This window comes from Perissodus microlepis, chromosome 16 (genome assembly GCF_051167445.1).
Source record: "Perissodus microlepis isolate ML-2025 ecotype Zambia chromosome 16, ASM5116744v1, whole genome shotgun sequence".
In the NCBI taxonomy this organism is placed as follows: Eukaryota; Metazoa; Chordata; class Actinopteri; order Cichliformes; family Cichlidae; genus Perissodus; species Perissodus microlepis.
This window is the reverse complement of record NC_140476.1, coordinates 6,654,770-7,218,478: the sequence shown is the minus strand read 5'-3', so window position 1 is coordinate 7,218,478 and position 563,709 is coordinate 6,654,770. Positions and strand designations below refer to the sequence as shown.

Sequence of the window (563,709 nt, the reverse complement as noted above, 5' to 3'; positions counted from 1 at the left end):
CTCACACAGATTCCATATGAATGATTTAAACCTAGAATCTTCTTGCTATGAGGCAATGGTGGTAATCATAATACCATTCTGCTGTCCCTTACTTTTTTCCATGTCTTGAAAATTCTGACTAAAAATTCCCATGGCATGCAATCTGCAGTTCACATCTACAAAACCCCTGCAGAAAACACAGGATATGAACATTTTTTAAATTCATGGCTAGAAAGAGACAAGCCCAAAGAAAAGTCACCAAAGTAAAATAGTACATTTTGAATGAAAGGCTTCAAAGAGCTAATGAAAGGATTGCTGCTTTTTCACATTCTCTATGACCCATTAATTACCTCACTATAACTGAAAGAATAGTTTCCTCTGTCACACAGTTCTGAAGTTATTTGTTTAGTTCAAATTCTGCCTTGTAGCTGCAAGTTGGAAGAGAGTGGTTTGCTTTGGCCTGTGCTGAATGCCCCGGCAGTGTATCACAGTGAGCCGCTGTCAGTAACTCACTCCATGCTATGGAAACTCTGACACACAATTACCAGTTTCTGTGTCGTTTTTTCTACATCAGTGAGGTCTGGCAAGTTGGTTTTAACTTCTGTAGGTCTAGTTTTACAACCTGTGAACTTGCAGTGAACAAAGCCCTGTGTTTAAAAACAAAAAAAAGACTTAATCTGCGTGGGTGGCATTCCCTCAAGTATTAGTAAAAGGTGACCTATGATCCAGGAAGCTGTATCCTACATTTAGGTCATCTACCCTGTGAAATCATTACACATAGTGTATTACACTGAGCATTTGTCCCAAAATTAAAGAAACTCTGCCAAGGTGTTCCTAATATAGCTGGCTGAATATATTTGAGTCTTGAGTCTGGAGACTGAATGTGTCACTTGGATGAGTGTTAAAATGCAGTATCCAGATAAACAGAATAAACTTTTTGAGAAAGAAGAGTTAGAGAGGCAAGATTGAGATGGTTTGGATGTGTTAAGGAGAGATAGTGGTTATATTGGACAAAGGATGTACAATATCTATTTTCCTCCTGCCTGGCAGGATATTTGATTATTCATCAAATATCAGCGTAATTTTTGTCCTCGTGCATTAGTTTTTGTATAGTTATCTTGTTTTTGGCAGAAAAAAAGTTCATGAAAACTATGATAAAAATTGTTTGGCAATGAAATGAACTGTGTGAAATAACCCCCCCCCCCCCCCCACACACACACACACACACACACTCACCCCAAAAAGAAAAAAAAAAATCTGATAGCCCATTTGGAGCCTTTATGTATACATCACATTATAATCTGTGTAAAATAACTTCTTAAAGTCTATTAAATTCCATAAAACGATCAATTTTATTTTTCTACATTTGTGTTTTTTTCCATGTTAACTGTTCGAAAAAGAAGATTTAAAAAATGAAATATACTGTTCAGAACTCACTGCTGGTGGCTGGATGAGTTACTGATTCATTGCATCAGCTCTTGCATATTTGATCAGTTTGCACCACAGTGTGCCATCATTGCTCAAAACAAACCATTTACTCTGATAGATTTAAAGGAGAAAAATGACAACTGTGACAAGTGTGTTAGTGATAAACTCCAGAAACATGCAACCCACAAATGTGTATATTCAGTATCTCAGAAGAGGATTACATGTGTACATCTGAATTTTAGCCGCAAGCAATGTAACCAATCTTTGACACATCAGACCAAAAGTACAAATTCCCACCCATGTAGAGAAAAAGACAGCACTGGTGTAAATACATCAAGTCTCACCACTAATTGTGAGCAGTTGTTTTTAGTTAAAGAACTGGTTTTGAATTATTGTCCTCTAGCGGAATGTTTGTGATGTGCTAACAAGGTCTGACTGTATGTGATGTTTGTCATTCAAAATACTTTAACTAAAGCCTTAACAGCAAAGCGTGGAAAACCAAAACAACTAGATCAGAGGGTGAGGTTTTTGTCTATTTATGCATCATGTCTGGAGCAGTACTTGTAAAAAAAGAAAAGAAAAACGTTATATTTGATTGGTGTGGCCTTTTGCAAATAGAGTATTTAGCTACATATAAGTAGATATCTGAACATCACCCTTATGTGTTTGCTAAAAATGACATTCCAAAGTGTTAATCTGCTGGTTAAACTGCCTTCACTTTTCTTTCCAGTCACTCTTTCCAACCAAAGGAGAATTAGAGGCCCATTACTGAGTACCACTACTGTGCTCAGTAATGGGCCATTGCTCTGCCATATTCTATATTGAAAGTAGCCAGTTGACATGGTTCGGTCATCTGACTTCGATGCCTCCTGGGCGTTTCCTGGGTGAAGTATTCCGGGCATGTCCTGCCCCAAGCAGGTCCTTGGCACACCCAGGATTCACTGGATGCAGGGGCAGCTGTCTCTGCTCAGACAGCTGCCCCTGCAATGCAAAAAAAGATAAGCAGCAGAAAATTGATGAATGAATGGATGAGCACAGATTGTGTATAAAAGCAAAGCCAGTACAGGCTTGTCTTAAACCAGGATTCTTTGTAATGACACTCATGCGTCACTTCCTATGTTTGCAAAAAAAAGTCAAGAGTATTAAAATAAATGGGTAAACCGTCCTGTGATCTGAGTAACAGGAGCTGAAGAGTTTATGGGCTCAATTTCTAGCTTCAAGTTCTATAAATATAAAATGACCATTTTGTAAATTATGGTCCTCTAAGAATCAAAAATATCAATAAAACTGGGTGTGAACCTTGTCATCACAAGCATGAGGACATGGCTCAGTGAAACCAACAAAAGGACATCATCTACAAAAGGCAGAAACTGGACTTTGTTGCCACTGTTATGTCATCAGTGAAACTGCTCAAAGTTGGCAGATACAAAGATATTTGGCACAATACTGATTAGTAACCACTGAGGGTTAAAAATGTTCCAATCCAATAAATCAATGTCTTGATGACTGCTGGAGTGAGGGACATGATTGGCAGGTGTTTGGGGAATGAACTGTAGCCATGTTCCATCTGCTAGGTTTCACCTGAGCTAATTTTAATTACTGAACTCAAGCATTTTATTGAAATTACCAGGCTAATAATACGGCTCACTGTGCACTTAACGTACCATCCAAGGAGTTGGTGCTTCGTTTCTGTGGACCAGGCTTGTTAACCTTAGGTGACCATTTTATCTGTCATGAGACAGCCTACCCTACTGATGTGTTGGGTGAGTGCAGCTCAGGATGTAGAGCATGTCAGCTACTGATTGGAAGGTTGGTGGTTCAATCTCTGTCTGCTCCAGTCTGCATACTAATATCCTTGGGCAAGATCCTAATCCCAAGGTGCTCTCTGATGCATTTATCTGAGTATGAACCTTTGATAGAAAGATTATAGGGGGGGAAAGTGCAAGGTGAGTGAGGCAAGTTGTATAAAGTGCTTTGAGTGCTCAGATAGAGTAGAAAAGCACTGTATAAGAATCATTTCATTTAACATAACTTAGCCTCCCATTCCGTCATTCAAATATGGTCATTTCTAGCTTAAAAGAACTATAATCTCAATAATGATAATATGAATCTTTTTTTAAGATGAACATTTAGTTTAACTTTTTATTACTAATGTTACATTCTGTTGCATAATGGGAAACGAGGATGATTGTGGTAAGATACAGAATGACGATGAAAGAACTGATAATATTTAAAGACCCCATGAGTGATGACATCTGGAGATTTGCTGTGGCTGAAGAGAAATCACATCTGCAGACTTTTTATATTCACACGCTGTTTGCATTTCTCCTCTCCAGAAGATGGCCAAGTCTGTGCTCCTCACATCTTTCCTTTGTATGCTTATGAAAGATTATCTGATCACTTTGGAATCTTTAAAGCTTGCAAATACAATGTGTTGCTTTAAAAGTTAAAAAGATAAATGATCTATGAAATGATTTACGGATGCATTACATTCACAGAATCACAAAGGAGTAGAATAAAATTTCAGTGGCTGCCCTGAGAATAAATCAGAGATCATAATTGTCAGAGACAATTAATTGTAAATATTTTGACTTTTATTGTTTCTGGGAAGTAGTCGGGATTTTAAGAATATAGTGCTGTAAAAAATAGGATAGTTATTAATCACTGACATTTTCACCATACTTGTGAAGATAGGATGAATTATTAGAATCTGTCAGTTATAAGGATTAAGGATGCAACAGGGCTTCCATAAAAATTGGTTCTGGGCTTATTGTTACTGGATTGGAGATTCTGCAAGCTGAGCTGGAGATGAGCTCTTGTTACTGTTCAAAATCACAGCTCTATCATGAAAATACAGGAGAATCTGATAGATTATAACAACTCAACTGTAGAAAAAATATTTCATAGGACTTACTCAGCAACTATCTGAAAAAGATGGAGGGTTAAAATCTAGTCTTGGTAGAGCAATCTCTGGAGGGTAAGGGGTTAATAAAGGAAAAAATATATATCTGTAAAACAATAAACTTGCTGTGAAAATATTTGCAGCCAACAGGATAAAACAAGTTGAGTCTAAGATGCTCATCAGAAAAAAACAAATGAACTGTCTTCCATCAGCTATCTGCATGCAGAGGTCTGAGGAGTCTTCCAGGAATGGTGACGTTTTTTGTTGTTTTTTTTTCCAGAGAATTGATTTGTCACTTCTCTACAGTGATAGGCAGTGATTTCATACCTCTTGATCTCTAATCTTGAATACTACCTACTCTGGAGCAGGTTTTGTTCACCATGTTGATACATCCTGTTGTGAAGAGAAACGCATTTATAGTACAAAAAACCTAGGGTTAGGCCTGAAGTCAATAAGCCCAAATCCAATTCATAGTACAGCCCTGATGATACTAGGTTTCTGTGTTCACTTTATGTCTATATTAATTAGTTTTAGATTTAGTGCTTTCTTCTTCTTCTTTTTTTTTGTTTGTATCTACTTAGTCATAACCGTTTTAGTGACTGTTATGATCTTCCTGGTGTTTCTGCTTCCCTTATTCTGTGTTAATTCCTTGGTCCTTTTCTGTTTCCTTGTTTCTTACATCTTAATGTCTTTTGTTTATTTCCTCTTTTACTCTGAAAGTTTATTTTCCTTTGCAGTTGTGCTAAAATGCTAGGTGCTCGTTGTTCTGCTTTTCTCTAGTTAATGCAGTCAGATTGCCAACTAAAACTCTAAACCTCAGCACTTAAATGAGCTGTGGCCCACTGCTAGCGCTGTCAACTCACTGGAGGGCCACTTTAGTGCTGAAGTTGTACAAAAATCTCCGAAAATATAGTGTTTTGTTTATTTGTTTTTTGTTTTTTAAATATATAAATATAATGCAAGTTTTTTTCTCACTCTTAACTGAAGCCTTTCATTGAACTACCAAATAAACAAGGACACGTGGCAGGACTTCAGCTATAATTTTGTTCGCATTTAACAAAATAAAAATGCAGTCATAAGTGTACACAGTAGTTTTTGACTGCCAGTGAAGACTGTTTCCTTTACTCTAACTCTCTCACTGAACTAACACAGCCAGTCCCTCAACATGTTTGCATTCTCTGCTCATATTGTCTTCATATGAAATAATGTTTTGCTTTACTTACGTTAACATTGCACTCAACAGCAAACAAGTCCTCCTTAACAAAAAAGTAACTTCAAGGGCCAAATTGCATTATATTTCTTCATGTCAATATACAAGTAAGTAGGGTTGAAGTGGGCCGCAAGGGGCCCTCAGGCCGCAAATTTGATACCCCTGCTCTAAACCATGCTACTCCAATGAACTATCACTTTGCAAATGAACTTCCATTAAACACATCTCTGTGTGACGTGAATGTCTAGCATTTTACTGCTGTGCAACATTTAATTCAAAACAAGAAATAAAATGAATCAGTTGCTCATGTTTATTAGAAAGTCTAATTCATTTTTATTTCGCCCTTTCCCACATGGAACATAACTTTCTGCAAATCCAAAATGAAATGAAAAATAAAAACAGCTTGAAAAGTACATTCTGTTTCTCAAAAGCTGGAAATCTTGTGTTTGAGGCAACAGATCCAGAAGTGCACTAAACATTACATTAATGTTGGCATCCCAGCAGTTGGTCGCTGTCTTTACATACACACACGCTGCCACACTAGACTCGTGTAAACATTGCTGTGGATTTGGTGACAGTGAAATAGTGAAATAATCCACAGGGATGAAGTGAGTTTAAAAAAAAAAAAACAATGCTGCTATGTGAATCTGGAATGTAAAAAGAAGACTTAACCACAATATAAAAAAAAGATTACTGCTTTAAAATCCTTCATGTATTGAGTCATTGCTAATCTCTGTCCAAGATATTCATACATGTTTCTTGTTTAATCATAAAACTGCATTTTAAAAAATATGAAAACTGTGATCGTTCAAGAGAACTTGATTTTACAAAACCAAATCCACTTAATAACTTGTAAAACAAACATATCATGTAGCACCAGTAGGTTAAAACAAATCATGCAGCAAATTGTGTTGCTTCCTTCTTGTTGTGAAAAAGACTACTTCAAGAGTTGGGGGATAAAGTCCATGTTTGTGGAATCCAGTGCAGCCACCATTACTTTATGGCCATTTTGGATGGTTCTCCTCAGAATCCCCTAAATGGAGGTAAGAGCTGGCCATGTCTGTCACTTTCGTCCTATGTTTTTATTGTAGCAATGACTCTTTGGTTCACTGGTTCTGGGGATGAAGGAAGAAGAAAACATGATTAAGTCCTTTGTATTTGACAAAATTCCACGTGTATTTCTATTAAATCTCTATTTAATCACTTGATTCTCAAGAGACTGTCTAGAGAAGTGTATGTGTTATGCTAGCAGCAACTAAACGTCAGTTTATTAACTCTATTTCTATTTACATTCATACTTTACATTCAACCAAATATGGGCTAATTTGGTCATTATTAAAAGCATATTTAGATAAGGAAGGCAGGGGAGTTTGTGCTTAAGCCAGTTAAGAAAGGCTTGAAGATACAATTTTCTGCAACATGATAACAACCATTTTTCAGTGATAATCAACTTGTACTCCTTCAGAATGACGGCTTATGACTTTTAAACCTATTTTATGGGATTGTGTTGGGCGTCTCCTTGCCCATGCAAACAGTCAAATGGTTCATAATATCAGTGAAATGGTTCATAATATTGTTTTCTGACCAGCGGCTGTGGACCAGTACTATTTGGTAAAAGAGTGAAACATAGCTCAATATTATTATAAGCTATAAAACTTTAGTTTGTTATAATCAGCCTGTTTTGTGCTGCATTTTAACTCCTTACTCCAAAGTTTTTTCCTGATCTGGGGTCAATTCCTTCCAAAAAGTCACAAAATTCATTTTTAGACACAGGAGAGAAAAATAAGGGCATATTTTCATTTCTGCTAGATTTGTCTTAAACATATCTGTGACAAATAGTTAAACAATAAGCCATCTGAAAGATTTATACATCTAAGATTATTCATCACATGATTTGATTTACTGGTGCTTAATGTCTTGTTACATTTACTGTGACATTTAGCATAGAACAGCAAGCTGATTTCAACTTTTCCATTCATTAAATATGACCAGTCCCTACTGAGAGAAGACTACTACGAACAAGAGGAGTACCTGGTTTTCCACAAGCCTTCACACACTGCTCGTAAGTGTCGAAGCGATTCTGGTTTCCACCACAGCCACCGTACCAGAAGCGCATGCAGCTCTTGTTGGCAGCATCGTAGTGCCACTTGAGAACAAATTTGGCACAAGTACCTTCTTCTTGTGGAAGCTGGCAAATGTCCACAGCTGTAAAAGCAGCTGGGAAGGAAGTGAGAAAGAATAGTATTCAGTAAAAGGATGAAAACATGTGCAGCTAAAGGTTATGCGATATGTGCTAAATTACACTTTAAATATGAGATTTGGTGACTGATGTGATCAGCAGTTTTCCATAGTCATGAGATATGTGGACATATAGGTAAACAAAGGTTTATAGTACATTTCCTAGCTGTGAGTATGTGATGGCAGTTTACTCCAAAGCTGATAAGTTACTGATGACTTAACCTTGTTATCTAATAAGCCTGCTGCTAAAAAAGTAATGAATCCTTGAACATAGCTTTGTTTCCATTAATTTTCTCCATGTGACTTGGCTCACGCCATTCAGAAAAAGCATAACCTTGGCTTGGCTTTTTACTTGCTCCATCAGCCATGTTTAGAGAATGTGAAGGGCAGTAGAGGATGCAGATGCCCCTGAAGACATAGTATTAATTGTACTGCAAAGTGAGCACAGTGTACAGCATTGTGGAAAATATACGTAACACTGATATTACTTCCAAAGCCAGTGGCTGTTATCTATATGTATTAATGATGGTCTAAAAAGGTTTGATATGGATTTGCTTGCTTAAAACTAGACCAAAGGGAAAGTTTATTTTCTTCTGGTTAATATTTGCATACCACGCACATGCATGTACATCAATTTCAGCTAATCAATAAAGTGGGTTGGCAAGGAAAGCATGTGTAACAAAATATTTTTGGAAAGAAGTAATCATGATATTCAGGTCTTAATATTGCCAGTGAGTGTATATTGGAGCTTACCAGGATCTGGGAGGACCTCCACCTGTTCAACTTGCTTCACCATTGGCTGAGGCTCTCCCACTGTGAACATACAAAAATATTACCGTGGTTTCACCTTAAAGGGGCAGATGTTGTTATAAAATACATAAATACCACAACATTTTTCATTGGCTGTTTCATAAGCTCCCACCCCTACTACCTGGTTTGGATGCTATTAGACTGTCTCAAAGTGAGCTGACTCCTGAAAAACTGGCTTTAGACTAGAAATAATTATTTCTGGTGTCTATGACTAGTGCCTCGTTTTTAACAAGGTTTTGATTTTAAAATACTCTCTAGCAGCTTAAACTGTATTAAAGGGTGCATTTTTAGGAATGACAGATGGTTGCAACTAGGCTAGGTTGGGATCTGCTAGACTTCAAACAATGGCCCATTCATGAAGTAGCTGTATGATAAACCTTTCTATGAACTTTTGCGAGATTTCGCAAAAGCTCATCTTCATTTTTTTTCTCCCATGTCCCTTGAGGGGCTCCGTAATATATGTCAAAAATGACTGGAGAGTCATTATTGTTATGGGTAACGATTTAAATTGTAAGTTTTGTATATCCAGTTGAGGCCCATGTTGCATACGTTGCATTAACCAGGTGATGGCACACTCCCACTGAAATCCTGACAATGTCACTTACCCAGAGGTGGGTAGTAACGAGTTACATTTACTCCGTTACATTTACTTGAGTAAATTTTTGAAAAAAATGTACTTTTAAAGAACCTTTTTTGCACGATACTTTTTACTTTTACTTGAGTACATTTGTGAAGAAGAAACGGTACTTTTACTCCGCTACATTTGCAAAATTCGACTCATTACTTTTTAAAAAATAATTAGTTTAACACATTAGATAACATGCCACCAGTGGAGTTTCCGGTAACTTTTTTACCAATGAGATGTGGCCATGCAGTCACATGACTAGTGATGGTAAATTTGATTCTTTTCACTGAATCGAGTTTTAATGAGTCACTCACCAAAGTGAATCGGATTTTTGAGTCATTTGATTCACTGAGTCAGTTGACCAGAGAGTGCAAAAAATTTACATTTTCACTCAAACTTAATTTGTTTCTCTTTTCATGTAAATCCTACTGCTAAGATGAATGATTCTAAAAGAAAACAACTATTTTATAGAGCAAAAAAGAGCAAAAACATTTCTAAAATTAAGCAATTTCCTATCAAAATTGCTTAATAAACATTTATTTATTTATTATTTTATTTTATTTTATTTTGTTTTATTTTATTTTATTTTAATGTGTTAAATATATATTTTCTCATCTAAATGTCCACTGAGCTGTGAGCCAGGGGATGGTAATGCGCCTTAACATTGGTTGCCAACCAAGAAGAAGAAGAAGCTGTGAGCCAGGAGGGAGGGGGTGAGTGAGTGAGTGATTCGTTCGCTCTATGATTCAGCACAGGAGGGAGGGGGGGAGCGAGTCCTGAGTGATTCGCTTACGCTTACGATTCAGCACAGGACGGGAGGGGGTGAGTAGCTCAAATGTGCTGTTAGCATGTTAGCAGAGCGATGCTACTGTGAACCAAGGAGATATTTTCTTGATGTGAGCTTCTACTCAGGGTTTTTCTTCCAGTTCAGAGCAGAAAATTTTTTTGTCACGATACTGGATGTTGTGTTTTTCTCCACAATTTTAATTATAAGCTAGATACATTGCTGCTAACAGCAACTGGGATGAGTCAGTTGGGCTTGTGAGTCATGATTCATGAGTCAGTAAAGTGATTCTCGAGTATTGAACGATTCGTTCATGATTCGCGCATCACTACACATGACCAGTTTGAAACTGTGGCGGCCTGGCGGGCAGAGCGACCCAAGCGTTTCAAAGTAGCGGACACGGAAAGAAGAAACATGAAAACGTGGCAGAGTCTATGCTAGAGCTGAAGATGATGAACAGCATTTTCCTCACATACAAAGGATGTTTCGCTTAAAAGCAGTACAAAAGAACAGGTATGTCTTTAGTGTCGGTGTCTTCAGTGAGAGCCAAAACAAACCAACTTTTCAGCATGAAACAACTCAACTCGTGTAACCTGAGGAAACGGTAAGTTCTCTCTAAATATCTTTTTAGCTGTGGTTAGCTGGATGTCAGTCTTATGTTACAGCAGCTGTGTCGAGCTCGAGCTGCGAGTCATATTTTCGGCGCTACGTTGTAGTGAGATAAGTTTGTGGGTGTTTTGTGCAGCTTCGGCTGTCCTGTTAACTGCTCGCTGGTTAGCCTATAAGCTAACAGCTAGCCTGGTTAATGACGCTGGAGTTCCACGAACATGCAAACAGCTCGTCTCTACTGCTTTAACTGTTAAAACAGAAGGCAATACTGCGGCTGACAGGGTTTATTATGTGAAACAGCAGCTTGTTTAGTTTAAACCGAATGAATTAAGCTGGGCAAACACTGTGCGATTTTTTTTTTTTAGTCACGTTATTCTGCTCCTGCTCAAACTGTACAATTAAATCGCAGAGGTTAGAAGTTCATAGGTCACGATGCAGGGCCTGATGCTGACCTGAGTGCTCAAACTGTGCGTCCATAACATGAAGCTTATCATACAAAATCTGTCTCTTGCTCTCCCTCTTTGTGTCTTTCACACAGACACACATACACCACCACCATCAACTTTGCTAAATTACTAATGAAAAACATTGACCAGGCAGCTGCAATTGAGCAGCAATGTCCATCCAACTCTTTTCATGGTTGTTGTAGTCGTGATAATTTTGTGAGGCCACATTGAAAAGCCTCGGATACGTAAGCGTAGAGCTGCCACCCAGGCAAAAGAAAAATAGAGCTATATCACGTTAGAACGAACAATATACTTTTCATGTTTGTACAATATACATAATTATCACGTTCGTACAATATAAATGTTATATTGTACGAACGTGATATTATATTGTTCAAATGTGAAAGGTATATTGCACGAACATGAAAAGTATATTGTTAGAACAATAAACTTTTAACGTTATAACGTGATATAGCTCTATTTTTCTTTTGCCTGGGTGGCAGCTCTACGCTTACGTACTCGGATGAGCTTGCCTAATCCTACAAGTTGTGCCTCCATCTCTTGTGTCCAGATCACACGCTGCACTGCCGTGCTGCTCCACCTTTTCACTTTCATTTCTGTGTTTGTGCGTGCGCAGTGTGAGAGGTTGCGTTGAGGGGCGACAGGATTTCAAACAGGTTTGATTATCATGCGACCATATGATTGATGATTGGGAGCTGGTCGTGAGGTGTTAACTGCTTTTCGTTACCCCGTGTATACTACACGATGCACACACGATTAAGGCAAAACTCGGGCCAATCCCCAAAACGGTTGCGCGACTGAAAAATCGTCTCAAAATGGGGCAAAAATCGCACAGTGTATGCCCAGCTTTTGAGGCTAGCTCCGAACAAACATCTGCAGCTTGGCAGTGTATACAGCACTATAATGACCAGACCTAATTCTTTTGAAAACCATACATCTTTCCACAGGTCTCCACTTCATCAGACATCACCTAGACACAGAGCTGGATGAGGCCAGCACAAACAGCGGCCTATTCGACGAAGATGATGGATCCATGGGGTCAGGAAAGCCAGAAGCAGGGCTGGAGAGGTACCTTTCATGTCCATTCACTGGAGGTGTGTATCTATTGCATGGCTTTCCTCACATCAAGAAGCTGTCGATCAAAGTCAATACAGCTCTTCCTGCATCTGGAGCTTGTGAAGGACTTCTTAGTCATGCAGGACTCCTGTTCACTGCTAAACAGTTACAGCTTCACAGAAAGAACCCTGAGAGCAAACTGCTGCTGAAGCTTAACCATCACCTCACTGAGTGAAGAAATGGCACATTTTTGCTAAATATGCAGAAATAAATGCACACCCATACAATTTATGGTAAACTGAGCTGCCTTGTATGTACATATGTTGAAGATGCCTCGTTCTAATGTTTTCTCTGAGGCTGCTGTGCCATTTGGAGCAAAAATGAATCTAAAGTTTACAGCATATCTTGTCACTGGAAATTGTTTGCACTGTTTATATATTTATATTATTTACTGTAGGTATTGGTGAAAAAAGCTTTATGTTGTGAAAAACTGAAATCTGGAAATTAGAGTTGTTGTGCCTTATTTTGTTGATGTTTTTACATATATTCCTTTTGAAAATACTAAAATTTGTATATTTATTTATTTTTGTTTGTCTGATAGCATTTATTTATAAAATAAATCGGACATTTTAAACAGTTACTCGCTACTTGAGTAGTCTTTTCGCCAAGTACTTTTTTACTCTTACTTGAGTAACTTTTTTGACGACTACTTTTCACTTTTACTTGAGTAATAATATTTTAAAGCAGTGGTCCCCAACCCCCGGTCCTCGGACCGGTACCAGTCCGTGACTCGTTTGGTACTGGGCCGCGAGAGTTGAGGCTCAGGTGTGAAATGTATGGTTTTCAGGGTTTTTATCGGTTTTCAGCGTTATTTTGTTACCGTTTTTATCGTTAACTCGGCTTTCCTGGGTCTTTTCACGTGTGTTATGAATAAATCTTCTTTTTTTCGGTACCGGTACTAGTTTTATTTTGTTGTATTTATCCGCGACACCTTAAAGGCCGGTCCGTGAAAATATTGTCGGGCATAAACCGGTCCGTGGCGCAAAAAAGGTTGGAGACCGCTGTTTTAAAGTAATGCTACTCTTACTTGAGTACAATTTTTGGATACTCGACCCACCTCTGCACTTACCTGACCTCACGCAGTTTTTCAAGCAGAGGGCCTCACTGTCGAACCTATTTCCATTCCCTCCACAACCTCCATACCAGAATTGTACACAGAACCCGTTCTTTCTGTCAAAGAACCACTTAGCCTCATAGTCTTTGCAGGGCATTCCAGGGTCATAGTCAAGCGAGCATGGGCCTGCCAATTCATTAACTAGAACATGCAGAACAAAAAACAAACAAACAAACAAATAGCTGTGATATAGCAGTGATGGAGGACAAATAGAGAAAGAGGATGCATTTGTGTGAGGATTAGATGAACAAATACAGCATACAACAAACTGTAAGCTTTGAAAGTAGCAAGTAAACAAATGTATTAGAAGTTCAGATGTATTTGAAAGGGGTTTTAAATTAGTTTTTGTGCCTGCAGAGGAAAAGAAATGGCATTCAGCATGAGACTATATCCACTACATGGGAGTCTGGATAATTGCAATATATTAGAAGAGGTTTTGCTTATTAAAAAAATAAAAAAGTTGTGATTAGAATGAAAGAAGATTATTTTTAGGTTTTCATGGATGGATCTGACAAGTTAGTTGTAACTAAATTCATTAAATGTTAGTTACTTTTGTGTTTTCATGCTTTAGTTGTGCTCTAAATTCTATGCCTTTCACAAGGACCAACAGCTGTAAGGTTTCTTTTCCTTTGGTATTTTCTGATGAAACAAACTTCTTCATAGTGCCACACATTTTACCCACAAGTGCCTTGTTTGTCACAATACATAAGGGAAAAGATTAGATTAACAAACCGAGACACTAGGGCTTAAACTGCCGATTTTGTAAGGTTTTGTAAACAACTTGCGGTGTATCTTTGCACGTACTAGTGACTTGATAAATAAAATATTAGTGCAGTAGTCCCATTTGATATTGCTGCATTACAGAAGCCCACGATCTTTGACTTGAACCTACAGGTTTTTTTTACATAACTAATATAATACCTTGGAAACCCAGCAAAACACAACTCTATGGGGGCTACTTCTAAGATATATTACTGGCCCATTTTGATTACAGGTCCAATATACTGGTATTCCGATATATGGCTGCTAATTATATAGGAAATGTTATATAAGCAAAGAAGTTTCCAAGCAATATACAGACACAAGCATGCAAAGTTACTCACGAGTTTCTGGTTTGTCCAGGGGTGTGGTATTTGGAGTACTTGTGTTTTGGCTGGCAAGCTTATGCTCAGCTGCTTCTGTGAAATAATAAATAATGTATTTGTCAACACAACTTTAAAAATAGAAAGCATGCAATAAATTAATTTATTTAGCTAGGAAAGGGCAATTCTTAGGGTGTGTCTGCGGATAGAGGTGGTCCCTAAAACCAAAGAAGCTAAAACAAGCTAGTTTATTTTATTTTGCCATTTTTGGGAACTATTTAATTTTAATCTGTATTGACTTTGAGTGTGAAGTTGCAAAACATACTATATGCCATTAAATAGGGTGGGGACAGCTGTGAAATCAAGACCAGTGTTACATGGTGTTAATACAAATGTTAATACCAATGTCCATACATATTACAGTTTCCTCCTCCTGTACTGCAGTACCTATGTGGGGTAATCTGTATTCAAAGTATGGTAATCTGGTAGAGGTTGTATTCTATTCCATTTGGGGTAATTTATTTCGAGTCAAATCACACCAGTTGCCTCAGGGCACTTTACATTGCAAGGTAAAAATCCTACAGTGGTTTAAAAAAACAAAACAAAAAAACCCAACATCAAACAACTCTTTATGAGCAAGTACCTTTCAGCAAAAGATTGTTCCAATAATGAATGTACAGATGCAGACACTTTTGTTTTGTTTATGATATAATCACCATTAAGTTATCAGGCCTGTGGTAATTTTAAAACAAAAACCTCTAATATACCCCTAAAATTTATTAGGATACACAACCTGTAATGGATAGTTACATCTGTAACAACTTGAAGCTAGCTCTTTTTAAGTGGTCTCCATAAGAGCTTTTGAAGACTTCCACATTTGTGCTTGTGTACTTCTGTACCCCAATGGCATGTTTACAGTTGAATATGCAACACATGCAAAATATGAATGAATAATTTCTGAAAAAGCTAAAGCTGTCTTTATAAACTCACTTGTAGTAATGACGCCTTTGAGAGTAGAGACAATTTGGCCCTCGGCCGTGTAAGCTGTGACTACAGCCTGATACATTTGAGCACTTTCTAAGTTGTCCACAGCAAGCTCTGTACCCGACACATTGGTCTTCAGCACCAGTGCATGGTCATGGAGCCTCACCACAACAACCTCAAAGTAAACAAAGAGCTTTGCATCTGGCCTGCTCCAACGCAATTTCAAGCTGCTGGAGGTGACATTAGAGACGTGCAGCTCCTCTGCATCTGTGTGTAAGAAAATAACAGAAAAAGAGTATGTTGTAGTTGTGGTGGATGATGTCAACAAATGTTATTTTGCTGCATGGCCAAGAAGCATAAATTTATAAGTAATCTTTACTTTGTGAAGCATGATAAAAGTAATATTCTAAAACAAGTGTAAAAATATTATTGAATTATGCGCAGGCAATTTTAGCAGTTAGCGACAGTGTGTATGACTTACAGTGACCAAAGCTGTCAGTACTTCTAGCCGAAAATGCAAAAGTAATAAAGAAAAATTTGTTCAACAACAGTCTTACCCTTGTGCTTTCTTTCATGAACTGCTTGGTGATTTTCATGATGCTTCTGGTGTTTCCTACAAATGTGGCAATGTTAAGGAAAAAAAAAAATTGTAAAGAAAACCACCAATGTTTCCAGCATTTAATAAAACAGCATTACAAAAATTACAAAACTTACTCCACTTCCTGTGATGGTGTGAAGGGGTTTTTTAGTGGCTGGTCATTCTGAAACCACTTGCAGTTTTTGGAGACTTCAGGGGACATGTAGAAAGCATTTTCAACTGAAAAGCAATGCAACATAGAACACAACTAGTTCAGGATTTGTTAGACTGATGTAACAAATAGAATCTATTCTAAAATATTAAAAAAAGAAAAGCAAAAGGTATTGAAAATTTATCATTTCCATCAAAATATATCTTGAACTTACTACTGATATACTTGGGCAGTAGCTGGCCAAAGGTCTGGATGTGTCTGTCATAAAAGTCTGAGCTACTCTTCAGCTGCTTGAAGAAGACATCTGAAGGCTCGCTGGCCATGTTTGACAAGACACTTGCATCCTTAGCACTCAATGTTTCACCTACACCAAAGATGACGAGGAAGTAGCCCCTGCACTTGACCTCAGTGGCAATGCGTATCAGCTGCTCCTGGTCTTGTTCCACACTTCCTGTCACAAACAGTATGAGTACCTTTTTGTCACGTTGTACAGGTGCCTTCTCAAACACTTGATCCACCGTCCTTTCAATTGCCTCTGCGAGTGCCCGGCCACCTTCCAGCTGGGGTGTTTTCTCTACCAGGAATTTGATAATATCTTGTGCTGAAGTGTGTTCAGTCAAGCCAATGTCAACATGAAGGGGGGACCCAGATTTGTTATTCAGGAACTCATAAGGTGCTTGCTGAATCACAGACACTCTGGCGTGGTTAACAGATGATGTGGGATTTGAAGACACATGAAGATGCTCTACCATGTAAGATATATAGTGTTTAATCTCGGCAAAGACAGTTGGGTAGGTAGACTCAGAGCTGTCCATGACAAAAGCAATGTCAATGTCGACATCTGAGGTGAAAGATCTCCTATCTCGGCCAGCCGTTGGGGGAACATAGTCACAGATTTGGTCCGGAGAGCAGAAATCTTAAAAAAGAAGAAATAAAATTATGCATTTTTTTTTTTTCCTTTACATGGACTGAGACAATCTGTATTCAACAGTTTTTCATCTAGTCTCTTTTTATACAATTCTTGGAAAAAATGGCTCTATTCTTAGACAAAAGTACATCAAAATCTGACAAAATAAAAGAAGCTGTTTCATAAATACTAATCCACCCAAACAGGTCTTACCCAGGCAGACATGGCAGTTCATAACCTTCTGGATGACTGAATTGTACTGTGGACTATTAGCGTTGGGAAGGACAATGACCTGGGCCAGTGCTGTGTTGTTGGCCTGGTATACAAGGAGAGGAAAGTTATAAGTTGAATACAAACTGATGGCCTATAAGATTAAAATTTTCTTTGGCTGTATGTTGTTATGTTACCTGCACCGCTCTGGAGAGTGCTCTGTCCTCCTGTCTGACCAGCAGCAAAGTGGCAATTCCAGCGTTGTGAAGGCGGAGGGCTGCACTAGTAATTGCTTGTGACCGACCAACTTGATCACCTACAAAGAAGATGGCCACCTTCCTTATGAGGAAGCCACTGCGTATCCTCTTGAAAGTGTTCTGGGCCACAAAGTTCATGGCTGTTTCCAAGCTGCGGGGCTTTCTTGTCTGTGGGATCTGAAGTCCTTCAATGCGTTCCTCCAGGGCACGTTTCTTCATGGCATCAGCAAACCGGACCTCAGTGGTGACTTCGTTGTTGTACAGGGTCAAAGCAACACGAGCTCCTCTTGGACAGTTACTTTCAGCGATTGTAATTTTTCTGACTATGTTTAGGACTGTGTCACGCATGTTGTTGAAGACTGGACGGCCAAGGCCTTGTGAGATGTCGAGGGCAAAAGCCAGCTCAGTGGGGTAGAGTGGGCATTCCTGCTTACCTAATGATGTCAACATAAAGGATTTTTGTTCTCACTGTGGTTGTGGATACAGTACATACACAAAAAGTCTAAGTCTAAAAATTATTATTTCATTAGCAAATCATTTTGCACTTACCAAAGCAGCAAGCTGGTAAAGAAAATTGCACAGAATATGGTAAGATGTTTCATGAAGCACACAGTGCATAGGCATCAATAGTTCACAAAAATAAATAAAATCACATTGCTGAAAATTACTAAATTATACTTACGACAATTGTCTCTGATCTTTCTGACAAGGTCACATTGCTGAGGGAACAAAGAAACCACAGAAACATTTATTTAAAAAAAGGCTGTGATGTGTAGAACTGAGTAAAGTTATGAGAATTATGCTCTGTTCAATGCAGTTCACACAAATATCTGATCAAATACCACAGCTCCTTGTCCTCTTTGTCCTTTGATACCCTGTTAGAGAGAAAACGGTATCAGCAACTAAATAAACATCCAGCCTAGGGGTGAGAGTTACAGCCAATATAATTCGATTCAGTTTTATTTATATAGCGCCATATCACAACAACAGTTGCCTCAAGGTGCTTTATATTGTAATGTAAAAGCCCTACAATAATACAAAGAAATCAGAGAAAACCCCAACAATCATATGACCCCTTATGAGCAAGAGCTTTGGCGACAGTGGGAAGAAAACTCCCTTGTAACAGTAAGAAACCTCAGAGAGAACCAGGCTCAGGAAGGGGGCAGTCATCTGCCGCAACCAGTTGGGGGGATAAGGTGAAGAGCTTACACTAATAGGTTATAAAATAATATAAAGATATTGGCCATAACTGTGTATTTAAACATGAAACACCTGTATCTAGGCAATGTTATGAACTTGAAATAAACTTGTCGTTGTTGAACTTGTTGATGACATAATGTCATGCAAATTAAATTCACGCAAGTTGTAAAAAAGATTTTTTGATGCTTACATATGGCCCAGGATATCCAACTTCTCCCTTTTGTCCCTGTATACCAATATCCCCAGAGACTCCCTGGAAATAGTTAACAGTTAGGGTAAAGAAAGAAATTCACATTTAAAGCAGTTCAGATGTCCGTACTTTAAAACAGACCATGAGTCCCTGTACTTCGCTATCTTCAAACATAAAAAAAAATGTGCATGTAAGTCATTTGCTGCCAAGAATGCATGATATATATTTAAACCAAAACTTCAGAACCTGTCCTCTACTTCACAACAGCAAACACATCTGCTCAGCTGAGATCTGGAACAAAGCTGGGGCATCTGATGAAACTGTAGCAGACGTGTATATTAACCTTATTCAAATGTGGACTTAAAACTTACCCTCTGTCCACGATTTCCTCTGGATCCAGGTCCACCCGAGGTGCCAGGGTCTCCAGCTGCTCCCTGAAATGATGGATAAAAAGAGGATAAATGGAAATGACGAGTATCTAATAATAAGCTTATTACTCATCTGAGGAAAACACAACAGTTTGTTTTAAAGGTTCACTGCTAGTGTTCTGCATTACCTTGGGACCTGGGAATCCTGGGAATCCTTCATCTCCCTGTAAAGAAGAATCACATATGCATTAAGTACTCTTTGTATAAAACTGCAAAAATAATTTTATTTTGGATGCATCAGAGCCATCACCCTGTATACAGCTCTATTCAACATTACAGAAGGGGTTGTTATCTTTAATTAGGCATGTTCAGTTCACAAATCACTTGCCTTTCTTCCTTTAGGCCCTTGAACACCAAAACCATCTCTACCATCTTCACCCTGTAAAAGAAAAACATATTTTAATTCAAAATACTGGGGTAGCAGAGGGAAAACAATAGCAACGCTATCATCTTCCCTTTCCCCCCCAATTAAACAATAATTTCTTGCTCAATATTCAGAAAATTTACATTCAGTAACATTGCAATAAAATAAGATGATTTGCTCTTACAGGCTCTCCAAAGGGGCCAGGTGGTCCAACATCACCTTTAGGTCCTGGTTCTCCTGGCTCCCCCTACAAAGATATGAAGATAATGAAATACCTTTAGATGTAAGGTAAATGTCAAAGTGATGAATAAAGTGTGACTATATATCTTTAATATGATCGGTTTTCTATAGATTTAACTAATAACATGTGCTTGTTTTGCAAGGAGATCCTTAATGTTTTCTTACAGTGCTTTCTGGTTCACTCAAATAGACTCCACATGTATGTCCAGTAATGTGATAGAGCTTGGCTTAAGCCAATGTGTTTATGATTAAATCAAACCTGTTATGAAAGAACATGAGCCACTCCAAATTTAGTTCCATTCAGTACCTTGCGACCAAGAGGTCCTCTTCTACCCTTTTCTCCACTAGGACCTGGGGTACCTCCAGGACCCTAGACAAGAAGAAATTAGAACATTAAAATTAGATTTTGAATGCAATCAACATAGAAAATTTGACCTATTGTATTCACTCACTCTAGGTCCAGGATTTCCATCTTCTCCTCTTGCTCCTGGTGCACTATTTGGTCCAGGCGGACCCTTGGAAAAAGACAAATCCGCCATCAGTGATGCACCACTTACTTGCATATTAGAGCTGCAGTACCAATTCATGAGGCAAACAGACAGACAGACAGACAGCTAGATAGATAGATAGATAGATAGATAGATAGATAGATATGCACCCTATGCACCAAAATAGGGTGAGAAGATGACAAACTTACCCTTGGTCCATCAATACCAGACTCTCCCTGCACACCAGGCGCTCCAGGGCCTCCAACATTTCCCTTTAATGATAATGCAGAAAGATGTTACTGTCATTACGAGGGCAGGTATTAAACTCTATTTTAACAATGAAAAAGGCACTTACAGCTGGTCCAAGTGAACCTCTTCTACCATTGGGTCCCTAATGAGGAATGAGTTAATTAAAAAAAAAAAAAAAAAACTTCATTAACATAAACTTTGGCAAGTTAAGTGATCAGAAAAGACAGTGAAAGTGTTTACCCTTCTTCCAGGTTCACCAGGGCCTCCCCTCCTTCCATCCTGACCAGGCTCTCCCTGTCATACAGGACAAACATCCCAGTGAATTAAATTCATGCTGAGAGATATCCAAAAAATAAATAAAACAACAAAACAAACGAACAATATACAAGCGATATTAAGCCTCAAAAATTAAATCGAGTACAGAGATGCAGGATTTATTTCAGCAGCACTATAATTAGCTCAGGGGGGTATTACCGCTGGTCCAGCATCACCAGGGTCTCCTTTGGGTCCTGCCTGGTTGTTATCTTGTCCAGTTGTTCCCTATTAAACAGAAATCACATCCAAACACCAATAAATACAAATTTGTCTTAAAAAAAAATAACAAAACAACCATATTTAAACATTGCCTTAATCACAAGAACTGTATTCATTAGAAAGTAAGTATGTGCAGCTTCACATGAAGCATTAGTAACACTCTCTTCTTACACATTCCTTTCTCACATACTATGTATGCATGCAAAATAAAAGTGATGCACATAAAATCAGTCAAAAACTATGCCATAATAATCAGCTTCTTACAGGGTTTCCTCTGATTCCCTGTTGTCCTATGTCTCCTGTTTGTCCTTTGGCACCTTTGGGACCCTAAAAAAACAAAAGAATTTCTCAGCATTAACCATATTCAGTATTAAGAAACCCCCCCCCCCCAGATGCATCTAGTCACTCACTCTTCTGCCAGGGTTTCCTCTTTCTCCAGGGGGCCCAGCCACACCACTTTTGCCCTAAAACCAAATCAAACACAGCCTTTAAAGCTGATAATTTTATATGATTTTGTATGATTAATTGTTAATATATGGAACACATAGCATAAAAGACAAAATACATGACTCACCTCTTCTCCATTGATGCCATCAAGACCAAGTTCCCCAGCTTCACCCTGAAATAAGGGGCAGTGGGTTAGCCTTTTTTTTGTCAGAATGTAAGAAAGAAAGAAAGAAAGAAAGAAACGTACCTTTTCTCCTGAGTATCCACGAGACCCCTAAATAGAAATAAAGAGTGTTAGATTATTGTATTCACGAATAAAACAATATATAACAATTAAACCATACAACTTGAATGGCAGGGTTAATATTAAAGGGCTTACCTTGACACCTCTCTGGCCAGGACATCCTTGGAAACCCTGGGTTCCATTCACACCAGGAGGACCCCGTTCTCCCTGTATTAACAGAACATGACAACAAAATTCACTGACAAAATACCAAAGAACAGAATCTTAAGAAAGGACACAGAGAGGTGATAAATGAAGAAGATAATAGAACAACAACCATAAACAAAACATTCAAACTTACAGGTCCACCTTCATCTCCAGGATGTCCTTGACTTCCTGGCAATCCTGAACCACCCTGACAGACAAAAACAAAACATATATAAGCTTTGTAATTAAAAACAAAATCTCCAAGTATAACTGAGGGGTATTTTTTAGGATAAGATACCTTAGAACCAGGCTGTCCAACTCCTCCTCTATCTCCTCTGTTGCCAGTACATTTGCATGGCACTCCACAGATCTCTCTTTCTGCAATGTTGTCCTGTGCAGTAAAAGAAAGCATTTTCAGTTTATGGGTGTCATAAATGAAAGGCATAGTTTTTATTTATTAATCATCAGTACCCACCAGTTCTTCCAGAAGCTCATAGTCCAAGTCCATGATATTCAGTCTTAAGGGTCTTGTGTACCTGAAGCCACGACCAAATTCTAATAGCGACGCCTCCTCAAAATTGGGTACCCCCTCCAACCCAACCAGAATGAAACTGTTCACTCCTGTTTTCCAAAACGCAACATATTTAAGTTCACTAATTACCTTTACGATTTCAGGATAGATCATACCTGAGTGCACTTTATGTTTCATCATCTTTTTACCTGACAGCCGAAGCTCCTCAACTCGCCTTTTCATTTCAGCATATGGCGCATCAATACCATCAGTCAGATGAATAACAACCTTCAGGGGAAAATAGCAAAAATACAAGTTTTATACTTTCTTAATTTTCAAGTTTCCAATAGTCTTTTCACTGTATAAACTCTAAAGTTTAAACTCTACAGTTTGGCAAAAAGGTTTTTTAGCCTTGATCTTATTCTTTAATATTAAAAAAATACAATTAATATACACTGGCAGTGACTAATTCAAGGACAAACCTAAACAACTGACCCCAACAATGAGGGGATCTGGCTGATTTCATGTGGAAATTTTTACTTTAGCTCCAGGAAAGATTCAAGGTCATGGCGTACTAAAGCTATTCTGATGGTATATGGTGTCCCAGGTAAAAACCAACAACCTAAAAAAAGCTTTTGGTTTGTTTGTGTTTTGTTTTTTTTGCTTGTTTTGTTTTGCGTTTTTTTGAGTTTTGTCAGCAATGTCTATAGGTCAAACTAACTCAGCTGCTCAGTTGCTAAGCCAATCAAGTCAGATTATTAATACATGAATGAAACGTTAACTAAGAAGTGCACCAGTTGAAGCAAATGCACAAGAGAAATTTTATCACTCTTGTGACAATACATGACATTTTCAACATCAACTTGAGATATACATTATTTTAGCAGATATTGAAACATTCCTAGAATAGCCCTGACACCGACGCATGTAAACTGCTTGGGCCATTTCTACTTTAGTATATTTGAGTAACTAACCTTGACAGTGTCATCCTGTCTGACTTTGAATCTGTTGGTGTAAGCTGATATGGTCTTGCCATTGAGAACAAAGGGGCCACGACTCCGCAAGGCGCTGAAAGCCTCAAATAACTCATCTGGATTTGTTGTGAAGTCCAGCTGGACCGGCTCAGAAGCAGAATCCATGGCCAGCATGCCCACTTGTACAGATGGAATCTGCCCAGCGGAACAGCTAATGGATGCCATTTTGGAAATCCTCTGCAAAATAGCCTCCATCTTGCTCTGGAGGTTGGTCTGAGAACTGAAAATATTCTGGGCGGACACATCAAATCCGACCAACACTTCTATATTGGAGGCTGTAAAACATAATATTATTTTACCTTAGACACTTTTGGTCACCCCAAATCATGTGACAACCTTTAATCATTTAATTTAACGTATCATCGACAAGCAAGAAACATAATATTACTTCTCTTACTTTTAGCAAGTTCTTTCGCACCGACACACAGCTTCCCTTTTACTTCATCATCCAGAGTTTCCAGGATTTGTTCATTGAGCTCTGAGAGTTCCAGAACGGTACTTGCTCGAGCCACCATGGAAGGTTCACTTGCCAGGTTTTCCAACTCATTCTGAATGTTGCCCACTCCCACTGCAAAGACTCTCACACCTTTATTCTTCAAGCCAAGCACTGCTGATTTACTGTCATCAGCTGAGTTTCCTCCAGTGACAGTTATAAGAATTTGAGGAGTGCCCTCATCAGCCCTGCTGCCCCTTTGTTTAGAAAAGTAAACATCTTGAATAGTGCGAAGGGCTGCACCGGTGTTCAGTCTGCGTCCACCTTTGTACTCTATTTGACCAAGAGCATTTAGGATCTCATCCCTGTTACTGTATGTGTTGAGGTAAAAGCCATCATTGACATCTTCAGCATAATGTGCCAAGCCAATCTGTAGGTTATCTCTCTCAGTGAAGAACAGATCAATTAAGTTGTTGATAAAAATCATGATTTCTTTGAAGTCCTCACGGCCCACATTAATGGAGCCATCCACCAAAAACACTATATCAGCCTTTTTAGATGGAGGCAGGCCTGGTGCTACAAGAAGGGAAATACAGATATGTTAAGATATGTTTATATTGAAAATATTTACCTTGGTTTTTAATCCAAAACCACAACACTGAAATCATTCTAATCATTCTAGGCCCTGTAAAATGAGTACATTTTAGTGTTACTTACTTGGAGTGTCATATCTTGATGTATCATCAGCAGAAGTCTCATTCAACCTGTTAATAAACTTGTCCTTTATTGTTGGCAGGTTTGAGAACTTAGAAACCTGAATGACATCAGCTGAGCTCTTGGAAATACTCATCAGTTGCCTTGTGTCAGCACGATCAGCACCAATACCAATACAGTTAACTCGGGAGGTCTTGAGCAAAGGTCCATAGAGGGAAACATCTTGGGGTGAACGTCCACCTGTGAGAACCACAAGATGCTGGGAGGCCTCAGTTGGTCGAGCACCAGCAAAAGAGTTTAACTCAAAGCGCAGAACATGATCAATAGCATCAGCCAGGTCTGACGATCGTCCACCCATCTGACGGAGTCTTCTGATAGCAGAGACAACAGCTGCCTTGTTGTTGTGTGAATTGAGCGAAAATTCAGTTTTAACTTTGTCTGCATACTGGACAAGAGCGACACGAATTTTATCGGGCTGCACATCAAGTTGTTCAACAATTTTGAGGATGAAGTCACGGATGTGAGCAATCCCTTCAGAATCTGTATTATCTGAGCCATCAATTAGGAAAATAATGTCCTTTTTCCCGAGATCTAGAATGACTGAAAAAAAAACACAACATAAGGAAAGAAATGCCTCCATAACAGTGAAGGTAAATTATAAAAAGCAAATGATGTAGACAATCAGTAACTGCCTTTAGCACTTTCAGTTGAACTTAATTGGAGTCTTAAATATACAGAATGATTACACACTATTTCTTACCTTCTGGGACACGAGTATAAATTTCAGTGATATCATCGGTGGATATTTTTTTGACTGAATCAATAAGCTGTTTTTCCACCTTTGAAAAATCTCTCAAGCTGTCAACTGTATACACAAGCTCTGGCTTCATGGAAATCTGTCTCAGTTCATCTTGGTCTGCATTTCTTGTACCAATGGCCAGAGGTGCTATCAGGCTTTTCTTGAGTTCATTGGCTGAGCTGGATACATCATCAGTAGATTTGCCAGCCGTAACTAGAATGAGGAATTGAGGCACACGTTCCTCAAGACGGCTTCCGCCTGATCTCTGGTAGACTCTTCTGGCGACAAACTCGAGAGCACGTCCTGTGTTTAGATTATTCCCACCTTTGTTTCGAAGTCTCGACACGGCCTGGAGCACTTCATTTTTTGTTGAGTGTGCATTCAGTGGAAATTCTATCTTTGGATCATCGCTGTACTGCACCACTGAAACTCGGACCTTATCCAGTCCTACATCCAGCTTCTCCACAACTCTTCCTATCATATCACGGATGGAAGGGAATTCACTACGCACTGCTGTTGTGCCATCAATAAGAAATACAACATCCCTTTTTTCTCCTCCTGTGGGTACAGATGGTACTGGTGCTTGAAAGGAATAGAAGCAAAATAACACAGTCTGATTACTAATCCTGAATGGAGAGTTCCTAATAGTGTACACAGATAAATATATATAACATACAGTATGATTTGGGGTATAATTCTAGCTTTAATACAGTAGTAACACAGTAATAACATAAATGAGGACTGTGTTAACCTGTAGATTTTATTAAATTCAATTTACCTTCATAAGTTGGGAACTCTGGACGCAACCTGCTGATGTCATCATCTGACAGCTCAGTGAGTTTGTTGATTAATTCTTCTTGAACTGTGTACAGGCCAGGAAGGTCATCTATTACGTGGGCGTAATTGGAGATATATGACACCACCCTCAGCTCTGTGGGGTTCACATCCCTGGTCCCAATGCTGAATGGAAGAACTCTAGATTGTTTAAGAGAAGAAGCTGCACGACGGACATCATCTGTAGAAGGCCCACTAGACACAACAATAACAAATTGTGGAACACCATCCTGCTTTCTGCTACCCCGTGCTGCTGTCAGAATATCCTGATTGAGAAACTGTAAGGCCTGACCCAGGTTACGTTGTCTTCCACCTAGCTTCCTCATTCCCTTGATGCCATTCAAAACACCTTCTTTGGTTGTATGTGTGTTTAAATACATATTAGCCTGAGCAGTGTCACCATACTGGACCACACCAACACGGATTTTATTTTCGCCCACATTGAGACTCTCGACGACCCTGCGGATAAACTCCTGGATGATTGGAAATTCCCTTCCAACGCCATCAGATCCATCAACGAGGAACACGACATCCTTCTTGGGGCCCTGTGATGCAGCTGGAAATGACAGAAGTTGATATTAGGCTCAGTTTCATCAATGTATGACAATAAAATGGTCGTATTGGTGGTAAATTGAGCCTACATCTTTTTTATCATGAAGATTCTGGTGCATATTCGAAGAAATAAGTCACTTTTTTCCTGTTTTTGACAAAAAAAAGTTGTATATCTCTTAATCTATCTTACTCATTTCCAAGTTTTTCAAAACTTTCAGCTAGAAAGTTTCATAAAACCCCAAATTAGATCAAATTACGAAAATTTTACATTTCAACACCGGTTCTCCAAATGAGAAACTCAAAAAAATTAGACTTTAGGTATGACCCCAAATGAATGAAAAGAAGGCCCTTTTAAAATGTTCTTCTGATAATCAAACATTCTTGAGAGCTCTATATTTAAAAAAACAAAACAACAACATAATTTTACGTCACCCAGCAGCCTAAAGCTGTTGCAGCGTAACTAACGGAGGATTCAAGGTCACCTGATCCAGGGAGTTTTTAGGACAGCACAACACTAATTAATTACAATAGTCCAGCCTAGGAGTAATAAATTCAATAACTAGTTTGTCAGCATCACTCCGAGACTTGATGTTTTTATTTTTGTTTATTCATTTATTGCACAATTGCTGCAATAAATTTAATGTGCTGAATATGCACATTAAAGGACATATCCTGGTCAAAAATGACTGGACAAGAACGTCTGATCTGTCTTGTGGCATCTATTGTAATACATTATTGGTTTGTAAATCACTGCACAAAAAATGCCTGAGACATTGCCTGCATTTTAATGTAAATAGTTATGTATATATTTATGTTGTTTGCAAAATTTGTACATAAGTTTTTGAAATTAAATTTATATTTGACTTTCAAGTTATGAAAATGATCTGTTAAACATGTTTGTGGGTATATTCACAGAGACAGACAGATCCTATTTAAGTTTAATTGCAGGACTTTATTGAACAGTCTCAAAGAAGTAAGAGCTCAACAGAGCTCTGACTAATTGTCAGCCTGGCTACAGTGGTGAAAAGAAAACTGGAGTTGACTTAGTTTTAAGGATCATTGGTTAACAGTAAGATATCCTGGTTATCCAGAGATCTCTACAGTATAGATAACTTTGTATAGATAGCAACATGTTTTCTAGACCTTACATATTACCTACGTTAAAGTATGTGTGTGTCTGTCAGTTATACCAGGGACTCAATCACTTTTGATTGCAAACTGTTTTCATCGGTGGAGCCTCAGCATTGTAATCAGTTAGAATTCATATGCATTATTAATCATTTATAACACTTTTAATGGCATTATGAGATAAAAGAAATGAGTGAGGCAAGAATTTAGGCAACTACTCTGCATGTTGGCACATGGCATATGACAAATTGATTCATTTCATGTATAATGATTTATATTATTAAATGCTTTTAACTATAATAGTTCAAAAAGTGACAAATTCTACAGATGTAAAAGACGAGAGGTTATTTGGTGAAAATAGCAGTGAAAGAATAGTTGGTTTAATGGATAACAAACTATATAAGGTTGGTGGCTGGGGGATAATAATGAAAACTGCAGCCTCCAAAGACAATTTAAAATGAACTTCAACAATAAGAAGTTCAAAAGAGTAATTGACAAAAAATTAAATATCGTAGCTTAAAGCAGATGATTAAAAGTTCTGTGTTCTCACAGAAGTTCAGACGATCATACTATGTTCTCAAAGTCTTAAAGACAATAGCCTGGCCAACTTCTATTTAAGAAAGACCAAAGCATGCTTCCAACTGGTTTGAAATTCACCAGAAAATCACATTCAATTATTTGCTTTTCCTCACTGTAGCTGAAATTAGTAACTTTTGGAGCCAGCAATAGGATGTGTCTGACAACGTACCAATTACGGTTGGTAATTCTGGGGTGACTTCAATAACTGCAACCTCCACAGAGGACTCAAGTTGCTGTTGCACTTTGGGTAGGTCAGTAAGTTCGGACACAGATAGAGCATAACTGGGCTCGCCAGTTATGGTCTGAAGTTCTCGGGGGTCAGAGCCTCGGGTTCCAATTGCAATGGTCAAGACACCCAGCTGTTTGAGAGCAGAGGCTGGTTCATCAATACTGTCAAATGATCTTCCACCAGTGATCAATATTAGGACCTGCGGAACTCCTGAGGGCCGCCTGCTTCCGGCAGAGGCCGTGAAGACGTTATCCCTCAAGTACCGGAGAGCTGCTCCAGTGTTGAGGGGTCGTCCGCCTTTGTGCCTCAAACCTCTGACACTGTCAAGGACCTCTCTTTTTGTGGTGTAAGTGTTCAGATAGAACTGGACGGCTGGATCGCTGCTGTACTGAACAACCGACACACGGTCTTTGCCATCATCCACACTGAGTGTGTCTACTTGTTTTTGGACAAAGTCTCTCATAGCTGGGAATCCACTTCTAGTAGCATCAGATCCATCCAGCAAAAACACCACATCCCTTCCTGCTGGCTGTCTGACCACTAAGAGACATGAGATTTACCATATGTTTAACTTGGTCAATCAAATATTTTGCAGCTAAAGAGAAACATCTTGAAATTGAACTCTTTCTTCGCAAGAACAACTATTTTGTAAAAAAAAAAACAATCCACTGGCTAACTGAACACAGCAAATCACATTTGGTTTCTTTTCACACTGTTTCCTACCATGATACTGGAGATTACAAAGGAGTCACGTTCTTACCGGTCACTGTTGGTATCATGGGCGTGGCCCTCACTATCACTCTGCTCATTACAGAAGAGAGCTGTTCTTGGACACTGGGAAGGTCAGTGAACTCGGACACTGACAGAGCATAACTGGGCTCATATGATATTTTCTGCAGCTCTCTAGCATCTGAGGTCCTAGTTCCAATGCCAATCACATAAATGCCCTGCTGTTTGAGAGCTGACGCTGGGCTATCTACATTGTCAAAAGACCTTCCCCCAGTTAATAAGATCAATATCTGTGGGACACCCTGCAGGCGTCTACTTCCAGAGGAGTTCGTAAAGACGTTGTCTCTGACGTATTGGAGAGCTGCCCCAGTGTTTAGGGGTCTTCCTCCTCTGTGTCTAAGCCCTCTGACCGAGTCCACCACATCCTCCCTTGTGGTATATGTGTTCAGATAGAAATGGACCTCTGGTTCTCTGCTGTACTGGACCACAGAGACATGGTCTTTGTTTTCTCCCACATTGATTTTCTCCACCACTCTCTCTACAAAATCACGCATGGCAGGAAAGCCATTCCTTGTGCCATCAGAACCATCCAGAAGGAATACAATATCTTTTCTGTCACGTGAAGCTGAGAAAAGACAGTAGGACAAAAAAATGAAAACCTTTCACAAAGCTTGTGAGATTATCTTTCACTGGCACACTAATATTTTAACAACACTAGCCTGGCCTACTTCTGTTTTAGAAAGAGCACAGCATGCTACCAACTGGTTTGAAATGCACAAAAAACCTATACACACATCACATTCATTTATTTGCTTTTCCTCACTGTAGCTGAAATTAGTAACTTTTGGAGCCAGCAATAGGATGTGTCTGACAACGTACCAATTACGGTTGGTAATTCTGGGGTGACTTCAAAAACTGCAGCTTCCACAGAGGACTTAAGTTGCTGTTGCACTTTGGGTAGGTCAGTAAGTTCAGACACAGATAGAGCATAACTGGGCTCGCCAGTTATGGTCTGAAGTTCTCTGGGGTCAGAGCCTCGGGTTCCAATTGCAATGGTCAAGACACCCAGCTGTTTGAGAGCAGAGGCTGGTTCATCAATACTGTCAAATGATCTTCCACCAGTGATCAATATTAGGACCTGCGGAACTCCTGATGGCCGCCTGCTTCCGGCAGAGGCCGTGAAGACGTTATCCCTCAAGTACCGGAGAGCTGCTCCAGTGTTGAGGGGTCGTCCGCCTTTGTGCCTCAAACCTCTGACACTGTCAAGGACCTCTCTTTTTGTGGTGTAAGTGTTCAGATAGAACTGGACGGCTGGATCGCTGCTGTACTGAACAACCGACACACGGTCTTTGCCATCATCCACACTGAGTGTGTCTACTTGTTTTTGGACAAAGTCTCTCATAGCTGGGAATCCACTTCTAGTAGCATCAGATCCATCCAGCAAAAACACCACATCCCTTCCTGCTGGCTGTCTGACCACTAAGAGACATGAGATTTACCATATGTTTAACTTGGTCAATCAAATATTTTGCAGCTAAAAAGCACCATGGTAAAATTGAACTCTTTCTTTACAACCACAACTATTTTGTGAAAAAAAAAAAAAAAGAAAAAGAAAAAAGAATAAAAAAAAAAGAAAAAACAATCCACTGGTTGATTAAACACAGCAAAACCAAATTATTTCTTTTCACACTGTTTCCTACAATGATACTGGACTTTGAAGATGGGTCATGTTCTTACCAGTCACTGTTGGGGTCAAAGGTGTGACCCTCATTGGCACTGTGCTCATTACAGAAGAGAGCTGTTCTTGAACATTGGGAAGGTCAGTGAACTCAGACACAGATACAGCATGACTGGGCTCGCCAGTTATGGTCTGAAGTTCTCTGGGGTCAGAGCCTCGGGTTCCAATTGCAATGGTCAAGACACCCAGCTGTTTGAGAGCAGAGGCTGGTTCATCAATACTGTCAAATGATCTTCCACCAGTGATCAATATTAGGACCTGCGGAACTCCTGATGGCCGCCTGCTTCCGGCAGAGGCCGTGAAGACGTTATCCCTCAAGTACCGGAGAGCTGCTCCAGTGTTGAGGGGTCGTCCGCCTTTGTGCCTCAAACCTCTGACACTGTCAAGGACCTCTCTTTTTGTGGTGTAAGTGTTCAGATAGAACTGGACGGCTGGATTGCTGCTGTACTGAACAACCGACACACGGTCTTTGCCATCATCCACACTGAGTGTGTCTACTTGTTTTTGGACAAAGTCTCTCATAGCTGGGAATCCACTTCTAGTAGCATCAGATCCATCCAGCAAATACACCACATCCCTTCCTGCTGGCTGTCTGACCACTAAGAGACACGAGATTTACCATATGTTTAACTTGGTCAATCAAATATTTTGCAGCTAAAAAGCACCATGGTAAAATTGAACTCTTTCTTTACAACCACAACTATTTTGTGAAAAAAACAAACAAAAAAAAAACGAAAAAAGAATAAAAAAAAAAGAAAAAACAATCCACTGGCTGATTAAACACAGCAAAACCAAATTATTTCTTTTCACACTTTTTCCTACAATGATACTGGACTTTGAAGATGGGTCATGTTCTTACCAGTCACTGTTGGGGTCAAAGGTGTGACCCTCATTGGCACTGTGCTCATTACAGAAGAGAGCTGTTCTTGAACATTGGGAAGGTCAGTGAACTCAGACACAGATACAGCATGACTGGGCTCGCCAGTTATGGTCTGAAGTTCTCTGGGGTCAGAGCCTCGGGTTCCAATTGCAATGGTCAAGACACCCAGCTGTTTGAGAGCAGAGGCTGGTTCATCAATACTGTCAAATGATCTTCCACCAGTGATCAATATTAGGACCTGCGGAACTCCTGATGGCCGCCTGCTTCCGGCAGAGGCCGTGAAGACGTTATCCCTCAAGTACCGGAGAGCTGCTCCAGTGTTGAGGGGTCGTCCGCCTTTGTGCCTCAAACCTCTGACACTGTCAAGGACCTCTCTTTTTGTGGTGTAAGTGTTCAGATAGAACTGGACGGCTGGATTGCTGCTGTACTGAACAACCGACACACGGTCTTTGCCATCATCCACACTGAGTGTGTCTACTTGTTTTTGGACAAAGTCTCTCATAGCTGGGAATCCACTTCTAGTAGCATCAGATCCATCCAGCAAAAACACCACATCCCTTCCTGCTGGCTGTCTGACCACTAAGAGACATGAGATTTACCATATGTTTAACTTGGTCAATCAAATATTTTGCAGCTAAAACGCACCATGGTAAAATTGGACTCTTTCTTTACAACCACAACTATTTTATGACAAAAAAACAAAAAACAATCCACTGGTTGATTAAACACAGCAAAACCAAATTATTTCTTTTCACACTGTTTCCTACAATGATACTGGACTTTGAAGATGGGTCATGTTCTTACCAGTCACTGTTGGGGTCAAAGGTGTGACCCTCATTGGCACTGTGCTCATTACAGAAGAGAGCTGTTCTTGAACATTGGGAAGGTCAGTGAACTCAGACACAGATACAGCATAACTGGGCTCGCCAGTTATGGTCTGAAGTTCTCTGGGGTCAGAGCCTCGGGTTCCAATTGCAATGGTCAAGACACCCAGCTGTTTGAGAGCAGAGGCTGGTTCATCAATACTGTCAAATGATCTTCCACCAGTGATCAATATTAGGACCTGCGGAACTCCTGAGGGCCGCCTGCTTCCGGCAGAGGCCGTGAAGACGTTATCCCTCAAGTGCCGGAGAGCTGCTCCAGTGTTGAGGGGTCGTCCGCCTTTGTGCCTCAAACCTCTGACACTGTCAAGGACCTCTCTTTTTGTGGTGTAAGTGTTCAGATAGAACTGGACGGCTGGATCGCTGCTGTACTGAACAACCGACACACGGTCTTTGCCATCATCCACACTGAGTGTGTCTACTTGTTTTTGGACAAAGTCTCTCATAGCTGGGAATCCACTTCTAGTAGCATCAGATCCATCCAGCAAAAACACCACATCCCTTCCTGCTGGCTGTCTGACCACTAAGAGACATGAGATTTACCATATGTTTAACTTGCTCAATCAAATATTTTGCAGCTAAAAAGCACCATGGTAAAATTGAACTCTTTCTTTACAACCACAACTATTTTATGACAAAAAAACAAAAAACAATCCACTGGTTGATTAAACACAGCAAAACCAAATTATTTCTTTTCACACTGTTTTCTACAATGATACTGGACTTTGAAGATGGGTCATGTTCTTACCGGTCACTGTTGGGGTCAAAGGTGTGACCCTCATTGACACTGTGCTCATTACAGAAGAGAGCTGTTCTTGAACATTGGGAAGGTCAGTGAACTCAGACACAGATAGAGCATAACTGGGCTCGCCAGTTATGGTCTGAAGTTCTCTGGGGTCAGAGCCTCGGGTTCCAATTGCAATGGTCAAGACACCCAGCTGTTTGAGAGCAGAGGCTGGTTCATCAATACTGTCAAATGATCTTCCACCAGTGATCAATATTAGGACCTGCGGAACTCCTGAGGGCCGCCTGCTTCCGGCAGAGGCCGTGAAGACGTTATCCCTCAAGTACCGGAGAGCTGCTCCAGTGTTGAGGGGTCGTCCGCCTTTGTGCCTCAAACCTCTGACACTGTCAAGGACCTCTCTTTTTGTGGTGTAAGTGTTCAGATAGAACTGGACGGCTGGATCGCTGCTGTACTGAACAACCGACACACGGTCTTTGCCATCATCCACACTGAGTGTGTCTACTTGTTTTTGGACAAAGTCTCTCATAGCTGGGAATCCACTTCTAGTAGCATCAGATCCATCCAGCAAAAACACCACATCCCTTCCTGCTGGCTGTCTGACCACTAAGAGACATGAGATTTACCATATGTTTAACTTGCTCAATCAAATATTTTGCAGCTAAAAAGCACCATGGTAAAATTGAACTCTTTCTTTACAACCACAACTATTTTATGACAAAAAAACAAAAAACAATCCACTGGTTGATTAAACACAGCAAAACCAAATTATTTCTTTTCACACTGTTTTCTACAATGATACTGGACTTTGAAGATGGGTCATGTTCTTACCGGTCACTGTTGGGGTCAAAGGTGTGACCCTCATTGACACTGTGCTCATTACAGAAGAGAGCTGTTCTTGAACATTGGGAAGGTCAGTGAACTCAGACACAGATAGAGCATAACTGGGCTCGCCAGTTATGGTCTGAAGTTCTCGGGGGTCAGAGCCTCGGGTTCCAATTGCAATGGTCAAGACACCCAGCTGTTTGAGAGCAGAGGCTGGTTCATCAATACTGTCAAATGATCTTCCACCAGTGATCAATATTAGGACCTGCGGAACTCCTGAGGGCCGCCTGCTTCCGGCAGAGGCCGTGAAGACGTTATCCCTCAAGTACCGGAGAGCTGCTCCAGTGTTGAGGGGTCGTCCGCCTTTGTGCCTCAAACCTCTGACACTGTCAAGGACCTCTCTTTTTGTGGTGTAAGTGTTCAGATAGAACTGGACGGCTGGATCGCTGCTGTACTGAACAACCGACACACGGTCTTTGCCATCATCCACACTGAGTGTGTCTACTTGTTTTTGGACAAAGTCTCTCATAGCTGGGAATCCACTTCTAGTAGCATCAGATCCATCCAGCAAAAACACCACATCCCTTCCTGCTGGCTGTCTGACCACTAAGAGACATGAGATTTACCATATGTTTAACTTGGTCAATCAAATATTTTGCAGCTAAAAAGCACCATGGTAAAATTGAACTCTTTCTTTACAACCACAACTATTTTATGACAAAAAAACAAAAAACAATCCACTGGTTGATTAAACACAGCAAAACCAAATTATTTCTTTTCACACTGTTTTCTACAATGATACTGGACTTTGAAGATGGGTCATGTTCTTACCAGTCACTGTTGGGGTCAAAGGTGTGACCCTCATTGACACTGTGCTCATTACAGAAGAGAGCTGTTCTTGAACATTGGGAAGGTCAGTGAACTCAGACACAGATAGAGCATAACTGGGCTCGCCAGTTATGGTCTGAAGTTCTCTGGGGTCAGAGCCTCGGGTTCCAATTGCAATGGTCAAGACACCCAGCTGTTTGAGAGCAGAGGCTGGTTCATCAATACTGTCAAATGATCTTCCACCAGTGATCAATATTAGGACCTGCGGAACTCCTGATGGCCGCCTGCTTCCGGCAGAGGCCGTGAAGACGTTATCCCTCAAGTACCGGAGAGCTGCTCCAGTGTTGAGGGGTCGTCCGCCTTTGTGCCTCAAACCTCTGACACTGTCAAGGACCTCTCTTTTTGTGGTGTAAGTGTTCAGATAGAACTGGACGGCTGGATTGCTGCTGTACTGAACAACCGACACACGGTCTTTGCCATCATCCACACTGAGTGTGTCTACTTGTTTTTGGACAAAGTCTCTCATAGCTGGGAATCCACTTCTAGTAGCATCAGATCCATCCAGCAAAAACACCACATCCCTTCCTGCTGGCTGTCTGACCACTAAGAGACATGAGATTTACCATATGTTTAACTTCCTCAATCAAATATTTTGAAGCCAAAAACCACCATGGTAAAATTGAACTCTTTCTTTACAACCACAACTATTTTATGACAAAAAAAACAAAAAACAATCCACTGGTTGATTAAACACAGCAAAACCAAATTATTTCTTTTCACACTGTTTTCTACAATGATACTGGACTTTGAAGATGGGTCATGTTCTTACCAGTCACTGTTGGGGTCAAAGGTGTGACCCTCATTGACACTGTGCTCATTACAGAAGAGAGCTGTTCTTGAACATTGGGAAGGTCAGTGAACTCAGACACAGATAGAGCATAACTGGGCTCGCCAGTTATGGTCTGAAGTTCTCTGGGGTCAGAGCCTCGGGTTCCAATTGCAATGGTCAAGACACCCAGCTGTTTGAGAGCAGAGGCTGGTTCATCAATACTGTCAAATGATCTTCCACCAGTGATCAATATTAGGACCTGCGGAACTCCTGAGGGCCGCCTGCTTCCGGCAGAGGCCGTGAAGACGTTATCCCTCAAGTACCGGAGAGCTGCTCCAGTGTTGAGGGGTCGTCCGCCTTTGTGCCTCAAACCTCTGACACTGTCAAGGACCTCTCTTTTTGTGGTGTAAGTGTTCAGATAGAACTGGACGGCTGGATCGCTGCTGTACTGAACAACCGACACACGGTCTTTGCCATCATCCACACTGAGTGTGTCTACTTGTTTTTGGACAAAGTCTCTCATAGCTGGGAATCCACTTCTAGTAGCATCAGATCCATCCAGCAAAAACACCACATCCCTTCCTGCTGGCTGTCTGACCACTAAGAGACATGAGATTTACCATATGTTTAACTTGCTCAATCAAATATTTTGCAGCTAAAAAGCACCATGGTAAAATTAAACACTTTCTTTACAACCACAACTATTTTATAAAAAAAAAACGAAAAAGACGAAAACAGAACAAAAAAAAAGAAAAAACAATCCACTGGCTGATTAAACACAGCAGAACCAAATGATTTCTTTTCACACTGTTTCCTACAATGATACTGGACTTTGAAGATGGGTCATGTTCTTACCAGTCACTGTTGGGCTCAAAGGTGTGACCCTCATTGGCACTGTGCTCATTACAGAAGAGAGCTGTTCTTGAACATTGGGAAGGTCACTGAATTCAGACACAGATACAGCATGACTGGGCTCGCCAGTTATGGTCTGAAGTTCTCTGGGGTCAGAGCCTCGGGTTCCAATTGCAATGGTCAAGACACCCAGCTGTTTGAGAGCAGAGGCTGGTTCATCAATACTGTCAAATGATCTTCCACCAGTGATCAATATTAGGACCTGCGGAACTCCTGATGGCCGCCTGCTTCCGGCAGAGGCCGTGAAGACGTTATCCCTCAAGTACCGGAGAGCTGCTCCAGTGTTGAGGGGTCGTCCGCCTTTGTGCCTCAAACCTCTGACACTGTCAAGGACCTCTCTTTTTGTGGTGTAAGTGTTCAGATAGAACTGGACGGCTGGATCGCTGCTGTACTGAACAACCGACACACGGTCTTTGCCATCATCCACACTGAGTGTGTCTACTTGTTTTTGGACAAAGTCTCTCATAGCTGGGAATCCACTTCTAGTAGCATCAGATCCATCCAGCAAAAACACCACATCCCTTCCTGCTGGCTGTCTGACCACTAAGAGACATGAGATTTACCATATGTTTAACTTGGTCAATCAAATATTTTGCAGCTAAAAAGCACCATGGTAAAATTAAACTCTTTCTTTACAACCACAACTATTATGTGAAAAAAAAAACAAAAAAAAAAAACGAAAAAAGAACAAAAAAAAAAGAAAAAACAATCCACTGGTTGATTAAACACAGCAAAACCAAATTATTTCTTTTCACACTGTTTCCTACAATGATACTGGACTTTGAAGATTGGTCATGTTCTTACCAGTCACTGTTGGGGTCAAAGGTGTGACCCTCATTGACACTGTGCTCATTACAGAAGAGAGCTGTTCTTGAACATTGGGAAGGTCAGTGAACTCAGACACAGATACAGCATGACTGGGCTCGCCAGTTATGGTCTGAAGTTCTCTGGGGTCAGAGCCTCGGGTTCCAATTGCAATGGTCAAGACACCCAGCTGTTTGAGAGCAGAGGCTGGTTCATCAATACTGTCAAATGATCTTCCACCAGTGATCAATATTAGGACCTGCGGAACTCCTGAGGGCCGCCTGCTTCCGGCAGAGGCCGTGAAGACGTTATCCCTCAAGTACCGGAGAGCTGCTCCAGTGTTGAGGGGTCGTCCGCCTTTGTGCCTCAAACCTCTGACACTGTCAAGGACCTCTCTTTTTGTGGTGTAAGTGTTCAGATAGAACTGGACGGCTGGATTGCTGCTGTACTGAACAACCGACACACGGTCTTTGCCATCATCCACACTGAGTGTGTCTACTTGTTTTTGGACAAAGTCTCTCATAGCTGGGAATCCACTTCTAGTAGCATCAGATCCATCCAGCAAAAACACTACATCCCTTCCTGCTGGCTGTCTGACCACTAAGAGACATGAGATTTACCATATGTTTAACTTGGTCAATCAAATATTTTGCAGATAAAAAGCACCATGGTAAAATTGAACTCTTTCTTTACAACCACAACTATTTTATGACAAAAAAACAAAAAACAATCCACTGGTTTATTAAACACAGCAAAACCAAATTATTTCTTTTCACACTGTTTCCTACAATGATACTGGACTTTGAAGATGGGTCATGTTCTTACCAGTCACTGTTGGGGTCAAAGGTGTGACCCTCATTGACACTGTGCTCATTACAGAAGAGAGCTGTTCTTGAACATTGGGAAGGTCAGTGAACTCAGACACAGATAGAGCATAACTGGGCTCGCCAGTTATGGTCTGAAGTTCTCTGGGGTCAGAGCCTCGGGTTCCAATTGCAATGGTCAAGACACCCAGCTGTTTGAGAGCAGAGGCTGGTTCATCAATACTGTCAAATGATCTTCCACCAGTGATCAATATTAGGACCTGCGGAACTCCTGATGGCCGCCTGCTTCCGGCAGAGGCCGTGAAGACGTTATCCCTCAAGTACCGGAGAGCTGCTCCAGTGTTGAGGGGTCGTCCGCCTTTGTGCCTCAAACCTCTGACACTTTCAAGGACCTCTCTTTTTGTGGTGTAAGTGTTCAGATAGAACTGGACGGCTGGATCGCTGCTGTACTGAACAACCGACACACGGTCTTTGCCATCATCCACACTGAGTGTGTCTACTTGTTTTTGGACAAAGTCTCTCATAGCTGGGAATCCACTTCTAGTAGCATCAGATCCATCCAGCAAAAACACCACATCCCTTCCTGCTGGCTGTCTGACCACTAAGAGACATGAGATTTACCATATGTTTAACTTGGTCAATCAAATATTTTGCAGCTAAAAAGCACCATGGTAAAATTAAACTCTTTCTTTACAACCACAACTATTATGTGAAAAAAAAAACAAAAAAAAAAAAAACGAAAAAAGAACAAAAAAAAAAGAAAAAACAATCCACTGGTTGATTTAACACAGCAAAACCAAATTATTTCTTTTCACACTGTTTCCTACAATGATACTGGACTTTGAAGATTGGTCATGTTCTTACCAGTCACTGTTGGGGTCAAAGGTGTGACCCTCATTGACACTGTGCTCATTACAGAAGAGAGCTGTTCTTGAACATTGGGAAGGTCAGTGAACTCAGACACAGATACAGCATGACTGGGCTCGCCAGTTATGGTCTGAAGTTCTCTGGGGTCAGAGCCTCGGGTTCCAATTGCAATGGTCAAGACACCCAGCTGTTTGAGAGCAGAGGCTGGTTCATCAATACTGTCAAATGATCTTCCACCAGTGATCAATATTAGGACCTGCGGAACTCCTGAGGGCCGCCTGCTTCCGGCAGAGGCCGTGAAGACGTTATCCCTCAAGTACCGGAGAGCTGCTCCAGTGTTGAGGGGTCGTCCGCCTTTGTGCCTCAAACCTCTGACACTGTCAAGGACCTCTCTTTTTGTGGTGTAAGTGTTCAGATAGAACTGGACGGCTGGATTGCTGCTGTACTGAACAACCGACACACGGTCTTTGCCATCATCCACACTGAGTGTGTCTACTTGTTTTTGGACAAAGTCTCTCATAGCTGGGAATCCACTTCTAGTAGCATCAGATCCATCCAGCAAAAACACTACATCCCTTCCTGCTGGCTGTCTGACCACTAAGAGACATGAGATTTACCATATGTTTAACTTGGTCAATCAAATATTTTGCAGATAAAAAGCACCATGGTAAAATTGAACTCTTTCTTTACAACCACAACTATTTTATGACAAAAAAACAAAAAACAATCCACTGGTTTATTAAACACAGCAAAACCAAATTATTTCTTTTCACACTGTTTCCTACAATGATACTGGACTTTGAAGATGGGTCATGTTCTTACCAGTCACTGTTGGGGTCAAAGGTGTGACCCTCATTGACACTGTGCTCATTACAGAAGAGAGCTGTTCTTGAACATTGGGAAGGTCAGTGAACTCAGACACAGATAGAGCATAACTGGGCTCGCCAGTTATGGTCTGAAGTTCTCTGGGGTCAGAGCCTCGGGTTCCAATTGCAATGGTCAAGACACCCAGCTGTTTGAGAGCAGAGGCTGGTTCATCAATACTGTCAAATGATCTTCCACCAGTGATCAATATTAGGACCTTCGGAACTCCTGATGGCCGCCTGCTTCCGGCAGAGGCCGTGAAGACGTTATCCCTCAAGTACCGGAGAGCTGCTCCAGTGTTGAGGGGTCGTCCGCCTTTGTGCCTCAAACCTCTGACACTGTCAAGGACCTCTCTTTTTGTGGTGTAAGTGTTCAGATAGAACTGGACGGCTGGATCGCTGCTGTACTGAACAACCGACACACGGTCTTTGCCATCATCCACACTGAGTGTGTCTACTTGTTTTTGGACAAAGTCTCTCATAGCTGGGAATCCACTTCTAGTAGCATCAGATCCATCCAGCAAAAACACTACATCCCTTCCTGCTGGCTGTCTGACCACTAAGAGACATGAGATTTACCATATGTTTAACTTGGTCAATCAAATATTTTGCAGATAAAAAGCACCATGGTAAAATTGAACTCTTTCTTTACAACCACAACTATTTTATGACAAAAAAACAAAAAACAATCCACTGGTTTATTAAACACAGCAAAACCAAATTATTTCTTTTCACACTGTTTCCTACAATGATACTGGACTTTGAAGATGGGTCATGTTCTTACCAGTCACTGTTGGGGTCAAAGGTGTGACCCTCATTGACACTGTGCTCATTACAGAAGAGAGCTGTTCTTGAACATTGGGAAGGTCAGTGAACTCAGACACAGATAGAGCATAACTGGGCTCGCCAGTTATGGTCTGAAGTTCTCTGGGGTCAGAGCCTCGGGTTCCAATTGCAATGGTCAAGACACCCAGCTGTTTGAGAGCAGAGGCTGGTTCATCAATACTGTCAAATGATCTTCCACCAGTGATCAATATTAGGACCTGCGGAACTCCTGATGGCCGCCTGCTTCCGGCAGAGGCCGTGAAGACGTTATCCCTCAAGTACCGGAGAGCTGCTCCAGTGTTGAGGGGTCGTCCGCCTTTGTGCCTCAAACCTCTGACACTGTCAAGGACCTCTCTTTTTGTGGTGTAAGTGTTCAGATAGAACTGGACGGCTGGATCGCTGCTGTACTGAACAACCGACACACGGTCTTTGCCATCATCCACACTGAGTGTGTCTACTTGTTTTTGGACAAAGTCTCTCATAGCTGGGAATCCACTTCTAGTAGCATCAGATCCATCCAGCAAAAACACCACATCCCTTCCTGCTGGCTGTCTGACCACTAAGAGACATGAGATTTACCATATGTTTAACTTGGTCAATCAAATATTTTGCAGCTAAAGAGAAACATCTTTAAATTGAACTCTTTCTTCGCAAGAACAACTATTTTGTAAAAAAAAACAATCCACTGGCTAACTGAACACAGCAAATCACATTTGGTTTCTTTTCACACTGTTTCCTACCATGATACTGGAGATTACAAAGGAGTCACATTCTTACCGGTCACTGTTGGTATCATGGGCGTGGCCCTCACTATCACTCTGCTCATTACAGAAGAGAGCTGTTCTTGGACACTGGGAAGGTCAGTGAACTCGGACAATGACAGAGCATAACTGGGCTCATATGATATTTTCTGCAGCTCTCTAGCATCTGAGGTCCTAGTTCCAATGCCAATCACATAAATGCCCTGCTGTTTGAGAGCTGAGGCTGGGCTATCTACATTGTCAAAAGACCTTCCCCCAGTTAGTAAGATCAATATCTGTGGGACACCCTGCAGGCGTCTACTTCCAGAGGAGTTCGTAAAGACGTTGTCTCTGACGTATTGGAGAGCTGCCCCAGTGTTTAGGGGTCTTCCTCCTCTGTGTCTAAGCCCTCTGACCGAGTCCACCACATCCTCCCTTGTGGTATATGTGTTCAGATAGAAATGGACCTCTGGTTCTCTGCTGTACTGGACCACAGAGACATGGTCTTTGTTTTCTCCCACATTGATTTTCTCCACCACTCTCTCTACAAAATCACGCATGGCAGGAAAGCCATTCCTTGTGCCATCAGAACCATCCAGAAGGAATACAATATCTTTTCTGTCACGTGAAGCTGAGAAAAGACAGTAGGACAAAAAAATGAAAACCTTTCACAAAGCTTGTGAGATTATCTTTAACTGGCACACTAATATTTTAACAACACTAGCCTGGCCTACTTCTGTTTTAGAAAGAGCACAGCATGCTACCAACTGATTTGAAATGCACAAAAAACCTGTACACACATCACATTCATTTATTTGCTTTTCCTCACTGTAGCTGAAATTAGTAACTTTTGGAGCCAGCAATAGGATGTGTCTGACAACGTACCAATTACGGTTGGTAATTCCGGGGTGACTTCAAAAACTGCAGCTTCCACAGAGGACTCAAGTTGCTGTTGCACTTTGGGTAGGTCAGTAAGTTCAGACACAGATAGAGCATAACTGGGCTCGCCAGTTATGGTCTGAAGTTCTCTGGGGTCAGAGCCTCGGGTTCCAATTGCAATGGTCAAGACACCCAGCTGTTTGAGAGCAGAGGCTGGTTCATCAATACTGTCAAATGATCTTCCACCAGTGATCAATATTAGGACCTGCGGAACTCCTGCTGGCCGCCTGCTTCCGGCAGAGGCCGTGAAGACGTTATCCCTCAAGTGCCGGAGAGCTGCTCCAGTGTTGAGGGGTCGTCCGCCTTTGTGCCTCAAACCTCTGACACTGTCAAGGACCTCTCTTTTTGTGGTGTAAGTGTTCAGATAGAACTGGACGGCTGGATCGCTGCTGTACTGAACAACCGACACACGGTCTTTGCCATCATCCACACTGAGTGTGTCTACTTGTTTTTGGACAAAGTCTCTCATAGCTGGGAATCCACTTCTAGTAGCATCAGATCCATCCAGCAAAAACACCACATCCCTTCCTGCTGGCTGTCTGACCACTAAGAGACATGAGATTTACCATATGTTTAACTTGGTCAATCAAATATTTTGCAGCTAAAGAGAAACATCTTGAAATTGAACTCTTTCTTCGCAAGAACAACTATTTTGTAAAAAAAAAACAATCCACTGGCTAACTGAACACAGCAAATCACATTTGGTTTCTTTTCACACGGTTTCCTACCATGATACTGGAGATTACAAAGGAGTCACGTTCTTACCGGTCACTGTTGGTGTCATGGGCGTGGCCCTCACTATCACTTTGCTCATTACAGAAGAGAGCTGTTCTTGGACACTGGGAAGGTCAGTGAACTCGGACACTGACAGAGCATAACTGGGCTCATATGATATTTTCTGCAGCTCTCTAGCATCTGAGGTCCTGGTTCCAATGCCAATCACATAAATGCCCTGCTGTTTGAGAGCTGAGGCTGGGCTATCTACATTGTCAAAAGACCTTCCCCCAGTTAGTAAGATCAATATCTGTGGGACACCCTGCAGGCGTCTACTTCCAGAGGAGTTTGTAAAGACGTTGTCTCTGACGTATTGGAGAGCTGCCCCAGTGTTTAGGGGTCTTCCTCCTCTGTGTCTAAGCCCTCTGACCGAGTCCACCACATCCTCCCTTGTGGTATATGTGTTCAGATAGAAATGGACCTCTGGTTCTCTGCTGTACTGGACCACAGAGACATGGTCTTTGTTTTCTCCCACATTGATTTTCTCCACCACTCTCTCTACAAAATCACGCATGGCAGGAAAGCCATTCCTTGTGCCATCAGAACCATCCAGAAGGAATACAATGTCTTTTCTGTCATGTGAAGCTGAGAAAAGACAGTAGGACAAAAAAATTAAAACCTTTCACAAAGCTTGTGAGATTATCTTTCACTGGCACACTAATATTTTAACAACACTAGCCTGGCCTACTTCTGTTTTAGAAAGACCACAGCATGCTACCAACTGGTTTGAAATGCACAAAAAACCTATACACACATCACATTCATTTATTTGCTTTTCCTCACTGTAGCTGAAATTAGTAACTTTTGGAGCCAGCAATAGGATGTGTCTGACAACGTACCAATTACGGTTGGTAATTCTGGGGTGACTTCAAAAACTGCAGCTTCCACAGAGGACTCAAGTTGCTGTTGCACTTTGGGTAGGTCAGTAAGTTCAGACACAGATAGAGCATAACTGGGCTCGCCAGTTATGGTCTGAAGTTCTCTGGGGTCAGAGCCTCGGGTTCCAATTGCAATGGTCAAGACACCCAGCTGTTTGAGAGCAGAGGCTGGTTCATCAATACTGTCAAATGATCTTCCACCAGTGATCAATATTAGGACCTGCGGAACTCCTGATGGCCGCCTGCTTCCGGCAGAGGCCGTGAAGACGTTATCCCTCAAGTGCCGGAGAGCTGCTCCAGTGTTGAGGGGTCGTCCGCCTTTGTGCCTCAAACCTCTGACACTGTCAAGGACCTCTCTTTTTGTGGTGTAAGTGTTCAGATAGAACTGGACGGCTGGATCGCTGCTGTACTGAACAACCGACACACGGTCTTTGCCATCATCCACACTGAGTGTGTCTACTTGTTTTTGGACAAAGTCTCTCATAGCTGGGAATCCACTTCTAGTAGCATCAGATCCATCCAGCAAAAACACCACATCCCTTCCTGCTGGCTGTCTGACCACTAAGAGACATGAGATTTACCATATGTTTAACTTGGTCAATCAAATATTTTGCAGCTAAAGAGAAACATCTTGAAATTGAACTCTTTCTTCGCAAGAACAACTATTTTGTAAAAAAAAAACAATCCACTGGCTAACTGAACACAGCAAATCACATTTGGTTTCTTTTCACACTGTTTCCTACCATGATACTGGAGATTACAAAGGAGTCACGTTCTTACCGGTCACTGTTGGTGTCATGGGCGTGGCCCTCACTATCACTTTGCTCATTACAGAAGAGAGCTGTTCTTGGACACTGGGAAGGTCAGTGAACTCGGACACTGACAGAGCATAACTGGGCTCATATGATATTTTCTGCAGCTCTCTAGCATCTGAGGTCCTAGTTCCAATGCCAATCACATAAATGCCCTGCTGTTTGAGAGCTGAGGCTGGGCTATCTACATTGTCAAAAGACCTTCCCCCAGTTAGTAAGATCAATATCTGTGGGACACCCTGCAGGCGTCTACTTCCAGAGGAGTTTGTAAAGACGTTGTCTCTGACGTATTGGAGAGCTGCCCCAGTGTTTAGGGGTCTTCCTCCTCTGTGTCTAAGCCCTCTGACCGAGTCCACCACATCCTCCCTTGTGGTATATGTGTTCAGATAGAAATGGACCTCTGGTTCTCTGCTGTACTGGACCACAGAGACATGGTCTTTGTTTTCTCCCACATTGATTTTCTCCACCACTCTCTCTACAAAATCACGCATGGCAGGAAAGCCATTCCTTGTGCCATCAGAACCATCCAGAAGGAATACAATGTCTTTTCTGTCATGTGAAGCTGAGAAAAGACAGTAGGACAAAAAAATGAAAACCTTTCACAAAGCTTGTGAGATTATCTTTCACTGGCACACTAATATTTTAACAACACTAGCCTGGCCTACTTCTGTTTTAGAAAGACCACAGCATGCTACCAACTGGTTTGAAATGCACAAAAAACCTATACACACATCACATTCATTTATTTGCTTTTCCTCACTGTAGCTGAAATTAGTAACTTTTGGAGCCAGCAATAGGATGTGTCTGACAACGTACCAATTACGGTTGGTAATTCTGGGGTGACTTCAAAAACTGCAGCTTCCACAGAGGACTCAAGTTGCTGTTGCACTTTGGGTAGGTCAGTAAGTTCAGACACAGATAGAGCATAACTGTGCTCGCCAGTTATGGTCTGAAGTTCTCTGGGGTCAGAGCCTCGGGTTCCAATTGCAATGGTCAAGACACCCAGCTGTTTGAGAGCAGAGGCTGGTTCATCAATACTGTCAAATGATCTTCCACCAGTGATCAATATTAGGACCTGCGGAACTCCTGATGGCCGCCTGCTTCCGGCAGAGGCCGTGAAGACGTTATCCCTCAAGTGCCGGAGAGCTGCTCCAGTGTTGAGGGGTCGTCCGCCTTTGTGCCTCAAACCTCTGACACTGTCAAGGACCTCTCTTTTTGTGGTGTAAGTGTTCAGATAGAACTGGACGGCTGGATCGCTGCTGTACTGAACAACCGACACACGGTCTTTGCCATCATCCACACTGAGTGTGTCTACTTGTTTTTGGACAAAGTCTCTCATAGCTGGGAATCCACTTCTAGTAGCATCAGATCCATCCAGCAAAAACACCACATCCCTTCCTGCTGGCTGTCTGACCACTAAGAGACATGAGATTTACCATATGTTTAACTTGCTCAATCAAATATTTTGCAGCTAAAGAGAAACATCTTGAAATTGAACTCTTTCTTCGCAAGAACAACTATTTTGTAAAAAAAAAAACAATCCACTGGCTAACTGAACACAGCAAATCACATTTGGTTTCTTTTCACACTGTTTCCTACCATGATACTGGAGATTACAAAGGAGTCACGTTCTTACCGGTCACTGTTGGTGTCATGGGCGTGGCCCTCACTATCACTTTGCTCATTACAGAAGAGAGCTGTTCTTGGACACTGGGAAGGTCAGTGAACTCGGACACTGACAGAGCATAACTGGGCTCATATGATATTTTCTGCAGCTCTCTAGCATCTGAGGTCCTAGTTCCAATGCCAATCACATAAATGCCCTGCTGTTTGAGAGCTGACGCTGGGCTATCTACATTGTCAAAAGACCTTCCCCCAGTTAGTAAGATCAATATCTGTGGGACACCCTGCAGGCGTCTACTTCCAGAGGAGTTTGTAAAGACGTTGTCTCTGACGTATTGGAGAGCTGCCCCAGTGTTTAGGGGTCTTCCTCCTCTGTGTCTAAGCCCTCTGACCGAGTCCACCACATCCTCCCTTGTGGTATATGTGTTCAGATAGAAATGGACCTCTGGTTCTCTGCTGTACTGGACCACAGAGACATGGTCTTTGTTTTCTCCCACATTGATTTTCTCCACCACTCTCTCTACAAAATCACGCATGGCAGGAAAGCCATTCCTTGTGCCATCAGAACCATCCAGAAGGAATACAATATCTTTTCTGTCATGTGAAGCTGAGAAAAGACAGTAGGACAAAAAAATGAAAACCTTTCACAAAGCTTGTGAGATTATCTTTCACTGGCACACTAATATTTTAACAACACTAGCCTGGCCTACTTCTGTTTTAGAAAGAGCACAGCATGCTACCAACTGGTTTGAAATGCACAAAAAACCTATACACACATCACATTCATTTATTTGCTTTTCCTCACTGTAGCTGAAATTAGTAACTTTTGGAGCCAGCAATAGGATGTGTCTGACAACGTACCAATTACGGTTGGTAATTCTGGGGTGACTTCAAAAACTGCAGCTTCCACAGAGGACTCAAGTTGCTGTTGCACTTTGGGTAGGTCAGTAAGTTCAGACACAGATAGAGCATAACTGGGCTCGCCAGTTATGGTCTGAAGTTCTCTGGGGTCAGAGCCTCGGGTTCCAATTGCAATGGTCAAGACACCCAGCTGTTTGAGAGCAGAGGCTGGTTCATCAATACTGTCAAATGATCTTCCACCAGTGATCAATATTAGGACCTGCGGAACTCCTGATGGCCGCCTGCTTCCGGCAGAGGCCGTGAAGACGTTATCCCTCAAGTGCCGGAGAGCTGCTCCAGTGTTGAGGGGTCGTCCGCCTTTGTGCCTCAAACCTCTGACACTGTCAAGGACCTCTCTTTTTGTGGTGTAAGTGTTCAGATAGAACTGGACGGCTGGATCGCTGCTGTACTGAACAACCGACACACGGTCTTTGCCATCATCCACACTGAGTGTGTCTACTTGTTTTTGGACAAAGTCTCTCATAGCTGGGAATCCACTTCTAGTAGCATCAGATCCATCCAGCAAAAACACCACATCCCTTCCTGCTGGCTGTCTGACCACTAAGAGACATGAGATTTACCATATGTTTAACTTGGTCAATCAAATATTTTGCAGCTAAAAAGCACCATGGTAAAATTAAACTCTTTCTTTACAACCACAACTATTTTATAAAAAAAAAAAAAAAAAAAAAAAAAACGAAAACAGAACAAAAAAAAAGAAAAAACAATCCACTGGCTGATTAAACACAGCAGAACCAAATGATTTCTTTTCACACTGTTTCCTACAATGATACTTGACTTTGAAGATGGGTCATGTTCTTACCAGTCACTGTTGGGCTCAAAGGTGTGACCCTCATTGGCACTGTGCTCATTACAGAAGAGAGCTGTTCTTGAACATTGGGAAGGTCACTGAATTCAGACACAGATACAGCATGACTGGGCTCGCCAGTTATGGTCTGAAGTTCTCTGGGGTCAGAGCCTCGGGTTCCAATTGCAATGGTCAAGACACCCAGCTGTTTGAGAGCAGAGGCTGGTTCATCAATACTGTCAAATGATCTTCCACCAGTGATCAATATTAGGACCTGCGGAACTCCTGATGGCCGCCTGCTTCCGGCAGAGGCCGTGAAGACGTTATCCCTCAAGTGCCGGAGAGCTGCTCCAGTGTTGAGGGGTCGTCCGCCTTTGTGCCTCAAACCTCTGACACTGTCAAGGACCTCTCTTTTTGTGGTGTAAGTGTTCAGATAGAACTGGACGGCTGGATCGCTGCTGTACTGAACAACCGACACACGGTCTTTGCCATCATCCACACTGAGTGTGTCTACTTGTTTTTGGACAAAGTCTCTCATAGCTGGGAATCCACTTCTGGTAGCATCAGATCCATCCAGCAAAAACACCACATCCCTTCCTGCTGGCTGTCTGACCACTAAGAGACATGAGATTTACCATATGTTTAACTTGGTCAATCAAATATTTTGCAGCTAAAGAGAAACATCTTGAAATTGAACTCTTTCTTCGCAAGAACAACTATTTTGTAAAAAAAAAAAAAACAAACCACTGGCTAACTGAACACAGCAAATCACATTTGGTTTCTTTTCACACTGTTTCCTACCATGATACTGGAGATTACAAAGGAGTCACGTTCTTACCGGTCACTGTTGGTGTCATGGGCGTGGCCCTCACTATCACTTTGCTCATTACAGAAGAGAGCTGTTCTTGGACACTGGGAAGGTCAGTGAACTCGAACACTGACAGAGCATAACTGGGCTCATATGATATTTTCTGCAGCTCTCTAGCATCTGAGGTCCTAGTTCCAATGCCAATCACATAAATGCCCTGCTGTTTGAGAGCTGAGGCTGGGCTATCTACATTGTCAAAAGACCTTCCCCCAGTTAGTAAGATCAATATCTGTGGGACACCCTGCAGGCGTCTGCTTCCAGAGGAGTTTGTAAAGACGTTGTCTCTGACGTATTGGAGAGCTGCCCCAGTGTTTAGGGGTCTTCCTCCTCTGTGTCTAAGCCCTCTGACCGAGTCCACCACATCCTCCCTTGTGGTATATGTGTTCAGATAGAAATGGACCTCTGGTTCTCTGCTGTACTGGACCACAGAGACATGGTCTTTATTTTCTGCCACATTGATTTTCTCCACCACTCTCTCTACAAAATCACGCATGGCAGGAAAGCCATTCCTTGTGCCATCAGAACCATCCAGAAGGAATACAATGTCTTTTCTGTCATGTGAAGCTGAGAAAAGACAGTAGGACAAAAAAATTAAAACCTTTCACAAAGCTTGTGAGATTATCTTTCACTGGCACACTAATATTTTAACAACACTAGCCTGGCCTACTTCTGTTTTAGAAAGACCACAGCATGCTACCAACTGGTTTGAAATGCACAAAAAACCTATACACACATCACATTCATTTATTTGCTTTTCCTCACTGTAGCTGAAATTAGTAACTTTTGGAGCCAGCAATAGGATGTGTCTGACAACGTACCAATTACGGTTGGTAATTCTGGGGTGACTTCAAAAACTGCAGCTTCCACAGAGGACTCAAGTTGCTGTTGCACTTTGGGTAGGTCAGTAAGTTCAGACACAGATAGAGCATAACTGGGCTCGCCAGTTATGGTCTGAAGTTCTCTGGGGTCAGAGCCTCGGGTTCCAATTGCAATGGTCAAGACACCCAGCTGTTTGAGAGCAGAGGCTGGTTCATCAATACTGTCAAATGATCTTCCACCAGTGATCAATATTAGGACCTGCGGAACTCCTGATGGCCGCCTGCTTCCGGCAGAGGCCGTGAAGACGTTATCCCTCAAGTGCCGGAGAGCTGCTCCAGTGTTGAGGGGTCGTCCGCCTTTGTGCCTCAAACCTCTGACACTGTCAAGGACCTCTCTTTTTGTGGTGTAAGTGTTCAGATAGAACTGGACGGCTGGATCGCTGCTGTACTGAACAACCGACACACGGTCTTTGCCATCATCCACACTGAGTGTGTCTACTTGTTTTTGGACAAAGTCTCTCATAGCTGGGAATCCACTTCTGGTAGCATCAGATCCATCCAGCAAAAACACCACATCCCTTCCTGCTGGCTGTCTGACCACTAAGAGACATGAGATTTACCATATGTTTAACTTGGTCAATCAAATATTTTGCAGCTAAAGAGAAACATCTTGAAATTGAACTCTTTCTTCGCAAGAACAACTATTTTGTAAAAAAAAAAAAAACAAACCACTGGCTAACTGAACACAGCAAATCACATTTGGTTTCTTTTCACACTGTTTCCTACCATGATACTGGAGATTACAAAGGAGTCACGTTCTTACCGGTCACTGTTGGTGTCATGGGCGTGGCCCTCACTATCACTTTGCTCATTACAGAAGAGAGCTGTTCTTGGACACTGGGAAGGTCAGTGAACTCGGACACTGACAGAGCATAACTGGGCTCATATGATATTTTCTGCAGCTCTCTAGCATCTGAGGTCCTAGTTCCAATGCCAATCACATAAATGCCCTGCTGTTTGAGAGCTGAGGCTGGGCTATCTACATTGTCAAAAGACCTTCCCCCAGTTAGTAAGATCAATATCTGTGGGACACCCTGCAGGCGTCTACTTCCAGAGGAGTTTGTAAAGACGTTGTCTCTGACGTATTGGAGAGCTGCCCCAGTGTTTAGGGGTCTTCCTCCTCTGTGTCTAAGCCCTCTGACCGAGTCCACCACATCCTCCCTTGTGGTATATGTGTTCAGATAGAAATGGACCTCTGGTTCTCTGCTGTACTGGACCACAGAGACATGGTCTTTATTTTCTGCCACATTGATTTTCTCCACCACTCTCTCTACAAAATCACGCATGGCAGGAAAGCCATTCCTTGTGCCATCAGAACCATCCAGAAGGAATACAATGTCTTTTCTGTCATGTGAAGCTGAGAAAAGACAGTAGGACAAAAAAATTAAAACCTTTCACAAAGCTTGTGAGATTATCTTTCACTGGCACACTAATATTTTAACAACACTAGCCTGGCCTACTTCTGTTTTAGAAAGACCACAGCATGCTACCAACTGGTTTGAAATGCACAAAAAACCTATACACACATCACATTCATTTATTTGCTTTTCCTCACTGTAGCTGAAATTAGTAACTTTTGGAGCCAGCAATAGGATGTGTCTGACAACGTACCAATTACGGTTGGTAATTCTGGGGTGACTTCAAAAACTGCAGCTTCCACAGAGGACTCAAGTTGCTGTTGCACTTTGGGTAGGTCAGTAAGTTCAGACACAGATAGAGCATAACTGGGCTCGCCAGTTATGGTCTGAAGTTCTCTGGGGTCAGAGCCTCGGGTTCCAATTGCAATGGTCAAGACACCCAGCTGTTTGAGAGCAGAGGCTGGTTCATCAATACTGTCAAATGATCTTCCACCAGTGATCAATATTAGGACCTGCGGAACTCCTGATGGCCGCCTGCTTCCGGCAGAGGCCGTGAAGACGTTATCCCTCAAGTGCCGGAGAGCTGCTCCAGTGTTGAGGGGTCGTCCGCCTTTGTGCCTCAAACCTCTGACACTGTCAAGGACCTCTCTTTTTGTGGTGTAAGTGTTCAGATAGAACTGGACGGCTGGATCGCTGCTGTACTGAACAACCGACACACGGTCTTTGCCATCATCCACACTGAGTGTGTCTACTTGTTTTTGGACAAAGTCTCTCATAGCTGGGAATCCACTTCTAGTAGCATCAGATCCATCCAGCAAAAACACCACATCCCTTCCTGCTGGCTGTCTGACCACTAAGAGACATGAGATTTACCATATGTTTAACTTGCTCAATCAAATATTTTGCAGCTAAAGAGAAACATCTTGAAATTGAACTCTTTCTTCGCAAGAACAACTATTTTGTAAAAAAAAAACCAATCCACTGGCTAACTGAACACAGCAAATCACATTTGGTTTCTTTTCACACTGTTTCCTACCATGATACTGGAGATTACAAAGGAGTCACGTTCTTACCGGTCACTGTTGGTGTCATGGGCGTGGCCCTCACTATCACTTTGCTCATTACAGAAGAGAGCTGTTCTTGGACACTGGGAAGGTCAGTGAACTCGGACACTGACAGAGCATAACTGGGCTCATATGATATTTTCTGCAGCTCTCTAGCATCTGAGGTCCTAGTTCCAATGCCAATCACATAAATGCCCTGCTGTTTGAGAGCTGAGGCTGGGCTATCTACATTGTCAAAAGACCTTCCCCCAGTTAGTAAGATCAATATCTGTGGGACACCCTGCAGGCGTCTACTTCCAGAGGAGTTTGTAAAGACGTTGTCTCTGACGTATTGGAGAGCTGCCCCAGTGTTTAGGGGTCTTCCTCCTCTGTGTCTAAGCCCTCTGACCGAGTCCACCACATCCTCCCTTGTGGTATATGTGTTCAGATAGAAATGGACCTCTGGTTCTCTGCTGTACTGGACCACAGAGACATGGTCTTTGTTTTCTGCCACATTGATTTTCTCCACCACTCTCTCTACAAAATCACGCATGGCAGGAAAGCCATTCCTTGTGCCATCAGAACCATCCAGAAGGAATACAATGTCTTTTCTGTCATGTGAAGCTGAGAAAAGACAGTAGGACAAAAAAATGAAAACCTTTCACAAAGCTTGTGAGATTATCTTTCACTGGCACACTAATATTTTAACAACACTAGCCTGGCCTACTTCTGTTTTAGAAAGACCACAGCATGCTACCAACTGGTTTGAAATGCACAAAAAACCTATACACACATCACATTCATTTATTTGCTTTTCCTCACTGTAGCTGAAATTAGTAACTTTTGGAGCCAGCAATAGGATGTGTCTGACAACGTACCAATTACGGTTGGTAATTCTGGGGTGACTTCAAAAACTGCAGCTTCCACAGAGGACTCAAGTTGCTGTTGCACTTTGGGTAGGTCAGTAAGTTCAGACACAGATAGAGCATAACTGGGCTCGCCAGTTATGGTCTGAAGTTCTCTGGGGTCAGAGCCTCGGGTTCCAATTGCAATGGTCAAGACACCCAGCTGTTTGAGAGCAGAGGCTGGTTCATCAATACTGTCAAATGATCTTCCACCAGTGATCAATATTAGGACCTGCGGAACTCCTGATGGCCGCCTGCTTCCGGCAGAGGCCGTGAAGACGTTATCCCTCAAGTGCCGGAGAGCTGCTCCAGTGTTGAGGGGTCGTCCGCCTTTGTGCCTCAAACCTCTGACACTGTCAAGGACCTCTCTTTTTGTGGTGTAAGTGTTCAGATAGAACTGGACGGCTGGATCACTGCTGTACTGAACAACCGACACACGGTCTTTGCCATCATCCACACTGAGTGTGTCTACTTGTTTTTGGACAAAGTCTCTCATAGCTGGGAATCCACTTCTAGTAGCATCAGATCCATCCAGCAAAAACACCACATCCCTTCCTGCTGGCTGTCTGACCACTAAGAGACATGAGATTTACCATATGTTTAACTTGGTCAATCAAATATTTTGCAGCTAAAAAGCACCATGGTAAAATTAAACTCTTTCTTTACAACCACAAATATTTTATAAAAAAAAAAAAAAAAAAAAAAAAAAAGACGAAAACAGAACAAAAAAAAAGAAAAAACAATCCACTGGCTGATTAAACACAGCAGAACCAAATGATTTCTTTTCACACTGTTTCCTACAACGATACTGGACTTTGAAGATGGGTCATGTTCTTACCAGTCACTGTTGGGCTCAAAGGTGTGACCCTCATTGACACTGTGCTCATTACAGAAGAGAGCTGTTCTTGAACATTGGGAAGGTCAGTGAACTCAGACACAGATACAGCATGACTGGGCTCGCCAGTTATGGTCTGAAGTTCTCTGGGGTCAGAGCCTCGGGTTCCAATTGCAATGGTCAAGACACCCAGCTGTTTGAGAGCAGAGGCTGGTTCATCAATACTGTCAAATGATCTTCCACCAGTGATCAATATTAGGACCTGCGGAACTCCTGAGGGCCGCCTACTTCCGGCAGAGGCCGTGAAGACGTTATCCCTCAAGTACCGGAGAGCTGCTCCAGTGTTGAGGGGTCGTCCGCCTTTGTGCCTCAAACCTCTGACACTGTCAAGGACCTCTCTTTTTGTGGTGTAAGTGTTCAGATAGAACTGGACGGCTGGATTGCTGCTGTACTGAACAACCGACACACGGTCTTTGCCATCATCCACACTGAGTGTGTCTACTTGTTTTTGGACAAAGTCTCTCATAGCTGGGAATCCACTTCTAGTAGCATCAGATCCATCCAGCAAAAACACCACATCCCTTCCTGCTGGCTGTCTGACCACTAAGAGACATGAGATTTACCATATGTTTAACTTGGTCAATCAAATATTTTGCAGCTAAAAAGCACCATGGTAAAATTGAACTCTTTCTTTACAACCACAACTATTTTATGACAAAAAAACAAAAAACAATCCACTGGTTGATTAAACACAGCAAAACCAAATTATTTCTTTTCACACTGTTTCCTACAATGATACTGGACTTTGAAGATGGGTCATGTTCTTACCAGTCACTGTTGGGGTCAAAGGTGTGACCCTCATTGACACTGTGCTCATTACAGAAGACAGCTGTTCTTGAACATTGGGAAGATCAGTGAACTCAGACACAGATACAGCATAACTGGGCTCGCCAGTTATGGTCTGAAGTTCTCTGGGGTCAGAGCCTCGGGTTCCAATTGCAATGGTCAAGACACCCAGCTGTTTGAGAGCAGAGGCTGGTTCATCAATACTGTCAAATGATCTTCCACCAGTGATCAATATTAGGACCTGCGGAACTCCTGAGGGCCGCCTGCTTCCGGCAGAGGCCGTGAAGACGTTATCCCTCAAGTACCGGAGAGCTGCTCCAGTGTTGAGGGGTCGTCCGCCTTTGTGCCTCAAACCTCTGACACTGTCAAGGACCTCTCTTTTTGTGGTGTAAGTGTTCAGATAGAACTGGACGGCTGGATTGCTGCTGTACTGAACAACCGACACACGGTCTTTGCCATCATCCACACTGAGTGTGTCTACTTGTTTTTGGACAAAGTCTCTCATAGCTGGGAATCCACTTCTAGTAGCATCAGATCCATCCAGCAAAAACACCACATCCCTTCCTGCTGGCTGTCTGACCACTAAGAGACATGAGATTTACCATATGTTTAACTTGGTCAATCAAATATTTTGCAGCTAAAAAGCACCATGGTAAAATTGAACTCTTTCTTTACAACCACAACTATTTTATGACAAAAAAACAAAAAACAATCCACTGGTTGATTAAACACAGCAAAACCAAATTATTTCTTTTCACACTGTTTCCTACAATGATACTGGACTTTGAAGATGGGTCATGTTCTTACCAGTCACTGTTGGGGTCAAAGGTGTGACCCTCATTGACACTGTGCTCATTACAGAAGAGAGCTGTTCTTGAACATTGGGAAGGTCAGTGAACTCAGACACAGATACAGCATAACTGGGCTCGCCAGTTATGGTCTGAAGTTCTCTGGGGTCAGAGCCTCGGGTTCCAATTGCAATGGTCAAGACACCCAGCTGTTTGAGAGCAGAGGCTGGTTCATCAATACTGTCAAATGATCTTCCACCAGTGATCAATATTAGGACCTGCGGAACTCCTGAGGGCCGCCTGCTTCCGGCAGAGGCCGTGAAGACGTTATCCCTCAAGTACCGGAGAGCTGCTCCAGTGTTGAGGGGTCGTCCGCCTTTGTGCCTCAAACCTCTGACACTGTCAAGGACCTCTCTTTTTGTGGTGTAAGTGTTCAGATAGAACTGGACGGCTGGATCGCTGCTGTACTGAACAACCGACACACGGTCTTTGCCATCATCCACACTGAGTGTGTCTACTTGTTTTTGGACAAAGTCTCTCATAGCTGGGAATCCACTTCTAGTAGCATCAGATCCATCCAGCAAAAACACCACATCCCTTCCTGCTGGCTGTCTGACCACTAAGAGACATGAGATTTACCATATGTTTAACTTGCTCAATCAAATATTTTGCAGCTCTTCGCAAGAACAACTATTTTGTAAAAAAAAAACAATCCACTGGCTAACTGAACACAGCAAATCACATTTGGTTTCTTTTCACACTGTTTCCTACCATGATACTGGAGATTACAAAGGAGTCACGTTCTTACCGGTCACTGTTGGTGTCATGGGCGTGGCCCTCACTATCACTTTGCTCATTACAGAAGAGAGCTGTTCTTGGACACTGGGAAGGTCAGTGAACTCGGACACTGACAGAGCATAACTGGGCTCATATGATATTTTCTGCAGCTCTCTAGCATCTGAGGTCCTAGTTCCAATGCCAATCACATAAATGCCCTGCTGTTTGAGAGCTGAGGCTGGGCTATCTACATTGTCAAAAGACCTTCCCCCAGTTAGTAAGATCAATATCTGTGGGACACCCTGCAGGCGTCTGCTTCCAGAGGAGTTTGTAAAGACGTTGTCTCTGACGTATTGGAGAGCTGCCCCAGTGTTTAGGGGTCTTCCTCCTCTGTGTCTAAGCCCTCTGACCGAGTCCACCACATCCTCCCTTGTGGTATATGTGTTCAGATAGAAATGGACCTCTGGTTCTCTGCTGTACTGGACCACAGAGACATGGTCTTTGTTTTCTCCCACATTGATTTTCTCCACCACTCTCTCTACAAAATCACGCATGGCAGGAAAGCCATTCCTTGTGCCATCAGAACCATCCAGAAGGAATACAATGTCTTTTCTGTCATGTGAAGCTGAGAAAAGACAGTAGGACAAAAAAATGAAAACCTTTCACAAAGCTTGTGAGATTATCTTTCACTGGCACACTAATATTTTAACAACACTAGCCTGGCCTACTTCTGTTTTAGAAAGACCACAGCATGCTACCAACTGGTTTGAAATGCACAAAAAACCTATACACACATCACATTCATTTATTTGCTTTTCCTCACTGTAGCTGAAATTAGTAACTTTTGGAGCCAGCAATAGGATGTGTCTGACAACGTACCAATTACGGTTGGTAATTCTGGGGTGACTTCAAAAACTGCAGCTTCCACAGAGGACTCAAGTTGCTGTTGCACTTTGGGTAGGTCAGTAAGTTCAGACACAGATAGAGCATAACTGGGCTCGCCAGTTATGGTCTGAAGTTCTCTGGGGTCAGAGCCTCGGGTTCCAATTGCAATGGTCAAGACACCCAGCTGTTTGAGAGCAGAGGCTGGTTCATCAATACTGTCAAATGATCTTCCACCAGTGATCAATATTAGGACCTGCGGAACTCCTGATGGCCGCCTGCTTCCGGCAGAGGCCGTGAAGACGTTATCCCTCAAGTACCGGAGAGCTGCTCCAGTGTTGAGGGGTCGTCCGCCTTTGTGCCTCAAACCTCTGACACTGTCAAGGACCTCTCTTTTTGTGGTGTAAGTGTTCAGATAGAACTGGACGGCTGGATCGCTGCTGTACTGAACAACCGACACACGGTCTTTGCCATCATCCACACTGAGTGTGTCTACTTGTTTTTGGACAAAGTCTCTCATAGCTGGGAATCCACTTCTAGTAGCATCAGATCCATCCAGCAAAAACACCACATCCCTTCCTGCTGGCTGTCTGACCACTAAGAGACATGAGATTTACCATATGTTTAACTTGGTCAATCAAATATTTTGCAGCTAAAAAGCACCATGGTAAAATTAAACTCTTTCTTTACAACCACAACTATTTTATAAAAAAAAAAAAAAAAAAAAAAAGACGAAAACAGAACAAAAAAAAAGAAAAAACAATTCACTGGCTGATTAAACACAGCAGAACCAAATGATTTCTTTTCACACTTTTTCCTACAACGATACTGGACTTTGAAGATGGGTCATGTTCTTACCAGTCACTGTTGGGCTCAAAGGTGTGACCCTCATTGGCACTGTGCTCATTACAGAAGAGAGCTGTTCTTGAACATTGGGAAGGTCACTGAATTCAGACACAGATAGAGCATAACTGGGCTCGCCAGTTATGGTCTGAAGTTCTCTGGGGTCAGAGCCTCGGGTTCCAATTGCAATGGTCAAGACACCCAGCTGTTTGAGAGCAGAGGCTGGTTCATCAATACTGTCAAATGATCTTCCACCAGTGATCAATATTAGGACCTGCGGAACTCCTGATGGCCGCCTGCTTCCGGCAGAGGCCGTGAAGACGTTATCCCTCAAGTGCCGGAGAGCTGCTCCAGTGTTGAGGGGTCGTCCGCCTTTGTGCCTCAAACCTCTGACACTGTCAAGGACCTCTCTTTTTGTGGTGTAAGTGTTCAGATAGAACTGGACGGCTGGATCGCTGCTGTACTGAACAACCGACACACGGTCTTTGCCATCATCCACACTGAGTGTGTCTACTTGTTTTTGGACAAAGTCTCTCATAGCTGGGAATCCACTTCTAGTAGCATCAGATCCATCCAGCAAAAACACCACATCCCTTCCTGCTGGCTGTCTGACCACTAAGAGACATGAGATTTACCATATGTTTAACTTGGTCAATCAAATATTTTGCAGCTAAAGAGAAACATCTTGAAATTGAACTCTTTCTTCGCAAGAACAACTATTTTGTAAAAAAAAAAAACAATCCACTGGCTAACTGAACACAGCAAATCACATTTGGTTTCTTTTCACACTGTTTCCTACCATGATACTGGAGATTACAAAGGAGTCACGTTCTTACCGGTCACTGTTGGTGTCATGGGCGTGGCCCTCACTATCACTTTGCTCATTACAGAAGAGAGCTGTTCTTGGACACTGGGAAGGTCAGTGAACTCGGACACTGACAGAGCATAACTGGGCTCATATGATATTTTCTGCAGCTCTCTAGCATCTGAGGTCCTAGTTCCAATGCCAATCACATAAATGCCCTGCTGTTTGAGAGCTGAGGCTGGGCTATCTACATTGTCAAAAGACCTTCCCCCAGTTAGTAAGATCAATATCTGTGGGACACCCTGCAGGCGTCTACTTCCAGAGGAGTTTGTAAAGACGTTGTCTCTGACGTATTGGAGAGCTGCCCCAGTGTTTAGGGGTCTTCCTCCTCTGTGTCTAAGCCCTCTGACCGAGTCCACCACATCCTCCCTTGTGGTATATGTGTTCAGATAGAAATGGACCTCTGGTTCTCTGCTGTACTGGACCACAGAGACATGGTCTTTGTTTTCTCCCACATTGATTTTCTCCACCACTCTCTCTACAAAATCACGCATGGCAGGAAAGCCATTCCTTGTGCCATCAGAACCATCCAGAAGGAATACAATGTCTTTTCTGTCATGTGAAGCTGAGAAAAGACAGTAGGACAAAAAAATGAAAACCTTTCACAAAGCTTGTGAGATTATCTTTCACTGGCACACTAATATTTTAACAACACTAGCCTGGCCTACTTCTGTTTTAGAAAGACCACAGCATGCTACCAACTGGTTTGAAATGCACAAAAAACCTATACACACATCACATTCATTTATTTGCTTTTCCTCACTGTAGCTGAAATTAGTAACTTTTGGAGCCAGCAATAGGATGTGTCTGACAACGTACCAATTACGGTTGGTAATTCTGGGGTGACTTCAAAAACTGCAGCTTCCACAGAGGACTCAAGTTGCTGTTGCACTTTGGGTAGGTCAGTAAGTTCAGACACAGATAGAGCATAACTGGGCTCGCCAGTTATGGTCTGAAGTTCTCTGGGGTCAGAGCCTCGGGTTCCAATTGCAATGGTCAAGACACCCAGCTGTTTGAGAGCAGAGGCTGGTTCATCAATACTGTCAAATGATCTTCCACCAGTGATCAATATTAGGACCTGCGGAACTCCTGCTGGCCGCCTGCTTCCGGCAGAGGCCGTGAAGACGTTATCCCTCAAGTACCGGAGAGCTGCTCCAGTGTTGAGGGGTCGTCCGCCTTTGTGCCTCAAACCTCTGACACTGTCAAGGACCTCTCTTTTTGTGGTGTAAGTGTTCAGATAGAACTGGACGGCTGGATCGCTGCTGTACTGAACAACCGACACACGGTCTTTGCCATCATCCACACTGAGTGTGTCTACTTGTTTTTGGACAAAGTCTCTCATAGCTGGGAATCCACTTCTAGTAGCATCAGATCCATCCAGCAAAAACACCACATCCCTTCCTGCTGGCTGTCTGACCACTAAGAGACATGAGATTTACCATATGTTTAACTTGGTCAATCAAATATTTTGCAGCTAAAGAGAAACATCTTGAAATTGAACTCTTTCTTCGCAAGAACAACTATTTTGTAAAAAAAAAAACAATCCACTGGCTAACTGAACACAGCAAATCACATTTGGTTTCTTTTCACACTGTTTCCTACCATGATACTGGAGATTACAAAGGAGTCACGTTCTTACCGGTCACTGTTGGTGTCATGGGCGTGGCCCTCACTATCACTTTGCTCATTACAGAAGAGAGCTGTTCTTGGACACTGGGAAGGTCAGTGAACTCGGACACTGACAGAGCATAACTGGGCTCATATGATATTTTCTGCAGCTCTCTAGCATCTGAGGTCCTAGTTCCAATGCCAATCACATAAATGCCCTGCTGTTTGAGAGCTGAGGCTGGGCTATCTACATTGTCAAAAGACCTTCCCCCAGTTAGTAAGATCAATATCTGTGGGACACCCTGCAGGCGTCTGCTTCCAGAGGAGTTTGTAAAGACATTATCTCTGACGTATTGGAGAGCTGCCCCAGTGTTTAGGGGTCTTCCTCCTCTGTGTCTAAGCCCTCTGACCGAGTCCACCACATCCTCCCTTGTGGTATATGTGTTCAGATAGAAATGGACCTCTGGTTCTCTGCTGTACTGGACCACAGAGACATGGTCTTTGTTTTCTCCCACATTGATTTTCTCCACCACTCTCTCTACAAAATCACGCATGGCAGGAAAGCCATTCCTTGTGCCATCAGAACCATCCAGAAGGAATACAATGTCTTTTCTGTCATGTGAAGCTGAGAAAAGACAGTAGGACAAAAAAATTAAAACCTTTCACAAAGCTTGTGAGATTATCTTTCACTGGCACACTAATATTTTAACAACACTAGCCTGGCCTACTTCTGTTTTAGAAAGACCACAGCATGCTACCAACTGGTTTGAAATGCACAAAAAACCTATACACACATCACATTCATTTATTTGCTTTTCCTCACTGTAGCTGAAATTAGTAACTTTTGGAGCCAGCAATAGGATGTGTCTGACAACGTACCAATTACGGTTGGTAATTCTGGGGTGACTTCAAAAACTGCAGCTTCCACAGAGGACTCAAGTTGCTGTTGCACTTTGGGTAGGTCAGTAAGTTCAGACACAGATAGAGCATAACTGGGCTCGCCAGTTATGGTCTGAAGTTCTCTGGGGTCAGAGCCTCGGGTTCCAATTGCAATGGTCAAGACACCCAGCTGTTTGAGAGCAGAGGCTGGTTCATCAATACTGTCAAATGATCTTCCACCAGTGATCAATATTAGGACCTGCGGAACTCCTGATGGCCGCCTGCTTCCGGCAGAGGCCGTGAAGACGTTATCCCTCAAGTACCGGAGAGCTGCTCCAGTGTTGAGGGGTCGTCCGCCTTTGTGCCTCAAACCTCTGACACTGTCAAGGACCTCTCTTTTTGTGGTGTAAGTGTTCAGATAGAACTGGACGGCTGGATCGCTGCTGTACTGAACAACCGACACACGGTCTTTGCCATCATCCACACTGAGTGTGTCTACTTGTTTTTGGACAAAGTCTCTCATAGCTGGGAATCCACTTCTAGTAGCATCAGATCCATCCAGCAAAAACACCACATCCCTTCCTGCTGGCTGTCTGACCACTAAGAGACATGAGATTTACCATATGTTTAACTTGGTCAATCAAATATTTTGCAGCTAAAAAGCACCATGGTAAAATTAAACTCTTTCTTTACAACCACAACTATTTTATAAAAAAAAAAAAAAAAAAAAAGACGAAAACAGAACAAAAAAAAAGAAAAAACAATTCACTGGCTGATTAAACACAGCAGAACCAAATGATTTCTTTTCACACTTTTTCCTACAACGATACTGGACTTTGAAGATGGGTCATGTTCTTACCAGTCACTGTTGGGCTCAAAGGTGTGACCCTCATTGGCACTGTGCTCATTACAGAAGAGAGCTGTTCTTGAACATTGGGAAGGTCACTGAATTCAGACACAGATAGAGCATAACTGGGCTCGCCAGTTATGGTCTGAAGTTCTCTGGGGTCAGAGCCTCGGGTTCCAATTGCAATGGTCAAGACACCCAGCTGTTTGAGAGCAGAGGCTGGTTCATCAATACTGTCAAATGATCTTCCACCAGTGATCAATATTAGGACCTGCGGAACTCCTGAGGGCCGCCTGCTTCCGGCAGAGGCCGTGAAGACGTTATCCCTCAAGTACCGGAGAGCTGCTCCAGTGTTGAGGGGTCGTCCGCCTTTGTGCCTCAAACCTCTGACACTGTCAAGGACCTCTCTTTTTGTGGTGTAAGTGTTCAGATAGAACTGGACGGCTGGATCGCTGCTGTACTGAACAACCGACACACGGTCTTTGCCATCATCCACACTGAGTGTGTCTACTTGTTTTTGGACAAAGTCTCTCATAGCTGGGAATCCACTTCTAGTAGCATCAGATCCATCCAGCAAAAACACCACATCCCTTCCTGCTGGCTGTCTGACCACTAAGAGACATGAGATTTACCATATGTTTAACTTGCTCAATCAAATATTTTGCAGCTAAAGAGAAACATCTTGAAATTGAACTCTTTCTTCGCAAGAACAACTATTTTGTAAAAAAAAAACAATCCACTGGCTAACTGAACACAGCAAATCACATTTGGTTTCTTTTCACACTGTTTCCTACCATGATACTGGAGATTACAAAGGAGTCACGTTCTTACCGGTCACTGTTGGTGTCATGGGCGTGGCCCTCACTATCACTTTGCTCATTACAGAAGAGAGCTGTTCTTGGACACTGGGAAGGTCAGTGAACTCGGACACTGACAGAGCATAACTGGGCTCATATGATATTTTCTGCAGCTCTCTAGCATCTGAGGTCCTAGTTCCAATGCCAATCACATAAATGCCCTGCTGTTTGAGAGCTGAGGCTGGGCTATCTACATTGTCAAAAGACCTTCCCCCAGTTAGTAAGATCAATATCTGTGGGACACCCTGCAGGCGTCTGCTTCCAGAGGAGTTTGTAAAGACGTTGTCTCTGACGTATTGGAGAGCTGCCCCAGTGTTTAGGGGTCTTCCTCCTCTGTGTCTAAGCCCTCTGACCGAGTCCACCACATCCTCCCTTGTGGTATATGTGTTCAGATAGAAATGGACCTCTGGTTCTCTGCTGTACTGGACCACAGAGACATGGTCTTTGTTTTCTCCCACATTGATTTTCTCCACCACTCTCTCTACAAAATCACGCATGGCAGGAAAGCCATTCCTTGTGCCATCAGAACCATCCAGAAGGAATACAATGTCTTTTCTGTCATGTGAAGCTGAGAAAAGACAGTAGGACAAAAAAATGAAAACCTTTCACAAAGCTTGTGAGATTATCTTTCACTGGCACACTAATATTTTAACAACACTAGCCTGGCCTACTTCTGTTTTAGAAAGACCACAGCATGCTACCAACTGGTTTGAAATGCACAAAAAACCTATACACACATCACATTCATTTATTTGCTTTTCCTCACTGTAGCTGAAATTAGTAACTTTTGGAGCCAGCAATAGGATGTGTCTGACAACGTACCAATTACGGTTGGTAATTCTGGGGTGACTTCAAAAACTGCAGCTTCCACAGAGGACTCAAGTTGCTGTTGCACTTTGGGTAGGTCAGTAAGTTCAGACACAGATAGAGCATAACTGGGCTCGCCAGTTATGGTCTGAAGTTCTCTGGGGTCAGAGCCTCGGGTTCCAATTGCAATGGTCAAGACACCCAGCTGTTTGAGAGCAGAGGCTGGTTCATCAATACTGTCAAATGATCTTCCACCAGTGATCAATATTAGGACCTGCGGAACTCCTGATGGCCGCCTGCTTCCGGCAGAGGCCGTGAAGACGTTATCCCTCAAGTACCGGAGAGCTGCTCCAGTGTTGAGGGGTCGTCCGCCTTTGTGCCTCAAACCTCTGACACTGTCAAGGACCTCTCTTTTTGTGGTGTAAGTGTTCAGATAGAACTGGACGGCTGGATCGCTGCTGTACTGAACAACCGACACACGGTCTTTGCCATCATCCACACTGAGTGTGTCTACTTGTTTTTGGACAAAGTCTCTCATAGCTGGGAATCCACTTCTAGTAGCATCAGATCCATCCAGCAAAAACACCACATCCCTTCCTGCTGGCTGTCTGACCACTAAGAGACATGAGATTTACCATATGTTTAACTTGGTCAATCAAATATTTTGCAGCTAAAAAGCACCATGGTAAAATTAAACTCTTTCTTTACAACCACAACTATTTTATAAAAAAAAAAAAAAAAAAAAAGACGAAAACAGAACAAAAAAAAAGAAAAAACAATTCACTGGCTGATTAAACACAGCAGAACCAAATGATTTCTTTTCACACTTTTTCCTACAACGATACTGGACTTTGAAGATGGGTCATGTTCTTACCAGTCACTGTTGGGCTCAAAGGTGTGACCCTCATTGGCACTGTGCTCATTACAGAAGAGAGCTGTTCTTGAACATTGGGAAGGTCACTGAATTCAGACACAGATAGAGCATAACTGGGCTCGCCAGTTATGGTCTGAAGTTCTCTGGGGTCAGAGCCTCGGGTTCCAATTGCAATGGTCAAGACACCCAGCTGTTTGAGAGCAGAGGCTGGTTCATCAATACTGTCAAATGATCTTCCACCAGTGATCAATATTAGGACCTGCGGAACTCCTGATGGCCGCCTGCTTCCGGCAGAGGCCGTGAAGACGTTATCCCTCAAGTGCCGGAGAGCTGCTCCAGTGTTGAGGGGTCGTCCGCCTTTGTGCCTCAAACCTCTGACACTGTCAAGGACCTCTCTTTTTGTGGTGTAAGTGTTCAGATAGAACTGGACGGCTGGATCGCTGCTGTACTGAACAACCGACACACGGTCTTTGCCATCATCCACACTGAGTGTGTCTACTTGTTTTTGGACAAAGTCTCTCATAGCTGGGAATCCACTTCTAGTAGCATCAGATCCATCCAGCAAAAACACCACATCCCTTCCTGCTGGCTGTCTGACCACTAAGAGACATGAGATTTACCATATGTTTAACTTGGTCAATCAAATATTTTGCAGCTAAAGAGAAACATCTTGAAATTGAACTCTTTCTTCGCAAGAACAACTATTTTGTAAAAAAAAAAAACAATCCACTGGCTAACTGAACACAGCAAATCACATTTGGTTTCTTTTCACACTGTTTCCTACCATGATACTGGAGATTACAAAGGAGTCACGTTCTTACCGGTCACTGTTGGTGTCATGGGCGTGGCCCTCACTATCACTTTGCTCATTACAGAAGAGAGCTGTTCTTGGACACTGGGAAGGTCAGTGAACTCGGACACTGACAGAGCATAACTGGGCTCATATGATATTTTCTGCAGCTCTCTAGCATCTGAGGTCCTAGTTCCAATGCCAATCACATAAATGCCCTGCTGTTTGAGAGCTGAGGCTGGGCTATCTACATTGTCAAAAGACCTTCCCCCAGTTAGTAAGATCAATATCTGTGGGACACCCTGCAGGCGTCTACTTCCAGAGGAGTTTGTAAAGACGTTGTCTCTGACGTATTGGAGAGCTGCTCCAGTGTTTAGGGGTCTTCCTCCTCTGTGTCTAAGCCCTCTGACCGAGTCCACCACATCCTCCCTTGTGGTATATGTGTTCAGATAGAAATGGACCTCTGGTTCTCTGCTGTACTGGACCACAGAGACATGGTCTTTGTTTTCTCCCACATTGATTTTCTCCACCACTCTCTCTACAAAATCACGCATGGCAGGAAAGCCATTCCTTGTGCCATCAGAACCATCCAGAAGGAATACAATGTCTTTTCTGTCATGTGAAGCTGAGAAAAGACAGTAGGACAAAAAAATGAAAACCTTTCACAAAGCTTGTGAGATTATCTTTCACTGGCACACTAATATTTTAACAACACTAGCCTGGCCTACTTCTGTTTTAGAAAGACCACAGCATGCTACCAACTGGTTTGAAATGCACAAAAAACCTATACACACATCACATTCATTTATTTGCTTTTCCTCACTGTAGCTGAAATTAGTAACTTTTGGAGCCAGCAATAGGATGTGTCTGACAACGTACCAATTACGGTTGGTAATTCTGGGGTGACTTCAAAAACTGCAGCTTCCACAGAGGACTCAAGTTGCTGTTGCACTTTGGGTAGGTCAGTAAGTTCAGACACAGATAGAGCATAACTGGGCTCGCCAGTTATGGTCTGAAGTTCTCTGGGGTCAGAGCCTCGGGTTCCAATTGCAATGGTCAAGACACCCAGCTGTTTGAGAGCAGAGGCTGGTTCATCAATACTGTCAAATGATCTTCCACCAGTGATCAATATTAGGACCTGCGGAACTCCTGCTGGCCGCCTGCTTCCGGCAGAGGCCGTGAAGACGTTATCCCTCAAGTACCGGAGAGCTGCTCCAGTGTTGAGGGGTCGTCCGCCTTTGTGCCTCAAACCTCTGACACTGTCAAGGACCTCTCTTTTTGTGGTGTAAGTGTTCAGATAGAACTGGACGGCTGGATCGCTGCTGTACTGAACAACCGACACACGGTCTTTGCCATCATCCACACTGAGTGTGTCTACTTGTTTTTGGACAAAGTCTCTCATAGCTGGGAATCCACTTCTAGTAGCATCAGATCCATCCAGCAAAAACACCACATCCCTTCCTGCTGGCTGTCTGACCACTAAGAGACATGAGATTTACCATATGTTTAACTTGGTCAATCAAATATTTTGCAGCTAAAGAGAAACATCTTGAAATTGAACTCTTTCTTCGCAAGAACAACTATTTTGTAAAAAAAAAACAATCCACTGGCTAACTGAACACAGCAAATCACATTTGGTTTCTTTTCACACTGTTTCCTACCATGATACTGGAGATTACAAAGGAGTCACGTTCTTACCGGTCACTGTTGGTGTCATGGGCGTGGCCCTCACTATCACTTTGCTCATTACAGAAGAGAGCTGTTCTTGGACACTGGGAAGGTCAGTAAACTCGGACACTGACAGAGCATAACTGGGCTCATATGATATTTTCTGCAGCTCTCTAGCATCTGAGGTCCTAGTTCCAATGCCAATCACATAAATGCCCTGCTGTTTGAGAGCTGAGGCTGGGCTATCTACATTGTCAAAAGACCTTCCCCCAGTTAGTAAGATCAATATCTGTGGGACACCCTGCAGGCGTCTACTTCCAGAGGAGTTTGTAAAGACGTTGTCTCTGACGTATTGGAGAGCTGCCCCAGTGTTTAGGGGTCTTCCTCCTCTGTGTCTAAGCCCTCTGACCGAGTCCACCACGTCCTCCCTTGTGGTATATGTGTTCAGATAGAAATGGACCTCTGGTTCTCTGCTGTACTGGACCACAGAGACATGGTCTTTGTTTTCTCCCACATTGATTTTCTCCACCACTCTCTCTACAAAATCACACATGGCAGGAAAGCCATTCCTTGTGCCATCAGAACCATCCAGAAGGAATACAATGTCTTTTCTGTCATGTGAAGCTGAGAAAAGACAGTAGGACAAAAAAATTAAAACCTTTCACAAAGCTTGTGAGATTATCTTTCACTGGCACACTAATATTTTAACAACACTAGCCTGGCCTACTTCTGTTTTAGAAAGACCACAGCATGCTACCAACTGGTTTGAAATGCACAAAAAACCTATACACACATCACATTCATTTATTTGCTTTTCCTCACTGTAGCTGAAATTAGTAACTTTTGGAGCCAGCAATAGGATGTGTCTGACAACGTACCAATTACGGTTGGTAATTCTGGGGTGACTTCAAAAACTGCAGCTTCCACAGAGGACTCAAGTTGCTGTTGCACTTTGGGTAGGTCAGTAAGTTCAGACACAGATAGAGCATAACTGGGCTCGCCAGTTATGGTCTGAAGTTCTCTGGGGTCAGAGCCTCGGGTTCCAATTGCAATGGTCAAGACACCCAGCTGTTTGAGAGCAGAGGCTGGTTCATCAATACTGTCAAATGATCTTCCACCAGTGATCAATATTAGGACCTGCGGAACTCCTGCTGGCCGCCTGCTTCCGGCAGAGGCCGTGAAGACGTTATCCCTCAAATGCCGGAGAGCTGCTCCAGTGTTGAGGGGTCGTCCGCCTTTGTGCCTCAAACCTCTGACACTGTCAAGGACCTCTCTTTTTGTGGTGTAAGTGTTCAGATAGAACTGGACGGCTGGATCGCTGCTGTAGTGAACAACCGACACACGGTCTTTGCCATCATCCACACTGAGTGTGTCTACTTGTTTTTGGACAAAGTCTCTCATAGCTGGGAATCCACTTCTAGTAGCATCAGATCCATCCAGCAAAAACACCACATCCCTTCCTGCTGGCTGTCTGACCACTAAGAGACATGAGATTTACCATATGTTTAACTTGGTCAATCAAATATTTTGCAGCTAAAAAGCACCATGGTAAAATTAAACTCTTTCTTTACAACCACAACTATTTTATAAAAAAAAAAAAAAAAAAAAAAGACGAAAACAGAACAAAAAAAAAGAAAAAACAATTCACTGGCTGATTAAACACAGCAGAACCAAATGATTTCTTTTCACACTTTTTCCTACAACGATACTGGACTTTGAAGATGGGTCATGTTCTTACCAGTCACTGTTGGGCTCAAAGGTGTGACCCTCATTGGCACTGTGCTCATTACAGAAGAGAGCTGTTCTTGAACATTGGGAAGGTCACTGAATTCAGACACAGATAGAGCATAACTGGGCTCGCCAGTTATGGTCTGAAGTTCTCTGGGGTCAGAGCCTCGGGTTCCAATTGCAATGGTCAAGACACCCAGCTGTTTGAGAGCAGAGGCTGGTTCATCAATACTGTCAAATGATCTTCCACCAGTGATCAATATTAGGACCTGCGGAACTCCTGAGGGCCGCCTGCTTCCGGCAGAGGCCGTGAAGACGTTATCCCTCAAGTACCGGAGAGCTGCTCCAGTGTTGAGGGGTCGTCCGCCTTTGTGCCTCAAACCTCTGACACTGTCAAGGACCTCTCTTTTTGTGGTGTAAGTGTTCAGATAGAACTGGACGGCTGGATCGCTGCTGTACTGAACAACCGACACACGGTCTTTGCCATCATCCACACTGAGTGTGTCTACTTGTTTTTGGACAAAGTCTCTCATAGCTGGGAATCCACTTCTAGTAGCATCAGATCCATCCAGCAAAAACACCACATCCCTTCCTGCTGGCTGTCTGACCACTAAGAGACATGAGATTTACCATATGTTTAACTTGCTCAATCAAATATTTTGCAGCTAAAGAGAAACATCTTGAAATTGAACTCTTTCTTCGCAAGAACAACTATTTTGTAAAAAAAAAACAATCCACTGGCTAACTGAACACAGCAAATCACATTTGGTTTCTTTTCACACTGTTTCCTACCATGATACTGGAGATTACAAAGGAGTCACGTTCTTACCGGTCACTGTTGGTGTCATGGGCGTGGCCCTCACTATCACTTTGCTCATTACAGAAGAGAGCTGTTCTTGGACACTGGGAAGGTCAGTGAACTCGGACACTGACAGAGCATAACTGGGCTCATATGATATTTTCTGCAGCTCTCTAGCATCTGAGGTCCTAGTTCCAATGCCAATCACATAAATGCCCTGCTGTTTGAGAGCTGAGGCTGGGCTATCTACATTGTCAAAAGACCTTCCCCCAGTTAGTAAGATCAATATCTGTGGGACACCCTGCAGGCGTCTGCTTCCAGAGGAGTTTGTAAAGACGTTGTCTCTGACGTATTGGAGAGCTGCCCCAGTGTTTAGGGGTCTTCCTCCTCTGTGTCTAAGCCCTCTGACCGAGTCCACCACATCCTCCCTTGTGGTATATGTGTTCAGATAGAAATGGACCTCTGGTTCTCTGCTGTACTGGACCACAGAGACATGGTCTTTGTTTTCTCCCACATTGATTTTCTCCACCACTCTCTCTACAAAATCACGCATGGCAGGAAAGCCATTCCTTGTGCCATCAGAACCATCCAGAAGGAATACAATGTCTTTTCTGTCATGTGAAGCTGAGAAAAGACAGTAGGACAAAAAAATGAAAACCTTTCACAAAGCTTGTGAGATTATCTTTCACTGGCACACTAATATTTTAACAACACTAGCCTGGCCTACTTCTGTTTTAGAAAGACCACAGCATGCTACCAACTGGTTTGAAATGCACAAAAAACCTATACACACATCACATTCATTTATTTGCTTTTCCTCACTGTAGCTGAAATTAGTAACTTTTGGAGCCAGCAATAGGATGTGTCTGACAACGTACCAATTACGGTTGGTAATTCTGGGGTGACTTCAAAAACTGCAGCTTCCACAGAGGACTCAAGTTGCTGTTGCACTTTGGGTAGGTCAGTAAGTTCAGACACAGATAGAGCATAACTGGGCTCGCCAGTTATGGTCTGAAGTTCTCTGGGGTCAGAGCCTCGGGTTCCAATTGCAATGGTCAAGACACCCAGCTGTTTGAGAGCAGAGGCTGGTTCATCAATACTGTCAAATGATCTTCCACCAGTGATCAATATTAGGACCTGCGGAACTCCTGATGGCCGCCTGCTTCCGGCAGAGGCCGTGAAGACGTTATCCCTCAAGTACCGGAGAGCTGCTCCAGTGTTGAGGGGTCGTCCGCCTTTGTGCCTCAAACCTCTGACACTGTCAAGGACCTCTCTTTTTGTGGTGTAAGTGTTCAGATAGAACTGGACGGCTGGATCGCTGCTGTACTGAACAACCGACACACGGTCTTTGCCATCATCCACACTGAGTGTGTCTACTTGTTTTTGGACAAAGTCTCTCATAGCTGGGAATCCACTTCTAGTAGCATCAGATCCATCCAGCAAAAACACCACATCCCTTCCTGCTGGCTGTCTGACCACTAAGAGACATGAGATTTACCATATGTTTAACTTGGTCAATCAAATATTTTGCAGCTAAAAAGCACCATGGTAAAATTAAACTCTTTCTTTACAACCACAACTATTTTATAAAAAAAAAAAAAAAAAAAAAGACGAAAACAGAACAAAAAAAAAGAAAAAACAATTCACTGGCTGATTAAACACAGCAGAACCAAATGATTTCTTTTCACACTTTTTCCTACAACGATACTGGACTTTGAAGATGGGTCATGTTCTTACCAGTCACTGTTGGGCTCAAAGGTGTGACCCTCATTGGCACTGTGCTCATTACAGAAGAGAGCTGTTCTTGAACATTGGGAAGGTCACTGAATTCAGACACAGATAGAGCATAACTGGGCTCGCCAGTTATGGTCTGAAGTTCTCTGGGGTCAGAGCCTCGGGTTCCAATTGCAATGGTCAAGACACCCAGCTGTTTGAGAGCAGAGGCTGGTTCATCAATACTGTCAAATGATCTTCCACCAGTGATCAATATTAGGACCTGCGGAACTCCTGATGGCCGCCTGCTTCCGGCAGAGGCCGTGAAGACGTTATCCCTCAAGTGCCGGAGAGCTGCTCCAGTGTTGAGGGGTCGTCCGCCTTTGTGCCTCAAACCTCTGACACTGTCAAGGACCTCTCTTTTTGTGGTGTAAGTGTTCAGATAGAACTGGACGGCTGGATCGCTGCTGTACTGAACAACCGACACACGGTCTTTGCCATCATCCACACTGAGTGTGTCTACTTGTTTTTGGACAAAGTCTCTCATAGCTGGGAATCCACTTCTAGTAGCATCAGATCCATCCAGCAAAAACACCACATCCCTTCCTGCTGGCTGTCTGACCACTAAGAGACATGAGATTTACCATATGTTTAACTTGGTCAATCAAATATTTTGCAGCTAAAGAGAAACATCTTGAAATTGAACTCTTTCTTCGCAAGAACAACTATTTTGTAAAAAAAAAAAACAATCCACTGGCTAACTGAACACAGCAAATCACATTTGGTTTCTTTTCACACTGTTTCCTACCATGATACTGGAGATTACAAAGGAGTCACGTTCTTACCGGTCACTGTTGGTGTCATGGGCGTGGCCCTCACTATCACTTTGCTCATTACAGAAGAGAGCTGTTCTTGGACACTGGGAAGGTCAGTGAACTCGGACACTGACAGAGCATAACTGGGCTCATATGATATTTTCTGCAGCTCTCTAGCATCTGAGGTCCTAGTTCCAATGCCAATCACATAAATGCCCTGCTGTTTGAGAGCTGAGGCTGGGCTATCTACATTGTCAAAAGACCTTCCCCCAGTTAGTAAGATCAATATCTGTGGGACACCCTGCAGGCGTCTACTTCCAGAGGAGTTTGTAAAGACGTTGTCTCTGACGTATTGGAGAGCTGCTCCAGTGTTTAGGGGTCTTCCTCCTCTGTGTCTAAGCCCTCTGACCGAGTCCACCACATCCTCCCTTGTGGTATATGTGTTCAGATAGAAATGGACCTCTGGTTCTCTGCTGTACTGGACCACAGAGACATGGTCTTTGTTTTCTCCCACATTGATTTTCTCCACCACTCTCTCTACAAAATCACGCATGGCAGGAAAGCCATTCCTTGTGCCATCAGAACCATCCAGAAGGAATACAATGTCTTTTCTGTCATGTGAAGCTGAGAAAAGACAGTAGGACAAAAAAATGAAAACCTTTCACAAAGCTTGTGAGATTATCTTTCACTGGCACACTAATATTTTAACAACACTAGCCTGGCCTACTTCTGTTTTAGAAAGACCACAGCATGCTACCAACTGGTTTGAAATGCACAAAAAACCTATACACACATCACATTCATTTATTTGCTTTTCCTCACTGTAGCTGAAATTAGTAACTTTTGGAGCCAGCAATAGGATGTGTCTGACAACGTACCAATTACGGTTGGTAATTCTGGGGTGACTTCAAAAACTGCAGCTTCCACAGAGGACTCAAGTTGCTGTTGCACTTTGGGTAGGTCAGTAAGTTCAGACACAGATAGAGCATAACTGGGCTCGCCAGTTATGGTCTGAAGTTCTCTGGGGTCAGAGCCTCGGGTTCCAATTGCAATGGTCAAGACACCCAGCTGTTTGAGAGCAGAGGCTGGTTCATCAATACTGTCAAATGATCTTCCACCAGTGATCAATATTAGGACCTGCGGAACTCCTGCTGGCCGCCTGCTTCCGGCAGAGGCCGTGAAGACGTTATCCCTCAAGTACCGGAGAGCTGCTCCAGTGTTGAGGGGTCGTCCGCCTTTGTGCCTCAAACCTCTGACACTGTCAAGGACCTCTCTTTTTGTGGTGTAAGTGTTCAGATAGAACTGGACGGCTGGATCGCTGCTGTACTGAACAACCGACACACGGTCTTTGCCATCATCCACACTGAGTGTGTCTACTTGTTTTTGGACAAAGTCTCTCATAGCTGGGAATCCACTTCTAGTAGCATCAGATCCATCCAGCAAAAACACCACATCCCTTCCTGCTGGCTGTCTGACCACTAAGAGACATGAGATTTACCATATGTTTAACTTGGTCAATCAAATATTTTGCAGCTAAAGAGAAACATCTTGAAATTGAACTCTTTCTTCGCAAGAACAACTATTTTGTAAAAAAAAAACAATCCACTGGCTAACTGAACACAGCAAATCACATTTGGTTTCTTTTCACACTGTTTCCTACCATGATACTGGAGATTACAAAGGAGTCACGTTCTTACCGGTCACTGTTGGTGTCATGGGCGTGGCCCTCACTATCACTTTGCTCATTACAGAAGAGAGCTGTTCTTGGACACTGGGAAGGTCAGTAAACTCGGACACTGACAGAGCATAACTGGGCTCATATGATATTTTCTGCAGCTCTCTAGCATCTGAGGTCCTAGTTCCAATGCCAATCACATAAATGCCCTGCTGTTTGAGAGCTGAGGCTGGGCTATCTACATTGTCAAAAGACCTTCCCCCAGTTAGTAAGATCAATATCTGTGGGACACCCTGCAGGCGTCTACTTCCAGAGGAGTTTGTAAAGACGTTGTCTCTGACGTATTGGAGAGCTGCCCCAGTGTTTAGGGGTCTTCCTCCTCTGTGTCTAAGCCCTCTGACCGAGTCCACCACGTCCTCCCTTGTGGTATATGTGTTCAGATAGAAATGGACCTCTGGTTCTCTGCTGTACTGGACCACAGAGACATGGTCTTTGTTTTCTCCCACATTGATTTTCTCCACCACTCTCTCTACAAAATCACACATGGCAGGAAAGCCATTCCTTGTGCCATCAGAACCATCCAGAAGGAATACAATGTCTTTTCTGTCATGTGAAGCTGAGAAAAGACAGTAGGACAAAAAAATTAAAACCTTTCACAAAGCTTGTGAGATTATCTTTCACTGGCACACTAATATTTTAACAACACTAGCCTGGCCTACTTCTGTTTTAGAAAGACCACAGCATGCTACCAACTGGTTTGAAATGCACAAAAAACCTATACACACATCACATTCATTTATTTGCTTTTCCTCACTGTAGCTGAAATTAGTAACTTTTGGAGCCAGCAATAGGATGTGTCTGACAACGTACCAATTACGGTTGGTAATTCTGGGGTGACTTCAAAAACTGCAGCTTCCACAGAGGACTCAAGTTGCTGTTGCACTTTGGGTAGGTCAGTAAGTTCAGACACAGATAGAGCATAACTGGGCTCGCCAGTTATGGTCTGAAGTTCTCTGGGGTCAGAGCCTCGGGTTCCAATTGCAATGGTCAAGACACCCAGCTGTTTGAGAGCAGAGGCTGGTTCATCAATACTGTCAAATGATCTTCCACCAGTGATCAATATTAGGACCTGCGGAACTCCTGCTGGCCGCCTGCTTCCGGCAGAGGCCGTGAAGACGTTATCCCTCAAATGCCGGAGAGCTGCTCCAGTGTTGAGGGGTCGTCCGCCTTTGTGCCTCAAACCTCTGACACTGTCAAGGACCTCTCTTTTTGTGGTGTAAGTGTTCAGATAGAACTGGACGGCTGGATCGCTGCTGTAGTGAACAACCGACACACGGTCTTTGCCATCATCCACACTGAGTGTGTCTACTTGTTTTTGGACAAAGTCTCTCATAGCTGGGAATCCACTTCTAGTAGCATCAGATCCATCCAGCAAAAACACCACATCCCTTCCTGCTGGCTGTCTGACCACTAAGAGACATGAGATTTACCATATGTTTAACTTGGTCAATCAAATATTTTGCAGCTAAAAAGCACCATGGTAAAATTAAACTCTTTCTTTACAACCACAACTATTTTATAAAAAAAAAAAAAAAAAAAAAAGACGAAAACAGAACAAAAAAAAAGAAAAAACAATTCACTGGCTGATTAAACACAGCAGAACCAAATGATTTCTTTTCACACTTTTTCCTACAACGATACTGGACTTTGAAGATGGGTCATGTTCTTACCAGTCACTGTTGGGCTCAAAGGTGTGACCCTCATTGGCACTGTGCTCATTACAGAAGAGAGCTGTTCTTGAACATTGGGAAGGTCACTGAATTCAGACACAGATAGAGCATAACTGGGCTCGCCAGTTATGGTCTGAAGTTCTCTGGGGTCAGAGCCTCGGGTTCCAATTGCAATGGTCAAGACACCCAGCTGTTTGAGAGCAGAGGCTGGTTCATCAATACTGTCAAATGATCTTCCACCAGTGATCAATATTAGGACCTGCGGAACTCCTGATGGCCGCCTGCTTCCGGCAGAGGCCGTGAAGACGTTATCCCTCAAGTGCCGGAGAGCTGCTCCAGTGTTGAGGGGTCGTCCGCCTTTGTGCCTCAAACCTCTGACACTGTCAAGGACCTCTCTTTTTGTGGTGTAAGTGTTCAGATAGAACTGGACGGCTGGATCGCTGCTGTACTGAACAACCGACACACGGTCTTTGCCATCATCCACACTGAGTGTGTCTACTTGTTTTTGGACAAAGTCTCTCATAGCTGGGAATCCACTTCTAGTAGCATCAGATCCATCCAGCAAAAACACCACATCCCTTCCTGCTGGCTGTCTGACCACTAAGAGACATGAGATTTACCATATGTTTAACTTGGTCAATCAAATATTTTGCAGCTAAAGAGAAACATCTTGAAATTGAACTCTTTCTTCGCAAGAACAACTATTTTGTAAAAAAAAAAACAATCCACTGGCTAACTGAACACAGCAAATCACATTTGGTTTCTTTTCACACTGTTTCCTACCATGATACTGGAGATTACAAAGGAGTCACGTTCTTACCGGTCACTGTTGGTGTCATGGGCGTGGCCCTCACTATCACTTTGCTCATTACAGAAGAGAGCTGTTCTTGGACACTGGGAAGGTCAGTGAACTCGGACACTGACAGAGCATAACTGGGCTCATATGATATTTTCTGCAGCTCTCTAGCATCTGAGGTCCTAGTTCCAATGCCAATCACATAAATGCCCTGCTGTTTGAGAGCTGAGGCTGGGCTATCTACATTGTCAAAAGACCTTCCCCCAGTTAGTAAGATCAATATCTGTGGGACACCCTGCAGGCGTCTACTTCCAGAGGAGTTTGTAAAGACGTTGTCTCTGACGTATTGGAGAGCTGCCCCAGTGTTTAGGGGTCTTCCTCCTCTGTGTCTAAGCCCTCTGACCGAGTCCACCACATCCTCCCTTGTGGTATATGTGTTCAGATAGAAATGGACCTCTGGTTCTCTGCTGTACTGGACCACAGAGACATGGTCTTTGTTTTCTGCCACATTGATTTTCTCCACCACTCTCTCTACAAAATCACGCATGGCAGGAAAGCCATTCCTTGTGCCATCAGAACCATCCAGAAGGAATACAATGTCTTTTCTGTCATGTGAAGCTGAGAAAAGACAGTAGGACAAAAAAATTAAAACCTTTCACAAAGCTTGTGAGATTATCTTTCACTGGCACACTAATATTTTAACAACACTAGCCTGGCCTACTTCTGTTTTAGAAAGACCACAGCATGCTACCAACTGGTTTGAAATGCACAAAAAACCTATACACACATCACATTCATTTATTTGCTTTTCCTCACTGTAGCTGAAATTAGTAACTTTTGGAGCCAGCAATAGGATGTGTCTGACAACGTACCAATTACGGTTGGTAATTCTGGGGTGACTTCAAAAACTGCAGCTTCCACAGAGGACTCAAATTGCTGTTGCACTTTGGGTAGGTCAGTAAGTTCAGACACAGATAGAGCATAACTGGGCTCGCCAGTTATGGTCTGAAGTTCTCTGGGGTCAGAGCCTCGGGTTCCAATTGCAATGGTCAAGACACCCAGCTGTTTGAGAGCAGAGGCTGGTTCATCAATACTGTCAAATGATCTTCCACCAGTGATCAATATTAGGACCTGCGGAACTCCTGATGGCCGCCTGCTTCCGGCAGAGGCCGTGAAGACGTTATCCCTCAAGTGCCGGAGAGCTGCTCCAGTGTTGAGGGGTCGTCCGCCTTTGTGCCTCAAACCTCTGACACTGTCAAGGACCTCTCTTTTTGTGGTGTAAGTGTTCAGATAGAACTGGACGGCTGGATCACTGCTGTACTGAACAACCGACACACGGTCTTTGCCATCATCCACACTGAGTGTGTCTACTTGTTTTTGGACAAAGTCTCTCATAGCTGGGAATCCACTTCTAGTAGCATCAGATCCATCCAGCAAAAACACCACATCCCTTCCTGCTGGCTGTCTGACCACTAAGAGACATGAGATTTACCATATGTTTAACTTGGTCAATCAAATATTTTGCAGCTAAAAACCACCATGGTAAAATTAAACTCTTTCTTTACAACCACAACTATTTTATAAAAAAAAAAAAAAAAAAAAAAGACGAAAACAGAACAAAAAAAAAGAAAAAACAATCCACTGGCTGATTAAACACAGCAGAACCAAATGATTTCTTTTCACACTGTTTCCTACAACGATACTGGACTTTGAAGATGGGTCATGTTCTTACCAGTCACTGTTGGGCTCAAAGGTGTGACCCTCATTGACACTGTGCTCATTACAGAAGAGAGCTGTTCTTGAACATTGGGAAGGTCAGTGAACTCAGACACAGATACAGCATGACTGGGCTCGCCAGTTATGGTCTGAAGTTCTCTGGGGTCAGAGCCTCGGGTTCCAATTGCAATGGTCAAGACACCCAGCTGTTTGAGAGCAGAGGCTGGTTCATCAATACTGTCAAATGATCTTCCACCAGTGATCAATATTAGGACCTGCGGAACTCCTGAGGGCCGCCTACTTCCGGCAGAGGCCGTGAACACGTTATCCCTCAAGTACCGGAGAGCTGCTCCAGTGTTGAGGGGTCGTCCGCCTTTGTGCCTCAAACCTCTGACACTGTCAAGGACCTCTCTTTTTGTGGTGTAAGTGTTCAGATAGAACTGGACGGCTGGATTGCTGCTGTACTGAACAACCGACACACGGTCTTTGCCATCATCCACACTGAGTGTGTCTACTTGTTTTTGGACAAAGTCTCTCATAGCTGGGAATCCACTTCTAGTAGCATCAGATCCATCCAGCAAAAACACCACATCCCTTCCTGCTGGCTGTCTGACCACTAAGAGACATGAGATTTACCATATGTTTAACTTGGTCAATCAAATATTTTGCAGCTAAAAAGCACCATGGTAAAATTGAACTCTTTCTTTACAACCACAACTATTTTATGACAAAAAAACAAAAAACAATCCACTGGTTGATTAAACATAGCAAAACCAAATTATTTCTTTTCACACTGTTTCCTACAATGATACTTGACTTTGAAGATGGGTCATGTTCTTACCAGTCACTGTTGGGGTCAAAGGTGTGACCCTCATTGACACTGTGCTCATTACAGAAGAGAGCTGTTCTTGAACATTGGGAAGGTCAGTGAACTCAGACACAGATACAGCATAACTGGGCTCGCCAGTTATGGTCTGAAGTTCTCTGGGGTCAGAGCCTCGGGTTCCAATTGCAATGGTCAAGACACCCAGCTGTTTGAGAGCAGAGGCTGGTTCATCAATACTGTCAAATGATCTTCCACCAGTGATCAATATTAGGACCTGCGGAACTCCTGATGGCCGCCTGCTTCCGGCAGAGGCCGTGAAGACGTTATCCCTCAAGTACCGGAGAGCTGCTCCAGTGTTGAGGGGTCGTCCGCCTTTGTGCCTCAAACCTCTGACACTGTCAAGGACCTCTCTTTTTGTGGTGTAAGTGTTCAGATAGAACTGGACGGCTGGATCGCTGCTGTACTGAACAACCGACACACGGTCTTTGCCATCATCCACACTGAGTGTGTCTACTTGTTTTTGGACAAAGTCTCTCATAGCTGGGAATCCACTTCTAGTAGCATCAGATCCATCCAGCAAAAACACCACATCCCTTCCTGCTGGCTGTCTGACCACTAAGAGACATGAGATTTACCATATGTTTAACTTGCTCAATCAAATATTTTGCAGCTCTTCGCAAGAACAACTATTTTGTAAAAAAAAAACAATCCACTGGCTAACTGAACACAGCAAATCACATTTGGTTTCTTTTCACACTGTTTCCTACCATGATACTGGAGATTACAAAGGAGTCACGTTCTTACCGGTCACTGTTGGTGTCATGGGCGTGGCCCTCACTATCACTTTGCTCATTACAGAAGAGAGCTGTTCTTGGACACTGGGAAGGTCAGTGAACTCGGACACTGACAGAGCATAACTGGGCTCATATGATATTTTCTGCAGCTCTCTAGCATCTGAGGTCCTAGTTCCAATGCCAATCACATAAATGCCCTGCTGTTTGAGAGCTGAGGCTGGGCTATCTACATTGTCAAAAGACCTTCCCCCAGTTAGTAAGATCAATATCTGTGGGACACCCTGCAGGCGTCTGCTTCCAGAGGAGTTTGTAAAGACATTGTCTCTGACGTATTGGAGAGCTGCCCCAGTGTTTAGGGGTCTTCCTCCTCTGTGTCTAAGCCCTCTGACCGAGTCCACCACATCCTCCCTTGTGGTATATGTGTTCAGATAGAAATGGACCTCTGGTTCTCTGCTGTACTGGACCACAGAGACATGGTCTTTGTTTTCTCCCACATTGATTTTCTCCACCACTCTCTCTACAAAATCACGCATGGCAGGAAAGCCATTCCTTGTGCCATCAGAACCATCCAGAAGGAATACAATGTCTTTTCTGTCATGTGAAGCTGAGAAAAGACAGTAGGACAAAAAAATTAAAACCTTTCACAAAGCTTGTGAGATTATCTTTCACTGGCACACTAATATTTTAACAACACTAGCCTGGCCTACTTCTGTTTTAGAAAGACCACAGCATGCTACCAACTGGTTTGAAATGCACAAAAAACCTATACACACATCACATTCATTTATTTGCTTTTCCTCACTGTAGCTGAAATTAGTAACTTTTGGAGCCAGCAATAGGATGTGTCTGACAACGTACCAATTACGGTTGGTAATTCTGGGGTGACTTCAAAAACTGCAGCTTCCACAGAGGACTCAAGTTGCTGTTGCACTTTGGGTAGGTCAGTAAGTTCAGACACAGATAGAGCATAACTGGGCTCGCCAGTTATGGTCTGAAGTTCTCTGGGGTCAGAGCCTCGGGTTCCAATTGCAATGGTCAAGACACCCAGCTGTTTGAGAGCAGAGGCTGGTTCATCAATACTGTCAAATGATCTTCCACCAGTGATCAATATTAGGACCTGCGGAACTCCTGATGGCCGCCTGCTTCCGGCAGAGGCCGTGAAGACGTTATCCCTCAAGTACCGGAGAGCTGCTCCAGTGTTGAGGGGTCGTCCGCCTTTGTGCCTCAAACCTCTGACACTGTCAAGGACCTCTCTTTTTGTGGTGTAAGTGTTCAGATAGAACTGGACGGCTGGATCGCTGCTGTACTGAACAACCGACACACGGTCTTTGCCATCATCCACACTGAGTGTGTCTACTTGTTTTTGGACAAAGTCTCTCATAGCTGGGAATCCACTTCTAGTAGCATCAGATCCATCCAGCAAAAACACCACATCCCTTCCTGCTGGCTGTCTGACCACTAAGAGACATGAGATTTACCATATGTTTAACTTGCTCAATCAAATATTTTGCAGCTAAAGAGAAACATCTTGAAATTGAACTCTTTCTTCGCAAGAACAACTATTTTGTAAAAAAAAACAATCCACTGGCTAACTTAACACAGCAAATCACATTTGGTTTCTTTTCACACTGTTTCCTACCATGATACTGGAGATTACAAAGGAGTCACGTTCTTACCGGTCACTGTTGGTGTCATGGGCGTGGCCCTCACTATCACTTTGCTCATTACAGAAGAGAGCTGTTCTTGGACACTGGGAAGGTCAGTGAACTCGGACACTGACAGAGCATAACTGGGCTCATATGATATTTTCTGCAGCTCTCTAGCATCTGAGGTCCTAGTTCCAATGCCAATCACATAAATGCCCTGCTGTTTGAGAGCTGAGGCTGGGCTATCTACATTGTCAAAAGACCTTCCCCCAGTTAGTAAGATCAATATCTGTGGGACACCCTGCAGGCGTCTGCTTCCAGAGGAGTTTGTAAAGACATTATCTCTGACGTATTGGAGAGCTGCCCCAGTGTTTAGGGGTCTTCCTCCTCTGTGTCTAAGCCCTCTGACCGAGTCCACCACATCCTCCCTTGTGGTATATGTGTTCAGATAGAAATGGACCTCTGGTTCTCTGCTGTACTGGACCACAGAGACATGGTCTTTGTTTTCTCCCACATTGATTTTCTCCACCACTCTCTCTACAAAATCACGCATGGCAGGAAAGCCATTCCTTGTGCCATCAGAACCATCCAGAAGGAATACAATGTCTTTTCTGTCATGTGAAGCTGAGAAAAGACAGTAGGACAAAAAAATTAAAACCTTTCACAAAGCTTGTGAGATTATCTTTCACTGGCACACTAATATTTTAACAACACTAGCCTGGCCTACTTCTGTTTTAGAAAGACCACAGCATGCTACCAACTGGTTTGAAATGCACAAAAAACCTATACACACATCACATTCATTTATTTGCTTTTCCTCACTGTAGCTGAAATTAGTAACTTTTGGAGCCAGCAATAGGATGTGTCTGACAACGTACCAATTACGGTTGGTAATTCTGGGGTGACTTCAAAAACTGCAGCTTCCACAGACGACTCAAGTTGCTGTTGCACTTTGGGTAGGTCAGTAAGTTCAGACACAGATAGAGCATAACTGGGCTCGCCAGTTATGGTCTGAAGTTCTCTGGGGTCAGAGCCTCGGGTTCCAATTGCAATGGTCAAGACACCCAGCTGTTTGAGAGCAGAGGCTGGTTCATCAATACTGTCAAATGATCTTCCACCAGTGATCAATATTAGGACCTGTGGAACTCCTGAGGGCCGCCTGCTTCCGGCAGAGGCCGTGAAGACGTTATCCCTCAAGTACCGGAGAGCTGCTCCAGTGTTGAGGGGTCGTCCGCCTTTGTGCCTCAAACCTCTGACACTGTCAAGGACCTCTCTTTTTGTGGTGTAAGTGTTCAGATAGAACTGGACGGCTGGATCGCTGCTGTACTGAACAACCGACACACGGTCTTTGCCATCATCCACACTGAGTGTGTCTACTTGTTTTTGGACAAAGTCTCTCATAGCTGGGAATCCACTTCTAGTAGCATCAGATCCATCCAGCAAAAACACCACATCCCTTCCTGCTGGCTGTCTGACCACTAAGAGACATGAGATTTACCATATGTTTAACTTGGTCAATCAAATATTTTGCAGCTAAAAACCACCATGGTAAAATTAAACTCTTTCTTTACAACCACAAATATTTTATAAAAAAAAAAAAAAAAAAACGAAAACAGAACAAAAAAAAAGAAAAAACAATCCACTGGCTGATTAAACACAGCAGAACCAAATGATTTCTTTTCACACTGTTTCCTACAACGATACTGGACTTTGAAGATGGGTCATGTTCTTACCAGTCACTGTTGGGCTCAAAGGTGTGACCCTCATTGGCACTGTGCTCATTACAGAAGAGAGCTGTTCTTGAACATTGGGAAGGTCACTGAATTCAGACACAGATACAGCATGACTGGGCTCGCCAGTTATGGTCTGAAGTTCTCTGGGGTCAGAGCCTCGGGTTCCAATTGCAATGGTCAAGACACCCAGCTGTTTGAGAGCAGAGGCTGGTTCATCAATACTGTCAAATGATCTTCCACCAGTGATCAATATTAGGACCTGCGGAACTCCTGATGGCTGCCTGCTTCCGGCAGAGGCCGTGAAGACGTTATCCCTCAAGTACCGGAGAGCTGCTCCAGTGTTGAGGGGTCGTCCGCCTTTGTGCCTCAAACCTCTGACACTGTCAAGGACCTCTCTTTTTGTGGTGTAAGTGTTCAGATAGAACTGGACGGCTGGATCGCTGCTGTACTGAACAACCGACACACGGTCTTTGCCATCATCCACACTGAGTGTGTCTACTTGTTTTTGGACAAAGTCTCTCATAGCTGGGAATCCACTTCTAGTAGCATCAGATCCATCCAGCAAAAACACCACATCCCTTCCTGCTGGCTGTCTGACCACTAAGAGACATGAGATTTACCATATGTTTAACTTGGTCAATCAAATATTTTGCAGCTAAAGAGAAACATCTTGAAATTGAACTCTTTCTTCGCAAGAACAACTATTTTGTAAAAAAAAAACAATCCACTGGCTAACTGAACACAGCAAATCACATTTGGTTTCTTTTCACACTGTTTCCTACCATGATACTGGAGATTACAAAGGAGTCACGTTCTTACCGGTCACTGTTGGTGTCATGGGCGTGGCCCTCACTATCACTTTGCTCATTACAGAAGAGAGCTGTTCTTGGACACTGGGAAGGTCAGTGAACTCGGACACTGACAGAGCATAACTGGGCTCATATGATATTTTCTGCAGCTCTCTAGCATCTGAGGTCCTAGTTCCAATGCCAATCACATAAATGCCCTGCTGTTTGAGAGCTGAGGCTGGGCTATCTACATTGTCAAAAGACCTTCCCCCAGTTAGTAAGATCAATATCTGTGGGACACCCTGCAGGCGAGAGTTTGTAAAGACGTTGTCTCTGACGTATTGGAGAGCTGCCCCAGTGTTTAGGGGTCTTCCTCCTCTGTGTCTAAGCCCTCTGACCGAGTCCACCACATCCTCCCTTGTGGTATATGTGTTCAGATAGAAATGGACCTCTGGTTCTCTGCTGTACTGGACCACAGAGACATGGTCTTTGTTTTCTCCCACATTGATTTTCTCCACCACTCTCTCTACAAAATCACGCATGGCAGGAAAGCCATTCCTTGTGCCATCAGAACCATCCAGAAGGAATACAATGTCTTTTCTGTCATGTGAAGCTGAGAAAAGACAGTAGGACAAAAAAATGAAAACCTTTCACAAAGCTTGTGAGATTATCTTTCACTGGCACACTAATATTTTAACAACACTAGCCTGGCCTACTTCTGTTTTAGAAAGACCACAGCATGCTACCAACTGGTTTGAAATGCACAAAAAACCTATACACACATCACATTCATTTATTTGCTTTTCCTCACTGTAGCTGAAATTAGTAACTTTTGGAGCCAGCAATAGGATGTGTCTGACAACGTACCAATTACGGTTGGTAATTCTGGGGTGACTTCAAAAACTGCAGCTTCCACAGAGGACTCAAGTTGCTGTTGCACTTTGGGTAGGTCAGTAAATTCAGACACAGATAGAGCATAACTGGGCTCGCCAGTTATGGTCTGAAGTTCTCTGGGGTCAGAGCCTCGGGTTCCAATTGCAATGGTCAAGACACCCAGCTGTTTGAGAGCAGAGGCTGGTTCATCAATACTGTCAAATGATCTTCCACCAGTGATCAATATTAGGACCTGTGGAACTCCTGAGGGCCGCCTGCTTCCGGCAGAGGCCGTGAAGACGTTATCCCTCAAGTACCGGAGAGCTGCTCCAGTGTTGAGGGGTCGTCCGCCTTTGTGCCTCAAACCTCTGACACTGTCAAGGACCTCTCTTTTTGTGGTGTAAGTGTTCAGATAGAACTGGACGGCTGGATCGCTGCTGTACTGAACAACCGACACACGGTCTTTGCCATCATCCACACTGAGTGTGTCTACTTGTTTTTGGACAAAGTCTCTCATAGCTGGGAATCCACTTCTAGTAGCATCAGATCCATCCAGCAAAAACACCACATCCCTTCCTGCTGGCTGTCTGACCACTAAGAGACATGAGATTTACCATATGTTTAACTTGGTCAATCAAATATTTTGCAGCTAAAAAGCACCATGGTAAAAATAAACTCTTTCTTTACAACCACAAATATTTTATAAAAAAAAAAAAAAAAAACGAAAACAGAACAAAAAAAAAGAAAAAACAATCCACTGGCTGATTAAACACAGCAGAACCAAATGATTTCTTTTCACACTGTTTCCTACAACGATACTGGACTTTGAAGATGGGTCATGTTCTTACCAGTCACTGTTGGGCTCAAAGGTGTGACCCTCATTGGCACTGTGCTCATTACAGAAGAGAGCTGTTCTTGAACATTGGGAAGGTCACTGAATTCAGACACAGATACAGCATGACTGGGCTCGCCAGTTATGGTCTGAAGTTCTCTGGGGTCAGAGCCTCGGGTTCCAATTGCAATGGTCAAGACACCCAGCTGTTTGAGAGCAGAGGCTGGTTCATCAATACTGTCAAATGATCTTCCACCAGTGATCAATATTAGGACCTGCGGAACTCCTGATGGCTGCCTGCTTCCGGCAGAGGCCGTGAAGACGTTATCCCTCAAGTACCGGAGAGCTGCTCCAGTGTTGAGGGGTCGTCCGCCTTTGTGCCTCAAACCTCTGACACTGTCAAGGACCTCTCTTTTTGTGGTGTAAGTGTTCAGATAGAACTGGACGGCTGGATCGCTGCTGTACTGAACAACCGACACACGGTCTTTGCCATCATCCACACTGAGTGTGTCTACTTGTTTTTGGACAAAGTCTCTCATAGCTGGGAATCCACTTCTAGTAGCATCAGATCCATCCAGCAAAAACACCACATCCCTTCCTGCTGGCTGTCTGACCACTAAGAGACATGAGATTTACCATATGTTTAACTTGGTCAATCAAATATTTTGCAGCTAAAGAGAAACATCTTGAAATAGAACTCTTTCTTCGCAAGAACAACTATTTTGTAAAAAAAAAACAATCCACTGGCTAACTGAACACAGCAAATCACATTTGGTTTCTTTTCACACTGTTTCCTACCATGATACTGGAGATTACAAAGGAGTCACGTTCTTACCGGTCACTGTTGGTGTCATGGGCGTGGCCCTCACTATCACTTTGCTCATTACAGAAGAGAGCTGTTCTTGGACACTGGGAAGGTCAGTAAACTCGGACACTGACAGAGCATAACTGGGCTCATATGATATTTTCTGCAGCTCTCTAGCATCTGAGGTCCTAGTTCCAATGCCAATCACATAAATGCCCTGCTGTTTGAGAGCTGAGGCTGGGCTATCTACATTGTCAAAAGACCTTCCCCCAGTTAGTAAGATCAATATCTGTGGGACACCCTGCAGGCGTCTACTTCCAGAGGAGTTTGTAAAGACGTTGTCTCTGACGTATTGGAGAGCTGCCCCAGTGTTTAGTGGTCTTCCTCCTCCGTGTCTAAGCCCTCTGACCGAGTCCACCACATCCTCCCTTGTGGTATATGTGTTCAGATAGAAATGGACCTCTGGTTCTCTGCTGTACTGGACCACAGAGACATGGTCTTTGTTTTCTCCCACATTGATTTTCTCCACCACTCTCTCTACAAAATCACGCATGGCAGAAAAGCCATTCCTTGTGCCATCAGAACCATCCAGAAGGAATACAATATCTTTTCTGTCACGTGAAGCTGAGAAAAGACAGTAGGACAAAAAAATGAAAACCTTTCACAAAGCTTGTGAGATTATCTTTCACTGGCACACTAATATTTTAACAACACTAGCCTGGCCTACTTCTGTTTTAGAAAGACCACAGCATGCTACCAACTGGTTTGAAATGCACAAAAAACCTATACACACATCACATTCATTTATTTGCTTTTCCTCACTGTAGCTGAAATTAGTAACTTTTGGAGCCAGCAATAGGATGTGTCTGACAACGTACCAATTACGGTTGGTAATTCTGGGGTGACTTCAAAAACTGCAGCTTCCACAGACGACTCAAGTTGCTGTTGCACTTTGGGTAGGTCAGTAAGTTCAGACACAGATAGAGCATAACTGGGCTCGCCAGTTATGGTCTGAAGTTCTCTGGGGTCAGAGCCTCGGGTTCCAATTGCAATGGTCAAGACACCCAGCTGTTTGAGAGCAGAGGCTGGTTCATCAATACTGTCAAATGATCTTCCACCAGTGATCAATATTAGGACCTGTGGAACTCCTGAGGGCCGCCTGCTTCCGGCAGAGGCCGTGAAGACGTTATCCCTCAAGTACCGGAGAGCTGCTCCAGTGTTGAGGGGTCGTCCGCCTTTGTGCCTCAAACCTCTGACACTGTCAAGGACCTCTCTTTTTGTGGTGTAAGTGTTCAGATAGAACTGGACGGCTGGATCGCTGCTGTACTGAACAACCGACACACGGTCTTTGCCATCATCCACACTGAGTGTGTCTACTTGTTTTTGGACAAAGTCTCTCATAGCTGGGAATCCACTTCTAGTAGCATCAGATCCATCCAGCAAAAACACCACATCCCTTCCTGCTGGCTGTCTGACCACTAAGAGACATGAGATTTACCATATGTTTAACTTGGTCAATCAAATATTTTGCAGCTAAAAAGCACCATGGTAAAAATAAACTCTTTCTTTACAACCACAAATATTTTATAAAAAAAAAAAAAAAAAACGAAAACAGAACAAAAAAAAAGAAAAAACAATCCACTGGCTGATTAAACACAGCAGAACCAAATGATTTCTTTTCACACTGTTTCCTACAACGATACTGGACTTTGAAGATGGGTCATGTTCTTACCAGTCACTGTTGGGCTCAAAGGTGTGACCCTCATTGGCACTGTGCTCATTACAGAAGAGAGCTGTTCTTGAACATTGGGAAGGTCACTGAATTCAGACACAGATACAGCATGACTGGGCTCGCCAGTTATGGTCTGAAGTTCTCTGGGGTCAGAGCCTCGGGTTCCAATTGCAATGGTCAAGACACCCAGCTGTTTGAGAGCAGAGGCTGGTTCATCAATACTGTCAAATGATCTTCCACCAGTGATCAATATTAGGACCTGCGGAACTCCTGATGGCTGCCTGCTTCCGGCAGAGGCCGTGAAGACGTTATCCCTCAAGTACCGGAGAGCTGCTCCAGTGTTGAGGGGTCGTCCGCCTTTGTGCCTCAAACCTCTGACACTGTCAAGGACCTCTCTTTTTGTGGTGTAAGTGTTCAGATAGAACTGGACGGCTGGATCGCTGCTGTACTGAACAACCGACACACGGTCTTTGCCATCATCCACACTGAGTGTGTCTACTTGTTTTTGGACAAAGTCTCTCATAGCTGGGAATCCACTTCTAGTAGCATCAGATCCATCCAGCAAAAACACCACATCCCTTCCTGCTGGCTGTCTGACCACTAAGAGACATGAGATTTACCATATGTTTAACTTGGTCAATCAAATATTTTGCAGCTAAAGAGAAACATCTTGAAATAGAACTCTTTCTTCGCAAGAACAACTATTTTGTAAAAAAAAAACAATCCACTGGCTAACTGAACACAGCAAATCACATTTGGTTTCTTTTCACACTGTTTCCTACCATGATACTGGAGATTACAAAGGAGTCACGTTCTTACCGGTCACTGTTGGTGTCATGGGCGTGGCCCTCACTATCACTTTGCTCATTACAGAAGAGAGCTGTTCTTGGACACTGGGAAGGTCAGTAAACTCGGACACTGACAGAGCATAACTGGGCTCATATGATATTTTCTGCAGCTCTCTAGCATCTGAGGTCCTAGTTCCAATGCCAATCACATAAATGCCCTGCTGTTTGAGAGCTGAGGCTGGGCTATCTACATTGTCAAAAGACCTTCCCCCAGTTAGTAAGATCAATATCTGTGGGACACCCTGCAGGCGTCTACTTCCAGAGGAGTTTGTAAAGACGTTGTCTCTGACGTATTGGAGAGCTGCCCCAGTGTTTAGTGGTCTTCCTCCTCCGTGTCTAAGCCCTCTGACCGAGTCCACCACATCCTCCCTTGTGGTATATGTGTTCAGATAGAAATGGACCTCTGGTTCTCTGCTGTACTGGACCACAGAGACATGGTCTTTGTTTTCTCCCACATTGATTTTCTCCACCACTCTCTCTACAAAATCACGCATGGCAGGAAAGCCATTCCTTGTGCCATCAGAACCATCCAGAAGGAATACAATATCTTTTCTGTCACGTGAAGCTGAGAAAAGACAGTAGGACAAAAAAATGAAAACCTTTCACAAAGCTTGTGAGATTATCTTTCACTGGCACACTAATATTTTAACAACACTAGCCTGGCCTACTTCTGTTTTAGAAAGACCACAGCATGCTACCAACTGGTTTGAAATGCACAAAAAACCTATACACACATCACATTCATTTATTTGCTTTTCCTCACTGTAGCTGAAATTAGTAACTTTTGGAGCCAGCAATAGGATGTGTCTGACAACGTACCAATTACGGTTGGTAATTCTGGGGTGACTTCAAAAACTGCAGCTTCCACAGAGGACTCAAGTTGCTGTTGCACTTTGGGTAGGTCAGTAAGTTCAGACACAGATAGAGCATAACTGGGCTCGCCAGTTATGGTCTGAAGTTCTCTGGGGTCAGAGCCTCGGGTTCCAATTGCAATGGTCAAGACACCCAGCTGTTTGAGAGCAGAGGCTGGTTCATCAATACTGTCAAATGATCTTCCACCAGTGATCAATATTAGGACCTGTGGAACTCCTGAGGGCCGCCTGCTTCCGGCAGAGGCCGTGAAGACGTTATCCCTCAAGTACCGGAGAGCTGCTCCAGTGTTGAGGGGTCGTCCGCCTTTGTGCCTCAAACCTCTGACACTGTCAAGGACCTCTCTTTTTGTGGTGTAAGTGTTCAGATAGAACTGGACGGCTGGATCGCTGCTGTACTGAACAACCGACACACGGTCTTTGCCATCATCCACACTGAGTGTGTCTACTTGTTTTTGGACAAAGTCTCTCATAGCTGGGAATCCACTTCTAGTAGCATCAGATCCATCCAGCAAAAACACCACATCCCTTCCTGCTGGCTGTCTGACCACTAAGAGACATGAGATTTACCATATGTTTAACTTGGTCAATCAAATATTTTGCAGCTAAAAAGCACCATGGTAAAAATAAACTCTTTCTTTACAACCACAAATATTTTATAAAAAAAAAAAAAAAAAACGAAAACAGAACAAAAAAAAAGAAAAAACAATCCACTGGCTGATTAAACACAGCAGAACCAAATGATTTCTTTTCACACTGTTTCCTACAACGATACTGGACTTTGAAGATGGGTCATGTTCTTACCAGTCACTGTTGGGCTCAAAGGTGTGACCCTCATTGGCACTGTGCTCATTACAGAAGAGAGCTGTTCTTGAACATTGGGAAGGTCACTGAATTCAGACACAGATACAGCATGACTGGGCTCGCCAGTTATGGTCTGAAGTTCTCTGGGGTCAGAGCCTCGGGTTCCAATTGCAATGGTCAAGACACCCAGCTGTTTGAGAGCAGAGGCTGGTTCATCAATACTGTCAAATGATCTTCCACCAGTGATCAATATTAGGACCTGCGGAACTCCTGATGGCTGCCTGCTTCCGGCAGAGGCCGTGAAGACGTTATCCCTCAAGTACCGGAGAGCTGCTCCAGTGTTGAGGGGTCGTCCGCCTTTGTGCCTCAAACCTCTGACACTGTCAAGGACCTCTCTTTTTGTGGTGTAAGTGTTCAGATAGAACTGGACGGCTGGATCGCTGCTGTACTGAACAACCGACACACGGTCTTTGCCATCATCCACACTGAGTGTGTCTACTTGTTTTTGGACAAAGTCTCTCATAGCTGGGAATCCACTTCTAGTAGCATCAGATCCATCCAGCAAAAACACCACATCCCTTCCTGCTGGCTGTCTGACCACTAAGAGACATGAGATTTACCATATGTTTAACTTGGTCAATCAAATATTTTGCAGCTAAAGAGAAACATCTTGAAATAGAACTCTTTCTTCGCAAGAACAACTATTTTGTAAAAAAAAAACAATCCACTGGCTAACTGAACACAGCAAATCACATTTGGTTTCTTTTCACACTGTTTCCTACCATGATACTGGAGATTACAAAGGAGTCACGTTCTTACCGGTCACTGTTGGTGTCATGGGCGTGGCCCTCACTATCACTTTGCTCATTACAGAAGAGAGCTGTTCTTGGACACTGGGAAGGTCAGTAAACTCGGACACTGACAGAGCATAACTGGGCTCATATGATATTTTCTGCAGCTCTCTAGCATCTGAGGTCCTAGTTCCAATGCCAATCACATAAATGCCCTGCTGTTTGAGAGCTGAGGCTGGGCTATCTACATTGTCAAAAGACCTTCCCCCAGTTAGTAAGATCAATATCTGTGGGACACCCTGCAGGCGTCTACTTCCAGAGGAGTTTGTAAAGACGTTGTCTCTGACGTATTGGAGAGCTGCCCCAGTGTTTAGTGGTCTTCCTCCTCCGTGTCTAAGCCCTCTGACCGAGTCCACCACATCCTCCCTTGTGGTATATGTGTTCAGATAGAAATGGACCTCTGGTTCTCTGCTGTACTGGACCACAGAGACATGGTCTTTGTTTTCTCCCACATTGATTTTCTCCACCACTCTCTCTACAAAATCACGCATGGCAGGAAAGCCATTCCTTGTGCCATCAGAACCATCCAGAAGGAATACAATATCTTTTCTGTCACGTGAAGCTGAGAAAAGACAGTAGGACAAAAAAATGAAAACCTTTCACAAAGCTTGTGAGATTATCTTTCACTGGCACACTAATATTTTAACAACACTAGCCTGGCCTACTTCTGTTTTAGAAAGACCACAGCATGCTACCAACTGGTTTGAAATGCACAAAAAACCTATACACACATCACATTCATTTATTTGCTTTTCCTCACTGTAGCTGAAATTAGTAACTTTTGGAGCCAGCAATAGGATGTGTCTGACAACGTACCAATTACGGTTGGTAATTCTGGGGTGACTTCAAAAACTGCAGCTTCCACAGAGGACTCAAGTTGCTGTTGCACTTTGGGTAGGTCAGTAAATTCAGACACAGATAGAGCATAACTGGGCTCGCCAGTTATGGTCTGAAGTTCTCTGGGGTCAGAGCCTCGGGTTCCAATTGCAATGGTCAAGACACCCAGCTGTTTGAGAGCAGAGGCTGGTTCATCAATACTGTCAAATGATCTTCCACCAGTGATCAATATTAGGACCTGCGGAACTCCTGATGGCCGCCTGCTTCCGGCAGAGGCCGTGAAGACGTTATCCCTCAAGTACCGGAGAGCTGCTCCAGTGTTGAGGGGTCGTCCGCCTTTGTGCCTCAAACCTCTGACACTGTCAAGGACCTCTCTTTTTGTGGTGTAAGTGTTCAGATAGAACTGGACGGCTGGATCGCTGCTGTACTGAACAACCGACACACGGTCTTTGCCATCATCCACACTGAGTGTGTCTACTTGTTTTTGGACAAAGTCTCTCATAGCTGGGAATCCACTTCTAGTAGCATCAGATCCATCAAACAAAAACACCACATCCCTTCCTGCTGGCTGTCTGGCCACTAAGAGACACGAGATTTACCATATGTTTAACTTGGTCAATCAAATATTTTGCAGCTGAAGAGAAACATCTTGAAATTGAACTCTTTCTTCGCAAGCACAACTATTTTATAAAAAAAAAAAAAAAAAAAAAAAAAAAAACAATCCACTGGCTGATTAAACACAGCAAAACCAAATGATTTCTTTTCACACTGTTTCCTACAATGATACTTGACTTTGAAGATGGGTCATGTTCTTACCAGTCACTGTTGGGGTCAAAGGTGTGACCCTCATTGGCACTGTGCTCATTACAGAAGAGAGCTGTTCTTGAACATTGGCAAGGTCAGTGAACTCAGACACAGATACAGCATGACTGGGCTCGCCAGTTATGGTCTGAAGTTCTCTGGGGTCAGAGCCTCGGGTTCCAATTGCAATGGTCAAGACACCCAGCTGTTTGAGAGCAGAGGCTGGTTCATCAATACTGTCAAATGATCTTCCACCAGTGATCAATATTAGGACCTGCGGAACTCCTGATGGCCGCCTGCTTCCGGCAGAGGCCGTGAAGACGTTATCCCTCAAGTACCGGAGAGCTGCTCCAGTGTTGAGGGGTCGTCCGCCTTTGTGCCTCAAACCTCTGACACTGTCAAGGACCTCTCTTTTTGTGGTGTAAGTGTTCAGATAGAACTGGACGGCTGGATCGCTGCTGTACTGAACAACCGACACACGGTCTTTGCCATCATCCACACTGAGTGTGTCTACTTGTTTTTGGACAAAGTCTCTCATAGCTGGGAATCCACTTCTAGTAGCATCAGATCCATCCAGCAAAAACACCACATCCCTTCCTGCTGGCTGTCTGACCACTAAGAGACATGAGATTTACCATATGTTTAACTTGCTCAATCAAATATTTTGCAGCTAAAGAGAAACATCTTGAAATTGAACTCTTTCTTCGCAAGCACAACTATTTTGTAAAAAAAAAAAAAAAAACAATCCACTGGCTAACTGAACACAGCAAATCACATTTGGTTTCTTTTCACACTGTTTCCTACCATGATACTGGAGATTACAAAGGAGTCACGTTCTTACCGGTCACTGTTGGTGTCATGGGCGTCGCCCTCACTATCACTTTGCTCATTACAGAAGAGAGCTGTTCTTGGACACTGGGAAGGTCAGTAAACTCGGACACTGACAGAGCATAACTGGGCTCATATGATATTTTCTGCAGCTCTCTAGCATCTGAGGTCCTAGTTCCAATGCCAATCACATAAATGCCCTGCTGTTTGAGAGCTGACGCTGGGCTATCTACATTGTCAAAAGACCTTCCCCCAGTTAGTAAGATCAATATCTGTGGGACACCCTGCAGGCGTCTACTTCCAGAGGAGTTTGTAAAGACGTTGTCTCTGACGTATTGGAGAGCTGCCCCAGTGTTTAGTGGTCTTCCTCCTCTGTGTCTAAGCCCTCTGACCGAGTCCACCACGTCCTCCCTTGTGGTATATGTGTTCAGATAGAAATGGACCTCTGGTTCTCTGCTGTACTGGACCACAGAGACATGGTCTTTGTTTTCTCCCACATTGATTTTCTCCACCACTCTCTCTACAAAATCACGCATGGCAGGAAAGCCATTCCTTGTGCCATCAGAACCATCCAGAAGGAATACAATATCTTTTCTGTCACGTGAAGCTGAGAAAAGACAGTAGGACAAAAAAATTAAAACCTTTCACAAAGCTTGTGAGATTATCTTTCACTGGCACACTAATATTTTAACAACACTAGCCTGGCCTACTTCTGTTTTAGAAAGACCACAGCATGCTACCAACTGGTTTGAAATGCACAAAAAACCTATACACACATCACATTCATTTATTTGCTTTTCCTCACTGTAGCTGAAATTAGTAACTTTTGGAGCCAGCAATAGGATGTGTCTGACAACGTACCAATTACGGTTGGTAATTCTGGGGTGACTTCAAAAACTGCAGCTTCCACAGAGGACTCAAGTTGCTGTTGCACTTTGGGTAGGTCAGTAAGTTCAGACACAGATAGAGCATAACTGGGCTCGCCAGTTATGGTCTGAAGTTCTCTGGGGTCAGAGCCTCGGGTTCCAATTGCAATGGTCAAGACACCCAGCTGTTTGAGAGCAGAGGCTGGTTCATCAATACTGTCAAATGATCTTCCACCAGTGATCAATATTAGGACCTGCGGAACTCCTGATGGCCGCCTGCTTCCGGCAGAGGCCGTGAAGACGTTATCCCTCAAGTACCGGAGAGCTGCTCCAGTGTTGAGGGGTCGTCCGCCTTTGTGCCTCAAACCTCTGACACTGTCAAGGACCTCTCTTTTTGTGGTGTAAGTGTTCAGATAGAACTGGACGGCTGGATCGCTGCTGTACTGAACAACCGACACACGGTCTTTGCCATCATCCACACTGAGTGTGTCTACTTGTTTTTGGACAAAGTCTCTCATAGCTGGGAATCCACTTCTAGTAGCATCAGATCCATCCAGCAAAAACACCACATCCCTTCCTGCTGGCTGTCTGACCACTAAGAGACATGAGATTTACCATATGTTTAACTTGCTCAATCAAATATTTTGCAGCTAAAGAGAAACATCTTGAAATTGAACTCTTTCTTCGCAAGCACAACTATTTTGTAAAAAAAAAAAAAAAACACGAAAACAGAACAAAAAAAAAAGAAAAAACAATCCAGTGGCTGATTAAACATAGCAAAACCAAATGATTTCTTTTCACACTGTTTCCTACAATGATACTTGACTTTGAAGATGGGTCATGTTCTTACCAGTCACTGTTGGGGTCAAAGGTGTGACCCTCATTGGCACTGTGCTCATTACAGAAGAGAGCTGTTCTTGAACATTGGGAAGGTCAGTGAACTCAGACACAGATACAGCATGACTGGGCTCGCCAGTTATGGTCTGAAGTTCTCTGGGGTCAGAGCCTCGGGTTCCAATTGCAATGGTCAAGACACCCAGCTGTTTGAGAGCAGAGGCTGGTTCATCAATACTGTCAAATGATCTTCCACCAGTGATCAATATTAGGACCTGCGGAACTCCTGATGGCCGCCTGCTTCCGGCAGAGGCCGTGAAGACGTTATCCCTCAAGTACCGGAGAGCTGCTCCAGTGTTGAGGGGTCGTCCGCCTTTGTGCCTCAAACCTCTGACACTGTCAAGGACCTCTCTTTTTGTGGTGTAAGTGTTCAGATAGAACTGGATGGCTGGATCGCTGCTGTACTGAACAACCGACACACGGTCTTTGCCATCATCCACACTGAGTGTGTCTACTTGTTTTTGGACAAAGTCTCTCATAGCTGGGAATCCACTTCTAGTAGCATCAGATCCATCCAGCAAAAACACCACATCCCTTCCTGCTGGCTGTCTGACCACTAAGAGACATGAGATTTACCATATGTTTAACTTGCTCAATCAAATATTTTGCAGCTAAAGAGAAACATCTTGAAATTAAACTCTTTCTTCGCAAGCACAACTATTTTGTAAAAAAAAAAAAAAAAAACAATCCACTGGCTAACTGAACACAGCAAATCACATTTGGTTTCTTTTCACACTGTTTCCTACCATGATACTGGAGATTACAAAGGAGTCACGTTCTTACCGGTCACTGTTGGTGTCATGGGCGTGGCCCTCACTATCACTTTGCTCATTACAGAAGAGAGCTGTTCTTGGACACTGGGAAGGTCAGTGAACTCGGACACTGACAGAGCATAACTGGGCTCATATGATATTTTCTGCAGCTCTCTAGCATCTGAGGTCCTAGTTCCAATGCCAATCACATAAATGCCCTGCTGTTTGAGAGCTGAGGCTGGGCTATCTACATTGTCAAAAGACCTTCCCCCAGTTAGTAAGATCAATATCTGTGGGACACCCTGCAGGCGTCTACTTCCAGAGGAGTTTGTAAAGACATTGTCTCTGACGTATTGGAGAGCTGCCCCAGTGTTTAGTGGTCTTCCTCCTCTGTGTCTAAGCCCTCTGACCGAGTCCACCACGTCCTCCCTTGTGGTATATGTGTTCAGATAGAAATGGACCTCTGGTTCTCTGCTGTACTGGACCACAGAGACATGGTCTTTGTTTTCTCCCACATTGATTTTCTCCACCACTCTCTCTACAAAATCACGCATGGCAGGAAAGCCATTCCTTGTGCCATCAGAACCATCCAGAAGGAATACAATATCTTTTCTGTCACGTGAAGCTGAGAAAAGACAGTAGGACAAAAAAATTAAAACCTTTCACAAAGCTTGTGAGATTATCTTTCACTGGCACACTAATATTTTAACAACACTAGCCTGGCCTACTTCTGTTTTAGAAAGACCACAGCATGCTACCAACTGGTTTGAAATGCACAAAAAACCTATACACACATCACATTCATTTATTTGCTTTTCCTCACTGTAGCTGAAATTAGTAACTTTTGGAGCCAGCAATAGGATGTGTCTGACAACGTACCAATTACGGTTGGTAATTCTGGGGTGACTTCAAAAACTGCAGCTTCCACAGAGGACTCAAGTTGCTGTTGCACTTTGGGTAGGTCAGTAAGTTCAGACACAGATAGAGCATAACTGGGCTCGCTAGTTATGGTCTGAAGTTCTCTGGGGTCAGAGCCTCGGGTTCCAATTGCAATGGTCAAGACACCCAGCTGTTTGAGAGCAGAGGCTGGTTCATCAATACTGTCAAATGATCTTCCACCAGTGATCAATATTAGGACCTGCGGAACTCCTGATGGCCGCCTGCTTCCGGCAGAGGCCGTGAAGACGTTATCCCTCAAGTACCGGAGAGCTGCTCCAGTGTTGAGGGGTCGTCCGCCTTTGTGCCTCAAACCTCTGACACTGTCAAGGACCTCTCTTTTTGTGGTGTAAGTGTTCAGATAGAACTGGACGGCTGGATCGCTGCTGTACTGAACAACCGACACACGGTCTTTGCCATCATCCACACTGAGTGTGTCTACTTGTTTTTGGACAAAGTCTCTCATAGCTGGGAATCCACTTCTAGTAGCATCAGATCCATCCAGCAAAAACACCACATCCCTTCCTGCTGGCTGTCTGACCACTAAGAGACATGAGATTTACCATATGTTTAACTTGCTCAATCAAATATTTTGCAGCTAAAAAGCACCATGGTAAAATTGAACTCTTTCTTTACAACCACAACTATTTCATAAAAAACAAAAAAAATAAAAAACAAAAACAGAATAAAAAAAAGAAAAAACAATCCACTGGCTGATTAAACACAGCAAAACCAAATGATTTCTTTTCACACTGTTTCCTACAATGATACTTGACTTTGAAGATGGGTCATGTTCTTACCAGTCACTGTTGGGGTCAAAGGTGTGACCCTCATTGGCACTGTGCTCATTACAGAAGAGAGCTGTTCTTGAACATTGGGAAGGTCAGTGAACTCAGACACAGATACAGCATGACTGGGCTCGCCAGTTATGGTCTGAAGTTCTCTGGGGTCAGAGCCTCGGGTTCCAATTGCAATGGTCAAGACACCCAGCTGTTTGAGAGCAGAGGCTGGTTCATCAATACTGTCAAATGATCTTCCACCAGTGATCAATATTAGGACCTGCGGAACTCCTGATGGCCGCCTGCTTCCGGCAGAGGCCGTGAAGACGTTATCCCTCAAGTACCGGAGAGCTGCTCCAGTGTTGAGGGGCCGTCCGCCTTTGTGCCTCAAACCTCTGACACTGTCAAGGACCTCTCTTTTTGTGGTGTAAGTGTTCAGATAGAACTGGACGGCTGGATCGCTGCTGTACTGAACAACCGACACACGGTCTTTGCCATCATCCACACTGAGTGTGTCTACTTGTTTTTGGACAAAGTCTCTCATAGCTGGGAATCCACTTCTAGTAGCATCAGATCCATCCAGCAAAAACACCACATCCCTTCCTGCTGGCTGTCTGACCACTAAGAGACATGAGATTTACCATATGTTTAACTTGCTCAATCAAATATTTTGCAGCTAAAAAGCACCATGGCAAAATTGAACTCTTTCTTTACAACCACAACTATTTCATAAAAAAAAAAAAAAAACGAGAACAGAACAAAAAAAAAGAAAAAACAATCCACTGTCTGATTAAACACAGCAAAACCAAATGATTTCTTTTCACACTGTTTCCTACAATGATACTTGACTTTGAAGATGGGTCATGTTCTTACCAGTCACTGTTGGGGTCAAAGGTGTGACCCTCATTGGCACTGTGCTCATTACAGAAGAGAGCTGTTCTTGAACATTGGGAAGGTCAGTGAACTCAGACACAGATACAGCATGACTGGGCTCGCCAGTTATGGTCTGAAGTTCTCTGGGGTCAGAGCCTCGGGTTCCAATTGCAATGGTCAAGACACCCAGCTGTTTGAGAGCAGAGGCTGGTTCATCAATACTGTCAAATGATCTTCCACCAGTGATCAATATTAGGACCTGCGGAACTCCTGATGGCCGCCTGCTTCCGGCAGAGGCCGTGAAGACGTTATCCCTCAAGTACCGGAGAGCTGCTCCAGTGTTGAGGGGCCGTCCGCCTTTGTGCCTCAAACCTCTGACACTGTCAAGGACCTCTCTTTTTGTGGTGTAAGTGTTCAGATAGAACTGGACGGCTGGATCGCTGCTGTACTGAACAACCGACACACGGTCTTTGCCATCATCCACACTGAGTGTGTCTACTTGTTTTTGGACAAAGTCTCTCATAGCTGGGAATCCACTTCTAGTAGCATCAGATCCATCCAGCAAAAACACCACATCCCTTCCTGCTGGCTGTCTGACCACTAAGAGACATGAGATTTACCATATGTTTAACTTGCTCAATCAAATATTTTGCAGCTAAAAAGCACCATGGCAAAATTGAACTCTTTCTTTACAACCACAACTATTTCATAAAAAAAAAAAAAAAACGAGAACAGAACAAAAAAAAAGAAAAAACAATCCACTGGCTGATTAAACACAGCAAAACCAAATGATTTCTTTTCACACTGTTTCCTACAATGATACTTGACTTTGAAGATGGGTCATGTTCTTACCAGTCACTGTTGGGGTCAAAGGTGTGACCCTCATTGGCACTGTGCTCATTACAGAAGAGAGCTGTTCTTGAACATTGGGAAGGTCAGTGAACTCAGACACAGATACAGCATGACTGGGCTCGCCAGTTATGGTCTGAAGTTCTCTGGGGTCAGAGCCTCGGGTTCCAATTGCAATGGTCAAGACACCCAGCTGTTTGAGAGCAGAGGCTGGTTCATCAATACTGTCAAATGATCTTCCACCAGTGATCAATATTAGGACCTGCGGAACTCCTGATGGCCGCCTGCTTCCGGCAGAGGCCGTGAAGACGTTATCCCTCAAGTGCCGGAGAGCTGCTCCAGTGTTGAGGGGTCGTCCGCCTTTGTGCCTCAAACCTCTGACACTGTCAAGGACCTCTCTTTTTGTGGTGTAAGTGTTCAGATAGAACTGGACGGCTGGATCGCTGCTGTACTGAACAACCGACACACGGTCTTTGCCATCATCCACACTGAGTGTGTCTACTTGTTTTTGGACAAAGTCTCTCATAGCTGGGAATCCACTTCTAGTAGCATCAGATCCATCCAGCAAAAACACCACATCCCTTCCTGCTGGCTGTCTGACCACTAAGAGACATGAGATTTACCATATGTTTAACTTGCTCAATCAAATATTTTGCAGCTAAAGAGAAACATCTTGAAATTGAACTCTTTCTTCGCAAGCACAACTATTTTGTAAAAAAAAAAAAAAACAATCCACTGGCTAACTGAACACAGCAAATCACATTTGGTTTCTTTTCACACTGTTTCCTACCATGATACTGGAGATTACAAAGGAGTCACGTTCTTACCGGTCACTGTTGGTGTCATGGGCGTGGCCCTCACTATCACTTTGCTCATTACAGAAGAGAGCTGTTCTTGGACACTGGGAAGGTCAGTGAACTCGGACACTGACAGAGCATAACTGGGCTCATATGATATTTTCTGCAGCTCTCTAGCATCTGAGGTCCTAGTTCCAATGCCAATCACATAAATGCCCTGCTGTTTGAGAGCTGAGGCTGGGCTATCTACATTGTCAAAAGACCTTCCCCCAGTTAGTAAGATCAATATCTGTGGGACACCCTGCAGGCGTCTACTTCCAGAGGAGTTTGTAAAGACATTGTCTCTGACGTATTGGAGAGCTGCCCCAGTGTTTAGTGGTCTTCCTCCTCTGTGTCTAAGCCCTCTGACCGAGTCCACCACGTCCTCCCTTGTGGTATATGTGTTCAGATAGAAATGGACCTCTGGTTCTCTGCTGTACTGGACCACAGAGACATGGTCTTTGTTTTCTCCCACATTGATTTTCTCCACCACTCTCTCTACAAAATCACGCATGGCAGGAAAGCCATTCCTTGTGCCATCAGAACCATCCAGAAGGAATACAATATCTTTTCTGTCACGTGAAGCTGAGAAAAGACAGTAGGACAAAAAAATGAAAACCTTTCACAAAGCTTGTGAGATTATCTTTCACTGGCACACTAATATTTTAACAACACTAGCCTGGCCTACTTCTGTTTTAGAAAGACCACAGCATGCTACCAACTGGTTTGAAATGCACAAAAAACCTATACACACATCACATTCATGTATTTGCTTTTCCTCACTGTAGCTGAAATTAGTAACTTTTGGAGCCAGCAATAGGATGTGTCTGACAACGTACCAATTACGGTTGGTAATTCTGGGGTGACTTCAAAAACTGCAGCTTCCACAGAGGACTCAAGTTGCTGTTGCACTTTGGGTAGGTCAGTAAGTTCAGACACAGATAGAGCATAACTGGGCTCGCTAGTTATGGTCTGAAGTTCTCTGGGGTCAGAGCCTCGGGTTCCAATTGCAATGGTCAAGACACCCAGCTGTTTGAGAGCAGAGGCTGGTTCATCAATACTGTCAAATGATCTTCCACCAGTGATCAATATTAGGACCTGCGGAACTCCTGATGGCCGCCTGCTTCCGGCAGAGGCCGTGAAGACGTTATCCCTCAAGTACCGGAGAGCTGCTCCAGTGTTGAGGGGTCGTCCGCCTTTGTGCCTCAAACCTCTGACACTGTCAAGGACCTCTCTTTTTGTGGTGTAAGTGTTCAGATAGAACTGGACGGCTGGATCGCTGCTGTACTGAACAACCGACACACGGTCTTTGCCATCATCCACACTGAGTGTGTCTACTTGTTTTTGGACAAAGTCTCTCATAGCTGGGAATCCACTTCTAGTAGCATCAGATCCATCCAGCAAAAACACCACATCCCTTCCTGCTGGCTGTCTGACCACTAAGAGACATGAGATTTACCATATGTTTAACTTGCTCAATCAAATATTTTGCAGCTAAAAAGCACCATGGTAAAATTGAACTCTTTCTTTACAACCACAACTATTTCATAAAAAACAAAAAAAATAAAAAACAAAAACAGAATAAAAAAAAGAAAAAACAATCCACTGGCTGATTAAAAACAGCAAAACCAAATGATTTCTTTTCACACTGTTTCCTACAATGATACTGGACTTTGAAGATGGGTTATGTTCTTACCAGTTACTGTTGGGGTCAAAGGTGTGACCCTCATTGGCACTGTGCTCATTACAGAAGAGAGCTGTTCTTGAACATTGGGAAGGTCAGTGAACTCAGACACAGATACAGCATGACTGGGCTCGCCAGTTATGGTCTGAAGTTCTCTGGGGTCAGAGCCTCGGGTTCCAATTGCAATGGTCAAGACACCCAGCTGTTTGAGAGCAGAGGCTGGTTCATCAATACTGTCAAATGATCTTCCACCAGTGATCAATATTAGGACCTGCGGAACTCCTGATGGCCGCCTGCTTCCGGCAGAGGCCGTGAAGACGTTATCCCTCAAGTACCGGAGAGCTGCTCCAGTGTTGAGGGGTCGTCCGCCTTTGTGCCTCAAACCTCTGACACTGTCAAGGACCTCTCTTTTTGTGGTGTAAGTGTTCAGATAGAACTGGACGGCTGGATCGCTGCTGTACTGAACAACCGACACACGGTCTTTGCCATCATCCACACTGAGTGTGTCTACTTGTTTTTGGACAAAGTCTCTCATAGCTGGGAATCCACTTCTAGTAGCATCAGATCCATCCAGCAAAAACACCACATCCCTTCCTGCTGGCTGTCTGACCACTAAGAGACATGAGATTTACCATATGTTTAACTTGCTCAATCAAATATTTTGCAGCTAAAAAGCACCATGGCAAAATTGAACTCTTTCTTTACAACCACAACTATTTCATAAAAAAAAAAAAAAACGAGAACAGAACAAAAAAAAAGAAAAAACAATCCACTGTCTGATTAAACACAGCAAAACCAAATGATTTCTTTTCACACTGTTTCCTACAATGATACTTGACTTTGAAGATGGGTCATGTTCTTACCAGTCACTGTTGGGGTCAAAGGTGTGACCCTCATTGGCACTGTGCTCATTACAGAAGAGAGCTGTTCTTGAACATTGGGAAGGTCAGTGAACTCAGACACAGATACAGCATGACTGGGCTCGCCAGTTATGGTCTGAAGTTCTCTGGGGTCAGAGCCTCGGGTTCCAATTGCAATGGTCAAGACACCCAGCTGTTTGAGAGCAGAGGCTGGTTCATCAATACTGTCAAATGATCTTCCACCAGTGATCAATATTAGGACCTGCGGAACTCCTGATGGCCGCCTGCTTCCGGCAGAGGCCGTGAAGACGTTATCCCTCAAGTACCGGAGAGCTGCTCCAGTGTTGAGGGGTCGTCCGCCTTTGTGCCTCAAACCTCTGACACTGTCAAGGACCTCTCTTTTTGTGGTGTAAGTGTTCAGATAGAACTGGATGGCTGGATCGCTGCTGTACTGAACAACCGACACACGGTCTTTGCCATCATCCACACTGAGTGTGTCTACTTGTTTTTGGACAAAGTCTCTCATAGCTGGGAATCCACTTCTAGTAGCATCAGATCCATCCAGCAAAAACACCACATCCCTTCCTGCTGGCTGTCTGACCACTAAGAGACATGAGATTTACCATATGTTTAACTTGCTCAATCAAATATTTTGCAGCTAAAGAGAAACATCTTGAAATTAAACTCTTTCTTCGCAAGCACAACTATTTTGTAAAAAAAAAAAAAAAAACAATCCACTGGCTAACTGAACACAGCAAATCACATTTGGTTTCTTTTCACACTGTTTCCTACCATGATACTGGAGATTACAAAGGAGTCACGTTCTTACCGGTCACTGTTGGTGTCATGGGCGTGGCCCTCACTATCACTTTGCTCATTACAGAAGAGAGCTGTTCTTGGACACTGGGAAGGTCAGTGAACTCGGACACTGACAGAGCATAACTGGGCTCATATGATATTTTCTGCAGCTCTCTAGCATCTGAGGTCCTAGTTCCAATGCCAATCACATAAATGCCCTGCTGTTTGAGAGCTGAGGCTGGGCTATCTACATTGTCAAAAGACCTTCCCCCAGTTAGTAAGATCAATATCTGTGGGACACCCTGCAGGCGTCTACTTCCAGAGGAGTTTGTAAAGACATTATCTCTGACGTATTGGAGAGCTGCCCCAGTGTTTAGTGGTCTTCCTCCTCTGTGTCTAAGCCCTCTGACCGAGTCCACCACGTCCTCCCTTGTGGTATATGTGTTCAGATAGAAATGGACCTCTGGTTCTCTGCTGTACTGGACCACAGAGACATGGTCTTTGTTTTCTCCCACATTGATTTTCTCCACCACTCTCTCTACAAAATCACGCATGGCAGGAAAGCCATTCCTTGTGCCATCAGAACCATCCAGAAGGAATACAATATCTTTTCTGTCACGTGAAGCTGAGAAAAGACAGTAGGACAAAAAAATGAAAACCTTTCACAAAGCTTGTGAGATTATCTTTCACTGGCACACTAATATTTTAACAACACTAGCCTGGCCTACTTCTGTTTTAGAAAGACCACAGCATGCTACCAACTGGTTTGAAATGCACAAAAAACCTATACACACATCACATTCATGTATTTGCTTTTCCTCACTGTAGCTGAAATTAGTAACTTTTGGAGCCAGCAATAGGATGTGTCTGACAACGTACCAATTACGGTTGGTAATTCTGGGGTGACTTCAAAAACTGCAGCTTCCACAGAGGACTCAAGTTGCTGTTGCACTTTGGGTAGGTCAGTAAGTTCAGACACAGATAGAGCATAACTGGGCTCGCTAGTTATGGTCTGAAGTTCTCTGGGGTCAGAGCCTCGGGTTCCAATTGCAATGGTCAAGACACCCAGCTGTTTGAGAGCAGAGGCTGGTTCATCAATACTGTCAAATGATCTTCCACCAGTGATCAATATTAGGACCTGCGGAACTCCTGATGGCCGCCTGCTTCCGGCAGAGGCCGTGAAGACGTTATCCCTCAAGTACCGGAGAGCTGCTCCAGTGTTGAGGGGTCGTCCGCCTTTGTGCCTCAAACCTCTGACACTGTCAAGGACCTCTCTTTTTGTGGTGTAAGTGTTCAGATAGAACTGGACGGCTGGATCGCTGCTGTACTGAACAACCGACACACGGTCTTTGCCATCATCCACACTGAGTGTGTCTACTTGTTTTTGGACAAAGTCTCTCATAGCTGGGAATCCACTTCTAGTAGCATCAGATCCATCCAGCAAAAACACCACATCCCTTCCTGCTGGCTGTCTGACCACTAAGAGACATGAGATTTACCATATGTTTAACTTGCTCAATCAAATATTTTGCAGCTAAAAAGCACCATGGTAAAATTGAACTCTTTCTTTACAACCACAACTATTTCATAAAAAACAAAAAAAATAAAAAACAAAAACAGAATAAAAAAAAGAAAAAACAATCCACTGGCTGATTAAAAACAGCAAAACCAAATGATTTCTTTTCACACTGTTTCCTACAATGATACTGGACTTTGAAGATGGGTTATGTTCTTACCAGTTACTGTTGGGGTCAAAGGTGTGACCCTCATTGGCACTGTGCTCATTACAGAAGAGAGCTGTTCTTGAACATTGGGAAGGTCAGTGAACTCAGACACAGATACAGCATGACTGGGCTCGCCAGTTATGGTCTGAAGTTCTCTGGGGTCAGAGCCTCGGGTTCCAATTGCAATGGTCAAGACACCCAGCTGTTTGAGAGCAGAGGCTGGTTCATCAATACTGTCAAATGATCTTCCACCAGTGATCAATATTAGGACCTGCGGAACTCCTGATGGCCGCCTGCTTCCGGCAGAGGCCGTGAAGACGTTATCCCTCAAGTACCGGAGAGCTGCTCCAGTGTTGAGGGGTCGTCCGCCTTTGTGCCTCAAACCTCTGACACTGTCAAGGACCTCTCTTTTTGTGGTGTAAGTGTTCAGATAGAACTGGACGGCTGGATCGCTGCTGTACTGAACAACCGACACACGGTCTTTGCCATCATCCACACTGAGTGTGTCTACTTGTTTTTGGACAAAGTCTCTCATAGCTGGGAATCCACTTCTAGTAGCATCAGATCCATCCAGCAAAAACACCACATCCCTTCCTGCTGGCTGTCTGACCACTAAGGGATATAAAGTTTTCAACATGTTTATCTTGGCCTGTCAAATGTTCTTCAACATAAAGCCATTTATTGAGCTCACACTCGTTGTTTTCTTTTTTTCTTCTTTAATTAGAAATACAGTTGCTGATTAATTTTTACTCACCGCTAATTCACTTGAATAAAATGTACATATTAAAATTAACGTATTAAATTTGAGAAATCATTCAAATTCTTACCTCCCATTGTTTCCCCTTCAACTGCCATTTTAGTAAAGTGACTCTTCAAACTTTCCTGAATTCGAGGCAGATTTACAAAGTCTGAGACTGAGTATTTGAAATTTGGGTTTGATGAAATCATTTCCATCTCAGCTGAATTGGACATTCTTGATCCAATTGCAAATGTAGTGACACCTGCTGTTTTAAGCATACTTGCTGGTCCTCTTGGAGAATCTCTTGATCTTCCACCAGCCAATACAATAAGTATTTGTTTGACTCCTTCATGTTGTCGACTTCCAGCATTTGGAACAAAGACTTTATCCTTCACAAATTGCAGTCCTGCCCCAATATACTGTGGCCTTCCACCTTTGGGTTTAAGACTTGTAATGTGCTTTAGGACATCAGCTTTTGTTTTGTAAGTATCCAGATTAAAGTTAAGTTCAGCATTGTTGCTATACTGCACAACTGCAACTTTATCTTTTCTTTGGTCCAGGTCAAAGCTCGCAACCATTTTGGCAACAAATTCACGTATGGCACTGAAACTCATCCTGACATCATCAGATCCATCAATGAGAAATACAATATCTCGTTTTATGCTGGAGCTTGAACCTAAAAAAATTCATAATCATGTAAATGTGTAAATGTTGTTTCTAACCAATTCAACAGTCATCAAATTACTGTTGAAGACACTTCAGCATGAGGTTTACAAGGTTTGTATTTAAATAATATTAAATGAGATATTTGTTTAATCAAACTTCATATCATCAAATGTTATTTTCACTTACCCACATGAGGTGTGATAGTACTTTTGAGAGAGGATATGACAGACAGCAACTGCTCTCTCACATGAGGAAAGTCAGAAGTATTCTTTATAAAATACATTGCTGTAGGAGCTAATTGTTCCATCTCAAACCTATCAGCATTATTCACACCAATGCCAAAAAGAACAATTCCCACATTTCGGAGCCTTTCTAATGGACCTAAGATTTCATCATTTGAATTTCTTCCACTGAAGAGTATCAGTATCTGTGGGACTGCAAGAAGTGCTCTGCTTCCAGATGAAGCAGTGAAGACATTATTTTTCACATAATCAAGGGCTACACCAATGTTCACAGTGGACCCTCCTTTCAGTTTCATGTTGTCCAAATGATTTATGATATCATCTTTCATTAAGTATTTGTTTAGAAGAAACTCAGTTATGGGCTCTGTGCTGTACTGGATTAAAGCAACTTGTGCTTTTCTTGGCCCAATTTCTATTTGCTTGACAAACTCTCTGACAAATTCCAAAGTTTGTTGTTCACTTGGTTGCATATCATCAGATCCATCAAGAAGAAAAACAATATCAGCACTCTGGAATCCTGCTTCTGCTGTCACAGATGTATCTGAAATGGGTTATGAAATATTTTACAAAATTTACCTCTTACATACAACCTAAAAGATAATCATGATATGCAATCATGTCCAGAAGGAAGCTATTATAAATTGTTGTTCCTCTTACCAATAGTTGAAAATTCAGTTGTTTCTTTAGTGCCCCTCAACATGGCTTCCACTGATGGATCTAAGCTTTGTAGATTATTATAGTTTGTGACATAAAAATAATGTGCTGGTGTATAGGAGATAGTCTGCATTTCCAAAGTATCAGCATTCTCCGTTCCAATACTAAAGGTTTTGATGCCATTGTCTTTGAGTGATTGTGCTGGTCCTCTGACATCATCTCCAGATCTTCCACCACTAAAAACATACAGATACTGAGGGACCAAGTCTGCACGTCTGCCTCCAACTGAAGCAGAAAAGACGTTGTCTCTGACAAACTCCAGTGCTTTTCCAATGTTCAGTGGTCTTCCAAATTTATGTCTCATTGTTCTTATGGAATTGAGCACGTCATTCTTGGAAGAATAAGAATTCAAGTAAAAATTAACAGTGGCATCACGACTGTACTGAACAACAGCCACTTGGTCTCTATCATTGCCCAAATTTAAACTTTCCACAGTTTTTTCAATAAAGCTTCGTATTTCTTCAAAACCATTCAGTGAGTCATATGATCCATCAATGAGAAACACTACATCATTTTTCTTAGAATCTGCAAAAAAAAAAAATGTAAACAGAATGTGACAATGACGGTTTCTGAAAATCCTCCAATCTCTCCTCTTTACTAGATAATGAAAACATTGATTCTTACCGAGACCTGCTGTGGGAGCAATTTGTTCTACATGGTGCAAAGCCTCTCTTATCAATGCCAACACATCTTCCTGAACACTAGGAAGTTGTCCATATTCAGCAACTGGGAGCGCGTACTTGGGTTCATGAGCTATTGTCTGTAGCTCTAGAGTGTCAGCATCAGATGTCCCAATTACAACTGAAATGGCACCAATTTGCTTCATCATTCTGGCTGGGGTTCTTATGTCATCTGCAGATCGTCCACCAATCAGTAGTATGAGTATCTGTGGAATTCCCTCCTGACGTCTACTACCAGACATAGGGGTATATACATGTTCCTTCAAATACTGGAGAGCAGCTCCAATGTTGTGAGGATAACCCCCTTTGTGTCTCAGACCATTTACTCCTTTAAGAATATCATTCTTTGTTGAATAACGACTCAAGTTAAAATTAATCTCTGCAGTGTCACTGTACTGGACCACAGCCATGCGATCTTTGTTTATATCAACGTTTAGATGCTTTGTTATCCTCTTTACAAAGTCAATAATATCTGGGAATTTTTGCTGAGAATCATCAGAACCATCAAGCAAAAAAACAATGTCTCTTCCGTTGGGATCTGTAATCAAAGAGGAATTTGAACAAACTGGTTGATGATGACATTGAAAAATAAAATTGTTCTTGTAAATATGCATTTATCCTGCATACACAGCTTGTGCTTCAATTACAACTAATCAAGCAAAAGATTCTGTCAAGCAAAAGATTTGAGTGTGAAGGAGTTCATCATCTATCGTTCACCAAAAATAAGGGATTTCATGTCTGCAACAATCTGACAATCCATTAAGTCGCGCGCCCAGTGTAAGAGCTAACCATTATAACCTTACCGTGCGATGGTGGTTTGATGGCAGGGTTTTTAATCTCCTTCATGGTAGAAATGATTAGTTGTTCAATATCTGATAGATTATTGATATCTGCTGCATGGAAAGCACGGTCTGATTTTTGTGCAATAGACTGAATCTCAAGGGTGTCTGCATGATCTATTCCAACCACAAAAGTTGTTACACCCATTTCATTCAAGTTTTCAGCAGCATTTCTGACATCATCACTGGAACGTCCACCAATTAAAAGAATCAAAATCTGGGGGACACCTTGCTGGTGCCTACTTCCAGAGGAAGCTGTTAAAACATTATCCTTGACATACTGCAGGGCTGCACCAGTATTGAGGGGTTCACCTCCTTTATGCCTCAACCTTCGCAAACTGTCAGCAACATCTTGCTTTGTGTTGTATGTATTTAGGAGAAAATCAACAGAAGGTTCTCTACTGTACTGCACTACTGAAACACGATCTTTGTTTTTGTCCACACTGAGTGTCTCCATGATTCTTCCAACAAAGCCAAGAACAGCATTGAAGGTTTTCTGCATTTTATCAGAGGAATCCAGTAAAAACACAATATCACGTTGAATGGGTTCATTTTGACCTGCAGGAGCTTGACAGAAATGATGATGCTAAGTTAGAGTTAAGCATTATAAGACAGATAGACCATGAAAACATCAATAAAAAGCCTTACCTAAAGGACTTTGTGATTTTTGTCTTGGCTGCTGCCGAGGAACCCTTTTTAGAAGTGACACAAGTTGATCATGCATTCTCCCAATATCATCAAATTGAGTTATGGAGAAGGCATAGGAAGGGTCATGTGCAATCATTTGGAGCTCAAGTATGTTTGCATTACTGGTACCCACACAGAATGGAACAATTTTTTCCTGTTTTAGAGCAGCAGCAGCACTTGCAACATCATCTTGAGATCTTCCATCGCTCAGCAGAATCAATATCTGAGGGACACCTTGTTGATGCCGACTACCTGAGGACTCGGCAAAAGCATTTTTTCTTACATAGTCAAGAGCTACCCCAGTGTTGAGGGATATGCCTCCTTTATGGTTCAAACGTTGGATTGCACCAAGAACATCTTGTTTTGCCATGTAGGTGTTCAAATTGAAATGTGTCTGTGGATCTCCGCTATACTGAACCACAGAAATACGATCTCTGTTCTCATCAACTGTGAGTGTTTCTACCATTTGTTCCACAAAACTCCTTATTGCTGGGAAGTCACTTTGTGTATTATCCGATCCATCCAAAAGGAATACTATGTCTCTTTGAGGAGATTCTAATTCAGAGAAAGAATATGAAAACCTCGTTTAGCAGTCAAACATGAACATAAGCCAAAATGTACTGTAGTGCAATAATTAGCCATTATGTTGTTGGCAAATATACTAAAACTGGTAATGAAATTCAAAGAATTCTTGTTTTAAACGATGTGTAAGATGCAACAATTTTTAGGAAAACTGGCTAACAAAGAAAAATATTGAGAAATTACAAGCTAAGTAGCATATTCATCTTTCACGCATGAAAGATAGATTAAAGCCAAACAAGTTCTTTTGTTCAAAAGAACATATTTTTAGTCAATGATGTGATTATCACTGGCTCAAGGGAGAGCTTAAGAAAAGAAAGAAAAGCTCTCTGGAGTACAAGAAAAAAAAAGGATGGCAGCCAACCAAGAAGCAAGTAACACGTAAGATGTGTCTGGCCAGTGAAGAGAATTTAACAAATGTGAAACTGAATCAATGATATTCTTCAGAAAATAATTCAGTTTCATCACATTTGAAATTAAGAAAGACCAAATGTGCAAGAACAGAAACAGCGAGTCAGTTTAAATTTAAATTATATATTACATTTGTTTCTTACCTACAACAGTAGCAGGCTTAGCTGATATTTCTGTCTGGACAAATGCTACTAAATCTGGCTGAATGGACAAAATTTCAGCAAAGAAAGGCAAGTTGAAAACATATCTGGAGGAGAAGGCAATTTTTTGAAGTTCCTCTTGTCCAGCGTTTTTCATTCCAATTGCAAAAGACATAACACCGATTTGCTTTAGTCCAAATGAAGCTCTGGAAACATCATCTTTGGATTTTCCCCCAGTCAGCAAAAAAAGAATCTGAGGAACTCCTTCCAGGTGTCTACTCCCAGATGAAGTTGTGAAAACATGGTCTTGCACAAACTGTAAAGCAGCTCCAGTATTGCGAGATTTCCCTCCTTTATGTCGAAGACTTCTTACAGCATAGATAATAGCTTTTTTGGATCTGTGAGTTATTAGGTTGAAGTAAATTGAGGCATCATCACTATACAGTATAACGCCCACTCGAACCTTATCTTCGCTAACATCCAACTCTTCAACCATTCTTCTGACGAATTCTCGAATAGCTGGGAGACCATTTCTGGAGTCATCTGACCCATCAAGGAGAAACACTATGTCCCTCCGTGTGTCAACTAGATGATACAAGGATGGATAGAAGATTTGCGAATTATGCATTTGAGATGTTCTAACAGTCATGCATATTTATTAGCATGAGCAAGTCAAGCTCAGTGAAAAAACTGAGCTGTAAAGACGTGAGCTATTGCTCTGAAAAGTGAAAAAAAACATCTTTTTACCAAAAAAGATGTATAAGACAATTGAATGACTGATCTTCCAAGAGACTTCAAAGTAGTAAGTGAAATGGACAGTTGGAAAGAAAAGATAAAACCAAAAAACACACCAAAATTAATTTCTTTTTCAGTTAGAATAGGCTTTTTAGTGAGAACAATTATGAATTTTACACAATAGAAATGGCTTAAATAATGGGGTGAATAATTACCAAAATCACCAAATAAAATCTTATCAATCATTAGAGTTTAGGGATATGTTAGTTTTATGAGAAAATGCAACGGTGCTAAGGAGTAAAACTTGTCCTGATGAAATAATATTAGCTTATACACTGACATGACAGCAGTGTGTTATCTTGAGTGTCTTTGTGTCTGTTCAGTGAAATAATAAGTTGTGACTGGACTGAGGGTAATTCAGAAACCTTATATGTGAAACTAGGTTTGAGCGCAATCATTTCCAACTCTGATATTTTGGCATCTCTCACTCCAAAATGTTATGTAAAATGTAATGTTCTTTAAGAGGAAAAGCTGGGCTTCTCACATTATCTGTGGACAGTTTGCCACTTAATTAAAATCTGGATGACTCCTTTTTAGTCTTCTGCTACCCACGGAGGAAGTAAAGACACTATGCATCACAAACTGAAGAGCTGCACCAATATTATGGCATGTCCCTTATTTGTGCCTTAAAATGTCTATGGCATTTAAATTGTAATTCTTTGTCTTGTGAGAATTTAGATAAAAGCTGACCTGAGTGTTATCTGCAAACTGAACCACAGACACTCTGTCTTGGTTCTCACTGATATAACAGTTCTCTGCTATGTTTTTAACAAAGTGTTTAATGTCTGTCAATCCATTTCCAGTGTTATCAGTGCCATCAAATAGGAACACAATATTTATTTTTACAGCATCACCTTGTGTTAAGACAACAATAAGAATCTAATTAAGATTAAAATGGGGTTAACATAAGTTAGATGAGATATAAAGCACCAAAAATTGCAGATTTTGTGAGTTCCGGACACCAGAAAAAAAATAATCTTACCTTGCTGTAGGACGACCTCTAACTCTTCCCTTGGTAGGCTCACATAATTATTCAGTCTTTGCGGTATGGTGCTGAGCTCACTGAATTCCTTAACGTTGAAGGCAAAAGAAGGGTTGTGCGAGATGGCCTCAATCTGCTTTGGGTCTGCGTCCTTGACACCAACACCAAACGGTACAACTCCATCTGTCTTCAGTGCTCCAGCGGGTTCCCTTACATTATCCTTAGATCGGTCTCCAGTCAAAACAATCAGAAACTGAGGGACATTTTGTGCAGCACGACCACCATAACTGCCAGACAGGATGGTGTCTTTCATGAATCTCAGAGCAGATCCTGTGTTTAAACTACGTCCACCAGTCACTCTGAGTCCTTGGACAGCTCTTATCACTTCATCTTTGGTTTTATAAGTGTTAAGGTAAAAACTTGGAGTTGGCGTTTCACTGTGTTGAACCACCGAAACTCGTACCTTGTCATCTCCAATGTCAAGTGGTTCGATTACTTTAATGATAAAATCCTTTATGTAGGCAAAATCTGCTTGAACTCTATCTGTGCCATCAATGAGGAAAGCAACATCTCTTTCAGCTCCAACAACTGAAGGAAAAAAATACAATACACATTTCTTTATGTTTTGCCCGATATACAGTTGATCATATTTTTATTAGACAAAGAAAACAGAAATTCCAAACTAACCAGTTTCCTCTTGGAATACTGCCACGTCGGTATCGCCAACCACTGTTACCAACTCTGGCATGATTTGTTCAGCAAGGCCTGGTAAACCAGAGAAGCTTCTTGCATGGAAAGCCAAAGTTGGAACAAAGGCAACACTCTGGAGTAGGGCCTCATCTGCTTGTCCAGAACTGACGGTGAAAGTCAAAACACCAGCCAGAGCCAACCTATCAGCCACAGATTTAACCTGATCTTGGGGTGGACCACCTGTGATCAGAACCAACACCTGCTGGACTCCTTGCCTTCTGCGTGACCCCCTTGATGAGTGAAACATGTTGTCCAGGGCATAATTCATGGCAGCTCCTGTATTCACAGCTGAGCCTCCGGTCAGCCTGAGTTGAGAGATTTTTTCTACAACCTCTTCCCTGGTCCTGTAGTTGCTCAGGTAAAATTCTATTTTTGGACGGTCAGCAAACTGCAGGAGACCAACCTGGACCCTGTCAGGACCTACATCAAGTTGGTTGATCGTATTGATCATAAAGTCTCTCACATAGGGCAAATTACTGCTTCCAACATAGTTTGAGCCATCCACAAGAAAGACAATGTCTCTGACCATTTTTGTGGTCTCCACTATGGTTTCCTCCGTCACTGAAGAAAAGCACAAAAAATGTATTAATTACTCTCTGTGTAATGCCATGAACATGTGCTTTCAGTAATAGTGACGCATTGACTGTTGCAACATTTCTCTGTGTGCAAATGAAGAATTTAACATGTAAAGTGCCCAATATTTATTACTTCAATTTGTATTTTTTAACAATTATTTACAAATATAACTGTGAAGAATACTTCAAATCACAAAGACGTAGTACCAAAGTAGAAAAAAATGCCAACTAAACACTAAAAATGTCACTAACACAACTACTTACTCAGGATCAATTTATATTTTTCAGCTGGCATGAAACTGCCTCTTGTGTTTATACTCCACACAAATCACAGAATTGTCCTAGTTTTCAATTTTGAATGGAAACTTTTGCTTTAGTTGTTTTTCCACATATTTATTCAAAGTTTTCCTTATCTATCACATTTATCAAAAGTTCATTTTAGTCCTAGGTTTCCCTTTCTAATTATCCTGAATTTCACTGAAAGACAAATCATTACTGACCACTTGAAATGAAAGCAACCAGACTTGTTTTTGATTTGTTAAACTGGACTGGACTTTCCCCTGTGACATTAAGAACCAACTCTTTGATCCACACAGTGGCTCACATGATTGTAGAGTGGGTTAACGACTATCAGTAACAATTCCAAGGGGATAACCCCACCATGGGTTAAATACCTCGGGCTCTCCACAGTTTTTTGACCTGAAAAAGACCCTTGGGTGAGATCGAAATTTCTTCACAAACCAAAGGGTGTCCTGTTGCCTTCATTTCAAGCACTTAGGGGCTCAACACCCTATATAGATGTAGCATTACCTGTTGTGGTGGGTACTCCTCCAGCTAAAGTAGAAAGAGCACTTATCATTTTCTCTTTCTTGGTTCTAATCAGTGGTCGCATATCCTTGTCGTAGAACACAGCATCGTCACTAATGGCAATCTGCTTCAGCTGCTGCTCATCAGCTGCCTTTGCGCCTGCAGCCAGGGTCAACACACCTAGTTCCCTCAGGGCACTCGCAGGTTCTTCCACGCTATCACTGGATCTTTTGCTGGTTAACAACATTACAAGCTGGGGTACACCCTGCTGAATACGGCTGCCCCTCTCTGGCTGCAGCATTCTTTCCCGGACAAAGTTCAAGGCTGCTCCGATGTTGACTGCCTGTGCTGGTCTTGGTCTGATAGTACTCAAAGCAGAAATGATTTTCTCCTTGCTCCCATGGGTGTTGAGATCCATCTCAACTTTCGGGGAAGCAGAAAACTGTGCAATACCCACTTGAACTTGATCTGGACCAATTGGCATGCTTTCCACAAACTCTCTGATGAAAATCCGCACAGAGTTAATGTATGCTGTTCCCATTGTACCGTCAATAAGGAAAATGATGTCTCGATTTCCAACTGTTTTTGACTGAATAACTGGAAAAAGAAACAACAAAGAACATTACAGTTAGGAGGGAATATTGTAGGAGATGCTATAATAATCGGTCTATAAGACTAAGTTTTTGGCTGACAAAACTCTGAAAATATATTCTGTTAATAAATGTATATTTTATATTTGCATTAAATTATTTGGCATGAGGGTAAAGTATTACTGACATGGAAAAAAGTAGGACAAATTCAGATGCCTTCTAATAGACATCAATTACAATTTACAAAATGTTAGAAATGTTGTAACTGCTATAGATCAAGTGATAAAGTGATTTATTTTAATTTCTGAAACCCATATATTTTTATATTTTTACAAAGTACAGCTAGTGTGCATGCTACGTTAAAAATAAGTTAAATACGCTAAAACTATCAGATTTTAAAAATCAATTTAAACTGCATAAATAATACAAATGCACAAAGCTCTTTCTGTTAACTGATTTAACTAAGATGATCTTATGCCATTGTTAAAAATATATATTGTCTAATAAACCACATTTTGAGCAACATACATCCTAGTTACCTAAAAAAAAAGCTGTAACTCTTTGTAAAATGTAATTTAAAAAGGAATTAAATTATCTGCTAAAAGCTTAAATTCTGCATTTAATTACAATAATTACAACCTATCAGATACTGAAACTGAGAAATTTGTTTATTGAAAAATACATTGTCATTTTGATTTTTTTTTTTTCCAGAAACACTCTGGGAATAGAAGTTGCATCAAATGATTATAAAATAGCATCCCAGAGAGTTAGAGACATTCACTGCTCAGTGATAAACACTTCCACAATTTGAGAATACAATTTCTGAACACAAAATTGAAGAAATAATAAACAATAAAATTTGGATTTCAAAATCTACAGGTATTAAATATTAAATAGTAAAATATTCTGAGAATCCAAAGACATTTTTGTGTAAAAAGGTTGAGGCCCAAAATCACAATGGAACAGTGGATTACCTTTGTAGTGAAAAATAACTGCTGATAAGACTTGTGAAAAGTTTTAAACACATTAAAATCTTACTATTTGCCCATACATTGTTGCCTCTTACATTGAATCTTTTTAATGAGAACATATTTTCCGGCAACATAGCTTTGTAGTAAAAGAGCTTAGATGCTAAACTGGCCTTCCTGCAGTCCAGACCTGTACTCAATTGAAAACATTTGGAACATTGTGAAATAAAACAATTACAGAAAAGGCCACTGCTGAGCAGATAAAATTATTTACCAATCTTGAATTCACAAAAACTGACCTACAAGACAAGCTAAACATATATACAATCAATTCCAAAAATGTTCTCAGTTTCAACATTTGATATGCTGTTTTTATAATGATTTCTTCTTATTGACATCATATTCCAACTTTTATGGAAACACAAGCACCAGACCGACATACAAATATCTTTTTCTTATTAGGCTATCTGGTACTAATGACATCTTTATCTTCATCAAACATTTATGTAAGTTAACCCTCTCAGGCTCAAATTAAGTTTTTTGTTGCTAATGCACAACCAAGTCCTGCAGTGGTACTTCTGAGTAAAAAAAAACTCATAAAATATGTATGTGGGGTAATCAGGTTGTTAGTTTTTAACTATTGCAAATCGGCAACATCTGCCTTGAGAGGGTTAATGGAATGGAGTCAAATTTCAAATATTTTTAAAATGGTAATAAGACTTCTAAGTGGTACCACTTCTGTTATAAACTTAAAATTAGGGATATAGAAACTAACCTACCATGTGCACTATAACATATCAATTGAATTATGAAGTCCCCTTCCACAACCGTAATGCCCCGCCAGGGTTTACTGAGAAGTTACATACCTTCTGTGAACTCATTCTGAACTATAATAGTGCGCTGGATCACCCCGTTAATGAGTGGGAGCAGTTGGTCACCAATGTTTGCAACTTCTCTGACATCAGAGGCTGACTGGACAAAACTTCTATCTGTAGCAATTGTTTCCAGATCTGCAGTGGCAGTGTCACCAATCGCCACGCCGAATGTGATAACACTGGCCCTCTTAAGAGCTCGGTCACCAGCACCAGTATCATCAGTGGATGGCCCAGCAGTGATAACCACCAACATCTGGGGCACACCCTCGTCAGCCCTGCCCCCAGATGTTTCACTTAAAAGGCTCTCGGCCACTTCCTCCAAGGCAGCCCCCAGGTTAGATTCATCGCCCCCTGTGTAGGTGAGGGCTTTCACAGCATCCAGGACTGATGATTTGCTGTAAAAGCTATTTAGATAGAACTTTATCTCTGGGCTGCTGTTGTACAGGACCAAGGCCACCCGAACAGTGTCCCTGCCCACATCAAGGCGCTCAATGATTCTCAAAACCAATTCACGCACATAGGGGAAGTTTGCTGCTCCAATGTTCTGTGATCCATCAATTAACAGTACTAGGTCAGCTGTGTCTTGTGCTTTAAGGAGAGAGAGAGAAAACAAAACAAAATGGAACTTGTGAAAGCGTTAAATAAGTGAAACTGAGACAGAGACATAAATCAAAGAACTCGTGCTAGCTGTGTCATTCAGTGAATAAATCAACAACACTGCAAAACATCATACTGCATGTTGGCTGAACCAAGGAGATTTCCTAAAGTCCTGTAATTTGTCGATTACTTTGCTCCATAGATTTTTTTTTTTACTTGAATTCAATTCTAATTACAGTAGCACTAGAATTTATGTACAGAAAAGTCACAGTGTTTAAACTTTTGCTTATCTACATGTCTTCTTAACAAAAATAAAATTTTCTATATGTTTTAAGACAATGTTAGGTCTTAGAGTTGGATGTATCTCACAGTTTTCTATGGGAATAAATTGTGACATGATCTGCTATTTAAAATCTGGAGCATCTAGGAACATAAAGAACTAAAAGAAAATCTGCAGATGGGCATAATGCATTAAGAATTTCCATTCTAGAGGAAAACAAATAATTAAATATATAAATAGATATAATCTTTTATGATATTTAATATTTAAAAAATAATGTAATATGCCCATTTGTATGAGCTCCGCTGAGTTCAACCACTCCATGCAGACTCTTGTTACAGACCTCAGATGACGTGACCAGTCATGACCCTGTGAACCATCCTTGGTGCCTGCATATTTGCAGTCATTGAGACGTATGATTTTGTTTAAAAAGAGCAAAACCACATATAATGGCAATGCTTCATTTGAAATGAACATGTACCCTTTGGATATTTGAGTATCTTAAATTACTATTCTTCACTACCGTTCGCCTTTCTTATGTCATTAAATTACGACAGCAAATAGATTAGGCTATTTAAAGATAAAAACATTCTCAAAGTGCTTCTGCAGGTCAAGGATGTCTCCAGACAGGTTCATCACTGTTTCAAAAACAGAATATTGCACATATTTTACACAGATAGACATTGTGATTGAAAAAAGACAAACACACATGTGCAGGACACATAAGCAGTGGTGCATGGTTAGCTATTGTTAAAAGCTCACAGTTTGATTTTCGGGGGCTTTAAAAGCTTTTAAAGTGTCCCAGAGACCTTGTTATCTTCCAAAGGTTTTAGAAGAGGACACTGGGGAAGATCTGATCTTCTGAAAATGGCGTGTTGAATTATGACAGAAGCCATTTCAGCCTCCATCAGAGACCTACCTTTTGCAAAAGTACCAGGTACAACACCTAATGCAGTAAAGTGAACACATGCAAATCGTACTGTGATCTTTGAAGCATTAGAGGTATATTACATGTTGAAAGACAAACCAAAAAAGTGGTGTTAATGTTGCAGGTGAACAGTGGAAGGTTACTGTGGTTAAAAAAATCGTTATGTTAATTATAAAAAGGTCCAGTCACAGCCGCATGTGCAGCAGCTTCTTTCTGCACATGTAGACATTAGTATGGTAGTGACGCTGGTCCCATTTCATTACCTGTCCCTCCTCCAGCCACAGGGGCCTCATTTGCCACAGGAAACCCCCCTGACTGGGTCACTGCATCACAAAGTCCCACAACTAAATCTTGAATTATACTCTGTAAGGCTGGGAAAGTGTCTACACTGAAAACGTGAGTGCTTTGAGGTTGGCTAGCCATCTCCCTGAGCTCCCAGTCCACTGCATCCTGAACTCCAACTGCAAACATCTCCACGCCTGCCATCCGCAGCACTTGAGCTGGCTCGGCAACATCATCCTGCGAGCGGCCGTCTGTTAGCACCACCACCACCTGGGCGACTCCGTCAGCAGCACGGCTGCCCGAAGCAGCAGTCAAATGTGTATGTATCAGAAAATCCAAACCCAAGCCAGTCCGCGTGCCCCCACCACGGTAAGACATAGCCTTGATGTGTGCCAGGACTCCCTGTGCAGTTTTGTAGCTGTTGAGCTGGAACTCAGTGTGAGGCCTGCTATTGTACTGTACAAGGGCAAATTTAAACCTTTCTCCTCCGACCTGGTGCAGAGATTGTATCAAGGTGTACAGAAAGTGTCTGACATGCTCAAAGTTCTCTTGACCCATACTCCATGATGAATCCACTAGAAAGTACATATCAGCTGCCAAACCTTGTGCACAATCTTCCAAAGGGAGTGTTGGGAGGACAAAAGTAAAGACCAGTGAAAAGATGCTAACAAAGTGCACAATATAAATGTACTTCAGTTTGATAGCATCAGTCTGTTTATGTATGTTTATTGTGTCAAATGTATCAGACTTACTCTACTATAGTATCTCTTGAGGTTTTATATTCTAATTTTTATGTCCCATTTTGAGGTTAACTGTTTGCATTCAGTCTTGAAAGCATAATACATGTAAAAGTAAGAAATGCAAATACAGTTTTATAATCCCTTTGCTTGCATTTGATATTTAAACACTTGCATATTGAGACCCGGGGCTATCATCTGTAAAATGAGTGCTGCTGCTGACTGCAATGAGATTAAATTAGTTAAACTTACCTTCATCTTCCTGGGCATCGAGTTTAGGAAGAAGTCCTGCAAGCAGGACGACCAGAAGAGCACATAGCGGTAGCAAATGATGACTCCTCATCTTCAGAAGAAACTAAGAGGGCACCTGTGAAACCAGAATTAGCGAAATATGAGCTATAAAGCATGAATATAAAGTTTATTAACCATAACCATAAAAGAGGTTTTGACACATGGTCAGTGGGCACAGGTGACTCTAGGCAGTGACTGTCAACTGGGCTTCAACTCAGCAAATTCATGTACCTGAACTGGACCTCTGGTGGTGCTTTTCTAGAATGTTGACAAATAATATGCTTTAGTGTTCAATTAATTGCACTAATAGCTGGTTCAAAATATCTGTGTTCCAATTTTGGTGTGTGGAATGCTGTGTGTGGGAGATGCCCCCATTGCATTAGCTGAATGTAGCCTAAAATGTGGTCATGTTGCCTCTTTAATTTCCCCATTCCAAAGCTATCTTTCCAAGGGAATAACACTGCGATGAGTTATTTTCATTGCACTGTCCGTACATTTTTGCATGTACTGATGTACATTCATGACAACCTATTTCCACAGTAAGTGAGGGAGCTACAGCATGTGCAGGAGTGGAGAGGGATGATGATCAAAACCACCTGTGAAAACTACCATCCAGTGTGCCTTAGTAATTAACTCTGCCTGGCAGGGACTCAGTTTTCCAGCTCACAAAAATAATGTGCTCTTAAAAGCGGTATTAGACTGGAAAGTCCAGTTTCACAGAGGATGTGCTTTTTTTTCTACTTAGTTAGATTTTCCTTCATTATGATGTGCGGTAACATCACAGGAAATGAAAGAGAGGTCACACATGGTTCACTTAGGACCTTATGAGACCTAAGCGCAAAGAAAGGTCTCAACCCATCAAGAGCCTGAAAAGACAGATCTACAGGTACAGGCAAAACACACACACACACAGTGGAGGACTTGTCTTTGACATGATTCATTCCCATAACCATCATAACCCATAAATCCCAGCCCACAACTCATTCAAAGCCCTTTGTGAACAGAGAAGTCTGTACAGCTTTTCAAGATCCAAGAGCATAAAAGCAAAGTGCAAAAATCGTATCTAAGAAGAAGCTGACAGAGCAGAAATAAACATATGCTTGTAACATCTGCATGACTCACCACTCAAGAAGCATTTCAACTCAAGGATGTGAATGCAAAAACAAAAAGGTTAATAACGAATGAAATGGCACACATGGCCTTTGACCAATAAATGCTTCTTCATTAAGGTAATGATGGATATTAAACCAAACCCAGAACTGTCTTTTTAATAGTCCCAGAGCCTGTTAGGAAAAGTGCTAAAAGCTCAGCACTCGGTGGTTAGGTGTGAGAAAAGTCACATTTTGGATCATAAAGGGTTTATGGTAGATGTCTTTAGTTTATAAAAAGGGGAGGTCTTTTTCATGTCAACAAAGTTTGTATTTTCCAGTGCACAAAACGCAAGCTAAATAAACAGACTATTGACCTCTGGTGGAGAATGCAGATATAGCACCTTTTATAATAAAGTAGTATATATCTAATTTCTCCTGGGATTGTTTGACCTTGATCCTGTGGTCTTTGTCAAAAAATCTAATTTTGAATGAGCACCCTCAATATCAGGGCCATTTTTTACAGTATTTTACGTTTTTCTTGTTCTTTTTTGTTTGTTTGTTTTAGTCAGCTGGAACTTGGCTAATGCCATATTTTATTGTTAGCTTATTTTTATTGTGCGAGCCAGCATATAGCTGCCTTGTTGAAGTTATGGACACTCCTCTAGATTTCCATGCCATGCATGAGCCCTTAAATCTGATCTTAAAAATGTCATGTGGTCAATTGAATGCCAGGTAAAATCATGTTAGTAAGTTTAAGTGGATTATGCAGCAACTATTTGGTCCAAAATTAGTAGATATTGAAAATGAAAACACAAAAGAAGAATTTTCTGGCAAGGTGTTTAAAAACAACATTAAATTACATCAAGGCACTAGTGTTAGACTTAGAAGGAAAAGCCAAAAAAGTACTATGTCTGCTACAGTAGATTTAATCTATAATGAATTCTAAACACATTGTACTCTATGCAGAATTGCAGGCACTGAGTCATGGTGTTTATACTTTGCTGTGCACTCTGTTTGTGCAGGCCATGTTTTGCAGATGACCATACAACTCTGTATTTGTATTCCCATCTTAGACAAGTGAGCCAGTATGACCTTTCAAATGCAAACAAAACATAACTTTTCAAAAGTTGGCCTGCAGATGAATGCTGGTGAAGGAAATAAAACTACTGAAAACAGCTGCAGAGCTGTTTCACACAAATAATATCAATCACATTTATAGGGTCAGTGTATAGTGCCCATAAAGTCCACGTTTGGAGTTATTCCTTAAATTTTCAGCATTAGTGTTTGCTTTATGAAACAAACATATACAGTATAGTATAGATCAACCACATAAGGGAAGTGTAAAATATCCCTGTAGTCCCCAGATGCTGTTACTCTCCATATTGGGCTTAAACCAGTAAGAGCATTCATTTCAAGGAAATCTAAGCTGCCTTGGACACTGCAACAGATGTTTGTGTTCACCCATGTGATTTCGGGTCACACAAAAACCACTGCTCTGAAGAGTTCAGCCAGGCTCGTCCAGTGTGTGAACACTATGGCTTCCCCTCATCACCGCAGAGGAAAACATAGCAGGGCAGGAGAATCTTGTTTTCACTGATAGAAGCAACCAAAACAATGGCAGCACGGGGACAGAGCATTCATGAAGAAATTTAGCAACTTAAAGCTGCAATTTTTTCCCACTTCATCTCTAAAAACAAGCTGAACAGTTTGTTTCTGGCATGCTACCATCAGGTCCAGGTGTTGATAGCAAACAACAGAACGCTAACGGAACGTCCAAGCCACAAAGAACAAACAGGGAAAGGTGCAAAAAGGCTCATCAGTGAGCCACTGCAATCAGCACACATTATTCTCTGTCATTTAATCTACTGTTAAGTACATACTGGAACAGTATCTCTCTGTGGGTATAATGTGAATAGAATCTTTAAAAATACCATTAAAGTTGTGTTTGAATAGAAATGAGCCAGTAACTGCAATAGCTGTTTTGATCTTTGTGTAGCTTGTAGCCCATTACATATCTTTTTTTCACAGCTTCCACTGGGTGGCGCTGATGTTTAGCCTTTTTACATTTTAAACTTTAGCAAGTTTATGATATTTTAGGTCATTCAACTACCTATATCATCTAGTGTACTTCGGTATGTGTACTTCAGTGAATATGCAACATCAACACTTTGTCTGTGATCAAGTCACGACCATGAAGTGTCAGACTGAAAACACATGCTGTAAGTTACACAAGCAGAAACGCTCCACTTCACAGTGTATACAGTCGATTTACATTTACAGAAGATATGTGCTGCAATGTGCCCGCGAACCCTCTGTAAATACAATCGCAGCTGGTCCTCACACACACACACACACACACACACACACACACATATATATATATATTGGGGGGACATCGGGTGGCACCCACTCCTTCATAATAGTGCCCCACCCACCAATGTCATTAGATGAGAGTGTGGATAAAACCAACAATGAAATATAACTATGTACGGTAACTTAAGTAAATTATGGAAAGTTTTAAAGTACAAGTATTTTATCAAGTAATGCTTTGTACTTATATTCCAACATATTTCCAATGTAAATTTGTACTTTGTACTATAGTGAGGTTCATCACATGATGTCATGTACACATTACTCAATAGCTGTCTGCCATAGTTGATGTGATGCAACCATCTGCTGCTAGGGGAACATGTACTCCCCTGGTTGGCAGTGGTTCCTGGAAGAGCCTGGCTTACACTGGGATTTCACTCAAATCAGTTGGAAAGAAGGTGCTGTACCAAAAACCTCCTGTGTGATTATTGGTTGCTAGCAGATTGCCACAGTTGCCTGTAGTTCCAACTATGAGCCCAGCAGTAGTAAAACTTGAAAAAGTGTGACACATACTGGAAATGGAAAAGGTTTGCCTTAAAAGTAAAAGCTGTGGCTTTTAAAACATGTTGACAGCGCTGAGGCACAACTCTTTACATTGAAGACGAACATTCTCCATTTTCACTTTGTGTTCCACTTTTCACAGTTTTACAGCAGCTCGGAAAATACCCGGGCAGTTTTTGTAGACAGGTTTGTCACTGCTATTCAAACTACCACCTGTGAAATAAGCTAGTGACCAAGCAGGTTTTTGCCAATCTGTTAGGGAATACACCTTTTTCCCTAGTGACAAGTGTAGACTTACATTACTGAGACTTTCATTATCCCTGCAAATGCCATCACACTCCAAGCACCACTCACAACCATTTGGGACAAATTGTTTCCACCAGTATTTAGGCCTCTGTTACAGAGGCGTTATTCACTTGATCTGGACAATCTGGCAATCATGTTGACAATGAATGATTAAGTGGCAGACAAGTTAATGTAAATGGTCAGTGGTCATGTGTCTGCCAAATTTATTATTTTAGATTTAGAATTATAACTCTAATGTATTATGGTGTCCTATGTTAGAACTACAAAGTAACTAAATAACTAACTTAATAACTATGTCATTAAAATCGTAAAAACTGTGACTCTGTAATGTAATTTGTATGTTTCTACATAATGAGCACTTTTATTTTACTCACTTTAAGTATAGTTAATGCTGTTTAATTTTTTGTACACCACACACACATTCTCAATGTGCATCATATTAACCTATAGGTTTTCACCATATGATGGCTTGTTTTTGTTCCAGCCAAGCACTAAACACTCAACGATTACAGATTTTAAAAACCCATGTGTTAAACAGTTAACCTGGCCTGAAGTATACAAATTTAAGGCCGTGTTCAAATTAAACTATTAAAATTAATGTTGATGAAAGAGCTGCATTTATATAACACAGTTGGCATTTAGCCCTTACAGGTATATTTGGGACATTAAGTCTTTTACTTTGAAATACAATACTATCCTAACTTTAAAATAAAAGTGAGCCAGTGTCAATGGCAGTAGCATGTCTTCTTACATCACCTCAACTACTGGGAGCCACACATGATCTTTCATCTCACTGTATAAACAAGATGTTGTTATATTTGCTCCATCATACTAGCTAATGGTTTCCATTAATTTACTTTAATATAATTGAGTCATTAACTATAAATCTACACGTGCACTGGAGAAGAGGGGGAACATTCTAACTGTTAGTTTAAATAAGCAAATAGAGGATAAAATCCACCTAACAGGAAACTTTAATGAGAAATCCACACTTTAATGAGTCATAATAAAGGCTGAACCAGCATCTACACTTTTATATGTTTCTTTTATTGTTACATTTAATGCCACTGCCAATCCCCACAAATCCGTTTTTAAGGCCTGCTCTCTATGCACAAGATGTATCTTTTATATCAGATAAGTGAAATCACAAGGCATGAGATTCTTACAAGTGTTCTGATCGTGAGGTGGTGCTACACCGCCACTCGCTGGTGAACAAATATCACTTGTGACTTTGTGCTCCAGCATGTAAAAGTCAATCCTGCATCTGTGAGGACCTGCACATCCAACCGCACCCCACCCCTCAGCTGTAAGGATGCAATGTGACATGTGTGGAGCAGATGAGAGGAAGATCAATGATGAAGTTAAAAAGGTGGGAGGGGGAGGCTGGCTGAACAGGCAGTTCTACACAGCTGGTGTGTGTTAGACCGTCTGACACCTGGCAGATGTGTGCTCGATCTGAGCCTGTTCACATATTAAACCTGACACTCCTGTAGCATTGGTAAAGACGAGAGAGATGCACACGCTGGATCAACTTGTAGCCAAGGAAAAGGTCTGTTTTAAAGCCTGATTTCCTTCTGATATACCTTTAAGCTGACCTGTGCAAGTGATTGCACTATAATTAATCTGTCTGCACGCTTGCAGCCACTCAAACATGCTTTCACCAACCAGAATATGCTTCAGATTTCTTACAATTATTCATGGTTGCCTTCTTAAAAAGAGAAGATTGGGGTACTAAATCCCTGAGACTAGAGCATTCTGAAAACTCTTCCAACTTTCCAAACATCTGCACTGCATCACGGAAAAAAAGAGACAAAAGCTGGAGAGAGCAGAGCAGCTATAAAACACATTAATCGTGATTTATTCTGTATATCTAAAAATCCCTTTTGTTAAGAATCGTCCCGATGCACCACTGCCAATAAAGGTTTTGATACCAGCTTACAAAGGGAGCTGCAGCACTGTCGTAATGCCGGTAGTAAATCACGTCGAAAAAAAATTCAAACACATAAAACCAAATCTGGAGCGCACACCAAGTTTCCTCTAGCATATTTGAACCACGACCAAGCTCTTCCTCTCTGTATCACAGCAACGGGTTTACATGCAAAACACACAAGTACGTGGAACAGTAGCTCATGAGAATTACTCATGATCATTTTTCCAGTGCATTCTCATTACGTTTGGATTCGGAAGAATATGACAAGTTAATTCATCAAATCCCACATGGATACACTGAAACACTGCTGAACTCCTCCATCTCCGCTTGGACAGTCGTACAGGAGAAATGGAAGATTAATGACTCACACCTGGTCAACTAAACCCTGCAGCTCCCCCTTCTACCACCACCAGCACCACCTCTCATCCACCCACCAATAGACTAGCCCCCTTTTGGCTCTCCTGGTGCATCTGGCCAGAAGCATGGAACACTTAGTTCACACTTTTCCACTTGTGCACTGGTTTCAGGGAGGGTGTGGTATTGGGCTGCAGCGGAAACATCTAGCCATTCGACTATTCTTCATTAGAGCTCTCATGTGGGTGGGGAGACTTTAAAATTTGGTTACTATAAGAATCCCCATTCGATCTAATGGAACAAATTATCTTGTTCTATCCTCAAAGACAAAAACAGTAGTCCTCACATCTTGATATTAGTTATTTAGTGAAATCGCAAAGCATGGTGCTTGTGGTTTTACTTGCTTAAAGGATAATTGTATATCATATGGTGCAAAGTAATGCCTTATTTTTCAAGACCTCATGTAGCATCTCTGGGATTTTACGCCACATATTTATTTGACATTTATAAAGCAAAGACAAAAAAGTCACACAGAAGACAAAGTTTTAACAGAAGGGGCAAACATGCTCCTCTCTCCACTCACATGTATCATACACTACATTGCTGAGGTCTCCTCCTTCACCCTAACTGCGGCTCACCTCTTGCCCTCACAGCACTCTCACCACTAAAGTATAGGTTTCAGTGTTAGTGCTAAAAGCATGCTGTTTGATATTTATGAGGTAGATGCCAGAAAGTCTTGCACAAACCTCCTATTATCTCACCCATCATGACTTTACATGTTCTGACTTGAAACTATGCTATGGTCAATGCACTATATATAATCATGTAAAGTGCAACTGAGGTCAAACTTAAAGTAAAAGTGAAATTGAGCGAGCATGCAAACTTTTTCTGCAACAAAACCACCAGCACATTCAAAACTTACCCTGAGCTGAAGTAGCTGTACTCCACTGGATTCGTTTCTGAGGAAAAATTATATCAGTTATGTAAAACGACTGAGAACTAGACTACTGGGCATTATCCTCCTGGTAAATTCCCTTCGCTGGCTTTTCCAGCACCCCCCGAAGGAAGGTAGCTGAGCAAAGCAGTGATAAGGCCACTGATAAGAGATGCAGAGAGAGAGACAGAGAGAGGTCGTGAATGAAGAGGGGAAATGGTTGAGAAAGAAAGAGACAGGCACCCTCCCGGTCTCAAACCAGAGGAGCTGTGGTGCTGAGTTCAAGGCTGAGATGGGACAAACTTCTAAACTCCTGGAGTTCTGCCATCTCTCTTCCTCCGCCCACTTTCTCTAAAAAAAGAAGAAAAAAAGGAGGGAGAGGAGAGAAGAGAAGAGGGGGAGAAAAGAAGTAAATGAAAACCAGACACATGGCCCTGTTTGGTCTGGATGGGAGCAGCGGGGAGGATGATGTCACACATCTGGAGTGGGCTTTTCTCTTTACCTTTTCCTACATATTGTCATTTCTTCCTCTATCTCTGCAAAGCCCCTTTTTTCAAGCCTTTGCCATGTCAGCTAACTTGGTGTTCATTTGATTTTGAGATTTCGAATTGTCAATGCATCCTCCTTTTGATGTTGGACTCAAGTGACTCAAGTAAAAGCACAATGCAGTTTAACTAGCTTCCACCAATCAATCTATTATTGTCAATGACTTATTAGAAGCTATGTCATTTTCTACTGTCTAGACAGCTGATGAAATGCACTGTGTGCTGGCCATTAAGTTTCACTAGCTCACCAGTAAACATAAAGCACAGTCAGGACAGTGTACTGGCGCACACTAAAAATTTGAGTCCTGCTAATAAATTTTATTGCTCTGCAGCAACAAAATAAAATCAGCCATGAAGCCACGCATAATGACACTGCTTATGAGTTCATTTGTGTAACCACTGTGTCACAGGATGTATTTCACGCTGGAAAACTGAGAGAAGGAGCTAAAAAATGAACATCCACATAAACAATGTTGGTACTTGTTTCTGCTGGATGTGCATGTAGCCTGTTTGCATTTTTCTCTCCTTCATCTTTTTTTTTTTTTTTAGCATGCAAGTTACAGCAGATGCATGAAGCTGGTTTCTCCAGACTCAGTGGAAAAGTATAGAAACATACCTTATAACAAAAACTTGTGCAGGCACAAGTAGTTAGCAAGCTAAATTAGCACATACAGAGCCATTCCATATGTATTTTTTTGAAATTCTTTGAAAACATCATTGTGCCGTGCCTGTCCAGCTACAAAGTACACTGGTATTTTATCAGCAAGCAGCCTGTTTGCTTCTTCTTGTATCATGTTAGTACCTAACATATACAGCACGAAGAGACATATACAGGACTTTTCCACTAAACTGCCACAAGTTAGTAAGCCTTGAGAGGAAGTACGGAACATTTTTACTGAAGGTGTAAACAGGAGGTCTAGTTAGAGATTTCTCAGTTGATCATGATCATGTTAGCATTTTAGCTAACTTAATATTTTTCTAGCCGTCAACTTTGTTCCTGCTAATTCACAATAGAAAACCTTTGCAACAAATTCCTTAAAATAAATGCTGTGTATGACAAGCAGACACAGTTAGCAACTAGCTGGCAAACACACTGGGGCATTTAGCCATTTAGCAGCTGAAGAGATATATTTTTCTTAAGGAGAAGAAGAAGAGAATAAAGCTCAAAACATATGAATAACATGAATGTCTCTCATTTGTGTCTTTTCTGTGCTAAAATGCATGTTTAACAGCACATTTACCAAATAAACCTATTACTTGTTACTGCTGTAGATAGCATGATCCTGGAGTTGCTAGAGTTGGATGAAACATTTGAATTCCAAACCCTGATCTTTTCATGGATCATTTATATCATAAAATGATGAAAAAAATCTTAGAACGTGCAGATGTTACATACAAAATGTGCCCAGCCATTTGGATGCAAATGGTGGACCACTCTTAAGTTGTGCTATGCTACAGCAGTTAGCATTTCCAAGTTGTTGGTAGAAATTTGAGTTAATAGACAGTGAATATTAGGACTCTGTGCAATGTTGCTGTCAAGCTAAATTTATGACAAAGGAGGCAATGAACTTGTGAAGAGCTGAAACCCCATATCAAGCAAGTACTGTAGAATATTCTGCTTTCCTCCAGTCATTGGCCTTCTCACTTACCAAAGTGTGTATTTAAAAGAGAGCTTATTGAAACACAATGAGAAGCATGTTCCTGTTGCAGTTTTCTTAAAATGCATTGTTCACAACAAAACATTTTAACATGTCTTTGAACTGTTTTCACCTAAATATAGCCATTAATTACTCACAAATCACTGCAATCTGTTTTTATAATGGGATAGTAGTCTGGAATGCATTATAAGGCAGTGGACTAAAGTGGATGTTAAAAAGAAAGGACTCATCATCACTCTTCTAGCTGAACTCTTAAAATGTTCAGACCAGATGGAGGGAGGATTGCTGTCACATATTTCTGTCAGTGAGTTAAAACAGACTTTGCCCCTGGAGGTCAGTATGCTGCATCTGACTTAATTCCCTAATATCTGTGGGGAAAAAAACACTAGTAAGTGGAGGTACAACAACAGTTGATTATAAGACAAGATAACCTTTTATTCCACTGAGCTCTGTGTGCAGTCACACTTCCACAAACTGCATCCAAATAAGGGATTTGAAAATGCACCATATGGAAGCATTTATAACAGTGGACCAGTACATCCATGTTCTGTTGTCTGAAGGTCATTACTCACACCACCAAAAATTTCCTGCAAACTCTGCACTGTTATGGTGCTGCTAGGCAACCCCACTGCTATAATATTGTGTGAGTAATAAGTTGTTATATGTTCAGAGAGGAAGTGAAGATGGATAAGCAGCAACTGTCCCAAATACCAAATGATGAATGAAACTGCTGACAAAATTCTGGGTTCTTATTAAATTCATTCATGTATGTTATAAGTTAAGATCAAAGTGAGATGTGGGTCGGTTGAATCCAAATATTCCTTCATCACAGAAAACATGTCTTACATATATTCCCTTGTGACTGAGCAGTAACTGAACACAGACCTTTCACAATCAAAGCATTTAATAGTATCAGTGTGAGAAGGACAGCTAATTATATTGTTGGCTGATGTTAATGTCCTGCTTACAGCTTTGAACAATTGTCTAAAGTAAGGCGATACTTTGATGCACACCACCAAGGTGACTTTGTGAAAGTGCGGCTCATTGTTTCTGTCATTAACTACCCGCAGGTAGAGGTGGGACTCACTTAACCTTTAATCACATCAAACAAAAACCCAAACAAGTGGTCATTTTCTTCGGCAACCAGACGATGTTTTGGGTGTGACTTTGGTAGGTTCTTACAGTATATGGAAATTATGAAAGACCCTGTAAAACACCAAACACACATTCACTGTTTATTTTATTCACAAATGAAAGCATGAGACTCCCTTTCACATAAGTGAAGTATTCAAACTGCTTGCTTTCCATTCCTGTGAAGGCTTTAGCATTAGGAACAAACTGTTCATTGGCTTATTTGGGGGAATGTGTTGCTTTCACCAACACACTTGTTTCCAATGGAGCATAAGCAAATAAAAGGGAAGAGGAGTACTGGCCTTACGTCACTCATACTGTTTCCGAGGAAAGTATTAATAGCAATAACAGTAACGTTAGAAGTTCAAAGACAGTGAATCCCACTGAGGATTTTTACCTTTTTAAAGCTTCCTCATATTGGGCATTACCATATAACCATTACAAAGGCATAGGTATTTTTTCCAAGTCTTGTAGAAATCTTTTTTTGCAATTCTAAAATGCCTTCTGTGTTTGTTAGGTTGACTGAAAGCTTTCAAAACAGCCCCCAAAATTAGGCAAATACAATGAAAAATAAACTTTATATGAAAAAATTTCATTAAAGTGTACATTATGATTAATAAAAATGCATACATTGTCCACCATACACGCCATTCTTGCTATATTAATGGCTCTACAGTAAGGGAGTAAGATTTTAGGCATATGAAATTCAGTTCAGAAAACAAGGATCCAACATTAGCCAGTTAGCCTGACAGTTAAAGTCAGAATCCAATGAAATCTGGGGAATATCTCCATACTAACTGGTTTTCCTGGTTTCCATACTGGTTTTCCTATTCCTGAAAATGGTATAATCCTAACTGGCTTTCCAGTGCTTTCCATTTTTTTCAAGGAGTTTGACTCAGTACCACCCAATGACTCATGAAAGTATGAGTTGCATGAAACCGTCATTTTTCTTTATTCCACATAAAAACCTATGGTGCCTTCTTCGTGCACCAAATCTAACAAACAGCACACTTCTAAGTGAACCGTGTATGTACTACATCACAAAAAAGGTCTGCATAATTCACAGTTAATTTTTTAGTGCACATGGTTGACCTAATAATAGTATAATCAGAGGTGCTCTTTGCTGTGCCAGAACTCTGGACTCCAAAAAGAAAGGGTGGGACGTTGAGAGACTTTTTTTCTGTTTCCAGCAGGTGGCCTTATTCAAAATCCAAGCTATCATTCATTTCCTGATGTTGGATATGGCCATCACATCTGGACACATGATGGAAGCTATTTAAGGCAATTCTTTTGTGCTTTGACTTGAATAACTGACTAAAATGCTGAGTAATCATTCTGCTTTTGCTTGACAGTGACGGAGCCTAGGCTTGCGCTTAAGACCTCTTAAGTTAAATATGTATGTTTTCATCCAGGTGTGTCATATACTCCATGTGTTACATTGTTATAGACAAGGTGTCCTTTGTCTACAGTAGCTAGCAGTGGGAATTGATGAGAATTTAGTCATTGCAAATCAATTATCGATATCACTTATGGATTAGATTCTTTGTCAATTATCTTCGCGATTCTCACTGGGTTCTCACTGACTCCGCTGTGAGACTCACCACCATCTCTAAGCAGCATATCAAAGACATTACATTCATGCATGCTGTGTGGGCAAATGTTTGTCCAGGTTGGAGGTATTTCCCTTCTAAGCACACTATTGCCCATTTTATTTATTTTTTTTTTTTCAGTTTCCACAATCTTATTCTGTTCACTTTATTTTAAAGGACAGGTTACACACCAGAAAATACCAAACTAGACTTTGTTACCTTCAGGTAAGAAAAAAAAACCCTCCTTTAGTTATCACCTCCTTCTAATTCAGGAGAATAATGCAAACTAAAACTACATAATAATTCACAATCTTTAATTAAGGGTCTAACATGGCATAAAATAATATTATAATCTCACAATCATTAACCCTGAAAGATTTATTTTGTTTGATTGTTTTCTTGGCCAAGCTGACACACAAGGAGTGACAAACCTTTATGCATTCAAGTAAGTACTGTATATTTTCTACATAATTTATTTAATATACTAACCAGATTGCTCTTAAATCCAAGTGAAGTGTTGCATATTAATCTTACAAATCTGGAAAGTTGGAGTGCCTTTCTTTGTTTTTCTTTGAATAAAGACGTATCTGGTCATATCTAAAATCAGTGATTTGTTCACTATTTCTCCCTACTTCTGATGTAATATATTTTGTGTGGAGGATGATATAGTGTGTTCTTCAGCAAAATTAAAAGAACTATTACTGCCATGCATTTTTAAATATATATATAAACAAGCTTTCTTTCTGAAATTAATACATACAAATAATTCAACTCTTTTTTTCCCTCTAAATGGCGTATAGTGCTTTGGTAATTACCATCAGTTGTATACAACTTTTCATGAAGTACAGTAGGGTCATACTCGCTGTACTTAAGGGCAGCACAAAAATATTATTCATTACATAACCAGTGTTGGGAAGGTTACTTCTAAAATGTATTCCATTACAGATTACAGAATACATGCCCCAAAATGTATTCTACTCAATGACAGTATCGTATTCTGAATACTTTGGATTACTTAATATATTATCATGCTTTTTACAACTACATGAATGTACTATTGCTGTGTGATTTATTACTATTACTGAAGGTCCGCGGCTCCGAACCGTAGTAAAGGGACCTCTGGCTAATAAGGCGGGTTCCGTGTAGGGCTCGTAGCCAAAAAAAAAGCTTTACTTTGTTGTGTGGGTCAACTTTGCTTGCCAGAGATAGAGAGAGGCATTGAAAGACTGCTCCAACGGAACTTATTGTTTCGGAGGAAAACAGTGTACAGTCGATTCTTAATAACGTACTTACAACTGGGCTCGTCAGGCACTCTTCTTGGCTGCAGTGGTTATTATTATATTTACATGCTTCCAGCTCCCGTTTTTGCTCGGTGACAGCTCGTACTTTTCCACTTTACTTTTTCTCCCTCCTCTTGCTCACAGACACATAACGTGTATGGCAGTCCATTCTCCCTGCAACACGGACTACACTGCCCATGAGGCTACATTCTTTAGAGCTATGCCTGTAGCATTCTGCCTATTAGCTTAGCACAACAACAACAACAACAACAAAAAGGTGCTCTCTCACCCAGGAAACACACAGTCCCAGAGAGAGAGAGAGCGTCGCCCTGTAACCATGGAAACCGTAGCGCTGCCGCCTGGAACAACAGAACATAGCTGTCAAACAAACCCAAACAATCCTGACCCACCACATTATGAAACAGGAAAATACCGCAGTGTAATCCATTTATTTCAACAAAGTAACTGTATTCTAAATACCACCTTTTTAAACGGTAACTGTAACGGAATACAGTTACTCATATTTTGTATTTTATATACGTAATGGCGGTACATGTATTCCGTTACTCCCCAACACTGTACATAACCAACTACATCTCACAAGTGTGCAAAGAATCCAACTTCCTCACAAACAGTCAAATGTTTTATCACATTTTGGGTTCAATAATAATCCTAACCTTTGAAAGAGAGTAAATGAAATAAAGCATAATGATGCCTCAGAAACATTTTAGGACACACATTTAAAATTAACATTCATGTGAATATGCACCACATTATCTTCTCTCACTGTAGCACATTCCCTGGATTCAGAGACCCACTGAGCAAATATCTTTTTACTGTTCCACCACAAAATAGCAAATGAACATGTTTTGTGGATTTGTGAATCTGTAGTGACATATACATATGCTTTAGGTTGTATGAGAGGCCTCACAAAAATAAATGCATGTGGCTGCAACAGCAATATTTTCTTAAAAGTAGAGCCGCTGCCCCCCCAGCAGTTTATGTAACAAAGTCATACTGTGGTCATGTGATTGGTCAAGTCGCAAACCGTTTGCATGCCATGAACTGTGGAGCTGCTGCCTCTAATAAGCAGTAGATACAGGCAGATGTGTGTGTGTGTGTGTGTGTGTGTGTGTGTGTGTGTGTGTGTGTGTGTGTGTGTTCAGGTGTTGAAGTAAACTGCCTACAGATGGCAGAGGAGGGAGGTTGAAGGGAAAGAGAGTGAGGAAACAGACTTATCTCTGCTAACAGGAATGTCTTAGTAAGCTGTGTTGTTTTGTTATGTCGTGTGTGTTTCTGAGTGGAAATGTGTGTTTTTCCTTATCCCTGCGCTCGCTTGAGCATGGTGTTTTGCTATTGTGTGAGTGTTTGTGAACTATTTTGACCATTAAAATAACAGCATTTTTGTCAAGCGAGGTCATTCTGTCCAGACGATCGGCCCTGGCTCACTCTTATGGTTGAAAATGTCGAGTACTGATAAAACGAGTCGGGAATTAAGTTGTAGTGTGTTAGCAGGTATTATTACATTCTATTATAGTAGAAATAACACCAACTGAATGGTGCTTTTAAAGCCTTTTTAAGCCTTGAAGCACTCTCCACTGAGCGAAAACCCATACAAAGTTCAGTTTTGTATGATTTTATATTCTGTAAGTCCTCCAAGGTTCTATTGTCTCCGAAAATGAGACCGTTTTTCTTTTCCAAGTAAAATTTCCAGAGTCACTCCATTTGTTCAGTTGTTCACATTGTTTGGTACCTAGAAAAGGGAATAGCCGTCCTCTCTATTTTTTCTGGAATTTTCATAACTGATTTCAAACAGAATTGTGTAGTGAAAGTGAGCCAATCTAAACCCTGGTGGTTTCATTATTGTGTAGCCATTACATAACACAATAAACAACCACTTCATTATTATAAACTTCAAAATTAACAGCTTCCTATTTCCGATTTTAATCTGGACTCCTACGTCTGCTTGTTGTGCTAAGCTACACGGCTATGTGCTGACAGCAATTTCATATTACAGTGGATCCTAATATACTATTGTTTTCATTATTTTCTGTCATACACACACACACACACACATATATATATATATATATATATATATATATATATATATACACACATACATATAAACACATATATACATATATATTTGTGTTTATATGTATGTGTGTGTATACACATATATACATATATATATAAACAGTCAGGTGAAACTAAAGGTTTTCACATGATTCTATGCAGACCTGTGAAAAACTAATTACACCTTATGATTCAGAAGCTTTTAGAACCACCTTTAGTGGTAGATAGATTACTGTGAGCAGCAACCCGCAGGAATGGATTTCTGTATAACTTTATCGGTCTCTCACATCACTGTGGGGGATTTTGGTCGACTTATTTTTACAACGTGGCTTCACTTCACTTCATTTAGGTCCCACCACAGCAACTCAATTAGTTTGAGGTGTGGACTTTCACTGATTCATTGCAACACCGTAAGTCTTTTCTTTCTCAGCTACCTTGTTGTAGATTTGCTGCCGTGTTTGGGATCATTGTCATGTTGCACGGCCTAATGTCAGCCAAACTTTAGGTTGGATTTAAATGTAAGGACTGCTCAGCGGGATTTGATAAACGGAGATTTTAAAGTTTACATGTAAGTCATTCTTAAATCTGTATATGATGTGAAGTTGTGTTTTTCATATTGTGAAACTTCAGCAAAACAAACTGAACTTTGTGCTATTTAAAGGGTGCATTAAAATGAAGGATAAACAGATTAGTTTGCTGTATTACTATGATGTATTTAAGGTAAAGAGCATTGTGTTGAACTGTCGCACAGCAGCTGTGGTGTTCATGGTCAACCTTCACACCAACAAAAAGCAGTAAACTTCAGAGCAGCAGCAGAGGTCAGCTGGTCACAGCCGGTACACTAAGAATATCTATGTATTAATTTAGGGTCTACCTTACAATATAAAGCACCTTGAGGTGACTGTTGTTGTGATTTGGCACTGTATAAATAATTGAATTGAATTGAATCTACTGACCTCTCAATACAAATTATTGTGAGTTGTGATTTTTTTTCCCCCATGCTTGGTCTTCTCTGCTCGTGTTGGTCAGTGTTGCACAAAAATAGCTGGTAGAAACATCCTCAAAAGATTTACTTCTTACTTTGAGTACATTTCAGCCGTTACTTTTTCACTTTTACTCGCGTAGAGAAGTTGAATCAGTTCTTCAACTTTTATTTTTAAGTATCTGTACTTCTACCTAAGTACTACTTAAGACTGCATTTCTACCGCCTCTGGATATGGACTAAGGGAAAAGCAGAGAAACAAGGTCAAAAACTATTTATACTATTTATACAGGCCGTTTCCTCTTTGGGAATAAACCCACCCCGTATTCTGTCTTAACGCTGTTGTGGAATTACTTATCACATCATGCATCTGTTTGGTCTCAGATCCTTAAAAAGCTGTGCTTTATCTCAGTTATCTGCTGGGATGGTCAGGGAGAGACAGAGAATCTTGTGGCCTGTTTTATTCAGCTTCATCATCACAAGCTTCAAAGCTTTAACATCTGACAAAGTTATAGATAAACACTGCAATATGCAATCATTACGAAGGTAGGAGGCAGGAATGAACAGTCTTTTATTTTGCTGTTTCCACACAGTAGGAGGTTCCCACTTACCTCTGCTTTGGCATTATTATGTCTTTTATTTGGACATGTTGTTTTGTTTATGAGATAAACAATGGCAACCATAACTGGAAAAGCATGGTGAATGTCCTTTTTATTAAGTCATTCTACTTAGAGCTAAAATATTCACCTACAGTACAGCCTTCTTTATATGATAAATAAAAGCATTTCTGTCACATAAGCATAGCCTGTAAGATGCAAATGATTTGTGCTGTAATTTTTAACACTATCTACAGGGTCACTGGGAAATAGAGGAATTCTAACAAATCAAAGCTAAATAGGAAGCAGGGAGGGAAAGCAGCTGGCCGAGAGGAAAAAAACGATTTAGGCCAGCAAGGAGTTATAAAATAGAAATGTGTTGCACACATGAGGAGCTCAGCTGCGTACCATTCTTCAGTGATCCCATTTCCTTTGATTTCCCTTGCTCTTATTGGAATTAACCACTGATAACCTGGAATTGCACCAAGGAGTCCAGATGAGTGGTGGACATCATACTGTTGTGGCCTGAATCTTTATCTGGTTTCATCTTCTTACAGTTTTGCATTTTTCCTTTTTTCCTTTCCTTTGCTTTTTAATTCCCCTTTATTTTTTATTAGTATCTGCTTAACATTTCTAAATTATAATATGCAATTTCTCAGGAATTCAGATGTTTGCATATAAAAATATAAACACAGCATTCATTTTCATTTTATTTACTGTATATACAATATTGTTTATATGCTTTTTGCTTAATTTCACACAATTGTGATAACTTCTCTGGTGTGTTTGTACAGACACCTCAAAGCATTGCTTAAAAAAAACACGTAAAGTTAAGCATTTTGCATAACTTTTCTTTAATAAGTGGAAGATGTATTAGAGGAGGGAATCTGAGTTCTGATAGTAACCTTATAAACACTATGGTCAGGTTTTGAATGATAACATCAAAGCGCCTTCTTCCTCTTCTGGGCGCGTGGAGGCCAAACCAAACATTGTTATGTCATCATCCCAAGCTGAAATATCATCACTGGGATCTTGGTGAAAGCTCCCATTAACAGAGTTCAGTTTTCTTTAGTGCAAAAGAGGACTGGAGCCCTCAGTTTTGCTAGCAGCTCTATGAGAATGTACTGTGGCAAAGCAAGTAACCTGCTGAACTTTTTTATATTTACATTACCTGACAGGATATCATGCACTAGTCTCTGGACTCTGCATTTTGAAGCCTCAGCATGTTTTATCATGTTTTGGAGCCACAAGTGACCATATTTGGCCAAGATGGTGGAGAGGTAAGTTACAAGCTAACTGCTTGAGCATCAAAAACAGCTAGTTAGTGCTAAGTAACAGACTTATGTACTAAGTACTACAATGTCACTCACCAAAAGTTGAGCACAAACGTTCTACTACACCATAAGCCATATAATGCCATCAGATAATTCTATTAAAAAGCTAAAAAAAAAATGCACATAGTCAAAAGGCCCTGTTCAGTGACCTAAATTTCAGAAGTGAGGCCTAGCAGATAGCTACAAGCTACAGCTCTTTGGGTGTGCACAACTATCAATCAAAGCAACAAACTTTAATTTAAAAATATTCACCCTGTTCGTGCAGTTGCTATGAAGTGAGAAACAAGCTATAGACCTAAACCATTTTTCATACCAGGCTATAAAGATGTAAGCAATGAGCTAAATTGGGTAAATGTGTACTCTGAGTGTTTTCGGTTTAGTATGTCCACACGCTGGCTTCTTTTCTCAGTAACCTTGGAGGCTGCTGCTGCATAGTACCACACAGGCAGTTAAAAATATGTCAGTTTTCTTTAATGAGTACTCAAATGGATTGAAATAAACGCATCGGACCAAAGGTTGTGGTATCAAAGCATCTTTACGCATCTTTAAGCAAACCACTGAAGTGCCTTGAGGCTTCAACAACGTATAGCGTTCAGTGTTTGCAGACATGTGTGAGGCTGTTGTAGCTTTCTGCAAGAGCAATGTCGAGAATCTGTGGAACAACCAGATTTCTATTGCTATTACTGTTTGTGCCTTGAATGGAGCTAACAAAGAACTTCACAGCAGACGTTGTCCACAGTTCACACTTCTCTTGTACTCTGCTGTGGTTGTTCCCTTTCTATCTCAATCTCAATCTTTGAAATTCAGTCTACACAGCATTATCTCCCAGAGGTGCTGCACCTTTACTTTGTTGGAGGATTACATGCTAGTGCGTCTCTGTGGTATCCATGTTGTTGAATTCCTAGAATCCTTCTATTCTAGAGCAACACAAACATGGGATCATGTATCTGAAGGAGTTCTGGCTGCTTTTGACATTGTAATAATCTGCATGTGTACAGTATAAAAACACGTTGTGCATATGTGCTGTGGTGGTGTCGGCACTTCAACACAGCAATAAGGCGATCTTGCATGAATAGTTTTATGGCAAAATCCAATGAATATGGCATGTAATCTGATTTATTAACTCCATATGATGTAATACATTCATGCATTTTGAATCTTCACTTCAGTAGTAAACAATGTATGCAAAATAGAAAAGATTTGAACAATGAAAGTAAAGCCGTTATACAACATAAAAGATTTTTAAGTGCCTCTTATCAGGGATTTTATTTGGAAGCTTTCAAAGGAACAATTCATTCCCTTCCAAGTGTCTCTTTGCTAACATGGGTCCACTGTTCTTTTTCAACAAGGCCTCAGTAACATGGGCGGTCACGTGATGCGCACATATTTCCACCCATTTTGGTTTGGAAAGTCATTCTGGAATATTCTTCTCTTAGTTTTCCCATGTCCAACCTCAGACCACCGTTACACCTCTTCTTACATGACAACTGATGGCACAGCTGACCACACCTCCTCACCACACCACCTCCTCGCCACACCACCCACTCAATCTCACTGGGAGGTAAACTCAAAAATTGGACCAGATATACTCAAATCAAAGTTACAGAGGAGGCTGGTTATGTTCTGATGAGTTAATGCTATCAAATGTTTTCCATTAGGGTTTGGGGGTAATATTAACATTCAGTTATTTAAACCAGCTTTTAAGCAAATGTCTACTCTGCAGAAAAGCAGTTACTTGGCTCCTGCTTGTCCCCACAGAAGAGGCAGAGGCTGAATGCCTTTCCAACACTTAACTGTTGCTGTAACGTGCTTCTGGTGTCTCACATGTCCCTCTTGCCCTGCCAAGTATGGCCACAGAGTCCCCCTTCCTCCAGTGCTTCTCTGACTCACAGATCCGACTGAACAATGCCTACCATTGAACTCTCAACGCATGTCTTTAATTGACAGCTGGAATCTATTAATGCAGAGTCCAGTAGCTATGACAACTCCACAATAAATCACATACATATTCATGATTGGAAATACATTTTCGGCCTGATTGAAGATGGAAACGTGGTGGGACTCTGTCACAGTCCTAAGCTGTCCTGAAAAGGCCCTTCAGAGCTGCTGATGTTTACGAACTGACTCATTTCACCATCGTGTTTTCCCCCCGTCATCCATGAGTGGTACTTACCTTGAAAAGTTGTAATTTCCATGATTTGGAAAAATGAGTTGCCTTGTTTGACATCTGGAAATAATTGTTACTCATCAGGCTTACAGTTGCGTTCCCTCGTCTGTCTTAATGTAACATGCGGTGCTGACAGTGTTTCACACCATGGGGATGGGGTGATTAGATAACAGGACATGACTGTTGACACATTTAAAATTCATAGCTACACAAACCTCTGTTTAGTTTTGTTGATGTGACAAACATGCCGTTTTCACACTCTTGCTTTAAATCAATCTAAAGTTGCTGCAACAGGGATTGTAAACCAGCTGTCTGCAGCTGGATAATCGTTACAGTCAAGAATGACTCATTTTTAAAAGAGTCTCCAACTCACCATCATGGCATAGAGTATATCAAACAATATACACCATGTAATCATGAAAAGCGGAAACTATGTAGTAAACTGCATAGTGAAGTAGAGGGCAAGAAGCCAAGCAAGTGAAATAGCAAGAGGAATAATATTTAAGTCTGAATGTTCCGCCTTAGAGGTTCATGTAGGGGAGCAGCTGTTATATAATGTGGCACAAGCGTGGCAAACACTTCGACATGGGAGGAAAGAAAACACTGCTAGCTACTTCAGGATGGCACAGAGTTCAGTGATAGATCTTTGGACCCTCTGCTTCTCATAAATGACTTTGGCTAATTGTGGTTAATCACCATCTCACATCCATCTGAATCCAGATCCAGAAATAATTAGACATTAGAGAACATTAGAACGAAAGAAGCAGGACAGAATACACATGTGTGAATGAGAGAGACACAGGTGGAAAGGTAAAGATGCAAGGAGCAGAGGTGGTGACTGTGGATGAGTTTAAATGGCTGGGTTCAGGCATCCAAAGCAAAGGACTGTGCACAAGAGAGGTATGGAAGAGAGTGCAGGCAGGGTGGAGTGGATGGAGACGAGTTTCAGGAGTGATTTGTGAATGGTTTTAGATGGACGAAAAGACATGTAGCTGAGCTAAAGATGTTAAGAATTGCATTGGGAGTGACCAGAATGGATGAGAATAGAAATGAGCACTTCAGAGGCACAGTTTGGAGACACAGTCAGAGAGGCAAGGCTGAGACGATACATACATGTGCAGACAGATGCAGACTGCAGTGGAGATACTGGACCAAGGATGTTGAAGATGGAGCTGCCAGGCAGGGGCAAAAGAGGAAGACCTGAGGAGATTTATTGATGTAGTGAGAGTTGATGTGACAGATGGGGCTGTAGGGCATAGGGTGAGGTGCAGGCATCTGCTGTGGCAACCCCTCACAACATGTGGGTTGCCCTAACTTAATCATCTTAAGTAAACAGTACTTAATTTTTTTTTTAAGGCAACGAGTTTAAAAAAATATTTACATTTCTGGAAACTAATTACATTTAACAGTGTATAGGGAGCCAAAAGAAGAAGCTAGAACATCAACAACAATGGAGTGTTTCCAGGTTGCTGATGAGAAAATTAATTAAAGTTTCAAAGTGTTTAAAGCCAACTATAAAATTCATTATACCCATCATATCTAGATCACATAATAAACACTTTGCCTTTAACCTGAGCTGATGAGCATTTTAACAGTTAATCAGTGACCCATGGTCATGAGCTTCACTGCTTGGAACCTCAGGATCAATCCTCACTGGACTCACCCAGACCACAACCACTCGCCTTTCCCCGTCCAGCTCCTCCAATGCATATAAGTAAGACTTTTAACATTTTCTTTTTTTTTTTCATTTATGTTTTTGAAAGGCACAGAGACAGTACAAGAACAAGATACATCATACAGTTGTTTCAAAAGACTTTTGACATTTGGACTTTGCTCACTACTTCTCAAGACCACCCTGATTCCCTTTTCCTTCTGTTCCCAGTCCATCAACTCTCAAGCCACAGTTTCCCTGCCAAGCCCAGCTAGTTGTTAAGTTCATGTTCCCAGCCTTCCTGCACTAGTGTTTCATAGCTCATGTCTCTTGTATTCTAGCTTGCTAATCACAGTACCTGTTTTTGTTCTAACCTGGTTCATAGCGTTAGTACTTGGTCATTTTGTTTTCCACCTCTTTGTAAATAAAGTTTTCTGGTTTCTTAGCTCTGAGCCTTCATGGTGAATCTGCTTTTGAGTCTGTTCCTCACTGCTGGCGACTGAGCCGTGACAATTCCTGGTCTCTTTATCCTGCTGTCAGCTTTACTTCCTGCCTCTGTCAGTCCTACCTACTGCTTAACTGTCTGCCCAACCCTCAATATTTTCAACTGTGTTGAATTTGTCACTTCTGCTTCTACCTGGTGTCTATAATCCCCCTCTCTTTCACCTGCAAGTAACTAGATTGTCTTTATCTCATGACTTACGGCATTTCCATTGTTCCTTGTGTTTTTCTTCGTGTTTCTAACTGATCACCATAACTTTTTGGACTGTCGTTTAATGTTGCCACAGTTGTCACAGTTGTCAAATGTAAGGGACTTTCTATAAATTATTCTGCTCTCTATAATTTTCCTCACTAAAATTTAGCCTGCCAATGAATCACTGTTCATTGATTTAAATGTGGTCATAACAGACACTGTATTTATCAGTTAAGAAATTAGAAAAAATTAAAATAATAAGTCCAACCACCAACAATCTTTCATTGTACATGAAAATTTAACAGGGAAGGTGGGTCATACTTAACCAAAGTTGGTATGTGAGCTAAGATGGATGTTAATACAAGATAGTTTGCAATACTGCCCATCATGATTTAAATATCCTGGATGGATGGTGACTATCTGTGTAGAGAAATTGTCAATGTTCTCCCAGTATCTTGATAGATTTCCTCCAGGTGTACTCGCTTTGTCTTATCTTCCTGTGATGGACTGGCAATCTGTCCAGGATATTCTCAGCTTTAACAATCATGTCTTCTTCCCTGTCTTCTTCTAAATGTACTGGCAGATGAAGGCTGTTTTGAATGTGGTATATGTTTTAAAGCTTACTTTCTTGCAATGCAATAACCCGCTATCAGCTTATCGTACACTTTCACACAGTGCACCAAGTTGTTTGTCTGGTTCATTTACCATCATCACCGTTTTGAAGTTAAGTGTCTTTTGAGAAGGAATATTTTATTTCTAAGTGGCTCTTCAGCTTGCTGTGAACAATATTAGAATTAGCCAATTTCCTCAGACAGATGATGCAGTCAAGCTGAAAGCTAATGAAAACTCTTCTCACCAGCTGAACATTGTATACTATAAAAAATGAAAGTGTTTGTCAGAGCTGTGATAATCCAAAAATCCTAATTATGCTGGTCTGAGGCCCACTGTGCTTGTATAACAATTGTACCTTTCAAGTCATATCGGCTCTTTGTATTTGCAGACGTGGAGAAGCTGATTCATGCAGCAATTGCCTCATTAGTGTAACTCCATTTATTCATGGCTCATCAAGAAAAATGTCTCCATCTGCAGTCACTACAGAAAGTTGTTGCCAGCCTGCTAATCCTCTCCAAGGGATGAGGCCATATTTTTCTTTCAGTCCCTTCAACCCTTCAGTGGTTTCTTGCCAGCTTTAGAATTTTAAGTGCACCCACAGACTGATCACTGCTGAAGATTTTTCTGGCCTTGATCCTCTTACCAGATAACTTGGAAAGAACATGATGCTGCACACATCTGTTGCCCCCAGTAACCCAGTGTTTTTGGAGGAAGCATTGGTGGGAACAGTGGACCCAAAGGATACCCGGATACAGAACATAAAGATTTTCCAACGTCACTGTTTTAACTGGATGTTCATGCATCTTGCACAACACCACTTTCAGCTTTAAACTTGTATTGCGCAGTAATCTGTCTCCAAACCTCTAGAATCTCTAGGCAAGAGATTTGTGGCACGTAAAGACTTAAAGTTTGATTGGAGATCTACTGAACAGTAACAAATGAGCAGTAAGAGGTCCCAGTATTCTGAAATCTATCAGAGTAGGGTTTCAAACAACACATTTCTAGTCTTACTGACAATAGCCAGACCTTGAATCAGGGCCGTTCATGCATCATCATGCTGCCCAAGTAAAAGGAAACTTTTAAAGGTTTTGATGTAATTTGTGATTGTGCTGCATCTGATGTTAAGAGCTGCTGGTGTCAACTGCCAGGTCTTCATAAAGATAAAGGACTTTCTCTGGTGTAATTAAAACAATTTAAAAAGGGACAATAGCTTTATACTTACCAATAAGATAACATTCAGTCATATGAAAGCAAAGAGAAGAAAGCTGGGGCATTTCCCAAAACTTCAACCTTACTTTGTGGAGTGTATTACATGATCAATCATACTGAGAGCTTCTTCCAACTACTGCATGATAACAAGCATAAGAACGCTCAGAGGCTTGTGAGTCCCAGAGTGCATTAAAAAGGTATGATTCATTTTCCCTAAGCAGTGTAGAAAGAGAGGCTGAGCAGCACACTTGACAGCATACTTAACAAGACAAAGTATCTTTAAATTGAACATTTTAGCACCAGAGTGTGGGTGCTGCAGACCAAATGACAAAAACACCTTTTGCAAATGCTGTCCAGATGCCGGGAACAAACCAATGACATCATTTTTTTTACTGACATGTCAACAAAAAATAAAACTGTTTACGAATCTGACACACCATCATTTTGGTTCGGTTTAGGGCTTTTTGGAACAACTGCGGCCAGGATTTAAGGAAACCAACAGTGGTCATTGGCTGGAAACAGTAATCAAACCAAGTCACATGCTCAAATCTGCTGTTTTTCTTTTAGACAAACAAAATTCACAAGTCGCGTCACTTCTACGTTGATTCCTTTTTGGGAATTTGCTTAAATAACAGAGCCTGTAGTTTTTCTAAAGAGGACAGTCAGAGGTTAAGTAAAATACCTCTGGATTTTTTTACACTCCAAATATGTGACACAAAAGTACAAAAACATTCATGCAAAAAAGGAAATGGAAAGGGAGATTTTTTTTCACTCTCTGTTGTGTGGAATATGTGACTGCAGCACTAAAGCTGTCTCTAGAATGAGCCTTTGTCAGTTGGTCCAAACAGATTTCACATAAGAAAAAAATGCAAGGACAGCCAGCAGTGCCCAGCTGGATGTGTGAAAGGAAACTTTTCCAGCTAAAGCCTCTGCAGTCTTAAAACAGGGGATTCCCATAAAACTACTGCTGCACTGCATTTCCCATTAGAAAGTGCATAAAGAACCTTTTAACATTACAATATCTTTATTCTAATCTTAGTCTTACTTTACTTAAGAATGATTCAATAAAAATTCACTAAGTGAAAAGACAGGGACCACAATATTAACACTCATAATAAAAGTGGGCTCCTATTTTACCATCTAATGTTAAATTCTGGAAACAGAACCACAAACCTTTCTGGTGCAACAAGGATTGTGCTCACTCCCTGTCTGCTGGCTGAATCTGATGACGGACATGATGTCAGTACAAATTTCCATATTCAAATTCTAAGAAATAAACACAAAAGAGAAGTGCTTAAATTAGTTTAATTAAGTTTTTTTATATATATATTAAAGTTGTTAGTCTATGTTAGAACATAAACTGAAAAATTTATGAATCAAAGTGCCAAACTGACATAAAAAAATCACAAATATATACAAGAGAAAAACTCGGAAATATATGAGAAACAACTGAAACTATAATGGAAATCATCCAGCAGTCTGTGGTAGCAAGTGGCATCTATTTTGCTGTTGTCTGGGGGCAACATTAGTGCCAGAGATGCCAGCAGGATCAACAAACTGATCCGCAAGGCTGGAATCATCACTGGTCAGAATATGAAGGCGTTTCAGTCAGTGAGGGTCAGGAGGTCAATGAACAAACTACTCTCCATCATGGAAAACCCATCACACCTGCTCCACTCCAACACTTCTGAGGCAGCAGAGCTCCTTCTCGCTCAGACTGATTCAGGAAATCATTCCTACCAGTATCAGGTTTGTTCACCTGTCACAGGTACAGGTGAGGCATAAGATTACAAAAATATTTTTGTGTTTTAACTTCATGCAACTAGTTTTCTTACATTTATAGTGTACATATTGTTTTTTAATGCAATTTGCACTTCTCTCTTACACAATGTCAGGCTTACTTTTACTGTTTTTAACTAACATTATTTTTACTTGTTTCTTTAATCACATTTGTAAATATATAAATTCCTTACCAGGCACCGGTGACACTTTTATTTTAACTGCATTATTTATTTGTTGTTTGATTTTGGTTGTACTATTTTTACTCAAACTCTTTTTTCATGCTGCTGTAGCACAAAAACGTCCCCTCTGGCTTCAATCTGTCTGTCCATCTATCCATCTATCTACAGCTGCAGAGACACGGTTAGGCTAATTGTGAATACATTAACACAAGGAAGATGAAATTGTTCTCAATAATTCATATCCCCAGTGGACAGAGACAAATATCATAACAAAGCAGAAAGAAAACTGCAAAAACAGGTTAAAACTTCAACTCAGAGATGATCCAGTTAGTTCAAGTTAGTCATTAATGTGATGCTGCATGCTTTGGATTATATTCTATAAAGAACTTAGCACTGTCACGACCATTTATTTAAGCTAACTAAAAGCCAAGATGACTTGAAGTTTGTATCTGTTCAGAAAAACACAAGACAAAGTAGAGCAGCATGTAAAAAAAGACCCAGCAACACATGATGAGGTCCATGGACACATGCACACACACACACACACACACACACACACACACACTTGGACACAGAGACTCAGCTGATACTTCATCAACTTTCAATTTAATATAGAGAAAAACTTTCAGTGAAGGCATGACTCCCTTAAAGTCCAGGGCATCTGAGTACGTTTCCTGCTGTTACAGGCTTATCGCAGCATTGAAAACAGGACCTTTCCCTACATGCTTTCCAGTGTGTACAGGAAACAAGGCCCAGAACTCCTGAAAAACCAGGAAGAGATAATCAACAGGTCCACGTCAAAGTAAATTCTTAATCAAAATGGGCCTAAATTCAAACAATAGTGAGAAGAGGCATAAGGAGAAATTCTTTCACTCTTTCAAATAGTTTGTTTTCAGGTTTTCAATCCAGATTTTTAAAAAGGCTAAATGGGGTCATGATCTCTGTGGCTTCAGTTAAAACTTAAAAGTTAAAGTGTAATAAATGCAGTAAGAGGTATTTATCACAAACTGTATATAAAAAGACTTCTTCTACATTTAAAAAGTGAAGCTGATGTGCAATTGCCTTAAATATGCATTCTTTCTAATGACCAGAAGAGGGCAGTCCATATGATAACAAGTTTTTTATTTTTGTTTGTTTGTTTTTTAATGCTGATGCATTTGTAGGATACATGAATATAATTATTTTTTTGGGACTCACTCAACAAAAAATGTCTTAAAACTAAATTAAGGCCACACACTAGTAGGTTGTTAAGAGCTGCCATTTCCGTACCTTGATCTAATCAGTGTTGTTAGCTAACATGGCTTAAATAAAGACAGTACTTATGATTTACTGATTAAACTGTCTATTGTGGTGTGGCTGAGAAACATGTCTCACAGCGTCACAAGCCAAATTCACCGTAACTGTTTCTGGACTCGAAATGCTGACAGAATGCTGTTTAACAAACTTTTTACAAAGCTCACTCAAAGGAAAAAACGATCGAGGTGGGGAATCACTCCCTGGATCAGTTCAGGTGGCTGTTGCTGTCTGAAGAGGAGCTAGAGCAAAGGTGAAGTGTGGAGAACTGAATCATGTTTAGCATCCAGGGTTACTGGACTGACCAGGGTTCCTTAGGGTGGTGGAGGGGGACAGGCAGGTGAGTATTGCAGGGAATTTTCAATAATTCAAGATATTAGCACTAAGCGCTTAGACTGACCTGATTACCATGCTGATTGACAGTTGTGTTTCATCATGGTCCTTCAAAAATCAACCACTAACTACTAGATGGAAGACAGGCATAGCAAGTGAAGTGTAGGAGGTGGGAAGGCTCACCCACCGGGCAGGACAAGCGCAAGAAACAACCACAGCCACCAGCAAGAAACCAGCAGTCAAAAAAACGTGAAACACAGGGGCAACGGAAAAGTATTAAACCTCAGTGTCTCATTGTAAACAAAGTTTAGGGTTGGGGTGATTTATGACGACTTTGTTATTCAATGATTTGGTTCAAAATATATTGACAATCATACTAAGCTATAGAAAGACATTAGTCTGAAACCTGTGCAAGCACAAGCAGCACAAACTAAACTGAGCCCGTTGTCAAAATAGACTGTATAAAAAGATAGACATAAACAGCATGACATGAAGACTAGTTAGTGAAGTCCCATTGAAGTTAAGACATAAGTTGCCAGCAAAGCATGACCTGACCTGAATTTGTCGATAAAACAATTTTATTTATTTATTTTTTTTTTACTCCGGTAAAGGCCTTAATTTTTAAAAGGCACATCATAACATACTCAGTTTAATTTTAACCTAATAAGCTATTAAGCTCATAAAGTCATTAGGAAAAACAGCTATGTGTCTGCGACTGAGTGTTTTGTGTTTGTGTTTAATTTATAACCCTTGATTATTGTTATTCATGGTTTTGAGTTCTCTTGATGGTTTTTTGTTCATGTTAATTTTTTTTCCTGCTTCCAGTTTCAGTTTTCTGTACCTTCTCTGTGTTTCACATCTGGTTATTTGTTGTCTCTGTGCTTCATGTTTCCATTTTCTCCAGGTCTGTCATGTTTCTATATCTTACTGTCTAGCTTGCGTCTTTGTGAATTGTCTCATTTTTCCTGTTCTACAGTCTGTGTCCTGTGTCTATGTTTTCAGTTTTGCTTCCCCTTGGTCTCATTATGTTTGATTGGACACAGCTGTGTTCCCTCCTGTTTCCCATTCCCTCGTTACTGCCTCTTGTATTGTTTTCTTTGCTCTGTGTTGTGTCGTTAACCTCCATGTATACCCTCTCTGTGCTTTGTGTTCCTGCTGAAATTCTAGCGAGTTCAGTTTAGTTTCTAGTTCGTGTTCGAGGTTTTTGGTTTATTTTATAAAGTTAATAATTATGACAAGTTTCTCCAGCAAATAAAGTTGTGTTTAGAGTTTAAGTCCCATCTCTGAGAGTCCTGCATTTAGGTCCAATCCTGCCTGCCACACATCACATATGATGACACTATAGGGCATTATCTCAGAGCTCCATGTAGAATAAATAAAATTTACAGATCTGATTTTTGTTGTTGCTCTTTTTTTTTGTTTGTTTGTTTTTATTGTGTGACACAAAATTAGATCATGGCAGATGGTCAGAGAAGTTGTCCCTTTGAAAAGAATGCAAGTTCAGTGTGCTTCCACATTGAATTCACTTTTTAGACCCTGAAGCTACGTCCCTATTTTCTGCTCTCCATGTGTCTCCCCCTGCTGGTGATTATAAACAATGCATGTTTAAGGCACTTTTGCATTGACTTCAAACTACATCCATCTTCTATATACCTTCTATGCAACACAGACACACATACTTGCGAATTATTGCTAACTGATTACAAAATTGGTAGAATTAAACTCATTAAAACCAGCTTCTTGAATTTTAATTATCTCGCAATAAATGGTAGCATTTGTCAGATAAGACAATTAAATTTCAAAAGGCAAATACAGCTGAGATAGTTCAAACATCAAGTGAAAAATTAATGGTATTTACTGGTGTTTATTAAGGCTGCTTAGTTCGTTTTAAATATGTGACCTTAATTCCATTCATCTGAGCAGATTTTGAAAGATCGCCATCGTGTCTATTTAAATACAGAAGATGAGAGGAATTTATAAACACAGCGTAAGTTGTGTTTATTCGATTGTACGAAAAGTTAGAGGATGATTCTGTCACGGTTCTGGGTCCGTTGGGCCCAGTGTTTTGAGTTTATTATGTTTTGGTTTATTTTTGCATTATGGATTGTTTTCTGATGTTCTGGTGCTTTGTTTATTATTATCATTATGGATCTGTTTCTGTTATTCTTGGTGAGGGATCAGTTCTTAGGTTTTGGGTTCTCATGTGTATTGCAGTTTCTGTTCAGTGTCTAGTCTGTCTCTCAGTGTCATGTCTGCATCTGGTTTAGTAATTCTTGTTTCCTGTCTTATTGTGAAAGTCTTTGTCTTATGTTAGTGTGTGCAGCTTAGCTCCCCCGTCTCGTTAGCCCTGATCTCCCCCAGCTGTGTCTCCCTTCTGTTGCCCATTCCCTCATTACTACCCTGTGTATTTAAGCCCTGTGTTTTCCCATGCTCGGTGTCGCGTCGTACCCTCAGAATTATGCCTGTGTGTTCAGTTCTCAGTGCCATTGTTCAGTTCACGTTTTTGTTTATCACCAGCAATAAAGCTAAGGTTCTCAGTTTCAATTCAGTCTCAGAGTCTCGCATTTGGATCCTCCTCTCCATCTGCCTGCACACAGAGCCCTGACAGATTCATTTTAAACTTACAGCATTGTTGCTAGACACTTCTGCATTAATTTTTCATCATATGTAACAAAGTATTAGGTATAACAACTCACTATAAGTTAATAAATAAACTTTCTTTTTATAGGACTTTTTAACACAAGCAACAGTCACAAAGTGCTTTACTGAGGTAAATTGATACAACTAGCCGGTACCAAAGGCAAAGTGAATACACATAAATCAAGCAACACAACACAAAATACAAACACCATCCTAATGCCTATATGAACAGTTGGGATTTCAGCTGCTTTTAAAACATGTCACAGAGTCAAGGGTGCGGCGAAACAGACTCAGAGCAGTTCCATATTATAGGTGGGGGCCTAACCTCATAAGTCGATAAAGGAAAAACTGAAATTTAAACCTGACAGGAAGCCAGTGCAAAAGCTTTAAAAGCAGGGTGATACACAAAGACTTATGAGAGTGAGTTAAAAGCCTTACAGTGACATTTTAAACAGACTGGAGATGATTAATAGATGCTTTATTCAGACAAGAAGTGCATAATCCAAAAATCCAAGGAAGAGGAGATGAAAGAGTATACAGGTATCTCCAGTTCATTTTTTGAGACAATTCTTAGCTAACAGTATTTCTTTAATGAAAAACAACAACAACAAAACCAAAAACAACAGCATTTTAGAGACTTAATATAAGCATCAAATGTCAAAGGCTAATAAAAAGTTAACCCAAGGTTCCACATGTTATCTTTCAGACAGGATGAAAAGGACCCCAATCACTATTTGATTTTGCCAATAATGTTTCAGGAGTGATAATTTGTCACTCTGTTAAAAGTTATATGGATAACTTGTCAATTTGTGAGGTTTAAAAGAGAGATATAGTTTAATGTCATCTGCAAACAAATGTTAAGAATTGACTTTACTATACTATGACCTAATGGGAGAATATACAACATAAATAACAAAGGACTTTCAGATCCTCGAGGAATGCAGGAAAGCAACACTCACCAAAAGCTTCCCACGAAAACCAAATAGTTTGAAATGAACCAATCCAAAACAGGGCTGGAAATTCCTATCATGCAGTTTAACTTATGGATCGGGATCTGATGGTCAATGATATCAAAGGCTGAGCTGAGGTCAAGCAAAACAAGGACTGATCTCTACCTTATCTGCTTATCTGCAGCCATCACAATGTAATTTGAGACTTTTAGTAGAGCAGTTTCATTGGATTTCTTTTTTTTTTTTTTCTTTGAATGTACCTTTATTAGTATATACAATAAGAAAAGTGACACTGTTTTCCCAGAAAAAGGGAAAAAATAAAAGTTATTTGTGAAATATTGAGTTCCAGCATTGTGGGGGGGAAACAATGCGGGTGCTGTATATGATGGGGAATGTAAATACTCAAGGTTTATATTTACCTGAAAACTGACATAAATGTACAGCTCTTATTACTTATTTATCACAGTATCTCACACACAGTGAAGTAGCCCAACTTGCGCTATTTTTTTTTTTTTTTTTTTTTTTTTTTTTTTTTTTTCATGGGATTTCTTAACTTTCTGAAATAAGAATGAAATTTGTCAGGAATGATCATCTCCAAAACATTCCTTAATTGTGTCCCAACAACCTTTTCTATAGGGCTGGCCTTTGCCCCTGCAACTAAAACACTTGAAAAGATGAAGCTTTTACTCCATTTGTGTCACATTTTTCAGTTTCATTCCCACACTTATCAAGTGTTGGCAGACAAGTCGCAAACTACATGTAACCGCATCAAAATGATAGTGACCAAAGCAGTCACAAGGTTTTCTGTGCTGCACCATATTCCTATGCCTATATATATGACTGGCAGAAACCACTTGCCAACTGTGTAGGGAATACACATTTGTCCAGATCAAAAGACCGGCCCCTAAGCCTGTAAGAGTGAGCCCATGATAGGCAATTAAAGTCCTCTTCAGTTCAATATTTGCTGGTGTAAATTCAAATTGTTCCAAATTTGGCTCATCTTTGAACAGACAGCTTTTTATAAGCCAAACGTTATTCTCGTATGTAATGTGCATATTGGGCTAGCTCAGCCTTTCCATGTCTTGAAAGAAACTACTGTATGTATATATGGATCCACCCACTGGAATGTAATAAAGTCACAAAAATGTGAAGTGCAAAAAATACTGTGTTCATGTTTATTTATTGCACAGGGAACTCATAGGGACTAGTGGTTGCACAAACAAGAAAATTGGATTGCTGAACCTGTCACATGGCTCAAATCAGCCCTTTTGGTAATACACACATGAGCTGAGGGAAGGAATGGGAGAAAATCCTATGTTTATAAGAGGAGAATGACATAAATATATTACCAAAGAGAGGTCCTCTCAGCTCAGTCCCTGTTGATTTTCACATTCAGTTAGATGCTTTACCTAATCATCTTGTCTTTGTACATTCTCATCATCATCTATGAGAAGTTTCTCCAAAATCCTACTTTCACATTAGTGACTGTAATGATTTCAACACAAAATAAGCACTTCCAAGTTGTAACTCAAAGCATAAAATGTTTGGCTTTGTACTTGAACCTGATTGCTTTCTGACAAAGAAATCTGATCCACCTGCTGTGTTAATAACAGGCCTACAACTATGTTGTGTTTCTAAGTACTCTTTACACACGGCAATGCATCAATTATTAACAGCAGTGATGCTCTTTTTTGGGGGGGGGGGTTGCTTTTTTCCCCATGTTAGAAGATCGTGTGTTTTTCTTTTCAAAACTATAATGGAGGATATCAGGTATTAATTAAGTAAGGTTGATAGCTATGTAGTCATGCATCACACTTTCTCATCTAACTCAGGATCCACTGCATGTGACTGGCTTTAATATAACCTCCTGATCACAGCATGTTCTGACCGTCCTTGCGATCTAATGCTCCCAAATAATTGCTTGCAAATTGATTGATTACCATTATTGAGCTACTTTCCTGACAAAATAGCAGGTCCAGTATATTTGAATAATGCTATGGATGAGGCCTGGGGGGAGGGCAAGCTTAAAGCCAGACCTTTTGAAGTAAAGTCAAAGAAGGCGGAGAGGAGGCTGTCTCCCCGGCTTTTCTTCCTCTTGGTTAACAAGACATGTGATTAGCATTGCTGTCTGCTACTTAGTTTTTGCCCTGCAGTCAGCTTTGTCTGCCTTTAGAGGAAACACTGCCTGCAGGCAACTAAACCACCACAAAGGTAAGTTAGTGTCTTGTTAATGTGTTCATATCTCCTGATTTGGAAGAATCGTGTTACTTTAATTGTCAGGGTTTTAACTTGTGTCATTGGGTCAAATGTATGTCTTGAAAGGTTTTAACTTTTAATGAAAGACACATCTTTTATGTTTTTTAAGGTCAATTTCCTTTAATCTCCTCAAAGGTAGCATAGGTTGCAAAGCGTGTAAACTGACTTTATGAGAAATAAAGAACTTGTTTGTTATCGCTACAGTTTCTTAGAGTAAAACTATCCCAGGATTAATGTCTCCAAACGTGCTGTAAAACCTTCCCTTTGCAAACATAAGGATTGCTGCAAATCCCCTGCACCTGTTGAATACATTGCAGGAACAATAAATTCCCTGAATTTCATTTCAGAATATGTTCAGTTTACAGACCTCAGAAAATAGGATTATTAAAAGTAAAGTGCCATACTGATTGCTTTTGGGAATTTTTAATCTTCTTATTCACTTCTTTACAATGTTTGCTTAATACAGCACAGCGAAATCAGTAGCTCACACCCACTTAACAAATACACGTAGAGGCAGCATAGACAGCTCGCCTGTTAACATGTAAGAGTTTAACTGTGGGAAAACTGTGAGAAATGATGTGTTCATATTCTACCATTTCAATGAAACTTGTTTTTCTCTCAACTGGCGCACTTGTTTTTAACATTACTGCCCACTTGCACAAGGAGAAATTAGATTTGGTTGGCCAGTCACGTGATGGAAGAGTTGTTCTTGCATGGCCTCTGGAAAACAAGACAATTATGTGACCATCCGGAACATTCCTTCACTTATTTATGTGTATCATTCTGTCAGCTTGAGTGGCCTTACCTCATCCTCTGAAAGTAATGCATTCTGAAACCGAACCATGTGAAATATTTTGTCGAGGCTCCATTATAACAGAAACTTGATTAAAATCCTGCAGTGATGTGATTGTTGAGCTGTGCCAAACCTTTCTGGATCACAGGACAGATCCATGTGGTTGAGAAGGTTTAAGTGCTTAATATAGTGGTCTGATATGTTTGGGCAAAACAGTGAAAAATGAACTTGACAGTAGATTTCCCCATAGGACATTGTTTTCAGCTCTTGAGTGACAGCTTGAGTGACTCACAAACACAATAAAGCTTTTCTATGAAGACAGGAAGTAAATGTACTATACTGTACAGTAAAGTCCCATTTTGAGGCCTTGAAACCTTATAGCATTTTGACATTTGCCAAAAGTAATCACTATAGGGTGGAGTGCAGTATTAGTATCAGTATCAGTTAAAGCCAAGCAACAAGCCCTGGAGGTTTGAAATTGACAAAGACTGCAGTTCTTCTACTGGACATTTGAGGCTAACTCCGAAAGCAAGTCAGTCACCACAGACTGCCGTAAAAATCATTAAAATGCCCAACTTTACAGAATATATGCCCCCTGTGACAAAAAGTGTTTTTGTTTTTAGTTTCTAATAGCCCACATTCAGGTTTATTTTCTTACATTTCCAGTGGAGTTTGCAAACCAAACTTTAACGTCTGTGGTCTACTGGGTCTTTGCAACCCATTGAGGATTATAGGCGAGGTTAGAAGTTGGCTTAGGTTTTAGTTAACATGTACTCAGTTTGTATAGAACGTCACTTGTATAAACTACCCAAGTAGAAAAAACAGCTCTTTAAACAGGAAACACTCCAATTCCAAAACGTATGAGAATTCATTTCTTTCTGTAAATCTGCCCATTTAGCATTGTGGCTAAAACAAACAGGACACACACTAGCTGGGTTGACGTTGACCTGGTGGATCTTAAAAACTGTAATAGTTGGTCAAGTATTCACTCCATGCGAACACCTTGCAAATGCTAGGTTGGGCCTTTCTTTACTCTCAAATAGCCTCAGCTCTAAGTGTCATGGATTCAACAAAAAGAAATCTGAAGTTCTTGTTGATTGCATGATATCATTTATCCAGATTTGTTCCAGCATATTCCTGATTCTACTGGATTTAGATCTAATCACTGGGGAGGCACAGTCTACTAAGATTAAGGTCATGTTCATGAAATTAGTTTGAGATGACACATTCTCATGCTGGTAAAAGCCATCGGAAGACAGTGAACTGTTACCACAAAGAGATGCACATGGTTAGCAGCAATTATCTGACAGGCCCTGGCATTCAAACACCAAGTGATTGGTATTAAGGGGCCTAAAGTGTTCAGTGTAGACTGGTGACACAAGGCATAAATACAGCCTGAACCTCATCATATGCAACAACGCTTTTTAAAGCCAAAGCTGGCATCTGGAACTGGTGCAACTCAGTTTGTCTAACTTTGGAAGCCTCAGCTCTAGATTCAGTCCCATATGTCTTTTTGTAGCCACTATAGGAAGAGAACATTTTCAGCACATGCAGGGATGACTTAATAAATCTGAACCTGACCTTTAATATTAAAACAATCTTTTTCTCATACAGTAAAGTGAGACAGGATATGTAATGCATATCCATGACCTGTGCTGTTTGGTTAGATTTTGCAAACTGAGTTCAGTGAGTCAGTTCAGAAAGCTGTTTATTAAATTCCACTTCCACTCTCCACTCACACGTACGTTGGACTTGCAGGGACATTTACATGCAAACTTTGTTTAAAAAATCTTTTTTAAACACTTAGCTTGTACTAATAAACATGATGTGATCATCCCCAAAGAATGTGATAGAATTTGATCACTCACATGTCATGCTATAAACCTCATCATTCAGAGTTTATCTTAAATGTTACAATGCATGCAGAAATGTTCCCATATTGTTATATGCCACGGGGTGCTATTAATGCTGACTAATGACTTAAACTACTTCTGTTTGTTACAGCCCAAAACCAGGGAGATTGCTAGTTTGCAGGCATCAGGTTCACAATCATGCCTGGCAGCACTGCAGGCAAGAAGCTTGATCTTTCCAAGCTCACAGATGAGGAGGCTCAGCATGTGTGGGAAGTTGTCCAGAGAGATTTTGATCTGAGGAAGAAGGAAGAGGACAGGCTTGGGTAAGTTCACTTATTTCTCTGTAATTTGTCATTGGTGTAGATGTCTGGCTGGTGTTTATCGAACTGAATTATTTGGCAGCAGTAAATCATAAACTGTTTAACATTATCTACCAATTTCAAGATGGTTGGAGTTTTTCCCACTAATGGGTTTATCTTTAAAACTCAACAATAAAACAGACCCACATAAAGTTACACAAACGATTAAACAAATTGAATTAAACTTCTTTAAAATGAAATCTCTTCTACTACTAGATCTCCTCTTGCTCTTGTATGTATCCACCTTTATAATTTGACTTGGTAAATTATGGGACTTTATTCTGCTACCTTAATCTATCCCACATGCGTATGCTGAATAAGGATTACATGGTTATTATATGTGAAACACTTACTCTTTTGACTTTCTTCTTGGTATTCTGAGACCACTGTATTGCAGTGTTCATTGCCTCTCAGTGACAAATGCTTCTGTTGATCCATAGAGACAGTTCATGTGTTGTTTTAAAAGTATGAAGTTTTGTTTGTTTTTTTCAGTGCTCACTGACCATTGTTGATTATTTAGGAAATGAAGCTCTGCATCCAGTCATGCAGCTTTGCTTATTTAGTTTCGGCTCATTATTTTTGCACCACTGGCCATTTTCAGTCCTGGGGTGAAGAGTAAGGTGGTTTTGTTGAATCTGCTGGCATGTTTCAGTTAGGCCACATGTCATTTGGCATGTGCCCTTTGGTGCGTGGCTCACTGGGTTATGTGATTAATGAGACTGGGCTGTCCAGTGTGATCTCATTCTGAGGTGTTGCATCAGGGCATTTCGTCAAATGTCATGTGCATCATTACTCACAAGGTGTTTTTTAGCTTTAGTGCCTTAATGCACTGCCCTTGGTAAAACGGCCTGCCTAACCATGACTTGCCTCATTTTTGTGACCTGCACTCTTAACCTAAGGATGTTGACGGAGTTACAGTGGTTCAAAGTTTAACACCCAGGTGATTGTGAGTCCCAATATGTTTGAAAATTGTGTTTGTTCTATCTTGAACATGACTTTTCCACATTTTACTTTCACATTTTTGGCAAAGATTAATCTCCATCCAGGTCACAATAACTCGTTTAGGGTGTGGAGCTAAAACAAAGCCCCACCCTAACTCCAATCCTCCTCCTAATCCTAGATCCTGTGACCTGCTGGATGTGAAGAGGTTAAAGTAGTACCGTTTACACCAGTAGCCCACCCATTTATTCGTATTCATAAAACAGAATAGCTCTAGCTTCTGATACATTTCAGATTAGACTGGCCTACGGTAGTGGAAACCTACAAATCCTCTACCTCCATGTCTATTTCATTTGTGAACTTTCACTCCATCCACAGTTCATGTCATATTATTAAACTACTTCTGTTTGTTGCATGGGCAGGGCAGGGCAACAGCTGCTGAACAGACACAGGGCAAACCTGAACAGAAAGTTTTTGATGTGTGCTATTTTTTAACTATGGCCATCACTTGTACAGTATGCTGGGAATCTATTGCTCTAAGGCCTCAAAAATAGAAAGCAGACGAGGTGTATGCATCATTTTCAATTACAACATCCTGAATGATGATTATAGACTTTTTTCCCTCAATGACTCAAAAAACAGCTTTAAGGTTAACCAGTGCCAAGTCAGCACTAATTGCCTGTCAGCTGGTCAGCCTCCTGTTCTTTTTCAAATTTGAACACACCAGACACGAAGCTCATATAAAAGCCTCTTTTGAAAAGCAGTCAAATACAATTTCTGTCTCCAGAGCGAGCAGCTAGCCGTTAGATGTTCAGTAAACCGCAGACGAGACACACACAGTGGTAAAGGGTGTGTGCTGTGCACCTGTACACACGTATAAGAGTTGACAGACATCACAAGATTTTTTTAATTCATTTTTCACAGCACTAACCTAGGTATATCACACTGTATATATTTGAGTGTCATGTAATCAGGCAGTGTTTTGCTTGTGTAGAAATGTGAAGTCCCTCAGTGACATTACACGAACATCAGCAATCAGGCACGAAGAGTGAACACTGCTTACCCAGTGGATTTTGAGTTTAATTCTGGACATTTATGTGTGCTTTTTGCAAGATTTTTGTCACGGGTGTGGTAAATTTTGGACATTACAAATATATGCCCACTACTAAAGGACCAGCATGTTTTATCAATTAGAAATTCAACTTTTTGGTTTAAAAAGAAAGTGGACAAAAAAATCTTTATTCAAATATAACTTTGAACAGAAGCCAAATCTCACATTACCTTTCACTGCACCAGGGCCCTCACATGAATAACATAGATCTCAAATCATGTTCCGCTATAAGATCTATTTATTCTTAAAATATGCATCCTCAGTCAGTTCGTTTGATGTAAATTGAGCAGATATGACACATTGACAGGAAAAAGCGAGCAGACTAATTTTGTTCCACATTCCCAACAGATGATTGAGTCATTTCATACTAATTCACTGACCTCCTGCTCACACGCCTTGTTGGCAGCATTGGCGGATGGTTTAGAAATCAGGCTATGGGAGGAAGACGTTTTACAGGAAATTTTCACTTCACCTGTGGATGATCAGTGCAGGGCAGCAGCAGCAAAAGTCCCCATTTAAGAGGTTAGACCACAAATGATATAACAGCCATTATTATTTTTTTGTTCCATATAACTTTCACAACCCCCCTTTTTTTAGACAAAACAAACATTAACAAACAGTAATAGAAATATTGCCTATAAATCTTGTGCATGGTTTTACCCTAAACTGCAGTTTCTTCTTTTGTCTACACTCGGCTTTAGAAAAGTTTCACACAGATGTAGTACCCTTTGTCTGCACAGACCAAAGTAAAGTAATTTGCAGACTAGCGGTTGCGGCAGATCAACTCGGTCTCACTTTGAAGATGTCACGTTGTTCTGTCTGTTCAGCACCACCTTAACAATGTAAAGCACAGATTAGCCTGTAGCGTCGTTTCCGACATGCAAGGTGGTTCCAGGGGTCTCTCAATGACTGAAACAGGCATAATTAGACCACAGAAAATTGTGCTCCAATTGGTTTCATAACTGTTGCGAGGGTAACAGAGGAAATGCCAGAGGAACTTCTTGCAGATGGAAGAAGTTTGCCTTTTAATGTGAGGCAGCAGTCTGAGAACCCCGGCCTCAGATGATGTAGCCTGAGTTTGTACACTCACAGATGTTTTCACACCTCAGCAGTATAGCTCTAGTATAGTAGTATAGAAAGTATAACTACAGTTTTCTTAGTATTCAAGTAACTATGAGTGTAATGTTAAAATCAGATCCATATGAATTCATGAACCTATTCCACAGCCATGCGATTTAATGTGTACCCTTCCAGATTTGATCTTTATCAAAGTGTTCTCTTCCATGCCTGGAATCAGGACAGCCTGCTCTGTCATGTGAACAGTTACTGGTTTGAAAGAACTTATTTTAACCTTTCAGCATCCTCAGGGACCCCTGATAACTTGTGTAGGGGTAAAAGTGTGCTAGTATGGGGTTTTGTTTGTATTTGGGGGTTTCAAATCAAGTCTCATTCATTCATTTTGACATTAAAGTTTTTCTGTTGGAAGATTTTTCATCCTAACAGACCGTAAACCAGACCAAGTGGTGTTAATGAATGAAAACAAAACAGCACCAGAAAAGGCAAAGACCAATATAAGATCATGTGACTGTGCTGTCTGCCACCACACCCACCTTCTAACGCAGACATTTGTAAATGCTGTTGTTCCTCACGTTGAAAAGCTAAGAAGCTAAAGGGGTGTCCGAAAATTAAGGTTGCCACTTTTGCCTCACAGCAAGAAGGCTCTGGGTTCATATCCACTGGATGGCGGGGGCCTCACTGTGGTGCTGGGTTTTCTCCAGGTACCCCACCTTCCTTTTACAGTCCAAGGACAGGCATGTGTTAGGTTAACTGGTGCTTCTAATTTGGCAATAGATGTGAATATGAGTGTGAATTGTTGTCTGTCTCTCTGTTAGCCCTCAACACATTGGTAACCTGTCATAGTCTGTAGTGTACCATGCTTCTCACCCCATGACAGCTAGGAAAGTGTGTAGCACCCTTGTGAGTCCCCCAGACTGGATGGATGGTTCCTGACTCAGCAATAAACTAGACATATAGTGGATGGATAGTGCATCAACAGTTACTTCAGATGATTTATTTCTGAACATATCTAGGCCAAGTCTCATCAGAATCGCTCGTGCTAATTTGGAAAATTTGTGTATTTCTGCAGTTTATTATTTTGTTGTTGCAGCCAGAGAAAACTGAATTGTCTGGAGTCTGTTAAACAAAGTGCTTTCGCCTGTCTACAAGTCCATAATAAGAGTCTTTTTGTCACTAATTTACTTAGAATACATTAACAGTGAACCTTCGTGTCTCCAGTATAAATTACCCAAAATAGAAGGCAATGAAAAGCGGGATGGACACAGACTACAGGACAGGACAGTTTTAACCATTTGGGTTGAGGTCCCTGCCAATGTTCTTCTTCAGCTAGTTGTTTTCCATTTAGATGAGCCAGTTGTTTGCTTCTCAGGCAACTGTTGTTTTCATCCGAGTCCTCTGTGGTCTATAAAAAGGTACAGATTTTCATGTGGTTTACATATAAAACTGCCCACGCCTAAATCGTGCAAAACCACATCTACTGGATGGATCGCAAATGAAATATTTTGGCAATGATTTATAATTTGCTTTGTTCACTAAAATAACAGACATCAACACCTCCTAAGTGACAGACCTTTATTTTAAGTAATTGTGTTGTGTAAACTAAACTACAATCTCGCAATATGTTTAGCTGTAAAACTTTTTTATTTTTTTGAGTCACATCTTATTGTGAGAATTTTAAAAAAGTTTGCAAAATGAGACAATAATACTGCACTAATCAATATTTTATTACTTACAGTAATGTCACTGTTTTGGTTTTTATATGTTGGGGGGGGGGGTTGTTTGTTTTGTTTTTTACACACTTATACCATCTCTCATCCTTTTGGTTTTCTGGTCTGTCAGTTTACTTTTTGGTTTCACTGTCAACACACATCAATCAGTTGTTTCAGCTGAAGTTTTCCTCTGGTGTAGTTAGTGTATTTTCCCTGTTTCTCACCCAGCTGGGATAGCCTCCAGTCCCACGAGATTCAGAACTTGAGACGCAGTTAAGAAAAGGAAATGGGGGTATTTTGTTTTGTCTGTTGTAAATAATGCACTTATGTGAAAAAGAAATTGCACCCTTTATAAGTTCTAAGATTTTCATATCTTCACCAAATTAATTCAATTCAAAACCCAGTACTCACTGGGTTTTAAAATTAGGCAAATATAACATTAGATAGACACAACATATGACATGAAACACAGTGGCATTATTTATTTAACAAAAATTAAGGCAAAATGCAGAAGCAGTCCAAGAGGATAACTGCAGTCAAATCAAATGCACATGATTTATTGAACATCAGTAGATGTGAGCACCTCTATAAAAGTCAAATTTTATTTATATAGCATATTTAAAACAACAACGGCTGACCAAAGTGCTGTACATTTAAAATAATCAAAGGAGATAAAAGCATGTAAAGACATGGCAAAATTTAAGGAAAGAAGCATGAACTGAGAAGATTTGAATAAAAAATAAGACTGTAACGTTTGTCCTGTAAAGCATCCACGGGACACAGGTGTGAGGACAGCAATACTTTTATTAATACTGTGGTTTTCAGTTCACTGGGACACAGTCACTCCCGCTCTCTGCTGTTACGTCCGCTCTTCCGCCTCCGACTGTCACTGCAAACATATAAAGAGTGACAATCACCTTCACTTCTCAGCACACCTGTTCACCCCGCCCCTGCGCCGCCCCGGGAGCTCACTGCGTCACCCCCCTCCTCTGCAGCCAGCCAGCGACCACACCCACGCCACAAAGACAAATAAAAGTAGGAGGTCCTGATGTGAAGGGGCAGTTTCTTCCACAGTTTAGCAAAGGCTTGATCTCCTCTGTGCTTTAATCTGGACCTTGGTACAGCTAGGAGCATTTGGTCCACAGACCAGTTGTATACCAGTTCAAAAGATCATGGGATCTGCACATGGGTGTTAACCCATGCAATGCGAATATAAACGAATAATAAAGTCTTAAAATCAATTTGAAAATAACTGGCAGCAACTGTAAGAATGCTAGTATGGGGGATATGTGGTCTAGGTGAGATTAAATGAACACCTGAATAGCTCTCTCAAAGTCTCTGAAACAGGAGAATGGCTTCACTTTTGCAAGTAGCCAGAGATGAAAGAAGCTGGTTTTGATTACAGAATTGATCTGTCTATCAAAGGTTAGATTACTGCCAAAGTCATAGTGGTCACAGGGACCAAACTCAATGACCTCTGTTTAAAGCCATCCATGCCTTAACATCCTCCAAACAATCTAGTAAAACCTTCAGAGGACTTAAAAATTTACATTTCAGTGGTAGGTAAATCTGTGAGTCGTCTGCATAACAATGAAATGAGATGCCATATTGTTTAAAAAAAAATTTGAGCACATAGGGAGCATAGGGGAACTCTGGGACTGGGCCAAGAATGGATCCCTGGGGGACCCCACAAGAAAGTGAGGTTTTTGAGGATGATGTATCCCCCAATATAACAGAAAAACTTCAGTGGGACAGATAAGATTTGAACCATTCCAATGCAGTCCCTTTGATTCCAACACAATGTACAACCGAGAGAAAAGAATCCTATGATCTATGGTATCAAGGGCAGCACTGAGGTCTAATAGTATTAAAATGGCAATATCTCCCAAGTCAATAAATGTTAAAAGGTCACTGAAATGTCAGTTTCATTGTTGTGGTGAGTTATAAAACCAGACTGAAATACTTCACTAATGCCATTTTTATCTTGAAAGGTCTGGAGCTGAAGAATGACAACTTTCTCCAGGACTTTAGAAAGAAAGGGCAATTTAGAAATTGGTCTGAAGTTGGATAAAGCTGTTGGATGCAGATTTTGCTTTTTAAGAATAGGTTCTACCACTGCATGTTTAAAGTCTTAGACTGAAGACTGCTATTGAACATAGAAATCAAACTCATACTCCATCCATCCATTCGCTTCCGCTTATCCTTTTCAGGGTCACGGGGGGCGCCGGAGCCTATCCCAGCTGTCATAGGGCGAGAGGCGGGGTACACCCTGGACAGGTCGCAGTCTGTCGCAGGGCTAACACACAGAGACAGACAACCATTCACGTTCACATTCACTCCCACATTCACACCTATGGGCAATTTGGATTAACCAATTAACCTATCCCCACTAACTGCATGTCTTTGGACGGTGGAAGGAAGCCGGAGTACCCGGAGGGACTCATACTCACATTGTCAAAAACATCTTTCAGTAAACAAGATGGAACAATATCCAGAGTACATCTTGTGGGTTTCAAGTTGTTGACTACTTCATTCAGTAATGAAAGTAGAAATGAAAAGAAAAAATCAAAGTGCTCTAAGTCCAGATCTCAACCAGACTGAAATGCTGTGGTGGGACCTTAAGAGCGCTGTGTATAAATGAATGTGTGCAAAGTCCAATGTCCTGAAGCAGTGTTGTAAAGAAGAGTGGACGAAAAGGCCTCCACAATGATGTGAAAGACTCAAAGTCACATAGAAAACTATTATTCCAAGTTATTGCTGCTAAAGGTGGTTCTACAAGCTGCTGAATCATGGGGTGTGCTTAATTTTTCATTCACTGCTTCTTCAGTTCGATTCAGCTTTTGTTAAATAATCACAGGGTGTTAATTATCCCACGTGTTGTTGTTAAACTGAGGTTTTATTTTTATATTAAAGACTTGTAAGCAGATAGAACCAGATAATTTCTTTTTAGGTATTGATATATAAAACCTTAGATTTGTAATATGATACACTGCACTTATAGTGTTTGTTTTATTTTTAGATGTCTCCTTTTTCACATATTTCAAATAATTAGGTCAGTTCCTGTACTCCCAAAAAGTACTCCCAAAAGCTCAGGCTGCAGCCCGCTTGTAATAATTGGTTCTATGCATGCATGTATCTATTTTCTTGGATTTTAATGATGAGAGCACATATCCCTAATATCCCTACAACTTGTCTTAGGCACAGCAACCTCACACGCCTGCTGTTTATGAGGAGTAGCCAATCAGAAGAAAGTTGACCTAAAGTGGGTTAGCGCTATTTTAACAGACTGTTTAAAAGTCCAAAGGGCAGCATCTGCTTCTTTCCTCAGAAACTATTATTTTCCAGCCCTAAACCTCTGTTTATGGGTGTCACCCTCCCTTTTTATGTCTCACTCCTGATCTTTTCCAATTGCTTAGATCTAGTTTATCGCAACTTGTCAGATAGAGCTGAGTCAGCAGGAGAATAAAAGATGATGATGTTACTAAGACTCTCTACACCAGCTGAGTTAAGCTAGACAGAGTCAGATTTATGCGAAGAGCCACAGAGAGAGATCGCCATGTATGGGAACAGGCAGACAGCTATGAGGACTAAAGTAACTAACTGAACGCCTGGCTGCCGCACCCGGATTCCTGAGCTTTGCCGGTTAAGCAAAAACTCTGCACTACCTGCTTTTAATCAAATACTGGAGAGTGCTGGGGAATACACGAAAGTTTTCTATAAAAGCATAAGCATTTAAGCATAAAGATGCTTAAATGTTTAGAAAATTTGTTATTTTATTCATCTGTTGTTTTTATTTTCTTCGAAAATGAAATGCCTCTAGCCTATCCTAGCAGTCATGGGCCTAAAGGTACCAGAGAACCCAGGTGAGCACAGGGAGGACATGAAGCATGCCCACACAAAAGCTGAGTCAAATCCAGGACCTTCTTGCTGTGAGGGCACAGGGCTAATGCTGCATCACTGTGCTGCCCAAGTTATTTCAACTATTTTTATTAAAAACAATTTAATGGCCCCCTTTGTTTTACTTTGTTTTACTACTTTTATAAAATAAAATATCACTGAAGAAAAATATAACACTCTTTGAATCTTACTGTTTACACTACAGAGGTACATACAAATACTCTGCATATACTTGTGTGTTTAGTAGTGGCGTTTAAATATTTAGGTTCTATTAATCTGAATATTTACAGTTTATTAAGAAATGTTTTTACTGTTAGTACTAGTGAATATATTATTTATATTAGCAATGTGTCAAAGTTTTGTTAGCCTTTTGCTTATTGTTGGCAGTGCTTTTTGTATTTATTTATATTACGTATTCAGCTCTGTACAATTACTTTACTGTACAGCACTTTGGTCATGTGCTGGGTATTTTAAGGTTCTTCATAAATAAAGTTGAATTGGATATTTTATGACTGTGCAGCATTCCTTAAATGATTAGTTCATGTATCCAATAATACTTGTAAAATGTAGGCTAGTTATTGACTAGCTCTTATATATGGTCACTTTCATACCCACCAGTGGGACAGATTTGACTATGATCATATCTGAGTAACATGTCCTTCTCAGATAGCAGTAAAAGGTGTGTACACAAGCTGTATATCAAAGATGGACTTGCTCATTTGACCTATGACACACACTTTTCTGATCAGAGTCTCAATAGTTAGTGGTCCTATTTAAAGCCAAAAAGTACTTTAGAGCAAGTGCAGCCTGTAAGTGCACAGGTCCCTGACATGATTATTGAAGAAGATAAGACAAAGCTCATAGTTAAGTCTGTTTGGAGGATTGGACCCAATGAGAAGATAGGCTTAGAAATCTAAAGAGTGAAATAGACAGATCAACAAAGACTGATTGCACCAGTGTGTAGTCCTGCTCAGCCCTACTGAAGAATCAAGCCCCTTTTCGCTCATTGTTTCAGCTATGTGATCTGCAGGTTATGGTTTTGTCATAGTCTTGTTACTGTAATGACATTCAGCAGCAAACATGAGCTGAAAATAAAACAAAATTAATGTACACTAAAACACTGGTACCAAGCTACGGAAAGACAAACTTAGCAGCAACATTTCTAAATATTTTTCTCAGGAGCCGATCAAATTTTTGAGGTAACCGTTCAAATGGCTCTTAATCAAAACCTTTTGTGCTGTTGCTGAAAGTCTCCATTGCCCCTAAGTAGATTAAAAAAACATTAACTGATGTAATTTTGAATAATTACCATAGAAAAGTGTAAAGTGATAATTTCTTGTGCTTTCACGACCTTCATCAGTCATTGGAACATAAAAATCTTGTTGCAGTTTTTGGGGAGCTCCACTTATAAACTTCTGCTATCCTCCCCTCTTGGCATGCTGCTGCACTTGTCTTTTGATAGTTGACTTTGAAAGTCATGCCCTGGTGCTTGGCAGGTATGGTAGTTGCCTACAGCACACATGTGTAGTTGAAATCATAGAAGGGCATCTTGTATACCAGATTTGTGGGATTTCATGTTTCAGAGGAGGGTAGATTTAAGAGATATTACTTTTAAATCGCACTGCTAGTGGCCAGCAGCTGTTTCTGCAAAAGGTTAAAAGAGGCTTACAAAGTATCCCATTCATCCCAATGATCTGGGCTATAATTTAAAAAACATGGCCTTTAAAAAAAAATTAATCTTTAATAAACAATAAGCATCCTCTCATCCCCGGCGGGTGTTTTGCCAGACTCCACCCATGCTGTGTGACATTTGGGAGTTGTTATCTGAATTTTTCCACTGCACTACTGTCAGCATCCTTCAGCACCGAGTGAAGCTGTTACTTATCCAACAATCAGCAAAAGTCTGAATTAAAAACATTGCAGAACAAAATGATCTGACTCAAAGCAATGAAGTCATTGTTAACACACATGCAAGCAGATTCCAAGCCACACAGAGAAGAGGAAAGATGCCATTTGAACAGGAAGAAGGTTAAAACTGATTAAAACTTTACAACAATAACAATATCAAAAGTTTGATAATTACAGCAATTACGATGTAATTTTGACAAAAAAGTCACAGTGAAAATTTTCCTCATCAAGTACCTCTAGAAACTTGCTAGAATTTTCTCCCGTTACTGGCTTTTCAGTGTAGCAGGCTGACATGATTATTTAAAAAGAGGTGCCAAATAAAGCTATGTGTTGCCATCCATGTGCTGACAGCCATCTCTTTACTCGTGTCAGCCAAAATTTGACTCATAAAATCTTTTTTTAATGCAGCAATATGAGGTTTGTTTTTGCAGCTATAAAAATACAAAGTGAGCAATGAGTTAGAAATTAACCTTCAAATCTCATTCATGACAGCTACATTTTTATTATTTGAACATCTGGGGGGAAATGTGTTTTTTAAATTGTCTCGGACTCAGCGGTGTAGGCTATGGTTAGCTTAGCAAAGCATAAATACTTGAGTCAAAGGGGGGAACTTTGTCCGATGGTGTCCAGGGACACAAAAATACACCCAAAGCAGCAGCAGCTAATGGTCCGCACAATTCATGAGTTTAGTATTTTGGAAATGCCGTGAGGGAAGTCCAGTTCTGCCATAAGATTTTTGATCAACCAAAGTACAACTGAACAAAGTTATGAATGACCTAGCATCAATGAATGGCATCAAGACTTTTTTCAGACCGCTGAAGATGATAAACCACATAAAGGAAACACAAAAAGCTAACCGTCTTATGACTTTAACTGTCTGCAGGTATGTTAGAAGCATTTACAAGTTGGCTATTTACTATGACCTCAACCAATAGTAGCAAGAGGATTTTTTGTATTGTGTAGAAATGATTGATAAGACAACAAAGTCAAGGTGTGTGTTAGTGTAGTTCTGCAGTGTCTTATTCTAGATGTTGGATATGGACTGTCAAGATCTGCAATCTGCAGAAGGACTGATCACATGACATGGAGGCTATTTCACACAGATATGAATATAGGTCTGTTTTGTCATGTCCTTGTGCATAAAATGATTCATAGTTACTGAATGTAACCAGTGTTGCAATGTGTGATGGCCAAACCCATCTCCACACTCTAAAGTCGGTAACTCTTGTGTATTTTCACACTTTAGTTTCCAGTAAGTTTATTGATTGGTTTGGATACATTTGTTCTATTTGTAAGCGCGCACATATAGTTTACTTATTCATACCAGTTCATTGCTTTGTTTGATTTTTAACTAACCTTTGTTTCTTTTACTTCTTACCTGCCATGATCCCTGGGAGTTGCCAGACAAAAGGTGATGGCCAGGGTTTGAAGCTGTTAAATACAAAGAGGGATAAATGGATGGCACCACCACTTCCTGCTGAAGGGGAGAATGTATATTTCCTTTCATTAAAAAAAGCTTTTGTATTTGATTAGATATTTGACTTTAGGGTTTAGTGGTTTTTGATTCTCTTCTTTGATCTTTAGTTTGTTAACAAACTAGACTATGCTGCATCATTTTTGTGGTTTATGATTGTGTTTTGTTTAGTTACCACTCATGTGTCATAGTGGTCTGATCAGCCATTATATTTACCCTTGTGTGTCATTTCCTGTTTAGGTCAGTTGTGTTTGTTTGGGCAGTTGTTTGGTTTGCTAAGTTTGCAGTTCTTTGACGGAGTTGGGTTTTGTTTCTTTTACCTCTTTTATGACTTCAACATTTGTTAGTCAAAGGAGCTTGCAAAGAAAAGCGTCTGGACTTCTTTAAGTTTACTTGAAGACGTTTCACCTCTCATCCGAGAAGCTTCTTCAGTTCTAAGGTCAAATGGTGGAGAGTCCCAGATATAAACCTAGTGGGAGTATCCCCCCACAGAGGGACAAAAGGACCCCCTGATGATCTTCTAATCGCCTGAGCCAAGGTGTGAAACTGGGTGTGGGTCCCAATCAGCCAGAGTTTCCGGTGTGTTCATTGTGAAACCTGGCCCCACCTTATCATGCGAATTCCTGAGGTCAGATGGCCCAGGATGTGAGTGGGCGTTAAGGCGTCTGGGAAGGGATCTCAAAACTGGATTATAGATGGCAGAGAGTTGGTGTCGTAAACCCCCGCCTCTGTTCAAAGATGGTCGCTCACAGTGGACATAGATGGCTTCTTTCACTCCTCTTTCAAACCATCTGTCCTCTCTGTCCAAAATGTGAACATTGGCATCCTCGAAAGAGTGTCCTTTATCCTTAAGATGCAGATGGACTGCTGAGTCTTGTCCTGTGGAGGTGGCTCTTCTGTGTTGTGCCATGCGCTTGTGAAGTGGCTGTTTGGTCTCTCCAATGTAGAGGTCTGGGCATTCCTTGCTGCACTGTACAGCATACACCACATTGTTAAGTCTGTGTTTTGGCGTTTTGTCTTTCGGGTGAACCAGTTTTTGTCTGAGCGTGTTGCTGGGTCTGAAATGCACCGGGATGTCATGCTTGGAGAAAACTCTCCTAAGTTTTTCTGATACACCGGCTACATAGGGGATGACAATGTTGCGTCTGTCCTTCTTATCCTCCCTCGTTGGTGTCTGGTCTTCTTTTCTGTGCCTCTTTGCTGACTTTAAGAACGCCCATTTAGGATAGCCGCACATTTTGAGTGCTTCCTTTACATGTGTGTGTTCCTTCTTTTTTCCTTCAGGCTTAGAGGGAACATGTTCTGCCCGGTGGTGTAGGGTCCTAATTACTCCAAGTTTGTGTTCCAAAGGGTGATGGGAGTCAAAGAGGAGGTACTGGTCCGTGTGTGTGGGCTTCCGGTAAACTTCGATGTTGAGTTTGCCGTTCTCTTCAATGTGCACAGCGCAGTCCAGGAAAGGCAAACAGTTGTCCTTTGTGTCTTCCCTGGTGAACTTGATGTTTTTATCCACAGCGTTAATGTGCGCAGTGAAGGATTCCACTTCTTGTGTCTTGATTTTGACCCAGGTGTCGTCCACATATCTGTACCAGTGGCTGGGTACTCTTCCTTTGAAAGAGCCAAGAGCCTTCCTTTCCACTTCCTCCATGTAAAGGTTGGCTACAATAGGTGACACGGGGGAGCCCATGGCACAGCCATGTTTTTGTCTGTAAAAGCCTTCGTTGTATTTGAAATATGTAGTGGTGAGGCAGAGGTCTAACAGTGTGCAAATCTGATCGGGTGTGAAGTTGGTCCTGTCCTCCAAGGAGCTGTCTTCTTGTAGTCATTTTCTGACAGTCTCCACGGCCTCCGTGGTGGGTATGCAAGTGAAGAGAGAGACTACATCAAAGGACACCATGGTTTCATCTGGATCCAGGGTAAGTTTCTGGACCTTGTCGGTGAAGTCGGTGGAGTTCTTGATGTGGTGTGGGGTGTTCCCCACAAGAGGAGCAAGGATGGTAGCAAGGTGTTTAGCAATGTTATAAGTGGCTGAGTTTATGCTACTGACTATGGGTCTGAGTGGGACAGCTTCCTTGTGGATTTTAGGAAGTCCGTAGATGCAGGGTATGGCATCCCCTGGGTAAAGGCGGTGATATGTAAGGCGGTCAATAATTTTGTCCTTTTCAAAGTCTTGAAGGCAAACTATAACTTTCTTTTTGTAGCTGCTTGTGGGGTCTCGCTTTAAGGCTTCGTAGGTATTGTTGTCACGGAGGAGAGTAGTGATCTTTGTATGGTAATCTGTAGTGTTTAGGACCACGGTGCATCTTCCCTTATCAGCTGGTAAAACAGTGATGTTGTGGTCTTTGCTCAGGGAAGCGACGGCCTTCTTTTCCTGTATTGTGAGGTTGGATGGAGGGACTTTGGCACTGGAGAGCGTGGCTGAGACTTTCATCCTGATTTGCTCTGCTTCTGTTTGTGATAATTTATTAATCCGTATGGCAGATTCTGTGGCTGTGATGAGGTCCACTATGGGCAACTGTTGTGGAGAAATGGCAAAATTGAGTCCTTTGGCTAATACTCTCTTTTCAGGTTCAGTGAGAATCCTGTCTGAAAAGTTCTTAACCCATTTCTCCTGACTGACTTCAGGTGTGTTTTCTTCTCTGGGTTGTGTAGGTTCAGGATGAGGAGTGTGTGTTTTTGAAAGCAAGGTGTGAAATTTCCTGCGTTGTCTTTCTTTTCCTTTAGAGTGTTGGGCCCGCTGAGCCTTGTCCACAAACTTGTAAACCTCTTCTAAGATTGGAGAGGGTAGAAGGATTTCCAGTTCCTGCAGGGTCTGGCTGATCTTGATCTAGAGGGCATCTATGGTGAAATGGACCTGTCTTATCCTTTCACTTAAAAGGTGATTTTGTGCTCTCTGTAGAATCAAGTCTGCTCTGTATCCCCTGACAGTGGATCCAAGGCGCAGGCTCTTAGGAACAACTCTGCTTTGTCTACATCTTAGGTTGAAACGGAGATGGTTCCTATAATCCGCTAGTTTCCTTGATTCCCTTTCATACTCCCGCACCAGTTGAAGGGTGTTCCTCCCAAAATGTACGGCAATATGTCTGTGAAGGTTCTCAGTCATCCAGGTCATCGTAGTCAAAGGAGCTTGCAAAGAAAAGCGTCTGGACTTCTTTAAGTTTACTTGAAGACGTTTCACCTCTCATCCGAGAAGCTTCTTCAGTTCTAAGGTCAAATGGTGGAGAGTCCCAGATATAAACCTAGTGGGAGTATCCCCCCACAGAGGGACAAAAGGACCCCCTGATGATCTTCTAATCGCCTGAGCCAAGGTGTGAAACTGGGTGTGGGTCCCAATCAGCCAGAGTTTCCGGTGTGTTCATTGTGAAACCTGGCCCCACCTTATCATGCGAATTCCTGAGGTCAGATGGCCCAGGATGTGAGTGGGCGTTAAGGCGTCAAAATCAAGACACAAGAAGTGGAATCCTTCACTGCGCACATTAACGCTGTGGATAAAAACATCAAGTTCACCAGGGAAGACACAAAGGACAACTGTTTGCCTTTCCTGGACTGCGCTGTGCACATTGAAGAGAACGGCAAACTCAACATCGAAGTTTACCGGAAGCCCACACACACGGACCAGTACCTCCTCTTTGACTCCCATCACCCTTTGGAACACAAACTTGGAGTAATTAGGACCCTACACCACCGGGCAGAACATGTTCCCTCTAAGCCTGAAGGAAAAAAGAAGGAACACACACATGTAAAGGAAGCACTCAAAATGTGCGGCTATCCTAAATGGGCGTTCTTAAAGTCAGCAAAGAGGCACAGAAAAGAAGACCAGACACCAACGAGGGAGGATAAGAAGGACAGACGCAACATTGTCATCCCCTATGTAGCCGGTGTATCAGAAAAACTTAGGAGAGTTTTCTCCAAGCATGACATCCCGGTGCATTTCAGACCCAGCAACACGCTCAGACAAAAACTGGTTCACCCGAAAGACAAAACGCCAAAACACAGACTTAACAATGTGGTGTATGCTGTACAGTGCAGCAAGGAATGCCCAGACCTCTACATTGGAGAGACCAAACAGCCACTTCACAAGCGCATGGCACAACACAGAAGAGCCACCTCCACAGGACAAGACTCAGCAGTCCATCTGCATCTTAAGGATAAAGGACACTCTTTCGAGGATGCCAATGTTCACATTTTGGACAGAGAGGACAGATGGTTTGAAAGAGGAGTGAAAGAAGCCATCTATGTCCACTGTGAGCGACCATCTTTGAACAGAGGCGGGGGTTTACGACACCAACTCTCTGCCATCTATAATCCAGTTTTGAGATCCCTTCCCAGACGCCTTAACGCCCACTCACATCCTGGGCCATCTGACCTCAGGAATTCGCATGATAAGGTGGGGCCAGGTTTCACAATGAACACACCCGAAACTCTGGCTGATTGGGACCCACACCCAGTTTCACACCTTGGCTCAGGCGATTAGAAGATCATCAGGGGGTCCTTTTGTCCCTCTGTGGGGGGATACTCCCACTAGGTTTATATCTGGGACTCTCCACCATTTGACCTTAGAACTGAAGAAGCTTCTCGGATGAGAGGTGAAACGTCTTCAAGTAAACTTAAAGAAGTCCAGACGCTTTTCTTTGCAAGCTCCTTTGACTACGATGACCTGGATGACTGAGAACCTTCACAGACATATCAACATTTGTTACTTTTGTAAATATGATTTTTGGGGTTAAATAAATGAAAACCCTATTTTTCTAATGACTCCTGCTTTTCCAACTTGGTCCATCACACAATGTATTCTGGAAGAATTGCAATTCAAGTATTACTCAAAATCTGCAAAAACCTGAGGTCTAGCAAATTCAATACAAATCAAATTTGTCTCATGCTTTTTGTATCCTTTAAACTTTTATACCAACCGCTACCGATCTAAAATGAAGACTGATAGATTTTTCAAAGGAGCTACAATATTAGCTCTTGCCTAAATCTGTCTGTCATCTATAGTTACACTATGTAGACAATTGTGTGTGTGTGTGTGTGTGTGTGTGTGTGTGTGTGTGTGTGTGTGTGTGTGTGTGTGTGTGTGTGTGTGTGTGTGTGTGTGTGTGTGTGTGTGTGTATGCTTGTTTTAACCCGTATCTACTTTAAGTGAAAGTGGTGTTATTTATTAAGTGTTTCTCCATTTTAACAGATATAATTTTAAATGTCGTTATTAATGACCAGCAGCTGGATTTAGCTTTATCCGTCTTATGCCAATCATCTGGGCTAAATTTTAATAAGTTATATCTGCAGTTTATGGGTATATCAGTCACACTTAAAAGCCAAATATGCACTTTGACTAAATATATAGGAGATCAGTGTGTTAAGTGCCACAAGCATTTAATAGTCAGTATAAGCCACATTCCTCTGAGTTTGGATGGATCCCTGGAGTAAAAATGTGAAGTAATTTTCTCTCAAGGATCTCTTGTACTGTATGTATAACACTGTTTTCCCATGCATTTTCTGCTTTGTCTCTTTACAAATCCATGAAAATGACCTGAATGTTTTTAACCCACGACTATTTCTACATTCATAAGTCATACAGTAAATTGGTTAATGTTATATCAAATGAACCAGATGTGAAATAAAACCTTCTACCAGGCCTGGAAGATCATTTGTTTGTTGACAGTCTGCCTTCTTGTGGATATGCTAGCCTTTCATATTGTTGTCTTATTTGTTTTCAGGGATCTAAAGACCAAGGTTGAGAGGGAAGATACCAAGAAAGAGTTGCTGGGGAACCAGACCAGCCTGACTGAGTCTCATTGCATTCGATGTCTCCAGCCTTTTAAATTCCTGCTTAACAACAAGCATCAGTGCCTGGACTGCCAGCTCTACATTTGCAAGTCCTGTGGCCGCTATAACAAGAAGGAGGATGGCTGGGTGTGTGACACCTGTCACATGACCAGGTAGGTAATGACCAGTGTAAGAATAATTCAAAAGTGGTCATTCAAACTAAGTGTCATGTTGAATACAAGAAATCATATATTTAACTGTAACTATAAATGCAGTTCAAGTTCAAGTTTTAAACCAGTCATTTGTGGACTACACACTGTCTCCATAAGCTTCATAAGCTTTGTGCTGACATGCCTTTAACCATGCTTAATAACTTGACCAGCGAGCTCTGGGATGTGCACCTGGGAAAGCACTTAATATGTTAGAGCCAGAAAAAACTAAAGTCAAAAGAAGATTCCTCTGTTAATTTTCAGTGGGATTTCCTTCCACATGCATACATGGAAAGCCAGAGGTGGAGAGTTCAGCAGCAAGACACTCTACAAAGCAGGCATTAATCATAGTAAATGTGACAGAGAGTAGGTCAGAAAAAGCATGAAAAGAGGTGGTGGGCTGCAAAGAGGCTTGCAGCAAGCAGCACTTTTGACAGGTTCAAGAAACATAAATAGCACAAACTGCTCTACATGACAATTGCCAACTAGTTTAGTAGATGGGTACCAGCTCTTCCATCTGCTGAACTGAGCGACTAAAGCTGAGATTGTGTATTTCTGGCCTGAACTGATGCTAAGCTTGATTTTAAAGTTGTGGTTTGCTGTGGCAGCTCGACGTTTCTAAAAGTGAATTTATGTTTTTAGGACATTGTGTTCTTTCTTGATACGATGAATAAAAATGAGCAAATAACACATTCAGATTACTAATAAACAAAGAGCAAGCCATGTCCTGTCAGTATTTAAAGAGCTTTGAGGCGACTGTTGTTGAATCAAAGGTTAAGCGTCAGGTTCGATGTGCTTTGATGGATGTTTGGCTGCTTTTTTAAACAGATATTTAAAAAATCCTTTTTACTGCTTAGGCTCTGCTGGATGCAGCGATAGATTTCAATACATCCTGCTTGAAATCAGCTCCATATGGAACCATGATACCATTGTTTGTTCAGATGAAGCTGCATACTAAAAAGTTCTTTAATGGAGCTTGGCCAGTGTCTGGAAAGCATCATGCTATGTATCTCATGCTTAAACCTGCACACTGCTGTTTTATAGCAAAAGAGCAAAATACAGCTCTTTTTGCTGGCAAGTCTGTATTCCCACAAGCATTTTCTATGTGATATTATGGGATAGTGTATAAATTGGCCTCATTTGGGGCTCATTTCTCACCATGTGTTCTCATTTTAAACTTTTCACATGTAATGTTATACTTTAATTAATAAACAAATAAAAGAAAATCTCTTAATATAAAATGCATATGCATTCATTTTCAGAATGAACCTCATCTGTGAATGACTTCTTTAGCATCTATATTTTGATTCCTTCCATTCTTCTCACTTACAGAGTACTCAAGATCGGTACTTTGGAGTGGTACCATGAGAACGTCCGTGCCCGTTTCAAGCGCTTTGGCAGCGCCAAGGTGATGCGTTCCCTCTTCAGGAGGTTCGACGGAGAAGGCAGCCGTTCTCAGAGTGACTTAGGAGGTGAGCAATCCACCTTCTGTCTGGTTTGTTACTTAGTTTCAAACCAAGCTTATGTCTGGAATGTCATAATCCTGGTTCTGCTGCTGAAAATGTGCATTTTTGCCAGTCAGCGTACTGTCACGGTGGCCTTTAAGCAAAAAGATTAACACCCCACGGACTAATTAGAAACTGCTTAGTGGTTAGCAGTCAAACACTTGCTGCTCTGGGCAGTTGCCAAGTAGGGAATGTCTACATGAATATCCGAACAAGTGCAAATAAAAGGTTACAAATGTGTTGTAATGTCGAGCCTCAGGTCAAAGTGGCTTTGAAGAGGCAATCTTAAGAAATTTCCATCTGTTCCACTCATTTCTTTACAAGCCCTGAGGAGAAGCTGCCGGTCAAAAGTTCAATCTGCCAGAGTCAGAGAGCACTGACTCGAAGTCATGGAAGTCTGCTTGAGCTTACCATGAGAAATCCCCACTAAATGAAAGGCTTCACTGAGATTCAGCAGCTGCATACTATACTGCGGCTGCTTGGAAAATATGCATCACTCCATGTGTCACCATGACGATCGCCATCTCATCTGTGAACTATGTTTGAGTTCAAGAATTGGAGTTGTAATGTATATTATTATATTTCACTGGACAACAAAATGCAAGCTCTTCACAGTGATGCACGCAGACTGAAAGTAATGCTGTGCCTGGGCCTCTGCAATCATCAGATCCTCTCCATCAAAGAAAACGGCAAATTAGAGAATATATTTTGAGACAATAGTGTTTATAGTGTTTGCAATGGCGCCAATCTTGTGGTCCAAGATGCTTTATGTCACCCTTGTCCTTTAATTTGTCAGCCATCTTTGTATGAGCATCTTTATTTTTCTGACACTAAGTCACCAGAAGAAAGTTTCTGCTCTCTTTCTCAAATATTAGCAGGCTGCCAGATCTGTCACAGGGATTTAATCTTCCATCTTTCCTGTTTTTCCTGCTTTCTGGCTCCTCACAGCTGTATCTCTCTTTTGTCGTCAGCTGACCAGGATGCTTATTCTAACTCTGCCCTGCGGGAGATTATTACCAGAGATACTAAGGTGGAGGAAAATGCTGTTTGTTTATTGTGTGCAGCTCAGGTTTAAAGTCTGATCCAGTGACGCTATTAGGCCTCAACAAAACCATTTTTTCCTCTCTTTTTGAACTTGCTCACGCTGCATTGCGAGGCCACACCCACAGCATATGAAACAAGTGATCCTTGAAGTATACTTTATGTCAGTTTCAAGCATTATTACTCACAACAGATTACCCTTTGAGATCACAACATCAGGAGATGAGTGAATGTGATGAATTATATAGAAACAGCCGAGACTTCTGGTACTGTTTACGCTGAGTCACCCCTGAGGATTTTGGGAAGGAATACAGAGCAAGTTGGTTGGCCGATGCAGCTCCCGTGGGCCTTGTGATAATTCACTCACATGTCTCCCATTCTGTGCCTGGAACTGAAGGATTCGGTCCTGCAGGGCTCGTCCAACCAGAAGCAGAGCAAAAGTGGAGGGAGGAGGACAAAATGTTTGTCGTGTATGTATGTGGAATCTAGCACACAGTGTCCACAGATGCAAGCTGTAGCCATGAAATACAGTCATAAAAATGCATGTTAACAGATGTATTATGTTTAAAATGAACTCAGCATGTGACCACTTGGACTGAAATCAACTTGCATTTCCACACACACGCACACATTCTTTTACTGTCTTTTTGCTGTATGCATTCTATGGTCCGCTGGGCCCCCAGAGCTCGGAGGGTGTCATCCTGTCCTCACACTCTTTGCTGATACTTACAAAAGAGTCTTGTTCACATACAAAAGTCTAATTCAGTCCACTGGCTAACTCTCACTTTGGCTCTGCCGTTTAATGCTGCTACTGCTGCTTCTGATTATTGTTTTATGTGGAAAGTATAAGGACTACCTGTATTATCTCAGTTTGCTGAGCTATTTATTGCAGTTAATAACCTAATGTCATTACGTCTAGATTTGCAATTAGGAGAACAATGTGATAGTAATTACAGGAATCGGATCACTTATATGAAACTATAATTAAATGCAAATTAATAAGCCATGTGCGTGCTGCTCTTCTGTTTTCCAGAGCCTCGTGAGTATGACACACAGAGCATGCCTGAGGTCCACAGTAAGTATACTGAAAAGGTCAGATGTTGTCACAAGACAGAAATATGTTTGAATTTCCAAAATTTAAATATAACCAAAAGGTGCTTTTATTATTTTAGTATATTCTGCTTTGATTTGGTAGCGTATTTAAACTGTTCTTAGCTACAGCTCTGCTTTAAGCTAAATGCTAACTCACTCACTCATGAAGTTATGTGACATTTTATTATCAGATCTAATAAACATTTGGGAATTCTCAGTAAGATTGTTTTATTTTATCCCCTTTAAAGTCGTGGTTTATTTTATTATTATTTTATTTATTTTTTCATCTATTTATATAATTATCCTTTCATTCATTTATTTCTTTATTTTTGGTAATTGTGCTCCTGATTATCTTCTGTCGTCACCAATAAGGCACCATCTCGGAATGTGCAATCCATCTCTCAGAGTGAAAACAGGATTTTCTTTGCATGCCATTGAGAAATATCCCATTCCTTCACTTTGAGAAACACTGCTTTTACAGTTTGTTTTGGGTTGTTACCCACTTCCACCGTTAATCTCTGTCCAGTCAGTTTGGCAGCATTTGGCTGAGGCTATACTTCACAGTTCATCCTGCTGTTTCTACCAGCAGATACGAAACTGCTTGTCAGTCAATTATCCAACTACACGTGGTGATCTACAGAAGCAAAGTTACAAATACCTGTAGACCTCACATTTGATCAAAACGATGAATGACTCACTGGGCCTTCTGTAAACATGATCAGAAAGCTCATTTCTAACTTCTATTCACTATTTTCAGAGATTTGTATGAGTAATGGACTCATTCTGTGGTCAGGTAAAAAGTTTCTGACATTAAGTTGACTGAATGTCAGATATAAAACTCGTTCAGTGAATCTGTTCAGTGATTGCTTCCTGTGCATTACCTGTTTGCCTGGCTGTGTTTATTTGATTGTAATTGTACAACAGAAACTTTTAAGGCAGGTTCTGTTTTAGTACCTGTTTTGTTTTCATTTTGATTCACCTTAACTGTTCTAAATAAATCTATTTTTCACTATTTTACCACTAACAAGAGTCAATTTGAGCCCACTTATTTTTCCCCTAATTCAGCCCCATGTGTGGTCTCTACATTCTGGATACATATATTTTTTAACTGGTACCTTAACATTTAACAGGAACATCTGTGATGATAATTGTAAGCATAACGATACAGTAAATAAGAGAGGTTCATTTTTGTTCATTTGCAACGATCCCTTTGGTGTTTTTGAATGCCTCACACAGGCGGTGGGCACAGCGGTTTGGGAACAGACCTAAAGGTTCTGGTTAGTCTGGCACAGTCATCTGGCTCCCATTGCCACTGGCATATCAACAGTAAAAGAGCAGAGCCAGGGAAGGTTTAGTCAGAAAGACTCAAGAACATAAAAAGTGTAACTTATGTTACGAGGTTATTGTAGTTGTATTTCCACAGTTTAGTGTGTGTCACAAGGGTTTTTTTTCTGCAGATAATTTCTGCAAAATGTAGCAAAAGCCCCAAAATTAGTTCAGCAGTTAACAGTAAGAACTAAAAGACTAATCTAAAGATATGAATGTTCATCTTTTTCTGCTTTTATGCTCAGTGTAAAGTTTTTGTTGTTCCCAGCATTTTCTTCCCTCTTTCTCGTGCTGTATTCAAGAGGGAACTGTTACACACTGCAAAAATGCAGCTCCCTCGTAAACGCTCTCATAAAGAGGGACTGAAACACAGTCCATAGTGTTTCTGCTTTTGCTTTCTCTTGCTGTACTTTGTAAACAAGGTTCACACTGTAAGGTCAAAGGCCACTGGTTAACAATAACAGAGGTCTCTGTAGTCTGGAGTGACTCTGGTTTCAGTCACATGGTAGCTTTGTAAATGCATGCACACTGGAAAACAAAAAACCTTTTTTTGGTTATTCTAACACTGCCATGTCTTCCTTCTTTATCTATAGGTGCATATGGGGAGCACAGTATGGATGCAACAGACTCACAACAACACCAAAGGGTACGGCAGCTCATTTTTAAATTATTTTCATATTTTAAAAGAACTAGCAGTAGATTCCCCTCGATTTTAACAACTATCTGAAATCATTTTAAGGGCAGCCTTACTAAATGTTTGAACAATGTTGAGAGTTGGATGGAAAATGAAAAGTGATGGAAATGAGGAAACACCTTCTGAGGTCATAGTAAAGACATTTGTTTGGAACTAAATTTGGTTCAAATGTGGAAGGACACAGATTCCTCCTAAAACTCATAGATTAAACTCAGAGCCTTCTTCCTGTGGAGCAGCAGTGCTAACCACTGCAATAACTTGCTGGCTTACCATGTTACATCAGTCATTTTTGACTGTCCAGCTCACAATGCAGCCACAACTTACATGTAGATTTTATACATTTATGCATGTTGTTAAGCTTTGTACAACTCTGGCAATGCTGGAGTCTATTCCAGTTGTCACTGAGCAGGATGCACCCTGGACAGGTCAGCAGTCCATAACAGTGCTAACTCATAGAAAACAACAATCATTCCTATTTTGATGAGGAGAGATCATTTAGAAGAACTGAACATGATTTATTGAGATAGACAAATTGTTGTCTTAGATGAGTAGACTGGTGACCCATCACAGCAGAACAGAATCCCAGTGGTCTTGACGCTGGTGGTGAAGATGAAGCTTGAGGCTTGGGTGCAGCTCTGAGGGACTCGGGTGAGGTAGAGATGGGGAGGAGGCGGGTTGAGCAACTGAGAGTCTGAAAAGAAGAATGACGGAGAGCACAGGGTTAAACCACGCAGAGTGGAGGCTGATTGGCTCAAAGAGTAGTGATGTCAGTATTGAGATTGACAGCGTGGGAAACTGGTAGTGATGTAATGGACAGACTAGCAGCCAGGAAAGTAGGCAGATGGGTGATTATCTTACTGAACGCATGCAGACGCTTCACTAATGTTCACACTTACAGTTAACATCCACAGAGAGAACATACAAGCTTCTGGCGTTGCCTTATTATTCTGTTAACACATTACATAAAAAGACAGCATGCAGCTGTGTTTCAGGTTGTAAAGTTTAAGTGAGTTTGCTGCCAACAGGAGCGACTCAATTGATATGCATCATAAAACAAAAAATGAATTTAGTGTGTGCAGAGAGAAAATCATTTGCAGGTCTTTTGTTATTTGCTGATGTGACATGTGGAGATCTGCAAGCATTTCCTAAAACAAGAGGCAATATCCTGTTTATTAGTTACTGGGAATTTAAGTCAGGTGTGATCAAAGCTTATCTGCAAAACAGACAACTTCACTGTAGCTTAATCTGCATTTTGCATCCACATGTTTGCTCTTTTTTTCTTTAATCAATGGAGTTTTTGCACGAGTGTGCGCTGGTCAACACTGACTCCCACTGATGGCTGGTTCCTGATAAAAAGCAGAGGTGCTTTCTTCACAGGTTATCTTAGTGATCTAGGCCAGCCCCTCGTGAAGGACTGGAATGCCTGGCACGGGCAGGTCAGCACTGGCTGCAGAGTGCAGTGGGGAAATACCAAGCTGTCATATATAAAAGAGTCAGACCGGAGCTGAGCAAGCCTTTGATTTAGAAAATAGGGGTGGGAGTGGGGGCACTGATTCCACTGGAATTCATCATAAAATGAAGATTACTATTGTTTATACCACACTCTGTGTGTACTGTAGAAGTTAAGCTTTATTTATTTTCAATCATTGTGCTGACTGTTGAGAAATGACAGGACTCCCAGGCTCTGCTGGGTCTCCGGATGCATTTTTCCAACCCTTGCAGTTTTTTCTATATATGTTTATCTTAAAGAATCTTAATTTTGATGGACGTTACAAGAAACAGATTGCTGTTCACTGGATCCCTCGTTCAAGTTTCTTTTAGACACAGTGCCCTCTGCTGTTCCAAACAGCCTAATGCATTGAACCTTCTGACATTTCCCTGTAATGAAACCGGCTCACATTCTGCCTGCTCAGAGAAGCTACAGTTCAGTTTAGATAGTGTTTGGAGCTGGTAGAAACTCAGTGACCCTGATGCTATGTCAACACTGGAACATGGATATGCACCCTTAAATCAAATTTCCCTCTTCCTAGAAGATCCAAACAACCCATGGTGTGCGTCTCTCATTTCAGCATTACTTTTAACTCATTTAAAATATTTACCCACGTGCATGTATCTGTCAATCATGCACCGGCACCAAAAATAAATGAATAAATAAAACAAAAGATATAAATGTAATAACATAAGTATTAACCATATTTATTTTACTGCAGACCTGAGCTTTTAAGCGTTATGTATGTCCTATTAAAAACTTCCTAAAATATTATAGCCTTGTTGTTTTTAGCCAGGTATTAAACTCTACACATACACTTAAAGCCACACAGAGCTGCTTGTTAATGCAAATCTTTAATTAGCCAATTATAATACATGACAGCAACATGATAATGAGTTCATGTTGAATTCATCTGAGTCCAGTAGAGATGTGATGGACATATGATGATATCATCTAAAAAGAAATGGAGGTCCAACCCAGGATGAACTAGGTGTACCTAACAAGGTGGCCTGTGTATTTGGACTATTGTTGGTTAAAAGGAAAAAAAAATGTGACTATAAGCCCCATAGGAAGCAATTAGTGCTTAGTATTTGGTCATCATGCATAAGTAAAAGTCCATTTCTGTCTCTACAAGCAATACGAATCTATTATAACAGGCTAATTAGCAGTAGAAGGTATATACTTGTGTTAGTTCTGCTACAGTGGCAGTACATTAAAGGGCGACAAGTCAATCACTTTCTGAGTGTATGGAGCAAACAGCCTTTTGTCATGGCAGAGGTTTATCTCTTTACGCTTTCCTCTCTCCTCCCTGCTGACGATGGTGTTTCCCCTTCATGTTCTCCAAAGATGAAAAAGGTCAAAAGGAGGTTAACTGTTGATCCCATTGATTTCAAACTGGACGTTGACTACCTCAGCCAATCAAGAGGACCGTCAAATGAGGTACAGGCTAGACAACTAAACTAACCACAACTAGCATCCCTCCAAAACAAACTAATCTGCATGTTGTAATCCATAACAAAGACCATCTGCCTCTGCACTCTGTCTTTGCCAAACATTGTCTGTGTTGGCTAGACAGTACTGTATTAGCACTGTCATCATTCATTCTCATATCTGGCCACAATAACCCTTTTTGTGTACATCCAAATGTTGTGTGTGCAGACATGGACACATCTTGTCCATTTATTAGCTGAACAGATTTTCTAATGCAGTGAACTGTTTCAGGTGGTTCTTTCCTGCTGTAAATGTATGTTGTTTGGACTGAATGTGAAGCAGCAGTAAATTTAGGCTTTTCCTACTTGAGCCGGAAAAGCAGCAGAAGTCAAAGGGAATAACCTGCACACAACTCTCCACTCTTACCTCCAGGAGCCGGGTGATCGTGACATCATGGTCATGGATGTTGGCGGGAGGGAGTCGATGCTTGCTGAGGCAGATATGGCCACCGTGTTTCATCAGATCATGGATGAACAACATAAAGAGCTGGACCTCGAAATAACTCCACAACAAGGTAGAAATTAGATTCAAACAAACAACTAAAACTTTTTTTAAAAAAAAAAAATTAAAATAATCAAGGAACTTATAAGTAACACAAGAACTTGTGTTACTTGCAAATAAAACAGAAATAATTGTTTTATTTGCAATTGTAACTGGAATTGTTGAATTTAGTAATTAAGTAATTATAATGTGCTAAACTGTTGTTTGTTACTTTGTAATGAATAACTGATCAAAGAAAAATACTTATAATACTTATAATACTTAGCATTGTAGTTATTTTACTGCTGGTATAATGACACCTGTGACAAAGAGGTTGCTTTGCACAGATGACCTGGTGTACTCAGATAGCCGGACAATCCCATCCCGCTCCATCTCCCGGCTCAGCTACTCCTCGTGTGGCAGCGGCAGCATCGGAGGCCCTCGATGCAGCAGCAGCGTCTACCTGCCTGGCCTTGAGGACTCAGAAGAAGAAGAGGATGAGCACTGCCAACCGTACCCGCTCTACCAGTTGCATTCAGGCCTCTGCCGCCAAACATCTCAGGACAGCCTGAGCTCAGCCAACCATCCGCCACAGGTCTTTCATATGCCTCATATTAACATCACACGAAATGGTCATTACATTACACTCATTTAAGACACTCATAAATCGTCTTTCACGTCTGGTTTCTGTGAGTGGAGGAAAGTTGCTGGCTTATTTTATACATTTTTCCTGCATTCCACACCAATGAACACAGCCAGACATTAAAACGTAAAGCTGTGAGATTCTGCATTATTAACGATCCATGTGGTTTTAATGATGATCATAAAAGTTTAATGCCCGTGTTTTGTTTTTTTCTTGGATAATCTTTATTTTTGTGCTCTGTTCACTTTGTTTGTTGGTAGGGGAAATTGGAAAAGAGTAGACCTGGTGAATGATTATAAGGAAAGCAGAAAAATTCAGCTGATGCAGTAAAATCACATGGTTCAAATCTGTGATCAGTGAGACATGGTGTTGGATTGATTGAAGCAGCTCAGAATAACTTTCAGTAAATTGTTGTTATTAATTCCACTCGGGATTATGAATTGAACTGCAGTCATAATCTTTGGAATCATTGTCCTGTAGCTGTCAGATAGATGGCCTCACATCATTCAATGACAGCAAAGTGCCCGACTCCAGTGATTGCAAAACAAGCCCAATTCAGCCCTACAGAACCGCGCTGACAGTGTATATGAGATTATATGAGATGTTTGTGCTGATATACTGTGCTTGGTTTTCCCCAAACATTGTGCTCTTTATTTATGGCCAAATATCTCCACTTTGGTCTCGTCTGTCCAAACGACCTCATCCAGAAGTGTTGTGGTTTGTTTAGATGCTGAAGCTGTACTGCCATGTTCAGAAGAGGCTTTCTCCTGGCGACCCTTCCAAAAAAGCCATACTTGTTCCGTCTTTTTCTAATTGTACTGTCATGAACTTTAACATTTAACATGTCACATGAGGCCTGTAGAGTCTGAGATGTAGCGCTTTGGTTTTCTGCAGTTTCTCTCATCATTGCACAGACTGACCTTGGGATAAATTAGTTGGGACATCCACTCCTGAAAAGACTGTTCTCAATACTTTCTAACTGTGAATAATTTTTCTCCCTGTAGAATGATGTCCCTCATATTGTCCGGAATGACCATATTTTGCAGTTTATCAGAGGTTGTATTCATCTAATTTTAAAACCTGCATTGGTCAAATGGGACAACAAACTGTAGTGTTAACATGATAAACTTTATCTTGTTTTGAATGGGTTGTATGGGTTCAAACTTGATACCAAACTCAGCATGTGATCTGATCTACATTAATTGCAGTGTTGCTTTAGAGGCACCGTTTAGAAAGAACACAAATAACAAGCTGATATTTTAAACCTTTCAAGCAGTGCATGCTGGAAGTCGGACACAAGTTCTTCAGTCTGACGTGCTGAGTGATGTCGTGGAGACAGCTGCTAGATCAGAGGGAGGTTACATACATTACATCAGTGTCTATTTATGTGTCAGTATTAAACACATTCCCTGGAAAGGATTGCAGCAGTAACCGTGGCCGTTCTGTTCTTGTGAAGCAGATAGAAAACAGACTTTGTTTACCATTAGTCTGCTTTGCTGACTGCTGTCACTAATCAATATGTCCGGATTTATCCTTGTGAATCTCACAGTTTTCAGTTCATCTGTCTTTGACTTGATTCAAACACAGTCTGGAGTTTATATGGAGGTATAACTCGAGCCATAAAAAGATTCTTTGCAGTTTTTAAAGATAAGGAATATAAAAACAAAGAAAGTAATTAAACTCTGTGATGGTGAGTAGCCATGAAAACAGAAGGAATTATCTAGCCTACCTGTCTCCCTGCGCTGATTTATACCTTCGATAAGTTGTGTCATGGTAAATTTGTCTCACAGCTGGGCAGCACACTGAAGAGACATGCAAACAGGATACAGTGGAAAACATACAGCCCAGACATGTCTTTGTCAGATATCAAAACCAGACGTGACATTTCTCATCTGACAACAGTCACTCATCTTGCGTACAGGTGCTGCTGTCTGTTGTCTTGGTATTGATTTGGAGGCCAACAATAGAACCGAGTGACGTCAGCAATTTGATTATTTGTGGAACATCAAGATAAGTCAGAAAGCACAGACTGTATAAGCCCAGGGCACATGTGAGGTAAAAACTTTGTGCAAAATTACAGTGTGTTTAATATACAGAAGAGGGAAAAATTAAAGGAATAGCCTGAATGAAAGAGCAGAGAAGCATAACACACGTGGACGCTTCCAAACAAGGCACAAAAGCTCACTGATGAAAATCATATGAATCATCGTCTGTGACCTCCAGTCACCAGATCTGAACCCAGCTGTATGAGATTATGGATAGCAACACCACGTCAATCAAGCCAACCAAACAGTTTTATGGTAAAACCTAGTCATTTCACAGTCCCTGAAAACTTGGTCTCAGATTTCTTTATAAATTCAACAAATAATCAAACAACAGTCAAAAATATGCAACATATATTATGGGATCTGACTCAAAGTGTTGAATATGTGCAGTTATTATGTGCTGGTAAACTTTGAAATAAAAGTTACGTTATATAATTCTTCTAGACAACAACAAAATAAGTGAATTTTGTTCAGTGGCAAGACAGGCTTCCTAAAGGACTTTGCTAACATTTTGATATCAATGTTTCTACATCAGTGTAGCCAAAGAGACAACAGGCAACAAGTTATAGTCCACCTAGAGGAGGTGTACATATGTCATTGCATAATTAGTTTTGCAAGAATTCCAAGGATGGGAGTGCCACAGGTGGTGTCCTGTTAGCAAACTCCCAACATCCTGCAAGAAATAAAAACACAGAGATAAATCTAAAACCTAGTGTAAATACATACCTGCTCAGTGAAAACAAAGCAGATAATGGAACTGAGAGTTCACATAATCTTATCCATTATCAATATATGGGAGTGTCTGAACTTTGCATTCAAATATTTGCACAGCTGCAATAATTACAATTGGACTTCCCTCTTGCACGGTCTGCAGGCATCCTGTCAGCTTCTAAATGACAGTCACCCTATCTTTATATGTTTACATGGTTTTAAATGAGTACATTTATAGATTTAATAAAGACATTAAACACAACTGGTCAACAGTGCTTACTACTGCGTCGCAGGCTTATTCAGGCTTATTCTGTATAAAAATGTCCAGAACTAAAAAGAGGAGCCAGTACAGCTCTGCCAAAGGACTCCTCCTTTGGCTCCATTGATCTGTTGACTTTCCTCATGACTTTCTCAGTCATTAGTTTCAAGGGTTTTTTTTACAGAATATAATATCTATATGGATTTGCTTTACAACATCACATATTATAAAACTGTAGCTTTGTCAGGTTTCTCATTTAGAGCCACACCTCGCTCATCACACACGGTTTCAATAAAAGAACAAACAACATGGCAAAATGTAACACTTAGAGTGGCTACTTGCATCTTTTATTTACAGTCAATGGTGACAGAGTAATGACAACTCATGCTTATGCACTGATGAAAAGAATGAACAATTATAGAAAAAAAAATCTTGATTTTCAAGTCTTTTTTAAAATTTTATTTACTGTCTTTCTCTTTCTGCCTTTAACATCAATCCCCCCCTGACCATCTGAGATCCATAATGCACCACAGCAGTTAAATCATTATGTTTAGGTTGTTTGCCTAAGTTTAATATTAGTGTCAAGAGTTTGGGTTTTTTTAGGAGGTTGAATTTGGATGAACTGTGAGAGGAATTTTATCTTGTGGCAAGACATCAAAGGTGCATCAGGTGACTGTCTGCTTAACTTCCGGACCTAAATATGATTCTTCATGTACCAAGGAGCGATCTCGTGTAGGGAAAATATTATTCCATTATGGCCAATTATCCAAGGGAACATTTAGTCTTCAGTTTTGTACATGAAGAACATTTTGTGCAGAGTAATGTGAATTTGGTTAAGTACTTTTAGTTTAAATATATTTTTCTGGTTTCTTTCATCCAAGTAAATTTAGACATTGATGAAATATGGTGAAATCAGATTTGGGGACGAGTTGATTTCCCTGACAGCTCACTCTGATGAGAACATGTGAAACTGTAGCTTAACCATCTGCATATTTGGTGCCAGTGTGTTTTGATTGGTTCAGTATGAGTAAGAGTGGTTTAAGACATGCATTTGCTTTCATAGCGTAGCATAGATGTGAGCAGTACCATTTAAACCATTAAGTGTCCAGTACTTCATGTTTTGAAAACTATACATTTTTTGTAATGTTCCTTACGTTTTGTGTTATTTTGGGGTTTGTTTGTTTTATAAATTAATATTTCTTAATTCTGCCTCTAGGGTACTTTCATTTATTTCTTCCTTTCTTTCTTAGATCACTGACATTAACAGACGGATGTCAGCAATCGAGACTCTTCTGAACCGCTTGGAGCAGAAAGTCACCTCAACATATGACCAGGTAAATCTATCAGATGTCAAGAGTACAGCTGCCAAAATTTCATGATCAGCATCTCAGCAGCAGCCTAGAAAGAAATGAGTGAAGCTAAAAAGACTGAAAGAACCTGTTTACATGTATAAAGCCATAGTTAGAGACACTGTGCAGTATTTTAGCATAACAATGTACAGACTAGCGGATTTTCAAATCACTTAAAGCCTAAATTTACATGAAAATAGTTAAGACAAATTACATCTATTTTATTTTTATTTTTATAAATAATTTTCTATTTTGAATTTGATGCCATGCCAGTACCAGCTAAAAGTGCACACAAACTTCACTTTTATTATGTCACAATTTGTCAGGGTCATGGTTATCCTTGTTATACCGCCCTCAAGTGGCCAAAACAATCAGTGCAACTTTAAGACAACCACACTTGATGTACCTGCATGAAAACATGATTTTATGAAGGTATTTTCTTTCAAATAAAGAAAACTAACTCATTGTTCATGCATTGTGCTAAAGAAAGGAGACACACACTTACTCATATTTCATCATCCTCTAATCAAATGTGTGATCTCAGTGGGTTCAGTGTCTGTCTTTAATTGAGCCTTGAGCTCTCAAACCCACAGCAGTATCATCACAGACTAAGCCAAGCCGCAAAAACAGCAAACCAGAAACGAATGTAGAATTTAGACTCGGTCGCTAATTAGTGGCTATTCAACTTCAAGTGAGAGCAGCAGTTGATTGACTCATGCTTTTCCTCTCTCTCTTGTGGCAAAGCACAGCTTAAATCAATTTGCATATAGCTTATGTTCTGACTGTTCTGTCTGCACGCGATAAGTCTGCATTAATGTCCAATGATCAGTGAAGGAAAAACAGAGTTCTTGTGCTTTCAGACATCCATGTTCCAGTTCTTGTTTAGGACCGAGTTGTCAGAACACAGCTGGACAAATGAATGTGTCTATTGTAATCGGTACACTAAGCTCTGCCCACTTTCTGTTGTATCTGTCTATTCTATTCTAATACTCCACATAAATAAGAACTACAGGTACGACAGATGCACAATCTTCCAGTTGAAAAGCGTTGAATGATACATGAGAAATTCAAATGATAACCCTATATGCGTGTTCTGAACGTGCTAGGTTGGAGGTTAAATGGCCTGTATTTGTATAGCGCTTTTCTAGTCCCTAAGGACCCCAAAGCGCTTTACACAACCAGTCATCCACCCATTCACACACACTGGTGATGGCAAGCTACACTGTAGCCTCTGTCAGTGCACCCTGGGGCGCACTGACAGAGGCAAGGCTGCCGGACACTGGCGCCACCGGGCCCTCTGACCACCACCAGTAGGCAACAGGTGAAGTGTCTTGCCCAAGGACAAAACAACCAAGACTGTCCAAGCCGGGGCTCGAACCGGCAACCTTCCGATTGCAAGGCGAACTCCCAACTTTTGAGCCACGATTGCCCCTAGGTTAGGACTTATAGACCCTAGTTTAAGTCTAGCTAAGGATCCTTGTTACATCTTCACCGTCACACATTGGTTAGAAATGACACTTGTCTTTCATGCAAACTGAAAACAAGTTGTTATGGATGATGGATGGTTGATGGATGGTTGAATCTCCTAAAGCAAGAACATCAGTTGAGACGATAGCAATTTATCTTAGCGACTTTCTAGTTTGTAGTGAGATTAAGACAAATTTGTTTCTGTGAGGGGTCAAGCTGGCCATCTCTCACTGCAGCACAGAGACTCTGCTCTCAGTGATAGTACTGGAGAAAAGTTTGGTTACACTTTACTAGGCCTAAATGCTGACAGTGCTCATTGCCACACATGCAACAAGGTTTTTGCACATGTGGAAAACATTTCGAGCATCCTGTGGCACTCCCCGTCACTGTTGTGGGTATGTCTGTATGAAGCAGTGAAGCAAAGTGATGTAAAACTATGTCTAAATGAAGTGACGAAGCCATCAAAGGGGTTTGCGTTTAACCTTTTCATGAGCAAAAAAATGCTAGTGTGCTATTATACATTAGACACCAATCAGATCAGATTAAAGCAGTGCTCTCGTGTTTGCAACGTGAAGCATTTGTCAAAATAGAATAGAATAGAATAGAAAACTTTATTTGTCAATTTCTTCAAATGTACTTGCCATACAAAGGAATTGAAATTACGTTTCACACTGTCCCATGCGTAGACATTGACAACAATAAAGTGCAGATGCAAATAATATTTGTAAGTGAATAATAGATAGAAGATGGTTGATTGAAAATCAGGGGAAATCCTGCAAAGTTTCCCTCAAATCCAATGAGTATGTTAGGTTATAATTACATGGACTGTATCCGAGGCCACCAAAGTACACTGCAGTCTGTTTGTTTTTGGCCTGGAAAAGAAAACTGGAGTATGAAAACAGAAAAACATAATCAGTGATGGAGCATTTGTGTATTATACATCATGCATTCACTCTAGCAGTACATTTTAAATCAGTATAACAATTCCCATTAGGTTGACGATCCAGTCATTCAAGATCCAAAGTAAAAACATTAACCGTATGCTGTGTAGATTTGTCTCAGTCACATTGTCTGTGCTTTGTTTCCAAACAGACTTCTCCGACTCCCAGCAGCACCTCTCCTCTTCCTCAGTGGAACGAAGTGGACCTGGAAGAGCAGCAGCTAAGACAGAGGCTGCACGAGATGACAGACAACATCAGTGACCATAGCCTGACCTCTGATGATGAGGACGAGCCCGAGAGACCACATTCCTCCCAAGAAATCCTAGCATGGAGGAGCCCACAGGCGGATCCAAGGCCTTCCAAACTACCTATCAGACCAACATCCAGAGCCAGCATCGTGGTCTCCAGGCTCGAGGAGGAGCAGCCTCAGCAGACAGAATCTCTGAAGGTACAAATTCTGTGGCATTTTTATAAGAAATCAGTTTTTTTATGTACGCGCAAGCATTCATTACCAGTTTGTTTACCGACAGAAAGAGACATACGTCGTGAGCATCTGGCTTGCTGCACTTACTAAAAACAGCATGGCTCATGAAATTCCAGCCGACCTCTGCTGGAAATCGGTTCAAGCGCACACTGGAATCATAAATCAAGTCACTCAGGCCTTGGGTTTATTTTTCGTCTGCAACCATCACTCCCAGATTGTCGGAAAAAGAAGACAAATTAAATTAATAACTTCTGCTTAGCTGCCGTGCTAAGTTTCCTCAACTGTTTTCACTGGCAGTTCCTTGCATTTAAGCTGCAGTGCAGTCATGATGTTTTCACATCACTTCACTACAAGTTTGTTCAGCCAGCATTAGCTCAATTAATTTAATGTATTTAAAGTATCAGGTAACACTGGCTTTTAGTATCAGGAAAATGGATGGGGGACCAAACTTATTGAGCCGGTGGTCACGAAGAAGAACTGCAGATTTTGGTACATTTGATTTGGCATAATTTTTCAGACCCCACTGTAAGCAGGTACCAATCAAGTGGCACCATTTAGCTATCACATAATTTGTTAACATGACATCATTTCAAATTTCATTAAGTTTTTTTGTTGTTGTTGTTTTTTACTTGAAAATGAAAATTTTTGCTTTCTGACTGGACTTGTCTTCCAGGCTAATGACTCCTCTGAAAGCCTGGAGAGGAAGGGTCACCCCCTAGAGGAGGGATCAAAGGCAAGCTTCAAAGGATCAACTGCATTACTGGTTGAACTGGAAGACAAAGTAGCTCAAGCAGCAGCTAATGTCCAGAATGCCCAGAGTGAGGTGAGGGTTACATTAAAGGCTAAGTAAAGTTTGATTTGTATTGAAAATGCAAAGAGATGTAAAGTTGTGGCACATCCTGTCATTTCTTTCTTTTTACTCCAAGGTGTCTGACATCGAGAGCAGGATTGCTGCCCTGAACGCTGCCGGCATGTCCTCGGATAAAAAAAGAAAGGTAACACCATTTATATCGCTGAGTTTCATATCCAGAACTGTTATGACAGAAAACATTTGCTTATACAAAACCCTTTTATGTTTGTGTGAAATCAAACAAGTGGACACAGGAGTTATTCTTAGAGCCAATGTGCTTTCTGTGATTATGTGGCACGATGGTCTTTGATTTGCCTCTCAAAATAACCACAGATGTGATTTCTATGAGTAGGTCTGTGTTGCACACTTGGATTAAAATGAATTGAAACCAGTGTGGCTTTGTGAGTTCGCCTTTACTGCATCTGCAAATATATACATTGACATAGCACAACGTTACACACTTTTGCAGTCTCACACAACTCTTATAGGCGCACTGCCTTATGGTTAGTCTTTAAACTCAAATCACTAATATTTCTTACAGTGCAACAATGAAATAAACATAAACAAAAGATAGTGTGATCCACCAGTCTATATCTGCTGTGATTACAGCCCGGTACAGGTATAAATCCACAAAAGTGCCACGAGGTTTCCGCACAAACTAATGAATTAGATCTAGCTGCTAATCGTTAGCATCACGGCTAATTCACATCGCTACCAATAACTTATATACTAATGACACATAGTGGGGATTAACGGCCAACTTTCCCACATTCTCTGCAACCCCGTGGACTCATCTGTAGATACATTTTAAGTTATTTACCATCTTGTATCTGCTTACCTGCAAATATATACATTGACATAGCACAACGTTACACACTTTTGCAGTCTCACACAACTCTTATAGGCGCACTGCCTTATGGGTAGTGGCTGGGCTTATTTACTCCCGCTAGAGCTGCTCATTTTAGGGGATACTGCCTCTTGTGGTGTAACAGAGGAATAACTACGCTTCCTGCACTATGTCATTTTTGGAGACTGGGGCACACATTATTTTACCACAATCAAAGAAAATACATATTTGAACAATCAGACCATTTAACTAACTATAATATTGTAACTAAAGATTATGTGGGGTGTCCTGTTTTGTCCACAATGTCTTTCTTGTCCTTACATCTGCCTTTGATGAACATTTGTAAAGCATCGAGGTGCCAGAATGCTAATAGAATAAAAGTTTTCCCACATCCTGAATTTATGTTTTTTCTCCTTGCCTTCTGCTTTGTTGTCTTGCAGTCCGCAATCCCGATCCAAGCCAGAAGACTTTCCTACAACTTTCCCACAAGTAAGAACTGACACTGCTGCCCCTGAGATCGATCCCCAGGGCATCACAGCTAACTCAGAACATCTTAACCTTTTGAAACTTAGAACACATGATGAGCTGCTTTATAACTCAGTGAACACTGTGTCCTCGTTATACTATGGCTTTAATTTTCCCAGCTGGATAGCACTTCATCTGATTCATTGAGTGGAGACTTACCATGTGTCTTGTACTTTAAACAGTATTGTGTTTTTTTGTTGTTTTTATAAAGAATAGGGAGTATATCTAATTTTTTAGCATATTATGTTTTTTTTTTTATCTTTCTTTGCTACTGAAAAGTTCTTTTTAGGCCAAATTCAAGTCAAGTGCTTTTGTAACCTGCTCTTGGACTTGGTGCCAGTTGTTATTTAAAGTTTATAGAGTGTTTCTAATTTACTTTCCCATCAAAGTTTTCCAATAAGCTTATTTTCAGCATCCCACATCTGGGATTTTGAAACATCACATTTGTTTCTAACTATTAAATTCTGGACTGAATCCCCAAAAGAGCCATAATTTGACTTTTAACTGTGCTTTAATAAAAATAGAGCCTGCAGAATACAATGTACAATGCAGCTGATGTATGTTTCCAGACCAGGTGGACAGGTTTACCAGGAACTCCCTCTACAGGGGCTCACTGACACAGAGGAACCCAGTGGCAAAGGCCAAGACCAGGGCTGCCTGTGCGGTATGACCCCACCCTACGGTGCTGGGTGCTGTGAAGAGTTCAATTCCAAAACTACATAAGTGCCATTTGGAGAGAAAAAAAAAGTGCTGCAACAAAACTGGCATTCGATGCTTACCGATTTTTGTTATGTGAGAAGATTGATTCCACTGTCATAGTTAATTTTACATTAAGTTGGGAGATCTACAGCCGTGAAGCTAAATTTGAATTTGTACTTCTGTGCTTGTCGGGTTCTGAAAACACCAACAACATCCTCAAAAAATGCTATATTCGTCTATAGGAAAACAGCTTTCTCTCTCTGGAAATAGTTTACTGCTGAGTTTATGGGCTCAGTTTTGGGTCATATTGAATAAAAAGATTAAGTCTGCTTGTATATATAGGTAATACAAGGTTTCAAAATTGAAAATTATGTGTGGTATCAAAGCCAATTTATGAAGTTATCACAAGTGATTAGCCAATGAGCAGTCACAGTCAGGCCTGCCCTTCCTCGTCGCATCCTATTTTTTTGCAAAACATGCACATTTTGAGACTTCAGAAAAGGTCGACATAAAGCAGTGGGTGACTTAAATGTAATCACAATGATCTTTTATACTAAAATAACTTTTTATACAGTAATCGATCTAGGCTGGGGTTTAATACCACCTTTAAAAAGTCAAATCCCTGCTTGTGCAGTCTCCCTTAATTACTCAGTCAGATCCAGCCCTCACTTTCAGAAAGCTTAATTCAAGGTTTTTGTAACTTGTCAGTCAAAAAAAAACTGCTTTGTAAACCTGCTCACTGCATTTTGTGCATTTTGTCCCATGTCATGAATGAATATGGATAAATAAAAAAACAAAATAAAGTGAAACGAGACTCCATCTGAAGGTGAGGATGCTAGAGATGCTCCTGAGCTGCTCCAGTGGATTTGTGCAGGGTTTAAGGATCCATGAAAGTGGATATCAATCTTCTCAACTAACCTCCATCACAAAACGTGGATTCATGCATTTTCCCAAATGTGAATAAAAATTCCTTTAGTAAAATGCCTTGAATATCAGGAATGAACTCTTCACGTGCTGATCACACCAGGCTTTCACTGCTTGTTTGATTTGAGCTGCTGGTGGTTTCTAGCTTTGTGGTGTTTTGAAATAATTGCATTTTTTAACGCATTTGCTGCTTTTTTCCCAATCAAGTGCACACGTTCACATTTCCTGAATCATGTTTTTGTTGGTAAAGGAAAAAGTTAAATCTCATACTGGGTTAAAATTACTTTGTCTGAAATTATGTTTGATTACATAATATAATGGTGGAAAATCTCAGGGTAATTTTGATAAGAGAGAAAAATAATGGCATCAGTGATTATGTGGCTGTTTTGAATAATATAATTGGCTTCCTGCTTGAAGAAATATGCATGTCTGCATTACACTTTGTCTCTGAGTTGAAAGTACCTAAAGTCAATGATAAGAATTTTAAAAAGAGCCAGAAACAATATTTTCTGAGGCCTCCCTTGTTAAGAGAAAAAATGTGAACCTTAAATCACAGGAGGTTTTTTTGTTTTTTTTTACTTTTATCACTGTGGGAACCTCATCCAGTAAAATATATCTCATTTTCAACACAGCGTATTGTCCAGTGTTCATGTCACGGTCTGGCTGGCAGACCGTGGGGATATGGGGGAATGAGGACCCAAAACGCATGGTTCTGCGATGCAAACAGTGCACTTTATTTACAGTGAAGGCTGTAAACACAATAACTCCCGTTGCTCCCTTGAATCCCGTGTGTGTGCTCCCCTCCGACGTCTGTGCTTGTGCTCCCCGCTGTTGTGTTCTCGCACACCCTGTGCGTGCTGCCGTTCTGGTCCACTCTTCCACCTGGGGGGAAAACCACAAAAACAGCCATCAACACCAACCCCGGCGGGCATACACGAACTGCACCGTCGTACACTGACACACACTAACTTGGGTAGACAACTCAATGATCCCGCACAGTGAGAGCTCCAACACTCTCCTAAGTAGCTCCCCCGACGAGCCCTGATCACCAACAGGTGTGTGGCAGGAACTTCAGGTGTGGCCAGTCCTCCTGCAGGGCCACAGCCATCAGGTCTGCATGTGGCTGTTCTCCATCCTCCAGCCACACATGTACACACCCACACCCTGCCTCTACATATAATGAGTGGAACACCGAACAACACAGCATAGTGCAGAAAAACACACATCCCCAAATAACAACAACAACACTAATAATAATAATAATAATAATTATAATAATAATAATAATAATGATAATAAGTTCAGTTCAGGAGTCCTCAACCTAGTCATAGCCAGAGCAACCCCAATATGAACACACTGTAATTTGATCAGTGCTCAGCTTTTGCTCTACACACTGTTATACTTTGCAGAAGCATTATAAAGCATGTAAAAACGTGCTTATTTTCTCTTAAAAGTGGACCTATTCTGCCTTTCCTTATTTTCTGTAATTAACATCATATACATCCAGGTGTTTGACTTCATATTAAACATGCCCCAAGTTTGTAATAACGTGGTCCGCATGTGTATAAATAATCCCTGTAACACAAAAGCTCAAGCTTCAGACACCTCTAAACACTGTTTCTAACAGTTTTTTTCTACTTTTGGCTCTGTATGATGTCATGGAGAAAGAATGTCCCTAATTTGGTCATCTCAGACACAGAAGCCCCACCCACCTGCTTTTCAGATCTTTACCAGAAAGCTGTCTTATGCTACAGCGACAGTGGGGCCACTTTGTTTTTATATATGAATATACAACCAGCTGTCAACCAGTTGGGTTGAATCCCCATTGCAACCAGATGCATTGCTGAAAAATCAAAGTGACTGAAGCTAATTACAATTGTTTACCAAATGCATACAAATACAGTTCGATCAAAGCCCAACCACTGATTTCGCCTATTGACAGGAGGTTTCCACCGTCTTTTAACTTCAGTGTGGCAGAGGCATTAGCAGGAGGGTGGTCTTAAAAGGACAACAGCTGAATTAATTTGTTTCAGACAGACAGTGAACTGGCGGGACTGAGGCTCATTAGATAAATAAAATAAACAAGATGAACAAAAAATATTTTAAACTGTGATTCACACAAAGCTACCCAAGTAGAATCTAAGAATAAAACTATGCAGTTGGAAGTGAGCATCATAGGTCCACTATACTACGCTGTACATCTGTTGTCAATTTCGTGTTCCTTTCTTCAAGCCTGTGTGATCATTCACAAACCTCACAGCTTGCATAATGGCTCATAAGTCATCAGCAGGTTTATAAATATTTCTAACATGTATTAAACACATATTGATCTTTTGTCTCGATTGCTTTGAAACAGTGATTTCATTAACCCAATCAAAGCATTAAATGGCTGATTAACCATAATACTAGTCAATCAATATTGTTGTCTCTCTTTTCTTGCAGAAACCAGTAATGACCCAGGGCTCATGAGGAGGAGGCTGAGTGTTATCTGACTGACAAGTCTTTCAGTTATTACATAATGCTTTACACACTGGAACTGAGCAGCAAAACATGAACTATTCACAAAAGGCGTGTTTTTGTTCTTTGAAACAAATGCATTTGAACCGACACGTGGCAACCAACAAACAGAGATCAGAGATCAATCAGTTATCTTTTCCTGACCATAGTGCAGTAGTTTATGTTGCCTAGACATAACAATGTAGTTTTGGAAATTTAACCAGAATCCAAATTAAATCCCTGTAAAAGCTGGAGAAAAATGACTTTGTGTACATATGAATAAGAATCTTAAATATGAGATCAGACTGATGAAAAATCTTGTTCATGAAATTCATGTGCAGTTACACGGAAGTATATAAAATTTGCTGAATTTCATGAGGAACTTAGAAATTGCCATACAACCATGTTGGTTTAGGTTTCCCATATAAATTGCCGAATTTGTCAACTGAGCAGTGGAACAGAGGGTCTTCTAATCTTCTTACATTTATCTTTAAAAGGTGTGTTTTTGATATTGCTGTTGTTTTACAGGGCTAAATCCATAAAGTAGGTTACACGTGACATGCACTAACATAAGTATTAACATTTACAGAATTTGTATACACTAACATGCAAGTTAACACATGCATTTGCCTTAATGCGCAAAAGCACTGATTGTACTAATCTGGAATTTATAACTGGTTAATTCATTGTTGTGGATAAACCGAAATATGCATTGCGTGCTTTAAATGCAGTTTCAGCAAACAGAATCAAGTCAGTGAAAAAGAGGTGCAATTCCGAACTGTTAATCAGTTTGAATTAGTCTGAAATTTTCACACACAAAAAAAACATATAGATAAATGTATATTTTTTATATATTTTTTAAAAGTTCTAGTATTAATAATCTATGGTGTGTTAGAAAGTTTAATTGATTGTAAAATTAAACTGATGTCACAGTGAGAAGAGCAGGTCTGATGTGATTGTTTTATAATATATGACATTTATGTAAGTTAATGAATAAAATGTATACGGAATATATAGAAGTACACACTGTATGCATTATGGTGTTGGAAAATATTTTTATATTGGATTAATAAATCATGCACATTCATATTTAACTAAATCTTTGAAATCAATATTTTTATGTAATCTCAGCATATATGGAAAAATTAATAACAAGTGCAATTAAATATGCATCTTTTTTGTCTTTGAGGAGTTATAGTGAGTGAAAGAAGTCAAAACATTGTACTGCTTGTCAGATTTCAACGTTTTTATGATAAGTTGGAATTTCCATCATTCACTAATTTGTCACTTATTGTAAAATTTTAGCTGGAGCATCTTTGTTGACCATAATTTATAGGTTCAACATTATCGTGTATTCAATAACATCTGAAACTAAACACATCAGAAGAGTGTTTACTGAGATCGTAGATAAAGAATGAATGCTCACTTGCTTATAGTGGACTATACAGTTGGGTTTCTGCTTGTATCCAGAAGAGCCGGCTCCCTGCTGGCCTTTAGAAGGAATGTGGGTTGACTTCGATTTCACGTTTCAAACTTGGAAGCTATGTCCATCTTCTATATACAGTCTGCAAGGAGAGATTACTCGCCTAGCTTGGACTAGCTTAATATTGATACTATATTCCAATTAAGCTAACTGATCCCCAGAAGTCCTACACACTGCCCTTTCAGTTGAATTTATCCAAACCTTTGAAAACAGCAGTGTTTATTTATAGGGTGTACAATGACATGTCTTCGGAGATGACAAAGAATGTATCCATGATGTAATGATAAACTGGGTGTGCACTGTGTAAATAAATGCATATGCTTTTATAAAGGGCTGGAGACTGAACGATGCGAGGAGGTTCACAGCCTGTGAGCTTCACAGTCACAGAATTGCTTTACTTTATGTATTACAGTTTAAGATCACCATTTGTAGCCACTGGAGAGAGAAACTGACAACACATATTTATGTGACTTTTTTACTGATTTGATTTATTTACTTTTCTGAATCCCCATAAAGATTGTTTCAAGCCTGTGTTAAATTATCACTTTAATTGAAATTATTTGCATCACTGGTCTTATTAAATTATTTACAAGCTAAACTGTTGTTTTCTGTCCTTTTTTAGCCATTGGCGTAGATTATTGTATCAAGCAGCAGCTTTCATATCAGTATAATCCAATCAAAACCTTAACAAGTCACACCTTTGCTGTTGGTTCAGAGCTTTTTCATAGTGCCTCTTTGTTAACTGAATCTCCAGGGAAGGTTTTATCTCTACGCTATGGAAAGAACAATTTAAATAGAAATATACAATAATCCCACATTTAAACGTTGCATTAACTTTGTATATTTGTATATTTTTGATTAACTTCATGACATCTAAGTTAAAATAATAAAAAGCACTAAATAACCAGTAACAAAAAGCTTGGTAAGACTATAGCAGCTCATTAAAATAGATTATGACAAAGCAAAATAGCTCAATTAGGTTCAACCTAAAAAAGCTCAACTAAACAGAACAAAAGACAATATAACTTTTAACTAAAATTCTAGATGCAATAAAATAAAATGTCTATGTAGCGTTTGATTTTTATTTATTTTTTTAAAAAGATCAACTGTGGGGTCCAACCGAAGAAAAACCTCCAAGCTGATTGTTGTGTTGACTGAAAGCTGTGCTGCCATTCTTGCACGTGCATGCACTACATATTCTTCCTGAAAGGTGGGTGACATCAGCATATCAACATACCGCTGCCCCTCCTGCTGCATATAAAGAAATGATGACACAGCTGATAAACTGGCACCCGGAGAGACCCAGACCTGAGAAGCACAACCCTTTTATAGATCAGGTGAGAAGAATCTGAACACTCTTTCTCTTGTAGTCTTATTTCAAGTCATAAATTTATTTTTCTTGCCTTTCCTGCCCAGACAAAGTCCTACACCTGTTTGCCTCAGCTGACTCTTACTGGGACGTAGCAAAGCAACCACTGAAGTTTGGTTCTGCAGGTCAACGTGTTTCGAAACGGTAAGTCTTCACATGTGTTCAGTATCTCTATTATGCCTTTCAGTTGCAAAACCAAACTGAGGATTGTTTGGCTCTGCAGTAATGCAACCATGTGATTAAGACAAAGTAGAGCCAGAGAGTCTGAGTAAGAGAAAAACGGGGGGAAGCTGCTTAAGCATCAGATGTGTTATTTTTGACTGATCCAATCTGCTGATTACATTGTTTGCTTTCCTTGATCCGGAGTTTACTCGTTCTTCATGCTGTTTTCAAACAACAGTAGAAAACCAGTTATGCCATTCGCTTTGAGGCCATGGAGTAATTAAACTTACTCTAAAGTCGGCTGTGGAAGCTTTGATTGAATTTCCATAATATGCAGAAGTGCAGCTCAGTCAGTAATTATATTTTCCATTTGTGTCAAGTGATGGTTCTTTGTATAAGCAACAAATTGCCAAACCCAGCATAACGGTACATGTGTGCTTTTTTTCTGCTGCAGATGGAGCTAAAATGAGGGTGTGTGTGATGCTGTTTGTTGTCTTGCTGTTGCTGAATGGAACTCTGAGTGAATCTCAGAGAGATGGCTCTGTCATTATTAGAGGTAAGGGTTCCCCTAACTACCCTTATCAATTGTTATTTATCCATGACTTTTTATTATTTCTGCTTTTCTTTGTTCTTATTTGATTTAAATTTCCATGTTTGTCAGTCAAAAAAAAGCTGCTTTGTAAACCTGTGGATCATTTTGGAATCTGGTCAAGAAAAATATATATGTATTTAAAGCAGTACAGAGGTTAGAGTTGGAGTTAGAGGAAGGCAAGCGGAGACTATGATACATCCCCAACCCCTGCAAAGAAAATTAAAATCAATAAATAAAATAAACTACAAATAAATCTTCCTTCACAAACTGGACCAGATTAAAACATACCACTCTCACAGCCTCTTGCTGCATTTTTCTTGGCTGTAGAAATATATAAATGTTATTACTACTATACTTAACTCTAACTATTTACAATTTGCTAACAGTGACAATTAGTTTCTTAACTTAAATATCTTGGCTGTGGAGGTTACTAAGAGAAAACTTTGAGAGCGGTCCTCTGTGCTCTCAAAATGCAGCTCAAAACTGAAGTCAGAGCAGGGAAAGCAGAGACAGCAGCAGGTTTTTCTAACATGCTAGTGTCCCATCAGTCTCCCATCAAACGCCAGATTTTTATCTACAATGCGCAAACAGCTAGAAAAAGCTGCTGGCCTCACAAGTTGACAAGCTACGGACATTGTTAAGAAGACAAGAGATGCCTGTGAGATGCCTACCCTATAGAGATTTCATTCACTCCGTAATCAAGCTGAATTTATTCAGCTTCCAGAGACAACAGCCAGCTGTGTTCACAAGGTGGCTGTGATGTAAAGAGTGGATGCAAACAGACATGGGAGAAGCATTGTGACAGAAACCTGTCTGACATGAAAGGAGAGATATGTTCACTTCATTTTTGTATTTCACTTAAAAAGCAGTGTTTTCCCTGCTTAACCTGATTGAACACCACTGATGTAACACACTATGATGTGGCGGTAAGCAGGCACAAGGAAATGTGTGCACAAATAAGTCCTACTACTAGAAATCCAAAAGTCTAAGTTCTGTCTTACAGATCAAGTGCAACCATCCCCATATCTGACAATCTTGTAAACATCCAACTGGCAAGTTTCACGTAGGGTACTGCTTTCAGCTGCTTTAGCCTTGCAACAGTTGCTGCATATTTCCTTTGCGACCCACCTCCACCACAGCTCCTGGAGTTGATGCTGCATTTTTCCAATGCCTCGTATCTGTTGTCATTGAAGAGCAGGAAAGTCCAAGAATAGAACTATACCACCATATAAATTACTAGATGTGGAAATATCATTCTTTTTGACAGTTTGGCCCTGACTAAATTATATTAGTGCTGCCAGAGTTAATCTCGTTAAAATGACGTCAACGCCACACTAACGCGGCAAATCTCCGTTAGCGAGTTTGTGCGATCACCCCGTGCCAGGGGCTGCACGGCGCTAATGCGTTTTACATGCTAACAACACTAACGCATTGATGCCATGCAGCGTTTAACGAGATTAATGCTGACAGCACTAATTTTTGCAGAAGTAAAAAAAATCTGAATGGAGTCCAGTAAGTTGACAGATTGGAATAGGGATGGTTAGCTACTGTAATATTCTATATTTCACAATACAACGCTGTCAAGAACAGAGTAACTGTAATCTCTCTTTTTCTTAACTTAATATCAGACAATACGTCAAGCCTGTCTGACCTGCTTAAGTGGTCTATTTCTGATGGTGTTGGTAATTTCAGTGGCAGTAAGAGCAAAATTTATTCAGACATTAAAAAGTTGTCAGTCTGAGGCAAAGACTGAATGGCAGTTGTCTCTGCAGTAATCTCCAATAAACAAGTGTGTACCCAGTTTACAGTAATTGAATTCAGTTTGTATTTACATGCGCAATAGCGGTGGAGTTTCAGTTGCTTTTATAGAGAGAATGGGACATGATGATATGATGATTTAAACAAAGATTTAAATGTCATTTTAACCAAAAACAGAAACAAAAAAATATGAACAACATTTTATTTATTTTTATCCAGTGTTTTTATTTTTCAAATAGCATTTTCTATGCTAAAATACTACAAAAACATATAAATTTTTCTTTGCAAATGAACGTTCAACAAACAATCATAGATCCAAAACATTCGACAAAATATGTTTTGTGTAATCTTCAGTGTGACTCTTTCTGAATGAGATCCAGCCACTCATATAACAATCTGGCATAGTTTTAGCATGTTCCTTTCCAGCCTTCTTAAACTGTGACATGTGCCACATTTTAAGGTTTAAGCAATTATTCTCGAGCGTCATAGTTTTTTTGTTTGGGGACTTGTGAAATTTAAATTGATTTTCTTCAGCTTGTCATCTGTCTTTTTTCTTTTTTTTTTTTGCATCTGTGTTGCTCAGATCCAGACATCAGTGCCTCCTGGTACACAGGCAGGGGGATCAGACCCCTTGGGAGATTTGGTCGAAAAGCTGCAAGAAGAAATGAACTTCTGGCTTTCATCACAGCGAGAGTTTATAGACCAACAGCTGACAGCAGCGTTTGGATCACACAATGAGAACGCTGTGGATCGTTGAATAGCTGCTATGCTCTCATTTTTTTTAGGTTAAGTAATGGAATTGGTCTTAGATTTAGGAGTTTTCTAACATTACATTCAGTTATTTTCTGTAAATTCTGTATAAATAATTTGTGTTTTCTGCTCTACAAGCATGGGGATAAAAGAACATATGTAAGAAAATCAGCATGTAAAGTTGAAAGTGTTACAATTAAAGGAATCCATGAATTAATGTAACATATATTCTGACCTCTGAGACTGAAAAGGTTTGATCAATAATGAAATTGTTTGTTTTATGATAATGGTCTATGACAGAAATGCTCCAACAAGAACTGACAACAAAACTGGATGAAGGCACCGTGTAATACAGATACTCTTCATGCAGTGGCTTGCATGAACTTTCCCCCTTGAACTTTCCCACATTTTGTCACATTACAGCCACAAACATGAATCAATTTTATTGGAATTCCATGTGAAAGACCAATACAAAGTGGTGTACACGTGAGAAGTGGAACGAAAATCGTACATGATTCCAAACATTTTTTACAAATAAATAACTGAAAAGTGGGGTGTGCGTAATTATTCAGCCCCCTTTGGTCTGAGTGCAGTCAGTTGCCCATAGACATTGCCTGATGAGTGCTAATGACTAAATAGAGTGCACCTGTGTGTAATCTAATGTCAGTACAAATACAGCTGCTCTGTGATGGCCTCAGAGGTCGTCTAAGAGAATATTGGGAGCAACAACACCATGAAGTCCAAAGAATAGTGATGGGCAGATGAAGCTTCATGAAGCACTGAAGCTTTTCATCCAATTGGTTCATCCCAGCGCAAAGCTTCTTGAAGCTTCATTTGCTCTAGTAGGACACCTACTGGACGTAAAAATATTAGTTGGCATAAATTTGAAGAGTGTGGCCTTTTGCACACAGCCTGTAAATGTCAACAACAAAAGGAGTGTGTAAAACATGTATATTGTAGTGATGGCAGTATACTGTGTATATTTATACTGGCAGTATGGAAAATGATTATTTGGAAATGCTTAAAATGGAAATGATCATTTACTGTGAGGTGAGGTGTGGTTGGGGTGTGGACAGTAGTTGTGCTTTTGTAACGTTGAGGTATGGACAGCTACACACTGAGGCTTTGAGCCTCAGTCCTGCCTGTTCACATTTTATTCTGTAAAAACTAAATTTTCACTGCTTTTATGACCTTTTTAGTGGTGAGAACATAGCTAGGATTTAATGATTTAACAAATCTTTTAAATCCTTTATCCTCCACAATGCTAAATGGCTGGGAGTCCTCAATCACCATGCTAACCAGGTCTTCATCTATTTGAGATTGTTCTCCTGAGGAAAGACAATAAAGACAAAGCACAAATATAAATATCACACACGTAACTTATAACAGTTGTATAATATTGTTATATACTTTAGTAACATTACTGCATGCTATATTATCATGGCATTTGATGGCTCACCTGGTCTTGCTCCACAATCGGTGTCCCCCTTATTCTCATGCAAAGCTCTGTAGTGCCTAAGCATGGATGAGGTGTTGTTGTTATATCCCAGCTCCCTGGCACATAGCAAACATTTCACCTTGTACAAAAGTAAAGACAGCTTAACATAAATTGTATTGCACCATCAGTATTATGAAAATACATCTTCTGTAGAAATTTACATACCTTGTTGGGAGGAATAAGATCAAAATGTTCCCACACAGGGGAGGACATCCTCCTCTTCTTAGCTGGCTCCATTCTCTCCTGACTTTCTCTCCTCACTCTCATAAACCTCCAAACTGTCTCCAAACTCTCACTAACCGCAACTCTCCATCAAACACCCACATTTTTGAATGAAGTCTGAGGGGTTTATATCGCTGTCATATCTCGCGGCAAAGTTCGAACCACTTCATGAACCAGTCACGTGGTACAGCCGGGCAGAGAGGCTTCGGACGTCATCATTTTCAGCTCCTCCCATAAATTAAGCAAGCCTCGATACGCGCATCGCGGAAACGCCCCCTCAATTACTCGACACAAGCTTCGAAGCCTCGATACAGAACGTCACATCACTACCAAAGAACACACCAGACCGGTCAGGGATGAAGTTATTGAGAAATTTAAAGCAGGCTTAGGCTACAAAAAGATTTCCCAAGCCTTAAACATCCCACGGAGCACTGTTCAAGCGATCATTCAGAAATGGAAGGAGTATGGCACAACTGTAAACCTACCAAGACAAGGCCGTCCACCTAAACTCACAGGCCGAACAAGGAGAGCGCTGATCAGAAATGCAGCCAAGAGGCCCATGGTGACTCTGGACGAGCTGCAGAGATCTACAGCTCAGGTGGGGGAATCTGTCCATAGGACAACTATTAGTAGTGCACTGCACAAAGTTGGCCTTTATGGAAGAGTGGCAAAAAGAAAGCCATTGTTAACAGAAAACCATAAGAAGTCCTGTTTGCAGTTTGCCACAAGCCATGTGGGGGACACAGCAAACATGTGGAAGAAGCTGCTCTGGTCAGATGAGATCAAAATGGAACTTTTTGGCCAAAATGCAAAACGCTATGTGTGGCGGAAAATTAACACTGCACATCACTCTGAACACACCATCCCCACTGTCAAATATGGTGGTGGCAGCATCATGCTCTGGGAGTGCTTCTCTTCAGCAGGGACAGGGAAGCTGGTCAGAGTTGACGGGAAGATGGATGGAGCCAAATACAGGGCAATCTTGGAAGAAAACCTCTTGGAGTCTGCAAAAGACTTGAGACTGGGGTGGAGGTTCACCTTCCAGCAGGACAACGACCCTAAACATAAAGCCAGGGCAACAATGGAATGGTTTATCACAATTATATCCATTTGTTAGAATGGCCCAGTCAAAGTCCAGATCTAAATCCAATCGAGAATCTGTGGCAAGATCTGAAAACTGCTGTTCACAAACGCTGTCCATCTAATTTGACTGAGCTGCAGCTGTTTTGCAAAGAAGAATGGGCAAGGATTTCAGTCTCTAGATGTGCAAAGCTGGTAGAGACATACCCTAAAAGACTGGCAGCTGTAATTGCTGCAAAAGGTCGTTCTACAAAGTATTGACTCAGGGGGCTGAATAATTACGCACACCCCACTTTTCAGTTATTTATTTGTAAAAAAATATTTGGAATGATGTATGATTTTTTTGTTCCACTTCTCACGTGTACACCACTTTGTATTGGTCTTTCACGTGGAATTCCAATAAAATGTTTGTGGCTGTAATGTGACAAAAAGTTCAAGGGGCCGAATACTTTTGCAAGCCACTGTAGATAACTAATGGCATCCAAGGCAACAGTTGCATGAGAGAGAGAGCAAGCAACCGCCTGACAGCATTACCTTAAGTCACCAAAAACGGGTTACACACACACACACACACACACACACACACACACACACAGAGAGAGAGGATTCTGTTGGGTTTAAATGGCACTTCTAGTGTGTGTGTTTTAGCATTTAAAAAAAATAATAATGGGAATACATAATGTGTAAATTCTCAACAGCCCCGTCAGGTTGCATTAGCAGAATACTAATGTTTTATGGACAGTCACTGCCTCCCTGTGAGAAAAACTACAGTGTTGTTGTGAAATATTATCCTTTGTGAGTTTGCAAAAATGGAAATATAATGTGCCAGTTTTTGTTTGGAGGCTGGTAAATCATGACTTCAACCAGTCAGCTAACCTGTTCATGCCACACTTCTGAACTTTAGCCAGTTTCTTAACAATGGTTTCTAGCATAAAGAGGAATGCATCCCCTAGGTCGGCTCTGGCAAGTCGTGATAGCAAAACAACAGAAAGCAGCCAACCTTGAAATGATACTAAAGTGCAGTTACTCTTCAAGCAGATCTTTTTAATTACTCAGTGATTTGCAGAATGACTTTGCACAACAAAGAGCCCTGGTTCCAATACACAACTTCTGTACAGCTTTGGCACAAAGGCAATTCAGCTCACTGCATTCTTGATTTAATCACTAGTGAACTTTTGTCCACATCTTCACTGCTGAGCATAGGCTTAGTGTTGTTTATTGCTCAAAAGTTTCAAATGAGGAAAAGTTTGGCTAAGATCACAAGAAAATGTAGAAAACATCTGCAAATCTGAAACAAAGGAGGATTCATACACTAAATCACAATACAAATGACAACTAAATCATCCTAGTTTTATTTTCACTCTATTTCATCTCCTCTGCATGAGGCATTTTTTTGTTTCCGTGAACTAAAGAAGGGGGCCAGGGCTCTGTCAGAAGTCCTACAGAAGCTTGGTTTCAATCAGCATTAAATAGCCTCATTTATACTGAAGATTTATCAGCAACGTTTTAAATCACTAAGCAGTAAAAAGTCCAAATTTGAAGCCATCATGTGGAGAAAAACTGTTGTGTTTGTGTGAAGAAAACACAGAAGAATGTTATGCAAGAGCAAGTGACTTAATCCAGGAGAGAAAAGTTGCTTTATGGGGCTGTCCGAATACAACCAGCAACATTATTTTGTTGAATGCATTTGGGAGTCTTTTAAATCTTTAATTCTATTGTTTGTTTTTATTATTGATTGTTGGATAATTTAATCCACAAACCTTGGTTCAGCTGAGGAGAGGAAAAAACAACACACTGAGCAACTTCCAGACAAGTGACAGAGAGTGAAGCCTAGTGTACTCCCAGCATGGATGCAGCTTGAGCCGAAAAGTCCGCTTTTCTGAGTTTAATTAGAAGTGCTATGGGGGTCCGTGTTGGCTAACACTTTTCAAGTTTTCACACCTCTAATTTTAAGTCCATAATTTTTTTTGACACTACTAACTTGTTTATTTGTGCTGTAAAGTTGGACATTTTAACATGGGACTGATGGGGACTGAGACTGACTGCTGGACCCTCAGGTGACCCTTAGAGTATCTGTAGTTTTTATTTTTTATTCTTTTAGCAATGACTTCATCTCGCAGTTTATTAAATTGGAGGTGGGGGACGCGGGGGTGTCAGTCTCTCCTTGCTTATCAATAAAAGTCACCAGCCTACATTGATTTGTAATGTATTTTATAGATTTTAGAGTGTCTGCTCTCAGGATGAGGAATGGAAAGAACAGAAAATAAGCTCATTTGCAGTAAATATTAATTGTGTCACTTGGAAGTTTCTTCAGTGTTAAAGTGATTCATTCACCCTGCAGCATTCAAAGTTTTAAATTACTGGAATATTGTACTTCATAATACTGTAATAATTACCTCTATTGTGCAAACCACACTCAAATGAACTGTGCTGGGGGATCTCCATTCCAGTGTGATTGCATGCCAAAAGTAACCAGGCAAGAAAACACAGAGTGGAGGCAATCAGTGCCAGTTCAACATCTGGCACGCAGACAGGCTGAGGGGGTTTACTGCCTGCTGGAGGCTGATCCCAAGCCCACTGAGAAGAATCAGAAGAACCAGTTTACTGAATATGACAGTGAAATAAAACAAACTGAGACTGTATTCTTGGGTTAATCTTAGGCATGTTTCAGGATAAACAGCATTTTGTGCTCTGGTAACCAGAGTCAGAATCAAAAAAGGAAGAGGACCACAAATTCCAAAATCCACAAGCATTTTATTGTCATGTTACGTATCCCATCTTTGAAATAATTAAGACAAACAGAAAGACACAACAGAAACAGGCAGCCAAGCCGCTGGCAGTCATACAGCTTAAGGTCCAACTTTGCAGCAGGATGAAAACAGATTGAACGAGTCTCTGTGCTGCAGCTCCACACTCGGCGTCTCCTGCAACTCTGTCAGACCTCCCTGCTGTACTCCAATGCACTTGAACACTCTGTGGGCTGAATCAGAGCTCTGTTACCACAGACATGAAACTCACAGCTGTATTATATTACAGCGGGAACATGCAGACATTTCAGAGGCCAGACTTTGAAAGAAAAAAGACAAAGAAAACTTAAACCTCTGACCTGGACTTATGTAATATTTAATAGTTCTCATACTGCAAGTTATTGCCTCATGTTGGTATCTACTGCCATCTACTGTCCTTTCTTAGGATACTAGGATATTTATGTTGTAAATTTTAATCCTAATACTTATTATTAGTAAGGCTTCCTGTGAAAAAACACAGCAGGAATCTTTCCAGTGTTTCTTTTTTCTTACCTATTGATTGCAGCAGCTCGGTGACTTGCTCTCCAGAGAGGGCTGAGGTCTCAGTGAAGTACAAGCCCTTGTTACTGGCTAGACTTTGTCCTTCCTGGAGGAAGAAATCAGATCTGCTCATCACTGAGTTGGACTCTCTTTACATGTGACTCTGTGCAGGTAACAAGAGGAGCGTGCTTGTCTTTGTCTGTATACCTCCAGTAGCACTTGCCGATTGTGAGCCAGATCTCCTTTGTTGCCTACCAGCCATATAACAGTAGATCCTGGTATGTACTGTTTCTCGAGCTCTTTGAGCCACACCTGAGCTCTGACAAATGTTTCCTATAATGACACAAGCATGCTCAAGAACAAGACATGAAGAGAAAACCAGTCGATATAAATCATTTCATAGTCAGGTGTGTCTTTGTTTTACCCTTTGCGTGATATCATAGACCAAAAGTGCTACGTGGGCTCCCCTGTAGTACAGCGGAGTGACGCTGTGGTATTTTTCCTGGCCTGCCGTGTCCCATATTTCAAAGCAAAGAGTGGCATTACTCAGATGCACCAACTGGGTGAGGTAAGCACCTGGAGGAATAAACACCAAAGGAGTGGGTGTGTGAAATTAGAAAAATTGTATTTGCATTATTATGATGATTATTACTGACGTCTGAAACTTTGTGAAAGCAGTTTATTCTTAAGCGTGATGATGAGAGGACTGATACTGCCACACTGGACTCAGGTAGTGGGTTTTGAGATGTAAATTTTTAACATATGTTCACTGGTCACTTTTTAAGCTACACAAAGCTACTGCTGGCTTGGCTCTTCCCTTCAAAGCTCAGAGATTTTTGTCCATGATGGCATGATAGCGTCACACAGTTGTTGCACATATATGATGTGAATCTCAGTTTTCACCATATCCTAACGGTGCTGTATTGGGCTGAGATCTGGACGCCATGACATGGTTAGTAACAATACTCAAGTAGGCTGTGACATTTAAATGATGCTCTGTTGGTACTGAGGCGCCCAAAATGTGCCAAGAAAAAAATCCCCCAAACTATTACAGCACCACCACCAGGCAGGATGGAGGATGTTGTCTGCACTAAACTATGACCCTACCATCCAAATCCTGCACCACAAATAGAAACTCATTAGAGCCGGCAACATTTTTAGTCTTCTTTTGTCCAGTTTTGGTGATTTGTGTGAAATGTAGCTTCAGTTCCACATTTGTCGCTGACACTCAGTGTGGTTTTCTGCTGCTGTAACCCATCTTCAAGCCTGGATGTGTCGTGCATTCAGAGATGCTCTTCTGCATGTCTTGGTTGTAACAAGTGATTATTTGAGCTCGAAGCTCAACGCAGTCTAGCCATTCTCCTCTGACCTCTGACAGCGACAAGACTTTTCTCTGGGACAAGACTCCCAAAGAAGTGCAGTTTACTGTACATATCCTCTTTTTCAGATTATTCTCTGTAAAGCCAAGAGATGGTTTTGTGGGAAAATTTCAGCAGATCAGCAGTTTCTGTCATACTTAGACCAGCACGTCTGGCACCAGCAACCATGCTACATTGCTCAGTGTGAATTTCAGCTCACCCTCTTGCCCTTGTCTACATTGCTTGAGTCAATCCCATGTCATTAGACATTTGCACTTATAATCACTGAAGAGGCGTACCTAATGAAGTGGCTGGTAATAGTATATGCAGAGTCTCTTGGCAAATGAAAAATAGGACAATATGTATCTTTTACATCATCAATTGATTATTAGAGACATTTTTATATATTAATGATGAAAACGTTCAGCTCTGTGCTGGAATATTGAATTTCTGTTGTGTTAATTACAGGCAAAAAGTGCAATTTATCACAAATTCTCCATGATATAAAGATACGCAAATAAATATAAAAAATATAATGACAGATTGCAACTTCAAGAATGAACCAACATAAAGTACTGTATCTTAAGGTGTTTGGCTTCTACATGAGCTAGCTAACACAAATGTTTCACCACTGGATAAACAGTGGAGAGAAACTTTGTATCAAGGCTTTTTACTTACTTACTTAAAAAAGTAAAAAGTCAAGTTAAAGTAAGTAAAATAAAAATGTATGGCTTTAGTTTATGTCTCAAGTGTCTTTGTCTGGCATGAAACAAGATTTGTTGAAAGTGGTATTTTTAATGATTCTGAGCCAACTGCCTTCACAAAGGGTTTTTACTGTAACGTCTATTCTGAAATGATTCAATCTTGCCCCTGACAAATATGGCAATGAATTAAAACCAAAAACTAACAGAAAAAAAACATTAAAATTAAACTGAAATTAGTAAACCCAGTCTGGAAACTAAACTGACCTGAAAATCGAAATGAAAAAACTATAGCCATATCTCTGTGAAGGTTCTCAGTCATCCAGGTCATCGTAGTCAAAGGAGCTTGCAAAGAAAAGCGTCTGGACTTCTTTAAGTTTACTTGAAGACGTTTCACCTCTCATCCGAGAAGCTTCTTCAGTTCTAAGGTCAAATGGTGGAGAGTCCCAGATATAAACCTAGTGGGAGTATCCCCCCACAGAGGGACAAAAGGACCCCCTGATGATCTTCTAATCGCCTGTGCGTGCGGCTATCCTAAATGGGCATTCTTAAAGTCAGCAAAGAGGCACAGAAAAGAAGACCAGACACCAGCGAGGGAGGATAAGAAGGACAGACGCAACAACATTGTCATCCCCTATGTAGCCGGTGTATCAGAAAAACTTAGGAGAGTTTTCTCCGAGCATGACATCCCGGTGCATTTCAGACCCAGCAACACGCTCAGACAAAAACTGGTCACCCGAAAGACAAAACGCCAAAACACAGACTTAACAATGTGGTGTATGCTGTACAGTGCAGCGAGAAATGCCCAGACCTCTACATTGGAGAGACCAAACAGCCACTTCACAAGCGCATGGCACAACACAGAAGAGCCACCTCCACAGGACAAGACTCAGCAGTCCATCTGCATCTTAAGGATAAAGGACACTCTTTCGAGGATGCCAATGTTCACATTTTGGACAGAGAGGACAGATGGTTTGAAAGAGGAGTGAAAGAAGCCATCTATGTCCACTGTGAGCGACCATCTTTGAACAGAGGCGGGGGTTTACGACACCAACTCTCTGCCATCTATAATCCAGTTTTGAGATCCCTTCCCAGACGCCTTAACGCCCACTCACATCCTGGGCCATCTGACCTCAGGAATTCGCATGATAAGGTGGGGCCAGGTTTCACAATGAACACACCCGAAACTCTGGCTGATTGGGACCCACACCCAGTTTCACACCTTGGCTCAGGCGATTAGAGGATCATCAGGGGGTCCTTTTGTCCCTCTGTGGGGGGATACTCCCACTAGGTTTATATCTGGGACTCTCCACCATTTGACCTTAGAACTGAAGAAGCTTCTTGGATGAGAGGTGAAACGTCTTCAAGTAACTTAAAGAAGTCCAGACGCTTTTCTTTGCAAGCTCCTTTGACTAACAAATGTTGAAGTCATAAAAGAGGTAAAAGAAACAAAACCCAACTCCGTCAAAGAACTGCAAACTTAGCAAACCAAACAACTGCCCAAACAAACACAACTGACCTAAACAGGAAATGACACACAAGGGTAAATATAATGGCTGATCAGACCACTATGACACACGAGTGGTAACTAAACAAAACACAATCATAAACCACAAAAATGATGCAGCATAGTCTAGTTTGTTAACAAACTAAAGATCAAAGAAGAGAATCAAAAACCACTAAACCCTAAAGTCAAATATCTAATCAAATACAAAAGCTTTTTTTAATGAAAGGAAATATACATTCTCCCCTTCAGCAGGAAGTGGTGGTGCCATCCATTTATCCCTCTTTGTATTTAACAGCTTCAAACCCTGGCCATCACCTTTTGTCTGGCAACTCCCAGGGATCATGGCAGGTAAGAAGTAAAAGAAACAAAGGTTAGTTAAAAATCAAACAAAGCAATGAACTGGTAAAACTCTCCTAAGTTTTTCTGATACACCGGCTACATAGGGGATGACAATGTTGTTGCGTCTGTCCTTCTTATCCTCCCTCGTTGGTGTCTGGTCTTCTTTTCTGTGCCTCTTTGCTGACTTTAAGAACGCCCATTTAGGATAGCCGCACGCACAGGCGATTAGAAGATCATCAGGGGGTCCTTTTGTCCCTCTGTGGGGGGATACTCCCACTAGGTTTATATCTGGGACTCTCCACCATTTGACCTTAGAACTGAAGAAGCTTCTCGGATGAGAGGTGAAACGTCTTCAAGTAAACTTAAAGAAGTCCAGACGCTTTTCTTTGCAAGCTCCTTTGACTATAGCCATATCAAAAGAGTTTTAATAGGACTAATTGCAGTCCTGTGATAAACTAACACAGTTGGATTAAGGTCTGGACTTTGGCTGGATCATTAACTGTCACACAGATGGCCTCACGTGTGACTCTAGAATACTTTGTTACACAAAACACTTCATGATGAACTCAATCACTGCGAGGTGCCCAAATCATCAGCCCCCCACCACTGTGCTGACAGCCGATATGAGGTATTTTGTGCTGATATGCTGTGTTTGGCTTTCTCCAAACATGCTGTTAGACATTATCATCAAACTTGTCCACATTGGTGTCAGGGGACATTGTTCCACAAGTCCTGTGGTTTGTTCTGATGCAGCTGTGCTGACATGTTCTTTTTAGAGAGAAGAGGTTTTCTCTCTGCAGCCTTTTCAAACAATCCACACATGTTCAGTCTTTTTGTAATCGTGCTGTCATGAACTTTTACCTTTAACATGCTAACTGAGGTCTATAATGTCAAATGTGGAACTTTTGGTGTTTTTACAGCTTTCCTGAGCAATGGAAAGTCTGACCTCAGGGTGAATTTGATGGGACGTCCAGGCCTGGGAAGACTGTAGCAGTGAGTTAACACACACTTGAATACTCCAGAACAGCAAACTGCCAAAACCTCTTCTTTTCTAGAAGTGCTCACACCTACTAACGACACCTGGGTCCAACTGTCCATTTTAATTCCAGTGGACGCAATCAGGGTGTGCTCAGTTTACACAGGACTGTAAAGAATCCTTTGTATTGATTTGCAGCACAAAGGCACAACACCCCCTCACTGAAAGGGGTCAAAGGTTGAGGTTTTTCTCTAATTGGTCACCCAGCAGCACAATAAACACATGTAGCTGTGTCTTTATGTTATTTAGGCAAGACCGAGCTTAGAGCACCGGCATAACCTACAGGTTAACATTCCACGTGTGTTACTCCAGGTCTGCTGAATTTTCTTGTAAAACCTGCTGCTTTTACACAGATGCTTTTTGCTTGGAATCAAATTAAAAGCTAGACACAAATATATTACTTAGTGACATTTAAAGGTGCCTGTAGGTGGGTCTTGGTTTGTTAGAGGAAAATAGAACACACTATTTAGTTCTGTTTTTTATCAAAGCTAATTCTTAAGCCAACATGAGAATTGCATCAGTTTTCTCATCCACAACCTCAGTAAAAAAGCTGATAGTTGATTCACAATGTTACATTTAACCACTGCCATCCACACCTCAGAGTGTCATGAACTCACAGCCTACAGTGGGCGATGTACTCCTGAACTCATCCTTGCTAAATCGCAAAGCCAGACTCGACTTTCCAACACCAGAGCTCCCCAGCAGGACCATCTTAACCCTGAGAGTATGCACTGGTCTGCGCAAAGTGTCACTGTATTGCTGGGCCCCTCTGTGGACCCTTGGGAGAGTTTCCCCCATGGAAAAGCTTAGTTAACTCCAAAACAGGAGGTAAAAAAAGTCCAAAAAGGGTCCTCAAGTCCTGATCCAACTCTCCTTTTCTTTAAAAACACAACAGTAATTTCAAAGAGTCCAGACAAGCTGAGTCGTCTTGTTTGTTGTGAAAGTGTGTGACTGTTCCAGCTTCAGCTTAAAAAGAAAAGTAAAACTTAAGTCCAGAAATGTGAAGCCAGCAACAATAATCTCACTTCCTTAAGCACACCTACTCCTGACTCGTCTTAAAACCTCCCTGCTATCACATGCTGTCTCATTGATTTGAACCCACACGGACAGACTGGCTTGAAAAAATCAATGGCCACATTTCTTGTTGGGAGGGACTTGTACTGCATGCAAATATAAACTTATAGGAATGTCTGATATTTCTGCAAAGTTTTGTTTTGCTTCAAAATGCTCATAAAATTACAGAAACTCAGTGGATCCTCTTTGTGCACAAACCCTTCAGATCATTGTGTCAGCACATTTTGCTGCTGGCCTGTTTTCCGGGTTTTATCTCCTTGTAATTCTCATTTTGAACAGCTGAGGGCAGCATTGTATATATTACAACTTTGCTCTAATAGTAAAGCCTCTTCACTGCGGTAAGACGATGTGTAGTTGACAGTTTGATATTCTTCTTCTTTATTTAAACTTTTTAAAGAAATATCACAGCTATGCTCAATTATCTGTCCTTGCCATTTTCCTCAAAAGTTTCTTATTGTCTCAGGAATGTTTTCAATGCTTTCCATCAAAGTTTAGAGGGGTTAAAGGTCAGGAGACCCTGGAGGAAGCTGACAGCCTTTTATCTGTGCTGATTTTGGTCATGGATTATTTACTTGGTAAATTCTGGATGTGTGATGAATTTGATTTTCTCTCAGTGCTGTGTACTGATATTTTCTGATGGTCACTTCTGGTCTGTCTGACTCGACTTTGAATACAACTGATCCAGTTTCCAGACAGTGTTTTGGAGCTCCGTGCACCGGACTCCTACAAATCCAGAGTCCAACTCTGATTTGACACAGAGAAAGTCCCTCTTTGTTCAGAATAACAGCTTGACCCCTGATACTTCCCTTCATCCTCATATCTTGTTTTTGGTCACGGTGTTACTTAGTCAGCAAAGTTCTGTTAGTTTGAAGCCAAGCCATATTTATATCACACGAACAATGGCTGCTGGCTGATTTATTTTTAAAAGCTTCTGATGAGTCAATCTAATGGATGGATGCAACCTAAGGAAACCTGACATGTGTAGAAAGGAAACTTTTAAATCTATTCCTTTTCAACATGAAAACATTTAAGATTTTTGGACATGGTGACACTTCTGGATGGATTTCTGCGCCTTAAGAGATCTCAGTAAATCATATCTACAAGAAACACTGTGTACAGAAAGAACTGTCTTAAACAAAGTGTGTGAACACACCTGAATCACACATTCCTCGACTGTATGAATAGACTCAGAGGGCGACTGCATATTTCAGGATAAAGTGTGTCCACATTACAACAGTTGCAAATAATAGTACAGTGATACCAGGGGATAAAAACAGTGTTTCATGAGATCACTATAAACTCACACACTCAGCTGGGAGCACATTGTATTTTAGGGGTGGTGGCAGGCCTTGTCTGTCTCTTTAAGAAGCAAGAGGCTTTTTAGAGCTGGCTGGTCATTATTAAAAATAGCAGAGGGGCTGTGAGAGAGTGAGATAGTGCATGCAGGAGCTGTGGTTTCTGGCAGAAGTTGGATGGAGTCCAGTCCATAGATTGGTGCTGCATTCAAACGCTGTGTGGAAAATTCTCAACACCATTCTGCTAGTCCTTAAAGAGCTATAACATCATGCACTGCTTCATTGGTGCTAGTATCCAAACTGTAACTAGATCTTAGAAAGGTAAAAAGTATTGTCCTACAGAAGTTTGACCTCTCTAAACACTTTACTGCTTTTGATCTCAGCCACTCATTTCAGATCATGTTGAAAAAGAAAGAAGTCTATTTTGACGTGTGTGTGTTTCAGAATGGAGGACTATCTGTGGTATGCTCTTGCCAGTGAGCAAGTGGTTTCACAGTCAGACCCACCCTTCCTCATCACATCCATTTTTTTTAAAACCAACATGGTGACTGAACTTCAGAAACCAATGCATGACATTATGGTATCTACATCCATGAGTCGCTATGACTGTGAAGCTACATGCTCATTGGCTAATGATTCATCACTGAAGTTGTTAGTCAGTGAGAATATCCTGACCGACCACTCCTGAGAAAGTTCATCACCGTTCCAAGTTTTCTGCATTTGTGTATAATGGCTCTCACTTTGGTTCAGTGGATTCCCAAAGCTCACAAACAGCTTTGTAATCCTTTCCAGACTGATAGATGTCAGTGACTTTGACAAAGTGAAACAGGCTAAAAGATCTCAAAAAGCAACACATCATGCCACAGTCTAGAGAAGAACCTGAGAAACAGACAGGATTAAAGTGATTTCTTGATTCAGCAGGTCTACCATTAATCAGGCCTGAGTGTGTTTTGTGAAACTGAACTCGGCTTTCCAAAAAAATGAGGTTAATCACAGTTAACACATGTAATGCATACATATATCATAGTTTCTTGTAGCTTTTTGTCTTAGATAGTTCTCCACTATTTTACTCACCTTTGGTATTCTTTAACTAACTTTTTGTATTTCTTTTTTTTTTTTTTATCATTATTATATGTGACATTACAACGCTCTTGTGCCACTTTTATTTTAACTATATATATTTATTGTAGCGTGTACTATTTTTATTCTTTATCCTGCTGCTGCAACACAATATCTGTATTTGGACTTCATTTGCATGGACCCCATTCTTTTTTAATCTATTATATCCATTATATTAGAAGTTCTCTGCATCTTCAAAAGTGTCCAAACCCAGTGTCATGGTGGCTTCCATCGTCGCTCCTTATATACTGTCTATGTGAACTGCGCAGTGGCCATGTTTCCGACAACATGTGAAAGCAGCTTGCCGGAGCACAACCTTTGAAGTTTTTCAGGGAGACTTTTGCTGCAGTGAATCCGACAGGTGGTGGAGACACAACGCTGCTGTACGAGAACGAGACTGCTATCATATTTTCACACTGTGTTTTTTCTACAGTTGGTGCTTATTTCCTCAAAAATAATCTTCTACTTCTTTTATGTTTACAGTGACAGGGTCAGAAACACCCTAACAGCACAGGAGCGACGCTCAGGTGATCATTTGTGACCTGAATGCGCCGCTGCACGTGGAGACAGCGCACAGCTTTGTGAAGCAGACTTGGTCGCGAGCTCGTGCGTCGCTGCAGAAACACAGGAAGAAGTGTGAAGACGGATGTATGACAATGAGGCACGCTGAGAACCGGAGCAGGCAGCCTGGGTTTGTGTCACTGACTCCGCGTCTTTAACTTGAAATCTGAAGAAACACATGAGACGCACGAGCCGCGGGTCTGTGTGGATTACCGAAGTCTGAATTAATCGGCACCAAGTGGATTTAAGCGTTTAGGGGGACGACATGGGGACCCAGGGGGCAGGACGGAAAAGGTCCACTAAAAAGGACAAAACGACGGCAGAGGACGATGCCCTGAATCTCATAGCCAGAGAGGTGAGTGAAGGGGAGACAATAAATCTTTACTGAGGGGGGTTGGAAGCAGTAATGTAACTTTTAAAGAGCCCCAAACCTATTTAATTACGCTTAATCACACTTATAGGCGCGTTTGCGTTTTTGTTCCGCATGAAAAAAACATTTGTGTGTTTAATGTCTGACTTAGTGTTTCCACATGTGTAATATTGGTCATTGTTAAAAATACGCAGACATTGTCCCCAGTTTTTTTTAAACATCACTTTCACCTGATACCGCTGCAGCAGGGGCGTTTCCAGTGGGACACGGGGCCCCTCATGAAATCGGTATTTCATCAGCAGTGTAGCTATTTGATGGCTGCAATTTTCACGTTTCTGTGCAGAGGCTATTAGGTGACCGTACAGGAGTTTAAACGTGGTTTTTATTGAATAACTTTTTTGCAAAGACACAAAAGAACTATTTAGAACAGGGCTGGTCAAACTGCCACAGCTAAGGGCAGTCTGGGCCCCTGTAAGGAAAGGAACACGTTTTATGAACAGCTTGATTTTTAACATGATGCACATAGTGGAGTTTAGCAAAACTCAGGACTAATTTCATCACATCACAAAATTTCTTTACACACAAGTGGAGTGACATATGCTGAAATTGAGTAAAGATAGAAATACCAGTTTATTATGAATCAATAAGACAATGCCTCTTTTCTTATTTATTTATTTATTGGCTGGAGGCTGGGGGTTTAGCTTCCCTTTCAGGACATAAGGGGTCAGGCTGAGATGACTGACAGCTGGTTCTGGCCCCCTGAGCAATATTTTCCCCCATTGTAATTCAGACACAGTAAGTTCAGGTATTTTTGTGAAAAAGCATCTGCGTAAATAGAGTTTAATATATTCTAAAGTGAAACAGAATGGTGACAGCTATGACATATTGTGTTGCAGAGATATCAGCTGAAGTTGAAAAGGGCTAGGAGGTTGCGTAATAACCACATGGTGGTGCAGTCAGTCAGAATAGCATCTGATTCATTATTCCAACATTATTCCATCTGGTGTTAGTGCAACGTTTTTACACAATTTATGTTCCTGCCATACTTGGCTAATGAGCAGTTTTTTATAAACATGAACACTAGGGCTGCCACGATTAGTCGACTAGTCACTATTACGTCGACTATCAAAATCGTCGACGACTAATTTCATAGTCGAGGCGTCGTTTGAAGCTTTGTAAGATCCCAAAAGACGCAGGAATAAGTAGTAGGATTTAAGAGTGTAATAACGGACTGAAACAAAAGGATGGCAGCACTGCATGTACAAGGATGCCAGCTGCCGTTAAACCCCGAGGAAGAAGAAGCTGTGTCCGGTATCGTAGCTGTGTCCAAATTCAGGAACCGCATCCTCCTGTGGCCGCATTTGTAGGCCGATTACGTTACAGCAACATGACAAAGACTGTCCAAATTCGAAGACTCTGACAAATGCGCCCTTCATTTCCCCAGATTTGAAGGATGGGTCGGGTGTATAGTTCGTGGCCCAACCTATCCCAGAATTCATATTGCGGCCCTGCTCAGTTTCCAACAATAGCGGCAGCTAGTTAGTTTTAATATTACTCTTATTATTCTTTCTGGGTCACAAAATAAACGTTTAAAATATTTTCAGGCGAGAATGTAGCTGTGTACACTTCAAATATCTGCTCAGTTTATCAAGACACCACATATTTTCAAAAGCGCTGCGATGTTTTCGGAGACGTCTGTTACCCACCAGCTCGATAGCGAGCCGGGGTTCAAGGCTCACTAGAGCCCGTGAGAACACCGGACTCCCGGCAAATCGTTTTCAGACTCACCGCTGTCTTTCGCTACTCAGGTTAAACATGATATATAAGTCACTTAGATAACTTAAAAATGTTATTGTTTGTTTTTTTTTTTTCAGTATTTTATTTGTTTCTGAGTAAATCGGTTTGGCTGAGATTAAAGTTATAGTTTTTATACAGCTGAATAAACGTCAAGCAGACAACTGATTATCAGAAGTGTGAGATGCTCGAGAATATACTCCGGTGTCCTGTTATATTTTAGATAGCAAGGAGCAGACGGCTGAGTTTATTAAACTTCACCGAAACAATCTGCAAATTTGATTAAAATTTAATAAACTATCATCTTGTCTTTATTTTTAGTTAGCACATACCTTAAACACTTAAAGCTGTAAGCTAATGATAGTTATATAAGAGCAGATGCATGCTGGTGCAATAAGCTGTACGTTTTACGTCCAATGGATGCATGATCTGATTAGTCGACTAATCGCAAAAATAATCGGTGACTAGTCGACTATCAAAATAATGGTTTGTGGCAGCCCTAATGAACACAAAAGCATTACGTCATCTTTAAAGATAGTACATATATATAGTACAAAATAATTTTAGATGGACAAAAAAAGACTGCAGTGCTGGTTAAGGAGGACAGCTCTACCAAATCTTTATGGTAAAATGCTTCCACCACACTGTACAATACGTCTGTCAATATTGTCTGGCCTCCCGGTATGTCAGTCAGGCTCAAATTATTATAAATTCTATCAACATAACCATAATTGTGTAATCCACAGCTGATTATAATGGCTTGCTCTACTTACATGAGAAATTATTTCATGTGCTGACCTGCAGGAATTGTTGAGTTCTCTTTCAGTACTACAGAACTGTAGCTGGCAGTCGCACGTTGTTGTCTCTTAGCAGGTGCCGAAGTCATGTTATGACAGGTTTACGCTGCTTCAAAGTTCCTAATCCTTTTTGTTATTGTGAGACTGCTAGTGAAGGATAAATCTAATGTTTTATAGGAGAAGTAATGCCCAGTGGGTCTTCAGGACTTAAGCCAACCTGTTTGAAGTGAACACTTTGCTCCTCTGAGGTGTAAACCTTAAGCTAAGTATCGATATAAAAGTTTAGCTTCAAGATGAACTACAAGAAACGGTAAAACCAGACACTTATTGTTACCAAGCAACACTGTGGCCCCTTTGAGGATGTAATTCTCTTTATTTATGAAAAAACTGAGGATCAGACATTTGGTTTATTACTTTCCCTGCTGAAAATAACTTCATATTCTGTGTGGCTCCCGGTGAGCATAGAAAACCTCAACTCTCTGTTGTCTGAGCATGATTCAGAGCCACTTGTCTTCAGTTAGGAGGAAGTTGGGTTTTTGCTAACACAACCCGGATGTTTCAGTGAATTTGCATATCATTTCTAACAGTCACACTCTCTCGTCTATTCTTCTTCAAAACCGTGAATGGCCATGGTTGGGCAGTTGGAGTGTTTGAATGTTATCTTTGCTGCTTATTTGACTGTTTACGCTGCTGTGGGGAGGCTGAGGTTGCACATTCCTGTAGCTGGTAGTGGTTTCTTCTTGCTGCAGCAGTGTTACCCGGTTGAGGTTAGAGGAGCTTGACGGAGCTCATGAAGCATCAGCAGCAGATACGGTATCTCCGAGGAGGAGATTGTCCGTGATGGATGAATCGCATGTGTTTGTCGGGGTTGGGAGGAACGGCGGCGGGTTGTTTTCTGTGTCTTTAAGCGGCAGCTGGGTCGAGTCCCTCACTGGCTGTCCTCTGACAGAATGGTATGTCAGTGCTGATGAGTTGGCCCACTCTGCAAAGAAGCTTTAAAAATAGATGCTCCTGGAAGATCAGCTGTTGCTGCACCCCAGTTTTAGAGCGATTCTGTGGGTGGGGGTGGGGAGTGGGAGGATGAGGGTGGTTGTTGCTCGCCAGCTGGCCGTCACACAAGCCTGAAAGGAAGAAAGACTCTGCACAAGATAGTGCAGCCAGCTAGCTGCGGCTTATCAGAAATATTATCCTGTACATTTACAGTATTAGAGAGTGAGAGGAAACTGTCAGTACTGTAAACTTGACTACTTATGGAAGAACTGGGAGGAGAGTAGACTGCAGGAAGGAATGTGAGGAATGGATATCAGGGCATTAGTTATACTGTGCTTTAAGGGAATCTGATTCCTGTGTCTGTCAAACAGTTTGAATCATGCTGTAAACATTAATTTGTACTGTAGCGCAAGGATAGAGGATGGCACGCTGAACTTGGTGATCTCTCTTTAAATCCTAATAAGACGGATTAAATTAATTGCCTTAATGAAAGTGATATTGAATCTTAAATATTGTGATTATATTCTTTTGTTTACAGTAAAATCATCTATGAATTAAAGAAACCCTGAAAATGATTTCCATGTAGATGCTTTAGTTACAGGTGCTGGCTCACAGTCACAGGGGGATGCTTGAATTAAACGGGGTGATTGCTCATGTTTAATCGTAACACTCCACTTGCACTTGCTGTAGTGTGACCAATCTAAGTTTTCTGCTGTGATAAAGAGTCAAGGGTATCAGTCAGTCAAGCAGATAAACGGAAGTCTGTCATCTGGCTGCTCTAACAGCAACCTCTGTCAACTCTGATTTAGATTACTCATGTTACACTGGTTTGAAATGCTTATTTGCTCAGCAGTTATTACCCACAGAGGCCGAAGAGCAATCCCACTGAGTTGAACTTTTCCACGATGAAGCTGAAATTTGTCTCTGCTGTGGGAGTGAAGTTTGGTTAGGATGGTGTCATCAGGCCAACATTTTAATTTGGGCAATACTTTGGTTTTAAAATAACATTCCCATCGACCTCAGCAGATATTAGCAAGCTGTTGATGTGTCGTGTTTCCCGAAGCTTTAGATTTTATTTGTATCAGTGGGGATGGGAAAAAATATCAGTTATAAATTTCTCCTCTGCTTTTAGTTTATTAGTATTTCTTGACAAATATGTACCTGACCGATGTAATCAGCTGCTTCTCAACTAATGCTATGTACACAAGTATTTTAATAAATATACACTTAAAGGGCGTTTTGGATCAATGAAAACTGAGCTTTTCAAAAGTGTTCAGACTTTTGAGAACTTTTGATTGGCCAAAAATATGTCCACAGTTACTGTTATATCTGTTATATATACATACTGTTAAATATGCTCTGTAGTTTCTCAGAGTGCTCAAGCTTGTAGTGGATCTCCAAACAACGTCTTTGCAGAGGCAGGTGATCAATGTCAAAGACACTGACAATGAGATGCTTCCCCAGCTGAGAATCTGAGGAAGAGCTTTAAAATGAGAGTCACGAGTAAACTGATTAAATTAATGTCACATGGGTGGCTCCAGTGGGAAAGAAAACACTGGGTGTTTTCTCCTCACGCTTAGGTGTAGGCTTGTGGTCTTTTGTTATAAGCTGGTTTAACCTGCTGCAGCTTTTTAATTTGGTCGTTAGAGACTGATGAGTTGATTATAAAGCTCGGAGGACAATTTAGTAAAAAGGATTATTCAAATCCTGTAATACTGCATGTTAGTGGAAGTGATTTCAGCTTGTTTATCTACAACTGTCAGTCCATCATCTGCTTACATTTTGTTCTTCTTCTAGGTTTTTGAACCGGAGGTCATCAGCACAAATTTGACTGCATAAAATTGTTAACAAGCTGTCTTTGACAGTAATTCAAAAAGAAACAAGCCTCATTGGTCACATATACAATCATACAAAGTACAACATGCAGTGAAATGCGTCGTGTCCGGGCTGTGACAGGCTGCAGACGTAGCCGCGCCATTCCAGGGCTTGGTGTTTGGCATGGGGGGCCTAGCCAGGACCCTTACTGGATACTGGAAGGGAATCAAACTTGCGACTTCGGCTCCAAAGGTGTGTGGTCTTACCACTACACTATCCAGCTAAAAACAGTATATAGACTAAAACAAGGAGGTTTTACTTTTTGCCAGGCTCCTGCTGTGAACAAGTGTTCTCTTCATCACTGTTACATACAGCTTACACTGACTCTTTGTACCATTATTTTGGTTAACAAAGGTGTTATATGAAAGTACAGACTGGCCCATGTTTAGCTTCAGTTGATGTCTTTTCAAGACAGGAAAAAGATGTGGAAATAAAGTTGTAGCACTTCACTTTATGCTAACAGCTATAGTTAATTTCGGAAGGTTTTAAATGATCTTTAATCAGCAATTTATACTAATTAACTTCAAAGTTCAGATCACGGAGTTAATTAATAATTGTTTTAAATAATGGTTGTTATAATTATTGATAATAATACTTGTTATTATGGTTTTTTGCCATAATTGGACAGTCTGGGTTGACTTTGTTGAAGTTGTAGTGACGTGTGTTATGTACCTTTACCCCCAGTGTACCAGCTATTCCCCTCAGGTTGGTCTACTATCGATTTTCACAGTTATGATAGGAGCACTGGAATTTGGCCAGAAACGGACTGTGGTAAAGACTTTTCTGCAGTATGAACTACACCAAAGATTACACCCAGCTCTGTGTGCCTGAGCCTAAATACGTACCTGAGTCTGTTTGTGTGAACTTAGTTGGCCTGTGAATTCTGTTAAATTTTAGTAGAGAGCACCTTTGATAAATATTGACTGTAAGTTTAAGCAGCTTGTATTCCTAAATTCCAGTCAGGTGCTGGAGAGTCAAAACAGAGGCTGATATCTTCATGACAAGTAGCAGAGTACAGCCAAGGTTATTTACTGCTCTCTCTCACACACTCACTCACTATTCTGAGGTTATTAGTTTTCATTCCTCAATCTGATCTGGTCGACGTGGATTATTAACACACACATGAACAATTGAGGTCCACAGAGCTGACCTTCAGAATCATTATTCGCATTATAATCTGATAATGTAATGAGGTCAACTCCATTTCAGATACTTTGCTTGTTTCAGAACAGCCAGCTGTCAGACCTGGCCCACTGAGCTCAGTTTTAACAGCTGGAAGTCTGAGTACATCTCAGTGCAAGATCTGGGTGAGAAATTAAGACGGCTCATTGAATGATTCTACAAACACGGAGAATGTAAACATGGTTCTGTGCAAACTGTGAACTGAATATAAGCATTTTTAGTTCAGGACCAAAATCGTTGATGATAAAAAGGCAGAAAAAAAACATTTCAGCTGCTTTTACAGCTTTTTTAGCATCAGAGTTGGAGGAAATTTGAAGGTGAAGATTGAAGGTGTCCTTACTAACCTTCCAACTCTTAATTTAATGCCAGCTGCTATACGCTGGTCCCATTTCGAAGAATAATCTACAGAAGGACCTGAAACCATAAGAGGTCGTTACAGTTGGTGTAACTGAGTTTAAAAATTGAGAAATGCTACTTTTGATCCTTGTGATTGCTTTGGACTTTGTACTAAAAGTTGTTGAAAGCTGTTTTGCAGCAACTGCCTTGTTTTGTTGAAGTAGTTAATACATAATGTCACTTGTTGACTATATATAATGTAATTAAGTTCCTCACTCTGTGGATGACTCTGGTAGTCCAGCTTCTGCTCTGCAGCCTTGATGAGCTCAGTGAAGCGGTGCCAGCTGTCCACCTGCTTCAGATTCTGGTTAAAGCAACCATCCGGTTCAGAGAGTCACTCCAGAGCAGAAGAAGGGGGAACTTCACTAACCTTTAGACCAAGGCATTCGAATTGGAGTTTGTCTGAAGCATCTTGAATGACATTGAGGACTACCGTTATAATTACCTGAGCAGCCATCTCCTAAAGAAACAGCAGACAGGAAAGGATAAAGATAGCTGTTTTGCAATGATTGATCATTTCAAAATAAGAGCGAGGAGACTGTCTGATAGTAAATCACATTGGTGTGTTGAACAGATGGAAAAAAAAATCTAAATACATTTAAGAATATTTTGTCAATATAATCAGATGGCCCTCCCATTAAAACATTGACTTGTTTTTGTACAGCAGCTGGATTTGTGTTTATTTAGGTAGAATTGAATTAAATTGAAAAGGAGATTTTTGTTCTCATAGAGACTAAATATAGGATATAATGGTCCCTGTTGGTAGGGAACACACACACACCCATAAGCACAGAAATGATCTTGCTGTTCTTGGATTGTTTCCATTAATGCGGCTAAAAATGTTTTAGCTTGGCAGTAGAAGAAAAGCTGAAGGAGCAAACTGAATTGTCATTGCTTTGAGTGCAAGTGAAAACTTGTCGCCTGTAGTAAGTACAGCTATAAAAACTAATGCAGAGTTGCTGGTTGATTTGTAGTTTTTCCAGTCATTACTCTGTGTGTTGGTCAGTTTAGCACTTTAGTCCACACCAAACTAACATCTGTTGGATTTATTACCATGAAATTTATTTCTTACTCAAGATGTCCAAGATATTATGTCACTGCAGTTTGTTCTACATGATGATGTTAATTACATCACATCTAATATTGTTTAAGCTTCCAGGACAAAAACTGCTTTGACATGTTGCTTCTTCAGATCTTTTTCTCTCTGCTTCTCACAGACACAAGGAAAAAAAGGTGTGTGTGTGTGTGTGCGCGTGTGTGAACGGAAACAGGAAACAGGAGTACGTTGTTACTGACTTAGGAACTTTGTGGTTAGATCACTGTTTCCTTTAAGTTGACTGCGTTGGAATGCTGCTGGTCTGGAGCAGCAGTCCTCCCAATATAGAAGTAGACTACTTTAAGGAGGTGTGCATCATGCCCTTATGTATACAAGTTTCCTGAGGCTGTGTCTGGGTACAGCAGGAAAAAAAGAGAGTAAAAGTGGAAGGATGTTACTGGTACAGAAGGTGGTACTGTGATTTGAAGTATCATACTATTAGATTAGATGTCTATTTAGATTCTTTTCCTAGAAATTTATTGCTAAAGCCTCCTTCCCGATGTCATCAGATACCTCATGAAACATCATAAGCATAACTGATTGTAGTCTTCTCTCTTAGCCACACTGTACTGAGTAACTGACAAAAATATTGTGCGGTTCAAGCCTCGTATTAGGCTAAACAGTAGACAATATGTAAAACCACTGCAGGAATACCAGGTGATGGCGTAATTGATTATCACTGTATTATCTTAGAATCTCTCAGGGTTAAATTAGAGAACAGTCCTGCCTCTGTGAAAAGCTGACAAAGTTACTGTAAATCACTTCAGAGAACAAGCATGTGAAACCGTCCCAGCCAAGTCTGAAAGGGCCATGATTGCGTACTCGCTTGGAACATGTTCATGATATCCTGTTGTGAATTAAGCTCAAATCTCAGGAGTCCACTTGCGCTGTTTGGAAAGAGATGGACCAAAAATTTAAAGACCAACAAATCAGGGGTGGGCGTCCTGCATTTTGTATCATAAGTCAGGTTTGTACTTAAAGGGAATTGACATGAAAGATATTTTCAAATGTTTTCTTTTTAATAGGAGTGCTAGATGATGTATGCGCCAGAGCGTGTTATGGAATAGTGATAATATCAGCCAGCCTGGCCTTTAACCGATATGGCACAACTTGTTCAATGATGATAAAAGCAGAAAGGTGGCATTCCTTGCATACCAAGAAAAACTGTTTTTGTGCCATAATGGTTGATGATTTGGTATAAATTATGAAGAATGGCTCCAATAATCTCAAAAAAAACAAAAAACCCCTGAATATCTCTGATGTTTAACCTCAGTTACCAGTACCGGATCCATGATTCTGCATCACCTACACCACAGCAGCTTGTCAGGCTTTATGTTGAGACTCTGTTTTGTCTGCAGGCGTTTAAAGAGACAATCTAAACTGGGGATTAACTTGCCAGGTTGGCCCTGCGTAGATCTTAGAAGCTCGGTGAAGCGTTTAAGGAATTGAGTATTTAGAGTGGATTAGTCTGAGCCCTGATGATGAAGAAGATGAAGTCCACCACACAGTCATCTAGGGACCAGGCCAGAAAGCCACAGAGTCCCTCAGGCAGAAACAGCCGAGTTAATCTTTAATACTGGGGGCACACATTCATACAGTGAAGGCCACCAGTCAAAAGGCACGCTGAATAAATAGTGCAGTTTTGTAATTCTGCCTCTGTTCAGAATAAACACCCTATTTCAGTTGGGTGCTTGAGGTTTTTTCACTTCTAAAACCCCTTCAGTTAAGGTGTTTCCAGCAGTGAACACCCATTATACCATGAAGTACTCAAATATTATTTCTATAAACAATTACGTGGATGCAGTTCCTGATATGTGAATATACAAAGTACTGGCTTCAGTTCAGTTTGCCCTGCTTGACTCATGTCTCCATAAAAGGAAGTGGCTTGCCTGTGTGTATTAGTTTCCTCTTGATGACATCACCATGTGCACGGCCCAATGTAGATTGTTATCACAAACTCCTTCCTGTTTATTCCACAAGGCTGAGTTTCCTCCGAAGTTCAGGGAGCGAGGTGGGAGGTGGAGAGAGGTTTGGGTGGGGTAATTGAGTGCAGATATAGCAAGTTATTAGATCAGGTAGATTTTTGGGTGGGTGGGGGATGGGGGTAATGCACTTAGACCAAAGAGTGCTGATCTCCATGAAAGTAGGCCCAATGTTTTCCTGAAGATCCTGAGAAGCAGCTCTGTGACCAAAACCCTCAGTACAGTTATGCCAGCATAACGTAGCAGCATTAAGTTACTGATTATTTGCTAATGACTCAGACGGACATCACCATTATCAGCGAGCTAACTGTCGCTGGAGAAACATGATAAAGCACCCAAGGTGTTCAGCTGGTTTTCAAACTTCCGAGTCCTAATCCAGTCAAGCATGTGATCAAGATGTGGTAATGTGAATGGAAGTGCTGGACCAGAGTTTGGAGATCTAAGTTAACCGCTAATGCTAGCATGCTTGGCTAACAAGCTGTATTCATAAACTATGAGTGCCACATTTTTGGTCAGGTTGTTTTGTTAAACACCAAAAACATGGCTGAGAAATCTATTCAATCTTTCAAATTAGCAGAGATGAGGCCTAGCAGCTGCAGCCACCTGATGACACACCTGCTAATCAAAGCATCCATGTCGCCAAATTTACAGTTTTAATAATATCGAACCTGCTCAGCTTCCACCTCTGGTGGAGTTGTTATAAATAAGGAAACTATTCACAGAGGTCAGAACCACAAGTGGCCATTAGAGAAACTGCAGCTTTTGGCACTTTTGCATTGGAATTATTTTCTTATTTTTTATTTGTTACCTTGTATTTTTTCCCAAGTCCCTTTGAGATCAAAATGTCTGTATGGTAACAGACATGCAACAAACATCATGTAAAATGCAGCTCATATTTTATGATACACAAATACCCACAACAAAAACACTCTTAGCCTCTTACGAAAAACAACCACACTTCCTTCATTACATTTATTCCTTCCTTAAAACTCAGCATTAGATCAAAGCTGTGTTTCCTGTAAAGGTATTGCCTGCCTGAGGTGTGTGGTAAGACAATGCAGATTTCTACAGATCTATGAAAAACCCAGCATGTCATGTTTTAGCTGCCACGGGACCCGAAGGATCCACTTCCAACATACTAGTGCCAAACACTTCAGGATAGCCCCAGTGGTCATATGTCAGTACTCTGAGGTGTCAGAGCTGAATTGCAGTATTACACGGATGGTTTTACTGTTGTGGCTGAGTGCTTGAAATCTGCTGATGGCCAGTAACATTTTTTTTCACTTCTCTTGGCCCTTTAGCCTGCTGACCTTTCAGCATCGCAGTTACATAAGATTCATATTTGTCAATAACTGCATGCATGTAGCCACCACGTCTCTACAGTACCATATTTGGTTAAATTATGGTACACTGTGTCACTGTGTCTTTTTTAATTTGTCTAAAGCATCACTTGTAACAGCTTTTGAAGATGGGCAGTAGTTACTCTGTTGTCCTGAGTTCATTAAATCACATGAATGGAAAAGAATCCTAAGCTGAGATGATCAACCACATGTTCCTTTGAGTGACGGAGGAGCATGTGGTTGTTTGTTTTGACTGGTTTGCAGTGTGATGAATAGGGAACAGGAGCAAGTATCGGAAAATAAACTTCATGTGCCCTGTTGGCGTTGAGCTCCCTGATGCAACAACTGTTTTTGTGGTCTCTTAAGCAAACCCAATCCTCCTCCGTTTGTTGGTTTCACTGCCCACAGGCGAGCAGTAAACAGCTTTGTTTGAAAGTGTGATTTAATTAAGAAATATAACAGCATTTGTAAATAAACATGTGACAGAAATTACTCTCTGCAACAAGTCTCCTGTTATTCACTCACAGAGCTACATTTTGCAACTTCCTGTGAGGTGTTGTGTTCTCCCATCATGCTTTAGGGGCGCTGGGAGTTTCAACATAAACTGTTGCTGCCTGAAGCGCCGTGGTCAGGCAGTAAGAAGTGTCCTGATACTCCCACAGAGGAAAAAAAAAAACAAGAAGATAGATTATACCCAGTTGGAAACGTATTAAAATAACTTAAACAGGCATCATTTACAATATGTCAGTGACTAGTTTGCAAACAGAGTGTTTGTATATCATTTAAAGTATGCACAAAGTGCTGAAATGTAGCTCTGCCGGTTTTATCTCATGTCCTCAGTGTTCAGACCCAGCTGCCTCCCTCGTTTTATTTTTAGACATGTCTGAAGCTTATACTATTTATTTTTATTCCCGGCTTGAAGTAGCTTGCCCAGTGGCTGACCACTTTGTTTGCAATGCTGAGAGCTGTACAGCTGCTCCATATGTTTGTGGTGCAGCCTGGGGTTTAGTTGCAAGGCTGTGTGAGCAGAAGCAGGCAGGAGTTTTCCTTTTTTCCCTGGATGTTCTGTACTTAACCACAGTTCATTAACCCTCTCCAGGCAGACGTTGCAGATTTGCAACAGTTAAGACCTAACAACCTGATTACCCCACATACATATTTTATGAGTTTTTTTTACTCAGAAGTACCACTGCAGGACTTGGTTGTGCATTAGCAACACAAAACTTAATTTGGGCCTGAGAGGGTTAACATGTATGGGTGGAGTGAGTTTTAATCAAGAAGTGCGATGGTTGGACACTCGGCATTTTCCCTTCAAATTTACGTTTATGTGGTTTGTTTGATAATATAATTTAATCAAGTGGAACCAGTTATTATGGCCTCAGTTGTTTGGGTTTGTCATTTATTGGTCAGACTGTTGTCATTTCATAAAGACCTTAAAAGGCAAATTATATGACAAACTAAGAGCTTTCAACACAGTCTTGAATACAGACTGTATGTAGAGGATGGATGTAACCTTTAGCCTTTGACATGTAGGGTTTTTTTTAAATCCAATGGGGCCAGTGGGAGTGTGTGGATCTAACTTAGAAATATGAACCTGGTGGGCTCATATGGTAGTGACCTGTCAATTACAAGTTAGGCCTACCTGAAAGAGTACACGACTTTTTGTTGTTGTATTTTTTTACAGTAAATGGGACCAAATTCACAAAACTATCATTGAGTTGCATTAAATAATAAATGTTATTTAATGTTATTTAAGTACCAACATTAATGAGCAACATAGACATTTTCTGCAGTCTGATTTGTTTTTGTTGTTGTTTCTTAAATCAGTCGCTGTCTATGGGTCATGTGAAGGAATTTTTGCTTAAAGCTCTACATTCATCTTTTTCTGTCATTGGCTGTATATTTAAAAATAGCAATGTCCCATTGGTTTGTTGTCTCATGTTGATTGGCCATCTCAGCTTTTTGAAACCAGACATCACAAATAAGGGGTGAAACTGAGTGACAAACCAATGAACTCTACACATGGTCACTACACACCTATAAGGTAGTTACTTCTTTCTCATAAGGCCAGCCCACTGTAAAGTAAACCCTCTGTTAACCTCTATTCTGTACCTAATAGAGAACATAATATAATATATAAGAAGAATCATCAAGATCAAGAAGTTGTTTACTGATGCTATTGATCAAGAGAACAGAGGCCCATTTTCCCACAGACTTCTATAAGGAGTTTTAATAGCAGTCATCCCTTTCTGACCATTAGAAAGAATTGAAACTTGATGGCAAGTTAAGTATTTTTTGTTTTGGTGCTGTAGTTCTTCATGGTCTGTATTTTCCTCTGTGAGCACATGTGGAATCGTCTGCTGAGCTCATCAGGTTTGGAAACGACGGCTCGATTTGTCCATTTGTGACGTCCGTTGAGTTGACTCATGTCTATGGCTTCATAGTAAGCTGAACTTTCTTCCAGCCACTCCCTTTTAGGCAACATCTGGGAGGCTTATAAGGTTCTGCAAAGAGGAAATAAACTTTTTTTGGTACACTTAGTCATCACCCTCACCGTACAATGAGCGAACTGTGTGTGAATCCACCTAATGATCCCTTCTCATTTTAAACACAGTCAAACAGAAATCAGAGTTATTTCTGTGCTCTCTTTGTGGAGCCTGTCAGCACTCGTGGTCATTAGAATAACCACCCAACATTGGCTGCTGAAGACGGGCATGCGGGGCGTGGGAATCCAGCTTGCTGGAGACAATCAGACTAGGCTGGCATTCAGCTCTTGAGGACTTGGTGCCCTGAGAGGCTGTCAGGAGACTCAAGGGATCAAGTTGACAGAAGCCAGAACTATAAATTTGATCTCTCTGGGTACTTAAGTAACATATTATTATGATGGATGGAATGGAATAAAAAAAAAAAAAACCCTGCAACTTAGAGCTAGAAGGAGGCTATATAATCTTCCTTTACACAGTATGTTTTAATGAACCTTCATTAAACTAGGGGGTGAATCATTGTTTTGGTTTGGGGGTTTTTGCAGCTACGATTGTGGCTTCTAATGATTGTGAAACTATGATTATGGGAATAAAATTATTATTATTTTGCATTAATTTTCTCTCCAAATCTCTCATTTGGTCTTACACATTAAATTGCACTCATCAATCAAGGAAAGATGATGAAAATACTGTGTGTGAACTGTCATCTCTTTTTCAACCCAAATTATTCTATTTATTTTTCATTTGAAATGTATTTAAAGTTTGAGGGTTTATAACAAAAAAAACAAAACAAAGTCCATAATGCTTGTTAAGGTGATGAATAGCTACATTAAATATCTGAGATTGCCATAATTGACCAAAATAGTAATTTATGATTTTTCCACTGTGAAGTATTCCCACTTAAACTTTTGTATTTTTTTCTTCTGTCGCATCTCCAAATAACTATAGAGCACTTTAGAGCATCCCAGTTTTGCACTGAACTAGCTCACTGTCTCTCAGGAGGGCGGACAGCCCATTGACATCATGCTGAATTAGAACAGTTTGATAGAACCAGAGTCCATGTAGGTCGGTATAAATAGCCTTAGAGGAGGAAAGAGAAAGGAGGTATGAGTGTGTCTTTTGGCCTAGTTATGTGCATCTTTTTGACTGGAGGCTGATGCAGCATACACTCGCATGGAAAGATGACCCAGTCTGTTACAGCTGCTCACATCATGTTGGATTACTTTAACTGAAAGCTGGTACCCCGTTTAACTGTTTATTACTTGAGCTTTTGCACATACTTTTGTAAGGAAAAAAGGTTGGGTTTTTTTAGGTGCTCTTTTTTTTGTGTGTGTCTTGAGTTAAGCTGTTGTGTGCTTAAGTACTGCACTCTATGGCCATACAGTAAAAGGGAAGGCAGTAATGTGGTCATGATGAAATAATTCACACCTCTTAGTGTTGTGAAGGTTTTTGAAGGGCGGGTTTTTGAAAGGCGGGTTCCCTTAAGCAGTTTGTGTCTGAAATTTGACTTTCAAAGTTTTAAAACTGAACAAGAAGATGAAAGAAGAAGGTCTCTTACCTCATCCTGAAAAGAGTGAGTTTTTTGTTTTTCAATATGAAATTAATAATTCCCGAGCTTCCCAAGCTAGGCGAACACCTCAAGCATAATACACTCATTTGTCCTAAAACATATCACAAATCCCGGGAGTATAAACCGTTTTAGACATAGGATTGATAACCTTTAATATAAATTAATCAAAGAAATCGACTACAAGTTGGAATTGAATGAAAGTGGATAGTGGATGTTCATATTAAGCATGACCAGAGTTTCCAGTAATGAAGATGAATGCCAGTAATGACCATGAGCCTAAAGCTTAGCCCTCAGACTCAGTTTTAAACAATTTTTCCTTCTCTTGTCTCTGTATGATGTCATGGAGGGGATACCCCTAAATATGAGCACAAAGCTCTGACTGTGAGCACAGAAGCCCCACCCACCTGCTGTTCAACATTTTAAGACATGTAACCAATCAGAAGAAAATGTATTTAACGTGAGGGAGGAGCTAAAATGACTCATTTCAAATAGAATAAACTATGTTAAGGGATTTTTTTGAACTGTGAATCATGCAAAACTACTCGAGTAGAGTCAGAAAAACGAAATTTGCAGACTGAAATTAAATGAAAGGGACACTTCAACCAGTGCCGATACTGATTTCATCCCTTCATCACACCATCTTTTAATATTTAGCCAGTGCAAATATGAGTGTGATACAGCAAACAAACATCTGACCGGTTATATGTAGTTTTCCCAGCTGGCCTGTAATTAAAGGCACCAGTAAAACAAATTGGTCTACACAATAGATGCTGACTGCAAGGCAACCTTTGTGACTTGGTGGGAAAGTCTAATGTAGTATGCAATTGTTCACATTTTTCTGACACTTATTGAACTGAATTGTGTTGCATTGTGTACAGCACTATGTGCCCACCCATAAAAATATTTCCAGCGATTCATGCTCCCTAATCTGCCTGTTGCAGGTCTGTTTTGCTGTTGTCTTTGATCTGAATTAAGTTGGTGGTTGAACTATTGAACAACCTCACTGACAGAGTAGATAAAAAGCACTTCACCCCAGAGCCTGCTGTTTGATGGAGCAACTGCGTACCAATGCTAATGGAAGTTTTTAAGTGCTGTATTTATGCTGCTCGAGGTCAAACAGACTAATGCCATGTTACTCTTCTGCCACCTCTAATTTCATGGAAGAGAAAATGTCTAAGAGGGAGTTTATGTGTGCATACATAGTGTAGCTGTCAGCACAGGGAGTGTTTTAGATGGATTTGTGTCTTAAAGCTTTTGGTAGAAATGCAAAGAGTCCCAAGGACAGTGAGCATTGACTTGGAGGAAATGGCACTTACGCAGGTAGTGAGTGCAGCACAGAGTCAATATAGACTCCTGCATCATCATTTTTAGGAGCCTTTCAAAAAATTCTTTATAATTAAGGTGTTTTGTTTTGGGCTTTTTTATCATTATTTAACAACGTTTAGTTATTTGGCAAGACTTACTCGGGACCATTCTTTTGAGTTGGAAGTTCCTGGAATGCATTATGGTGGCATGGCTCGCATTCATGTGCAGGAGGTGCTCAGCAAATAGACACAGTTCACTGCAGGGCAAAAAGCATCTCTACTGAGGCAGCGACCAGCCTGCTGTTCAGATATTTCAATCCTCTGTTGCCCGGTTCCATACCTCCAAGACATCTTAAGAGCAGATTCAAGCAGATGGTCGCTGTGTGAGTCATTCTGTACACTTCCTAGCTCATAACTTCTATCAAGCGGTCATAGCATCACGGGGATCTAAACGCTAAAAAAGCAGGCTTTAAGTAAGTCATGAATGCTCACAGCACTTCAGTTAGTTGTAGTTCATATTTTCACCTGTAGCTTTGCTGATCAAGTCAGCTTTAAATCCAGATGTTTGCTTATTGGTGAACCAGCGGCATCCATGACCCAGCATGTATAACAAACAGATGCCAGATTCAGTTTCTGTAATATAACTACAGCTTTACTGTGGAGGAAGCCTGGGAGGAACTGCTGTGTGTCTGTTTTTGGTGAGCTTCACCACATCACCACACCTGGCAAATGCTGCAGTCAGTTTAGTGTTTTATTAGCTTTCAGATTAATAAATGTCTAAATGTTGTACAAGGTTTCCTGCAGAAAGCACTCACACTGAATTTTTCTTTTCCCCCTCAAGTGTGCACTTTAAAGTTGTTTAAATAATGCAACAAACAGAATTAAACGCTGAATCATAAAATAGTCAAGTGACATAAGTGGAAATTTTGCCCACTCATCACTTCCCAAATGAGACTCTGTGTCATGGCAAGGCATCAAAGACATATGAACTTTAACCTGGACAATTTCAGAATGATACAGGAATATAAAAACCTGGATAATAAAGCAGGATAATAACAAAGCGAGCGTGCAAGTGTTGCTGACGGCATGAACACAAGCTGAATAAAAGTGACTGAATATCTCAGAAAGTTTGCTCAGCAAGCACTGCTGATACGCAGCGAACATGCTGACATACAGACCAAATGCCGTTCTTTCTTTTAATGTACATATTCAGAGAGCATCTTCTCTTCTTTGTGCAAAGGAGAGGAAATTGTTAAAACTAAAAAGTGAAAACAATGGACTAAGTGACGCAGTTTGAGCGTGAACATGAGTAGAGACCTGCAGAGATGTTGCGTAAAGCTTTAATATCCCTGAGGGGCCGTTTGCTTTATATATTCTAGTCCAAAATATTACAGAAATACAGTACAAGCTCCTGCTGTCAGAGGGAAAGGGCCACGATTGGTTTAAAGAAGCAGCATATGGAAGAAATTACTCAGTGTGTCTATTATTGGTGCCTTCAGGGAGCTCAAACCTTTGCCCTGATGGAAGCATCTGGAGAACAACATGTAAAGGATGCTGGGGGCCAAAACAATGATCTGTGCCTTTGATAAGACCCTCATTTCATCTCATACAGAGGCTGAAGTTTGCTAACGGCAACGCAGGAATCTAGCTTGACAGTTTGCTCCCATTTTAAGACTGAGATGAATGTGCTTCTGTTATCTGCGGTGCAGAACGTCAGTGTTGTTGATGACAACACAGATTTGGCCAAGCTTGTTTGTATCCCCTGGTGAAGCTTTTAATGAATGCAGACACGTGTATGTGAGTCCTGAGCTGAACTTTGTTGATAGCGTGCATGTGTGTGATCGTGCTTTCTTCTGAAACCAACTCTGTATTTAGTGTTTTCCTGTTACTCAGTCATGGTGACTGACATTGGGGAAATGCATTAGTGCAGCGGTATGAGCTGTTACAGTTACCCCGCCTAGAGGCTGCAGCCGTGTAGTGTCTACCACAAGTTAGAGGAAGGAAATGCTTACACACACGCACACTGTAACACACACACTTGCAGCACACACTCTGAGAGAGAGAGATCCTTTTAAGGGAAAGACCCTGCTCTCGCCTGAGTGCTGAGTGGAGCAGAGGCAAGTCTTTCAAATGTACGGGGGCCTAGGAGTCTCACTAGATTGTCTGCTTCTAAATAAAGTCCATGAGATCTGTTCAGAGTTCAAATGATTCTTGATGTCCTGTGTTTGTTCACTGCTTTATTGACTGGTTTTTAGGGGCTTGTAGTGTCCCACTGTGATATTAATCTTCAGCTGTGTGACTGTTTTTATTTCTGTTTCACAACAATGTGTCACAAAGTTCCCAAAGTAACTCTGTCAAGGAACTGGAGCTCTGTTCACATTTGTGTTGAACATTTATAGATGTGATGTGTGTGAGTAGGACTAAGTCTGCTGCTATCTAACGTCTCCTTTTTTTAATTTTCTCTCTCTCTGTTTTTATTTGCCCCCCCCCCCCCTTTCCATCTCAAGGCCGAGGCCAGGCTGGCAGCAAAGAGGGCAGCCAGGGCAGAGGCCAGAGAGATCCGTATGAAGGAGCTGGAGCGACAACAGAAAGAGGTATACAAGTCAAAATACCCCATGACATGTGACACACGATATGGCATAATACAAAACTTCATGTTAGGACAGATATTCAAGATTTTACATCCGTAAGAGTTTAATATTTCATGCTGAATCTAAACAGCGGAGCACTGATGGAGTTAAACAAGTATTTCTGCTGTCTGCCAAATGGCTAACACTGTTCTGAAAAACAAAAGGATTTAAGCAGACTTGTTGTTACTAGACACTTGGTTTTGTTTGGACCGAAAGCATTTCCGGTCAGCTCTGCTTTCTGCTCTTAAGCTGACTCTTTGATCCTGTGGGTCAAAGGTCAGAGGAACTGTGACTGCAGCACTTAGGAGCACTGCTGTCGAGATCCAAGCAATCCTTGCCGTTCATAGAAAGAACATTCCTGTGGATTTCATTTGGATTGATGTAAAAATGTAATTTAGACACTGACTTTTGATTGACTTTTTAAAAATTCCTTCATTAAAAAACCTCCAACAACTATAGATGATGTTGTTCAACACATTGAATTTATGAGTTGATTCGAACCATAGACTGTTACCATATAATTAAGATGGACGTAACAAGCAGGAACTCATTAATTTTTGGGCTCCCATTCTGTAGCCTCTAGCTGAGCATGTTAGCAATCTTGGCCTTTTGAAACCAGATAAGGGTGGGATCTAAGGAGTCAACCCTTGCTGGACATGTTAAAGAATCCAGCTTTAAGGCTTTCGGAAAGGGAAATTACATCTATTATTTATGTACTAAAACAGTGCCCCCCCTATACACAAACATGTCGTAACAAACTAATTCCTTAGTTACAAGGTTTCTAGGTTGGCTAAATATCCAACAGCTGATACTGAGGTTAAATAACCATAGCAAACGAGGAAGTCCTCCAAAGTTCTCACTAATTACTCTTTCAACAAAACCTTTTAAAGTTAATCTCAGCCCACGCTGATACAGATCTTGACACGTGGAAAGTTTTTGAGTAACATAAAATTAGAGCTTTTTCTTCAGACACCACGGAGCACATTTCCTGCTAATTAACCGTCACATGTAAAGGGCTTCTTCCAAAACAATCACAACAGTAATTTGCATTATCTGTTATAAACTGTACACGTTTGAAAGGTCAGAAAGTCTAACCTGCAAAGTTGGTTGTTATTGCATTTCTATTTTTGTGGCTTTGTCTCTTTGGGTAGCTAAATACAGTACATAGTGTAACACTGACATAACTTATTCCAGATATTAGTAGGCCCTTAATGTGATGCACTACCTTCCTGCAAAGTAAGCAGTGAATTGAATCTTTGTTTTTTTTTTATTCAACATGTCCATTTTTACCAATGTGTTGTGGAAAACTTGTACATCTCTCGCAAAAAGAGCAAAGAACCCCATAAATCTCTGTACTGGACCCTCGGCAGCTCCAGTGTCGGTGCTGGCGTCCGTGCTGTGTTCTGAGTTGTGTTGAATCAGGTGCAGCGCTGAAAGGTGTTTGGATGTGAGCTCAGTGCTGTTACATGAGTTTTTCTTTCTTTGGTTGAGCACCTCTGATCTGAACCACGGGGAGTCTCGCTTTTCCGAGCTCACTATTATTAGTCAGTAGTAATCCTGAACACATAAACAGACTACAGACTGCCTAGCACCTGTGGAAACTCAACTCAAAAGTTGCTCAGTTTCTGTGTGAAGGGATTTTTTTTATTTGTTTGTTTTTAAAAAAGCAGAAGAATAAATGACAGTGAAATAATTGTCTGCTGTGGCAGACGTCAGTCACAGTTTCTGTACTGTTGAAGCATATTTCTGGAAATTCAGTCAATAAACTTTATTTCCTGTGCTGCTTGAGCACACGGACATGGAATCTCTGGGGGTGTTCTGGCTGTCTCGCACTGTGACGTTAGCAGACACCCCTTTGGATTCTGTGGGTTTCAGGCTGGAGCCACAGATGCTGTATCAGATTGAGATGTGGGGAGGTTGAAAGCTTCTTAGCTACTTTGCTACGTCCCTCGAGCAGTTTTTGTGGGTGCATCGTACTGCAGATGAAGGCTGCTGCCATCAACTCCTGCAGTCACTGAGTGCTGTGTTTGCTCCAAAACAATAAGTGGCTTCATAATTTCAAGTGACTGTCAACATTAAACTTTGTGTGACCAGAGTTCACTGTGATTTTAGTAGACAACATGCATGTGTGCTTTCGCAGCTTCAGCAACCACCACATTAAAAGAAAAATTCCATAAACCTTTTAGGCAAACAGACACAGAGCAAAATGAGTGCCAGTTTAGCTCACTGGTTGAGCAGGCACCCATACATCCCTTATGGCCTGGGTTACTGTGAAGCCCCCCCTTGTGCAACCCAAACACCTTTGACCCCTCAGAGTATAAACACAGAACCTCATAACCACAACATTAGCAGCAGATCCTTCAGTTTCATCCATGTCACAGACACTTGGATACCGATCAGCAGCGTGGGCTTTTTGGTCACGGAACCAGCGTCCATATTAATACCAGGTCACTGCATTATACTGAGACAGTCTGATGTATGTTATTCACAGAAATTAGTATTTTACATCAAACTGAACCCTTTATGGTTCGTCAATATGGAATGCCTATTTTTAAAAGATAGATTTTTAAGATTATTAGTAATTATAATATTAATTTATTGTTATTTCACCAATCAAAACACAGGTGTCAAGCCTGAACAATAATCTTCTGCATGTACACACACACACACACACACACACACACACACACACACACACACACACACACACAGGTCACATATGCCAGATTAGTGGTCACTGGCAAGCTGAGTGTGTGCGTGTGTTTGTGTGTCCTTTAAACCTTTTAGCCGAGTTCTAAAGTAGCTTAGCAGGTTGTGCTCTGTGGTCCAGCCCGCAGTGGAGCAGTCGTTGTTGTTATTGTTGTTGTTGCCGTATCGTGGACTCCAGCGATGGGTTGCTGTGCTCTCGGCCACCTTCTGGATTTTTGGATGTTTCCTCATACGCTGAAGACAGAAGTTAGGAGTGGATTATTAGCAGAAGCTTTGCGGCATTAAACGTGAGGGGAAATTCAAACCTTTGTTGCTCCGAGTGCTCTGAGCTCAAATCTCAGCGTTCTGTCATACCATCAGCCTGCCTTCATGACTGGTCATGGTGTTACCTGGTGACCGCTGAGGGATGCGACCTTAACTGGTTTCCTGAGGGCAGCAGGACGGCCGGGCGGCGGCTTACCGGAGGGGGGCTGAGGGCTGCCCTCACCAGGCGCCCAAAAACCCCTCCAATTAAGAAGGTGCGCTCGGTGAGTCAAAGGGGACCGGTGCTGGCATGTAGGCTGATTGTGTAACTCGGTTGATGAATGGGATTATGACGGTGCCTGGCTCACTTGCTAATAGGCTGTCCAGACACGTAATAAGAGATAAGTAAGCAAACGAGATCCCTCCAGTCACTTCCTAATCTGATTAGACTGGACACTGGTCATTTTTGTGCAATATTACGCTCTTTGGAGTTCAACTCAAAATCAAATTCTCTTTAACTAGATTTGTAGTATTGTGATTGCTTTGATCTTGAAGCAAGATCAAAGTTCACAAGGTCAGAAGCGTCTGAGGTTCTAACAGAGGAAGTTTCTGGAAGATGTGTGCAGAACATTAGAGCTGTGACTCTGCAACGATATGAATTATAGCGATATTTATAAATAAATCTGACCTTTATAACTCACTTTCACCTTCTTGAAGTTTAGTATGACTTTCCTGAGTCGACAGCATATCTGTGAGGTTATCGGTGTGGGGACGTGGCTTTCCATTTCAGGTTAATTATGAATTAGGTGAGGGCAAGAGGCCGTTCTCCATTGATCACCTAAAAGTGCTGCTGCTACTACAGCGATGCAGCGGGCAGAGCGGTCATCTGCAAATCACTTTGTGATGACCAGAACTGCAAAAGTGGCCAATCCATTTATTGGGCAAGTATACAAGGGAGACATTGGTAGTAAATCTGGATTAAAGCACTGGGGTAGAAAGTACGTCATTGAGGGTGGGGTGTGTTTTTAGTGTGTCCTGCTGTCAGCAGAGTTTTTGAAACAAACTCAAAAAGGCAGTGTGTAGGGTTGTTTTAAATTTAACAGGTAATGTGTTGGTCTCACTGGTGAAGGAATAACGTATGTGGGAGATTTTAGGAAATCTGATTGCAGTCTTTCCGTTTTGTCCCGTCACGTTAACATCAGCAAAACACTCAAAGAAAGAAGGAAATTGGAGGCTGCAGAGATCTTTATTTTACTTTAAAAGTTTGCCAGCACAGAACATCTCGAATAACAACCACTACCAAAATAAATAAAGCCAAGGTTAATTGTATTTATCGGAATAGTCAAACTACCTTAATTTTCCGTAATTTCCTCAAACATTCCAAATTTCAGACGGCAACACCCACAAGTGACGCAGCACATCGACCACAGGAAACACTAAGAGGGTCTCAGCCTGCCTGGTTTGATTTGATCTTTTTAGTCTGCTTTTGATAACATAATAACAATAATAAAAAATTTAACACTTATAGCAAAGGGTTAGGAGCACAGGTTCCTGGACCCCAGAGGTGTTTTAGGGGTTTTTGTTTGTTTGTTTGTTTTTGGACATTTTGTACAAGCTGCTGATATATTTTCATTTTTCATCACCAAAAATTACAATGACTGGGTCTCCACTCTACTGTGTGGTCTCAAGAGCTCTGCTGATGATGTCCAAGAAAATGTGCAAACAAACAATTTTGCACTAATAAAGAATTAACAACCAAATATCTTTTAAAATCTGGAAGGTAATTTCAGGGAGATTGTTTTGTTTTTTGTTTTTTATTTTTTTTACATCAGCAGACTTTTTTTCAATAGACAAGGATCATCTTCATCATCATCTAAGGCAACCTTCAGCTTCCTGAGGGTAAAAACATCAAGTAGCTTGGAAAAGCAGTGAGCTTCAGCTGCAGCATTTTGGTGACAACGTAAAACACACACACTCCTTGTTTTATCTGTGCATATTAAACAAGCAGAGTGTAACTGAAATGGTGATCTTTCACCTGGTTCACTGTTTCCCTTTTATTTCTTCTCTTTATTCTGAGATGAGTCAAGATGCAGCTCAGGGCTGCATCTTTAATTTTACTGCATATGCATTACATTTCTGTCTACACAAGCATAACGTTTATTGTCCTAGGTGTCAAATCTACTTAACCTAACAGGACAGTTTGAGATGTTTTGTAGAGTTACCCAGGAGCTTATTTTTTATGTTTTTTTTATTTTTATTTGGAGAACCACCCTGTGGTTGTGGTTCTGGAAGCCCTCTGTACCAGGATCTCTCGAGGTCACGTGGTTTTCTCTGCTATGTAGTCGTGGTTACACAGACTATGTGAAAGTGACATTGTGGCACTGGCACAGCTTTCCGTCACTGATACCAACGTTACAGGAGCATGGGAAAATGCTGTGAAAGTGCGTCTCACAGGTAGTTAAATCTCGGGTGAACTTGTGTTCTTGGGTCAGTTCCTGCTGTGCAGCGGGGTTCTTCACATGCCCGAGCCTCGTGCTCTTTTTCCTGCATGCTGTTTTGCTTTTCACTTTCCAGTGTTTCAGGTTTTTTTCCATCACTTATCTTTTTTTATGTTGATTTAATTAAATCTTTCCTGTTTGTTTTTTCGCTCTTTCTCCTCTGTCACTGTTCGGTGTTGCTGCTTAGATCTTTCAGGTGCAGAAGGTAGGTTTACTCTTCCTCATTTCTACCTTGCACATTTTTGGATTTAATGTGATCGTCCTCGATGTGTGCTTCAGATCGCACCCTAGAAAAAGATGGAACAAGTTACCTGTTTTATCTTGCCCTCGTTTCTTGCCTCTCCCTAGAAATACTATGGCTTGAACACCAAATTAGATGACCGCGTGGACAACAAATGGGGAGATATTGAACAATGGATGGTAGAGTTACTGTGCTGTGCAACACTAACAGATCTGCATGTATTTTGACTTTTCCATGTGCCCAGTCTGTGTTTGAATTCTCAGTCATTCCTGTTGAGCCTTTAAAAAAAAAAAAAAAAAAAGATTATAAGGAATCAAAGCTTGAACATTAATGATAATCCACTTATTAAAAAAGCAGGGTGACCATCTGGCTTTGAATCAGCATGACCATCTGCCCCGCTGGTGTGAGACTGCATGGGATTTACTGCGTTGAATTCACTTACTCAGTATGACTGTGCAGATTATTTAAAGGGTCTGGCACAGCAATCATACTCTGTGTGTAGGAGTAACTGTTTTGACTAATTGTGATGTGTAATTTTAGGTGGTGATGAGAATTTATGCAACGGTTTATTGTCAGCAGTATCATAATGTTTCAGTTTGAACAGTGTTGGCATGTGGTGAAAATTGCATGAGTGTCAGCTGGATTATTGTTTGACAGCTGTGGATTTAAAGTGTGCATGGATGAGCCTCTGTGAGCTTCCTTTTACCCAGGTTGTGTCACTGTGTCAGTGGCCATGTTTACATGTGTCAAATTAGAGCTTCACTGTTTACATTGACCCTAACTGAGCTGATCTGATCCTAATGTGCGTTTGCATCATGCGTCAAGCATTTAAACAGAATAAATCATTTTGGAATTGTCCAACTTTCTGGGAATAGTAGAAATAATAGTTGTGATTGCTGTAAACAAACACCGCTGTCTGGATTTCTCCTTTTTTATCGTCACCTTGCTGCATCGTATGGGTTTCAGTTTCTCCCCTCTCTCACATTTGTCACTTTTTGAATGCACCTACATTATGTTCACTAAATGGTAACAGACACAGTAAGGATAATTTCACTTTGAACATCGGAAGTAGGGGAGTTTCTGGCAAAGAATTTCTTAGTCGACTAAACAAGAAAAAGAAATTAGTCTAAAACCAAAAGACTCGAGATATCAAATTAAATTTGAGGATTGTTTAATGGTCAATGTCAAAAACTGTCTAAACAATGGCCGTTGAAACTATTAACTAATCTGTTCAATACTGAATCTTACTTTAAACTCTGCTTAATCGAGTGGCACCTTGCATTATGTGCATTATGAACATTGCATGTTATGCTCCACACAATGAAGAAGTAAAAAAAAAACCCACTTAAAATAAATATTTTATGATATTAAATATGATGTGAAAATGTTTTACTAAAAAGATGTTCATATATTACTAAAATATGACAAATTAATGTTTGAAAAAACTGCTAAAGAATACATTGTGATTGAAAAGAATAATAATAATATTAACACAAAGATCAGGTCCTATATTAACAGACTTACATTTTTCTACAACTATGTCGAGGCTGCAGCTCTATATAGTAGCAAATGGCTGTAGAAATGTAAACAATTAGCAACAATTACTGGACTAGTCTACTTATCGAGAACATTCCTGACTGGTTAAAGTGTTTACATGCACACCTCTCTGATTAAGGATTGGTGTAACCTACCTGTATCTAGGTAGGCTAAGCTATGAAGGTGTGTGATTGGGTCAAAATCTTCCAGTTGCTGTGTTTAGGTGAAGCATTTCTATTCCAGTTAGGTTTTTTAACTGGTTACTTGTGTCCATGTAAACATGGCTGTTGTCTTGGTATAAAATATGCATCGTTTGTATTGTATCAATAGATTCAGGTAATAAAGATGATGGAGTTTGGATAGTGTTTAATCACATCTGAACCCAAATATTGTGATTTGTTTACTAGAATAAAGAGAGGTTTTTTTTAAATTACTTTTTTATTTATTCGGCATAATATCTAAATTCCAGAGAAAAAACAAAAGGGAGGCACTATTTTGTGGTGCTGTTCAGCCCTGAGGAAGAACCACTTAAGCTGACCATTCCCAATGCACATTTTTTTCTTTGTAGACTCCCAATTGAGCAAATAAAAACATAAAGAAATCTGCTCAAATAATCAGCAATGGACTAACAGATATGTTCTAATCCACATCTTAACACAGTTAAAAGGTGAAAACAGCAGTGCAGTTAAATCTAATTTATCACCTGACAAATACAAATTGCATGACAGATTCCCTTTGCTTTAAATTAACTATCAGTTCTCCAGCAAGTACGCAAAATGTATTTATATAGCACTTTTCACAGATAAAAAATTTAGTGTGATAAAAAATAAAATAAAACACAAGAAATAAAAATATAACATAACAATGTAAAGCAACACAATAAATGACTTTGATCTCTTTGTGGTGTTTAAATGTTTATCTGTCCTGGACTCTTAATCTGGACTCTTCAAAAGACATTTAAACGCTCAAATGACACTTTCCTCTTTCGTCGTCTATCCTGTTGATGTTTGACATCTCTCTCCTACCTTTCTACCCCCTCCATCCCTTCTCTCCTCCATCTTCACCCCTCCCCTCCCTTATTCAGGAAGACAGTGAGAGGTACTCACGTCCTTCACGGATTCACATGGTTTGTAGTCCTCTCTCTCTGTTTCCACCTCTTCATGCTTTAACTCTGTAATCTATTGTCTTTTACCATGAAAATGTCAGTGCCGGACGAACACAGCACAGAGTAACTAAATTAGAAGTTATATGTGGCTTTGTGTTGGTCGATCCAGCAGCATGTTTTCATGACACTTGAATCAGGCTCATACTTTAGGCAGCTCTCTGTTTTTATTCATCTGAGTAGAGCGCTGAAGGAAGCAGTGGTGAAGTTTAGATGAGGTTTGTTTCTGTCTTTAGGGTCACACCGAAAGCTGACTTGGAACCATGTGTGTTTGCAGCTCGAGGCCTCCTGTCAGAATCTCATGTTTGGAGTCTTTGCAGATGTAAGCCATTGCATTCTCCGAACCCTAACCATCCATTTCACTCTCTCGCCCTCTCATGCAGCTCTCAGACGACGATGAGCGGATGTCAGTGGGAAGCCGAGGCAGCGCCAGGGTCAGTATCACAAACAGCTCATGTAATTTAAAAAAACAAAAAAAAACAAAGCCTCCTTTATTCTTCTCCTATCAGTTATTCTCTTTGCATTTTCATTCACAAAAACCGACCCTCTCCTCTGGAGACAGAGTGTCAGTGCTGGATAACTTGGCAAGCTGGTGTTAGTGTGACATGATGATGTTGTGTATTTTTGCACAGTCGGATCTTGATGCAGTTGGAGCTTATGGTGGAGGGGTAAGAGCTGACAGTGTCTGAACACGAGATGGATGAATTTGAACTGCTTTTCCCGGAGATTTGTTGTGAATTGTTTGCTTTGACTAACAGTTGGTTTGCGAGTTCCTGCAGTAACTCAAATAATAGTAATACAAAGCATGTTTGTGTGCCAGACATTTAAGTTATAACACACAGATTAGGTCTTATTGTCTATTCTCATTATCCATCTGCCTATTTCTTTACTTTATGATCAGATGTTTGAGTAAACTGTGCACGATGTCGCAAATGATGCATAAACCCTTTTAAAAAGATGTAACATCGAGGGCGTTGTAGGCCTCCTCTACGCCAAGCAGCTGGAGCTGAAGCTTGTTAAGCGTCTAAGCCTTGTAAAACTGCCAAAATATTTAAACTCCACGGCAATTCCCTGGAAGGCTTTTTAGCATTATCAATCACTAACCTCCCAAAGCAATTTCCAGAGTTGCTCATTGAGTTCTTGTTTGTGCTGTTGTAGAGGAACTTTGGATTCAGTTGAGGAGCCATCCTTCTCCAACCAAAACAAACTCTGCACTATTTTAGGCTGTAGTGCAGCTTGTTCCTGTGCTTTGTAATTGTGGAAAAATTCTTCTTACTAATCATTCTGCCGGACATGCGAGATCCCGGATATTTGGCTCAGTCATTTTATTGGCTGAATCAGTTTTTTATTGTGCCACTAATCGCTGTGTGTTCAGTGTGGAGAGTCATTTGTGCATAAACATTCGGTAGGCAGCTCGGTTTGCTTCTGCACTCTCAAACCTGTCGTCCAAACGGCTCTGTGTTATACTTCTCTGCTCTGCTTCTCTTCACTCTCAAGGGCTCCTCCTCACATAAGAAGTCAAAGAAAAAGAAGAAACATAAGCACAAAGACAGAGATGTATGTAAAAGCTCAAACTGCTGCACACATGGCACAAACAGAGTTGGCATCTGTGTGTTTCATTCTGTTTCTTGATTCACAGAGAAACGGCTGTGATGACGAATACAGCGTCATATCTGACAGGGTCAGTAGCTGTGTGTCAAACTGATTGTAGCATTCAAGCTGGTGGGGGGGGGGGAAGATTTATGCAGCATCTGCTCACAACTCTCCTCTTTCTGCCAGAGCTCAAGACTCAGTGATGAAAGCAGAGTGTCTCGCTCCAGGCTAGACCTCACGGTGCGTACTGTCCACCTCTGATCCATGCCGCCAAACAGCCTTACGCTGGAACAATATGAGAGATCTGCTTTTGCTTTTGGCTTGATGAGCCAGCTTCACCTGCTGCGTGTTAAAACTTGTGGACAAAAAATGCAGAGGCAGATTGAGCTGATAACAATAGGTTGTAAAACAGGATGTCACATGTTGCCACAAGGCAGGAAAGTCTTTTAGTCATTTTAATGGTCTTTGCAAACTGCAGTCAGAAAGAGGAAAAACATTTAAATTTGTCTGATCTACGTGTGCGCCTCGGGACCATTTCCAGTGCTGTGGCAGGTTGTAGATTAGAAATTGTCCAAATTTAACCTCATTTACATGTGTTTGAGTGTCAAACTGACCTGACCCTCATGTCACTGCTGTGGGAGGACTGATCATGACCCAGAGGCATTGCAACAGGAGCACAACTGCAAGCATACCAGTGTTTTGTTCAGACCAGCACAGCTTTCACTCACAATCCACCCTTCACTTCAGATTTGGCTTTTCCCAGCTTGGTGAAAATCAACTTAAATGGGGTTGCTTTTTGGACATCCTCAAAAAATGAAAGCTTCATACAGGTGGTTAGAAAAGGGCTTACAGAAACAAAGCAGCTGTACTCAATGGAGAAGGTGAATTTTTTAGTAACACCTTGTAAATAGAATTACTTCTAATATTACTTCTAATAACTTTATTTGTCTTTGAAAACTCCTTTGAAGATTACTGTTAGTGGTCAACAATTACAGAAAGGTAGGCAGTAACAAGCCTAAGATAAAAACCTGAACTAAAACATGACAAACGGGGTGTAACATTTGTGAAACCAACACTGAAATTGTCATTTGGATGTCCCGTGTGGAGCTGCTGATCGTGAGCGTGTGTAAGCCGTGAAGATCGTTCGGATAGCGAGTTAACTGGAAGAGCGTTCAAATAATGGAAGTTATTTTTTTGTTCACAATTGAATGATTAGACCAGTAACGATAAGATTTACTTCCTCATTTTTTTTTTTTGTTATTCATCCCCCTGAAAAATAACAAAACACAAATTAGGAGCTCTTATGACTTTAATTAAAAAGCTGAAATATAAACACTATTATACTGTACTGTCTCATTTTTGTGTCTGTTTGGCCACATTTGTATGGGACATGTTAGCTTTCCTTTAAACATGACAGTTATTTGCTTTACTTTGAGCACTGCATGCGTTGGTGATGATGTGAGTTCAGATTTTGCTGAACAGTGTTTGATGGTATCACCTGTGTCTCCCGCTTCTCAGAGCTCCAGACTGAGCGATGACAGCCGGCTGTCTCGTGTCTCCCGATCAGACCTGCAGCTGGTGCGTGGCTCTGCACGCCGTCCACTCGCTGTCCAAAGTTATGACTAATAACCAAAGTAGCTGCTGACAGTTTAGTCTGTTTATTTTAACTGAAATATTTGTGTAGTGTGTGGTCTAATAAGTTCTAGTACTCACTGGTGCATGGTTAGATGTTACTGAACTTGCTGATGTGGTGTTGAAGCCTGGGCAGCTGTCTGCCTTTGCATTTAAAAGAAGCTTTAAACACGACTGTGACATTTTTCCTGCAAAGAGTGGTTATACTGTGCAAAACTCTTGAGTCATCCCTCTTGTTTGTGTTTCATGTTTCTTGGAAAATAGGTGCAGAAATCTATAATCTACAATTTATAAAGTAAAAACAGCCTGTTTGACTTTCAACAAGCTTGAAAGTCAGTATTTGGTGTAACCACTTTTATTCTTCAACACAGCCTGAACTGTTCCCTTCCAGGTTTCTTCTAATTTCTATGAGTAGTCTGCAGGAATAGTTCTCCAGGCTTCTTGAAGGGCATTCAAAGCTCTTCTTTGGATGTTTCAGCCTTTGTGCTCTGGTCTCTGTCAAGGTGATGCCCTACTGCTTCAATAATGTTGAGGTCTGGGCTCTCAAGAGACCAATCCATCACTGATAGTGCTCCACTATGTGTTTTTTCTATTCAGTTATGCTTTTACTGCATTGGCAGTGTGTTTGGGATCATTGTTGTACTGAAAAATGAAGCTGTTACCAATCACAGATTTTCCAGATAGTGTTATATGATGGATCAAAATCTGTTTAATGTTAAATTTGGATTCATCATTTGATTACAGATCATCAGCCTTTTCTCACTGTTTCTCTTCATTAAGAAAGGCTTCTTGAGAGCCACTGAGACATTTTCTGATGAGGCTTCACTGAACATAATGTGTTTTTGTGACAGGCTGCTAGGAGTGCCTAAATATACAATTTAAAATGGGCTCTTTGCTAAGTTGTCTGTTATATGTAGACACAAAACTGGTTCATCTGTTGAGTTAGGTGTCTTTTTAATGCTTGAATAATAATAGGTCAGTCATTAATGGCTTAACGAACAAAAAAATAATTTCATTTGAAAATGTACAGGCACAAGGACTGGACTGAAAATGAAAGGAAAAAAGCAGCCAATAACTTCTGAAAAGAGAAGATTATCAGAAAACCTGGAGAACTTTAAAAATATAAGAATGTCTGGTTCTTCGAAAATATGAAGAAGGCTCAAGACTTTTGCACAGTACCGTAGTTTACAATGGTACCAAAGTGAAGTCAGGAAGGAATACCCTTAATTGTGCGTGCGTGCGTGCGTGCGTGCGTGCGTGCGTGCGTGTGTGTGTGTACTGCTGCACTCTTTCAAATGCTGCTTCAACAAACAGCTGTGTGACCTTCTGAACCTCCTTTCAGTTTTTCTCTCGTCTCCCTCTTATCTCCGCTCATCACTCTCGCTCTCCTCATTTCAGGCCTCTTACGCTTCTTCTGACTTGTACAGCCTCAATGGTCTGTCCTCTTCCAGAAACCCAGTCTCAGCTTTCAATGGTTACCAGGTCTGTATGCAGACAAAAGCCAGACCATCAGAAAGACACACGCACTTACCCCCCCAAAAAAACAGTTTTCTACTGCTTCATGATCACGGGAGCAGGACAGCAGAGCTTAAAGTTAAATGTTTATTCATTTATTTCTCATGCAAGCATCATTGTTCCTTCCTTCTTCATCCCTTCTTGCAGTTCTACAGGTCACTCAGTCAGTACAGCCAGGAGCTTTATCGTAGGGTTGGTTCATTTCCAGCTCACCTTTTTCACCGCTACACCTTCCACTCACCTTCGACCTGCACTTCTCCACACTAGCATGAGCCACTGCATCTGAGTTTGTTGATCTCAAGAGCAAAATGTTTCAGTTAAAGGCTTCCTCACAGAGCACAGTTTGAATCAGGCGCTGAAGGCAGCGGTCACTTTTTTTTAATCCACTGAGCAAAATATAGAAATATAGAAACCTTACAGTCTGCTCACACTGCTGAGGTGTGACCCTGAGCTGACCCTCTGTGTGTGTGTGTGTGTGTGTGTGTGTGTGTGTGGGTGTGTGTGTGTGTGGGTGGGTGTGTGTGTGTGTGTGGGTGGGTGTGTGGGTGGGTGATGTCCAGAGCTCCTTATATGAAGACAGTCTGTGCAGTGGGTCGCGGCGAGTCATCAGCGCCAGCTCTCATGTAAGACGTTGCTGGAATTGTGGCGTTATTTGGTGTGTGGTGTGGTTCAGTTTGATGTGTGTTTAAATTAACTTGCATGTGCCAATATGGTCTGGATGGATGTTTCTAATGGTTACCTGAAAGGAGAGTGAAGCCGGGTGAGCCAGTGGATGTAAATCATCTACAGTCGCAATTTGGCAAATGATCTGCTTTTTAAAAGGATTCGTGTATATGGCATGGGTATCATTTTCTTGTTTATGGGCAGTAGTAATTAATATGAACTCGCACACACAACATGCATTTATAGTTTTTTATAGAGCAGCGCATACATAAATTAGCACAACTCAGATCTTAACAACAAACTTGACACAGACAAGACTAGGAGGTACAAACAAGTGCAGTGAAGCAACATTAACAACAAATTTTGATTTAGTTTTAGAGACTTTTAACTAAAACATAGTTTAGTTTAGTCATCATTTAGGATGTACGTTTTTTCTGCTGCATGAGAGATGTTGAATATGGTAAAGCTTGAATCCTGAAGTATAAAAGAAGGATAGATGCATGTTATGTACTAAAGGCACCATGTGAGTGTGTGCATGGTAGTTGGTGACAGAAACATGACGAAGTTTTCTCTCTGCAGCCTGTAGAGTACACTAGTTATCGCAGCTCCGGCTCCAGAGCCTCCAGCAGGGCCGGGTCAGCCCGTACCAGCCCAGTGGTGAGCCTCTCCTCCCCAGACACACTTCTCCTCATCCTGGAGTTTGAAATGATTTAGGCTGCATGCCATGTGGACATAACATTAAATGACAAGATGCTTTCATTGACCCATCGTGCACTTAGACTGAAACATTTAGCTCACAATTCACTGTTTGGAGGATTTGTTCACTCAAAGTGTGTTCAGACACACATAGAAATATTCACGCCTTACAGTCCTTACTCCTCCCGTTTCCATCAGCTCCACTCCGTGTGCGAGGTGGTGTACTTGCAGTCAAAGTGAGCAGGGAAAGTGGAAAATAGCTCAACCATAAATAAGAGCAGTTTGCAGTAATGACTCTCACAGAGAGCTAAAATCAGATTAAAAAAAATATTGTTTATTTAAAACATTTCATGTCATTTATCTTGGGCATGTTGATATTTTATTTTTGGCCGGTGTTTGCTGAAGTTTCTACCAGCTCTGCAGCACAGATGTGACCCACAGACCATTTTTGGGTGTCGATGGCATAAAGAAGATCCGGAGTGTGTGGCAAAATCTCATGGCACAGTGTCAGATGATTTTTCAGATATTTCTAACTCTCCTAGAACTTAAACTATGTTGAGTATTTGATCTGAATGCATCACAGTTAACACTGTCTGCAGATATCTCCAGCATGAAAACATACCAATGCTCCGTATTTAGAGTATAAACAAAAATCACTCCTGGTGAACTTGTGGAGCGTAACTGCTAAATACATACCATCAAGTTTATCAGTAATGTGGAGATGAACTCCCTGCAGGTCACAAAGGATAATCCCTTTCATGCCTGAAGTGTGAGCTTGGTCCAGAGTGTGTGATCATCGGAGTGGTCGAGTGAGCTTTGGATCAGCTGCAGAGCAGTTCCTGACTGGGACCATCTGTCACCAGCTTGCAGCTGCACAGAGTACTTTAAGCGAAGCATTTTAGTGACAGAAACAGTCCCACAAATGTTCCTATTTTAAATTAGTGCCATCTAACTTATCACACACATCTTTATGTAGCAATGTGCTGCAGAACGTGCAAACTTGTGTAATAACAATTTGGTTTTTTGCATTTTTGGACAGCACAGTGATGTCTGTGTTTTTTGTTATCGGCCCTTTTTTCACACATCCAGGTTTTAGAAAATAGGAAATGAAAGTTAAATACACTGATGAATAACCTTTACAGCACTGATGGTGATTATTAGTGGTAATTTTCTTCAGTTTTAGCCCCTGCTGTACTTTTTCAATTAGTACTTTTAAAGTTTTCTGAAGTCTTAACATTCAGTGAGTGTTTGGCTTCTTTGTTGTGTTGTGCCCCCTGGTGGCTGTCGCAGGACAATTGCAGCTCTGTTGCCAGTTTTTTGAGAAGCAGTAGCAGTGGTCTTCCCAGGGACCTGGACGATGTCACTATTCCCGACTTTCCTGACGTGAGTAGCTTTGCACCCGCAGGCCGAGGCTGTGATGTGAGCTGAGTTCCTGCCTGATTTCTTATATGTCGCCTGTTTTTTTTCCTTTTCCTTTTTAAACTAACTTTGTTTATTATTACTGCAAAGACAGCGATTGCTGTTAACTGGGTTTGTGTGCGAAGTTAATCTGTGTTGAAACTGCAGTTTCTGCGTGTGCTGTTGTTTTTTTTAACACAGATCTGCTGTTAGTTTGATATTTTGAGAGAGCTTTGACATCACTCTGATTAATCATTTGCACGCTGATACAGAGATGAATTTGTGCTTGTGAATAGATGGCAGATTCCGGTCCTTGGAGGTTTTTGTGTGGTGTGTTGCTTTTTATCAGCAGATGTGAAGATAAATCAGTGCCGCGGTAGCTGCAGTGACGATTGTGGGACTTCCTTCCTCCCTCAGTTCATCCTCTTGGCCCTGTGGTCTCTCATGTGCCTCTGATTCCTCTGACTGTGTTTATCTTTCTCAACAGGTGGAGGACAGAGATTATCTTGAGAAGGTGAGAAATGCACTTTTTTTGACAGTTATGGAGAAGACTGAATGCTATTGTTACAATATGTTTGGATGTATTTTATGTAACAAATTTCTTTTTCGTTGTGTCAGGGATCTCGAGCAGCTTCAGCCTTAACAGCAGCCACGCTCACCTCATTAGGAGGGTCGTCCTCCCGGAGAGGAAGCGGAGAGACGGCTTTAACTGTAGACGCTGAGAGCTCCATACGAGAAATCAAGGTACAGTCCTGTAGACAGACAGCATTGTGTTAATAGCAGGGATGCTTCAAAACAGTAGCTGGACATGTCCCAGTTGTTTCTTTTTTATTGATCGCTATTGTTCAAAGATAGTTTGATTAAAAGCAGAAAGACTCATGTCAGAATGAATCGTGTTTTCCTAGCGCAAAAGGCGATGAAATTTTTAAAAACAACATAAAAAGCTTTTTTTGCAATAAGCCAAATTTTTCAGACAAAGTTTTTATTTAAACTGTTTATTTAAACAGCCTCTGAAAAACATAACTCAGTTACTCAGTCATAACAACCGGGCTAGCTGTTTTGTCAGTTTGTGCCATGTTTTTACCGTTCTCGTTGTCTTTGCGAAGCTGTCCTCTCACAGTGTTAACTGTTCACCAAACTCTCTGCTTCACCTTCACTGCTACTGTCACGCTGTGCTTCTCTGCTCACCTCTGCTGCTGCTGCTGCACTCTTTACCAGGAGATTCACGAACTGAAGGATCAGATTCAGGAAGTGGAAGCCAAGTACACTCAGAACCTAAAAGAAGTCAAGGTATAAACCTGAGAGCCTTTCATATTGTTAACTAACGGGTTTGCCTCCCCTGACTTGAACTGGTTATTGTGGTTTTCTTTTTGCTTTTATGGCACACTGGGTTGAAATCCTTTCCTCTGAGGCTTCTGCTAATACAGATTAATAACTTGTGGAGAGAGTGTTCAATTCTTCCTCAATAAGTATGAGTGAAAGGACACTAATTAGCAGTCCTTTGATGTGGCTCAAATACGTTGCATGCTAACTGTGACATCTACATGTGGTCTTTCTTTCTTTTGATGTGTGTGCATGCATGTGTGCTTAATTTCATTTTCACTTACAGAAAGTACATAATTCAGACTTTAATCTAAATTCATTAGTGCAGTTTTATTAACACAGTGCTGATTCATCAACCGCAATCTCATGGAGTGTTACATAGTAAAATAAAAATACTGTATATATAATGGTGCTAGCTGAACAGCACATGGCGACGGTGGTGAAGAAGAACCGGGTTCAGGGTGTGCCAGCCACCTGCTGTTACCGGTTGGAGGGTGATGAGCTAGCAACTGTGATATTCCTCTATCCTTTGTCAATGCATCAGGATGCACTAGCAGAAGTGGAGGAGAAGTATCGTAAGGCCATGGTGTCGAACGCTCAGCTGGACAATGAGAAAAACAACCTGATGTACCAGGTGGACACGCTCAAAGACTCACTCATGGAGCTGGAGGAGCTGCTAACTGAGTCACGCCGAGAGCACGAGGAGAAAGTCAAGGTACGACAGACTGTCTTTAAAACTGCCATTAATATAAAGTGAAGAAGCACAGTATGTCATTTTTTATGTTGGATCATAAAAAATTATTTATTCTGTACATTAGCGTGTCTTGGCTCGTGTGACATCTCCTGTCAAAGCCAATAAATTCTGTTTAGAGTATCAGCTGGCCTCCACAACTTCATAGCCATCTTTACTGAAGATCTCTTTAGTCTGCAGAGAACTACAACATCACAAAATTAAGGATGTCATGGAACAGCTGAAAATCTAGAACCAAAGCCTGCCGCAGTTTGAATGTTTTAGTTTCCCCAAAGCAGACATGTCTGAAAATAGACACGCAGAGAATCACTGCAAAAAAAAGTAGACTGCATATCCAAAAAATATCTACATAGCTTCCACGTCTGGAAAGTGAATCAGTGCAAATCCCAAGTACAGGCACAGGGGCAATGTTCCCTCTAATTTTTCATGTGTCTGAGCGAACGCACAAACTCCCTGAGCGGTCCCTTGGACCACTGTGAGCAACAGCAGACGTGTGCACTGTGGTCACGCCAGCATCGAATCCATCCCAGTTACATGGCTTATTAAAATAATCAAATTACAGCATTTACATTTATGTTAGACTACTTTTAATTAACTGCTTTAGCCCACTTACAATGAAAATTTAAAAAAATCTTGTTCATGACCTGTGTAGTTTGTTAACACTATTGGAAGTAAAAATAACTTGAACTCCAATTTTGAAAACACAACTTTTTTTTTTTATAAAGCTCTGACTTGTATAATGAGTATGAGTCTGTGGTCTGGGAGAGAGTCCTGTAACTCTGTCTGCAAAATACAGCATATAATGACCAATGTTGGGCAATTAATGATATAGTTACTTCTTCAAAAAAGTAACTAAGTTATGCAAACAAAGTTTTTTGCAGCTGTTTACCTAAAAATGCAGCCAAGGCGTTTTTTTTAAACAAACATTTCAAAATATTTACAGAACAATCAGCTGTTCTGCATCAAATTTGATGCCACACAAATTATTTGTGCCACTCCAAAAAATAATTTCAGTCCACTATGAGATAAAGGAGAACAACAGCCTGATACCTGCAGGCCTGACAACAGGAGATGTATCACTCCTGTAACACCTGTAACATTTAGCAGTCACCCTAAACAACTAAACGCCATGTTTTGATTGGTCGACATGGTACATTTTTCGACCAATAGGAAAGGGTGGGGTTTTTTGGTTTTGTTTTTGCTCACAGGCGGAGAGTGATTTCGAGCGTTTTCCTTATAAAATGCCGTTTTTACTGTTTCTTCCCGCAGTAAATATAAACAACGATAGTATTCAGGAAGAAAACCAAACATTGCAGATATTTTTATCATAACTCTGGTTTTACGTGGCCTATCAACACAATTTAAAAACTGGTATAAAGTCCACACTTTTTCCGTCAATTGTTCCGTCTGTCCTACTCACATCTCCAAAGGTTGTACACGTTGTCATTCACTCCTCATCAGCCGCTTTGCTAGCTAAAACACCGATGTCGGCACATAAGGACGCTGTAATAGCCTGTCAACAACGTTGATTAGCTGCGTATATACGAATGTGAATCACGTGATTGGCTAGGCTATGGGATAAGGTGGCATCGTTCTAATCCCATACTGGAGCAGCCAGTCGCTTACTGACTAACACTGCCAAACAGAATTGTTAACAATTTACTTTAATTTCAATTCAGGTTAGATTTTTTTTTTTTTTGTGCACAACGCAGATTTTTTCTGCGCAGAGACCGTGCCAGCAGTGCGCAATTGCGCACGCGTGCAGCTTAGAGGGAACATTGCACAGGGGGACATCTTTTATCTAAAGTCTATGTATCAAACAAGGCTCTGACATCCTAACTTCTAATAAGAAGCAGTACAAAGGTTTCTCCTGGACAACCCAGCATCTAACAAGCTTCATATAACCCTTATGCACCGAGTGTTTTAAAGAGGTTTGAAACAGAAGTGAGACCGTACAGTCAGACAAGGAAATCATAACTGAGCTTCATTACTTTTTATTACACCAAAGCAGAGCTGATAAGGTTGCATTAGGACATATGAGACGTGTATTGTCAGCTCATTAAATCAGTATTGGTATAATACTAAAAAAGTAATAAAGGTGTTGAAATTCCCAAAAGCAGCTGTGCTGTAATGTTTTTGTGCCCTCTGTCAGTTATTTGGCTGTTAAACTAAATCTTGCTCCCTACAGGAATACGAGCGAGAGAAATATGCCCACAGCGTGCTTCAGTTCCAGTTCAATGAAATGAAAGAGACGCTAAAGCAAAGTGAAGAGCTCCTAAACGTGAGTACCCCCCATCACCCACTCACTATGAGTGTGAAGTGTTTTGCAGATTTCCATATTTAAAAAAAAAAAAAAAAAAAAAGTCTGTCCTGTACTTAGTCACACAGAGAGGCTGCATGTTAGGGTGCTTTTCACAGCTTTTCCTTCTTTTCCCGCACAGTTGATACCTGCTCTGCTTTACTTTCATTCTTTTACACCTTTGTTTTCCTTTTCCTGCTGTTTAGGAGATCCGTCAGCTGCGTTTGAAACAGGAGGGTTTTGTTAGAGAAATAACTGATCTGCAGGAGACGGTGGAGTGGAAGGATAAAAAAATTGGGGTATGGCCAATGAGCCAGCAGTTTTTCATTTAATCATATTCAGCTTACTGACATGAAATCAGTATCTTCTTTGCATCACCCTGAATGCCTGTTTTTACTCGTTTTCACTTCTTGCACACTTTTAACTTTGTTTTGCACTCTGCAACACTTTTGGGTTGGGTGGCTCTGCTCAGGCCTTAGAGCGACAGAAAGAATACACAGATGCAATCCGAATTGAGCGCGATGAGCTCAGAGAAGAAGCCGTGAAGCTGAAAGATATTCTGAAGGTACTCAGTGTGTGGAGAAAAAAAAAACACTGTAAGCTTTAGTTGTTTGGGAATTGCTGTTCTGGTGCTTTCCGATGCTAACAATTTATTCTAACTGTGCAGAAACATGGAATAGTGTTGGGACCTGATCTGAGCATCAATGGGGATGTTGACGTGGCAGAAGCTGATGAGTCCTGCAGTGTAGACCCTGCTTCCCAACCAGCTCAGGAGTCACAGACGACCCCAGCAGAGGGGAACAGCATGCTCGGTAAAACCCACTGTGGAATTAAAAACTTCCTTTCTTCTTACTGCATGGCTCGGCGTACAACTGATGCAAGAGTCTCATTCCAAAACAGTAGTAACGATGAAATAAACATGTTTTTCTACTATTGGAGTTTCCTGTCAGATTTTGGAGTGAACTCTTCAATTCCCAGCTTCATGCTGTCAAATATCACTTAGACTCTGATTTGCACTGATCTGTTAAGGATAAGCTTGGTGATCCTCTGTATTTTTCTGGTAAAAAGGAAAAACTAGTTCACTAATCGAGCCTTCATCAGTTACTCACTGTCCAGAAGCGTTAGTCCCTAAAAAGACTAAAACCATTAACCATCAATGTATATTTTTTTCTCTATAACATAAATTTCCATCATTGTCCATTAACTATTTAAAACACGTTCATGTACCACACAGTTGTGGCAGAGTGCATGCTCCGTCTGTGGACGCTATAAAAGATGTGCACTGGTTTGACTGGAGCAAATATGAGAAATTTTATTTTAAGTTTAAATTTGGCCTTTTTTTTTTTTTTTTTTTTTTTTTTTTTTTAGATCTTTCACTAAAAAGAGGCATACTTCTTTAGGATACTGGAGCGCTAAGTCATCAGCTAACACTAGAAACTTAGCACAAAACATCACACAGAGGCTTGCTGTTTAGTGCTAAGTTGAATATTAGATGAAGTACTAGAATTTCAGTTATAAAAACTAGAGCACGAGCTTACTTCTTAGATGGATTTTAAGACTCAGCAAGCCATATGAGTTTTATTATTAGTGACCTGAATTAGCTGAGGTAAGCCCTAGCAGCTACAGCCGCACGTGTCTGCGTCACCCTGTCGATGAGAGTGGCCACGCCCCTAATAATGCAAACTTTAAGCCTTAATCCAAGTTCACGTTAGTTAATTTAAGAAATTCAGCCTTCATTCAGTTGTTATAAAGGGATAAATTAGTACCAGTCTGTAAACACGTTTCTGTTCTTCTGCAAAGTTTTGCACATTATCGGCTAAAGCGAAGTCAGACTGTAGTGGGAGACAGGCTGACATATTACTGAGAAGCAACTAGAAACATAACGAGAATCACCTCTCTAAGCTTTTCCTTTAAAATATCATCCACTAACAGAGTTGCTTTTTCTATATCATCTTCCATTACTAATGCTTGGCTTTCATGTAACTCTTGCACCTCAGTCACTTTCACCAGAAACACATAAGTGTTGAATCACGACTAACTTTGTTAATGCGGCTGGTGTTGGTGTGTAAATCCTGATGCATCCTACAGTGAGAGGGTTGAATGGACTTCTTCTTAAGAGTCAACATCTGGTGTGTGTAGCGAAAATTCAGTTGGAGTATTCCCTTCTTCTTTTCTCTTACATACTCGGTATCAGCAGCCTTATTTTGATTTTCCTCCTGCCTTTCTTCTTCTGCTTCTTCTTTTTTTTCTTGTGCTTCCTGGTCATCTTGGCGCTCTGCTTCTCTTTCTGGCCTTTGAATCAGCCAGGTGTTCTGCCTTACCTTGACTTCTGCTGATGCGCTTCCTGATGAAGTGTTGAAAGTCTTGTCTTAAGCCTACACTTTTTTGGCCTTCCATCACCGTATGCTCTTCATGATCTCCCAGGCAACACAGAGGAGACTGAGTTGAGAAGTAGCAGAGAAGAGGAAGAAGTGGGTCCAGAGCAGCAACAAGAAATGCACGAGAAAGCCAAAGAGAATCATATGAGCTCTGATCTTCTCTGTAATGCTGCTGATGTTTCCACACTGAAAACATCCAGTGAAGAACAGCCTCAAGAAGAACAAGAGACATGCTTACCTGCAGAGAAAAACAACACTGGAGAAAATGGTCTCAGTGAGGACTTAAATGCAGAAATCAGTGACTCTCCTGGTACAGAACCCAGTAGCTTTGAGCTGAAAGAGATTGTAACAAGTCCTGATGTTCCAGAAACAGAAATGTCTGAGGAGGTTAATTTAAAAGAGACGAGTAGTCTAAATGTAGTCGAGACAGATGCCAAAAGTGTTAGTGTTGACACCAGTGAGGTGCAAGACAGCAAACAGGAAGCTGTTGAGAAAAGTAGTTTGACAAGTACTGAATTATGTCCTCAACAAAAAGTTGCAGATGTTGCTCCAAAAGAAAATTTAACCGATGAATCCGTTCCAACTGCTTCCAACATTGAAGCTCAACCTGAGCCTGAAAATGCAGAAGAGGCAGAGAACGATGAGGCAGAGGAAACGCCCAGTAAATCTCAGCCTCAGGGTACTCCTGCTTCAGGGAAAAAGAAGAAAAAGAAGAAGAGAGGCAAAAAGAAAGGAGGGGCTCAAGACGACAAGACCAAACAGAAAAATGAAACGGCGAATGAAAAGAAAAAAGACAAAGAACCAGCAGGAAGTAATGGTGGATCTGCTGCAGAACTTACTGTCGATGGCTCTGTCACTCAAACCTTTAAGGAATCAAAGATGGATCGAGTCAAGGAAGAGCAGGACAAGCAAGAAACTGAGGAAGTCAATGCAGTGGAGCCGATCGAAACCAGTAAATGTAAAGAACAAACTGTTTCAAATGAGTGCCATGAAGAAGAAACTTTGGAAACCAACACAGTAGAAGAAGCAAAAATGGTAGTACCTACTCAGGCCATTTGTGAAGCCCAAAAAGAAGTAACAGTAGATCATGTTAAGGATGAACAGAACCAGGGACAAACTTTAGAAACAAAGGCCACAGATACAGTAGAGGCAGAGGAACCTACTCAAAGTTTGTCTCATGCAGAAATTCTCGTGGAAACTGAAACGGACTCCAAAATTGATGATGAAGACACCAAACAAACTTTAGAAACCAACAAGATAGAAGAAATGGAAGAAGTATCACCTGCTGAAAACCCTTGTCAAACAGAAACTCTCAGCAAAGTAATAGTGGATGATGTTACAGAGGAACAGAATGAGGAACAAACTTTGGAAATAGAGACTGACAGGGCAGTAGAGACAGAAGAACCCACTGAAAGTTCTTCTCATTTGGAAACCATCAAGGAATCAATAGAAACAGATTCCAAAGAGGGTGATCAAGAGGAGAAACCAACTTTGGAAGTAGAGATATTAGAAGAAGTGGAATCTGTGACCTGTATTGAAAACAGTGAAACTCCCAGTGAAACAATAGCAAATCACGTTACAGAAGAACAGAATGATGAAGAAACTTTGGAAACAGAGACTGTAGAATCAGTAGAGGCACTGAAAAGTGTTGAAACTCTTGAAGAATCCAGAACAGATTCTGAAAAAGATGAACAAGACCACAAGCAAACTTTTGAAACAGAGAAAGTACCGGAAATGGAAACGGCAGCAAATCCTGACACAGAGGCCAACATCTGTACAGCCGAACTCAACTCCAACAGTGCAGAAGGCACTGATGGCCTTGACAAAGAGTGTACGTCCAGTGTAGATGATCCTGAAAGGGTCGGTATCTCAACTGATGGTGATGTCATCCATACTGATCAAACAGAAGAGAAAGTAGAGTCTGCTGATGACAGGAAATCTGACAGCACGTCTAACAACACTGAAAACAGCCATGAAACGAGCAGCAACACTGAAGGAGAATCACACGTTGCAACCAATGGTGACGTTGCTGCCAATGACTCAGAGTCTGCTTCTGAGAGTAAAGACGACACATTCATCCTGCCACCGTCTGCTGATGACTCCCCTATTGGTTCATCTGACATGGAGCCATCCGAAGTTATAAACTCGGGTACAGATGACCCTCCCACCGACGTTACCAGCGAGGTTCCTGAGGAGTCCACTGATGGGGAGCCAAGAGCAGAGACTGAACAAGAATGTCCTCCTGCCATTGTCACATCTCCACGTCAGGATGGTGATAATTCAGAAAACAAAAATCTGGAAGAACCCAAAGATTTAGTTAATCCAGATGAAAAAAGCAACAGTTGTGATGGTGCATCATCAACAGAAAGCCCTGAAGCCTTAAGCACTGAGACTGCAGTGCAGGACGAAGAACTAAAGGTCAGTGCTGCTGTCGTGTTAGATTCACCACAGGCTCCAAAAGAAGCTACTGAGACTGGTTCTTCAGCTGATCTGGAATCGGCTGTCATGGAAGATCCCCAACATAAAAACAATCAACATGAGGAAGCGTCATCCTTGTCAACTGAGCAACCGCATGAATCCAACAAAGACCAATCTGAAAATAATAATCAGTTGGAGAGTGAAGGGGAAGAGGATGAGGAAGATGAAGGGCAGTCTTTTGATTTTGATGACATGGATATTGAAGCAGCTGAAGAATCGACTCGTTCCCAAAATCCAGAGCAGGAAGAAGTTGATGAGGGAGTTGAATTAACAGCAGATGAAACCAACGATGGGCTGTGCCAAAGTAATGCCGAGTCAAATGAAAACAAGCCAGCTGAAGGCAATGATGGAGGCAACCAGGCAGATAAAGACCCAGATATGGTGCCTCAAGAAGACCAGAACTCTGTGGCTCATGAGGAAGCTACATCAGAAAAGGTGGAAAATGTGTGTGAAGAAGAGAAAAACACACATAAAGAAGAAGCCGGTGAAGAAGACCAGCCAGGCAAAGCTTCAGAGGAAGTCTCGAGCGCTGGAGCGCTGGGAGCTGTTGCAGAGAACATTAACCAGACCTTGTCTTCATCAGTAGAGGCAGGGATAGATGTGGTCAAGAATGCATTGCAGGGTGAAGATGCAGATTTACCAAATAGTGCAGACCAAGCGGGCAGCAATAAAGGGGCAGCACAGTCAGGGAAGGAGTCGAAGAAGAGTGGAAAGAAAGGCAAAGGAAAGGGCAAAGAGGAATGTAAGATGTCGTAGTCTAAAGATGTGCTTAACATGCCTTTAATATTATTTTACTGATGTTTAGAAAGCGGATTAAACCTCAAAGCACTTTGATTCTTTCCAAATAAATATTGATGTAAGTTTGTATATTTTCTTAATCTCTTTTCATTGAGCTCATTTGTGCAAACAAACAAAACAATTTGTGGAAAGATGAAATTCTAAACTGTAAGGTAACTGTAGGTTTATACACATGGGCCTTGATGCACTTGATATAACAGGTAACATTTCTTCAGATATTGATGCACATTTATTTTAGCTGCTTGTACTATGTCACACATCTCTGATTATATTGCTCTCCAACGGTTCTGCTACAGCATCATTGCATCTCAGTGCAATTTCCGTCATCTACTTATGTCATGAGTCCACAACAAAATTAAATATTAATGGGTAATTGTTATTAAGACTTAAGCTAACAAGCTCGAATATGTTCTGTCCCTCGTGTCAGTGTTTAAATAAGTTTAAAGCCATTTTTGCTTTCACGAACTCTGCACAGAACATGTATGTTAATGTCCGTTTCTTTTTTATTGCACTAAATGGAAAACAACTTTGAAATGTTAATAAACACCCTGCTGTTACCTGTTTGAAATGTTGCTCTAAATAAATGTTTTTAATGACATTATTTTTAATTAGATATGTTCATTCTTCACATTTACACCTAAATATCATTTTTCTAGCTCACTGTGTGTTGTCATGCAGTGTGACTATAGTCCAGGAAGCTGTGTGCTGTTGCACTGACCCCTCCTCTCCACAGTTTGTGCATGCTAACACCCCCCTCCCATCCCTCACACACCGCTCCATCACGCCCTCATTGGATGCCTGCTCTGTTGCATGCATCAACCCCAGCCCCCTCCCTATCATCTCTCCAGGTCCTCCCACCCCTGGTATGTGATCTTATTTTCCTTTTTAAGATGGAACAAAGTCGTTGTAATTATTAAACAGTTGCAAATATGCTGCGATTCTTTTTTTTTTTTTTTTTTTTTTTTTTTTTTTACCTAAAATATGTGCTTTAATTTCAGAGATTCGCCTGAGGAAACTGGTGGATGAGCGTGAGAAAATGATAGAGCAGGTGAACAGGTTTATATTTTAAGTCTGTCTGGCACATCTGTATGAATGTTTTACTTCTCCAGTTGCACCAGCGCCTCCGGTGTCTTGTTTTGAATTCATCGTTTTTTTTGTACTTTTTAAATTTGTTTTTAACAGATTTGACTGGTGAGTCTTTTGATGTCTCTATTACAGGTAAAGAAACTAAAAGCCCAGTTGGAACAGAAAACTCAGAAGAACGGCACAGACAGCAGCCCAGACGCTGAAATTATTGAAAATGGAAACGATCCAAACATAATGGAATTACAGAGTAAGTCAAATAAATCAGAAACAGCCTGCTAGTTTTTAAGTTCGTGTCTGTGATTTATTTATTTATTTTTTTTTTATTAATCTCTTTTTAAATTCCTTCTAGGAGACTCCACTAGGCAGATCAGCGAGTTGAAGTTCAAACTCGTGAAGGCAGAGCAGGAAGCGACGGCGTTAGAACAAAATGTAAGTAGATAAAAATCATTAAATACGCGGTGTGTGTTTTATTTTGAAATTTCAGTCACTGCTAATCAGCTAGCTCATTTATCTCTCCCTGCATGCAGGGAAGGTCTGTGTTTAAAGGCCCTCAGTGTCAGATGGCTCTTTGTGATTCTTTGGTTCTCTGGTCAGACCCCAACTCCTTATTCTGCTCTCCATCTACATGTAGCATTGGATTAACAAATTCTCCACCTGTATGTGGGGTTCCTGTTGGGGAGCTGAAGCTCACCATCTGCAGTTTAAAACTCACTGGAGAGGGAGCTGAACCAGTAAAACAATGAACTAACCAGTCTGACAAACACAAGATGAAATGAGCTGGGGCTTCTGCTTAGCACTAGCTGGATCTTGAAAGTAAAAGTAAAAGTTGAAAACATTTCAGACTTAATCTCTCAAACATATTTTAATTGGCTTTTCAAGTACGGAGTGTCAAAGTTTTTACATTTTCAAAATAAAATGCTCGCTTTTAGCACCTTTAAAGACTTAAATGCTGAGCTTTAAATCATGGATTTTCTTTGTTGTGCAGGTGACCAGACTCGAGGGTCAGGTGACGCGCTACAAGTCTGCTGCCGAGAACGCTGAAAAAATTGAGGACGACCTGAAGGCCGAGAAACGGAAACTCCAGAGAGAGGTAGAGTATCGTTTTCTCACCCCAGAATTACAAACTGGATAATCTAAGAGGCTCTAATTCAAAGATAATCTGTTCTTTCCTCCTGTTCAATCCAACAGCTGCGATCGGCACTGGACAAGATCGAGGAGCTTGAGTCCAACAACAGCCACCTTTCTAAAAGACTGGAGAAGATGAAGTCCAGCCGCGGCATGGCGCAGACTCCATAGCACCAACTGCACGCAGCAGCTTCATCGTGATTTTAACCAAAAACTGGCTTAAAAAGGGAATCATCCGACTTTCTGGGTTTCTCTTTCAGCTGCCTAATAGCAACTTTAATAAAACACAAAAAAAATCACGCAGTTATCCACAGAATAGAGAACACCAACAAGCCATGTGCCATTTCTTTGTTTTCTTTCCGATGAGTGTTTTTCGTAGCATCGTGCACACACCCAGAAAGTACATGAAGGAACTGAGGGGTGCGCCCGTTCGTGTACTTTCATTGTGACTGTGGCTGAACCAGAACCGGGCCCACAAAATGTTGCGCTTCCTCCCCCAACTCTCTGCTGCTCTTCACCGAGACGTTTCTTCTCCTAACTCAAACGGAGGGAAGAGACATTCAGGACGGTGCACGGCGCCGTTAGCCACGGCTCAGACTGTTACCTTCAGCTTCATGTTGTTTTTTTTTTTTTCTTTTTGCATCCAAAGCCAAACTAGTTTTAAAATGGGGTTAAAGTCTGGGTGTTTGTCAACTATGCAAGATAGTTTTTGTAGCACCTCAAACATGATCTGATCAGTCAGAACATTTTTGGAGTTTTTCACGTAGCCAGCAGTTTACTGAAATTTTTTTGCCCACAGCGTGCATCCGTCTCCTTCTGGGAAACAGTCGTATCTCGGAGCTTTTTCCTGCTTCACGTAGTCGGTCACTGGTTGGCTCTTGTGCACTCACGTAAACGCTGAGACTTACTGACGAAATGTGACGACAGGGACTCACAAAGCGGTGTTAGCAGGAGATACAAAGCACACTGGGGAGATGCTGCTTCACTGTTTACAGAGCTTTAAACTGTTTGTAAGGAAGCAAAGAACTGTAACCTTCGTGCAATAAAAAATTCAAACTGAACTATTTGCTGTTTTTCTATTTAGATGTGCTTTTAATGCACTGGTCGATCACAGGCTTGCCAGATGGTACTGAACGTTGCATCAAAATCTGACTGTACTTTTCCTTGTTAAGTCCATCAGTTTTGACATCTCCAACACCACTGACTGAAATTCAGCTTCACACCATAACAGAGCCTCCACCATGTTTTATATTCCTTCAGAATGGCTTCTTAACAGCGACCTGTCCACTGAGAGCATTTCTGACCAGGCTTCAGTGGAAACTCTGGACTTTCAGCTGATGCATCTCTCACGTCCTGTGTCAAGTGTTTGCTGGATTTGTTCCTGTTTTTTTAAAAACATGATTTTCAGATACTGTTCATCTGTTGCATATAGGTCTTTAGGCCTGCCACTTCTTTTGTCAAGTTTCTTCAAATTCATAAGGACACACTGCACACCATACTGAAATGTGCCAAGTTTTTGGCTAATAGCTTGAATCACCTTGTCGGTGCAAAAACACCATTTTTCTGTTAACCTGTTGTCTTTGGCATCTTTTGTGACAGAAAAAGAGTACCTAAAGACAAAATACAACTTGCTGTTGGCACAATACCGGTTAATTTCTTTAGCTAGGTGCCTAGCATTAATTGTCCTAAATAACAAATAATTCAAAAAATACTGGCCGCCACTAGTTCTACCCCTCAGCCTCATAGGAGATTAATACATCACCTTTTTCTAGAGTTATGAATTTCAGAAAACCTCTAACCTTGAGGTTAAGGTCACTTGGATTCGAACTTATCTGAGATTTTTAGTAGCTGCACCTATGGTGTCACTTTGAAGTTCATACGTCATTTGGTTCTCACATTATCGCATTCGCAAACTTGGGTGTCCGCTCGTCTGCCCGGCAGGATGACAACAATACCTCATCCAGCCTTTTACAGCCAAAGGGTAATAATGGAAATGGTCAGGCAGTAGGACTGGACTGAAAATGAGTGAAAAAGCAGCCAATGTCCAAGCAAAACCCTTAGACAGACCTTTAGAGAGCTGGAGGACCACTGTTCACACCCACTTTAAAAATTTACAAGAAAGTCTGACTGCTTAGAAGCAAAATATAAGAGTCTGCTCAAGACTTTTGCACAGTATTTTATCTCTCTTCATGTATCACCACAAACATGGTCAAGCTGTCAATTGCCATTCAGAAGTGGCCACACCCCTTTCCATTCAGTCTTTAAGCTTTATTAAAGGAATAAACAGGTGAGCTGCATCCATGTTTCCTCTGTGGACTGTCTCATTTTTCAGCTCCAATTTCAATTTTTTGTACACAACACACAGTCAAACTATCAACAGTCGACCTCCACGCTGAGCAAAGCAGTGCTGCTTTACTGGATACTTCACATGTCTCAGAACTCATCCAGGTTTAGTAAATGGACTGCTGGATAATGTAGTCTCAGAGTTCTGCTCCGTGTCTGTTTTCCTGTCGCAGTACGTCCTCTTCTGAATGCGCTGAATCATGCGCCGCCCGTAGAAGTCCCGATAATCTGCTGGCAGTTCATCCAGAGTGTGAAGCGCCCTCTCCAGGGCCTGAAGCGCTCGCGTTGCAGCCACGGGGTCTTTGTTACCGTACGGATCCTTCTTGTCGTAGCTGTCTGCAGGTAGATGGCGCCAGAAGATATTAACGCCCACTCCAAACTGCAGAGCGAGCGTGTTGTGGAACCACAGAGCTGTGGAAAACAGGGACGCTGGGTTCAGTCGTGTTTCATGTTTGGCTGTAGGAAGAATGAAGCACTCCACCTACCAGGGATGAAAAGCAGATCTCCGGGCTCCAGCATGCACTCGTATCTCTTTGCTCTCACAAACTTAGGAAACCGCTTCAGATCGGGGGCGTCAATGTCCAAAACCTCTGACTTATCGCCTAATGGGAAACAATGAGAAACACGCTGCTAACCAAGCTCATGCCTGTTGGTGGATAACTTTAACCTGCGTCTTCAAAAACCAACATTTAGCAACCTGAATGCTAAACCAGTAGGTACTTGTTCTTCTAATGTGTTCGAGAAGATCCTGCAGATATCTCCAAAAACAGGCAACTCGTAGCAGAATCATCTGCAAAACCTCTTCACGTGATTTTGGTGCAAAATGTCCCTTTACTAAGAGTGGACACAGTAGATGCGATACTTTTTCAGCATTAAAACTAACAGGAAGTCCTGTTTTTTTTTTACAGCCACTAACCTGACAGGTAGAGGTGCAAAGCATCCTGGGGGCTGTAGAGGACCACTCTCTTTGTCCCGGTCACCTGAGCCAGCAGGTTGTCCATCACCTAAAGAAACCAAAGTGCAAAAAACCAAGAAGAAAGGACCGTGCATGTTTAGAAAAATACACAGACAGTCCTGCAACAGCTGCCTCTGAAACTCACATCGTAGTGCGTCCACAGCTGCAGACCACAGGAGCTGATGCGGAACACGCTGGAGAAGAACTGCTCAGGTTCAAAGAAGTCAGGTGTGTGAAAGTCCTCCGCCAAGCCCGGGAACTGTTTGCTGAGCTCAGCCGGTTCCTGCAGGAGAGAAGAGAAAGCTCCTGTAGTTACGACTTGCAATGTACACCCCAAAAAAGTCATCAGGCTCCATTCTTTGTGAGATTGAAAGTCTTCTTTGTACCTTTCGGACGTCCTCCCCAAGCGAACGAAGGTAGTAGCTCTCATCCTGAAACCAAACCCAGCAGTTTCTCATTAAAAGAATACATTTGTGTATTTTATTATGTGCTTTCTGATCCTCACCTCACACAGGAAGAAGTCAGAGTGTTTCTTCTCTGATGCTCTTCTCACAAATTCATTAAATGGCAGAGTCCTGTCAACGTGGAGCACATGACAGGTGTGGAGATTTACTGCTGTCTGTGTGTTTACATCTATCACTGTGAGGACGTATTGGCTCTTTGTAGCTTTAAAGAGCTGTGTGACACTCAGAGCTGGTTTAATAAAATGCTCTATTCTTAAAAAGCAATACAAACTTGTGTGTGTGCACGTCAGCTTACTTGTAGGCAAAGTTCTTGTGAAGGAAATCCATCTGGGGCACCGTGGACACATGAATCTTCACCTCCTTGTCTCCTCCTTTTTCTCCAAGATAGTCAACTGTCCACTTCTCCAGGCAGGGACCCAGAGACACGCCTCTGAGAACAGCCGGTCGACGCTGCAGGGACAACAAACCCGAAGAGACACTTCACTCCAGTCTTTATCACTGATTTCAAATTAACGTGCCTACGATCCAAAAGTTAAGCAATTTATTTGACCCCCACTGGACAATTGAAGATAACACAGTCCAATAGCAATAAAACGTTTTTTTCTGTACCAACATGATGATCCTTTAAAGAGCTAATTGATAAAAATCGGCATATGTCAGCATGGTGGACAAAAAATGGACAAAAGAAGAAGCAGTTTCAGCGGCAGTTGCAGTATACAGTGTGTTAGATGGATGTCCTTCAAGAAACCTGGAGAACTATTTCTGAAGACTACTTAAAGAAAGCTGCCAAAGAGAGTTCAGGCTGTATTTCAGAATAAAGGTGGTCAGAAAAATGTTGAATTTAAAGTTTGTTAGAATTATACAAACTCTGTTTTTGCCTTATAAAATGTGTTTCCGTGTGTGTATTTGAATAAATTGCTGCCTCTATTTGCCATGTTCTGGGCAAAATACAAACAAATTAGGGATGGCTGAGACACTGCACAACAATGCGTGCATAAAAACTTCCCTGGTAGCAGTGAAGTATTAGTAAAAAAGTCCAAGTTAATTGTTTTTACTGTGAAAGTTTTCCAGTTGTCTTGGATTGTGTCTGGAAAAGCTTAACACTTTTTCACAACCAAATTAAACCTCAGCCTAAACAATTTGTTAGCTTGAATGCTGAAGATCAGCTCTTTGATTTTAGGAGGGAGAGGAAGTGAAATATACTTTCTCAGGCCTCACATCCCTTCAGAATAAACGTCCTTTTACCTGGATTAGGATATAAATCATTCAAATTATCTCTAGCTGCAGCATTAAAGCAAAATACACGTAAATGAATCGATAATAATGATCCAATACATAATTCATGTGATTCTCCATAAGGAGCACTTTTAGTATTTTAAGAAAATTTTGATGTTAAAACGTATGTATTTTTACTTTTATAATGTATTTTCTGTGGCAATAAGAAGTGGCTGGATTCTTTTTATAAAGCAGGCTGTGGTGGAGAATTAAATATGTATGAGTGAGTGTGATGGCGCTCATGTAAACTGCTGCTGTCACTTTTTCTTGCGGCCCTGCCCTCGTGCAGTGAAGCACATCCGTCTCACCTGTGGACAAATGTTCCTCAGAAACACCTCCCTGTCTACTGCTGCGAAGACTCGCACAGGTATTTTCTCCTGGAGCTCCATTTAACATGATTTAACGTAGAAAGTCTTCAGTCAGTGATTGTAAACACTCACACTGGGTGTTACGTTATCAATGTTCCCCATAGAAACGAAAAATAACTGTAAAAGTTGGCTTTAAAAGAAAAGCGGGATAAACTTTTAATTATTCGTAACTGCTAGGCTTATTTTAATGATATTAAAAAACTGCGTCACTGTGTGTTTTATGAATATCTGTTTGCAGGTTTTTAATGCGTGACGTGTTTCTAACCGGAAGATACAAGAGGATGGACAAGAAAGCTTCGTCCAGAGCAGATATGGGGAAAGACCGTCCACTTCCTGTTAATTCTATTGTACATAAACTAGCTGCGGGTCAGCAGGAGGAGCAGCAGAGGACGCCTTCAGGCTGGTCCTTAATATAAATGATCATAAAACAGAAAAAGCCCATGTTTGTTTGTTTGTTTATTTTCACAAATAGAGCATCAACAGTGTGTCTTACCCAAGATAAAAATGACGCTTATGTCCGTTAGCTTTTCTTACGGGAAGCCGATTTGCTCATAAAACGCTAGCATTTTGCTCATGCGTGCTGATTGGTCGATTATTCCTCAGTAGTTCCAGTTTCCAAGCGATAACTAAATATTAGAAAGGTCGGTAAGCCAAAGGAAAACGTTTACCCCGTTAAACTGACAATGTTGGCTACAAACGTTAGGTGCCTATCTAGCGAGCGCCCCCTATGAAGCCCCGAAGTTCAAAGAATGGCAGTTCTTCACTTTATCAGACGCTCTCTGGTTTCAGCAAACCTACGGAAAAAGATGGCGCTGCCCATGTTAAGAGGTTGTTTCAGGTTGCAGTCAACATTTAGCTTCAATCGCCTGTTTTTAAAAGAGCGACTCGTCCTGAACCGGCTCGGTAACAGACGACTACCTCCCTGTTCTCCCGCCGCTGTCGCGGCAGCGGTCCGTCGCTATAGCTCGGACCAGGGAGAGCAGAAGCACCAGAAGGTGGTGGTGGTCGGCATCCCGAACCCCTTCATCTGGTTCCGCACCCGGATTTACTACTTCCTCATCAGGACGTACTTCGACAAAGAGTTCAGTATAGAGGAGTTCACGGAGGGGGCGAAGCAGGTGAGTGGAAGGCTGAGCTGCAGAGCCCAGATTTCCTCCGTGCTATGTGTTAATGTGTTATTAATGATGGTGTGCTGTTTTCTGCAGGCCTTCTCTCATGTTTCCAGGCTGCTGTCACAGTGCCAGTTTGAAGCCTTGGAGGGCCTCGTAGCTAAAGACGTGAGTACGCTAAATACACCTGCATCAGGCACAGATTCACTTGGTAACAGAGGAGAGGACCACAGGAAATGAGAGCATCGGTGGGCTGTTACAGAGCTTAAAGAAAATGTTGCTAAAGTAGCCTAAAAGTGCAAGAGCACTATTTAAAGTACCTACAGTGAATTATGCAGAGTCGTTTAATGCACTAAAACAGGAGGAAGAACTGAAGATCGTCATTAGGAGTAACCAAGATTAGAAATGAGTACATCAGAGGGTCAGCTCAGGCTGGGCTGAGATGGTTTGGACATGTGCAGAGGAGGGACAGTGGATATACTGGGCAAAGGATGTTGAATAAAGAATTGTCATGGATGTAGTGAAGGAGGACAAGAGGAGGGTTGGTGTGACAGAGGAGGATGTAGGATATGGGGTGAGGTGGATGCAGATCCATCTATTTGCTGTGGCAACACCCTATCTGTTTACTGCACAGTGAACTTACCACATCAGACCGCCACAGCCGGTCTGAACCAGCTCTGAAGCTGGAGATGTCCACATTAATAAACCCTGTTAGGGGACTATTAATGTGTGGGAATGTGGAAGTGTCGTTGTTTAGCTCTGTGGGATAAAAAATTTGCCATATGACTTATTTTTATTTTGTTCTAACTGATAAACATCGGATGAAGCAGGGCTGGAAGGTAAAGTGATCTCGCAAAGGTTGGGCTGCGGCAGGCCCAGAGGAGGGCAATTCAGGAAATTACCACAATCGCCAAAAGATTGTGGCTGTCACTGAAGTGTGAAGGGCTGCCAGTCACCCTGCAATCACCCAGGTCTGATTACACTGCAGGGTATCTTGTGATAAAAGGCCGGGGTAAACACAAAAGATGACGTGAGGTACTGTTGGAAACATACCCGAGTTGTCAGCACCATCGCCCTATCAAGTCCTATTAAACAAACAGAGACACTATTGCAAAGTTCACTCCTGTTTCCTCTCTGGACAAATCTGCCTAGTTGTTGTTTCACTGGTTGGTGAAGTCCTGTTAAAGAGTATCGTGCTGAGGGATTTTTGTTTTCTCTGACTGAGAAAACAAGGATAGTACATCTTCTCTGGGTAGTAAACAGTCGGTCACATGACCATAGGAGCATACCCTCCTCGAACATGACGACCATCATGCTTTATTCATAACTGAGACTGTGAACTCATCTGGAAATTACTGCTGTCACAGAGCGAGGTAACTAATCGCTGTGCAGACTTATTTACAGTCAGACAAGCAGAGCAATCGCCCCCTACTGGCCATCAAAAGGAATGCAGGTTTAAGGCTTAGCATTGGCTTCATTTTATTACACCTGTCCATCTTTTAGACTGTCTGCCAGTTTGTGTTTTGTGCTTCAGGCTAGAGAGCAGAGTAGCAGAAGGTTTGACAGAATAGAGACGTATGAAGGACATCTGTGTCCTGCTAAGTGCTTCTAAAATACTGTAAGGTGATTTAGATAGATTTAAATCACCTTAATAGACTCCAGAGTAAGACTAACTCCTCAGGTTCAGGGCTTTGCTACTAAATATGCAATAATCAAAACATCTGGCCTTGTTTTTAAAGATAAACTTAGGATTTTAAAGGCTTTTTATTTTGCTTGTTCTAAATTTCTCAACCATACAGCTGATTGGGAAGCTGGAGGAAAAGTGCAACCTGCTGCCTTCCCACTATAAGAAAGCACTGTCTGCAGAGCCCGATGAGATCATGTACACAACCCCCGGGGATGTGGGAATCTTCTACGATGACAACGGTAAGCATGAAGTGTCAGGATTACTGGCAGGGTAAGACTGTCTGAAAGGCCTTAAACCTGCTTGTGAGTTTCCTCTGATGTCTGAGGACTCAGACTGTGCTACAGACATCCAACCACCCACAACTCACCCCAAAGAAAGCAGCACTGAGAGGCCTTTCAAGGTTTTGATAAGTTGACTCCCCCTCGTGCTTCACAGTGGTTTGATCCAGTCCCAGATCACAGAGAGACAGACGCTGGAAAAGATGAGAAGCTCGGGTGTGGGGCGGGGGCTTCACGGTCACTTTGCTTCCTATTTTGGCGTCTTCTATTCAAGACATGTGGATGTCTTTTCTGACTTGCAGCAAGTCTGCAGACATTAGTATAAATGTTTACGAGGCTGTGATGATGTCACAGTTGGCGTGTGCAGCTGCGAATGCTGCGATCATAAACAAGGTTTAAAACTGGGGTGACGTGTTCCTTCCTTAAGATGAACATGCACCATGTTTGTTTTCACTTGGTACAACAAAGCCTCAGATACTGTATTAGTCCACAGCTGAAAATAGTCCCCAGCAAACACTCTTGTTGTGGTTGTGGTGGACTGCTGAGTGCAGCAGTAGGAAGCTTTAAATACAGAAATAGATGTGTATACTTGTTATACACTATATCACCAGTACGTACGTTATAGTGAGCACTCACTCACCCATCCAAATCAGTCACTTCCATGTCCACGGGTGTATAAAATCAAGCACCTAGAATGGATTCGAGAGGGGGGAGCTCACGATCAATGATCTCTGAAATGGGTTTCATGGTCGAGCAGCTGTATTTGCTGTATTAGAGCAGGGGAGACTTGTTCTCTGGAGTGATGGATGACACTTCTTCTTCGACACCTACCGCCAAACTCAGACTCATCCATCGGATTGATAGAGTTTGGGTTTGGCGGCTACCAGGTGACAGTATTTGTCTGACTGCATTGTACCAAGTGTAAATTTTTGTGGAGGGGGGATTATGGTGTGGGGCTGTTTTTCAGGAGATGACCTCAGCCTTTTAGTTCAAGTGAAATGAACTCTTATTGCTGCAGCATACCAAGATGTTTTTGTCAATTTTATGCTCCCAACTTTGTGGGAAGGCACAGGCATGGCTCCTCCCGTTCCAACATGACTGCGCACAAGTGCAAACAGCGAGGTCCATAAAGACATGGATGAGCGAGTTTGGTGTGGAAGAACTTGACTGGCCTGCACAGAGTCCTGACTTTGAGACTGTGAGCCAGGCCTTCCTGTCCAACAGCAGTATCTGAACTCACATATGTGCTTCTTGGAGAATGTCCAAGCCGTGGGCCAACATATTAAACCCTATTGATTAAGAATGGGATGTAACGCAAGTTCATATGTGTGTGAAGGCAGACAGTGAATATTTTTGGCAACATAGTGTATATGTGCAATGAGATTTACCTGTATAAATAAAGGTGGAAATGAACTGTTTACTTTTCCAGGTAGGAAGTTTGTCAGCATCCTGATGCGTTTCTGGTATCTAACGAGCGCACACCTTCCCGAAGACTCCATGGAGGGAACTCGTATCTTCCAGATGGCCATTGGAGAAGGAGAACCAGAAACTAAGAGACTGCTTACTGCAATTTATGAGTGAGTATCTTTTTTTTAATATTTCTGTACATTTTTCAGTTACTTGGAGTCATTCTGATCTTTCCTTTTACCTCTCTGACAGATTCCAGAGGGAGTTTACTAAAGGAGTTCCTCCAGACTGGACCATCACCAGGATAGAGCACTCCAAGCTTTTGGACTGAGGTGGTGTTGAAAGAAAAATAGTCACAGCTCAAGATTATCCACACAGGGGGGAGTGAGACACAGCTCCTCAACGAAAAGGACTAAGTTGGATTTATCCACAATTTACTTAAGCAAAGACACAGGAGCCAATCACAGCCGCTCTACTAAATACCACCTTGGACTCCTGGTTTGTTTCCTTGCTCTTTCATGACGTAGAAATTTGAGTTTCAAGCCTGATTTGGCTTGTAACCCCTGCTCTCAAAAGTTGAACACTTTCAGGAAGAAAGTGTTATCTTCCAGTTAACAGTCATGTGATCCCAGATGGGTGGGGTCTTCAGACAGATTAACAGTGACCAGCTGATTTGAAATGAATACATTGTGATGGTGCTGATGCGATAAATGTCTCCCAGCTCAATTTGACCTGAGTCTGACGAAGTGACTGAAACCACTAAGATTTTTTTAATCTTTTTTCAGTCTTTGATCTGCTGCTGTGTATTCTCATCTTTAAAAGCTGAACGCATTATGAGATTAAACACTTCATGTGAAATCATTCCTTGAGAGAAAACACTCACTGTTTTTCAGAGAAGACCGACCGACGTCTGCTTCTGTAACTGTGGAGCTGCAATCAGGATGTACGTGGCATTTTTTTTGTTTTTGTTTTTTGTCTCTGATTTATTTCCTGACCCTTTGCCTTCAGGAGTTTTTGGAGTATGAACCTGCTGTACATGTGTCTCTGATGGTTAAGGCAGCTTCACGAAGCTGCAGCAGACTCGGTTTTATTAAAGATTTGAGGAATGAAGTGTATGCTGCTCCTGTGCAGTTTATGACACGTTTGTTGTTATATATGATGACAGCGTGTTTGTGGATGTTCTAGGTTTTTAAAAAATAAATAAAACTATTGGAGAGGGGTGTTTTTTTTTTTTTTTTTTTTTTTTTTAAAGGAAAGACTACATTTCCAAAATTACAAAACTGACACCTTTAAATAAGAAAAATCTAAAGTTTTTCTTAAAAATTTGTGATTTCAAGCTCAGAATTAGTAAAACATTTTTTCTAGATTGTTTTCATATATTTGTTATGATGTATATAGATTTTAATTTAATTATTAACATATTTTAAATTTTTCTGCTTCAGAAGTATAGCCTAGGTGATACAGTCCACACAGGCCAACGACACTGTCACTAAAACAAGCAGGCAAGAATAATTTGCATTGCGCTCACTTTAGAGAAAACAAACTAAAAACCCTGTATGAGCCACAGTGAATTTATAAACATTGTCTATACTTAGATTATTGTCGGCATCTATCAGACTGCAGGTGTCAGAGCTCGTGTTTAAATTCTCTTGTTGTTTGCTTTCAGACAGAGGAGCTCTGAGAAACACTTTGTAGCACACATTGAACACATTGTAGCTTTGGCTGCCTGATACACTCGCGCGATGGTTTTATATACACCAATAAAAACACACTGGCCCGTACGGGGATCGAACCCGCGACCTTGGCGTTATTAGCACCACGCTCTAACCAACTGAGCTAACCGGCCATATGTCCATAGGTGCTCGGTCCCCGCACGCCGAGATTCCTACCCTGTCAGCAGGACTCCAACTTTTTCCTCTTGTCCGTGTCAAAGGTGTTGGTCAAAGGTGCTAGTGCAGGGCCGGTTAGCTCAGTTGGTTAGAGCGTGGTGCTAATAACGCCAAGGTCGCGGGTTCGATCCCCGTACGGGCCAGTCTAAATTTATTGGGCAGCTTTGGTATGTGGATTAAAAAAAGAGAAGAAAAAGACAATATTGCCAACCTGTAGCAAAATACACTCATCTACACCAAATTTGGATCCAACAGTGGGTCCAAAGACTTAAATCCGAACAACTAAAGGCTGCTTTATAAGAATAGTCTCGGCATAAACTAAGTAATGCTGTTGAAATTACATATCTTAGATTATACTTATTCTTCTAATATACTCTTATATTAAGACTTCTTAATTAGATGCGCAGTTAAAGCCATGCATGTGTGCATGCATATGGACATGGGAAGAGGCCTGAATTACACAATCACACAGAAACAGCCCAGTCAGAACATTATTGCTGTGAGGCAACAGTGCTAACCACTGCGCCACCACCTTGAGAAAAATATCACAGACACACATATGCTTATGTTTTTTCTTTAGAAATAAATTACTTTTGAATTTCACTTTGGATTAATCACTTTAAGAAGATATGAATTTGAGATTAATTTTGAGACAGATTTATTGTCTCAAAATGAATCTCATGAGTCTCAAAACTTTTGGGGTTTTTTTGTCTTGGGATTATACAATCAGATTTTCAAGGGGGAAAAGGGCGTGGTATTGGTATTTGTCTTTTAATTTTTTCCAGTTGGCAGCTGCCATGAATGCTGTATAATTTGCACTTTAATTAATTATTTTAGCTTTGAAATTGTCACAGATTGACTAATGTTTAATTGCTTGAAAAATATATACATATAAATAAAGGTAATACTGTTAATAACACACAAGATAATAAAATTTGAAAATAATAAAAAACTTATCAAAAGCTGCTAAGCTAAGCGTAGCTATTTCTCGCGTGAAACGTGTGACTCCCTATATACTCTCTCATTGGTCCATTTCATTTAGAGCTTTACACCCATTGGCCGGCCGAGCTGCCACTCTCTGGGTGTGCGGCGTGTGGTTCCTGTTGTGAGCTTCAGCCGGTGTCTGACAGCCTGGCGGGGAACGAACAGAAGGAAAATGGAATCGTGTAGCTCAGACAGCAGTGAAATTTAAAAGCCACACTCACGGTGGAAGCATGAAGCTCGCCGCGGTGGCTTTTTACGGTTTGGCCGCAGGGCTGCTGGCCGTCGGCCTGCGAGAGTTGCTGACAGGCTTCGAGGAGAACAGATGCAGTATGACCTATATGTTTGAATACCCGGAGTATCGGGTGAGTACTCAGCTAATTATCTCAGAGCATTCCAAAGACCCGCATATCAGCCATCAGTTAGGTATATTCGGTGTGCTGTTTAAGGCAGAGGCTGGTTGTGTGTCGCTAAGTGGCTTCTTATTTTTATTAGCGCGAATGAATGTTGGTTTATGACTGCCAGGTGTGTTCTAAGCTAGTTTCTGAAGGCTGCTAGCGTTAACTGAGGGAGAAAGTAATGTCAGGTGCGTGGCTACCCTATCAGTGTGTGTGTGGTCGCTCTTTCAGTACACCTATGTCCTCCCTGACAGGTGTGTGAGTGTTTGTTTGCTGGGGTTTAGGTTAGTCGGATTATTATCAATGCAGCTTGAATTAACTGCTGATGCTTGACCCCTCTCAGCAGGTCACCTGCAGATCAGCTTTGCACGATATGGGACGTGGGTTAAATGCACACAGGTCCAAGCCTCGTGAAAGTAGCTGAAGTGGTCGCCTTCCTCTCCTCTATATGCGCACTAATGGGTTCATCTGTCCAGAAGTGGGGCACAGCTGGAGGCCATGCGCCATGTGGGCATCAGCCAGAGTTCACACAGTTCAGGAGTGTGTGTTCTGTTAGCGAGAACAAGGATTCAGAGTCCCACTTTATGTAGATATACTTAATGTGCACAATGGACAGAGTGTCGAGAACAGAGTATGGAGGTCCAAGACTGCCAAAATTTAAAACAAAATCTTCAGAAAATAAATTGACATGATGTTAAAAAGAATAAAACAAATGCATCCATTTTAAGATGTGATATAAACTAAACAGATATTTCTATGTTAACTGGCTTCTTTATTTATTTAATTTTAAATTAAAAATAAACAAAACCTTATTTACCTTTATTTACCTTTTGGTTTAATTTTAGTGTTAAAGGATTAACAATTCAAATACTTGAAAGACAGAAACAAGAGTCCCATCCAAGCCAGCATATAAACTAGCAAGTCATAAACTACACAGGTGTAATGCACAGACCCAGATACCTGCTAACTAGGACTAATAAAATAGACACCAAAGCTACAGCACTTTCCCCAGCAGCAAAACGTGGTGTAGAGGTGCAGTTAAGTCACTAAAATTAGCAGAAGTGAGGCCCACCAGCCAGCTGTCAGCTACAGCTGTCTATATTGGCACACCGATCAGTCAAACTGGCCATGCCCTTAATGTTAAGGCTTCAAAAAATAAGAACAGTTGAGTTAAAAAAATTTCACCCAGTACAGTTGTTAAAGGAGGAAATTTATCTATTGACAAGCTGTAAACATCTTTATTTCTGCTTTAAAGGTGGACAATTTAACACTAGAGTCAATGGGGACACAGAGCATCTAGTGGACATTAGAGGAACTGCACCTTGTAGTATTTTTGTGTTGGCTCAGTGCTTTTGCCACGTGGTTTTGACATATCTCACATATGCTTCCCAGATATATTATTAACTTCTTTTGAAAAATGATCTTATTTTAAAACTGTCTGTAAGGAGTTTTATTTTAGATAGTCTCTTTGCTCTTATTTTGAAAGGTCAGCCGGTGTGTGTATGTCTGAAAATAACTGCTACAATATCCCAGCATGAGACATCACATGCATGGTTACTTTATTTAAAACATCAAAGTAAATGGTCCTGACTGACAGCTTTATTTTCAGCTCTCTAATCCCCTGACTCGAGGAGGCCATTTCTGTCGTGAGCCGAGTGTCGATCAAACGGCAGGTGAAGAGATGACACTTTGAAGGACATCGCCCTCGTTCGTTTCATGAAACAGAAATTCATGAAGAAATGTAAAAAGATAACAAAACAGCCGAATTTCACTTCAGTTCCAGAATTACAATGTTAATGAGACATTGTTACCAAGTATTAACACCATTTATAAGTCAGTTAATATAAAATGTATCCATTTACTTTCAATAAAATCCCCCTTTTGATAACTAAGACATTTAGAAACATCTCATTTAGACACAAAGCCCTCAAATTGATGTCACACATGACCATAAAATAAACTGCACTCAGGCGCACAGTTTCATCACGTTTGGTTTAATGTCACATCCATAAACCTCAATTTCTTTAGACGGGCATTCAATCTAATATTTCTTTGTCCCTAAAAATTAGGTTATTATAATGTTTTCACAGCTTGGATCAGAAGTCTTTGTCTTATAAAATTAAAGTGCCTCTATTGTCCCAATAAACAGGTTAGTTTTTAGGTTAGGGGGTCACCATTTTGGTACAATAAGTAGATTTCATTTGAAAAGGAAATATGGAAATAAACAGGTTTAAGAAAACGATCGATGACCATAAATTGTTTTTAAATCATGCTACACTTTAAAAACATGTCAAATTTTAAATAGACAATGGTGTAAATTCATAGGTAAATGAATAAAGAAGCAGTCAGTAAGTTCTGTTTTTTTGTTTTTCTTAGTCATTTGAGGACTTTTAATTTTGACACTTTGGGCCCTCCATAAAAACCAAGTAAACATATTTATTTCTTATGAATGTTGGGCATTTCATCAGAGTGTCAAACTAAAATGAGAGTTAGCGCTTTGTCATACTGCAGCTCCCCAAATGACTTGTACCTGACAATCCCAGAATTTCCTGTTAAAAATTTCTAGGGAAAAAAATGATTTTTAATAGGACTTACATAAAATTTCAGCTCCTTACTGTCCATACTTCAGTTCATTTCAAACACCCCACCTCCCCAACAGAATTATTGCCTTAATGCTCAATACAAAAAGCTAGTGTTATAGTATAGGGAGTGCAGAATTATTAGGCAAGTTGTATTTTTGAGGAATAATTTTATTATTGAACAACAACCATGTTCTCAATGAACCCAAAAAACTCATTAATATCAAAGCTGAATGTTTTTGGAAGTAGTTTTTAGTTTGTTTTTAGTTTTAGCTATTTTAGGGGGATATCTGTGTGTGCAGGTGACTATTACTGTGCATAATTATTAGGCAACTCAACAAAAAACAAATATGTACCCATTCCAATTATTTCTTTTTACCAGTGAAACCAATATAACATCTCCACATTCACAAATATACATTTCTGACATTCAAAAACAAAGCAAAAACAAATCAGCGACCAATATAGCCACCTTTCTTTGCAAGGACACTCAAAAGCCTGCCATCCATGGATTCTGTCAGTGTTTTGATCTGTTCACCATCAACATTGCGTGCAGCAGCAACCACAGCCTCCCAGACACTGTTCAGAGAGGTGTACTGTTTTCCCTCCTTGTAAATCTCACATTTGATGATGGACCACAGGTTCTCAATGGGGTTCAGATCAGGTGAACAAGGAGGCCATGTCATTAGTTTTTCTTCTTTTATACCCTTTCTTGCCAGCCACGCTGTGGAGTACTTGGACGCGTGTGATGGAGCATTGTCCTGCATGAAAATCATGTTTTTCTTGAAGGATGCAGACTTCTTCCTGTACCACTGCTTGAAGAAGGTGTCTTCCAGAAACTGGCAGTAGGACTGGGAGTTGAGCTTGACTCCATCCTCAACCCGAAAAGGCCCCACAAGCTCATCTTTGATGATACCAGCCCAAACCAGTACTCCACCTCCACCTTGCTGGCGTCTGAGTCGGACTGGAGCTCTCTGCCCTTTACCAATCCAGCCACGGGCCCATCCCTCTGGCCCATCAAGACTCACTCTCATTTCATCAATCCATAAAACCTTAGAAAAACCAGTCTTGAGATATTTCTTGGCCCAGTCTTGACGTTTCAGCTTGTGTGTCTTGTTCAGTGGTGGTCGTCTTTCAGCCTTTCTTACCTTGGCCATGTCTCTGAGTATTGCACACCTTGTGCTTTTGGGCACTCCAGTGATGTTGCAGCTCTGAAATATGGCCAAACTGGTGGCAAGTGGTATCTTGGCAGCTGCACGCTTGACTTTTCTCAGTTCATGGGCAGTTATTTTGCGCCTTGGTTTTTCCACACGCTTCTTGCGACCCTGTTGACTATTTTGAATGAAACGCTTGATTGTTCGATGATCACGCTTCAGAAGCTTTGCAATTTTGAGACTGCTGCATCCCTCTGCAAGATATCTCACTATTTTTGACTTTCCTGAGCCTGTCAAGTCCTTCTTTTGACCCATTTTGCCAAAGGAAAGGACGTTGCCTAATAATTATGCACACCTGATATAGGGTGTTGATGTCATTAGACCACACCCCTTCTCATTACAGAGATGCACATCACCTAATATGCTTAATTGGTAGTAGGCTTTCGAGCCTATACAGCTTGGAGTAAGACAACATGCATGCAGAGGATGGTGTGGACAAAATACTCATTTGCCTAATAATTCTGCACTCCCTGTATATTTGTCACTTTTAAACATTAAGGATCAGCTGTACTCATGCTCAGTGTTTGCGTAGGTGCTTGGAGTAAATCAGCTGTAGATTACATGTAGGCTCAGCTGTAGTTGCTTTATAGCAAGCTCTTTGTGATGCAACTGTGACAGCAGGCTAATGAGCTGTGTGAGCTTTTGCCTCCTAACCGCTCTCTGTGTTTTTCAGCGTGTGGCGCTGCCTCGCCGTGTGGCCAGACTGTACCCAGCCTACGGGCTCTACCTGTATGGAGAGGGTGTCTACGCCCAGGAGACCCGAGCGCTCAAACTCACCGGCGCCCCTGTACTTTTCCTGCCTGGAAATGCTGGAAGTTATAAACAAGGTAAGAGTGCAAAGTTGATAATGGTCGAGTGCTTACATTTAAATTATCATGAAGGAGTGGGGGAAAAAACTGAGAAGTTAAGTTTTGTGCTACAGCAAAGACAAAGGAGAAACGGAGGACATCAAGCTTTTTGTTGAGTCATTTCTGGCTGAAAAAACAAACTGAAGTTTCGTTCACAAACAGAAATTTTTATCTTTGTGATACTTGCTTTTTGCACATGAGGTGTTAAAATGTCCAAAGTTAGTGTTGTGTTTTGCGCTGTGAAACTGAGGGCTGTTTTCTTGTTCAACAAATGACATTCCTTGTTAAGAGACCAGGGAATCGCGTGGTCTAAAACTACCCATGTATTTATACTCTGACACATGAGAAAAAACTGCAAAACCAAAAGTTGGTATGATGTGCTCAGCCAGTTGTCATCAAGAGTACCTCACAGCCTCCAACTCACTAAGAGGAGCATCGCTTGAAAACGTTTAAAAGCATAAATTTAACCTGAATAGAAAAATGGTGGGAGGTTTTATAAAGGTGAAATAGCATAAAAACTGTTTCAGACCACAGCTGTATGATCTGTTTCCATACTGTTGTGAATATGGATTGTCAGACAGCGGCACCTGCTTGAGCCTGCTGGAGTTTTTTTTCCTGTTAAAAGGCAGTTTTTCTTTCCCACTGTCGCCATTTGCTTGCTCAAAGGGGTTTCTTTGATGTTGGGTGTTTCACTCATTCATTTTAGTGGCGTCTTTATCTTCCAATATAAACCATCTTGAGGCAACTGCTTTTGTGATTTGATGCTATATAAATAAACTGAATTGAACTGGATGTTGTGGCTTGTTTGCTTTTTTGTTTGTTTTGTTTAACTAGGAGGTTATTATTTTATTTATGTAGTCATATAAAATGAGCAAATATATATTTATGAAGAAAAAAAGAATTCAGTGATGGATGGATTTGAAAACAAATTTCTGAACATTTTCTTGTAAGAAAGCTCCAAAAAAAACAGATGGTGAAGGACTTGCCTTCACTCGAGGACTGGATTCATATAGTCCACAAAATTTATGTGATGTAGAAATTGACATTTAATTGAAGACAGGAAAAGGCAAAGTGTTGGGAATCCTGGGGTGATTATGTATCATCGTTTAGAGTAAGCACTAAATTAAGTTGGTCAACAATAACTTGTGATACTTCAACCCTCAAGTTGCTAAGTCATGTTAGTATTAACTTATTTACTTACTTAATTAGGTTTGTGGGTCTTGAAGCTGGTTTGAAGTGTCGGGGTATACCATATACATCCCTGGTTTCGAATAAAAACTCATAATTTGGAACACAAGCATTCAGTTTTTTAACTTTAAGTAGATGCTCAAAGCTTTTTGCATTATCACATAGATCAGGACACCTCAGTGTGTTTTTCTAATCTATTCATCATGAAAAACTGGTTCAAGCACATGTTTTCACAGTTTGGTCTGGTTTTTTGCTGTGTCGTTATGGCATTTTAAACGCATCACCGAGCCTCACTGCTGTACTTCTCTCAGTATCATGAACTCACTCGCTGTAGTTTAATCAGTCCAAAATAATAGAAATAAACCTGTGAGTGGAAACAGTCCTCAGCACATGTGCTGTTTACTCCTGCTGAGTAGAATTTGCTCAAACCTGCAATGCTAATGCTAAATAAATTGCAGTTAATAGGTGAATATACTTTTTTTTAATGGTTTAATAAATGTGCACTGCATTTTATAATATAATTTATTGTATATTAGATTTTTAATTCTGGGGGAATTCTTGGGAAATTCTAACCTGGAATCTTCTGGTGACTTCAATATTCTCTCCAACTAATAACTCTTGTTGATGCAACTCCTTTCTGAGATGATGGTGGCTATCTGTTCTTTCCACCAGCTGTGTGTAGGAGGGGAACGCCCCCGCTTTTATTCCTGTGAATACAAACAGATTTTGCTGTTACTCTGGTGGTTTTTTGCTGCCCTGCATGCAGTATTCCTCAACATTTCTTCTCCTGCTTCCATTTTCTGGCTTCCATGATCACTTTTATCAATAATCCAAAGTCTGAAAAAATAAAATTATAAATAACTCTTGCAGAGATTTATCTGATCAGATGATGCTGGATAGCTAAGTAGTACTGACCCCACAGCTGCACCACATCATTCAGTTTAATCCACACTGATTTAACACCATCTGTGTTCTTCTGTTGTTGAAGCTCGATCTCTGGGCTCAGTCGCTTTGAGGAAGGCTGAAACCATGGAGGGAGGTCTCCACTTCAACGTGTTCACTGTGGACTTCAACGAGGAGCTGGTGGCGCTTTACGGCGGCAGTTTGCTCAGGCAGACGCATTTCCTGCACGAGAGCATCAAAGCCATCCTCAGGCTGTACAAGGTTAGGCCTTGAATATCAGACTGGGTTACTCCAAGTGACGGAGAGAGAGAGAGATTATAACCGGTCTTCACCTAATGTCAAATTTAAAGTGAAGGGAAACTAAGTTGAACTCTACACACGCCAGAAGACTTGAAAATTTCACGGGTTTTTATCTCTCCAGCACCTGAAGACCCCACCTCAGAGCGTTGTGCTCGTCGGTCACTCCATGGGAGGAGTGGTGGCCCGGGCACTGTTCACTTTGCCTCGTTTCAACACTAACCTGGTCAGCCTCATCATCACCCAGGCCTCCCCTCACCTGGCTCCAGTGCTGGCCCTGGACCCGTACCTGCTGGGTAAGAGTTGGTCAAACCTGCTCAGTTCAACTCGTTTATGTAGCATAAACAGATTTCTACATTTTTATTTCTCTGCTTGGTTGCTGTGTGTGCAGATTTCTACTCAGCAGTCAGACAGAAGTGGGTTAACCAGGCAAACAAGCTCAGGAATGTCACAGTTTTGTCTGTCGGGGGTGGTTATCGTGACTACCAGGTCCGCTCCGGCCTCACTTCCCTGCCGTGTCCTCCAGGAGACCCGAACAAGCTGTCACTGGTGGTACGATTTGCTCCTAAATAAAGTTTCAATTCAGTCCTTTTTCTCTGGTTCCTTTTGGTATTGTTCTCACTTTGGGACTATTTGAAGGAAAAGTTCTCATTTTGTGTTGTTTTTGACTCCAACTGCTGTTTTTTAAGTTTTTTGTCTTGTTTTTACCAAGGTGACTGCAGTTCCCAGGGCGTGGGTGTCTACTGATCATCTGTCCATTGTCTGGTAAAGAACTTTTTCCTTTTTTGGAGCCATATTTAAATATTACTAAAATTATTTATGTTTGTGTGTCTTTGTGTTTCAGGTGCAAGGAGCTTGTTCTTGCCACTGTCAGGGCGTTCTTTGATCTCATCGATCCTGAAACCAGACAGGTGTGAACAACAACAACATGTGTTTTCCTTCTGAGGAGACATGAAAGACAAACCTCCATCAGAGAGAGTTGGGAGATGGGAATATTTAAAGCAAATGAATAAATCTGACAACCTTACTTAATCAGTTTATTCTTAACAGTTCACAGAAAACTCTGAGAAGAAGTTAGCTGTGCTGAAGCATCATTTCATTAAACATCCCGTGAGGTTGCCTGGAGAAACTCAAGAGACACCAGTCTCCATCTCAGGTCTCCATCTCTTCTTTTATGGTTCATGGCGACAGTGTAATACACTTGCATCCAAAGTTTCACTGTGCATTAATGATGAATCACTAAGATCGGTGTCCTGTTGTTTGTTTGTTTTCTTTTCCAGATCTTCCTGATGCATGGAGTGAAGTTAACACACTTCGTCTGGCTTACAGCACACCAAAGGTACAACAGAGCCTCTCCCATCTGTAATGATGATTAATAATTGAATGGATTATCTGCTAGTAGCTGATACAAGTTGTAAAAGAAAGTTACTTTTAATCTATAAAATGTATCTACTCGGTAAAAATGAAACCATCTGGAGTGATGTCTAATCCATAGACTGTATGAAAAAGATGGACGTAGCTTACAGGTCTGAAAAATGAAACCAGTGCAGTAGTGTTTAAAGGACATGAGGGGGCGGGGCCTCCTGTTTCAAAAAGAATTCTGATTGTATAGAAATTATAAAATTACTTGTGACCCCAGTAAACATGTTCCTGATTCATTGTTCGTGATTACAAGCGCTACTTTAGAGTCTTATCGAATATAACACAATGTTTATTGTGTCAATTATCGTCTCATTAAAAATAAATGAAAATAAGATAATAAATCAGGCTGTGCTTTACGGCAGCGGTCCCCAACCCCCGGGCCTCGGACTGGTACCGGTCCGTGAGTCGTTTGGTACCGGGCCGCGAGAGTTGAGGCTCAGGTGTGAAATGTATGGTTTTCAGGGTTTTTATCGGTTTTCAGCGTTATTTTGTTAGCGTTTTTATCGTTAACTCGGTTTTCCTGGGTCTTTTCACGTGTGTTATGAATAAATCTTCTTTTTTTCAGTACCGGTACTGGTTTTATTTTGTTGTATTTATCCGCGACACCTTAAAGGCCGGTCCGTGAAAATAATGTCGGGCATAAACCGGTCCGTGGCGCAAAAAAGGTTGGGGACCGCTGCTTTACGGTGTGACTATGCTGCTTGAAGAGTATCTGCCGTGTGAGCGTGTAGCGTCCCATAAACGATGTCTGAGTTAAACCCACATGTCGCACTTCACATCTGGTCAAGGCTACAAAACAGGATTATTTGACTAATTAATCTGACAAAACAAACAAAGTGATTACAGTAATCATAAGTGTTTTTGCTCTCTGTTTGTACAGGAAGGACAACCCAAGTTCTTCCTGTTTGCCCTGTCGAGTCGCAGGAAAGCCTACAGCCATTTCTACTGCCGGAGCAACAACCTGGTGAGTTATTACCTTTTGTTTTTGAGCTGTAAGAGCTTGATAATATTAACATGTGTAAGAGTTAAGGCTAAATGCTTCATATTTAGTGCAGGAGAACCAAGAACTTCTTTTTAAATTTTAAACCAAGTGAAAAGAGATTCTGATTTATTGTCCAACAGGAGATGACCAGCTGGGTGTACGGCTGTTTGCAAAAGAATGGCTCATCATGGTAAGAATATCATTAATGTCAAGCTTTTCCCACCACCTTTATTCTCAATAAGCATCTTTTAATATTCTTCTCCAATGTGAAAAATGTGATGGAGTTTGTGGATGTGTTACACAATTATTTATTTCTGTTTCTTTTATGTCCCTTTTCCTCCAGTGTGTTTGCAGCGGATCTGTCTAAGGGAACTGAGCTTTTGCCTCCCTACAAGGTAACGATCGTCTAAAAGAGACTCCGTTCAGTTCAGTCTTTGTCCCATCAGCTGTCCTAACAGTCTGTCGTCCTCCTCAGGTCCTGACTCTGAGGCTCAGTGACTTGTCGTCTTTTACTCATCTGTTTGTCTCGGCCTCAAACCTCAATGGCAAGCAGGTACTTCAAACTAAACAATGACTCAGTATTTTCAGATTAACCTGCAGTAAAAATGTTCTGGTCTGTTTGCCATTGTTATACTTCTACTTCCATAGCCTATATTTGAAATGAGGAGACCAGTGTTGGCTTGTTTTATTTGAACTTTAAGCTCCAGATCATCTTTCTGGCTGTAGACTTTGTACACAGCTTTCCGAAGAATAGCTGAGTTTAGTCATGAGTGTTTGTGGTCAATGTGCACAAGTCCACAGTGTGGATTTAAAGTTTTTTTTCTGATATATAAAAAGCTGAAGCTGTTTTCACTCCTTTTACCGTTTTAAACCTAACAGAGGTGAAACTACAATGGTTCACAAATTCTGCTAAGACTACCTCCTAGTTCCATAGTGTAAAGTCTCTGTGATGTCCAATTTAGCCCGCAGATGTTATTGTACTGTAAATTTACCGTGAGCAAATGGATTTGATGTGTGCTGCGTCCTGCTTGCTCTACTTGGGCAAGCCTCTCTCAACTAAACCAAAAGCAGTGATGGAGGTGATCCAGTTGTATGTTACATGCTGATTCTGACCTGATCTGTGATCAGCCTGAGACTACCCAAAAACAGAGGCCAGAAGAGGAAGAAGCCAAACAAACAAACCCCCCCTTTTTTTAAAGAGCTTGTCAAGGTTTGTGTGTCTGTCTGCTCTGCAGTTCACGGTGGAGTGTGAGTGGCAAAGAGAAGAATCTCAGACTCTGTCTGTCGCAGTGCCGCATGTCCTGTCCTTCGGTGAGTAATCTAGTAAAACCGATTCACAAACTTTTTTTTTTTTTTTTTTTTAAAAAAAGGTTGGTTTTTTTTCAGCAATTGTTATTTGGGTTTTTAGGTTTGACCTCGAGTGATGTTACGGTTAACTCCTCTGGACTCCTTCACACCATCGAGCTGCAACACTTTCACCAGGTAGCTTTCACTGTGTTCTCAGGTTCTAGTCAGGATCAGCTTCCCTGTTTCAGCTAAATTTAAAACTCCTCTGTGTCTCCAGGTCTATCAGGCTTTCAGAATTAATGTTGCAAGCCAGTGCAAAGTACAGAAAGGTGAGTGTGTGTTGTTGGATCAAGAGGCTCATGTGCTCATGCTGTAATGTAATAGTGGTGACTGATTGTGTGTCTGCAGACAGATTGCCGAGCGTGTACAGGATAAAAGTGCCATGGTTTCGAGAGGACTCTTTAACCACGGTCAGGTGAGTTTCTGAAGTTATTCTTAGAGACTATGTTTAAGTAACCATGGTGAGCCAAATGTTTTTATTTTCCCTCCACATTTTGGCCCATCTGATGTCAGTAAGATCGAATTTCCCACTGCGGTCATGCCAGAGCGCAGAAGCCTGACCCACCTGCAGTTCCAACCTTCTGTTTGGGAGGGGCAGCCAATCAAAAGAAAGTTTACTTAAAGAGGAGGTTTTACATCTGTTTGTTAGAGACAGAGGATGAACTGAGGGGCTTGACTTAGACTAGTACCAGTAAAACAAGAACTGTTTTTGACCTATGATGAGTAGCTTTTCTTTTAACCTGTCATGATTGATGTGATCTGTCTGCCAGCGTGCCATCAGTGACGGAGATCTCAGGGATGCTCCACACAAGTCGTCCAGACAACACCTCAGGTGCACTCCTGCAGCTCCACACTGCCCCCAACTGCCAGTATAAGGTACTACCTTCCAGCTACCAGAAAGAAGGTCGAGTCTTCTTCACATTTGTTGTGACAAACTGTTAAATATTTACCCTGTGACTTAGGTCTCCATAAGAACTTCGTTACCCAGGGTGCTCGGACAGGTAGAAATTGTCTTGTTTTATTTATTCCGGTGAAATTAGGGGCATCGTGGCATTCGAATAAATCTTTCATCTTTAATTACCAACTTGATTCACGCTGTGGCATCTTGTCTGACAGATACTGAGGTTCTGTGGTCACATGGTACCAGTGTACACAGCTGTAACCCTCCTTCTGGCCTGTGGGGGGCAGATGTCCTCCATCCTGAAGTCAAGGCAAGCTGCAGACATGAGTCAGATGGTGGGCAAAGGCCTGCAGCCCCACAAAGTCAACCTGCCTGTGTATATTCTGCACATCGCACTCAGGTAAGCTTAATGGTTCTAATATGAAGCTGAGTGGGAATGTTATTTTTTTTCTGGCCTCAGAAAAAACTGACTGTGGTTAAAACCGCCTCAGCCTCCTGCTTTAATTTAAGATAAATTTTCATATAACAGTCAAACCCCTCAGGATGGTTTTCCCTTCTTTCCCCCCCACAGCTGTAGCTGCTTTCAGGAGGTCTGGTCCATGCTTTTCCTCCCCTCTATGGACACACTCCCTCCAACCTTCCCTGATGTGGCATTTCATGAAGAGGAGGCACCAGGTGAAGAATGGGTTCACCTCCTCTCCCCTCTGCTGTATATTTTTGGGGCAGCAGTGGCGTACTGGGGCAGCACTCTACTCAGACTTGTTATCCGGCTGATCTCGTTGGTCTTGGCTCCATTGCACAGGTACCGAGGTTCATTCAAACATTTGAAACTGTGGCTGATTGTCTGTTTGTTCGCTTGAGTTTTAATTCTTTTCATCTGCAGGCCGTCTGTCTCTAGAGACTGTGGCACCCTGCGGCTGCGAACCCAGCTCCTCATCACGCTGTGTCTGACTGTTATGGGCGGGACTTCCTGTGGGGCGTTGTCGATATTTGCCTCGTTCCTGTTCCACCTTTATAGGGTGAATATTGATTTAATTAAATTATTTATAATTCTGCTGTCCAGAGCTGCTTAGCAGGTAACACTTCCTGCAATTCAGATTATAATGAAGGGAAAAAAGCCTTAAAATATCTAATATTTACCATGAATTCACTTTAAATTTGATTATGTGTTTAAGACTAGCAGATAAAAACAGTGCTGGGCAGGTATATTTTGTGAATCAGGTTTTAAAGCTTTTGGGTTTTTCATGAGACTTTCTCAGGAGTATCCAGTTCGTCTTTGTCTTGATCAAACACCAAAGCAAACAGATTTTCTAGTGTATATTTTATGTTCTTAAATAGATATTTAAAAACCATGAATTGTATTAATTAATTTATTTTTTAAGTGGTGCAGGAGCCATTGGTGTAGCATGGACTTCCTCTGTTTTGAAGTTTCAGCTGAGCTGCTGTTTGTGTTTATTTGTTGCTCTCAGGTTCTGAGGCTGCAGATGACAGAAAGATATTTGAGACACATGTTGAATCTGGTAAGATGTTCAGGTTTAACTAACATTTATGTTGTAAGATTTTCATTTTTCTTTCATATCAGGCTGTAACTGTACTTAATTTTGCTGCAGTGATTGAGTGACTGATTGGCTGGCAACGGCCTCAAGTGGACAATAGGGGAACTGCAGTTTATGGCATTCCCACATCTGCTTATTTAAATACAGATTGCCAAACTTTTATAAATCAAGCTATGTCTGATTCATCTCCTCTGGTGTCTTTCCAGGCTCCCCGGAAGCACAAAGAAGCTGAGAATGGCACGATCGATCCCGAATGTTTGAGCAGGTCTAAAGAAAGCAGCGGCACCCCCTTGCTGTCGGAGTGCACCCTGCAGGAGGTGAGGGATGACCTGCAGCTCCACCTCTGCCTGTCGGCGCTTTTCACGCTGCCCGTCATGCTCAGCGGTCCCTCGCTCATCCACTGGATCCGTAACCTGAGGTATGTGAGAGAAAGATGCTGCTCTGCACATCAGCGTTAATTTCTCTGAACCTCACAGTTGATAAATAGATGCTAACCGTGCAGTATGTTTGTTTTAACGCACATGTGCAGTAGCAGAATGACTACAGCAGTCTCCAGTAGAGTGTCTGATTTACAAAGGAAGTCTACATGAAGTTCACCCATGATCACACAGCTGGTGCTCTGGCTTCAAGCAGACAGCCGTGGGAGCAAGCTGTTATGACTCAGTGTGTGCGGAAGAGGCCGAGAGATAAATAGGACTGCATAAATCATTTTTTATTATTACACTTGAGTAAATTAAGTCTGAAGTTATTCTTTATATATATATATTGTAAAGTAGCACATTTTATGCTTGCAGCTCCATTTTCCCTGTAAATTCACATAAATGACTATTTATTATATTAAAAATGTTACAGAGTGCACCTACTTGGTTATTTGCATAAAATGCCTAAATGTCTGGACTTGTTATTTGGGTTTTTAGGTTTGACCTCGAGTGATGTTACCGTTAACTCCTCTGGACTTCTTATAAAAATATGGGAACCGTATGCTTAAATAAACACAAAGGTACAGAGTGTGATCATTAGGATAAGGAGTTCCATATTAACGCTCTCTGTTTGTTAAACCTGTGCAGGTATTCCACCCAGCTGAATCCCGACCCTTGCTGGCCATACATCGTGCCTCTAATTTTTGTCTACATGCTGCTTATTAACTGTAACACTTTAAAGCTCAGCAACAGGTAGGAGCACACCTGCCCAGCACACACATTCCCAGTGAGATCCTTCATGCTAACAGGTAACTTGTTCTTCATGTTTTTCAGTAAACTGCTGCCTCTGACCTCCTGCCTCCCTCTCCCCTTGGCCATCATCATGGTGACTTTCTCTCCTCTTCACCTCTACAGAATCACCTACTTCCTGTTGGCGTCACTCATCCCGCTGGCCTTGTGCTGTCTCCTCTGACAGCACCGGGCTGGTTTCAGTCTCCATCTCCACCATAACATGCCTCTTCTTAAGTCGCAGCCTGACTCTCTGAGGCTGGTTGAGGACTTTCTGTACCGGGCTGCTATGGAGCGGAGCCATAGACATACATAGCCTGGTTAACTTCCTGCTCACTGTTAGCACTAAAGGCTCCGTGGTGATTACACAGGGCGTTTTAAAAAGAGAAGGTGTAATGGCCTCGGAGCATCTGGTGCAAATATGGCTCTGTTGGATTGTCCTGAAACCATGTTTGCCTTACTCTGTATATCTATAGCTCTGCCTTCAGGGAGCGCCAGCTCCACAACCAGTGAAGCTTCTGATATGAGAGACTGTGGACAGGGTATTACTGTTATAACATGATGTTGTTTCTGGTGTCAACAGTGGCGTTGTTCACTGTGGTCACTGTGCTGTAAACTCTTACACTGCCTACTGCTTAGCAACGACTTACAGCTCTAACTGTTACCTGCTCACTGTAGTAGTACCTCCTCTAAACCAGAGGCAGAGTATTACATTTATTCCGTTAGAGAAATCCAAAGTAGGCGTGTTTATGTTCTCACCTATTTGATGCGCAATATTGACGGTGGCTGCAAAATGAAGGGTTGCACTGAGGAAGGCTTGTGTACACGTGCAGGTTTGGGGGCGTCTTGTTATCCAGAGAAAGTCTGAATCTCCATGATCTCTACTACAGCTGATCAATAAGAAACATTCTACTTCCTGTTTATTTGATTTTAAAAAGTTTAGCTGCAGTTCAGGGAAGGGTACAGCAGGGGGAGCTCATGAGATGGTGTAAGAAACTAAACAAACTAAAAGAATTTTCACCGGATTTTCAAATATATGGCGGATCGAAACTGCTAAAATAATAAATGTGTAAATCTGTAACTGAATTAAAATTATATCAAATGCCTAAAACAAATATTCATTAATTTATAGCAAAGTAAACAGAAATTTCTATTTTAATTTCCCATATCTTATTTTTTCCAATTCCCCGTTACCCTTTTACGCCTGATGGAGTGTTACTGTCACACCACGGGGCAAGCGGGCAATGTGGACACCCAAGTTTGTGAATACGACATATGATACTGAAACCGATACCATAGATTCGCCTACTGAAAATCTAGGACAAGTTTGAAATCTCAGTGAGCTCAAACTCGAGGTCAGAAGTCAACTATTCTACATATCACCTGGGCATTCATTATTATATTTTGCTTTAATTTTGTTTTTAATTCAGTGCTCTGTAGAACAAATTTATCCCTGCACGTGTCAGATTGTTTAGGGGTTTTTTTGTTTTTGCTTTTTAAAAAAATAAAATAAAATAAAATTACATACAGAAGGAAGTGAGCACTTTAAAGGCATCGCTGTAAAACGTGTTCAGAAATCTCTATGTGCCAAACTCGCTGCAATCCTGTTGATGGGTTAAAAGTTACCAAAATGCCAAGGAATTTGAGAGATGAATGCTAAACAGAAATAAATTAGCGTTTTAAGGTGGAACAAATCATAAATATTTCATTATGGGCATACAATCACATGTTCATTCTATCAGGTGTGGTTGTTGGTGTTTTGAGGTGAAGGCAGTGTGTTGTTTCTGTGTACGTTCTCTGTGATATCCGGGCCTTGAATCCTGGGATTGGAAGTAGAATTTGCTTTTTGCTGGTGTTGTGTTGGGTTTAGTATTTATCTTATGTTTGAGTGTTGGTTGAAGTTTTTTGTTTTCATTTCATATTTGAAACATTGAAAAAAGATAACATAAAAGAAGTTGTAGATTTGGATTTTAACAATTTAACAAGGAGAGGATAGAGGAGTTTTGTTTTTGCACTGTCAGCGAAAAAAATCAAACCAACCCCACGTTATTTATCTTGGCACCTCCTGACTTCCATATTTTTCTTTGTTTCAGAACAAACCCTTCAGCTTCCTGCTGAGGATGTAAATATTCTAAAACTGCTCACAAAAGTTTATTATCATTAATGTTGGTGTGAACCAGATGTAAATGGTGCATTGATTTGGGACTATTTTCAGTTGTGGATTATTACAAATTTAATGCTCTAGTTGCTTCCTTCAGCAGCTGCACGGAGTGTGAAGTAGAATACAATGGATACGGGTTGAAAATATGAATGAAGTGAGACCTTTTACAAGAAATATGACGGAAATAAGACTTTTGTTTTAATGAGAAGAGAGAGCATCTGATATGTTGAAGCTTTTGAATGGAAAGAGTCATAGAGAAAAAAATCTGTTGCCACAATTACTTCAAACTGTTATCATTGCTGAAAACAGTTTTGAGTGCTGTTATAACATGTAGGCCTGACTTTTTGTTGCCTTTTTGTTCAATTTTTGTTGCCAAATTTACATTTTTAAGCCAGTTTCGCTCACACTCGTTTGACCTTAAATCAGTTTAATCAGTTAAAATGTTTTTTGTGTGATAAATATGTGGGTGTTGTGCTCCAAGATTACTTAACAAAAAAAAGGGAAACATGTTGTCAAACATTATTTTGGCTGCTGGCCAAAACATTCAAGTTCAAAATGGGGTAATGTGTCTAAAATTGGCTGTAATTCCTCAATAGCTTGGAGATTACTTTTATTCAGCCCCTCGAATTAAAGCAGAGAGAGTCTACTTTAAGCCTGTAGTCACTATGTCACTCTAACTTGAATATGTTTTATTCAGTAACTAAAATAAATCAACTTCAAGCATATAAGAAGCTAGCTCTGAGAGTTCAGTTTTGTATTTCATGTCATGCCTTTCTCTCTGGAAAATTATGAAGGACCAAAAATGCTGAAATAATAAATTCATAAACTAATAAGATAACAAATAAGATATAAAATGCACTAAAATTAATAAGTAAAAATTAACGTAAGTATTACTTAATTTATGGCACATTTTACAATGATTTTTTTTTTTTTTTCATTTTATTTTTAACTTGTGATTTAATCTTCCATTGTTATTAGTTTGTAGTTAAGTTATGCGTTAGGAGGCAGAAAGGAAAATTATCTGAATGACAGTGCCATCATTTTTATGAAGAAAAACATCAGTTTTAGTTAAATATAGATGAAATGAAAAAACACGTTTGTGGAGATAAACGGAAGGAAAAAATTTAATGGAAATAAATAGATACTATATAATTGCTATTATGGGAAACAATACGGTGACAAATATGTCGCTCTTTTTTTCATTAATTGAGTTGTACAACTTTTTACTTTTTTATTCTTTATAACTTGATCTTTATTCATTTCCTTGTTGTACATGAATTTTGACAGCTTCAGTCCTCCGTACTAACAGTGTCTTATTTTATTTCTGTCTTACGTCCTGCTGCTGCTGCTGTGCCTTTTTGCTTTCTTGAGTAAGCAGCAGTTTGTGTTCAGATCTCAGCAGCTTTGTGCTGGCTGAAGCCCTACATTGAATGTAAAGCATATTTCACTCCTTTGTGTCCACTCGCAAAGCTCCTCTGTTTTCTTTACATTTTATTTAAAATGTGGGACTCTGTAGTAACTAAATACTAAAGATTTGGGGACCAATTGAGCTCACAGTCAGAAGTCTACACGCTCTGCAGAAACCGCTGTTCCCAATGTGAATGTACCTGCACTGAATGTCTCTGTGTGTTTGAGTTTATACAGTGGTGTAAGTGTTCAGCTTTTCTCTGCACTTGTGCGTTTTTGGTATAGTTTTAGTGCTTTGAGATGCACATCGTCTGCCTCGCTGTGAATCGGTGGCAAACACAACTTTGTAGAACAAATTAGTAGCGATGAGAGTTATGTTTTCTATAAATAGACGTGTGACTTGTATCGGTGTTCACTGTGATCACGTCCTTCCACATGCACTCTTGCACCGAGTAATCCACACACAGACAACTGCTGTTCTGGGGACATTTTGCCATTTCAAATTTGGTGGGTTTTGTGTTTTTTAAAAATGTGATGAAGCTCTTGGAATACATTCAACATAAAGTTAAAACATTTGGATTGAAATAAAGCAGGAAATCAAATTCTCATTTTATTTTGTTCTATTTTGAAATGCTGTCACTTAAAACCAGTGTGCCAAACTGATGCATTCTCTTTGTAGAGCATCTGTCACATATATGAATGTGCAGCATGGCTTCAGTTCAGGTAAAAGGACCTTTGCATAGAAGGGCACGTTATTCCTCCAAATCCCTCTGTGGAAGCCTCCAGGAAAAAAAACTCAGTTTGTGTAAATTGCATAAAATAGGCGCAAGAATTGCTGCCACAATGTCTCCTATCATAGCCAAAATCGGCAGTTAAAGTGGACCTTTTCTTATTTCCAACTTCATATTTTTTATTCTTGGACTCCTCTGTAGCAGCTTTGCATGATTTACAGTTCAAAGTAATTCTTCTTTATCTTACACTGGGCCAGTTTTAACTCCTCTCCCTTTAAAGCCCTCATTAGCAACAGATTTGAAAAAGCAGGTAGGTGGTTCTTCTATGTCCCCAAATTTGGATATACCCTCTTTATGATGTCATACAGCTGCAAACTTGGAAAAAAAAACTGTCTGAAACTGAGTGTTCTGAGCAGTCTTAAGATGGTATTTTCAGAGAATGGGGAGTATCTCTTTATTTGAAAGTTTCATCATGCTTGGTATGAAATACAGGAAAGCAGAATAGAGTTTATAACATCCTAAATGTCAACCTGTTCAAAGTGATTTTTTTTTTTTTTTTTTTTTTTTTTTTTTTTTTTTTTTTTTTTTTAGGCATGCAAATTTGTGTGAACAACTAAAAATATGAGCTGTTGTTTTTTGTTTTGTTTTTTTTCTCATCCAGCTACTGACACATTTCTTTTATATTTAACAGGATTACTTTCTTCCAGGGTTCCAGTCAGCAGCTTGACCTCTCCTCTTCCTCTTATCTGCTTTTTCCTAATTGCATTACACTCTGTAATCTTCCAGCTTCTCCCGCTTTCTGAGCATCATTTATTTTAATGTTTGGAGTGCTGGTAGCTGCTTACAGGAGCTTGTGCCTGCTGATGGTTGGGACCGAGTTCATAAACTTTTGAAAATGGCATCACCCCATCCTTTCATTAGGTCTCTAAAGCTCATTGAGGTTTGAAACATTAGTAAAAGTTAAATAGAGGTCAAGTCTTTTGCAAGGTGTAGTTTTTATTGTCCAGAAAGATTTGTTATAATTTCAGTTTCAGACATCAGTTTGTCTTCTTGCTGAACTGAACCACAGTAAGAGAAGTTTTCACCAGACTACTGCATCCCACTGCATCTTTCTTTCTTTTTTTTTAATGAGCTTGCTTCTCTGGCTCCCAAGGTGACACTCACTCTGATTGATCTCTGGAAACATCCTTTGTGCAGCTGCCAAAACTCGAGCTGCTTTTACCCCTAAAAACAGACTAGAGGCTTCAAGATGTCGCAGTAATTTAAAGTCTTAAAATCAGCCATTTTACTGGTACTTACTGTAAATTCAAGTGTTAAAAGTTATCAGCATTTGCAGAAACTTTGATTTTATCTTTATTGTGCTGAAGAGATATGAAGTGAAGCTGAACTGTGGCCTGGCTGTACTTTCATGTATGTACCAAAAGATGGAGCAGCGAGTTAGTGTAACCTTGCATTTAATCAATAAAAAGCACATTCCTATTTACAGTGGCAGCCAAGGAAAAGGCTGGTAAACTGCTGCCCCCTGGTGGTGAAGGTTTTAGTCGTATTTCCCTGAACAAACACAAAAACCTTTAAACGACACACATCCTTGATCTCTTTTTTGCTGTTTAGTGACAGCCAAAGAAACAATATCAGAGACAGCTGATTGTTTTTATTCATAATCATCTTCTGTACAAACTTGTGATGTTTAACAGTGTTTACCTGGTGATATGAAATGTTCTTACTGCAGTCTATAAGTGCTTTACAGTTCAGTGGTTCCACTTATCTTGCTTCTGCCTACAGTGACTTTAATACCTGTAACCTCCTGCTAGCTGGTCCTCGTTGTGCAGAACTAGTTAGTCCTCTAACACGTGCTCATACATCAGGCAGTTGGAAACGTCTTGTTTTGTTTATTCACGTTTTCTGAAGAGGCTCTGGCGTGGACGAGTATTTAATCCTCAGGTTTCTGTGTCGGTGTGTCAAAATCAGTCGCTTTGATGTTTTTATATCTCTCACATTTTTATCTGATGTGACTGTAAATGAGCAAACTGTGCAATTTTTTTGGCACTGTTGTTGTTGGAATAAAACCACGAAAATGACTGTTTTTGTTTTTATTCTGTAGTGATGTGATTAGTTATTGTTACAAAAGCATCCTCGGGGCAGTAACAGCTAAACTTACCTTGAGGTATCCAGAGACTTGCTGAGACATCAGTGTGATTAAGATCGATGCTTCCCTGCTCATAACATTTAAAATTTGGTATACAAAAGATAATTATATGGAGGGCCGAAACTATCAAAATGAAGTATAAACTAATAAACAACATATTTTAGACATTTATTATTTTATTTTTTACAGTTTACTTTGTCATATTTTATTTTATCTATTGACTTCTCCATTGTATTTTCCTTTCATTTATTTTGATATTATTTCAATCCATCCTTACATACTGCTTCAGTCATACATATGTTTTCTTTTGAACATCCATCTTTAACACTTTCTGTGTTTATAATTTGACAGTTTTTGAAAAGCTTTTATTGTGATTTTAATGTGACTAAAACTATTTTAAAAGTAGTGAATGATGATTAGTAGTAGTATTTCAGGCTATACCTATAACTGTTGACCACATATCAGCGTCTCACCTGAAAGTACTCTTTACACTACACTTTCATGCAACACCAAAGACAACTATGTAAGAGATGGGCGTGAGGGTACTAACTAATCAGTGAAGTCCTGTTAAAGCCTGAAATGCAGCGTTTTCTCCACAGTCTTCTTAGCTTTTCAAACCAGCATACAGCCCTAAAGTATGCCCTGTTTTATCCTCCTTTTTAACTCTAATGGGAACATAATTTGCAAAACATACATCATTCTGTATTAAATTAGACCTCAAACTGCAGACTTGAATCATAATGTCATTAAGTGTCATGGATCAGGCCAGCTGAGGGCCATCTTCCCTACACAGCAGGATTATTTTTTCAGCCAGAGCAGTCTCCCCCTACTGGTCATCAAAGCCCATGCAGTTTTTAAGAGACAGGTTCACCGTTTCTGCATTACCTTCTTCTGTTTCAGTTTGGCACTCTTGCTGCACGCCTTCTATACGGTCACCAGAGGACTGTGTGTGCCTGCCATCACCTGTTTATCTACAATCTGAATCACATTATTAAAGGAACCAAGCCAGTGTTTCTACAAACTCCACTCAATTTTACTTAACAAAAAAAAAGTCTGTAAAATGAAATCGGTTATACCTTAATGACTACAGAGTTTTGGTGATACATATGGAGAGCTTCAGAGGCTGAAAGCAAAATAAATAAATACATAAAAATTTTAAGAAGTTTCTAATTTTTGAATATTTTCATAATCCATAACAAATTTTAAAATTTTAAGCCTAATCATGTTTTGATGCATTTTGTTTAATTTTATTTAGTAGTTTATTACATTAAAATCGCATAAATGAACCTCAGTTTTTTCCCCACCAAATATTACTTTCTTGGAAAGAAAAACAACTATATTAACAAACATATTTGAAAAGGTCATTTGATTATTTCTGAGCTTTTCAAAACATTTTAAAGAAAGTTAATTAGACAAATATTTATTATTTATATTTATAACTGCTACAGATGTTTGTTTGTTTTTCGCGGGGGGGGGGTAAGTAAAATTGTTATAAACGTTTTTAGAGGCCCGTGAAACATGAATTTGTCATCTTGTGATATATTTTTACATTTTTATTATTCTTTGATTTTGTCAGACTTGGTCCTCCATAGAGCTTAAACGTTTTTAAATATAGTGCTTTAGTACTGTGTGTGTCTGTGGTGCAACTGTAGACAGGTAGACAACACTAAGCGCAGTCTCACTCTCTCTCTCGGTGGGACGTGTCCAGTGTCACGCCCACTCTGGCATTTTCCCACATTAATATGCAGCGTATATACTGTACGTTATCGTCAGTCAAAAAACTACATCTCAGGCTCGATGATCCTCTAAAGAAATCCCTCCGCGCCCTGAAGAGGAGAAGTCGCTCCTCTGCAAACACCCTGCCGTTACGCCATCCTCCGGCAGGCTACGCTTTTCTCGTCCCTTCCTGGACTGACAGCAGCTGCTCAGCCCAGTCAGGTTTTGAGCATCTGCTGGGACTGCTGGGAGGACGTCGGCTCAGACTGCAGCGCACTGCGATGCAGAGAGGGGGGCACTGAGGCTGTGATGCCGGAGCTGTAATCCGTAAACCTGTGCGAACGGAGCGCAGGGTGGAGCTGGCGGAGTTCGTGCGCACACCTCTGGAAGCTGCTGCCGAAGAGGAGCCTCTGCAGCGCCGCAGCTTTGCACCGGGAACCCGCCTCGGTACGTGACTCCGAAACCGAAGCTGCCCCGGATCCCACAGGGAGGGGGGCCGTAGCGCGGCACCCCGCCCGTCTCGCCTCATTTGGACCGCACGGACCTGAGCCGTGATATTCGCGCACGGAACCCACCGAGCAGCCCGCACCTCTGCGCCAAAGGTAAGCAGCTCCGCGAGGCGCGGGGGGCGCGTGCAAGCGCTCGTGGCTTCCAGCAGGCAACGAGAGCCTGTTGATGATGATGATGACGATGATGAAGGTGCTGCTTAGAGCAGCTGAAGCGCCGCAGCACCGACTCCGCGCTGCTGTTCGATCGATTTCTGTGTCACGCGCGTGTCTCTGCACAGACGCGCAGAAAGGGGAAAATGACGTAGGGAATTCCCACAGTAATCCAATAGCGCGCGGCGACACCTGCACATTCCGCCAGTGCGGCCTGCTGCCGCGCGCGGCCTCGCCAGCGGCGCGCGCGCGGACTGAAACGATTAAAGTTGGATGCGAGCCGTTATGTAACGTGATTCTGCTGACGCGGTTCGCCATGAGCGGGGGTTACCTCCACGTCCCCGCGGCTCGGGGGTGCTGCTCCCTGTTTACGTCCACGGCGGTTCAGCTCAGCCCGACGGGATCGATCTGAATCACAATCCATGAAAGTGAAAAAACATCACCTCGTGTGTCTCTGCACTAATGAAGTCCTCACCTGTTTATTCAAGGCAGAAGGTACTGGGGACATGTGGCAACATGTGGGCTTGAATACTCAGTCTACGTTTAATTTACCTGATGTAATTTTACATGCACATTTTAATTTTTATGTTTAATCCGTAGAGGATAAAGTTGTTGTTTCTCACACTCACAACAACTCCGTCACCACTGGATGTAGCTCAGGATGCTGTAGGGCCACAAGGCTTACCTCTTTATGTAAGACTGTACATGATTTTTATGCTTCCTCCCCCTGTCCCACACACTGAGGCACTGCTGCACTCTTTGAGTGGCTCAGATATTCAAAATTCAGCATTTCAGGGAATGCCAAACCTTTAATTTGCATCATCAAAGATACAAAATTAGTTTAGTAAATTATACTCTTATACTTGTTGTCCCACGTTTACTTTCTTGTCATTTGGTCACACTGGTACACTGCCATGGTGTGCCATTTTGTGGGGGCTACCACATTAGCTACACCCACCTTCAGAGTGGTCCAGTCTGACAGTGTAGACGCGCCAGCAGTGGGTTTAGTGGATCAGTGTTGAACACCAATGCTCCAGAAAGGGTCAGGGTTAGAAATGTGTTTCTAGTCCACGAAATAAATTGTGGTTGAAGAGTGTGGGACAGTACATGAATGATGAATCACATGAGTCACATTTAACGACGTGATAAACACAAACATGATATTTTCAGTTTTACTGGTTTTGCTGCATTCGTGCATTGAATTCATGTTTCCATCACTGGTTTGTGGGATAAGCGAGCGGTGACAATTTTATGATAGAAACTAGTTATTTTCTGGGTCAGCTTCCTGTCTGATGATGAGAGGCAGTTTTGATTATGTAGCTTCACATCACAGCTTAGCAAAAAGCCTTTCTGACTTTCAGCCATCAGGTAGGTAAACAACCCCACAGCAGAGTTATACTGTCCCATTCAGGCCCCAATCCCCCCATAGTTCACCCTTTAATTTCAACATATTTGTGGTCCTAATTGAGTTTTGCTGTTGTGGAGCCTGCAGTGTCTTTGCTAAATTCCCCTTTGGGAACAACTTTATTATAAATTGTTTATGCTTTGATCTGCTTTCAAGGTAGGGGTTTGGATGAAATCTGCAAAGCTGCAAGCACGCTCAGCTTTCTCAAAAATCTGATACTTGAAACAGATGCGTTACCCGAGATGAACTGAAACATGCAGAATTTCTGTTTTGCTCTTGCAAAGAAAAGAAAATTTCCCCACTTGACAGAATTTGACGAGGTTATGGGGGGAGGTTTGGTCCTGATATCTGTCCTGACTGAGACCCTACAGAGTCTTTAATGTTAGCTGCACGTAGGTCTACTGACTGAGGACTCAGTATACAGGGAGTGCAGAATTATTAGGCAAGTTGTATTTTTGAGGAATAATTTTATTATTGAACAACAACCATGTTCTCAATGAACCCAAAAAACTCATTAATATCAAAGCTGAATGTTTTTGGAAGTAGTTTTTAGTTTGTTTTTAGTTTTAGCTATTTTAGGGGGATATCTGTGTGTGCAGGTGACTATTACTGTGCATAATTATTAGGCAACTTAACAAAAAACAAATATATACCCATTTCAATTATTTATTTTCACCAGTGAAACCAATATAACATCTCCACATTCACAAATATACATTTCTGACATTCAAAAACAAAACAAAAACAAATCAGCGACCAATATAGCCACCTTTCTTTGCAAGGACACTCAAAAGCCTGCCATCCATGGATTCTGTCAGTGTTTTGATCTGTTCACCATCAACATTGCGTGCAGCAGCAACCACAGCCTCCCAGACACTGTTCAGAGAGGTGTACTGTTTTCCCTCCTTGTAAATCTCACATTTGATGATGGACCACAGGTTCTCAATGGGGTTCAGATCAGGTGAACAAGGAGGCCATGTCATTAGTTTTTCTTCTTTTATACCCTTTCTTGCCAGCCACGCTGTGGAGTACTTGGACGCGTGTGATGGAGCATTGTCCTGCATGAAAATCATGTTTTTCTTGAAGGATGCAGACTTCTTCCTGTACCACTGCTTGAAGAAGGTGTCTTCCAGAAACTGGCAGTAGGACTGGGAGTTGAGCTTGACTCCATCCTCAACCCGAAAAGGCCCCACAAGCTCATCTTTGATGATACCAGCCCAAACCAGTACTCCACCTCCACCTTGCTGGCGTCTGAGTCGGACTGGAGCTCTCTGCCCTTTACCAATCCAGCCACGGGCCCATCCATCTGGCCCATCAAGACTCACTCTCATTTCATCAGTCCATAAAACCTTAGAAAAATCAGTCTTGAGATATTTCTTGGCCCAGTCTTGACGTTTCAGCTTGTGTGTCTTGTTCAGTGGTGGTCGTCTTTCAGCCTTTCTTACCTTGGCCATGTCTCTGAGTATTGCACACCTTGTGCTTTTGGGCACTCCAGTGATGTTGCAGCTCTGAAATATGGCCAAACTGGTGGCAAGTGGCATCTTGGCAGCTGCACGCTTGACTTTTCTCAGTTCATGGGCAGTTATTTTGCGCCTTGGTTTTTCCACACGCTTCTTGCGACCCTGTTGACTATTTTGAATGAAACGCTTGATTGTTCGATGATCACGCTTCAGAAGCTTTGCAATTTTGAGACTGCTGCATCCCTCTGCAAGATATCTCACTATTTTTGACTTTTCTGAGCCTGTCAAGTCCTTCTTTTGACCCATTTTGCCAAAGGAAAGGACGTTGCCTAATAATTATGCACACCTGATATAGGGTGTTGATGTCATTAGACCACACCCCTTCTCATTACAGAGATGCACATCACCTAATATGCTTAATTGGTAGTAGGCTTTCGAGCCTATACAGCTTGGAGTAAGACAACATGCATGAAGAGGATGATGTGGACAAAATACTCATTTGCCTAATAATTCTGCACTCCCTGTACAAAGTAATTTGTAAAACTGATGTGGAAAAACAGCATAAACTATCTTTTTGGCTGTTTCAGTTCTACATATGCCTCTTAAATAAAGTACTGTAGTAAATGCATGTGTGTTGTAATTGTTCTTCGAAAGCATATTAATATGGGATAAGTGTGATTTTCCCACTTTAATATGAACTGGATACACAGTACATTATGATTGGTGAAAAAAATAAAGCAGATGTGCTGCAGTTTGGAGAGAAAACCCCAACAATCAGATCATTTCCTGTTAGCAGCACTTAGTGACTGTAGGGAGGAAGAACTTCCTTTTAACAGGAAGAGACTGACAACAGAGCTGGGATCATGAAGGGACAGCCATGTACTGTGACATGCTGGGGATGTGAGAGGAAGATGAAAAGAAAAAAGGCAAGCATAGAGAGACCATGAATAACAAACAGGTGACATGGCTTTTTGTTTTGTTGTCTACCTCACTTCCTGTTTATTTTGAAATCTTAAATGCGCTTTAGTGAGGTCATGCTTTAATGAGGTCATGCCATTTTTCTTCTATACCTCTCAATCTTAGACCGTATATTAAAAATGGCTACTGTGACATCACCTTTTGGTTTTAGACTCCATATCTTGAATCATTTAGTCTGCCACCATGTTGTCTTTTTTGGAGCCAGAGTTGACCATATCTGGACGAGGGGTTGGAGTGCTAAGTTATCAGCTAATGCTACCAAGCTTGGTTATCAGTCTGCATCTATAAACTGGACAGGGTTATGTGCAGGCACAGATATCTACAAATTAAAGATAAGTATAAGACTGGAGGTCTCCTGATGTTAAAGAGGGAGTTCTTCCACCCCACAGTCTCCTAAGTCTTGCTCACAGGGAAACGTCCAATCACTGGGGTTCTGGTGCTGTATGAATGAAAACGAGTTGGATATGATATCTTCAAATAGTATCATAGCAACAGTTCAAATGGTATTTAACCTTGTATACAACTTTAACTATTAGTTAAGCGTTAAGGCAGGGTGTGCAGTTTTGTGGTTTGTAACAAAGTGAAGTGGAGCTGTATGGTGAGAAAGAGCTGGGTTATTGTTATCATTAAGCACCCTTATTGAGTCTTTTTTTAGATGGTTAGAAATAGAAGGAGACGATACGTCAGATGTTAAAATGGGCGAGGGATAGAGGGCTGTGTCACCCTGCAGTGATGTCACGAAACGGCTGACTGCTTTATGTGCAGGTCATCATTAATCCATGATTAACTTAACCCGCGAATAGCCAGCTGTCTCCTTTGGTTATTATAATTGTTGGTTTTCCAGATATTCACATTTCTGTAGCTGCTCTGTTAATATGAGATTCCTCTGTGGGTCTCAGCCTGATGCGCTAAGAAACTTTAGGTTTTGTGCTCGAATTTTAAGCATTTGGCTGCACAGCATAAATTTGTAATGATGGTCTGCACAGTTACCGGTGAATGAAGATGAGGAGTTAAAGTAAATAAAGAGAGCAGAATACAAATGCCTCGAGCGCAGCGTCTGTTTACAGTTTTTACACATCCACACACAACCCACATTCCCATTTATAGTAAGCATTTTAAACTTGGAGATATCAATCAGCCTTCCAGCGTAAATGCTATTTTTGACTCCCCGAGGCCTGTCACATGGAGGGATACCTCCCGAGGAGTGACTCATCCTGGACATTTACTCCCAGGGCGATGTGTTTAGAGGGAAAAAATACCCCGAGTGGGACAGCACTGCACTTTTTCTGGGAAGTGGGAACACACCGGCACTGAAATCCGTGTTCACTCAGACTGACTCACAAAGGTGCATCTTCCAGTTTTAAACCTGGCCTCGCTGCAGTGTGTGAGCTGTAGTCACTCAAAAGCTTGTCTTTATCCACCTTTAGGGTCATCATGGAGCTCAGGGAGAGGATATTTTATGGTGCTGCATCTTGTGGCAGAAATAAGTGCTTTTAGTGTGTAAAAGTTAGCTTTTTTTTGTGCTGGTTGTGTGATTTGTTCCTAACTTTGTGTGCCACAGTGTGTGTGTGTGTGTGTGTGTGTGTGTGTGTGTGTGTGTGTGTGTGTGTGTGTGTGTGTGTGTGTCAGCAGAGGGACCCCTCTGTGCCCCTGTGGAGGTGACTGCAGCACTTTACAGCCTGACAGAACGGGCACCTTGGGGAGCTGGCACACACACACACACACACACACACACACACACACACACACACACACACACGCAGAGAAACAGAGGGGCAGAGAGTGAGAGGTGGAGAAATCCCTTTACTGACATCATGGCACCTACAGCTCACGGCACGTATCCAGATGGTGAAACGCAGGCGGTGAATTCAGCGATTATTTTCATTATTGATTTGTTTTAATGTTTGATGACCTGAATATTTTCCACTGTTAATTGTTTTCACCACCGAAGATCATGAAACTGGTGAAACTTGACCATCACAAAAAGTGATGTGCATGAGGAGCTGCAGGTTAACGGGTGCATCTGTCTACGAGAAAATGATTGGTCGACAGATGATGTTGGGTCAGAGCTCCTTACGGGCGCCTTTTTGAGCTCCGTGTGTGTGTCCTCTGGTCCAAGCCAAAGAAAAGCCTTGCTTGCACTTGTGTGTCAAGTACACAGACACTCAGATACATGCACACATGAAAACACCAGAAAAGCAGCAGCAAAGGTTTTCATTTTTGATTGGCAGTTGTACATTTTTTTTTATAAAATGAAGCAACAGCTGTGCATAGACTGTATATAAAAGATGCACACACTTCCAGGTCTGAAAAGTGAAGTCAGCAGGAGGCGACTCCTGTGTTTGCGAAAACAAAAATTTATGACGTTCTGATGGTTTTATGGTCTCAGTTTCCAGTTCCAAGTCTTATTGAGAGCAGTGTGATGTTCATTTTGTAATTTATGATCTCCATTAGCGTTCACAAATACTATAAAAATGCTCAGCTCGAGGCTTCACAGCAGGACTTCACAAATCAGTGGGTGGTTGTCCACAGTTTATCCAAAAAAGTGTTTTTAAATCACTGTATTCATTTTAGAGGGGAAAAGAAAATAGTTGGTTTAGCTGCACAACATGAAGAAGTAAGTCAAGTACAGTTGAATGTGCAGATCTCTGGAGGACTTAATTTTTGATTCTGCAGAGCATCTATCCACATACACCCTTGCAGGGATCTTAGACTTTTGCATGTACAAGCCTCACAATTAGCCTTTTAGAATAAGTGCCCATAATCAGGTGAGATGAAAGAAGTTCAAAGCTCACCTTTTGTGTGGCTTCATCACATGAACACAGGTACCTGCTGATTACTGCTAAGTAATCACTGGAGCAGACATGGAGCACAGTCCAGAGCTGAAGTTACGTAAACTTAAATTATGATAAATATTTTGATTTTTAACAACATCACATCCCTACAGTTGTTGCAGATGGGTACATTTCCTATAGAGAACAAAACTTTTTGGTTTTTGTACCAGGATTTAAACATGTTTAAGCAGCCTCGAGTGGCCATGAGAGGAACTGCACTTCAACGGCAGCTTTATTCTTCAGGCCCAGAGGTTAATGCAGATGTGGTGGGACCACGAATTGGCCTTAAATCCATCTGTGTTTTTCTTACTGCCAAGTAAAGGTTTAGTAATTTGCTCAGTAACAGATGGTCACTGTCGATTTCAGAAAATGTTAATCCCACTGAGTAGAGGTGCGTTTGCTTAGGAGTATTTGCAGCGGAGGATTAATACACATTTGTTCCAGGGTATTTGCAGCAGGACAGTGTAACTTACGTGAGATAATGTGAAACAACAGAGTTTAAAGCAACAGCAAATCTTGGTAGAGATAGAGCTCAACCCCAGCTTTTCTCCTTACTGTAGTGTCACTTTTTGAATTTAAGTTGTTCTTTTACTTGCTGTTTGGTTTATTTAGAAACCAAAGCTCCTTTTTAAACTCAGAAAAAGATCAAAAGTGGGGTTACAATAGACTCTTTTACAACTTTAACTATGTAAGAAGGTTTTGTACAATTCAATAGGTTAGGGTTAGGGGCGAGTAGAACCCCATATTTTTTATGACTGGCTAATCTATTCTGGTGGTTTGCTTCTGAATGCCTGGGAGAATGTAGTTTAATTATATGAGAGCATGTTTTATAGCAGGTATGTACAGAATCTCAGAATTTTGACTTTTTTCTCAGAATTCTGAGATTAAAGTCAGAATTCTGACTTTTTTCTCAGAATTCTGGAAAAGGAGAAGAAAAAAGATGTGCCCACTTTTTTTTTCCAGTCCCTTATAACTGCATTATTTCTAATGGCCAGCAGTGGGCGACTCCTCTGGTTCCAGAAAGCAGGCAGATTGTATGGGAGTCTATGAGAAAATGAAACTTCTTCTCACTTTCTTTAATGAGCTCTATAAATGTCTTGCTAATGAGTTTATGGTCTCAGTCACTAGTTTTAAGTCTTATTTAAAACAACATGATGTTTTTTCAGTAAAATACGATCCCATTTAAAGTAAAACAGACAATATTTGAGGGTATACTTTAAGGTGGGACCTAACTTATGATTGGCAGGTGCCTTGTTTTTAAAAAGCAAGATGGCAGTGACTAAAATGTTCAGCCTGACATTAAAAAAAGCTTTTATTTAAAAAAAAATACAAACACTGACATTTGTGGTTTTTGTTTTTAAGGTGTCAGAGTCTCGATTCATGTTGGAAACTGCCATTTTGCTCTGTTTTATAGGCTTTTAACTGTTAGTGAGGAGGTATGTCTTGACAGCAGAAGCATGCTTTTTAGTATTAAATGAAAGAAAGGCAAAGAAAGTGTAATGATATGGCTCACTGGTATGTTTTTGAACTGTGGTTGTGACAATAAGATACATGAGGCTTTGGAGAAGAAGAAAAGTAAATCCAGAATCTAACTAGACTAAACTCGATCAAATTAATTAATTGTTTAACCAGGGGAAAACTCATGGTGTGCGTGCAGTAGAGCGGTGCATGTGCCTTGTGTTGAGAGAACTGTGAGCTGTGCAAAGGGAGATGTACAGTCATAATGCTTCCATGGTGCCTGTCAGTCATGCCTGTCACTTGGGACGCTGGAGTTTTCCAGCTTCACAAACAGCACTGAAAAAAAAACGACCTGCCACGAAGAACGGCACGACAGCGATACCTGAATACCTAAACCTGCCATCTGGTTTTGGGAGCGTTCTCTGAAGAAACTCTTTTTGACAGGATGCGAGAAAACAACTATCCAGCAGAGTCTGGCACACTCCATCACCTCCTCTGCTGCAGATGTGTCTGCTGTTAGTATTCAGCGCACAGCGGTGCACTGTACAAAGTATTCGGTGCCTAATAACAGAGCAGCGCTCAAATGACGGCATTTGAGACATTTATCATCCCTGAGAAAAGCTGTTTGATTTTGGGGTTCTCATGCAAGGCTATATCTATATTCACCTTCCTGAGAATCAATCGCTAATCCAGGTCAAACTGTGCAGGGCCGGGCTTCGGGATTATAATGGGAAGCAGGAGTCTTTTCAAAGAAAAAAAGCACTGGAATGGGTCCAGATTACTTAATGCTGTCTCCTGAGGTCATGGTTTGTTCTGTGCTGTTTGGAGCTGCTGCACGCACTCCTCATCCTCTCTATTTTAGTGAGCAGCCACGGCGTCTCCCGCTACACATCGGGGTTAGACAATGCCTGGCAAGAACTGCAGGAGGGGGCCGATTGGACCACAGGAGCGCTTACATAACCACCAAGCAGCTTCACATCTATTTATTTTTTAACTGAAGATGCCTCTGCTTGCTTATGAATGTTACCTCTCTCCCCTGCTGGTGCTATATGACTTTGGCCATGTGAGCACGTGAGCTGGATTTACGTATTCCTGCATCTGTGATGAAGGTTTTATTCTGCCATAAATCCCTGTACGAGGTCTGGGCTCGGTAATCTCGTTGAGTCAGGGACGTCCAGGCTTTCCTCATGACAAATGCAACAGATCTTATTTCAGCATCAAGCCCAGGATATTTCAGAGACACGCATGAATCACCTTCAGATTGATTTCCTGCTTTGCATGGTCTTTGAGTGGAAATGAAACACTAATGAGAATGTAGTGAAAGACAGAAAGGAAGATGGTATTACTGATAAGAGGAAGCATTTATAATAGCAGCTGTGTGAGGTTTATACCCACTGTGAAGACTCAGTGTCACTTTCAATTTGATTCTTTTAGTCAACAAAGAAAGATGGAAGTAGACGAAGGAAAGGAGAGAGCGTATGGCTGGAAAAAACACACTAAAATCAATGTTTAAGGAATATTTCAACATAATTGGGATGGCAAAAAAACTCAAACACCCTTTTTCTGTGCTCTTATATGGAGGACCAAAACTGCCAAGATTACAAATAAACTTTAAAAAAATATATCAATAAATACAAAAATAAAATAACTTTACTATTACTGTTGACTTCATAGTTAACTAAACAGTATAACAAACAATTACATAATATTTAGGAATGTCACAATACCAAAATACAAGTAGAATTACGTGATTCTCGATACACTAAAACAAAATGATTGTCCCAGTGCGTAAAGATAAACTGTTTTATTAAAAGTCATTTTAAATCGCTGACATAGTGACATGGAGCAAAGCTGATTTCACAGTGCCAAATGGAAAACCAGAAAACATACGCTGATACCAAAACTTTTAGCCTATATCAGGAGCTTTATATAGGGGAGAGCAGATATTTGGATCGATCCGCCCACCTCTAGTTTTTACCACAGATATGATTTGTCTTTCAGGTGAGGGATGTTACTCATACATATGTGTGAATGCATCCATGTGCACTGTGAAATAAGACCAACATAGAATTAGATAGTGCTGTTTGTACTTTAATTTATGCCATGAACTTTGTGACAAATATGTAACTCAGATGAGTTCCCAGCTTCATTGTGCTGAACTCCAGCAGGTAACTTAGGTGAGGTTCAGGTTAGAGTGATCCTTTAAGACGATGGAGCAAGCAGCTGCATGGACCACCATAGGGGCAGCCTGGTCAGCGAACTAACCAGTAGGGAAAATGTTAGATAGGACCGTTGCAAGCTATTTATTAGCTAGTTATTATTACTCATTAACCAAACTTTCAGAATAAAAGCGTGGTGATTATCCAATAATATGCATGTACATTTGGGTGGAAGTTAAGACTGCAAAGGTAAAGAACTGAAATGTCAATGTATCTATCTATCTATTTTTTTAAATATTTTTTTAGCCTACATTTATTTAAATTTTGGGGTGCATTTAATGGCATAATTATTTACTAAGTCATTTATTTATTTATTTTTCTCCATAGTTCTTTACAGTCATTTTTATTTTTTGGTCCAGATTAAAGAGCAAGCAGTGAGTTGTAGACCTGGTTGGCAGATTAAGTTACTTCTGGAGACTCGGTTTCATTTCTTTGACCTCCACCAGGTCACCCGCATCCTTTCTGCAGCTGGTGTTAGGTTTTGATTTTAAGCCAAAAGGTGTTACCTTTCAAATTAAATCTCATAGACATAGTTTTTGTTTGAGTGTCCCAAATAAGAGACGTCCTACCTGTAACCCTAGCAGGCTGCAGTGACTTATCATAAGATAAAATGAAGCTCAGACCATCTAGTGATTCTTGGGTTTTTTTGAATACCATTAGTCTGACAACCCACTTTGAGGTCTGCAGACGAGCTGACAGTTTTAAAATGTTACCAGCGGCTCGCTTCTCGAGGCATACTTCAAATACCACAGATATCAAGCTTAGCTGAGACTGCAGCCCACATTATTTTCCAGTGACTGCACCAGGCATGCGTTAGCTAAATATTACCAAACCTTTTCTACCCTTAAGAAAAGAAACACACACACATTTACCGCTAATGCTCCTCAGTCTAACTGAAACCAGCCTCCCCCTGGCTAGACTCTGAAGTCACATGGCATCCTTTCTTTAAAAACAAAATGGCTGTGGTTGAGACTCTGACAGCGCTCCCAAGACACTTCCCAAACTGGCATCTGCTGATTGAAGAGCTTCCTGGGAGGCAGATACAGCTGCTTGTCGCCTCTCTCCTTTCTTTTACTGAGGCAGCCTACACTGACTGAAACCTTGTTGCAGACACGAGTGTGTGTGTGTGTGTGTGTGTGTGTGTGTGTGTGTGTGTGTGTGTGTGTGTGTGTGTGTGTGTGTGTGTGTGTGTAAGTGAGTGTGTGTGTGTGCTGTTTTAAAGATTTCCTTTTCCAGCGGTCTCGTAGAGATAATGCATTCCAAATGAGATCATTTCAGCCTGCTCTTCTCCTCAAGTGTTTCTACCAGAGAGAGGGAACACACGGTACACATCGTCCATCATTCAAAGAAGTAAATAGTGCATTAAATTAATGTAAGAAAACTTAAAATGAGCTCTAAAAGTAAAAGTGTTGGAATGGTGATGTTGGAAGAGGAAGGATGGACCACGTGGCGGTGCCGGGTTACTTGTGTCTGTGACGGCTTCTTTGACAGCAAACAGCCGCTCCGGTGACGGATGTTTGTTCAGCCATTTGTTGATTGCAGTTCGCGCCGTGCAATCACTGCTTTTGTTGTGCCAGAGCAATTTTGTAGCTCACTGAGTTTTGTCTGTCTTTCTTTTCTTTGTCCATCCTCAGGTTCTTAATGCCACTGGATAACATGAACTAAGTAAAGAGTTGACTGTTTGGCTTCATTAAGGGACGAAAACGGATGAAAATGGAAACCTTTGTGGATCAGGAACCCACACATCACTTCTAGACAAGAGGCAGATGAATCAGAAACATGTGTCATCGCTTTGGTGACCGTCCGGCTCAATAAGAAGCTCATCTCTGCCTCTACTTCTCGGCTCTACTCATTAACTGCTTTCACTTGTTGCCAACATGCGTCCTTCCCTCGCCACAGCGGTCCTGCCGCCCAGGACCCGTTCCCACAATCCACCCAACCTGTCCGTTGGAGGCCGCGAACACCTGTCGGCCCCACGAAGGCGCAGCCCGCATCTCCGGCACACCCTCAGCCCGGAGAACCTGCGAACTCTGGCGGAGAGGGGCGGGGCGGCTGTAGATACCGTGTCCGTGGTGAGCAGCCCCATTGGGCTTCCGCGGGCAAACAGTGACACTGACCTGGTGACATCCCAGAGCCGGTCCTCGTTGACAGCGTCCACTCTGGAGTACACGCTGAACCGTGGCCAGAACCTCGTCATATCCTGGGACATAAAGGAGGAAGTGGATGCTACAGACTGGATCGGGCTGTACCACATCGGTAAGATGATGCAATGGCAAGTAAAGGAACTTTAATTTGTGTCAAATCTCAAGTCAGTGCCTCCCAGCCACATTAAGAAACATTACAATATGGCTACATTAGAAAATTATTGGATTCAGAAGGAAATGCAGCAAGGCGATGATCCTGGTATCTAAACGTAGGTAAAAAAGCTGTTTAATAAAGCCGCCTATCCAACACAGTGATACAAGCCTTGAAAATTTACACAAAATGCACTTTTTAAAGTTTTCTCCACTAAATTATGAGAAAACCGATCAATCATCCAGGCTACCAGTGATTTTTTTCTGCTCATCAGAGACATTAAACTGGTGCATTTTATTCAAACTATGTTAGATCACAAAATGCTGATGCTCAGAACTGCTTATAAATAAAAAATGTGCGGAAAAAAACGATTTGGCTTCAGATTGTGAATTCTGTTGTGTGTGTAAAACGGATCATAAATTGAAAATGCCATGTGGACTTAACTCCTATACTTACGACATATCCTGGAGAGAGAAAAAAAGATTACATTTCTGTAACTCTAAAATATTACACTTAGCTTGAGCACAGAATTTTGCTTGGTTTCATTAAATATCCTAAAATTACTGTAGAAAAGCAATCAGCTGATTCTGAGGGGGTCAGATGGGAGCTTTTCTCAGATTTAATCAGTCTTATATGGGGTGACCTGAAAATGACACACGTCTGGGACAGCTTATCTCTCAGATCACTGTTGATGCTGTTATAATGCTGATATCTTTGCAGAGGCGAGGTGTATGTGCTCAGACAGTAGAGCAGGTCCACTGATTGGAAGGCTGGCGGTTCGATAGTGTTTGACTTCATCTCAGGGCACTGTCATTGCAGCCTAAACTGAACTTAAGTTTTGCATATTAATAAGCTCAACACTGGTGTTAACACAAGGGGTAGCAGACCTGTTTATCCACTGTGCTCTTCTGAGCTCATCTTTGTAGCTGTTTTTAGGTGATGCCAGCCCCGATGGCTCATCAGACAATCTACTCCCTTTGATTTTAAAAGTAAAACACCCCTGGCCTTCTGCTTTCCATTGTTAAAAGTACTGCTAATACCCAATATAAACCTGGAAGGGTGGATAGAAGAGGTGGTGGCATTATGTCAAATCCATTGCTAGTGACTCTGTAACTCTGACAGTCCATAAAGGTAAAGGCTATCAACGTGGGTGTCACATATTATAATAATAATAATAATAATGGATTGCATTTTATATAGCGCTTTTCGGGACCCCTCAAAGCGCTTTACAATACCACTATTCATTCACTCTCACATTCACACACTGGTGAAGGCAGCTACAGTTGTAGCCACAGCTGCCCTGGGGCAGACTGACAGAGGCGAGGCTGCCATATCGCGCCATCGGCCCCTCTGGCCATCACCAGTAGGCGGTAGGTGAAGTGTCTTGCCCAAGGACACAACAACCAAGACCGGCAACCTTCCGATTACAAGACGAACACCCAACTCTTGAGCCACGATATTAATGTGGTTGGCTGTTACAGACCCCACTCGCCTCAGATGTTTTTCTGCAGAAAGAGTCCTCAGCTTTCAGGGTATGCTGGATTTAGCAATTACAGGGCCTAGAAACTCAGAATTAGATCCAGAGTTAGTTTAGCTGTTCAAATTGTTGTCTTTATATTTAAGAATTTGGCAAAAGTATAAAAAACTAAGATACCACTGAAAGGAAACTAAATTAGACTATAACACTCAAATCTACAGTTTGATCGCTATGGACGTTTCAATAGGTCGATAACTAGCTCTAAATTTTGAGATAATAAACTAAAATTTTGACTTATGGTTAAGAAAATGTGTTTTCTTTATTGGCCTCCATAAATTTCTTCCCACTTCCCATGTATGTTATCAGAATCAGCAGCACAAAAACGCGCCAGCTGAATGATTGTTTTTCCCACTTTAACTTTTACGTGTATTTTTACCCCTGAATCTGTTTTGCTGAACTCTTTGGCAGCTCGCCGTCATTCAGAGCTGACTTGACCCTGCGTGTCCTCGAAGCTTTTCGGCTGATCCTGATGTTTTGTTGTCGAAATCTGTCGATAGCTTGGTGCAGAGTCTCGTGCAGGAGCTTCCAGCAGCGAGTCAATACTGAAACATTAGCTGTTGAGACTTTACACCGGGCCTGGAGGCTGAGTCAACGTGTCACAGCTCTGCTTCGGTGTACGATAACACACACACCATCACAAAGCACGCACGAGCCGGGTGGTCTCCAATAATGTCCGCTAATCCTGCTTAGAGACAGGAATCTGACAGGGAGGAAATCCGTCGACCTGAGTGCTGAAGAGGGCTATCGGGCTCACGCAGATCTGTCCACGATGGTGAAAGCTAATACAGGAATCAGAGTGTGAAACCAGCACACCGGTGATCAGTCCACTCTGTTTTGATCACGTAGTAAAGATCCAAAAGAGATCTGCTCCTCTGTGAGCTTCTGTGATTGAAAGCAGATTCTTATTCTTATTTTTTTATGTCTGAAAAATCTAAGTGTGGTGTACTGTCCACCATGAGTGTTTACACACTGCTGTGATCTCAGCTTCTTAACCCCCTCTTTCAAGCTATTTTTATTGGCTGTGCACACATGGCTGGTATGGGGCTTATGGGAAATGGAGTATTTCTAATGGTGCTGAGGTATTTAGCACAAATATTAAAAAGTGCACAGAAGCAAAGCTTGAAGTTGTGGGTTACTGATGTGTGTGTGTGTGTGGGGGGGGGCTAATAATAAGCTGTAAGTATAAACATCCAAAATTGCACCGTGATCCAGCACACACATCAGGTGCACACACAGGTAACCATTAAAAAGTATCCCACTCTTGCACGTCTTTTAAGACACAGCAGGCTAGAATCTACAGAATACAGAATATTTTACCTCATAAGCCAAATTTTACTCAGGATACAGCAGTCAAATGCCCTTTTGGAGCAAAGTTAGTGTGAAATTACTGCCTAATGATAATGTTAACCTGCTGCACGGCAGCTCATAATAAGCCAGAGTGTTACCTTCATCTGGGTGTACAGATATAATACTCCAAATTGGCACCCCGTGGTTTAGGCGTTACATTTCCTAATGAGGGGCTGCGAGGACATTAATCAGGGTCAGATGTATGCATGAGTCTCTTCTGCGTCATGGTGAACCCAGTTTCCAACTCAAGTTAAATTTTTGTTTCTAACATAGTTTTTGAAAAATATTCTGACCACATTAAACACGGGGATCTCTGCCACGGTCATAAATTTGCCTTTTCATTGTTCACTGAAGCAAATAATGAACGTTGTCTCTTTACCCCAGATAATTACAAAGTGACGTTGAGGGAAAACTCCAACTCTGCGAGCTGTTCATCAGCATGATGGACTGTGTTAGTGATGGATAATGAGCTTCAGAAAACAATGGGCGCCTTTGGTTTTGGAAAGGTCAGACAAACCTGCCACACAACAGACGGCAGTAAATTCTGGACGGCGTGAAATTACTCCTATAAAGGACTCGACTTCGTGATGGTTTTAACTTGTTTACCAGGCGATCAGTTTAATTTCTGTTGACCTCTAAGACTTAACCCATCTGGATAAGCTGATTACATTTTCCAGACATTTCCTTCCTTGTTGGGAAAACTGTATGGGAGGAGGAGACGGTGCAAACTGCCAGTGCCTGGTGGGGCGTCAGGTCACTTCATATCGATTATAAGGCCGCCAGGACTTCATTACCTTCTCCGGGGTCTTATACCCCAGAGGAGACACCACTTTCCTTGACTAAGCAGACATTCAATGATAAGCTACCTGCCCTCCCCTCCTCGCCTCCCCTTCAGACACACTGGCATGCTCACACACACACTTCCACCAGTCAGCTGAGGTTGGTGCTTCATTAATCTGTGCGCAAAAGTGCTACGTACAGCGGAATTCCCCCTCCCCGTTTTTAACTCAGAGGAAGTTTGGAGTTTGTCCTTCTGTTTGGAGGTTACAGGGAGGCTATTTTGGGAATGGATTTCACTGATTAAAGGCAAACTTGTGTTTTGGAAGACAGAGTCCGCAGACTAAACACGCTGAAAGGCAGAACAGTTTTGCACTGCAGCGGCACAATGCAGAGCATGCTGTTTGATTTAACTCACATTCTTTGGTCTAAAAATAAACGCTGCAAGAGCCGGATGTGTCTAAAGCAAGAGTGAACTAACACATTTACCCTCCTGCAGATGAAACCAGTCCATCCAACGTGTGGGACTGTAAGAACAGAGGGGTGAATGGCACCCAGAAGGGTCAGATCGTGTGGAGGCTCGAGCCTGGGCCCTACTTTATGGAGCGTAAGTTGGTTATTGAAAAGTATCTCTGCACTTCTTGCAGTTCTTGCCATAAAATATTTAAAATGATCTAAATGGTCGCCAGTGATGATTTAGACCTCACTGAGTGTAAAAATTACCTCCAAATCAAAGGAGAACATTTAGAATGAACCTCCAGGTGCAGCTGAGCTTTAAAGATTTTTCCATGTGATGTTTTTAAAGGGCTGTAACTCTTTTCTGCTTCCTCTGCAGCTGAGACAAAGATCTGTTTCAAGTACTACCACGGAGTGAGCGGAGCCCTGAGAGCCACGACCCCGTGCATCACTGTGAAGAACCCAGCAGTCCTGGTGTGTGAGGGAGGGATCGCACTGATCAATCACTCTGAGATTTATACATGTGAAGTCTGGAATATGATGGGGATAGCTGGTTATGATTGTCGTGATTGTAATAGCTCCAACCATAAAACAACAAAACAAACCAGACTTAAATATCATTAATGTCCCCTTCAAGTTCATATCCTTTAACACCTCTGGACTGCATCCAGCTGTTTCTGTTATTTGTGGATGCTTTCCTGGGATTCCCGTTCTTGGTAGTTGTACTTGTGTGTGCTGAATTTCGTCCTCTGTATTAAACGTGAACTCTTGAATTTCTGACAAAGCTGCTGCGCAAAGTTGAGATCTTTACAGGAGGATTTAGCAGCAGGACTCCTCTCTAACAGCTCTGAATGGTGTTCCCACGGCCTTCCTGACCGGATGTACCATGTTTCCGCTTGGACATTGTGGATTCTCAAGCTCAAACTACCATGTGATCGCTGAGTCGGAGACATGAAAGTTGAGTCAGTGGGAAATCGTCTGTGAGAGTTTTTTGACAGCAGTAATGGAAACCTACCCTTCTTTACCAGGCGTGGTTCTTTGTCACTTCCTGTTTCTAAAATAAAATCTGAGTTGAAGACTCATGGTTGTGACACACCAGGAGAATCCCAGATGCTCAGGTGGAAGTGGTCAGAATGGACTTCCAGGATATGATCTAAAGCAAGCAGCAAGCCTGGAAGTGCTCCTTTGAAAGGAAGATCAGCTTTAACTCAGGAGTCGTGGACCTTCTCCAGTTTCTGAAAATAGCAGATGTGGGTGGTTTTTGGATATTTCAGTATGCAGGACTGATTTTGAAGCCATTTATTTCACGTTTCTGCAAGTTGAGCTATCAAACAATGAACTGCCTTCATTGGCTCACAGTCTGCCTTAAGAAATCCTGTTATTTATCACTCTCAATAATGGAGCCTCACGGTGGTTTATACAGCATGTTTCATACTTTTCAGTTGATTGATGACTCAATATTGAGTCGTCTGTGACCGTAATCAATCCCACATAAATGCTGAGATTTGGCTCCTCTCTGATGCACTGCTGTCTGCGTTCAGTTCTAATGTATTCCCTCAACCTTCTAAGTCGTGTCCACAGTTATGATTTAAATTCCTGTGAATTCAGTAGGACAAACGTGTGTGTGTGTGTGTGTGTTTGTGGTCCTTGGAAAATATGTGCTCCATGTGTTTTATAGCATCTAAAGTGTGACGTTGTCTCTTCTATCTCAGGTGGAAGGACTGGCTGAGCAGGTCGGAGTCGAACATCCTCGTAAACTGATCAGCTTCACTTTGACGGGTGAGTTTAGCAGTTTTGCTAAATGCCTCTTTGCAAATCTTTCCAAATCTGGAAGAGCCACACCATAAATCCCAGAACAGATGCTTGGATTTTAACCGAGTGATCCATCTTATCTTCTTCTGTGTCTTACAGTCCCTTTGGGAAACACTAGAGTAAACTCGAGTAAACACAGAGGCCTTGGTATTGAAGGGTTTTTTTTCCCCACCAGAGAGACTCTGAAGTTTTTATCAGTTTCCCAGTGATGATATCAGGTTCAGTTTAATTAGTTTAAAAGAATGGGATGTCCATCTCACTTACCCAAACCACTCGCCTTTTTTAGCCATGATGCATCTGCAGGTCAAGCCATGCACAAGCAAAGGAGCGAGAACTTCAATCATTTGCTTTGATATTCGTCTCTCTCGTCATCTGTTTTGTTGCAGACCTGCGTGCTACTGGCCTGAAGAAGGGGATGTTTTTTAATCCTGATCCGTACCTGAAGATGTCAATCCACCCAGGGAAGAGGAGCGTGTTCCCCGTCTTCAGCCATCACGGGCAGGAACGCCGATCAGCTATCATCGCCAACACCACCAACCCCATCTGGCATGGAGAGGTGACATCGTTTAAACTTTTTCAAGCTTTTTTTGAATGTTACTTTGCACTACTGTTAATTAAATGCATTTATATTAAAACAGGGGACTATATCATGCCACAGGTTTTGGTAGACTGGCATCCAGGATTGGTATTTAATACAGACTGATGTTGGTCTGTTTTTGGCTTTTGGCTAACCTAAAGATAAAGTGCCTTGAGTTTTCTGTTTGCACCCCATAATCTCTAGTAAGACTGTCTTTTTGAAATACTTCTAGCATCAAACTCATGATGTGTTTCCCTCTTTCTTTTTTTGCACATTGATGCTTTTGCCTCTCTGCAGAAATACACATTCGTGGCCCTGATGACGGACATCCTCTACATTGAAGTGAAGGACAAGTTTGCCAAGAGCCGACCGATCATCAAGCGCTTCCTTGGCCAGCTTACGATCCCTGTGCAGCGGCTCATTGAAAAAATACCTGGGTAGGTGGAAAATGTGCAGACACAGGCGAGTAGGAGCTCACTCATAGAGTCACGCACACATAAACAGACCTTCATGTGTACTTTATCTGTGTGTGCAGTGTAAAAGACACACAGGTCTCTCTTTCTTTGCTTCTTTAACTGTGCAGAGTCCAGCCTGTCAGTTTCTCTCTGTGTCGACGCTTGCCCACTGAGCACGTTAGTGGACAGCTGCAGTTCAAAGTTGAGCTCACCTCGACAGGACCGGATGGTAAGTTTGCCTCTCAGCTGTGGTTAAATATTCATGACATTTTCTTGGAATATGTTTTCACTAACATGTTCTCCCGGCTGTAGGTGCCTCTCCTGACTCCATCATCGGTGTTTCATCCTTGAATGGAGCTCCAGGGACTCCTTCTGATGATGAAGACCTGCCTCATCACCTTCCAGGCTTGGTCTCAGCAGGCCCCTCTCCTACGGGCTCCCAGGGCTCCCAGGGTACGGGGGAAGGCGCTACCGCGGCCTGTCTGGAAAAGGAGCTGCCTTTCATCGGAGCAGAGGGCAGATTTGGGGATACTGAAAGCGTTGCAGGTCATGAAATGCTCCAGGGGTCATTCAGTGAGAGTCTGGATGCTATTGAGGCCCCTAAAGGACCTGGTGAACGACCTCTGGGTGCCGCCTCACCTAAACTGCGCTCTAGTTTCCCGACACATACAAGACTGAGCGCCATGCTGCATATCGATTCAGACGAGGATGAAGAAAGATCCGGAGCCAATGACATCACTCCGGTACCCCTGTCGCCGCTGCTAACGAACGGAGAGCCTCCTGATGCCCGTGGTACTGATGAAGACGACACTGAGGGGCAGCAGGAGCCTGAGCGACCGGTGGGGTCTGTGTTGGAGGCGGGGCCAGTGGGTGGAGGTGCTAAGGCAGAAGACACGGCCCCTGAGGCCCAGGCGGCCGCAGAGGCCGTTGCTGGCATGGACTTAGAGGATGTTTTGGAGCAGGATGTTTTCCTTGAAGTGGAAGAGGTTCCATTCACAGAGGCTGCGTCCCATGATGCTTTGCCAGAAGGTGGAGACGCTCCTGAGCAAGGAAGGATGGCTGGCGAGGAGCCCTTATCAGAGATCGATAGCTGCTCAATGGCAACAGCCCCTCAGACAGTCTTCTCATCTTCAGACAGCTGTCCAGTCACACTGACCACCGCTGTGGTGCGTTCACGGGAGCAAAATTTACTGCTTTGTTTGCACCATTCCTGCAAAAACATTAAAACACAAAAAGTTATTCATTCCAACCACCAGAAGTATTTGTTGAATTTAGATGCACTTCACACACAAACACAGTGTCACTGCCTAAATCTGCCATCAGGGAGCAAAAGAAGTTAACTTGCTAGCTAAAAGTATATGAGAAACTTACTCAGCTTTTCACACTGCTGATGACTTTATGATCTAAATTGCAATTGGCAGTGTAGACTTTTTTGCCATGTCCTGTTACAATTTGTGATCATCGCCAAGTTTTTAGCAGCCAGGAGTGTCCATATCCAGATGAAACCCCAGTAAGCTTGGTTTGCGTCCTGCTTCCATATACTGGATGGATATGGCACACTGATGGACATATCTGCTAGTGCATCTAAGAAAACTAAAAGCACAGTCCTCTTGTAATTAAACTCTAAATTTAGATTCTAGTTAAATGTGTTTATTTCTGCTGTAAAATTTGTCATTTTAACACAGCAGTCTATAAGGACTGAGTCACATTTGGAGCAAGCCTCCAGTGGCCATTCAAGGAACTGCAGTTTTTAACACTCCCACACTTTTAGAGTAGACAGCTGGTAAGTGTGGAAAGTCTGCTGTACATTTAATTACTAAGTAAAGTTCACTGAGTGTCTGAAAAATTAAGCAAGGAAGTGCCTTTGTCCCCCAGCAGGGGGCGACACCTCTGCTTTTAAAAAGAAGCGTATGGGAAGATGATCCTTTGGCTGGCTTGCACTAAAACCACAGCAAACACTTTCTTAAAGAGTTCACGGTCCCAGTCTCTAGCTTCACATCTTACTGAATACAACATGATATTTATTTTGTAAATTCAGTCTCATTCAGAATAAAAAAACGAAGATAAGCAGCATGTGCTGGCCCCATCTCTGACGTACAGTGTTCTCGGCTTCTCGGTCAGAGCCACACCTCGATCATTGAGGCTTAGCCAAAGCACATCAGAATATGAACATATATGTCAGATATGAAAATATGCCACTGTGGTTAAATCCTCTGAAGAAGAGTTTCTCCATTTGTTTTATTTTTAATGTGCAGCCCAAGTGCCATTAGTTTTCCCGCAGTGCTCAAACAGAACAGCAGGAGGATCTTGTGGTTCTGGTTCTTTTATTAAAGGACACAGAGATCTAATGCACCACTGCCACCCTGCATTCTCTGTCATGTGGTGGGCTAATGCTGTACACAGGCTCATGGAGGTCTTTTGTCTGTCTTGTTTTGTCCCTATAGAGATGTTCTGGGAACAGACTGTGAGTGGGAACCAGTGATCTGTTTCCATTTTCCACTGAATTTTTATCACAAATCTTCCATGATTGTTTCTTTTTGAGATGCGACGCCTACGCACTGACACATATTTGCATGGAGTCAAACTTTTGTTGCCCTGGTTACGGAGCCAGCTCTGCCTCATGCCGTGAGCTATGGACTCCTTTCATATCTGTATATATGTGACTGAATGATTTTGTGATTATTTTGCCATCTCTTTAAACACTTATATTTTCTAGGAAGCAGAGGAGGGAGCAGAGACCGCCATAGATCCAGGGGGAGACATAGACTCTGCCGCCCCGCCGACCAATCAGGCTGTAGATGGTGAAGGGGGCGGGCAAGGTGCCGCTGCTGAAGCTGAAGCGCCGCCGCCGCCACCAACTAGCGAGCAACAGGAGGTGGAGGAGATCAGCGTGAGGAGGCTGAGTCTGCAGGCTGCAGGGGGCGTGGCTGAACAACAGGAAGGCGAGGCAAAGCCATCTGAGGAGGCGGGGTCTGCAGATTCAGAACAAGTTACCACAGAAACAGAAGGAGAGGAAGGTAGTCCCGTTTACACAAATCTCCAAAAGTCGGTCACCACAGTTTTTGTTGGACATTACAACCCAGGACATTGTCATCCCGAGTTAAAACAAAGTTCCCTCTGTGTGCTGTGTGTTTCCTGTGCTCAGGTGCTCACGTTAATGGACATCCTGTGCGTTCACTTCCTTCTGTGCGTCACGACATCCACCGATACCAACGTGTGGACGAGCCTCTGCCTCCCAGTGAGTGTGTGTGTGTCTGCATGCCCTGTACTGTTCAGTGTGCGGCAGTGTGTGTTTCTATTCACGCGACCGTCCCGCGTCCACATCTGTTGTTCACATGCGTTGCGCTGAGTCAGCCTGACAAACACTTTGAAACCCCAAATCAGCCACAGAATGACATCATGGATGCAGTGATTCCCGACGTAAACACACATTTATCCATTTTCCTCATTTCAGATTAAAAATTAAATTCCTGACGTGTGTTACTTTCAACAGTTACATGTCTTCAAGCCATTAAACACCTGCTTTATATCCCTTTTTAACTGCCTCTCAGACTGGGAGGCCCGGATCGACAGCCATGGGAGGATTTTCTTTGTGGACCACGTCAACAGGACCACCACGTGGCAGCGGCCCACCGGACCTCCTGCCCCACAGGGCCTGACCCGCTCCAACTCCATTCAGCAGATGGAGCAGCTGAACCGCAGGTGGGCTTTGAGGGGAGAAATCATGAACTTTCTTCGAGGACTGGGAGCTTTTGGAGGACCGGGATCTAGATAACGTTAAAGAAATCAGTTTACCCCCCAAGTAATTGTAGTTTAACTCAAGAAATTAACGTCTAATGCAGATAACACAAAAAGTCAATGGCATACAGATGCAAAAGTGGGCGGGTCCTGAGTTAACCTCTTCTTAAATTGCGGTGAGTGATAGAAGTAATTATCAGCAAGAGTACAGGATGCCACTGATTAACATGTGACACTGTCAACTACTGAACCGAGGCCTGAAAGCTCCTTGAACACCTTTGTAGATGTTTATTGGGTGACCAAGCTTCAGATTTCTGTCTCTAGAATCTCCCGCAGATGTTTTTAATCACTTGTTGTTGATTTAAAGTAAAAGAGTTCCAGATGTTTTCAGAAACATATTTTCCTAATGGAAGAAATATTTTCCAGACGGTCCACTGTTTTGGTCTTTTTAGCTTTGAGGTAACAGATAACAGGTAACCTGAAGCATCTGGAAGTGTCCAGTGGTGTGAAGTGGTGCAAATCCTTGATTAAGCCAAGGGTTCCTATCATTAAATAGAAAGTGGATTCTAAATAAAACAGTGTTCTCCGAGACCGATCTGTGTATGTTGGTGAGACCTGCAGATATCTCTTTGTTTTTGTTTTTTATAATCTGCCTGTTTTTGAGCTAATTTACCTGTGAACAGGTAGTTCTCACACTTTCAGAAGAAGACAGCTTATGCATGCTTCATCGTCTTTGCTTCCTTTGGGGAGCAACTGAAAAGCTAAAGTCACTGTTTGATGACAGATATCAGAGCATCAGGAGGACCATCACCAACAGCGATCGGTCAGAGGAAAGCTCCGTCGACTTGGTTCCTGAACCTGAAAGCGAACTGATGCCACACTCCATTTCTGGTTAGTTCATCTCACAGACAAATGCAGTAATTAAAGGTTTCATTGACGAGAGCTCGGTGCTCATTTTACGAGGAGACATTTGTGCAATTAAATGAGTCACCTCTGGAAGATGATTCATCCTCAGAACTGCTACTGGTAGCCATGATACTGTTATTTGTTATGAAGAGATGTGAGAAGAGCAGCTTTCTTTGTCATATCACTCATGCAGAATTGTAGACGTGTGATTACTAACTGTCTTTAAACTCAGCACGTGCTGTTAGAGCGTGTTTTCCTGACATAAGCTGCTGTGGTCGGTTTGGTTGGTGTCTCAGGCTCTGACTGGATGTCGTTTCTGTTTCAGAATACAGACGAGAAAGCGGCGTCGCGCACTCCAGTGGCCGCTCGCGTCTCTCCCTGCTGCTCCAGTCGCCCAGCGCCAAGTTCCTGTGCAGCCCCGACTTCTTCACCGTGCTGCATTCAAACCCTGTCAGTCCAACACACCTGTAGAGCAGATCTAACATACGCAAGGTCCCCAAAAACCATTTAGGCTCATGTTTCTGCTTAGCTATCCAAGTTTCAGAAACTAGTAGTTGACAGATTACATGGTCACCTGTTATTTGTTACAGATCGTTTTCTTTTCTTCTGTATATGTATGCCAGCATCAGTGACAAGTGATCAACAACACGTTACAATGAAGTCATCAGAGTCAGGCTGTTTTTCATCTTTTCTTTCTTCCGTGCTTCAAACTAAATCTGAGCAAACATCTGGAGTGGAGATGTGGAAGATTTCAAATATTTTCATTGTCATGTTGGGAATTACGCACACTCTGTTCTCATTCAGTTAGTCATACTTCCCTGCACAGCATCACAATAAAGTGATTAGAAAGAAGAAAATATAAGTGTAGTATTTTAAGAAATGGGCCAGGATCTATAAAGAACTCCAAATATCACATCAGCACATTGACATATTTGGCTGGGGTCATAAGGGACCTCTGTCAGGGTAGTCACTAATATTAGGGATATTGAGACTCTTATAGTCTGCCCCCTTTAGCTCCATGTGATGTGTTGACTTTAGTTTAATCTGTTTCTTCTTCCTCTTATACAACATAAAGATCTTTATAACTTCTGCTTTTTAACTGCTTGAGCTGTTAGAAAACTCCACATTCAACTCCATGTACACAGTTATTTTCAAACCTGATGTACTGATACTGCACTAATCATGTAGGAAAAACCCTGAATAACAGTATGTCTCAGATAAAAAAGGAAAATAGCATCATGCCACTGAAATAACCCCACTCTTGTTTCTCTCATTGGTTCTCCTGTCTCTTCCTGATGACCTCCCCTCAGAGTGCCTATCGCATGTTTACGAGCAACACCTGCCTGAAGCACATGATCAGCAAGGTGCGTCGAGACACTCACTTCTTCGAGCGCTACCAGCACAACCGCGACCTCGTCACCTTCCTCAACATGTTCTCCAATAAGCAGCTGGAGCTTCCCCGGGGCTGGGAGATGAAGCACGACCACACTGGGAAGGTATGCCACGCGATGACGCCCGTTTTCACCTTCACTGCGCTGCGTGTGACATTTTCTGATTCGTTTATGTGCGCCTCAACCCTCAGCCTTTCTTCGTGGATCATAACTGTCGCTCCACGACCTTCATCGACCCGCGGCTGCCCCTCCAGAGTTCTCGCTCCACCGGGCTGCTGGCCCACCGCCAGCATCTGAGCCGCCAGCGCAGCCACAGTGCCGGGGAGGTGAGAGACTCGCCATTACTGCAGAGCACTCATTGCCTGGAGCACGCTTAGGGTTTGCATGTTTAGAGAGGCCAGTTTGAAACTGAAAAATGGTGCATGAACTCTGAATGTTGGCGTCACTTGTGTTGGAGCCATCAAGAATGAAAGCTGCTCAGATGCGTCACAGCAGCTTTAATATAGAGTAAAAAGTGCCACAGAAGCTCACTTCTAGTTTATATAACAGCATCTCACAACAAGAGTCATGTCAAGGTATTATCAAGGTAGTAATGCTCACTATTAGAGGGAGAATCTCAGATGTGTCCAGCTATGTGAGATTCTGCAGCTGCGGTGTCAAACATAAGGCTCCGAGGTCTCAAATCGGACCCATCTTATGGTTTCTAAGGTGTAAATAGTGCAAAAGAAGAAAGATGATCCAATTTTTGGACATTTGTCTTTATTCTGAACCAGCAAGAACGGTGTAGAGAGCCGGAGGTCAGTTTGAGAGCCGTCTTAGTGGCAAAGATGTTACCTATTGCTTGGAGTAATAATAATAATACTTTTTATTTTTTGGTGCCTTTTAAAGTACTCAAGGGCCCTGTGCAACACAAAATTAAAAAGAAGACCAATATTAAAACACATTTCAAATCCTACTGTATAGGAGGTGTTGAGGAATCGGGATCCACTGAAGCTGATGAGAGTAGCTGTAATGTGGTCAGTAAACTGGGTGCAGGCGATGACTTTTGCTGCAGTTCTGTCCCATTTGGAGACGATTGCAGGGTTTTCTGTTTTGGTGGTCCAAAGAAAATTACAATAATTACAATAATTCAAACGAGAGGTGACGAGGGCATGACCAGGACCGTGTGACAGTAATATATCAAGGTAAGGTAGTTAATCAAAGGAGAGCCTGCTCGTGACTTTCCTTGTAATGACAGTAGACTAATTGAACTGAAGAAAATATTAAAGAGAAATGAGATGACTTCCTGGGTTAGACTTTGTTTAAAATAAAAAGTGGATATGATAAATGAGAGTGTCTCTCTATTAGTGCTACCTGTGGGGAGAAATCTGAAATGGAAGCATCTGGAATTCAACATGTAAAGGATGCTGAGGATCTAAAATGATGCTCTGTGACACGTGCAGTCGTAACGTTTAGCTGCTTTTATGGGGTGAACTCACAGTTTATATCTGCAGTATTAAGACGCTCCAAACTCTCCAGCATCATTGCACCAGGCCTAGACTATTTTGCGTACATCTGTTTGCTTCTGACACATGCACATGAAAATGTGGGTGTCTAATGTGATATCGGCCGTGCTGTAACAGCTTCAACTCTTCAGGGAAGGTTTATGGGAATTTTTGGACATTCTCCCAGAGGCACATTTGCGAGGTCAGACACTGATGTTGGATGAGAAGGCCTGGCTCACAGTCCCCACACCATATTCCCCCCCTCTACTAAACTTTACACTTGACACAATGCAGTCAGACAAGTACCGTCTCCTGGCAACCACCAAACCAAGACTCATCCATCAGACTGCCAGACAGAGAAGCGTTCATCACTACAGAGAACGTGTCTCCAATGCTCTAGAGTCCAGTGGTACCGTGCTTTACAGCATTGCATCTGACACTTGTGTTTGGTAATGCAAGGCCTGGCTGCAGCTCCTTAGCCATGAAAACCTTTTCCATGAAGCCTTCTATGCACATGTCAAGGCAGACGAGCTAATCTGAAGGCCATATGAAGCTTGGAGGTCCGTAGCGTTTGACTTGGCAGAAAGTTGGTAACCTCAGTGCTTTATGCCCCTCAGCAACCGCTGTGTGGGTTTATGTGGTCTACCACTTTGTGGCTGAGTTGCTGTTGTTCCCAATCTCTTCCACTTACCACTCCAATACAACTAACAGTTGACTGTGGATTATTTAATAGTGATTTAGTAGCAATTTCACGACTGGACTTGTTGCACAGGTTGCATCCTATCATGGTACCACGGTAGAATTCACTGAGCTCCTGAGAGCGACCAAATGTTTGTAGAAGCAGTCTGCTTGATTTTATACACCTGTGGCCATGGAAGTGACTGGAACACCTGAATTCAATGGCTTAGATGAGTTAATACTTAACTAAATATAATGTAGTGTATTTTGTGCTAGTTATAAATGTCACCTCATGGTATCCTTTAGAGAAACAGTGAGATTATGCATGAACTAACAGTCCCAGAGGCCGAGCTGGACCAACTGGTGGGTCGGTCCCAGAACTAGGATGCGACCTGAACTGTAGTGTTTACTGTTGTCACAGGTGGTGGATGACTCTCGCCAAACCAACCCGCCCGTCCTGCCCCGCCCCTCCAGCACCTTCAGCGGCTCCAGTCGGAGTCAGTACCACGACGTGGTGCCTGTGGGTGAGTCGGACAGACTTAAACTTCCACGTGTGGATGCAAGAATAAAGTGAAATCACACATGCTGATTCTCTCCTCTTTTTCTTCCAGCCTACAATGACAAGATAGTGGCGTTTCTACGGCAACCCAATATATTTGAGATCCTGCAGGAAAGGCAGCCTGAGCTCGCCAGGAACCACTCGCTCAAGTATGCCTCTCTCTCAGTCTCCATCTCTGTCTCAGTCCGGCCTCCCGCGCCTCCATTATCGCCATCAGTCAAACTGAACACGTTTAACCTTTAATCTTGATGGACTGCATCTGGTTAGCCCCCTAAAGTGTGTGTGTGTTTGCAGGGAGAAAGTGCAGTTTATTCGCAGCGAGGGAGTCAACGGCTTGGCTCGCCTCTCCAGTGATGCTGACCTCGTCATGCTGCTGAGGTGAGTCCTGCAGGGACAGAGCCTGCTGGTCAAAATGATCACCACTTATGAAATGTCATAAATTGGCACCTTATGTCACCTTTTTGCCTCTGAAGTAAAATATTTGTGGACATCACACATGATTATTTGACCTACAAGTAGTATTTACAGTCATAATTACTTGCTGACTCATGTGAAGCGGCTGGCTTTGCAGCCTGCCTGATTTTATATATAAGCAACCCGCAATATTGCATTCCTGCTACCCTCTGTGTGTGTGTGTGTGTGTGTGTGTGTGTGTGTGTGTGTGTGTGTGTGTGTGTGTGTGTCTGTGTGTGTGTGTTTGTGTTTGTGAGGACTAACGCTGTCTGAAGGCGTATCATTTCCTTTGTGCTGTCTGACAGTGTTCTCTGTGTGTGTGTATCTCTCTCTCTCATCTTTAGCTTATTTGAGGAGGAGGTGATGTCATATGTACCGCCATTACTCCACCCAGGTTACTGCCTCTCCTCTCCACAGAGCTCCCCCGGTGAGTCTCTGTCTCACTCCCTGTCTGCATCAGCCCAGCATTTATTAAATTCTCACTTTTATATAATAAAAACTGTAAAATGAAAATGTTCGTGTATATGCTGTCTTACATAATAAACTTTATTAACGGTTTATAATCAATATACCTAAATTATATGAGTAATGATGAGTAACTACAGCATATTTATGGTGTATTTACTGTGTCATCACAACTGTAACTTTGACATGTTATGGTGTAGCTCCTGTGCAGTTGTAGTCATTGCAGTAAAATTATGTTGTATCTATGGTGTAATTACCCGCAGCTATGGTGTATCTGCAGTGTAACTATTCTGTAACTTCTGTCTTGTTACATTGTAACAGCGCAGTAACAATGATGTAACTGTGACGTTGCTAAAGTGTAACAACACTTCTGAGTCTGGATACCTAGAAAACCTGCTGATCTTGTGATCCCATAATATTTGTAACGAATGCCTCGGATCTTTGGGAAGGCTGTAAACATGTTTATTTGTGCTTTAAACGTGACTTTTTTTAAATGGGAGTCTGTGGACTGACTCACCTTTAGAGTCAGCCTCAAGTGGCCACTAGAGGAACTGCACTTTTGAGACTTCTGGATTGGCTTTATTTGCCTCTGAGGTTCTTGCTTATTCAAATTAAAAGAGAGAGAGAAAGAAAGCGAGAGATGATTTCAAGACAAATCTGTGTTAAGAGCTGCAGATGCTGAACACAGAGCTCATTCTCCTGCCTGGACTCTGCGTGTTGATGATTTGGGATTAAAGTAGCATCCTTTAAGATTAATCCCACCACACAAAGTCAGCTGTCCAACCTCAATATTAAGATGAGAATGAGTCTTCATCCTGGTTTCAATCTGGAAACTGTGTCTGTAGTTTTGGTTTTCTTGGCCTTGACTTCCAGTTTCGATCCACGTTCGGATATAAAAGCACCAAGGTACTTTCAGGCTTTAGTTTTTATGTGTGGTTTTATCTGTGCTGACCCACCTTCCATATTTGGAATATATTTTATCCCAAAGCTCCACCAGGCTGTTCATCTCTTTTTTTTCTCCTGCCAGCCCACCGGTGTTGCTAAAACATCCTCCCCCTATGCTGTCAATGCTGAGAGCTTCAGACTTCTGCTCCAGCATTTTGTCATAATTCTCTGCAGGATGACACTGAAAGGAGACAGGAACAGATAAAGGGAGCCACACACCCTGATAGAAAACACAAAAGGCTGCGAAGCACTTACCACCTCTCGAAACAATGTACTTTATTTAAGAGAATTGTTTCGATAAAAATCCAGCACACTTTATTCAAAGAAGCTTTTTGGAATGCGTCCTTGTCAGACTTGGTTCAAAACAAACATTTTCTTTGCAGCGCTGTTATTAGTGTTTTTCTTTTCACCTCTTTATGCTGAGCTGAGCTCTGATCACTGAGATGTGTATTTGCTCTAAAATTAATAAAAGCTTTAACAGTCTGATACAAAAAAAATCCCCCCAAAACAATCCAGGATTAACCTGCATGCGCTATTTCTGATTGTCTACACAATCACTCAAGCTTTACTCAATTTCTGCTCGGGAACATTCAGATTAAATTTTATTTCTGTCTCCCTGTATCCAGTTATCTGTCTTTACTCGTCTGTGCTCCTCTTTTTGTTCTTGCTCTGTCTCTTGCTTTGCATTCATTGTGCTTTTTACTGTCATTTACATCTCAGGTACCCAGCGAGCTAATGCCCGCGCCCCAGCTCCCTATAAACGAGATTTTGAGGCCAAACTGAGGAACTTCTATCGAAAGCTGGAGACAAAGGGTTATGGACAGGGACCGGGGAAAGTCAAGTAGGTCTAAAAGCTCCAAAAAGATGAATTAATGAATGCTGATTTCTAAATTAAAATAAAAAATGTTATTTATGAATAAAAACTGCATGTTCTGTTCAAAATCATAAACAGCCTAAATTTAGGCTTTACATATACACTGCTCAAAAAAAATTAAAGGAACAGTATGAACATACCTCAGACCTCAATAGGAAAAAATCATGCTGGATATCAATAATGATATGGACTGGGTAATACGTGAATGTCACATCGTTTGATGGAAATTAAAATGATTGACTTATAGAGGGCTGAATATAAAGACACCCCAAAAATCAAAGTGAAAAAGTGATACTATTCCATTCTGATGAAATTGAATTGCACCAACTAAAAATAGTACTTCGTAGTTTCTAATGCCCCCATAATCCTAATGAGAGGACGGCTGGTGTCCTGGGGGATCTCCTAACAGATCTGGACATCACTGAGCATCTGGTCAGTCTGAGGTGAAGCCTCATGGCATTGGATGGACTCACACAAAATGCTCAAGAGGAGTTCCTGTGAGATGAAGAGCAATTCCTTCATCTCGCAGGAACTGCCTGCATACTCTTGCAACGTGAGTCAGGGCATTTGTCATGCACCAGGAAGAACCCAGGACACAGTGCGTCTAGCATGTGTCTGGCAGTGCTCGTCCTGTGCCTTCCTGCACAAAGGAGCAAATACTGGTCCTGCTGATGTGTTAAGAGCCTCCTACGGGCCTGTCCAGCTCTCCTAGAGTACCTGCCCATCTCCCGGGATCTCCTCCTGCTCTTGAGACTGTAATGACGTATTGATCATCACTTTATTTCTAAAGCACTTAAAAAACAACATAACAGCTGACAGAAGTGCTGTACAAGAAACGAGAGAACAAGAATAAAGCAATTAATCAGCTATAAGTTAATTCATAGAACCTAGGGAACATTTGAAATAGTACAGGCACATACGAAGGGTAAGAGTTTAAGACAGATAACAACACTGGATTAAAAGCCAAAGAGAAAATGTCTCTTTTTAAACGAGTTTTAAAGTCAGCAACAAATGGAGACTGCCTGACTCGTTCCACATTTCAGGAGGCAAAACTCCGAAGTCTCCTCTGGATTTATAAAATATCTCTAAAATATTGATGTGCCATCCTGGAGGAGCTGGACTACCTGTGCAACTAGGGTCCAGGTATCACCTCACACTACCAGTAGTGACATTGAACCTAGCCAAATGCAAAACTAGAGGAAAAACAATCAAAAAGAATGAGGAAGGAAAAAATGTCAGTGGCCCCCACCTGTAAAACCGTTTGTGTTGTGGGGGTTGTCTCACTGATGCTCCTCTAGTTCACCTGTTGTTAACACCCCCTCTGACCATATCAGTATCCCAGAAGTTTAACTGACTTGATGCTATACTCTGATTAAAAGGTGTTCCTTTAATATTTTATTTTCAGCAGTGTATTTCAGTGCGGACTATTTTAATCAAAAGATGATTGTATGTTTTCATCGGTAGTGGTTTATAGTTGGCACTCTGTTTCTATAACCGTGCGTGTGTGTGCGTGTGTGTGTGTGTGTGTGCACCCCCAGGCTCATCATACGCAGAGATCACCTTCTGGAGGACGCCTTTAACCAGATCATGTGCTACTCCCGTAAAGACCTGCAGAGGAGCAAGCTTTACGTCAGCTTTGTAGGCGAGGACGGGTCAGAGAAACACATTTACCTCCATTTCATTGGCGTTACTGTTCTTAATAACATGAGATGTTTGCTCACCTCATGCAGGGTAGAGTTTTCTGTTCTCATCTCAAGTTTCAAAGCATAATGTTTAACGCACATCGCCACAGTACAGGAATGATTGTTTATAACATCAGCATACAGGATTGCAAAAATGAACTGAACAGGCCCTTCATCGTACCAGCCAAAAACCGAAAATCGACCTCATGTTTCAGTTATTGTTTCACCTGCGCTGACTGTGTACATGAGAGAGAGAATCTAGGACCGGTAGAATAACTTAATAAAGCTTTAAAAGTCAGTTTAAATAAAACAAAACAAAGGAGACATTGTGTCCCTTTAAAAAAAGGTCAATAGCAGGAAATTAAATGTCACCAAATTTAACAACAAATCATTTTATACGCCTGTACCCATCTCTTGTTTCGTGATTGTGAGGCTGCAAAATCCCATAAACACTAAATGCGTTCCTCCTCTGATCCAATCATCAGCCAAAGTCATCAAGGTTCATATGCATGTGTACTCTCATTTTGTGTGTGTGTTGCAGGCTGGACTACAGCGGACCCTCCAGAGAGTTTTTCTTCTTGGTATCTAGAGAGCTGTTCAACCCATACTATGGGCTGTTTGAATATTCAGCTAATGACACGTACACTGTCCAGATCAGCCCCATGTCTGCCTTCGTGGACAACCACCACGAATGGTGAGGTTTCTGTCAGCCTGTGATCTCTGCCTGCCTGTTTGTTTGTTTGTTGCTGTGTGTGCTCCTGTGCTAAATGTAAGGTGTTAATTTTATCTGTCCTGAATGCTGATCCCAAAATGGAAGCAATTTGTGGAGAGCTGTGTGGAAATTTGGATCAGCAATCTGTCACAAGTCAGTTTTTTTGCTCAGTGGCAGTGGATGGATGGATGGAGGTCTGAGTAACATGGAAAACAGGTTTAGTAACATGAACCATAGACTATAGTATTCCTGTGCTCCATTGCGGACTTGCTACATTGCAGATTTATCTGTAAATTTATATTGCCGGAATTTCATTATATCACAGGTTTCTGTTTCTTATAGGTATTTTTATTATTATTTTAGATTTTAAGTGGTTATAATAGGTTTTATAATAATAATAATGGATTGCATTTATATAGTGCTTTTCAAGGCACCCAAAGCGCTTTACAATTCCACTATTCATTCACACACTGGTGAAGGCAGGCTACAGTTGTAGCCACAGCTGCCCTGGGGCAGACTGACAGAAGCAAGGCTGCCATATCGCGCCATCGGCCCCTCTGGCCATCACCAGTAGGCAGTAGGTGAAGTGTCTTGCCCAAGGACACAACGACCGAGACTGTCTGAGCCAGGGCTCGAACCGGCAATCTTCCGGTTACAAGACGAACTGCCAACTCTTGAGCCACGATCGCACGATATACCATGAGGTATAAGAGTGTAGGGAGGGTTTATGTGGCTTAAATATATATATAGGTATACTGTTTATGTGAAAGCTGGATGCAGCCACCATGATATCGCTCACCGGTTTCAACAACAGTGTGCTGGCTGCTGCCGTGTTACTTTTTTTTGGAGCCAGAAGTGACCATATTTAGTATCAGGTAATGTTCACTAGCTTTTTTAGCAAGCTGCCTCTGTAATCTTTATCAGTGTATCAGACACAGATACTTGGTAGTTAGTGCTAAGAAACAGAAGAATAAAACACCGGTCCATTACATAAAAGTTCCCACATATGAACTGCACCTACCAGTGCTGCCGGTACTTCCTCTGTGTCAGAGATATTATATTGTGTATTTCTAAATACACAATATTTGTGTATTTCAAAATGAGTACATTCACTAGAATCAGATCTATCTATCTGATTCTAGTGAATGTACTCATTTTGAACACTGCTATGCAGAACGTGAGCACAGAGAAAGCGACAGAATTTGATCTATTTGCTGTCACATACGTTGTAGAATGTGACTCTGCTTCAACACCTAAACAGGAAAATGAGCACAGTTAGGGGTTGAAGTGGGATATGGCAGGTGGGGGTACCCTAAGATCATTTGTAGTTCTGTGACCACCAATCCAGATCATTCTGGCCCACTTTAACCCCAGAGTATAGCACCATGAATGGTGGACAAGTTATGTGGTTTTTGCTCTTTCATCTCTTTGTAACCGATAAGCACAGATACACCGATAGGATTCTCTTTTATGTGTCATTGTTTCCTCCATTTAGCTTCAAATGTGTTTGATGTTTGAAGGCGTGCAGGGCTGGGAGATAAATACTTCCCTCAACTGTATTAAACCTAAGACAGTAGATACTATAGATATTTATGTAAAGATATGGGGAGTAAAATAAATACTCTAGTAAAGTACAGATACATGAAAAATCTATTTAAGTACACCTGGTGGTCAGGTAGGATGGACTCACTGAGTTTCTTGTTTTTTTATTTTTTTGAAGAAGGATCTTTACTAGAATTTCACTCACCGAACCTTCTTGAATTGCCATGTTATTAGGCAGTTTCCATTAAAAATGCTCCAAAAAATGTCCATTTCAGGGACTCCAGCTCTATATTGACACCATATTTAAAGCAGTTACATCCCTAGATTTAAGCTTTACTAGTATCCAAATAGTGAGTTGGGAGGAAAAATCAACTCTCATGCAGCTGTGATGAAGTTGGGGATTGGTTATAGAGAACAAAACTGTTTTTGTATCAGGCTGTAAACATGTTTATTTTTGCTGTAAAGTTGGACATTTTAACATGGGAGTCTATGGGGACTGACTCACTGCTGGAGCCAGCCTCAAGTGGCCGTTAAAGGAACTGCAGTTTTTGTTCTTTGGGGAAAGTTGTTTGTTATATCGTACATGAGTAGAGGCAATTATCAAGCTAAACCTACGTTTGAAAGAACAAAGACAATTTTCTGATGTTATAGAAGTTTCACAACCAGATAGGATCGAGAAGCATCTTTAAAATATGATGCAGATACCAAATTGTTTGTTATCTTCCCTCCTGGTTGGGATTTGTTCTGCCAACTTTAATCTTGTTCTCACAAACCATCTTTAAGATTCTTATTTGTTGTCTCTATTTGTTGGGTCCTCAATCAAGAGAGTTTTAGATATCATAACATGAACATAATGTGTGGAAGGTGCAGCAGACTGTGGCACAATGTTTTTGCATCCGCAGGAAAAGATGTAGAATCTGGTTCCTGTGTTGTTTAGACAGTGTGAAAGAAAGCGAGATCACTGCGGTCCTGATGTTGCTGCTGTCTGTATTCACACATATTTTCCATGTTTTATGCAGGTTTCGCTTCAGCGGGCGCATCCTGGGGCTGGCCCTTGTTCATCAGTACCTGCTGGATGCCTTTTTTACCCGTCCTTTCTATAAGGGGCTTCTTCGCATGTAAGTGCCTCAGCCTGCTTCCATTCATTGCAAGTCAGCATGCAGGGTACCAGCACTTCCTCCCTGACCAAATAAGACCTTGAATGTTTCAGTCAGTCAGCAGCTGTCTGCTTCTCCTGTCAGTAGGAGCAGCACCCTTATTAAGCTTTGTCCAAACAACCTGAAACGCTGCCAAATGTCTGCACTGAGGACAGCTGCTGTATTAAATGTGTTCTTAACCTCTCGGGCAGCAGCGATCTGTTCTTGGCTTTATCACCATTAGTGCAGAGATAAGCATTTATCAAATGAAATGTCATATGTTCAGTCCAATATAGTGCTGAATGATCTTAGCATAATCAACAGAGCAAGTGAACGTGCATATTTTCCTGACAGTAATAACACGTGGAATGACCAAGGAATAAAAATTATGCAAAAGCATTCAAAAGATCAGCAAAAGATTTGACACATACCTATGCTTCATCTCCATACTTTGTATAATTAACCTTCAGCCTCATGTCTTAAAATCAGCTGACGATGATTAACGAGCAGGTCATCCCCACCTGTTGACCCCGCTGTGACCCTTATTCATGCAGCCCGTGTGACCTGAGTGATCTGGAGTTCCTGGATGAGGAGTTCCATCAGAGTCTGCAGTGGATGAAGGACAATGACATCGAAGACATGCTGGACCTCACCTTCACTGTGAACGAGGAGGTCTTTGGACAGGTGCGTCTTCAGTCTGTGGCGGCGCCGTGGAACAAGAAAAGCAGACTGCAAATTTTATGTGTTATTCCTCTGTAATTCTGCAGATCACAGAGCGAGAGCTTAAGCCAGGCGGGGCTGGCATCCCTGTGTCAGAAAAGAACAAGAAGGAGTATATTGAGCGAATGGTCAAATGGCGCATCGAGAGAGGCGTGGCCCAGCAGACAGAGAGCCTGGTCCGAGGCTTCTACGAGGTACAGTGCCGGTGTTACAAATGTTAGAGGTGTCAAAAAGACAAGATAAACAATGCTAAAATCCTCAAAGGGGTTTTAGGGGCATCCCCAAAATCCAACTAAAGGCCTCAAATAAATGCATAACTAAATAAATAAATACAACTTTATTTGTGTGGCATCTTTCACAACAAAAGTACAGAGAATTCCTCATGTGGGAGGACAAATTTCCAAGGGTATAGGCCTGAAAATTTCTGGATCAGATTTAAAGATTCGTCAGCTGCTTAACAGTTGAAATTCAAATTATATTTATGGATTATCTGAGTGGAAGCATACAGATAAAGAACAAAAATGGGACCCAGGATTGAGCCCTGGGGGATGCCAGAGAGCCTGAGGATGTAGGGGGAGGACAAAGCAAGTCTTGCATCCCTAGTACCAAAACACCATTCAAGGTAGATTATAAGTTTATGATGGTCAGCCATATCTATATCTGTATTTGATTAGAGAAACTAATTATTAATTTATCTACAGCTTTTTTTGGCCATTTTTCTGTATAAATATTGTTGTTTTTAGTCTACAATTAAATAATTGTGTGATTAAAAGGGGATCTATCATGCTTAGTTCCATCTTTGCTTGGTCCCTCAGTTCATCTTCTGGCTGAAAGAAGCAGTTTTAGCTCCTCCCCATTCTTCTGATTGGCTGCTCCTTGCATGCAGAATATTTGAATTAGCTGTGGGGCTTTTGCACTCTGAGCTACCCATATAAGGATATCCCCTTTTTGTGACAACATAGAGATCCAAAAATAATAAAAAAAAGAGTGTTTAGTTCTGTTTTAACTTTCAGCTTCTGGTTCACAGGGATTAAGAACATGTATATGTATGTATATGAATAACATAAGGGAAAGCATAAAAGGTCCATTTTAAATGTGAAATGGCTTCTTTTTATCTTAAAGTGCTCACGACCGAGACTTTAGATGGCCCATATGAGCAGGGGGACTGATTTAATGTTTTTATTGGTACCTGAACATAATTTTAAGTACTGACTTGAATAATGCTTGTGCTTTATTGATGCCATGAGCCCCAGTTAAAATAACAATAAGTACAATTTTCTCCTTTATAGCACATAATAGGTATTATCAACCCCATCGATCAATACCGGTGACGCAGTATGGCTGCGTCATTGCAGTAGCTGGCTGAAAATCCTTTTTCTTTTTGAACCAGTGCTAACCCAAATGGACATCTGGCATTTGCAGCGGTGCACGATGATGCAGCTTCAAGTTGAAGGGCTAGATGTGCTCACGATAATGCCAAAGGAGCAAATGACAAGTTAGCATTTAAGCGATCTACACTGTGATGTGCTAACTCTTTATTAGATGTCTGTGATGTTAGCTCTCTTGTCATTATGGGCATTAAAGTAATTCAATGAAAAAGATTACCTGGAGGTACCTGTTGTGGTGCAGTAATGGCAGCTAAACCTGTGCTCAAAATCTTTTGAAATATTGACAAAGCCGAGTGCTGGTGTGTTAAGGTTTTAGTTATCCATCTCGCCTGTTTTATCTAGAGGGGTTGTCAGAGTGTTGTTAATCTTATTATTATATGAGAGCATGGCTAGCAGCAGTGGTGTAATGTAAGTATTTCTATACTCTGTTACTTTCTACTTCTACTCAACTATATTTTGGATGCAGTATTTGTACTTTTTACTCCAGACCAAGTATTTTTAAGGCTCCATTGCTTCTTATTTTGTAGATTTTTAATATAAGTCTACTCATATATAATTCTGCATTGGTTATGCCCCAGTAATATGATTCTGCACAATGAGTACTTAGATTATGTTAGATTACATTAGGCACTTTATGTAAACACTCACTGGCCGCTTCAATAAATATTAAGTCTGTTTCCAGAAATCATCAGCTGTACATTTACTTCAGAAAATCCACCCATAACAAGTGGATGCGCTACTTGGGTAACAAAAAACTTAATGTGGGACAAACAGTAAGTGTACTGATCCTGAGAGGCATTCAGCATATGAAGGGCATGTCTTCTGAATGTGTGAAAAGGTGCTGAAATTTAGTCTATGTTTGTATTCTCCTTTATGCCTCAAATACCTTTAAAACTGTTGTTTCAGCTGCTTTTTTGTCTAGAGTTGTTTGGGTTTCAGTGAGGATCCATCAGCTCCATGCTTCTGGAGATAAAAATAAGAAAAGGGTCTATGTTATGACCACTTTTCCTTTTATTTGTGATCATTTTCATCATTTTCTACAAAAATCTGCATAGCTTTGTGTCTTTGTGATCACTGATCACTAGTGACAGAAGGCGATTTGTTAACCTGCGGAGATCAAACGTGACAGCCTTTCATTAAAAGCTTTTAATGAATGAGACTTTAAGAAGAGGGTCAGAACCAGAGCCAATCAAAATGTGGGACAGGGAGACGAGAGATAAAAATGCTGCCCACCTGGTCACCCCGTGTGACTACTGACAACGTGACAGAACATGAAACATTAATGGAGTCGCTCCTCGGCTGAGCTGTATTATCAGATAGCTGCACTCTTCTTTTGCTTGGTGGATGTAGACAGAAGAAAGAAAATAGTTCCTGCACAAAGCTGCTCTCAACAGTTTGTAGACTTTTATTTTTTATTTTTTGAGTAACCAGGTCATTATTTCTGGACAGAGACATAGCTGCTGAGTTATTAAAATGGATTTTTTTGGCACCATAATGTAACTTCTACCATTTATTACATTCAAGAGAAGGCAGATGTCTCCAAAACTTGGCAGTCAACGCCAGAACAATTTAGATGGATAAACAGCGCTGCAGGCCAAAGGAAGAATATGTAGCTGTCCCTTTAACACTCCAGGAAAATAGATCTGATAGCCTGCTGTCATACAAAGAGAAGACAGAGTGAGGAGGAGTGGGTTGTAATGTCTTTTTATGTCAGTTTTTTCCCCCCTTTTTTAAATAAACAGTATAAGCCCAAACCCGCTGCTTTAATCCCTCCCCTGGCAAGACAACAGACATCCAGGCCTTTGTGCGCCCTGCTTTTCTAAATCCAGAATTTACTGTAAACAAACTGATGGAAACTTTTCCCACAGTGATGTGTCACTGGACAAAAAGGATCTTCCGCCAGCAGTCTGATGTAGGTGGGAGGACTGTGATAAATAAATTGTGATAGATAAATAAATAGGCTGCACCGTGTTTTCACCAATGTTTGTGTGTGTGGTTTGGTTTGTCAGGTGGTGGATGTGCGGCTGGTGTCGGTGTTTGATGCCAGGGAGCTGGAGCTGGTTATTGCAGGCACCGCAGAGATCGACCTGGCAGACTGGAGGAACAACACAGAGTACAGAGGAGGTATGGAAAGCTGGGGGGGGGGGGGGGGGGGCAAGGAGGCGGAGGAACGTACTGACAGCTTAGCCTAATGCATGCCCCGCCTCCGGTCCTGCAACATGTTCATTCACAAGTGTGCCGCAGCCACTAAACCTCTGGTCTATGAAGTAGTTCCTTATTCATTCATCTCAACTGGTCCAGTGATTTTAACACTCGGGGAGATGCAAGGAAATAAGACTACACACTACTAATAAAAACCATTAAAAAAAATCCATCTTCACCCCGAAGAAAGTTCAAATAGGTGCATTTGTTTAAATGTCTCTAGCCCCTAAAATGAAGGTGGTTGTAATTCAGTTTTTCTTTCTACTGTTTGAGGGACACAAGCAGTCCTACCTATTTTGTTTCTGATACTGACACCTTGGCTTTGGGTGTCTACAGATATCAAATACTGATCCAAGACCAGCTGTATTCATGAGAATTATTCTTGTATGTGTATGCAAGCATCCATGTCGGCTTAAAAACTGAAAAACATATATAAACATTTGCAAATGCATAGAAATTATATTTATTAGTGAAATTGTGCTTGAAAATGGAATAAAATGAGTTAAGTGGCACAGACACATGACAGACCTTTATGTTAAATTGAGTGTACTGAAAAACTTTTGCAAACACATAAAGAAAAGCTGGTGATCAACAAGTTTATAATATCTCCAAACTGCTCATGCTTTGTTGCTAATTTAGCTCCGCTGTGAGCAACCAGTACACTGCTGCTCTCTTGTCGCCTAACAAATACAAGACAGACACCTTAAAAGGGTTTTTATGTTGAAAGGTAACAACCCTACAATATTAGAAAATATTAGAGAAAACCCGAACGATCAGACCCCAGTGACAGTAGGAAGGAAAAACTCAATTTTAATAGGAAGAAACCTCCAAAGAACCAGGCTCAGGGAGGGGTCGATAGCTGAAGCCTCTGACTGGCCTCAGCGTCAACTGACTTTGAAGAGGAAGAAGTTTGTTTTGGTCTTTATATGACTGCACCAGTGCCCAACTTAAGATAAGGAAGGATTAATTTGAACAGAAAACCATACAAAGCTACCCTAGAATAAAATTTTGAAGTTTGAAATGAACTGAACAAAGCCCCTTTAATTAATCTGAAAAGATTGAAGTCTTACCTGAAATTAATTAAGTTGTTTTTCACAATATATAATAATTCTCCTGTGAACAAGTGACTAAATTTGCAGGGTAACAGCTGTACTGGACTTCACTTAATGTTACTCTGCAATAAGCTTCAAACCTTTGGAGTTATTACAGCGTATGCGGTGTACAGTCAGGCTGCAGGTGCCGGTGTCCAAAGCCATCACATTAAAAGGCTTTTTAGGGTTCTGGCCAGCAAAGTTGAAAAGCCGCCAGCAGCTGAGAGACAGAACAAAACGAGCTGACAATCGGCCATGACTCAGTGTCAGGGCGCTTTTAATGGACGAATCGACTGAGACGCACCAAACCGCTGTGTCCATCAAACATTAAGCAGCAGAGCCAGCTCACAAACCTCAGGAACAGGGGGACGGACGCCCTTATTATTTGTTATTCGTCTGACTCATGCACCATCGCTGTCTTATCTCCCCACAGGTTACCATGACAACCACATAGTGATTCGCTGGTTCTGGGCGGCTGTGGAAAGATTCAACAACGAGCAGAGGCTGAGGCTGCTGCAGGTAGGGCACGAGGGGGCGCGCATGCACACAGGATGCCCCTGTGTGGACACCGCCTGCAATTACATTTTTTAATATGTTTCTAATTCTGCAGGAATGTCCCATTTATTTAAACAAGGTGTATTCAGTTTCCTGTTTAATTTACACTGAAACAGAGAACCTGAGAGTAAGTGAAATAACCCAAACTTTTTATGGCCTGAACACTGACTACATTTCATCCTTTTCTTGACTCTCTTCTCTCCAGTTTGTGACGGGCACCTCCAGCATTCCCTATGAGGGCTTTGCCTCACTACGAGGAAGTAACGGACCTCGCCGATTCTGCGTGGAGAAGTGGGGGAAAATCACCTCCTTACCCAGGTAACCTCACCTTTTAGGGACTATACAAAAATGAATAACAGCAGAGACATTGTAGAGTGAATCTTTTTAAAATAAAATGTCCATAAATATGAAAGCTGATCAAACAGGTATAAATAAGGGCTTTAACGGGCTGTTTAGGTTGTTAAGGTTTCATATACGTCACCTCTGTTACTTTTTTTGTAAAATATGATGGGAGAGATACGACACAATTTTAGGGCGTAAACACACTTAAGAATTTTAGTGGATTTATTTATGTGTTTCCCTGTGGGGGACCAAAACTGACAATTTCAAACAAATATGTAGTAAACAAATAACTCAAAAGAAAACGTAACTTAAACTTAACTTAAAAGAAAATGTAACTGCCATTAAATCACTGAAAATACATAAAATAATGACATAAAATGTGAGACAAATTTATATTTCTGTATTCATTTGCTTCTTTATTAATTTGATATAATAGGATATCAAATTAATTATCATACAAATTTGATATAATACGTATGACATTTATCTACCTTTTTAATGCCTTTTTATTTATTTTTATTTTTATCACATTAATTAATTAATTAATTAATTAATTTTTATTTGTTTATTTTTTCTATTATTTTCCCCTGGCTTTTGCATACATGCTGACATCATTAGACTAAAAAAATGGAAAATGTAACAAAAAATAAATGTTTAGGGGCTCATTACAAATGTTAAAAAACATAGATGCAAACATAAAAAAAAACAGAACCATCAATTTATGTCACATTTTATATAATAACAATTTACATACATTTTTTTTGGTTTGTTTCTAAGACAAATAAAATATTAATATTGTTAAAAATTATATTTTTTAAGTGAAGTGGGTTTTTTTTAAAGTTAGCAATACTGTTTCTGATCAAAGATCATATTCTGATTTTGACGTTCATTCACAGCGTTTTAATTCATTATTTAAATGTTGGGTTTTTTTGCATGTTTTTTAAACTGTTTCTATTATTAATCCGTCTGCTTTGAATGCAAAGCACTTAAGGTCAACTCTATTGCTATTTCTAAATGTTCTCTATAAATACAAGTGACTAATAAAGACGCAGCATACCTGCAGCTCTGTAGGGTATAAGTGCAGCATTTTCTTTTTGGGTGTATTATTTGACAGGAACAAAAGCAGAAGAAAAATCTAACAGATGACTCATCTCATCATCTGTTTCATAAGGTCTCGCTGTGTTTCCACAGGGCTCACACTTGCTTTAATCGTCTGGACCTCCCCCCCTACCCGTCCTTCTCCATGCTCTACGAGAAGCTGGTAACCGCTGTCGAGGAAACGAGCACGTTTGGCTTGGAGTAACCTCAAATTGGCCGACACCCAGGAGAGAGAACCATCTGGAAATCTGTGTTCCTCACTTAGAGGCATTAAAAATAAAACTAATATCCTCAAAAGGCAACTAAACCCCCCTCCCTTCCCCTCCCTGGATGACGCTGCTGTTTTTTCCGACTGGCTTTACATCACTCGGCTCGCCGGCTTTGCTCTGATTCTCCGCCTCCGACAGCTTCAGGACGCAAGACGGAGAATCGGAGGACGGGTTGAAAAGCTGTACAGTACAATTTCTTGTTTTCATGGTAACCTTTGTTCACTGAGCCACATGTGTGCTTTATCTCTTTAGTTAATGGCCTTGGTTACTGGATTTCTTGCACCTCCTCCTCCACCTCCTCAGAGACAGCTGCTCCAAAAACCCACTGAGTTCCTTTTCCCTTCTCTGGACCTCAAAACTGTGCCCGTCCCGCTCCGGGGCTGCAGTGATATGAACTATAAGACACACACCAATCACCTTTGCACAAATACACACTTAAGCATTGTCTTTGTATTATGAGTGCAAACCAGTGTTTCCCCCGAGAGTCTTCATCGGCGCGGGAAGAAGTGACATTTTAGTCTTTAAACCGAACGCTGGCTGCTTGTTCGAAGAGAGGGGACACACTGGTGTGCACAAATACACACTGAAAACACACCTGTTCTCACAGTTTAGAACCCCGAATGAGCTGGACATGGAGTCGCAGGTCATCGGCGGTGCTTGTACGCAGCGTCAGTAACACATTGTGGTAATGACGGCAGGTTTGAGGTCAGGACTGTTACCTTCAGTTACTGCGACACCACAGCCCAAAAACTTAAAAAAAAAAACATGTGACACGTGAACAACGGTGTCACACAGAAGCGCAAGGTTCCTGTCTTACAACACATTTCTCATGAGCAATAGAGGCACTTTCTGACGTAACACACAAAGTCCTCCCCAGCCAGTGAAAGTGATGAATGTACCAAACCAGTGACTGAATGTATGAACCTCGAGCAGGAAACAGAAGTTGGAAGGTTTCAACATAAGCGTGACTCGGTTTGTTTAAGCACTGACGATTTATAAATGCAATGATGGCTCATGAGATGCATCTATGGTGCTGCCAGCTTGCTCGGGGGATCAGGGCTCAAATGAAAGAAATGCCAAACTAGGTCACAGGTCGTAACATTTCCTGGGAGGAAAACATTTTACTGATAACAACCCTCAAAAATAACCCAATTCCTTGATTAAACTGATCATTGGGCTCATTTATATGTTTTTTAATTGCTTTATTTGTGTTTATCGTATCTATATTCTTTCATTTACCAAGGATGCATATTTTAAAGTGTTTTAACTTAAATATTTATCTTTTTAAATCATTTTTTATGCAGAAGGAAATCTCAGTCTGTTAGCCATGCACTAACATTAGTCACTGCAAAACATCACAATGCAGTAATTAGGAGGAGAAAATTACAATCATATCAAATTTTATGCTGTTAAAAAATATATATATATTTCACTCATGTAACACTTTTCATGGTTAGACCAAAAAGATCCCCAAAATGATAAAATAGAAGTCACTGATGGAGTGCAGCTGTGAGGAGAAGACAAAAGGGTTTCTTTGCAGCTCTCAGTTCAACTCAGACTTTGACAGGACAGTGGAAGGTCAAAATAATGGCATATACCCATCACTTTTTACATTTTACACTTAACTAATCATCACAAAAAGCAGATCCACAATTTTAAACATCATGTATAGCAATTACTACAGTTACTGCTAAAGTAAAAGAAGGATTTGGGAATAAAAATCCACATTTTAAGTATCAAAAATAAATTTCTGGTATTTTTAGCAAACTAAACTGCTTGAAAATTGTTTAAATTAATTGCATTATGGTGCTTTTAAGTTGTATATAAACCTTTGCTTTCATAGATGTGCAGCATCTGAGGTCCAACTCCCCCTGAGCAACGCGGTGGCCGCTTTGATGCATCGCTCTAGTGAATGGCTATTAGATGTACCATGAGGCATTGGTGGGATTATTTTAGTGCCTCTTGGGAATGAAGTTTTATTTCTTTGCAAACATGTGACCAGATCCAAGTGTCTCACAGTTGGAGCTGCAGTTTTTAAAACAAAATATCAGATATCAACACCAGAGGGCAGCAAAGTCCCACTCAACTCAAACAACCAGTGGTCTGGTCCTCTTTGAGTGGCTTCCTGACCAGGGTAGATGATGATGATGATGATGATGATGGCCTTGTACTTTAGAACTTGTTGCATACAGTCCATGCCAGACAGTAGTTTTGTCTCTGAAGCATGTGATCGAACATTGAGTGCACTCACACACACAAACTCATTTTCTACAGGGTGCATGCAAGATTACACCTACTGTACAGAGTCTTGTTGGAGTTAGACCACAGGGGCTGGAATAGTGGTAGAGATCCCCACCTGCGATGCGACATGTGTGGGCAGACTTTTGTATCTCAGCCCCGCCTCCCTACCCACACCTCTCGCCCACCCCCGCCCTAATAATGCATGCAGGATCTTCCTGGTCAGCTCCGTGAGCTGGACCTGGTAGAAACTCCTAGGTGGCGTTGTGTTATAGCTCGATATTGCATGCTGAAATAGTGCAACGCACTGTCCTTACTAGCTTTTTTTGCATGAGGATATTGCTATACATTCAGACAAAGGGGTGAGGGAGCTGGTTAAATTGTGCCACTCCAGTTGTAGCGCTCCGGTTGTGGCGCTCCACCTGAGGCGTGCGCCCTTGTGCTCACCTGGCACTGTCGTACCTTTAGCTCGTGGGAACAAGGCGGAGGATGATGGTGTTTGTTAGCTCTCTCCGTGACAGTGGAACGGCGAGTATTTCGGCAGCATGCTTCGAAAACTTCACATGTGCGTGTCTGCCTGTCTCAGTCACGGGCTGATGGTCATGGTTCATTGCTGAACAGGTAATGGATCAATAGGGCTGCTTTTGATTTTGTGAGAGCACATGTATGTGTACCATGTGTGCAGTCCTGTTTGTCTCTTTGTATATAAATGTATATGTATGTCTGTCCTGTTGTGTGTTTAAATATATATATTTTGCACCGGATGTACCAAAGGTTTGGGGCTTGCAAAGTCAACCATTAGGCCTGCTCTCTATTTCAGTCGAACAACCACACATTCCCCCCTCCTCCCCACCTCCGTTTCTGGCTCACAGAGCATCACCCAATGTTTGCTTGAGGAGCAGATTTGTGGCATGGGCAGCGACGCTTCACGTTAGGATATTCACCCGGTTGGGTCAGTTTCGGTTCACCATCACTTTGAGGCTTTTCAGGTGCAGATGAAGACTGCTGCACCGCTCGTCTTTCTGTGTACATCTGACAGGACCCGGCTCCAGTTTTCAGAATTCCACTCTATGCAAAGCTCCTGTATGTGTGTGTGTGTCCATTTCACTCCAATGATTGTAATAAAAGAACAAATGGAAAATTTTTATGAATGATTCACGATCTTACTTATCTTTTACTAAAGTTATCTAATATACAGTGGCTTACAAAAGTATTTGCCCCCCTTGAACTTTTCCACATTTTGTCACATTACAGCCACAAACATGAATCAATTTTATTGGAATTTATGTGAAAGACCAATACAAAGTGGTGTACACGTGAGAAGTGGAACGAAAATCATATATGATTCCAAACATTTTTTTTTTACAAATAAATAACTGAAAAGTGGGGTGTGTGTAATTATTCAGCCCCCTGAGTCAATACTTTTAGAACCACCTTTTGCTGCAATTACAGCTGCCAGTCTTTTAGGGTATGTCTCTACCAGCTTTGCACATCTAGACACTGAAATCCTTGCCTATTCTTCTTTGCAAAACAGCTCCAGCTCAGTCAAATTAGATGGACAGCGTTTGTGAACAGCAGTTTTCAGATCTTGCCACAGATTCTCGATTGGATTTAGATCTTGTCTATGTTTTGTGATAAACCATTCCATTGTTGCCCTGGCTTTATGTTTAGGGTCGTTGTCCTGCTGGAAGGTGAACCTCCACCCCAGTCTCAAGTCTTTTGCAGACTCCAAGAGGTTTTCTTCCAAGATTGCCCTGTATTTGGCTCCATCCATCTTCCCATCAACTCTGACCAGCTTCCCTGTCCCTGCTGAAGAGAAGCACCCCCAGAGCATGATGCTGCCACCACCATATTCGACAGTGGGGATGGTGTGTTCAGAGTGATGTGCAGTGTTAGTTTTCCGCCACACATAGCGTTTTGCATTTTGGCCAAAAAGTTCCATTTTGGTCTCATCGGACCAGAGCAGCTTCTTCCACATGTTTGCTGTGTCCCCCACATGGCTTGTAGCAAACTACAAACGGGACTTCTTATGGTTTTCTGTTAACAATGGCTTTCTTCTTGCCACTCTTCCATAAAGGCCAACTTTGTGCAGTGCACGACTAATAGTTGTCCTATGGACAGATTCCCCCACCTGAGCTGTAGATCTCTGCAGCTCGTCCAGAGTCACCATGGGCCTCTTGGCTGCATTTCTGATCAACGCTCTCCTTGTTCGGCCTGTGAGTTTAGGTGGACGGCCTTGTCTTGGTAGGTTTACAGTTGTGCCATACTCCTTCCATTTTTGAATGATCGCTTGAACAATGCTCCGTGGGATGTTCAAGGCTTGGGAAATCTTTTTGTAGCCTAAGCCTGCTTTAAATTTCTCAATAACTTTATCCCTGACCTGTCTGGTGTGGTGTGGTGTGGTGTGGTGTGGTGTGTTCTTTGGACTTCATGGTGTTGTTGCTCCCAATATTCTCTTAGACAACCTCTGAGGCCATCACAGAGCAGCTGTATTTGTACTGACATTAGATTACACACAGGTGCACTCTATTTAGTCATTAGCACTCATCAGGCAATGTCTATGGGCAACTGACTGCACTCAGACCAAAGGGGGCTGAATAATTACGCACACCCCACTTTTCAGTTATTTATTTGTAAAAAATGTTTGGAATCATGTATGATTTTCGTTCCACTTCTCACATGTACACCACTTTGTGTTGGTCTTTCACATGGAATTCCAATAAAATTGATCCATGTTTGTGGCTGTAATGTGACAAAGTATGGGGAAGTTCAAGGGGGCCGAATACTTTTGCAAGCCACTGTATGTCAAAAACAAACTGTGTTAATGGCACCAAAGTATATCATGAAGGAGGCCTCATCCTGATTAAACACTCCTCTACTAAACCTGAGGTTTCTGTCCAAGTAACAAAAGGAAAAAGGATAAGTGAAGCTACATTAATATATTAATGATGCAGATATTTAAAGATATCAGATTTGAATGCATGCAGTAATGAAAATTTGGTTTAGATGCTGAGGGCTGTGTTAAGCTTAGATCATTGTTAATAAAGGTACACATTGTACATACACAGTGGATGGTTTTATGTGGAAGCAACCTTGTGCGAGAAAGAGAAACACTAGATGAAATGGCAAAAATAAATACATTTTAAAAACCTATATATAAGTTCTGACAATGTTGCAGAATATTTTGTCAAATTTGTGAGATATCAAATCTAAATTTCCATTGATATAATTTAAACTTTTCATCTTACAAATGTATTTTTGAAATAAGTTTTTTAGTGTTTTTAAAGACACACGAGCTAAGAGATTTAAAATCTTGAAAACTGAGTTCATATGTGCAAGACCTGGATATGCATTTTCTATTTCATGATTGGCATTTTCCATCTATAATTACAATAAGTCACCATTATTAGATAGTATGTCAAGGTGATGAAGTGCTATTATAATAAAATTATTGTAAAACTGAAAAATCATATCACACATTTATACCATATGTCTTATATTTATAATAAAAAACAAACAAACATTAAGCTTGTTATTTCACAAATATTGTAAATTAAATTAACTCTCATAAGTTGGACTTTGACAGTCCAACTTTTGAGTATTAAGATTCATTATTTATTTTTGTTATTCATTTGTGTGTTTTCTGAATTTCGAACCCGCTCCTTTATTGACATGAATAGGCTGCCATATCTCGGCCGTGTCCAAATTCAAACCTTTCAACTGAACACAAAAGCAGTGCGCATGCGCACTGACGCGTAGACGACGGTGTCAAACAGGGACGTGAAAATGATCGCAAACTGTGCGGACAAACTCAATGAGCGGACTAACAGCCGACCGCAGCGGCAGCTCGGATAGGTTTTGTGTTAACAGCCCATGAGTGCGGACTTTATAGACCCAAGCTTCGCTTTTCTTGAGCTGAGGAAAATCGGTTTAAGTCACTTTTTAAGTGCCGTCGAGCTAACTTAGCGACAGTTGAGCTAGCCGGGGAGTTGGAGCGGCGCGCGGTGACCGGCTGAGCTAACATTAACATGTAACTACGGCGAAACGAGCAGTGGTAACGTTAGTTTAGCTCATTTTCACCGTTTCTCTCACTTCTGCTCGGCGTTTGGCACCGTTTTCAACCGGGAAGCAGCACCGAGGAGGAGAGGAAGATGTCTCGGAGGCGGCTGGACAGTCGTAGTGGACTCTCCGCCGGGCTGCTCGGCGAGATTCAGACTCCGATCAGCACGGAGCCGCTGGAGAGTGTGTACGAGATCACCGGGGAGCTGGGCAGGTGAGTCCGCCAGAGAGTGCACCTGCTGTATATGACACCTGGGAGCTGTACCTGACACTATACAGTCAGATATTTACAGATGAAACTCAGTTTCTGTATTACTATCACTTACTAAGACAGGGTTACTACTTATAAGACTTTTGTTGTATTTATTTAGTACTACATTTGTGAAGTACAGGTACAGGAACGCACCGTCCAGTGCCATAGAAGGTATCAGCTTTACTGTACACATGTAAATACACGGCTACTGATATAGGGAAAGTCAAATATCTCAAAATCACCAAAGTAAATGTCAGATGATAGGACGGATGTTTCTCTGGTGGACAGATGCGTCGCACTGTAGGAGCTGTGAAAGATTTCCCGTGTCTGTTGTGACAGTGGAGCTGAATCAGTTGGAGACAGGGACAATATATATAGTCTACCGGCTACATCTGTTATTAGTGTTCTTTTCAGTGGTGTAGAAATAAGAATAACTAAGAAATCAAGTGTTAAAAACATGGCGTGTGCTTACATTTCCTGGTAGGTGCACGTCAGTATTTTTCCAAGCATTTCTTTATTTGACTGTCATTGCTTTGAAGATAAAGCAGAGCAAGAAGGCACATGTATGCATGTATGCATGTAACTTGTTTCTTGTTTGTGTCTTTCATAAGTGAACTGTACACAGTCTGGTTTCCAAAAAAGGAGAAGTAGACACCTGACATTTTTAAAGATCACATAACCCTCCTACTAAATATTCACCAAGCTTCATTTAGGATTAAACAGTACCTCTTCACTAACGATCACTACACATCAAGCACCCTTTTCCCAGAAAGAATAAAGAACAAAGGTCCTTACTGGGAATAACCTTTAATGCAAGGGCTGACTGGGAATATTAGGTTTGGAGCATTTTATTGCTTATGTATCTATTTATATTGATTAAAATAAAGAGCATGCTTGTAATAATGCTTTCTCAGGTAAATGCGCTCTCAATCTGTGCATCCAGTATGCTATGAGATTACTTTTTACTAACGGATAGGCTGTAAAATAGTGACTCCTGCACAGATAGATAGAATATAGATTTTGAGGGATGTTTGAAACTATTAGGCTGATATATATCCCTGGCTGATATAAAACTAATATATATTATATAATATAATATAAAACTAATATAAAACTTTGTATCTGAAGGTATTTAAAGTCTGATGTTCTTTAAAAGACACAAAGTTATTGCTGTTATAGAGCACAAACAACACTCTACCTAGTCGAAAGTGTGCATGACCAAATACTGGGCTAATTGTGCAGTCTCACCTAAGTACACATGAGCTTTGTACCGAATCATTAATGTATTCTTGAGAAAAGAGGTTTTTAGTCTGTTTAGTCTCTCGAGGTGCACGTGAGTAAAATGTGTTGCAGGCTTTCAAAGGGGTTTTCGTTTACAATCTACGTACAGCGCATATTTTGCCCACTTTAAGCAAAAAAAAAAAGTTATTTATTGAAATTTGTGATTGCTACATGAATTATGGTTAAGCTTATACAGCAATGAAATGCTGTTCATAAACATAAAATTTTCATGTCAAAACATTATGTTTTTGAATGAAATTAACCAAGATGATACACCTATATATTAAAAATCTGTAACTTGGTGCATCCTCTGCTCTTCTAAGACCGTTTCAGGACTCCTTACAATTACTCCTTACAATACCAGAGTTTTGGAAAAATTTAGTGTCAAGCTTGTCATTCAGTTTTTTGTGAATACAAAATACTTGGTGCTCAGCAAAGAGGCAAAAATAACAGTAAAGTCATAAACTTATTTTTAAAAAGGTAACACACAGTGTAGTCAACCCCCAAAGGCTGTGTTTTGAGCAGGAAAAACCCCGAAGTTGTGTTACAGTGAGTAAAAACTAAAGTAGTAAAAATATCACACTCATTTTAGTCCATGGGCCCAAAAAGTCCTGTTTGATCTCTAAAAACACGCCAGTAAATATTTCCCTTTCTTTTTAACTGCAATGAAAAACAGTCTGAAAACGTTCAGCTGGCTTACGACAAAGGTTCAAAAGAGGCTGCAACCTTTTCCCCATGCCCTTCCTGTACCAGACTTCAGGAAGTAGTATTTAATTTGGAAAACAGTTAAACAGCCTAAGGGATGTTCAAATAGATCTCAGTCTTCTGTATTTACTGACTTAACTGTCATTAGATGTATTTTAAAATTTACACACCACCATGGAACAGGTTAAATCTGTCACACTTGAGTTTTTCTGAGTAATTTAACTTTTAAGACATTTTCACAGTGTGGAGTGAGCCTGTATCTCCACAAAAGAAATGACAGTGAACAGGAAAATTTAAGCTTTTAGCCATCAAAGGGTGTTAGACAAGGGCCCTTTGGTAGGCTGGTAATGGCCTCTGTCACCACTGGCCTATGCAACAGCTAAAATAACCTAAGCCAATCTCAACAAGAATTCCCAGGACTTTCACCGCATGAAGTATTTCTCAACTTTTACAAGTAATCATACCTTATTAAGATTCTTATGATTTATTGCAGGAATTCATATTCACAACCAGTGGCTGGATTTTAACCTCCGTGCAGAAAGGTTTAATAGCTCTAATCTGCTCTAAACTGGCAGGTGCAGATTTCCACAAAGTTCCGCCTTTAATTACAGTTTGTGCAAAAGAACTCTTACATCATGTCTGCAGTTTCCTTCTGATATATCTGTTGTGCCAGTGATGGTGGGGTGTAGTTTAACCGTTAAATATTGATGGCTTTATAAGGGTAAACTTGTCCCACTTACTATGACAATTTTCCACACTTTGAAAAATTCAGCAAGTTTCAGATGAGTTGTGACTCAAAAAGCATTCCTGTTGAAACCACACCTACAATAACAGTTAACAGTTTTTAACATTTACTACAACACAACAAGACTGTTACATAAGACCTTAAAAAACTTCTATTTATGTTTATGTGAAGTTGCATTCCAGTAAAATACTGTATATATTGCCCCTGACCACATTTACTTTGTAGTTACCTTAAAAAATAAACCTAAAATGTCCTGTTCTGCTTTAACTTGAGGCATAAACTGAGACAGAAAAATAAACAGCAGCAGCGTTTGGAGGGTTAGTGATTGGTTAGGCTGATATAAACATTAGCAGAGGAAAGGTTTGGGATGAGGATTTAATTGTTGTTATGTTGAGGGACCCAGATGGGTGGAGACAAATGCCATATATGGCAGGAAGAAGACACCAAAAACTGACCAATTCTGAGCCAAGAAAACATCAGAAATGATTGGTTCTCAACGTGAGGTTAGTCATTAATATGCCACTGTGTGGTTTACTCACTATGAAAAAATCCTAATCCTAATATTAACATGCACACTGAAATCTTTGTTGGCCCAAGAGTGATTCGTTTGTCCAGGACACTAATTATTAGTGTATTAGTGCTAATATGAAGGAGTAGAGACCAAGAATGATAATTGGATAGTTAAAACATAAAACAGGGTTGTCATTTAATAAGCAGGTAGAGAGAGGCAAGAGGTTAAATTACAGAGGTTAAGACTATACAGCATGAAAACTGAGAAAAAAATTATATTTACTTCTTTTCTGCACCTACTCTACAGAAAATGTTTTTTTTTTAGCATTGAGTGTTAATAAACAGGAAGAGTTGAGCAAATGTGCTACCTTGTCACATGAAAGAGGAGGTCTTGCATGACTGTTCAGATAGAATAACATAAAAAAAATCCCCAAATTTGGAAAATTACCAGGTTAGCAAAATATTAAACATAGCCCGTAACAAACTAGATTATATGAAGTAAAAACAGCTCAGTAAAATAAAATAAGATAGCTCAAGAAGGAGCTGCAACAACACATTTGAAGGACAGTTGATGTCACTTATCTGTGTATTCATGCTGATACACTGACCCTAACTTTTTGCATGTGCTGGCTGAATAGCTCAGATCGAGTCATGCAGTGTAATGCACTAAGTTAATGGTGATTGGACTCTGGACTCTAAGTCTTAACACTCCAGCCTCTGACCAGGGGAGGTGACTTTATTGTACAGTGGGAAAATATGAAGCCTTGGTATAAAAGGAGACCTTTATCATGTGTTTGTGTACGAGCCATGGCAACCGCAGACAGCTGATGATCATATCCTGACAAGCCCGAGGTGTGTTTGAAGTCATTATGTGTCACGCAGAGCATTAAAGTGTAGCTAGTGTTAGTCTGCAGGAGGAAGGAAACAAGTACATGTGGAAAGCAGACTTAAGAAAGCAGAACCGGCTTGGGTTACTTCTGCTCGCCACTTTGTTTGCAATTTGTTAAAACAGGAAGTTCTGATGTGAAATGTGTTAAAACTCAGTGATGAGAATGTGGCTGGCACAAAGGTGTTAATCTTAAACTGTAGTAGCTCTACTTTTGAATTTAAGGTAATTTCCCAGCTATAACTTAATCCCTAAACAAGGACCTTTCACTGTGTGTCCTTACTTATTTATTTATTTGTCAGAATGAAGCTTAAATGCTTCTGTTGGCTGTTGCTGTTCATGGAATTAATTAAAGACACATCAATCATCATTTGTCTGTGTATTTGAAATGACTGTAACGTGAGATAAGATCTTGATCTTAAAAAAAAAAACAACCCCCCCCAAAAAACACCTTTTTGGCAAGTGTCTTCAGAGGGAGCTTATTCTGTTACATCTCCTCTTCCATTGGTGGATGTTCGCATTAAACATGGTTAAAGTTTCAAATATTGAGGTCAGTAATCTTGTCAGCTGAAAGCTCAGGCTTCGGACTGCTCTGAACTCTGTTTCAGGCCGGTCTTTCTGCCCTTGGCTCTGTATGATGTCATTGAGAGGGAATATCCCTAGTATGACCGTTTCAGGAGCAACACTGTTGTTTACAAGGTGCAGCCAAACAAAAGAAACAGGTAGTTGAGTTGTAGAGACTTTTCCTGCCTCAGAGTCAGCTTTTCACCAGAAATCTTTTCATTTTCCTGCTTATTAAACTAAACCAAACTACTTCTGACCATTTAATATACATAAATATCTATTCTACTTAAATAATTGAACTCCCTCGCTAACAAAGCAAAGCAAATTTCCTTTAAGCAGGAAAAGAATATGTACAAGAAGACATGAAGGTTTAACATGGTGGAGGCTTATATGCTATCACATGATGTGCAGGATGTTTTAGCACAATTCAAAGAACTCCTTCTGGGTCTGTAACCTAGAAAAGTTAGGTTTTCCTAGAGAGCTGAAATTAGGGCTGTTATCTGCACAGCTGGTAACAAGATGAACTTTAAACAAAGTTTTAAATATGTATTAAATGTTAAAATAGCTCTAAAATGAAGTTTAATGACCTAAACAAATGGTTACCACGGTGACAAGACATGGCAGTAGGCTGTTGGAAATGTACTAGCATTAGATAACACTCCGGCACACAGAACCTGTTATCTAATGCCATTTCTGTATTTGTATAACACCTTTATCACAAAGTCACTTACAGATATTATGTTGTAAAGGCTGGACCACATACTAATCAGCATTTTCTGCATAAAATGAAACATATTAATCATTAGTTATATTTGACTTATATTGGGGAAAGTTTGCGGTGAATCATGTTGGAGATATTTAGCCATCTAAATTAATCTTACAGTGGATAATGGCTCAAACCACAACGTCTATCAGGGTTTTTCCTGCACAGAAAAAAAAAATGATGGAAACAACCAAAGAAGCTTTCGTTTTACATCAAAGGAAAATCACCAGCACTGTGATAGACAATTTGTAAAAATATCTTAAACATTTTTTTTACGCAATGGACAAAAATAAAAGGAAAGAAAAGTAAAGATTTCTCTTAAGTTGATGCCAAAGGCCAATTTGTAGCCTGGAAAAAAGCCTGTTTATATACACTTATATGTATATGTATAAGATGGTGTAATAACCATGACTTGACCCATTGGTTTCTGGCATTTGTGCTAAGGAGAAGACTAAAAAAATCCTAACTAAGTTCTTCTAGAAACAACTCTAAATCAAATCCAGGTGGTTATTTAGAGCCAGATGAATAAATCTAAATAAATGGTTACAACTCCAATATTAATAAATGGAACCTAACAAAATGTGTTTAATCAAATTGATATTGCCCCATAATAAGGTTTAAAAAGCTGGATTTAGTTATACTTACACCTCGCATGAGCAGAATTTCAGAACATAATGGCCTTGACCTAAATGCATGGTAATTCATGTCCTGGATATGTTAGCCAGGAAAAAAATACATTTACTGACATCTTTACTACAGCAAGGATTAGAAAGAAAAATCTCACCTTATCGCTACAGCTGAACCCAGACACCCAACAGATAAAATGTTTTCGGGTCGGTTTTATCCATGACCTTGTTCATTCCCAGAGTTCATTACCAATGGTGAGTGTTGAAACATAGGTTGGTAAATGTCCTATACAGAGCCTACATGACTGCGAGGGCAGCACTAATCCACCTGTCAACCTCACACCCCACAAAATTCAAACCCTGTAGGGTCATCATAAAAGAGTAGAAATAACTACAGAGGCCACTTTTCTGTGTAGCAGGCTGTAAACATGTTTATTTCTGCTGTAAAGTTGGACATTTTAACATGGAAGCCTCCAGTGGGCATTAGAGGAACTGCAGTTTTTTTCAATTGGTTTTGATTTTTGACTATGGAGGTTTTTACTTAAACTTTATAAAAGCTTTACTCAGGCATTTCCTGTTTAATCAATATACCTGTAAAAAAAAAAAAAAAAATCAAACTCAGCTTCAGTTTGTGTATTCTTGTCCTGCTTTTTTTTCCTCTCAGGGGCAAGTTTGCTGTGGTGAAGCGGTGTGTGGAGAAAACCACAGGAAAAGCATTCGCTGCCAAATTCCTAAAAAAGAGGAGACGAGGTCGTGACTGCCGGGCAGAGGTCATCCATGAGATGGCTGTCCTGGAGATGGCACGTAACAACCCCCGAGTGGTCAACCTGCATGCCGCTTACGAGACGGATCACGACATTGTCTTAGTGCTGGAATAGTGAGTTCACACAAACTTTCTGCCTGTTTTATTTTATATATGATGCATCCTATTTAATTCATACATTTAACTTGAGTGCTTCTATTTTCCTCAAACACGCCAAGCCAGCAGTGAGATCCTGTAAACGCTTGTATGAGGGCGAAGTCCTGTTTGTCAAGTCCTAAGGAGCTGCCAAATTAGCAAACAGCTCATCCTTCATAACAGGTTTATCAGGAATAGGTTGAAAGCTACAGCAACATGCTGGAAGCTTGAGCTGAAGGTGACCTGAACCACCGTCCTCTTAGTCTTGACCTCTTAACCTTTCCTGTTTAAAAGCCCTTTTCAAATGAATGTCACGTCCTTTGTCTGTGCCGCCATTTGTCTTGTCACTTTGTACAATCAAAACTGAAACTGCAAGATTAGATATGAGAATACATGAGGGCTTGTTGAAATGAACTGCTCTGTTTTTTCTAACCACACCTGTAATTGTCATTGGAGACACCTTAATCCCCTCCAAAGTGCAAACATGGTAAACAGCTCACTTTGTTGATCTTAGACAGTCTGGAAAATAATGGCCTGGTCCTTGTTCCAGAAAGCAGCTTCAGCAGTATTTGAAGCCAACTTTAAACTCAGAAAGTAGAAACTCCTGAGGTTGAGTCTGTATTCAACCTGAGATTGTGCTTGAAAATCAGATAGATCCATCGCCGCCTGGATCTTTGATACTCAGATTTGCCATAGCAATGGCTAAATAAATAGCAAAGCCTCCATTTTGATGCAGTGATAATAGAAGTATGGACAAGTTTCAGTTTGGAGCAAGAGATTTCTGTCTTAGGCCTCAGTGCCAATAGACCCAGAGACTGAGTAGCAACCACTGGTTACTAGGGAAATATCTGTATTCCCCCAGCTGTTCAGCAAGCAGTCTGAAAGCTGCTGAGTGCTGCACCAAATACATCCCTGAAATTGCTTTAGTCGCTTGCCGATTGCTGTGGTTGGTAGTTGTTTCCATAGGAAACTCTCTGCTAAGCAGTCGTGAAAAGTGTGATGCAAACTGGAAACAGAGACACTGTGCCTTCAAAGTAAAGACTTTCTGTGATACAGTTAATACATTAGATAATATGTTTTAAAGACTACTGACCAACTTCTTCCAGGAGCAATTTGTTGACAATCTGCATTTTCCAGCATGACAAAGCTCCATGTTACAAACCGGAGTGATAACATTTTGGATCTATGAGTCATAATGTATAAAACAGATTGTGAGGATTGTTTTTATCTTTGCCAAAGACGTACCACAGTTCTCTCTTATTTTGTCATGCAGGATTTACATTGAACCTATTCTGTAACAGCCACAAATAACAAGGAAATTGTAGGTTTCTGTTACAGAACACCGCACAGTCATTGTGGGCTGATTTTGTTAAATGGCGTGTGTAGTCACAGCTGTCTTAGAAAGATGCAGATTAATGTGCTCTAATATGAGCTTTAATATCGACTGTATGAATGAAACCCAGCATCAATCAGCTGCTTCAGGTGAAGCAGGAGGAAGGAGTCAGAGAGGAAATCTGCCGGCAAGCAGGTGAAATTCAAGTTGACTCGTTTTTATGGAAAAGAAATCCCAGCATTTCCTGCATCTCAGTATAAACAAACTCAAGGTTTCTAGAACAGGAGCAGTAATTGATCATGTGTGGCAAAAACTTGCTACGTAGTGCACCTGTTTAGAAATGTCTTTACCCGCATCCTGTCTAGTTTCTGCTTTCTCAGTTTCTCCACCTTTACTTTTGTTAGCATGTTTTGAATTCTTATTGAAAGTCTTTCTCCGTCTGGCTATTTTTACTGATTTATCTCTCATCTGTTTACTTTTCCATTAGAATTCCTTGTTCTGGATCATAGATGCATTCCTCACCTGAATGATTTCATTCAGTCTCATGCAGTTACCTCATTCTTTATCAATATATCTTTATTTCATACCTGAGTGTGAAGACGCTGCATCAGCCAGCTGCCATTGCACATGCAATGGTTATTTACAGCTAACTGAGCTAGAAACTAAAATTAGGTGCAACACTTTAATTAAATGAAATATAATAATAACAAGAAAGTAGAAATGAGGCCTAGATTTGACGTACTTACAAAATTAAGTAAATAAAAATACACGGGACTCATTTTGATTTACTTCTTTTCTTTTTTTAAATGTGGTCCAATTTTTTAGCAAATTAATTAATTTATTAATTAATTAAATCTTTCATTACTTTATATACTGCCGGGCAGATTAAACTACAGGGTAAGTCAAAAAGAATCGTATGATTTGTAGTAAAAGCTAAAAGCTCGCAGTAAACACATGGCTGAACATAAAGTTCTACATACAAAACTTACAGTGTTTACAGATGCTCAGTGTGTCCCCCTCTGGATGCATGGCATGCCCATACGATAGTCAAGCTCGTCACGTACTTTTGTATGTGTGGAGTCTATGCAGCTACTACTGACATAGTGCTAACTACTGTCAACCGAGTGAAACTTACGAAAAACAAACCAGAGTTATTACACTTTTTTTTTCTCTTCAGCTTTAGGCTTGTTCTTAACTCGTACCGACATTTTGCTTGCAATTACAGCAACAAGGATATAAATTCAAATTCAGAAATGGCAGTTAGAAGCTTGAGTTATCTGAGGTGTAGTAAAACTTTCTACTCGTACATTTTAGCGCTTCAGTCTTCATCTGTGTGCCTGCAGTGTTTTTTTTTGTTTTGTTTTGTTTTTTTGCAATGACTAAGCAGGAAGGAGGTTCTCTTTCTCAATAAAACCTTGCCACAACATGCAGGATCAAACCTGCGTCCCTCTGGCTGTGGGCTGGAGACTAAAACCACTGCACCACCCTTTAATCCATAAATGCATTTTTGTTTTCTCCTGTGGAAACTCTAACACACACACACAGTCTGTATCAAACTGGTCTGAGTTTCATATTTCACCAAACATTCCTTCTTGTCTCCTGTTCATGCAGTGCGGCCGGTGGAGAGATATTTGACCACTGCGTATCCGACGAGCTGCTGCCCGAGGCCCGGATCACACGCCTGATCAGGCAGACGCTGGAGGGAGTCCACTACCTCCATCAGAGCAACCTGGTCCACTTAGACCTCAAGGTATTCAGACACATCCAACCAAAGTGAATCTATTTTTAACCATTTACTCAACTCACCACAGACTTAACCTTAAGTACTCGGGTGTTTCCCTTCTCTAAGCGCTCAAAATCCTAAATTCCTTTTTTAATGCCACAGTTAAGCCTAGAATCAGGATTGTAGAGAGCCTGGAAATGACTTCTGCTGCAGTGACAGCAGGGTGTGAAGAGTTTTGTTGCCGCTGCATCAGGGTCAAATCGAGTGTCCACCACCTGAGCCCCTAAGAATCAGCTGATATTTTTTTTTGTATAGGACTACAAAAATAAATCTACATGTTGATACCAGGATCGTCACACACCTCTGACTCTCCTGGGCCACAATAATGAATTAAATGTGTGGGGTTTTTGTCTCAAAAATTCAAGATCTTGACTAAATACCAAATCTTAGCAAATGCCTTTGTTAAATGTGTTATTTTACTCATGAGGGTGGGAATTTTACATGTCAACATAAAACTTTCATCACTGTCAGAAATACTTGTCATTTGACCCACAGGTCCTTTAAAAATAAGTATTTTATTGTCCTAAAATCAGTTTGGGTGAGTGTGAGGGACCAAGCTGGTTAGGCCTGAATAAGACAGATAATGTTGTAGAAAGTGAGTTTCATTTCACTTTATTCTTTTTTACAACCAATTTGAGCCTTTTAAAAGACGTCGGCTAAACTCAGACCTGATCAAAGTAATAAAAAAACAGTGATACAGCAAATTAACTTCTCAAACAGCCAAACTGAACTGACACAACAGAAAAAGGAGAACTTATACTGGCTGACATCAGTGCATTTACTTTAAACGAGCATATTTTCAGCTTTCATGTGTGCAGATTTGGTCTTAAATTTCATTTCAAGTTAAATCAATAAGACTTATTTATACCTGTGAACACCCTGTGATTACAGGATAGTCACATACAGTACTAAATGTTCTCAGACTGTTTTAAAAAGAATGGCACAATATCATAATAGTCGTGTATTTATTTAAATAACTGTTTCCTGTGCAGAGACATTCATCATGAGGTGAATTTTGCAATCAGAAATGAGTTTTATCCCTCGAGCACTTCCTGCTTTCACTTTGTTCCCTCTCTGCCTCTCTCAGCCACAGAACATCCTCCTGACCAGCCTGTCGCCTCCAGGAGACATAAAGATCGTGGACTTCGGCCTGGCACGCAGACTGGGTGCGGTCGGAGAGCTCCGAGAGATTCTTGGCACACCTGAATACGTGGGTAAGCTGACGCTCATGAAACAAAGGCGGCACCGGACATTTCACACATATTTATAGACAAACATCAGTCAGATTCACAATAATAAACTATATGTAAAATGTCAATGTTGACTAAGAAGAGATCATGCATTTGATCAATTCTTATCCAACATGTGCATTTTACTGTGCTAGCTCCTGTGAGAGTGGATGAGTGACACACCTATAAATAAATGCAGAAAGAACCATGAGTCAGTAATTAATCTGGGAAATTACACAGAGATTTTTTCTCACTGTTGACTGACAGCTTTTACTTCTTTTTTTTTTTTTTTTTTTTTTTTTTTTTTTTTTTTTTGTATTCAGCTCCAGAGATCCTCAACTACGAGCCAATCACAACGGCGAGTGACCTTTGGTGAGTATATCTGTACTAAATGGGCTATGGTTTAACCCTTTGGAAGGAGTGGTATCACCACTTGTACTTTGCCACTTCCAGCATGAAGAGAAAGTAACATGAACTCCACCAACAGGAGAATAAAAGCTGAGCTTAAGCTGCGTACGTGCTGGAAGTGACTCTCAGCGATGTGGTGACCAGTGACCACAGTACAGGAAGTCATTTTACATCGTGGGCCACATGCAACCCACTTTGATCTCAAGTGTGCCAGACCAGTGAAACTCCGCTTTTTGTCAGAGTACAATTTAGTAAAGTTTAACCACAAGTGTAATCCCTGACATATTTTAAAATAAGGAAAGAAGTTCAATTTAAGGAATATATCTCAGTTTTTCCACATGGGAAAGGAATGCTGCTTTAAGCTTAAATTGTAAGAAATAAATGTTTAAATTTACAGATAAAGTTCTGTTAGCACTTTTGCAGACTGTCCTACCATTTATAAAACAACATTTTTGTCAACTGACAGAATGTCTTCTTTTTGGAGTTTCTTTTTCTATGGTAAACTCACTGTGAAAATAATACATTTCCAAAGTAGATGGTGAAAAACCAAAACACTTTTTGCCATTTTATTGTCTATCTATTACTGGTCTATTCTTTGACTTTGGTGTAGTATGAATGGCCATAGGTGAGGTTGAAAAAAATACATTTTCCAAAGCTCATTCCAGCCTCACATTTCCTCACATTTGTGGAGCTGTAAGTGAATTTAAAACGTAAAATATTTACTGGGGTTGATTTAAAAGAATTGGTCACTGTGAACATAAATCTAAAGACATACACAGCTTCATTAGAAAAACATCACAAACTGAAATGAAAGTGAAGGCGATCTTCGGCAGTGTGGGTATTAATGTAATGCTTCCCACTTCTTTTGTGGCAAATGCGATGAGAACACATCGTTCTTCGTATTTGTTTTTCTAAGATTATTTCAGATATTTTGCTTGTGTCATTTAGCCTTCAGACTCTCCATGTCTGATGTGTCCTGTGTGTGTTTCTCAGGAGCGTGGGCGTCATCGCGTACATGCTGGTGACGGGCGAGTCTCCGTTTGCTGGGGACGACAAGCAGGAGACGTATCTGAATGTTTCCCAGGTCAATGTGGACTACAGCAGGGAGGCCTTCTCCAGGGTGTCTGAGCTCGCTGTGGACTTCATCCGCAAGCTGCTGGTCAAAGCACCTGAGTGAGTAAACGACAATCTGTGTGTGAGTCTGTGTGCGAGTGTAAGAGTGTGGGTGTTTTAACATAACTTCCATGTAAACATGTGTTGTTTTAAAGTTTTTCCACTGGTGTGTGATGGATTCACACTCATCAGGCAGCATGCTGGGCTAAGTATGATCTCATCAGAACTAGTATGTCAAGAAGAACCTGCTGGTGTTAATCTATAAAGGAAGAAATGTGGTTGAAGGAAAGATCAGATTGTTCAGTGAAACACCAGCACCTCGATCTCTTTGCATGAATGTGTCTAATCGTTGGACTGTCTCTGTTTCGGCCGTAGGGACCGGCCCAGCGCCGTCGACTGTATGAGTCACCCCTGGCTGTGGCAGCAGCCGCAGATCTGCATGAGCCCGGACCCCGCCACTGCCGCCTTCCGTACCAGGAGCTGCGGCACAAAGTGGGCGGCCCCTCACGAAGACTTTGAAGACAAGGAAAACTTCCTGGAGTCACCCCACTCACACGCAAAAAGGTTTCGCTTCGAGGAGGATGCTGACTTTTGAAGCTACAAAAATGATAAGAGGGAGATGAAGATGCAGCGGCGATCACCTCTTCCTCTGAGCTTTTAAATTGTTTTAAGTCTCCTGGAAACCAGCAGCGTGCCAGCCACCATTCACCATTCTGTTTATACTGATCCACTCAAACCAACCAAAGATAACCGGCTAAACTCTGATGTGTCGCTGTTCATACTGTACAGTACGTCTCAGTTAATGCGGTGTGTTTAACCTCAAGTATTTAATTTCCTGTCTGTTGATCTGCGTTTGAAGGGCTGCATTAAACCCGCTCTGTGCTGATGAAGGCTCCTCCAGAGGACTTCCAGGGGAATCTATGCAACATTTCTGGTGCTTCTGAATTCTTTGCCTTAACTGTGGGAAGTTGACTCACCTGGAGCTGCTTTCAGTTGCACTTGTGCTTCAGCTGAAATGTGTGATATGGAGATTAGCGCCTCTGCTATGAGGAAGTGAGATCATGTTGTTCTTTGCATGTTTAAAAGAGGCAGCAGCATTATAGTGTTTCAGGTTTCTATCTGTAGATAAAACCCGCTGCTGCCCGCGTCAGGGTAACTTCTCTGTCGCATCAAAGTCAGATAGCGGCCACATTCGGGCCTGATCAGGCCTGCTTTTGGCTAGTTATAGCAGCTGCTTTGTGGGCCAGATGTGGCCTGGGAGACATGGTGGAGTTAGGGTGATGTTCCTTTGACATTTGCCTTGTGTAAGGTGGAATCAGTGCCAGATGTGGACCACATTCAGGACAAACATTCCTTAATAGTGCCGCAGATAAATCCTTCAGAAGTGGATACAAGCAACAAAATTAGTGGAGTTTTTTTCCCCCTCTGGAACTCACTTACCAACTTAATTTTTTCCATTTTCCAGCTTATTAAACAGATTTTTAACCGCCAAGGTTCAGTTTCAAAGACTTCCAGGTTTTCAGGATTCTTACCGCGAGGAAGTTAAATTTACAACTAAAGTATCCCTCCAGAGCTCCTGTGTCTCATTTTTGTTTTTAACCATAACATGACATGAGGCAATTTAACCATAAAAACCCCCCAGAAAATATGCAATGAAGCCTTTATCAGCATGGATATCTTATAGTCAGTCTTCTCTGAGCCAAAATTGAGTTATCAGTTAATAAAACCCACTATTTCTACACTCCCACAGCCCTGTTTGCAAATTATTTTGAAAATAAGTTTAGATACGCCACAAAGAAGCTTCTGAAGTCAACTTCTACATGATTAGAGGGAAAATTTTGACTCTAGGATATTAAAAAGGGACAGGTCAGGGTAACATTATTCAAAAATAGTTTTGGTACCTGTATCCACTCGTGAAAGAGTTTGCTGCATGATTGCCTTTAAACCTGATGTCAGACTTGGATTTTCTCAACATATGCTTCATACCGAGGGTTTAAACGTAGCTCAGGGTCTTATAGAAAGCTCTTAAAAAAAAAAAATCAAAATATGCACCTTTCAGTGTTAATCTGCATTTAGGTTATTATGACATTTCTGGCTGGAAGTGTGCTGCAGTAAAAGTAAGTATAAAGGGGTGAATCAGCCGAGTGGGCCGCGCCCGCACTTACTCAAATGATTTCCTCCCTGAGCTGCGAGTTCCTCTTAGAGGAGAAACTTTAGCACTTAGTGTGTGCAGAGCCTTCACTTAGACCTCCTGCAGTCCTCCGCAGGTCCGGGTGCCTCAAGATTTCATCTCAGGGCTGCTGCTCACTCTTTGTTTTCTATTCTTAATGTTATTCTCACAAGCTGATTATTATTATTATTATTATTATTATTATTATTATTATAATTATTGTAATATTTATGTGCTGGACTTCTAATTTTTATGTAAGTAATGTGCTCACATGTCTTATAAGCAGAGATTCAGGTGACGATGAAAGGAAGGATTAGTCATTGAGGTGGTTCAGGAAAGTGAAGTCAAAGTGGGGAAACAGAGAGGTGTCAGATGGTTTTTAGAGAGGAAAGAGGTGATTAAACAGGAAGAGTGAGTGTAGGAAGAAGTATTTCCTGATGGTTGCTTTAAGTTGTGGAGAGGTGATGAGAAAGTAGGGATGACTATTTCACAGAGGAGCCGAGGTGCCACCAACAACAAATCCTGACCTCAGACAGTGGCAGCTCTCAACCTCCAGAGAAAACATTCCTCTGGTTTTATTTTTAGGTGCCAAACCCGAACGGGACCACACTGCGTGTGTTTGTTGTTGCTGTCAGCACAAAGGCCTTTGTGTATCTGTGTGTGTGTGTGAGGAGGCTGGGCCGTGCTGTCGTCCTTTATAACTGGAACGCCACACTGTAAAAGAGCAGACTGCTGTAAACGGAAATAAGCTTGAATCCATCTGCTCTGAGAATAAAAGGTTTGGAGTTGGTTGAATCTGCAGAGCAGGTGGGTCTGACGTCACTTTGGTGCCGACGCTCCATTGGACCATTGTCTCCGTCAGACTCTTGCTGTAACCGTCGTGTTGTTGTTGTACAGCTGCTGTTGTTCTCGCGTCACTCGGCGGCCTCGGAGTGTGCGAGCGCTCTTTGTGTCAGCGCCGCTGATGTCACTCAGCGTTCCTCTTTGTTGTCTTGAGACTGAAGGATTACTGTATGTCAGAATGAAACCGCCACAAGCACAAATAAATCAGATCTACCTTTATTCTGCTTTTTATGTTTTGGGTTTTTTTAAAGTATGAGCGTTCTGATTGCATCTGAAATAACTAAAAAATAATTTGTATTCTGATTAGCTTCAGGCTAATGTTAGGCATCACAAAGCAAACTGGAAAAGCTCATTAAAGACTGTAGAAAATAAATGGTGTCTGTGCTTTGATGTTTTTCCAGCTCCACGCTGCCCCCTGTTGGCCCTGCAGAGCTGAGAGTTCATACTGGGTATAGTGTCTGTGTACCAGTGAGCAGGCACAGACTGGAAACCAGTAGCTCAGTAACTCTCAGCAGTGTTTCCCAACCTTTTGGAGCCACGGCACATATTTCACATCCGAAAAAAATCACACCGCACACCAACAAACAAAAATGTCACAAAAAAGCATATTGATAATTTTTCCCCGCCCACCAGGTATAGCAGAATTGGCTCAGTTTGTCCCCAGTATACCTTTTTTGCTTTCTTCTGACCACTAGTCATGCTAGGGCCTTCATCTGGGTCAGAACTTTCTCTAGGACTCATCTCAGATTGACTTTTTCTTTTCAAATATTTATCTATTGCTATTTTGCACTGCACAGTCTTACAGCGTGACTAATTTCTTCTTCTGTTTTACTGGGAATTGTCAACCCATTTAATCAGAGCAGGTACTAGTTTTATTTTGTTGTATTTATCCGCGACACCTTAAAGGCCGGTCCGTGAAAATATTGTCGGGCATAAACCGGTCCGTGGCGCAAAAAAGGTTGGGGACCGCTGACTTAGAGTACTAATCAGGTAGAACCAGATAATCGTCCACAGCACACCGGTTGGGAAACACTGCTCTAAAGGGGTCCTGATATGTTATGTTTTTACATATTTTTGTCAAATAAACACACGCACGCACCCCAACAACAGTGGATGCTGATTAAAAATGTTTCAAACACTTCACATTAACCTTTTAATATACATCATTATCTTTATAGGGTTTTTATGTCACCCATCATCAGTGTGAATGGTAGGAATCGGGCTACAAAGACTAATAAAGGCTCATATATGGAAGCTGATATCATAACCACTGCACCATGGAGCTAAAGACTGGAGGACCAAATGTGAGCTGCTGTGCTCTTAGCACCAGTCCCAAGCCTTGTTAAACATAATGGATCAGCTCAAAGTACCTTAAGAACTTCTTTCAGTTCAAAGGTCACCACAGCGGGACAATCGGCATATCTGAGTTGTCACTAGCAGAGGTTGATCCTAAATACTCTTCCTCAATCAACCCTCCCAGGGATATTTGTTGGGTACATGTAACAACTACATAAAAACTGATGACCTTTGTTCCATGTTAGAAGAATTGTTTCAGCTTTGCATTTTAATATTTACATACTTCATTGATTTTCTTCAAGAACTCCCACTCAGTGGATGTTTAATGAGATAGTCCAGACAGTAAGTTTCTTTGACTGTTACAGCCACTAAATGACATGTTGACAGCATGTGACATAAATAAGGATTATTTTAACTGACTCATACAGCGGTACAGAGTCTAAGAACAAAACCAATCAGAGCTGAGCTGAATAAATCTCCTTTAATAAAAGGTCAAATCCACTCCTCTCAGTTTTTTTTTTTTTAAAAAAAAAACAAAAAAAACAGCACAACATACAGCGAGTAGTAAACAATGGAATGCATCTGAAGTTACATTCAGCAGAACGACTCGCAGCCATCAGCAAAGTGCAAAGATGCTATTTAAGCTCATACAGAGATCATACAGATGGATGTACAGTGCATGCTGCCCTGCCAGCTACCAGAAGTCCTACAGGAATAATCCACTTCATTAATTGGACACAGCAAGCAGGTTTATAGATTTTTTTTTTGTCCTTCTCCCCACCCAGTGTCATAAAAACACATCACATCTGCCACCATGACATACATTCAGGTCCAAAAGTATCTGGACAGGGGATCCATATATGGTTTTGGAGATATTAGCTGTAAAGATGTCCACCTTCACCTAAATATCTACAGAACTAGATGGCACTCGCCTTCTAGTGTTTGAAACAACCAACAGCAACATCTGTTTCCACTAATTAGACTTTCTATTTCTACCAGTTTCAACAGTCCTTTGGGTCTAAGTCACAGGAGCAGTGACCTAAACAGAGACGCCAAGGCCACACATCCTCGCTGTACCACCCAAGCCAGCAGACATGATCTATCCAAGCAGTCGTGGGCCTCAAAGTTATCCAGGACATCCACGACACCTCAACCAATGCCTTTAAATGTGGCAAAGCAGCTGCTCTACTCAGACACCCCCAAAAGCCCAAAGCCTTCAGAGGAAGCTCATTTCCACCTCTGGTGTCCTGGACGCCTTTCAGTCAGCATCCACAGCTTGTGGATGTAGGTGTAGATCATCAGCTCGCTCTTCACAAAAAACAGATCAGTACAGCATCCACAGCACCAAACCCCACAGCCTCTGTTTTGATATTCTATTCATGAAAGCTGTAAACAGAATCAGTGTCAAAGGTAAACCCTGAGGGAGTCTGGCTCATTGATGGAGAAGTGAACCAAGCTCTCGCTGCAGCTGCAGGCTCCAAAGTGCTTTTAACAGCGTGCCTGATATCCCGGAGTCCAGGAACACCCCCTACAGGTCACCCCAGCCAAACCTTCCCAAAGTCCACAAAACACATGTAGACTGGTGTGGAGAACTCCCACACACCCTCTCTGAAAGGAGGAGTCACAACCCACCTACTCAAAGATCCAAAAATATGATAGGTGATTTATAAAGTTCCATAATATTTAAAAGAAGACAGACATCTGTACAGCTCACCCCAAAGCAATTCAGGCCAGAAGAGAAGCACCCAACTGTCATCTACAGATTAATCACATGGTGTGATTCAGATTTAATCAAAGCAAAAAACTAAACCTGCCCCGCTGCCCAAATACTAAAGCACCTGGACCTCCAGGAAAACATAAAATCGGATATTTTAAAAACATTTACAGTAAAATATGAAAGTTTTTGGTTGTTGTTATAGTTGTACCGAGTTTAAAAGTTGATTTCCAAACGTGATGACAGAGCTGACCTATGAGCCCCATGGTCTTCATCAGCAGAACATCCTGTGCTGATGAAGACCATGTGAAATGTGACGGCTCCAGAATACGTAGTGAACACACCTTGAAGTGACTGTGTGTCAGAATAAAACGTACTGCAGCGATTTAAGAGGAGACGCTGCAGGCACTTTTTTTTTTTTTTTTTTTTTTAAACAGTCTGCAATTTACACACATAACTCGTTGTGAGATAATTAATCTTAATTAAGATTTTTTTATTTTTAAGTCCGGTTTTGGAATTTCAATGGCTTCAAAAAGTGAACAGTTCTGTTAGCCTGCAGTGTCTTATCTTAAAAATATAAATCTAAACTGCTTTTTTGTCCTTTTTCCTGACTCGTCATTGGTGGAAATCCACCATCAGCATCAAACTGAAGTAATGAACTCAAACACTTTAAGTGTCTGCTTGTTATTTCATTACAGTTAAAACACAATCAGCAGATATTCCTGCTGATGACGTCCACCTGGACTCAGAGGTGAGACCGGATTCTCAAACATTCATGTGTCTAAAATGAGCTCAATGCTAGTGCAGGTATAGAAAGAATGTAAGAAGCTTTTCTGCTGCAGCTAAACACGCAAACAAGTTGAGTTAGAGAAACTAACCGGATATTAACCAGCAGCTCGGCAGCAACATAAAGTCTGAGCAAATGGAAAAGCTTTTATTTAGCCTGAAGGACTTACAGAGAAAGACAGTGGAGAACAGAGGAAAGCTCGTCCCACCTCAGGGTTAGCGCGTTTAACAAACCAGCATCAGACTCATCTGAGCCCTTAAATCTGAAGGTTTGAGGTAAGACCAGCAATAAGACACAAAGATCACATAAAGTGCTCAAAACTCCTGGATGATCCTGAAGTGGTTCTCGATGGAGGGCGGCTCGTCCTTGAAATGCAGCTTCTTGCTTGGACACGCCCCGAACTCCTCCAGAGTTTTGATGAAGTGTCCGTGCTCGCGGCCCACCCAGGCCCGCATTGGGTCGCACACCTCGTAAGGGGTCACGTGGGCATGGATCGACACGCCGCTGGCGGCCAGCTCCTTCAGGACCTGCTTGTCCGTCACCCAGGTCTCACTGCCCCCCGGGTGGCCACCATCCAGCCAGAACATGTCAGAGATGTGCTTGACGAAGGGTGACATCTGCGGATCAGCACGGGCCCCGGGCAGCTCGTACACCATCTGGTTCAGGACCACGCAACCTTTGCTGAAGCCCACCAGGGTCAGGGAGAAGCCTGAGGGGATGCTGTCAGCGCCGCCCAGTGGTTGGAGTGGGTCTGGCAGGCTGGCTTGCTCCATGCCGTGGCTCAGCAGGGCCCTGTGGTCAGAAACGCTGCTCAGACTCAGAGAAAAGATCTAAATCATCTCGAAGAATTACAGCAGCATTTTCCTGTCTTTCACACCTTTAGACCTGGTCATGTTTTCCAAAAACATAAAATTTGGAAAACTGGGAAAAGACACGGGGTAGTCTAAAGAGATGGAAACGCGTTCACCATTAAATTGCCCTTTTCTGTGTCATTCTCTGTGAGCTAGATGATTTAGCTTGCAGATGGCTTTTTAAGCCTCTACACCTTTCTTAATGTATTCTTAACCGATATACAGGCCGGATAAAATGTAGCCAAAGTAATCAAGTTAAATAATATCCCAACAAGACAAAATGAGCTTCAGTGACAAACCTGAGGTGGTGAAACGCTCCAGAGTCAGCAGAGTATGGCGAGTGCTCCGGAGCCCCGAACATGTTGCTCTCCACGAAGTTCTGGTAGCAGCTGAACTTGTGCAGGTACATGCGCGAGGCTCTCACCACCCACACGTGTCTATCAGGGAAACGGCAGCCCAGAGTGAAGGCGACCCTCTCCAGGCTCCAGGAGAGCCACTGGGCACCCTCAGGCTGCAGCGCCATCTCCTCCTGGAAGTTCTGCACAGAGAGAAACGAGAAGTTTTACAACTGCTTTTTGCAACATAGAGGTCCTACATGATCTCAGAACAAGAGCAGCACAGCTGAGTCCTGTCCTTTTTCCTGACCATTTTCAGGGGAATAAAGCCTGAAGCCGCATCAGAAATGTCTCAGTGGAAGGAAAGGCTAAAGTATGCCAAACCACACAAGAACTGGACTGAAAATCAGTGGCAACAGGTCTGATGGAGTGATAAGTCCTAATATTTGGTTTGAATCATCATCAGTGTGTATGGAGGAGATCAGGAGAGAGTTAGCACAGTGAGCGTCTATCTGTAAAAGAAAGTGGAGGCTCTGTCATGGTTTCATTTCAGCCAGTGGTGTTGGAGATCTCGGCAAAAGTGAACTGTCAGATTTTGATGCTCCATGAAATACCACGGGGAAAAGGTCTGATTGGCAACAGCTTCATTTTTCAGCATGACAATGATCCAAAATGCACTGCAGAGGCAGTAAAATCATACCTGGACAGAATCACACACAATGGAGCACGATCAGCCATGGACTGGCCTCCCCGCATTTTTATTTGGTTTATTGAAAGAAATCATTGACTGATTCCAACATTAAACACACAGGAGGTGGCACAGAGCTGCCTCAGTAATCGTATTAAGTGATTAATTTCGCCATGGCAGCCATGTCCACCTGAGACCTTCTCCATCACTCTCACCTGAATATCCCCGTGGAAAAACACTACGTGCCGGTTGTTGCTCTTCTCCTGCTCCTCCGGGTCAGGCCGCAGGAGCAGCAGGTCGTTCACTCGGTTGGGGAGGTTCCCGGGCACCGCGGGCAGCCTCTGCAGCTTCTGCAGCGGGGTTCCCGACAGCGCATCCCGGCTTGCCGAGGCGTGGAGCCCCCGGAGCCCGGAGGGTGACGTCGTCATCGCTTTGGCCGCAGTTATTAAAGTCAGGTCCAGTACTGCTGCTCGTTCGGCTAGCATGGACTCTAAAATAAGAAAATGAGCTGGCGTTTTTCCTCATCTGCGCACTCGCTCCATGCTGCTGTCAGTTAGCATCACATTATCAGCGGGTAGCGCCAAACCGGGCCACACAGCCTTATTATACGCAAACAATTACAACTACACGGCGTCTACAACCGCTGTCCGCCTCACATTACGACACCTGCGGAATAAACGTCCAAGATTTACTTCACTGTCACAGTTTTAGAGTCTCCTTTTGTCCACAAAGAGGCGCTGTTTAACAAAAACAAACCCACCGAAATAACAAACGATTGCAGTGACAGGAAACGTACGCGCTACTGCGCATGTGTTGATTTCTCTCGTCGGTAGGAATCGGATGAGTCCCTCCTTTGTATTTCCGTTTTCGTCCGCGCGGTCTACCGACGCCAAGAGAAGAACAAAGCAATCGTATAAAACACCACGTTTGTGGTGAAAAACGTGAACTGTCATCGATGTGAACCGAGGAGATTTATGGATATAAAACATAAATAAAATTGACACTGATTAAACCACTAATTAATTTTTTTCGAATGTTTTCATAATTTTATGGAATTTGTATTATTTTCCAAAAATAATAAGTAGGTAACAGCATGTCCAGAAAAAAAATATTTACACCCCAGACCTTTTTTATTTTTAAAAAATACATACGAGGACTGCACATACATAAACACATATCAAAATGTCTATGGTTGGGATCGGGGTGGAACCATCTTGTGCTGAGACTTCCAAAGTTTAGCTGAACACATAAAATGAACGTGTTTACCTTTCCGTGGATCTTGATGTGGGTGGGTTCCCAGCGGCTGCGCTAAAGCGAGTGCAAAGTGAGTGTTTTCCCGCAGAAATAGTTTATATTGCCCCTTTTTCCTTATAAACGCTGCACATACTTCAAGTGTTCCACTGACATGTTTGGTTCCGCCTACATAACACAGCAAAATAGTTTACACCAGGCTGGACTTTGTACATGTTCTACAGCTGTGCAAACAGATGTGCAAACACAATGGGTAAACCACTGCACCACCACTCGGCTTAATAATTCCCATAAGCTGCACTGAACAATTATATGACTTATAATTAACCATTTAAACGAATCTATCAGGTCATTCTGCACATAAGAAGAGTTCCATTCATCTGCTGGGAGGTAACTTCAGCTTTTAAACACACTGTGCAGCAGCTTATATTTATTGGAGAACTTTTCATAGCCCATGTACTTATTCTGTTGCTGCTTGAGTATCCATGTTACACTTAGAATTGCATTAAAAATCAGAAGTATTATTTCACTGCTTCATTTTTTGATGGGATGAAGATGCAGCTCTATGAACTATACCATTTATCATCAAACAGTTGAAATAAAAACAGTATCTCCTGAACTTCTCACAGGAATGAGCTCAAAGAAGTGGGTGCAACAGCAAAAACATGGGGAAAATGTCACCTGGTACTTTGATACATGCTGGGATAATTACAAATTTTAAAATGTAACTAATGCAGCCATTTTTAGCTTAAATATATTTTTTTGTGAATTGTTCAACTAGAACTAGTCATTTTTTCATGTGGTACCAGTTTGTACCACAACATGTAAGTACAAAAAGTACCTTTATTGGAAAACTGTAGTAGTTTTAAACTTACTATTTTAATTATATTTTGGGGGCTTAAATTATAAAAACAAACAAAGAAAAAAAAAACGTTTAAGGGCAGAAGTGTTGATCATACCTCATACCAACTGTCAAGCACAGTGGTGGAGGGTTGGCCTGAGGTGACCATGAACTCTTCTGCATACCAAAGTATTCTAGAGTGAAATGTGAGGCCATCTGTCTGACAGATAGAGTTGGTCATCTGAAACTGGTAAATAATGTTAAGGATTTTAAAAATGTTCTCATATATGAACCCTTGGAATTGAAAGAATATGGACTTTCTTTTTCCCATGATTGAGTTTTATTGGTTACACATTCAAATTTTCATCTAATGAGTGGCTGCATTTCTGCTTTCCCAGTTCTGCATACCTGATAAAGCATGGCCTCGAGCTCTTTGGGCAGGAGACTGGTGGCGTGTCTCCTCAATGTTTCTGAAGCTCGCAGGAAGGATCTGGTGGAGACGGTGGCCAAGGCAGCTTTGTACAATACTGAAGGTGAGTTCAAGGTACCAGCGGAAAAAAACGTTTGGATTTCAACACGAGCTAACTGCTGGTAAACTATTTACAGCCTCAGTTTGAAGGGCAAGCCACTATATATACCCAACTCTTAGCTGTAAAATCACTGCCTGTACGCAGTTATGTCATCCATGATGGCGCCAGATGATAATCAGATAACCACCCTACTCTAAGCACTAAATTTGCCCTTTACCTGTAAAATATAACCTGTTATTAGACATTTATTCACATGTATTGTCTTTATTGTGCTTCAGGTGTGAGGCGTGAGGGGACCACGGTGTTAAACATCTTTAATGATTATGACTACAACCGCTCTGTCATCACTATTGTGTCCAGCATCGACTCAATCAGTAAGTCCTCTTTGTATTTGTTCTTCTAACATGTTCCATATTCACTCTCTTGCTCCTGAGAGATGGATGAATGGGTTCAGCTCCAGCTTCCAATCCTTTAATAAGCTTTGTGAGGGATTTAAAGACACATAAAAAAACCCCAGTAAGAACCTTTTTCTAACAAGGATCACAGAGGAAAAAATCATTTCTACGAATCCTTGTCCGAAACATGACAGTCTTAAAAGTGAAAGCAGTCAAAGTTTGCAGCTTTTATTTGGTGGTGTTTTTTAATGTTTTCCAGCGGAGGCGATCCTGTGTGCATGCGAGAAGGCGTGCGGGCTGATTGACATGCAGACTCATACAGGAGTCCATCCGTGCATGGGCGCTGTTGACCTCATACCCATCTACCCACTGGGGGAGGAGGTGAGGGCAGAGGACTGTACTAAAGAGGCGCTCGGTATGTGTTTCACAGTGTTCCTGAGAGTTAATGTACCCCTGAAACACTGTACCCTCTTTAAATACCCCGTCATCAAATGAAGTGTTCATTCAAACTAATTATTGTTTGACTAACCTTCTGAGTTTCTCCATTATTTCACCTAAAAATTTCCACTACTCACACTTTTAGCTAATAATTCCTGTGTTTATTAACCCTTTAATATTCAACTGCTAACCCTACTTTCATTCATAGTTTTTGTTTTTGGTATTTCAGTTAATCCATACTTTTATCGTATGTTTTTAATTGCTATCCATACTTGTAGTAAGCTTGTAGTTTTAATTATTTATTTGTTTAGCTAACATCATTTAATTATGTTTTAGCTAATAATTTCAACTTTTAGCCAGATATCCTTTAGCTAAGTATTTAAAACTTTTTATTTATAATTTTTTAGCCATTTAAACCATTTGTCCGTCATGTTAAGCTAACAATTTTATTTATTTACTCTTTTCAAAAGTTAATAGTTGGATATTTCCCCCCTTCATTATAATTTTAAAAAGCAGTTCTAATTATTTACAGACAGCACATTTTCGGCTAATGATTTTAACTGCTAGCCTTGCTTTTTTAGCTAGTGGTTTAGCTAAAAAAAGGTTTCCATACTGTTAGCCAGGTGAGTTATTTCAACAGTTATCCGGTATATTTGTTTAAAATTTGAATTTGTTTATTATATGAAAACTTCTCAAAGGTTTAGTTGTTATTTTATAAATTCAAGCCTTCACCCTTTCTTTCCAGTCATTATTTAACTATTTATTTATCTACCTATTTAAATCATTTATATATTTGATTTACCCTGTTGCTACCGCTGCTAACTTTTCCAGTAAAATATTTTAAGATCTACTTGTTACTGCATTTTTTTTAGATTAGTTGAACACAACTTCCCACATAACCCTAAAATCCTATCTAACATGTACCCCTGGTTGGGAATCACAGCTATATTTTAAATCCTCACTGGCTGCCAGTGCTTGTAATTTATTTTTAGTTCATTTTCTGTCATGAGCTCATCCACTGTGTCTCTACAAGCATGTCTCACCTGCATGTAGCTGATGATGTGACGTCTTTTCTATTTTCTTGGGCTGTTGATTACTTTCACAGTTTACCAGCTGACTTCGCAGCAATGTGTCTATCTGATAATGAGCAATAACTCAACACTTTGCCCTCATGCCTGCAGACTGCACTCTGTATGCTAATCTGTGTGGTGTGATTGAAAAATGGTAATTGGTCAACCCACTAACAAGCACTGTATTCGTGCATGCATGTAATAAGCAGCCCATGTGTCCATATTTTCCATCCGTCTGAATTATATTCCCGCGGGTGTGTTTTGGTCCGTCACGGTCTTTGCACCTTTGCGTTTCTGAATTTGTGTGCACGTGATGACGTGCACTCCGTATGCCAGTCAGCTGAAATGTGTCTGTGCTCTTGCTTGGGCTCAGCTGTGGCTCAGGGACTTACAGAGAGGGTCCGGGGCACCAGTGCCTTCCTGTTTGGCTGGGCAGACTTCCCCTTACAGCGAGGGCTGGCGCACAGGAGGAAGGAGATGGGCTGGTTCAAGAAGACGCCGGACCTGCGGGCGATCAGGGCCGACGTGGGGCCGCAGCCACAGAAACGATTCGGCCTCACAGGTGAGCCAGAGGTAGCAGGTAATGAAGGTTAGAGTGTTTCTTTGGTGTGATTACACAACACAGGTGACTTTATCTGTGTTTGTTTGTTAGTCTGAACACAGGGTGTCTCCCTTCTCTATTCTGACCTTTGAAAGGAAAAATCTGAAAAGTTCACAGCTAAAAAAAATAACATTGACGTGTTACCAGATAAAAAAAAAGTCAGGCCACTGAGCCTGTTAGCAAATTTTGAATCTAACTAAAAGGTGTTAAGCATCAGATTCACACAGCCGAGGTATCCTGTTGTTGCCTTTGCAACATTTAGTCTCTATTATAAGCACTGCTGGATTTGTAAAGAAAAAAAATAATTTACCGGAGGCAAACAAGACGGGAGATCGAGGATTCATAGTGTTCCGGAGAACATCTGGTGAGCTACGTGTACCAAAGAAGTCGTCACTATCCAAGAAAAATGACTGTCAACCAGTTGACCTCACTTCACATCTGATGCAGTGCTGGAGAGACTAGTCCTGGCTCACCTCACACCACCTGATAGACATGTAGTCTGTGAGACTGGGCAGTGCTCTGTCTGACACGGGGGACTGTGCTGTGTCCATTCCTCTTCAGCTTTCAGTACAGCTTCTGCCACTCTGACCATTTTTTAGGGCTGAGGACTGCAGAGCACTAGTAGAACAATCTGTTTCTGAATGTGAATAAGACTTCAGAAGGAAGAGGATTGCTATGCAACTTTTGTCTCACTAATAAAAATCTGCAAAAAATGTTGTTATTGATTTTAAGAAGCTCCTTTAGTTCCGATTCGTCTGATCTCCTGCAGGTGTCGGGGCCAGTCCCTACGTCATGAACTGCAATGTCACAATTGACACCCAGGACGTCTCTTTGGGGCGCAGCATCGCCAAAGCCATCAGGGAGTCGATGCCGGGAGGCCTGCCTGGAGTGCAGGTGCTGGCCCTACCACACGGGGGCGCTGTGGAAATCGCTTGTAATGTGGAAAGCGTGAAGGGGACCCCGCCAGATCACCTCACCGCAGGTGAACCCTGGCCGTCTTTCAGCATCGGCGGCGAGTCGTACTGTCACGCTCCGGCTTCCCTCATCACGGCGAGGGTCGCCGAGCTGGCAGGGAGACAGGGGGTCAGCATGAAGGGCACGGCCTTGGTGGGGTTCACCCCCCATGATTGCAGGGGCCTAGCAGAGTATGCTCTGTCTCAGGGGATTGCCGAGTTCTGGAAAGAGCAGCGCAGGATCCGCATGTGAAAACAAAAACTAAAGTCGATAATCTGTGATAGATTCCGCCTCCGTTACCATGGAAACTGACTGTTATTGAGCCCTCAGGTACCACCGGTGCTGCTTTATGTTCTACCGCTGCACAAATACAGTTTATAGCATCAATAGTTTTTCTATTTGAAGTAATGTTTGAGTCAGGAGATCTTCACTTTCAGGGTTCTCAGATTTAGATTCATGAACCTCTGTGTTTCCCCAGAGCAGGACGAACCCCTGATATAGCAATATATCATATTCCTCTCCCTCCTGTGATATGTCATCAATACACTAAACTTTATTAATAAAACATGAGGCATTCTGGTGCATCATCTCCTCCCAGTTTGACCTACAGAGTCACTATTTTGTGACTCCTCGCTGTGGTGCCTGTTAAATAAATGAGCAAAAAAGTCAGTCAGAAGAACTGAAAAAATAGATAAACTCACCGAGGGAAACTGAAACACTGAGTGATGACTGATCAGTTTGTGTGATTACCTTTAGACTAAAAACATCACATTTAATAAAAAGTTTAACAGTTGATGCTTTTCTTTTGGTATTTTTTTCACAAGTTCACATAGAGTGCGGTGGAGTTGGAATGACGGATGGGGTCAAAGGTGAGGGTGCTCTGAGTTCCTTGTTTGCAGAGGTGATGGACAGGTCGACGGGTAAGGTCAGGCATTAGCGTCTGTGAACTGTGACGTTGGCAGACGACAGACAAAGTTATAGAGACAAGGCTGAGAAGGTTTGGACAAAGGATGCAGAGGATGGAGCTGCCAGGCAGGAGAAGAAGACGCAAACCTCAGAGAAGATTCATGGATGTAGTGAAGGAGGGCATGCGAATGGTTGGTGGATCAGAGGAGTATGATAGGAATACTGCAGTGACCCCTAAAAGGGAGTTACCAAAAGAAGAAGAAGACATACTGTTATGTAACTCCATAAGTAGATTTTAAATCAACCAAACAGCATGTGATTGAAGTGCAGAATGTCAACTTTAATTCAACGAGTTTGACAGGAGTGTTGAACCGTTTATGAGTTACTGCCATTTTTATACTTTTGGTGCTTTTTTTTTTTTCAAGAGTCTGTGTAGAATAACACACCTGACCTCTGAATGCCTTCCTGCTTTGGGAGTATTTACTTCAAAGTCTCTGAACTTGCCAAAGAGTGAAAATGGTGACATTTTGAGCGTGTCGCTCTCCAGAGTGAAATTGGAGACATCGCTTTCCACATGCATATGTGTCATTTCCTGTTTGGAGCAAATAGGACAGTTGTGTTTACTGATGAGTCTCTGCTGATGAGTTTTTTCCCATCATTTTTTCTGCCATGCGTGACTCTGTGGGAGAGTCGCCATCTGTGTGAGAAACGGCTATTTTTGTCCCGCGCCCGTTTAAAGCCTGCCGAGTTTTCTGTCCTTTTGTTAAATTTTCAGAGATCCTGCTGCACGGGATTAACCCTTTAATGACAAATCTGGCCAGAGGACAGGTCAAGAATTAACTGGGGCGAAATGATTCCTGTCATTTTTACATAATGTACTGAATAGCTGCAGAGTAATAGAGTGAAGGGGGTATGGGTTTGGTTCATTATGTTATATTAATCTGGGCTATATGGAGGTAAAAAGCCTCAGAAGTGTTTAATTTTATGCCATATGGAAGGGAAATCTAAGAGCCCGTAACAATCTAATCTACATCCATAGTGGGCGCTAAGCTGTTAAGCTTTACACCCAAACGGAGGAGGGGTGATTCACTGAGTCTTGCACGGAGAGGGACGAGCTTTGGCTTCAGGGTTTGAGTTTACTATGCTTTCGTTATGTTGTGTAATTTTGCAGGTTTTCTGCTTTCGATGTGACGTAAGGTTGCAGCGAGAGGCTGAAGACTTGCAGTTTTTGTATCCCTGTGTGTTTGGATTAGCTTTCTTGCTGTGTGAACGGTCACCTCTTTGTATGTCATCCAGCTGAGGCTCTTAGTCACACGGGCATCGCAGCCGTGCAGCTTCGTTTCATCTCTCTCTCTCTTCTGCATTTAGACACACATGCATTTACTCTATGGGATGCCACACACACACAGTCGGATACACTCTGCCTGACAGACTTGGGAGCATCAAGGCCTTATCTAGGTCACAGCATAAGCCCAGAGGTATCCTGTTCTCCACACACGCGCGCACACAGACGTATGAATGTACGTTTTTAAATTTGCAGTCAGAGTGACGTGTCTGGAACATTGAATCTATTTTGACTCATTCCTCCTCGGCTAACAGGGAAAGGATTTTTTATTTGGATTTCATATTTGTGCACCCCCTTCTTCTCCCTCCCACATTAAGCTCGTTTTGTAACTCAGTCTAGCGGCTCTCATGATTGTCACAAGGCCATCATTTCTTTGATTAAGCACTCTTCCCTCTGCAGATCCCGGAATCAGAGATGCTTTGCCACCGAAGCCTGAACGAAATGTGTAATCTGCTCGAAATAAAGGCAAATTTCTCTTTGCTTGCTGCTGCAGAGGTACCATAGGATGCCTTTGATTTGACTTAGCCTGACAGTGCATCATCCGAGATGCAACCGGGTGTCACAGCACAGAAATAGAGCTTATTTCTCCGCTTCAGTCTTCTATAAATATTCCAAAGCTCTCTTTTCTCCTCCCCCCTCCCTCTTTCCACTGTTTGTCCATTTTTATTCTGCCTCCCACATCTTCCCTTTCCCCTCTGCTCTTCTTCTATAACGTGGAGTACTCACTCATCCCTCCTCTCATTTCATTCCTGCAGAGCTGTCCTTCCACAGATTTCCTTCAGCCTCATGGTTAATCTCATCTAAGCAAGTGTTTGCTTCAAATATAAGAACGTTTACAAAGACGGGAAAAAAAAGAGGCCAGGCTCTGATTTTTATCTTTAAACAGTTAGTGCAGGGTGCCGTCCTCCCTAACCTATCAGTGGGAGAAGTAAGAGTGCCACCTATGAAGTCAGCAGTCCCCCAACCCCCATCCTGAACACATGTTCAACATCCTCTGGGCACAGGCTGAGCGGAGCGCTGAGACACAGCTGAGAATTAGAGAGGAAGAGCGGGAGAGAGAGAGGAAGAGGGCGCAGTGAAGTGGAAATATGGGTGAGCATTAGAGAAAGACAGAAATAGAGCGATAAAGCAGTGAATTAGGCAGAGGCAGGGAGAGGAGGAGGAGGAGGAAGAGGAGGAGGCAGTCTTTCACTGATGCTTGATGCAGTTAGATTCTCATACAGCAGCAGAGAGCCGTCGTCGAGCGTGGATGAGAGAACCTCATGGATTTGCTCCCGTCTGAGTCTCGGTGGAATTCATTGCATCCGAAGCAGCAGCAGACGGAGGAGGAGGAGGATGCTGCGACTGCGGCTGGATGTTAGGATCCATGCGGGCCTGTGATGTCTGCGTCCTTCCTCAGGATGACTCTGACCCAGATCGTGGAGTCGCGGCACTGCTCCTCCTCGGGTGGTCTGCCAATGTGAGGCGGACGAGGGATGCTCTGGACCTCGGCGGTCGCCGCTCAGCCCGCTGCCTCTGCTGACATCTGTCTCCGTGGATACGCACAGCAGCTGGAAGGGTGAGGATGCACAGCACTGACCTGCGCGCTGAAATGTCATGCTCATTGGTTTTCTGTGTGTGTCTGTGTGTGAGTGTGTGTTTAAATACCAGGCTTCCTGCAGATTCTTAAAAATTAACAAGGCTTTGAATTCATTAATCTGAAAATGAGGCCTTATAGGTTTCAGGATGTCTCACACCAGGCTCTGAAGTCCTAAAATTAAAAAGATGTTAATCTTATATTGCAATTTTAAAATCTCTAAAATACGCATGTTTTAAATAATGAGAACATTGAATCAGGATATTTGATCAGAAATAAATACACTGTAGAAGAGTGGAGAACATTTAATATGATTTCCAGGCCCCCTGAGCCTCCATATGGGTGTATTACTCAAAAAGAAGCTGCATAAGTGTTTAAAGCTCAAGAATATGAAAAAAGGTTGCTAAGACTTTATATCCAAAACATCTTTGTACTGTGTTGAAGAGATACCTACTGAAGGTGAACTAGGGTCAGGCTGTACTTTTATGCCATGCAAATTAGCACCACTAGATGGTGTAGTGAGTCAACCAGACAAATCATTATTTTTGTTTCACAATTTACTCTTGAGGAAATTTGGGCGGAGTTAAAAGGAAATATTAAACGTTTAAAAAAGCAGCAGCAGATCAGAAATATCTTTGCACTAGATGTTAACTGCTGCCCCCTGCTGGTGAAAGTTTTCAGGTAATGACAAAAAGTACCTTTCAAAAGTACCTCTGATAGGTACTTTTTGTAAGGTACTTTTGTGAAAGGAAGCATGTTGACCCTTTACCTAGAAGTCCCTGTTTAAGCACAGATACTTTAATACCAAATTATACTTAAAGTACCAAAAGTAAAAGTACCCTACATACATGAATATATATAAGAAAGATTGGTCCATATGTTGTTGAAGCAGTAAATCTGTTACCTTGCTTGACAGAAGAAGAATGTATAATTATTTCCCACTACTGAATAAACAAATTTGTGTTTCATTCTTCTGTAAATTAAACCCACTTTTAAAAATCCAGTTAATATTTTTAAAACCACAGTCTGGGTGTTTTTCATTTTTGTGAAGGTTAAAAACTATTTTATGCAGGACAAACTCTCCTCATTACGCAGAGACAAATACACAACATAATCAGATTTTCATTCATGTGAATATCGCTTTAATGTTGCATCTGGAGGTGATTTTACTTACTGTTTATACTGCTGGGTAACTTTATCTAAAAATAATACAGCATCATATATTTTTAAGCCTGCTAAATAAAAATGAACTAAAGCTTTACAATAAATGCATCAATACTTGATTGTTCCACCGCTGGTCCTAACAAAGCTCTCATTGTAAGACTGACTGGCTCGCTCTAGTCCAATAGGATTGGTTGTCAGGCTCTGGTCACGCGCCAATCAAAATATCCAAAATGCCGGTTGCTGAAAGCAGCAGCACTTTCTGCTAGCAAGCAGAGAGATGGAGTTTAAGTCCAGTGACGTCTGGCCTTTCTGCATGACCAAGTATCGCTGGGTAAGATACTGAACCCTGAGTTGCCTCCAGTGCATTGGTTGGAGTGTGAGTGTGTGAGGTTAGGTTAAATGAGCTTAGGCATAGAATGTGTGTGTATGAATGGGTGAATGATGCTTGCAGTAGAAAAGCACATCTATATTACATTTGTATTAATGTGCAGCTGTGTTTATGACTGGATGCCATCTCAGGGAACGTATGATTGATGCACATGACAGTGGCACACATCATCACTGTAAGTGTAATGCGTCCTTTTAGTGCGGCGCTTTAAGCTGACCTTATTTCTTACTTGTTTCTTGTGCTGACTATAAGAGACTGTAAGAACTTAACACCAGATTATGGTGTTCCCGGAGATTATTCAACATGGTTACTTAACAGACTTTGGATTAATTAAAAAACAGGTATGTCTCTTTAATTAAGTGAATTTTCATTAACTTTAATTATAAAATCAATGAAATATCTTAATAAGAAGTGATGTCAGCCTGCCACGGCCTGCTGGGGAGTGAATCTGGACTTTTATGGAGGGACAAAAGTGAAGGAGAATGTGTGAAACCAGACAAAACGGTGTTTGTTGATGGACTAGAAGCCAGAATTGTGACCGAAAATGACAGTTTGATGAACTGCGCCTCCCTCCACCAGCTCCATTACAACATAGGACTTGAAATTAAACATAAATGGCCTCGTTCTCTGTGATATGAGATGTGGAGCATGAAGAAAAACCTAGCAGAGCTTTCTTTACTTGTCGCATCTAAACGCACCAAAAACACCCAACAACCTGAAGGAAATGATGTAATTTTCTCTGGTTGCGTCAGCTGTGAAGTGGCATTAAAAACAGTGTTAGAAATTTTAAGTGTTTAAGCTGTTTTTAACCCTGAATACATCACAAATCATCGCCTGCAGTGCTGTGCAAAAGTCTTGAGCCACCCCTCATTTCTTGATGTGTTGTTGGGAAATAGCTGCAGTGATTTATTCAGATATGTGCCAACACACATGAAAATACAGGATTTAAGGTGAAAACAGAGCGTTTTTGCCAATTCTAATGACTTTGAATGTCAATATTTAGTATGATCACCTTTATTCTTCAGCACACCCTGAACTCTCTGAGGCAGCCTTCTTATAATTTCATGAAATAATCTTCAGGAATAGTGCTCCAGGCTTCTTGAAGGACATTCAAAGCTCTTCTTTTTCCACTCTGGGGAGGCCAATCCATGACTGATAGCATTCCACTGTATGCTTCTCTATCCCAGTATGATTTTACTGCACTGTCATTCTGAAAAATGAAGCTGATGCCAATCAAATGCTTTCCAGATGGAAATGTATGGTGGATCAAAATCTGATGGTGCCTTCTTGCGTTCGTTTTCACTGATATTGACAAGATGTCCAACAGAGCCTCCCCCTTAAGAATGGCTTCTTGGCAGCCACCCTTCCACTCAGACCATTTCTGATGAGGCTTCAAGCCAATGTCTGAAGAAAAGATTTGGAAGACCTTCAGAAAGTCTGGAGATCTGCTGCTCTAAACCAATTAAAAACAAAAACAGTACAGAGTCTGGCTTCGTGGTAGCAAAATATAAAGAAATAATGGGTGGCTCAAGACTTTTTCACAGTACTGCAGCTCCAGTTTCATGGCTGTGATGACGAGTATGCATGATCTGTGCAGAATAGCTGCATGTATAATGTATGGCCTGGGAAGTGTCATGGAGAGCAACAAGTCAGTGTGCTTCCCCCAAAGTGCCAAGAAAAGTAGGCTAGGATGGCACAGGCGGAGGAGACCCGGATTAATAATTTACTCGAGTCCTTTTTTAAAAGCACTTGGCTTCATTCTGCTTGAATGAAGAAGAAATCCTATTTGTTTTTCTTCCTGGAAAAGATTTTGATTTTATGATTTTACTCAGATGAGATCGCACTGATCCCAGGGAGCCTCTCCTCCTCCTCAGCGGAGCTCAGATCAGTTCATTCATGTTTAGTGAAAAAGACACACATCAAGTCACATATCAGCTCATCAGAAATTATAAAAGAAATTAGCAGTGGGTGTCACTTGATCAGAGGTCAGATGATGGTGAGCGTAGGAGGCTGATTTCAGTTAATGTGATGTTTTCTGTCTACAGTACTGGCACGAATCTAGAGAAGCAAAGAAGTTTGTTTTATTTTGCGCTCTGTCTTTATTCATCATGTATTTATTTATAACATTAACATGTATTCATCACAGTGGGTTGTCAGGCTCTTGATAACAAGCTCCCCGGGTATGTATTACTCATAACCTTATCAGCATTTTGCAGTCACAGACGTGTCAGTGAGTCAACTTATAAGTTTAGAATTCATAAGTCATACAACTTCTTTAAAGGAGCTATCATCAGACAAAGATTTTTCTCTTTATTTGGGCTCCTGGTGCAGAGGCGGACAGGAAGTGGATACGTGGGTGAGAAAGGCCATGACGTGCAACAAAATTCCCCCCAGCCGGGGGTTGAACCAAGGACACCGCTACTGAGATGTCATGAGACGTCAATTTTTTAATAATTAGGCTTATAACAAGTCCCCCGCTCATGTTCATGTCTGAACAAGAAACACAAAATGTCCTTTTACTCCTGACCACCTGATTGGTTGGGCAGTTTTTACACCCCAGGCATCATCGGGAGCAGCAGAAAAACTGAAAAACTGGAATTATTAATAACTTGTCTACAACTTGTCTTTTGCATTTGCAAAGCCGTCCCGTGGCCTGGATGCTTTGGTCAGCCAGTCATCAACAAGGATAATGCCCCTGTTAAACATAATGTCACCAGCTGTAACTGTATCATCTCGCTCAAAATACTCACTCAGTATATAAAGTATTCTTCCACTGTAGAGGATGTGTATTTTTCCTATTCTCGGCTCTGTCTGTACACATTTAGACTCACTTGGATCAGCTCCAAGTCCAACATCAACAGCTCAGTTCCCTTGTGATGGCACAGCAGTGCAGACTCAAGTATAGATACAAACAACATTAGCCACTATGGATAAAAAGCAGGACAAAAACATGGATGTAGCTTTCAGGTCTGAAAAGTGAAACAGTCTGTGTGCAGTTCAGTCACCAATAATCTGATGTAACGCCAGTCAATCCAATCCAATTCTGGGCCACATTGTCAGGTGTGCGAGTCCACATTTACTTCCTGTAGTTATATCCAAAACTGGTCTGCACACATGGAGCGATATAAGAGTTTCGTGGTCGCCTGGACTGTAACAGCAGCGTTTTCAGTGGCCATTTAAGCTCACAGGTTATCAGAGTGTCTGCGCTGCTGTGGCTTCTTCCTGCAGGAAGAGTTAAGCAGGAAGGACTTCAAAAAGAGAGCTAATGTGACAGCTGCGAGTTACAATAAATTGGGAAAAGTAAACAATTAGGTCTTGTCCCTCACAGCGATAAAAAATTACCACGCAGACCGAACTGTCACACTGATGCAATTACTCCACTGATAAGACAGTCAGTTTGATAAGTAAGACACTTGTAATCTCACCACATTTACATTCACTTATCTCCTCAGCTCACACTCATTTAAAGACATATCAAAGCTTGTTACGTGTATATTTAATGGATTTAAGATACATATTTTAAAAAATAGAGTCCAGCAAGCTGCATTATTTGAGTCACGGCAGCGGCATGGCTGACCTCATTTCAATGTACAGGAAAACCTTTAAACAGTGTATGTAGAGTAGCTCCGGGGCAAAGATTCAACCATTGTCTGCTGCTGCATCTCTTCCACGGCTGCCACATAGAAGCAGATACTCTAAAACATCCGATTGGGGGAGTGTATGAGCGCCCCGTACAGCCACATAAAAGGGGTCAGCGGTAGCCTAAAGGTTAAAGAAAAGGAAGGTTTCATTGGTTCTATCGGTGCTCTGTATTATAAGGCTTCAGATCGAGAGTAGCCTCTATTTTTTAAGATATCAAGAATAAAATGAGTCAGTGAGATCAAAGATTATTTTGTGCTGTAATCAGCCGATACCTGATCATTAGTGCCAGGGAAGAAGAAGATGCCAGAATTTTAATCACCAAAACTGAAGCATCGACTTGTTCTTAGTACATTTAACCACACAACGCAACTGGGTGGATACAAGTAAACCCCAGACTGGCTCTGGGATGAGACCCCCGATACAAACTCAGTCATGAGGTCCAGTTCAGGGACTCCAGTTATCTGAGGTGAAGCCTGATAGCTAGAAGCTACAGCTGCCTGTGTAGCCATCTACCTGTCAGTCAAAGTAGTCAATTCCTGCAAAAGCATTATTTACAAAATATCAGCTTTTTTCCGGCAGTCATTAAAAGAAAATTTTGATTGATTTTGAGAAAAAGAAGTTGGGTATCCTGCCAACAATTGAAAGATTTCGGTTTCTTTGGCTTCAACTCTTAGACTTAATCAGCTCAAACATTTCTCTACACATTTCCTTAAAATATGCTAATTCCATGTACAGTGTTAGCTTCCCCACCGAGCAGCACATACGGTTTTCACTTTCTTTGACAAACAGCGCTCGAGTTAAAACACCTGCTGGTGAAACACTCCCCAGTTTCATCCATTTCAGATGACGGCAGGGAGACCGTAGCTACAGCTAGCTCTCAGTCTACAGTCAGTCATCATCTCCCCGCCACCAAAAACCATTTCACACTCTCTGAGCAGGCCGGAGGAATGATGAGCTGGGAAAGGGTGGAATGAGTATTTTAAAGTGGAGCTGAGCACACCTGAGTCACGTCCATGCATTTTTCCACAGCGTTCCCACTCAGAGAGGATAGCACAGCTGCAGTGATGCTGAAAGCCTGCAGGGCCCCTCGTCGATAGGATTCCCGAGGCGATTCAACAACTCTGGTTAACGTTTGGTTATTTAAACCACAAAGTCTACAGACCCAAGGTGATGGGAATTTGCGCGTATCACGTGTCTTTGTTTTAATTGATTTGAAAGCACCATTGAGGTGTCCTTTAAGCGTGCTGTGAGTCACCTCCTGCCATGATTAGCTTTCCCAGTATTTTACCTTCATTCGCTGATGTATTGGTTGATTTATTTTGCCCAGCAATGTTAAGTTTTTGGTATTTTACGTCAATGGAAAAAAAAGCATGTCTCTGATCTGTGTGAGCACAGTGTGGATGACTGATTGTTGTTTATGGGAAACAGTTGATTCTTCATTGCATTGTGCTGAATCGCTTCCTGGCCTGGTCATGTAAACTAAAGAAACAAAAGAATACCCAGACACTGAATGAGCGGGTGGATTTTAACCTACTGCAACGGTTTCCACAGCAGGAGGATGCTGGCAGTGAGAATGAAAGTCCAAAAATCAAAAAATAGGTGGTGGGAATACATGGTGAGGCAGACAGCAAGACGAGCGATCAGAAGGAGAGCAGGCAGAGGTCGTTCACACCAAGATAAGTGCAGAATGATCCACAGGACAAAGAAGCTGAGAGGATTTATATGAATGATTGAGGGAGAGGAAGCAGGTGTGGAGGACAGCACAGGTGAGCCTGATCAGGCCGGGATGGACGATTACCACACAGAGGAAGTAAAACCGATAACGCAAAATAAAACAGGAGAATCCAGAACCACGATAGGCGTTTGTCATTTGCTGCCTACACTTCGCCTGAGGTGGAAAACTGAGTCACCACGAAACCAGAAGCTACGCAGATTTTGGTGTAATATGATGAAAAACCAGTGATGAAGGAAACGCAGCCAAAATAAAACTGAAACTTATGATAACGACTGAAAGGTTTTTCTCAGAGAGTTTTCCATCTATTTTCTATGTCACAATAAAACTGTAGCTCAAAGCAAGGCGTCCAGTCGATGTATGCTCACTAAACGATTGATTATTAGACCAAAAAACATCTGAAATAACAGCTAACACTGGGGATTAGGACTAAAGGAGAATATGAAGACTAAACGTTAGCTTCTCTTTGTGCTCAGTGCATTTCCTTAGCAGGGCTATACATTGGTAAAGTAGTGTGCACTGTCACCTCACAGCAAGAGCGTCCTGGGTTTGAATTCGGCCGGCTGAGGCCTTTCAGTGTGGACTCTGACATCCAGAAACATGCATATCGGGTTAAGTGCTGAATGTGAACTGAACTGATTGAACTGTCCAGGGTGTACTCCGCCTGTCACCCTGCAGCCCTGTGACCCTGAATTGGATGAAGGCTTAAAAAAATCGATGGATGGGAAGATTGAATAAAATAAAAACCTCTTAGCTTTACGTCCCACATAAGTTTGTGCTGATCACCATACACACAGGCTGTGAGGCGAGATGTATAGACCCCCCTCTCCCTGGCCTCCACCTCCAGCCATGTCCCTGCAGACCTCTGTGTTTGAACATAAACATACTGTGGGCTCATTATCTGATTTTTGCTGTAACAACTGATGACTGTGGCATTTTTGTTGGCTCGAAGCCTCACTTTTGGGTCCTGGAGTCACAGCAGGGAGTAAATGAAAAACATGCAGTGAAGCTACGTGGAATATGATTTTTGTAGAGACGCTGACCTTTAGTTAACCAAAAATTAGTGTATAAATCATGGGAGTGTGGCGTGAAGTGTTTTTTGGAGTGCAGACCAGATTAGTGAAGCTTTAGATAACTTTAGGAATTTAATTATTTTATTTGTACAACATTTTCTGGAACTGCAGCCAAACTGTTGTCTAGAGAAGAAGAAATAAGCCATAAGCTTTGGTGGAAGATAAATTCCAGTAAATCTGCATTGGTATCGTGTTTAAGCTTCAGTGTAATTACACTGTTCGACAGAGCGAAGCTGAGAAAGAGCTGAATCATTCCCCGAATTTAAAAACCAGTTAAAATGATGAAGAATCTGTAATAAATAGCTCTGCATCAAAGACTGAAGACTGACTGTTTGCTGCAGAATCAAATTGGAGACTGGGGGACGACAGAATGGTTACAGCACTTCTTCAGCATCAAGGACGCATAAAAAAATAGCTTAGTGCTAAAAATATCTCACCCAAGGACTATTTATGGGATGAAAGCAGAGAGGGATGCATAAAATTTCCATGTTTACCAGATAAATTACAGTCCTATACCGCCCTGAAGGAGACGGAGCCATGAAAGGTTCAGCGAATAAGTAATATAGCATCACCTGTTTATGTTTTTTTTTAGCTTCACGCACATTCGATTTCTCAGATGAACGAAACAGATCTTCTAGTTTGCTTTCTGTCAGTATATAAAAATAATGCTGTTTAATGCACAAAGGCGTAAAAGGTCTGAGTTGCCAGCCTGCACTTCCAGTCACTTCATTTGCTCGTACAGTCACCGGACTGGCTCGCAGCTCTATCAGCAGGATGTGATTTTAGGGGAGAAGTATGCCTTCATTCAGTACCCAGGGGGCACTTTGAGCGAGCGCCTGTCCTAATTCATTCCTACATCAATGCCAGAGGCTGAACCGCTGCCTTGATTATACCAATTTACCCTCCCACCCGCCCAAAAGGAAGACATGTAATTACCCTATTTACACTGGAGAGCTTTCCTCTCCGAGAGCGGCCAAAGTAAACACACGCGAGCTTTGTTTCTTCTTCTGCATAAGATGACAATAAATGTCAAACTGTTTGTCTCTGTGACACAAAGGCAGAGAAATGTGATCAGCTCTGGGTGCATGAGGAGATGAAGTACTCTAATGCGCATGTGCTATCTAACTTTGGCTGCTGTGGCACAATCAGATTACAGCTGTGCTTGCTTTACAGGTAACTTGATTTACTTTAAAGTCGTTACCCTCACAGTGCTGTTTGTTTTTATTTAACCTGTCTTTATTTAGAAACCTTTCCCTCCGTCTCCACTGAATAAAGTCTGTCTTCAGAGGATGTTTAGTGCATGGCTAAGGGACAAAAGGAAAACCACAGACAGGACCTTTTTCCATCATCACAATCTTCCTAAAAAACAGATGTGACGAGGTGGGATGGGTCACAGATAATCCTCCATTCTACCTTAGCAAGACTACCCCCTCTGAGCAAGCACTTGGCGACACATGTAAGGAAAAACTCCCTTCAAACAGGAAGAAACCTCAGGCACAAGTAACATAGCACAACACTGTTTTGGGGGCTTAAGAACACCACTGCAGCACATTCATGAATAGAATGACTTCTCTGTGTATGGTTTATTTAGGGGGCAAAGGTGGGAAGTAACAAGGTACAAATACTTTGTTACTTCAGGTTTTCAGGTATTTTATTTCTACTTCTTACATTTTAACACAAATATATGTACTTTCTGCTTTTTACATTTTCAAAACAGACTTGTTACTTTAGGTTCCGCAGTATCATTTATAGCGTTTTGGGAGGTTAAAGTGGGCCAGAAAGGCGTGCAGGTGTCTGTATGTTGTCAGCATCTAGGTAAAGCTCCAGAAGAGGAATTAGCATTTTACACGGCATAATGTTCCTATCAGCTCAACAAACATGCAAACATGTTTGTGTGCACTTTGTCACACAGTGTGTTGCTAGCTAAAGGTCCAGCTGCTGTATTTTACGGGGAGAGAAAAGAAAGAAGAGAGTTAACTTCACTAAGAAATGGAGAAAGACAAGAAAGACAGAACTGGAGACGAAGAAGAGAGGTCGGATTAAAAGATGCAGACTGTTCAGTGACACTTGATAGTCTGCAGATTATATGTAATATCATAATTTTAATCACATATTGGACTTATATATAATGTGTTTTGATAAATTATATATTTTAATTTTATATAACGTCCTGCAAAACAAACTAAGCTATTCTAACTTTGTGATATTCAAATGTTGGATAAAAATACTGGCTAGTTTTGTCCAGGATAAACAGGTAAGCTTGCATTAATGTGGTGAATTCACAGTACAGCATTGTGTGCACAGTGGCTGTGGTGCTCATGGTCAGAGTTAGGTTACATTAAGTGTAGCAGAGATGAATTTGTATTTAAGATATGATGCTTTCAGTTTTCACTTTATATGAACTGTATCATTTGAATTCAGTTGTGTAAATCCACTCAGGTCAGCTGATCACAGCCTGTACACTATGAAAATCTACTGAAGCTCATATTAGGAATTAATTTGAGCCATTACTATTTTGGTAAATGCACTGGGTCTTATATAGTGCTTATGTAAGTGCTTCTATCTAACATTCACACACATTCATACTCCCATGGATGCATTGAAGAGCAACCTTGGGTTGGTTTCTTGCCCCAGGATAGTTGGCATGCAGATTAGTAGGTGACCTGCTCAACAACCCAAGCCCACGCTGAGTCACTACACAGGTCTCAGTGTTCTCCCACTTGCCAAGTCTCACTTTTAACCTCTGATTGTACTCATTTTTCTGTTTAGCTGTGGAGGCAACCTCTAGGCAACAGCATATATATATGAATTCTCTTTTACTCCTTGTGTCCTATATAACAAATTGAAACTGAGTCTTGTGCCTCAGGGAGCTACTTTTTACTTTCTTACTTTGAGTACATTTCAGGGCCACTGCTTTTTTCATCTTTACCTAAGTAAAGAAGTCGAATCAGTACTTCAGCTTTTACTGGAGTATTTTTTAACACTAGTATCTGTACCTCTACTTCTAATGTCTGTACTTTGCACCCTGTCAGAGAGTCACAAATACACAACAGCGGCAGAACCGATGAAAAGTTTTACAGTTTTACTGGTGTTTACGTTCCCTGCCGCCATCTTGGATTTTTAACTTTGGTTTAGTGAAGCACGGTGGCACGGTGGTTAGCACTGTTGCCGCACAGCAAGAAGGTCTTGAGTTCAATTCCACCATCAGGCTGGGGTCTTTCTGTGTGGAGTTTGCATGTTCTCCCCGTGTTTGCGTGGGTTCTCTCCGGGTACTCCGGCTTCCTCCCACCTTCCAAAGACATGCAGCTTGTGGGGATAGGTTAATTGGATAATCCAAATTGCCACTAGGTGTGAATGTGCGAGTGAATGTGAGTGCGAATGGTTGTCTGTCCCTGTGTGTGTTGGCCCTGCAACAGACTGGCGACCTGTCCAGGGTTAACCCCGCCTCTCACCCTATGACAGCTGGGATAGGCTCCAGCGCCCCCCGCGACCCTGAAAAGGATAAGCGAATGGATGGATGGTTTGGGGGCATTTCAGATTAAAATTCAGATCTACATCTTCCACATCCACATTTTTGCAACCACAACTATCTGGTGGCCTTCAGCTAGAATTTAAGGTTTAAAACACCTCTGCATTGGCTTTATTTTACTGGAAGCTACAGCCACATTTATAAGGAACCTTTATTGTCATGTCATGCTACAAGTTTTATGAGGAAAACACAAACATAAGGACAAAGTATGGAACCAGAAATGGACATATTTGGATAAGAGGATAGAGGGCTACATTATCAGCTGTCTTGGTTAGCGGGTGTGCTCCACAGACACACATCTGCTAATTAGTGCTAAGCAACATCTGAATGTAAACCTAGGATTCTACTCACTAAAACTGAAGTATGGGGTTCTTGCATGGCCTTTTAGTACAATTAACCACACAGCAGACTACATTATTTCTTCGATAATCCATTAAAATGCTCTGAAAGGCACTAAGAGCACAAATAAGATGAATAAATCCAGTTCAGTGATTTAACAGAGATTAAATCTAAACAAACTGACCACACCCCAAATTTAAGCTTTAACAATATCCAGATGGATGAGCTATTTAAAAAGAACAGTTTTACAGCAGCTGGACTTTTCTGCTGTGAAGTTGGACATTTTAAGCCCATGCAGGCATCCTGATTTCACTATAACTGGATAAATCGAGTGTTCTTCTCTTTTTTGGTCATTGAGACAAAAATAGTATTTGTGTTACACATACTTTTATAAACTTTTATATTGTGTTCAACTCGCAGCATTGTTTTCTTAATTTGCAGCAGATTTCTAAATCCAGATGTAATAAAAGGTCTAACAGTTGGGTGGGTAATTTTAAAGTGTTTTTTTTTAGATTACTGTTTATTCTTGCTGCCCGAATACTCTTGTGCCCACCCTCAGCTCTTAATATCTCTGTCGTGAGGGGAAGTCTCTATTAAACCCCTGCTGAGACCCATGAATTGAAACTTCCCGCTGTTTGTACCGAGTGAAAACAAAACTGATATCTGTTGGTGACTCTTAAAGTGCTTTGAGTGCTCAGAAAAGCACTATGAGAACCAGTCTATTTACCATTTGTTGAGTTGGTACAATGATGCACTCTCGGCCAAAGAACTGCATGTCACTCTGTGTATTAACAGAAGGAGTCTAATAATAGACACCCTGCAAGATATAATCGGTCCATAATGATGTCAACTCATAGCTTCCTCTTGTAGTATAAGTTAATACTAGGTGCACTTAGTATTTTATACGTGTTTTATTTTTATTTTTATTAAAAGTTTGGACACTGTGAACAGAATCATAAACCTGCATTTTATTTATAATAGAACAGAGAAAACATATCAAGCATTTAAACTAAGACATTTTACTGTTGTATGAATAATATGAGTTCATTTTGAATTTGATGGCAATAAGACATCTTATCAACGTTGGAACAGGGGCAACAGAAGGCTGGAAAAGTAAGTGGTACTAAAAAGAAACAGCTGAAGGGACTTTTTGGGGCACCAATCACCAATCTGCAAAAAGCTGTTTGCAAATTGTGGAACAATTTCAGAATGATTTGCACTTTTGTGACAGCCTCCTCATTGGTGGGTAAAATACATACTGGTCCTGAGTGAGGGGCTGGAGAGTGAGGTGTCAGAGCTAAAGATGCTGAGAGTTTCACACATCAGACTACATGAGAGGGGCAGCTCAGGTCGAGCATAGGCAAAGTTAGAGAGACAAGGCTGAGATGATTTGGACATGTGCAGAGAAGGGAGAGTGAATATATTGGATAATGCAGGGCAGGAGGAAAAGAGGAAAACCTCAGAGGTGGTTCATGGATGTAGATGTAGATATGAAGGCGGAATAGAGAGGGTTGGACACTCTAAGGGAGCAGCTGGAAGAAGAAGATGAATGAAAAAATAAAAGCCAGTCTTGATGATCGTGACCTCACAGTGGAGAGATTTGTAGCTGAGAGTGAAGCGGCTGGGATGAGAATTAACACCTTAAAGTCACAGCTGGAAAATGGACAGCAGTGAAGAGTAGCTGCTGCTCCGAACTGAGTTTAAGTCAGGGGTGCCTCCAGAATTTTTTCCATCAGGGTGGCAACATGGGGGGCACTAAAAATAGACAAGGGCAAGTTTTGGGGGGTGGCCAGTGCCCCCCGGGCCCCCTTTGGTGGCGCCCTTGGTTTAAGTATGAGGAGAGTGGAGCAGGACTGCTGTGGCATCAGCAGGTATGTGGAAGCTGTGCTGGTCTGTAGTGGTGAAAGTAAAACTCTCGATTTACTGGTTGTTCTACATTTCTACTCTCAGGCCGCGAGCTCCTGTGGATACTTGAGGTGGAAATGAGCTTCTTCAGAAATGTGTCTGGGCTCTCCCTTAGAAAGGTGAGGGTGAGCAACTTGGTCATTTGGGAGGCGCTCAAAGTAGAAACGGCTACTCCTCCAAATCAAAAGGAACCATTTGTGGTAGTTCAGACATCTGAGCCGGGTATGGATGCCTCTTAGATGATGTGTTGTAGACATATTCTACTGGGAGGAGGCCCCTGGAGTAGATCCAGGACATGCTGGAGAGATTACATCTCTTGGCTGGCACGGGAATGTGTCAGTGTGTCCCTGCATGAGCTGAAGGATGATCATAACAGTTCAAATAAAAAGGGGGTTTAATACAACATCAAATAAAAGGTACAAAAGTAGATAATTGCTTTTAAAATTTGTCTGGAATATGAATTCATTTATGCAATTTTTTAAATAATATTTTGGCTTATTTATTTAACATTTTCTTGACCTTTATTTTTTCTTCCCCACATTTAAACTGTGGCAGTTTTGGTCCTCCATATACACACCTCACTCCTCCGTCATCTTTTATTCTGGTGTTTACGGTCAGAAACAAACAGAAATAAAGATAAAATATCATAAATCGGGATCACATGTCATTCTGCACCATGTTTGTTTAACATGTATGTTGCATGACTCTGAGCTCAGGACAAAAGTCACATGATTCCTTTAGAGATATCATGTGACTCCAGATTACTGAGGAAAATGAGTGAAGAGCTCCATCTGCTGGACAGCTATTGAAAAACATGCTTATGTTTCTGTTTTTTCTCATATAAAATTAATATTCCTGTCCTGTATTCCTCGCCTGTGGTTGCCCACATGTATGTCTGCAATACTTTAACACCAAACTATGGATGAACTGGTCACTCTGTAACCTCTGTCGTGGAGATGTGAAATATGTTTCAGATGTTTGGAGTTATATATTTAAATATTTTGTGAAAAATCACTTAAATCAGATTCTTCTGCGGCACCTATAATGTTAAGAAACAAAAACATGGAGCTGGACCACATGGAGCTTACATTTGTTAAATTAGTGTGCGTTACCTAGGATCGCCACAAGGGGGCGACATTATACAGCTATTTTATAGCACCATAATGAAGCTGCTTTAGAATTATTACAGTATCACAAAACACAGAATCTACAGGGGGGGGGGAAAGTGTTTCTGAATAAAGTGCAAGTAAAAAATGAACATAATAACTTGTAAATAATTTATATTCTATAGTTAAATAAAAATAAAGTGCAACGTTTCAGAAACATTAAGAGAAGATTTCCCTCTCTGCTGATCTTTAAAAATAAGTATTTTTACAGGCTTCAAATCCATCTTTTTGTTTTCCACTGTTGTTTTAAAAATATAAATGTTAAGCTCCACACTCTCGTGTAACCTTAGTTTATTAAATCACACGTTTCTGTCCAGCCAACCTTTGTCAGGTTAAAAAGAAAAAAAGGGTGCACCTCTGAACCAGTTGTGTTTCCCGCTGCTGTGACATGAGGAGTGAAGCTGTTGCTCTTCACAGCTCAAAGAATAATAAAGCTGCCCTGACGATGGTGCCTCAGCACCCTCAAAACCTTCATAATTAATTAAGAGTATAAATTATAAACACTCATGTGCTGTCCAGCTTTTAAAAAAATAAATAAATAAATAAAGCAGAGCTTCAAGGTGTATTTTTCACAGCACAGATCACAGCATTCATCAACATGATCTGATTCAACCAACTTCTGTGATTCTTCATTGTCAGACTTTTTCTCTGCTGCTTTGTCGCATTTTTAAAAATGTTTTTAAATATGCAAAAACAAGAAATACGTCTTCAGGAATAGTTTTCCAGGCTTCTTGAAGGAAATTCAAAGCTCTTCTTTGGATGTATCAGCTTTTTATTCTGTTCTCTGTCAGGATGATCCCACAGTGCTTCAATAATTTTAAAGTTGTGCTGTAAAGCTGTTGTCAATCAAACTGAAACTAAAAAAGAAAAGAAACAAACAAAAAAAACTTTGAAAGAGCTTCTGAAACCTGAAAAACTGTTGCTCAAGAAGCCTTGGGAGCAAAAGATAAAGAAATGAGGGATGGGTCAAGACTTTTGCGCAGTACTGTATGTAAAGTAAATCACAACAGCTAACCTGTAAATCAAAAAGAGATTTTAGGACTGTTTCCTTTGGATTTTGTGTCAGAAGAAATTTATATTCCCATTCTTCTTTAAGAAAATAAAGAAGAGAAAGTTGTCCTCCATGTGATTCTTTCAGCAACAACATTTTTTCAAGTCTTTGGCCTAAATGTCCTGAAACATTTCAAACCTCAGTTATCCTGCTGCGCATCCACTCAGCAATCACCACTAGATGGCAGCCTTGATTCAAACTTCACCATGTTTGCCAGTTTCCCTCAAATGCTGATTTATATCCCGAAGGCCTGAAAAACCTTGATTAACATTTTAAGAGACCAGTCCCGTCATATTAGTTCACTTAAGACCAGTTCCTCCTTCGCATGCTTTAATGGGTTTGTCCCTGACTTTGTATGAAAACAGTGAAAATCCTCCATCTTTATTCTCTGATTTTACAAGCTCCTGCTGGCTACAGGAAAAACAAACTGTGACTGCAATTCATTCTTTAAAAAACAACACTAATGGGAGGAATAATTAGAGGAGAGCCATTAGTTATTTGACCTTTTGTAGTGGCCCTGTTTTGACTCACATTCTGATTCTCTAAAAGTCTGCAGTTTTAATGGAGGCAGTGCTCTTATGCTTTTGTCCGCTTGTATAAATCTTTTCCACACAGGACATTTTGAGACTTTACAAAAAGAAAAGCACAAACTCACTTTAGCTGATAAATGTGTTTGATGTGTTTCTAAAACACACATTCGATTTTTCCATTTTAACAATTCGACACATCTGCTGTGAAAAAGTTTTGTTACAGTTGTGGTCGGAAGTCTTTATCTACTCATCGTGGGCATGAATAGTAATTTGGGGCTTTTTCCAGGCTGGAATGATTGTGCAGCAAACATCTTTAATGACTTTGAAAGACAAGAATTGGGTGCACAACTTTGAATATATGTAGGATTTTCTCTAAATGATAATTGCCCACTAATATTTGGTTAAACGTCAGCACATTGCACCTTGACCAGATACTTTTGGTAGCCATCAACGAGCTTCTGGCATAATTCTCGCTCGATCACTGGTTTCCTGGCACAGGATCCCTTCACCACCCCTGTCCCCTCTTCCTGCTAAAGGGGAGTTCTTCCTCCCCGCACTCACTAAATGCTGCTCATGAGGAAGGAAAACCTGCTGCTTGGTGATATTTCCTCTCTGATATTTTAGTGTCTTCACTTTGCAACATAAAGCACCTTGATGTGACCTTTCTTCTGAATTTTTGCTTTATAAATAAAACTGAATTGAATTCAAGCAAACTTAACAAACCACCCTTTAAAAGTGAAAAAAATCTCCATTTAATATAGATGGACACATATCAGTGCACACGACACAGGTCAGGTAAAAAAAAAAGGCATGAACATTTATGTGCAGAAACATATTAATAACAACCTGCATTACTCTTCTTCTTCCATGTTTTTATTGGGATGGTAGCAAACACGTGTGAATCTGAATATTCAGGGCGATGATGCCTCGCGCATGTCCATATTCTTCCGCTGGATTCTCTTCTGTACTGCAGCACTGCATGGTGGAGGACTGCTGATGCAGTCTGATTGGTAAAGTGAGTCACAGTGAGCCAAACCTGTGGCTTGAGGCTTCCACTCATGCAGAAAAATAAAAATAAACCCACTCAGCCAAACTGATTATTTCTGTAATAGCCTGGAAACTATTATCATTATGCTTAGCTTCCTCATATGGCTGCTTAGACTGACTGACACTAAAGAAGAAATGAACTTTTCTAGATGGAAAATTCCCATGAAGTTGATGCAAAACGAGACTTTAACAAACAAACAAACTGGAAATCTACTTATTTATGCCAGGTTTATTAGAGCTATGAGTGCTGCTGACACGAATATTGGCCACGCTTACTGTAAGTGTTAAATTCTCCCGGCCAGCAGCTTTTTTCATTTGAATACCATCCAGACAGGTAAACACCCAAAGGAGCAGCCATGAGGTATTATAGTCATTATAATATTTACAACACCTGAACTTTTGCTACCATGACAACATGTTTTTTTTCTTCTTTTTTCAACATGCACAGTACATGGGTTTGACATGACAGATTACCCCAAGGCCCTGTTTTAAATGTCATGAGTAGGAAGTCCAGCTCACAACCTATCAGCTGTGGGGAAAACAGGGATGTCGGGAATAATTGAAAACTACAGTGTGTAAGCTGAACAAAGGAGAAATGGGGGGGGTTGATGTTCAGTGGGATTATGGTATGTGAGATTAACAACAAACTAACTGTGTTTACTCCTTCGCCCTGCAGCTACGCCATCAAGACTGATCCGTGATAATAATCCCCAGCTGGAGAACAAACAACATCTGGGTGTGGAGAGAAGGGAGAGGGCGAAGCCTCAGCTGGGTGGGCGGCAGATGGTGACACTGCAGCAACACTTCTCCAGGTAGCACAGTCATCAAGCAGCACTCACACTATATCCTCTCCTAAGAGTCCAAAGTCTACTCACAAGACTGTTTATGAATGTTTTTGAGGGAGATGCACAAAGTGTATGGAGACTGTGTAAGAGTCTAAGAGGGCTTATGGACTGCACAAACTATGACGTGGCTTTGTGGGGACAGTCTCACCAGAGATAGCAATAATTGTTTGCCCCAAACGTCCCACTTTGCAGTCTTCTTTGGGCTCCATTTGGGTTTGGTTGACAGTGTTCACTCATGGTAAATGCAGCTGCCTCTGCCATAGGCTGTTCATATAACATTTACTAGCAGTGCAACCGCTCTTTCAGTGCCATAAGTATTCCACATTGGGCCTAAATTTATCTGCTATCATATCATATGTGGCTGTCTCAACTTAGCCATAGCTTTCAGGTATGATGTGACATTTTGGGCCACATCTAGCCCCCCAAAAAACTAATCACTGACCATTTGTTGACCCTGGCGTCTCCTCCCAGAGGCAGCCGCATACCAGATGACCAAACCACCTCAGCTGCATAATGACACAAAGAAACACCAGTTCTGCTCTGAGAGCCATCTGGATCTCCAAGGCTCACCCTATCTCTAAGACTGAGCCCAGCAACCCTACAGAAGAAACTTATTTTGTCTGTTTGTATTCATCCTCCTGGAGGAACTTTTTTTTTTTTGCATGGAAAGTTTTTGCATGGAAGAAAGAAGTCTGGAATACTCTGCTTAGCCTGTTGCCACCACCTTCTGACTTTAGACAAGTGATGGATGGATGGATGGATGGATGGATGGATATGACTCAGGATAAATATGCCTGTCTTAATCCAGCCACAGTTCCACATTGTACTGTCTAAGTATCTGAAGTGTTGTAACATCTGAGCCACTACTGCTTCAACTTGAAACCACGTCATGATTTTGACCACATCTGGCTCATCCACCAGCTGTCATGACCCATATCGAGCACGGCTCATGACTTTTGGGAGAGCCAAAAGTAGGCATGAATAGGCCCAAATGTGGTGGTCAGCAACATCATTACATCCATATATTGCCTACTGCTTATCTGGCTAACAGAAGCTAGCTTGTTTTTTCAAGATTTTTTTTTTTTAGAGGAGCTGCACATGTGACCAACAGTGCTGCATTCAAATGCCACCAGTCAGTATCCAGAGCTAGGTGTAGACAATTAGACCCATTAATCATCTACACCTTTATTATATTACATTACAATGTAATTACTTCAGTGCCATTACATCATCACATAACAAGCCACTCTGTCACTTAGGGTTGCATGAAGGTTTTTTTTTTTTTCAACTTTTCAAAGAGTTTCCCCTCTAACATCGCACCTCATACCTCAGTTTATTAAAATCCATTGGCCACAGCCCATAAAAAAACTGTCCAGTTGGGATGCAAACAATCCAAAGCACATCCATCAAAGCTCGCCACAGCCCAATGTGACGAACCGCTGGGCTTCTGCGGTGTCGTCCAGCGGTTTCATTAAGGTAAGAGCCCACCGCAGGTCGTCTTTGAAATGAGAAGAATCTACTCACTTTTAATGGAGTGCCCCACACTAAAAACTCAAACTCATGTCCACTTATTGATCTCCCCTCCTGGCATCTGATAAAGGGGAAATAATAACCAAGCATTATGTCCAGCCAACTGTTAGGCTACTGACGGTGCCCCGTCATCCAAGTTCGATCTGCATATGCTCAGCGAGGTGTGAGATTAGGCCTCCAATATTTGTGACCGTAAGTTAATTCCCTCCCCTGCCAAGCAGAAGATATTTGATCTGCTGCCCAATATTTAGGAAAATTACAGAAGATATTAGCCATTTTTTCACTCTCTCTCTGTCCCTGATAGATAGCACAGGGTGAAGTGTCAGGCAGCTAAAAATTATAAAAAGAAATAAATAAGCATGCATGCTTAAAATCAGAAAATAACAAATGAAGCATTCACTAAATGTGCTTTGTTCAGTCTTTTTATCTTGTTACACGTCTCATCCAAAGCAGCGTTTAGAAATAAATCCTGCCTCTCAGTGTTCTGTTCATGACACTAATTTTGCAGCCTCTCAGGACCTTTAAGCTGAGCTGCCAAAGCTCTGCAGGATATTTTCAGTCTCATCTTTTATTTACAAAAACATCTTTATGAGATATTTTCAAAATATCTAAACAGCTTCAATTTCATGCTAGTACATCGATCAATACCTGAAAAAGCTAACTCCAAATCAGGATGATTTGGCTGAGCATCAGCTGGGACAGTTTTTATCTTTCCTCCTTTAAAATGATGTTTCATAAAGATACAAAGCAGTTCACTCAAAGCAGTTTGTATCACAGAATCTTCTGGGATGATTTCTTTTGAGAATAGTTTATTGTTCACACATCTTCACGAAAAATATTTTCAATAATATGAAACAATCCCGATGGATTCCTTAAGGTTCAGGCACCAAAACAACTTGATTAGGTTTAGAAAAAAAAAGCTAGCTTCAAGTTCCACTCCATCTAATATTTGATTAAATTCTTCTGTATTTTTATATCTCTTATTTTATAAAACAACTCACATGGCATCAAAACTGCTAAATAACACACACATCATCATGTAGTCGATGTAATCCAGCTGCTGACTGACAAACAGAGCCTCTGTGAGAGGATGCCACACTCACACTCAACAGGATAACTCAGTGAGCTGAAGATATAGACTGTGAGCTTCAGTGTATCACACCAAAGTAGGGAAAGGGGTCATTACTTAAGGGGGAATGTAGGCCATTCATTCATTCATTCATACATTGTTGTGCGTGATAGCTGAGGGTCGTGCTTTGGAAAGTGCAGCCTGTGGCAAAACATCACAAAGCGGCAGCAGCATCATCTGAGGGGTGAAGGAAGAGTCACTGAAGACCAGTATCTGCACGGCTGCTGGAGCAGTGTGACACACACTGTAAACACATGCATGACTGCACATGTGTGTCAGTGGATGGTGAAATAATAAAAGACAATTTCATCTATCCAGATGTGTAAAGTAACATTTTTAGATTGTTTTTACTCCCATAATTATTCTTAATGCTTTGTTATAAAGTGATAAACTTCTGGTGTTGTAGAATGAAGCCAAATGAAGCACAAGTACCAAAAACTGCAGTTCTTCTACTGCCCAGTGAGTCAGTCCCCATAGAACCCCGTTTTAAAATGTCCGACTTTACAGAAAGAATAAACATGTTTACAACCTGAGACGAAAACATTTTTGGTGCCTATGGACAGTTTCACGCTTTTATGACAACTGTACAAGGACTAAGTGTTCGATAACATGTTTTAAATTTAAGGGCGCGGCTGTTTTGACCCACAGGTAGGCACCTATAGCTGCTTTGTTTTTCGTACTCTCATGTTGGCCGGTTTGGATGATTTTTAAGGGCATTAAATAACAAATAATATGGCTTACTTATAATTACTACTACTGTCACACACAGTTGCTAAGCAAGTTCTTGTTTTTAGCATTAGCTAATAACTTAGCATGGCATCCTCATGGCATTGGTCAATATCCTGCACGTGGTACTGGCACATTGCACAAACCTCACCTCCAATCAGTAGCTGGAGTTGAATCTTGGACACAACTGGGTGTTCCAATGATTTCAACAGGAATCAATGGACAATGATTCCAAACACACATAACACACATCAACCTGATTTTGGAATGGATAAAGCAGGCTAATGTTTAGCTTCTGGAATAACCTTCCCAAATCCTTGATCTCAACCCTGTTGAAAATCTGTAGACTGTGTTAGGAAACTAACCAGTTTAAATGGATTCTTCCAATTCTTCCTAGATAAGTAGTCAAATATCCATCCATCTCAAGAGCATTCCATAATACATTCTGAAAAGTGTTGTACGACTAATGGTCACTATCCAAGCACTGCATCATGCATCGTGCTGAAGAGTAGAGCCTCACTACTGCTGAATTCACCCTCGGTCTAAAATTGAAGCCCCAGAAGACAACTTTACAACCAATCTGTGACATCACAGCATCTTTTGAAGTGTAACAATTATAATCTCTGCACAGTTCAAACTCTCAGAATAATTTCTGTCTCTTGACAGCAGCTTAAGTCTGATAATTTATCTGAAGTCACAATAATTTCTGACCTTTGTACCCCCAGTAAATCAGGGCTTGCTGCTTTAAATCCAAATGATAATTGAAAAGCCTTATAGGTCTTCTGCTGAACTCTTTTATTATGCAGTCTTCTTCAACAGACAACAAAACAATGAGCACCGCATTTGTATCATCCGTTTTAAAAGAATGCAGCTGTAATAAATAGGCAAAGATATTGAGGCTTTTATTATGCAGAGGTCGTATTTCATTGTTATGCTATGTGTGACTGTTGTGGATTGATTTGTAGAGGTAATCGTCAGGAGGAGTCGGTGTATTATACGTCTGAAATCGAGAGTAATGAAATTCTTTAGGAGCTGATTGTGAGGACAGCTACCTCGACAGCTGCTGAATGAAACCAGAGCTTCTTTCTGGTGTATGGACTGACTGCTGTCAAAGAAAAGGTCTATCCAGTGTAACAATCCAACCCTGACTACAGTTTAAAACGGAGGGACTGGGAGTGAAAAGACAAAACAGGAAAATAAAACAGAGTAATATGTTTAAGGAATCCAATCCTGTTTCCTGAGCTCGGTGGGCAGCAGCTCTGAAATGAGGTCTGCTGGACAGTCAGATGTCTCAGCGATGAGTCTGCGATGGCGTGGCATTTACGAGAGCTCATTATGACAGAGTCAGACAGGGCGAGTGCTTCTTTTTTTGAGAGCACTCAGCTGCACATTATATATTTTGAACACGGCCCACAGAGAGATCCTTAGACCCACTTTCCCTTCAGCGATGGAGTGATGACTCGTGCAGCTAGCCTCATTTCAAATGACCAGCAGTCAGTCGGAATGCAGCGTGGCGTGAGGGAGGACCGATTGGGAAGAAAGTGGAGGCAGTAAAAATGGATAAGAGTAACATGAATTTTGATGGGAATCAGGTGGACCTCGTGAGGAGCAGATGTAGTCTTATGACAATTGGACTATGCCATAATAACCATGCCTTTCTGGCCCAACTGTGACCCACATGTTCTGGCACTGACTCAGGATGAGTCTGCCAGTTAGATATTAGGTGTGTGGGAATATTTGAGCCATACCTGGCCAATCCAATACCTGAAATAACCCTTAGCAAACATAGCATATGAATTTTGGTCTACATAACATCTGGCAGTACTGTAACTGAGCCATAAGTCCTAAAGATGTGAAGTTATAACTGGATAAGTCGCCAGTATAATTTTATGTCACTTTCAATTATATAAGATAAACCAAAACAGAAAATACTGGAGCCTTGACAAGCCAGTGACAGACTGGCAACCTCTTGCCCTATGACAGCTGGGAAAGGCGCCAGTTCCCTGAAATTGATAAGTCATAGAAAATCAATGGAAGATAAGATAAATTTGGGAAATTCCTGTGTTAAAGCGGCCAAAGACGTAAACACAAACACTAAAAAAATACCTTAAAAGTAAAGAAAAACTCAAATAAACTAAAATAAATACACATAAAATATGTAAATATATAACACAAAAGTGTCTCATTACAGTTATAAAAAGTTCCATTAAGAAAGATAAAAACTAACATGTTGACAGGACAGCATACCGAGTCCAAAACCACCAAAGGATGACATCTTCATCCATCTTTTATACACAAGTCCACAAGCCAAGTTTTAGGAAGATTATTAATTTTCCTCAGAATGTACTCATGTATGACCAGGAAATCACTACCGTACATATATATAAGATGTCCTAGCAAAAGCACTACATTTGTTTTAAAAGAATAATCATGTGTCATTATACAAACTCTTCAAACTGCAGCGTTTAGCTTCATAGCACGGTCGATTTTGCAGAGAGCATTCATCGTGTGGTCGCTCATGAATTTAATGTTTCATTGAATTTTCCATTTGGTGGATGCAGTAAGATCCGAAGTGCATCACTTAAAGCACCACAAGTGCAGCGTGGGTAGTGCCGGCAGGATTTTAACCCCCAACACTTTACAGCACTGATGGTCTGCTGAAGCTGTTGAGCAACATACAGTGGAATCTGCATTTTACATCTGGCCTCTCAGACCGCATGTATCCAGACCAAAATGCATTTTTCTGGGCTTTAAACTCAAAGATTGCTCGAATTCAGTATCATCCCCTCTCACCACCATCCCACCCGCTGTTTTCATTTTAGCTGTGCTTGTTTCAGGTCAGTGGCAGTGACTGAAGAGAGGAATGCCAATGGAGTGCTCACAGTCGGCAGCCGGCACTAATGGCTGTGCCACACACATCTAACAGAGGGAAAGGCTGGCCTGGAAGTGACAGGGCAAAATGTCACTGCATACGACATTACGGAGGCATGGTCAGCGTCCATCAAGCATACATAGCTCCAGGGGAAAATAATTACAAAAATAACAGTCAAAAGCTACACAAATATAGCTGAAGCCCTTTGAAGAAATGTCAGCAGCGCTTTTATGGATGGCTTGAAATAAAATCAAACATTAAAGCAAATCAGTAATTGATTGTTAATTTGTCCTGCCTGTGGATACTCTCATGATTCACATGAGTCAGCTGCTACCAGCCAAAAAGCTCTTTAAGACCCTTTGTTTTCCCCAAACTAGTGAGTTTTGTAAAACAGCTACACCACCAGATATGTCACTTCATCTAAAATAAAAAACGTAATGTAAAAGATTTTACCCATTGGTATGTAGATTCCTGTTTCTGAAGCCTCAGCCTTTTGGTCAGCGCCATATTAGCTCTATGTAGAATCGTGTGAAGCTTGATAGTGAAGGCTCCTACTGGGTTAGTCATCAAGGGCTATCTTAACAGATGGGTGTTATTAACTTAGGCTGGTGCTAGGTAGCTACTTCTGTTAGTGAGAGGAAGACAAAGTGGAGGTAGAGAGTAGAGCAAGGCTTTAGCTGGGGATTAGTGTTGGCTAGCATTAGCCTCTTTGCTCACGTGTCATATTAGCTCAGATGCTCATCTTGGCTAAAGAAAAACAGACTTAAAACAAAATGTGCTAATTAGGACAAATGATTCCTTCAAGTGCCCCCCCCTTTTTTTTTTTTTTTACTTTGTTTGAATGTGGATAGGACTGATGACTGATAGGACGAGATGGACCAGGAAGTCAGTAGCCAAAGCTACTGCTGCTTGCTAATACACCAACTCTTTAGAGTATGCTTTAGTTTTTCATTTTTAGATGGACAGGACTGTATTTGTATGAGAGGTTACCACTGAGGTGTTGCTAGATAAAGTTACTGTAGCAAATTAGCAAGAGAAAAAACACGTGGAAAGAAAATTAACTAATCCAAAAGACATGCTATCTGACATTTATTTTTTAATCAGGAAAGAACTGTATATAGAAGTTGTTGGTTTTTTTTAAGATTAATTAGCAGAATTTGAGAAAGTAACTAATGCAAATGCTGGCTAGCTACCTTAATTAACAGGGGGAAACAAAATCCATTATGCAGAAAATCTATATTGTAGTACCATCTTGTGTTTTTTGTTTGTTTTTTTCAAGATTGATGGAACCATAATTGGACACTAGCTTTGCAATGGAAAGTTAGTAGCTAATGCTAAGTGGAAAAACTTAATGACCGATTGTGTTTACAACTGTGTAGCAATGCCCTAATAACATACTCTCTTTTTTTGTGTTTTTTTGAAGTTAACATCATGTTATATTGTAGAGGACCTAAAAAATTATGTCTTGTTATTAGTTGTGGTAAACTGTCCTCTCAGTGGCAGCTTATGCAACTTATGTCAAATTCTCATGCAGCCAACATATAAATTATAAAGTGTGGAGATGTTCTATTAAAGATCAACTGGTAACAGCTTCATATTCCCTGTTCTACACCTTTGCTTCCAATTAGTGAACTTCATTACTGTGTCCAGCAGCCTGGAAAAGTTACATTGTATTGCAGACATGTTAATGTCTACTCGCTATCTGCCTTATCATTAACTTTTAGATTAAGGAGAATTTGGTCAGTGACCCAAATGTTAAGGTGTAACCCCATTATCAAAATTTAAACAGAGGATGGAGTCTTAGTCTGAGGTTAGTTTTAATATATGAATGAACAAAAAGTAATAACAACTATATTTTTCCAGTATGTCTGTCTCCGAAATGTGTTAATGAAATTGTTTTTATAAGCTGTATTGGCATTATGAGTTAAGGGGTACAGCAGGTCATCTAATAATCATAGATTAAGATTGGTTGTTTGATCCACAGCTGCTCCAGTCTGAATGCCAAAGTATACTTGGGCAAGACACTAAGCCCTGTGTGAATGTTAGCTAGAAAGCACATAGAAAAGACAGAAAAACACTGCTGGCATGAATGGGTGTGAATGCTTAGAGTACTCCAGTAAAATTTAACAGTACTATATAAGAACCAGTCCATTTACCATTTACTGTCAGTGAGGTGGCCCATCACTTTGGTCCAGTTGGGTTCTTTTAAAGTTTTCCTGGTACCCAGATGATGAATCCAGTGATCAGTCTCTGACTTTCCTTCAAGTTTCTGTGAGATGTGTTAAGAAAATTTTGGTTACTAAACAGTTGTCTTATTGGTTAATCCACTGCCTGGAGCGGGTTCAATGACTTAGACGAAATGGATGCTTGGTTAGGAATTCTTGTTGTCACATGTAAATGCAGTTGATTCAGAGTAGTGCAATTTTTCAACATGAAGAGGTTAATGTTGTAAAATTGTGCATTTTAAACTTAACCTTCATGTTTTCCTGAACCTAAACAAGTATTTTTGAGGCTTAAACCTAACCTTTCACCAGGGTCTTGGATTTTTCTACGCATGTCCCCATTGTGAGAAAGGTGCAGGCTTAGGTGGGCATCAATAATAGAATAGAATAGAATAGAATAGAATTCAACTTTATTGTCATTGCACATGCACAGGTACAGGGCAACGAAATGCAGTTTGCATCCATCCAGAAGTGCTTTAGTGATATAGATATATTACAATATATATTAGCAATAATATAGATATGTAAGTATATTACAGAAATGGGTCTATTATGGTATGTTATAATGTACACGGTATGAAGTATGTTGTGAATATTCTATAACTATAGGTATGTACAGGCTGTAGTGAGTACAAGCTATGTACAGGCTATGAACAGGATATAAATATGAAAAACTATACAGAATATGAAATAAATAACTTTACAGAAATCTGAGATATACAGTTATACAGAAATGGGAACTATGCAAGTTGTAAACAGTTGTAGGGTTAAAAATTATCGTATGTACAGAATGATTATTTACAGAGCTATACAGAGCTAATGTTGCTGCCTGTGCCCGTGTCCAGTATTTCCAGTTGTGAGAAGAGTCTGAAGCGTTTCCTGCTCTGTGCTACATGTGAGAAAGAGAAACTTTATGCCCCTTTTTGACGATCATGTGTGAAAAATGTAAAACACCACAACAAATGGTATTTGGTGTCAGCGGCTGAAAAGTCTAGCTGTATCCCAGACACCAAAATGCACCTCATGTATATCTCAGAGAAGTTAGGTTTTTTTAACAGCACTGCAGAGACTGAATTGCCCACAGAGGCCAATGCTCCCTGATTCTAACCAGTGATAGCAGGATAACATGGAAAATGGTAATAGGGAACAAGATATAAAAACTATTTCCCATTAAACTGATGTTAGATTTAGATATAACCTTACTCCCTCTCTTCAGCAGCCTCCTTGAGCACTCCTGGAAAGAAACCAAGTCAATTGAGAGCCATAGAGGTATAATCTCTCTAGTTTTCACTGGGTCTCCTCCAGGATGAGGGGTGGGGGGTTCCAGGCAGTGCTTGAACCACTTCAGCTGGCTCAAATTGATGTGGAGGAGCAGCAGCTGTGCCATAAAATGTCTATGGTTAAAATGTATTCTAAGATATATAATTATCCACAATAATAATTAGCCTTTTACATGTCCTGCAACACTTGCAATTAATTCATCTCTCATTAAGAAGATTATATTTTAACAGGTTTGTTTTCTTCCTAACCACAGCATGGAGGAGACGGTGCGAACGCTACTACAGAACCAGGACTCACTGGAAGGGCCCAAGGTGGACCCACTGGACCTAATGAAAGCATACAAGGTACCCAACACACTTTCAGTCACAAGTTCTTTCTTTCGGGTATGGACGTTTCAGAAAAATCTGAAATAATGTGAAACAGACAAATTGACAACATTTGCAATAATGTCTTGAACTCTAACAAGAAAATAAATTAACAGCTGATATTTTTCATTTTCTATATAGCTGAAATACATGGGGTGATTTACTTTTAGATACACTATTGATCTCACTTTAAAATTCCTTTTTTCTTTTTAATCAAGTTTATAATACATTTATGCTTTGTGTAGAAGTGGGTGGTTGATGTGGTTCATTTTCATGTGCTTGCTGGAGTATTAAAAAAAATATATATTAATGGACACTTTGCTGGGATGATGCATAGTTTTAAAACCTGCTGTACGCATGGGAATATCCATCCATGCAACTGCATACGACTAGGAATCAATGAATACATTTAAAATACTTTTTCCACACAGTCTTTTAAGTCTTTTTAGAAATTTATGTTTATGAAAAAATATTGTGTTTATGGTACTACCAATAATGATGCAATAGTTTAGCTTGCGGGGGTCTGCGTTGTGTCTCCAGATAGATCCAAGTCCCCACAATGCAATAATTTTATTGTGTTGTGGGGACACAGAGTCACACATGCTCCAGATCTTCAGCTTTGATGTTGTTTATGAATAATGTTGGTGTGGCTAAATGTGCAAATCACAGGAGCTAATGAACCGTATAGCAAATGTAAACAAGTCTCATAATTAGGAATCTCAGCATTATCCATCTTGTCCTTTTCATACTTCGATCCATCTTCTCCTGTTTGAGTCAAAGCTTTTTTAATGTTTGTATTCTGCAGTTTTATACTAATAATGCAAAGTGAAAGATGATGCATCATTGTATTAAGGGCCAGCCTCATGTGCAGGCAGTTTATCATCTATGAGTGACGCTCCAAAAAACTCATAAGAGTGCAAAATGCATGAAGCTTAAATTGCTTGAACTGTGTGCATCAACCAAAACAGTGATGGGAAAAAGAAAAGGATGTCCTACACTGCTACATATACTCCATGTACTGTATGTTATCTTCTTCTCTCAGTGCTCACTTTAGTAGTCACCACAGTATTTCTAGGATCTTTTTGTGTCACACCATCCCCTGCATGTCCTCCTTCACTACATCCATGAACCTCCTCTGAGGTCTTCCTCTTTTCCTCCTCCCTGTCAGCTCCATATTCGAAATCCTTTGTTCAGTATATCCTTGATCCCTCCTCTGCACGTCTACAAACCATCTCAGCTTTGACTCTCTAACTTTGTCTCCAAATCCTCAAAACCAAAGAGTCTCTCTGATGTATCTATTTCAAACTTCTCCATCCTGGTCACTCCCAGTGAAAGTCTGAGCATCTTCAGCTCTGCTTCCTGTGTTTTTAATGCCACTGTCTCCAAACTTCTACATACAGTACTTTTATACTCTATGTTGTAAAATCCATTTACTCTGTAACTGAGTATCAGTAAAATTATGAAAACATCACAGAGGCAGCTCAGCTCTTTTAAGGTCTTAACTTATATCCACTGAAAGTGTGGGAATTATTTTCTCTGACATGGATTATCATTATTAACCGAATTTCCCAGAGGAACCCACCCGAGGGATTAATAAAGTTTTATCTTATCTTATCACTAATCTCAGACTAAATACTTTTCCCAGTTGAAGTTTAATTGAAAGTTTTCATTTAGTCTAAGACTATGTTTGATCCATGACTGGGAAAAAGGCCAAGTGCTACTTATTTCACTGCTAAATCTGTTCTAATGCCATCTAAAGAATAGGGACTGTTTACTACTAACATGTTCTTATTCCTGACTTTCCTAGAGTAGCTTTGCATGATTCACAGTTCAAACTAATCCTTACATTACATAATTTTCTTTTTGAGATTATTTTTTTAGGGAAACATTTGTGGTGAAGAAAGTGGAGAGAGAGAGGGAAGGCACAAACCGTGGTCATGTGGCATACCTTCTCACCCACTGAGCTAAACTAGCACCCCAAAGGTGCACACCTTTGATGCTGACTTTGTTCCTGTCTAAATGCAGAAACTGAGTCTTTGAAAATCTTCACTGTGGCAGGAGTTTGTGAAAAGCTCAGTTTTCAGTGTCCAAAATGCCCTTCACGTGTCGACAAAAGTCCACAGCACACAGAAAAAGTGCCAAAATACATGTGTACAGTACAAACAAGCCATTATAGCCCCTCCCCCTTTATGCCAACTTTATTCTTATTGGCTGCCACTCGCAAACAATATGTGGGTGGGGTTTCTGTGCCCATAGCCAAAGCTGTGTGTCTTAAATGACCATAATAGAGATATCTCATCTCTATGACATCATAGAGAGCCAAGATTGGAAAAAAAAATGCGTGAAACTGAATGTTTAGAGCTTTTGTCTCACAGGTATTACGTCTACATTCTTTGACCTTATTATTTTAAACCTTAGCCATGTTTAATATGAAAATCCATCCCAGTTACAGGTAATATGAGACAATCAAAAAAGGAAAAAGCACAGTGGGTCTAATTTAAGTGCAGATAAATGGCATGGAGTTCCCCAAGACTCCATTTTGGAGCCTCTTCTTTTTAATGTCTACATAATCCAGTAGCCTAGAGCACTAGCTGGCACATTTTAGCATAAATAATAGAAGTTTAATAAATCTTTGAAGTGAAGCAGAGCAGCTTTATTTATGCAGTGGCTGCAGCTCTCGGTGTGCTGCTCATCAAGATTTATTGCTCTTATAACTGGAGCTTTATGGAATATGGAGCATTTAGTTTTCATCTCTTTGTGACTCCAAGGCATGCATGTTTGATATGCTCTCTGCTTTCCAGGACAAACTCCTGGAGGAAATGTGGAAGCAACAGGACAGTCTGGAGGGTCCCACATCTGCCACACCAACAGCAGAGATGTCCACCTCGCCCGAGGCTGGTGGTGGCGACGGCGGATCAGAGGACAATTCAAAGGACAGCAATCCCCTGTTGGAGCGGCTCAGAGCGCTCGAGGTAATAAAGTGGATTGCATGGTCCAGTTCTTAGGCTTCGTCCACAACTTTTCACTTTCACCATGTCAGACTTTGAAATATGTTTAATTAAAAGTATTACATTTGATGGTTAGAAATAAACAGGTGGCATTGGATGAACATAACTCTGACTGCTGTATCTTTATGTAGGAAGGGTTATTGAGTAGGTGATAATGGTTGCAAAATTATGTGTTTGTAGGCCACCCCTAATGCTTTCACCGTGACCGGTTAAGAATATAAACTATGTGTTAGTTTTTCCCACTCTCAAAAACAGTGAGGTCAACAGCAGGTCAGCAGATTGTGCTGTTATAGCTTCAAGATGCCATTCACAAGGTGTCAGACAACATTATGTGGTGATGAAATGTAAAAGTGTTAGCCAAAGCCTAGGGTGCTTTACATTATTAAAGAAATCAGAAGAAAAACTCAAATCTCCCAGAAGCAGGGAGCATTAAACACATAGTTTTTAAATGTCTATGTTATTCAAGTCAGCCTCTTAACACAGAGTTCCTGCACCATTATTAAAAGAAAACGAAAGCAATTCTTCTTAAGACCTTCTTACGCCATAAGAACCCAGATCCATTTCTCCTTTAAATTATATAGAACATAAAACAGAGTAACCATGAGATTTCTGACTTCTGGGCAGAAAACATAAGTAACGTGACAAAGTCACTTGAATGTAGGATTTTCAGTAATTGTCAGCAGGATTTCTGTCATACCCAGCAGCTGCTGGCCCTAAAATTAGCATTGGTTCATCTTATTTTCCTGTTTTAGGAAAGCCATTTGATACTGGTGCTACATTTTTTTTATTTTGGTAGGTAAGTCACATTTATATATGTGCTATATATATTCAGCTGGAGCTGAAGAAGTTAAATTTGATGGGTGGTGCATAGTTAGTTAATTGAAAACAATTAAAACTAGGTCTTGTAAACCGTTTGGGTGGGTCATTATGTGGGACACCACAGAGCCTGTGGACAATAATGGAAACAGTTCAGTTTCTCTGTGATTGTTGAAGGTTTTTAAGTCCTTGTATGAGCACTGCTGATAAATAAAGTTAAAGACAAAAGTGGCATTGTTGGTTTTCTTGTGTTATAAATAATAGTTTTGTTGATCTTTAGAAAATCCAGAGTTTTACCAATAGCGGTTTGCACAGATAAAAACAAGATGAAACGAAATATTTCATTAAATATAAATATAAAAATATTTAATGAAAGAGTGAAAAGAACCAATACTGTTTTCACTTTAGATATTTAGCTCACATCAGTCCACCGAGGTTCAATAATTCATCAATTTTATAAAATTAAACAAGCTTTTGTGTAAAGCCTACGATACTTTCTCTTCATGCTGGAGGTGAAAAATAAATATGAGAAAACAAGTAGAAATAATCAAAAAACAAGTGTTGGGACCTACAATGCTACAGTTACACTGGCATAAATAGTGGTTGGAAATTGAAGCACAACCAGAATTACCAAAGCTGCGATCTCATTGCCTCTGAAATGGCTGCTTTGAAGACAAGATCAGTATTGCAACCAGTCACAGTCAGCCGCCATCTTCACAGTGACTTTGGTGAGTCCGAATGGCAATAAGATGCGTTCGTTCTGTCAGGCTGGCAATTACATGCAATTTGTTTGTGATAATAAATTATTAACTGTGAAAAATTTGTCAGTTATCTGTCAGTTATCTGTTTTCATCTTTTGCAAATCTGTTGTCCAATCACATCCAAAGAAATTACCATTAAACATAAAATCACTACTTACAGCCAGAACCACAGATTCTTCCAGATAGTGATAAATCTGCTGCAGGGCGGGAGCCCAGCAAACTTGCTATCACCTTGTAATAGAATGATGAGTTTGAGCGTGCTGAACTATCAACCATCTAGTTTTCCTAGTCGTAGGGTGGTTGCCATCCTATTTTTACTCTAGTCCGACTGGGTTATTGTGTAATAGTAGAACTATTTTAGTAGCATAGCACCCCCTAGTGTTACAGACCATGTAATTACACCCTAAAATAAATTTATTTGATACGGATTTACTAATATATAGAAATTATAGTCAGTAGGAATATTTTTAACCTATTTAAAAAAATTCCTTTCATTTCAAAATTTAAGACTTTTTAATGACCCATGGGAACCCTACATTAACTAGGTTACACGTTACCTGTTCAGATTTAGATTTAGGGTCACATTTTTGTATGGCATTTTCAGTTATTTCGCATATTCAGAAGGAAATCCTGTTGTCCAATGGCATGTACAAGACTTGAAATTAACACATAAATCTTCTAGTTTCTGAAACTATGCTTTTTTAGAGCATGTGGACAATGTGCAGGCATAACCCTCCCCCTACATGGTTTGCCAGTAACCTGGTGGATGTTAAGGGGTTAAATTGAATTGCTTGCAAATGATAATTAACAGCCATTATATGTTACTCAGAGCATCCGAGTCTGTATGGTGCTTTCAGTTTTTTTTTTTAAACAGTGAGCAAAGAAGAAAAACAAGCACACACATCGTGTTTTGTAAGGCCTCTGTCCATCTTTGAATAGGACAACAAAAGAGGCTCTATTATGTTGAAGCGCGGTCCTAAGGGCACAAAAACTGCAGAAGACAAAGGAGTTATTCATATCCAGGAGGTGATAATTAAAAGGCTGCCAGGGTAGTTAACATTTGGAGTCAGTGTTCCAGTGAATGTACAGTATGCACCCCCCCCGTTACACCTTCCCTGCTGAATAGGTTATAGGACTCGCCATCTGCTGAGATAGGCAGCCATTATTGATGGAGCTTCTATCCACTGAAAAGCCTCACAGAAAAAAAAAAACGGAGAAAAGAAGAGTGAATTCACTCGGCTTTGCTTGTGTTGTTCTGTTGGCTGTTCAACACAGTCTCACTGCAGTCCATGAAAAACTCATGAAATTTAATCTGCTGCTGCTTCAGGGATACAAATTCTTCTTTTTAATGGGGTTACTGATCATACATTTCTTTCTTTTTTTAATTTAAACGAAGACAGTTTTCAAAGTTTTCAATTTTTTTTTAAACCTGTTGTATCAAGAAATGACTTAAACAGAATCTGTCTGACAAACTGAAGTAGGCAAAAAGATCTGAAAAAGCAACACATCTATCCGTATGGCAAGGGTTATAAAACCATTTCTTAGTCGTTGGATTCCGTTGCACTACGGTGGGAGCCATTATCTACAAATGAAGAAAACTTGGACTGGTGGTGAAGTGGCCACAGGAGTAACCGGCTGACCAAAATTATTCCAAGAGGACATCAACGAGTCAGGAGGTCAAGGTCACAAAAGAACCCAGAACAACATTAAAGAACCATAGGTTTATCATGTCTCAGTTAAGGTCAGAATTCATGATGCAACAATAAGAAAGAGACTCTGCAAAAATGGAATCCATGGGAGAGTTCAAGACAAAAATCACTGCTGACCATAAAGAACACAAAGGCTCATCTCACACTTGGGAAAAACCATCCTGATGATCCCAAAGACTTTCAGAAAATATTCTGTGGACTGACAAGAAAAAGCTGAACTTTTTGGAAAGTTTGAGTCCCATTACATCTGGATTGAAAAGAACATCATACCAGCAGTCAGACATGGTGGAGGTAGTGTAATGGTCTGTGGCTGCTTTGCTGCTTCAGGATGACTTGCCGTAATTGATGGAACCATGAATTCTGCCTTTTACTGAATTCATGGTTCTCCTGAAGGAGAACGTCCGGCCATAAATTCCTGCCTTGAAGCTCAGCTGCTCTTAGCCTATGAGGCAGGACAATCATCTGAAACAAAACAGGAAGTCTGCCTGAAACCAAAATTAAGGCTTTGAGTGGCCGAGTCAAACCTTGGAGGTAAATAAGAATTGAGCTTGAAAAACCTCAGATGTAGGTCGAGGCTGAAATAAAACAATTCTGCAAAGAAGATCAGGCAAAAAATTCCTCCACAGTGATGTGAAAGACTTGTTGCCAGTCATCTCAAATGCTTGATTACAGTTTTTGCTCCCAAGGGTGCTGCAACCAGCTAATAGAGGCCAACAAAGGGGGCGATTACTTTTTCACACAGTTTGGATAATTTATTTCCTTTAACAAATTAAACTGCTTTCTTTATTAAGTCAAGTAATCTTTGCATGGCATAAACATTTGTTTGGTGATCTGAAACATGTAAGTGTGACAAATATGCAAAAGAATAAGAAGTCAGGATTGTGGTGGATACTTTTTCATAGCAGTGTACTGTATGTGTGTCTAATTTTGCATCCAGCATGAGTTTAGTGATTTCCGGCATCAGTCCATGCAGAATTTGCAGTGATATTTTAGTGAAAGTTAATTTTCCTTGGTAATAACCTGGTCAAAGCCTGTATAACGAGTTTGTCATTAACAATGGTCTTTTAAAATAAAAGAACACCTTAAATTGCATCAATTTTCCTGCCTACTCTGATGACCCTAAATGGATGATTCGGAGTGTGTTTTTGTGGCTTTCACGCTGTTGCTTCTTCATGGTGGCTGCCTTTATTTTATCCACATTGTAATTAAACTTTAATGTCAAACTGAAGAGTGAGAGAGAGATGCACATTAGAGAGTTTTCAATTTAGGTTCAAACTACTTTCCAGTCATTATGGCACACTTGGGCACCTTCCACATAGTCCACCACAGAAAGTAAAATATTTGCTTTGAAAACCTCCAAAAAGTGAGAATATAAATAATAAAAACAGAGTGAACCAACTTTCTTCTAACTGAGGGGAACTGCTGAACTGCTCAGCTCCTCCACCAAATCTGAGTTTTCAGTGAAAGTTGACAGTTCAGTCTGAAACACTGATTGATGTGATGGTTTCTGCAGATCGAACAAGTTAACGGTGCACAAACAAGGACGAGGGAGCCCGAGTGTAAGCGCGCTGCCAAACATTTACAGCTTTGCAAGTGATTTATCTGTACATGCAGGATCACTTTGTGGGGGTTTAATATGTTTCGCAGATGCAAAAACAATTTATTTCAAGCCAGATTGATTGACACCTATAAACTTTTTTTTTTTACTTGCAATCTACACATTGACACATTAATCCATCAGGCTCATTTGTAAAGATGGTGTAATGCAACTGCAAGAGCAAGTGTGAACTCATAACATAACAGGCTGAAAGACTCAAAGTACAGTACCAGAACTTGGACATGCACAAACGCACAGCTTGTATTTGCAAACACTATAAGACATGCATAGGACTGTATGTACTGCGATACCAGCAGATATACTTCATGCAAGTATCAGTATAATGACAATTCAGTCCAGTTCAGTTCATTTATATAGTGCCAAATCACAATAACAGTTGCCCAGTTGCCCAGACATGAAATTTCCCGTGGGACTAATAAAGGTATCTTATCTTATCTATCTTATCTCAAGGTGCTTTGCATTATAAAAAAAAAAAACCCTTCAATAAGATAGAGCAAACCCCAACAATCAAATGACCCTCTATGAGCAAGCACTTGGCGACAGTGGGAAGGAAAAACTCCCTTTTAACAGGAAGAAAGCTCTGGATGAACCAGGCTCAGGGAGGGGCGGCCAACTGCTGTGACCAGTTAGGAGCAAGAGGAGGAAGACAGGACAAAGACACACACTGACACAGCCAAGCTGCACAAGACACAGCAGCCAATGCCAGATAGATGCTAAGTTAGAGCTGGCTAGCTAGGATTCATAGACAGTATGAAAGATGCCACTCAGTGGTTATGAAGCTTCAAGCTGAGTGTTTTGTCCATCGCCATCTTGTTCTTTAAACCAGGTGTGACCAGCGAGTCTGACGGGTGGACTTCATTTCTAAGTTGACATTAGCCGGCGTGGCTTCCTGTAGATGCTTTAACCAAACGGCGAATTTAGGCACTTGGAGCAGAAAGTCACAGGTCCCACTAACAGTCTATGTGAAGGACAAAAGGTCAATGTGACCTCAGTCCTCTTCCAAAAGAGTCGGGGGATGTCTTATTTATTAAGTTAGTCAGTTTAGACTTCAATAGAAAATAAGGGTTTAAAACATGACAAAGCTACCTAACCCACATTTAAATCTCCAAAGTTCCCATTTTAAGAGTCAAGTAAACCGTTTCCTCACGCCTGAAGCCGGTAATCAGCATCATTTCAGCTGCTGAAATACTGTGTTGTTTACCTCTGCCTGCTGCACAGGGATACAGGTGGTGTTGATCTGTGTGGGGCGAGTTCTTCTTTGAACTCTGTTCATTCCTGTGATCAGCCATTTCTGTGATCTTCTGTGAACTTGTTGTTCAGAGGAGTTGCCCACAACACTAAGTGAAAACAAGCCAGCTCAGGTGGCCTGGCCTTTCAGATTTACGAGAATAATCACTTGTGTAGAAAGTCGCCCGCTGAGTTCCCAGAATGGTGTCGGGCCTGAACCTCTGTCAGTAATTGAATTATAGCTGAAGTACCTCAGGTCAGCCTCGCAGACACAGTGAGGGTCTGCAGGATTAAGTTGGAATGCCTGAAATTTAAGGCATCATTCATTTACGACCATCTCTCTCCAGTGAAACCAACAAATCCAAGTGCTTCAGGGAGAGTACTGTCTAGATAGACAGCTTACCTCCATCCAGAGAAAACAGCATCAAGACCGTACCTTTAACATTTCTCATAGTTCTGTAATTAATCACATTTTCTATCCTACATATTTTTGTTTATTTTCTTATTTATATGAGTGCGTTCAGAAATTATTAATGCAGTTTGCATGCGTGCATTTTGTGTCTGCAGGCGGAAAACTCGGCTCTGTCGATGGAAAACGATAACCAGAGGAAGCAGTACGAACGCTGTTTGGATGAGGTGAGTGCTCCCACACGGCAGAAGATATACAGCATGTGTTTACAATGAAATCACACTTTTATTTTTCATGAATAATTAAGGCTTATAAGGCTTATAATTAAGGCTTATATTTGCACTGATTTGTACCACCAAAATGGTCATTCTCCAGTAAATGGCATTTTTAGGGTCTGAAAAATTCAGCTGGTATACAGTACCAACCTACAGTGAGTCAGTCCTCATAAACCCTAAAAAGACTGCACATAAAAAAACAGAAGTTACACCGTTACACGTTTAGTTCAGAGAGATCTAATGCTGGCTAGCTTGATTAGCAGGCTGCATCCATAGACTGTACTGGTGCATTGCACAGACACAGTCATAAAAGACATAATGAAACTCATCTGTAATTCTTATCAGGTCTAAAAATGAAATAAAAACAACCTGAGATGAACAAAAGCACATGACATACGACACAGAGTCATTTATTGAACAGTAATCAAGCCAAAATGCAGAAGTAGGTGCATGGTAGCAGAATGCTGAGGACGACAGACATCAGCAGTGATGCCCATCAGTTCTGCAAAGGGTTATAAGGTTCTTTCCAAACAATCTGAAGTCCATCATTCTCCAGTGAGAAGGATTGTTCATGAGTGGAAAACATCAGGACAGCTGCCAGTCTTCCTAGGAGTGAACGTCCCAACTAATTTATCACCAAGGTCGGAACAATGTAACGCTCAGAGAAACTGCAAAAAACCCAAGACATCAATCTCAGACTCTACAGTTAGATATGTGTAAACTTTAAAGGGGGGACAACCTTTGGCAACAACAGGTGCTGCCTCCCTTGGTGGCCGTTAAAAGGAAAGCAAGTTAAGAAAAACCTCCTTGTGATTGCCCTGCGTCACCTGCAGGTTAATCAGCTTATCTGCAAGCACTGCCTGACTATCCAGTGTTTGCAGACAAGTCAGCGTCTTCCAGCCAAACTGTTGCAGCTAAACCCAGCAACCTGCTAGTGATCAAAGAAATTCCAAGGAAGTTTTTGTCGCAGCACCACGTACCTGTTTGCAACCAATTTCACCTAGCAATGCCCAGCAACCACTCTCCAACCAATCAGGGGATACCATTTTACTGAACAGGTGTGTGTGACGGAGGCCTGAGTTTGTCCTAATGCTGTGGATGCCCTGTATATACTCTGGATGCAGCTCACTGTGGTAATTTACATATTGTTTTCACATCAACAACCTTTCCAATTCCAACCATCCAAAAGGTAAATGAAGAGAGGATTATTTCTTGGAGTGTAAGATTAATTCCCCCCCCAAAAGAAACCCTAAAATGTCCACACAGTGCTGTCTACTTCTCAGGACTCCGACAGTCTTGTGATTGTAGCTACAGCAGGAGACGCACAAACACACTTCGTTTATTATGAGCACTGGTGGAGTCTACAGAGGGATGCCCAGATCTTTAATTGAAGTAGACAGACAGCAGAGCTCCTGGCGATATGAAGAAGTGAGTCTCGGCGTTCAGGAGCACGGACTGCACTCCTTCCCTCTGACAGCACTTTGAAAGTCTCTCCATCTTTTCCTGCATCTCTCTCCAGCCACCACGACAGTGCCACTTTAGTTTTTTAGCAGCCTTCGCTAATGGGCTTGGTACCATGGAGATTGCTGCCCATGAGAATCTGGCTGAGGACAGATATTTCAGAGTTTCTGCTGTGGGATTAATTTCTCTGCTACCGCCACCGCTTCTGCTGCTTTTCAGTCTCATTATGCAGATGATTTTTTTTTCTTTTTTTTTTTTGGGGGGGGGGGGCATTGAGATGGTTTCCTGTCATCATCTGAATGAGCTGAGGCGAGGCGTTTTGATAGAAAGATGAAAGAGGTGGAGGGAAATAATTTTGTGGCCCACATGCAAAAGAATCAAAACATACTTATTATTCCAGTGCCAAGATATAATGTATGCCTCCACTTCAGAAATCAAAATAAGCAGGAAAGAAAGCGTTTCAGATTAGTCTTCTTCTTCTTTTTTTAAAAATCAATCCATACAACTGAGCTGAACTTTTTCTTCTTCCTGCAGAAATTCACACAGAATACAGAATGAAAAAGTTAGGACATCAACATTAACCATGTGTATATTTTCTGTGGTCAGACATGCAGTAACCGCGGGCAACAGCTGTGTGGTTTCAACGAGCCCGACTCTGATGCAACGCCATGTCAGTTTGTCCTCACGGCACCGTCCACGCCTCTAAATCCTCATTTTTGAACTTTATTTTTATTATAGTTTTACAATCTCTTTGCATCTCAAAGTCACAAAGTTCAACTCTTACGATAATGACCAAACTTTTTTAAACACATTGTTCCTTCTTGTCTCTTTCAGGTGGCTAATCAGGTGGTCCAGGCTCTTCTCACGCAAAAGGTTTGTACATTGTCGGAGCATTACGGCTACCGTAGTCAGGAGCCTCACGGAGTAATCCGGGTCCAAATTCCGCTTCAGGTCCCAAAGTCAAACGAACACTGCGGCATCACTGAGAGTTAAAAACGATCAAAATTCTTTCATCTTTAATAAAATGATCAGTGTAGCTGCTCTACCAGGTGTAACAATTAAGTTGTACATCCAGGCATCCATGAAAACAAAATTTATTCAATTTAACAAAGTTAAAGTTAGCAGGAAGTTAGCTAGCTAGTTTCCACCTAATCATGATATACCATGTTCTGACTGAGAGATTTCTGGAAAAATTCAAACGTACAGCTCTGCTATCACTTCCAACATAAACGAAGAGAGAAAACTAAACAGAAGTGACGTTTGTAGTGTTACTGAAGTTAGGCTAGCTGGTATATAATGATGTGCTACGTGATTGCTAGCGACACAGCTATGTGTTTATGTTTGCATAACATAAACACAGTGAAGCTGTAGGATGAACGCTAACTTTTTTCCACTCGATAAAAGTTCAGTCAGGAGAACAACTGAGATAATCCATCCATAATACGAGGTTAGTCATTAATATACTGCAACGACACGGGAATAGAGCATCTGCGAGAGAATTCAACATTAAAGAATGAATGATACGGAATTGGAGGAAGCAAGAAGAATGAGTTGAGTAAAGTTTGACTTATCTGACTGTTTTGTTTCGCTTAATGCGCCTTATGTATGAAAACAGACCCGTTCATCGATAGTGCACCTTATAAACCGGTGAGCCTTGTGGTCCAAAAAATACGGTAAATTACACCAGGGGCATTTCAGAAGCAGTCTTTTTTGAAAATGTAGTCCATTCCTGCTCTGTGCAGCTCCACACAGGCTCCTTAAAAAACAGACCCAGCACTATTTTAAGCAATGAGAACCTGAGCTCTGTTTCTGGGACCCTGCGGCACTGAAATACTGTCTTGAGTGGACACGATTCGATTGAGCACCCGCAGTGGAGTCAGAAAGAGACGCAGCCACGCCCAGGGTATTCTCAGGGAGGCTGCATGCTGTATGCTCTGTTTATTATGACTGGATATGTAAAGCGCTTTGGGGTCCTTAGGGACTAGTAAAGCGCTATACAAATACAGGCCATTTACCATTTATCATCAAATATTCTCATTTCCTCTTTCCCTGGTCTTGTTCCTGGACCCACTCTGTGCCGAAATCCTGTAAACAACCCTGGCAGAAGTACCCTGTCATGACCAACAATGCTATAAACAGAAAGTCTGATATTTAAGTAACATATGAAGGGTTTTGCTGTAAGTTTATGTGAAGAATGGTCACAGCGGCTGTGAGAAATTGACTACAGTTTATAAGTATACTTCATGCGGTATCATGGGGGTTTCGCCACCTTAGCCCCCCTCTTAAGTCACACCTCTGTAGGTCCTCCTGTCCAGGTTGCTCATGTTTTCGAGCACCATCATGTGCATCTTTAGTTGAATACACCATCGTTCCCTGTGGCTGCTAAATTAGCATCTGATTTACGTGTATGTCTCTGAAGCGCCACTGTCAGTCGCCGTCATCTGTCCATTTTGTATTTGTTTCCAGGACCTCAAAGAGGAGTGTGTGAAGCTGCGGACCCGTGTGTTTGACTTGGAGCAACAAAACCGCATACTGAGCGTGCTGTTTCAACAACGTGTCAAAATGTCCACGACTCCCGTCTCCCAGGTAGGAGCTCACGGCGCGGCGGATACAAACACAAACTGACGGAGCTAGCATGCTCCAAGGCTGTTTGAATTTTACATGAGCAGCGCTCCACTTCTAAAGGTTACTAACTTTCAGCGAGGACCACAAAGACAGAGAAACCCGCCCTGGATGTGTTCAAATGAACTCACAGAGAGGTACAGCGGGTTTACAGCTGGATTTATATTCTTCTTTCTGTCCTAATTAGTGTAGTTTTTGTCACGGCTTCATGCTCGAGTGCACTGTACGTCCTCAAACAAGGATTACCGGCCCTTACCCTTCTCTTCTTTTATGCTAATTATGCCAGACTTTAGCCTAATAGTGAGGCAGACCTCTCACATAGCTGTGGCAGGAAAGTAGTGGTGCAGAAATGGGAGACAGAGGCGAGCATGTTTTTCTAATTGGAAAACTCCTGAGGTTAAAACCTTAGCTTTTTTTTTTTTTTTTTTTTTTTTCATTTTTTCAGTTAGCTGTGATGTATGGGCTCAAAATGTGGTCATAAATATTTTGTACTTGTAAATCAGTTTTGTACTTGTAAAAAAGATTTGTATGTGTAAAAAAAATTTGTGTGTGTGTAAAAAAGATTTGTATATGTAAAAAAGATTTGTGTGTGTAAAAAAGATTTGTGCATGCGTAAAAAAGATTTGTGTGTGTGTAAAAAAGATTTGTATGTGTAAAAAAAATTTGTGCGTGCGTAAAAAAGATTTGTATGTGTAAAAAAGATTTGTGCGTGCGTAAAAAAGATTTGTGCATGCGTAAAAAAGATTTGTATGTGTAAAAAAGATTTGTGCGTGTGTAAAAAAGATTTGTGTGTGGACTTAGCCAAAAAAAAAACCTGCAAGTTACAAGTACGAATTTTGACCCTATTTTTCTTCCTTTCATCTGATTGGTGAATGTCATGTCAATCACAAATGTAACAATCCAATCAGAGAACAGATGGGTTTGGCTGTCGGAGGGGCGCTTTTTTTGAACTGCAGGTCTTTGAAGGGAATAAATGCCCTTTTACATGCCAACCCAGCGTTTTCCTTCATCACCATGAAGGAAAACAGTCTGTGGTCGTCCGAGTTTGGTGATTTTTGTGTCACAGGACTACGTGTTTAATACAGGGACTTCCACAGCCTTTTCAACAGCGCTGCAGACCGCAGGTGGGGCAGTGTTTTGGAAATGAGTCTTCATTACAAAGCTTTCTTCGTTATGAATTAGCATACATGTTTTTATTGAACATTTGAAGAACTAGCAAAAAAACCCCCAGAAACTCTTGTAGAGGACATAAAGTCAGAGATAAAAACGACAAGAAGCAGGTGCATCTAGTACAGGTAGAGCTGCTGCAAAAACCCACAGAGCCCAGCAGCCAGCAACAAATTCTGGATCCTTTGCTTTTAGTTAGCAATTAGCATTAGCAGCACATCCTGCGTCCGATGTGAAAGGACTTTTATGCTGCGCACTGTGACTCACAGCAATGGTCCCGGGTCAGCCCTAACTTTGTGTTAAACTAATCCTAAAGTAATAATGGTATTTCTAACCACTGATATACCACAACTTTATCCTTTCAACAGCTGCTGAAAGTAAGGGGACCTAACTGCTATCGGATATTTATATAGAGATTACCCTTCAAGGACCTGCAGTTCAAAAAAGTGCCCCTCCGACAGCCAAACCCATCTGTTCTCTGATTGGATTGTTTAATTTGTGATTGACATGACATTGACCAATCAGCTTAAAGGAAGAAAAATAGGGTCAAAATTCGTACTTGTCCACACACAAATCTTTTTTACACACGCACAAATCTTTTTTACGCACGCACAATTTTTTTTTACACATACAAATCTTTTTTACAAGTACAAAACCGATTTACAAGTACAAAATATTTATGACCACATTTTGAGCCCATAGTGATGACAGTTGATTGCTCAGTTTGTTGACCTCCATCGCCAGCTGTACTGTACAGCTTCAAAGATGCACATAAACTTCTTTCATGTCGAAAATTACTAAAATCTTAAGGTCTTGCAGTGATAAACCCAAAGAGAATCATAGCATGACTCTTTTAGCGTGTTAGCTTTTAGCAGTTAGCTTTTATCAGCAGGTTTTCATCTTCTGCACAGCTTTTAAAAATTAACACAATAAGCCAGCAACACATGAACACAGAGGGGTTAAAAGGCCAACTATTGGTCTTACTTTCTTTAGGTAGTATCTAATTTTACTCCAACTGAATTCTAATATTACTTTTTGTCACCTGGAGGCGTTAACCAGCAACTTAAGCTAACACATTAGCCTAGATAAGGCGGGGAACACGAGGATACAGCAATCCCAAAATTGAATTCTGTATCAAAAAAACAAAACTGAAGTTATAGCAGCACAGTAAAGTTCAATAGTTTGGTAATAAATGAAAGAGTTAACCCTGACAGGCAGCCTTTTGACTAACAACCCCTGCCTCACCCGGCCAATTAAAAGTGCCACCTGCATCGGGACAGTTGGGTGGGCGACACTGTTGTGAACATTTTCTTTTTGCTAATAACAGTTTCAAATAATCTGGACATGAAAGCGGGTTAGAAGTCACATTATCAATCACAGATGCCAGTAACAGCCAAGCTCAGGCTTGTTATTTTGTCAATTTCTCATTAATAATTGAGGTGATCCAGCTAACAGAGACTGTTTGTCCAGAAGGTTTAAAATCATATGGTTTGGCATAAGTCAGGGTTGAGAAATCCAATCTTAATTAAAACAGACTAGAAAGAAGTCATTTATCAGCTTTTGGTACTCATCTTTGGTATTATCTCAGCATCAGAAACATTAAATTATCTTAAAAACTATTTTAAGACTTTTAAGACCTTTTAATGTCTCATTTGTTGCTGTTATATCTTCCAAACAAAAAGCATTTACAGATACAGGCCCAGAATTGTGTCAGCTGTTAGTTTCATGCTGTCTGAAACATGAAACAAAGCTTTGTAGGAAGCCTCGTTATTGCACCAGCAAAAATCTTTGGAAAGAAGCTTTGGTTGAGAGAGAATAAGACAAAAGGCAAGACTATGCTGAGACAAACACTGATGAAATTGGAGGCAAGCTGCAAAAGTCAAAAGAAAATTAAAAGCATTTAAAGTAGTTATGGGAACATCAGTAACTGTCTGTCTTCATTTGTTATTTATTGACTAAATTTATTCTTAATTGCTCTTATTCCACCTCTCAGTGAGTGGAGCTTTAACTAACAAACTGCACAAACAGAATTTTTTTTTCCCAGAAACAGTGACAGGCTTCCCCATACACACTGCAGAGGGCTAAAAGGAAAGTGAGGCTTAAATGAGATCATTTTCAGCATTTAGAAATAAAGCAGCTCATTAGAAACCCGAACAGAGGTGAAGCTGAGTGCAGAACATTCCTTTTTAAACACTTCTCTACATCTCAGGTCAGCTAACATGACAGCAATAATAAAGTTTCTTCATCTGAAAAAAATCAAAATATTATCTTTTTCATTTTTGTGATGTTTATTTTGATTGAAAGGCATCAAAGGTTTAAAAAAATGATACATTTGTGCGATCCAGAGTAATTATCATTATCGAAGTCATCAACCTCAATTCAGAACAGCCGAGTCAAAAATATTTTTCTTTCTAACTGCAGTGGAGATCATAGCCTACATGTTTTTAGCATGACTTTAAAAGTTCAAAAAAGCACATAATGCAATGTACATAATTATAGATTTATGTGTTACAGATATAAAATTAAACAAAAATAAAATAAAGGTATTAATGCCGTGTTTAAGTTCACTCTGCACAGACCTGTTAATAATTCAGTTTCAAATATCCAATCATTTGTTTTCCTAGTTTGAAGTTCAGAGAGTTGCTGTAATAAAGTTTGAAGCTGATATGAATAAAAAGTTTAAAAGTTTATGTTGCAAAAGAAAATATTTTTCTAAATCAGGATTTTATGAGAATAAAAATAAAAATTACAGGAAAAGTTTCCTTCTTGGGATTCATGCTAGCTTATGTTAGCTTAAATTGTGCAAAAACCACGTTTCCATACATATTAACTGCAGAGCAGAGTTAAATCTCCCCGAAGGTAAGAAATGGATTAGCTGGTGTGGAGGAGGGTTGCAGAGTGGCTTGCAGGTGTGCAGCTGTTGCAGTATTCTGAGCTCGGGTCTGTGGCTTATCGAATCTAGCATTAGGGTCAGTCATGACGCTGAGGGCACGTCATGGAAGCGATGGTCCCCTGTGTAGTTTAATTTTACTTTTCATGCAGCTGTGTCGGCTCCACAGGTGTCTGTGTTTTTTATTAGATGTGAGTAATCGTGCTGACAGGAGCCACATGTCTACTCTTCTCAGTGCCAAGTAATAATGAGTCTGAGTGCTGTTCTCTGATGGGCTGACTCATCTGCAACTGATCAAAGTCACGGTCGGCTGTGTCACACTTTCCAAACAGTTATATCAAGTTAGATTTAATCACTCAGCATGAATAAAATCTCTAACTAATTAAAATCTCCTAAACTCTGATTTAATGGCAATTTGAGTGTTGAGAAACTGAACAGCTAACGATGACAGATGTTCTGCTAGACGAGTCCAGCTGGTCTGCACAGCAGAGATGTGTTGCAGTGGAAAGAAACAAAAAATAACAGATTAATGAAGTTTCTCTGCTGTTCTGAGGTCAGCTGATGATTCTCCCATAAATAATTGACTTTATTTTTGATGGACAGGTGCTTCTGTTTGTATTTCGCACTGACCGCTGAATGCAGAGATGGCAGAGCACGGTTTGTTAGCCTTTATTTGAGCCCTGAATTCAAACAGGTTTTAGCTCTGCTGACAGAAATGCGTTATTAGCGTGCGCTGAGGATCTCTCGCTGTCACTGTACCAGCAGGAACGCTCGTGCTCATTGAAGCCAACTACAAACACATGACAAGTGTGCTGCACTGCTGAATACCTGCTCTGCAAATCACTGTGCAGCGGGCTACTACACCACACACTTTGATTAATTCTAGAAGGCTGCAGCAATGCCGTTCTCAGCTTTTTGGGGTATTCCTTCACTTCTTTCAGTTTTGATTTAGCATTCACTGAACAGAAAACTCTCAAAAATGTGTAATTTGTTTGCAGATTTGATAAAATATTTGTTGTGTTTTGTGGATTGACGCTTTCAGTCAATCCACAAAACACGCACTTCCTTCAAAGATAACAGTAAGACTACTTAATATACTTCATTTTTTGAGCAAGATCCCTTTGATTTTGTGTGATGCCACTACATGTCTTTTATAGATTTTGTATCTAGCCATTTTCCTTCATCTGAATTATTTCGTTTCTATTTTGCATCTTCATGTTTTTCTTTCTTTTTAACTTTATTTTATTCAGCCTTTTCATTTGCATTTAGCCTGTAAGCTTTCTACTTTCACCTGCTTTTCAAAGCACTTTATAAATTCTTTTTAAACAACCCTTTATTATTATTTGAACTGATACCGCTTTTCCTGTGCGCACAAAACTCATTCCTGTGGAAAAATGTGCACATGGACATGAATTTTTTCGTTTTTCAGACTTTAAATCTGATTTCCACCAGCAAGAAAAATATTTGCACCCAAAATTCTGATTTTAAGTATTCTTATTACATACCAATCACATTTTCTTTAATGATTCGTTTTTTGAATGAACAAAACTTGGATTTTATATAATTCAGATGCATTTTACTCAGAATTATTGCTTCATTGCAAATTGTTTGGATTCCTCCATCAGCTGACGGGGGTCTCATCCTAACGAGCATGGGTGTGGTGAATGGATGTGGATAATTAATGGATCCTGACCATGCTGACCTCTTACTGCACATGCAGCTCAACACTGTCTTAAACATTTGCACAACATCTGTATTCATTATATTTCTTATTAATTTAGTGGCTCCATAGTGTAAACGTTGCTGGTTCAATACCAGCAGGAGACACAAATCCCCTACGGTGTTATGTCAGAAAGGGTGTCTGTTGTACAAATCTGCCAAATCATACATGTGGAGCTACCTGCTGTGGTGATCTTGTATTTATTTCATTAAGCTAACTTGTTTTTGATGTTTTGGCTGCTGGAAAGCAGTTAATTTTCCCACTTTTGGGATAAATAAAGTCTTTCTTTTTATATCTAATAGCGACAGGAGACAGGAAGGTGGGGGGAGAGAGTGGAGATGATGAACAGCAAACGGCCTGAGGGGGAAACAAACCCAGCTGTGTGTTTTTCTGTTAGTTGTGTCTCTCAGTCATACTCTCAGGCTGAGCAGCATTAGGGGTCTGTCCTGAGACCCTGACCAGAGGCATGCCCTGACTGGTATTTGGACCCTCAATCTGCAGTAACTAATATAACTAATATACCATGCAGCTGCTGACGGGTATTAAAACTTTAACACCTGGAAATACGAGCAGATTCCAGCCCAAGAAGCCTTAAACTGCCAGGCCTCTGGAAATCATACATATCGTGCCCGGACGTGAGAGACGATCTTCTTTCATTTTCTCCTCCAAGTCTCAAAATTATTCTGCATCATTATGTGAAATTAGATCAAACATTTACAGGAAATTTGCACATTTCACAGAATTGATTTGTTGCTCCTTTGTTATATTAAACATACTAGGAAAGTCTTTTGGTTACTGAAGCCAGACAAAAGAACAAATTTAGAGCAAAAAACAAACACAAGTACGCAGACAGAACAAGGTTAAAGCAAGTTACAAACCAAACTCAGTGACCCAGTAAGGGTCAGGGTTATAAAAGTCTTCTATACTTAGAACATCCAAACTTCACAAACTTTGTGTGAGACTTTATTTGGCTAAAGCAAATCCTAACTGTACCCTCAGAGAGGTCGCTGGTGACCTGGTCGATGTTGAGGTTAAAGGGGTGAAAAGAGTGTGTGGGGCAGAGGTGTGACTGACAGCTACAGCATGCTTTTCTACCTGCTGGGTACTGAAATTGTGCTTTGGATTGGTCTTGAACAGACTTGTGGAGGAATTTAAGCCAGAGCAAAACTCCTTGAATCCTAATGACGTGAGTCTCTGGGCCTCATGCTGTAGTCGTTACGCAGAAAGCAGGGAGGAAGTTTCAAAAGGTCTTTTTGGATTATCAGAGATCGCAGCATAATTCCTCCCCTCTGACAAACATTGCGGTCAGGGGACCAGTCTGCTGTCACAGACTGAACTGGTAATTAGCAAAAACATATTTCTTCAATTTCCTTCAAGGAAAATTTTACAGGAAGGTCCAACAATTCCCACTCCAGGCTGTTAAGCATGCTGCGAGCTCAGCAGAGTTGGACACGCCGTCCTTCATCTTTAACCTTTTCGTTAAAGGTCAGACTGGCAGAAGAAGCGTCTGCATCTCTGCAGAGATGCTCAGCTGCTTGTGCTGGAAAGAAGTACTGTACCTACAGACTTTTTCCTCTCATTAAACCCGACTTCTTGTTAATTTGGCTGCTCGTTTTGTGTTTGCGTGTGAAGTTTATTGAGTTGAGTTTGTTTCTCGAGCTTCTCTTATCAGAGGATCGACTGTTTGACCTGCAGTCTGTCTCTCCATCCTCCGCCAAACCTTTTCAGCCGAATTTCCACTGATTAAACTCTCTTTCCTCACATTAATCACTCAGCTAAATACTTATTAGATCATTCTCGGTCCAGAAAATAAACTTTACTGTCATCTGTTTGTCAGTGTGGATGTTGAATTCCAAACTTTTGTGCTTTGGATGATTTTTTTTTTGTGGCAGAAAAAAGTTCAGAATATTAATAACCCAACATTGCTGGCAGCATGACAAAAAAAAACTTTTATATGCCAAATGCCAAGCCTTTGATTCACTAATGCAGCATTCCCAGTAATCCAGGAAGCTACATTAGTAGTGTAAGATAATTATCTCACACCGCCCGAAGCTTGAATATTAACCGCAGTTGTTATATTTGTCTCCAGTAAAGTCACAAACAAAAGTTTTGAGAACAAGACTTGCATTTTAAATGATTGATTCAAACTTTGTGTCTCTCGTCATCTGGAGAAAAGTTACTGATGAGACCTCCCGCTGTGCAGCTAAGCAACAAACTTTTTTTTGTACTTCTGACTTACTGAAGAATTCACTGAAGGTGGAGAGTTTGCATCTCAGTCGTGGTAAAGAAAATGCTTACTTAAAATCATAAAGACAGATACAGAGTAGATGCTTTCCATCCATTTTCTACTGCTCATCCAAGCTTTTCCCCACTCACCTTCTCCAGCTCAATGACGAGAAACCAAACCAGCTCAGAGACATAACCTCTTCCTTGTGTTGTTGCTCTGCCCCAGGCTCTCTTGGTGGAAAACCCCAAAACACCTCACCTGGGAGGTGCTCAGAGCCCTAGTGCTCTTTCTATCTCAACTGACTAATGGAATAGCAGCTCTACTCTGTGACAACATCCACCTCATTCTGTCTCCCACAGCTCAGGGCCATAGGTCAGGATGGGGTCAAAGATTAACCTGTTAATTGACAGCTTTACCTCCATCCTCGCCCTCTTCACCACCATAGCCTGGTATCAATCCATCTGAGATTCTTCGTCTCCACTCACGTCCCACTCGTTCAGCTCATGCCCAGTTTTGGGGATTGTCCCTTTTCTGCGCCAAGTAGAGGTGCCGAAGCTCATCCTGCTCATCCGGTGTGAGCTGGAGGTCATCACTGGCTGAATTCAAGAGAAACTACACCAGCTGCAAAAAGCTAGAGACGAGACAAAAGACTTACTGACTGACTTATTGCCGGTAACGTGAACCAAGGTGTTGCTACAGGAATCAAAGGGCCCTCAAGTAGGATGACTCAATAATAATGAGGATAAAGGTTTAGATGGTTTGGAGATATCTCATTTGGAAAGACAGATACTTTATTGATTCCATGGGTGAAAATTCTTGTGTTACAGCAGCATGAAAAAGAGTAAAAAACTGACTGATTTGATTTGTTTTTTTGTTTTACCGGGAGGAGCTGAACAGGTGGCACGTCTGCACTTGTACACCTTAAAACACCTAAACACCTAAAATCTATACAAAATAAGACCTCTCCACTCAAATCATGCACGAACTGTTCACAGGCAGTTTAGTTTGTGTCCATCCTTCTTCTGCTACAAGAATGAAAACGTGTCCAGAAAGTGCAGCTTTGCAGTGGCTGCCATCTGTGATTTGATCTTCTTCAGCACTGATTATGTGGGTTAAAGTTTTGAAACCCAAAACGCTCTCCAACTCCAGTTTTTCTCTGCAGTGATGCTTTTCTGTAGAAGTGACACTTTCATTTAGTTCTTGCAGTGTCGTAAGGGTGACATTTACCCAAAATTAGTCTACTGACATATTTATATTTGATATATAAGCTAGTGGGAATGATTTTAAACACCCTCATAGTTCCTAACCATCTCTGTGGTGCACAGTCGGTGGCATCAGACACAAATATTCATGTTCATTATTATTTTGGGTCTTTCTTTGTCATCACCTGTTGTAGTGATGAGCTCGGGCAGCAGAGGACCGGTGTGATTACAGCAACAAAAGATCACGGCCTTCGTACTTCCACAAAGTGGGAGCAAAGAGGCCAAAACCCATTAGCCCCTGCACTCTGATCCAGCTGCAGAGAGTCCTTGAAAAAAAATTAAATGTGTCATTTCATTGTCCCCATAGCGGAGGGACAATCAGCGATGTGGAGAAGGTAATTTGGAGGGCTCTGATATTGGAGACATGACACTCTGGCTGTGTATCAATTTGCCGGGTAACACAGGAGTAATTATGTATGAATTATTGAAATGGAAAATTTGTTTTTGACTGCGAGTTGTGCTTGTTAGGTTCCTTAATCACTACGACAGCACACCTGTTCCCCGTCAGGTTGACTGACTCCGAGTGAGGTAACAGCAACGCCGCTCACAGCTCAGGAGATAACAAGCGAGAGACGAAACAAATCGTTTTTTTCTCTAGCTGTTAGTCTGCTGTGCCTTTTACTGCAGGACCACTAGAGCCAAAGGAGAACAAAGAAGGAGATACATAAATAAGAAAAACATTTCCATGTTCACAGGTACCTGCTCTGATTTATATTGTCCTTGTTCATACATTTATTTTTAAGATGATCACCCCTGTAGAGATGATTTCTACTGCAGGAACTATCAGGTGGGACTTTCAGGATCCTTATTGAGGGATAAAGAAGTCCTGAGAGATCCTTCAAAAGCTCATTGGTGCGGCTGCTTAAACTAAGAGATGACCAATTGTATGAACTCAGCAAGCTACCAGAAGCAAGATGGAAAAAAGTCTGAAAAGGAACAATGAGGTTATTCAGGCTCTTTTGGGGATTATATATGCTGCTGATGAGGTCTCAAGAGATTTAGAGTCCTAGAAAGAGCACAGGGGAGAGTGAGAGGCGAAAACAACCAGAATTTATATTTCAGTCAACAACTCTCATCTCATTTAATCTAATTATTATTATTCATTCAGAAATACACTTTTATTACACTTGCCAACAACAACAACTACAACAGTCAGCACAGACTTTTAAGCCACTCAGGTGCGTCCGCCTCCCCTGCAGTGGCACCGCAGACCACGCCCCACCACAATACTTATAGCAGATCCAGATTATCAAGTGTTTTCCAACATAAAGGTCGTCTCACTGGGCCAAATTGAATCCCTGCCAGCCCACGGCATCCACTGTGGTATGTCTTGACATAACCACGTGAAGTCCCACAGCCAACAAACACGTCAATCACAAAGTTGAAACAGGACTGGGTGACAAAACACCACTGTAGAGGCGAAGGGGAGTGCTTTAACTTTGTAACTGCATGAAAAGAAAAAAACACGAGCTTTACAGTGAAAATTATCTTATTTTTATAATCGCTCAGTACCAAAAATCATGACTGATTTTAAGACTTGATTAATCACCCAGTCCTAGTGGTTGATTACTTTAGGCCATGGCTATTCAACTACGAAGTTAGTTGGGCCAGATTTTCAAACTGAGGAATTTATCTGGGCCAGATATTTTTTTTGAAGCCAGTAAGCAGCAGATCATGATCATTTTCAAACCCACACAACTGTATTGAAAAACAAGTAATTTTTTTATTCCTTTTCCCCTGTAAATCTGGTGACCTCTCACAAAATGCACACCAAAAGGTCCATTTAAAAAAAAGGGAGCTATAACTAAATTATTTTTTGCACATTTGAAATAATAATAATAATAACAAAAAAAACATTTTGATAATTCCCTTTCAAATTAAAATAAATATTTCGCTGACCACTCACTTTTCCTGCCATGGATGGAGCCCCATCCGTCACAAGTATACAGACACGCTTCATATCCAGACCATTTTCCTCAAAAAGAGCTTAAATCTTCTCAAACATTATTTCGCCAGCTGTGTGTCCCTCTAACGGTAGTAAGCCGAGCAATTTCCCATCCAAAAAACGGACATATACGCACAACTGTGCATTATCAGTTCTGTTTGTGATCTCCTGCTATAGACATTACATCAGTTTTCTTCAGGTCATCTAACAGCATTTCAAACTCGTCTGACGCCAGAACTTCAACTCTACAAATATTTGAACTGTCCTACAGGGGTACGTTTTTAATAGCAGATGTCACACTTTAATTTTTTCATCACTTTTCACCGCATCCACCACGGCCAGCATGCAGTATTTCACTGTTTCAGAATCTGTGAAAGGCCTTTTCTTCTTCGCCAAGAAGCAAACACGAAGGGAAGATGCTACGGCTCTCTCTTGGGCTGTACAGGACCCTCACCATGGTAGTACAACTCCGGTTGTAAGATTATTAAACTCGGTAAAATGAATAAGTATTTGTCAGTCCAGGCAGGGTTAAACCGACAGTTTTCATTGTCAATTTTGCGCTTTTGGAGTGAGAAAGACATGCTGTTGTTGCATCATATATTACGATGATTGTTTAATATGTTTACATCACGGTGCATTGTGGGTTAAATATTGCTAGGCTACTAGGAGTGTTGCATTCACAGTCTACACTACGCTGTAGGAATTTTTAATTTTTTTTTAAAATTAATTAATGAATTAATTTTATGCGTTTTCTCTGTGTTTCTGCCAGGACCACAGGCAGGGCCACTCGCAGGTTGCTTTTGGGCCGCATTTGGCCCGCGGGCCGCCATTTGAATAGGCTTGCTTTAGGCTTTTATTTCATTACTTGTTTCTGCAGTGTTTGATACAAAGTGTTTGCTGGACTTTCACCCAGGCAACTGGAGTTTGAGTCCTATGTGCTCATTTGTAGGCTTTTTTACTGTTGTTTGAGTGTTTCACATCGGTAACTTCCTCCTGTGCGTGCCCAACCTCAGTGAAATAAATATGTTTACAGCCTGGGTTCTGTAGTCAAAATTTCCCTTTAAAAAGTGCAGTCAGTAATTTTTTTTTAGGTTTTTTAATTTTATGTAGTACTCAAAAAGATACACAGATTAGTGTGTAGTCATGTTGACCAGTGTTTTCATAAACTGGGTGGGAAGGAAATCACCATCACAGCTAATCGCATTTTACGTGCGTGGCTAGAGACTGGCCATGACCCTCCCATCCCCAGACAGCTGAAAAGAGCCAGCTTAAACAACAGCTGCAGCTGGTACATTATTTCGGCTAATGTTAGGTTCAAGAGTCCTAAAAATCAAATAGTTTCATTATATTCTCACATTGTATAAGAGGTTATTACTAAGTGTCAGAGCCCAGCAAAGTTATATTCACTTTAGACAGTTTCACTAACGGTGCCTAAGAGCAGCTAACAGAAGCTAACAGCTGCAAATATAGCAGCGCTTACCAACAGAAACGTTCTTCTCTGACTCTTTGGCCACATCTCACTCCTTTCACTGAGTTTTACAACTTCTTCCAGAGTAAATAAAGGTGCACACTTCTCACCCGGCATTGACAGCTGAGTTAAACAGTTGATTACACCAATGGGCTTTACACAGACAGAGAGAAGCTCCAGATCCAATCAAAAAATCTGCAATTTACTGAGATCTAAATTTTACACACTGTAATTTTTAAAATAATTTTTCATTTTAGTTGATGTTCAGCTGGTTAATCTCACTGATGTGCAGTAGTCCCTATAGTAGCCATAGATAGTAGGATTTACGCTATAAGCTGTGACATGCGGGTACACGCTGCCACTGCCTTCTTTTCTTCTAGGATCTGGCCATGACACCTCTGGCTGTTTTTTATTAAACAGTTGGACTGTTTAGAACAGCATCCTTGCCTACAGTTGACTCTGTGCCAGAGAGCCATCACCGTTAAAAGTCTCACTGTTCTGTCACAGGGTCGTCTGTCTCTGTGTTATTACACTTCAGCCGCCGAGCGATACTTGAGAGAGACGGCGATGCGAGATTGTTTAAACAGTGGCAGGTGTTTCTTTCCTCAGATCAACTTCCTGGGAGGGCTGCAGTGACAGATAAAGGCAAATACATAATAAAGTCAAATTTATTTGACCCTTTGAAGGGCTTCAAACAGCATTTGATTTTGCAGTTCTGTGAAGTCATATAACAAAGTCCAATTTATTTTTGAAGTGCTGGAAAATGCATGTAGATTTACAAGACAGGTGCGAGCTACAACACAACCAACAGCTTTTCTCAGTAACCTCTTTTGCATACAGTTCACAAGCACAGATTTTCTGCTTCTAACAAAGCTCAGAAAGCTGAACTGGAAATTTGCAGTCATGTAAATCAGTGTTAACTTTCTTTAATCAGCTTTTTTTTTTTTTACATAAATATTAACGATATTAAATATTAAAGTGCAGCAGCACAACTATATGGAAAACTGAAACTAATAAATGTATATAAATATTAATAATAATAAGAAATAAGAAAAGAGACTGCTGTTTTCGTGGAAGACCAGGAAGCAGGACAGAACATTATCAGAAAAGAGAGAAGTACGACCTGAATTGTGTGACTGAGCCCATGAAGCCATCAGGAAACTGTTTCCACAGGTCAGCACAGAGAACCTGAAGTGTTTTTGCAACCAGAAGAGGCGCCCCCTGGTGGCCATTGAAAAGAATTCCAGTTTAAGGCACTTAGGCCTCTCTGTGTTAAAACACTCAAGTTTACAGCAGAAATACTCATGTCTACTGTCTGTTACACAAAACAGTTTTAGCATCTAGCTGTCTACTAAGTTTAAATCTGAATCTTTGATCTGGACCTCTACAAGGTGTTTGTGATGCTGGAGCTTTTAAGAGCACTTTCTAATGCAATTCTATGACAAACAATCTAACCTGCTATTAGTCTGTTACTTTGCACAAATTAGCAGTTATCCAAGTCTGTGCTATGGACCTGTACACTTTGTGGGTGCAGCTTTCTAATCATGTATGCCTGCATTAGCTGATAACTTAGCACTTCACTTCGCTTGAAAGAAATATCAACTTATATTGAGACATGAAAATGCAGAGTCCATGTTATTTACACACTCACCGGTAGGAGCACAGATGAACCAGTAAATCACCAGATTCAACCTTCAGGCTGAGCTCCGACTTCACTACAGCAACAAATACAAAAGTTAACAAATACAGAATCAATTTAAAGCAGGAATATAATTTTTACATTTTAAATAAAGGTTATTTTGATATTTGCGGTGCACTTGATATCATATTTGCTCATTACCATTTATTTACCAGGCCATTTCGTTATTGTTTTATTTCACAGTTTAATTTTGACAGCTTTGGTCCTCCATACACTTCACTACCTACAGTACAGTTAGTTTGCCTTGGTTTTTTTCTGTTGTTTCACTCCTGCTGACACTAAAATGAGCTGCATCTTTTGAGCCCAGCAGGCAAAACTCTCAGGAGCAGTGAAGACCTGAAGGTGAGACAACAAAGAAAAAACAGCGAGCTATGAATGAGGGAGAAGTATTAACAATTGGAAGCCTTGTAGACGAGGAGGTGGATGAGACAGTGGTTTGAATGAGGCTCGACCAGAGAGGATAGAAGCTGTTTTTAAGAGACCAGAGCGCAGAAAGCTGGTCTGAGGAGCGGCTGAATGAGTGTAACCTTGCTTTGGGCAGCTCTGAGAGATGCATGGACGAATTCTGATGAGACTGTGAAATTGAAAGTGAACTTAAGAGTCCATGGAAGCTTAAGTACATTGTCCTTGTGTCTGAATGGTCTGCTGATCAGCGGGCTGGTTCAGCAGCAGTGAAAATGGCTTAATTGCAAATTACCACTTCAGTGCCTCGGGCATGTCATGATTTTCACACTTTAGGTTTTAAATAGACAGCAAATGTAAAACAAGGAACTGGAAATAGAAGAATTAGGATCCACATATCCAGTCCAATGGAAAACCACCAATGCATTGATCCTGCTGTATTGTGTGTATCCACAAATTCCTCTGGATAACCTGACGTTCATTCGCATTCAAGTACACTCTCCTGCTGTTGGAAAACCCACAGACTGTGAATAAAAGATAGATTTTTTTGAGCCAGAAGTGACAATCAGGTGTATCTTCTTCAAGTTAAACCTGTGACTCAGATATAACACTTGAGTGCCACCTCTCACTTTTGAACAACAGAAACAACCATACTTCTTAACTGTTGTTAAAGAATCATTTACATAGACTGTATATACAAGATGGACGAACGCTCCAAAAGGGGAAGTCAAGCAGACAGCTAAATTGACTTCCCCTTTTGGAGCGGAAGTCAAATACAGAGTTTAAATGGGTGAGCTTATATAGTGCATTTATTTAGAGGTCGCCACAGTGGATCATTGGCCTCTATCGCCTATCACCTCCTCTGTCACAGCAACCCTCTGCATGTTCTCCTTCACTACATCCATGAACTTCTTTTGTGGTTTCCCTCTTCTCCTCCTGCCTGATTCTGGCCCCAGAATATTTCCTGGAACTGCTGCTCCCAGTGCAAACCAGTATAGATCCTAAGATGTATACTGGTATTGGTCTGCTAACAGTACCACTCCATGTTTAAAGAATAAAGACGAACACGTGTTTGCTTTTAGTGCAAAACTAAAGAAGTCACCAGATCACCGGATTTGTCAGTATCTTCTTATTTTTATCAGGTTTTCTTGAAGCTCTAACATTTATTATTCTTTTATGTCAGATTTTTGTTACTGCAAAGATGCCAGAGGCTGTAAACATGCTTGTTTCTGCTGTAAAGTTGAATATTTTAACATGGGACTCTATGTGGACTGATTCCCTACTGGACCCTCAAGTGGTCATTAGAAGAACTGCAGTTTCTGGCCATATAGGTGCAGTGGGCGTCTTCAACCTTCCCTGTGATGCTCACAATGACCCATGGCTGCAATGCTGGTTCATTCAGTCTTTGAGAGTGCAGTACCTGAAAACCACACATACAAAGTTAATTTAAAGACAAAAACTTTAATGACCCAAGGCCGACACAAATGTGTTTTATCTACTTTCAAATCCATTTATCATAAATGTAGCAAATAAAGTGTTTAGAAATTTAGCACATACATGTAATTTTTTATCTTTTTATGTATCCATCTATAGAACGCTGCATGTTATATTCTAAATCTGCCTCTTTTTCTTTTTCAGAAACCCGCCCGCAAAAAATGAACCTAAAGTATGTAAGGCAAGGATGTAATCACTTTCAAGAGGGAGAAAGCATAAAGTTCAACTTTAAGTGACAATTATGAATCACTTAATATGATAAGGAGATTCTGCAGGTCATTAACCAATGTATAAAACTAAAATAGAATGTATTTTTAGTTACACAGGACATAAACAAGGAAGCAAGGTGTATAATTAGGATTATTTATAATAAATATGAATTAATTAGTGCTATTTTTTTAACCATAGAGAATGACTTAATCCTTCAGGACAATGTCACATCAATGCACTGAACTCACTATGTTATCCATCTAACAGAGCCTCCACATGTTCTCACTGTAATTTCCCCCTCATGATTGAATTTATGCTTGCACTAATCTGAATGTTTGGGGGAAAATCAAACGCATTTTACCTGCAGTACTCAAGCTGACTTACCTTTGTTTGAATGATGGCAAATTCACAATGTGGAGGCTTAAAAATAGCTAAATCTTGTATCCATCCTTGGTGAATTGGATGTGCGCCTCCAGAAATTTATAATTGCGAAATTGTTTCGCCGTGTATGCGCTGACTCCACAGACAAGGTACGAGAATATATCAGGCTGAATCAATAGCGGTTGGTCTTCAGGGTTTACTCCACTGCCGTTATTTCATACAGGTCCACATTTTTTGCAAGTAACGTCTCTTTGCATCCGGACGCAATCTGTCTCTATAACGTCCTTTTCTTTTGAGCTGCTTTTAAGTTTGATTCGTAGCAATCTTCCTTCCAACACAGAGTGTTTGTTTTGATTCGTGGCCTGCTAAAATGGTGCCGCGCTCCCACAATGCATTGCAGCGTGACGTCAACTCCAAAGCCCTATTGGCTTCATTGTTTTTAGCCTCACATGTAGTTTCTTTTTGAATAATTTTACACCAATCATGTATTAAACGCCCAGCTGAAAGTAGTCTCCAGGCCAAATCCAATATTTAGTTCTTTAAACAGTTGAAAACTTCAATAGCCTGCTGTTTTAAACAAGAACTGAGCTTTCTTTTTAAAAAAGGTTTTAAGAACCTTTTTAAAGATTTAGACCTTCAGATCTAAGATTAAAAGTTTCAGACTGAAAGACAGAAGAAGAATTTTTAAAAAGTAGTGGCATTCATTTACATTAACAAAGAACACAGACTAGCTCATTAAAGTCAGAGCAGTAATTAGCTAGATGATGAGTTTGTAAGCTGGATCTCCCAGGCTGATCCTTTCTTGTTTGATGTGATCATTGGTGTTCATGTATGATCTGCTGCACAGAGATCTTAAGGATTTCCATTAGTAAACCTAACATGAAAGTGTACGGAGTGGCAGTGCTGTGAGGTGCCTGGGATAAAAGCATTGCTGTAATAGAATATGCTCTGTGGAGAATCCTCCATAAGCTGCAGACCAACCAGCTGACACTGAACACACTGTATTATTCTGACTGAGAGGCTGGATGGAAGCAGCGATTCGATGATTTATTCATGCACACAAGTCACACAAGAGGCCTCCCACACAAGTCTGTGAGCCCTGTCTTTACACTGTGATTATAACTTTAAAATACCCCCCATGTAGATGGTTTCCAGTCCTGCAGAGTGTATTTAGGACTGCACTTTAAAGTTAGAAAAAAACAACAGCCTGTTCAATGGGAGAAGCACCACCACTCTTTAGTATTAATCCAGCGTTCATAATGCAGGCTTATATTACATTACTACCACTCATAGTTATTCTGATGGTTATTTTCACTGCACCACGCAGTGAAGGCTAATCAGTGTCCAACATTTTCCCACACAGCCCTCCTCCCCAGGCCAGTAGATCAGAGTTTTACTGCTCCACAAGAAAAAGAAAATCACTCCTATGTACACCCACTATTATTATTTTATTTATATATGATTAAGTAAATAGATTTGACTGACTAAGTACCTTAATTTATAAAAATAATACTTCATAATTTATTATTAGATTCACATTTTATATTAATCTAAATCTGCAGGATGAGTCCACTTAAATGTGTGGAGTGAGTGTAATGGGTGCGCTGCAGGTATCTCTTCTGCAGAGAGAGAGAGTGGCCGCTGTTGCCCTGCAGCAAAGTTTACCAGAAATCTGATGAGCTGAGTTTACCTGCAGACGAACATCGGCCTGAGTGGGCGTGAAATTCAGCATAGCTGTGCCAAATGTGTTTCATGGTGATAAAGAACTCTTATTGAAGGTTTGAATTGTGATCAGAGGGGACATCTGTGACCTGGCTGATGCAACCCCTCACTCATAACTGACTGATGCAGATACCGAGGTGTCCTGGTAAATGGCCTGTATTTGTATAGCGCTTTACTAGTCCCTAAGGACCCCAAAGCGCTTTACACATCCAGTCATCCACCCATTCACGCACACATTCACACACTGGTGATGGCAAGCTACATTGTAGCCACAGGCACCCTGGGGCTCACTGACAGAGGCGAGGCTGCCGGACACTGGCGCCACCGGGCCCTCTGACCACCACCAGTAGGGTGAAGTGTCTTGCCCAAGGACACAACGACCAAGACTGTCCAAGCCGGGGCTCGAACCGGCAACCTTCCGATTACAAGGCAAACTCCCAACTCTTGAGCCACGATCGCCCACTGACCAGCGGCTGACCAATCAACTTTCACTGAGACTGTGTTGAACTCTTACCGTCACTGACACTGAGAGGCAAAACCTCGACATTCCAACTTCCTCATTTCTTCACGCTGTAAGGAGTGTTTTGTGTACGAGTTAACAGAGACTTACAGTGACAGTTTGTAGATGCTGACTGAGGAAACAGAAGGGTGAAATGATAACATTAACCAGAACTTTTCAAACCTTATTATTTTAAACTCTTCACCTGCAGTTTCACCAAAGATACTGACATATTCACCACTTCTTGAATGTCTCGTCAGAAGAAAATGGACCAAAAGAGCAAATGGGGCTCAGTTACCTGCTACTGAGCTCCTGGATCTCACCAGTGTGACAAGTTAGGAGTGTAAACACAAAAGTATTTCTTATATGCACAGATATTTAGACCATGTATTTATATATATTTTTTTATTTATAAGAATAAAGGATTAAGAGCTCATGTACTAATTTCTTTTAATGTTGCTTAATGTGGAGATTTAGCTTTTCATTTGGTTTTCACACCTCTCAAATTGAGGTTCAGGGTTGGTTGGTTAATGTTTAGCTGTTTGAGTTTGTGCTAGAGTTTCACTTTAGTCTCTCACCTGTGAAGCTATCACCAGTCAAACTGACAGTATGGATGTGATGGGATGGAAGAACATCTCCTTGGAACCATGTTTCCATCTGAGGAGAGACATCAGGTGTGCTGTAACAGTCAGGCAGATTCTTGTAGGCCGGCACTGTGTGTGGAAACAACTTGGATTTGTTGTTTATTCCTCCCAGTGGCTCTACAGATCTATTGAAGCTGAGAAAGAAGTAGAGAAAACATGCAAGCGCTTGCTCGCAGGAACAGCGATCCGAACCCTGCGGCGAGTACAGAGCGTGTCACTTCCTGCATGAGCGCTCCCTAAGAAGAAAAGAAGAACCATGTTTCATCTAAATGAACGCCGTAGAAAGTCTGATCTCCTGCAGCAAGACAAGAGCGCGGTTCAGCAGCTTATTTAGTTATCGCCTCACTTTTCCTTTTAGCTTTTACACAGATGCTCTCTTAAGCTTTTCCTCTTAAAACTTGGTGAAAATCTTTTTATTTAGAGAATTTTCTGAACATATTTGATGCATGTTTGGTGTTTTTGATGTGCTGCTGTGATGAAGGTAACTTGCAGACTGAAAATAGAGCAGTTTTATGAATCAGGGCAACGTCTATTTCTGTCCCTACAGTCTACAAAAGTGTACCTCACAGAGCCTCAGGACTTTATTTCCTTTATTTTATATCAACTTTTTATGACTTTCAAGAATTCTTTAATTTATACATCAACAGTGCTTAACATCTTTATTAGACCGCCTGTCGTGAAAAACAAGGAAATACAAATACTTTACTTTTCTATCAAAAAGTTATTTAAAACTAAAGCTTATATTATTATTTATGGAGCGAATAATAAACCGAAATCACATTTTTATACCCAAATTTGAGGCGGCACACTGGACTTCTCAGTCAGAATTTAATAAAGCATAACATTCAATCACTAAGGCAAATTTTTCTGTTCAGGAATTAAAGCTAATTACTGTAATTTCTTAATAAAAAAATTATAAACTGCTTTGTTTTGGGAAAATATTAAATTTGAAAATTCATGCATAACAACAATAATTATATTTTGGCATTAAAAATATCATTAGGATTAAAAAGCGTTCACATACTGGTGGATTAACCGTTACAGAAACATTAATGGTTTTGGTGATTACAATACTGTTAATCGAGGGCAGCTGTGGCATAACCCGTACACTGATGGTGGTCTAGTGTATTTATTAAACACATTGAATAAGTTGTTTGAATCGTTAGGACAAAAACTCCAAATGTTAACAGCTCAGTCTTTTCATCATCAATCGTTTAGAAAAATTATTTATAAGAAAATGTGCTTCAGTTTAAAAGAAAAGAAAACTAAAATAATGGATTTTCTGAGACTCTATAAAGACATATCCAGAGAACTTCTGAAGTTCTGTCCTCTTTTATGAACTTTTTAACATGGCAAGTATTTGTTTGCAGCGTCGGTTCTGTCGTGGTCAAAAGGAAGTCGCCTTCTTCTTTGTCAGATTTTTTTTCAGAGTGGGAAAACCATCTGAAAACATGAAGTGGAAAACCCATTTCCACAGCCCTCGAGTTTGCCCTTGACTTGAAGCCGAGCGCCGCTCTGATTGAGGGTTTTGTTAAACTGCATCACTTGTGTCAAATCTGAGATACCCCTCGACATACTGACTGTAATTAGTTTCCAGATTAAACCTTTCTCCCACACTGTTCTCAAAGTAAAGGCTATAGCTCGGATAATCAAATAATAGGTGAATATCAATGAAAAGACCAAATCACCATGGTCCCCAGCTCCCCCATGCAATTATTTCCTATTCACATTAATTATTGCTAACAGATGACACTAATGACTTCGAGAGGAAGCTGGCCTCGGCGGCTCTCCAAACGATCGATGCCGTTTTAAATAGGGTCACAGCACTTGACACCTTTGGGCCTTCTGACTGAAAACGGCATCTGCAGTATGCCAGCGATTCGAGTGCCAGCCGGGCTTTGTAACAGACTTCCTCACAAGATCCTTCACAAATAAGTGAACCCGCCAGCCATGAAATTTAAGTCAAACTGGGGTCTTCCATAGTAGATGATATCATCTTATCTACGTAGTTTATTTACAGTGAAAGGCAAAAAAAACTCTGGGTAACTCTGGTACCCAGAGTCCATATTTTAACCTGCTTAACTGTCATAATACATTTATAACTCATGAACTTTGTGGCGAGCCAAAGCAAAGAATGCATAATTCCATAATTTTTGACATCTAGTCTTGGCAACCGGGAATTGGGCCATCAAGACCTCCTCCGCCCCTGACTGCCATTCAATGCACACTAAATCGAAAACCCATGGTTCCTCCTATGGGTGGTGGGCCTACAGGAGGCTGTGCCTGTGGTGAAGCCTGACCACCTTAGCTCAGGGGGCCCTGATGCTCTGGGTAGTGATTGAAAGAATGTGACTGAAGATAATGTCAGTCTTCGGTAGTAATGACTCAGAAGAAGAGGATCAAAATTCAGAATGCATTAGGAAGACTAAAAGTTCAAAGTTCAGACCTTTAATCCAGGGCAAGGTCATACAGCACGGACGAGAGGTGAAGTCCAAAAACAGGAAAAAAGGGCAGACACAAGGAAGGTAACTCGGACAGACAAGAAACTAGAATAGACGCAAAGAAAAACAAGAAAACACAGGACGTTTTAACTAAAGAGAGCACTTATAGGACATAAAAACGGGATACACAAGTCTTGTTAGACAGCCCCTTTTTAAAGACCTATAAAGCCCACCTCATGAGAATCTGGTTCATATTGTTCACTGAAAAGGGGTGTGTGTGTGTGTGTGTGTGTGTGTGTGTGTGTGTTTTAGCTATCTTTGTGAGGACCGAAATCTGCATTCTACTATACTTATGAGAACCAACTGTCACTTGTGAGGACACACAATTGGTCCTCACAAGTTTGAAGGCCTGTTTGAGGCTCAAAATGTGGTTTTAGTGTCAGGGTTACAATTAGGTTATGGTTAGGTATTAGGGTAAGGGTTAGGGTTAGGCATTCATTTTTAATGGTTAGGGTTAGGGTAAGGGGCTAGGGAAACCATTGTGTCAATGAAGGTCCTCACTAAGATAGCTGAACGGGGCTGCGTGTGTGTGTGTGTGTGTACTGTAGATGTACTGCTTCCTCAGAGTTGTTATGAAGGGCAGGGATAGCTCAGTAGGTGAGTGAATGTTGTAAATGCAGACAGGAATTTCCCCACGGGGATCAATAAAGTATACATTATTATTAATATTATGAAGGGGGAAGCTTTCCAGACAGGCCAAAAATACGTTTAATTCTGCAAAGTGGCGGACGCATCTCAGTGAGGCCTTAATCCGGCCAGTTCTTGCAACATTAGTTTTCTTGAACCTAACCTTGTCATACCTGAATCTAACAGCGAGTAAAAATAACATCAAAAAAGTGCAAAACACAGCAGACACAAACCAGATGCAGAAAGCTGCAGCAGTTTGACAAACGCAATTAACCGATTCCGTAGGAAAGAGGACAGACTGGACATCCATCAGTATCTTTAAATATGGAAAACACTACACTCTGAATCAGTAAACCAATCATTCAAAAGTTGCCCGTTATTACAAGGAACTGGGGATTTTACTCCAAAATAAATTGCGTGATAAAATATTCAGTTTGTATTAAAGCTTTCAAAGCTTTCCTTCAAACCATGTCTATCTCTCTTAACCTTTAATACAAGCATTTTGCATTAGCTGGAGACTTTTTAGGGAAAATGCTCTGTGAAATTTTCTTTCTACAAGATTGCATTTTTGTCCTTGCGACAAACATTCATCACGCAGGCACATCTGGCACAGGCACAAAACTTGCTTTCAGAAATATCACCAAAGGGCTCATATCAAGAGTGATATGAGTCAGTGGAATAATGTGAATGTTGATTTTGGTTCATTTTCTAGCTTTTTAGCCCTCACAGGGGCATCATCTTCATCTAACAGTCATTAGTCTTTATGCAGCTGAAATATAAATGAACAGCAGAGACACCAAGAGGCTCTTGGCACAGTTAATAGCCTCCCTTTGTGTCAGAATAGAGGCATTGTTTTAAAATGTCTCATTCAGCAGCTCTCACAGAGATCATGGTGCACCTGTGAGACCAGAGAAAGATGAAAACACTCAGCATTTTTAAACAGGAGCCATCTGACCGCAGGAGTAGAAAATGTCATCCCATTCTTCAATTAGCCTTTGGATGGAAAGAGACAGCGGTGTATCCAGCATATTGATTCTTTTAAGGACTGTGACGGAGACAAATGGAGAGCGAAGGGCCGTCCAAGAAACACATAATGTCACGAATTAGGTGGATAAACACGTACTGTGTTCACCAGTGTGAATCAGAGGATGAGCTTATAACACCCAGCAGTTGGCGACCTGCTGAGGGTTGGGTTCGGGGTTGAGTTTAAGTTTAATCACACTGAAAGTTTTTAGAAGATCTTACCTTTCAAATGAATGCTTACACTTTCATTTCCACATTACAATGTGGCGAGGCGTGGTTTGTCAATTAGCTCATGCCTCCCCTATTAAACGTGCCGGGACCTAAGGAGTGTTGTTGTTGTATAGTGGATCGCAGGTGAAAACTACAGCCGTGAGTTGCAAATACGACAACCTGGAATTAATAAAGGGTGTTAAAGTGCAGTATGTGGTTGGGTCTGTCATTCCCGTTACATACAGTTTTCCTTTAAAACATCCAAAAGGTAAGCTTTTAAACAGGAAAAATTCCATGGCTGTTATCTCAACCCAAACCTCTAACTGTAGATGGATCACAGGTGTACTGATAGCTGTTAGGAGGTTAACATCAAGAGCCCCACTGCAAAAATTTTAGCTGCAAATGAATTGAATATATGAATAACTGACCAGCTGCCTCACCAGCTAGTCTTCCATACCACGATTGGACTCCAACTCTCTGAACTTGGATGCATTTTACAATCGATGTCCTTGTCTGGAACCAGTTCCAGTCAGAGTGCTAGAACCTCACAAAAAAGCAAGACAGGACAGGAGGCTCACTGGAGAAGCAGCTGAATGTTAAAGAATATGGACAAAAGAAGGAAGCCACGTACACGTTATATACCCCTTTGCAGATATAACAGCGCCACTCTTTTAGAAAAGCTTTCTACAAGTTTTTGGAGTGTGGCTGTGGGAATTTTCGCTCTTCTCAAAGATGTTTGACAGGTCAACCCCGGAACAACAACCCTACAGCATTCATACTTCATATAGGATTCAATGTTTTGTCCATATAGTGCATGAGGGACCACCCCAGTGCTGAACCCAGGAACTGGCAAACCATTCCAGGTCCCTTTTAGACTTTTTTCAGGTTCCCCGGGCAATGTGCCAGCTGTGGTATGAAAAAAGGGGGAATTTGGGTGATATTTGTGGGTTAATTTTATGATGTTTGCAATTATTTTATTATGACAGTATATGTTTTCCGTTGCTGACTTATTATAAGTCTCTTTTGAAAAACTGAATTGGGAGTAACTACTGTCTATACTGGTGGGAGTTGCAGCTTTTGTTGACAGTCTTTTGTATCAGGTAATGGTGGTGAGGAAGCAACAGTGCCTGTACTACCAGACGCCCAACAAAGACAGTGTGTATACTTTTAACAGTTGGAGTACTTTCCTTAGTTTGACTTTTTTCTTCAGTTTTGGCCAAACTGATCTGTCCTGTAAATGAGGTGCACTAAAGGACCTCCATTTGTGCTTTCACCACTCAGCCATACCCCACATGTACGATGAATTTTTCACCGGAGCAGTTGTCTCTTTATTGTGTTTTTAAGGTGGTTATTGTAAATCACTGTGCTTTAACCCTTTAAAATCAACCTATCAGCGGAATTTGAAGAAACCATCCGTTTGGCTTTATATGCCATAGGCAGTGTTGGGAAGGTTATTTTTAAAATGTATTCCACTACAGATTACAGAATACATGCCCCAAAATGTATTTTGTAACGTATTCCGTTACGTTACTCAATGAGAGTAACGTATTCTGAATACTTTGGATCACTTAATATATTATCATGCTTTTTACAACTACGTGAATGTACTATTGCTGTGTGATTTATTACTGTTACTGAAGGTCTGCGGCTCCGAACTGTAGTAAAGGGACCTCTGGCTAATACATCGGGTTCCGTGTCGGGCTCGTAGCCGAAAAATAGCTTTACTTTGTTGTGTCAGTCAACTTTTCTTGCGAGACACAGAGAGAGGCATTGAAAGGCTGCTCCAACCGAACTTGTTGTTTCGGAGGAAAACACGAACACAGTGTACAGTCGAGTCTTAATAGCATACTTACAACTGGGCTCGTCAGGCACTCTTCTTGGCTGCAGTGGTTATTATTATATTTACATGCTTCCAGCTCCCGTTTTTGCTCGATGACAACTCGTACTTTTCTACTCTCATTTTTCTCCCTCCTCTTGCTCACAGACACATAACGGGTATGGTACTCCATTCTCCCTGCAGCACGGACTACACCGCCCATGATGCTACATTCTTTAGAGCTATGCCTGTACCATTCTACCTATTAGCTTTGCACAACAACAAAAAGGCGCTCTGTCACTACCCGATCCGTACCGGAAACCCGATCGGTACCCCGCATGCGCCAAAGGTGTCTACTTCCGGTCGAAGCGTATGATAGTTACGGGTCAGAGTATCTGTTAAAATGTTAAGAATAACAAGTATCTCTTAAAATGTTTCCAATAAACATTTCAATATAATGTGGACAAAAACGAAAAATAAAAAGATAGTTACGGATCAAGACTCCTGATCCTTACTGCACATGTGCAAAGTCGGACCGTAGAAATTGGGTCTACCCAATCCGTACCGCGCATGTACAGGGGTTTTCTTCTTCTTCTGTTCGTTTAATGGCAGTTTACTCCCCAGTAGGGCTGCCACGATTAGTCGACTAGTCACGATTACGTCGACTATCAAAATCGTCGACGACTGATTTAATAGTCGACGCGTCGTTTGAAGCTTTGTAAGATCACAAAAGACGCAGGAATAAGTAGTAGGATTTAAGAGTGTAATAACGGACTGAAACAGAAGATGGCAGCACTGCATGTACAGGGATGCCAGCTGCCGTTAAACCCCGAAGAAGAAGAAGCTGTCCCAGAATTCATAGGGCAGCCCAGCTCAGTTTCCAGCAACGGCGGCAGCTAGTTAGTTTTAATATTACTCTTATTGTTCTTTCTGGGTCACAAAATAAACGTTTAACATATTTTCAGGCGAGAATGTAGCTGTGTAAACCTCAAATATCTGCTCAGTTTATCAAGACACCACATATTTTCAAAAGTGCTCCGACGTTTTCGGAGACGTCTGTTACCCACTAGCTCGATAGTTAGCCGGTGGCAATGCTCACTAGAGCCTTGAGAACACCGGACTCCCGGCAAATCGTTTTCAAACCCACCGCCGTCTTTCGCTACTCAGGTTAAACATGATATATAAGTCACTTAGATAACTTAAAAATGTTATTGTTTGGCTTTTTTAATATTTTATTTGTTCCTGAGTAAATCGGTTTGGCTGAGATTAAAGTTATAGTTTTTACACAGCTGAATAAACGTCAAGCAGACAACTAATTATCAGAAGTGTGAGATGCTCGAGAATATACTCCGGTGTCCTGTTATATTTTAGATAGCAAGGAGTTTATTAAACTTCACCGAAACAATCTGCAAATTTCATTAACATTTAACAAACTATCATCTTGTCTTTATTTTTAGTTAGCACATACCTTAAACACTTAAAGCTGTAAGCTAATGATAGTTATATAAGAGCAGATGCTGCTGGTGCAATAAGCTGTACGCTGTACGTCCAATGGATGATGATCTGATTAGTCGACTAATCACAAAATTAATCGGGGACTAGTCGACTATCAAAATAATCGTTTGTGGCAGCCCTACTCCCCAGTGTACGAGGATACTGCCACCTGCTGACCGAGCGAATGAACCCTATTGTAAACTGAATTAGTGTCATTACAAACGTGTGTTAAATTTGATTTAGTGATAGTCGAGTGTGTTTATGCTTGTCTGTGTGGAGAGGATTGATTAGAATAGTGATGATGATGTCCGCTATCACTGTCAATTGTCAGTAAACACTTCATCTGGCTGATGAATCTTCACGTGACATATCACAAAGTCTGTATTATTAACTCTGTAATTAGGCGCCATTCTTCTTATTTTACGGCGCTGTTGTTCAATCGGGCAACGCTCTCTATTGAGGAGAAAAGCATGAATTTGTTTGTATACGGAGGTATCCATTGCTTAAATGTCCCGGTAGTCGAAAAGAAGGCAGAGCTGTTGAGAAATGCTAGGAGCTAACTGGGCGCTAACCGTATCATTCAAATATACTGAATGTCGCAATGTTGGCAAAGAGAGGAAGTGACGTAAGATTTGCGCATGCGGGGTACCGATCGGGTTTCCGGTACGGATCGGGTAGCAACACGCTCTCTCACCCAGGAAACACACAGTCGCAGAGAGAGCGCGTCACCCTGTAACCATGGCAACCGTAACGCTGCCGCCTGGAACAACAGAACATAGCTGTCAAATAAAACCCAAACAGTCCTGACCCGCCACAATATGAAACAAGAAAATACCGCCGTGTAATCCATTTATTTCAACAAAGTAACTGTATTCTAAATACCACCTTTTAAAACGGTAACTGTAACAGAATACAGTTACTCATATTTTGTATTTTAAATACGTAACAGCGGTACATGTATTCCGTTACTCCCCAACACTGGCCATAGGGACATATAAAGCCATACATCTAGTATGCTTTGTGTTGAAAAAGTATGACCAAGCTGCACATTTGTCTAATACCAGTTTTGCACCGCACGATAGTGAAGTGTGCCAGTGTGAACTTTATTTTGATGAACTGAACTAAGTCATTACGAGCACATTCTTATTTACAACGGTGAAATGATAGGTAAAGAAAAGTAAAAAATAGCAGCACACATCAGAAAATATTCTAGCACACCCACTGGAAAAATACTACCTTTAAATTAACTGCAAGATATCTTCTTTTTCAGGAGGTCCAAAGGAATGGAAAAGCAGGAATTCCTGCAGGAAGGTGGCCCAGCCTGCTGAGTCTAACGTGCCCACGCAGCAGTGGCAGCGGCAGTGGCAGTGAGCTTTCACTCTCCAGCGCTTGCAGTGAATATTCCAGTGGCTCCCACACTTGGGCAGAGGGACGTGGCTACTCAAAGCAGGTTGGTATCACTCACCTTCCATCCATCTTCTTTTTTGTTTGAAAAAAATGTAATTTGCAAAAGCTAATTATGAATGCTATTTCAGTAATTGCAAATATCTCTTTTAATACATAGTGTGCCTCAAGCCGAGACAAAAGGATGAGTACTGGTTCAGTATCCAGCAATCACTCAGCTGCTCTGGAGCACACAGACCTGGGATGGAAGGAAGGTCACATTTTGAAAGGCCTGAAACGTCTTCAAATGTCCAACTCCAAGGGGACTTCCTCCCTTCCATCTGTACCACACTGCAAAGACTGTATGACCTCAAACGAGGGTATATACTCACTTGGTGTCAAGTTTGCCCAGCGAGGGACTACAGCCAAACAAGTAGCCCCTACAAGTAAACCTTTCAAGGCAGAAACAAGGATTTCCATTGTAGACTCTGATGATGCGGATGACGAATTGCCTAAAGTACCAAACAGCGAATCCAGTGACCTGCCAGCAAAAGAACTTCTAAGCTTGGACAAGTTGGAGGTCACTCAGGAATTTGAAGTAGATCCTGTGAAACTTTCAGGGAACTCTGGTCTGTTTCCTTCACCTGTCACAGACAACTTCTTATTTCTGGAGGGCCCCACAGTTAAACCTGGTGTGAGCCCAACTGATAGCCTTACACATCTGGAGGAAATGAAGATAGATTCACTAGAAAAACATAAAGGCGTAAAGTTGAGTGACAGAAACAATAACCAGGAAAGATCCACTGACCGTAAATCCAGGCTTGATTATGTCAAAGGACAACAGGGAAGAGCGTCCTCCAAACAAGTGGAAGTGGGAACAGGTGATGTTGGCTCATCAGTTCAACATACTGTACCAAGAGCTCTGTGCTGCATGAATGAAGCCAGGCAGCGCAGCTCCTCAATGGAAGTTCCTCATCGCAGAGACCCAATAAGTCAAGCCGGTGGTGACCACCAGGACTATTCCGCCTCAGAATCTCCTCAGAGGAAACCAAAACCTCAACTCTGTGACTCAGCAAGAAAGGCTTTTATTTTGCGGAGCAAGAGTGCAGATGGAGGACCAGAGCAACAAAAGCACACACATTCTCCTCTACATCAAAAGCTTATCAAGGGTCAAAGGCCCAAAGGACAGCCCAGCCCTAACCCTACAGGGAGCAGTGCCCCCAGCAAAAGGACAAATTTAAATAAAGCCCATGGTTCAACCAAGAGCACATTATCTAAAACTGAGAAAGATGAGGATAATTCAGCATCATCAAGTTCCAAGTCTCTTGAGAAGATGCAAAAGTGCTCACCTCTTGTTTCTCCCGTGAAACATTCAAAGATATTTAAGTCTACAGGGGTCAGTGATGGCTTAAAGAGTCCCACAAAATCACAAATAGCCAGACTTCAGTCAAGCAATGACTCTTCAGAAGATGGTATCTATGACAACTTACCATGCTCTCCACGAAAACAACGACGTCAGGACCATGACTGTGACTCAGAACTCAGATCCCTATCCCCGCCGCGACCCCCAGGTCGAACTACTTCTCTTCTTCTCAGACCTAGTAGTGACAGCTTTCCCAAAGATCAAACATCTCCAGGGCAGGCTCAAAGTTCAATGACTGGCCCAACCAAGTTGCATATGCATCAGGTTTCTTCAGTCGTACAACCTCAACAATCCAGTGCAATACTAGATGGTCAACATGCTGCCCCACAAATGGGTGCTGAAGGTAAAATGTACCACACCCATTCAGCTATGATACCTCCTGTTGTAGTTCAAGAATCACAATCAGCTTCAGAATCTGTCCGGTTATCTACAGACAGAGCTACCATCAGCTATATTGAAAATGGCGTTCCCTCTGTATTGCCAAATCAGAGCGTCTTGCAAAGATCCCAACAGAGTGTCAGTGAGCCAAAACTCTCGGAAGTCTTACCACCAGCATATTCTAATGCATACTACCATCCACAGACTTCCTCTTCAAGAGCCGTAAAAAGGACTCTTCCTGTAAATGCCAAATCTCATGAGGCAATCGCTGGACAAGAAGCAAATACCTTCCTCATTTTCGGAAGGCAAAACAAGGACGATACGAACCCTTCTGGAAAAAGCATCCAGACCTTTCAGACTTTCACGTGTGACCCCCAGACAATACATGAATCCAGCACTCATGATAACACCCGCAGAAAGATTGAGACCCGTTGCAACTCGCTAGATTCTGAGCCTTCTGTCCAACCTGTTGTGTCAGACAGCAGTGTAATGCTAGACTGGGGATTTGACGAGGAAGGCTGGCTGTTCAAACGGTCTGTATCTGTTTCTACTAGACCTCCTCTTAAACCAGTACTGGGCATGAATGGGGCCAAAGCTCGTAGTCAGAGCTTTGGTGCACGCTATATGGACAGACCAAGCTTCAACAGATCTGGAAAGGTCCGCACACAGATCAAAACACACTCAGGGAGCTCCCTGAACTCTCTTGGTGATGTCCTCCCAGGAAGTATGAGCTGCTCCAGTAGCTACCACTGTCCAATGAATCGATCCCTCTTAAACAACTTTTTGATTGAAGAGGGACTAGCAGTTCCTTTACATCTGGGGTCCTCCAGTGAAAGACTCCAAAGTCTCAAACTCCAGCGTGAGCAGGCTAGGCGACTTCAGATAGAGCAACAGTTTTCGAGCGCCTTTGGGGAGCCAGTTTCTGAAGAACCGGAGAGACAAAGCACCATAACTACAATTGAAGAGAAAGTGATGCTCGGCATAGAGGAGAACTTGCACAAGTCTCAGGAACAAGAGCGAACCAGTGAGGTGAAGCAAAAATCTGGATCAAGCTTAGCAAGTTGGTTCGGCTTTCGTAAGAGTAAGCTTCCTGCTCCCAGCAAAAAGGTTGATCCACCGAAAGGAAAAGACGACAAGAGGGAGCAAAAGATCTCATCGCTTCTGGGCGGAAAGCAGACAAAGTCTGACAAGAAGAGAGACAGAAGAAAAAGTGATGGAAAAGACTGGTAAGAAAGCTGGTAAATCAGTGATAAAGGTCATGTTTTTCAGGTTTCCCACATGTCACAAAATCATAAAAAGGGAAATTATCTTAGATTTCCAATAAATCTGCTGTAGGTGACATGCATTTTTCCACCTCAGTTGATAAGCATTTTTTGTTAACAAGCAGTGATCAGTGATAGAGAATGTGAGGCTTCATGTCGACAGCCATATACCTGCTTTGGTGTTTGTGATTGCACAGACTAGTCCACAGAGACTTTGCCCTTTAGGCAGACTTCAAAGAAATATAACAGGAATGACTCTCTTTCAGGCTGAAATATTTTTGCTCCTATAGTAGTTTAATAAGATATGGCTAAGATGATGTTTTAGCATCCATCTACAAAAAGTCTTCTTAAAAATATCTCTCAGTATTGCTTTTTCTCCCTTAATTTGTGTTACCCTCACACTTTATTATTAATAACTGGAGTACAATTATTCTGATATTCTAACGTTACCAAAATACCAGACTCTCTATGTCTGCACATTCTAAATACAATTTTAACTCATGTGCTGGAGTAAAATACACACACACAAAATTAAGGAGGAGTGTGCAGCTCTCCGTACAGACTCACCATCTGAATGCTGAATGAATTGTTATCACTACGATGGCCCTGAGGGGTCAAACACTCTCCAGCTTAACAAAAGCAAAAACACCAGCAAACAGAACACTGTAGTTTTCCTTGCTGGTGTTTTGTTAAGTTGCAGTGTGTATATAACAGATGTTTCATTTCAGCTGTCCACAGTAAAGATCTGACACTCAATAAAACAATGAGCTGCCACACATGTGCAGCAGGGAGTTGATGACCAACCTTGCTGAAAAGATATTAATCAATTCAAGCTTTGCAAATTAAGGACACCAAATCGAAACGAATGAAGTCGCTTTCCAATCATAAACAACAAGCTGCCACAATTTTCATTAAAACTGCCTGAGCTGGATGTTAGAAATATGTCTGTTGTTGTTGTTGAGGTTTACATCAATAAGGATGCTGGATAAAGTGAATCAAAATAGGTGCATTTTGCTTTATTTTGTATAGTAGTACATTAGTTTAGTATTAAACGAATTATACGAAAAACCATTCTCACATTTTTTCACTTAAATTCAACCATATACACAAAAGCATTCATTTTGATCTTTAAATTGGTGCAGAGACCCCGTTTTGACTCTTCTCTGCTTAATAAACTAATTACTGTACTTTTGAGATCTTCACTGCCTCTCACAGTTTCATATATACAATTGATTCATAGCTTTCCTGATTCAGATGACACGGGTCATTTTTTATCAAATGGTCAGACACATTTATGAGCCTCCTTAGCCCTGAGACCTGTTCATACAGAGGCTCACAGCCAGGTTTCAATAGATAGCGGGGTCATTTATCAGCCGACTCACCCCGGGCATCGAGAGTCAATATCACAGGATTTCAGTGTGTGGTGGCGTGTTGACAGACTGTTTTCTTTCAGCTCTGTGGGGAGAAGAGAGTCTCATGATGCAGTGCGGGCATGCATCTCAATGCCCTGCCCGGGTATGTCCCTGAGTGAGATACAAGGACATGCTGACATCATCGGGGACCCGAAGGTAAATTAATCCTTAACTAATCCAAGCAGGCAGTGATTTTATTAGCATGAGATGCATCACAGCAGCAAGAACTGTACCTTTAATATCCGGTAAAAAATGAAGAAATGGATGAGAGATGAATTCTGAAATACTGATACAACATTCAGCTGTTGCTTCAGTTGCCGCTGAGGCACTAAACAGAAAACAGAAAAGATTCACAGCCACCAAAACACTTCCTGCCTCTGGAAGCACACTCACATACTGATGCTGGGTCAGGATCCCTTCAGATCACAATTCTATACAGGAACATTTGCTTTGAGCAACCAGTGTTGATGAGAACCCAGAGACAAAACTTCAGGTTTTATGTCATGGGGTGAGAAGATGTTGTTCAACATCATTTTGTTGGAATCCTTCTTTGCGTTATAAAAAAGTGTAAAAACCAACAAAAGTCAGCACGAGGAGGGTGGAGGTATAGTGGTAGCATTAGTCTGATTAAGGAGCAAGTCATTTTCTGTGAGGACTTGGAGACTGTAATAGCTTTGGTTAAATACAAGATCTTAACTCAAACACTGCTTCTAAATGTTTATTTTACTAACAATAGCTATTTGAGTAGGATTTTGAAAATACACCCCTTTACAACATGTGCAGTAAGGTTTTCCAACCATTTTGTTTCTTTTTTAGTGCGACTGCAGTGACAATGACAGCAGAGCGCATTTGGCTGCAGTCTCAAGGCATCTGAGGAAATCTATAGGTCAGCCCTGCAGAATAAAAAAATATATATATAATAGGAGTGCCCAGTCAGTTAAAATACGACATCAGTGTGCGCTGACCAAAAGCCAGATTTTGTTCAGTACTTGATTCTCAGCTGTTTTAATAAATGAGCTAGACTTCAGGTCAAATCCACAAACCATTCCTCCAAACTTTCTGGGAAGGACCCAAATGCAGGATGGTCCATCAAAAAACGAAACCTAAACACATAAAGAAGAAACATGAAGGAGAAACCGACAGGGAAACACTTTAGGAACTGAAACTTATACTAATAAAAAATAAATAAATAAATATTTGGTCTGACCACCGTTATTCTTCGTCACAGTCTGAACTCTCTCAGGCAGATTTTTTGTCATTTCATTAAGTAGTCTTCAGGAATAGTTCTCCAGGCTTCTTGAATGACATTTAAAGCTCTTCTTTGGATGCTTGCCTGAAGTTAAATTCATCACTCTGTCAGTTCCTTTCAGTTCAGTTTCAAATACTGTCCATCTGCTTTTTAAAAAAAAAAAAAAAATCTGCCACTTCTTCCTTTGTCCTCAACTTGTCCAGTTCTTAATTTTTTTAAGAACACACTGCACAACATGTTCAGACATGCCAGGGTGATAGCTCTTTGGGAATCACCCTACTGGCGCAAAAATACTTTTTTTTTTTTAGTCTGTCAATCTGTGTTATGGCCTTTTTCATAGATCGAACTAAACGCATTAAAATAAATGATGTGGGATTTCTATGGGCTGTGGGCTGTTAGAATGATTTATAGGTCAGTGTTTAACAAACAAACGCGCATTATTATGAAAATTGTCAGGGACAAAGATTCAGCTGAAAATGAGTGAAAAAGCAGCCAATGTCTTAAACAATGCTTGAATTAAGTTTCTTACTTTTATTTTGGATCAACTGACTGTTTTTAGGGAGCTTTCAGATAACGAGTCCAGGCTATAAGTAGCAGATGCATGGATTAGCTTTTCAGCTTCACTCTGAGACAGGACGCTTCTGATTTTGACAGCACTATGCAGATAAAAGAAAGCAACCCATTTGTTAAATGCACAAGCTGAAGGATGCATCCTGATCAAAAATGACACCAAGGTTACTCATCATGCTGCTGCAGACCAAAGTAATGCCATCCAGAGTCAGAGACCATGTTCTATTAGAAGGAGAAGATTGCATGCCTTTAGTTTCACTCATTGAGTTGGTTCGTCTAACATGGTGTGATCTCAGTGATTTCAGTGGAAATGTATGCAGTGTTTTCTAAAAGAAACATGCAATGAAAAACTGCTTAATGTACAAATGTACAAAGTTTTAATATCTTTGTTTTTATTTTTCTTCAAAAATACAAAGATGCAGATGATGAACAGAAGATCTGACAGTGAAAATGGATCCACGGTGAAGAGCCCGAACCAGGATGCAGTAATAGGTCAGACTTTTCTCTCCTCTGTTCTGTCACAGTCTCCTTAAATAGTTTTAGATGCCTCTGACTCGGTACCAGTAGCAATGTTAATGTGTCTTTCAAACAATGATAGCATTAAGGTTTCATCTGTGCTTACCGTTTTACAGTTTGCAGACAGAAGTGAAGACCAAATTTGACACACATGTGTAAGTCATGAACATGATAAATATGCCATGAGCAGTCAAGCAAACATGCAAAATGCTAAATTTTGTCAGTTTGTGCTTTTGCCGCCACCATATCTCTGTTCATGTTTTTTTTTTTTAAATCGGAGCAAATCATTCCACCGTGGCTTTACACCATGCAGACTTTGCTCTTTAACGGTAGGCTTGACCACTCATCTTCACGGACTCATGCACTAAAAATCTGCATGCCCAGGCTCATCAAATCAGGATAAACGTATTCACTCGAGCTTCCTCATGGCCAGTTTTACTGTGAGTGGTGGATCCATGATGAATCTGCTTCAGCTGTTTTGATTCTGTGGACCAAACTGCTGCTGCAACCAAAGACAGCTCACTGCCCTGCAGAGGTGTGAAGCCATATGACGACACACACTTTTGCTTTCATTCTCACACTGCCCAAAAAAGTCTCCAGATAAAAGGAGAAGCTTCAAAACCAGCTCTTTATGAAAAAAAGATTAGTTTGAACCTTTTATTTTAGTCTTCACATTTAGTTTTTTTTCTACATCTCAAAACCACAAAGATTGGAGATTTTCCCCACCTATCTCCATATCTATCCTTTAATTTAACACCTGCCTGTTAGAGATTATTAATGAGACTTACACCTTGCAGCTTTACAGGTATTGTGCACATGCATGTCTGCTTAGTGTAACTCTGTAAGTATTTAAATTGAACTGAATTCAGTGGTCATTACTGGGATGACTGGATAAAATATTGCCAAAATAATGCAACATTAGCATAATAATACACACCATTAAGATCATATAGAATTTGTTAGGAAGTAAAAGAACACGATTGTAAGAAGCCTGTTCATTTGAGTCAGTGAGTGAGTTAAATACAGTTTGATTACATATGAAGTAAAAACACACACTGTAAAAAAATATTGTAATATAAAAGTATTTTACTGTGTATTTTACAGTTTTGTACTGTTCTTCTAGAATAACATTAAATTTACATAAATAGACTGATTTCACATTTCAAATGTAAATTAACGTAAAATCACTGTAAATGTAATAAAACATAATTTTCTTGTTTTTTAAATGTCTCTGTCTGTACATATGCATATTTAGATTGTTAAAATACATTCACAAATGCATCATAATTTCACAAATATTTGTCCGTTACTTGAAAGATTGAACTGTTAAATTCAAATGTAATGCTATGGAAAAATATATAAAATGATTCGTATAAACTTTTTTTACATCAAATAATAATAATTGTTATTGTTATGTAGGGCGATCGTGGCTCAAGAGTTGGCAGTTCGACTTGTAATCAGAAGGTTGCCGGTTCGAGCCCCGGCTCGGACACTCTCGGTCGTTGTTTCCTTGGGCAAGACACTTCACCTACCACCTACTGGTGATCGCCAAAGTGGAATTGTAAAGCGCTTTGAGGGTCTCATAAAGCGCTATATGAATGCAATTCATTATTATTTAAACCAACTGTTAGCTGTACGTTTAAGTGTTATTATTCATATTGCCGCATTCATTGACCTTGTTTATAGGTAATTTCATTGTTTAATTACATTAAATTGTTCCTAATTTAATGTTTAAAAGCACTTGAAAAAGGCAAAATCCCATGTAAAATTAGGGCAACAAACTGTATTGTCATTACTGAAAATAACCATATTTTCATGGGAAAGTTATTTTCTGGTATTATTTTGGTGCCCCAGCTGCCGGAATATTACTGTTTTTTTAGGATTTTTTTTTTTACATTGTGCATTTGTGAGCAGCATAGACGGCAAGTTTGAGCTGAAAACTAATTATTAAGGTTATTATTGTCCCGATGGACTTTTTTTCCCCTCTGAAATACACCTCTGCACTGTTTAATGTTCCAGCACACACACACACACACACACTCGCCCCACCCTTTAGTCCAACAATCTCCCTCCAACTGATAGCTGAAAGTTGGTATGCTTGCCATAATAAGATGGGGTGCAGATGTAATTTTCTCATGCAGAGGGCTGCATGGGACTGAAATTTCAATCTTAGTTTAATAATGTTCAAATTTGGGCACACGTGTGGGAAAACGCTCCCTGTAGTGGATGTTTCAGTCTTTGATTCAAACTGGAATATCTCAGCAGCTGCTGGATGGGACGGCAGTGGATTTCATGCATCTGTATATAGTGTACAGATGGATCCTGGTGACTTGGTCAGTCTATACCTTTAGGAGCATACTCAGGCAAACTCTGGTAACTGGCATGTGAGAAAACAAGAAAGATCTGCAGTACATCCATTTTCCAGTTCACCTAACATGCATGCCTTTGGACAGTGAGAGGAACTGGTAGTATCTGAAGGAAACTCATGTAGGCACAAGAAAAACATGCAAATTCCACATACAGAAGATCCCAACAGATCTGGATGTTTCGGTGTAGGCCTAGACGTTTAGTTTGCTTCTTGAACTGCAATTACATTTTTATAATCTGTTATTTTTTTACGAAGCGAGGCCACAGCTGCAAACATGGGTTCATATGGGCAAATCAAACTAATCTCTCTCGCCCCTTTTTCCTGTTATCTGGTTAAAAATGTAAAAATTCTGCATTTTGACCAGTTTGGTCCTTAAAGTTCTGGACTGACTGTCCCACTGGATCTGTTTTAATTACCCTTTTGAAAACAAATGCACAGACACATTAGGTTGGGGTGGGTTTTTTACCTGTGTGATTTAATACCAGAGAATCAAGAACACACCAAAAACACTCATGTTCTGTGCTAGGCTTGGATTGCTGCTCAGTAATAATTCTGTGTAGATGAAATCTCTCACAAAGCAAGTTTAAAAAACATTTAAGCCTGATGCTTACTAACGAGGTGAAACTAAAGGTGGCGATTTATTTAAAAGCAGGCGAGTGGGAAAGAGATAACAGACGAGGAGTAAAACTTTATTTGGCTCTTTCTGCTTTGTGGTCACTCACTAAATTGGAAATAGCGGCTTATTAAACTTTCCACATCACTCCAGTGGAGGACCGGTGACAGACCGTACTGAAATTTCATTGGCCAGAGTGACACCATCGGCGAGGCGCTGCAAATATCAAGCATGTTTGATACGGACGAACGCTTGCCCTCGGGGGTTAATCACCTCATTAAAATTTCAGCGCTGCACCAGCTAAGCACGATCAGCCAAACTACTACTGAGTGAATTAAGTTTGCCTTCAGCTGTGAGCTAAATTATACCACCCAGACTCCAAAATGCTGGGCCTGATGCAGACTCGACAGAGCAGCTTTCAACTTGATGCATTAAAGCGAAGAGGCACAAAACAAAAATACCACAATTAAATTCTCATTTTCAGTCTCATACTTTACTGAGAAACTTTCTGGCTGTGCATTGAAGCCACTAGAGTTTATCTTAGCCACTCCTCATCAAACTGAAGTCTTATTTTAATATCCAGCTGAGATAAAAACATGTTTTTATTACCCCCTTGTCATGGTCCAACTCATGAGCCATGAAAAGTAATGGCAGAGACACAGTTTAATGCAAATTTGTTAACTAAAAAGAGGCAAAAACTACAATTTTATTAGGTGTGTTAGTCGTCAGGAGTGCTTGAATGTTAACTGTAGGGTGGAGTTTTGTATAAAACCTCAAATAAAAGGTGCACGGTGAATGGAGAGGATATATTGTGACAGCCAGCTCATAAATGTGCTACAGAGACCAGCCAGGTGCTCCCAGCTGCACTGATTACCAGGAGCCTGCAAGGCAAAACAAAGGGACAAACAAGGGAATGCATAATGCAGGACAGGCTGCTGCAGCTGGGCCATCACACGCCTGTAAAATTACATGTCTTAAAAGTTTTAAAGTTGTTTGCATGATGGAAATGGACTGGTATTTATTTGGCAGGGTGCGCTCGCGAAGCGTGCAGCTTCATAGTCACATCCACCTTCAAATCACCAAGCTCAAGTATTCATAACGGGCAACATCACGGTGGCTACGTCCTTCTTTTATATAGTCCATGTGCTTATCACCAACCAAAGTGCTCATATAACCAAACTAGTGAAACGTGCCACTGACCCGATATGGATAGTCATATGTACAGCTAATATCTGGACAGCATGCGGCGAAACTTTGAATTGTTCGATCCACTATGATATGATTCCTAGTTTGGTTGTTGTCAGGATCTCTGCGGCAGGAGTGGGGCATCCATCATCTTTGCCATAGATTTGCAGCATTCATGGAGTGCCGTATCTGCTCCTTACATAATATCTCCCTATATAACTTACTAAACTATATCATAACGAGTGTGCTGCTCGTTCTGCAGGTAATTATTATTGCCTAATAACAATAGCACCAATAATAATCTCATTTTATAAACCAAAGATGCAAGGCTGGTCATGTAAAAAGGTGCAGGTTTATCAGCCAAGAGACCCTGTTTCATGCCCTGTTTGACTCTCTATTAGCCCTTTTAGTACTGACTTGGGTCAGCTCGGCACAACTCCATTAAGTCCATTAGGTTTTCGATTAGGTCATAGTACCTGGCACAAAGATCCAAGAAAATCCAAAAATGTGATGTCAACAGACTGCATGCCACAAATTGGCTAACCAGTGGCGTCACCTGATGAGTCATAAGACTTTCTCCTTCACGAAAATCAAAACCGCCCTTTTTGACACTCGGCAACGAGGAAAATAGCTGTACAGAGTCTCGTGAAAAGTCACACACCGAGAGGCAGGTATAACATCACCTTGGCATCCACAACATTTGTGTCGCATACAAATGATGTCATGGGATGTTTGGCTACGTTGTTATAACGAACGCGGAAGTGAGCTCGTGTTTGAGGCCACTTGCATTCCCACTCAACAATTAGAGAAAAGTTTAGAAAAAAAGGGTTTTTCTATTAAAAGTAGTCTTTATATTTGTGATTTCAGAGTATTGGGAGGCTGGGCATACAGAAGTGAGTGATGGCAAAGGAAAAGGCTTTGTATGTAAGGCTGGATGCTAAGGAAGGTGTTGATTGGCTAGGCAGAGAGATCAAGCTGGAAAGAATGTGCAGCAGATTAGGGCAGCGGTCCCCAACCTTTTTTGCGCCACGGACCGGTTTATGCCCGGCAATATTTTCACGGACCGGCCTTTAAGGTGTCGCGGATAAATACAACAAAATAAAACTAGTACCGGTACCGAAAAAAAGAAAATTTATTCATAACACACGTGAAAAGACCAAGGAAAACCAAGTTAACGATAAAAACGATAACAAAATAACGCTGAAAACTGATAAAAACCCTGAAAACTATACATTTCACACCTGAGCCTCAACTCTCGCGGCCCGGTACCAAACGACTCACGGACCGGTACCGGTCCGAGGCCCGGGGGTTGGGGACCGCTGGGTTAGGGTACAAACTCCTTTAACCTCTTAAACCCCAAGCCTAACTGATCTCCTGCCTTTTGCCCGCGTATCAGGGGGCGTTGGGGCTTAAGAGGTTAACCAGCTGCGTTTGTCTTTAAGCACCATCCAAAGGACAAGATTACACATGAGTACATCAGAGGGACGACTCAGGCTAAGATGGTTTGGACACGAAGTTAGAGATGCAAGCCTGAGATGGTTTGCAGAGAAGGAATAGCGGATGTACTGGAAAAAGGATGCTACATATGAAGCTGCCAGGCAGGAGGAAAAGGGGAAGCCTGTAGAGGAGATTCATGGATGTAGTGAAGCAGGACATGCAGACTGTTGGTGTGATAGAGGAAGATGCTGGGACAGGATGAGATGGAGGCAGATGATCCGCTGTAGCAACTCTAAAAGGAGCAAGACGACTGGATTTCCCCTTTCTGGTCTGTGTTTGAATAATTTTTCTGTGATGAGTTTCTCTTTTACATTCAAGTCAAACTTGTCAGATTTTATTTTTGTTTTCAAGTTGATTTTCACTAACAAGATGCCCTTTACTGAGAGGTGTAAATTGCTGCCCAGCCCTTTGACCTATTAAGATGTGAACATCAATACCTTAAATCAGGGATGTCAAACTCATATTACATCGTGGGCCACATAAAGCCCACATTGACCTTAAGTCAAACCAGAGAACCAGAGAAAATGCCCCTTCTGTCAGTGTGGAGAAATTTAACTATGCATTCAATCCCAATAAACATAAGAAAAAGAACTGCAATTTCAACAGTATTGAACAGTCTCAGTTTTTCAATGTGATAACGAAATGCTGCTGATAAAAACAATGAAGTGAAAGTAATCTGCAATCTATTTAAAAACATACGTTTTTGTTAATTCACAGTAAAACTAAAACAAATAAAATAACATTTTTGTTTTTATTTTGATCCTATGGTAAAAAAAAAAAAAAGAAACAAAAGAAGCAGTTTCTATAAACAATAGTAAAAAAAAGACTTTTCTGTAATTTACTTGTTTATCTATTGCTTAATTATTTTAATGCAGTATGAATGGCTGTTGGGTGGTCTTCATCAGTAGGAAAGGCTGTAAAACCTATGAAGAGATTTTGACAATTTGATTGTTGTTTGACACCACTGCCTTAAACTTATCGAACACATACCCTTAAAGATGACCTATTGTGCTTTTCAAACCAACTACTAAAATAATTTGTCAAGTGACAGCCAATCAGTTTGCTTAAAAGGGGAGGAGCTAAAATGGTTGGCTTTGAAGTATGAAGTCGGGAACTTCTATAGTGAGTAAAGGATTATTTTGAACTGTAAATCATGCAAAGCTACTGCAGTAGAGTCAAAAACTGAAAATACAGAGCTGGAAAAAGCACAGTAGGGACACTTTAAGTGAAACTTTTCTGCTTAAACAGAAACCATGTCATATTATTTTTATGTGTATGCTATATAATTTTTAAATACTAAGTACTGCACTGTTATCTTGTGACATTAAGCAGCTATTGATTGTTCTCAATACAGCTGAGGCTTGTTGTAAGCAATCAATTCTCAGCCTCTGTGATCCTGTCTTTCTAAAGAAGACTTCCAACCTAAGACCAGACTAATCAATAACATTTCTGTCCTACTTCTCCACAGTTCAATTATTTGTTCTTGTTTGTTGCTGCATGAGTACAAGTTGGCTGATTTAAACATAGCTACTTAAAGTTATTATTTAATATGAGGAAGCTGCAGTGGATGACTGTAATAAATGTTAGAGATGTTTTCCAGCTGAGGCTGTAACTTTAAAGAATAACAATCTACTGAGGTGTTTCCAGAGCTTCTAGTTAAAATGTAACTTAATGTTTTTCAGCATTATTGATAATGGTTTTACCATTCCCCTTTCCACATTTGTCTATTTTCAAACATAGCATGACTTTTAATGTGATCATTTTATGTTCTCAATTAATCGGGGCACAACAGCTTAAAATCAGAATTAGAAAAAAATGAAGAAAAACAGGCTTGAAGAAACCCAGAGGAGCACTCAAAAGTCTCATGCGTGCACATCTTAATTAATAAAGGGGGCACAGCTGTTGCCTCAGCTCCACAGTGTGATTGCCTACAGGCTTCATGCTTCAGGCAACATATTAAAACATGAGTCTGCATGACAACAGCTTGAAGAAATATTTTCTTATTTCAATGATGTGCACGCTAGATGGGTGACTGGAGTGATTCATGTTGTTTTTGGTTTCCTATGATTTACAAAAATGGTTCTCTGATGCAAATGTGGCTGAACAGTGATGCAAAAGCTAAAAAATCCAGTGCAATTTCTGCATATATTAGTCTTAAATGAGTTATGCATTTTGTTTTTAATGCACTGAATGTTGTATGAACCTTGTATAACAACTGAGAGACGAGTAAATGCCTGAATATCTGTATAGTGAGTTTTAAAAAATTACTTGTGAGTTAAGTTGTGTAGCTAAGTTACAGCCTCCTGGAAAAATGCCATCATTCTGGCTATTACTGTATAACATAAAATGTTATAAATCTTTACTTCATTCTATTACATAATTTACTGATGGATTAAAAACAACACTGACCTTACATGCAAGTAAGTATCATGGATTAGGTTAGCTGATGAAGTTATTTGCCAAGTCATCCACTTAGAGTTTCCACTCAGATTCTGTGAGCAGTAACGTTAGCAAGCAAGATGTGGTTAGCCATCTAGCCATAGCATCTAACATAAGTAACTGGTATTGCTGAGTTTATAATGTTAGGTGATAAAATAGTATGAAATTGATAGTCAGTAGTTTGGATGACTTAGCTGACCACTTTAAGACAACAGTTGTGTGACATAGCTAGCAATTCATCTGTGTTAGCAGAAATACTAGTGTTAACTAATATTAACTGCCTTTCTCATTAAGAGGAAAGACAACTTAGCATTACATTTAATGGTAAACATCCTCCATGATCTAATATCATGTTCATGATACTGTACTTTTCCCAGATGGTCAAATCCTTATTTGGCCAGGTAGCTAATTTTATCTTATCTCAAACGTGGGTATTTCCTTGTCTCAAGGGGCCACATGAGAAACTGGTACTGTTGTTCACTGTTGTGAATAAGCTTATAAAGAGATAGCATTATTACTGAGTTTAACTGAGTTCAGCTTATTGGTGTGGCCCTTCACAACAGTCCCAGTTTCTCATGTGACCACTTGGGTAAAGTAATTGCCCACCCTTTGCTTATCGGCTAATCCAAACAGATTCCTTGATAGCTTGATTTAGTAGCTATCTAGCTAAACTTAGCTTACTTTCTTACTACTGTTACTAGCAAATTTCTACTTGAAGCAACACCAGTATTTATTTTTTAATTTATATTCTGAGTTTGTCTTTGCTGTGCTGGAAGTTGGTGCTTTGATGATTTTACTGATTAGTGTACTACATTTATAAGCTAATATTAGCTAATGCTGCTTACCAAAGCATTACATCCTTTGAATATTTGTGGAAAAGGGCTCATTTTTCAAGTTACTTTATATTTACAACAAAAAGTGCTTAATACATTTAAGAATTAACCTTACACCCGTTTAAATAATGCATACAACAGAACCATTTTTGTTTAAGATTTCAAATATTTTGTTAATTAAATACCCCCAGCAGCGTGCATTTGTATTTCATGTCACATGCCATTGTGTGCATTTCATATTCACCATGTGACCAGTGCATGCTAACAGTCAGAGCCATCAAACAATATCTGTAAAATAAAAGCAGTGGTTCAAGTGGACTTGATTTGGCTGAGTCATTTTCTGCTGGAGAGCAAAGAAACCGTTACCCAGCCTCACACTTATATAATTAGATTGGACTGCTTTTCGACTTGGCTTTTAAGGCTTTTGAAAGTTAGACCGTGAAAGAGAGGAAGGAAAAGACTAACCATGTGTTGCAAATGACCAGAACACAAGGATCGAGCTGCTTAAAACAGGCAAACAGTCAAGATATGTGGTAGGAATAACAAGGAGGCACGAGAGAATCAGTTATGATACTGCAGAGAAGATCCATTATTATTGATTGATAAAGCTGCCCTCACTGTAACAGTTCCTGGAGACACAAAGTCAGCTAGAGTACCAGATAAATGATTAACAATAGGCCTGTTAGTATCTATATACATGTACCGTACATATTTATTTTAAAGGTTACTTTAATGCCACTTCAACCATGGTCACCCCTCTGTCTCATTCCTGATGTTCTCCCTTTTATTCCCTCCACCCTGAACCACTTCAGCTGTTCTCCTTGTGCCGCAGGCTCCGGCTGCAAGATGCGAACGTTGGACAGTGGAATCGGGACCATCCCCCTTCCTGAATCCTGTTCCTTCTTCTCCTCCATCCTGCACCTCCTCCCCAAATCCTCATCAACCCCAGAGCAATCCCTCAGTCCTCCCAGTGTCCTTGGCTCCTCCAGCAAGGACGCATCTCCTTCCCCGTTACCCCGGTGGAGAATTCCCTCCAGCTATAAGGACGGCAGCCATGCAGGGGTGCCAAACTCTCTGTCCGATTCCTCCATGACCCATATCCAGTCAGTGCCTTTCCCCACTGTGGCCTTCCTCCAGCCCATCCAAACCCCGTCTGAACCCATTATGACCTCTGCCAGTGTGTGTGAAGCCCAGAGCAGGCTACCCAGAGCACCACAAGGTACGGTAAAATGACCAAAGGTACAGCTTTGAACTTTGGACTGCAGGAATAAAGCTTATAGTAATGATGGAAACTTTTATGCTCTCTTACTTAATCTTTCTTACTTGTAGCGTTGCTGGTATAATGTTCCGAGTTTGATCTATGTAACAAACACTTATCTTATACTTGATGTAACATCCACCAGATCACCAGCAATCCATTTAGAGTGGGTTTTGGCTAACATTTGACTTTTTCAGTGGAAATTCCACCTGTTTGGAAGTGCCCAAATCCAAATGGAAAATCTTTTATCTGGAAAACTGCAAATTCCAAAATTTATGAGACTTGTAAAATATTGTCTAGTAATTTCCCTGTTTAGCATGTGGCTAAAATAAAACCCAACCATCACCCTAGACAGGTCACTGGTGACACAGTGAATGTAAAGAGGTTAACTCCTCTAAGGTATACGTCATCATTAGTTATGACGCAAACCCCTTTAGATGTGTCTATGCTGGAAGTGATTCACTCATGTCTCATCGCTTGGAAACTGTCAGTTGGTCACGATCAGATATTCAAGGCCACAGTTGCCTAGGTAACAATCTATCGTATTTACTACCAGGTCATATGTAAGCAGTATCCTGAGATATCATTGGTAGCTGTTCAGTTTCTCAACTAGAAGATGTGAAAACTTTACCGTAGGTCCCGCCCACTTCGTGTCACCAGAATTTTTAACGTCACCAAACATCATCAACTTTCTTTGGTCTGATCACCATGTTGATCTCTTTCACTCTGTGGATGCAGCGTAATCATAAGTCTGTGTTTTATAACAGAGTGAAAAGGAATTTCTTTGAAAGACATGAAAAGAGTTTGATGGATGTTACAGTTATTTTTTTTTTTTACTCCTGACATTTTTTTTAAATGATAAAAATGACATATTAGGATAGAATACGTTTAGGGTTAGGGTTTGAGTCTTCACCAATGACGACTCAGACCTCAGAGGGTTAACCCTGTGTCTTGGCAACAAATACAATGGCTTTCTTTTTTTTATTTAAAAGTTTCTGATATGTCTCAGTTGTGGTTTGTTTGTTTTTTTGTGTCCTGATGGTCAAGACTTTTTGGACACAAATCTACTGTCTTGATATCTTATGGTTAGTGGTTGAGACTTCTTATCTGTGAGGACATGGACCTAAAAGGGATGCATTTCCATCATGTTAGCACACAAGCGGATTGGGATATAGGAAGTTTAGAGGACAGGTGAGGACCTTGGACTATTTGTGGGTATCCTCAACCTGTTCCTCAGCAGTATTTTTGTTGTCATTTGGCAAATTATCATCCTTAAATCAACTCCTGTCACCAGGGAGTGCCCCTTGTTTTTTTTAAGGTTCCTGCACCAGATCAAAGATTTCTAAGACATCAGTAAATAAAACCAAATGCTATGAAATTAAGGCAGAATAACACCAAAATAATTTGGTAAAAATTAGGTACTTATTCAATTGTCCAAAATTCAAAAAGATTCATTTTAATGGGTGGTACAATATAATCCAGGTGAATCCCAGGACCTAAGACTTTCCAGTAGAACACTTCTTCGTATCAGTGTTATTCACTTCACCTGTCAGTGGCTTTAATGTTGTGGCAAATTGGTCTAAGTAGGCACTGTGATTTAAAAAGATGATCTTGCTTTTTAAAGCCTCTTAAAGAACAGGCTTTATTCTTGACATTTACTGCTCATTTCCTTTACAAAAGGTATATCCAGAGTAAATCTTGCTGAAGGGAATTCATTATTCATGTATCTATTGAGCACTTAGCACATAAGGAAATTTCCTGAAGATCCACTCACATTTATCCACACGTTCTCTGCGTTATTCAAGGTTACCGGGGAAATTGAAGATTCAAAGTTCAATATTTACCTTTATATAAAAGATTGCTGGAAGCGATCATGGTGTCGTTACAACAAGCGGAGCCTTTATCACGGTACTGAGAGCATATTGCACACATGGCCTGCTCAGTATGCTAATGACACGGCATGTAGCAAAGGAAAAACACTCATGTTGTGAAATCAAGTACTTGATTTCACACCGAGGCAGAAAGAAGCAGGTTTACATTTTGAGGCGGTAACTTTTAATCAAATGAGCGCTTAAATGAGAACTTTTGATGGCTGACTTTATAAATTAACAAGTTACTTATATAAGCTAATATTAATTACAGCTCATTCATCATTTTGAAGTGCTATCTTTGGCAGAGTTATTAAGATTTTCAGCTGAAATTAAAAGCACTTTTTTTCCTTTTCTTTCCATGGTGAACTCTATCATTCCCTTACTGGTTTAGCCAGTTTTTCAACCAGTCAGCACTTTACCTACGCATAACACCACACGCTGTTGGTATTTTGGAAAGTCTGCATTTTTGCATAGCCAAAGACCTACATAAGCAGACACCAAAGGGGTACCATAAATACCACATCACGCTATAGTTCACAACTCATTTGTTCCTTTTTTATTTTCCTTGTTTTCCCCCAATGCCCTTTTACTTTTGCTTTTACTTGCTGATTACGTTTAGATGCTCAACAACCCTTTTTTATAGTTTATAAATCAAATATGATTTGAGTTAAATACATTTATTCCTAACAGTAACCCCTTTACGGTGAGAAATTGGTTGTGGCGGAGTAACCAATCAGGGAGAGAGGCTGATGCAAAGTTAACACAGGAAACAAAAGAAACAAAATTTTAAATTAAAAACAGGAAGTAATCAAAGGAGATTGATAGGGACATGAATAATAACAAGTACCCAAGGAAACTTACTGATAATGGAGGCTAGAAGACCTACACTAAACATCAAGATAAAGTCAGGGGAACACAGGAGGACAAAGACAGAAAGATGGGACAGAGGGATGAACAGAAGGGAAAACACTGAGGGAATCTTAATAGAAACAAAGACAAAAGACCAGGAACCAAAACACAGGATGCAAAACTGAAACTAATCATTAGAACAACCAAAAGGTAAAACACTGGAAATAAAGCTTGTGATCTACTAGATTGTTGAAATCAATGCAGGAAACCAGAAATCTGCCAAACACAGAAGTCAAACCTTTAAAACAGTTGTAGTAAGAATAAAAATATTCACCTGGAATTCCAAATCACAAAATAACAAAAATCCCAGGACTGTGACAGGTCCTCTTTCATAGGGTCCATATTTAAAAGTTGGAGGACTTAAAGTTAGTCCCAGATTTGTCACCAGGACAAACCTCCCTATCAGGGAGCAATGGGCTTTGGACTTTGTCTCTTTATTATTTAGACACTGATTAGGACCAAGTCAGTATTTGATGCCCTGAGACTGAGGATATGTTAAACCTGCATCCTTGATAAGCAAACAGTTGAGAACCTCCTTTTCCTCATATTTCTTAAGAAAAACTGTTTAATTTTAATACAAAGAGCTTATGAATAGGATGAAAATGAAGGACCATCTTTTAAGATAGACGAATTTCAGATATGCTGACTATGAGAGAAAAATTAAAAGCAGGTGAAGGATGAGGGAGAAACAATAAGTTTTATAAAGGATTCATAGTTGAATTAGTTTGTATAGATAAAAAATGCCTCAGATCGCTTAACATATGGACCATTTAGCTTGGTTAGACATTGTCCAGAGGAGCAAATAAGTGAACAGCTAATGTCTCTGACTGTTTTTAGGTGAAATGCATATTTAAATGTTTGTCTACACAGGACATCCCACAGTCAGAACAGTTTTATTTAAGCATCCTAAACTGTCACTCCCTATCTGAAAAACATGTCTTCATTTGCATTATTTTTCACATGTGAGGTGGCTGTTTGAGCCAAACATTTACCGTCTTTCTGGATGTCAGCTGCAGCTCCTTTAGCATTTCTTAGATCTGCTGCCACTTTGAATTCAGGATGATAATCGTGCTCTCTTTGAAGACGTCAGCCTGTCAGCGTCAAGCAGTTCTTCTAACTCCACATTTGAGTCTTGTTCTTGACATGAGTGAGAACATTGAGAAAACAATGTCTAAAATTAGTTTTATTTCATCCTTTCAGGTGGATTGGAACCAAAGAAGTTGACCTATATTAAATCGAAAACACGAGCCACTCCGAGCCAACAGAAAGAACAGACGAGACTTCAGCTGGCCAACTGTAAGACACCACATTTATTTAAGAGATAGTGTATAGTGAGGTCCATATATTTTGAACACTGGCAACTTTTATTTTAGTTATCCACAATAACAATCCAGTTATAGCTATGTGGTGTGATATGCCCTTAAAGTGCAGACTTGGATTTGAACAAATATGATTCTGGACTAAGTGTAATTGGGCCTTTTTGATTCTTGAGACTGATCAGTGGTTTGCATTTGCTCTTTTCAAGTCTTTTCTTTATGACTTGGGTAATTATACACCTATCTCCTGAAGAGTGTGATCCAAACGACTGAAATATTTAACCGCAATATATAAATAATTTATAATATGACCTTTCTAATGTTGAGGCTGGTAAACCTAACTCCTGGAGAATTTTCTTCACTCAGCTAAATGTTGCGAAAAGAGTTTTTCTTTAGAAAAAGAGAGAAATCTTTGTTTTATGATTCACGGAAACAGTTTCCCAAGACACTTGGAATAATCTCTGGACCTTTTACTGGTTTAGTTTATGAAGAAATATGAAAGAAATCTCTAATGATGGTCCATTAAACAACATTTAAGTTAACTGAACAGGCATATTTGGACAACTTACATGAAAATATGTGACTGTGTCAAGCTTTGCTGCGTGGTGGGCAGGATGTAGGACCCAAATGCAGGACTTATACACGGGAAGTAAACTCAAAGAGGCAGCTTTATTTTGACTGTAAACTTTCTGTAAACTAGAAATTGGGACCAAAAACTCCAACTGTAAACTAGGAAACGGCTAAGAACACAGAGGGAAAAACACAGCATAGTGAGGGTGCAATGCAACAAAGGGCAAAGGAAAACACAGGGCTTAAATGCACAGGCAAGACGACGAGAGGACCAGAAATCGCGAGACAAAGAAAGTGACATTAGGCAAGGACTATCAAAATAAAACAGGAAGCATGACATCACATAGACGCAGACTTGACATGGAAACAGACAGCCTCTGGAACAGAGGGAATACAAAAGCACTAGACTTGGGACACAGGGAAAACATGGGAACAGAGACTAACCACGGGCTGAGATAAACACTAAGGGAGAGAGGACTACGATCCCTGAAAACTAAAGAAACCCAAAAACATGAACCTGAGTAATGAAAGAATATAATTCTGTAGCCTCGGAAAATGCAAAATTATGAACCCTCCAACTGCCGGGGTCACAAGGACTTTTAAGTACTAAAAACAGTGTCAGAGTTTGTTCTAAGTACTGAAAATTACATACTATTAAGTTGATTTTAACCCACTGAAAAGGTTTACTGGCAAGTTTCATTAAAGTTTCATACTTTTTCAGTTTTTATCCACCAAAATAAATGTGAACTCTTCTTTCGGGAGACTCGTCAGACACGTTCAAATGCTGCCTTTAAAACCTGTCACTGGAGCTGGCAGTTATAAAGACAGACCAAGGTTCAGTAATTTCACTTCTTCACACTGCACAAAAAAAAAAACCCGAATAACTTTTGCTTTCAAACTACACTTTTCTTTCAAGCCCATTTTCATCCCCACTGAGCAGAAAGCACGCTTAATGGTAGCAACTGAACACATGACTAACACAAGTTTGCCAAACATCATTTGCATCTTCCTACACTACATTAACGCTGGCATTTACAACGGTTGTGTGTGTAGTAGTAGGTCGTGAGACGTGCCTGTGGGTTAAAAAATAGCCACAGGTTATGAGCTATCACAGCAAGATGCACATAAAGATTCATGAATACCTTTTTATTTATAGAAACACACTCATCGAAGTGTTTCACACTCCTCAGCAGCCCATTTTCAATATCTTTATGCAGCGATTACAGAGAAAAGGATGACAAATGACAGGAAAAACCAAAACAGAAGTCCAGAACAGTTTCTCAGTCCTCTTTAGTAATTATTCTGCAAGTATCTGGAAGTCTGCTGGAGGGATTAAGACCATTCTTTTAATAGATGTTTCCTCATTTGTTGCCAGCAAAATCCCTCATTAGTGTTTGGCTGTGTTAGGATCTAGTGACTATGAAGGCCATAAATGCTATTCACATCTTTTTCATCCTCATCAAATCATTCAACAAGCCCGTGTGCCATTTAGATGGGGGATCTGATGACCAGGTGCACCACTTTATGTAAGGCCCCATAGTGTGTTTGGCCCTTGTCCCCTTCGTCACACAGACTGAGACAATGACCCACATTGTGGTGTTGGTTCAAAAATTCATAAGTTAACACTGCAGGAGTGTCACTTTTATCCAGTGACTGTGAGGAAAGCAGTGAAGGCTTTCATGATATGTCAATAATTCCAAAGAAAGCAGGTGTAGGTAAAATAACGTGTTTGGAAAGCCAACAAAAAAGTTGAAATTTAGCTATGTTATGGCAGAAAAGGCACGTCCTCCAGCTGTTATCATGATAGCAGACAAAAAATAGCTTTGCTATCATGTCACAGGTATTACTGGGCAGTGAAACAGTCCAGTTCAGTACATTTATTTGGCACATGTGGCTGCCTTAACAAGTGGACCTGAACTATGATGGCATCACATTGTAAGGGTCAGGGATTCAGGTTTTTCCTATTGATTTTTCACCCACCTTTATATTCCTTGAATCAGACTAGTTGTCAGTTTTGTTTCAGACTATGTGTGGAACACGTCAGGAACACTCATCAACATGCAGTGACGGATGTTACTGTTTTATCTTTGCCCAATGGGATCAGATCACAGTTGTCCTATTTCCATTTAAACCACATTTTATCCCAGATGCATCTTATGTTACCATAATTTAAGGTGTTTAGGAATCAGTGACAAGACCTGCTGATGTTTTTTTGTGTGAAATTAATTCTCTGTATGCAGCTGCAGTTGAGGAACATAAAGTGGAACTGTAAGGCAATGTTCACTCCTCAGCCACTTTATAACCAGCAAGCAAATTCAATGCAAAAGATCTACCATGTACTTTTATGCCCTTTACCGTCTACAAAATAAACCAAACCCCACTCTTTATAGAAAAAAGCACACTGAGCTACATAAGCAAACACAAATTATAGCCTGTCCACAAATATATGAAATTGTGGCTCAGAATTAAAATAGCAAGTACAAAGCTTCAGTTTAGTTGGAGATGAAGTTGCTGTGCTGGTGGACATGGCTCAGCCCAGCTCTCAAAAAACTGCTTATAAAAAGTCACAACCTCAACTTGTATAAAACCGTGAATATCCATAAAAGTTGCTTTATGTACCTGAGAGTGTGAGATCACTTAAAATCACAGGAAAGAGACTGATAAAGAGGTAGTGTCTGCGAAAAAAGCTGAAATTACAGTGGATCTCTGTGGGGCAGTTTAATGGCAGTCCTCTTACTCCAACGAGTCTGCTGGCTTTGAGGAAAAATTTTCATACTTTTTAGAGATAAAAGGATCCTTGTTAAGTAAAAAGTGTGAGCTCAGCAGGAGGCTAGAAATACAAATTTTCAAAGGACTGTTTCTGCTTTTCACAGTCCACACTGTGGGCTCCAGAAATACTATGCAAAAAAAAAATAGTGTTTAAAATTGTTTAACTTTTTTATCCTTTCATTAGTAATAAATAGATCAATAAATAATAAAAAAGAAATTAAAGCGCATGACAGTAAACCGTTAAGTCATTTTCCCTGCTGTAAATTCGTACTTTTGTTTACTTTTTTTTGCGTATCTTTCTTTTTTCTTTCTTTTTTTTTGCAGGTATTGCTTATATATTTGTAAACTTATTTATTTCTCTACCCCCTTTTTACAGTTTTACATTTTAATGCATTTCTGTATCAATGTGCAAAAGAAGAGGCTCTTATTGAGTCAATTTATTGGTTGATCAATAAAGTTTTATTAATACTTTTTTATTTTTCCATTCAAATGTAAATTCAAATGCCAAATGTGTAACAATAAATGCAGATATTTATTGATGCTATTATTTTGGTAACAGTTTATCATTTTTTACAATTATTTATTTATTAATTTTTGACTTTGGCAGACCCTGCTCTCTGTAATTTTTCCCCAAAGAAAGCCCGTGAGCTGATTAATCATCTTTAAAGGCATTTCTTAAATATTCCATTATATTATTATTATTAATCACAGTTTGGGCTTCTCCTTTAAACTAGTCTCATTTTGGATATTGTTTGTGTAGTTCAGAGATCCACTATCTCACTCTGCTCCACACCTTCTCTTTTTAGAGTTTCTGAAGCTGGATGAGTCAACTTGAAGAGAGAAATCAAGCGACTGGGTGGACTTATCGCCGAGCCACACATGGAGGACCTCCAAATCCCACAGTTTGGATTCTGTGTCCGGATGAAATGCTCAGAAGTGGGACAAAAAGACAGCTTGGCATTGTTAGGCTTCCACCTCTGCTCAGTGTAGCGTTAAGATACCGAGAAGCCTTTCAGGTGTAGCAATGAACTGTCTGGCAGCCATTTTGGAGGTCTGCATCTTGTTTGGCATCAGCTGTGAGCAGCTGATTGTATTTATCTGCAACAGACTTTTCTTCACCGAAAAAGTTTTTTTTCTTGAAAAAAAGTTTAAAATGTACATTTAGCATGTTTAGCATAAAAGCTACTGTAGCATTAAAAGAGCTACCTATAATCTCAAAATATTCTAATTGTGGGTGTGATCATGGGCTATAAAAACACAATGGACATAGCTACGATTAGTCACCCACTGGTTACCAAAATCCTGTATTTGAAACTTCAAGTGCAGCAAATTCATTGTCACCATCTTAACATTCTCAAATCTTAAAAACCTATCATACATTTGAAAAATAAAAATAATTTAAAAATAGACGGAACCCATAAACTCATCAGAAAAGCACCTACTAAAGTCATAAATCAACGGAGAGGAGTTAACATGAGTCAGAACTAAATTAAAGGAGTTCTTCCCACTGTCTTTCATACACGCAAGTCTGAGGAGTCGCCCCCTGCTGGCCACGAGAAAGAATGCAGGTTTAACGTACTTCCACATTGGTTTCATGTTTCCAAGCTGAAAGTTACATTGATAAAGTAGAGCTCATGTTAGTAACAAGCAGCTGTTTTTCACATATTAAAGCTTACTTGTTAAGCTTATTTAAAGTGGTCATGAAACGCTGCACATATAAAGGCAAATTTACACATGGAGCCCTGCTCTCAAAAACTGACATAGATGTAAAACTGTCTGTGAAGCTTGATTTAAGAATTAAGTGCTTAGAGTTAAAGTTTTAAAAACATGTTTATGCCATCTTCTGTTAGTACGGTACATTATGTCACCAGGTTGGCTAGTTGCTGCTAACAGCGACCCTGATAAGGACAAGGGGAAGACAATTGTATTGTATTGTATTGTATTGTATTGTATCTTTATTTCAGACATATACAGAAAAAAAACAATATATACACAAGTACACATACTTGCATTTACAAATACGAATATATATGTAAATACACACACGTATGTGCTCAGATAAAACAAAAAAATAAAATAAATAAAATAAAACAGAGTCTAAATGAAATGACAATTATTAGGTCTGAAATGGAGTAGGAAGAAGTATAACATACTTATTAATCCCTACCCCATGCTCAACATTCTATTGAATCCCACTATTCACCTAATTCCCATCATCACTTACCCCACACAATAAACAAGGAGAACATGTATAAACATAGCTACAGTGATAGATATAATTTAGATACAATTTAGCATAGTTATATATACAATGGGTGATCAACTTTATCAGTTTCATATTCAATAGATGGATATACTGTCTGCTTTCACTCTCTATTTCTTAAGCAGTAAGTGGTTCTTTTTTGTTTGACCGTCTGCATTAACACAGGAAAATCCACCTGTTAGCTGTAATTTTTGGGTTCTTAAAGCACTTGTTTGAGACCAGCAGACCAGACTGCTTGGTACACTCAGTCAGACATGGAAAAATCTGAGTTTCTGACTCCAGCTTGTTGGTCCAGTGAACCACCTGACTCAAACAGGCACTCCTCCACACTGTCCTCATTTATAAAGTGCTTTACAAACCTGAACATTACAGCTAACGGGTAGGTTTTTCTGTGTCAGTGCAGCTAGCCAATCAGCTACGTAAGAAATAGAAAGTGAAAGTGGACAGAATATACTTGGTTTTAACATAAAGCTCATTGTTGCACCCATGGGTAGCACAAAAGTGACCCCCTTAGATTGATTTTTATTGTTCGTGTCCTTATTTTTTCCACATTTATTGGTTCTGTACTGGTTAGCTAACATAAACTAATGTAAGTCTGTTGACCACAACCAACCAACCAAGTGACATAATGTTCCCAGTGGCACTAAACACGTTTTTAAAACTTTTACTTTAAGCTTTTATTTCTTAAATTCAGCTTCACAGGCAGTTTTACATCTATATCAGTTTTTGAGAGCAGGGCTGTATAAGTAAGTGGTATAAATTAGCCTTTATACATGTAGTGTTTCATGTCCACTTTAAAATGGACCTGACAAAACCATTTCCGTTATTTTAGTCTACATACAGCATTCATTCACAACAGGGATCTACCAATTTTGATAATTTTTGAAGTCTAACTACATGTAGCATCAATGCAGCCCACAGAGACTGTGATTAGCATTTTCCATACTGTTGTTTCCTCCTATGCATTTCCAGTTTCTGTTTCTTCTGTTCCCATTTTTAAAATTGACCGGATGAGAAATTTGGAGAGAAACGCCGCTCATGTAGACTATGCCATAGGCTCTACATGGATTCAAAGCAGATGTGCAACAAATCTGTCTGTACTGTTAAATTCAGTTTTTCTCCACAATATTTCTGGATTTGGACGCTGTAGCTCAAGGGAGCCATGCTAACCGTCACTGTTGAGCTTCAGCAAAACTTAGAGGATTGAATACCGGGTGAGTCATGTACGCTGTGACAAACAAACATAAGCGTTTCACCTGCAGACCTCCATAATGGCACTGGCTGTCTCTCCTTAAAGGTCATGTAGCCACATTTATTTACATTTCCCAGCCATGTGTGAACATTTTATTAAAGGTTTAAGATTTAAGTCTGCTCCAGACAAAATGACGATCTAAGCTAGGATACATATGTAATATATTTTCCCATGGGCCCACCAAAACTCGAGATTACAGTGTTATCCTATGTACAGCACTACCTACTGATTGCCATTTACCTGACTGAGTAATGTGATTCTCTAAAGTGTGCGCTAACTACTTTTTATTGTCACTGTGTTAATATCCACTTGCATGCACTCACCCTCTATAATTTACTCTGATCCCAGTGATGCTTCATATGGCCTGTTTTATTACAAGAAGTTTTTAAAAAAGCTTAAATATTATTTCACATACTCCGACACTGTTTTGTAGGTAAATGTTGCACGTTTCATTTTGAATTTAAACTCCTCACATGTGAGCTGCCTTTTGTGCGTTTCCACAGCTATGACATCAGGACAAAGCAGTGAGTTTTGCATGTAATCTTAGAGTGGTAACGCACCCAGTTGTCAGCATGCTAGCTCAGGGAAATTTATTGTCTCTGGTTGAAGCTGTGAATTAAACTTTAATACGTACAGCTTTCATTAAAGCATGTGAAGAGATCCCACAGGGAGGATTCGCATGTACACGTTTCTGTCACAGCAACAAAAGACCAGTTACATCTTTTTTGCTGGACTGAACTCTTCCATTGCTCTGTTCATATTTAAGGTAAACTAAAGAACTTGTAAATATTTTGAGAACTTCAGCTCTTTGGACATCCTGTTTTATGGGGCACTTGTAAAGTAGTCCAGAACAGGGGAAGCTCTATGAAGCTAATGCTGAAGGACATTTACATTTTTAGGCTACAGCTCCAGCAGAACATCTTTATTTCTGGACTAATTCAAGAGACCCTCTCTAGTTTTTGCAAGAAATATAGTAGAACAGCTTCTTAGCGTAAGCAAATCAAAGCTAAGAGTTCCACCACTGAGTTTGGGAATGGAGAACGTTGCCACAGTTAAGGTGTGCTTCAGCCGGAATCACGTACACGTGAATCCTCTCTTTCCTGGACTTAATATTTTCCGCTTCACAGTTTGCACGTTTTATCTCTTTAAGAAGTACACTGTGTCCTGTTCTTCTCTCTTTTGTGTTACAAATATGACTAGCTCACTGTTTTGTGTTATTTTTTAATTAGGTGACTCAGATATCTGGCAGCAATTCAAGGGTTGCACTTTACTAAAAATTTTCAAGGCAAGCAAAAGTACAGAGACCCCCCCCCCCTTTTTTTTTTACTAACTCGAGAGCATCCCTTGTGGAAATCAAGTGTGACAGTTTTTAATTACACGGCAAGTTTTTTTGTCGAACTTTTCGCAACTTATCAGTGTAACCAAAGCTAACAGTTCTACCACTTTGTTTCAGAAGGTAGAAGAACTCTAAAGTCACATACACGTGAATCCTCTCTTTCCTGTCTTGATCTTTCCCGATTGCCACTTCTTTTCTGCACATTTATCTGTAAGATATCTGAGTCTCTGTCTTTAAGAAGTACACTGTGTCCCTTAATCTGCTGTTTTTGGTGTTCCAAATGCATCCCGGCACATTTGACGATTTTAACCCACCCGTCCCCCTGCACTTTTATCGTTACTTATCATGTGTAGATATTTGCCGAGATGCATCTTTTCACACCATCAGTAATAAACTGATTGCATATACAGAACATGAATGCACCTGAATCTACATATCAGACTCATCAAGGTGATGATAGCCATATTCTTTTCACATGATGTATAGCTACAAAGCACCGCACATTATCATCAGTATTAACTGTATTTACCTCTTCTTTGTTGATGGTAATATTTGTAAAAATGCAGCAGTAGCAAAACATTTATATGTGTAATACATATGTAGCGTACGCAGGTGAGACGAGGATCAGGGAACAGATTGGCTGCACTGATACGGGTAGATGAAGCATGGCGTCTGTGTTTTTAAAACAGCTCGCATCACGAAGAGCGTCACTCTCACAAGGGTTGTATTTTTCTAGCATTTACTCCGATGTCCTGTATTTGTACCTTGCACTGATGAGTGTGTTTTGCCATTTATTAGCACTTGTTGTCACTCACTATCACAGTAACTCTCCTCCTAAATGTCTTTATATTTCCAGAATCCAAATAATAACAGTGATGTTCTTGTGTCATCTTATCAGTACAAACTGAGAGTTGTTTATTACTGATATTCTTTGTTTATTGTCAGAGAAAAAATAAACGATTTCAGTACTGGGACGACATTAAGGAAGTTGTTTGTGTGTTGTCATTGAATTGCTTTGGCTGGTAGAGAGGAGTCTAGATAGATGGGCTACAAAATGAAGCCCAACCAGCTGATGGTGTTATACACAAGTTCAACATATCTAGGATGTCTTTGCATCAACTGGCTTCCTAACATCAGCAATTGGAAGTCTGCATTTGGAAGTAATGGAGCAAATCATTTCAGCGTCCAAATTTGAGTCATACTGACACTATAATTGTTAATTAAAAATGTCAATTGGTTAATTTTAAGCATTAACAACTATTTGTTTAGGTCTTGACATTTAAGGGTTATTGGGTTAGGTTTGGAATAATTCTGGTTTGGGTTAAAATACAACAGTTTTCAAGCTCTTTTCTTGATGAGCATGTTGGTTCCTGCCCACTTTCCCTGGAAAAAATACATGTTTGTTACATTAAATACATTTTCCACATTACTTACAAATTAGCCCTTTTACATGAAAAACTATTGTTTTTTTCATAACTATTTCACATTTTCTCATGAGACCCTGACAGACATGGGGAAGTCTGCTGCCAGCAGAGGAATGAACTATGAGCTATTACGCTTATCAGTATTAGGCTACAGCTGTACAATTAGGACATTGGGGAGGCTGACAGATTACAATGGTTAGTCCATTAAATTAAGATTTAGATTTGTGTAAGACTTTCTTTTAGCTTTAGGCCTGGTGATGTGTAACGGTATGAATTATGTTGATTAATATTTTTTTACTCTCAAACGTACTCAGAGCCCACAAGCTGGGGTTCAGTATTCAGGGTCATCATGTGATACGTGGTTAGGCAGACAATTTAAATGCATAAATACAAGGATAGAGAATTTGGATTTTTGGTAATTATTGGATGGGAAATTGCCATGTGAGATAAGATGTGGTGCTTTTTCAAACCAAGTTAGGGAAGTTAGCTTTTGCGGCTGATAGTTAATGAAACATAACTCGTATCATCAGTTACAATTTGTAAAAACTTGGCTTATAGATATGTAATGACATCTACTATTAACACATTCCGTATATGAAAATAGTGAGGCAGAGCAGTTTGTAAAAAATTAAAGTATCTTTAGCCATCACCCTGTGTTCAAAGGAAGGAAGGCCCATGCACCACGATATCTGGAGTGTAAATGGTCCATGACTGCTGATCACAGTTATAGTGAACTGTTAATAATATTTTTGTGTTATTTCAAGGTATTGTGATTGTTTTAGAAGGTAACAGTGCCATGGCCTGTAATTTATACAGTTGTGGTCAGAGGTTTATGTGCACTCATACAATCGTTGGCATGAATGTCATGATAGTTTTGGATATTTAATTATTTCTTTGAACTGTTCTCTTTCTAGAGAGGAAATAGAGTACAGCAAACATCTTTAATGACTTAAAAAAACAAGAGTCGGGTGTACAACCTTGAATTTATTTAGGGTTTTCTCTTAACCACACATGGTCAAAAGTATACATACAGGATACATACATATATCAGAAATATGAGCCTCTTTTCAAGCTCTTTCTCTTGATGGTCATACTGGCTCCTGCTCACTTTTATGGACAAACACGTTATTCATTTCCTATTTAAATACATTACTCACTTATTCCTGTCCCAATGCATGTATGGACAATTCATGTCCATATACATGAAAAATGATAGTTTTTTTCATGACTATTTCACATGGGTAAGTACTGCCAGCAGAGGAATTAACTCTCTAAGCTATCAGTATTAGACTGCAGCTGTATAATTAGGACATGGGAGAAGCTGACAGATTACAATGGTTATTCCATTAAACTAAGAGACAGTGAGACAGTTTTATTCTTTCAGCTTCAGGCCTGTTGGCGTTTAACGGTCTGAATCATGTTTTAGTATTTATTCTTAACTTTTAAAATATTAGTGTGTGCACAAATTTGATGTGTGGTAAACAGAGATGGGCAGTAACGCGTTACTTTTTTCAAGTAATGAGTAAAGTAAGGGATTACTATTGCAAAAAAGGTAATTAGATTACTGTTACTTTCCCGTAAGCACACTGAGTTACTAAAGCAGTGATTTTTTTGCGAGAGTGTCTCATGACAGTGACGTAAGCGAGTGCGACGTTCGTGACAACAGCTGTGTGCAGATCAACAATGGATAATATATCGAGTGCGGGAGAGAGTATGAGCGTGCAGCGTTTAACGCGTGGAAGTACTGACCTTACTTTGAGTTTGATTCCGTAAAAACTGACAAAAACATTAGCATCCGCTGTACAGTGCGTGGGAAGAAAACTTCTTTTTACAGCGAAAAAACCCCCCCCAAACTTCCGAGCAAGCACCGAGTGCACTGCCACGAAATCTTTCACTGACCGCTGCGACACACCTGCACCAGGGCAAACATCTGCCTGCCCCGCTCCTGCTATACAGGTGAAAATAGAGCAACAGGACCGCTGAGTCTTTGATTTTATTTATTTTCTGCTGTGTTTCACTTGCATTTATTTGAAAGAGTAAGTGTAAACACTAAAACCTATTTTATGTGCTGGAATATGCAGAAAATAGGTTTAAATGTTAAACAAATTTCTTCCAGTCAGAGAATGTTGTATATAATTACATTTTTGCTTGATGCATAAAGTTAAAAGAATAAAACTAATAAAACAAGTTTTAAAAAGAGACTTTTCCATTTGATTACATTTTGTATGGTGGATTATGCAGAAAAAGTAGAACTGGGCTGAAAGATCTATGGCTTTATTACGTATTCAGGTTGTAAATCATGTTTTTAAAAAGTAACTAAGTAACTAATTACTTTTTGAAAATAAGTAATCAGTAAAGTAACTGGATTACTTTTGGGGGGAAGTAATCAGTAATTAGTTACTGATTATTTTTTTCAAGTAACTTGACCAACACTGGTGGTAAACAAGTCCTTACAAGTGTTCTGTTTAGGATCACGTATTAATCCTTATAGAACAATAACACTGATTTAAAATTGCTTGCGAATTTAGTTTTTCAGGGTTACACCTGAAGTTACCTGGATAAGTGTGACCGGTGTGGTTCTGCGTTGTGTCTGACGATAAAAGGTGAAAGAAAGACCTCCAAATAAATAGCTTGCCCACTCCAGCTCCTCTCCCACAGGGGAATTGTAGAAAAGGGCTGGCATTTATTTTTTACATTAAACATAAAGTATGAATTTACACGTAACATATTTGACATAAGATAAAAAACAACAACAACAACACGAAATCCGACATACCTGACGATAAAAGGTAAAAGAAAGAAAGACCTCAAAATAAATAGCTTGCCCACTCCAGCTCCTATGACCAAATACAAACAGTGGGGAAGAGGGTTAGCTCAACCCACCACAACTTCCAAGCTAGCAAGAATTATCTATTCATGTTAGCATTCACGTTCCCTAGAACAGCGGTCCCCAACCCCCGGGCCTCGGACCGGTACCGGTCCATGAGTCGTTTGGTACCGGACCGCGAGAGTTGAGGCTCAGGTGTGAAATGTATAGTTTTCAGGGTTTTTATCGGTTTTCAGCGTTATTTTGTTATCGTTTTTATCGTTTACTCGGTTTTCCTGGGTCTTTTCACGTGTGTTATGAATAAATCTTCTTTTTTTTCATTACTGGTACTAGTTTTATTTTGTTGTATTTATCCGCGACACATTAAAGGCCGGTCCGTGAAAATATTGTCGGGCATAAACCGGTCCGTGGCGCAAAAAAGGTTGGAGACCGCTGCCCTAGAACACATATGTGGCACACACATACTACACATTTATAGCATCTAACAAAAAACAGGCATAATGATGACAATAATTGAACTAAAATTGCAATCAGAAACATCAGGGTGGCTAAATATGAATTATATGTGTGTTTTACAGTGTTGGAAAGAAATTACACCAACCTCTCCCACAGGGGAATTGTAGAAAAGGGGAGAGGCAAAAGGGGTACACTGTATTTATAGGGTTGCACCAAAGAAGAACAACAATGAGGAGGGGCTCTAACTGATAATGAACATAACTACAGGCTTGGAGGTCCTAAAAGTCAGGTATAAAAGGAACGGTTTGGGAGTTTACAACACATTTTGTGATGTAAACAGGTATGTCCTGTATGTAACAGGGTCATAAATCACAAGATGTGATTTATGACCCTGTTACATAAGCACCTAATCCTGTTTTGTAGCACAGGCTTCTGGTCTGGAGCAGAATGAATGTTCAGAATGAGATCCACGTGGCTCCTGGATAGTGTCCTCCTTTGCAACAGCTGTACAGTTGGTCTAAAGAACACAGGGCCACAAAATATAAATAAATAAAAAAAGTTTGAAGTACATTAAGCACAACCCAGAGATTTGTGACAACCATCATCATTATACCCACTGTCTCTGACTGAAGTACACCCTTATGGTGTCATTTATATCTCAGTGTTAACTCTGCTCTGTGTGTGGAAGCCCTGCAGAGGCAATTCAACCATCTGAGTCTAGCTTACTTTTCTAACTGTCTCACAACAACGGAAACAGTTTAAATATAAATTAATAATAAAAAGTAAACAGTTTGCAGAAAGCCAACCAACATGTCACAGGCGCTGGAGCAGAGCTTCTCAAGCTGGGAGCAAATTCCTGCTGGGCATCCAAACACTGTGTTCACATGAAAATGAAAATACAAAGTCAAATGAGGAATGATCCTTATCAAACTGGCATTTATATGTTTCTTAAATAAAGAGTACAGTACAGCTTATGATTAATAATGAACAGATACTTTTACTGCAACATATGGAGTTATGTTACACATGCAGCCTGCTTCAAATATAATCCAGAGTTATCTCATTTTTCACAGCCACTCAGTTTATTGTATAGAAAGATGGTTGCTGTCATTATTAACTCCCCACCTGGTTTCTTTACACCACGTTTGTAAGATTCAATTTTAGCATTTTGGCCATGTTGGGTGTTTCTGGAGCCTGGGAAATAGACTTGGATGAGAAGACAAAGCGCTGAGTTTTCAACTAATGAATGCTAGACAGCTTGATACCAGCTGTCTCCATAAAACACTCAAAAGCAATAAATAAATCTTAGAATTTCTCTCAGCACGACAGGAGCACAGACTTCTTAACAGTCTGTTAGTACAAATAACTGCACAACAAGGTATATTATTCTTCTGATAACTGCATTAGAAATTATCCAAAAGGCACCGACAGCACAAACACAGTATAGAGATGATCCATTTATAGCTGCCTGTGTCAGGCCATGCCCCTGATTTTAAGCCTTAATGACCTCCAAAAGGATCTGTCTATTATTAAGAAGAAACTGTCCATAGATACAAAATTATTAATAAAAAAATATTTTGTACAAGCTGCAAACATCCTGAGATGACTGTATTACTGAAATAATGAGGTTTTGCAGAGATGTGACCACTAACCATTAAGTTGTTCGTCATTTTGCACATGTGACAATTGTGGTGACAGTGTAAGATCGACCAAAAAGGTCTGAGCTTAGAAACTGGTCTGCAACAATCTGGAAACTGCTAGCCAAGTGTGAAAAAAAATAAGCAAAAGAAATTAGCATTTCATTAAAGTCCCAATCATGCAAGCCCACATACCTGCCCCGCTCCTGCTATACAGGTGAAAATAGAGCAACAGGACCGCTGAGTCTTTGATTTTATTTATTTTCTGCTGTGTTTCACTTGCATTTATTTGAAAGAGTAAGTGTAAACACTAAAACCTATTTTATTTTATGTGCTGGAATGTGCAGAAAATAGGTTTAAATGTTAAACAAATTTCTTCCAGTCAGAGAATGTTGTATATAATTACATTTTTGCTTGATGCATAAAGTTAAAAGAATAAAACTAATAAAACAAGTTTTAAAAAGAGACTTTTCCATTTGATTACATTTTGTATGGTGGATTATGCAGAAAAAGTAGAACTGGGCTGAAAGATCTATGGCTTTATTACGTATTCAGGTTGTAAATCATGTTTTTAAAAAGTAACTAAGTAACTAATTACTTTTTGAAAATAAGTAATCAGTAAAGTAACTGGATTACTTTTGGGGGGAAGTAATCAGTAATTAGTTACTGATTATTTTTTTCAAGTAACTTGACCAACACTGGTGGTAAACAAGTCCTTACAAGTGTTCTGTTTAGGATCACGTATTAATCCTTATAGAACAATAACACTGATTTAAAATTGCTTGCGAATTTAGTTTTTCAGGGTTACACCTGAAGTTCTTTTTTTTTTTTTTTTTGCCTGTCCCGTTTGGCTCTTTTGCCATCAGAATTATTGTCTAAAGGCAAAGAAAGATGCCCAACGGATTTACTTTACCAAATTGACCATCCCAGCCTTGCCGTGATGGTCCATTTGATTCACCTTTTATTGTTTATTTTATTTTCACTTGCTGAATACGGGACAGACTTGACTGGGGGAAAGAAGGGGAGAAAGAAAGAGGGAAAGAGAAACAGCTGAGAAGAGGGACAAGGGCAAAAAACAAAAACCAACAGAATGGGCAGAAAAAAAAAAAATGCATCTATCGATCACCTGGATCACCTGTTGAGAAAGAAAAAAGAAAACAAGCAGAGGAGAACAAGAGTAATAGAATAAACAACATCACAATGATATATGGGAATATGACAGTAAATACTAAATATTAAACATTATTGTGCAGCACATAAGATCAACACCTGAAGTTCTTAACAGTCTGTTAGTACAAATAACTGCACAACAAGGTATATTATTCTTCTGATAACTGCATTAGAAATTATCCAAAAGGCACCGACAGCACAAACACAGTATAGAGATGATCCATTTATAGCCGCCTGTGTCAGGCCATGCCCCTGATTTTAAGCCTTAATGACCTCCAAAAGGATCTGTCTATTATTAAGAAGAAACTGTCCATAGATACAAAATTATTAATAAAAAAATATTTTGTACAAGCTGCAAACATCCTGAGATGACTGTATTACTGAAATAATGAGGTTTTGCAGAGATGTGACCACTAACCATTAAGTTGTTCGTCATTTTGCACATGTGACAATTGTGGTGACAGTGTAAGATCGACCAAAAAGGTCTGAGCTTAGAAACTGGTCTGCAACAATTTGGAAACTGCTAGCCAAGTGTGAAAAAAAATAAGCAAAAGAAATTAGCATTTCATTAAAGTCCCAATCATGCAAGCCCACATACCTGCCAGTGACCCCAACTGTTCCTACTCTCCAAGCTGCAGTGAAAGCGTGAAAAGTACAACGCAAACTTGAAATGGGAACTGTTTGCCTTCAAAGTAAAAGTTACACCTTTTAAAACATACAGGCTGTAGTGCTGTTTGAAGACAAACCTTTTACATTTCTGGTAGTAAAGCATTTCAATTTTTATTACCACTGGGCTAGCAGTTATCGGGTATTTGCCGACAGGTTTCTTCCTGTTAAAAGGGAGTTTTTCCTTCCCACTGTCACCAAGTGTTTGCTCAGAGGGGATTAGGATTCTAATTGCTGGGGTTTTCTCTGGAATATTATAAGGTTGCTGTTTTCATTTGGCATTTTAAAAATGCAATTTATTTGAGCTGAATGAGATTACATGAGAAACCGCCGTAATCCAAATCTAAAAACTGTGATAAAATGAGTGTTTCCAGCTGTCTATGGACTGTTTTAGCGCTCAGGAATTATTTGAACCTCATTGTTCAAACTCTGGCTGAACAATGCGATCATCCACCACTAGAACGGAGCATGTCTATGAAAGGAAATAAGAAACAGCACAACAGGTTCCCGTTACTTCTTTTCTTTTAAAGATTTAGACTGAAACTGAAACCACTCTTATCATAATTAATGTTGCTGCAGGACCATCATTATAAACACAATCATGCGTCTTGAGCTTTTGAAATCTGTTGGACTGACATTAAAGAGTCTTTTGATCTCGTCAAATCTTGAATCAAAGTTGCGATGAAGTCTTGACACCGTGCCTGACCTCTCAGCATGACAGCGAGTAACTTCACAAAATGTTTCTGGTTTGTCTTTGATTAATATTAATGACACTGAACGGTTTGGCCTACATCATGTTTCCACAGAAATCTATTTTGTTAATACAAATTATGTGCATATAGTTGATGGGAGATGATGCTGGCATAAAAACGAAAACAGGAAAGTGGCTCAAATAAAACCATGCAGCCACCCCCACTCTGGCTGTGGGTAACATTTGGGTATTTGAGGTCTCAGGCCATCTGGTTTGGTTTATTCTCTGAACTCTAAATCCCCTTTAACTCAAACCCAACACCTACAGCACACGGTGCCACCACACTGCTGCCTCATACTGTTCTCTGTCCAGTTTTCACGCTTTTAATCACACATTTTTAGTTTTCCTCCAACCAGGTGAGGACATCCTGAGTCTTGGACAGAGCTATTATAGGAATCTTGTTCACAGCAGTGGAAATCTGCAGAAATCTGCAAAAGTATAACTATAAAGTATCAGGGGTGAGTCTAGAGTGGGGTGCTGGGGGTGGCACCGACCCTCCCATTGCCACAACCAAGTAGGGTAGTACATTTACTTACACAAGTACTTCGCTTATGTACAGTTTTAAACATAGAATACTATTATTTTATTGTGTCATTTTGTCACTGCTGTTAATGTGAGGTTTTAAAAATAAAAGTACATTTCAAACTACCAAAAGTAAACAATAAAACACTAATGAGGTTAAAGTACTCAAGGGAACTAAATAACCTTAAACTAAGTAGCAAAACGCTGCTTTCTGGTGCCGATGTGCTGTCTCTGTCTTTGCAGAGGATGTGGCAGAAAAATGTGTCATATTAAAGGTGTTAATAATTTTACATTGAATTTTGTCACACTTAAGGGTTGTGATGTGATGTCATTACTCATTTTTAACGTTTTCAAATGTTTTAATTATTATAGCAAATAAATGAACATCATATAATCAGATCCTGGTTGATAATCTCCTGATGTGTTGCACCATTATTCTTCTGTGGCTCTGACCACATGTGCTGATGAGATTGAGAAAATAATATTTCATAAAAGCCTTTAAAGTTGCCAAAGGAGTAACACCAGTGACAAAAAGGCGGTGCATGTGACAGATGTAAAAAGGAAGAAAAATAAAATAAATTGAAAAATATCTTGGCATCCCAAAATTGGACATTTCAGTAGAATAACCAGTCTTCTTAAATTGGTGCCATACGAGTATCTGCAAAAAATCTCAGATGAGTTTGAATCTCAGTGACCTCAGAGGGCAAGCTTTCTGAAAGTCTTGTGAATGCAATAACTTGAGAACAAAGTGACAAAGGATTTTAAAATTGATATCATAGATTTATCTATTAGGAGGTTGAGCACTGGTGGCTGCCAGTATTTTTCTGCATGATAAATGCTGTTGTACTAAAAGAAAGAAATCTGTCCGCATGACTCTTTGAGCTATAAATCTAAGAAATATTTACAGATAAATTACAGAAAGGTTTCCAGTAGCTCATTGCTCAGACTGTCCTGTAAAATATCAATTTCTGTGTGAACCCATTGTAAAAAAATAACCACACACACAAAAGAAACAAAAAACAGGAAGATTTCTATAATCTATATAATTTCTATATAATTAGTTAATTGCTTTGGTGTAGCATGAATGGCCATGGTGGACATCTTTATTAGCAGGAAAACCTTTAAAGCTACAAAACGTATTAAACAGCTAAACTTGTTAAAATAAATGTAAAAATTTAATCAAAAAATGTTCCTTTTTCTTCTCAAAACTTCCAACCTTTGAAACAGCAGAGTAAGAACACATTAGCATGTTGTTTTGTAGCCCATTTTTTAAGAGTCAAGTTTAAATGCAGGCACAGCCTTTCTCTTTCCTAAGTACTTCTCAAGTGTCCTTCACACTTTTCCTTGACCTCATGACATTTTCCATCAGAATCAAGGAAAAGTGGTTAGGAAAAGGAAGTCAGAGAATTATTTTTGGACTATTTGAATGTACCCAGAGTAACAGAAACTTAAAAACACGACACTGCCAAATAAGAAAATCACCGTCTTTTAACATGAATATTTGATTTAACCGTGCCAGCTGATTCTGAGCCTGTTCTTTCATTTAACTGTGTGATTGTTTTAGGAAAAAGCTGTGGGTTTTCCCTGCGATTGGCCTGAGCTGGAACTATGAAACAAACAGACTGGATTTAAAATCCTGTCCACGTGACTGCAGCATTTGTGGCTTAGTCGAGTCTGTTTGTCATTTTGAGCAGGTTCCCAGTTTACGTTCACACTTCTTCAGCACGTTACTTTTGAAACATGAACACGTGAGAAATATTTTGTGTTAGTGTCTCATTGCTCGGTTACCACATCTGTCAAGGGCGGTCCATTAGATCCAGAGTGGGGGGAATGTGGAGCTATAAAGCGTGGAGCCTGGTGCCAGCAGAGAAACTTAAAATATTGGACCTTCCCGCAGCTCAGGAAGCATCAAGGTTCTTGTAACCTTGCACGGTTTGAGCTGTCAGAGCGAATGTCCCAGCGTCTTCCTCTTTTTTGACATAATGATTTCCTTTTGATGCACAGCAACCAGTTTAATAACATTTCCCAAAGACACAAAAGTCTCATATTTCACAGGCAAATTGGGTTCATTTTGGACTTTTTGTTTTCTTGTGCTCTTAAGATGCTGACCACACTCTGCATGCACGCCGAGGGATCTTTTTTCCTGATCCGATGGCCAGTCATCTTTGATTAGTGTTGCTGTTTTAAAAGGCTCAGTGCATAATGGCTCCCAGTGTGCCATCAGTCATGTTAGGATACTCGGAAGCTGCCATAAAGAGAAACTAGAGCTGCAGCACACTTGGCTAAACTTACTGCTGATGCCTCAAATTTAGTGAAGTACAAGATGTGGATGAATTTGAACTCATTTTTACTGATTCTGTTTAGGGACAGAGTTCCTGGGTGCAGCAGAGGGAATGCAGTCCTGCTGGCTCCATCGAGCGATGACCTTCAGCTCGCACTGTGGCGTTTGAAATGGCTCGGGTGCCAAAACTTGCAGTTCTTCTGAGATTCACTTGAGGCTCCAGCAGTGATTCCGTCCCCATAGACTCTTATGTTATGATAAACATGTTTACAGCCTGATACAAAGAACAGATTTGAGATTTGGGGGTAGTTTTCCTGTTTGATAACTCTATAGTGGATGAAATTTACTGCTGCTAGTCTGAAGACGAGGGGCTCGATGAACAAACCAACCACAAACCTGGAGGAGGAAACATGTGAGATGAAAGTCTGAGTATCTCTGCTTAGACTGTCGCCCCTGTAACTCACACATGGACTAATGGCTTTTAAAATTTCTCCTCTTGAAATTTGGACCCATTTTTCAGCATTTCGACAGCTTGAACAGCTGCCCGTTATGCCTCTCCCTCTCATACCGGAGAGGTTTCACTTTAATTATCTACCTGGACGTCTCATTTCTGTGTAAAAACCTCCTTGGGTCGTTGCTGTAAATCTTCTCATTCCTTAAAACGGAACTTAAATGACCGTCAGCTAATTTGAAGTTCGACCAAAGAAGGGATTCATAGCATTTAATTGTGTCTTAATGTGCAATTATCCAAGTTCCAATTAAGCAGATTAGCGCAGTAAATCACAAACAGCCTCTCGATGCGCCACAGACACAGATTATAATGGGTTGATTGCACCAAACCTGAGTGAAACTGCTGGAGTTTAGACTAAGGATTGAAGCCTCCCTCCTCTGAGAACCGGAAACGGTGCCAAGCATGACCCGCCTTTGCTGCAGATCAGCAGTTTGCCCTCATCTGGGTTTGTTCTGCACTGAAATCCTCTTACTCCCCGTGCAGGTCTGTGCTCTCGGTGGACAGATTGATACGAGGGCTGTTGTAGTTCACCCACGTTTCAGCTAAATGTGAAATATTAGCCCACCATGTACGGCGCTCGGGAGACTGATTCATTCATTCTCACACGTTTAATCATCCAGGGTTTGTTCCCATCTTATGACACGTGAATAACAGCAGCAGTTTGTAGGAGCTCAGACAACTTACAGACCACTTTAAAACTTCATGTATGATTGTACCAAGATTAGTGGTGTCAAACACGTGGCCCGATGGTGCCATTTTATCATAGTTTGAATGAAGCTTTCCACAAACTGTACCCGTGACCTCCGACCTCTGATCCAGTGTTTGTGGATCATTTGCTGGGTCAAAGTCTGAAATGGAGCTAAAACTTTTGGCGAAGTGATTCCTATAACTCACGAGATTAATAAATCTGAGTAGGGACTTTGGAGGTCAAAGCACTAAATCTGTGACACTTTATCGCCTCATTTCTGTTTAATAATGAGCCATAAATATGAGACTGTTGTTATTAGGAGCCATCAGAGGGATTTAAGGCAGCTGGAAGAGTGAAAAACTTTAATTATTTATGTCAGTAAGTCGATGTTTGACTCCCGTGATGAATGAGACTGAACACAGGTGAGAAAATATCCACATACTACTAGTACTACTACTACTGTGAATAGTACTAACAATGAGAAGAAGCTGGTGAAGCAGAACATTATTCCTGAGGTGGAAGAGGAGGGACAGTTGAAGAATACGAAGATGATGAGAAGTTTGTGAAGAAGAAAAAGGAGGAGCAGGAGACTGAGAAGGAGACAGGAGCTAAGAAGGAGACAAGAGATGACTAGGAAAGGGAGGAGGAGGAGAAGTGGCTGGTGAAGAACTTTGATCCAGAAGAGGAAAAGAAGAATTAGGTGGAAAAGAAGGAAAGGAAGAAAGAACCAGGAGGAGAAGACTAGGAGAATGTAAATAGAGGAGAAGAAAAAGTGGTGATGGAGGAGGAGAGTGAGAAGGTACATGGTTAAAGTTTCTTTACCACGTGGTGCGCAGTGTCTCCGTGCGTGCGCAAGGAGGATAAAAGCGCGTTGGAGGCGCGCGGGAGGCGTCAGGCTCACCATGCCAGGCTGCCCGCTGCTGCTCCGTGTCCGCACCTCCGAGCCGGCGCGCCTCCGTCTGTCGGACTCCCGCGCGGAGTCTTACTGATCCGCGGACGATGCGGCTCCTCGCGCTCTCCTCTCTGCTCCTGCTGCTCCTCGGCTCAGGTATGGAGGCTGTTCGCTGGTGGGAGACAAACCGGGAGGCTCTCTGCTCCTTTTTCTAATGAGACTGATGTGGATTTACTCACATTAAACCTTTATTACTGTAGGAGCCTCAGTCTGCACGCGCGGACTGTGCGCTCCGGTGCGCATGAAACGATCCAGGTAAGTTTAGGCGGAGAGAGAGAGCAGAGCCAGGGGCCTCTCCGGGGTCTGGAAAGGAAGAGAAAAAGACGCAGAACAGAAATTTTCATCAGAAATAAACACAGAGGATGTTTTTCAGCTGCACGTGCAGCTCTCATACGGATTTATAACGTGCAAAATGTCTGCACGAGACTTTAAACAGCGATTTCTGAAAATTTAATAACTAATTTAAAAGTATTAAAGTAAAAGTCGCAGTCCTGTTTAATAGAACAAAAGTTTCTGCGTAGAATATGCTTAAAGTACTCAGTATGTACAGTCAAAGGTACAGTCGTACATACGTGACATTACTATTGGCTCATTAATGTGTATATCACTTTAATGTTGTAAGTGGACAGGATTTAGTTTTAACTCATGCAGCATCATATATATTCATATTTAAAACATGCAAATTACTAAATAAATAAACAGTAAATAAAAAATAAAATAAAATAAATGAACGGAGTACAATGTGCAGTACAGTTATGATCAAGTTGTCTAGCGAAGAAGTTGTCAAAGGTACTTTTAGTAAAAACCTTCAACACGAACGTAATGAAAGCTTTTGCCACAAGGTGGCAGCATTTTAAAGATAAGTTACACTTTAGAAAAACGTTAAAACAGAAAATATTCTTGTAATTTTCTGCCAGAACATTGTTTTTTTATTCATGTATTTATTTTTATACATGTCTCCATGAATAGTACATTTTAGTAAATTCAGTGCAAGGTTAAAAAAAACACTAATTTTTTTAAAGAGTACACATTGTACTGTTGTAATCTGAATATCTGTGCCTTACAGCACATTCAATAGAACTTAAACAGATAGTTATGTATCAAATCACTTAGTTTTTATTTAAATGCACACTGATTTTATTTTGACTGATTTTGATTTCAAATTAATTTTTACCTTTTTTTTCACATTGCATTTTATTTCATTGAGTTCTACATCTTATTTTGCCAAAGGCAGCCTAAAATATGTTTGCTATGTTTAACTTCTCTAGCAAGTTTTAACAAATTTGTTTAAATAAAGTGTAGTTAAATAAAATGTATATAGAAAACAAATGTATTTAATAAGTTAAAAAAAATTACACAAAAGAACAGATCACAAATGGGAAACAATAAAACAAAATAGATCAAAAGGAAAAAAAGAAAACACAATTGGATAAAAAAGTGATTGTGATGAAGTTGTTCATCCCAACCATCATTAAATTCTTCTTAAAAATATTTATGTATTGCTAATTTAAAGAGACAATTTCTGTTTTATGCTACCAAAATAAGGTTATGCATAAAAATACCCTGATTATTGTCCAGAAGTTTAGTTAAAAGTAACACTGTGCAGTTTTGACTCTGACTCGCTGCACCACCTTGTGGCTGATAGTGGTATTACTGGAGAGTACAGCCTGGCCTTTTTTCAAAATCATACAAACATCTCTGGAGCACATCATGGACATCACATTACAGCTGCTGTTTCTTCATATTTCTCTGCTAGTTTCAGTTAATTTTTAAACAAAACACATTTAAACAGACTACATTTAAGCTGTGCTTCAGTGCAGTCCTTCAATAAACATGCTGGAGTACACTAGCACCGATCTTACTGTGCTGCACCTCTTGTGCAATCCCCACCAAAAAGCCAGAACATAGTAATCAGTTTTTCTTTTGGAGTTTCATATCTTAGTGGTTCAAAAATAAGAGGAAATGTTTAAATAGCATATTATTATGAATAGTATTAGGATGTGTTGTCTATTAGACAGACAGAGGTAGCATAATAACTATTTTACAGAATTAATGATGCATCACATTTTTTCCAATACACCATACTGAATGTTGGTCCAGCAACACCGAGTGCAAACATCAACCTTTGTTTCAAACTGACCTGAATTTCATGTGGAGGTGATGAGAGCTGGATCTACAGTGCACGCTTTCCATGCCTGAAGGCAGCGAGGAGCAAGAACAGAAGCAGGCTCATCATTTTTCCTGCATTCATGGGTTTGTGCACCGTGAATCCATCCCCTGGGGTCAGACTGTCATCGCACAGTTTTACAGTGAAACCCCGAGGTGTCGCACGGAGAAGGAAACATGTGCACTGTGGAGCCACGTTGAAAACACAGGATTTGAAAAACACAATGTTTGCTCGCCACCTGGACTCTTCCACTTTCAGAAAATGAAAAGTAAGCTTGAGGATCATTGTTCTGACACACTGAAGAAGCACCAGCACCCAGTATAGTTCGAGTAGAAGTACAAGAAGACAGAAAAACACTTGCTGAAAATGATCCAGAGGTGCCCGAGAGGTTGATTCAGAACAGGATAATACATTGTACATTTTCGTGTTTTTTATCTAAAACAAGGAGGAGAGGCAGCTTTTCCTTAGGGTTAGTCAGCAACATCAGCAGCCTTTCTAAAATAAAAAGTGCACAATAACTCACCTGGTTTTTAGACTTTTTAAGAAGAAAAGGATCCTTCATCGTTACTTCCCCACCTCCATGTCCACAGCACTAAAGGAGACGCGTGCAGCTGCTGCCTGATACAAAAAGTCCTGTAACTCATAATTGACATTCTGAGATTAAAACTGCTGAAGAAGAAAAGACCTAGACTAGTGATGTCGTGGTGGTCTTTCATGCTTTTATTGTGCAGGGACAAATGCATGTGCACTTAAAAATGCCGAGCAAGACTTGTATATGGAAGCATGTGTACCCACACATTACATACATATGGATTTATACCTGTAAACGTTCACATACATGGATATTTGCACAACAGCCAAATAAAATAAAAGAGAAGTGAGTACTTTTACATTTCAGAATATTTCTAGTATTTCATTCTCATTAAAGAGGTTGTTTATCTAATCCTGCGCTGCTGCTGCAACATGAATCTCCACTCCAGGAGTGGATTTCGTATTACAGCGGTGCTCCTCTGAACATCCAGTCCAGCCTGTGATCAGGGTTATTAGGATGCCATCTTCGAGCAGGCAGGATCAAAGTGTGGCTGTCCGAGAAGATCCAAATGTAGGAGACACACTTTTATTGAGAAACAGGCAGCGTGGCAAACAGTCCAGATGTGGAACAGGCAACACAGCTGTTATTGCTTTGGGTGTTTTCTAGTTGTATTTTGTTTAATTTTTATGTTTTTTAATTCATTTTCAGTAGGTTTGCTTGTTTCAGTTTAGTTTTTAATGTTTTAAAATCTGTAGTTTATATTGTAAGGAACGCATGTGCTGGAGGCACAATAGAAGGAAAATAGAATAGAGTAGAATAACTTTATTGTCTCATTAATGAGAAAAGGCACAAATCAGTGAATTTATGATAAAAACAAAATAATGGGTGTCAGCCCACATTCATACTTATGCATTTATAAAACTATATAACTATAGAAATACATGTTATTATTCAGTATACTGATTTTTTGGGGGCACAAATGACCCTTTATACACCTTTATGATAGCTAGAGGCGTCCTATAACCTCATCCTGAGAGCAGTAATTCAAGATTAAAGGAGGCTGTTCATGGTTATCAACAAAAGACCGGGCTTTTCTTAAGACAGTGTGGTGATACAGCTCATCCAATGAAGTTTATTGATGACAGCAGGAACAGGTATTACATTAGAAATACAGGTTAATCACAGCTTGTAGACTCAGAGTATCAAACACATCCATCAAAGTCTGATCATATAAACTCTAAAAAAAGTTTTTACTCTATGAAATGAAAGTTTTCCACTACTTGTAACTATTTGTTTTTCAACGTTCATACATTTTCTTGGTCACCCTTAACTGCTCACAGCAGGTGGCCGCCCCTCCCCAAGCCTGCATCTGCCAGAGCTTTTGTCCTTGTAAAAGGGAGTTTTTCCTTCCCACTGTTGCTAAGTGGTTGCTTAAAAAGGGTTGTCTGATTGTTGGGGTTTTCTCTGTGTTATTGTAGCAACTTTACAACATAAAGCTCCTTGAGGCATCTTTCATTGTGATTTGGCGCTGTATAAATAAAACTGAGCTGAAATTGAAAATCACCAAAGAGAGGAGATGAAACTGATAGAAAAAGACAAAAACATGAAATTATCCAAAACCATGACTCGTCTTTTTATAGAATTTTTTTTTTTAAATAATCTGTAGTTAAAACACAACATGAGAGGAGCCTGAGGAACGAGCAGGGAGATGATCCATGAGTCAGTCAGCCACAGAGACATGAGAATCTATGTGTAGCCTATAGACTTTTCCCATATGTTAATAATCCTGAGGTGTTGTGTTTTAGTGATGGGTAAGACTTGAAAGGTGCTGTGTGACTGATCCCCGTCTCCAGCGTGTGACTCGCTCTGTTAAAAATATATCTTCTCAGTTATGAAAAATAGATTCAGGTCAGCGTGCTCGTGACCTGCACTGGATTTCTGCCGGAAATCTGTTTATCCTTCGCTCCCAGTAAATAAGCCCCCCGAAGGACACTCGGCGTAAACAAGTCAGCTTCACTGTGGAAATGGACAAATATGAGCTATCAAAGGGGGACATGATGAAATGTGCTGCTAAGATAAACGTACCAGCAGCAAGGCAGATAAATAATTGAGTATTATCTGTCACACAGATTTGAAACAGCGCGAGTCAAAGGCAGAATATTTAACAAAGTAAAACTCGACTCCACTTTGAGGTGAAACTTTCATGATAAAGCTGGAGGAAAAAACAGTATCGAGGACATTGTTGGGGTGAGTTATCGTGAATGACGGGGTTTCTGTGTGTGTTTCAGGGCTGGCTCTGCAGATCCAGTGTTACCAGTGTGAGATGACGCACGACTGCTCCACGCCAGAGTTCATCGTCAACTGCACCGTAAACGTGCAGGACATGTGCCAGAAGGAGGTCCTGGTGAAGGAGGACGGTAGGTCATGACCTTGGTGTAGCAGATTGGATCTGTGTGGTTATGAGGAGCTTTACAGTAAAACTTTAATAGAATCCCAAACTCAAATATATAAACTAAGAATTCAGAGCGCACAACTGTTCCCCGTGTCTCCAGGCAGGATTAGCGTGTTTGTGTTGGTGGGTGCTTAGGCAGTTATATTTCCTCAGCCGGAGGAAATCTTGTAAACAAAAGGCCGTTTTGAAGTGACGCCAAAGAAACAGTTTGTATTTCTGGCATGTTTTAAGGCTCCCCTCTTTATGCAAAGACAGGAGAAAGACAGCTCTCCAGGCGCCACCGCCGTCAGCTGAAATCAAACTGATCTGAGGTCAGCGAGGACAGGGCCCTCGCCACACTACGACTATCATTAGAGGATGAAATACTTAGCTGCGGGGCAGCTTTCATGGATATAAACTGTGCCATTTTCATGTGAGAGGGAGATGTTTTGCATACACAGACAGCTGTGTCCTTTGTGTGAGATCAGACTTTTCTACACCTCATATCCTGTGAATTATAATCCAACAGAGCCTGACAGATAAACCACCAGATCTGACGCTTCGGACGATATCAGCTCCCTGCAGATACACTGCTAGCAGTGTGCTGGCCTGTAAGTAATTGAGGTCGTGTGAAAGAAAGAAGAGTTTTATGGACTTGGAGGGGAAATAAGGAAAGAGTTGGAGCGAAGTGGAAAAAGGGAAGAGGGAACAGGAAGTGATCAGCACTGGAGTCTAAAAACACAAGAGGGTGAACAGGGCGCTGTAGGCTATAACAGGTTAAACCAACTGTTTCAGTTCTAGAAAAGCTGATCAGAGTTAGCTCAATAAACTCGGAGTATGTTCATCCTGAGTTTATAATGACCACCAATTTAATCCAGTGGACTGACGAGACCAAAGAATCTGAACGATCATGTTTATCTTAACAAAACCGGAGAAAGGAGTCCACTCATCCACTCAGTCATCATTTACCCAGTGGAAACTTCCCTTTATAGACAATAATCATGAAGTAGGACCAAAATGTGTTCAGCTGAAGCATCTCAGGGATGAAAATGATGATAAAAAGATGAATAAAGGTGTATTGGGGGGCGATCGCGGGTCAAGAGTTGGTAGTTCGTCTTGTAATCGGAAGGTTGCCGGTTCGAGCCCCGGCTCGGACAGTCTTGGTCATTGTGTCCTTGGGCAAGACACTTCACCCGCTGCCTACTGGTGGTAGTCAGTGGGCCCGGTGGCGCCAGTGTCCGGCAGCCTCGCCTCTGTCAATGCGCCCCAGGGCAGCTGTGGCTACAATGTAGCTTGCCATCACCAGCGTGTGAATGTGTGTGTGAATGGGTGGATGACTGAATGTAGTGTAAAGTGCTTTGGAGTCCATAGGGACTAAGTAAAGCGCTATACAAATACAGGCCATTTACCAAGTAACACTGCTGGAAGAAATAACATGATCCTGAGACTTACATGGCACAGATTCAACAAGGTGCTGGAAACATTTCTAAGATTTTGGTCCATGTTGACATGATAACATCACACAGTTACTGCAAATCCATGATGTGACTCTCCTGTTACACCATGTTCAAGAAACCAGTTTAAGATGATCTGAGGTGTGTTATCATGCTGGAAGCAGCCGTCAGAAGATGGGAACAGTGTGGTCATGAAGGGATGGACACGGTCAGTAGCAACACTCAAGGAGGCTGTGGTGTTTAAACAATGCTCAGCAGGTGCTAAGAGACAAAGTGTGCTGAGAAAACATCCTCAATCAAAGAAGCTCTTCTGCACACCCTGAATATAATAAGTAGTTATTTGAGTTGCCGTTGCCTTCCTACCAGCTCAAAACTGGTCATTCTGATCATGACTACATACCAAAACATGTTAACTTGCTGCCACGTGATTGGCTTATTAGAAATTGGTGTGGTGTTAGAAATGAGCAGGTGTCCCTAATAAAGTTTTATGTGAGTGATAGTTTAAAAATAAAAAAAACATTATGCAGTGCAGCCACAGTCCATCGTTTATATCCAGCTTGTGGTTTCAGTGTTTGAAGTTCAGTGACGTAGAGACCCACAGTATCTGTGATCTGCGGTTTCAGGTGCTGGTTGCACATGGCGGCTTGGATTCTCTCCCCCTTATTCAACATGTTCTGCAGCTGCTTTCTTTTCAGAGTTGTGCATTTGCATCGCTTTTGTTCCGCTCACATTATTCGGTATAAAGAATGTGCAACCTTGTTATGAAGGTTTCAATGTCATTTAAAAAGCACGCTAACACTCAGCTTTGACCGTGTTCAGTAGAGGCTATTCAGACTTGAAGTTAGCAGGAACGCACAGAAAATCCCACAAAAACTCCGCAGTGTTTACATGCCTATCTGCTGGTGAGAGCGCGGGCACTAAAGGTCGCTCTCCCTGAGGTGTCCTTCATTTTAATACCCAGTGGAAATTGGAGACGTGCATGCGGGCGGGTGGTGTTGTTACTCCCTCTCTCCCTCTCTCTCTTCAGCTGATGAGCAAACTCAATAAGTTCCTGTCTTTGGAAATGTGGATCCCAATTCAAAGGGCGAGCTCGCTGCACTGTGGTGTCGACAGTTCTTTAATAAGAAAATTTCTGCATGAATGCTCATGTACGTCCCGGCTTTTATCTCGCAGTGTTATCATTAATGCTGCTCTGCGAGTACAAGGAGGGCTCGGGAATCCGGCTGACCGCACCTTATCGCTGTTTGCAGTGCAATAGATGGATTCACAATAGCAACGGCACCTCCGAGCGACGTGTACGAGTGATAAGAATGAAAATTTGTGCAGCTGTATGATTCTTACACAGTACACTTGCTGTGAGATTTCTGCCACAAGTGTGCGACTTTGCATGCTCCTCAGTGCAGATGTAGGAGCACATCCTCGGCTGGGGCTTGAAGATCAGTGCTTCTGTGTCTGGAGGGCATTAAACAATCATCTGCTTTCTTAAAGGCAGATTAGAAAGGAAGGAAATTTTCAGGCCTGAAGAACAATTTTACACCCACTCCAGAGGCACAGTCTAGAGCCAAAATCTGCTTTTTTTTGTTCACCATGATTTTTCTGTAACCAGCATTCATTGTGATGGCAATGATCATAGATTCTGAAAAATGCTCCAGGTTAATGTTTGACCTGGACCTAATAGAAACAAGCATCAATGTTTAAACTGCTTTCTGATAATTCATTGGACGAAACTTGAAAAAGTGCATTCTGGGTAAACTTTTAGGGCTCATTTTGCCATGTGAGATATCAGCTGCTCCTTTGTGCCTACATTTAGATACCATACTTGTGTTTGTCTGACAGCCTCACTCCATTATATTCCAGTAATTTATCTCATTTTTAAGTCTCACCTGATGCCGGCCTTTTGTTTTCGATCATAAACCGATGAAAAGATCCAAGCTAGTTCATAAAAAGGTAAGGACCCCCCACCCGATGAACAGCCCTAAACTATCCCTGTTAAAGCACCAGCAGTGAACAAAACCACATGCAGAGCAAACATATTTTCCTATGATGGCAGTTTTTTCTGCTGGGCAGCATGAAACAAGCTCTGCTTCCCGTCTTCTATTACTATAATCATCTTTCTCCTTTGATTATGTCTTGAGAAAAGATAAAAGGCTGTGCTTTTAGCTTGGAGACGGATGTTTATCGCCCGTGTATTTAAAAAAGGAGATGATTGTCACGCTCCAGTGGGCCACCTTTCATTTCAGAGCTTTCTCCTTTAATGGAGGGGAGTCGATTTACTGTAATAAATGATATGAAAGTGGTCACCCTGCAACTCCTCAGAGGCAGTCTCAAAGAGACGGTAGATTAGTGTAATGGCACACAAACTCATACCAAAGAAAGTTTGGCATTAAAGTATTTTTGCTGGTGATAGTAATAAAGTATTATAATAATATAATTAAAGGTTTTGATGTGGAAATGTGAAAATACTGCCTTGGAGCTCACTGCCTGCAGGTGGCGCTATAGGGTTTGAGTGTGATGTGTGTAGGGTGACGGTTCAGGGTGGACACCCTGGAGGTCCGACCCCCAGCTGCTGAGGTTAGCTACTGGTATGTGAAACTTCACCGCTCTGGCAGGGAAGCAGCCCAAACTGGTACGTGGGGTTGACTGATACCAGGTAGATATACTCAGACTTACCTCAACACACAGCTCGGGCTCTGAAACAGTGTCCTGGAAAAGGGCTGGAGCTGCCCTCAATGAGAGGAGGCTGGGGTGGGTCTCCTAGTATCCCCTTGGCTCGCTGCCAGTATGTTTACGTTTTTCATGGTGAATGATAAGGTTGCTTCTTTAGGTTTGGTAACAAGTCCCGACTGTTGTTTGCACTTGTTTGCAAAGCAGCAGTCAGGAGCACCCAGTCTTCTTGGAGTTCCTGGTTGTTGTGCTATAGGGTGCCTCATCTGCAACTCCATTGTCGTGCTGGATAACTTCAATGCAATGACAGAGAGACCTGGAGGAACGTGAGTGGGAGATCTTCAATTTCCACCTTCAAGCAGAACTCCAACAGCATTCTGAGGAAGGCTTGAGACACTGATTCCAAATGGAGCGTCTCATTAATCCCACTGGCACTCCTTCCATGGAGGAAGCAGGGGACAAGGGGGAGGTGTGTCACCCATCATTTTGCAGCAAGGTCTCACACTGGTGAGACTGCCATTCAGAGTTGGACTTGCTGGTGTCCAACTCTGAGAAATCTGGAAGAAGACGATTTTTTTTAGTAAGGGGAGAATAATTTTTAGCCAAAGTATGAAAAAGGTTCATCTAAATTATCTCAAATTTGGCACTGCAGTTACTCAGGTAATCAGCAACACTTTTGCCAAATTTGAAGCTGACTGTATCAATGAATGGACAGATGTTACTGGTAATGTTTTGCTTTAAAATATTAATTACACCTTTCAGTAACTAAAATTAGCTATTCGCCATTATTTGAGGTTCAGAGAAAGGATTGATTTCTGGCTATCTTGAAAAATAATAAAACATTCCTGTGTCACGAATATTAAAAGGTACCCAGTGACTTTTTTCTTTGTAAGTTAATCCAGCTGTAGTGATCAAGACAAGAAAAACAGCAAGCTTTTAATAAGGAAACAAATGAAAACATGCAGTTCAGCTGGGCAACATTATTGCTTAAAACTGTCTTCAAAAACATGTTTAACAGCCCATAGATGATGATCACTGCTGCACGCTTTAGTCTTGCCGTCACACTAAACATGTAAAACCTTCACAGAGGCAGCAGACTAAATGAAGCAGCGATGGCAAGACGAATAAGTGCAATTATTCCCCCTCGGATTCCTCTGAAAATCAAACGACAGTGGCTGATGTGTGGCAGTGCAGCACGTTAGGCAGCTGATGAAGGCAGATAACTAACACGTCACCGGCTGAGCACAAAATCATCTTGTTTTTTTGTTGTTGTTGTGAAGGTTTGATTTCACCACCTGAAGCTGCGGTGTCTCATCTCTGAACAGGTTTTTGAGGCGTTTTTTTGTTTTATGTGCACAGGTTCAAAAGTAACCATCAAAAAAGAAATTCACTGACAGTATTTGAGTCTGAGCAATTCCTGGATTTCCTGTTTTTGTTCTTTAAAAGAGATACAATTCTGTCCAAAAGTCAAAAGTTTCTTAGGAGAATCACTTTCAGATACTGTTGATTGTAGATAGGCCTAAGACCTATCTACAATCTTTCTTTTGTCCTCCACTTGTTCAGCTTCCTCAGATTTTTTTAAGGACACAGCACACCATGACAATATGTGCCACATTTCTGGGTAATAACTCTTTGTAAATCCTCTTCATTTTGCAAATATACTATTTTGTGTCTGTCAAACTCTATTATCTTAGGCATTTTTCACAGATTCAACTAAAGAAACTGGAACAAGTAACATGTTTTTGCAACAGGTTGAGAGTAACAAAATCCCTAAAGATACAATTTAAAATACAAACACAACACTGGTTCATCCCTTTAGTTAAATACCTTTTTTATGCTTCAGTGATTCAGAGGTAATCACTCGAGCATCTGCCCCAACAAATACCACTCACACGAATTAAACATGAAAACACAAGATCTTAAAAAGTAAACTGAATCAAGCAAACTCAAAACTAAACTGACATCAAAATGAAATAAAAGTTATTTAATTAATGGAAAAATGTAAAAGTATTATAACCCTAGAGCCCCGATGACTCAGAGCTGTAACACCAGACTAATTCCTGTCAATGGGCCGGTTCAGATTATGTAACGACGGCTGATGACTCCAACCCAGCCACCGCTCATCTCGACAAAGAGACCGCAGAGCATCACGGAGCAAGATGGAGACAATGGCGGCTTCACCCGTGTCTGCCTGATTTCACTGCTTATCTAAATTAGCTTCGGCTATTCAGAAAAGTTAATTTACTGTATCAGAGAAAATGAAATGAGACTGTGGTTACTCTCGGAAGTTTACATTCATTCTGTTAAATCGAGGGAGCGAGGCTGCTGAAGTTTGTCAGGGTAAGGTTTTGTGAACCAGTATTTAAAGGACTTTAAAATGTATTATTATTTCTAAAAGGAAAAATTACAGGTCATATATTTTTGCACACTGTGTGGTTACTTGTGTAGCTCATGAATTTGGATGTTTTATCACAGAGCAAACTGAGCAGGCTGCAGTGATCCTGAATGGTAAGCAGCATTTGACCACATGTGATGTGGAATTCTTTAACAGCAGGGAATGAACACCGACCAGCACAATGTGTGTGACGCCGGTGCCTGGAGAAAACAAAAAAGCATTTGCATCTGTATTGTGACTGAGTCTACTCTTTCAGCCATATTGACATTCATTGTCCGCTTCATGTAGTCAAATGTGTGAGGCTGTGTATATATAACTTTGGACACAGCCAGCCGAGCTCGTTCATGACATTTGGACTTTACATTTTGAAGCCTCAGGACTTGTTAATGGTCAGTGTGCTGGTTGTTGTTGGGTAACAACTGTGTGTCAGCCAGCCAAGTAGTAAAAATGGGACAGTAACTTCTTTGTAACAAGGAAAAATCAGTGGTTCCATTGAATATTATTTAGTAAAAAAAAATTTTGCTGTTGATGAGAAACTGGTCATCCAGAGGTTGAGCATGCGAAAGAAAAGCAGTTGCACATCTTGCTTCGCCGGAGGCAACTTATCTCCAGAGCATCGCAGACCGACTTAGCCTTCTGCTATTACTCATAGACAGGTTGCCAAAGGTTTGCAGAAAACTGCAAACAACTGGAATCAGTGTGTGAGTGGTTGCAAACTAATATATGACGAACAGTACTTGTAGCAGCTGTCTGTGTTGGTGACATTTTCAATAGGGGACTCAACACCAATCGGTTAGTATCTAATAAACTCAAATATAAAAGGCTGCTGAGTGCCTCATTCTGCAGTTTAATCATCAACCTGTGGAGGAACTTCTGAATTTCAAGTCTGTGGTTTGACTCTAAATGTAATTAGTTATTAGACTGAATTGAATTTCTGTTTACTCAAAGTATGCAGATACTACCACCACTCAGCAAGGTACAGAACCACAGCACAGGATTATCACAAACAGACTGCATGTACCTGCCAACCTGATTCAATAGCAGACTGATTCCATCTTACTCCTGTTTTGCTGTCTTGAGACACAATAGATGCTTTGAAGATAGCAGCTAACTGCTCTGGTCCCACATCTTTGTTCGTATGGCGTTGCTAGCAAATTGCTGCCGTTGCGCATATATTAAATGGAGGACGATGATTTTGTTGTACCAGACAGGACCTCAAACAATCACTCGCATTTTTTCTTAGCAACAGAGGGTGCCAGGTGGGGTCAGTGATCTGTCTGTGGGCTGCAGCAGATGGTTGCCCTCCCTGAGCCTGGTTCTACCAGAGGTTTCTTCCTGTTAAAAGGGAGTTTTTCCTTCCCACTGTCACCAAGTGCTTGCTCAGATGGGGTGGTCTGATTGTTGGGGTTTTCTCTTATTGCAGGGTCTCTGCTTTACAATACAAAGCGCCTTGAGCCAACTACTGTTGTGATTCAGTGCTATATAAATAAAACTAAATTGAATTAGTGATAAGCTAAGCAACAGACTAACTTACATCCACCTGTTATATACAGTAAATGAGATGATTTTCATAGGTTGTTTTAAGGTTGTCCACATCTTGAAGTATCTTTGGGCAAAATGTGGAACCACAAGTTACCCCAGATGTTTTTATCAGTGCATGGAAAAGTGCTTAGACATAGATAAAAGCACTATGGAAGTACTAGATCCACTTGTAATCCACTGTATATGGATGGACCACTAATGTCAAGGTTGTAAGTCATACAAAATGCTCACTTTCTCTAGACTTCATCTTCTTCTACTAGACTTCTGCACACCTTTGAATTTGGTAACTACCTGATTCTACATCCTTCACCAAAAATACCTGCTGTGAAATTCCACCGTCCCCGCTGACCATTTATCTCGATGACATCTTTACTTCAGCTCATATAACATCCGCTATCTCATTTCACTGCCTCGTCTGGTTTGATTTAAATGGACAATAAACTCTATAGAGCAGACTCACATCACTCTGTCTCCAGTAAGGAACTGTTATTTTGCACATGTCAAGGTCACTGGCAAAAAAAAACCCCAAAACAAAAGCATTAGCGTTGATCCTGTTCTGTGCTTCTTTAAAGTGTCAGTGAATCACTCGTTTTTTTGGTTAAAAAGTCATTTAGAGGAGTAGCTGAAGGGTTTCCAGACACTTATTGGATGGCTCGGTCCTCCCTGTGCAGCCAAGCATGCTGATTCTCATTAGACCTCTTCTCTCTTCATCCTTTCACCCTTTTTGCCATAAATTAACTCAACAGCATAATTTAGATTGAAGTGCTGAATCTTTGGATCCCCACGCACAAATTAAACGAAATCCCACCCAGGCGCTTCAGATGTGATGGAGTGTTTACCTGATGTGCCATGTGAGCTTCATTATGCTGATATCTGCTCCTGAAATGTGGCACATCAATGCATATATTCTCCACGCTTAAAGCTACTACATACAGAGTGTAATCAATACTCAATACTCAATTACAGAGCATGATGTCTATAAAGGATTTGTTCAGAATTTCAACTAGAAGAGCCCCCCTGACTGTGTGTGAGCTCAAGGTAATCGATAAAACATTATATTATATATATTATATATTAGTTATAGGTGAGTGGGCAGTTTTGCAATAAACAAGAAACCTCTGTGATCTATAATAGACTCTGACTGCTGCTCTTCAACTTTTTTATTCATTAACATGTTTAAAAATAAGGAACATAAAAAATTTGGTGTACAGCTGCATTGCTGCACTGTATCCGCTCATCAACAGCAACTCGTTATCTCACAGTACAATCCAGGGGTATCTTATAGCTACAATTTAAATATATAACATGCTAGCAGATCTCCCACTCTCTTGATTACTGGTTTCATAGTAGGCGTGAGGGAAACTTCTATTTATAAATAATTACAGACTGCTAACATGTTGCTGTCATTTTAAATGAATCTTTGTCAATGAGCACAATTTGCTGACTCAATTCGACTCAACTGGCTGCCAGATGGTTGTTTTCCTGTTATAATCCTATTGAACACAAAGGTTGTTCAGTGCAAATGTATTATTTAAATGTAAATTTCTAACTATGTAGGCAGCAACATGCGACTGTCACTGGTTTATCACAGTTAATTGCTGTATTATTACAAGTATATGATGATCTGTTAGCTGACTGATCATCTTATGGCACCGTTTATGGCAGGTTTCATTGACAGTGTTCACGTGCTTGACAAAAAAAATATTTTTTGTATCCAAAAAATAAATAAGTGAGATAACTTCATCTTATCAGGGTTTCTAGCTGTCCTCATTGAACATGTCTAATTCTGGCTCCACGCTATGATCATTGCAAGCCAAACTTTATGCACCGTGGATCTATTAAATTTTGTTACGCCATTAAGCCTGATGTATGTAGACTATAACACGGGTGGGGGCCCAGATTACAAAATAAAAGTGACAAAGAAAATAAAGCAGCAAGAATGGCCCCATCAACATCAAGATACTTAATGTGAGTGACAGATCGTCTTTATTGAACTTTAAATGAGAAAGTTAAAAAGCTCCAGAGACGAGAAAAAAATCAGTCAAAATCTGACAGGGTGTGAAAAAATAATAAAAGCTGAAGCCCGATTAATGAAAAACTGTGAGTGACATGTACAAAAAAAAAAGTTGAACTAATGATTGCACACAGAGGGTGGTGACTGGTCTGGAGTTTAAATAAAGCTTCTAGATGAAGGTATGAATGAAGACGAAGGAGCTGAAGAGGAGTTGAGGCTAGCACACCAATAAAAAACCTGTGACTGGAATGAGAAAAACCATCACATTTGTTTTCTTTGTCAGTAATATCCCACTTTTATTAACACTCATTTTCCCCTGACTGAACATGTTACCCACTGTTTCCATCTTCAAATTACTGCTCAAAATATTAAAATAAAAAAAGACATATTGACTCTGTTCCTCGGGTCCAAGCATCAAAAAATGACTCATCTTTCTAACATGCTGCTGTTCCTTGTCCGTTAGCTTATTTATTTTTTGGCAGATACACGCTCCCAAAAACTACTCAGTCATCATTCTTGGCCTTGCCAGGTTTTTATCAGCACTATTCATATTTAGCATGGCTTGAAGCTGCATTTTTAAATAGCATTAGAAACATACTAGACCAGGCATGATGCTAGGAGCTTAAAGCAGGGGGGGGAGGGGGGGGGGGGTTTGTGTATAAAGTTGCAGTGCTCTTGAAGTGTTTCTGAGGTTACAAACAGTTTTTTTTTTAATTTTTAAACAAAAAATTTTCTGAGTTTGTTTTAAAAAATATATCCATCCACATCCAAGTGTTGTCAAGACCATCTTAAAGCAGCAGGTGGCGATATAACTCCAACCGTGAAGAAATGTTGACCATTCAAAAGTCCTTGTCCACACTTTAACACTGAATCCAAGTTTTCCAAACTCTTAACTCCGGCAGAAGTTTTCCAAAAGGTCAGTTTTCAGGGATCCAAAACATCAAAAACAAACAGCCAAAACGCATAATAAAAGCTATATTTACCAAAATAGTCGTGTACGTGTAGACGCATCCTGACATTAAGAATTCCAAACCCAAGTTATAAAGACAGCTTTGAAGATTATCCTGAACTCACCATGTCCAGTAGTTCAGAAAAAATCTATGCCTTTAACCTGTCATATTAAACGTCATTTAAGGGACACAGTACATGTATTGATTTCTTTGGTCAACAATTTGAGATCCCAGTTGTAATAGTCATTGCACCTTACTGGATTCACACCTTAGCTGTAGAACTAAATCCTCATGCTGATGATTTATAATCAAACTGGTAATTTGTTAGCCAAAATATGTGAATGATTAACAACACCCACAAAATATTTAGCAGTACTTGCAGAAGGGTTCCCGATGTCCAGTGTATAAAAAATTGAAGGATGCACAATTTAAATGAGCAAATCCAGACCCTTTTCTTTCCAAGATCCTTTAGATGATGTCCTGAGCGTTGTCAAAAATGTCTTCAGCTTTATCGGAATCTATTGAATTGTGTGTTAAACCAACGGGCTCAACCCCTGGGCCACGGACTGGGAGTTGTTTGGTACGGGGCTGCAAGAGTTGAGGCTCGGGTGTGTAATTCATGGTTTTCAGGGTTTTTATCGTTAACTCGGTTTCCCTGGGTCTTTTTCCGTGTTGTAGCTGTGTGTCTTATTTTGAAAGAAATATTTACGTGTTACTATAACATTTTAGCGTATTTTAGCGACACCTTAAAGGCCGGTGCGTGAAATTAATTGTCTGACATTAAACCGGTCCGTGGCGGAAAAAAGGTTGGGGACCGCTGTGTTAAACTATATGTCTGTGATATTTAAGGACTTTATCATTCTTCCTTCCATATTTGGTGGTGGCTCCAATAAAATTAAAATTTTGGTGGCCATTAAGTTGCGTACTGGACATATGTTGAACTTGACCATGTACAAATACAAATGGAGAATGTAACATTTCATTCTCATGATGATGATGACATAAATATAACATATAAAAATATTAAAAGATCTGGGATCTATGAAATATTTTCTTTAAACATGCAAATGTTAGTAATTGCTATTTGGGAATGTTCGTGTAGAGATTGTCAGTTTTCCATTTCCCTTGTCGCATAGTGTTATTCCAGGTTTGTTATTCCTGGTTTTTAACACTCCAGCAGCTAAAATTCAAAATGTAAACAGGGCTTCAGTCAGATTTTAATCTGCAGGCTTTGTGAGAAGATGAGACCTTTCCCTCCAGAGCTCTGTAACATTTCACACTGTGTTTCCCCTGGATTAGTCTGCACCTTCGGGGACCTCCACTGATATTTGCAGTGTATAAAACATGGAAGGATGCACAATTTAAATGCGCGTACAGATCTTTGGGTGTTACTACACCTGCATCAGTTTCACTTGGGTGGAGAGAGGAGTGAAATATTACAGGGGTTACTGGAAGTTCATGTTCTGATTTCTAAATGTCTTTAAAAGAAAATGTCACTAAAATGTTAAAACCTCCCCCAAGTAATCTCACAAACACCTCTGACTTGTTCTTGATAAATAAATAATGTGTCCGTGTATACAGCGAAAGAATATGTGGAAAAAATTACCCTCTTTTATTCCCCTTGGCTTTTATTGCAATGTGGATTATTTTGTTTTTATAACTTCATATAAAACTGTGCCTGAAATGCTTTTCAGAAGAACTTTAAACATTGAATGCAGTCACTTGAAATGTCTGTAAATATAGTTTTAAAGATATTTTATTATACTGGATGTATTTATTGTGAACTGGACACTGCCTCAAGGTCGAAAACGTTCTCTCATAAAGTGCTCCTTCACAAAACAAACGAACAAGCTTGGATGGAACTCTTTACAGTCTGATACAATACAATCTAATAATTCAATGTGCTTCATTAATTTTGATTGTTAAATGTATTTAATGCTTTCACTGTCAGTATGTGAACATATTGTACAACACGTTCTCTTAGAGCAGGTCGTGAGATAGTCACTGTTGATTTGTCTTTCTTCTATTTTTGTGTGTTCGTGGATGTGATTTTTTTAACTGTGCAAAGTTTTTATCTTTTAAAGCACAAAAATTCAAAATTTATACCCATGAGGGGTTGGTGGTGGAACAAATAATTTTTTAAATTATCACTAAAAACTACTTTGGGAGATGTACGCACACAAAACAACTTGGATTTGGAAATTTTGAAAAAAAAAAAAGTCTGCTTTGCTAGGTTTGGAAAACGATTGTAGTAGTAGTTGCCACTTCTGTTTAAAGACTTTCTGTGGTTTGGTTTTCATGATCCAACCAACTATGATCTGTCTTTTCTGGCTGGCTAACATTTTCCTCAGACAAACTGTAAGACAGCCACAGACACATAAGCTGTCACACTTGGCAAAATACTGTGCCGAGTGCTTTTTTTAAACTTATCTCATTAGTTTTAAATTATTTTGTATGCTTACATTATGATCTAATGGTCAACAGATTCACATAACCTAGCTAAGTTAAAGCGAGAGAGTCAAACAAATAGTCTGATCAGGATTGGAGGCTAAACTGCTGCCAAAATCCTGAGAACAAATTAAAGTGCGTTAGCTGGCCAAATTATTTCATTAGCTAATGTGTGCTGTGATATTAACGATATGTGATATTTAGCTACTGTGTAATGCTAACATTTCATCTCCAAAATGTTGGCCAGGGAATGACATCTTCTTACTAATTCCATATTATTGACCACACAAAACAGTTCTCTATACATTTCACCTTTCGACCTCTAGTTTATGTTTTAGATTTGCTGCATGCAAACAGTATATATATCTTCATAATCAGATTTTCCTATACAATCATTTAAAACACCTCATCAATGCTGCTGGTTGCTGGCTTTTCTATATCAGTCGCTGGTTACTGATTCAAGTGAAAACAGATGTTAAAAGGAAAACGTACAGGCAGTAATTTATAAATTTTTGTTCACAATTGCAGTTATTTACACATTTGAAGGTGTTTTTCAAAGACGCACAGGACAGCTAAGTGTAATGACTTGGCTACATTAAGAGTTGTTTGTAAAAGAGGTGTTGTAATCATGTTTTCCTTCAAGTAGATGAAAGAACAAATTCCCAGTTACCCATCTCCATCACAAGCTTTAATCCTCTCATTACGAGCCTAATGCATCCATTTATGTCCTCATTTCAGGTGTGCACTACCGAAAGTCCTGTGCCTCATCTGGAGCTTGTCTTATCGCCTCTTCTGGTTACCAGCAGTTCTGCACCGGGAAGCTCAACTCGGTCTGCATCAGCTGCTGTAACACACCGCTGTGTAACGGACCGCGCCAGAAAAAGCGACCCCAGCCATCTGCTGCCATCACTCTTAACACGCCACGGCTTCCTGTGCTTTCCTTCAACATCATCATCCTACTTTCCTCTATCCTGTGCTGACAGAACTTTCCTAAGATGTGCGTTGAAACAAACTGAAACTGTACAAGCTCTGCCATACATGCTTTGAAATGTATACAAGGGAAGGCTTTTTACAGCATTTGTTCTTGAGTCCTGGCTTTCTGTTGCAACAAAAATGACACAATAGTGGACAAAGTTATCGCCATGTGTCATGTCGTGAATATGGGTAAGATGTGGTGGATAAAACGGCTTCCAGCAGAGGGTTCATGAAGGTCTGTCTATATTCATGTACGCTGCAAGGTGGAAAAAGGCAAACAGCAAAGATAGCATGTGTAATTTCCAGAATAAATCTCTTATTTCTGCTCTTTGAATAGGAAAAAAACAAATTTTGCAGTGTATTCACCAACTGAAACAAAACATGTATGACATCTCCCAAATGAACATGAGTTATTTAACCTCTTGGCATCTACCATGTTGTTAACAAACCACTTAGAGGTGCGATTAGAATTGGGTTGGAGAAGAGGTTGTTACCTTTAAAATCAGTTCTTTATATGGGGTTTTTGCCTTTATGTTCTGTTAATTTGGTATAATTTGAACTAAACAGGTTCTGATTCCACATAAAGTTTACTAGTGACCTTTTGGCATTGAGAGGCTATTGGTAAATTAAATGATAAACAAACATAAAATAATAGAAAAACATTTTTTTAATTTTAACAACCATTTCAGCCTCTTAGCAGGTGTTTTACAGTGTTTGGCCAAACAGAAATTTGATAAACACCTTTGAAGAAGGCACAAATTTGCCGTGGCATCGTTTCAATTAACATTTATTTCCTTCCAGATTTTCATTAATCATTTTTCCAAGATCTTGTATTGATGATGGCAGAATCACTGAAGTCCTCTCCAGCATATCCCAAAGATTCTCAGTGGTTTAAGATCTGGATTCTGTAGTGGTCAATCAATCTGCGAAAATGATGTCTCATACTCCCTGAACCACTCGTTCGTTTCCTTAAGCCTACACAGCTCTTTGGTCCTACTCCCTTGAGTACTCTAAGTACTTTGGGGGTGGAATGCTCTGACTTCACAGAACATTTAACTGATTGCTGATCATGATCTTTTCCAGCCACATTTCTTCATTGGAGATGACGGTTCACCACTGTCCTCCAAGGTTTTGTTTGTTGTTGGGGTTTTTTTTTTTTTAACACATTGGACAATACTTAGCTTATTTGACTCTTATACTTAGCATTTGACCCTTTTGAAACTGAGTAACATTATTTCCACAACCACGGGATCTGTCCCCTGATGAGGTTGGTTAAGAAAACAGAAGCTACTGGCCCCAGTTAGGGTTGTAACTGTAACTGTTGCTGTACTAATTTTCCTATTTGCTTAGTCAAGTGGCTTTTTGTTGGCCAGGTAAAATAAGACCATTATGCAGTAAGTATGTAGTAATAAGGGTTGCTGAACTTGTGACTGACCAGGACAATAAGAATAAGACTTCAAAGAGCTGGAGAGGTCATATAAATCTTCTCAACACAGCAAGCCTCGACTCCGCTTAAACGTCTAAGGTTCGCTGTACCTGAAATTTGTTGCCATGTTGAGTTTATTTTAAAGATTGAGATGAGCAGTCACTATGTGGGAAACATCTATGTGCAAACTAATGATACAACAATAAAATCTGCAAATATTTACTTTGAATTTAAGCAGAAAAAAGTAATTACTTGATTTAAATTTACTTTATAAATTTAAATACTGCACAGCTATGATGAAGCTCAGGGTTCCACCTGAGGATGGCTGCTCTTTAACAAATGGTTTAAACTTTAAAACTGTGACTCTGTTTTTGACCACTGTGTGACGTATACAGAGTGATTAATGCTGTTTTTGTGTTGGTAATAATGAATTAGTTTTCAATAATGAATGAGGTTATTTAAATGCGCGCACCCCTCTCTTTTTGGGGATGCTCGTATGAATCCTGCTGCTTTAGGTCAGTGGTTTTCAGACCTGTTCTGGCATGCCCCACACCCCACAAATTTTACAACCCACAACATTTTTATCTGAATAAGTTATTATATAAATAAAGGTAAACATACCATTAGCATACTCTTAATTCAAATTACTTTCATTTTGTATTTTCCCCTGGTTCTACGTCCCACAGTTTGAGAACCACTGCTTTAGGCAAAGGTGCAAATATGTGATACCTTTTAAAGACTTCTCAAATAGCTGCAAGCAACAAACACAACTTTAGCTCCTCGGGATTCTCAGCAGTAATGTCCTGACCGAATACTCCTGATGTTGTCCGGAGTTCATGTATGAAAACCTCTTTGCTAGTTTAGGCCTCTAAATGAAACAAAGTAAAAAAAAAAAATGAGACACAAAGATGGATGCAGCCACTGTGATGTGACCAATTGGACTGCGTATGACCCAGTGTATATTTCTTTTTGGCTTTAATTTTACTGTAACTTACAAATTAAAATCATTTTGTATTCAGTATGACTTAAAAGTAGCCACTGAGGCCATACTGTCATCAGGAAATCGTTTTTTACTGAGGTCATAGATCAGAGGTCAGAAACCTGTGGCTGTTTTGCCCATGTCCAGTGCCTCCCTCTGGGTTTGATAAAAAAATTAATCTCTATATGGAAATAAATATAATAAACACAATTTGATTGCTTTCGCTACCAACAGATCTTTTTACTTAAAACAAATTAGATTTTCCTTCACTTCACAAATGTTCTCTTTAGTGGTTAATAAAAAAAATAAGTAACTAACTAAATTGGTATTATCCTAGTTCTATAATGTTATAAATTCAACATGAATGTGGCATTATTGTTATGAAAATGCAAAGTTAAAAAACCAAATAGTCATACAAAGTAACTGCAGACTAGTTTTAATTATTTATACCTATTCATAATGTTGATATGCTCGTTTATGGCTCAGCTCCCTTTTGATAATAAATGTTGCTGACCCCTGTCATAGATCAGGGGAACAGAGGGCCATTTTTTCATACACTTCAATACAGCGTGACTTCTTTTTCCAGTCAGCCATTAAAAATAATGCCACTATGAGGCACGTTCTGCCCTTTTCGGACCTATTTAGTCTATCCTGAAACCTCAATTCCTCGTTGAAATTTGCATTTTTGTGCCATTGCCTCCCCTCTGTGTCTGCCTCGCTGCCTAACGACATCAGAAACAGTTGTGTTTGTTTCAGGAAGGGACCGCTTCACCCAATTTGTTTATGTAGTTCTCACTGTTTCAGCCACGCCTCTGTGTTTTGTGCTCTGTAATGTTTACAGGAAAATGTTGGCACTAAAATGTGGAAAAATTGTGAGTGACAGTTCAGAGGGTGCAGTGTGTTTATCACTATAAATAAAAAGCTGTTTTTGTTGGTAATTATCTTACTGTCACAGTGATTTGGAAAAAAGGAGGACAGCACCAGCTCAGCTTTCTATCTGTGCCCAGATATCCCAAAGCTAATCCAGTTGACTGTGAGATGCAGTTAAAAGCCTGTTAAACAATAAAAAATTTAATTAAATACACACTGCACTGACTCTACTCACTGACTTTGCTGAAATGTTGTCAACTGTGTACATACAGGGATCCACAGACAGAAACATATACTTTAAGTTAATCAATGTTTTTGTTATAGTGCATATAAAATCATCACAGAGGTATTAGAGCTGAGATGAGGCTGTTCTCCTTGGGATAAAGTCAGACATGGCTGGACATTCATCTCAGGAGTCGGGCAGGTAGCTGCATAGATGACTAGATAAATTTAGAAAATAAATTTTAGGATACACACAAGCCAATTTCATAAATGTCCTTGATAAAATAGCCATTTAGACTGTAATGGAGCAGTACGATGACTGATGCGTGCACGAGAACAGACAAGAATACAGATCAAGGAAGGCTTACACTTCAGCACGCATACCTCTGCAGACACCTGGGTGAAGCATGTGATGGTGGCAGGTAACCCAGATGCTACACAGAAAGCAGAATGATGTTATAGTTTGTTAAATGGAAATATTCAGTTTCTTTTGCATATTTGAGACACGCAAATGATAAGAATTTAAATATGTATTTATGTTCTTCTGTAGTGAGCTGAATCTAGCCTTTAAGTGAAAAGGCTGTATATGTCAATGAACATTTCTGAATTCATTTCACCTGCTTTGGTGCAAATCAAAGTGACAACAGGTGCACTCGAGAGGCAACGAGATGACCCCAGAAAAGGAGCAACACCTGGAAAACTGCTCCTGTGGGTTCTTCAGTCAGATTGACAGACGTGAGTTGGGTAGTATAATTTATTTAACTGAGTAATAGCACTGGGACATTTGTGTTTTTGACACTGAAAAAGGAAACGGTATTGGGATGATGTTCTTGTGTAAAAGACAGTTTTAAGATGCTAAAAGTACCGTGTAAAGGTTTCTTAGTTCAGTTAGGAACACTTTAGTCTAAAGTCACGTTAATTTATTTGTCACAATGAATTGAATTGTTCAAGTTCAAAGATTAGTTGCATAGTTACATTTATTCCAACATAAAAATGTATCTAAGATATGTACATACCTACACATTACAGAGTAAACAAATGAAATAATTAGGAGCCAGATTTAATCCTGAGTCAGCACAATTAAAGTTTCACAGTTTCTCATGTTTACGGCACAAAAACCAAAAGATTTCCCAACTTAACTCAGATTCTGAACTCCCTCTCTATAATCGAGCTGGGTCGTGAACTCAGTTACTGCATTTTGCCAAATTACTCCAGGTCTAAACCGACTACCATCAGGTCTAAGCATCAGTGAGGTTAGGAACTCTAACAGTAGACTAACACTGAATGTGTTAGAGTTCACCATTAAATATAAATGTAGAAACAGTCTAGAGTTAGTAGAACCAAGTTAAAAAAAAAAAAAATTCTAAAAAAAAGTCACGCAAATGTTCTGATTCAACACTGCAGCAGAATTCACCTGTAAGTGCTTTATATTTAATTCAGCTGCTGGCCTTTTACTCATCTTAAACATCGATTGACTAATTAACTTACACCTCTGGTATAAAAACTATGGACGGAACCACAGGGCACTTCACCCTTTGGTTTGTAAAATCCTTTTATCCTCTTTTCTGACGCTAATAATGATTATTATTTATAAAATGCACTTAATGTTTTACTCAGTATGACCAAAAACTAGGTCATAAAGTCAGCAAAATATTATAGTCGCCCCCTGCTGGCCATTGAAAAGAATGCAGGTTTTTGTGTCGACTTTGCTTTTCAGGCTTCAAAGCTGGGCCCATCAAGCGTAACACCAAGGTCCAGCTATTCCAGATTAGCCAGAGACTGTGAGGTGTTGGCAAGTTAATATTAACTCCATTAGAACCCCAACATCATTGCATCAAAACACTTTTTCTAAGTTACTAATTGTAACCACTAGATTTCTATTTTTAATTTTTATTATAGATTCCAACTTTGACTACTCCTTGATTTGGGACCTCCCACCCTTCTTGAACATAAAAGGAAAGCCTGACATGGATACAGCAGCATTAAGAGCCAGATGTGACATCAATTGAACCATACAAGGGATTAAAAAGCAGAGCTAGGCTTGTTGTGGTTTGCAAAGCTGCTTGCAACTACTGTGCTAAAGCTAAATACCCTAAATACTATTTCAGATTAATAGTTGATTGTGACCTTGCGCTGACATCATGGCCTACCATAGCTAACAGTAGGGTTAATCAATGTTAAAATCCATTGCTATTTTACTGCATTTGCTCTTCTTGAAGGTTGGTGATCATAATGTGACTTTCAGTTTCATCTGTGGGCCAAAATATTGATAAAAAAAATCCCCTCTCTGGAATGCAGAACACAGATTACAGTCCTTAAACCCTCCAGTCTGTACCTTTAATTTTAACTGAAGCTCTGGGGCACTTAAGATTCTATATTATATTTTAACATTATCACTTTTGGTAAATGTCCTTTCGAGACACCCTGTGCTATGTTTTTTGTGTACACAATAAACACAGCACAGGGTGTCTGCTCACTGAATACTTGTTACTGCATCCATGGATAAAGCAGTTTCTCCCACTGACTCGCACAACAGGCTATATTTCCGACTCTGATGGTACATTTCTGTTCTTGAGCTCCAAGATTTGCTCTTCAGTCCCTATGATGGACGCTTGAGTATCCGTGCCCAGTCCCGAGTCATCTTGCGACTGAAATGTCGTAAAGGATGAAGGTGTTTCCTCTTTGGCGACGGTGGTGCGACTCGACCTATTTCGACGCAGTGACTTCAGCAGCAGGGGGCGTTGAAGGGATTGCATGGGGGCAGCCCTGAACTGCACGGTGGACTGATTTTTATGCACGATGGTAAGGTGACACCGCAGAACCTGCATGAATACGTCCCTGAACTGCCGCGAGGAGAGGTTGTAGAGGAAAGGGTTGAGGACAGAGCTGAGGTAGAAGAAGGTGTCGGCCACGGGGTGGAGGATGACGTAGCTCCGGAAGTAGGTAATGGTCCAGTTGGACTTGGGCATAGCGGCCATCATAAGACGGCGAATCTGGTTGGGAAGCCAGCATACCATCAAGGATCCAACAATGAGAACTACAGAAAAATACAAAAAGAATAAATATAAGAGAAGTGATGACTTTTTTAAAACTCTCTCGTGTCTGTCAATATCATATAATAATTTTAAAAAGACAGGAAACAAGACAAAACATTTAATATGCTACATGTTTGTTAAAAAGAAAATATGTTTAATCAAACTTACTCAAAGGAAGGGTGACGAGCTAAAACACCACCTTTATTCTTTAAACAGCTATGTTCTTGATATTTTGACTTTATTCATAACAGTTTTTCACCTTTATTCCCAAAAAAGTATTTCAACTTTACCCTTGAAATTAGGGCTGGGCCATGTAATACCGGTATAATGTCGAGCAATGATAAGAAAATGAAATATCGCGATAGAATATGGGGAAAACGTGCATGTGCAGTGCCTTTGTTTTCATACGCACATGGAGGAAAAAGCATGCCAGCGACGGAGAATGAGAAGGGCGAAAGCGGATCGTTGAATGAAACGGATGAACCAGAATTGGTTTGTAAAAATGCTGCAACTTCAGTGGTGTGGAACTGGTTTAGCTTTCGTCCGTCAGATACACAACAAAGCACTATTTTTGGTAGCGCATGCTAGCGGGCCGTCGTTATTACCGTGTTTTTTGGAAAATACGGCACACTTAAAATCAATCCTCTGATTTTTCTGAAAATCGACAGTGCCCCTTATAATCCCGTGTGCCTTATGTATGAATTCTGATTGTGTTTACTGACCTCGAAACGATTTTATGTGGTACACGGTGCTCGAAAATCTATCAAATGTTTTAGTACGACTTTGCTAAGCTACGAAGCGCTTGATGGGTTGTCGGAGCATTACGGCTATCGTAGGCAGGAGCCTCGCGGAGTGATACGTACTGCGCTTCAACATAATATTACCGTATTGTGCGTGTATAACCTCTTTTTAAGTTTTGTGGATATTATACATGGTTATGCTGAGGATATGTCTGCCAATTTCCACTGGAAATGCCTTTTGGTTAAACTATCAGCAAGGAATTTGCATTTGCACTGTTAAATTTTTATATAGCTTTAATGCACATTTAAAAAAAACAGCTGCTTGTTTAAGTGAAAATACATTGATGTTTGTTTGTTTGTTTTGCACTAATAAAGTTGTGGAGTTGTAAAGTATTTTGTCTAGTGTCAATTATATCGTCAGTTATATCGTTATCGCAAATTTTCAAATGTATATCGTGATAAATATTTTTGGTCATATCGCCCTGCTCTACTTGAAATGCAATCCCAATTCCAAAAGAGCTGGGACATGGTAAATGGTAAATAATAAATTCTCATAAATTCATACTTTATTCACAGCATAACACCAATCAAAACTGAGAAAATTTAGCTGGTATTTTATCTATGCATTGCAGTTACATTAATAATTAAAATTGAATTATACATATTAGTGCATTTGTGTCAATTTATTTTAGAGGACAACTTTAATTATTAGTTATGTAGATTGGTTAAACAATTTATTTTTATATATTTATTTAAGTTTAGAAATTTGTCAAAAAAAATTGCTTGACACTACAAATTATATTATTTATTATGCAAACTTTTTTTTACAGCAAATACAGTAAACTTAAATATTTCATATTATATTATATATAATAAAAAATGAGCAAACCAAAAAAAAAACCAACTGATTCCAGTTTTGACTTTTTCTCCCGCTACACCAGCGCTGATGTGGAGGTCTGAGCGGTGACACCTATTGTTCAGGATGATGACAAACAGTCGCAAATTTGTTCACCAACCTTGTCGGTAGTAAAATATTATCTGAACCAGTGTTAGTTTGTCTTTATCTTGCGAGCTGGTTGTTTACATTAACACAGTATTATTTGACTCCATTTCTAAAGCTATAAGCTTCACATCCTTTGGATCTTAATGGATCAACCTACATTTTCATGCACAAATCAATCCACAGACCTCATGGAAGGTTTCCTATTTTAAGTTACAATCCATTCACATGTCAGCAATACAATGAAATTTAATAAATGTAAAAATATACAGAGAGCACATTTAAGTGAAATATCTGAATACACCACTGCAATTACTCACACTTCATCATTCATGTCTGAGTCATGCCCTGAACTCTCTGAAAGGACAAACACACCCTCGGTCTCTCTTCTGCTGTTTATCTGTCTCCCTGCAGTGTTTTTAATGGGGATTAAGCTGCGACCAAACAGCCTTTCTGCATTCACAAAATTATCTGATGTGAGACAAATGCTTTCTGCTGAGGAGCACAAACATAAACACATTCATGTATAACATCATGTCCAAAGACGCTGGGTGGGGGAATCATCCATCCTGATATTAAGAGATGAAAAGAAAGAATTAAAAAAACAGAAACATCAGTCTCTGTGTTTCTCACATGCAGACTAAGTGCACTCATTAGTGTTTGTTTATAAAGGTTCAGGTTCAGTTTAATGCTAATCTCAAGTGTCAGTGAGCTTTGATCCCTTGCAGCCTGTCTTAAGGTTTGCCAGTGATGTTAGAGACTTTATAAAGAGATGTCAATAGTTCAAAATAAAGACATCAAGGGCATTGCCTCAGAAAACCTGACAGAAATTTGGGAATTCTGGTAGCCTGAAATGCATTTTAATGGGCTTTTTGGGCTGAAGTTCCTCTGTTTTATATCCCACCTCATCTTAGACTAAAAACATGAGCGCCTGAAGCATGCGTCTTGTTTTTTAAAAAAAAAGCTGCATTAACTTATCTGTCACATTTACAAGCCAAAAAAGTGAAAGTGAATATATGTTGTTTGTTGTTTTTATAGCCTAGCCTCAATGTATGGCAATGTCAGTCAGTCTTAAAGATGCCAAGGTTTAATGGACCAAATCGACAAACTAAAAGTAGTCTGAAAAGACATTTTACTTCACTAAAACTTTACTTTTTTTTAAACAACAGTAACTAAAATTGCATTTTGAACTCAGAAAAGTACATTTTAATTTCAAAATGACCAAATTGGTTATTGCAACCAGCTTAGGGAGGCCCCGATGGGTGGGTCAGCCCCTTTCAAATCATAATGTTTATGTTTTAACATCTATAATGAACTTCTGAAAAACATGCCCATATTTTAATAATTAACACAATTAACAGAACAAAATAATCAACACAAACTGGAAATGTTTGTGTTGCATTTTTCGGTTGGGACACACACTTCAGTTTCACTACAGCGCAGAGAACAGCTGGACAGAGTTTGTTACTTCCATTCAAACTATGACCGCAGTAATATGCTAGCGACCAATGCTAGGGGAATGCACATTTTTCCCTAGTGACAGGTGCTGACCAGGGGATCATTTAGCCATCAACCTCTCACAGCAGCTCCAGGAGTATTCACTTTTCCTTTGCAACCGGTGGTTGGTCATTGACTAGTTTTGAGGCCATGACCACCATGTTTATCAGGTCGTTAAGCAGTGATCGTCTGTCAAGAACATGGGTGCATGCTAACACTGAAGTACCTATAACTGATGCTCTACGAGGTTCATTCGTAGACATAAAACGTCCACATATATATATTTACCTTCAACCTGGTATGAAACTTTACCTTCTTTGGATGTGTTTCTCTTTGTAACAGCTATAAGAAGGACAGAGTCTTTAAAAATAACTGACAGGGAGCTGTGGTCAGATCCCTGCTAAGCTGAATGACTGAACTGAACTTTTCGGTTGTGTCTGGTGTTGGCGATTTTATCCTGTGTTTTAAAAAATGTGGCTTGCTAATCAAATATATCCAAATATGGTCACTTCTACCTTCTACAAAAACGTTAAGGCTTCAAAATACAGAATCCAGATGTCCGCCTTTAATAAACAGTTTGCTGTCTGTTTTTGCTGTCCCCATCAGATACATGCGTCTTATTTTCCAGACACAGACACTAATTTTTCATGACGCCCTGCAGCTTCATGTCGGGTCTCGCCATGTACAAACACAGCTTCGCTGCAGGACCTGAGGCTGGTCCACCTGCCTGCTGATGTGACTTGGAGTTTTTCTCTGTTAGGAAGGATCAACCCCAGAGCCACGCATGCTGTTGCCTAGCAGGGTCACTGGCCTCATAAAAAACAGGTTTGTTTGTGGGCAGGCTTTTAAACAACGCAAACAAGAGGTGATGAAGAAATGTGAGTGGAAAGCAGCACTCTGCATCATGTTTGTCGTCAGCCAAACACTTTGTGGTCTGCAGGGATTCCTCTCAGAACAATCATCAAGTTTGAAGAAAACAAGCTACAGACAGCATCAGCCCCCAAGTTAAATTCTTTTAATGCTTTAAGATAAAAGGAGGCAAAAGAGAGAAAACACTCACATGTATGGTATTGTTCGTTAAGGCCAGCTGTACCGTGACCAGTCTGAATCAATACCAAGAGATGTCACCGGTAATAACTCTAGTTCTGATCACTTTCAAAGAGGAATTCAAATCAAGGTTTGTGAAGACAGTAAAGACAGAGGGTTCATCTGAGTGAAAGTACAAAGAGGAAGAAAGTGAGATGAAGACAAGTCAGCAGAAAGGAACACTGCTGGAATACAAAAATAAATGAGCAGGCAGAGGTGACGGACACAGATAAAAACAACTTTAGAGATTCATGTTGCTCCGAGTCATTTCTCCTTGACACTTTGGTAGATAATTAGACCCTCTCAGGTAATTTAAAGTGTCTTTTTATTAAAAAATATCTGGAAATATATTCTCTTTATGACCTTCTCCAGATTCCAAAAACAATTTGGTCAGCTGGCCAAGGCAATTTATTTAATAAGTGACAACACTGTCATCTTCACCTTCAGAGCGCACTGAGAAAAAGGTTTGCAGTCAAGTGTGAAGGGAGGCAGAAAGAGAATTCAAGTCTGATTTTATAGTATTATGTTAAAAAATGGTGGATTGATCTAGTTGAAGCTGGACCTTGAGAACCGAAGGAGCATCCTTGATGAGGTCATAACAGTAACTGCAGGGGTTGTACTAGAAAGCTGAAGTCAAAAGTGAGGGTTTACCAATGATCTATGTTTCAACTCTCAGTCCCTGAGGGTTTGGCTCTGGGATTTCTGGATTTGATCCCTAGTTTTGTTCCGCAGATTTACTCTCTGAATTTGGTCCCTAGTTTTGGTCTATGTGATTTCTGGGTTTAGTCTTTGGTTTTGAGCCATGTGTTTGGTCCCTGCAGTCCATAGGCTTGGTCTCTAAGGTTGGTCCCTGTGGTCTCTGGGTTTGATCCCTGCGTGTGATCTCTGGTTTTGACTTTTTATTGAGTTCAAGTCCAGAAACAAACCAAAGTTCTTGCTAAATCCAGCTAGACCATCAATAGGAGCACTAGCAATAAGCAGATCACCAGAAGATTAAAACGAATGACAAAAGCACAAGAAAGGAAATACTTTGTCATGTTTGCAAGATAATCAGAGATTTTCAGGTTGAATATTTTTTTGAAGATGATTTTCAAATGTCAGTGAGCAAAAAAGGAGAGTTATAATTGATGACAGTCTACTGCAAAAAATGAAGTCTTGTGTGCTGCAAATCTCCAGATCCTCCTAGTGTGGGAGGATGATGCATTTTTGAGCTCTGGCATTTCAAAAGTCTGCAGAGGGGAGGAACTGTCATTAAAGGCTGAAGATCTGATCTAATGTTGAATCCTGACATATTTTTATTTTTAGATATTAAAACAACTTTCTAATGGAAAACTGAAAAACTCATATTTGCAGCACCCACCTCCCTGTGTTGTCTCAAAAAGAACAACAAAAAGAACAACATCGAACTAACTGTAGGCAGCACAGAGAAGATCAGAGACGCCACTGTGTACTTTCACAATGAAACAGTTGAATAAACAACAATTCTCCAATTCAGTTTCATTTATTTAGCTTCTCCTATTTCTTCTTTTGCTGGAAGACAGTGTGATTTCACAGCGTTGATAAAGAATTTAACTTGACTTTGACAGATACGGTTAAAGACAACAGTTATCTGATGCTTAAAAAGTCCACGGCTGTATGTCAGGTCTGAGACTAGAACTAGAGATGAAACAAGGATCCAGGCTTATTGTAAAGCAGGGAGTCCTGTCTATCAGCAGTCATGGATTTTTACATTTTTCAGCACTTTGTGTTATTTTTCCCTTCCTTTTATAAGTCAGTCTGAAACTCAGAGGAAAAATGTTGCCCATCCCAGCCATAAACTGATGATTTCCACCAATCTGACATTTGTTTTGGATGAAAAATGCAATTTTATTCAGGACTAACGGTTAAAGCACATAAAACCATATACATTTATAAATCTAAGCAGCTGGATGTGGATGCACTCCAAGTGTGTTCATGTTGGAGACTTGCAGTGCCGGTTCTCCTGCTGGGAAAAGCCAGGAACTGCCCGGGGCCACGAACCCTGTGGGGCTCCCAAAGCCTCAGGTTCAAATCTCCAGGATTGTCAGTCTGGCTTCTAATTGCTTGTTTCTTTTGGCACTTTATAACCAAACCTAGCAGAAGTTTGGGGGGTTTTTTTTGACTGAATATTACCAATACTGTTGAGGATTGACTATTTCAGCTCTAACTGGGATAAGTGCACACATTTCTCATAATATGCATCCCCAGTGGGTCCTTCCAGTCCTGCTCCACTAACAGTGGGACATCATAGCTTTAAAAAAATGCCACTTTCTTACACTTAAATTGATGAAGACCTGCCATCCTTTATCCCACCAGCCTTATAAATGATCCTAACTGTTCAAATGAAGGCACTACAGATATCACACACTCCACTGATTCAATTTCAGTAAAACCTGGAGGGATGATACATCGAGGCAAAAAAAATTTTGTACTTTAAAACCTGCAAAGTTCATGTTTCCAATATGTTGCATTAAAAATGTAACGATGCAGCATGTTACGGATTGGATGCATCAGCGAATCCTGGCAGAAGATCATGAAGTGGCCGTATCTCTCCTTCTTTAAAGGTGTTTTTCCCCCCCCCCGTAGATCTACCTATCACATCGGCTCGCTGATCACAGCCGAGACGTTCACCTGGCAATATGCCCCTGAGTCAGCACAGATCAGTAATGCCCCTGCAGAGGAGTTAGGATGCAGCTGAACATGTGATTGCATGAGCCTTCCTTCATGTCATTGATAAATCTTTATTGTTTTAATGTCACTCTCTTCATGCTGAATGCACCTTCCTCAAAAACTCCAATCTCAGCTGATGCCCTCATCAGTGATGTTCCCGAACTTGTTGACATTAAACACCCACACACGGCCTTGCCTTGCCTTACACACACACTGCTAATTAGCAGGCAATTAAAGGAGATTATTGGAACAATTAATTGTCTGTCTTTTTGTTATAATTGGAGTGTATATGATTGAGCTTCCCAGTTCCTCTGTGCAGCTCACAGCAGGAGAAAAGGGGGCGAGTCGAGTCTCTGCCTGGCATAAGTATGATTTACACTTTTAATAAGAGCTAAAAAAAAGAGAAAGAAATCAGACCGACCGCTGCTTCATTTACATGGAAAATCTTCCCCTTTCAGACCTCGGATGGGTTTTTCTGTGTAGCTCATACAGGAAATACTGTGGTTTACACACTCGCCCAACAAGTGAAAGGTCCATGGGAGGACACATAAATCCCTTTGGGAGTGTGTCATTAAACTAGCCCCATTGAATAAGGTGAATAAGGTGAAGAGAATTAGCTTTTTGGGATTTCCTTACCTGCATGATTGAGCCTGCATCAAGACATGTCGTAAACCTGGATTTTTTTTTTTAACTGACCAGCAGGGGCGCCTGTAAAAAGACTCTTGGCTGCATTAGTCTTCAGGAGAATAATTTGTTTATTGATTTATCGGTTCCAGGAGATGGCTGCCCCTCCCTGAGTCTGGTTCTGCAGGAGGTTTCTTCCTGTTAAAAGAGAGTTTTTCCTCCTCGCTGTCACCAAGTGCTTGCTCATACGGAGTCATCTGATTGTTGGCGTTTTCTCTGTATTGTAGGGTCTTAAACTTACAATATAAAGCACCTTGAGTCATCTATAGTTCTGATTTGGCTCTATATAAATGCAACTGAACTGAATTGGCTTGAATTTATTGATTTGTTTGTGGCCTTTTAAAAAATATTGCTGATTACTCTTTTATTCAGTAAAACCGGAAAAGTTTTACAAAATTTTACAGTTCATCAGATAACTGAATGATCCCAAGTTTACTGATTAGCTACACCAAGAGGCTTCATAACAGTACAGACAGCTGCAACCCACAGCTGGAAAACGCAGCTTACTAATCCATCTGCTAATATGGTCACTTCTGGCTTCAAAATCCAATAGGCGACGCCATGCTGTAACCCGTAACTTTATCAGTAACTCTGTTATCAAACAATTGCCAACAATTCTTGGCGTAAGGGGAGGGAAGGCCTGAACAGTAACTCAACCTGAACTGAATAGTAATTAATTTGTTTTTAATAATTAGTTAATTAGTAAAAACAAATCTTTTACAATAGTCTCATGGGTGTTATAAATGCTGTTTTAGATTTTAGATGCAATTTCAGAGCAAAACAAACCACTACAACATCCCAGTCGATCAGTGAGAGTATCAGGACTGGGTCACACCTGAGTCCGCCTGATAATCAGATGAATATTCAGCACGGGGAGAAACTCTGAAACTCATTTTAAAACTTTTGCAACTGATTTGACTCTTTTAGGAATCCCAGAAGTGCCACACTGGCTGCATAAACCTGCACACGGATGCTCAGCGAGCCGCTTATAAACACAAAATTTCTCCCATAACTCAGGGGTTGAGGGGGCTTTCTCAAATAGAGGGCATCGCCACATCGCCGGCGCCCTTCATTTCCATGATTGGAAACAGCTCAAAGACAAGAGCTGAATAATCGAAAGAAGTGAAGTCTTTCACCAGTATTTGTTGATAAACACCTGATTGATGACTGGATCTCACCGGTGGCGACGGTCCTGATTGCTTATTGATTTAAAGCTTATGTCAAATCTATACAATTACCCAACTGAAGAGTGCTAATGAAGGAGAAGATGAGCGTGGAGTGAAATTATTCAGATCTGCTTAATGAGGGTAAAAGTTAACGAATGAACTTATTCACTTGTTTGATTACGCAGCTGATTTCATTTTCAGGAGCTGTTTGTGGTGTGATATGAACATCAATGGAGGAGCTTATATATGACTTATATTTTCATATTGTATATGAAGGAAATGATTTTGACCCAGTGAATTATCAGAAAACAGATCTTTCTTTTCCTCCATGTTTTCTGTCTGTTTCCTCTTTTTCCATTGCTTTGCCTCCAAATCTTCCCTTTCCTCTGTACGGAGCCCCGGAGGGGACATGGGAGAAAAAAAAATTAAGACGGACTTTTGCGAGATCTCGCAAAACTAACTGGGGATCTCGCAAAAGTTTTGCGAGATCTCGCAAAAGTTTTAGCCGCATTCTTCCCGTTAGCTCGAAGCTAACGGGAGGTCTCGACCTCCTGTTAGCTTCGAGCTAATGGGAGGTCGAGACCTACTACAGCCGGGAGGAACACCGCTTTCCCGGCACATCGTGCCTCGACCTCCCGGTCGGCTTCGAGCCGGCATCCGAAGAATGCGGCTAAAACTTTTGCGAGATCCTCGCAAAAGTTTTGCGAGATCCCGAGTTTGTTTTGCGAGATCTCGCAAAAGTTTTGCGAGATCCCGAGTTTGTTTTGCGAGATCTCGCAAAACTTTTGCGAGATCCCGAGTTTGTTTTGCGAGATCTCGCAAAACTTTTGCGAGATCCCGAGTTTGTTTTGCGAGATCTCGCAAAACTTTTGCGAGATCCCGAGTTTGTTTTGCGAGATCTCGCAAAACTTTTGCGAGATCCCGAGTTAGTTTTGCGAGATCTCGCAAAAGTCCGTCTTAATTTTTTTTTTCTCCCATGTCCCCTGCGGGGCTCCGTACCTCTGTGTTTTCCTCCTTGGTTTTACTTTCTTTTGCTTCTTATTTTACTTGCTTGACCTCCATGTTTTCCTTTTGTGTTTCTTCTGTGTTTTATTTTGCTTTTCTTCTTTTGTTTCTATTGTTTAGCTCCTTCTTATTCCTTGTGTTTCCTCCATATTTTCCATTGTTCTTGCCCGTTTCCTCTTGCTTTTCCTCCTTGATTCCCTTGTTGTTGCTTATTCTTTTTCTTGCTTTTCCCATTTTATCTGTTAGGCTTTGTTGATTTTGGATTATTTAGTATTTAGTTTATGGCACTAGTTCCCTTTCCCCTTATTTGAAGGGACTGGTGATAAAAGGAGATTTTTTTTAACCGAAAATTTCTAGTATAAAACTTGATATTTAATTAAACAGCAACAATTTTAATCATTTAGTATGTTTCAAACACACATCACATGAAAAACTGCACGTTTAATGACTTCATATTAGAGTGACTTCAATCTAACCACAAACCACTGCTGACGCAAAAGAAAATGAAACTGACGTGAGAAAATAATCCTGCAGCTGTCTCATTGATCTGGTTAGATTTCTCCTCAGACGCTGGATGAAGTCGGTCCTGTGGATAATAAGCCTAAGCAACCTGTGATGAAGGCAAACATCATCAAAGCCTGCAACGCTGAGAACAAATTTCCCTTGAACCCAGAGACTATCAGACACAAGCACAGTGGATGATTGCCACCCACAGAGAGAATAAAGAGGGTTTTTGTAGATTGGAAATTTGGGCTTATTAGCTGCATAATAATGAGATTCTGAGATGCCAGATGGGTGAGTTTAACCAGCAGGCCAGCTCAGATAGTGCCAGGTAGATATGAGCCATTAAAAAACATCCTTAATTGCAAATATGCAAACATTAGTCAAGATTTTGTGGACTAAATTGTGTTTCCTTCACAGCAAACATCCTTCTGAGAGGTAGAAGGTTAATTTAAACCAAGAACAGTGATTGCAAATAGTTTTCACAGAAGGTCAATTAAGGCTGTTTCTGCACAGCGCTGAATTCATTAAATGTTATCCATGAAAAGCAGCTCACACTACAAAGATCTAACGGCAGTTATGAGTCTGTCAGGCACAAACACAACGATCCTTCCTCAATCAGCCACAAGAGGAAAGCCACAAAGAATCAATCTGACGGCTAACAGGAGATCCTGCGTTATTAAACCACCTGAAACACTGAAATCAGTCACACAGGAGTGTTATTCATAAAGGAGCTAATCACTTCAGAGCACATTTACTGAGCCAGGCACCAGAGAGTCGTGTTTGCCACCCTAATAAAAAATATGCATATGTCAATGTATAAATACAACCGTGTGTGTTAGGGACAAAGAAGGAAAGAAAATAAGAATATATAGAAAAGAAAAGGAGGGAAGGAAAAAGAAGACAGGAAGAAAAGGGAAGAATGAAGCTAGAAGGAATGGATGGAGGAATGAAAGGAAGGGAGGAAAAAGGAAAATGCTGAAAGGAGGTAAGAAGGAAAAGAAAGGGAAAGGGGGAAGAAAATGAAGAAGGAACGGTGGAAAGAAAAAAACAAAGGAGTGAGGAAATATACAAGTGATGAAGGAAAAACAGGAAAGGAAAAAGAACGGAAGAAAAAGAAGAAAGAAGGAAAAGAACAGGAAAAAGGAGAGGAAAGTTGGGAAGGAGGTAAAAAAGAAAATAAAAAGAAGAAGAAAGTGGGATCAAAGGAGGGAGAAAAAGATGGGAAGAAAAATATAAGGGCAAGGAGTGAGTGAAGTTGGAGACTGAAGGAAAGAGGAAAGGAGGAATGCAAGGAAAGGACAGAAGAAAAGATGAAAGGAAATATTTAAGGAAGAAATGAAAAGAGGAAGAAAGAAAAAGGAAAGATGGGCAAGAGAACAAAGAAAGAAAGGGAAAGGGGAGATGAAAGAAAGGAAAGAAGGACAGAGGGGGGGGAAAGGGAAGAAGGCACTAAGGAAAGAAAAAGTAGGAAGTAAAGTTTTCATTTTGTCTAATTCAACATTTGGCTGTAATAAACGCTAAAGTTCTGCTAGCCAAACTTCATCTCATTTAATATGCTAACCAATCTACTGAGCCAGCATAAATATGGTCATGCCTGGAAAATAAATAACTAACTAAATAAAAGACTGTAACGGCCAATAAAGCACACTGCTTAACGCCCCATTTTTATTAACCGGTCCTTCACACATTTATTTATTTATTTATTTATTTTTTTGTGTCCCGTTTGGATCTTTAGCCATCAGAATTGTTGTCTTAAGGCCAAGAAAGATGCCAAGCGGATTTATTTTACCAAGTGGATCATCATGGCCTTGCCATATTGGTCCATTTGATTGACCTTTATTATAATTATGTATTTATTTTATTTTCGGTTGCTACAAACGGGACAGACGCGACTGGGGGATAGGACAGGGAGAAAGAATGAAAGAAAGAGAGGGAGAGAAAGAAAACCAAAGGGGAGAAGAGACGGTGAGAAGGGGGGGAAGAAAGGAAAAAACAAACAAACAAACAAACAAACAAACAAAACGCCTGGATCACCTGTATGGAGAAAAAAAACAGAAGAGAAAGCAAACGACAAAGAGCAACATAATAAAAACAGCACCATCACAATAAACTAGCTAGCAGTAGATAACAGTAGATACTAAATAATAAACGATATTGTGCAGCACGCAAGATAGACAGCGCACAATGTGCTTTGAGGCAGCAGCCAAGAAAGGTGTAGTCCGCGTCTGTGAACACCCGTGTGTACACCTGTGTGCATACCTGTGTGGATCAGCATGCTTGTATTCCAAAGGTTTCTCCATGTAACGATCTGCTAGGGAGTGTGGGGAGCCATAGCCCCGTCCACCAGGGTATAAAGCAGGTATGGAGGAGATCCAGGCCCCAGATATCCAGAGGCCCCAGAGTACAAGGACCCGAGGAGGACCACCAAAGGGGGGGGGGAACCGTGCCACCCTCCTGGGAAGAGCTGAGTAGAGCCCCAAACGAGAGGTCACCCCGCAGCTACGGAGCAGAGGCCAGAGGGGGTTGCAGTGGCGTGCCCGCGGGCTCCGCCGGCAGCCAGCTGTGCCAGAGAGGACCGAGCTTCAGGCCCAGAGGCCAGAGGCCTGAGGGCATCCCACCCCCCGGAAGGAGCCCAGCCGGGCCACAGGCGCCCGGCCCCGCCAATCGGCCACCAGGAGCTCCCATGCATGAGCGCCCAGCCCCAGATGACAAGGACCACCAACACACCAACGTCTAAGGGCATCAGCCACCGGCAGGGAGTGTGGTGAGGGGAGATAGGCCTCCGTACTTTAGAGGGCCTGAGATGTACCCAGAGAGGTTGAGTCTAAGACCCAACCTGACATATAGACACAGACAAACAGGCACACGCGGACACAGACGTGCATTCCCACCCCCATATGCACAACCAAATACTCGGCACTCACCCAACGTGTAGACAGACACAAATAGACACTGCACAGACAGTCGCACTCCCCAAACATACTCTATATCCCAGGTCCAGGTACCCCCACCCCCAGAGGGGCAAGCCGCACCTAGACCCAGGAGATGTAACCCTTCTCTCTGGGGTGGAGGCAAGCGGACCACCTCCTTATCTGCAGTAGCAGGGAGGCCCCGCATCCCAGACCCCAGTCTGACGGCCAGCACCTCCTCCCAGCCCCACAGCCCTGGCGGCTAACAGAACCGGGGTGAGTGAAGACCTCAAACCTCCCTACGCCCGCTCATATGTAATGTTGTTGTGTGCTGTTCTAAAGTGCATTTAAAGCTCAGGAGAGCATGGTACTAGCTTCCTCTCAGAGAGCAGCACGGCTCCTCCCGAAAACCCTCAGTGTCTAAATGCATTTAAAATTGAGGGTAGGGCACCAGCGCCAGAGGTGGGTTGGAGTACAACGACCATCCTCTGGATGCTGTAAAACGTGCCCACCCCCAAGGCCCTATATGTATGTGTTATGTGAGAGTGTGAGTAATGTGGATGTCTAGGTTGCAGAATAAAATTGAGGCACAGGCGGCCAGAAGGGGACAGAGGGGGAGTGCCTCCCCTGCACCCTGGTGACATACCTGCACCCCAAGCCCTGCGTGTGTGGGTGGGTGTGGTAGAGCGGGAATAGGGAGGCAGCTGAGGATGGGGAGGGAAGAAAGGGAGGGGCAAGCGGCCCCTCCCTGGGGCCAGCTCCCCCGCTGACCCCAGTAGGCACCCCCACGCTCTGGAACCCACCAGGGCAAGGAGGCCCAGGCCCATCCGGACCGGGGCCCGCAGCAGCAGCACTGCCCAGCCCCACAGAGTCCGGGGCAGCCCACCCGACTTCCCACCCGGAATTTAGAAATGTACGAGTCTAGAGATCTGAACCAATCTTGTGATGGCTTATTTGGGATCATTGAAAATAAATAGTTTATTTTTGGCAAGATCATCATTTTTATAGCGGCGACCCTTCCCATGAGTGATATGGGTAAAGATTTCCATCTAGCCAGGTCGCCTTCTACTGTCTTTAAAAGTGGGATGTGGTTTAATTTAGTTAATTCTGAAAGTTTAGGAGAGACATTAATACCTAAATATTTTATATTTCCACATTGCAGTGGGGAAGGAGAAGAATTATGGAAGGAGCAATTAATCGGAAGAACTGTTGATTTCGACCAGTTAATTGAATAATCTGAGACACTTGAGAAGGAATTTATCAATGCAATTACCCTAGAGATATTGGTTTGTGAGTTTTGGAGAAAAAGTAACACATCATCTGCATAAAGGCTGATTTTATGTTCTATATTCTTACATTTTATGCCCTTAATTGTTGTAGCCTGTCTAATTGCTGCTGCTAATGGCTCAATAAAAATTGCAAACAGTGAAGGGGAGAGTGGGCATCCCTGTCTGGTGCCCCTCAGAAGAGAGAAGCGGGAGGATGTTTGGTCATTTGTTCTGACACAAGCTGTTGGGGAGTTATATAATATTTTTAACCAGTTTATGAAACAGGGTCCAAAACCAAATTTATGTAAAGTTGCAAATAGAAATTTCCAGTTAACTCTGTCAAATGCTTTTTCTGCATCTAAAGAAAATATTATGGTTTCAGTGTTTTTACTGCATGAGTAGTCTATTAAATTAAGTAATCTACGTGTATTTGTTGATGAGTGCCTACCTTTTATAAAACCAGTTTGGTCAGGATGAATTAAAAGGGGGGTTATTTTCTCTAATCTCTTTGAGAGAGCTTTGCAGATTATTTTAAGGTCTACATTAATAAGGGATATTGGACGATAGCTTGAGGGATATACAGGGTCTTTGCCTGGTTTTTGTAAGAGACTGATATTTGCAGAGTTCATATTTGGTGGTAGTCTACCATTTTCTTTGATTTCCTGCAACATCCTGTGAAAAACTGGTGCCAGAATTGTCCAGAATTCTTTGTAAAAATCTGTTGGAAAACCATCTGGACCTGGAGCCTTATTATTGGGCATACTTATCAGAGCTTCCTGGAGTTCACCTGGCGTCAGTGGCGAATCCAGTGCCATTGCTTGGGTGTCTAATAATTTTGGAAGAGTTATGTTGTCGAGAAATTGATCAATTTCGTTTTTAGATGGGTTTATTTGTGGTGTATATAAAGTTTCATAGAAATCCCTAAAAATGTTATTTATTTTTTTAGGATCATATATTGTATTCCCAGATAAATCTTTAACAGCACATATAGTTGTTTTTTCTTTATTGATTTTTAACTGGTTAGCAAGAAATTGTCCGGATTTGTTACCGTGTTCATAATTTTGCAGGCGAAGTCTTTGTACTAAGAATTTAGTCTTTTTATTAATAATTTCATTTAATTCTAGTTTTGTCTTGCGTATTTTGTTTAATATTTCTTGATCTTGGTGTGACACGTAGGCTTTTTCTAAGGATTTGCTGTTTTTCTCTAGTTCCTGAATTTTTTTGTTTTCTTCTTTCTTCTTATGTGATGAGAAAGAGATTATTTTACCTCTCATCACGGCTTTCCCTGCTTCCCAGAGGACAGATGCTGATGTTCCAGGAATGTCATTAAAGCCTAAATATAGAGTCCATTCTTTTTTAAAGTATTTGATAAACTCTTCGTCTTTGAGCAGTGATGTATTAAATCTCCAGTTTTTTCTTGGTGTAGTATTATTCATCTGTATTAGTGTTAAAGATACAGGAGCATGATCGCTGACAGCTATAGGATGAATCTCAGTGTCTGTAATGTTACTCAGCAGTGAGCTGCTGACCAGAAAATAATCCAGACACACATTTATTTTATAATTTATAATTATGAAGAAGGTTTTATATTCATTCTGCTTTCATGTCATGCAGCTGATGTCATTAATAGCGAGAACGAGCATGGAATATGTTTTTCCAGCCCCGTTTTGGTTGCCAGGGAAGTTAAACGCTTGTAAAACAGCTGCTGCTGGTGGTGTTGTAATCTCCCAATTAATCATTTCATGGATGCAGATGATGTTCTGCCTGTTAAAACGGCTCCACCACAGCTGTTAGGTCTAAGCTCCCAGCACGATGCTGCCTCTGACATAAGAATTACTGTTGAACAACATCAAGTTAATCAGACGTGAAGAGAGTTCATAAATGGTTTAGACGGTTCTCAGGTTAAATATCTTGATCTTGGTTGACAATGCCATGAATTAAATGTTAATTATTACACTCTGTATTTTCACTATCAGGTTATACAGATTTACAGTATACCTGAGCAGCACCGGTGATCAGCATACAGAAAAAGATTTGATGATAATATGTACTAGCATTTATAGCAATACTAATTCTAAATTCTTAATAAATGCTCCCAGATGTTTAAAGGATGCGATCTGATGAAGAATACATAGAACAAACTACACGCGGAATAAATCAAGATCAAGATACACCTTTAGTAGATAAATGGTAACAATTTAAAAGTCCTATGTCACTTCGTTCTGGAGTTATCGCATTCACAAGCTTGGGTGTTTATGTCGCTGCCCAACTGAGTGACTGCAGTGATCAGACTTTTACAGCTAAGGGGTAAAAATTAACTTGGGAAAAATTGATAACTAAGACTAAAAAGGTTTAACTCATTTGAAGTCATAACGAGTAACAAGTTCTAGACTTGGAGTCAGGACCCAGACCACAGCAGTCAGCTCTATTTAAAAGGTTTATTTTATAGGTGTGAAGTATTTGGAGTTGGTAAGAACTTCAGTTGAGTATTTGTCTGGGAACTTCATGGAAACTGGAATGACTTGAGTATGAAAGCACTTTTTCAATTTCATAAATACCAATAAATCTAGGAGACAACTTTTTGGAGAAGCATTTCATTGGAACATCTTTGCAAGATAGCTAAACTTTCTAACCTGGCATGCAGTAAGGAGCTGGGATCCTCCGCCTGTCTACCAGGCACAAGCTTGGACACAAAGAGGTAGGTTGAAGCCTTTACTTGTGACCAGTTTCCAGTTAAGAGTTGATGGCAGGCCAGAATCTTCCAAAGGTAGGGAGTGGGCAGGTAGATGTAAACAATAAGCCTGAGTAAATGAGGTGAGGGAGGACAAGTGCAGTGGCTGCAGCACAGGCATCCACCAGACCCCCTGGACCACGACAAAGTAAAGACAGCAAAAATACCGACTAGTATTACAGCTATATCACCGAAACACATGAGAAAGATTATTGCATCTTCCATTAATTTAGTATTTTAATGTGCATAACACAGTTTTATTATGTCGCCTGCAAGTACTGACTAAAAATAAAAAAGATTTGAACCATGAACCCCAGCTGCACCACCTCAGAGCTGAAGTCGGGGAAAATCCTACGATTGCACTCAAGACCAACTTCGGCAGGAAGTACTACTTCAGCTCAGACACTTACCCAAATCTGATTACTTTCTTTGAATTCATTTAAAAAAAGTGCAGCACTGAGAGTGCTTGTAACACCAAACATCCAATCACCACTCTCAACACAGTCCTGCATCAATCTCACTGATGCTGGAGAGGATTTCAGACTGCAGCACATGTTGGTTTTACTCTGATTAAATTGAGGTGTCATAACAATACCTTATTGATTGGATGAGCACAATAACAACACTTCGTCTCCGTATCCTCCATCATCTAAACAGCTTGAGAAGATTAGCCAACTTTCAGCCTATGCTGCTTTTTGACCATACGTCTATCCAGTTTCTTAACGTCTAATCCAACATAGAGAAAGCAGAAGAGCTCAGGTAACACTTGGCATATCTGACCCTCATTATGCCCCAGGCAGAGGTGAAGAAAACAGCAGGGTTGCATTAGCTAAGCTATCATGTTCGCTCATGTTTACCCGGAAAGGGTTGAGGAGGTGCCTCAAGTGGTTCTTCTTATCTCCTTTACCCATCCCAAGGTGGTTGTTACGAATAATTAGACCCGCAGACAATTGCAAAGTTTAGTTAAGACTCAGTTAAACTCAAGAGATGGTATACTTTATTTTTTCCAGAGATGGGGAAGTTTGAGGTGTCAGCTGGTAAAAATGAGGATAAACACAGCAAACATATAACAAATAACTAAATGGAATCGTGTGTAGTTCAATCAAGTAAAATACATTATGTATAAAAATAATTATTTTAATCTAGTAAAGTTTTGCCTGAAATCAAAATGAGCACAAGAAAAATAAGTAGAAATTTACATAAAAACATACATTTGATGCCTATTTTATTATATTTATATTATATTACTATTTTATTTTATTATATAAGAATACAATATTTCAGTCATGTCTGATGTTTGTTTGTTTGTTTACACATAAAAGAAAGATTGGTATTCATTTAAATCCTCTGAGGTTTATATTTGATAGTAAACCTTTAAATGTAATGCTGCTACTGGATCAGTGCTCTTATAACCAGGTACCATCGATGCCATCTTTGAACTTGACTGTTGATCCCTTGATTAATTATTATTATTACAATGCCTTCAGGACTTCCATAAACACACTGAGTCTTGTGTACAGTTTGCCCTCGTGTCTGTTTAATGATTAGATTTTTACCGGCATGATTTATTACACAAGTCCTGCTGGCCATCTGTTACCTGTCCACTGATAAGGTATGGTTGTGGCAATGGTTTTATCCTCATTAACGGTAAAGTGATCTGTTTGAATCAATGTCAGAACTTCACCTTTTTTTTTTTAAAGTCAGGTTCAAATAAAAGTGTTGTGTTTCTGGTCAGGTGATTAATGTAAGTATGACATTCAGTCTCCTTTGAGCTCTGTTTTGGTGTCCAATAACTGAGGGAAACGTCACATTATTTAGGATATCCAGTAGCAGTTTTCAGGAGCTATAAAGCTGCTAAATTTTATTCAGAAGCTACCTGTGGCATGCAGGATACTCAAAATCATCTTTAAAGCTCATATTTAAAAGTTATCAGTGGAAGCAATCTCGTGTAAAGTCTGGTTATCTTTTGTTATTTTACGTTATCTTATCTTATCTTACCTTAGACATTTCTGTTGTGGTCTAAAATAATGTTCAGTTAAAGATTAAAAGTAACTACAACACTTCAAGTATAACAAAATTTGTCAGGTGGGAAAAGTTATCACTTCTTGTGCACCAGTGTGACGAAACATCAACAGTTGGAACTGAAAAAAGGAAGTCAGGGTAAAAGGCCTAAATGTCCTGTAGAGGCCGGCTTCCACAGACTCACATGTTAAAGTATCTAACTTTACAGCAGAAATAAACATTTTTATGGCCTGCTACAAAGAACAGCTTTCGCCTCTATGGATAGTTTCTCTCTGCAACAAGTGTACAGAGGTTGAAGTTCCCTCACCTTGGATATCGTTAGGATTTCACATCTGCTGATTCAAGGTAATGAAGAAGAAGGATAATTCTACTGATCCCAGAGGGAAATTCATATATTTGACATAGCTAATCAGCTATTTGTATGAGAATCGAATAGCATGATGGCTGTGGGGGTGAATGATTTTCTGCATCTTTCTGTTTTACAACAAAGAGAGAGAAGTCTTCCAGTATGATTCTAGTTTCATAAAGATGTTAAAAAGAAGGTGATCAGAGTTGTTCAGGAACAGAACACTTGCCATCACAGACTGATGGAACATTGGCAACATTTTACTACAGATGTCAAGTTTTCTTAACAAAAACAGTTCATCTGTTATCTCGATGTAAGTCTAGATATTTATATTTTGTTACTATGTAAACAACACAAACTTTCACAGGCCTCTGCAATCATTTCCTTCGTCTTAAGCTACGTTCACACTGCAGGCCTTAATGCTCAATTCCGATTTTTTGATCAAATCCGATTTTTTTTGTCTGGTTGTTCACACTACAAATAAAATGTGACAGTAAACGCTGTCTAGTGTTTGTCTAGTGTGAACGGTTCATGGCCCTCAAAGCGGGCCATGTGCGCAAAAGAAGTTACACACAACACGCTCTGTTCAAGGAAGTAAAAATGGCGGCTACAGAGCTAGTAGGAGTTGTTGCAGAAGTCTATCAATTTCTGCACAGTCGTAACCAACAGAATTTTGACAAATTAATTAGAGAAAGAAGGACACTGAGAAAAAATAGAGCCTGTGCTTTATCAATGGCCTGTTTGGAGCAGTGGCTGCTACCTCCGTGCAGAGGTTTGTCTTCTCCGGCGCTGATAATTGGCGTCTGTCTTGTGTCAGTGACGTAAAAGACGGATTTAATGCAACATGACCATTCAAACAGCAGTCGCTTTCTAAAACATCAGATATGTATCGGATTCAGTACCACATACGAAAGTGACCCAGGTCGGATTTGAAAATATCAGATTTGTGCTGTTCAAACTGTCATACCATGATCGGATACGGGTCGCATAGGGTCAAAAAAGTCGGATTTGATGTGGTTTCGCCTGCAGTGTGAACGTAGCCTTAGAGGTGTTCAACATGAGGTAGTTTGTGTAATTCCAGTCACTGAAGGCTTTTACAAGAGCCCTATATATTCACATTCCTATCCATTCCTGATACACGCCACAATGGCATCTGGGTATTTCTAGATGTGCCACGACTCAGATTTGTATTTATTTTATTTTTTTACTTTATTTTTATTTATTTTTAGGAACATTAACATTTACACAGACACAGCAAGGGAAAAAAAGTAAACAACTAAGTAGAAAATAAAAAAATAAAAACAATGGCTATGTGAAGTTACTAAAATGTAGTTTTTCCACTTGGAGACACACCGTGCATCTTGCTCGTTTGTATACACCCCCACACCCACATCTGTGTACATACTCACACACACTTTCAAGTATCTACTTTACATACATAATACATATCTACATGTGCATACATGCATACTCATGTATGTATACCCTTTTACACATTTTTGTGCATTTCTATACAAGTGTCCATTCAACATCATAAGGAATTGAGACCAGTCGAGCACCAGAAAATCAGGTTAAATGAAAATAGAATGGGAAGGGGATGAATAAGATCCTTTGCCTACATTATTCACAACCCTTTTGCATACTCGAAAACCATTTTGACCAGTATCTTTGAAATTTGTCTTTACAGAGTCTTAGAGAAAAGGTCTTTTCCATTTCACAAATATCTTTTACTATGGCTGACCACTCTCCAACCGTTGGTGGGTCCTTGTCTAGCCATCTTCTAGTTATTGCTTTTTTACTTGCTGCCATCAGATTTGTATTTATATTGTATATTTGTATCTAATACATACAAATCTGAGTCCTGTGAAAGTAATGAGTAATGTGAAAAGGAATGAAGCCTGGACACTCCCCTGTGGAGCCCCCCTGCTGCTCCTTAATGTCCCAAAAATACAGTTCCCCAAGTCTGTGATCCGGGAAACAAAGACTATGAAGCAAGTAGAGGACAGCATCCTTCACTCCATGTGTGTTGTTTGTATGCAAACTACAGCAGATCATGTTTGTCTTTGACCTCAAGTCTCACTTGGTGCAGAATCAGGTGTTCCAAGGTTTTCAACATGTGTGCATTTGTCATTAGAGGGCTCCAAGCTAGCACCCCTTCTGAGAGAGACTTAGTCTACTACAAGAAAGCATGGAGCCTGAATCAGAGGCAGGAAGTCCTGAAATATAATTACAGTATTCATGGCCTACAAATAATAAATACATGAACTGCTTTTAGCGTCTGAGACAGGATGTTTCTAATTTTAGAGTGTTGAAGAACCTCTGTCTGTCCAAGATGACTCCAAGAATCATAAGCAGCAGCCCTTTGGAGGGGACATGAAAAATCTAAAAAATAGTCCCGCTTCTTTCAACTCAAGGACTTAGTTAAACTCGACTAAGACTACCATGACCTGGATGACTGACAACCTCAGAGACTAGTGGAGCTTATACAATAAGCTCTACTTATGACATCAGATTTCAGAAACCTGAGAAATCTCCAGTAACCAGCTTTAAAAGTTGTCACACCCACAAGCTCTAGCTAACAGACACTTGAGAAAAACACAGTCTTCAGTGGAGAAAAAAGAAACTCAGAGGCAAACCCCACAACAGAGAATCCAACTTAACTCTAGAATCTGAATCACTCATCATCAACTCCAACAACTGGAGTTAACGATTTGAACCAGAGCCGATGCAACACATGCTACGCCACCTGCTCCAGGCAGAAGAAGTCCTGACAACATGCCAGGTGACACAGAAACTAGATTCCCATAGATTCACATGAATACAGGTGTGCTTTTAATTTTTTTTGGCTCGTACTTTGGTGCTTTAGATAAAAACATCTCTACATTATCTTTGCACAATGGTAGGAAGACAGCACCATAATTCATTGTGGCTGCAACACAAGAATGATTACAACAAATGGAGAAAATTGAGCAAAAATGGCATGTTGGCTGGTTCATCAGTCAACCTACAGGGAACTTCCTCTCTGCTAATCTCCTGCTTTTTAATTGCTTTGAAACAGTCAGTGTGATAAAGATGCCACGTTTCTTTGAGTTAAAGCTCCTTGAAGCAGTACGTCCCACAGGACATTAAAAAGCTGCTCCAACCCCACCTGCTCACCCCCAGCAACTTCCTACAAAATAGTCTTATCTCAAGAATAAATTTGCAGTGTCACGGGAAAGGGGTTTACTGTTTATTGTCATTAGGTGTAGAGTGGTGGTCAAAAAAATTATTAATTTAAAATCGAATTAAAACTGAAGTGGGCAAAAAATAAAGATTTATGTGATAAATAGATGAGTGTATTCTAAAAAAGGATGCAGAAGATGGAGTAAACCATCAAGTGATTTTTAATAACTAATAATTTTATCTTTAAAGTTCAACAGGTGAGAACATTAATCTAAGAAAAACACCAATCGGGACAATGTTGGATGGATCAGTTACCTCTCTATGGATGGTCTGGACTGGCTATCCGTCTAGAGCTGGGACATTAAACACTGACTGTCCTATATCTACAAAACTAAAAGTTTCAGTTAATTCATGACATTTTTAGTCTTTGTTACTGTGTAGCAATTATATTATATTTCTGTACTTTTAACTTTTTTACCCATCACCTAATTACTCCGGTGTAGCATGAATGCCCACTGGGGAGGTCTTTATCAGTAAAAATAAAATAAAGTCCAAAATGTATACGCTCCTCACATTTTCCAAAGACACCTATTGGAGCTGGATTCAAGACAATGCTGAACCAATTCTGAGCCCCTGACCTTATGTTTGACACCCCTTGTCAAAAGCCTCTGATCCTAAGAGTCTTATCCTAATAGGAAATACATAAACAGTGTCGGGAGACACGCCTTGCTACATCGAACTCAGACCTCACATACCTCTGATGATGCAACTCAGCTGAGCAGCCGTGTTAATCGTCTGCAGTCAACAGCCACACCCGCAGTCCAAGCATTGAGTAAGTAGTACAAGATATACTCTAATTATAGCTAATAAGTTACAGACATAGACCTCTGTTCCTACAGATGCTCATTGAGTCACATTAAGTACCAGATGATCTAAGGGTTCATTTCTTATGGATTCATTTAATAATAAAAAAAGGAAAAACGACAAACCACAAATGAATCATGTTAGTTCAAAATATTTAAAACAGATATCAGTCTAAGATCCTTTCACACACGCCAGTCTTTGCAACCTTTAGTATCAGTGCATGCCACCATATAGCATGGTGCTGTAGAGCAGATAAGTAAACACACCCACGCAGTACAACAGTGAATTCCCTTCTGAGCGCTGACACACCCCATGAAGGTGCACTCACTCTAAACCATCTGCAGATTTGTCTCCCAGGTGGTTCGCTGAGTGCAGTGCTGTCACTCTCAGGATGGCTTGCCTTCAGCTATGTTGGCTGCCACGAGGCCACGGGGGCCCAGGATCTTATTACTAAACTATGCAGCTGTCACTCAGTGCCGAGCATACGATGGAGGCTAGGAAGAATGAATGGCAAGGCGCACAGCAAATCCTCCCTGAGGTTTATTTTATATTTGATGATAAAAGGGTTTGAAGGAGGCCACCCGAGAACCGTAAACAGGCCGGCGGGGAGTCAAGGTATCTAGTCAAACACAATAAATAAGCCCAATCGATCCGAAGGAGAGAGGTTCATGGGTGGCAATTGGGCTGTCGCCGCACTTCATGAGCTATGGCCCTGCTGTGGCAGAGTGGTGGAAAGTGTCTGATGGGAACAGGTAAGAAATGCAAGGCCAAGAAAGCTGTGAATTATTCTAAAAGAAAAACACAGCCTTACACATTGGCTTCTCTTCTCCTCTGCTGCCATCATATTATGTTTATTTTAAATTATGGTGTAAAAACAATTTCCTTCTTCTCATTCTAATTTTGTGAATGTACAGTGGTATCGGTACAGTGGTATTATTCCCCAAGTCTGACTATTTTGTACATGACTCAGGCATTCACACAGTATAAATGAGGCTGGAATAAAACTAGGTCATCTCTGGGTACCAGGTGTCATAAAGCCTGCTAAAATAGTACCTGAAATTAATCCCATGCATTCCCATCATCTCCACTGCAATCCTTTGTCCCTCACAGACAATATAGCAAGAGAAAAAAAGAAGAAAAAACAAGTAATCTAACCAGCAAGTCTCACAATTCTTGATGATGTTTAACACACGCTTGCCACAACATTATTTTGATATAAAGAACAAAACTGTACTATCAAACACTCTTAGTAGTGCTTAAACACTAACATCTATTTGCTTACCTGAATTGTTTTATTTTATCCCATATTATAAGACAGATTTGATTACCCAGCTATTTTTTTTTTCTTTTTTACTTAGCTCCACCACGTGAACTGTATTGTGTTTCGTTCTAATGTTTGCTGATAAAATAAATCCACATCAGCCCCAGAAGTTAGGATGAAATTAGCTGCCATAATCTACAAGAAGTGTAATCTACTGACGACCGTCGGCAGGAAGACGGATGAAACCAATATGACATCATGCACTGGTTAGTGAAGCCTTGTCATGAAGCCTCAGACTGAGCCTGTTCACCTTTGTTATCTTGGAATTTTGATTCCTGATGCGATGAGTAAGGGGTGGATATGACTAATGGCTCGGCTTACTCACAGTCGAGTAAAAATAGGCCGGCAAACCCCTTGCTACAAGGAAAAAACATGGTGGCTGCCCGGTGATTGACTGAACTTTTTTTGCTGTAGTTGCGGCAGCCACTTTTTACAGGTTGCCTGGTAGGAAGCAACTTGTCTCCATAAAGTCGCGCTAAAACTGACCGGACTCTCAGACTGGCAAAGCTTTGTAAATAATTGCTGTTTAATTTATAAATGCAGACAGAATGCCAACACACTGGAATTCATCTGAGTTAGTTTGCACAACTCTTCTGCAATGTGTCTCTTTGCTGGTTGGTAACTGGCTGTATTTCTATATAAAAGCCAGATTATCAAGCACCTATGTAATTTTGCAGTTAAATCACCATTCTTCAGTACTACCTCACAATTTGTAGAGGAAATTGTTGAAATCTATTAAATTCTGGCTGAACTAAATGCAAGTACAGTGTTCCCTCGTTTATCGCAGGTTTTATGTTCTAAAAATAACCTGCGACAGGTGAAATCCGCAAAGTAGCGATCTTTATTTTTTACAATTATTATAGATGTTTTAAGGCTGTAAAACCCCTCACTAAACACTTTATACACTTTTCTCAGACAGGCATGAACAGTTTCACACGTTTCTCTCTTGTTTCAACACTCTCAAAGTTCAAGCCGTCGTAGAATAATAAATCCAGTATTATAGAATGAAACCAAAGATCAAACCCTGTTTTCAAGTCCAGAACATGGGAATAAAGCAGCTAATTTAACATTAATGAATCAATGGTACGGAAGTGGAGGAAGCAAGAAGAATGAGTTGAGTAAAGTTTGACTTATCTGACTGTTTGGTTTCACTTAATGCGCCTTATAATCCTTTGACGTTGACACTGTTGTGTTGTCGTCTGCTAGCGAAGATTTATGTAAATTTGACAAGTTGTACAGGAGACACGGCAAGAGATTGATTGAAAATGGTCTACAGCCAATCAGGATGCAGAACACAATGCACTGTAAAAAAAAAAAAAAAGAAAAAAAAAAGAAAAAAGCAAAATTGCGCCCCAAAAAATCCGCGAAACAGCGAGGCAGCGAAAAGTGAATCGCAATACAGCGAGGGACCACTGTAGTTCATTTGAATTTCTGGAGCTTTATCACAGTTAATTACCATTAACACAAACACATTGCATGTGATTACCAACTTGACCCTATTCACCTGCAAATTGAGAGCAGATCTTACGGCTGTGTTATCGCCATCCTGATGCACCAATATCAGCAACGGTCTTTGGTCTTAGCAACCACAGCAGCTGGGAGCCAGTTTATAACAAAAACAATTTGCCTGAAGTTTTTCACATAGAAGTCAAAGACTGTTATAAGCAAAGGAAGACCAGGAGAATAAAACATTTCATACATGTAAATGGCTGCTTTAAGCATGTGTAGCAAAGTTCTTTCTCTCTGTTTCAGCCAATCAGCCTCTGGAGTGCTGGTCTTTGGTCCAGAAATGGCATTAAATTGGAATTACTCAATGCCAGCTGGCTTTTTCTAAAATTTATGGAGCGTATCTAGAGTGCACTTTACACTTTATGACATTTTTTAGTGCAACGAAATAATTGATCACTGTTAAAATGGACAGCTACAGTAGATAATTGGCTAAAAATCATCACAGATTCATAACATGGAAAGACAACTTTCCCACTCAGATGAATAAATACACAATGAATAAATACGCAATGCATGATGGACAAAAGGTAAAATATACATGTTGAGGTTTGGAAGAATTTGAGGGTTCACCTTTTATAAAAACGGAGTGATCCAAAAACAAGACACAAAATCCAGATCTCTAATCACAGTGTGCCAAACAATCCACGTGAAGGTTAGGAAACAATCCAAAAAGAAATCCAAGAGGAGAACAAACATGAGAAGATGAGAAATCCTGGAAAGCCTGACAACAAGTACTAACAAGACAACATTCGAAGTGACAGAGTGAAAAGGGTGTAAGTTTACAGGGTATATATTTCACTGATAGGAACAAGAGTGGCAGGATAACAAATGAAGGAAGCAAAGTGAGTGCAAGGAGACTTGGGATTACAAACCAAAATAGGAAATGACTTGAAATAAACCCGCAGGAGTGTTTGCTGATTCACAGAGTGAACACATCCATATTTTGGAGGAGGTGGAGGTCTGCATGTGGGATAAACTAAACACAGGACTCCTGAGACTGAGGTTTATGGAGACAGCCAGCTACCTCGATTACCATCCTGTTGGAAATTTTGTATTCTTTTTGTTTTAGTTTTTCCTTTTTTTCAGTTCCACCTACTGGTTAGGTTTATGTACTAACACCTACTTGAATAGGTTTGGGAACTATAGTGAACTTGGGTAGGTTTAGGCATTAAATATACATGAATGGGCTTAGGAATCAAAATAAAGTTGGTGTGGTTCAGGAACTTTTGTGCCCGATATTTTTTTTAATCAGGAAACCCTGATGTTGAAATTCTTCAGTTTGAGAGCAGATGTTTTGTCACTTTAACTGAAGATTAATGCTAATGTTGTATGTCTGTGATTCGTTTTTGCTAAGCTCTAACACATGAGCCCTGCTGCAGCCAAAAACTTTAGCCCTCACAGCTCTTTTTCCCTGAAGCTCCATCACAAGTGGCCCCAAAGGTCAAAGGTCACAGGCCAAAAGCCAAAAGCAGCTCAATAGAATTAATATTCATTTTACAAATGCTGGCTCTCAAGCAATTAACCTTCTGTCCTGGACGTGATGTGCGGGCAACTTAATGTGGATGTTCCCTGGTTTTAATTACTCTCCAAAGTCGCCGAGCCCAGCCGGGATTTGAAAGTTATTTCAAAGCAAAGTGCATCAGCGGCAGGAACGGGAAACATCTGACATCAGCGTTTACGACAGAGCGGAATCTGTCACAATAACAATATTCAAATGCAAACTGGGATCATCGCTGCAGTCGATAACAGACGTGACCTCAAAGTTATATTCAGTAAAATGTAATATTCCATTACGAAGATGATGAAGTCGAGTCTGCAGTGGTGTTTATGCCCGAGCTCTTATGAATTTTATATTAGTAAATATTGAAGTTTTTTAAATCATGGTCAGGTGATTTTCTTTAGGAATCGTGAAAATTAGTCATTCCTAATGAGGCTAAAAACACCTTCCTTTAAATGTGGATGCAATAAAGTGAGAAAAACTGACTTGAAAGTGAGCCATAAATAATATTTTTTTTAAACCCAGAAAATCCCCCCTATATCTGTTCTCATCAATATTTATATATGCATCAATATTCTAGTCTGTTGGTAATAAGTGGAGGAGGGTGTAGAGTTGGAGTGTGTGCTCTGAACAGCCCACACGATTCCTGCTGAAATTAAGTACAAGCAAACTGTTTGCATAAAAGATTATCACACACTGAGGAGTGTCATTACACGCCGCCTGATTAAAAATCATTCAAGGCTGTCGAGTTTCAGTCTCAGACTTGCACTTTTTTTCTTTTTAACAGCATTTTTTCTGTGCACCTTTTTTAAATTTTTTTTTATAGGATATAAAATGAGAGGCTGAAGCTCAACGAACCAAACTCAGAATGCGTTTCTCGTATCAGCAGTGGCTTTGCTGGAAGGTGAACGCTTTCGGTAAACAGCCTGAAAACAGCAATAAACCTCAATTTTTGTAATAAACATGTCTGATACATGCTGAGACTCTGAAGCAGGGAGCGTTACTCTGGTTACAAACACAATCTTCTCCTCAAAATCCTTACTCTTAATTTTGCAAAACACTACAGTATTCATGACTGCATGGTTTAGATATGGTAAGTAGGCTTATTTTGAGACAATAGGCAAAAACTCAACTGAAGCGCATTACAGAGAAAAAGTGAGGCATGTTCTTCAGACCGAATATATGCATTACATCTCAGTTTTTCTCTGCTCTTACTCATTATTCACAGCCCATTCGAGCCCTCACTAAGAGCTGAATTTCTCCAAATATTAGGTCCATTTTTCAGCTGATTTAAACACAGAACGTGGGGAGAAAACTGAGTAACTCCGGAGCATTTCTCATTGTTACTGAGAAAATGAGAATCGCATCACACTCATCTGCCACTTTATTAGGTACACCCAAAGGTGTTCTATTGGACTGAGATCTGTTGACTGTGGAGACCATTTAAGTACAGTGAGCTCATTGTCATGTTCAAGAAACTAGTTTGAGATCATTTGAGCTTTGTGGCATTTGTGGCATGTACTCCTGCTGGAAGGAGCCACTGTGGTCATTCAGAGATGGACAACAGCAACAATACTTAGGAAGGCTGAGGAGTTTAAACAGTGTTTAGCGGTGACTAAGGGACCAAAACTGTGCTAATAAAATAGCCCACGTACAACCACACCACAACCAGCCTGAACTGTTGATAAAAAGCAGGATGGATCCATGCTTTCATGTTGGTTGCTCTAAATTCTGCCCTTCTTCCCTGCCATCCAAAAGTCCAGCCGAAATCAAGACTCATCAGATCAGCCAACACTTTTCCAATTGTTGTCCAATTTTGGTGAATCTGAGTGCATATTAGTCTTTTCTGTTCTTAGCTGATGGGAGTGTTGTAACAGGTGGTTATTTGCCTTACAGTTTTCTTCTTATTAGTTTCAAGCAGTTTGCCCATTCTCCTTCGTCATCTGGCATCATCAAGGCATTTCCACCCAGTGAAATGGATATTTCCTCTTATTTGGATCATCTTCTGTAAAACCTACAGATGTTTGTGTGAGAAAATACCAGCAAATCAGCAGTTTCTGAAATACCAGCCCGTCTGGCAGCGACAACCCCGCCATGTTTAAAGTCACTTTTCCTCATTCTCATACTCAGTTTGAACTTCAGCAGGTTGTCGTGACCTACATGCCTAAATGCACTTGAGTTGCTGCCATGTGATATCTGCGTTAACAAGAAGTTGAACAGATGTACCTGATGGAGTGGAGAAAAAAAGGAGAAGCAGATTAGGCCCACTTTAAAGGCCATTTCCAGTATAATATTCAGCACTGTCTGCCAATCCAAATGATCATGACTGCAATCCTTTAATTAACCAGGAACGTGTTGATTTTATGTCCTGTTCATTCTCACATCACTTTCACTATGTCTGGCATCATCCTCATGCCCATCATGCCCACCTTGTCATCATCCACCATCAGTAATACCAGTGAATCCGCATTCAGAGTCACATCGACACAGAAGCACAGAAACAAATTGTGTCCTATCAGGAAATTAAGCCACACAGTAATTGTGACTAACGGATAAAAACCCACTTCATGAGCTGGTTTTACAGGGAGTGCAGAATTATTAGGCAAATGAGTATTTTGTCCACTTCATCCTCTTCATGCATGTTGTCTTACTCCAAGCTGTATAGGCTCGAAAGCCTACTACCAATTAAGCATATTAGGTGATGTGCATCTCTGTAATGAGAAGGGGTGTGGTCTAATGACATCAACACCCTATATCAGGTGTGCATAATTATTAGGCAACGTCCTTTCCTTTGGCAAAATGGGTCAAAAGAAGGACTTGACAGGCTCAGAAAAGTCAAAAATAGTGAGCTATCTTGCAGAGGGATGCAGCAGTCTCAAAATTGCAAAGCTTCTGAAGCGTGATCATCGAACAATCAAGTGTTTCATTCAAAATAGTCAACAGGGTCGCAAGAAGCGTGTTGAAAAACCAAGGCGCAAAATAACTGCCCATGAACTGACAAAAGTCAAGCGTGCAGCTGCCAACATGCCACTTGCCACCAGTTTGGCCATATTTCAGAGCTGCAACATCACTAGAGTGCCCAAAAGCACAAGGTGTGCAATACTCAGAGACATGGCCAAGGTAAGAAAGGCTGAAAGACGACCACCACTGAACAAGACACACAAGCTGAAACGTCAAGACTGGGCCAAGAAATATCTCAAGACTGATTTTTCTAAGGTTTTATGGACTGATGAAATGAGAGTGAGTCTTGATGGGCCAGATGGATGGGCCCGTGGCTGGATTGGTAAAGGGCAGAGAGCTCCAGTCCGACTCAGACGCCAGCAAGGTGGAGGTGGAGTACTGGTTTGGGCTGGTATCATCAAAGATGAGCTTGTGGGGCCTTTTCGGGTTGAGGATGGAGTCAAGCTCAACTCCCAGTCTTACTGCCAGTTTCTGGAAGACACCTTCTTCAAGCAGTGGTACAGGAAGAAGTCTGCATCCTTCAAGAAAAACATGATTTTCATGCAGGACAATGCTCCATCACACGCGTCCAAGTACTCCACAGCATGGCTGGCAAGAAAGGGTATAAAAGAAGAAAAACTAATGACATGGCCTCCTTGTTCACCTGATCTGAACCCCATTGAGAACCTGTGGTCCATTATCAAATGTGAGATTTACAAGGAGGGAAAACAGTACACCTCTCTGAACAGTGTCTGGGAGGCTGTGGTTGCTGCTGCACGCAATGTTGATGGTGAACAGATCAAAACACTGACAGAATCCATGGATGGCAGGCTTTTGAGTGTCCTTGCAAAGAAAGGTGGCTATATTGGTCGCTGATTTGTTTTTGTTTTGTTTTTGAATGTCAGAAATGTATATTTGTGAATGTGGAGATGTTATATTGGTTTCACTGGTAAAAATAAATAATTGAAATGGGTATATATTTGTTTTTTGTTAAGTTGCCTAATAATTATGCACAGTAATAGTCACCTGCACACACAGATATCCCCCTAAAATAGCTAAAACTGAAAACAAACTAAAAACTACTTCCAAAAACATTCAGCTTTGCTATTAATGAGATTTTTGGGTTCGTTGAGAACATGGTTGTTGTTCAATAATAAAATTATTCCTCAAAAATACAACTTGCCTAATAATTCTGCACTCCCTGTAATGCAGCCGACCCTTCCTCGTTCATTTATGTGAGGACAAAGATTCTGTCTAATACTCATTATGTTATTAAGCTAACAAGGGTGTACAATTGGCCGGTAATTGAATCAGACCACAGTGGGAGTGAAGCAGTTTTCTGCTCAGGAAAACAGTGAAATTACTCAGGTGATAATAAAACCAGAGACCTGGAACTGAAAATATCCTGAATATGAATCTGTACTTTCAGATGATAGTGGCGACCATATCTACTCGCTCACGATTCTCCTCATGATCTTTGGAGGCGGGAACTGCTTTTCTTAAATAAACGAGTAAATTATAACATCTATAAGCTTCTAATTTCTCTTAATTTTTTATTTGTCAAGTTCTTCGAGACAAAGAAAAACCTGAGCAACATAATCTGCTGCCTCTCCTACACTAACTACGGCTCCACCAGGTCGACTGGTTGTCTTGTGCTGCAGAGCTCGATGAGCTCGGTGTGGTGGGGAATTAGAATAGCAACCTCATGGAAGCATGTGACAGGAAGTATATTCAGGATACCTCCTGAGTGCTTCCCAGGTGAGGTGTTTTGGGCATGTCCTGCTGCTTTGATCTTCTGTAGATCAGTCTTCTGATCCTCCTGAAACTGAGCAGAATAAGAGACCTTTGATGTCGAAGCAGCGAACGATTCATGATCGAGCTGCACATTTTTTAGAGGAGGATGAAATATGCACAGAATGCACAAAAGTCTAACAATTCTTAAAGAAGAAGCCCAATGAACAGTGAATTAGCCTTTAATTAGTGATGCTTCACTTCTGCATTCTCACCTTTCTTTAACCTTTGTGCCCCTTTTGAAATAGTGAACAAGTTGATGTGGTTGGTTCTTAAGCAGTTATTGAAATGAACCTGTTTAGGACGAGGGGGGAAATCTTTCCTCTAAACTTCTATAAAACTCACAGGTTTTGTTTTCCAAAGATAAGTGTTTTACCATGAACTCAAAGAAACCTTCTTTTATGCACAATGCTTGGAAACCACGGTTTAACGTGTTTTGTAACTTCTAAGCTTATAAGTTCTTTTTAAAGTTCAGCATTTCCGTCAGAAGAATGTAAAAAGAAGTGAATGTAAAGTAGCATTAATGACAGTTTTCAAGTAAGGTACAGACTTCAGTTGGGCAGCTTGCCCATATATGTAACAGCCACCAAATTATTTGCACTTCACTCTGAGTAAATGTCATCTAAAAGCATGTCAAACACGAAGCCTGGCAAATGTTAACAGTGTAAAGTACGTCTTACACTACGTCTTTCCATTCCTACAGGTCCAGTGTAAAACTCTCCATGCTTTCATGTAATCCCTGGCTTTAACCAGACTTCTGCAGCTAGTACAAGTCTGCACTTTGATACAAAAATTACATGTTCTACTAGTTGCTTATGAAGATGTGTACTTTGAGGCACAAGACCTCAATCTCCTCATAAAACTAAGCTCAGTATTCTTGGTCAGTTTCCCTCTCCCTGTCTTAGCCTGCCACAGACTGTAAAATGAGGATGGACAGAGCCACCTCGTATTTTGTGGAGTCCCAGTTTGAAGCTTGGAGTTGGGTCTTTTAGATGTGTTTTTCTGGAGCCATCCATGACCATATATGGAAGAGAAGATGGTGAGCAAAGACATGCATCCATGAAGCCCATACAAACACAGGTATACATACTAATTACTGCTAACAGACTCAGAGAACACTCCAATATCAATGGAAAAAACTGGACCATAGACAGTCTGAAGTCATGGCTTGTTTGTTTGGTTGGGTTTTTTTTTGCCAGATTCTATTTAAAAATGCTCCAAAAGGCACCCACAGCACATCCAGGGGTCAGAATTCAGGGACTTCAATTAGCTGAGGCGAAACCTAGCAGACAGCTAGTAGCTATAGCCTGTGTCGAATACACCTGTCAGTCAAAGAGGCCACGCCCCTCATAATGTACACACTTTAATACAGTTAGAAGAGGAAAGTTATTTAAAAACAAAAATCACCCCTAAAATGAAGTCGCAACCTTCAGAACTGAAAAATGAAGACAAAGCATCAAGAGCCAAAAACTGCAGTTCCTGTAATGACCACTTGAGACACGCTCCAAAGATAAGCCAGTTCTAACAGACTCCCAATTTAAAATGTCCAACTGAAATAAACATGTTTACGGCTTGCTGCAAGAAACTGATCCTGGAAACCGGCGGGAACTGAGTGAGTCCAACATAAAAACAAACAGCCCGACATGCAGACAGTGTTTGCTCTGTTGGTGTCATTTTGGGTTCAGACCATCCTACAGTGTGCTCCAGCTCCATCTCCATTTTCCCGTCCAAATAGTTTAACCTCTGCCTCCAAAAAAACCAACATGGTGGGGTGAAGCTTTAAAATGCGGAGACAAAAAACAAAACAAATCGTGATATCACCTGTGGCTACGTCTACTTTTATATAAAGAAACTGCAGGTTTTTGCACTTTCACCTCAGTTTCTCAGCCCTGGAAGCTGCAGCTTGGTGTAAATGTCGAGCAAACCTTCAGCTCTACATTATCCCTCTCATATCTTTGTGAATTATGCAGAAATTATAATGATAACCGCCACTGGATTGCTCTGACCTGAAAGTGATTTTGTGCATCTTGTTTGTGCGATCATACTCAACCGAGTTATGTATCAGAGGAGCAGTGTGGTTCACAAATTGCATCAATCAGCCCTACAGGCTTTAAAACACCTTAACTGCCTCCATTAGCTGAGTGTCACAGACTCTGCACTAGCTTCCCATTGTTTTCACATCACACTGGTTCTTTACCTCAGTCCCTCCCCGTCGGCCCCCTTCAGCCTGAAGTAAAACTCACAACCATTCACATTAAAAGTTTTTAAAATGTTTC

At 40.8% G+C, this 563,709-nt stretch overlaps 49 protein-coding genes, 2 long non-coding RNA genes and 2 other non-coding genes across 70 annotated transcripts; 10 read left to right on the top strand and 43 right to left on the bottom strand.

Moving 5' to 3' along the window:
• Nucleotides 1–5,802: 5,802 nt before the first annotated feature.
• On the bottom strand, nucleotides 5,803–35,193 carry LOC146370358 (collagen alpha-3(VI) chain-like). 3 transcript variants are annotated; one of them, XM_084954767.1, is made up of 48 exons: nucleotides 34,663–35,193; nucleotides 33,831–34,419; nucleotides 33,784–33,789; nucleotides 32,969–33,587; nucleotides 32,181–32,773; nucleotides 31,321–31,905; nucleotides 30,463–31,062; nucleotides 29,615–30,208; nucleotides 28,795–29,394; nucleotides 26,311–26,922; nucleotides 25,494–26,114; nucleotides 24,737–25,333; nucleotides 23,984–24,595; nucleotides 23,527–23,861; nucleotides 22,762–22,840; nucleotides 22,517–22,662; nucleotides 22,340–22,432; nucleotides 22,196–22,249; nucleotides 21,991–22,062; nucleotides 21,859–21,885; nucleotides 21,739–21,783; nucleotides 21,575–21,628; nucleotides 21,429–21,491; nucleotides 21,105–21,170; nucleotides 20,871–20,924; nucleotides 20,737–20,772; nucleotides 20,591–20,653; nucleotides 20,346–20,408; nucleotides 20,201–20,263; nucleotides 19,838–19,900; nucleotides 19,614–19,668; nucleotides 19,418–19,449; nucleotides 19,233–19,295; nucleotides 18,862–18,924; nucleotides 18,314–18,346; nucleotides 18,154–18,190; nucleotides 18,021–18,032; nucleotides 17,412–17,905; nucleotides 17,218–17,320; nucleotides 16,312–17,013; nucleotides 16,063–16,165; nucleotides 15,906–15,961; nucleotides 15,355–15,615; nucleotides 14,386–14,460; nucleotides 13,226–13,423; nucleotides 8,511–8,570; nucleotides 7,551–7,736; nucleotides 5,803–6,634 (listed from the first exon to the last, which is right to left on the bottom strand). In XM_084954767.1, exons 1-48 carry the CDS (start codon nucleotides 35,176–35,178, stop codon nucleotides 6,594–6,596), a joined length of 11,094 nt encoding a protein of 3,697 aa, XP_084810893.1. In that variant the 5' UTR covers nucleotides 35,179–35,193; the 3' UTR covers nucleotides 5,803–6,593. The 3 variants fall into 3 exon arrangements, with proteins under 3 accessions (XP_084810893.1, XP_084810895.1, XP_084810894.1); XM_084954769.1 differs by lacking the exons at nucleotides 5,803–6,634; nucleotides 7,551–7,736; nucleotides 8,511–8,570; ... (41 more) ...; nucleotides 33,831–34,419; nucleotides 34,663–35,193 and having other exon boundaries at nucleotides 32,090–32,780; nucleotides 33,006–33,783; XM_084954768.1 differs by lacking the exons at nucleotides 5,803–6,634; nucleotides 7,551–7,736; nucleotides 8,511–8,570; ... (39 more) ...; nucleotides 31,321–31,905; nucleotides 32,181–32,773 and having other exon boundaries at nucleotides 33,534–34,430; nucleotides 34,656–35,178.
• Nucleotides 35,194–35,433: 240 nt separating this feature from the next.
• LOC146370357 (collagen alpha-3(VI) chain-like) lies at nucleotides 35,434–36,988 on the bottom strand. Its single transcript, XM_084954779.1, has 2 exons — nucleotides 36,307–36,988; nucleotides 35,434–36,080 (listed from the first exon to the last, which is right to left on the bottom strand). Exons 1-2 carry the CDS (start codon nucleotides 36,827–36,829, stop codon nucleotides 35,440–35,442), a joined length of 1,164 nt encoding a protein of 387 aa, XP_084810905.1. The 5' UTR covers nucleotides 36,830–36,988; the 3' UTR covers nucleotides 35,434–35,439.
• Nucleotides 36,989–38,645: 1,657 nt separating this feature from the next.
• On the bottom strand, nucleotides 38,646–42,029 carry LOC146370356 (collagen alpha-3(VI) chain-like). The gene is made up of 4 exons (XM_084954778.1): nucleotides 41,361–42,029; nucleotides 40,536–41,135; nucleotides 39,711–40,310; nucleotides 38,646–39,447 (listed from the first exon to the last, which is right to left on the bottom strand). The coding sequence occupies exons 1-4, from the start codon at nucleotides 41,881–41,883 to the stop codon at nucleotides 38,807–38,809; spliced, it is 2,364 nt and encodes a 787-aa protein (XP_084810904.1). The 5' UTR covers nucleotides 41,884–42,029; the 3' UTR covers nucleotides 38,646–38,806.
• A 20-nt stretch (nucleotides 42,030–42,049) lies between these two features.
• Nucleotides 42,050–43,560, bottom strand: LOC146370355 (collagen alpha-3(VI) chain-like). Its single transcript, XM_084954792.1, has 2 exons — nucleotides 43,027–43,560; nucleotides 42,050–42,772 (listed from the first exon to the last, which is right to left on the bottom strand). The coding sequence occupies exons 1-2, from the start codon at nucleotides 43,547–43,549 to the stop codon at nucleotides 42,156–42,158; spliced, it is 1,140 nt and encodes a 379-aa protein (XP_084810918.1). The 5' UTR covers nucleotides 43,550–43,560; the 3' UTR covers nucleotides 42,050–42,155.
• A 252-nt stretch (nucleotides 43,561–43,812) lies between these two features.
• LOC146370354 (collagen alpha-3(VI) chain-like) lies at nucleotides 43,813–45,227 on the bottom strand. Its single transcript, XM_084954793.1, has 2 exons — nucleotides 44,694–45,227; nucleotides 43,813–44,439 (listed from the first exon to the last, which is right to left on the bottom strand). The coding sequence occupies exons 1-2, from the start codon at nucleotides 45,214–45,216 to the stop codon at nucleotides 43,823–43,825; spliced, it is 1,140 nt and encodes a 379-aa protein (XP_084810919.1). The 5' UTR covers nucleotides 45,217–45,227; the 3' UTR covers nucleotides 43,813–43,822.
• Nucleotides 45,228–45,489: 262 nt separating this feature from the next.
• On the bottom strand, nucleotides 45,490–46,889 carry LOC146370353 (collagen alpha-3(VI) chain-like). Its single transcript, XM_084954788.1, has 2 exons — nucleotides 46,361–46,889; nucleotides 45,490–46,106 (listed from the first exon to the last, which is right to left on the bottom strand). Exons 1-2 carry the CDS (start codon nucleotides 46,881–46,883, stop codon nucleotides 45,490–45,492), a joined length of 1,140 nt encoding a protein of 379 aa, XP_084810914.1. The 5' UTR covers nucleotides 46,884–46,889.
• A 268-nt stretch (nucleotides 46,890–47,157) lies between these two features.
• LOC146370352 (collagen alpha-3(VI) chain-like) lies at nucleotides 47,158–48,741 on the bottom strand. Its single transcript, XM_084954785.1, has 2 exons — nucleotides 48,029–48,741; nucleotides 47,158–47,774 (listed from the first exon to the last, which is right to left on the bottom strand). Exons 1-2 carry the CDS (start codon nucleotides 48,549–48,551, stop codon nucleotides 47,158–47,160), a joined length of 1,140 nt encoding a protein of 379 aa, XP_084810911.1. The 5' UTR covers nucleotides 48,552–48,741.
• Nucleotides 48,742–48,821: 80 nt separating this feature from the next.
• Nucleotides 48,822–52,755, bottom strand: LOC146370351 (collagen alpha-3(VI) chain-like). Its single transcript, XM_084954473.1, has 5 exons — nucleotides 52,233–52,755; nucleotides 51,385–51,978; nucleotides 50,562–51,161; nucleotides 49,714–50,307; nucleotides 48,822–49,490 (listed from the first exon to the last, which is right to left on the bottom strand). Exons 1-5 carry the CDS (start codon nucleotides 52,753–52,755, stop codon nucleotides 48,850–48,852), a joined length of 2,952 nt encoding a protein of 983 aa, XP_084810599.1. The 3' UTR covers nucleotides 48,822–48,849.
• LOC146370350 (collagen alpha-3(VI) chain-like) lies at nucleotides 52,749–55,303 on the bottom strand. Its single transcript, XM_084954804.1, has 3 exons — nucleotides 54,766–55,303; nucleotides 53,901–54,500; nucleotides 52,749–53,646 (listed from the first exon to the last, which is right to left on the bottom strand). The coding sequence occupies exons 1-3, from the start codon at nucleotides 55,286–55,288 to the stop codon at nucleotides 53,030–53,032; spliced, it is 1,740 nt and encodes a 579-aa protein (XP_084810930.1). The 5' UTR covers nucleotides 55,289–55,303; the 3' UTR covers nucleotides 52,749–53,029.
• A 245-nt stretch (nucleotides 55,304–55,548) lies between these two features.
• On the bottom strand, nucleotides 55,549–56,944 carry LOC146370349 (collagen alpha-3(VI) chain-like). The gene is made up of 2 exons (XM_084954773.1): nucleotides 56,416–56,944; nucleotides 55,549–56,190 (listed from the first exon to the last, which is right to left on the bottom strand). The coding sequence occupies exons 1-2, from the start codon at nucleotides 56,936–56,938 to the stop codon at nucleotides 55,550–55,552; spliced, it is 1,164 nt and encodes a 387-aa protein (XP_084810899.1). The 5' UTR covers nucleotides 56,939–56,944; the 3' UTR covers nucleotide 55,549.
• Nucleotides 56,945–57,175: 231 nt separating this feature from the next.
• On the bottom strand, nucleotides 57,176–58,764 carry LOC146370348 (collagen alpha-3(VI) chain-like). Its single transcript, XM_084954783.1, has 2 exons — nucleotides 58,053–58,764; nucleotides 57,176–57,798 (listed from the first exon to the last, which is right to left on the bottom strand). Exons 1-2 carry the CDS (start codon nucleotides 58,573–58,575, stop codon nucleotides 57,182–57,184), a joined length of 1,140 nt encoding a protein of 379 aa, XP_084810909.1. The 5' UTR covers nucleotides 58,576–58,764; the 3' UTR covers nucleotides 57,176–57,181.
• Nucleotides 58,765–59,711: 947 nt separating this feature from the next.
• LOC146370347 (collagen alpha-3(VI) chain-like) lies at nucleotides 59,712–61,925 on the bottom strand. The gene is made up of 2 exons (XM_084954472.1): nucleotides 61,403–61,925; nucleotides 59,712–60,328 (listed from the first exon to the last, which is right to left on the bottom strand). The coding sequence occupies exons 1-2, from the start codon at nucleotides 61,923–61,925 to the stop codon at nucleotides 59,712–59,714; spliced, it is 1,140 nt and encodes a 379-aa protein (XP_084810598.1).
• On the bottom strand, nucleotides 61,099–63,638 carry LOC146370346 (collagen alpha-3(VI) chain-like). The gene is made up of 2 exons (XM_084954799.1): nucleotides 63,110–63,638; nucleotides 61,099–62,850 (listed from the first exon to the last, which is right to left on the bottom strand). The coding sequence occupies exons 1-2, from the start codon at nucleotides 63,630–63,632 to the stop codon at nucleotides 62,177–62,179; spliced, it is 1,197 nt and encodes a 398-aa protein (XP_084810925.1). The 5' UTR covers nucleotides 63,633–63,638; the 3' UTR covers nucleotides 61,099–62,176.
• Nucleotides 63,639–63,899: 261 nt separating this feature from the next.
• On the bottom strand, nucleotides 63,900–65,488 carry LOC146370345 (collagen alpha-3(VI) chain-like). The gene is made up of 2 exons (XM_084954782.1): nucleotides 64,777–65,488; nucleotides 63,900–64,522 (listed from the first exon to the last, which is right to left on the bottom strand). Exons 1-2 carry the CDS (start codon nucleotides 65,297–65,299, stop codon nucleotides 63,906–63,908), a joined length of 1,140 nt encoding a protein of 379 aa, XP_084810908.1. The 5' UTR covers nucleotides 65,300–65,488; the 3' UTR covers nucleotides 63,900–63,905.
• Nucleotides 65,489–65,515: 27 nt separating this feature from the next.
• LOC146370344 (collagen alpha-3(VI) chain-like) lies at nucleotides 65,516–67,772 on the bottom strand. The gene is made up of 2 exons (XM_084954776.1): nucleotides 66,457–67,772; nucleotides 65,516–66,235 (listed from the first exon to the last, which is right to left on the bottom strand). The coding sequence occupies exons 1-2, from the start codon at nucleotides 66,977–66,979 to the stop codon at nucleotides 65,595–65,597; spliced, it is 1,164 nt and encodes a 387-aa protein (XP_084810902.1). The 5' UTR covers nucleotides 66,980–67,772; the 3' UTR covers nucleotides 65,516–65,594.
• A 48-nt stretch (nucleotides 67,773–67,820) lies between these two features.
• LOC146370343 (collagen alpha-3(VI) chain-like) lies at nucleotides 67,821–70,360 on the bottom strand. The gene is made up of 3 exons (XM_084954798.1): nucleotides 69,832–70,360; nucleotides 68,972–69,571; nucleotides 67,821–68,717 (listed from the first exon to the last, which is right to left on the bottom strand). Exons 1-3 carry the CDS (start codon nucleotides 70,352–70,354, stop codon nucleotides 68,101–68,103), a joined length of 1,740 nt encoding a protein of 579 aa, XP_084810924.1. The 5' UTR covers nucleotides 70,355–70,360; the 3' UTR covers nucleotides 67,821–68,100.
• Nucleotides 70,361–70,621: 261 nt separating this feature from the next.
• LOC146370342 (collagen alpha-3(VI) chain-like) lies at nucleotides 70,622–72,210 on the bottom strand. The gene is made up of 2 exons (XM_084954787.1): nucleotides 71,499–72,210; nucleotides 70,622–71,244 (listed from the first exon to the last, which is right to left on the bottom strand). The coding sequence occupies exons 1-2, from the start codon at nucleotides 72,019–72,021 to the stop codon at nucleotides 70,628–70,630; spliced, it is 1,140 nt and encodes a 379-aa protein (XP_084810913.1). The 5' UTR covers nucleotides 72,022–72,210; the 3' UTR covers nucleotides 70,622–70,627.
• A 27-nt stretch (nucleotides 72,211–72,237) lies between these two features.
• Nucleotides 72,238–74,494, bottom strand: LOC146370341 (collagen alpha-3(VI) chain-like). The gene is made up of 2 exons (XM_084954777.1): nucleotides 73,179–74,494; nucleotides 72,238–72,957 (listed from the first exon to the last, which is right to left on the bottom strand). The coding sequence occupies exons 1-2, from the start codon at nucleotides 73,699–73,701 to the stop codon at nucleotides 72,317–72,319; spliced, it is 1,164 nt and encodes a 387-aa protein (XP_084810903.1). The 5' UTR covers nucleotides 73,702–74,494; the 3' UTR covers nucleotides 72,238–72,316.
• A 48-nt stretch (nucleotides 74,495–74,542) lies between these two features.
• On the bottom strand, nucleotides 74,543–77,076 carry LOC146370340 (collagen alpha-3(VI) chain-like). The gene is made up of 3 exons (XM_084954797.1): nucleotides 76,554–77,076; nucleotides 75,694–76,293; nucleotides 74,543–75,439 (listed from the first exon to the last, which is right to left on the bottom strand). The coding sequence occupies exons 1-3, from the start codon at nucleotides 77,074–77,076 to the stop codon at nucleotides 74,823–74,825; spliced, it is 1,740 nt and encodes a 579-aa protein (XP_084810923.1). The 3' UTR covers nucleotides 74,543–74,822.
• A 274-nt stretch (nucleotides 77,077–77,350) lies between these two features.
• Nucleotides 77,351–78,907, bottom strand: LOC146370339 (collagen alpha-3(VI) chain-like). The gene is made up of 2 exons (XM_084954766.1): nucleotides 78,222–78,907; nucleotides 77,351–77,967 (listed from the first exon to the last, which is right to left on the bottom strand). The coding sequence occupies exons 1-2, from the start codon at nucleotides 78,742–78,744 to the stop codon at nucleotides 77,351–77,353; spliced, it is 1,140 nt and encodes a 379-aa protein (XP_084810892.1). The 5' UTR covers nucleotides 78,745–78,907.
• Nucleotides 78,908–78,961: 54 nt separating this feature from the next.
• On the bottom strand, nucleotides 78,962–80,435 carry LOC146370338 (collagen alpha-3(VI) chain-like). The gene is made up of 2 exons (XM_084954775.1): nucleotides 79,907–80,435; nucleotides 78,962–79,681 (listed from the first exon to the last, which is right to left on the bottom strand). The coding sequence occupies exons 1-2, from the start codon at nucleotides 80,427–80,429 to the stop codon at nucleotides 79,041–79,043; spliced, it is 1,164 nt and encodes a 387-aa protein (XP_084810901.1). The 5' UTR covers nucleotides 80,430–80,435; the 3' UTR covers nucleotides 78,962–79,040.
• A 231-nt stretch (nucleotides 80,436–80,666) lies between these two features.
• LOC146370337 (collagen alpha-3(VI) chain-like) lies at nucleotides 80,667–82,072 on the bottom strand. The gene is made up of 2 exons (XM_084954784.1): nucleotides 81,544–82,072; nucleotides 80,667–81,289 (listed from the first exon to the last, which is right to left on the bottom strand). The coding sequence occupies exons 1-2, from the start codon at nucleotides 82,064–82,066 to the stop codon at nucleotides 80,673–80,675; spliced, it is 1,140 nt and encodes a 379-aa protein (XP_084810910.1). The 5' UTR covers nucleotides 82,067–82,072; the 3' UTR covers nucleotides 80,667–80,672.
• Nucleotides 82,073–82,333: 261 nt separating this feature from the next.
• Nucleotides 82,334–84,532, bottom strand: LOC146370336 (collagen alpha-3(VI) chain-like). The gene is made up of 2 exons (XM_084954786.1): nucleotides 83,210–84,532; nucleotides 82,334–82,955 (listed from the first exon to the last, which is right to left on the bottom strand). The coding sequence occupies exons 1-2, from the start codon at nucleotides 83,730–83,732 to the stop codon at nucleotides 82,339–82,341; spliced, it is 1,140 nt and encodes a 379-aa protein (XP_084810912.1). The 5' UTR covers nucleotides 83,733–84,532; the 3' UTR covers nucleotides 82,334–82,338.
• Nucleotides 84,533–84,580: 48 nt separating this feature from the next.
• Nucleotides 84,581–87,246, bottom strand: LOC146370335 (collagen alpha-3(VI) chain-like). Its single transcript, XM_084954803.1, has 2 exons — nucleotides 86,574–87,246; nucleotides 84,581–86,319 (listed from the first exon to the last, which is right to left on the bottom strand). The coding sequence occupies exons 1-2, from the start codon at nucleotides 87,094–87,096 to the stop codon at nucleotides 85,646–85,648; spliced, it is 1,197 nt and encodes a 398-aa protein (XP_084810929.1). The 5' UTR covers nucleotides 87,097–87,246; the 3' UTR covers nucleotides 84,581–85,645.
• Nucleotides 87,247–87,259: 13 nt separating this feature from the next.
• On the bottom strand, nucleotides 87,260–88,907 carry LOC146370334 (collagen alpha-3(VI) chain-like). The gene is made up of 2 exons (XM_084954791.1): nucleotides 88,241–88,907; nucleotides 87,260–87,986 (listed from the first exon to the last, which is right to left on the bottom strand). Exons 1-2 carry the CDS (start codon nucleotides 88,761–88,763, stop codon nucleotides 87,370–87,372), a joined length of 1,140 nt encoding a protein of 379 aa, XP_084810917.1. The 5' UTR covers nucleotides 88,764–88,907; the 3' UTR covers nucleotides 87,260–87,369.
• A 64-nt stretch (nucleotides 88,908–88,971) lies between these two features.
• LOC146370333 (collagen alpha-3(VI) chain-like) lies at nucleotides 88,972–90,436 on the bottom strand. Its single transcript, XM_084954771.1, has 2 exons — nucleotides 89,914–90,436; nucleotides 88,972–89,694 (listed from the first exon to the last, which is right to left on the bottom strand). Exons 1-2 carry the CDS (start codon nucleotides 90,434–90,436, stop codon nucleotides 89,054–89,056), a joined length of 1,164 nt encoding a protein of 387 aa, XP_084810897.1. The 3' UTR covers nucleotides 88,972–89,053.
• A 250-nt stretch (nucleotides 90,437–90,686) lies between these two features.
• LOC146370332 (collagen alpha-3(VI) chain-like) lies at nucleotides 90,687–92,278 on the bottom strand. Its single transcript, XM_084954802.1, has 2 exons — nucleotides 91,616–92,278; nucleotides 90,687–91,361 (listed from the first exon to the last, which is right to left on the bottom strand). Exons 1-2 carry the CDS (start codon nucleotides 92,136–92,138, stop codon nucleotides 90,688–90,690), a joined length of 1,197 nt encoding a protein of 398 aa, XP_084810928.1. The 5' UTR covers nucleotides 92,139–92,278; the 3' UTR covers nucleotide 90,687.
• A 23-nt stretch (nucleotides 92,279–92,301) lies between these two features.
• Nucleotides 92,302–93,882, bottom strand: LOC146370331 (collagen alpha-3(VI) chain-like). Its single transcript, XM_084954794.1, has 2 exons — nucleotides 93,283–93,882; nucleotides 92,302–93,028 (listed from the first exon to the last, which is right to left on the bottom strand). The coding sequence occupies exons 1-2, from the start codon at nucleotides 93,803–93,805 to the stop codon at nucleotides 92,412–92,414; spliced, it is 1,140 nt and encodes a 379-aa protein (XP_084810920.1). The 5' UTR covers nucleotides 93,806–93,882; the 3' UTR covers nucleotides 92,302–92,411.
• A 130-nt stretch (nucleotides 93,883–94,012) lies between these two features.
• LOC146370330 (collagen alpha-3(VI) chain-like) lies at nucleotides 94,013–95,468 on the bottom strand. The gene is made up of 2 exons (XM_084954774.1): nucleotides 94,946–95,468; nucleotides 94,013–94,719 (listed from the first exon to the last, which is right to left on the bottom strand). Exons 1-2 carry the CDS (start codon nucleotides 95,466–95,468, stop codon nucleotides 94,079–94,081), a joined length of 1,164 nt encoding a protein of 387 aa, XP_084810900.1. The 3' UTR covers nucleotides 94,013–94,078.
• A 250-nt stretch (nucleotides 95,469–95,718) lies between these two features.
• On the bottom strand, nucleotides 95,719–97,324 carry LOC146370329 (collagen alpha-3(VI) chain-like). The gene is made up of 2 exons (XM_084954800.1): nucleotides 96,649–97,324; nucleotides 95,719–96,393 (listed from the first exon to the last, which is right to left on the bottom strand). The coding sequence occupies exons 1-2, from the start codon at nucleotides 97,169–97,171 to the stop codon at nucleotides 95,720–95,722; spliced, it is 1,197 nt and encodes a 398-aa protein (XP_084810926.1). The 5' UTR covers nucleotides 97,172–97,324; the 3' UTR covers nucleotide 95,719.
• A 17-nt stretch (nucleotides 97,325–97,341) lies between these two features.
• Nucleotides 97,342–98,860, bottom strand: LOC146370328 (collagen alpha-3(VI) chain-like). The gene is made up of 2 exons (XM_084954789.1): nucleotides 98,324–98,860; nucleotides 97,342–98,069 (listed from the first exon to the last, which is right to left on the bottom strand). Exons 1-2 carry the CDS (start codon nucleotides 98,844–98,846, stop codon nucleotides 97,453–97,455), a joined length of 1,140 nt encoding a protein of 379 aa, XP_084810915.1. The 5' UTR covers nucleotides 98,847–98,860; the 3' UTR covers nucleotides 97,342–97,452.
• A 279-nt stretch (nucleotides 98,861–99,139) lies between these two features.
• On the bottom strand, nucleotides 99,140–100,722 carry LOC146370327 (collagen alpha-3(VI) chain-like). The gene is made up of 2 exons (XM_084954780.1): nucleotides 100,033–100,722; nucleotides 99,140–99,780 (listed from the first exon to the last, which is right to left on the bottom strand). The coding sequence occupies exons 1-2, from the start codon at nucleotides 100,553–100,555 to the stop codon at nucleotides 99,140–99,142; spliced, it is 1,164 nt and encodes a 387-aa protein (XP_084810906.1). The 5' UTR covers nucleotides 100,556–100,722.
• A 48-nt stretch (nucleotides 100,723–100,770) lies between these two features.
• LOC146370326 (collagen alpha-3(VI) chain-like) lies at nucleotides 100,771–102,231 on the bottom strand. The gene is made up of 2 exons (XM_084954781.1): nucleotides 101,709–102,231; nucleotides 100,771–101,484 (listed from the first exon to the last, which is right to left on the bottom strand). Exons 1-2 carry the CDS (start codon nucleotides 102,229–102,231, stop codon nucleotides 100,844–100,846), a joined length of 1,164 nt encoding a protein of 387 aa, XP_084810907.1. The 3' UTR covers nucleotides 100,771–100,843.
• A 230-nt stretch (nucleotides 102,232–102,461) lies between these two features.
• Nucleotides 102,462–104,099, bottom strand: LOC146370325 (collagen alpha-3(VI) chain-like). Its single transcript, XM_084954796.1, has 2 exons — nucleotides 103,414–104,099; nucleotides 102,462–103,156 (listed from the first exon to the last, which is right to left on the bottom strand). The coding sequence occupies exons 1-2, from the start codon at nucleotides 103,934–103,936 to the stop codon at nucleotides 102,462–102,464; spliced, it is 1,218 nt and encodes a 405-aa protein (XP_084810922.1). The 5' UTR covers nucleotides 103,937–104,099.
• A 4-nt stretch (nucleotides 104,100–104,103) lies between these two features.
• Nucleotides 104,104–105,613, bottom strand: LOC146370324 (collagen alpha-3(VI) chain-like). The gene is made up of 2 exons (XM_084954770.1): nucleotides 105,091–105,613; nucleotides 104,104–104,864 (listed from the first exon to the last, which is right to left on the bottom strand). The coding sequence occupies exons 1-2, from the start codon at nucleotides 105,611–105,613 to the stop codon at nucleotides 104,224–104,226; spliced, it is 1,164 nt and encodes a 387-aa protein (XP_084810896.1). The 3' UTR covers nucleotides 104,104–104,223.
• Nucleotides 105,614–105,843: 230 nt separating this feature from the next.
• On the bottom strand, nucleotides 105,844–107,427 carry LOC146370323 (collagen alpha-3(VI) chain-like). Its single transcript, XM_084954795.1, has 2 exons — nucleotides 106,796–107,427; nucleotides 105,844–106,538 (listed from the first exon to the last, which is right to left on the bottom strand). The coding sequence occupies exons 1-2, from the start codon at nucleotides 107,418–107,420 to the stop codon at nucleotides 105,844–105,846; spliced, it is 1,320 nt and encodes a 439-aa protein (XP_084810921.1). The 5' UTR covers nucleotides 107,421–107,427.
• Nucleotides 107,428–107,569: 142 nt separating this feature from the next.
• On the bottom strand, nucleotides 107,570–121,850 carry LOC146370322 (collagen alpha-3(VI) chain-like). 3 transcript variants are annotated; one of them, XM_084954764.1, is made up of 12 exons: nucleotides 120,891–121,850; nucleotides 118,814–119,410; nucleotides 116,393–116,986; nucleotides 114,945–115,568; nucleotides 114,258–114,845; nucleotides 112,484–113,065; nucleotides 111,312–111,905; nucleotides 110,628–111,230; nucleotides 109,769–110,362; nucleotides 109,088–109,669; nucleotides 108,375–108,971; nucleotides 107,570–108,198 (listed from the first exon to the last, which is right to left on the bottom strand). In XM_084954764.1, exons 1-12 carry the CDS (start codon nucleotides 121,495–121,497, stop codon nucleotides 107,573–107,575), a joined length of 7,188 nt encoding a protein of 2,395 aa, XP_084810890.1. In that variant the 5' UTR covers nucleotides 121,498–121,850; the 3' UTR covers nucleotides 107,570–107,572. The 3 variants fall into 3 exon arrangements, with proteins under 3 accessions (XP_084810890.1, XP_084810889.1, XP_084810891.1); XM_084954763.1 differs by having other exon boundaries at nucleotides 109,088–110,362; XM_084954765.1 differs by lacking the exon at nucleotides 112,484–113,065 and having other exon boundaries at nucleotides 109,088–110,362; nucleotides 120,891–121,849.
• A 34,430-nt stretch (nucleotides 121,851–156,280) lies between these two features.
• On the top strand, nucleotides 156,281–202,900 carry mlphb (melanophilin b). Of its 2 annotated transcripts, XM_084908501.1 has the most exons (16): nucleotides 156,281–156,338; nucleotides 159,181–159,352; nucleotides 177,215–177,436; nucleotides 178,805–178,944; nucleotides 181,052–181,093; nucleotides 183,030–183,082; nucleotides 185,967–186,059; nucleotides 186,483–186,624; nucleotides 186,938–187,185; nucleotides 191,499–191,582; nucleotides 194,157–194,453; nucleotides 195,163–195,312; nucleotides 195,416–195,484; nucleotides 196,627–196,675; nucleotides 197,281–197,375; nucleotides 200,777–202,900. In XM_084908501.1, the coding sequence occupies exons 2-16, from the start codon at nucleotides 159,228–159,230 to the stop codon at nucleotides 200,801–200,803; spliced, it is 1,836 nt and encodes a 611-aa protein (XP_084764627.1). In that variant the 5' UTR covers nucleotides 156,281–156,338; nucleotides 159,181–159,227; the 3' UTR covers nucleotides 200,804–202,900. The 2 variants fall into 2 exon arrangements, with proteins under 2 accessions (XP_084764627.1, XP_084764628.1); XM_084908502.1 differs by lacking the exon at nucleotides 185,967–186,059.
• Nucleotides 193,657–194,366, bottom strand: LOC146370321 (uncharacterized). Its single transcript, XR_014797195.1, has 2 exons — nucleotides 194,279–194,366; nucleotides 193,657–194,210 (listed from the first exon to the last, which is right to left on the bottom strand). It is a non-coding gene; the product is annotated as an uncharacterized LOC146370321 (long non-coding RNA).
• Nucleotides 202,901–207,843: 4,943 nt separating the features above from the next.
• Nucleotides 207,844–208,971, bottom strand: LOC146370319 (uncharacterized). The gene is made up of 3 exons (XR_014797194.1): nucleotides 208,608–208,971; nucleotides 208,404–208,521; nucleotides 207,844–208,272 (listed from the first exon to the last, which is right to left on the bottom strand). It is a non-coding gene; the product is annotated as an uncharacterized LOC146370319 (long non-coding RNA).
• A 3,507-nt stretch (nucleotides 208,972–212,478) lies between these two features.
• On the bottom strand, nucleotides 212,479–218,895 carry LOC146370318 (ras-related protein Rab-17-like). Its single transcript, XM_084954468.1, has 5 exons — nucleotides 218,590–218,895; nucleotides 213,456–213,607; nucleotides 213,239–213,364; nucleotides 213,044–213,137; nucleotides 212,479–212,724 (listed from the first exon to the last, which is right to left on the bottom strand). The coding sequence occupies exons 1-5, from the start codon at nucleotides 218,768–218,770 to the stop codon at nucleotides 212,594–212,596; spliced, it is 684 nt and encodes a 227-aa protein (XP_084810594.1). The 5' UTR covers nucleotides 218,771–218,895; the 3' UTR covers nucleotides 212,479–212,593.
• On the top strand, nucleotides 217,854–268,735 carry lrrfip1a (leucine rich repeat (in FLII) interacting protein 1a). 5 transcript variants are annotated; one of them, XM_084954461.1, is made up of 26 exons: nucleotides 217,854–217,929; nucleotides 221,640–221,843; nucleotides 221,944–222,376; nucleotides 241,708–241,794; nucleotides 247,468–247,485; nucleotides 247,629–247,700; nucleotides 250,142–250,183; nucleotides 250,603–250,653; nucleotides 250,852–250,887; nucleotides 251,717–251,776; nucleotides 251,859–251,900; nucleotides 251,999–252,052; nucleotides 253,331–253,390; nucleotides 254,843–254,926; nucleotides 255,520–255,582; nucleotides 256,202–256,279; nucleotides 257,609–257,701; nucleotides 258,204–258,230; nucleotides 258,335–258,460; nucleotides 258,935–259,006; nucleotides 259,584–259,754; nucleotides 261,979–262,071; nucleotides 262,296–262,388; nucleotides 262,562–262,654; nucleotides 262,757–262,901; nucleotides 264,514–268,735. In XM_084954461.1, exons 3-26 carry the CDS (start codon nucleotides 222,287–222,289, stop codon nucleotides 267,699–267,701), a joined length of 4,938 nt encoding a protein of 1,645 aa, XP_084810587.1. In that variant the 5' UTR covers nucleotides 217,854–217,929; nucleotides 221,640–221,843; nucleotides 221,944–222,286; the 3' UTR covers nucleotides 267,702–268,735. The 5 variants fall into 5 exon arrangements, with proteins under 5 accessions (XP_084810587.1, XP_084810589.1, XP_084810590.1 ...); XM_084954462.1 differs by lacking the exons at nucleotides 217,854–217,929; nucleotides 221,640–221,843 and having other exon boundaries at nucleotides 221,853–222,376; XM_084954463.1 differs by lacking the exons at nucleotides 247,468–247,485; nucleotides 247,629–247,700; nucleotides 250,142–250,183; ... (7 more) ...; nucleotides 256,202–256,279; nucleotides 257,609–257,701 and having other exon boundaries at nucleotides 264,514–268,734.
• Nucleotides 268,736–272,114: 3,379 nt separating this feature from the next.
• On the bottom strand, nucleotides 272,115–275,490 carry tyw5 (tRNA-yW synthesizing protein 5). Its single transcript, XM_084954466.1, has 8 exons — nucleotides 275,300–275,490; nucleotides 274,012–274,166; nucleotides 273,758–273,827; nucleotides 273,639–273,683; nucleotides 273,398–273,535; nucleotides 273,214–273,301; nucleotides 272,783–272,899; nucleotides 272,115–272,708 (listed from the first exon to the last, which is right to left on the bottom strand). Exons 1-8 carry the CDS (start codon nucleotides 275,378–275,380, stop codon nucleotides 272,395–272,397), a joined length of 1,008 nt encoding a protein of 335 aa, XP_084810592.1. The 5' UTR covers nucleotides 275,381–275,490; the 3' UTR covers nucleotides 272,115–272,394.
• Nucleotides 275,491–275,614: 124 nt separating this feature from the next.
• On the top strand, nucleotides 275,615–281,059 carry maip1 (matrix AAA peptidase interacting protein 1). The gene is made up of 5 exons (XM_084954467.1): nucleotides 275,615–276,477; nucleotides 276,565–276,636; nucleotides 278,268–278,394; nucleotides 279,863–280,010; nucleotides 280,093–281,059. The coding sequence occupies exons 1-5, from the start codon at nucleotides 276,109–276,111 to the stop codon at nucleotides 280,169–280,171; spliced, it is 795 nt and encodes a 264-aa protein (XP_084810593.1). The 5' UTR covers nucleotides 275,615–276,108; the 3' UTR covers nucleotides 280,172–281,059.
• Nucleotides 281,060–281,612: 553 nt separating this feature from the next.
• Nucleotides 281,613–281,686, bottom strand: trnai-aau (transfer RNA isoleucine (anticodon AAU)). Its single transcript has one exon. It is a non-coding gene; the product is annotated as a tRNA-Ile (tRNA).
• Nucleotides 281,687–281,798: 112 nt separating this feature from the next.
• Nucleotides 281,799–281,872, top strand: trnai-aau (transfer RNA isoleucine (anticodon AAU)). The gene has a single exon. It is a non-coding gene; the product is annotated as a tRNA-Ile (tRNA).
• Nucleotides 281,873–282,801: 929 nt separating this feature from the next.
• pgap1 (post-GPI attachment to proteins inositol deacylase 1) lies at nucleotides 282,802–303,930 on the top strand. Of its 2 annotated transcripts, none has more exons than XM_084909050.1 (26): nucleotides 282,802–283,075; nucleotides 287,575–287,728; nucleotides 289,926–290,101; nucleotides 290,262–290,433; nucleotides 290,529–290,689; nucleotides 290,850–290,902; nucleotides 290,982–291,048; nucleotides 291,188–291,293; nucleotides 291,418–291,476; nucleotides 292,440–292,523; nucleotides 292,682–292,731; nucleotides 292,885–292,936; nucleotides 293,017–293,094; nucleotides 293,777–293,852; nucleotides 293,950–294,023; nucleotides 294,106–294,157; nucleotides 294,237–294,303; nucleotides 294,659–294,764; nucleotides 294,851–294,889; nucleotides 295,005–295,189; nucleotides 295,361–295,591; nucleotides 295,673–295,808; nucleotides 296,259–296,309; nucleotides 296,552–296,763; nucleotides 297,413–297,517; nucleotides 297,599–303,930. In XM_084909050.1, exons 1-26 carry the CDS (start codon nucleotides 282,944–282,946, stop codon nucleotides 297,735–297,737), a joined length of 2,817 nt encoding a protein of 938 aa, XP_084765176.1. In that variant the 5' UTR covers nucleotides 282,802–282,943; the 3' UTR covers nucleotides 297,738–303,930. The 2 variants fall into 2 exon arrangements, with proteins under 2 accessions (XP_084765176.1, XP_084765177.1); XM_084909051.1 differs by lacking the exon at nucleotides 282,802–283,075 and adding an exon at nucleotides 283,082–284,849.
• A 1,757-nt stretch (nucleotides 303,931–305,687) lies between these two features.
• On the top strand, nucleotides 305,688–355,514 carry hecw2a (HECT, C2 and WW domain containing E3 ubiquitin protein ligase 2a). Of its 4 annotated transcripts, none has more exons than XM_084909046.1 (30): nucleotides 305,689–306,161; nucleotides 318,362–318,983; nucleotides 323,183–323,290; nucleotides 323,519–323,613; nucleotides 324,852–324,918; nucleotides 325,338–325,507; nucleotides 325,826–325,965; nucleotides 326,112–326,212; nucleotides 326,296–327,149; nucleotides 328,700–329,000; nucleotides 329,129–329,221; nucleotides 329,535–329,685; nucleotides 330,506–330,612; nucleotides 330,953–331,077; nucleotides 331,938–332,123; nucleotides 332,210–332,344; nucleotides 334,584–334,704; nucleotides 334,792–334,888; nucleotides 335,034–335,117; nucleotides 335,537–335,619; nucleotides 337,323–337,443; nucleotides 339,015–339,128; nucleotides 339,700–339,852; nucleotides 342,432–342,530; nucleotides 343,103–343,232; nucleotides 343,316–343,462; nucleotides 346,666–346,780; nucleotides 348,383–348,468; nucleotides 348,710–348,822; nucleotides 350,038–355,514. In XM_084909046.1, the coding sequence occupies exons 2-30, from the start codon at nucleotides 318,605–318,607 to the stop codon at nucleotides 350,147–350,149; spliced, it is 4,587 nt and encodes a 1,528-aa protein (XP_084765172.1). In that variant the 5' UTR covers nucleotides 305,689–306,161; nucleotides 318,362–318,604; the 3' UTR covers nucleotides 350,150–355,514. The 4 variants fall into 4 exon arrangements, with proteins under 4 accessions (XP_084765174.1, XP_084765172.1, XP_084765173.1 ...); XM_084909047.1 differs by having other exon boundaries at nucleotides 305,689–306,316; nucleotides 334,602–334,704; XM_084909045.1 differs by having other exon boundaries at nucleotides 305,689–306,316.
• Nucleotides 355,515–356,184: 670 nt separating this feature from the next.
• On the top strand, nucleotides 356,185–374,432 carry stk17b (serine/threonine kinase 17b (apoptosis-inducing)). Its single transcript, XM_084907662.1, has 7 exons — nucleotides 356,185–356,724; nucleotides 363,508–363,720; nucleotides 366,686–366,824; nucleotides 367,945–368,071; nucleotides 368,410–368,458; nucleotides 369,488–369,667; nucleotides 369,983–374,432. Exons 1-7 carry the CDS (start codon nucleotides 356,603–356,605, stop codon nucleotides 370,200–370,202), a joined length of 1,050 nt encoding a protein of 349 aa, XP_084763788.1. The 5' UTR covers nucleotides 356,185–356,602; the 3' UTR covers nucleotides 370,203–374,432.
• c16h2orf69 (chromosome 16 C2orf69 homolog) lies at nucleotides 371,336–379,062 on the bottom strand. The gene is made up of 3 exons (XM_084907664.1): nucleotides 378,507–379,062; nucleotides 377,568–377,806; nucleotides 371,336–377,209 (listed from the first exon to the last, which is right to left on the bottom strand). Exons 1-3 carry the CDS (start codon nucleotides 378,774–378,776, stop codon nucleotides 376,732–376,734), a joined length of 987 nt encoding a protein of 328 aa, XP_084763790.1. The 5' UTR covers nucleotides 378,777–379,062; the 3' UTR covers nucleotides 371,336–376,731.
• A 121-nt stretch (nucleotides 379,063–379,183) lies between these two features.
• Nucleotides 379,184–385,173, top strand: ftcdnl1 (formiminotransferase cyclodeaminase N-terminal like 1). The gene is made up of 6 exons (XM_084907663.1): nucleotides 379,184–379,615; nucleotides 380,782–380,916; nucleotides 381,192–381,287; nucleotides 381,568–381,723; nucleotides 383,190–383,378; nucleotides 384,187–385,173. The coding sequence occupies exons 2-6, from the start codon at nucleotides 380,802–380,804 to the stop codon at nucleotides 384,621–384,623; spliced, it is 993 nt and encodes a 330-aa protein (XP_084763789.1). The 5' UTR covers nucleotides 379,184–379,615; nucleotides 380,782–380,801; the 3' UTR covers nucleotides 384,624–385,173.
• Nucleotides 385,174–386,031: 858 nt separating this feature from the next.
• Nucleotides 386,032–489,696, top strand: LOC146370307 (nck-associated protein 5-like). Of its 5 annotated transcripts, XM_084908668.1 has the most exons (14): nucleotides 386,066–388,180; nucleotides 406,441–406,576; nucleotides 416,623–416,713; nucleotides 419,536–419,706; nucleotides 426,441–426,509; nucleotides 428,853–428,891; nucleotides 430,485–430,604; nucleotides 459,312–459,491; nucleotides 459,606–462,451; nucleotides 463,941–464,055; nucleotides 466,135–466,210; nucleotides 476,002–476,388; nucleotides 480,408–480,503; nucleotides 484,669–489,696. In XM_084908668.1, coding segments are annotated over exons 2-14 (4,221 nt in total). In that variant the 5' UTR covers nucleotides 386,066–388,180; nucleotides 406,441–406,547; the 3' UTR covers nucleotides 484,671–489,696. The 5 variants fall into 5 exon arrangements, with proteins under 5 accessions (XP_084764796.1, XP_084764798.1, XP_084764797.1 ...); XM_084908672.1 differs by lacking the exons at nucleotides 480,408–480,503; nucleotides 484,669–489,696 and adding an exon at nucleotides 466,351–466,389 and having other exon boundaries at nucleotides 386,033–388,180; nucleotides 475,982–476,034; XM_084908671.1 differs by lacking the exons at nucleotides 480,408–480,503; nucleotides 484,669–489,696 and adding an exon at nucleotides 466,351–466,389 and having other exon boundaries at nucleotides 386,038–388,180; nucleotides 476,002–476,091.
• Nucleotides 489,697–502,300: 12,604 nt separating this feature from the next.
• LOC146370306 (ly6/PLAUR domain-containing protein 1-like) lies at nucleotides 502,301–525,659 on the top strand. Its single transcript, XM_084907617.1, has 3 exons — nucleotides 502,301–502,694; nucleotides 507,586–507,714; nucleotides 521,934–525,659. The coding sequence occupies exons 1-3, from the start codon at nucleotides 502,646–502,648 to the stop codon at nucleotides 522,173–522,175; spliced, it is 420 nt and encodes a 139-aa protein (XP_084763743.1). The 5' UTR covers nucleotides 502,301–502,645; the 3' UTR covers nucleotides 522,176–525,659.
• Nucleotides 525,660–563,709: the final 38,050 nt, after the last annotated feature.

Bases quoted from the DNA above. Each gene is read 5' to 3' on its own strand.
- LOC146370306 (XM_084907617.1), top strand. From the start codon at position 502,646: ATGCGGCTCCTCGCGCTCTCCTCTCTGCTCCTGCTGCTCCTCGGCTCA. The intron at 502,695-507,585 runs GTATGGAGGCTG...TGTGTGTTTCAG, and splicing joins CCTGCTGCTCCTCGGCTCAG to GGCTGGCTCTGCAGATCCAG. The intron at 507,715-521,933 runs GTAGGTCATGAC...TCCTCATTTCAG, and splicing joins GGTCCTGGTGAAGGAGGACG to GTGTGCACTACCGAAAGTCC.
- LOC146370335 (XM_084954803.1), bottom strand. From the start codon at position 87,096: ATGAGAGACTTTGTCCAAAAACAAGTAGACACACTCAGTGTGGATGAT. The intron at 86,320-86,573 runs GTAAGAACATGA...CATGTCTCTTAG, and splicing joins TTTGAGCCCAACAGTGACTG to TGGTCAGACAGCCAGCAGGA.
- LOC146370351 (XM_084954473.1), bottom strand. From the start codon at position 52,755: ATGAGAGACTTTGTCCAAAAACAAGTAGACACACTCAGTGTGGATGAT. The intron at 51,162-51,384 runs GTAAGAACGTGA...CATGTCTCTTAG, and splicing joins CATGACACCAACAGTGACCG to TGGTCAGACAGCCAGCAGGA. The intron at 50,308-50,561 runs GTACGTTGTCAG...GTCTTTTCTCAG, and splicing joins AGAATTACCAACCGTAATTG to CTTCACATGACAGAAAAGAC.
- LOC146370332 (XM_084954802.1), bottom strand. From the start codon at position 92,138: ATGAGAGACTTTGTCCAAAAACAAGTAGACACACTCAGTGTGGATGAT. The intron at 91,362-91,615 runs GTAAGAACATGA...CATGTCTCTTAG, and splicing joins TTTGAGCCCAACAGTGACTG to TGGTCAGACAGCCAGCAGGA.
- LOC146370349 (XM_084954773.1), bottom strand. From the start codon at position 56,938: ATGAGAGACTTTGTCCAAAAACAAGTAGACACACTCAGTGTGGATGAT. The intron at 56,191-56,415 runs GTAAGAACATGA...CATGTCTCTTAG, and splicing joins TTTGACCCCAACAGTGACTG to TGGTCAGACAGCCAGCAGGA.
- LOC146370339 (XM_084954766.1), bottom strand. From the start codon at position 78,744: ATGAGAGACTTTGTCCAAAAACAAGTAGACACACTCAGTGTGGATGAT. The intron at 77,968-78,221 runs GTACGTTGTCAG...GTCTTTTCTCAG, and splicing joins AGAATTACCAACCGTAATTG to CTTCACATGACAGAAAAGAC.
- LOC146370340 (XM_084954797.1), bottom strand. From the start codon at position 77,076: ATGAGAGACTTTGTCCAAAAACAAGTAGACACACTCAGTGTGGATGAT. The intron at 76,294-76,553 runs GTAAGAACATGA...CATGTCTCTTAG, and splicing joins TTTGAGCCCAACAGTGACTG to TGGTCAGACAGCCAGCAGGA. The intron at 75,440-75,693 runs GTACGTTGTCAG...GTCTTTTCTCAG, and splicing joins AGAATTACCAACCGTAATTG to CTTCACATGACAGAAAAGAC.
- LOC146370344 (XM_084954776.1), bottom strand. From the start codon at position 66,979: ATGCGTGATTTTGTAGAGAGAGTGGTGGAGAAAATCAATGTGGGAGAA. The intron at 66,236-66,456 runs GTAAGAACGTGA...CATGTCTCTTAG, and splicing joins CATGACACCAACAGTGACCG to TGGTCAGACAGCCAGCAGGA.
- LOC146370348 (XM_084954783.1), bottom strand. From the start codon at position 58,575: ATGAGAGACTTTGTCCAAAAACAAGTAGACACACTCAGTGTGGATGAT. The intron at 57,799-58,052 runs GTACGTTGTCAG...GTCTTTTCTCAG, and splicing joins AGAATTACCAACCGTAATTG to CTTCACATGACAGAAAAGAC.
- LOC146370329 (XM_084954800.1), bottom strand. From the start codon at position 97,171: ATGAGAGACTTTGTCCAAAAACAAGTAGACACACTCAGTGTGGATGAT. The intron at 96,394-96,648 runs GTAAGAACATGA...CATGTCTCTTAG, and splicing joins TTTGACCCCAACAGTGACTG to TGGTCAGACAGCCAGCAGGA.
- LOC146370328 (XM_084954789.1), bottom strand. From the start codon at position 98,846: ATGAGAGACTTTGTCCAAAAACAAGTAGACACACTCAGTGTGGATGAT. The intron at 98,070-98,323 runs GTACGTTGTCAG...GTCTTTTCTCAG, and splicing joins AGAATTACCAACCGTAATTG to CTTCACGTGACAGAAAAGAT.
- LOC146370326 (XM_084954781.1), bottom strand. From the start codon at position 102,231: ATGCGTGATTTTGTAGAGAGAGTGGTGGAGAAAATCAATGTGGGAGAA. The intron at 101,485-101,708 runs GTAAGAACGTGA...CATGTCTCTTAG, and splicing joins CATGACACCAACAGTGACCG to TGGTCAGACAGCCAGCAGGA.
- LOC146370325 (XM_084954796.1), bottom strand. From the start codon at position 103,936: ATGAGAGACTTTGTCCAAAAACAAGTAGACACACTCAGTGTGGATGAT. The intron at 103,157-103,413 runs GTAAGAACATAA...CATGTCTCTTAG, and splicing joins TTTGACCCCAACAGTAACTG to TGGTCAGACAGCCAGCAGGA.
- LOC146370336 (XM_084954786.1), bottom strand. From the start codon at position 83,732: ATGAGAGACTTTGTCCAAAAACAAGTAGACACACTCAGTGTGGATGAT. The intron at 82,956-83,209 runs GTACGTTGTCAG...GTCTTTTCTCAG, and splicing joins AGAATTACCAACCGTAATTG to CTTCACATGACAGAAAAGAC.
- LOC146370354 (XM_084954793.1), bottom strand. From the start codon at position 45,216: ATGAGAGACTTTGTCCAAAAACAAGTAGACACACTCAGTGTGGATGAT. The intron at 44,440-44,693 runs GTACGTTGTCAG...GTCTTTTCTCAG, and splicing joins AGAATTACCAACCGTAATTG to CTTCACATGACAGAAAAGAC.
- LOC146370318 (XM_084954468.1), bottom strand. From the start codon at position 218,770: ATGGGGGAAACTCTCCCAAGGGTCCACAGAGGGGCCCAGCAATACAGT. The intron at 213,608-218,589 runs GTGAGTTCATGA...TTATTCCTCCAG, and splicing joins TACATCGCCCACTGTAGGCT to GTGCTTACCTCACCCAGTTG. The intron at 213,365-213,455 runs GTAAAACAAAGA...GTGTCATTATAG, and splicing joins TCTATGATATCACGCAAAGG to GAAACATTTGTCAGAGCTCA.
- LOC146370330 (XM_084954774.1), bottom strand. From the start codon at position 95,468: ATGCGTGATTTTGTAGAGAGAGTGGTGGAGAAAATCAATGTGGGAGAA. The intron at 94,720-94,945 runs GTAAGAACGTGA...CATGTCTCTTAG, and splicing joins CATGACACCAACAGTGACCG to TGGTCAGACAGCCAGCAGGA.
- tyw5 (XM_084954466.1), bottom strand. From the start codon at position 275,380: ATGGAGCTCCAGGAGAAAATACCTGTGCGAGTCTTCGCAGCAGTAGAC. The intron at 274,167-275,299 runs GTGAGACGGATG...TTGTCCCTGCAG, and splicing joins TGAGGAACATTTGTCCACAG to CGTCGACCGGCTGTTCTCAG. The intron at 272,900-273,213 runs GTTAGTGGCTGT...GTTTCCCATTAG, and splicing joins TTTGCACCTCTACCTGTCAG to GCGATAAGTCAGAGGTTTTG.
- LOC146370355 (XM_084954792.1), bottom strand. From the start codon at position 43,549: ATGAGAGACTTTGTCCAAAAACAAGTAGACACACTCAGTGTGGATGAT. The intron at 42,773-43,026 runs GTACGTTGTCAG...GTCTTTTCTCAG, and splicing joins GGAATTACCAACCGTAATTG to CTTCACGTGACAGAAAAGAT.
- maip1 (XM_084954467.1), top strand. From the start codon at position 276,109: ATGGCAGTTCTTCACTTTATCAGACGCTCTCTGGTTTCAGCAAACCTA. The intron at 276,637-278,267 runs GTGAGTACGCTA...TCAACCATACAG, and splicing joins AGGGCCTCGTAGCTAAAGAC to CTGATTGGGAAGCTGGAGGA. The intron at 278,395-279,862 runs GTAAGCATGAAG...TTACTTTTCCAG, and splicing joins AATCTTCTACGATGACAACG to GTAGGAAGTTTGTCAGCATC.
- LOC146370345 (XM_084954782.1), bottom strand. From the start codon at position 65,299: ATGAGAGACTTTGTCCAAAAACAAGTAGACACACTCAGTGTGGATGAT. The intron at 64,523-64,776 runs GTACGTTGTCAG...GTCTTTTCTCAG, and splicing joins AGAATTACCAACCGTAATTG to CTTCACATGACAGAAAAGAC.
- LOC146370322 (XM_084954763.1), bottom strand. From the start codon at position 121,497: ATGTACTTTCTAGTGGATTCATCATGGAGTATGGGTCAAGAGAACTTT. The intron at 111,906-112,483 runs GTAAGAAACAAA...TCTCTGAATTAG, and splicing joins TAAGCCTGCTACTGTTGTAG to AATCTCCTCAAAGAGACATA. The intron at 111,231-111,311 runs GTAAGGCTTTTT...ATTTCTGTCAAG, and splicing joins AAAATCACAAAGTCCTTTAG to CTCCTGCAGGTCAAAATGAA.
- LOC146370356 (XM_084954778.1), bottom strand. From the start codon at position 41,883: ATGAGAGACTTTGTCCAAAAACAAGTAGACACACTCAGTGTGGATGAT. The intron at 41,136-41,360 runs GTAAGAACATGA...CATGTCTCTTAG, and splicing joins TTTGACCCCAACAGTGACTG to TGGTCAGACAGCCAGCAGGA. The intron at 40,311-40,535 runs GTAAGAACATGA...CATGTCTCTTAG, and splicing joins TTTGACCCCAACAGTGACTG to TGGTCAGACAGCCAGCAGGA.
- ftcdnl1 (XM_084907663.1), top strand. From the start codon at position 380,802: ATGGCCTCGAGCTCTTTGGGCAGGAGACTGGTGGCGTGTCTCCTCAAT. The intron at 380,917-381,191 runs GTGAGTTCAAGG...ATTGTGCTTCAG, and splicing joins AGCTTTGTACAATACTGAAG to GTGTGAGGCGTGAGGGGACC. The intron at 381,724-383,189 runs GTATGTGTTTCA...GCTTGGGCTCAG, and splicing joins CTGTACTAAAGAGGCGCTCG to CTGTGGCTCAGGGACTTACA.
- LOC146370338 (XM_084954775.1), bottom strand. From the start codon at position 80,429: ATGAGAGACTTTGTCCAAAAACAAGTAGACACACTCAGTGTGGATGAT. The intron at 79,682-79,906 runs GTAAGAACATGA...CATGTCTCTTAG, and splicing joins TTTGACCCCAACAGTGACTG to TGGTCAGACAGCCAGCAGGA.
- LOC146370357 (XM_084954779.1), bottom strand. From the start codon at position 36,829: ATGAGAGACTTTGTCCAAAAACAAGTAGACACACTCAGTGTGGATGAT. The intron at 36,081-36,306 runs GTAAGAACATGA...CATGTCTCTTAG, and splicing joins TTTGACCCCAACAGTGACTG to TGGTCAGACAGCCAGCAGGA.
- LOC146370331 (XM_084954794.1), bottom strand. From the start codon at position 93,805: ATGAGAGACTTTGTCCAAAAACAAGTAGACACACTCAGTGTGGATGAT. The intron at 93,029-93,282 runs GTACGTTGTCAG...GTCTTTTCTCAG, and splicing joins AGAATTACCAACCGTAATTG to CTTCACGTGACAGAAAAGAT.
- LOC146370347 (XM_084954472.1), bottom strand. From the start codon at position 61,925: ATGCGTGATTTTGTAGAGAGAGTGGTGGAGAAAATCAATGTGGGAGAA. The intron at 60,329-61,402 runs GTAAGAACGTGA...GTCTTTTCTCAG, and splicing joins CATGACACCAACAGTGACCG to CTTCACATGACAGAAAAGAC.
- LOC146370324 (XM_084954770.1), bottom strand. From the start codon at position 105,613: ATGCGTGATTTTGTAGAGAGAGTGGTGGAGAAAATCAATGTGGGAGAA. The intron at 104,865-105,090 runs GTAAGAACGTGA...CATGTCTCTTAG, and splicing joins CATGACACCAACAGTGACCG to TGGTCAGACAGCCAGCAGGA.
- stk17b (XM_084907662.1), top strand. From the start codon at position 356,603: ATGTCTCGGAGGCGGCTGGACAGTCGTAGTGGACTCTCCGCCGGGCTG. The intron at 363,721-366,685 runs GTGAGTTCACAC...CTGTTCATGCAG, and splicing joins ATTGTCTTAGTGCTGGAATA to TGCGGCCGGTGGAGAGATAT. The intron at 368,072-368,409 runs GTAAGCTGACGC...TTTTGTATTCAG, and splicing joins TGGCACACCTGAATACGTGG to CTCCAGAGATCCTCAACTAC.
- mlphb (XM_084908501.1), top strand. From the start codon at position 159,228: ATGCCTGGCAGCACTGCAGGCAAGAAGCTTGATCTTTCCAAGCTCACA. The intron at 178,945-181,051 runs GTGAGCAATCCA...TCTGTTTTCCAG, and splicing joins TTCTCAGAGTGACTTAGGAG to AGCCTCGTGAGTATGACACA. The intron at 181,094-183,029 runs GTAAGTATACTG...CTTTATCTATAG, and splicing joins GAGCATGCCTGAGGTCCACA to GTGCATATGGGGAGCACAGT.
- LOC146370346 (XM_084954799.1), bottom strand. From the start codon at position 63,632: ATGAGAGACTTTGTCCAAAAACAAGTAGACACACTCAGTGTGGATGAT. The intron at 62,851-63,109 runs GTAAGAACATGA...CATGTCTCTTAG, and splicing joins TTTGAGCCCAACAGTGACTG to TGGTCAGACAGCCAGCAGGA.
- LOC146370342 (XM_084954787.1), bottom strand. From the start codon at position 72,021: ATGAGAGACTTTGTCCAAAAACAAGTAGACACACTCAGTGTGGATGAT. The intron at 71,245-71,498 runs GTACGTTGTCAG...GTCTTTTCTCAG, and splicing joins AGAATTACCAACCGTAATTG to CTTCACATGACAGAAAAGAC.
- LOC146370352 (XM_084954785.1), bottom strand. From the start codon at position 48,551: ATGAGAGACTTTGTCCAAAAACAAGTAGACACACTCAGTGTGGATGAT. The intron at 47,775-48,028 runs GTACGTTGTCAG...GTCTTTTCTCAG, and splicing joins AGAATTACCAACCGTAATTG to CTTCACATGACAGAAAAGAT.
- LOC146370333 (XM_084954771.1), bottom strand. From the start codon at position 90,436: ATGCGTGATTTTGTAGAGAGAGTGGTGGAGAAAATCAATGTGGGAGAA. The intron at 89,695-89,913 runs GTAAGAACGTGA...CATGTCTCTTAG, and splicing joins CATGACACCAACAGTGACCG to TGGTCAGACAGCCAGCAGGA.
- LOC146370350 (XM_084954804.1), bottom strand. From the start codon at position 55,288: ATGAGAGACTTTGTCCAAAAACAAGTAGACACACTCAGTGTGGATGAT. The intron at 54,501-54,765 runs GTAAGAACATGA...CATGTCTCTTAG, and splicing joins TTTGAGCCCAACAGTGACTG to TGGTCAGACAGCCAGCAGGA. The intron at 53,647-53,900 runs GTACGTTGTCAG...GTCTTTTCTCAG, and splicing joins AGAATTACCAACCGTAATTG to CTTCACATGACAGAAAAGAC.
- LOC146370358 (XM_084954767.1), bottom strand. From the start codon at position 35,178: ATGAGAGACTTTGTCCAAAAACAAGTAGACACACTCAGTGTGGATGAT. The intron at 21,886-21,990 runs GTAAGCCCTTTA...ATTTCTATTTAG, and splicing joins CTGGCCAGAGAGGTGTCAAG to GGGTCTCGTGGATACTCAGG. The intron at 21,171-21,428 runs GTAAGAAGCTGA...TCTGTTTAATAG, and splicing joins AGGGAATCAGAGGAAACCCT to GGAACAACTGGACAAGATAA.
- hecw2a (XM_084909046.1), top strand. From the start codon at position 318,605: ATGCGTCCTTCCCTCGCCACAGCGGTCCTGCCGCCCAGGACCCGTTCC. The intron at 329,222-329,534 runs GTGAGTGTGTGT...ACTGCCTCTCAG, and splicing joins GGACGAGCCTCTGCCTCCCA to ACTGGGAGGCCCGGATCGAC. The intron at 348,469-348,709 runs GTAGGGCACGAG...TCTTCTCTCCAG, and splicing joins AGAGGCTGAGGCTGCTGCAG to TTTGTGACGGGCACCTCCAG.
- LOC146370343 (XM_084954798.1), bottom strand. From the start codon at position 70,354: ATGAGAGACTTTGTCCAAAAACAAGTAGACACACTCAGTGTGGATGAT. The intron at 69,572-69,831 runs GTAAGAACATGA...CATGTCTCTTAG, and splicing joins TTTGAGCCCAACAGTGACTG to TGGTCAGACAGCCAGCAGGA. The intron at 68,718-68,971 runs GTACGTTGTCAG...GTCTTTTCTCAG, and splicing joins AGAATTACCAACCGTAATTG to CTTCACATGACAGAAAAGAC.
- LOC146370307 (XM_084908668.1), top strand. From the start codon at position 406,548: ATGGTGACACTGCAGCAACACTTCTCCAG. The intron at 419,707-426,440 runs GTAATAAAGTGG...TTGTGTCTGCAG, and splicing joins AGCGGCTCAGAGCGCTCGAG to GCGGAAAACTCGGCTCTGTC. The intron at 428,892-430,484 runs GTTTGTACATTG...ATTTGTTTCCAG, and splicing joins AGGCTCTTCTCACGCAAAAG to GACCTCAAAGAGGAGTGTGT.
- LOC146370341 (XM_084954777.1), bottom strand. From the start codon at position 73,701: ATGCGTGATTTTGTAGAGAGAGTGGTGGAGAAAATCAATGTGGGAGAA. The intron at 72,958-73,178 runs GTAAGAACGTGA...CATGTCTCTTAG, and splicing joins CATGACACCAACAGTGACCG to TGGTCAGACAGCCAGCAGGA.
- lrrfip1a (XM_084954461.1), top strand. From the start codon at position 222,287: ATGGGGACCCAGGGGGCAGGACGGAAAAGGTCCACTAAAAAGGACAAA. The intron at 247,701-250,141 runs GTAGAGTTACTG...TCCCTTATTCAG, and splicing joins GAGATATTGAACAATGGATG to GAAGACAGTGAGAGGTACTC. The intron at 258,461-258,934 runs GTACAGTCCTGT...ACTCTTTACCAG, and splicing joins GCTCCATACGAGAAATCAAG to GAGATTCACGAACTGAAGGA.
- LOC146370334 (XM_084954791.1), bottom strand. From the start codon at position 88,763: ATGAGAGACTTTGTCCAAAAACAAGTAGACACACTCAGTGTGGATGAT. The intron at 87,987-88,240 runs GTACGTTGTCAG...GTCTTTTCTCAG, and splicing joins AGAATTACCAACCGTAATTG to CTTCACGTGACAGAAAAGAT.
- pgap1 (XM_084909050.1), top strand. From the start codon at position 282,944: ATGAAGCTCGCCGCGGTGGCTTTTTACGGTTTGGCCGCAGGGCTGCTG. The intron at 292,937-293,016 runs GTAACGATCGTC...CGTCCTCCTCAG, and splicing joins AGCTTTTGCCTCCCTACAAG to GTCCTGACTCTGAGGCTCAG. The intron at 295,809-296,258 runs GTGAATATTGAT...TGTTGCTCTCAG, and splicing joins TCCTGTTCCACCTTTATAGG to GTTCTGAGGCTGCAGATGAC.
- LOC146370337 (XM_084954784.1), bottom strand. From the start codon at position 82,066: ATGAGAGACTTTGTCCAAAAACAAGTAGACACACTCAGTGTGGATGAT. The intron at 81,290-81,543 runs GTACGTTGTCAG...GTCTTTTCTCAG, and splicing joins AGAATTACCAACCGTAATTG to CTTCACATGACAGAAAAGAC.
- LOC146370323 (XM_084954795.1), bottom strand. From the start codon at position 107,420: ATGTTGAAAACTTTATATCCCTTAGTGGTCAGACAGCCAGCAGGAAGG. The intron at 106,539-106,795 runs GTAAGAACATAA...CATGTCTCTTAG, and splicing joins TTTGACCCCAACAGTAACTG to TGGTCAGACAGCCAGCAGGA.
- LOC146370353 (XM_084954788.1), bottom strand. From the start codon at position 46,883: ATGAGAGACTTTGTCCAAAAACAAGTAGACACACTCAGTGTGGATGAT. The intron at 46,107-46,360 runs GTACGTTGTCAG...GTCTTTTCTCAG, and splicing joins AGAATTACCAACCGTAATTG to CTTCACATGACAGAAAAGAC.
- LOC146370327 (XM_084954780.1), bottom strand. From the start codon at position 100,555: ATGAGAGACTTTGTCCAAAAACAAGTAGACACACTCAGTGTGGATGAT. The intron at 99,781-100,032 runs GTAAGAACATGA...CATGTCTCTTAG, and splicing joins TTTGACCCCAACAGTGACTG to TGGTCAGACAGCCAGCAGGA.
- c16h2orf69 (XM_084907664.1), bottom strand. From the start codon at position 378,776: ATGCTAGCCGAACGAGCAGCAGTACTGGACCTGACTTTAATAACTGCG. The intron at 377,807-378,506 runs GTGAGAGTGATG...CTCTCTGTGCAG, and splicing joins TTTTCCACGGGGATATTCAG to AACTTCCAGGAGGAGATGGC. The intron at 377,210-377,567 runs GTTTGTCACTGA...TTCTGACCACAG, and splicing joins GGAGCGTTTCACCACCTCAG to GGCCCTGCTGAGCCACGGCA.